This window comes from Eumetopias jubatus, unplaced genomic scaffold (genome assembly GCF_037043125.1).
Source record: "Eumetopias jubatus isolate StellerSeaLion01/CBP00866 unplaced genomic scaffold, mEumJub1_p1.0 scaffold_6, whole genome shotgun sequence".
Lineage (NCBI taxonomy): Eukaryota > Metazoa > Chordata > Mammalia > Carnivora > Otariidae > Eumetopias > Eumetopias jubatus.
The window spans coordinates 67,035,710-67,612,425 of record NW_028274812.1 but is presented as its reverse complement, the minus strand read 5'-3'; positions in this window follow the sequence as shown (position 1 = coordinate 67,612,425).

The window sequence follows — 576,716 nt, the reverse complement described above, 5'->3', positions numbered from 1 at the left end:
AAGACATTCCATGCCTGCAAATTCTTAAAATTTTAACATTTTGTACATCTTTTTCCAGGAGGTTGCACAAGTTTCATTTCATCGATAGGAGGGGAACAATTAAAACAGAGAATAATGTGGAACAAGGGAGATTTTCCAGCACAGGACAGAAACAAAGGAAATTTCTATCCAAGGGTAATTTTAGGAAGACAGCTGGACTACTCTGCAGGTCAGTACTACCAATTTTATGGGAGCCAGGGGATAGAGGGCACGAGGAGGAATATTTCCACTCCCATGCCTTCCTTAAATGTTGAAACTTAAAAAAATTTTTGATGTGTTGAGATAAAGTGGAATTTTTTAAAACTCTGAGTAATATTATTTTATATAAATACAGATCAAATTAACAAATGAATATATCTACTCATCTTTCCATTTTTTACCAAAACGCCCACATTTTTAGTGTGTTTTATATTTCCTGACAAAACTCTTCTCATGTGTACTTACTGACCATGGACCACATCCTTCTTTGATACCTGAGTATTGCAGTGGTTGATTTATCATTATTAATTAAAAGTCAGATATTGTAGGTGCAGATAAAGCTTCAATTAGCAATTTATGTTACTAGCTTTAAACAAATTAAACCTTTAAAAATCTCTAAGAAAAAACCCATTCAATATAATTTTAATTAGTAAGAAAATTTAATTTAAATTAATCAAAATTTTCAGTTTTATTTAGCATAATGTTTGTTGGTCTCCCTGAGCATTATTTTTTGTGAACTCTGCATCTTTTTGGATATTTTAAAAATGATTCTGATTCTAGCTTTTATAAGTAATTTACACATGCGCATAAAAACTTAAATACCTACCTGCATACCCCTTAATAACATATTTCTACTCAAATTCAAGGGCAAAGAGTTGGCATTTGGGAAACTTAGGGTGAATGTCCAGTTGACAATCTGGAAATATCATCAGGTACTCTCGAAGAATGTTTACCAAACAGTCGAATCTGTTTTCCACTTCTTTCCAAGTTGCTGGCACTTGTCTTCCTTCTCCAATAAAACTAAATCCCTTTTCCATTCACCTGGCTCAGTATTGCCTCACAACATTTTCTGTCCAGCTGCAAGAATTGTTGCTTCTCCCCATTGCCAATTATTTTCTCAGCCAACACATTTCCCACCATTGCTTCTTTATAAAACTTTGCACTTATGTAATGCTTTCTCAAGTAGGCTCTCAAAGTTCTTCCAAATATACTACCTCATTAGTCTTCTTGATAATTTTATAATGAATACAGGCATAGACAAATCCAAATTTGTCAATGAATTGGATTCTCAAAAGTCATTTGGATGTTGGTTGTTTGGAACCCAGAGACAAAATACTGAGTTTGGATCTCAGTGCATCCTAAATATGCCTACCTGCACGTGTAACTGAAGTGTAGTTCTATATGCATGAGGCTACATGGATCAGCTGGTCAGTTTCATGATGGTTCTGCAGGATTATGAATCAGAAAGTCCAACTGGGGATTCTGGAAAAACACTTTCTTCTGCTGACTTCCTGGCAACAGAGTTTGGAAATTCCGTATTCGAAACTACCCAGTCCTCATCTCTAACCCACATCATAGGAGAATTTGGAGAAGGACTGATCCAGGGTGCTGGCAGAATATGGAAAAGGAATGTGGAAGCAAAAAAGTAGCAGTGAGCTGCAGAAGGTCTGAAACTAGGTTTTTAGCTTATGAGTTCACTTTTCTTTTCTTTTCTAACTTCTGATTTCCCAGGGTTTGGCCTTTATGTACTATTTTCACCGCCAACTACTTGACATTTCCATGAAGATTTCTCACTTTTTTGGTACATTGTGAACTAGAAAGAAAGTCTGGACTTTCTTTCTATCTTCCTATTCATCCCCACAAAAAACACTGAAGATAATGCAAAATTTTCTAGTAAATATTTAAAACATTGAAGAGATAAAAACACATTTCATGAAGGGGGATGCACAGCTGTATATTGGTGGTGATGATGGCTATGATATACATGAAATATTGGTATAAGCTTGTTCTATTCTTTAGCGAAATGCTCAGCCTAAATATTTCTCAAAATATTTTGGAGAAAAACTCAGCCTCTTTGGCACATTGGCACAAGAGACACGCAGATTCTGAAGCTATGAGAAAGGGAGAAATTTGTATTTATGGTGAGGGCAGGATGAAGTCATTCATTCGGATATGAGTTAAGAAGAGTTAGATACTGCAAATGAATCGCCCCTAAGTAGTTTTAAAGGGAGAGTCTGAGAGGAGAGAGACAGTGAGGGAGAGAAGGAGAGGAATTTTGTATACACAAGTCACTAAGTAACTGTGTATGGAGAAGGGGCTCAAGGTAGAGGAAAAGAGTAAGGACTGAGGGTGGAGGACTTAAAAATATTTAGGAGGGCATATAGTAATATGGAAAAGGGGTAGTTGCTAGATATGACACTCACAGCTTCCTTATATTTCCATCTTGTTGATAGTTTTCTGATTTTTTCCCCATTGTCCCAGAAAAAATAGAATTCATGTCCTATGTTAGAATGACTTTATTTTTTTATAATCTGCATAGCTGATTCCATACACTATCAAGTTTTGAGTTCTGAAAGTTTTAATTATTTTTATTTGTTTTAATTTTATTTCTGTGAAACATTGTTTTGTGAGGCTGAGAACTGGGGACATTGTGTGCAGACATAGTGAAGCAAACTAACATACAAGAGGGGTGAAATATCATGGTGTTGGCAGTGTTGTTTACCACCTCTTCCTCTGATGCTATGTCACTAAGGGAAAAGAAAGATGGCCTAAGTAATTTCTTCATTTTTTTCTCTTATAGCCATAACCTTTACCAAACAATTCACTCTGTCATCTGGGATACCAAGTGAGAAACTCTCTCTGGGTGTTTGGGGATTCCAAACACTCTGTCAATGTTTGTAATAACAAGGATTGAAGAAGAGGAGAGAGATGAAGTAGGAATCTAGGCCTTTAGAGTTTGAGGAAGAGTTTCTGTGCCACTGATCTTTGGTGGTTGCTCCCAGGCTAAGTGTCAAATATTTTGAACTGGGAAGGTCTTGGATATTACCTACTCTGATCTCTCATCTAAGGGCTGAACACAGATCAATTGTATAACACATGGAAACAGCTTAGATATGGTTCTCAGAAACAAATACTAAAGGAAATGTTTTATCCAATAGCTTAATGGTCTTCCCTAAAAATTAAACAAATTTGAAATGCAAAATCCTCTACACAGAAAGTTCTTTCTCTAAATTCCATAAATTTATCGTTAAAGGTGACTGGAATCCTCAGTAGATATCAGGGCTTAAGCAGTAGTAACCAGAGGTATCATTAATAATTATATACTAATGCTCCAGTTGGTACATAAACACACGATTCCTGGTCAGTAGGTATAAATGAGGCATAAACAAGCACATCTGGGAGGTGCTGGATATATAGTAGGTTGATTGATTGATAATAAGTAATGGATCACATTTGGCTCTTTGAATTAATTTGGAAGAGAAGTCAGCTGTAAATAGATTATAAGGAGAACACTTAAATATTAAGAGTAATTAATGAGTTAAGTTTCAACATAGTTTTTATAGTGGAGCTGGAGACTTTGTAGGCACTCAGAAAAACTGATTCTGCATGCAGATGTGGATATGTTAATGAATTAATTTATTATGTATACACAGCTAAATGCATTCTAGGAGAAGTACCATGTAAACTGTAAAAATAAAAATGATGTTACACACATCTGTTTTTTAGAGCATATTCATTTTGCAATATAGCTTCAAATATTTTTTAGCCTAATCACGTTGCTTGAAGTCAAACAATGAAAACCCAGTCTCCTATAGTGATTTTTATGCTTTCTTTAAGAGAAAAATTTTGTATATGACATTTGATAAATTGAATAAATGCCCTAATTACAAAAAAAAGAAGAAACTATAAATGGGTACATCATCCACTCTCCTTTTCATATGAATCATTTGGTTAAAGAGTATTAGTATTAGTAAAGAGTATTTTGTGTCTCTTGTTCAGGTTTTTGTTTTTGTTTTTGTTTTTTTAGGCCTTTTAGACAACACTACAAACTAGGAGCATAATATACACTATAAACTGATGATGTGTTGGCTGTCATAGAATTGCTATGCATTTGGATTTTTGTGACCAGGTCACTGTCTATATTTCAGCATTGAATTTCAATGCACATTTATTCCACTTAAAAGTGTTTAGATCATGGTGATAAGGTGCTGGGAGCATACATAGACTGTCTAAACATTATAAAAATAGAGAAGCAAAAAATGTGATCCTTCACCCAATCCATTTACCTGCCAGTTCAATAATGTATCTCATATTTTGTTTTTATTTAAAATGTGTAATAGTTTGAGGTTTCTGTAGGATGGATGCTATTTTTTTTTTTCTGAATGGTACAATAGTACCTTCAATGAATCATTCGATGGTCACTCCATAGTTCATAATACCTACCTGGAATGGATTACAATACAGTATTTGTGATGTTTCATTGCCTGGTGCTCTCCTTTGATATGCCAGAGAGGTTGCCTTTAGCCTGTTTAACTTCCTGGTCTTTGCCAGCATCACATATAGCCTTATTACTATAGACCCATATCATTGCTTTTACATAAAACAACATTTTCCCTTCACAATCACCACATACGGTAAATAATATTAGTCCAACTTGACAGATGCAGAAACCACAGCTCAGGGAGATTACACAAGCTGCTTCAATCAATTATTTGAACCTAGATCTTTTGACTCTACAGAATGTCTTATTTTCAAAATGCCATAAAGATTAATATGATATTTGGATTTGAATGTGAAGATGTTATTAATTGTGTTTTGAGTTATTTCTAGAGTCATTTCTTTTTTGTTTGTTACTTTCCTGCCAAGATGGAGTGAAAAATTTAAATGCTTTGAGAAAAGGAATTAGCAGGACAGTCTAAGGTTGCATCAATAAAATTCTTATGCAAAATCAAAGCAGAGTAAACACAGAACACTGTTATTATTAATATTTTCTAGTGTTGTTTCTATGATGCATGATTTTTATAAAAAATCCTTGTCCCTGACTCTACCATGATTATAAAGTATATATTTTATAGAATGTTAATGTGCCTTAAGTAAGTGATAGGTTGACCATTAAGCTAATACAGTACTATCAGATGCATATATTCTCTTGTGAGGAATGCTAAGTGTGATATCTAGATGGGGAGGTTGTATTTGGAATTCTCTGCATCTGTATTCTCCCACTGTCAAATGGATCATTACATTTTCAGCATTTAATTATCTTTTCACCTAAATTGTGTCTTATTTAACTTCATCATTTGAACTGTTAATGTGACTTATTTATGTTCATCTTGTCTTTATATAAGTGAACAACTATTTTCTCCCTTAACTATGGCTTCACAAATGAAATCTGAAATTTATAAAGGAAAAAGGGAAAAGTAGACACTTTTCTTTTCTTTTGCAAATGAGAGTGGTTCTCAGTAACTTAGCCGCTAGACCTTGGCATATTCCTTGGACTAGGCATTGGGTCACTCCCATTTTTCATAGCTTGTCACACAATTAACTAAATCATTAAAATGGAGCTAGTCCATTGTGACAAACTGAAATGACTAAAAGCCTGCCTAAGGCGCTGTCCTGCTTGGCTGTTTAAGAAAATTCCATCTCTTCTAAGTTAGTGATGGATAATGTGACAAAAATATTCTGATTAAATTCTAACTTTGGAATACTTAATAAATTAGTAACAGCATTAGAAGTGCCACTCTCATTCACCCGTCAAGGAGGAGCACTGCGGTGCTGATCCTTTCACCCTCTCTGTCTGCCTTCACGAGAGCTGCTGACGGCTGAGGGGGTGCCATCTTATGAAGGTGCGAGACTACGGTGAGGTAAGAGAGGAGGTTCCTTTGTAATGCCTCTGCCTCTGTACTTAATTCATTTCTCCCCTTCAGACTCGGAGTAACTGAGGAACATAATGCTTTCCTTTGACAGATTGAAGCCTAATATCTTTCTTCTTCATCATTTCCTAGTCCTTTTTTTTTTAAATTTTGTATCATGGAAAAATTATTTACTTTTATTGTTTAAGAGCATTTCTCAGGGAGGTGTTTCTCTATGTAAAACAGATATGTAGTTTGAAGCAAAATTTAAGATGGAATTAAGCAAGATGTTAGTTTCTGCAATGGTCATTGAATGAAAGCTTACATTTTTGTAGGCATATTCCCACTAGGGCTTTTGGGAGATGCCAAGTTTGAAATGACACATTTATTTTTTTTTTCAACACAGATTAATTAAAACTAATTTTAATCATTGTTATAATTACCTTTTAGCACGGTTATTCATCTACTACTGTAGTTAGTATATTTGTGTTCACAAGCACTTAAAACACTCATGTGTAAAGTAAGAATTTATTAGAAAAACATACCGTACTAGAAGAAACAGAACTGAGGTTTTAATCCTGGTCTCAGCACTAGCTACATGTGTGACCCCCACCTGGCACTTTACCTCTCTGGATCTAGGTTATACGATTAGTAAAATAAGGGAATGGGCTGACCTTTAATATTGCTCCCCAGCTGAACCACTCACAAATATCAACACTACTGAATTACTACAATACTGAATTACTAACTTGGAAGCGAATATCTAGATCTGTCATATATAATTTTTATTGTTTATATGTCTAAAATTGAAAATTGGTGTGGTTATATCAAACTACTTTATGAAGTACTGTGACTAGCGAAAGTATCCGATTTGATTTCAGGAGAAGATCTGTTGAGACCTAGTGGGAAGGCAAATGGCTTTTCTTCCACAATGATGAGCCTCTATTTAAAGTTGGAGAGCAAATCACTGTTTCCTCTATTTTGCTGAATAATTTGTGCTTTTCTTTTGAATCTATCGTTCTGATCTAGAGTTACTTCCCTGCTCTTCTCAATACTGGTCTTGGGTATTCTGATCTTGGCTTCCACAACCTCTCTCTATTCTCACATGGGTCCAACATTGACTTCATATCCAGACCCTCTTACATTGGTCCTTGTTTTCCCTTTTTACTTTGCTTTCTTGGTATGTTTTCCATATCCCAACATGACTGCCATATTTCTGACCATAATGATAACTTGACAACAATTTTCCTGATTTCTACAATGGTTTAGGAGAGGAAAAAACAACAACAACTAAGTTCTATCCTTGGATAATTCCAATTCTGGGTAATAATAATGATATTACTACTACTAATAAAACTACTAATAATGGCAGTAATGGTCACAGAAAATGTTCACAACAGGTTAAATTTAGTATCCTTTTTCTGAATCACCATAGTACTTACAGTAACCAGGTGAGGACATTTTCTTCAACCAACTCACAGGTAATGTAAGAGAGACTTCCAACAACACTATATACCTATACTAAGTTACTAGGTTCAGAATAGAATGCTCAGTTAGTTGTGAAAAGAAGAGTATTGTGATTGTATTCCAGAGAGGGAAAAATCTTCTGAGTAACTATTCAAGTCCTTAGGAGAAAAACATTTTTTTACTGTGAAGTGTTTCCAGACACTCACTCTCCAGGGAATTTATGACTCCTATTTGCATTGTCCATTTTATCACAGTATAGTTAGCATCCAAGTTTCTTTATTTTTTATTGTTTTGTTTCTCTATAGTGTGAGTATAAAATGTGTTGTATTCATCTTTGTATTCCAGTTGCGATACAGGGTTGGTCACATAATTGTTATTGTTATGGCTGCTGAATGAATGAATCCACATTGTTGGAAAGGCAGTCCAATCATCATTTTGAAATAAGGCCTCACACAATTGCTGAAAATTAATTATATTGGGGAATTGTTGTAATTTATATTGAGACACGAATTCCCCAGCATAATGCAATCTACAAAGTAGGTGCATAATACATACGTATTGAATGAATGTATAAATTAATGAATGGATACATAAGCCATCCATAAAAAAAATGCAACTACTAAAAAGATTCCAGTTGCCACAGAGATTAAAAAAAGAAAGAAAGAGAGGACGAAAAGAAATTGGAAAGTAGGAAGGAGGGAGGAAGGGAGAGATGGAGCAGAGAGAGAGATTGAGAATGTTGAAGTGTAGGCTTGGCAGTGAGTAGTGAGTGAAACTATTGAAATAGAATTTTATTAATGATTTTTTGAGTATATCAAAAACAAAATGCAGAACAGTAATAGCTTTTGAAATAAAATGTGCATATAATTATAATACTTTATAATAAAAGAAAAAGGAAGAAGGATGTCAAAGATAACCCCAGTTCTTTTAACTTCCTAAACTAGATTAAATGGTTATGCCATTCATGGAAATGGGAGCTTCTAGACAAGAGTCAGTTTTATGCAGAAGGATCATGAGTTTGATATTAGATGAAGTCTGAACTACCTTTGAAACAGGCAAGTAGAAGAGCTAAATAGCCAAGGGAGAGGTGGAGAATGGAGAATGTAGTTTTGAGAGTTGTTGGCAATTAAATGATTATTAAAGCCATTGGTAGGGATGAACTGGAGTAAAAAAAGGGCACATGTGGAGAAGTCCTTATTTCTTCATTTAACTGTATACCATTTTATGTTATGTATACAAAACTGTAAATGGATTATACCAGTTGAAAATCTCTGAATCATCAATGAAATTTTATAGACATTTTTTCCCCTCTCCTTTTTACTTCCTATTATTTTTACTTGCTATTGTATAAATACCTGCATTCCCTCATACCTTTTCATACCCTCCCCAAAGCAAGGGTGTGTTTTTTTAAATGTTAAACTGATTTATTTCTGCATTCATGTAATTTGCTTCTTATGTAAATTTATGTTTTATATACATCAGTGCCAGCTCTTGGAGGGGAATAATGGCATCACAACCAACTTGTTCTTATTCTAAAAAATGCTACTTTTTAAGGATATTAAAATTCATTGCTCCTAAACTAATAATTCCATTTGTTGTAAAACAAATTAAATTGGAGAAACATTAAGGCGTCTGGAAAAACATTACTTAAGGTAACAAAATAACATTTTTTTAAAAGACTGAATTTCATGTCCAACAATCAAATGGAACAATAACCCCTTTATGTTTATCCAAAGTGCGAGCTTGTTCACTATATTTCACTCAGCACTAGCCTTTCCACACGTGTTCTATTTGGTCCTTGCATTCACTCTTTTAAATTGTCCCCTTGGAAAGGTAATTCTACTGATACAGAAAAACAACAAAGAGGAGCAAAATGTTTGAAAACAGTTTCAAGAGTTGATGTTGTCTACAACCGTCACTGATAATAAACAATGGGATTTTTCTTTCCCTGAGAAGATTTTTTTTTTTCTGAAGCTTCTTCTTTCAGAGTTTTAGATTTAAAGACAGTTTGTCAACCCAGCTGTAATGTGTGAGAGCTAGGCTAGCGACCTTTATCTTCAGAGAAACAAAGAATAGAGCAATACCTAAGTACACCGAACTGTGTCAGTATTTCACAGTTTTCATGGCATGTTATCAGGTGTTTTCTTCAATTCTCAAATTCTCTCATGCTTCTTTAGAAGATATTAATTCTTCCGTAAGAAATCTTGTTATTTGTATTTGTTTGTTCACAGTGCATTGAAAGTAGGTAAAATTAGTGAATAAAATTAACTATTCTATTTACCCTCTGTATCTTCACTATATTGTCAAATTTCTGATAACTTCATTTTGTTTCATTTAGTCCAACTTTTTATTTTTTGGTTCTCTGCAGCAGGAGTCTGGCTTGAATTCCCCAGGTTTCAATTCCTGGAAATGAAACCTTATAGTCCCTTTCTGGTTTTTAATGTTGCTGGTTATCTCTGCTGCAATGGATAGTGCTGATTTTCTTGTGAAAACTCCGTATTCATTTGACTTCCATGGTAATATTCTCTCCAGGTTTTCCATGTGTCTCTGTACTATTTTCCTCTTGTTCTCTCCACTCTCATTATGAACATTGATACTTTCCCTTCCACTTGCTCTAAATATTGTTAATACTTTGGGTTTCTACCTTGACTTTTAGCATTGCTTCTATGTATTCCCTATAGATGATTTCATGTCCCTCATAGTTTTAATTACCTATTTGGATTACCTATCTGGATATAGATAACTTTTTTTTTTTAAGAGAGTGAGAGAGAGAGATTGTGTGTGTGGAGGGGCAGAGTGAGAGGGAGAGAGAGAATCTTAAGCAGTCTCTGCGCTGGTCGTGGAAACTGCTCGATCTCACAATCCTGAGATCATGACCTGATTTGAAATCAAGAGTCAGACACTTAACTTACTGAGCCACCCAGGTGCCCCATGCATGTAGATAACTTTAAATATTTCTTGAGCTCTGATTTTTCTGAGCTTTAGGTCATAAGATGATTTGGATAGTCCAACTTCACTTTCTTCAACATGCCCAAAGTTGTTCTTTCATTGCAAGAGTCACTTCCACATGCCTCATTCACCATGCCGGAATCATGGGATCCACCCCAGAGTCCTTCATCTCACACCCCCCATGTAAACACAAATGATTACTTCGGGGAGGCTCTACACTTATATTTACTGCCCTAATGTAGGGCTTACCAGTTTTCTTACCTTAATTTTTCTTATAGCCCCTTATTGAAATCCTTGCTGAAGCACCCAGTTCTAGTATCAAAACATTCCATGAATTACCATATCCACTTACCAGGCATAAAAAATGTATCTCATCATTAAAATAATACAAAGGTAAAGCAGTTTATGTTATAATAAATCATTGAGAATAATTCTATACATTAATTCTAAGGTTATTATATTCAAGAAAGGATAAATTTTCATAAAGAATCATATTTAATAAATTGTTCAAATTTTATAAGCTGGGAAACTTCATTCTAGCATAGAAAGTGTTATTTTTGGGGGGTTCCAAAGTACCGTAGGTATATTTTGTGTGACAGTTTGGCAAAAAATATCAAAGCATCTCTTTCAGGAAACTTGCTTTGAAGTTTCAGGTTTAGCTGAGCAGGCCTCCTGGCTGGCCCTCTTTCACACTCTGTCTATACCTATTTTAACACTTACCATACTATATGGAAATTTCCCATTCATGATTTATGTATTTTTCTTTCCAATTGTACTATATATATAAAAATAACTATCCATTTTCTTTTCCCTCTATTTAGTACTTGTCCAGTATCTATTAGGCACTTAGTAAATATTTATAAGCTCACATATTAAAATTAAATGTATATTGTTAAATAAAGACACTAGTTCCAAATTCTTAGAAAATCAAACATGTTAATTTTGTTGATTTAATCTGTATGAATAGTTGTCATTATGTGATATGATGTGTGTGTGTGTGTATGTGTGTGTGTATGTGGTGTGCAAAATCACTACTTTACATTCTCCATATGAATGAGGAAAAATGCCATTATGTTAAGCCATGTTAGATCAAGGGTTAAAGCAAGAATTCAGTGTTCTGGCACATATTTGTTTATATCACATAAGGACACAGCTCTAATATGCTTTGAAGTGATTATTGCTGTGATAAAGCACTAAAAAAATTTATAATCCAATGTGACATGGGAGAGTGAAAATGTAAATGAAAGCAGAGCATGCATATTGTTTTTACGTTGTACCTGCCAGTCAAGCTAAAATTTTATGAAGAACTGAGAAGCAATTTTCACTCATGTACATTATATAATGTAGGTCATATTCTTTTATGTAAATCTCTTTCACTTGGGTGTTTAAATTTCAATATAAACATAGTTCTCAAAAGTATGGCTTTTATTTCTTTCTCTATTTATTCTGAGTTTTGGAAGGCAATATGTTATGGTGCATGACACCTACAAGGGGCATTGCTTGAGTAGGTGTGAGAACACGAGCTGCATCTGTTTGTTTGGAAGAACAGTGGCATTGCAGGGCACTCTCCTTGCCCCGTCATACTTTGTCCCACACACAGGGGAGAGGAAGATGAGACTCAGAAGGTAGGTATTAGTTCACAGGTGAAATTTTAAAAAGAAGATAAAAGTTGTACTTTATCCCTTGGAAGAGTCTACTCATCCATTAGGATTAAGCATGTTTTGTTTCTCATTTTTGTAAAGTTCGTTGATAAATTCCACATTTTTGCATCCATTTTCCCCCAAACATCCAAAGCTTCATGTTGTAAAAATCTCTTTGTCAGTTAATTATAATTTTGGACCTAATCTTGTGTACATTAGCCTTTTCTCTTTTTTTAGGAATGTGATCAATAGCATTCCTAGACTCTGCCAGGACATGCCATTGTTGGCTTTCAGCCTGGGAAAGAAACAAAGTAAAGCAAAACATCCCAAATACACATATGGTTTATCCATAATTGTTCTTAAGGTAGTAGATCATGACTTGTGAATTAAACATGTGAAACTTCAGGTCATTTACTATTTATGAAAGTTTCATGAAAGTAGTTTCATTAAAGTGTTATCTTCATTATCTGAAATTTGGTTAAGATAAATGCATGTAGCATACTGCTAATTAAATCTAGTAATTTTTTTTTTTTTTAGTACTGAAAATTCATTTTTGCCAAAATATACACTTTAAAAGATTCTGGCATTAAGGACCAAGCAGGTTGGAAGGGTTTGTATTACATTAGTCAATTTTTCATTTCATAATTGTATCATTCATAGTTGAAACAGGAAACAGAACTATCAGGCAAGGTAACTGAAAAGAGTTTCACGGAGGGGCTTCACAAAAGTGGGGTCAGGGTTAAGTGATAGAAAGAGCGGGCGAAGCAACCTCATTCTATGTATCAGCTTTATCTTATCAAATCAAACAGAACATGTTTAAAACCAAACTAGTATTCTCTCCCCAAATGGGTTTCACTAGCAGCCTCTTTATCACAGCTGAAGCCAATTTTATATTTTAAGCTCCTCAAGCCCCAAATCATCGAATCATCCTTGATTCTTCTCTTTTGGCCACACTCTGCATCTAATCAATCAGGAAATCCTATTGACTCCACCTTCAAAATGGCCCCAGAATTCAAACACATTTTACCGCTTCCCCTGTTCCAATACCGAAGCCCAAGCCTGGATTGCTCCAACAGCCTCTTAGCTGTTTCCCTAACTATACCCTTGCTTTCTAACAGACTGTTTTCAAAACTCTCACTGTAGTCATTTTAAAGGGTGAATCAGATCATGCCACCCCTTTTTCTGCTTCTGTGATAACAGCTCTAATCTTAGGTTACTGACACTAACAATCCTTTCTCCACCTTCCCCAGAGTTTTATTGCAGTTCCTGTCCCCTGTTGATTTCCCTAACATATTTTTTCAAACTCAACTGTGCCTTTTAAAAAATTTATTTGTTATATATGCCAGTATTTGTAGGCTATATGGTCTTCCATATTAAGGTATTACAATGCACAAGACAGTCTATATACAATGTTCTCTGATTACAAAAATGAACAATAATTCATGGCCCAATTTATCTCCATATATTTTACATTTTTATCCACTAGGATTATTAGCTTTGTTCTAAGATTAAATGGTATTTATTCAATGAAATCTAGTTTAATATAGCAGACTCTTGTTTCCTGCCTTGTATTACCATTCTAGTTGAGTTCAAATGTATCTGAACCTCTGTTTTTTGTCAATAAAACAGGTATAATTCTATGAGCTTCTAATTTTATAATTAGTTTAGACACATGATTAATATGTTTATAAAAAGGCCCTATGTTTCAAAATATAGTATATAAATATGTCACATAAACAATTAAAATTTCTCATTGACTTCTCATAGAAAAAATAGTTTCTCTATATGCCTCCATGTCAGAAAACAACATTGGTGCAAATTGTGAATACTTCAAATTAGACAGGAAGAAGCAATCCAGTGTTTCTGTCCCTGCATGTGGCAGTGTACAAATCTGGGTGTGATGTCAATCTAACATCAAGTTTTAAACCAAACTAAGGTCTATAAAGGGTGTTAGTAGCAAATGTTTTGATTCTTTAGGGCATTGAGAAACAGGGCAACACTCATATAGAGCTTTTTCTCCATGTATAGAGTGCCATTAAGAATATCACCTTTTGACTTTACCTACAAATATTGGATCCCAACCAAGTTCAGGACCAGGTGTGACTGCATACCTGCTACAGAGGTTTTCAGTGTCCTCTATGTGTGAAATAGGCATGTTATAACAGATTATTCAAGTAGTTGTTCAAATTGTAGGACATAGGCTATAGCTAAGCATTATGAACAAAGACAAACCAACCTCCAAACAACTTGACTAGTGGGAAAATAATGTGGGCTTCCCACAGGATGACATCCTTAAAATGACCCTCTTGTCACAGCAGGCTCTTTCAATGGTTTTCCAGACAGTGATGGTGTGTGAGCATAACTCCACTGTCCCTAAGGGACAGGCGTATGAAGGACAGCCCCAGGCCTTGCGGGGGAGAGGTTTTCTGTACAAAGCCAAGTGGCCTGATTAAACCACCCTTCTGTGCCTTTAGATTATTGAGCATTTTGTTCTAACCGGCTAAACTGACACCATAATGATGCCTTAGGTAATGCTGCAGAGCTGAGCACTGCCAAGGAATAGTACTTGCCTATATAAAAAAGGTGGCAGCCAGCAGGTAAAATGTGGGCTGAATTAGGCAGCAGACAAGGCAAAGCTGAGCCAGAAACACAAAGAGCATTTATTCACAAACCTGGGCTATTCTTCTATAAAGGCATTGTGGACCAGACTGCTGTTCTCATGCTGATTTTCTCTGTTATCCCTTGACGTTCTGACAACAACACTGTCAGCTGAAACTCCAGCCAACATGGGCACTTCTGTGCGCCTACCCCTTGCCTTGTTTTTGTAACCCTAACCTCTAACTGCTTCCCATTTCTTTCTCCTAAACAAATGTATGCAGAAGGAAATCGCCGGACAAATGTCTGGATTTGTAAAAGGGCTAATATTCCATAATGGAGCTTCAGTATTGCTCCACGGCTTTACTGTCTTTTGTTCTTTGGTTTTGTTTATTTTGCATTGTATTTGGCATCTATGGTAAAGAGCCAAAATTCAGTAAGGTTACATTCCTTGGTATTTTACATTTACTGACTTAACAATGATGTGGTGTCTTGTCACCCATACGCTTCAGAATATTAACATATGTGCATATTGTTCTCATTTTTGTCATGTGATGAAATGAACTACTCTTTCAGAGTGACAGTGTCCAGGTAACTCCGGAGAACAGAAGACATGATTTCACGTGCCTTAGTTCTGTTTCGCAAATAAGATGATAAGCTACTTCAGTGCAGAGGACATAATCCTGCTATATCTTTTCCACACAGCTCTGGTTATTTGTGTGCTAGCCTCCCTGCCTGTACACTCTCAAGTTCACATCCAATCCCTCCTGCACGCCATCATTCCAAATACCACTTTTATCATGAACTCCCCTGCTTTAAAACCTTCAGTAGATCCTTGAAGCCTCCAGGATAACGTGTGCAATTCACGATCACATTTGTCATTTCAGTCTTGCTACCTCACTGCTCCACACCCGAACATTAACGAGATTGTGTGCGCATTTGGTGGTCTCCCATACTGGAAGTGGGTGGCAGGAGAGGGCTGGAGTCAGGGAGAGGAGAGTAAAGCTCAAAACTGTATCCAGGGACTGTCTATCCTGGCCCGCAGTGGTGTAAGAGTAGAGGCTGGGCCAGTGGCTGTGGAGCTGGAGGTGGATGCTTGTAATGAAGAGCATCCTTGAGACAGAATACTCTGAAGGTAGGTTGCTTCCGTTTTCCAAAGCTGGAAGTGGAGTGTGAAAAGAAAGACAAAACAATACAAAGAACACTGTTGGATTATCTAAAATAGTGTAGAGGAAACAATTATAAATCCTATTTTATAAATTTCGTAGTAGCCCTGAAGCTCTGCTCTTTATTCCTCCTTTAGGAGATTCTACTATTCACTTTTAGTGAGCTTGTGTGTATATGTGTGTTCTTCTGAACCACAGCAGAACTAACTACTACTGCTAGCTACTAACTAACTACTAACTACTTAATATAGGTTTTTGAATGTTAAAATCAAGTAATTAATGCATTTTTCCAAATTTGAGGGATAGCATGGATATGAAAATAAAAATGTTACGTGTTGTGATGAGCACTGAGTGTTATACGCAACTAATGAACCGTTGAACACTACATCAAAAACTAATGACGTACTATATGTTGGCTAATTGAACCTAATAATAATAAAAAAATGTTAACCAAAATAATACTTTGATAAATGATTGGATCTTTTTAATCTAAGATCAAAAGGAATTTAGGAAATTCTTATTATACTATTTAAATAAATACATGTTATTTTTGAATTTTAAAATAATATAGTCACCCTCACTATGGTATAAATTAACCCAATGAAATAGAAATTAAAATAAACATAAAAAATAGTTGAAATCTACTAAATTATAAGGCAAGTCATGCATATAATCTTTAGAGACTAACAAATGTTTTCTTCCTTAGAATCAAAAAATTAAATGTCATACTTGCCTATTAAGAAGAAACACAGGTTTATTCTGATGTAATTTGTTAACAAATGCACAGATCCCATACACAATTTCTATGATTTGATTCCTGCTTTCCACTCTCTGTATTGTGTTGGCTGTGTATTACTGGCGTGACTCACTTCAGCTAATTTGTTCACAACAGCCTTGGTTTCTGCTCTTTAATTGCCTGCACCTCCATGATTAGTGCTCCCTCTCTATTAGTCTGTCACTCGGGAATTCAAGATTTGTGTATCATGAAGTGATGATAATATAAAGACAGTTTCAAATACAAGAGGATTCCACAGAAATTAAAATGTTAAGTTTATGTCCCATTTTCTTCATTCTCTTGAGGAAGGGTACTTTACAATAAACATTTTTGCATTTGCTGCTTTGTTCGATACAAAAACAGACCGCATAAGCTATTTTCTCCTGAGTGTGAGATTAATGAATTATCCCCTTATCCCCTAACTGCCATATAGGGAATGGAGTTGCTTGGGGCAGATTAATAAAAAAATCCTTGAGTGAACAGTTAGTATTGCCTGTCTAATATTTTCTGTGAGTTAGTTTTCAAACATGCAATTACCAGCCATGAAACACTACTGCATAGAACTAAGAAAAGGAGATATACTCAGGAGGCATTCTCCTTATCTGGCATGCAAGTGATTGTTTTGTGAGGGTAATAACAATCTGATGCTGATTGAAGGTGCTCCTTTTCGATCCTGATTGAAGGTGCTCCTTTTTTTTTTCAAGTGCCTCGAATCAGAACACAATTACGCAAAGGAATATATAACAAGCAAGCAGGTAAATGAAGATCTTCTCCATATTCTCAAAAAAAAAAAAAATCACAACTGCTGATGACAAGAAGAGAACATAATGGAGAGAAGGTCGGACCAGGAATCCTAATATGTAGGTTCCTTAACTGATCTTCCACTAAGCACATTAAGCATAGGATCTTCCAAGTTGGAATGTCACTTAGAAGTCATGTAGTTCAACTTTCATTCCATATAGGAATTCTTTAAAATATCTGTGAAGGAGGCCTTTCATTCTGGCTCACATCTTGGAAACTCATCACCCTCCCAAGCAGCCCATTTCACTGAAACAAAGAAAATCTATTCCCCATTTACTTTTCTAATGACTCTTGGTTCTGCCCCTTTAGATTCACATAGAGCAAATCAAAACCCTTTAGCTTTGCTGGAGGGGAAGGGGGTGGGGGGATGGGGTGGGTGGGTGATGAACATTGGGGAGGGTATGTGTTGTGGTGAGTGCTGTGTATTGTGTAAGACTGATGAATCACAGACCTGTACCCCTGAAACAAATAATACATTATATGTTAATAATTTAAAGAAATAAAACAAGAAAAAAATAAAATAAAATAAGGAAAAAAAAATAAAACCCTTTAGCAATTGCTGACCCTTCTAATATTTATAAACAGCTATCAGAGTAACTTGAATTCTCTTTTAAATGTTACACTAGTAATTTTAGAATCCCATACCAAGCCCCAGATGTATTCTTTCTTATGGCTATTATTTCTTTTTCTTGTGATACTGTATTTAATTACTTTAGAACTCACCAATTAATATTCCATTATTGACTGACTTAGTAGATTTTTTTCAAATGAATTCCACTGAATCTAGGTCTGCTCTATTGTTGAAAAGGTGTGCGCCAAGATTGGCATGTTTGCTAAGAAAGCCAACCAGATTACATTACCCCAGGCAGTGAGGCTTCTCAGAGAAGTTACTACAGTTTGAGATCTTTAGTGTTCAACTTGGCATATTGAGAAAAACAGTATTTTCAGTGCCGCAGAGTTGGTTGCACTCACATATTTATTAAATTCCAAAGATTGCTGTAACATACAAAGCACGACATTGAGAATGACATTTTTTGCATGTCCAGTGAATTATACATTTTTGGGGGAAGAAATTTAGAAGGTGCGGCTATGTCCATATTCTAATGAAGTCACCCACTTTAATGGTGTTTTGATATCAAGAACAGTGGAATAGATATCAGAAAGCCTGCTCATGAGCTTAGATTTAGAGGACAGGTTGGAGGAAAGTTCTGACAGCTATTTCATCCAAGTCAAGAAGTCTAATGAGCAATCCCTGCTCAGTAATAGAGTTTATCTCCCAGGTTAATAGATTATCCTGTGTCCCAGATTCTCTCCTGTATGAAGTAGTCAGTACACACCACCAAGTTTTGCCTCTCTAAACCCTGCTGATGATAGCAGTGTAGCTTTCTCAGTTTAGTTTTCCTTGTTAAATAAATTAGGTCTTTTTGTTTTGTTTTGGAAATATTTTAGATTTTGATGTAATATTGACTTTTTTTAGTCAAACTCTCAGAATTGTTGGAATGATATTCTTTTTCCTCCTGATCATATTTCTGCTAGTTATCTGCTTTGATTAAAACTCAGGATTTGGGACACCTGGGTGGCTCAGTCGTTAGGCATCTGCCTTCAGCTCAGGTCATGATCCCAGTGTCCTGGGATCTAGCCCCGCTTCAGGCTCCTTGATTGGCGGGAAGCGTGCTTTTCCCTCTCCCACTCTCCCCCGCTTGTGTTCCCTCTGTTGCTGTGTCTCTCTCTGTCAAATAAATAAAATCTTTAAATAAAATAAAATAAAATAAAATAAAATAAAATAAAATGAAACTAAAGATTTAACATGTGTCCATAGTTATTTCCATCTTCTGATATCATCCTCAAGTCTCATATTGAGGTTTTTATCATCCAGTACAGTAGTGGACAGATTTGTACATTACTCATAATTTATAAGCGTATTCTCTGAACCTTAGATCAGTGTGGTCTATGAATGATCCTAGCTGTACCTTTTCTATTTCACTCGTTATTTTTCTTTATGTTGTGATCATGGGCCAACCACTTAATGTGAGGGACTCAATTTTCAAATCTAGTCATGGAACATGATATTTGAATAATTTCAACTATAGCTCTCCATTGTGGAGTCTTTTCTTGTTTGGATAAATGTGCAGATGCACTTAGAACAATGAGGGAAGATGGAGCATCCTGCTCATTAGACAGATTTGTTCTAATTCAAGAAGCAATACTAGAAAAGTACAAAAACACAACCTAGGCAGACTTTCTAAACAAGTCATCAAACAAAGAGTAATACGAATAAAAAGGAAAATTTAAAATATGCAGGGAATGATCCTAATCTTTTGGTATTGGTTGAGACCTGATTTGTGACCTAGAATGTGACCTACTCTAGAGAATGTTCCATGGGCACTAGAGAAGAATGTGTATTCTGTTGCTTTGGGATGGAATGTTCTGAATATATCTGTGAAGTCTATTTGGTCCAGGGTGTCATTTATTTTTTTTTATTTTTTATTTTTATTTTATTTATTTATTTTTAAAGATTTTATTTATTTATTTGAGAGAGAGTGACAGAGATAGTGAGAGAGCATGAGCAGGGAGGACAGGGAGAAGCAGACTCCCCACCGAGCAGGGAGCCCAATGTGGGACTCGATGCTGGGACTCCAGGATCATGACCTGAGCCGAAGGCAGTCGCTCAACCAACTGAGGCCCCCAGGCGCCCTGTCCAGGGTGTCATTTAAAGTCTTTATTTCCTTGTTGATTTTTTGCTTAGATGATCTGTCCATTTCAGTGAGGGGGGTGTTAAAGTCCCCTACTATTATTGTATTGTTGTCAATGTATTTCTTTGCTTTTGTTCTTAATTAGCTTATATAATTGGCTGCTCCTATGTTAGGGGCATAGATATTTACAATTGTTAGATCTTCTGGTTGGATAGACCCTCTAAGCATGATATAGTGTCCTTCCACATCTCTTATTATAGTCTTTGGGTTAAAATCTAATTTGTCTGATATAAGGATTGCCACCCCAGCTTTCTTTTGGTGTCCTTTAGCATGGTAAATCGTTTTCCACCCCCTCACTTTCAATCTGGAGGTGTCTTTGGGTCTAAAATGAGTCTCTTGCAGACAGCAGATCAATGGGTCTTATTTTTTTTATCCAATCTGATACCCTGTGTCTTTTAATTGGGGCATTTAGCTCATTTACATTCAGGGTAACTATTGAAAGATATGAATTTAGTGCCATTGTATTGCCTGTAAGGTGACTGTTACTATATATTGTCTGTGTTCCTTTCTGGTCTATGTTACTTTTAGGCTCTCTCTTCGCTTAGAGGACCCCTTTCAATATTTCTTGTCGGGCTGGTTTCGTGTTTGCAAATTCCTTTAGTTTTTATTTGTCCTGGAAGATTTTTATCTCTCCTTCTATTTTCAAAGACAGCCTAGCTGGATATAGTATTCTTGGCTGCATATTTTTCTCATTTAGTGCTCCGAATATATCATGCCAGTTCTTTCTGGCTTGCCAGGTCTCTGTGGATAAGTCTGTTGCCAATCTAATGTTTCTACCATTGTAGGTTACAGATCTCTTCTCCTGAGCTACTTTCAGGATTTTTTCTTTGTCTCGGGGACTTGTAATATTTTCAGACCACAGTGCTTTGAAACTAGAACTCAATCACAAGAGGAAAGTTAGAAAGAACTCAAATACATGGGGGCTAAAGATCCTCCTACTAAAGAATGAATGGGTCAACCAGGAAATTAAAGAAGAATTAAAAAAATTCATGGAAACAAATGAAAATGAAAACACAACTGTTCAAAATCTTTGGGATGCAGCAAAGGCAGTCCTAAGAGGAAAGTATATAGCAATACAAGCCTTTCTCAAGAAACAAGAAAGTTCTCAAATACACAACCTAACCCTGTACCTAAAGGAGCTCGAGAATGAACAGAAAATAAAGTCTAGGGCGCCTGGGTGGCTCAGTTGGTTAAGCGACTGCCTTTGGCTCAGGTCATGATCCTGGAGTCCCAGGATGGAGTCCCACATCGGGCTCCCTGCTCAGCAGGGAGTCTGCTTCTCCCTCTGACCCTCTTCCCTCTCATGTGCTCTATCTCTCATTCTCTCTCTCTCAAATAAATAAATAAAATCTTAAAAAAAAAAAAAGAAAAGAAAGTCTAAACCCAGCAGGAGAAGAGAAATAATAAAGATCAGAGGAGAAATCAGTGAAATAGAAACCAAAAGAACAGTAGAACATATCAACGAAACTAGGAGATGGTTCTTTGAAAGAATTAACAAGATTGATAAACCCCTGGCTAGACTTATCAAAAAGAATAGAGAAATACCCAAATAAACAAAATCATGAATAAAAGAGGAGAGATCATAACCAACACAAAAGAAATACAAACAATTAGAAGAATATATTATGAGCAACCATATTCCAGCAAATTAGATAATCTGGAAGAAATGGATGCATTCCTAGAGATGTATCAACTACCAAAACTGAACCAGGAAGAAATAGAAAACCTGAACAGACCTATAACTACTAAGGAAATTGAAGCAGTCATTAAAAATCTCCCAACAAACAAAAACCCAGGGCCGGATGGCTTCCCAGGGGAATTCTACCAAACCTTTAAAGAAGAATTAATACCTATTTTTCTGAAACTGTTCCAAAACATAGAAATGGAAGGAAAACTTCCAAAATCGTTTTATGAGGCCACAATTACCTCGATCCCCAAAACAGGCAAAGACTCCATCAAAAAGGAGAATTACAAACCAATCTCCTTGATGAACATGGATGCAAAAATTCTCACCAAAATCCTAGCCAATAGGATCCAAGAGTACATTAAAAGGATTATTCACCATGACCAAGCGAGATTTATCCCTGGGCTGCAAGGTTGGTTCAACATCCTCAAATCAATCAATGTGATACCATACATTAAAAGAAAGAACAAGAACCATATGATCCTCTCAATAGATGCAGAAAAAGCATTTGACAAAGTACAGCATCCTTTCTTGATCAAAACTCTTCAGAGTATAGGAAAAGAGGGTGCATACCTCAATATCATAAAAGTCATCTATGAAGCCAATGGTGAAAAATTGAGAGCTTTCCCCCTAAGGTCAGGAACACGGCAGAGATGTCCACTATCAACCACTGCTATTCAACCTAATATTAGAAGTCCTAGCCACAGCAATCAGACAACAAAAAGAAATAAAAAGCATCCAAATCAGCAGAGAAGAAGTCAAACTCTCACTCTTTGCAGATGATATGATACTTTATGTGGAAAATCCAAAAGACTCCACCTCAAAACTGCTAGAACTCATACTGGAATTCAGTAAAGTGGCAGGATATAAAATCAATGCACAGAAATCAGTGGCATTCCTATACACCAACAACAAGACAGAAGAAAGAGAAATTAAGGAGTCAATCCCATTTACAATTGCACCCAAAACCATAAGATACCTAGGAATAAATCTAACCAAAGAGGCAAAGAATCTGTACTAAGAAAAGTACAAAATACTCATGAAAGAAATTGAGGAGGAGACAAAGAATTGGAAAAACGTTCCGTGTTCATGGATTGGAAGAACAAACGTTGTGAAGATGTCAATGCTACCTAGAGCAATCTACACATTCAATGCAATCCCTATCAAAATACCATCCTTTTTGGGCACCTGGGTGGCTCAGTTGGTTAAGCGACTGCCTTCGGCTCAGGTCATGATCCTGGAGTCCCGGGATCGAGTCCCACATCGGGCTCCCTGCTCAGCAGGGAGTCTGCTTCTCCCTCTGACCCTCCTCCCTCTCGTGCTTTCTATCTCTCATTCTCTCTCTCTCAAATAAATAAATAAAATCTTAAAAAAAAAAATACCATCCTTTTTTTTTCAAAGAAATGGAACAAATAATCCTAAAAATTTGTATGGAACCAGAAAAGACCCCAAATAGCCAGAGGAATGTTGAAAAAGAAAGCAAAGCTGGCGACATCACAATTCCAGATTTCAAGCTCTATTACAAAGCTGTCATCATCAAGACAGTATGGTACTGGCACAAAAACAGACACATAGATCAATGGAACAGAATAGAAAGCCCAGAAAAGGACCCCCAACTCTATGGTCAACTAATCTTTGACAAAGCAGGAAAGAATGTCCAATGGAAAAAAGACAGTCTCTTCAACAAATGGTGTTGGGAACATGGATAGCCACATGCAGAAGAATAAAATTGTACCATTTCCTTACACCACACACAAAAATAGACTCCAAATGGTTGAAAGACCTCAATGTGAGACAAGAGTCCATCAAAATCCTAAAGAAGAACACCAGCAGCAACCTCTTTGACCTCAGCCACAACAACTTCTTCCTAGAAACATCACCAAAGGCAAGGGAAGCAAGGGCAAAAATGAACTATTGGTACTTCATCAAGATAAAAAGCTTTTGCACAACAAAAGAAACAGTCCACAAAACCAAAAGACAACCGACAGAATGGGAGAAGGTATTTGCAAATGACATATCAGATAAAGGACTAGTATCCAAAATCTATAAAGAACTTATCAAACTCAACACTCAAAGAACAAATGATCTAATCAAAAAATGGGTGGAAGACATGAACAGGCATTTCTGCAAAGAAGACATCCAAATAGCCAACAGACACATGAAAAAGTGCTCAACATCACTTGGCATCAGGGAAATCCAAATCAAAACCTCAATGAGATACCACCTCACACCAGTCAGAATGGCGAAAATTAACAAGTCAGGAAACGACAGATGTTGGCGGGGATGTGGAGAAAGGGGAACCCTCCTACACTGTTGGTGGGAATGCAAGCTGGTGCAGCCACTCTGGAAAACAGTATGGAAGTTCCTCAAAAAGTTGAAAATAGAGCTACCATACAACCCTGCAATTGCACTACTGGATATTTACCCCAAAGATACAAATGTAGGGATCCAAAGGGGGTACGTGCTCCCCTATGTTTATAGCAGCAATGTCCACAGTAGCCAAACTATGAAAAGAGCCAAGATGTCCATTGACAGATGAATGGATAAAGAAGATGTGGTATATATACAGAATGGAATATTATGCAGCCATCAAAAGGAATGAAATCTTGCCATTTGCAACAACATGGATGGACCTGGAGGGTGTTATGCTGAGCGAAATAAGTCAATCAGAGAAAGACATGTATCATATGACCTCACTGATATGAGGAATTCTTAATCTCAGGAAACAAACTGAGTGTTGCTGGAGTGGTGGGGGGTGGGAGGGATGGGGTGGCTGGGTGATAGACATTGGGGAGGGTGTGTGCTATGGTGAGCACTGTGAATTGTGTAAGACTGTTGAATCACAGACTGGTACCTCTAAAACAAATAATACATTGTATGTTAAAAAAAGAAGAATTAGAGTAAGACAGCAGGAAGGGAAAAATAATGGGGGGGATATCAGAGGGGGAACCGAACCATGAGAGACTATGGACTCTGAGAAACAAACTGAGGGTTCTAGTGGGGAGGGGGGTGGGGGGATGGGTGAGCCTGGTAATGGGTATTAAAGAGGGCACGTACTGCATGGAGCACTGGGTGTTATATGCAAACAGTGAATCACGGAACACTACATCAAAAACTAATGATGTAATGTATGGTTATTAATATAACATAATAAAATAAAATAAAAAAAAAGAAAATTTAGTTAAGAAGGCAAAGTTACAAAGACTGGAGAAATCAGAGCAGAGACAAAGACTAAGAGTGGAGAGAACGATGTGAATTCCAGTGTCATTTCCTGAGTGGCCCTTTATATGATTCTTTAGCTACAAACGGCATATACCCCGAGGGCTTTAAGTGGCCATTTTAGACTTGACACTAAATCCTCTTTTGGGGACCCTCACCTCTGAAAGTTAATTTTTTCCTCTTTAATTTTTTTAAGACAAGTATGTCCGTACATATTCCTTGATTGAAAGATAGATTCTTGAAAGTATGCTATAATCTGTATATGCTAATCAATGGCGCAGGCACTAGAGATGGAGGTGGCACTGCTTAGCTCAACCATGTAACTAACTAGACTTTTTATTTTCCTAATCTTGAATTGGATTTATGTGTTTTCAGTGGTTTAGTCATGGCAGAGAGCAGTGTATATGGAGGGGAATTGCAGTCATAATGTCATTCAGCTAGTGTCTTACATAGTTCAGAAAAGTTTGAATTCCTCTGACCTTCATTATGCATGGACAATTTATACAAATGTGAAGCAGAATGATGAAATATTTCTGGTTTGATTTCCTCTACCTGGGGTGTTGACTAATACACTCTATGATCTGGTCCTTGGCAATGAAGAATGTGGCTAAAGGTTCTCATTGGGTAGCTAGTAATTTCCTCAGGGATTGTGTTTCTGCTGAGTATCATTTTGAGAAAGAAGTAGCAGAGATATAAACCAAAGTTATAGTGAAAATAAATGTACTGAGTTATAAAGTCTTCTTGAAGATGAGGTAGACCAGTTCCCTCGACCCCATAGATATCATTACAGAAGTATCTTCAAATAACTGGTTGATATATTCCATGATTGCCCATTCATTGCTGGTGAGATTGTTGACAAGTATAAGCAAACTGGTAGAGATTTGAAGAACAAAAATAAACAACCCCCCCAACCCATTCTGAGAAACAAAAGAGAGACCATGATGCAACATATCATTTGAGGTTTGAGAACGTCAGAGAGTGGTGGTGGTGAGTGACTATTGTGAAAGGAGATTGGAAGAGAGCTGCTGCCAGAATATAAGGCCCATGGCCATGTGAAGGAACTATGCTGGTGATAGAAATCTAAGTGGAGATAGAAGTCAGGAGAGCTTTAGTAAAACAACATTTCCTGTATGTATCAGCAATAGATGGTACTATATTTTTCCAGTCTTACTAAATGCTGTATCAACCTATTCCTTTCTGTAGTCTGAATGGCTGAAGTAGCACTTCAGGCAACCTGTTAGCCCAAAAAAACTCCCTGATCTGATTAGAGAGTTGCCAATTTCAAGAGCAAAAAATTAATGAATTCTGGGCCTCATGGGGCCTTCCTCCTTGGAGATGTCCCTGACCACTCCTTGTGCTGGATTAGTTCTCTTAGTTGCACTAGTGTCTTGGATTGGAAAATGTCCTAGGATTAGCTACTTATGTGGACAAAGAAATTGCCTGGGATAAAATTAAGAGTTAGGAGAAAGGTGAACAATGCCATCTGGGTGCTAGCTGTTGTTAGTGAACAGAGGGATCTAGAATTTGGAAGATCATGACCACTCAGCAGAGAAAAGGAGGAAGTAACAATTGCATACAGAAGAGAGGTAATTCTTGTTGCTAGTGTGGCAGAAAATTCCTTATGAAATATCATCTGATTTTCTCCCTCCTGTTCTTCCCATTTCTCCAATTCTAGTAGGAAGGCAGTTCTGTATTCACATATCAGAGGAGGAATCTGAAGGATAACAGAAGGAAGCTCAGATTTTTGGCTGGCTTTGGTTTTATACCATAATGAGGAGAGAGGGAAGAGAGAAAAGGGAATGAGCATGTTTAATAGTCCTTAGAGACAGGGCTAGAAGTGATGGGTCATATAGACATCTTGGTAAATGATCTCTTTGAAGGGTTTTGTTTCAGTTGCCAAAGCCATTTGGAAATTGAAGCATCATTTGCTACAGTTCACCCTGTGGCCAGACCTACACTAGCTGTTCTTGTAAGGTACCTAATGGAATCTTCCCTTGATCAGGAGCTAGCTCTCAGATTAATGTCCACCCAGCAGGAGTGGGCCAATCTATATCTCTTCATTAAATGAAATTGTTCATTGCCCCCATCTAGTTTATCTCCTGTGGAATTTTCCCATAATCTTAACTTTACAAGCCACCCATGAGCCTTAAGAGGAGGGTTCTATCCCTCATTACCTAGAAGGACTGTTGGAAGGAAAAGGTAGCACATCTGTATTTAGTGAGGGCTGAAAGCAGCCTGTGGTCAGACAATAGCTAGACATGGCTCCCCTTTCTCTGGAGTTTGGGTAAGCATGAGTGATAATGGCATTTACTTTGAGAGGAGGAAGAATGGATTAAGGAAATGATGATGCTGTCTATTTTAAGCATTGATTTTGGGATATATCTGGAACTTCTAAGCAGAGATCTGCCATAAGCAGTTGGATAAACGGATTGAAGTCTTAGCACAGTCTATGGTTTGGAAATGCATATTTGGGATTTAACAGCACTTTATTTCTGAAGAAAGTTGAATATTGATATCTGTCTGGGATACAGTGACTAGAGAAAAGAATCAAAGTGTTGGGAATGCAGACATTTAGGTAGAAGGAGATAATGGTGTCACACAAGCAAAAAAGGATATGTGTCAGAATGTCAAATACTGGGGCAGTGGGACAATGCCATAAATGTTCAGTGAAACCAGTCATTGACCTTAGTGTGTGATGTCTGGAGCAATGTGGTGTGGATGTTTGACTGCTCTAAGCTGAAGAATAAGCAAGGAAGTGGAGACCATCTTGTCTTAAAAAGAAAGGATAATCATATTGTTTATGAGTCAAAAGAAAATTTGTATTTTTATAATTAAAACTTTTAAGATGAGCAACTCTTGGAGGTATTTCTGTGTTGAGATAGAAAAAAACCAGTAAAGAGGGAGAGTTTGAAAATGCATGTGAAATAGTATAAACTATATTACCCAAGCCAGGTTACCTTGCAAGATAAATTTATGTGTGTATCTATGGGCTTGAACTAAGCTTCTCTCTCTCTCTCTCTCTCTCTCTCTCTCTGCAAAGAAAAGAAGCTTTTATAGGGATCAAACCTGTGGCTTCAGCATTGCTGGCCGGTGAACTAATTGCTCTGGTGAAGTACTCTCTCAAAGGTGCATCATCCATCAGTGCCACCAGAATACCACTGGTCCTGCAGTGGACTAGGTGGAAATATAATGATACCTAAATAGTGTGTGTGTGTTCTCAAATGCCAAAACTTAGGAGAATTGTATTCACCTGCCAGGTTATTGACTATTATTCAGTCAGTGATCTTTGAAAACAGAGCTGAAAATAGGGTTTTCAGTAACTACTCCATTTTAAAATCATGTCCCCCAAAGACCTCAAGTGCAGGAATAGATATGTGTAACCACAGATATCCTAAACTATTTTCTATTTTATTGTGTCAGTTTACAGTTACCAGTGATGTTACATGCAAATAAAAATATGATGCCCTATTTTCTTTGCTGCCAAATCTGAGCTACAATTTAGCCTGACAAATGGGCAAGGTTTCCAAGTACCACATGGCTGGTATCTGTGTATTGGAATATGATGAACCCATATTGTTTTTAAATCCATGGAGGTGCTAGTCAAAGGTGCCTCTGTGAATTTTGCAATGAAAGCCTGGGAATCACAGGCAGTATTACTCAGTTAATTTAGGAACAAATGTGGGATAGCAGACTGCAGATTCTAGAGAAGGCATTAATGAATCATCCCCAGATAATCTTCCAACGACCCAAAGGACTTCAAAATGAATCATATGACCTATTTTTTAATTAAAAAATGCATTTTAAATGAATTATTTATGAACAAGTACAGCTGTAACCTTGATAATATTAAACTGTTCTGGGCTGTTGAAAGGTATCTCATAGCAGTGACTATTCATAGTCAAACATACAGAATGTATTAATATAGTCGGTGAAAAATAGGAAGTGGTCTCTGAAGAGGTGGAGATAAATGAGCCCATCAATTCATATTGCCTTCTTGCCATAGCCAGTCACCAAAGATTTGTGCAGAAATATTTTATTTTGGAGTTATTTGTAGTCTGCAAGTATCTATAATTCTGTACTTCAAGTTTTTTAATGTGACTATTAAACACACTATAAGTAATCGATGAAAGGAATATTGGCTATGCATCATATTTTCCTTAGGGATAGAATTAATGAACATGGCATTTTATTTAAGATCATTTTGGTTATCTCTCACATCTGAGATAAACTGAAAATTGCTCTGACACTGGGGAAACAGAGAAAGTATTTTCCAAGTGCTAGCCAAAGCTATGTTGTTTTTCAGACATAAGTGCTCAAAATACAGAATGAGCTTTTAGTCAGGAACTCAGGCTACTTGACCATCCAGATAAATTTTCCTAATCTAATTTCCACTGTCTAACTTAAACATTTCATTTTAAAGGTATAAGTTGAAGATATTAAATTCTTGTCTAATGTTTAAAATTTTTCATCAAAGTGTATGTTATGTGCATAGGAAAGCCAGGAAGATGATCTAGAGTGGACAAAAGTTAGTGATGAGAGAAATAAAAGGAGTGAGCATAATTAGGCAAATTGAACTTGGGAGAGCCCAGAATACTTTTCTTGTTTTCTACTTTCAGTAAAAATTTTGAAATCTTGGGAGCTAGAAAGGAGCTAAGATAAAGCACCTTGTAATCAACTTAAATATATTGACATCTAATGTAAAACTGTTTGCAAAAATAATAGAAACTAATAAACTAATTGTATTAATTGAATAAATACTAGAAGTTAACACAGTGGAAGTTGCTTTATACACACTATATGTCCTTCATCCTTTATAATCAGCATGCAGGACAGTAGTATTATCCCATTTTACAAACAGTAAGCTAAGCCTCCAAGAACTTACTTATCAATAATAAGAGTCTAAACTAGTGCTAAGAAATAGCAGGGCGAAAATGAAAAATCAGGTCTGTCTGTGTGACCCTAGAGGCTCTCCTTTTCCCACTGTACTGCTTCTTATTAAGATTTGGAGTCAAAGATGCTCTGAGGAAGAACTTGTATCTCTTCTAGAAAAATAATATTTACACTTCTATGAGCAAATTCATCCTTTATTAAAATGACATATGTGCACATGCAGTTGATGAATTACAGGCATATACAGACTTATGATTCTGTGGTATTCAATTTGTAAGCTAAAAACAGGGAAGTTTCCTGCAGCTGCTTTTTAATTTTTAATTTTCTGGTCATATCTGTCTAACATCTTTTTTTTTTAATCTTAATTTGCATGGGACATGGTCACATATGTTTGGCATGATAAAGATTTTAAAAAGTTGTTATTTTAGGATCTCCAAATCATGAAGCAAGATTTTGAAGGCAATATATTTAGATCTGCCAAACATTTTTTAAATTATACAGATTATCTTGAGTTAGCTAGTGATGTTAATTTGAACCATATATTATTGTAATTTGTACAGGGATAAAATGGTTAAATTATCAACAATTTTATATAGTTCATCCATGTAATTTTTTTGTAATTTTAGTTGTTTTTAGGTAAACTCTATATTACTTACATTAATAATAATTATCAATTATAGTAATTTTTCACAAAATTGACACCAAAAGTTCACATATTCAGATCGACATTCAGATTGACAAAATATTAAGTCATTATTGCCAGGTGTCTTACATAATATAACTAGATCATTAAATGTAAAAATTTTTTAAAAATCCAAATACCTAAATTTCATTTATGGAGAGAGAAAAATATAATAATGGGTATTTCACTAATGAACTATATCAAAGTCTCAGTTATTATCATGGACAGACTTATTGGTCAATTTCAGTTGCTTTTCTCACCAAGATTTTAAATACTACACACACACACACACACACACACACACACACACACACACGCAGGCTAATATCCTATTGGTGTAGATTACTTTAGCGTTTTTAATATGTAAAACCCAATTTGAAAGACAGACATCTCTTAAAGTCTATGCAAAGATCATACATAATCATATATGAGTGCATAAGTTTTGATTAAGCAAAAGTAAAATATTAAAAGACTAACCTCCCAGGTTTGCTGTCCGGCTGAATATTTTTTAACCCTCTTTTCCTCTCCTGTTCCTTGAGGTTCTGCTGCCACTGTGCTGTTTTGCCTTCTTTTTTTCTTCTCAAATAGCTTACATTATTATTGCAATGGCAGATTGCAAAAACGATTATAAATTCTTTTCATCAAGAGGTGGAGTCCTTTTTTTTTTTTTTTTTTACTCCTTGAAATTGGGTAGGTCAAGTGAGTTTTTTTGGCTAATGGGATGTTAACAAATGTGAGTCAAATTAATCAGGGTTTCTTGACCTCGGCATTGTTGACATTTTGGACTGGATGATACTTTGTTGAATGGGGGGTTGTCCTGTTCATTGTAGGATATTTAATAACCTCTCTGCCCTCACCCCACTGGATGCCAGTAGCAACCCTTTGACTATGTCTATCAAAAATGTCTCTCCAGACATTGTGGAATATCTCCTTCAGGTAGGATTGAGAACTACTGTTGTAGCATATTGGGTCTTGCTCTCTCATGCCGTAATCCTGGATTCATACTGGAATCCTTAAACTACCAAGTGAGTAAACCTGAGCTAACCCGTTGGAGGTTGTGAAACCATGTGCACGAGAATGAAGACACTCTGGCCAAGAGCCTGTCAGTTGCCAGATCTGTGAGTGTGGATAATCCAGACCATCTGGCTGAGGGTACTCCACAGAGATCAGCTGAACTGATCCAGACCAGGAGAAACACTCAGCTTACCCACAGAATCATGAGATAAATAAGTAGTTGTTCTAGGTCTTCTAAATTTTGAGGTGGTTAGTTATACAAATTTGTTAAACAAATTTGGTCTAAATCTTCTTAACTAGGGGAGAAGGGTATGTGTTTATTTCCACTACTGATCTGGAGTTTAGAAGCTTAGATATGCATTTATCTTCTTCTCTGTAGACCACTGCTTTATAGTGTCATATTTGAGAATATATGTGACTTTTTGACTCTACATAGAATATATTGTTACAGTGGAAGTCTTTTTCATATTTATTTATGAATATTTATAAGTCACAAACTATTAACAAACCTTAGTGTGTTCAGTTCAAATTTAATAAGAAAATTACATAGGAGTCTGGATCAGATCCTTATCTCTGCTCTCATCCAAATATCATCCCCAGGGTGATATTAATTATTACAGATGTGATTACGCTATAGATTCTACCATCTCTGGGCTCTGAAGCAGATATGGCTCCTAAGTAAGGAAAATCAAAAGGTACATGTATTCATATATTAGGGGCTTGGGATCAGCTGAATCTTGTTGCTAGTTTTCATATTCTGTCTTACCCTTATACTTGAGTTGTGCCCTAGAAACTCCATTTGCTGAGACTGGGTGCCATTTTCTGCTGTATGAAACTTCTGATCTCAGTTTCTTCTCTGGCTCATTTTTTTTTTTTTTCCTGCTAATGGACTCCCTAGACCTGTTTCCTACATTGATATCCACCTGATATCAATCTCCTGACTTTATATTTCTCCTGTTAATTCCTGCCCTGTTTACCTCCTGGATGCCCTCTCCTTGTATGCCTCTGGATCTTTTTGTCTCCTCCAGCACATTTATCTGAAATTCTTATTTTTATGCTGCCAGAACTTGTCATCTTAACCAGATCCAGTTCTGTTCATTTCTACAAATACTGGAGCATCTATTATATTATCTCTAATTGTCACAACAATCTTTCACAACTCTTAAAACAAACAAACAAGTCATACAAAACTATAATTTAAATCCAAAAGGTGCCAGGACTCTAAATCAACACTCTACTTGTTCTGTTTCCCTCATATCACTCCCATTCTGTTTGACCTGCAAAACACAGACTCATATTGACAGTTTGAACCAAGCTGAATAACGAGTATTTATTTTTTTAATTATTTGTATTATTTGGTAGATTATGGGGAATTACTAAAGGTTGTTGAGCAGAAAAGAAATAGGATCAAAATTGTGTTCTGGAAAGATTAATTCAGAGTAAATTGAGGAGGAAGAGAAGTTGAGGGTAGCAAGATATTTTAACAGTTCAGATCAGAGGTAATAAGGTCCTGACACAATTCAACAAACCATTAGGAAGCCAAAAGAGTAAAACAACTGACATTCAATGCTGGTGCCCTCTGGCATGAGTGAGAAGATAAGGAATGCCAATAGTAATTATGGGTTATCCCCAAATGATTATATTGTTGAAATCCATTAAAATATGCTGAGTTTAAGTTTTTATTTAGTACATAATATAATGAAATATCCATGCAAATTATTTTAGGTGCTGGGAATAAATCTTTGGTAAAGGCATTAGGAGTTCAAGGTATTGCTGAATAATTAAAGACTCTAGGTAAGCATTTCTCTAGTTTTTTTTTATTATTGTTTATTTACTTTTATGGCCCTATAGAATGCATGCTATGGTTGTCTAATTGGTTGAATACAGGACTCTAAGGTTGGTGAATCATTGCCATGAATGCTCATTTCTTTATATTTTTGCACAAATGTTTCCTAAAATTTTGAATACCCTTGACTCCCCTCTTTTTTTTCCCATTGATTACCTTATTGTACTGCAAGACACAACTCAAATGCCAACTCATCTATGAAACCCTCCCTGATGACCCCAACAGGGAAATCCTTCTTCGGTGATTTCATTGTATATAGAAAGTTGGCTTATATTTTGCAGAAGGGAAAAAAATAATTTTCCTTCTATCCTTCTGAATTCTTACAAGATATCCTGTAATAAAGAATATACTAATGAGAAAAATAAAAAGAAGTTTATTAATATGTGTACCTAATGTATGTATGAGAGAAAACCCTGGAGAAAATAGTAACTCAAAGGGGTGGCTTTAGAATTCAGGATTAAATACTACCTTAATACGGAAAGGGGAAGGAGGACTTAGGCCTCTTAAGGGAGACTAAACTTTTTTAGGAAAGAGAAATGGACCTTTAGAAGAATAGATGAGAGGTATGCATATGTTTGTGACAAAGGTTGTCTGGGTGCAGTGTTGACTTTTAGTTTCCTTTTCTGTGGATAAGAGTCAATCTTCCCTGGTTGATGAAACTCCTTGGGATAGGATTTATGACAACTGAGTTTCTTTTGGAGGATCTGTCTTTAGGCAGATAAGAATTCATAGAAAGCCTCTCATTGTGTCTGCAGTTTCAAAGTGCCCAAAGCTCAAAACAATCAAAGTAGCATATTTTGGGATGGCATGTCCTGAACTCCAACAGCATGTTTTGGGGAGACATATTCTGGTTACCCTTCAATTTCCATTATTGCTCTTGCCTGGTTATATTTTACTTGCTCTGTGTTTCCCCAGGAGGTTCAGTGATCCTTAAGAACATAGAAAATGCTTTAGCTATCTTTATTTTTCACTTTGATTACCACTTATAAGCCTGAGGTCACCAATATGTCAGAGTGGAAGGTACAAAGAAAATGGAAGTGAAAAAGAGAACTAACATTTCTGAACCTCCTGCATACTAAATATTTTTACAAGTAGCAAGCAATTTGTGGCCAGATTTTCTTCCTTAATATTTTGTGTAGCCAAAACAAATTCTGTGTTTGGATACCTTTGTCTAATGCAGGTGTCAAAAAGTCCCACAAATTCCTACTCTCTTATACTCATCTGGATTTGTTAATTTATGTGATCAACCTGGCTTCTAGGATTTTTTTGTTAATGACCTTTGCTTTACATATATGCTATGATTTCACATACAGTCCTTAGAAACCTGCTTTAGTATACCAACTTCATAGATGAAGAAACAGATTCTTAAATACAAAATAATTTTCCCAATATCATTCTATTGATCTATCCAGTGGAGATGCTTTTTTAAAAAATGAAATCACTAATTCCAGTAAGTTTTAACTAAAAGTTGAAGATTAACTAAAGAAATGGAAGCTATTACCATAATAAATTTCATTCCAGTTGATTGGTATGCACAGTTACATTTGAGCTATCAGCTCCAGTGCTTAATTAAGCTTGCTACAAGGGAACCATGACCAGTGTCAAGATAATGGGGATATGACTTAGTTACATGACTCAGCCTTATAAAGAAAATGAACAAGAATGGGTACATAAAAATAGTCTACACTCCATAGGTGGTTTATCAGTAGTCACTGCTTCATAACATCTGAGATGTGAATAGTGGCAGTTGTAGTGGCAATAGTTAGGTGTTCATGGAAAACATGATATTCTAAGAAACAACAGCATAATTAAAACATGGGGAGGGGTGAAGGGTGAATCAGATATCACTTAAAAGCAGATCATCTGTACTGACTGTCTTCATCTCAATAAGACAGGTTTGCTTCCAGAATCTACAGCTTTTCCTACAGCATTTAATTGAACTTAAAAATACCTGACAGGGACTGAGTCTTCCCAAAGGTAAGAGTCCTGTTGTGCTGCTTTCCCAGGGAGGATTTTGATACTGGTACTGAAGCTGGTATGTGAGCTCAATGGAATGGAGCTCAATGACAATGCAGGAAATGATGGCTGTTGCTATCCTTCAGGCTGAAAGTCAAAGGCAAGATAAAAGGAGAAATATAAACTACTGCTATCTTTTTAGGCTCAACTTTTGTTTTAGCTAACGTAAATACAAAGTCTGTAGTGAAAGGTAAGCATATCTATAACCACGTCAATATTGATAATCAGGGTCTCTGACCATATGCAGTGAAGTATGGTAAAGTGTTTTGCTTTGTTTTTTAAATCTCTCCATAGTTACGTGTTTTGTTTTCAAGGATGGAAGTTTTCTTATTTAGGAAATTAGGCCATTGTGTTTTGTTTTGTTTTTAATGATGATGATAATAAGCCATTTGGGATAGAAGTTCAGATGCCTATAGAAATGAATAGGCTAAAACTAAATATAAAAAAAAAAATCTATGAATTTTTCTGTATTAAAAAACTAATAGCAGTTTGGAGACAAAACAGAGTCATGAGGAAAATGGGGAAGATGAGGGAACTGATTTCAGAGAAGTACAGTAATATGAATGCAGATGATTAATACCGTGGTTCTATTAGAATGTTTGCATTGTAAAGGAAATGGAGCTACTTCACACAAATGTCATGTAAGAGTGAAATATTTGTGGAAGAGGCTTGAATACTACATTACTGTAGATACCCTTAAGAATAGAACTACCAAGTACTGGACAGCAATAAGATCCATAAACTAAATGATTAAGTAGGAGCAGCAAGTCAAAGACAGAGAGGACCATAAGCCACAATCCTTTATTGCCTTGAGTATTTGAAGAAATTTTCAGAAGGTCGTTGAAATTTTATAATGTGAAATGGCATTCCAATTATTACTATCTAGAACTTTGATGATATGAAGTGAATCTGAGTAGGAAAGAAAAAAAGAAAAAAATGTCTTAATTTTTTTTGAGAAACATTAGAGGATGGACTATGCTGGAAGAGGAAGATGATCCAGATTTTCTACTTACTTAGGAAAGGATATCAAAATAGATTAATTAATTTCAGTAAATTTTCTGAGATTTTCATTTAGAATTCTAAATTGGAACACAAAATGAATGATGATAAGTCAATTGAAATGAAAATTTCTTTCAAATTGGAAATAGTTAACTGTAATCAGTTAAAGAATATAACAACAAATTGATAGTCTAATCAGAAGTGAGTAAAAACTTTGGAATAAGGGCAGAGGGCAAAATATGCATGAACAGACTAAAATACTGACCTCAAAATACATCAATGGATAAAAATAGAAAGTGTTTTATCTCCTCTGCTTCTTTTAATAACAAGGATCAGATCAAGCAAAAAGCTTCCTTTGCTCTTCGGCTCCTTAAATCAGAGACTTCAAAGAATTAAGTCTCTGCTCACATCATTAAGTGATACAGGAGAAATCTAAGTGGGCTTCAGCTTCAGAGACTGAGTGTCCCTTCGTCCTTGATCAGCTGGTGCGTCCTAATACTATTTGTCTCTGTCAAGCCTGCACATCTCAGCACCCGCACTCCAGAGTCCTTGCTTAGTCCATGTTTCTGGGCTGAAGGGATGCTCTTCAGAGTATTGACTACTGTGAGCTTGACAAGTTTGCCCTTTTGACAAGGTGAGAGAGGTCATTATATCCACCAGTGGGATCCACAAAGCAGTTCTTAAGGAGGTTTGAGCCAATATTTTTACAGTTGTACATCTAGGATATTTGAAACACAGACAAACTTTGTAAACAATACAGGACTTTTTAAAAAATTGTTTTTAAAATATAGCTATCAACAGTGTTTGTCTTTTTAATTGCCCACAGAACTATGTCAGTAACACTAAATATGTGTTTTACTGATTTATATGAAAATGACAAAAATAATTACTGCATCTTAAGTGCAATTCTCAAGAGATATTCAGCTGAGAAATAGCATATATTAACAAAATGACTATTCACTGTCTAAGTTAACTCCTAAAACAGTTAAGAAATATAAGCAGAACAAGGTAGAAATTTTTTTTCAGGACAATTCTCAGAATAAAATTAATTTTTCTCAATGATTATTGGAACATGCTAAATCTTTGAAATAAAAAAAAATTGAATCACTGGCCTAGTCTTGACCCTGACTAAAAGATTCATAGTGTAATGAGAGAGAGCAAAAAAGGGAGAGCAAAATTAAAATTATTTCATAATTCAATTTTAAATTATTAAAGGTATTTTGTCCTCTCTGTTGTTCCAAAAGTCAAGAGAATGTTTTAATTATCTTTTGTGGAAATCAAAGAACTGTGTCACTGAAATAAATTTAACCAATTTGGTTTAAGATGTTTTACCATGATTCCAGGTGACTTGCATAATGCCAGCATTATTTTTCTAATATACATGTTTTAATACACAAACAGCAATGTTTTCTAATAAACAACCTGTGTCTTTGTAAATTCCAGTGTTTCTTAAATTAGTCTTACCTGGTATGGTTGCATGGGGACTTTACATTTTTCAAAGCATAGCTGTAGTTTCATTAGTATTCCACAAAATTTGTGAAAAGTAACCAAAACCCCCTTCACCATCTTTTTCCCGCAGCAGGTTTGTAAATCTCTAGGACACTTGCATTTGCCATGAAATATTGTAATAAGCACTCCTAAAGTAATTAAACTGGAATCCAAGAGAAATATTCTTTCCTGCAGTATTTTGGGGAGGCCTGGAGGACTGTAGTCTCCTGACTTATTTATTTGGAAGATAAAGGGAGAACGTCCAGAATATTTGCTGAATTTATCTCCAACAGTGGAAAACCTTAGGAGAACCCTTGGATAAGCAAATATGGAAATCCTTTCTGAGGTATTGTTAAGTAAACTGCATTATTTCTTCTCTTCTCTCTCTTCTCCTCCTCATTTTCTTCTTTAAAAAGAAAGCTTTATTTATTTAAGAGAGAGAGCAAGTAGGGGGAGGATCAGAGGGAGAGAATCTTCAAGCAGACTCCCTCCTGAGCATGGAGCCCAACTCAGGGCTCAATCCCACAACCCATGAGATCATGAGTGAACCGAAATCAAGAGCCGGATGCTTAACCGATTGAGCCATCCAGGTGCCCCTTCCTTGTTTTCTTTTTTCTCTTCCTCTTGCACTTCTCTCTTCTTCCTCCTTTCTTATGCTGTATCACCCTGGAAGCTATCAATGTACTGACTACAAACAACATATGTTCACATGGAAATCAAAATTGGTCCCATACTCTGAAGGACAGATCATAATGAATCTAGAAGATCATAAAAGAAAAATTTAAACTCAACTCCATGATTTTTTACAATCATAACTTAGGCCTCTTCACAAAATTCATGTGGGTAACATAATATATTTTATTAAAGAGAATGTGTAATTCTGGAGTAAATACTTACTTTAAAATGACTTTTTTCTGGGGCGCCTGTGTGGCTTAGTCATTAAGCATCTGCCTTCGGCTCAGGTCATGATCCCAGGGTCCTGGGATGGAGCCTTGCATCGGGCTCCCTGCTCAGCAGGAAGCCTGCTTCTCCCTCTCCCACTCCCCCTGCTTGTGTTCCCTCTCTCGCTGTGTCTCTCTCTGTCAAATAAGTAAATAAAAAAAACCTTTAAAAAATGACTTTTTTTCTTTACAAAAGTGTCAAGGTCTTGAAAGACAAAGAAAGACATGGAATGATTCCACATTAAAGGTGATTAGAGTGATATGATACTAAAGGGAACCTATAATCCCAGATTGGATCCTAAACCCCCAAATAAATACTCTAAAGGACTCTGTAGGGACAGATGGTGAAATCTGAATATACATGCTATAGGTTAAATGATAATTTTGTGTCACTATTAATTATATACTAATTAATTTTTATACTTTTTTATACTTTTACATTTTTATACTTTTATTGTTATGTAAGAGATTTTAGAGAATATCCTTATTTTTTTTTAAATATACATGAAACAGGATGAGCTTAAGATGGTGGAGTAGTAGGAGGACTCTAGTCTTGCCTGGTACCTTGAACTCAGCTAGATAAATGTCAGATCATTCTGAATACCCAAGAGATCAATCTGAGGACTGACAGAATAAACTGCACAACTAGAGGGAGAAAAGAGGCTACATCATGGAAAGTAGGAGTTGCAGAGATGTGATTGGGGGAGAAGTGGATTGTAGGTGCTACAGAGGGGAGGGAGCCCTGGTTATGGAGAGAAGAGAGTCAGAGAAAGAGAGAGAGAGAGAGAAAGAGAAGAGCACACAGGGAATCACACAAGGAAAGCACTTCCTCAGTCATTGACTGGGAAAATGAGAGGTGTTGATTTTCATGAGATTTTACAACCACGGGGCTCAAAGACTGGAGTTCTAGACATCTGTGGCATGCAGGTGCGGAGCCTGACAGGCGCTGTAGTGCTCCTGTGGAGGAGGAGGGCAGATAACCGAGAGGGGCAGATGGTGTGATCTGAGGATCCCCCGGGATACACTGGGAGAGATGAGTCCCCCTTCTTGGAGTGCATCTGAGAGAGGTGGCATTGCTTCTTCAGAAACAAAGCAGCAAGCAGGCACCATTTTTCTCCCCTGCCCCTCAGCATAAACTAACTTCAGCAAGCAACACAGTGCCAACAGAGGCATAAACCGCTTACACCAAGCCTCACTGGTCTGTGCTTTGCAGGTGCCTCTTTCTTAGGCAAGTGTGCTTAAGAACCAGCATAGTGGGCCCCACCCCCAGAAGACCAGCACAAACTGTTCCCCCAGCAGGCACCACATCTACTGGCCATAGAGTGCTGCAAAGCTTCAGCTCTAGTGGAAATAGGATCAGGTCTCTTTTAACAAGCAGACCAGAGCACACCAAGCTAAAACTCTCTACACTCTAGCCAAGGTCCAAACACTCACCACTGCAGGCAAGGAGAAACTCTGCAGAAGACTGACCTGATGGGAAAATGCAGCCAAAACACAGCAGCAGAGTGAGGACAGCATACACCAGAGACCCTTCCTGAGGTGCCAGGCCCTGGACAGTATATGACCTCTTCTTCATAAAGCCATTGCTCTCAGGAGCAGGAAACATACCAGGCTTTCCTAACACACAGAAAAAGACACAGACCTAGACAAAATGCCAAGACAGTGGGATTCATCCCAAAAGATTAAGAACAAGGAAAAGTCATGGCCAGGGATCTACTTGAAAGAGATATATGTGATATGCTTGATCCAAAATTTAAAGCAACAATTATAAGGATACTAACTGGGCTTGAGGAAAGCATAGAAGACAACAAGGAGTCCCTTACTACAGAGATAAAAGACCTAAAGACTAGTCAAGCTGAAATAAAAAATGCTATAACTGAGATGTGAAACCAACTGGATCTAATGACCAAAAGGGTGGAAGAAACAGAGAAATGAATAAGTGATATAGAAGATAAAATTATGGAAAATAATGAAGCTGAAAAGAAAAGGAACAAAATTATTGGATCATGAATGTAGACTTAAGGAACTCAGCAACTCCATAAAGTGTAATAATGTTTGTGTCATAGGAGTCCCAGAAGAAGAGAAGGAAAATGGAGCAGACAGTTTTTTGGAGGAAATTATAGTTGAAAACTTCCCTAATTTGGGGAGGAAAACAGACATCCAAATCCAGGAGGCCAGAGAACTCCCATCAAAACCTTCCCCACTATAAAAGAGAATTACAGGCTAATATCTCTGATGAACATGGACGTAAAAGTTCTCAATAAAATACTTGCAAATTGAATCCAATAGTACATTAAAAGAATCATTCACCACAATCAAGTGTGATTTATTCCTGGGATTCAAGTGTGGTTCAATATTTGCAAATAAATCAACATGATAACCACATTAATAAAAGAAAGGATAAGAACCATATGATCCTCTCAATAGATGCAGAAAAGTCATTTGACAAAGTTCAGCATCCATACTTGATAAAAACCTTCAACAACAAGCAGGGATAGAAGGAACATATCTCAATCTCAACATCATAAAGACCATATACAAAAGACCTATGGCTAATATAATCCTCATTGGAAAAAACTGAGAACTTTTCCTCTATGGTCAGGAACAAGACAAAGATGTCCACTCACCACTGTTATTCAACATAGTACTGGAAATTCTAGCCTGAGGAATCAGGCAACAAAAAGAAGTAAAAGGCATCCAAATCAGCAAGGAAGAAGTCAAACTTTCACTATTCACAGACAGCATGATACTCTATGTAGAAAACCTAAAATACTTCATGAAAAAATTGCTAGAACTGATACACAATCCAGGATACCAGATCAAAGTACAGAAATTTGTGGCATCTCTATACACCAATAAAGAAACAGCAGAAAGCAAAATCAAGGAATCCATCCCATTTGCAAATGTGCCCAAAACAATAAGATACCTAAGAATAAACTTAACTAAAAAGGTAAAAGATCTCTACTCTGAAAACTATAGAATATTTATGAAAGAAATTGAAGAGGACACAAAGAAATGGAAAAATATTCTGTGCTCATGGATTGGAAGAACAAATATTGTTAAAATATCTGTTACCTAAAGCAAACTACACATTTAATGTAATTCCTTTTTTATTTTTAATATATTTTTAAAGATTTTATTTATTTATTTATTTGAGAAAAAGAGAGACAGAGAGAGAGCACAGCATGGGGAAGAGTAGAGGGAGAAGCAGACTCTCCACTGAGCAAGGAACCCAATGTGAGACTCAATCCCAGGATCCTGGGATCATGACCTGAACCAAAGGCAGATGCTTACCAACTGAGCCATGTAGGCACCCCACATTTAATGCAATTCCTATCAAAATACCACCAGCATTTTTTACAGAGCTAGAACAAATGATCCTAAAATTTCTATGGATCCACAAAAGACCCCAAATAGCAAAAGCGATCTTGAAAAAGAAAAGCAAAGCTGGAGGCATCACAATTCCATACTTCAAGTTATATTACAAAGCTATAGACTAAAGTCTATAAAGACCTAAATGTGAGACAGAAAACCATCAAAATCCTAGAAGAGAATACAGGCAGCAACCTCTTTGAGCTTGGCTGTAACAACTTTTTAGGTACGTCTCTGGAGGGAAGGGAAACAAAAGCAAAAATGTACTAATGGGACTTGATCAAGATAAAAAAGCTCTGCATAGTGAAGGAAACAATAAACAAAACTAAAAGGCAACCAACCTATGGAATGGGAAAAGATGTTTGCAAATGACATATCTAATAAAAGATTAGTATCCAAAGTCTCTAAAGAACTTATCAAACTTAACACCCAAAAAATAAATAACCCAGTTAAGAAATGGGCAGAAGATGTGAATAGACATTTTTCCAAAAAATACATCCAGATGGCTAACAGACACATGAAAAAATGCTCATACCACTCATCATCAGGGAAATACAAATCAAAACTACAATGAGATATCACCTCACACCTGTCAGAATGGCTAAAATTAACAACACAGGAGACAACAGGTGTTGGCGAGGATGCTGAGAAAGAGGGAACCCTCTTAAAGAACTAGTGGGAATGCAAACTTATGCAGCCACTCTGGAGAACAGTATGGAAGTTCCTCAAAAAATTAAAAATAGAACTACCCTACGATCCAGCAATTGCACTACTTGGTACTTACCCAAAGGATACAAAAATACTGATTCGAAGGGGCACATGCACCTTGATGTTTATAGCAGCATTATCAGCAATATCTAAATTATGGAAAGAGCCCAAATGTCCATTGCCTGATGAATGAATAAAGAAGAGATGGTATATGTATACAATGGAATATTACTTAGCCATTAAAATAACAAAATCTTGCCATTTGCAATGATGTGGACAGAGCTACAGTGTATTATGCTAAGCGAAATGAATCAATCAGAAAGACAAACACTATAGGATTTCACTCATATGTGGAATTTAAGAAATGAAATGGATGAACACGGGGTCGGGGGAAGAAACAAGCAAACCATAAAACAGACTCTTAATTATAGAGAACAAGCTGAGGGTTGCTGTAAGGGAGGTGGGCAGGGGCAGGCATGGGTTAAATGAGTGATGGGTATTTTTTTAAGATTTTATTTATTCATCTGAGAGAGAGAGACAGAGAGAGCACAAGTAGGGGGAGAGGCAGAGGAAGAGGGAGAAGCAGACTCCCTGCTGAGCTGGGAGCCCAACATGGGGCTCGATCCCAGGACCTGGAGATCATGACCTGAGCCGAAGGCAAACGCTCAACCATCTGAGCCACCCAGGCACCCCTGAGTGATGGATAGTAAGGAGGCCACTTGCGATGAGCACTGGGTGTTGTACATAAGTGATAAATCAGAAAATTCTACTACTGAAACTAATTACACTATACGTTAACTGGAATTTAAAGATTTTTTTTTTATTTGAGAGAAAGAGAGAATGAGAGATAGAGAGCACGAGAGGGAAGAGGGTCAGAGGGAGAAGCAGACTCCCTGCTGAGCAGGGAGCCCGATGCGGGACTCAATCCCGGGACTCCAGGATCATGACCTGAGCCAAAGGCAGTCGCTTAACCAACTGAGCCACCCAGGCACCCACGTTAACTGGAATTTAAATAAAAACCTAACATATATATATATATATATATATATATATATATATATATATGTATATATGCGCTAAAGTATTTAGGGGGAAAAGGGGAACCATTTTCAATTTAATTACTCTCAAATGGTCCAGGAGAAGGGTGATAAAAATAGATAGATGATAGATGATACATAGATAGATAGATAGATAGATAGACATAGATAGAATTTATTCTTCCTAAATAGTCTATTTCTAAAGGGACATAACATTAAAGAATCTATAAGGAAGTCTCCTATATATCCAAATAGCACACACTTCCACATTCCAGAGGGAGGGTACTAGTTTCAATAATGGGATCCTTAATCAGTGGATAGTATTTGTAGAAATTGATTGTACATAGAATACAGGGTAACTTTGGGTTTATACAAAGAGGAAACTAAAAAATTCCACCTTTTAACTGTGGTGTCTCTGGCCTTTTAACCCTGGGTTGTTTCTTGGGTGGGAGTAGTAATAGCCCAGGTGGAAGCAGAAAGGCAGCAAAGAGTATGCACTGGGGAAAGTAGAACCACCTGAAGCTTCAAATGTATATCTGAGGGTGAAAATGACCATGTAATTTATTATTCAAACATGCAATTATATGAGTGACAAAGAATGTTGAAAATAATTTAAATTTTATAATTTTGAAATATTTGCTTAATGAAAATCCTGTAAAATAATTATAAATCAAAAACTATTTTCGGTACCGATTGAGACCTGATTTGTGACCTAGGATGTGATCAATTCTGGAGAATGTTCCATGGGCACTAGAGAAGAATGTGTATTCCGTTGCTTTGGGATGGAATGTTATTTCTGAACATATCCATGTACAATAAAGCGATTTTTAAAAGTTATGTTGACTAGATGAAATTAGTAATTAAAATAAACAAAATAATTTTAGCAAATATTCCACATAGTCTAACTGTATCTGTCTCTCATATCATGTCATTGATACATTTTGAAAAAAAAGAGCATTTTTCCAGTAGAGTCTTTCCCATATAAAATCTTCAATCTTTTTCAAAGTTGCCTTTTATTAATAATAATTTAAAATTCTTGACAGGTCCATTGGACTTTTCTCTGTGGACAATAATATTTTTAAGTGATAAATATCTACAGATATTTTCGTTAAGAAATATCTAGATACTGAGGTACTTCATAGCCTGCTAAATAGAGGACGTCTTAATTATCCTTATTTCTCTGCAGAAAAGTGTGACTACTTCAACCCAAATGTTTTCACATGTACTGTCTTTTTTACTTCATTCAAAATGCTTCCCTTTGACAAATATTTTTCCATGACAAAACTCATCGAATGAATTCTCTATTTTGTGATTTGCTTGAATGCTTCACCAAATTCAGATGTTGTAAAATTGTATTCCCTGTCACTTCATTCTATTCCAATTTTGTGTATAAATTCATCCAATTAAGCATAGGATCGTCATCACAATTTTTTTCTTAAAAGCTGGGATTTCCAAAGTACAATTACACAATTTGAAAATCAAAACACTCATTTTTAAAAAAATTACCATTTCTGAGTGTTTATTTTTTCCCAGCTTTATTGAGATATAATTGTGTAAGTTTTAAGTTGTACAATAGTATTGTACTTAAACAAGTTGTACAATGGTATTTATTGAGATATAATTGTGTAAGTTTTAAGATGTACAATGGTATTGATACACATATTTTGCAAAATGATTTTTGCCATAGCTTTAGCTAACACCTCTATCATGTCGCATAATTAACATTTCTTTTTCACAATAGGAACATTTAAGATCTACTCTTTCAGCAACTTTCTAGTATATGATACAGTATTAACTATAATCACCATAGTGTACATGAGATGCCCAGAACATATTCATCATATAATTGGGAATTTGTTTTCTTGACCAGCATCTTCCCATTCCCTTACTCCCCAGCGTCTGGTAACCATCATTCTAGTCTCTGGTTCTATGAGTTCACGCTTTCAAAATCCACATATCAGGGATACTATACAATTCAAAGTAGCCTAATACACATGTAATTGGAATCCCTCAAGGGGAGAGGGCTGACAGAAAAATTTTGAAGGACTAGTGGCCAAACATTTTCCAAATTTGATGAAACAATCATTTTGTGCATTATCACATTTCTTTGAAATGGAGATTCAAAATCCCAGATGGTTTATTGTGAAGTGATAAAATGATAATCAATAATAAAATAAATAAATGCAGATTTTAATTACATGTATGTAACAAGAAACTGTTCTTTGTAAGAGTTAAGACAGAACTTCTCAGCCTCTATTTTTTCCCCATACATATCACTTATGCTTTAACCTATCATTTTCCACTTTCCCTCTGACCTTGTTCACTGGCAGCCTGGCAGCTTTGGGCTCTCTTGGCAGGCTCACCAGCCAAGGCACAATTGGCTGATTCATCAGTGGCAGCTGGGTCAGCAGCATCACACATTCCTCCCACTTCCACTAGAAACCAGAAGGAGTAAAGTCTCCCTAGCCACTCTTGAACTGATGCACTTTATCAGCAAGCACCTGGCATGACCATATTGCAACAGAAGAGGGTAAAAAAAAAAAAAAAGTATTAAAACGAAGTCTCTGTTCACTGTGTATGTGTCTCACACATTACTAGATGAGATTTAGTATAAGTGGAGACCTACTAAACTCATCCTGACCTATTGTAATGCAACAATTAACACAGCAACAAAAACAATACTGGAGTGAAAAATGAAAAATCTTGAACAAATGTTAAGAAGCCTTGACCAATATTGCCACAGCCATTCTGGGTTATATGATTACCCCATATTAAGAAGTAAGTTTGCAGTTAAAATTATTATTTTTAAGACACTGCTGTGTCTTTATATTTTAAAAATATCGAATTTTTTTTCCTGTTTATTATGTTATTTTTTAAGAAGTCTAGGCAGACGTAACTGGTTCACATTGCAAGATATCTTATATGAAATTTTCAGTCTTTTCTCCCAGGAATTGATAGATTTTTAAATAAAATTATTAGTTTCTTGTGGTTTTGAAATTTTGCTAATGTGAATTTCTTCCTTTGTGACACAGTACTATGTGCTCTTTCTTTTCATGGGGAAAATCTAGACAGGCATAAATTCTTATAAAATAAACATTTAATCTCAATTTTAAAATCAAAGATACAATTTTAATAAAATATTATAATATTAAATGACAAAAATAGGGGCACCTGGGTGGCTCAGTCAGTAAGCGTCTGCCTTCGGCTCAGGTCATTGTTCCAGGGTCCTGGGATCGAGCCCCACATCAGGCTCCCTGCTCCTCAGGAAGCCTGCTTCTCCCTCTCCCACTCCCCCTGCTTGTGTTCCCTCTCTCGCTGTGTCTCTCTCTGTCAAATAAATAATAAAATCTTTAAAAAAATAATAAATGACAAAAATAATTTTACAAAACTAAATGTAGATATTATCTTGTTTTTGCTAAAAAATATATCTATACTTATACCCATGTTTTTATAGCTACAAATAAAGATGATATACTCAGAGTATTTCAGAGAAATATTCTATATAGGTTGGAAAATTTTGTGTGATATTGTCTTCCGTAGGCTCTTTTTGTTTTGACAACTGGAAGAAAACAATGTTATGATAATTTATAGAACTGAGTGTATCTGAGAATCACAAGCAAGATTACCTTTCCATTTTTATTTAGCATACATTCAGAAAACTGATATAGATAAGGTACTCTACAAAGATCTAAGAAAGGATACAAAATATGAGACAGAAATCTCATCCCTAATGAGTTGACAGTCTACATCAAGAGATCGAACATAGATATATACACTCACAAACACACACACAACTGGAGACTACATATGACAATGACAATTATAATATTAAACATGACTAAATGCTGGTTGAAGCTTCCAAGTAAGAGATGGCAGATGAAGTTAATCATCAAAGACTTCCTTGATATGGTGAAATTTAATTATATTTGAATAAAATAATTCTTAAACTTAGAAGGTAAATCCATGAATTTTTCTGTGCCTGTTTTTATAACAGTTCCTGATGTCCTTACTCAGTCTTTGGGCATCAGACTGAAGAGAATTATATTGATGGTCCTTACTCCTTACGTTCAGCAATGCTAATACAGGGGGCATATTCTCATCCAAGTGACTGACAGTAAGTGGGCCATGGGCCATGGCTCATACTTATTTAGCTAACACTAGCTGACAGCCACACTTTGGAGGTCAGCCAAAGAAATTAAGAGAAAGGGGCATTGCATGGACTTTCTTTTCCCTAAAATAATCAAATAGAATGGAGACATTGAGGAAAAGCTGTTTTCACAACTTTTAGTTGAGTATCTCTCACATTAAGTTGGGAAGCATTTCTAGGATTACAAAGTGGCGATGGAAAAAGACCTTGTTTATGGTAACAGAAGATGCATTCATTCATAAGGACTGCTTGATCTACCTTCTAATAATGAACCTATAGGATAGGTTTTGTGTTTTTCCTCTTTGGATTTTAAAGTCTATAAGCTGGGTATGAGACAAAAGTAACACAATCATTGTATAAAAATAATGTGCTCTGTTTGTTTTAAATATCCAAGTTATTCATTTCATTGGTTAGGGTATAATGTTCGACATGTCATCTTTAGGAAATATTGTTCACTAATAGCTTTCACTGAAGGAATGTGTGGTGAGAGATCTTTAAAAGATTCAAGGCTTAATGTTTTCTGAGAGTCTCTTTTACAAAGCTGAATGTGTATATTGGAGAGTATAATGAAAGGGATTATTTTGATAGGAATTGATCAGTAATAAATATCTTTTCATATCTTTAGAAATCTTTGTAATTGTAGGCATCTTGGTGACTACAGCTGAGCCAGTGCCTCTCTTTCCTACCTCTGTCTTCATTCCAGCCACTACTCTTTCCTGGCATCTGCTCTTCTTCCTTCTTCTCTGTGACATGGTATATACTTCTTTCAAAAAACCATTCTAACTTTGTGATTCAATCTGGCCAATCCCTTAATCAGTGCCATTTCAGTATCTTTGCACAGGTTGTACTTATTCATAGGTCAGTGGATAATTTCTCTAGCACATTCATTCTTTCCTTCACTACACAAATACTTGTTAAGCTCAGCTCTATGCCAGACACTCCACTCAATGCTGGAGATACAAAGAAACACAGCATAGATGTCTTATTCATGAGCTTTCAGGACAGAGGCAAAACCATACAGAGATGATTCCAATGTCATGTGAGAAGTGCTAGAGAGGAAGAGGCTCAGTGCCCAGCAGAGCAGCACTCCTGGTTATGAAGAGAAGAGTCAGGAAAGTCCTCAGGGAAGACACAATAAAGTGACCCTGTTGAGCTCTAAAGTTCAAATAAGCTCAGCCAGTAGGAAGGAGGGAGGTAAGGAGCAAGCATTGCTGGCTAAAAAAAGCAGCCTAGACTCTGAAGGAAGGCTTACATTTGGTGAGCATGGATAATTTGTCAAACTACAAGTCATTCTTGGTGACATGACAGGGTAATAGAAAATGTGTTAATGAGTGGCAAAAATCCCAGTTAAGGTGGGAGACAAGAATGAGACCATTAAAAAAAAAATTAAAATTAAAATTAAACACAACAACAACAATTAGCATTTCAAAGGGTTCAGAATTTATTTTAAATGGTATGTGAGCCATTTCGCTTATTCAAAATTTTAATGTCAAATTTGTCTTTTAGAACATTATTGTGGCTACAAAGAAGAGAATGGGTTGAAGGGAATGAGGCTGGGCCCAGGAAGGAGAGCTGCCTGAAGAGTTTTTCAGGCTAAGAAAGATGGAGCTTGAATTAAGGTTATAAAGGAATCAGAAAGTAATAGTTGGATTTAAGAGTTAGCAAGGATGTAAAATAGATGGAATATTTGTGTTGATTTGGTGTAGATTCTGAATGAGAGATTCAAAATGCTTCATGAGTTTTCGGTTTGATCCACAGGGTTGACAACCAGGTGTTCCCTGAGATTAGAATATCAAGGAAGAAGCTATATTGGCATTAAAGGAAGGGAGAGAAAACACTTCTTTCAGATTTAAACTTACTGGGTTGGAAATGTCTGTAGAATAATAAAGAATAAATAATCAGTAGTGGTCAAATATGTCTCTGAAGAGAAGACTAATCTAGGACAAAAGAAATTGATATTGAAAGATTCAGACTATAAATGGTGAAGCATTTGAAATGGATGATATTATCTAGGGAAAATTTGTAGTGATACCAAAAAAAAAAAAGCTCAAGTGCAGAACTCTAGCTTTATAAGGACAAACCGCCAAGAGTCTATGAAAGAGGTTAAGATGCTGCAAGCGAGAATACTAGAGAAAGAACAGCAGAATATGATATTCAGGAAGGAGAAGAGAGGGTTCAGAAAGTAAGAGTGATCAAGAGAGTCAAATGTCAAGAGCATAAAAGAAATGTAAGAAGTGAGAAGCATCCAATGATTTTAGAATCCATGAGATTCCCTTGACAATAGTAATTTTAGTGAAGATGAGGGAATAGAAAAGAGTTTTTATGTTGAGTTACAAATGAGAGAGTTGAAAGTAAAAAAAAAAAAAAAACTGCTTCTAGAAAATTCCTTTCACTTTCTTGAAGAGAAGGAAAAACCTATGAAACAATGATGGCCATCTCACTCCTCTCGACCTTGGGAATGATGCTCTTTTATGGCCTTGTTGGCCTGGTGGGGCCAGAAGAGGGTGTTTGTGACCTGAGTGGAGTCACAGACTACTCGTCTCTGACACAACAGTTGGGAAAAACCGCAGTTCTTCTCCAATCCTTAGTTAGTAATAACACCTACCTCAAAGAGTAATGGTAAATAATTCATTTAAATACTAAATGTTAATTTGTAACATCCATTGTTATTTAATGCCTGTAAAAACTGGTATGATTATAGAGATAGTAGGTACAGAGTTGATTGACTTTATTCTTGCCTCCCTAAGGGAATAGAAGAGACCTTAACAATTTATTCAATAAATGTTTTTGCAGCTTCTCCCCTGTGCCAAGATTTATAGTGGGTGATCTTTGCTTCGTGTTACTGATGAGGCTCAGGAAACTTAATTTCTTGCTAGAATCGCAGATAGTAGATGACAGACCTGTGGATTACATATGGGTCTTTTTGACAGGAAAGCTCATGAGGTGCACACTGTGTGTCACTTCTAAAAGAAGAGACAACTATTATTTTATTTCCAATATTACATGAACAATTCAGTTTGTAATATGATAGGAAAGGATTAATATACTGTATTAGTTGGGCAGGGGCTCTGACGTCAGGGAAACCTGCATAAGCTTGAATCCAAACTTCTGCCGGCTTCAGTTTCTCACGTTTAAAGGAAGCATAATAGGTGTAACTGTTAAATGCATTTAGTATAAAGATTTAAAAAGCTAATCTAGATAAGCTTCTTTACAAAGTCTGTCACAAAGGTAAAATTCCGAGCCTGTTAGTGAGAGTGGTAATAGTAGCAGTAGTACTACTGGTAGTTATATCTTGTGACATTCATAATTTACCAAAGAAATAACTATGCATAAAAGGGAACTCTATTATTTTGCCAAATTTAGATAATAAGTTCAGTCAACCAGTAAATTCAGCCACAGATGGAGTTGGACGTGTGACTTTTTCTGACAACTGAGTTAAATTACTGGAGATAGTTAACATTTTTTCCTCACAAACATTCAGAACATCATTCCTTAATTTATCTGAAACTTGTTTTTTTCTCAAGTCAGATTTTAAACTTATTGCTTACATCTGAAGTTGAATTAGAAAGAATATATGAAATATTACTCTATTTTTTTTTTGCCATTTTTAATGTATCAACCCCGTATTTTTGGTCTCAAGTGACAAAGCTATTTATTTTTTCCTAAGTGTTTAATATTCGTTTCATTTCTGACATGTTTAATCCTCTTCAGTCAGTTCTATTAAAAAGGGATTAAACTTTACTAAACACAAGAACAAATATTTTAAAATTGTTTTCATTTTCCTTAAAAGTATAAGCTTTCTAGGATAACTTAGAGTTTAAAAAACAAAAATGTGAATGGAATAGGGGAAATTATCTAAATTATGACATTGAAATCATATTTATAATGATTGCCAACACAGTCACATACACAAGTGATATGGGTAGGATAGAAAGCTCAGACAGTTTATTAAAGGGAGGGAGTGGAGTAAGGAATATATTTGCACATTTTCCATATAACTGCTTTAGCAAGAATTATTTTTCAATATTTGCTGCAAGTTGAAAAGGTGGGACATCTAACACAAAAATGAACACATTATCACCTTCCATCCGGGAGCTAACCTAGAGTTAGTACCACTCTTCCTTATTTGTTCACTCAGCAAACTAAAATCCCTGGCTATGGGAATGAGAAATATTTATTTAACTTCACTTGTTCTGTTTCTTCATCTTTAAGATTGGTTTGCTACCTGTCTCAAGTAGCTGGGTTGATTAAATACATTAAGATATTTGACAATGCCTGGTATAGGAGGCCTCCTCTCCACCACAATTTTGTATTTTGAAATTATTTGTCTAAAAGGTTCTGAAAAAAATTATAATGATATTGACCCTCTGAGATATGGTTGTCTACATGTGGATACTTATTAGTCAGTCCCGATACCCTTAAATGCCACCAATTAAACTTGAGCATGAAACAAAGAGACCAGTTTTGATTAGGGTTTGGATCTACTTGGGATATTTCAGACTTTTCATTTGATCTCATTAGGCTCTACATTGAAATATTGCAAATATATATTAGATTTGTCACAAGCCAAATTTATTTTTGGTGTCCATTTTTACGGCTGGTCACTCCTCCCAGGTGCAGAGGCTAGGAGTGGATTTTCTATAACCAAAATATTCCAGTCACATGGAGCCCAACAATTCCACTCAACATGCTTGGTTTCCAAGAAATAGAAAAACAAAACATTTTTAGTTTTACATTTTTCTGTCTCTTAGGGGTCAGAGGTACTTAAAACTGAATGAAAGTGAAAAATAAACTGTGGCCCTTTCCCTGGAGAGTCCACATGTCAGCTATTCCCTGGCCGAGGGTTCTGGCTGCCATCCCTCAGGGCCTACAGCCTTCTCTGTGTCTATTTCCACAGCTTTACAGATTTCATGGTGTTTCACAGAAAATTTTCCCACTGCTTCTTTTGAAGCCTGCTTAAAATTGAATTTTTTTTCTTTCAAATACTCCTTTTATTTTCTTTGGATATTATGCTTATTTATTTAGAAATAATATGTCCTAAGAGTATTTAATATTGGATAAAAAGACACCTCCATCCATTGCTAATATAAACACTCTACAATTGGTTAATTACAGAAAAACACCTGGAGGTCCTGCTGCTTCTAATTGTCACTGTCCCATGGTAGCTGATAGTCATATACGAAAATAGGAAGTGGCCATCACTTTGAATGAGAGCAACCATGGAGTCCTGAAGTAAAGGCATTCATTAGCCATCTGTCCAAGGTGACCTATGGCCAATTCCTTTCTGGTATGAATGAAGTTCATATGGTAAGTTTAATTATTATTCTTCAAAACTGGCTGTTACAAAAGACATGAAAATGTGAGCTGGGTGGATCTCGTTTCAGAAATGTCTAATTTTATATAAAAATATTTTTATCATTTTTATCAATTAGAAAATTCAAGAGAAATCAAAATTTCGATAGTGAAAGAAATAAAAAAATTAGCTTTATAGATATGAGTATTTTTTCTTGGTTTTTTCCCATTGAAAAGATGGCTGTGACATAAAGGACTTAAAAACATACTTGTTGGGTGGCTCAGTCGGTTAAGTATCCGACGCTTGATAATGTATTTGTTAAAATCCAAGATAAGAAATACAATTGTTGGTCAAATATATTAATTGAAGAATTTCAAACTGATCTTAAAGCATAATCTACTACCACAAAAAGAAAAAAAAAAGAGGCAAATTAGCCCATGTGATAACTCTTTGTGCTATAAAGCAATTCTTTTAAAATCCCACACCAAATAGCCAGTCACTTGATTTACAGCCTTATATGAACTTCAAGGTCAGAGAAAGTCTCTAATCTATTTCTGCTATTATAAATATTCATTTAACTACTAAAATGGCTCTTTCCTGTGTGAGGAAGTATTTTTTTAATGTCATAAAAAATGAAAATCACAACTTACACAGTAATCATGAATGGAATATTTTCAAATAGATATTTATATTAGAAGTAATAGATTTTTAAAAGTGCACATTAGGCAAAAACAAATAATGTATGTTTCAAAAATAAATTCCAAAAAATTGAATATTCCCAAACTGTTAGGACAAAGATTTTGTGCTATATAAGCCAGAAACTCACTTTTCATTTAATCTAGGACATCATCGAAGGTAAGATATACTATTATTTTATCTACCCCTAAGAAATTTAAAAATATACTTTCAATTAAACTTTATGCAATGCTTTCATTTCACTTAATTTTTCCTTCTGTATTTATTGAAGCTTTATTTTTTAAAGATTTTATTTATTTATTTGACACACAGAGAGAGAGCGCACAAGCAGGGGGAGCGGCAGGCAGAGGGAGAGGGAGAAGCAGGCTCCCTGCTGAACAGAGAGCCCGATGTGGGGCTAGATCTCAGGACCCTGGGATCATGAGCTGAGCCAAAGGTAGCCGCTTAACTGACTGAGTCACCCAGGCACCCCTATTGAAGATATTTTTGCATTTAATAGAGACTTTTAAAATCACATTGTTTATAAATATATAAAAAACAATATAAACATTAAATATATCAGCCTACATGGTAGTAGTACAAATTATCCTAATTTCAGAAATTTTGAAATGTGAAAACAATATACATCTTAAAACAATGAAAAAGTACATAACATACTATTTATTATTAGACAGGGTAGCTCAGAGTAGAGAACCATTAACTACAGAGAATAATAAATATGTGAAAGGGGACTTTTTATTTAAATACAGAAAACATTTCATATATAAAGTTATCAATCTAAGTAATCCACAATTAACAAGAAGGTGTGTTCTTGGTCATCTAGATGTATGTTATCTAGATGCACAAGTCTAAAACTTGGTCCACCACATTCCTACAAGATGTACTTAGCACTCATAAGAAATAAATGCTATTTACATGGAAACTACTCTAACATATTAGAACCTAGGTTTAACTTCATAACTTTACCATTTCATTTGCTAAAAAACATCTTGTAAAGAATTTTTGCTAGTAATGGTTAAAAGTGTTCATGTTAGTGTGCAGATTATCTCTATGATTTGGGACGAAAGATATTTAATAGAGAAGTTAAACAAAAACTATCAAAGAAAGTTAAAGAGCTGTAAGTGGTTTATAGACTTAAATTTTCCATAATTACCCTATCTCCCTCTGTATTAGTTTACTTCTCTTTATGCAATTTCTCTGTCTTCTATCTCTGAGCCTGAAAAAATATATATCCATATATGTGTGTATATATGGATATATATGTGTGTGTGTGTGTGTGTGTGTGTGTGTATATACATATATGAAAACTGTGGCCCGTTAGGTTGCTTGGCAACAGACATCAGGCTTTTGGGTGGACTTGAGCCTTTTGTTTCTACAAACTGTTAAAATTAAATGTTTCTTGAGAGTGAGATGTTATGTTTGTTCTCTCTTTTTGGCTTATGTTTTTCATGTGAAATAAACCCCCTCCTTAGCTCCAAATTTTAGTTCACTGAGAATTAGTTATCATTCCCCTGCCTAGAAGAAAAAGCCATGTCTAACATTCGAGCCTCTGTAATAGCTTCACATGTTACAGCCTCATAAATTATAACACATAATCAGAAGAGACAAGGATCCTGGGTACAGAATGTGTGTAGCACATACATTGGTTTAGCAACACTTGGAAATTGTCAAAATTTTACCATCAGGTGGAAGCCTGCAGAGTCGAGGGACAAAATGGAGTGCCTGCAATTGGAAACTCCCACGTCGAGATGTGAGGAAAGATGAATGAAACGAACTTATGAAATAAAGATCTCTAATGGAAAAGAGAAACTGGAAACAAAATGGATAAAAATGAAAACAGTGAGGAGGGCAAGACCTCAACAAAAGATCTAAGGAGAAAAGAAAATACATAAACATGATCTGGGAAACCCTGAAAGGAAAATGAGGGAGGTTTTCTTTCCCCCACCTCTTTCATGTGAGGGGTGACAGCTAATGTTATTTCTCAAGGACAGTGATAAAAAAAACAAAATTGCAGAGGGGAGCTGCATCCTGCAGAGAGCAGGAGAGTTTTACTAACAGCCCTCTGTGTGTAAGCACTACATAAACAGGAAAAAAAAATAGCATCACCAGTCGTCATGGCTTTAGACAAAGTGCAAAACTTGAAGGCCACACAGAGAAAACAAGTGAAAGTATACAAAAGACTAAGGAGGCAGCTAGATCCACAATGGCATCTCGAAAAATCTGTGCATATAAGAAGGCGTTGCATTTAGCCGCTCTATCTGTGAGGTAGGTCTTTGCCAGACCTCCAAAAGGAGATGATCAGCTATTAGTAGCGATGTGATCAGCAGCATAAAGGAACTTCAGCAAATTCCTATATATATTTCTAGAGGAAGTGCTTAGTTCCCTCCCGTACTCTACAGAAAATGGTGTTGTCAAGTATCTTTCCCTATGCCGTGATTTAAGTTGACTCGAGGTAGCATATATAGATCAGCCTCAGAGCTTCAGTTCAGCAGACAAAACTGGAAGGGAGTAGACATGTGACAGTGAGTACAGCGGTGATGAATGGATATTTGATGGCATCATGAGAATTGCTTTTTAGTGCAAAAATATAAAAATGATGTAAGGCAGAATTCTCTTTTTTTCCCCACATTTTGTCTTTCCCTCACTCTAGTTCCTTTTTTTTTTCTTTTTTCTTTCACACTTTCTTTGTCTCTACTCAGCATCTTAGTTCTCCAGGAGATAATCATTGATAATCAAAAATTCTAATTCTGTAATGACTTTCAAAGTGTTTTTTCTTCAAATGATTTTAATTAAGATGAAACTCTACTGTTGGGATCTTTAGTGACATCAGAGATTTTTTAGGTCTGTAGTAAAACTCTGGACAGAGGTAGAATGCATCAAAGACACCGTGTGTACTTGTGCGTGCTCATGTGTTTATGTGTGTGATGTTGTTACTTGTGAAGATTTTAAAGTACAACCAAATTTTTACCAGAAATGATTAGATTCAAAGTATAGGCATCAGATGAATTTCATATTTACAACACTGTGTTGAGGCATTATGGTGGTTGAGCATGTGAACCTATACATTATGGATCATAATTCATATGTCTGAATTTAATGTGCTTCAATTTCAAGAGAAAATTTCATCACATATGATGGAATGATCAGGAACACTTCGAGACGTGTGTAAGGTTGGGTGTTGATTCCTAGAAAACCCTATCTGAGTATAGATTTTTGAGAGACAAGCTTAGTGGGGCCCAAATACTATTTGTTATTACAATTGCCACATAATTTGTTAGCTTTCCCTTGTCTCTTGGAGAAGCTTTGCATTAATGGAAAGCCATAGGCCATTGACTAAACAAATACTTCAGGCAGGAAGTCAGAGAAGGAAGATAGATCACTTATTCCAATCCAAAATTTAGGTGTGAAGTCTCAATTCAACAATTTTTTTCCAAAATGTTTTAGAGTATTCCCCCCAAATTTGCTTAATTTGAGGGGTATTTTGATAGTGCCATAAAAAACAAACATCACAGAAAACACAGATTAGAGGAATTGTTTCATTTGAAATGGAGAGAGTTTAAAAATGTTCACTGTCTCCACAAATACTTATATATCCTTTCTTTACAGAAAGTAGCTAGTGCAGTTAAGATTTACCATATTATTTTGCAATGCTGTAAAAACCACAATTAATGTTTATTAGGATCAGAAAAGTTCCTAGAATATCATATGAAAGTGTTACATACACATAGACAAGCACATACAATCTCACATACACCCATTGATTTAATTAAATTACAATTTGTATCATACTATTTTTTAAGGATTTTTTATTCATTTGAGAGAGAGAGAGAGAGGGAAAGAGAGAGAAAGAGAGCACAAGCAGGGGCGAGGGGCAGAGAAGGGAGCCTGACCCGATCCCAGGACCCTGAGGTCATGACCTGAGCTGAAGGCAGATGCTTAACCAACTAAGCCACCCAGGAGCCATGTATCATACTATTAACCCTGCTAATTAAAATGAATGCACGGGAACAGGGTTTGGAAAAAAAAAAACACTAAAATTGTAGAAAAGGAATAAAGGTAGAAATTGCAATTCTAAAGATTACATTTATTTGGCTATATCATTGTTATAGTTCTAGAAAGTTTTAAAAAAACAAGCAAAACTTACAGATTATTAAGAAATATAGAGTTTTTTGTTGTTGTTGTTGTGCTTTAGATAGGTTAATATAGATTTTCAAAGACCTCATTTCCCCCAAGAACCTCCAAGAGAAAGGTCAACATAATTACCTCAATTTTCATCTTCAGACACTGGCTTGAAGCTGTCAAAGACTACTTTTTCTGTTTTAGTTCCCATATTGCTCTTCTGTGCTATACAAGACATTAATACAGGCTTTTGATACACTGGGACCAAAACAGTAAAGAGCTGTCAAAAAGACCCCCATGTTGTCAAACTTGTTAGGAAACTCTAGGCAATGGGTGCAAATGGACAAGCACTTAATTTATTGACTTTTAAAAAAACTTACTGTCAGTAACTTTGTGGGGAACCACCAGTCTCTGGACAGTGATTGTAGCTCTCTGTGGAATGCTTGCCTTATCTGTTCAATTAATACTCTTCATTTCCATGGAATGCATGTGCTACGTTCCTCATGTTTTCTTGTATCCCTATTTGGCTTCTACCTGCTACTTTTATCTGTGTGTAGAATGTTTGATTTTCACACATATTGCATTCAAGAGATACCTTTGGTTTTCCTTGAACCAGCATGACCAGGAAAATTCAGTTAGCATTAAGTATTTTAACCTCACCCTTCTTTCGGAGAATTTTAATTCTCTGAGATCAGTTTACACTCTTTTTTGTATCAAGTACAAAACACTCAAGTACATGGTATGATTTTATAAATATAATGGGAACTCAAGGAAAGGTTGGATTTGTTCTTTAGCTCTTATAAATTGTATTCTCAATACACAATAGCTCAATGGAGGAAAGAGGGAAGAAGAAATGCAAATATTACTGTGACATAAATATCCTTTTCACTGATAGATTAAGACATTTAGGTTTAGTATCGCACAAAGATCACTTACCACAAAGTATGGTAGTATCAGGATTGAAACACATGTCTTTAAGCTCAGTGTTGTTTATATGGCATTAGCCAATTTATAGTTTTCTAGGGCTGTACTTGGTTCTTACAGTTGCCATAACAAAGTAACACAAACTGGGTGACTTAACAGAAACTTACAGTTCTGGAGGCTAGAAGTCTGAAATTAAGGTATCAGCAGGGCCATGTTCCCCTTGAAACCTCTAGGGAACATCTTTCTTTCTTAGAGCTTTTGGTGGCCTCAGACATTCCTTGGTTTGTGGCAGCATCACTCCAATCTCTGTCTCCATCTTTGTCAGGAATTATTTTTTCATGTCTTCGTACCACCTTCTTATAAGGACACCAGTCATATTGGATTAAGGGCTCCCCCTACTCCAATATTTCATCCTAACTAACTACAACTGCAATGATTCTAAAGAAATAGAGTTCTAAGGTGAGGCTTCAACATATATTTTTGAGCACACAATTCAACTGTCACACCTAAAATATTAAAACCTACAATTATATTTGTAACATTAAGCAAATATGTGTGAAAGACAGTATAAAATTAGTGGACCAGAGAAGCATCTGTATATATTGTAGCAAACAAATTGCCTTATGATAAACTTGGTTGCAATGTATCTGGCGTCTACCAGACTGAATTCTTTAATGCCTATGAACAAATGACCCAATGTAGGCAAATGGATTTCTGGTAGAGTAATCATTACTGACCGGTCTAGCTTGATTTCTGTTTTGTTTTGTTTTTACCAATATATTCTACTAATATGAATGTAAGCATCCTAATTCAAAATAATCAGGGAGACAAAATTAAGTACTCATTTGTTAGTCTGCCTAGGACTACACTTTATTTGTCCTTTCTTGGAATTCTACAAAGAACAAAGAATCCCGTCTGTTTCCAGTCATTTTTTGGTGGTTTCTTTCCTAAGACTTGTTACCAGTCATATACATACTTTAATATTTGGAAATACAATGGATAATACTCTGTTTATATGGTACATAGTTTATAATTTCTATTTGCCAAAAAAACTTCACTGCTACAGTATTTAACATCTGTGTTGTCAAATAATCCAATTGCACCCACATGTTTTTCCTTTTTCACACAATACAATAAAATCCAACTCATTTATTAAAAAGGAAGGGGCAGTTGACTTTTACTCTGAGAATAGCATATTCACACATGGACATATGAACATATGAAATCTGACAGAACTGTTTAAAATTACTTAAAATGATGCATTAATTCATTAAACAAATATTTAATGAAATTTACTATGTGCCAAACATTATTCTAGATGTTTTGATAGATCAGTGAAGAAAACAGACAAGAATCTCACCTTACAGATTTATAGTCCAGTGAAGAAAGGATAAAAATTTATATTAATCTATAAAGATATACTTGGTTATACATATACATATAATTAGAGCAAAATGAATTTAAACAAAAACTATTTTATGTTGATCATCTATTAAGTAATAAGAATAGTCAAAAACTTGAATCAGGAAATTTCCTTCAACATTTGAAAACTCTGAGTATAACTTGTATTTTTTATGGTTTCCAATGGACTATGAAATCAATATTTGATAAATATTTAACAATGAATAAAATGACTCCTATCAATCCAATGATTTACATTTATTTGATATTTCTATTTTTTCATGGTTGCAATTATAGTGGCTATAAAATTGTGATTTTTAATTATTTCACTTAAAGTGAAAGTATTTCATAAACTGTTGTCTCATTTTTTTTTCATGGTCTCAGGACTCATCATATTCATAGTTGCTCAGTCTATCATATAACTATCACTTAGCATGTCCTTTTTATACTTAGTTTTTCTAAAACCATATCTGTCATTATAAAAGATTGTTAAAAGAGACTTTTCAATAAATTATTTTTATTTCTTCCTTTGAATGTTTCCCTTATGACAAAATGAGTGATTTCTCTGAATAAGGGTTGGACTAATTTGTAGTTCTTAAACTTTGTAATTGATTTTTAATTGGTTAATTAATAATCTTTAATAAATTGTCATTCAAAAAAGTTACTTTATAAACTATACATTATGATTTTTCTCTATCAATCACCTGTCAATCAATCAGCACAACTTCTTTTTGTGTGATACGTCTGATGACCACTTTCTTCATTAGAAGAATTGATGCATTAACATTGTAAATGGTTGAATTGAGCTTGGCTACATGAAAGCTTGTGTTTTGTGTTTCCTCTCATTACTCATGATGCTACAATTTTATCCGTTAAAAAAAAATCTCTGTTATGATAATAGTGTTTAATAATAATGAGTATTTTCTTACTGGAAATAATTTCTTCATAAGGAGCCAAACATTAAGCCGTGGTTTTGCTCACTTATATTGTGGCAAGTATAAACAGAGGTCGTAACAAATGAGGAGCCAGGCTGATGGTTATAGCTACATTGGGCAAAATTGAAGCTGTAGAATTAGCTGGGAATTGAAGTTGCCTGTGTCTTCACATTTCTTTTCCAATTTGATTTTAGTATTGCTTAGGATCATTCATTAACCAGTCACCAAAATAACCCTTAGGTGCATAATGTCAAGTGAAGCAGAGGGTTCTGAAGGAAAGGCAAAAGAGAAGACTTCCACCCTTCACACATTGAAAAATAAAGCATGTTTCACTAATCATAAAATATCAGTGTCTCTTGCAAGATAGACCTGGCCATGGTAGACACTATGTATTAGTGTTTTATGAGTATAAAAAAATGAATTAATGGAAGTATAAAAAGTCTTTTGCTTTCAAAAACATTGTTATAAAAGTTGAAATGCAGCAAATAAAATGTAGAACTCCATCCAGTTTGAAAAGCTAAATGTTTATTTGGTATGATATTGCATAATGAACCTGATTCATATTATAAATAAAATTACATCTACTGTATTTACAGGTGGAAGACATATAGAAACAACATGAATTTCTTGTTTCATTTTTTTAAACAATGGATTTCTAAAAAGAAATGCAAAACATTTGCTGGTAGACATTACTAAATGCTAACATGACACAGATGATTCATTTTTTTGACTCATATTAGCTAAAAACCCTAAAATATAGATACTCATTTTGGGAAGACAAAATAATTACCTTTCAAATCATTACATTTTTTGTTGTTCTTTTTCTTCTTTATCAATGCTATTATTTACAGCTCCAAACCCTTAGGTCTCTGAGTTTCTATTTTTCTTCCCATACCAATGATTTGTGGTATTAGTGCAGGTCATTGATTCTGCACTGCTGAGCTCTCCAGCTTATGGCAGACAAAGGGGCTGGGGTGTGTCTTTAAAATGCCCTTTACTTTCAAAATTCGCATTGTAGAAATGACACCTCTGGTTTTATAACTGCAGCTTGCACTGTGTTGCATAAAGTGTTCTCCCAAGTGGACAAGGTCACTTGCTTTTGGGAATAATTCTTATTCCTTGTGTTCAACAAGGGTTGAAAATATTATTGCATATCTTTGCAGTCTGCGTCTTGAAACTATATTAGCTAATAAAATATTTTATATTTTTAAGTGAAAACTTATCTTACATATTTTCTGATGCTAAGCATGTCAGGCATTCAGCAGTAGATGCTTCCTCATTTAAGCATTGTGATAGTAATGATGTTAATATCAGAAGTAACCAGACTTGCTACAGGATGACTTATGTTGCTGCATAACATAAAATATTTTCAAGAAACTGTTATATAATTTAAAAAATCTGCAGGATCAAACTTTATATCTGGAAGAAGTAGGAAGTGAAAGATAAGGTGATAAATGTATTAATTCAGTCAATATAGAGATCACTATCTTATATATATAAGACTAAGATAACCCTATACTATTCACTATAAGTTCATAGAATCATAGGATTTTGCAATTGCAGTTTTCTCTTTCTGAAAAGTTCTTTCACCCTTGCCACTTTTCCTGGCAAACCCCTACCTATTTTTTCAGACCTCCTTTTTTTTTTCTTTAAGAATAAATTTTTCCCCTCCTGTGAGTCCCCACATCAAACACAGCTTCATTGTGGTTAACTATAATTTCTCCTCCATTAGCTCTGTGAAGGTGTAGGTCATATCTGTCCTGTTCATCATGATATCTTCAGCACCTGCCACTGTGATTTGACTTGGTTCTTAACACATGCTCTGGATTTAGACTGCTGGTTTTAAACCCTGGCTCAGCTGCTTAACAATTGTGTGGCCTTGGCCAAGAGGCTTAACCCGTTTTCTCTGCCTTAGTTTCCTCATCTTTAAACTGAGGTTAAAATAGTACCTACTTTTTAGGGGCACCTGAGTGTCTCAGGTAGTTAAGTGTGGGACTCTTACTTTTGGCTCAGGCTGTGATCTCAGGATTGTGGGGTCAAGCCACGTATCTGGACTGCATGGGGCTCACGCTGGATGTGGGGCCAGCTTGGGATTCTGTCTCCCTCTCCCTCTGTCCCTCCCCCCGACCTCTCTCTCTAAAAAAAAAAAAAAAGTACCTACTTAATAGAGTGGTTGTGAAGATTACATTATTTAATACTTGCATAATACTTAGAATAGAACCTGTCTGGCACATTATAAAACTATAGCAAATGGTAACTATTAATACTACTATTATCATTCTGTGAACACTCATTAATCAAATGTTGAATTTATATGTAACAAGTATTTTGTATGCAGGCGACATGACTTTACTGATATAAAGTATTTTTAATTTTTTAACTATTTATTTGAGAGAGTGGGGGGAGGGTCAGAGGGAGAGAGACTCTTAAGCAGACACCAAGCTAAGAGCAGAGCCCCATGCCAGGCTTTATCTAGCCACCCTGAGCTCATGACCTGAGCCCAAACTAAGATTCTGAGGCTTAACCAATTGTGCCACCCAGGTGCCCCATAAATATTTTAATAAAATATTGGACAAAATCAGCCATCCTTTTGATAAATGCTTTGCAGTTGAAATTATTTGGCAAGTTAACTCATTAATTAGGGTGATGGTCTGAAAATGCTGTTATCTTCAAGGCTTCACCACTAAATTGTACCATTCAAAGTCTGATATATTAAGATTCTTTTTGTGAGGGGGGTGGAGCAAGATGGCGGAGGAGTAGGAGACCTGGATTTTGTCCGGTCTCAGGAATTCAGCTGGATAGGGATCAAACCATTCTAAACACCTATGAACTCAACAGGAGATCAAGGAAAAGAATAGCAACAACTCTCTGAACAGAAAAGCGACCACTTTCTGCAAAGTAGGACATGCGGAGAAGTGAATCCAAGGTGATATTTGGGAGGATAGACGGTGGGGGAGGGGGCCTCTGTCGGCCGCTTCTGGCAAGTGATAGAGCAGCAGAGCACAAAATCGGAACTTTTAGAAGCCGGCTCTGCTGAGGGACGTCGGTCCAGTGGCTAAGCGGGGGGTGGAACCCTTACGGGACAGTGTGGCCTCAGACCCTTGGGGTCACAGAAAGACCGGGGGGGCCTGAGTGGAACAGAGCTCCCAGGTATCAGAGCAGGGAAGTGGCTGCAGAGACAGAGCCAAGGGGTGGGCTCTCAGCTCGGGGTGGCCATAAACCGTGATCCGCGGCACAGTCGGGCCACTGCTCCTCCAGCAGGGACCCAACAAGCAGCAGAGCTGGGGAGACTCCCCTTCCTCCCCCGGGGAGGAGCGGCGCAGAAGCGCACCACAGCGATCTGCTGGGTTTGGAGACTCCACACGGGGTCGGGTGCCAGAGATAGAAACACTTGGTCACAGGCCAGGTGAGCACAGAGTGCGGCCGGAGACCGGGGAGACAGGAGTGATTGACGGCTTTTCTCTGGGGGTTCACTGAGGAGCGGGGCCCCGAGTTCTCAGCTCCTCCAGGGCAGAGATTGGGAGGCCACCATTTTCACTCTCGTCCTCCAAAGCTGTACTGAGAGCTTGCAGGGAACAAAAGCTCCCAAGAGCAAACCCAAGCAGATTACTTAGCTCGGACCGACAAGAGCGGGGCAATTTCACCTGTGGCAAAGACATTTGGGAACCACGGCAACAGACCCCTCCCCTAGAAGATCAGCAAGAACAACCAGCCAAAACCAATTTTACCGATCAATGAGAACGGCAGAACTCCAGCACTAGGGGAATAGTGCACATAGAATTCATAGAATTCATGGCTTTTTTACCATGATTCTTTAGTCTTTCAAAGTTAATTTTTTTAAATGTCTTTTTTTATTTTTCTTTTTCCCTTTTCCAGCCACATCTTATCAATCCCTTTTTTAAAATGTTTTTTTATTTTTCATTTTTAGAGTCATACTCTATCCCTTAATAGTAGTTACCCTTATGTTTGGTATATATATATATATAGTTCTCTCTTTAAAATTTTGAGATACAGTTTCTTCTAACAGATCAAAATATACCCTAAATCTCTAGTGTATGGCTTTGTTCTAGTCTCCTGTCTGATCACATTCTCTCCCTTTTTTTTTTTTAAATCCTCTTCTTTCTTTTTTCAACCAACTTCCTATCAATTCCTTTTATACAATCTTTTATAATTTTCATCTTTACAGTCATATTCCATCCCTTCATCGTATTAACCCTTATTTTTGTACATATATAAGTTTTACTTTCTTTAAAATTTTGGGAGGCACTTTCTTCTAACAGACCAAAATATAGTGTGTGGTACTGATCTGTGTGCCACCCTGATCATATTTGATCATATTCTGGTTTTTTTTTTTGTTTGTTCTGTTTTTTTTGTTTTTTATCTTTTTCTTTTTTCTTTCTTTCCCTTTTTATTCCGCCAGTTTCAGGTCTTTTCCCATTTGTTTAGTGGATATTTTCTGGGGATGTTATTACCCTGTTAGCATTTTACTAACTACTACTCTACTCTCTCTCTACTCTCTCTACTCTACTCTCTACTCTCATTCATCTATTCTCCTCTGAACAAAATGACAAGATGGAAAAAATCACCTCAACAAAAAGAACAAGAGGCGGTACCGATGGCCAGGGACTTAATCAATATGGACATTGGTAAGATGTCAGAACTAGAGTTCAGAATGATGATTTTAAAGATACTAGCTGGGCTTGAAAAAAAGCATGGAAGTTATGAGAGAAACCCTTTCTGGAGAAATAAAAGAACTAAAATCTAACCAAGTAGAAACCAAAAAGGCTACTAATGAGGTGCAATCAAAAATGGAGGCTCTAACTGCTAGGATAAATGAGGCAGAAGAGAGAATTCACGATATAAAGACCAAATGATGGAAAATAAAGAAGCTGAGAAAAAGACAGCTAAACAACTACTGGATCACAAGGGCAGAATTCGAGAGATAAGTGATACCATAAGACAAAAGAACATTAGAATAATTGGGATCTCAGAAGAAGAAAGAGAGAGAGGGGCAGAAGGTATATTGGAGCAAATTATAGAAGAGGACTTCCCTAATTTGGGGAAGGAAACAGGCATCAAGATCCAGGAGGCACAGAGAACCTCTCTCAAAATCAATAAAAACAGGTCAACACCCCGACATCTAGTAATAAAACTTACGAGTCTCAGAGACAAAGAGAAAATCCTCAAAGCAGCTCGGGAGAGGAGATATATAACCTACAATGGTAGAAACATTAGATTGGCAAGAGACCTATCCACAGAGATCTGGCAAGCCAGAAAAGACTGGCATAATATATTTGGAGCACTAAATGAGAAAAATATGCAGCCAAGAATACTATATCCAGCTAGGCTGTCGTTGAAAATAGGAGAGATAAAAAACTTCCAGGACAAACAAAAACTAAAGGAATTTGCAAACACAAGAAATATTGTAAGGGGTCCTCTAAGCAAAGAGAGCACCTAAAAACAACATAGACCAGAAAGGAACACAGACAATATATAGTAACAGTCCCCTTACAGGCAATACAATGGCACTAAATTCATATCTTTCATTAGTTACCCTGAATGTAAATGGGCTAAATGCCCCAATCAAAAGACACGGGCTATCAGATTGGATAAAAAAATAAGACCCATCAATATGCTGTCTGCAAGAGACTCATTTTAGACCCAAAGACACCCCCAGATTGAAAGTGAAGGGGTGGAAAATGATTTACCACGCTAAAGGACACCAAAAGAAAGCTGGGTGGCAATCCTTATATCAGACAAATTAGATTTTAAGCCAAAGACTATAATAAGAGATGAGGAAGGACACTATATCATACTTAGATATCCAACCAGAAGATCTAACAATTGTAAATATCTATGCCCCTAACATGGGAGCAGCCAATTATATAAGGCAATTAATAACAAAAGCAAAGAAACACATCAACAATAATATTATAATAGTAGGGGACTTTAACACCCTCCTCACTGAAATAGACAGATCATCTAAGCAAAAGATCAACAAAGGAAATAAAGACTTTAAATGACACACTGGAACAGATGGACTTCACGGATATATTCCGAACATTCCATCCCAAACAGAATACACATTCTTCTCTAGTGCCCATGGAATATTCTCCAAAATAGATCACATCCTAGGTACAAATCAGGTCTCAACTGGTACCAAAAGATTGGGGTCATTCCCTGCATATTTTGAGACCACAAGGTTTGAAACTAGAACTCAATCACAAGAGGAAAGTTGGAAGGAACTCAAATACATAGAGGCTAAAGAGCATCCTACTAAAGAATGAATGGGTCAAACAGTCAATTAAAGAAGAATTTTAAAAAATCATGAAAATAAAAACACAACTGTTCAAAATCTTTGGGATGCAGCAAAGGCAGTCCTAAGAGGAAAGTAGCAATAGAAACCTTTCTCAAGAAGCAAGAAAGGTCTCAAATACACAACCTAACTCTACACCTAAAGGAGCTGGAGAAACAATAGAAAATAAAGCCTAAACCAAGCAGGAGAAGAGAATTAATAAGGATCAGAGCAGAAATCAATGAAATAGATCCCAAAAGAACAGTAGAACAGATCAATGAAACCAGGAGCTGGTTCTTTGAAAGAATTAACAAGATTGATAAACCCCTGGCTAGACTTATCAAAAAGAATAGAGAAATACCCAAATAAACAAAATCATGAATGAAAGAGGAGAGGTCACAGCCAACACCAAAGAAATACAAACAACTATGAGAATATATTATGAGCAACTAATGCCAGCAAATTAGATAATCTGGAAGAAATGGATGCATTCCTAGAGATGTATCAACTACCAAAACTGAACGAGGGAAAAATAGAAAACCTTGAACAGACCTATAACCACTAAGGAAATTGAGGCAGTAATCCAAAATCTCCCAACAAACAAAAGGCCAGGCCAGATGGCTTCCCAGGGGAATTCTACCAAACATTTAAAGAAGAATTAATACCTATTCTCCTAAAACTGTTCCAAAAAATAGAAATGGAAGGAAAACTTCCAAACTCGTTTTATGAGGCCACAATTACCTTGATCCCCAAACCAAATAAAGACCCCATCAAAAAGGAGAATTACAGACCAATATCCTTGATGAACATGGATGCAAAAATTCTCACCAAAATACTAGCCAGTAGGATACAAAAATACATTAAAAGGATTAGTCACCACAACCAAGTGGGATTTATCCCTGGGCTGCAAGGTTGGTTCAACATCTGCAGATCAATCAATGTGATACCATACATTAATAAATGAAAGAACAAGAGCCATATGATCCTCTCAATAGATGCAGAAAAAGCATTTGACAAAGTACAGCATCCTTTCTTGATCAAATCTCTTCAGACTATAGGGATAGAGGGTACATACCTCAATATTATAAAAGCCATCTATGAAAAACCCATAGCAAATATCATTCTCAATGGGGAAAAACTGAGAGCTTTCCCCCTAAGGTCAGGAACGTGGCAGGGATGTCCACTATCACCACTGTTACTCAACATAAAGGCATCCAAATCGGCAAAGAAGAAATCAAACTGTCACTCTTTGCAGATGATATGATACTTTATGTGGAAAACCCAAAAGACTCCACCCCAAAACTGCTAGAACTCATACAGGAATTCAGTAAAGTGGCAGGATATAAAATCAATGCACAGAAATCAATGGCATTCCTATACACCAACAACAAGACAGAAGAAAGAGAAATTAAGGAGTCAATCCCATTTACAATTGCACCCAAAACCATAAGATACCTAGGAATAAATCTAACCAAAGAGGCAAAGGATCTGTACTCAGAAAACTATAAAATACTCATGAAACAAATTGAGGAAGAGACAAAGAAATGGAAAAACATTCCATGCTCATGGATTGGAAGAACAAACATTGTGAAGATGTCAATGCTACCTACAGCAATCTACACATTCAGTGCAATCCCCATCAAAATACCATCCACTTTTTTCAAAGAAATGGAACAAATAATCCTAAAATTTGTATGGAACCAGAAGAGACCCCGAATAGCCAGAGGAATGTTGAAAAAGAAAAGCAAGGCTGGCGACATCACAATTCCAGACTTCCAGCTCTATTACAAAGCTGTCATCATCAAGACAGTATGGTACTGGCACAAAAACAGACACATAGATCAATGAAACAGAATAGAGAGCCCAGAAATGGATGCTCAACTCTATGGTTAAGTAATCTTCGACAAAGCAGGAAAGAATGTCCAATGGAAAAAAAGACAGTCTCTTCAACAAATGGTGTTGGGAAAATTGGACAGCCACATGCAGAAGAATGAAACTGGACCATTTCCTTACACTGTACACAAAAATAGACTCCAAATGGTTGAACGACCTAAATGTGAGACAGGAGTCCATCAAAATCCTAAAGGAGAACACAGGCAACAACCTCTTCGACCTCACCTGCAGCAACTTCTTCCTAGAAACATTGCCAAAGGCAAGGGAAGCAAGGGCAAAAATGAACTATTGGTACTTCATCAAGATAAAAAGCTTTTGCACAGAAAAAGAAACAGTCCACAAAACCAAAAGACAACCAACAGAATGGGAGAAGATATTTGCAAATGACATATCAGATAAAGGGCTAATATCCAAAATCTATAAAGAACTTCTTAAACTCAATACCCAAAGAACAATTGATCCAATCAAGAAATGGGTGGAAGACGTGAACAGACATTTTTCCAAGGAAGACATCCAAATGGCCAACAGACACATGAAAAAGTGCTCAACATCACTTGGCATCAGGGAAATCCAAATCAAAACCTCAATGAGATACCACCTCACACCAGTCAGAATGGCGAAAATTAACAAGTCAGGAAACGACATATGTTGGCGGGGATGTGGAGAAAGGGGAACCCTCCTACACTGTTGGTGGGAATGCAAGCTGGTGCAGCCACTCTGGAAAACAGTATGGAAGTTCCTCAAAAAGTTGAAAATAGAGCTACCTATTGCACTCCTGGGTATTTACCCCAAAGTTGCAAATGTGGAGATCCAAAGGGGTACGTGCACCCCGATGTTTATAGCAGCAATGTCCACAATAACCAAACTATGGAAAGAGCCAAGATGTCCATCGACAGTTGAATGGATAAAGAAGATGTGATGCATATATACAATGGAATATTATGCAGCCATCAAAAGGAATGAAATCTTGCCATTTGCAACAACATGGATGGACCTGGAGGGTGTTATGCTGAGCGAAATAAGTCAATCAGAGAAAGACATGTATCATATGACCTCACTGATATGAGGAATTCTTAATCTCAGGAAACAAACTGAGGGTTGCTGGAGTGGTGGGGGGTGGGAGGGATGGGGTGGCTGGGTGATAGACATTGGGGAGGGTGTGTGCTATGGTGAGCACTGTGAATTGTGTAAGACTGTTGAATCACAGACTGGTAGCTCTGAAACAAATAATACATTGTATGTTAAAAAAGAAGAATTAGGGTAAGACAGCAGGAAGGGAAAAATAATGGGGGGGATATCTATACATTAGACAAATAATACATTATATGTTAAAAAAAAAAGCGCGGGGGGAATCAGAGGGGGAAATGAACCACAAGAGATGATGGACTGTGAAAAACAAACTGAGGGTTCTAGAGGGGAGGGGGGTGGGGGGATGGGTTAGCCTGGTGATGGGTATTAAAGAGGGCACGTTCTGCATGGAGCAATGGGTGCTATGCAAACAATGAATCATGCAACACTACATCAAAATCTAATGATGGTGATTAACATTACATAATAATAAAAAAATTTATTAGAAGAATTAAAAAAATTCTTTTTGTGTTTACAAGAAAACTTTATAATATTCACTTATTTTTTTTTAATTAAAAATATTCTGTCCATAGTTGCTGGTATAGAGTTTTGGAGTCTCAGTCACTCATTTTTCGATGTGTTGGACAAAACACTACATTTTGTGGGAAAAATATTGGGCGTGCACTTAAATATTTATTTTATCTATTTTTTAAAGAGATCTGGAATCCAGGTTAGTCTTCAGAAGGTACACAATGTTCCTTTGCATCTACTTCTCACTCAGTTGATTTTCTTTTTGTTTTAAAGATTTTATTTATTCATTTGAGAGAGAGAGAGAATGAGAGATAGAGAGCACGAGAAGGAAGAGGGTCAGAGGGAGAAGCAGACTCCCTGCTGAGCAGGGAGCCCGATGTGGGACTCGATCCCGGGACTCCAGGATCATGACCTGAGCCGAAGGCAGTCGCTTAACCAACTGAGCCACCCAGGCGCCCTCACGCGGTTGATTTTCAAAGTACTTGTAATTATTCAGGAATTTGTCAATGAGTGTAATCTCAAACTCTCTAATGCCTAAGAGCTCTGAAAAATGCAAGTGTAAGGCCTAACAATCATGGAATACACCAGAAGGATACATAGTTCCAAACCAATTTTTTGTAGGTTATCTAATTTTATTCTTGGATTAAACTAACTTATTGGGAATTTTCATACCTCTTTCAAATCACTTTTTCTGCCTGAACCTTTAGCATTGCATAATTAGTATACATCGAGAAATGCATAATGACTTCATGAAACATATTACTTTGTGTATTAGAGGAATGTTTCAGCTAACTGTTTCATATACGATAGAGATATCAGAACATAAGGAAGAAATATATCTCTGGTCTCATTATCAAGATTACCAATGATCCTTCTGAATAATTGATTTTTGCCTTATGGACACTGTGAGTCATGTAAATAACTCACATATCCCTTTTGGGTTGGTTGCAGTGAATCTCAAAAGCAAATTCATAGCCCACGTCTTGCTATTCCACAAGACTCTATGCATGCATTTTGTGTTCATTCCTTGTGCCCTTCATCCTGTTTTTTTCTACTCCTATTCTTCCTTCCCCAAATGCTCTCATTTTCTAAGTATAAATAGCTCTGTTTTAGTTCAAATGTTTCCATTAGGTGAAATAAGTCTGGAATAAAGTGAGGCAGAAACAAACACAATTTAGGATTATGGCTAATAATGTGGTCAAGGATGGAGTTAGAGCATTCCAGATGATAATGGACTAAATCATTGGTCTAAATCAAACTTCTTATTTAGTGTGGTGAGGTTTGTTAAACACCTTGAAAAGGATCACGGCATTACATAATTATCATCATGTACATAGTTTGGTTTCTGAAAATTATTTGCTGATAAAATCTGAATTCATTTACTAAATATACAGCTTCCATATGCTCACATGAGCTGTGTTTTGCCCTTAATTTCTGTTAGTGAATTTCATTAAATCAGGAAAAATTTGACACATATCTCCTTCAGCTGTCTAGGACAAAGCTCAGTCATTCTTTTGATGTAGTCCCACTGATTTAATATAAGCCACTAATCACTTCCTAAAAGGGTGTATTAATTTGTTCAAGTTTTACCTAAAATAAGTGAAGTTATTTCTTTAGCCTGTTTCCTAATTGAAATTATTTTAAACGATTGGCATTTTAATTCTCTTTTTAGAATGACATTTCAAGGAAACATAGAAAAACCATCACTACCACCACCAACAAAATATTACTTTTATGAGACTGAACAAAATATTACTTTTAAACAATATCACTCTTTCCACTGGAAGCAATGAGATTGCTAAAGGATATAAAATCCTTCTGCTACTTTCTATGCAGCCTCCCTGCCTCTACCCAGCTGAAAGTTCTCTTTCCTTTTTAAACTTCAGAACTTCCTTTTAGTATCTTCACTTTTTTGCTCAGTGCTAACATTTTAGGCATAATAAGAACAATGGCTGTATTTCATCTTTTATTCTACACATATTCTTGCACAATGAATGAATGGATACATCAATGTATGAACATATATAGTGTGTCTTCCTTTCTAAAGGCCATATTAATTGGTAACAATATATCTTTCTAAAAATGCTTCAGTCTGAGGTTTGCTATAATTCTTTAGGTACAGATATTAAGATCATTTAGAATCGTGAAAATTATATTTCCTACTTCTAAACACATAATATGAAAGTTTCTGGAGTAATTTTTTTTGCCTCTTATTTCATGGTCTTTCTTTTTCTTTCTTTTTCTTTCTTTCTTTTCTTTCTTTCTTTCTTTCTTTCTTTCTTTCTTTCTTTCTTTCTTTCTTCTTTCTTTCTTTCTTTCTCTTTCCTATTTTAATCTGTAGTTATACTAAAAAATAAATAATAGGATAAGATGAGGTAATTTCAGTTTAAAATATTTTTCAATTTAAAATAATGATATTTATATTTATAAAACTTTCTATATCATCACCTACATGTACACCCATAATATATAATGTTTATTCATTCAAAAATGTTAATTAAGGATTGATTATGTTTTATACAGTGGGGGTACAAAAGTAAATATGATATGATTTCCTGACCTTTTAGAGTGCATAATATACTAGAGAAATGAGTAGAATTATTGTAAATAAATTATCCTAATTTAACATGATAGGGAAGAAAAATTATGTACAAATTATGTGAGCATAAATGAGTTGGAGATGAGTTATTCTTGTGTCCTACCTTGAAAGGTAAAATATATAATATCTAGAGAATTGGAAAAAATATTTTGACCCAACTGAAAGACAGAATAAATAAAAAATAATTCAATTCACTCTTAAGAATGGACCACAGAGGGGCACCTGGGTGACTCAGTAGGTTGGGCGTCTGCCTTTGGCTCAGATCATGATCCCAGAGTCCCTGGATCGAGTCCCATGTCGGGCTTCCTAATCACTGGGGAGCCTGCTTCTCCCTCTTATTAAAATGGCCCGAATCCAGAACACTGATGCCACCAAATGCTGACAGAGATGTAGAGTGACAGGAACTCTTATCACTACTAATGGGAATACAAAATGTTAGGGCCGCTTTGGAAGACAGTTTGGTGGTATCTTACAAAGCTAAATTTACTCTGACCATATAATTCAGCAATTATGTTCCTTGGTACTTGCCAAAGGAATGAAAACTTATGTCCACACAAAAACCTGCACACAAATATTTATAGCGGATTTATTCACAATTGCCAGAACTTGGAAGCAAGATGTCTGTCCTTCAGTAGTTGAATGGATTGATCAACTGATGCATACAAATAATCAAATATTATTCAGCACTAAAAAGAAAGGTTAAAGCCATGAAAAGACATGCAGTAACCTTATAAATGCATATTATTAGGTAAAAAGAGTCCATCTGAAAAGACTACATAGTATATAATTGCAACTATAGAATATTCTGGAAAAGTCGATAGCATGGAGACAGTTGCCAAGGGTTAGGGAGAAGGGAGGGATGAATAAGCAGATCACAGAGGATTTTTAGGGCAGTGATGCCACTCTGTATAAAAGTATAATGGTAGATACATGTTATTATGCATTTATCCAAACCAATAGAATCTATAACACCAGGAGTGAACCCCAATGTAAACTATGGACTTTGGGTGATAATAATATATCAGTGGAGGTTCATCAGCTGTAACAAATATACCACTCTAGAAGAGGACATTGATATGGGGAAGGCTGTGTATGCATGATGGTGGGGGGATATGGAAATTCTCTATACTTTCTGTTCAGTTTTGCTATAAACCTAAAATTTCTCTAAAAAAATGAAGTCTTTTAAAAGAAAAAGAATGACCTATAATTATTTTGCTTATCAAAAAGGACTTTTATTATTACTTTTATAAATAGGGCAAAGGATGTCTATAATATTCCTCAGTAGAAATAGATAACTAGATAACCCCAAAAATTCATCGCCCAATATTTATTACCACGAGGCCCTCTCAGCAGTAGTGAATTTTCAGGCTATATCTTTCCTCTAAATTTTAGAATTAAGAGTAGCAATAGGTTGGTAGTGAAATGTTTATCCTCCTCTTGTTTATGGACAAAGCACACTTTACTGTAAAACTTAGGCAAATATCTTTAATCAAACAACATTGCTTCAATCAAGTTGAGAATGAGTATGAGGCTGCCACTAAGCACTAATGACACTCTTACCCTTTAATTCACTTCACAAATCTCCACTATGGAGTCTTAGAGTTTAAAATCCAATTATATGTTCGAAGTCATGGCAAAATTCTCTATGTCAAACTTTGGTCTGCCTCTTTTTAGCTCTTTGCATTTCTGAGGTCAAGCTTCTGAATAGATAAATGAGTTGAACCAAGTAGTTTGATTACACCTAAATTATTTAGTCTCAATTTTCCACCGTCATGGGGAATTAGACATCAAGGCAAATGGGTGAGTTTAGTTTTCAGTTGATTTCTGTGGAAATTACACATTCTGTGGAAATGCATACTTGTGGATAAGATTCCTCATCCATAGACCCAACTGGGAGCTGAGGTTTATATGAACTTGCTCTCATCTTTTCAGTCATACCTGATTTCCAACTATGGCATACTGACTAGAGACACTGAGTGTATGCAGATAAATCTATTTTAAAATTGAATGCCATATGGGGAAGAAGGAGAAAGAAAAACATTCTTAGAAGAGTGATGTAGCATTCTGTGGCATGGCTCACAGTGGTGTGAAAGCAGCACCATATGCCATATGCTGATTGTTAACCATTTCATTAATTAACGTGTAACAAGAAATAAAAGTCACCTCTGTCACTCAATAATATGGATATGAAAATCAATGCTATATTTGTTAAGTGACCAGTTTACTTTTCACAAATAAAAACTAGGCTTGACCATTACACTAAACCTAAATCTAAATTATCATAGTCTTCATGGTGTATCTGACTTTTCAGGCTTATTTTCAGAAATAAAAACATGAAAGCTCAAAATTTTCATCAAAAAGGGCTTTTCTGAACCAAATGAACCATTTTTCTTCTTAATTGAGTTTTCTCAAGCTGGCGTTTTTTTTTTTTTTTTTTTTTCTTGTTTTTGTTTTCCTCAATGAGCTGACTTTGGACCTAAAGTCTGGCTGCAAGGTGTCTGAAGTTTTCATCACCTAGGCCATCTGCTCCAGCAAGCATCATACACGTTTGCATCTGATAGACCTCTTTGAGTGTGTGCTGTTTCTATTTCCTTGTACCAGGTATGAATGAAATTGTATTCTCCTAGTTTTGCGTGCTGCTAGTTTTCTTTGTGGGACCCATTATAAAATGCCATATAAATCTCATTGGAAAATATATAAAAATCAGATGGTAATTAAATTTATCAGACTTTTTGGAATCTAGCTAATGGATAGCATTTATTCCCTATAGTTTTAAATTCAGTTTTACTTTAGCTTCTTTAATAATATGTATAATTTTATAGGCAAGTAAACTTTCAGGTGAAATCTAGTCATATCTAAAATGTCTCTTCCAATCATAGTAGTACAGATTTGGCCCATTTATATAATTCCATTTGCATAGTACATTTTGGGGTTTTAAATTTTGTTAAAACTGAAAATCATGATAGACACCTATTCTTAACTGTTTTCCAGTAAAGAAGTAATTTTCTGGCATGCAGAAAATTTTTAGAGCAAGAGAATACTTTCTGTGTACTGTAATGGAAAGACCTGAACTCATGCTGGTCAATCACTTTTATTTTGTATTCCCTTACTCTCTTTAGTAAAGATGATCTTAATTTTTTTCTTTAAACTTCTTTAAGGTTGTTCATTTGTCCTTCTGTCTAAAATCTTCCTTTCTGTTTACCAGGTTGGGATGTTACTTTTTTTTTCTGCAAAAGTTAAAATTATGGTTTTATTGACTGTGAGTTGAGGAAGTTTATATTTTCCTTTTTTTTTTTCCCCTGAGGACAACAATTGATCAGAGAAGCACAAAATGATGTTCTAGCTCTTTTTGTCCTGATTGCCCAAATGGGCAATTTCTGTAATCTTAGACTTTGGCTCTCTGTACTATTGATTGTTTCAAAATGACTGTTGGATAGGAATTGCAACATAGGTCAATGCAGAACTGTTTCTTAACCTGAATTTAGCAATCTTGTTTTGAGTTTGGCAGTGGAATTGAAAGACATCCTGGCCTCCCTGAGAAGGTATGGCTTACAAATGGTTATTTTGTTCTAGCAAAGGTAGATAACATTTTTATGAAGTTGTAATAGAGCAAAGTTAAATGTGTTGAATTGGAAATGATTCTAATGCTAAGCTGCATTACTGAAAAGAAACCAGCAGACCAAAATTGCTTATCATTTTTTATATTTATAAATGCTTTTGTGCAACTGATTTACTGTGGCTTTTCCTATTTATGCTCATTCAGTTTCTAAGTGTCTGGAACTTGGAATGGGGCTGATGAGTCACATTAAGCATTCTCATACTCTGGGACAGCAAAGATGTAACAGCACACTTAATTGCACTCATTTAACCATTAAGCCTTGTTTCCAAGGGCTTTGCCAGTTGTCAGGTGCACTATATTACAGTCCCACATGGCATGTGACATCTTTGCTACTTGCTGCATCTGGTTAGAGACCTCCAGTACATGCTGGTGTCTAAGCTAGTGAAAGAGTCCAGGTGTAGGACAATGACACTCAAGTTAATGATGGTGAAGCATTGGAAAAATAATCCTAAATACTACATCACATCTGATGAGACAGGACAACACTTTTTCATATTAAAATGATCACAGTCATATTACATAATTGCATTGTTTATTTTAAGAAATGTGAGTATTGGCCATTTTTCCAAAGGCTATTTTTGTAGTTACTAAACATAAAGGATTCTGTTAATTACACAAATTTTCAATGTAAATGTTTCTAGTCAGACTTAGAGCTGGGTTAATGAATTGGTGGACTTAAATTACTGGAATTTCACTAGAACTTAGAGATTCTCAATTCATACTTTTTTCTTCCTCTCACCTGAGGAAGATGATCCAGTATATATAAATGATCACTCAGACCTCAAGGTTGTTTTTCACCTTTTCTTTAGTTAAAACTATAGCTACCGTTTTTATGAGCAAATAAAATAAAACACAAGTATAGTAGAGAAGATATGTCTATTTAATTCTTCTCTCTGCATATCATTTTATTCAGAGGAATTCCTGTCGTCCCTATGCAACCTAAATTATTAAACTACTTAATGAAAAGAAATCATGTACCTGATAGACTAATTAAAAGTCTGTACAATTTCTGGTCCATTTTTTACACTTTCAAGTGACTTCAGAAAACAATCAGATCAGGTGGAGAATGGGAAAAAAAATGAGCCTCATATTGTTTTGAAGAAAGATTAGGCATAAATAAAGTGTTGTTGGCAGCCAGCTCTTTTCCATCTTCATCAAGGAGAGAGCAGCAGAAAAGCCTTAAGTTGCAATGGGAGGAATCGAAGTTAAATATAACAGAACTGCAAAAGTAAAATGCAAGAAATGGCAACTGGAGAAAATCTTGGAATTTACTCTTTTTTTCCTCAGAAAAAAATTCCCGTCTCTCCCTCTCTCTCTCTCTCCTTTCTCTCTCTCTCTCTCATTTTAATGTTTAATACCAACAACAGAATCTATCAGACATCAAGCCTATTAAGATAACTTTTAACCGACCTCATGATGGAATTGATGGAAACTGGATAATTTATTAATGATATAGGGTAAGATACAATGCCCTGTAGAGAGACTACTCTGGTTTGGTATGCTGCCTACTATCATGCAGGGCTAAAAAAATGAGTTTTAGTGAAAATTATTTTCAACTCTCCATTGAAGGATAATATTTTCTAGAGGTTTTAGAATCTATAAACAAAAATATATGGTCTATGTTTATTACTATTGAAATGTATATTTAAATTTGATTTATTTCAAAAATGTTAGAATAATTAAAATAAAAATGCTTTAGCAATTTGAATAAGCATTGCACCAGCACACCTAAAATACAGGCAGGTCTCATATATGTGTGTGCATATGTGTGTTGCAATATGGAGATGGATTTCTTACAAATACATTACTATGTAGTTATAATGTCCAAGTACTTTTAATATCATGTTCTTAGGTTGAGTTTAATCAAGGTATAAAATAATCTATACCCACAATATATAACAATGTTTGTTCTTTCTCCTCTGTCTTTATCCCAATTCTCCGCCCGTCTTGCATCTTTCAGATCGAACAAATTTGATAATACATTTAGTCTAAGTTATTCACTGTACTAGATGGTGAGAATACAAAGATGATAAAAGTCAGTTTAACCTCCAAAAGCTCATAGCCTGATGGAGGAAACAAGGTTATTATAGAATACAGTAAGATATGTGCTATAAAATTCAGGAGACTAGAATGTTCTGGATTATCCAAAATGCATAAGTAACACAGACTAGAGATATCTGTAAGGTAAAAGGATCATTTTTGTTTTTTACTTCAGTCTCTAATGAGAAACTATGTTGTGAATATGGACTTAGAGGCAAGAGAACATCTTCTGTGGTTAGGTTAGAAGCTGGGTTAGCTAGTCTCACTTAGCACCAGGTTTCTGAAGAGGAGGGAACCCAGTGGAAGAGAGACTAGAGAGAAGGTGAAGGCTTACAAATGAGGTTTGTAGGTCTTTTAGGGAAGGTACTCATAGGAACTCCCACTTTTCACTTTTTTATTATTTTTAAAGACTTTACTTACTCACTGGAGAGAGAGAGAGAGTGCACAAACGGGGGGGGGGGGTGGGAGCAGCAGGCAGAGAGAGAGGGAGAAGCAGGCCCTCCGAGGAGCAGGGAGCCCGATGTGGGGCTTGATCCCAGGCCCCTGGGATCGTGACCTGAGCTGAAGGCAGAGGCTTAACCTAACTCCTATACGGTTTCCCACAGTGGCTGCACCAATTTATATTCTCAAAACAACAGTGCACAAGGGTTCCTTTTTCTCCACATCCTCAACCAACACTTGTTATTTCTTGTGTTTTTATTCTAGCCATTCCAACAGGTGTGTGGTGGTATCTCATTGTGGTTTTAATTTGCATCTCCCTGTTGATTTGTAATGTTGAGTGTCTTTTTATATGTCTGCTTGCCATCTGTATGTCTTCTTTAGAAACGCACTGAATGGGAGAAAGTATTTAGACATGACATATCCAATAATGGGTTAATATCCAAAATATATAAAGACCTTATGCAACTCAACACTAAAAAAAAAAAAAAAAAAAACAGAAACAAAAGCATAATGCGGTTAAAAATGGTCAGATGACCTGAATAGACATTTTTCCGATGAAGACATACAGATGGCCAATAAGAACCATTCCATTTTTCATCCTTCTCAGTCCCTATGGATTTTTCTTAATGGTTTTGGCAAGGGTTTTGCTTGTCCTTGAGACACTGCTAGACAGAAAGTTATTCCATAGCCTCTTTCTGTCCTCTTGTACTTGAGGAAAGCACACAACCCTCATAAGACTTTCTAAGAGATTTTGCTGCTAGCAACAATGGGCCAGAGAAACATTAAATGCAAAGGGAAAGTTTAAAATTGTCAAGAAATCTAACTCTGCAAAAGTGGTTTCTGTTCTTCTAACTTGCTGTATGACTTTGAGCATAGTTCTCATTTAACCATGTATCTTTAAAAATCTGACCATATATCATAAAACAGTATTTCCAAACCCATGATTTTATTTATTGGATTATTGAATAAATTAAGTACCAAATCTTATTTATTAAAAAAGAAAGAAAACAACTTTTATTGAGGCCCTAACCTGGCTCTTCTGGGAAGTTTTTATTGCCAGAATTTAGTGCTCTTGCATTCTTCTGCAGGACGCGGCAAAAGTTTGTGATATTTGTCATTCCATTTGTTGACAAGTTTATGTGGTTTCTCTAGCTGGCTGGACAAATACCTCTATTGGCTTTTTGTCTGTCCAGACTGGAGACATATTCTGAGGAAAATGTTCTTTGTAGAAAGAGGAAACCCATTTTTTTGGTTAATCACATAGTAACATCTCTACTCCCCAAGGCCACCAAATATGCTCTATGCTCCTGGAAGTTTGGCTCCTCTCTAGCCCCTGTCACCTCCCTTCTCTCACTTGGAACGTTTTAGGTGAAAAAGAAAACAGAATGAGACAAATTCCTGCAAAAGTGCTAATGATGTGTTATTAAATAGAAAAAGACCAAAGTCTGTGAGAAAAAAAGGAAGGGAGAAAATGTTCAACTCCTGGCAGTGGAGAAAAGAGGGAGTATCTCTGGTCATGGTAAATCATTTATAAATAGAGGATGTGAGAAGTAAGAACTACCTGTAATCTTTAATTATATGTTATTTAGAAGTCTCACTTTTAAGAATTGTACAATGAAAATGAGATGACAGTGATATTTCATAACATTTATTAACTTCTTATTCTACTTTGAAATCATAGAAGGGTAAAATTTACTTCACAAATAAATCTGAGACCAACTCTCTTCTTTCTATTGAGGTATGTACTTGCCTTACAACTAGATGATGTAGACTCACTGCCTTCCATTTGACAGAAGTTTATATGCTTTTTTTAAAAGATTTTATTTATTTATTTGAGAGAGAGAGAAACAGCATGAGAGGGGAGAGGGTCAGAGGGAGAAGCAGGCTCCCCGCTGAGCTGGGAACCTGATGTGGGACTCGATCCCAGGACTCCGGGATCATGACCTGAGCCGAAGGCAGTCGCTTAACCAACTGAGCCACCCAGGCACCCAGAAGTTTATATTCTATTAGCAGAATCAATAACTTCTGTGAATGGAGGTCACCAAATGATTTCTTGACTGAAATATTTTTACCATGGGCTTGCCTGAAATATCAAACTATACACTATTTTGCCATAATTATTTTGTTATAAGTAGAAGGACTACTTGATTTATTAAAATAATCAGATTCAAATCCCAGTTTTACCGTTTTCTGTCTCTGCAATTACAGAAAAAATATTCTGCCTGTCTGAGCTTCAGTTTCTTCACTATAAAATAGAAATAATAAAATATGTACCTTAAAAGATGATTTTGAAGATTACATTTAATATACATAAAATCCTTAACATAGCATCTAGAATCTGGCCATAAATATTACATAGTATCATTCATCTATCTTCCAGTATGCGGCATTACTTTTTTAAGTTTCCATGTTAAAATGCAAAAGTTAACTGTATGCCAATGACAAAACAAATAATAAATATTATCTACTTACATCTTATCCTGAATATGTCTGTGAAAGTACCTTTCTAAAGGCCCTTATTTAATCTAAGGGCCTTGATATTATAGGATACCTAAAATTTAACCCTTGGTGCTAGAAATATTGAGGGAAGTCATCTAGTATGAATTAGATCTGGTGACATTCACAAAGGGCTGTTCAGGGATGTTGAGTTTAGAAAGGACAAAATACTGCAGAAAGGATGAAGAAGAGGTCCAAACTTCTTGATATTTTACCTGACTTAAATCACATCATGCAAAGTGATGTCAGAGTTCCCTTAATAACTGTGACAGTGGATAAGAAAACACCTTCTATGAGAATAGATAGCTAATGTAAAAACTTTCATTTCTGTGGAAGGGAAAAAAATAAAACAAAACAAAACAGTGAATGCAAAACTGATAGAAGAACAAAAGTTAACTAGGACTATGCCATAAACCCACTGTGGGTTATGAAGTAAAAATTCAGTACAAAAAGTCTTCTTGTGTCATAAAATTGTATCATCAGTGTTGCGAGTAACAAAATCTCTTAGAAAGTCTAAAGAGGGTTGTGTGCTTTCCAAGAGGACACGAAGAGGCTATGAAACAACTTTCTGTCTAGCAGTGGCTCAAGGACAAGCAAAACTCTGGTCAAAACCATCAAGATAAATTTTTAGGGACTCAGGAAGACAAAAAGGGAATGCTGTGCTTTCACAGGGTTTCACATTCCTTGGCATGTGAACACAGAGAGATCTCTAATGTTTGTTCCCCTTTTTATAAGGACACCAGTTTTTTAGGATTAGGGCCCTACCCTTATAACTTCATTTAACCTTGATTACTTCCCTAGAGTTCACATATCCAAATACAGCCAACCTGGGGGTTAGGGCTTCCATGTATGAATTTGAGGTAGACACAAACAACCTTTCCATAATCCATTTACATTAGCTTTAAGTAAGTATATTAAGTTGGCTTCCCCTGGAAGCAGAGCTTGAGACAAGGACTTAGGAGATTTCTCTGGGATACAAGTATTGAGACAAGAATTTATGAGATGAGCTCAGGAAGCAGTGTAGGGTGAGAATGTAGGGAGAAGGAATCAGAAAATGTCAGTGAAAAAGTGCACTACGATGCTACCTTAGGTAAGGGTCTTCTTTCAACCATGATATCTAATCACTATAGAATGTTCCAGAATTTTCAATCTGAAATACATTCACAAAAGGCTATTTGGGGGATGTTGAGGTTAGGAAGGACAAAATACTGCAGAAGGGATGAAGTAGAGGTCAAAACTGGCTTGTATAAAGCTCCGTATTAGCTCCAATTAAGGAGTACAGTTAATGGTCATATTGCCTTTCAAAATTAGAGGAATAGTTTTATATGTGAAGTGGCATTAGTATAGTGAAGGAAAGAATGGATATGAATTTCAGTTATCTATTACTGCATACTGACTTAATCATTATTGTATTATTTCTCATGGTTTTGCAGTACTAGACTAAGTTGGAATGTCTTCTGCCCTTCCTGATGTTTGCTAGGGCTTCAGTCTTCTGAGGGCTACATAGAGCAGCAGTGGTTCAAGATGGCTCCCTCACCTGACTGGCAGTTGATATTGGCTGTCAATTAGAAGCTTGTTTGGAGCTTTTGGCAAGAGAACATATGCACAGCCCCTCCCTGTGGCTTGGGATGCTCATTGCAAGGCATCTGGCTTTTAAGAAGTGTCCAGAAAGAAGGAAAGCTGAAGCTTCCAGACTTTTGTAATCCTTGCTTACACTCAGAAGTCTTTGAAAGGTACTCTTTTGCACTGTATTGTTCAAAACAGTCACAGGACCAGCCTGGATTCAAAGAGAAGACCATAAACTTTACCTCCTGATGGGAGGAGAAACATGCATGCACAAGGGAGAATATAATTATTTGCAACCACCTTTTAGCCCTAGCTACCATAATAGGATAACAGGGACTGTGTATTTTCATGAGAATTAAAACAATTCTTTTTCAAGTTTCTACTATTTTGTTAATGCTCTGCTTGATCATCTATTCATAGTAGTTTTAGAAGAGGACCAAAATCCTCTCCGACACTGATTAAGGGCAAGTGGGGAGTATCCCAAAAGGGTTTTTCAAAATACGGTATTAATCTACTTTAGAATCCCCAGCATATTTTTTAAATAATATGGATTCTTAGTCATAACACACCTAATGAGTCATGGCCTTTAGGGATGTCCAAGAAAACAGCATTTTAAACAATGCACACTAGGTACTTTTGATAAAAAACTACTGCTAGAAAGATACATTCTATGTTTTCCATTGAGAATAAGAGAAGACCACTGGGGAATAATAGCTATTCTGTATACTAAAATCTTGGATAGACATTTTAGGTAGCATGGAATGAAAAGCATGTACGAAGTTCTAGAAACTAGGCAGAGAACAATGTTTTTCTGGAAACAAGTCCATCAGTCCAGAGGGCACTTAGAAGAAATGGGATTATGGAATGACTACGTTAATCAATCTAAAGTCTAGAAGAAGACAGATTATGAAAGATTTGAACATCATGTTAAGTAACGAGCTTGAGCTTCGTGTTGAAGGTAAAGGGTAGTCATTGAAAGGTTTTAACAGGAAGTGTCATATTGAGATGTATAATTTAGAAAGGTTATTATGTCTATAGTTTAGGCAACATGATAGAGACAGAGATCTAGTTAAAGAGAACAACAGTAAAGAAGAGAACTGATAATGGCCTTAATTAAGGTAGTGACCCATGTAGGTAAAGGTAATTAAACCATTAGGGTTGTTTACATAAGAATAGATCACTTTCCTAATAGAAAGATCTGTAATCCCACTAATGGTTCTATGAGGACATCCAACCAATCTTGAAATACAGGTGAATACACGTAATACCAAACCCATCTACAATCTTTAAAAGCATAGTCTCAGTGTTGCCAGATTTTATGGAAAACTGTACAACTGTACAATGGAAAATTGTACCCAGACCTCAGACACTTTTCTAAAAAAGACTTACCTATATATATTTTTTCTACAGCATATCCAAAGGAACATCAGCTATCAGTGTTCTGGGAAGGATACAAAACCTATCTTTTCAGTTGATTTTATGGATAGGCAAAACCACACCCCATTTGTTTCACTTTGTTTTTCCTATTCCCTTTATGGAACTTTATGAGGTATAACCATAAAGTAATGGTTTTCTTATGTAGCTCATAAACTAACTCTGAAGGCAATTCCAAAAGAGATTCAACATAGTTTTGAGCTGTGGCAGCACTGTTAAAATGGAGGACAGCCTCCTTGGGTGATTACTCTGAAGAGGGCAATACTCATTGGAATGTATTTCTCTGGTATGTTGGTTCTAAAAACATCATTCTCCCTATCTTGACTCTCATATACCTACTGACTTTCTAAGTATTCAATAAGGATTTATAAACTAATTTATGGTTATGCCTTCTTCTAAAAGAAAAGCGAGAGTTTCTTCCCTTTCAGCAAAAGTCAAATAGGTTTCTGTCTGGAGGGCTTTTGACAACCTCTGTATTCCTGATGGACACATAGCAGGCCTGTGGCTCATTTGCACACCCAGGAGAAAAGAATGCAGGGGAAGCAACCACATTGGGCCTAGAAATGCTAAGGGCAAAAAGCAATATCCGAGCAAATCTTGGAATAGTCTCAGCAACATGAATTATATGCTCCAAATGTGTATTTCCATTCTTAGAAATGAGGCAGTCCTGATCCCTTGAAGAAGAAAGTTAAGGAAATCAGGCAACTTTTATTGACTTGTGGAGGGGCTGTTCACAAGGGCAGTGCACATAAATCTGCGCATGGCTCTAAGCCCTTGCTTCCTGAGTATACAGAACACCATAGAAATTCTCATTCCTCCTCCTGGTCTAAGAAACCCGGAGCCATTCTCTAAACTTTTATTCTCTCACATACCCAAGAGGTTGCCAACGTTACCAACATCATTATTCTGTCTCCTTCCAAATGTCTTATGGTTCTGCTTTCATCAAGGAAGTCCTAACTCCCCACAAAGGAGTGCCTCCCCAAGCAAACTACAAGTTGCACAAGCAAACTCTGGTATTACAAATTGATAATATCCAGATTCTTCTCTCAAAAAGTATTGGCTTCAAAAGTAATCAGGTTCCAATTCTTGTATTGCAAGCTCCAATGTAAGCTTCTGAATTTTACAATGCAATTCTGGTCCTAAAGTATTTGCTGCTTCAGTAGGTGGGAACACAGCATCTGTGCCTTGTAAAGGTATCCTGTTTCTTATGGAGTCTGTGGGTATCCACTAGAACTAATGTTACAACAATTTTGTGTGCTTAAAAGCATGCCGTCATCCATACCCTTTTTCTATGCTCCTAGGAGAATTGCGCTTAGCACTGGAAAGTTAGTGATAGTACTTATAATGAATTATGTATAGACGGAGATGAGTGCTGTCAAGAAGCAGAATTTTAAAAGCAAAGGTGGATATTCTTCAATGCATATACATTGGGTTGAGGTAAGAAAACACCAAAATATAAATTAATGAAAGATGGCTTCAGACTTGCCAATAAATGAGACTTCTGTTCAAAACACTCCTTTTCCTTTTTATGATAAAATGAGGTATTTATATGATAAAATGGGATATTCCATGCTGGGGAGATGTGAGGAAGTGAACTTAAGCAGTACTAATAGTCTGTTTATAATGGAGTAATTTAAATATTGTACCTCTTAAACATACATTCTGTTTTTATGAGTCTATTTTTTTTTAGCATAAAAACTACTTCTTGCCTACTTTGTAAGTTTAAGCTTAGATTCACAAGTAGCATAAAATATAAACATAACACAGACACATATACCAATACATACTTCCTATTCCCCTCATTTCCCTGATAGTAAATCTAGAGCAGAGTGATAATGAGTACTTTGAAATGCAAACACCACATAAGTGCAAGGCAGATTTTTCTTTTCCTTGAAGGGCTGAGAAGTCATATTAAAAATCAGGAAGCTTGTAAGATAAGCAAGGCAGATGATTCCAAGGCATATTCATGGGACAAAGCACCCCAGTTTGGACGTTTTCAAAATAGTTATGCTACTGCTTAAAAAGGGTGTTTCAATGACACACTTTGTTATCAAAAACTTCATTCAGAGTAGAATTGTGTTCCATGATTGGATTTCTCCTTTCCCATCTCACTTTGGTGAATAGACTAAATTTACTCAGAGAGTCTAATTCCCTGCAGTGTGGTTCTCCCAAGCAGAGGGCTTTAGCACGCTTAGAGAGGCTATTTGGCCAGTGTTTGAGAGCTTGGATTCTGTGTGTCGCACTGCTTGAGTTCGAATTTCACTCTGTCACTTTTTAGTCCCTAAGAGACAGGGAAGTTATCTACCTTTCTGTGCCTCAGATTCCTCAAATGAGGGTAAAAATGGATTCTACCTTGTAACACTGCTATAAAGAACAAATGACTTAATATATGTAAAGGACCTATAACCATAAATAACACTTAGAAAGTATTTACATACCTAAGCACGCATACTTACACACACACACACACACACACGCACATGTATGTCTATGAGCTACTGTGATGTTACTAGTTGAGAAGCTTCAGTATCTACAGAGGCAATTTATATATCTGAAACCTGAAAAAGTGGCCTAACAAAGGAATATGTGTTCTTGAGAATACAGTAGTTGCCCTTATCAGTGTTTTCAGCTACTCGAGGTCAACCACAGTCCAGATGATCCTCCTTTTGATGTATCATCTGAAGATCAATAGTAGCCTAGCGCTGTGTCACAATGCCTGTATGATTCACTTCACTTCGTCTCATCATGTAGGCATTTTATCATCTCACATCTTCACAAGAAGAAGGGTGAGTACAGTACAAGATATTTTGAGAGAGAGAGACCACATTCACATAACTTTTATTATGGTATATTGATGTACTTGTTCTGTTTTATTAGTTATTATTGTGTTAATCTTTTACTGTGCCTAACATATAAATTAAACTTTATCATAAATGTGTGTGTGTGTGTGTGTGTAAATATATATAGGTAGACATATATATATATATATATATATATATATATATATATATATATATGAAAAGGCACAGTATATTATAGAGTTTGGTACTATCTGCAGTTTTAGGCATCCACTAAGGTTCATGGATCATATCTTTCATGGATGAAAGGCAGGGGTACTACTGTATCTGGAAAACACAGAATACATCTAAGTTAGTACCATTTCCCCCAGTTTGCTGTAAGTTATTACTATTTTGGTCCAGTGCCAAGGAGAGCCAAACTTTATCATTATCTCAGGCTGAAATTGTTCAAAGTAGCTTTGTTCCCTATGACTTCCTAACCTAGGTGTCACTGTACCAAGATAATTGGAAAAGTATAGGCTACATTTCACATGGTGGACAGAATTTTGCCTGCTTATGTGCCACTTTCAGAATCTTAAAGGTATTCAGAGACAAAGATGATATTTTATCAGACAAATACTGATCATTTCATTGTACTTACAGGTTTTTATGTAAGCCAATCTTACAACTGCCTATCACAATTTTTTTCAATGCTTGACAAATATTTACTGAGGGTCAATTAAGAGCCAATCACTCTGATAGATAATGAAAGTACACAGATGAAAAACATGCTCTCCAGCTTCTCTGAAGTGTAAATATAGTAATAGTATAGTGAGGCGACTCCTGAAGAGTGTTACTATGTACCCTATAATACCAAGCCCATGATGCCTGAAAAATAAAAGTCTATCTCCACATTAGTTTACATTCTAGGATATGTGCAAGTTGAATATTGATCAACTGAACACTTTTTAAACTAGAGTGATTCTTAATAATTGACTCTATAAAATATATGATATTATTCAAAGTATATGGTAAATGAGTTGTCAAATTTATGTTTAGAGGATTTTTTTATTATTTATTCATAGAAGTTAACAATTATCAATTAATCTATATATTCATTAAACTCAAATCTAAAACTAAATTTTAGACTCCTAAAATTTGCTTTCATGTGATGAATAGCAACTTGATCTTTTTATATTTAGAGATTTGATTTTCAAAAGACCATAATTACAAACATATCTTCATTCTCTTGCCAAATACAGTTCTAGATAGGAGGAAATATTTGATCTTGAGATGTTTCTGATTTATTTTAGTTTGTATATTATGCAATCTCACACATTTTGCAATTTTTAAAATGTCAGTTTTCTATAGGAAATCTTATTTATTTCTTGAAAAACTACTATACAAAAAGCTAGTATATATACTTGTACAAAATTAAAATTATTTAAAAGAATAACTACTAAATTTTATTTCCTGCCCTGTCCTCACAGCTCAGTGACTCTTAGCAGAAATGATCACTGTTGCCAGTTTCTTGGTCATCCTTTTAGAAATTATCTATGAATTAAAACACACACACATAATTATTAAACATGGTTGATCATATATTACATGCATGGCTCTGCACCTTGCTTTTTCACTGAATATAATTTGGAAATCTGTCCATAAGTTAAATTAAATTAGAAGAGTCTCATTCATTTAAAAGTTTTTAGTGTCACTTTAGGATGACCCCTGATCAATCATGTCCTGTGTGATCCATTGTGCTTGAGTGTAGGCAGAACTTGCTTCCAACCAACAGAATATAGGAAAGTGATGAGATGACACTGCCTTGATTAGGTGACATTATGGCAAAGGTGAAGGGATGTCATTCCTCTGATTACTTTTCTTTGTCTAAGATTCTGTCTTGGCAGACTGGAACTGGAGTCCCCTTTCCAGCTTTCAAGAAGCTGAGATGCTGTGAGAGGCCTATGTGGGAAGGCAAAGGGTAAGGACCTGAGTGCAGTCCTAAGAGCGGACAGAATTCCCTGTCAGCAGATAGCAAGAAAAAGAAGACCGCACTCATGCAGCTGCAAAAAAAAATCACTGCCTACGCCCAGATCTGCCCGGGATCAGTTCTTCCCTATCAAGCATCCAGGTAAAAACATAGCCTGACCAACATTTTACAGCCTTATGAGACCCTGAGCAGAGAATCCCACAAAGCCATGCCTGGACTCTTGGCCCACAGAAACTGTGAGAAAATAAATATGCATTTGTTTAAGCCACCATGTTGACTTAAATTTTTACACGGCAATAGAAAACCAATACACTTGTTGTATCGTTATATGGATATGCCATTATTGATTGATTGATTGGTGCCTTTTGGAGGTCAAGAGGAGGTAGAAAGTTGAATTAACAAAACTCCCCATTTTGTGAAATGCTACAATCATTGGTTCAAGGTGCTTCTCCTTTTATACCTATTTGGTTACTTTCTTTTAACCATAATTCTCAATCACATTCTTCTCCCACCAATGGTCAACCATTTAAATGAGTTTGATGTGTACCTCTTTTTGTTAGATTTTTATTTCTGACAATTACGTACACGCATTTGAAGTTGGCTTAGATATTACTGAGGTATAGATCTAACCATTTCCTCTTAGTCGGCATTATGTATATTTTTTAAAGATTTTATTTATTTATTTGACAGAGAGAGAGACAGCAAGAGAGGGAACACAAGCAGGGGGAGTGGGAGAGGGAGAAGCCGGCTTCCCTTGGAGCAGGGAGCCCGATGCGGGGCTCAATCCCAGGACCCTAGGATCGTGACCCGAGCAGAAGGCAGACGCTTAACGACTGAGCCACCCAGGTGCCCCAAGTCAGCGTTATATTTTTATGATTGATGCATATTGCTATATTAGCCTCTATTTAGTTGTTTCTCATTTGAATAGAATTCCATGGTGTGCTTATACCACATTCTTTTCTGTTTCCCCAGTGATGGATATCTAGAGTGTTTCATGATTCTCACTGCTATAGAACATCTTATAGATGGACATTTATTCTTCCATGTGAATTTCTCTAGGTATATACCCAGAAGTAAAGGGACATAGGACTTTTTGATTTATTTAATCTTTACAGACTGATTTTCAGGAGGATGGTGCCATTCTATACAATATAATCTGACCAGCAGTACAGAGGGTTCCTGTTTTCCTAGAGCCCTGTCATAACCCAATTTATGAAATCTTAATAATCTAGTTGGCACAAAATGGGACTCACCATGGTTTTAACTTCCATTTCCTTGACTTCCAATGAGTTTTGGCACAACTCCATATCCTTATTCACCACTTGCACTTATCCATGTTTTAAGCGCCTATCCCTAATATTTGCCCAATTTCTGCTGTTTTTCTCTTAATGTACATAGATTATATAAGCATACTGTATCCACCAAGATATTGGTGGAAGAAAAGGGTAATAAGTTTCCTAATTTACTGTAGCTCATACAAAAAAAAAACTTAATTAGGAAGAATTGTTATAAGAGTTCTGAGACTAGCAAATGGTGGTGAACAATTAATACTGTTCAGTTGGATGATTTTCTTATTCACATTCCCATACCACTGTGTCTTGCTTTCTCCAGCTATATAGTAAGGAATGATAACTTGATCCTCTTGAAGCTTGTCTTAACTATTGAAAGTCCTCTAATTTCCACTAGATTCAACTATTTTTCAAACACACCCTCACAAAAACTCTATCAGATTTTTTTTGGGGGGGGATTGTGTTGAATTTATAGGTTAATCACAGGGAAATTGGTACCTTACAAATATATGAACAAGGCATATGTTTCCATTTATTTAGAGCCACTTTAATTTCTATTGGTGATATTTTGTAGTTTTAATCAAGAAGTCTTACACATTTCTGCTAGGTTTGTTCCTAAGTATTTGATATTCTTTTAAATCATGTTATTTCTTAGGTTTGTTTTTGAATTGTTTGTATGAATGTATAGAAATGCAATATATTCTGTATTGTCATGACATCCAGTATCCAGGCTAAATTCACTTATTATTGCTAATGATTGATAGGTTCTTCTGGACTTTCCAAATACATAATCATACCATCTGCAGAAATTAAAATTTTACTTTAAAAAATTTCATACCTTCAATTTTTTTGTTGGTTGCACTGCCTAAGATTGCCAGTATAATTGTGGATAAAAGTTATTGTGGACATTCTTGCTTCCTGGTTTAGAAGAGAAACATTAATTATAATGTTAGCTATTGGGTTTTAGTAGATACGCTATAATAGATTAAGAAAAAAATTTCCCTTCTATTCCCAGTTTTTTTTAAAACAAGTAAGTGTTAAATTTTATTCGATATATTTTCTGCATCCATTGAGACAATTGTTATTCTTTTTATTCTGTTGATTGTGTAAACTGTATTGGTTAATTTTGAATGCTAGACTAAGTTTTAAATCCTTGAATAAATCCCATTTACTCAAGATGAATTATTACTGTTTATATATTACTGGATTCAATTTGCAAATATTATGTTTGGTACTTGTGTCATGCTCATGAGAGATATTGGTCTGTCAAATTTCTTTGTTGTAATCAGGCATTAATTTCAAGGTTATGATAATTTCATACAATTAACTGGGAATTATTTCCTCTTCCTCTACTTTCTGAAAGTAAGTCTACCATTCTCATTTGAGATTGATATAACTTTACTTTTTCTTCTTTAAATGTTTGAAAGAACTTACCAATGATACTATATGGGTCAGAAGTTTTCTTTGTGTAAAGATTTTTAGTTACAGATTTAATTTCTTTACCAAATATAGCAGTATTTCACTTCTTGTGACAAACTTGGAAATTTGTATTTTCAAGGAATTTGTTCATATTGTCTCTGTTATCAAATTTATTAAAATAAAGATGTTTATTAATAAAGATGTCTTATTGATTTCTTAATATCTTGCAGGATCTGTGCTAATACCCTTGTCATACATGATACTGGTTAATTAATACCAGATAGGTGGAAAATCAATAATTTGTTTAAAAAATATTTAATGGATATTTAATATAGACCTAATACTATTCTAGACACTGAGAAATCAGTAGGAATCAGACAAAAATCCTGGCCATATGATGTTTATGTTCTAATGAGCTTACATTAAAATCTAAATGTAAATTTGCCTTATTTACATAAATCTAAGATTTCTTATTGTTTGACAATTTCTTGTTTCCTCTCCAGTATGAAAAATGAATTGAACTAATATTAAAAAGTTCATTTTTTTTTCTATCTCATGATTTACAGTTGAAAGTGGATCTCTCTTTGGTAGATATTCACATTCAGTATGTATTCATTATGATCAGTTGCTGTCCAGCTAAAAGCCTTCTGTCAGTGTCTGGGTAGAGCCTCCAAGTGAAGTGAAGCTTAATCACTTAGAGGGGAGAAGAACTTGGTAGTTCTTTCTCCCTGAAGTCTATTTTGCTAGGTCAGCCCAATGTAGCATAAGAGGATGTGTGATGATCAGCTGACACCTTTGCCTAAATGCTGTGAAAATAGGAATAAAGGCTGCTCTGTATCACTAAAGCATGCTTTCTGCCTGACCTGGTGATATCTCAAGACTTCATGACCTGTGTGTTCACAGTGTTGCCAAACGTGGGCTTCTGCAGCCATGACACTTGGTGTAGGTGATTCATTCCCCAGGCTTCCTTCTCTCTGCTCCAATTCCAGAGAAAGGCTGTCACATTTAACCTTGGCTCCTACCAGCTGTTCACTCTGTGAAATCTTTTGAGTGTCATTTATTTTGGTAAGTTTCCTGTGTTGTGGTTCTTCCAGTGTGTGTCTCTAATAAACTCTATGTGTTCTGCACTGCATAATGCAAGCTTCCAAGAACTTCTTTTTGTTCCTGCAGTAAGCCTCAGGATTCAGGGTAGGGCTTCTACCCCACCCTCTCCAGACAATACTAAGCACAGCACTAGCCCCCGTGAGACACATTTTTATTCTCCAGCCATTCAGAAATTCCAAGCAAGAGTATTTCAAGACCCGAGAAAAACTACCAACCTGTCAAGAACCTTTTATAGGGCCTTCATCTTTATTGGGAGAAATATTAATCAAAGCCCTTCCCCACAATAGGTTATGGGAAAGAAAAGAATGTTACTATCTGTATTTAATCTTTGAAAAGTCTTCTTTCTCAAAATGCTTCTTTCACATAGCTTGCTTTGTATATGTGCTACAAGAGAGGCAAAATAAGCAAATTTATCCTGTTTACTTGAATGATTATGTCCTGCACTAGAATCTAGCTTAATAGAGCTTATTTCCGTGTAATTTAGTATGACTCCTCTTCAAGGTCCAGGTAGGAAATGCCTTACAAGAAAAAGAAAGTGAAACTGAGTTTAAGCTCCCAAGTCATTGCTACAAGTAAATACGCTACATACTGTTCCATTTCAAAGTGTTAAGAGTTAATGTGAGCAGATCATGTTCAAAAAGTAAATCAAAAACAGGGTTAGGGTTCATGTTAAGAAGCAGAAAGCAGTAAGAAAATGAGGTCATGAGCTGGGAGTTCTTCAGGAGTCAAATACCTGCTGTTCTGTTTTCAGCATAGGGCTAGGGGACAGGTCAACCTGCCTTGGAATGGGAAGTGATCCTTTTAAAACATGAAAGCTATTATTTCCTCAGTGGCTGAAGAATTTCAAAAAAATGCCAGCTTCGACCAAATTTGGACATTGGTGAAGTGAAAACTACAATATAGACACCACACATAAAAAGGGGAGAAAAATCAAGGCCAGACATAAGTGTGGATTGGGTGGCTGGAAGAAAATATCCTGCCTATAAAGTTTTCCATTTTGTATCAAGAAAGTGGAAAGAGCGTGGGGCAAAGGGGAAAGGCTAGGATCTGGAATAGAAGACATAAGATAAATTCTCAAGCTTCTCCTCTAAGAGGCCATGGTGGTTTGGGGCTTGTTATTTGTTCTCTCCAGACTTTGTTTCCCTCACAAGTAAGAAGAGAGGAAACCAAAAGACCTATGTTACAAGCTCATGTAAGAAATAACATAACTGCTAACACAGTTACTAGTTATTGTCAGCCTCTCAATTTGTTCTGGGATTTCTCTATTTTATATCTTAAATTTAAGATAACTGGTATATGATTCTACTGCTGTAGGGAGTGAAAGGATTAACAAAATAGGTAGCATTTTTCACAGGCTGTAACCACTGGAAGGAATGACATGGCCATGGATAGACAGTGGCAGAGTGTTGGTTTATGAGCTCCTGGGAGCTTCCCAAGTGTAATCTGAAACTGCCCCACCCCCCATAGATGGAAAATAAGGAAAGACAGAAAAAAGAGGCAGGGCATTCCAGGTTGGTAGGTGACAGGTTTACTAAGCAAGGGAACTTACACAGGAGGCTTGTCTTGGGTCGCCATGAGACAAGTAGATCTTCATACCCACCTGTCAAATCTCAAACATTTATATAGATGCCTTAACTACATTCACCCACATATACCATCCAGATGGTCTGAATGCCACATCATTATCTCAAGGCTATGAACTTGGAGCAGCCTCGGGGGGTGAGAAGTCAAGCAAAATTCATATTCCAAGGACAGTGGAGGTTAAGGATCCTCTGATTGGTGAGGTCCAGCTCATGGGTCAACTGGTGGTCATTTCCTCTGGATGACCTCCCTCAACACAGAGTCAACAATGTTTTTCTGCAAGGCTTTTCTTGCATCTATTCCAAAGATTTCTGAATACAATATCTTTTAAAAAGTGTTTAATTATTTTCTCCATTCAATTAATTATTCAATTAATTATTCAATTGTAAGCTCCAGTTTTGCTCAGACCTCACAAGCTATACATATAAAATAAGATCACCTTTGCCATTATCTGTCTCATTTCCTGGGTTGTGGAAATTTCATTCTTCTATGAGTTTCCTTTCCCCACATAATTTTTGGAAATCCCAAAGGGATACTTACATTTTCCACAAATCTGTCTTGGTGCTTGGTTTTTAATTCCCCAAGATATTCTAGCAATAGTTTTAGAAATATAAAAGTTACCTTCAGTTTCATTATCAACTCTTCCAGGCAATTCTGTTTCTGCTTACTGATATTTTTAAATTCAGTCATTCTTATTGCCTCACATGCAAATAAGATCAGGTTTTTTATCGTTGTTGTTGTTTTTAATTTACTGATTGACTTAAAGTAAAAAAAAAAAAAAAAAAATACAGCCCGAAAGAGCAATCTGAAATCTGCTCTCAGATAGGACCAAGATTAGAGTTTAAAGAGCTCACCCTTGGTCTGGCCCTGAGACCATGACTATGATGAAAATCTATCATCTTTCAGTTCAGAAGTAGATACCTTTTTTCTTTTGACCGAGAAAATGTTTTCTATTATTTTGCAGAACAGTGAAATTTTTCTACAGAAGTATATATTTTGCCTTACTTAAGATGAAGCAGAAAACTACTTATGTCTTCAGAGTTAGCACTGTCCTAACCATCAAATATTTAGAAATATTCGTGTGCAGTCTCAGAATGCCATGGCATAATAATCGTTAGTAAGAAATTACTGTTAGACGCTGAAATCATGATGGACTCAAATTCCTAGCATTAGAGATTCTGAATTCCCCTCCTGCTCTTTAGGCATTCAGACATAAGTTAGAAAGACAGAAATGAGCATGGATGAAAGCAGGGCAGCATGTGACCTCTGGAATAGACCAGGCAGTTGATGCTTGGAGGAAACACTAACCATTCTTGGGGTCTCAGGAATAAAATCTACCCCTAAAAGAGTTGTACCTTTTGAAAGATGTAGGATTACTCAACCAAGGAGAACAAGACATCTTAAACCAGGGGAACATCTTGTGTAAAATTACAAAGTATATGATGTAATGTGTAATTGGAGACAATGGTAATTTGATGTAATATTGAATCTGTGGAAAATGTGGTAGGAAGTGGGGCTGCAGGGTCAAATAAGGGTCAAAAAGTGAAGGCTCTTCTAAATTATGCTCTAAATTTGGCGCCTGGGTGGCTCAGTCGTTAAGCATCTGCCTTCAGCTCAGGTCATGATCCCAGGGTCCTGGGATCGAGTCCCACATTGGGATCCCTGCTCCGCAGGAAGCCTGCTTCTCCCTCTCCCACTCCCCCTGCTTGTGTTCCTCGTTATCTCTCTCTCTGTCAAATAAATAAATAAAATCTTAAAAATAAATAAATAAATAAATAAATTATGCTCTAAATTTAACCACAGTCTGCTTAGGATCAAATTTTACATTCTTGCTATTCTTCTCCACCCCCCCCCCAGTCATCAATTATATTTAATGAGAGTGGGCCATAAAATTTTTATTACTTACATTGACCATAGATAAGGGGGAGGAAAGGCCATCTTGGAGCTATAAGAAATGTTATCTATTATTTTTATTAGTTTTATTTAAAAAGTATTATAAAATATTTGAGATATTTGTAGGAATATAAAAATAATATAACATGAAAAGTATGATATTATAAACATAATATAATTTAAACTACTGCTTTATTCCTCCTTGGTAACATTTCCTTTACTCCTCACACCAAAGTAATTAATTTCACTGAGTTAAAATTTGAATTAACCTGAATTTGGCATTTTTTCTTCAAATATTTATAGACTCTTCCTCATATGTATACACAAACACATACATATGAATAGATGAATACAGACATATATACACATGTACCAGTATAGTTGTGTTCATAGAGTTGCATGTTATTTAAAGTTTTAACCTATATAAGTATTCTTCTGCAATTTGTTCTTGATTTTCCTCAATATTTTATTTGTGTGATTCATCAATTCAGATAAATGAATACATGTAATACTATGTTATTCATTTCATTGTTCTATAGTATTCTATGGTTGCTTATTACAAGTGATATATCCATTCACCTGCTGGAAATTTAGGTTGCTTCCAATTATTTGCTCCAATTAACAATGCTGCTGTGAATATTCTTATGGATATATTTTTGCTCACGTGTGTATATTTTGTTGCATTCTATCAAATCTTATGAATGATGTATAAAAGGGGATTTTTTAAATATCAAGTGTACTATATTGCTAGAATAGGAAGACCAACATTTTTTCTTATGATTGTATAGATATATATATTCATGATCTCAGAACCTGAAAACAAAGAATTTAACAAATTGCACAATGGTCTTCAAAGCTTGTCAGAGGTTATAATCAAACTTCTATGTTTACTTTATTGAGTAAAACAAGTTACCTGTCCATCCTCCAAGTATGCCTAAAGATTTATCTTCATATCGAGGTTACCTTTATTTCCAGGATGATTACTTAAAATTTTCTCTATCAATCTTTTCCTGTTCTATATGTAATGAAGTCTAAAGACACTTAAAAGTTTATTATTTCAGGAGTGGTTATTTCATGTATAATTCAGTATCATGACCCACATCAAAATCACTCTAGTGAGTTGTAAATGACACATTTTAGGGTCTATAAAACCTGAGAGGATCCAGTTATCAGGCTCTTTATTGTTAAAATATTTTTATAATATCTTTCTAGCTACAACTAACCTTTAACTATTATGATGACCATCCAAAATACCTCCCTTGAATAGTAACAATCGAAGGCTGAATTTTTTTTTCCACATAATTTTATGAGAAAGAGTGAGATATCACAGGGATCTTCTTCAAATATCTACCATAGGAGATAATTTGACACATGCCACATTTTGGGAAGCATTAATCTTTTCTTTCATATCCCAGAGGGAAAATAGCTAGTGAAAATATTGTGACTAACCTTATCCAAAAAGCTCTAGTCTGATTTTCATGTACCCACAGCTAAACCATATATAGTGAAGCATTAAATGTAGAATTAACTAAACCAAATTTACCAAATATTTATTGTGTTACTTCTTTGTGCAACACTCTATTCTAGGAACCCAGGATACAGGGAATAATACAATGAAGTCTGGCCACATGGGGCTTACATTCTAGACTATTGCCTTTTACAACACCATACAGTCATAGATAAATAATATCCTAGCATTCTGTCTTATGTAACATTATGTAGTTTTAGATAATACATTTCTTAGCATAAATAATAGCATATTTGAGGGCAAATTTCTTTCAGAAATGTTTCTACAAAATTTATATTCTACAAATGCATTGAAAATATGATAATGGCTGATAAAAAAATGCTGACAATATGTAAAACAATAGATGACCTAAAGACCATAGACGTTGTCACATATTAATTACACAAAATCTCAAAGATTCCAAAACCATATACAAATATATAAATCAGAGAGAATGTAGGTGCCATAGAACTTTGTATTAAGATGGCATAGTTGCTGTGGAAAACGGGATGACAGTTCCTCAGAAAATTAAACATATAATGTCAATATGATTCAGCAATTGCACTTTTAGGTAAATACCCAAAAGAATTGAAAGCAGGTCTCTAAGTAGAGATTTGCACACTCATGTTTGTGCGAACATTATTCACAATAGTCAAAATGTAAAAGGAACCCAAGTGTTAATTGATGGATGAATGGGTAAACAAAATGTTGTACATACATAATGGAATATCAACAAGTGTTAAATCGGAATAAAATTCTAATACATGCTTCAACATGGATGAACCTTGAAGAGATTAGGCTGAGTGAAATAAACCAGACTTAAAAGAACACATATGATATGATCATATTACATGAGGTACCTAGAATTGTCAAATTCACAGGGACGGAAAATAGAATGGTAGTTGCCAGAGGCTGGCAAGGAAGGAAGGAGGAGAGCAATTGTTTAAAGATTATAGTTTTTTAGTTTAGGAGATTGTTAGTGGTGATGATTTCACAACATTGTGAATGTTCTCAATGTCACTGAACTGAACACTTAAAAATAAAGTGAAGGGAAAGCAAGAAACTACAGAGAGTTATGATCAAAGGGGAGAAATGAAAAGAGGCCAGAAGGCAATGGGGAGTTAAAGGAGGTAGTTTACTTTTAATATGAAAGGAGCCAGTGCATGTTTGGAATACCCAAAATACAGATAGATAGTAATAGTGAAGAGAAAGAAAATCAGCAGTAACTGTGGGAGCAGAGTTTGGTTAGGAGAGTGGCAGGAACTCTAAACTATTATTTTGGGAAGCATGAAAAGTTCATAAACCTATAAAGAAAACAAGGTAGTAATAAGTAATTGATAAGAAAGTCAAGATAGTGTACCTCCAAGGGTGAAAGAACAGTGTAGTCAGAAGTGACACATAAGGAATTTCCAGGGTGATTGTCCTGCTTCTCGATATCAATGACAGTGTGCTTTCTTTAAAGAGATGAATGTTTGCTTTATAATTATTTGCTAAATTTCATATTTAGTATTGTGTGTTCTATTCCATAATATCAAAAGTAAAAAAAAATAAACACAAAGGAGGACTAATATCCCTAATGGATATAGAGTATTTACAGATTACCAAGGAAAAGATAGACAGCTTTGTTTTTTTTTTAATAGGCAAATCATGCAAATAGCTAATTCATAAAAGAAGAAATACAACTAGTGGCTAAACATACAATGTGATGTTCAACTCCACTAACCACTTCAAAAACTAACTTAAAAAAGTAAAATGAGAAGAAAAAATTTTTATGGATTTGGCATAAATTTTTTAAAAAGATGGATACTTTCCCAGGCTGGTGAAAATGTTGGCACAGAGACATTTTCTTTAAATGGTAGGTGGGGACTCTATTCTGATTAAATATGGGTGAAATATGTGATCAAGCAATTGAACTTACAGGAATCTGTTCTTCCAGTAATTAGACAATTATCTCACAAATGTACTGGGCTTTCACCACAGAATTATTCTGTAGCAAGATGAACAAGCAGCAACAGAAAGGAAACAACCTAAATATCCAAAATTAGGAAACTGATTAAGTAAATTATGATATGTTCATGTCAAGGAATATCACAGAACTATGAGATGAAAACGTACTCATATACCTCATATACTGAATGGAAAATAGGTCCATAGTATATTAAGCGGAAAACCTTCATAAAGCCTAATTTCATTTCTATTAAAAAAATATTGTGTGTGTATGCACTCCTTTGTGCATGCAACACAAAGACAAAAGTAGGAAAAATGTATCATGAAGACACAGAAAAATACTAATGTTTATTACTTTTAAGGGACATGATTGGGGTGGAAGACTAATTTTTACTTTAAATCTCTCTCCCTACTTATTAACCGATATATATTAATTAAGAGGCTTATTGATGATTTTTTTCTTTTTTTGCTTAATGTATTTCAAATATTTGAAAACAGAAAAGTAGTTGAGAAGAGGCTGTGTATTTAAACACTGTGTTATGTGTTATCTTTTCCTTCACTTTGATTTGAAAAACCAGCACCATAGTTTTATAGCTTGCTATTACTAAATTTTAATTCAAATATGCTATTTTCCTAATGCTTTTTATATTGCTTTCATTTTCTTCTGAAATTAAACAAAAGAATCCAAAGTTCTTCCTCAATTTTTTTTTTAAGTCTTCAGTTAATTTTAATGCCCAAGATAAAGAAGATCCCACTAAATTAGGTAGCTATGTTTAAGTGGCTGAGAGGATTGCAGACCTAATTCTATTAAGGAAGTAAATAATTTATTTCCAAACCCTTGTCTTGAGTTCTCTCTGGAAAAGGCTAATTTTACTGGTTGTCTGGGTGCTGATGACAAATAAAAATTTTTAAATGACACAATAATGACCAAATAAAGCATTGCAATCAGAAATGACAGGCAATTTACCTCTGAGAATATTGTGAGGATAAAATTTTTGATGCGCTATGCCTTGAGTGCTTCCTTGAATTATAAAAAATAATTACATTTTAGAGACCTGATTTTTAAACCACCCGCTGATTATTTATCTGAGGATAATGCCATTTTCAAAATTTCTTTTAAGCTTGCCTATATTCATGATTAAATCACCCATTCTGATGATCAACTTAGCAAAACATGAAACTGATATGATTACTAAATCAAATTAACTATTCTGATGGTTGCTCTCATCTGCTGGCTTTCCTTGCAGGTTATTGGAGTGTTACTTAGCCTCAGATATGTAATGTGGCCTGATTTTATAAATGCAGCTTAAAGTATTTCTGAATGTATTTGGAAAACAGTAGAACCAGCAAAATGTGGTTCAGTAAGAAATACGATGTGTAGTGACTTAGTCACATATAAATTTGGTTAGGCTGAACTTTATTGTCCAGAATTTCCTTTACTGTATGTTTCCAATTAAGGTAGACCATAAAAGGGATTCTGGTGAGAGATTTAGAGAGAAGGGAAGCAGCAGACATTTTGTATCTCACACGTTTGTCGCTAATCTGTTGATTCACCTTCCTGGCAGTGGCTGGGCCTATTACCTCTCAACCGTGCTCCTCAGTTTCTTTGATACCTGTGTCAGGTGTATGTACTTAGCTCAGTGATAAAGAGCCTCAGCTTCGGCAGGATACCCATACCACCAGAGTCAGATGTAACAATACTGAAATGGTTTCAATCTGTCCCAGTGGGCGTCTGAACATTTTTGTAGGTTCCCACTTTCCCTTGTTCTCCCCAACTTTATATCCATCTTCCTTTTTTAAGTATGACCTTGGAGACTTCAAGCTTCACCTTCAGACACCAAGGCAACAGCTTTGCAGAGACTGCTCAACCAGCTCCCACAAATTGGTGAGGTCAAATCCCTCTAACAAATAACAAATCTGTAGATAGAAGATGATAGATAGATGGATCAATCTCCTAATGGTTCTTGCTTCTCTGAATGAACCTTAACTAATACACTATGATATGGACTTAAATATTTTAACTTTGATTTCAATTTTTCACCAGAAAAAATGATTGTAATATAGTTAATGAGTTATCATGAAAATTTAATTTTAAGCTAGCCCAAAGTAATTAATACCTGTCTTATTAGGTACTAAATGAATGCTGAGTAGCATTGAAAGTGTGTTGAGGAAAAGAGATATTCGAGAATACTAATGAAGTGAAAAATAAAATACGATGTCATTTTGTTCTGTTCCAAAAATATCTTCTCTATTGACTGGGAAGAATGGCATGATTCCATTTCTGCCTGCAATTCTCACTCTTCCTCTCACTGTATTAAAGACAAAGGCATTGTATCTAGAAGTTCAATGTCAGTATTATTCAGTGGTTGTTCCTGTAACCTTATCCCATCAGTACAGATTAGTTTGTCACATTAAGTAGTTAATAATTTGCAATTTCAGAATGCTGACACCAAGAGTTTAGCAGACATGGCATACATTTCAGTGGGCCTGGAGCATGCAGACAACAAACCCCAGATGGTAGAGGTCAAGCTGCAGGCTCTGGGCCAGGAAGAACAGGCTCCTGGTGATGGCACCATTAGAGGGGTGCATGGGAACAGAGATCCTGAGAGCTGGGGGTTGGAGTCACAACAGGGAACATTTCTCAAAATATCCAATGGTAATTTGCAAGTATTTTGTTAGCAAGATTAAGAGTCCAGAACACGAAAAACTTTTAAGGCTTGAGGGCATATTATACCACTAATAATTTAAAAAACATTTTTTATTTATTATGTCTTTACTATGCTTATAAAGTTTATAGTCTGTGTTTTTAATAAGGCCTATAATAGTGTAATATAACTAAAATTTAACATATAAACGTATTATAAATAACATTTATAAATCAACATGCATATAATTAATTGGGAGTGTGTTCCATATAAATACAGTTTTTTTTTTTTTTACTACAGATTTTAGATATACTGGTTTTGAGTTTTTGATGAGACCTCTTATTTTCCTTTAATGATCTCTGTAGTCTCCCCGAAACATTGCACAGTAGTATATATATGGATATGCAGTAAACACTGCTAATCAATAAATATATAAAAAATGAAAAGAAGATGTGGTATATATACACAATGGAATATTATGCACCCATCAAAAGGAATGAGATCTTGCCATTTGCAATGACGTGGATGGAACTGGAGGGTGTTATGCTGAGTGAAATAAGTCAATCAGAGAAAGACATGTAACATATGACCTCACTGATATGAGGAATTCTTAATCTCAGGAAATAAACTGAGTGTTGCTGGAGTGGTGGGGGGTGGGAGGGATGGGGTGGCTGGGTGATAGACATTGGGTAGGGTATGTGCTATGGTGAGCGCTGTGAATTGTGCAAGACTGTTGAATCACAGATCTGTACTTCTGAAACAAATAATGCAACATATGTTAAGAAAAAAAAAGAAGAAGATAGTAGGAGGGGAAGAATGAAGGGGAGTAAGTCAGAGGGGGAGATGAACCATGAGAGACGATGGACTCTGAAAAACAAACTGAGGGTTCTAGAGGGGAGGAGGGTAGGGGGATGGGTTAGCCTGGTGATGGGTATTAAAGAGGGCACATACTGCATGGAGCACTGGGTGTTATGCACAAACAATGAATCATGGAACACTACATCAAAAACTAATGATGTAATGTATGGTGATTAACATAACAATAAAAAATAAAAAAATGAATAATTGTTATATTAGTGTTATTAAAAAGCTTCCATATTATTAAAATAGTTGAATGTCACAGCAACAGTGTTAGTAAAATACTAGAAAAGACACTGCAATGACTTCAGGAGAGCAAGGACTTTTTTTTCCTGTTTTGTTCACTAATGTATCCTAAATGCCTAGAACAGTGCCTGAATATTGTAGGTGATAGAGTCATTTGTTGAATATTGCTGTGTCAGTCAAAGTTAGCAACATATTGTGTTTTAACAATCAAACCACTTTTTTTCTATTTTCTTTCTATTTTCTCTATTCAACCCCAGTTATATCTTGATAAAATGAAAGAAAAAAACAAGCAGCAACACTGAATTTAAGACAGCTGATTTGGCACACAGGACAGTTTCTTCCCATCACTAAATTTGAGAATGATAGAAAACATTTTCAGAAAACTAATTGATAGCAGTTTCAAACTTCATAAAGTGAAGTTTGGGTGGAATAAGAACTCTAAGCTATAATCTTGGACTAAAGAAATGTCTCAAAATAGCTGGCACAAGGGATAAAGAGATGGGAAGCATAAGAGAAAATGGACACATGGAGGATAAAAGTCAAATAATATTGACTTTTTTCATAGAAATGTGGGAGAGGAAGAGAGAAAATGTCTGTAAAGTAATTATATGAGAAAATAATCACAAAAGATTAATACAATTAAATAGCTGGATATGTAATAAATTTCCAAAATAAATGATAAAGAGCAAACTCAGAAACTACTACTGTCAGAGAAAAATAAAGACTGTCACCTCCAAGGGAAAAGGATTCACTGACCACAGACTTAATAGTAAAAGTGGTTGTAGGAAGATAAAGGACCAGCATCTTCAAAGTGTTGAACCAAGAATTCTCAACCCAGTCAAAGATCACTCAAGAGTAAGAGGGAAAAAAAAAATCAGACATAGACGGACCCAAGAAATCTACCTAAGAACTTTTCTCAAAAAAAAAAAAAAACCCACGAAGGCAAAGAAATTAGTAACCCATTTCATCAAAAAATACTGACTGCAAAAATCACATTTTAAAATGACAATATTTAATTTGACTCCAGATGATTTAAACATGATAGATGAGATGAAGCCCAAAGAGTAGAGAGAAAGAAAATCGAAATAAAATGCTCTAAATATTTGGGAAACTGCAAGTTTAAAAATATTGGTTAATGTTTTATGCAAAACCACTAGAATAGAAATAAAATGCATAATTCTCAAACTGGTAGAATGGGTAAAAGAGGAAAAAGAAATGAAGAAAATTTAAGTTAATATAATTTTACATTTTATAGGAAAAAAATTCTCCGTTTAATTCTTTGAGTAATATCTCTCCATTAGTATCTTGTGTTCATTAAAGTCATGTATCTGTACCTTGGCTAGACTGCAGCAGCAAATCTTCCCCTGGCCTCTCCGTGATGAGGGAAACCAGGTCCGATAACCTCGTCCATAGTCATACAGTGAAAACGATTCACAAAAGAGCAATAAGAAGATCAGGATTTAATAGGAAAGAATACAAAAAACTTCAAAATACATTTATATCATTTCTGATAGGGGCATTTTAACTTAAAACATACTATTTCTTCAAACTCCAACTCTCAAATTCACTCAAATCAGACTTCAGTTGTCACAATTCATTGACCCACTCTACTGAATCCATTCCTATTTTTTATATTATATAAGTGAAAACTCAAAACTCAAAATTTAAGATTTGCAATAATATGAAAAGAAGGTAGGAAAGGTATTTTTAAAAAATGAGACAAATAAGTTAGCATTTTTCTCAATATTTCCCATAACACTTAATTTAGATTTATAGTAAACAATCCTATTCAATGTAATACTTTCAATATTAACTTAAATATTTGTGCAGAATGGGGGCGCCTGGGTGGCTCAGTCGTTAAGCATTTGCCTTCAGCTCAGGTCATGATCCCAGGGTCCTGGGATCGAGCCCCATATTGGGCTCCCTGCTTGGCAGGAAGCCTGCTTCTCCCTCTCTCACTCCCGCTGCTTGTGTTCCCTCTCTTGCTGTGTCTCTCTCTGTCAAATAAATAAAATCTTTTAAAAAAAAAATTGTGCAAAATGTTTGTAGCCTTGAGCAAAATAATATAAGAGCTACCATTTTAAATGCCCCAGGAAAAGATGATTTTAGGCATTTTAAATATGATGTTAAAACCATTTATATATTTCTAAATGTGTTTCTAGTTGGGCATTTTTCCAAATATATTAATTTGGCCTTTCTCAATGTCAAGAAATGAAGGGAAGATTAGTCTAAATAAGAGACTGTGGCATTAGAGTCAGTGTTTCAAATGCAGATGTAAAGTTTATTTGAGTCTGATAATAATGTCAGAAAAGACCTTAATGAGCTATTTAAAATGGGATATAGGTAATATGAAATATTCAGAATGTTAACTTGATCAACGGGAAATGCTGACATAAGCAAAATCATTTATATTTAGAATAAGATGGGGCAGAGATTTTTGCTTTATTCATTTATTTTTTGTTATCTGCTTTATTTATCTGCTTTTGTTATCTGCTTTTTTTGTTATTTGCTTTATTTTTGTTATCTATGCTGTATTTTTCTGGTTATCTTTTTAATTATTTGTAGTAATAAGGGCCAAAATATTAATAATAAGAGCTACTTTTTTGAGCAGGGCCAGGTACTCTGATAGGATTTTATTTTTATGAACTCATTTAGAGCTCTACCATTGTTTTGATTTGTTGTAAGAGGAAGCAGACTACTCTACTGCCTCCTTACATCCATGAGAACAGCAGAGACTAGATTGGGTGGGAAGTGTGGGTTTGGGAGTCCTCATGGACCACTGGAGGGAATGTGGATGCTCCACTGTACCCAGCTTAGGACTCTGCTCCCAGGGAATGTCCCAGAGGAATTCTCACAAGGCTTCCAAGCAAGGCCTGTAAGAAAGGATACTCATTGCAACAATATTTGAAGTGCCCGGTTTTAGATAGGACTATGGTCCCAACACTAGAAAACTTCGTGGGTAAAAGGTGGTGGAATTTCACAATGGAGGACAGCAACTAGAAGAATAGGTGATAAAAACAAATATCCATAGGTCTTAAACACATAATGCTAAGTGGAAAAGACACAAAATGTATATTGAAAGACAATGCTAATAATAACAATAATAACCACAAAGAATACAAAATAAACACATTATAAGAGTTGCTAATTGCTAATAATTACTAATTAGCAAAGTAAATGGGTGGGAGAATGGGGAAAGGGACGTTGAATACTTAATTTTTAATTAAAAAAAGAGAATGGAGGAATTTGCATGGATCAAGGAAGATAGAATGCCATACATAAAAATATGTATTGACTCTGTTTTGCATCTGAGTCCTAACATGGAAAAAAGCATACAAATATAAATAAAAATATTCTATTGCAAAATTATTGAAAAACATTGTCTTTCAGTTCAGATAAAAAGAAAGATAAAAATCAGAATTGGCTAGGGAATCAAGGGAACCAGAAGTAATATTCAGTTTTAGTGTAGGTTAAATTTGTGCAACCATTTTTGGAGTAGATTTTTATAAATGCACATTGTTTTTAGTCTAGCAATTTATCTTCAAGGATTTTGTAGTAAACAAATGATTGAAAAGTAGCCAAAGATATATGTACATGACTGTTTACTGAAATAGCCATAGAAAGGACGTTGGTTGCTTTCATAGTATGTATTTAAAAATTGTAAACAAATAAGATAGATAAAAGTCAAAATATTGATTTATACATCATGTGAAAGAAGGCAATGCCCAGCAACTTAAATATGTTGCAGAAATTGATAATTATATCACCAATTTTATTTTTTATTTTATTTATTTTTTTTAAGATTTTATTTATTTATTCATGAGAGACAGAGGGAGAGAGAGAGAGAGAAGCAGAGGGAGAAGCAGGCTCCCAAGGAGCAGGGAGCCCAATGCGGGACTCAATCCCAGGACCCTGGGATCATGACCTGAGCCGAAGGCAGACGCTTAACCATCTGAGCCACCCAGGCGCCCTATATCACCAATTTTAGATAAGCATTCCATATTTGCTCTTCAGAATAGACCAGCATTATGAAAAGCTTAATTGAGGGTAAATAGATTATGTTTGCAGTATGCCTAATTTCTATCTCTAGATCCATACCACTTTTGCATCTCCTCTGTAACTATTAAACTAAAAAGTATAAAATGCAATAAATTAATAAATGGTTATTTTATGAATGCATATCTACATAGAATATGTACAAATGCACTTGAAAAGGTGAAAGAAAATGATGCTTTCCTCAAGTGGAATTATATATTATTTTTACTTTTTGTATTCCCTAATTTTTTTCTACAAAGAACATAACTAATCTGTGTAATGTAATGGGACACGCTAATTTTGATTTTGTCTGAATATATGGGGGCTTATTTGCAGATAAGAGGTGGGGGTAAGACACAAATACAGTTTACCAAATTTATGATGTAGTCTCTGAATTAGCCTGCAAAATTTTAAGTTAGAGGCTTATATTTGTGCCTTTTTATAGGTACTACTATTTATAAAACAAATTCTTTCCAACAGTGGTCAAATCTCCATCTTTCTCTCTGAGTGTGGAGACAAATGGACAGCTGTGTTTTCTTCTGAGTAACAGACAAGTCAAATTAAATTGACTGCATGTGTTCATCAGTTAATCAATCAATGTATAAGTCTATTGATTGAGAAAATCCAAAACCTCTTTTCTCCTTCTATATTGTTTTTCTCCAAGTTGTAGAATAAATGGATTGAGAGAATCATTTGATTCTTCATGTTTTAAAGATGTAGTTAACTCAGTTGTAGTGGCTAGAGCAAAGTAAGAAGTGTGTATCTAGGCGTAAGAAAACTTAGTGATATTATTCAGTAAATATAATCAGTAATATGTCTTTGTCTAAATAAATCTTTTCATTTTGTTTAGAATGCATATTTGCCTTTTTTAGACATTTTACTATGAAATATTACAAACACAGAACAGTTTAAAGAATTTTACTGTGAAAGCCATATTCCCACCATTTAAATTCTATAAATAACAATATGCTTTTTTACTTGTCTATTGAGTACTCTAATATCCATCAATCCTTCTTATTTTTAATGCACTTTAAGGTTACAGACATTATTATACTTTCATCCAAACATATTTCAATATGCATATTATTAACTAAAATTCATTTTTTACAATGTTTTTTTCCTTTCGAGTTAAAAATCTATTTCAAAGATTGATTTTCTCCAAAATAGTTGTCTCTTTGATATTTGGGGATTAAAGTGGCTAATTTTTACCTTAAAAATGTCTGAGCTAATGTTCTTAGAGGATTATTTAGGGACACTCCCAATGGTAGATCCATTTTGTCTTGTAACAAAATTAAAGTAGGATAATTTAATAAAGAAGTCATAAAAGGAACCACCTGCATTTTCCCATCAATAAGTCTGCAAACCAAGCTATATTTGTACATGTCTTCTTTATTCCTTTTGTTAGAACATAACTTATTAGCATTTTGCAAGATATGAGTGTCTGTTTTGCAGAATTTGATTTATTAAATTTGTGAAGAATAAGTCTATTTCATGAAATACCAAGAAATTTAAGAAAAGAGGAGGGGTAAAACTGTTTTTATTTTCAGTGTCTAGGGCAAGATTATAATACACAAAAATCCAGGATGAAAATTGTGTTGCCAAAAGAGATATTATTTGTTGGATTGTGTATGCTTGTATATAAATGAGGGTATGATAGACTATACAGTTTATGAACTTCCAAAGTACAGAAAAAGGATTATCTGATAAGTTATGCAGCATCACATTTACTGGCCCATAGGCTTTTTGAAAGTTTTCACAGGGTGCCTGGGTGGTTCAGTTGGTTAAGCGACTGCCTTCGGCTCACGTCATGATCCTGGAGTCCCGGGATCGAGTCCCACATCCGGCTCCCTGCTCAGCAGGAGACCTGCTTCTTCCTCTGACCCTCCCCCCCTCATATACTCTCTCTCTCTCATTCTCGCTCTCTCAAATAAATAAATAAATTAAAAAAAAAAAAAAGAAAATTTTCACAGACAAAGCCAATGAAGTTCAAGTGGCTATAACCAGAGATAATGATAGTTTGGAAACTCTGATGGTCATTATGGGGCCTATATAAGCTATATTTTAAGATATTTTTTCTTAAATTTCTTTCTTTTTCTTTTTCTTTTTTTTTTGGTTCCACCAATAAGAAAGATCACACAGTATTTGTCTTTTACTGTGTCATCTATTTCACTTAGAACAATGGCCTTGAGCTCCATCCATATTGTCACAAATAAGGTTTCATTCTTCTTTGTGGCTGAATAGTCCATTATCTGTATGTGTATATGAATGTGTATGTGAATATTATATATAAATATTTAACTTCTCTGTCCATTTATCCATTGATGGAAACATATTGTTTCCATATGTTGGCTGTTATAAATAATGCTGATACAAACTTGGTGGTGCAGGTATCTTTTGAGTTAGTGTTTTCATTTGCTTTTGATAAATACCCAGAAGTGAATTGCTGGATCATATGGTAGTTTTATTTTTAATTTTTTGAAGAATTTCCATACTGGTTTCCATAATGGTTGAAACAAATTACATTCTCACCAACAATGCACCAGGATTCACTTTTCTCCACATTCTTGCCAACACTTGTTATTTCCTGTCTTTTTGACATTAGCCCTTCTAAAAGGTGCAAGGTGATATCACACTGAGGTTTTGATTTTCATGCTCCTGATGACTGATGATGTAGAGCATCTTTTCATGTACCTGTTGGCCATCTGTAAGTCTTTGAAAAAATATCTATACAGATCCTCTGCTCATTTTTCAATCAATTGTTTGAGTTTTGCTATTAAGTTGAATGAGTTCTTTACATATTTTTGCATGTTAGCCCCTTATCGGGTACATTATTTTCAAATATTATCTCCCATTCAGTGGGTTGCCTTTTCATTTTGCTGATGGTTTCCTTTGTTGTGCAGAAGCTTTCCAGTCTGATGTAGTCACACTTATTTTTTTTTGGCCATTGTTGTTTTTGCTTTTTTAAAATTATTATTAACATATAATGTATTATTTGTTTCAGGGGTACAGGTCTGTGATTCATGAGTCTTACACAATTCACAGCATTCACCATAGCACATAACCTCCCCAATGTCCATTACTCAGGCACCCCATCCCTCCCATCCCCCTCCACTCCAGCAACCCTGTTTGTTTCCTGAGATTAAGAGTCTCTTATGGTTTGTCTCCCTCTCTGGTTTCGTCTTGTTTCAATTTTCCCTCCCTTCCCCTATGATCCTCTGTCTTGTTTCTCAAATTCCTCATATCAGTGAAATCATATAATAATTGTCTTTCTCTGAATGACTTATTTCACTTAGCATAATACACTCTAGTTCCATCCATGTCATTGCAAATGGCAAGAGTTATTTTTTTGATGGCTGCATAGTATTCCATTGTATATATATATATATATATATATATATATATATATATACCACATCTTCTTTATCCATTCATCTGTTGATGGACATCTTGGCTCTTTCCATAGTTTGACTATTGTGGACATTGCTGCTATAAACATTGGGGTGCATGTGCCCCTCCGGATCACTATGTTTGTATCTTTGGGGTAAATACCCAGGAGTGCAATTGCTGGGTCATAGGGTAGCTCTATTTTCAACTTTTTGAGGAACCTCCACACTGTTTTCCAGAGTGGCTGCACCAGCTTGCATTCCCACCAACAGTGTAGGAGGGTTCCCCTTTCTCTGCATCCCCGCCAAAATCTGTCATTTCCTGACTTGTTAATTTTAGCCATTCTGACTGGTGTAAGGGGTATCTCATCGAGGTTTTGATTTGGATTTCCCTGATGCTGAGTGATGTTGAGCACTTTTTCATGTGTCTGTTGGCCATTTGGATGTCTTCTTTGCAGAAATGCCTGTTCATGTCTTCTGCCCATTTCTTGATTGGATTATTTGTTCTTTGGGTGTTGAGTTTGATAAGTTCTTTATAGATTTTGGATACTAGCCCTTTATCTGATATGTCATTTGCAAATATCTTCTCCCATTCTGTCTGTTGTCTTTGGTTTTGTTGACTGTTTCCTTTGCTGTGCAAAAGCTTTTTATCTTGATGAAGTCCCAATAGTTCATTTTTGCCCTTGCTTCCCTTTCCTTTGGCAATGATTCTAGGAAGAAGTTGCTGTGGCTGAGGTCGAAGAGGTTGCTACCCGTGTTCTCCTTTAGGATTTTGATGGACTCCTGTCTCACATTAAGGTCTTTCAACCATCTGGAGTCTATTTTTGGGTGTGGTGTAAGGAAATGGACCAGTTTCATTCTTCTGCATGTGGCTGTCCAATTTTCCCAACACCATTTGTTGAAGAGACTGTCTTTTTTCCATTGGACATTCTTTCCTGCTTTGTCAAAGATTAGTTGACCATAGAGTTGAGCATCCATTTCTGGGCTCTCTGTTCTGTTCCACTGATCTATGTGTCTGCTTTTGTGCCAGTACCATACTGTCTTGATGATTATTACATCTTTGTAATAGAGCTTGAAGTCTGGAATTGTGATGCCACCAGCTTTGCTTTTCTTTTCCAACATTCCTCTGGCTATTCAGTGTCTTTTCTGGTTCCATACAAATTTTAGGATTATTTGTTCCATTTCTTTGAAAAAAAGTTGATGGTATTTTGATAGGGTTTGCATTAAATGTGTAGATTACTCCAAGTAGCATAGACATTTTCACAATATTTGTTCTTCCAATCCATGACCAGGGAATATTTTTCCATTTCTTTGTGTCTTTCTTAATTTCTTTCAAGGGTATTCTATAGTTTTCTGAGTACAGATACTTTGCCTCTTTGGTTAGATTTATTCCTAGGTATCTTATAGTTTTGGGTGCAATTGTAAATGGGATCGACTCCTTAATTTCTCTTTCTTCTGTCTTGTTGAGAGTATATAGGAATGCCACTGATTTCTGTGCATTGATTTTATACCCTGCCATTTTACTGAATTCTTGTATGAGTTCTAGCAGTTTTGGGGTGGAGTCTTTTGGGTTTTCCACATAAAGTATCATATCATCTGCAAAGAGTGAGAGTTTGACTTCTTCTGTGCCAAGTCGGATGTCTTTTATTTTTTTGTTGTCTGATTGCTGAGGCTAGGACTTCTAGTACTATATTGAATAACAGTGGTGATAGTGGACATCCCTGCCGTGTTTCTGACCTTAGGGGAAAAGTTCTTAGTCTTTCCCCACTGAGAATGATATTTGCTGTGGGTTTTTCATAGATGGCGTTTATGATATTGAGGTATGTTACCTCTATCCCTACACTGTGCAGAATTTTAATCAAACTTTGTCAAATGCTTGTGATATTGAGAGTATCACATGGTTCTTGTTCTTTCTTTTATTAATGTATTGTATCATATTGATTGATTTGCAGATGTTGAACCAACCTTGCCTCCAAGGAATAAATCCCACTACGTTGTGGTGAATAATCTTTTTAATGTACTGTTGGATCCCATTGGCTAGTATTTTGGTGAGAATTTTTGCATGCATGTTCATCAGGGATATTGGTCTGTAATTCTCCTTTTTGATGGGGTCTTTGTCTGGTTTTGGGATTGAGATAATGCTGGCCTCAAAAAATGTGTTTGGTAGTTTTCCTTCCATTTCTATTTTTTGGAACAGTTTCAGAAGAATAGGTTTTAATTCTTCTTTAAATGTTTGGTAGAATTCCCCTGGGAAGCCATCTGGCCCTGGCTTTTGTTTGTTGAGAGCTTTTTGATTACTGCTTCAACTTCCTTACTGGTTATGGGTCTGTTCAGGTTTTCTATTTCTTCCTGGTTCAGTTCTGGTAGTTTATACGTCTCTAGGAATGTATCCATTTTTACCAGATTGTCTAATTTGCTGGCATATAGTTGCTCATAATATATTCTCATAATTGTTTGTATTTCTTTGGTGTTGGTTGTGATCTCTCTTCTTTCATTCATGATTTTATTTGGGTCCTTTCTCTTTTCTTTTTGATAAGTCCTGCAAGGGGTTTATCAGTCTTATTCTTTTAAAGAACCAGCTCTTAGTTCCGTTGATCTGTTCTACTGTTCTTTTGGTTTTTATTTCATTGATTCTTGCTATGATCTTTATTATTTCTCTTCTCCTGCCGGGTTTAGGCTTTATTTTCTATTCTTTCTCCAGATCCTTTAGGTGTGGGGTTACTTTGTATATTTGAGACCTTTCTTGTTTCTTGAGAAAGGCTTGTGTTGCTATATACTTTCCTCTTAGGACCACCTTTGCTGTATCCCAAAGATTTTGAACAGTTGTGTTTTCATTTTCATTTGTTTCCATGAATTTTTAAAATTTCTTCTTTAATTTCCTGGTTGACCCATTCATTCTTTAGTAGGATGCTCTTTAGCCTCCATGTATTTGAGTTCTTTCCAACTTTCCTCTTGTAATTGAGTTCTAGTTTTAAGGCATTATGGTCTGAAAATATGCAAATAATGATCTCAATCTTTTGGCACTGGTTGAGACCTGATTTGTGACTGAGGATGTGATCTATTCTGGAGAATATTCCATGTGCACTAGAGAAGAATGTTTATTCTGTTGCTTTGGGATGGAATGTTCTGAATATATCTGTGAAGTCCACCTGTTCCAGTGTGTCATTTAAAGTCTTTTTTTCTTTGTTGATCTTTTGCTTAGATGATCTGTCCATTTCAGTGAGGGGGGTGTTAAAGTCCCCTACTATTATTGTATTATTGTTGATGTGTTTCTTTGATTTTGTTGTTAATTGGCTTATGTAATTGGCTGCTTCCATGTTAGGGGCATAGATATTTACAATTGTTAGATCTTCTTGTTGGATAGACCCTCTAAGTATGATGTAGTGTCCTTCCTCATCTCTTATTATAGTCTTTGGTTTAAAATCTAATTTGTCTAATATAAAGATTGCCACACCAGCTTTCTTTTGATGTCCATTAGTGTGGTAAATTGTTTTCCACCCCTTCCCTTTCAATCTGGAGGTGTCTTTGCATCTAAAATGAGTCTCTTGCAGACAGCATATCAATGGTTCTTGTTTTTTTATCCAATCTGATAGCTTGTGTCTTTTGATTGGGGCATTTAGCCCCAGTCAAAATTCAGGTAACTATTGAAAGATATGAATTTAGTGCCATTGTATTGCCTGTAAGGTGATTGTTACTGTATAATGTCTCTGTTCCTTTCTGGTCTGTGTTACTTTTAGGCTATCTTTTTGCTTAGAGGACCTCTGTCAATATTTCTTGTAGGGCTGGTTTTGTGTTTGCAAATTCTTTTAGTTTTTATTTGTCCCTGAAGCTTTTTATCTCTCCTTCTATTTTCAATGACAGCCTAGATGGATATAGTATTCTTGGCTGCATATTTTTCTCGTTTAATGCTCTGAATAGATCATGCCAGTCCTTTCTGGCCTGCCAGGTCTTTGTAGATAGGTCTGCTGCCAATCGAATATTTCTACCATTGTAGGTTACAGACCTCTTGTTCCAAGCTGCTTTCAGGATTTTCTCTTTGTCTCTGAGACTTGTAAGTTTTACTATTAGATGTTGGGGTGTTGACCTATTTTTATTGATTTTGTGGGGTGTTCTCTGTGCCTCCTGGATTTTGATGCCTGTTTCCTTCACCAAATTAAGGAAGTTCTCTGCTATAATTTGCTCCAACATACCTTCTGCCCTTCTCTCTCTTTCTTCTTCTGGGATCCCAATTTTTCTAATATTGTTTTGCATTATGGTATCACTTATCTCTCAAATTCTACCCTCGTGATCCAGTAGTTGTTATCTCTCTTTTTCTCAGCTTCTTTATTCTCCATCCTTTGGTCTTCTATATTTCTAATTCTCTTTTCTGCCTCACTTATCCTAGCAGTTAGAGCCTCCATTTTTTATTGGACCTTATTAGTAGCCTTTTTGATTTTGACTTGTTTAAAATTTAGTTGTTTTATTTCTCCAAAAAGGGATTCTCTAGGATCTTCTATGTTTTTTTTAAGCCCAGCTAGTATCTTTATAGTCGTCATTCTGAACTCTGGTTCAGACATCTTATTAATGTCCATATTGATTAGGTCTCTGACAGTTGGTACTGCCTCTTGTTCTTTTTTTTGAGGTGAGTTTTTCTGTTTTTCATTTTGTCCAGAGAAGAATAGATGAATGAGAGAAGAAAATGCTGAAAGGGTAACAACGACCCCAGGAAAATATACACTAAACAAATCAGAAGAGACCCAAAACAGGGGGAAAAGAAAGAAAAAAAAGAAACAGAAAAAAAAAAAAAAGAATATGATCAGGCTGGTGAATAGAACAGAGCCACACACTAGATTTTGGTTGTATTTTGGTTTGTTAGGAGAAACTGCCTCCCAAAATTTTAAAGAAAGAAATACATACATATATATACATATATACATACACACACACACACACACACACACCAAAATAAGGGTAAATATGATGAAGTGATGGGATATGACTGTAAAGATGAAAATTAAAAAAGATTTTAAAAAGGAGTTGATAAGATAAGAAATTTGTTGAAAAAAGAAAGAAGAGGGTCACCTGGGTGGCTCAGTCGTTAAGCGTCTGCCTTCGGCTCAGGTCATGATCCTAGGGTCCTGGAATCGAGCCCCGCATCGGGCTCCCTGCTCCATGGGGAGCCTGCTTCTCCCTCGCCCACTCCCCCTGCTTGTGTTCCCTCCCTTGCTGTGTCTCTCTCTGTTGAATAAATAAAATCTTAAAAAAAAAAAAGAAAGAAAGAAAGAAAGAAGAAAAATTAAAAAAAAAAAAAAAGAATAGAATGTGATCAGCCAGAGACTAGAACAAAGGCTAGCACTAGATTTGGGGTATATTTTGTATCCCAAAATTTTAAAGAAAGAGAAACTTATATATATACAAAACATAAGGTTAAAAACAATGAAGGGATAGAATATGACTGTAAAAGTGAAAATTAAAAAAAGATTTTAAAAAAGGAATTGATAAAATAATATGTTGGTTGAAAAAGGAAAGAAGAAAATTTCAAAAAGAAATTAGAAAAAGAAAAAAAATGGAGAAAATTTTAAAAATTAAATTTGAAAGACTAAAGAATCATGGGGAAAAAAGCCATGAATTCTATGTGCTGTATTCCCCTAGTGCTGGCATTCTGCTATTCTCATTGATCAGTAAACTTGGCTGGATGTTTTTGCTGATCTTCTAAGGGAGGGTCCTGTTGCAATGATTCTCAAATGTCTTTGCCCGAGGCAGAATTGCACTGCAATTCTATTTCTGTGAAAACTACTACTGGACTTTAGTTAGGGATTGCATTGAATCTGAAGAATGCTTTGGGTAGTATAGACATTTTAACAATAGTGATTCTTCCAATCCATGAACACAGAGTATCTTTCCATTTATTTGTATTCTCTTAAATTTCTTTAATTAATGTCTTACAGTTTTCAATATACAGGTCTTTCACCTCTTTGGTTAGATTTATTCCTAAGTATTTTATTCTTTTTGATGCAATTGTAAATGGGATTATTTTCTTAGTTTGCCTTTTATTTATTTAATTTTTATTTATTTATTCTTAATTTCTCTTTATGAAAGTTTATTACTAGTGTATGGAAACAACAGATTTTTGTGGATTGATTTTGTATCCTATAACTTTATTAAATTTATTTATTGGTTCTAAAAGTTTTTTCATGGAGTCTTTAGGGTCTTCTATATATATTATCATGTCTTCTGCAAATAATGAGGTTTTAATTCTTCCTTTTCAAATTGGATGCTTTTTATTTATTTATTTATTTATTTATTTTATTTTCTAATTGCTGTGACTAGGACTTGAATGAATAAACAGTGAATAAAATTGGTGAGAGTAGGCATCATTATCTTGTTCCTGATCCTAGAGGAAAGGCTTTTAATTTTCACCATTGGGTATGATGTTAGCTGTGAGCTTGTCATTTATGGACTTTGTAATGTTGAGATACATTCCCTCTATCACTTTGTTGAGAATTTTTATTGTAAATGGGTGATGAATTTTGTCAAATGCTTTCTTTTGGATTTACTGAGCTGGTCATATGATTTGTATCCTTCATCTTTTACCCTTTATCTCAGTCTCTATTTCATTCATTTCCTTCCTTCTACTAACTTTGGGTTTCATTTATTATTCTTCTAGTTTCTTGGATTATAAAGTTATGTTGTTTGAGACTTCTTGTTTTTTTTTTTTAAGATATTATTTATTTATTTGACAGAGACACAGCAAGAGAGGGAACACGCAGGGAACAAGCAGGGGGGAGTTGGTAAAGGAGAAGCAGGGTTCCTACAGAGCAGGGAACCCAATGCAGGGTTTGATCCCAGGACCTGGGATCATGACCTGAGCTGAAGGCAAATGCTTAATGACTGAGCCACCCAGGTGCCCCAAGACTTCTTGGTTCTTAAAGTAGGCATTCATAAATATAAACTTCTTTCTTAGATCTACTTTTTCTGCATCCCACAAATTTTATTATGTTACTTTTCCATTTTTGTTTTGGGGTATATTTTTGATATCTCCTTTGACCCATTGGTTATTCAGTAGCATGTTGATTAATCTCCATGTATTTGTGAATTTTCCAGTTTTATTTGTGTAATTAATTTCTAGTTCAACAGCATCATTGTCAGAAAAGATGTTTGATATGATTTCAATTCTATTATATTTATTAATACTTGTTTTATGACCTAACATGATCTATCCTTGAAAATGTCCATGTGCACTTGAGAAGATCATGTATTTCATTGCTTTTGGATGGAATGTTCTATACATCCCTTTAAGTTCATCTGGTCTATCATGTCATTTAAGGTCAATTTTTCCTTAATTGACTTCCTATCTGGATGATCTATCCATTCATGGAAGTGGGGTATTAAAGTTTCCTTCTATTAATGTTATTACTGTCTACTTCTCCCTTTGGGCCTGTTAATATTTGTTTTATATATTTAGGTGTTCCTATATTGGGTGCATAAATATTTACAAATGTTATATTCTCCTTTTGGATTGACACTTAATAATTATTTAACTTCCATATTTTTGTCTTATTATAGCCTTTAAAGTCTATGTTGTCTGATATAAGTACAGCTACTCCAGCTTTCTTTTGGTTTGCATTTGCATGGAATATCTTCTTGTACTCCTTCACTTTCAGTCTGTGTATATCCTTACATCTAAAGTGAGTATCTTACAGGCAGCATAAAAGTGTCTTTTTTTTTTTTTTTAAATCCATTTAGCCACTCTGTGTCTTTTGTTTGGAAGATTTAGGCCTTTTACATTTAAAGTAATTTTTGCCATCTTAAAATTGTTTTTTGGACATTTTATAGTTCTTCCCTATTTCTTTCTTCTTTTCTTTTTTTAATATTTTATTTACTTATTTATTTGAGAGAGGGAATGAGATAGAGAGAGCATGAGAGGGGGGAGGGTGAGAGGGAGAAGCAGACTCCCCGTTCAAGCAGGGAGCCTGATGCGGGACTTGATCCTGGGACTCCAGGATCATGACCTGAGCTGAAGGCAGTCGCCTAACCAACTGAGCCACCCAGGCACCCTCTTTCTTCTTTTTTTGCTCTCTTCCTTTATAGTTTGATGACTTTCTTTAGTGAAATGCTTATATTCCTTTCTCTTTATTTTTTGTGTATTTACTATATCTTTTTGTTTTGTAGTTATCATGAGGCTTACATATAACAACTTACATCTGTAACAGTCTATTTTAAGTTGATTACAACTTAAATTTGACTTCATTCTAAAGGTCAACATTTTTACTCTCCCCTGCAATATTTTATGTTTTTGATGTCACTTTTACATCTTTTTATCTTGTTTATCTCTTAACTAATTATTGTAATCATAACTATTTTACTACTTTTTGTCTTTTAACTTCCATACTAGCTTTGTAAATGATTAATCTATGACCTTTACTATATATTTACCTTTCCAGTGAGATTTATTCTTTCATATATTTTCTTATCACTAATCATCACCCTTTCTTTACAGCTTAAAGAAGTCCCTTTAACTTTTCTTGTAAGGCCAGTTTAGTGGTGATGAACTCTTTTAGCTTTTGTTTGTCTGTAAAACTCTTTTCTCTCTCCTTTAATTCTAAATGATAGCTTTGATGTGTAGAGTATTCTTGGTTGGAATTTTTTTCTGCCTACATGTTAAATATATCATGCTACTCTCTTCTGGCATGCAAAGTTTCTGCTGAAAAAGTTGCTGATAGAACTGGGGGTTTCATTGTATGTAACAAATTGTTTTTTTATTGCTGCTTTTAATATTCTCTCCATGTCTTTAACTTTTGACATTTTAGTAATAATGTATCTTGGTGTGGGGTCTTTTTGGTTTCATCTTATTTGAAACTCTCTAGGCTTCCTGGATCAGGATGTTTGTCTCCTTCCCCAGGGTAGGTAAGTTTTCAGCTATTATTTCTTCAAGTAAGATTTTTGCTCCTTTCTCTCTCTTTTCTTCTGGGGCCCTTATAATGTGAAAATCAGTCCCAGAAAATTTTGTCCCAGAATTTCCTTGGGCTATCTTTCACATTTTTTTCTCCCTGCTCTGACTGGGTGAGTTCCATGGCCTTGGTTTTGTGTTGACTGATCCTTTCTTCTTCTTCATGTAGTCTGGTGCTGAATCCCTCCATTGTATTTTCTAGGCCAGGTGTTGCGTTCTTCAACTCTGTGACTTTTTCTTGGTACTTCTATAAGGAAGTATCACATGCTATTTAGATTCAGGGCATGCCAAAATTACCACAGAAAATAAGTGTTTTGGCTCTGGCAGAGATTTTTCCATCCCTCACAGTATCAAACAAATTCCTGATTATGATTCTTGAAGTAAAAAGTTCAGTATAGAACTAGATGTAAGCACATCATAGACCAGAATTTGCAGATTAATTGTTTACACAATTTAAAAAGACGTACATTCTTACAAGAATTAATTTCCTTTACATATAAGGAACAATATAATTCTGGATATGACATGGTTGATTAATAAAATTTCATGCTGCCATCCATTGACTCTTGCTACAGATTATTAAGAGGAACATAAAAACAAAAAGCTCAAAAAAATGAGAGAGAATTACTACAAACTATCTTACCCAGAATAAATGTCAAGTTGCTCAACAACAGGCAAGCGTCCTTAGAGCTGAAGAGCAGGGTATATTAGCTAAACCAAGCCTTGAAGCTTTCTGTAACTTTTTTCAGATTAAAAATAAAATTATTGATCAAGAATAAAAGTTATTTCTTATTTTCAAAGGCCACTCCTTGCAAATGTGCTAGTAATCTTTTCACTTATAATCTTTTCAAGACATTCTATCTCCCATGCAATCCTTCCTTTTCCAATTTCATCAGTCTCTTCTACTCTACTAGATTTTTCTTAACATTTAATCAGCGTGTCCTTCTATATCCCATTATAACTCCTATCATCCTCAAGTTACACTCTCATTTTTCCATTCACTTTAACAGCCAAATCTCAAAGAAGATTTTATGTGCTTTTTTCTCTACTTGCTCATCTTGTATTAATTACATTGCAACTTTTCCTGTAACATTTCAATTAAGTTACACTTATTACATTCCCATGATTGTTGCCAAACACCAGAGATACTTTTCTACCTTCATATTACTCCACTTATTACTTTATGTGAATTAGTTAGCTCTTCACTCCTTTCAGATTCCTATGTCCTCTTGAACTACATGACATCCATGACCTTCATGCCAAAGGTAGATGGTAGCAAAAGAAAGAATGAAACAAAGACCAAGACAGTGCACAGAAGAGGGTAGAGACTGATAATTAAGAAGTCCTTGGTCATATTAGTGGATGCAAAGGGGAAACTTGAAGTTGATTCAGTATTTATTTTGTCTCCCTTATAGCTTGTTATATATAACCATGAATAGAAAAATGAAATCTTTTATTATAATTTAAATTATGTTTTATATATAACCTTCCCCAATTTACTTATTCATTCATTCAATAAAACATTTTTGGAAGACACTCTCCCATTGCATTTACTGGACAAAATTAAAGTTTAAATAAATACTATATATAGTTATGCTTCAGAACTACAACAAAATGTTATATGGTTTTCTTATCTTTAGCATTTTAATGTCATAAAATATCTGAAACACATTAATCCTAAAGAGCAAAAAAGTCTAATTTTTCTTTTAAATCACAGAGACTATTTCTAACCCATATCTGGTATATTCTCATTGTAATAACATCTTGTAGTATAATAAGAAGTTGCTATAGCAACATATCTTAATCCTTTAAGAATCACTTTTACAATTTACTGCTGGTTTGTACGGATAGACAAAGGACAATTTTTGATTCACATTATTATTAAATTAATAGTGTATCAATCAGGAATACAAAGTTTTTCCAGAAGTATAAAATGAAACCAACAATATTTAGCTTTATTCATCCTAAGTATCTTTCCACGTTGCTTCTACCCAAAATGAGGTTTTCACATTACATATCCCATACCTACATTGAAACTCCCCATCTGGTAGGGTCAGCATCATTAAAGAAATGATAAAGACTGCAAAATCAGCTCTCTATCACTTGGTGGTCCTAATATTCATTGAATGGACAGAGTGCTTTGTTTTTTGTTTTCACAGAGCTATAAGGTATCTCTTGCCTATAATTTGTTAAACTTGTTAAAAATTAATTGAGAAGGGCATAACTATGGACAAATGAACATGCCAAAAATTGGAAGATGTGAGCTGCCTTTATTGAAATTTTTCAATTAATATTTTATGTTGATATAAACTGCTAGTGTCTTTTATAAGGATTTCAAAACTATAGCAACATAGAAAATATCCACTTAAAATTCTAGCTTTCTAAGATTATCAAAGTTAACACTTGGGTATAGACCCATATGAAATTAGGTTTACACTGTAGTTACTGTGCAGTAACATGTTATTTTCTCTTAAAAGCAAATCATCAACATGTCTCTATATCCTTAACTGTTATATCATGGACTGACATTTAATATTTCCATAGCATATGATTCCAAGGATGTACAGTCTTTTCTTTTTAACCATTTCCTTTTGTGGTTCATTTAAGTTGTTTCCAATAGCTTGCTCTTTTACATGATATCCCACATTAGTCTTCACTCACTTTTCTATTCACTTAAAGGATTGGTAGGTCAAACAACAAGTACATTCTTCACTTTTATTAATTATATTTGATGCAGGGTTTTTAAAAAAAAGATTTATTTATTATTAGAGAGAGTGAGATTGTGCATGAATCAGGGGAGGGGCAGAGGGAAAGGGAGAGAAATCTTCAAGCAGACTCCCTGCTGAGCATGGAGCCTGATTTGGGGCTTGATCCTAGGTCTGGGAGATCATGACCTGAACCCAAATCAAGAGTTACAACAACTAACTGACTGAGATACCCAGGCACTCCTACTTGATTTAATTAAATGTTAATAGTCACATGGGCTTTAGAATCAAACTTGTTGAATTGAAATTAGATTTGACACTTAAAAGCTCTATAACCTAAAAGAGTAATTTAATCATTCTATGTCTCCACTTTCTCATCTGTAAGATGGGAATAAGTACATTATCTATCTCAGAAAGATTTTTAAATAATTAAATCAGTCAATATATGAGAAGAATCTATATCAATATCTGGCAAAGAGTAAACACTCCAAAATGTTCGTTATTATTATTATTTGCCAAATGAGCTGCCAGAATTAATGCACTGATTTATATGCAAAAAGATAATGTATACACATTCCTATGTTTTTATAATATAATCAATACTATGTATTGTTACTTCTATACTCTTTTATATTTAATAGTCAAATAATACTGGCTTTTTGAACATCTGTAATGCAATTTTGTCGTTGTTGTTTTGAAAGTTTCTTTCTTTCTTTCTTTCTTTTTTAATTTAAGTAGGCTCCACACCCAGCACAGAACCCAATGTGGGGCTTGAACTCATGACCCTGATATCAAGACCTGAGCTGAAATCAAGAGTCAGATGCTCAACTGACTGAGCCACCCATGTGCCCCTGTTTTGAAAGTTTAAATGATATCTCACAGTTACTTTATAAATCAGATGTCAAAGAAATAGTTGAATTGTATTTAACCTCCCTCCATAGTACATGGCTAAATTTAGAGCTCAGTATAGTGATAATTTTTTCATAGTATACAGTTTTTAAAAAAAATCATCTTTCAAGTTTATCTAAAGTATAGTTATAGGATTGAAAACTTTGAGCAGCGAAAGGCATGTTGATTGTATTCAGTTAATTTTTTTTGATAAGCTAAAGGCCAAAGATTTTAAAAACTTACCTAAGTAAACATGGCCAATTTAAGTAAAAATCAGATAGAATAAACTTCTATAAACTTCCAGGACACTCCTTCTACTAAACCATAATAATTACACAGAAAAAAAATCAGCAAACATTTGTTTATCCTCTTAAGTAAGCAGAGTGTCACTGTACCTGAAATGCTATGTGCAAGCCAGATGTCTGTAATGTAAGAAAGGTATGTTAACATGAGGCTAGAAAAGTTCTAGAAATGGATAGTGAGATGGGCAAGGGGATAGACTCTGCATGAAAAATTTCAATAATAAGAACTCAAATCTAAAGATGATGGCAAGGAGAAATATGATTGATATTTTCTGATTCTTGAAAAACATATAAGGAAAATAAACTCAGTTATCAGATAGTCAACTAATATAAACAGTAGGGTCCTCCCTTATGTCTTAACTATAGAATAAATATAAAGACATACTACAGGGTATAAAAAATAATAAGATCATGAAATTTATAGTACCAAAGGATTACAGACAGGCTGAAAATACAGATTCAAGAAAATAAATACACAAATGGGTAGTAGTTCCTTAACATACAATAAGATGTTAGGGAAGTTTTCCTAACTGTTCGATGTTTTCTGGAAGGCAAAGTCTCCTTAAAAGATATAGCTAGTTGCCATGTGTTATAGATTGAATGGTTGTGTCTTCCCAAAGTTCATAGTTTGAAGCCTCAACTTCCAGTGTGATCGTATTTAAAGATAAGGTCTTAGGACCTAATTTAGGTTATATGAGATTGTAAAAATGGGCCCCTAATCCAATAAGATTAATGTTCTTATACGAAGAGAAAAATTGACGAGAGCTCTTGCTCTCTCTCTGAACACATGCACAGAGGAAAAGTCCATGTGAAGACACAGGAAGAGTTCTCACCAGAAACCAAATCAGCTTATCTTGGACTTCTCACCCTCCAGAACTCTGAGAAATTAGTTATGTTGTTAAGCCACGCCCAGTCTATGGCTGGCATTTTGTTATAGGGCCCTGACCTGAAGTCATCACTGGTCTACCCTAGCATGCATTCTTAGTGTTCCTAGGCATCCCACAGGCAATAGATTGAATGCTTGCATTCCCCCCCAAATTCAATGTTGAAATCCTAACCCCCAAGGGGTTTGAAAGTTGGGCCTTTGGGACATAATTAGTTCCTAAAGGCAGAGCTTTCATAAGTGGGATTGGTACCTTATAAAAGAGTCCCCAGAAAGTTATTTTGCTCCTTGTACACCAGCAGTGTAGATTAAAGCCAAAACTTATAAATCTGAACTTTAACAATAATAATGGCTATCCTGTAGAGACCCTGAACTGACATTGGAAAGATGGCTATGAGGAATTTTCTGGCCCATTACACTAATTATATTGTTGGCTTTCTGTAAATTATCTGGATAATTGTAGCTGGTTGTCAGCTTTAACAGCAAACGGAGTTGAAAAATAACAACTTTGGAAGAGAAGTATGATAGGATTAAAATAATAAGAAAAAAAGTGAAAAATCATCCCCCAAAGAGAATTTATATGTATTAAAGTTTGCAAAGCATTATGTATAAATTTAGAGTTAGGAAGATACCTGCAAACTTTTCTATCTGTAATGTTTGGCAAGTCTATGAACTTCTATAGATCATTTTCTCATAGGTAGTCGTTTGTTTTCTCATCCAATTTCTTCTAGAATTATGAAGATAAAGATATATGGATATTCTCATTAAAATAAATTAATTGAAAATACATTGACAAATCTGAGAAAAAAGAACACTTAAGGTGACCAACTAGCAGACCATATTTATAATTCAGGTCATTTGTATTTTTCAAATACTAATTTAAAGTAATTATTTAACAATTTGAGGTAGGTGTGTAAAGGATAAAATGACAATTTAAAAAAAATCTTTTAAGAACACATTGGGCATTATGGTAGTTAAAGTTAAATTACAGTAAGGAAATGTTCTCTGTCAGTGTGCCTTCAGGGAGCAGAAGATTTTATGACTTGGTTTTTAATGACCCTCATGATTCCTGGGGGGAGTCATAATTTTTTAATCAGGCACAGCTGCCATTTAATAAAATCCAACTTTGCTAGACTAGGTCAGTGACAGTATGCTTAACGGCTTCCTTGATAGTTTTGTACACGTTTTCTCTTAAGCTTATCCACATTTCTGGACATTCTTAAAATTTTTTTTTACCTAACCTAATCAAGCAAGGGAATAGATTCCACAGGTCAGAGCAAAAATTTTGGTGATAGATACTTTTGGACTTTCAGTCCCAAAGCAAGTATGAAACTATCCTATTATCTTTACCATTCGTTTTCTGAATCTGTACTTTAAAGACACTGGGGAGAAAAAAAACAAATTTTCAATATGAAGAATCTGAAGCTGCTATGTAAAATTTAGGAAAGTTCACTTAACAGTTTTGTCAAGATGTCTGATTCCGCCAGTGACACTATCTGTCCCTTTCTCTCTACTTTCAACCAGTGTTTATATCCTAGTGTTCTAGAACTTACCTTGAATCTCACTGGTTACAGTCTTCCTCTGAAATGTCATCATTCTTCCTCCACTCTTTTAATGATAAACTTACCTTGTGTGCCCTAGCATGGTGCTATCTTCAGGAAGGTATTTATAAAAACTTTTAAGAAAAGATGACAAAACATCAGGTATATTGTTATCATGTCATGACTTGGGCACTCGGTGGTAGCACTGCTACTCATCACTATAATTTCAGGTTCTGCTTTCCTGCCAGGAACATAGAATTGCACTTACTCTCCCGTGTCAAGTTAGGAATGGGATGTCACTTGTTTTCTGTTAAAAGATGACCAGAAGAGGAGTGTGTCAGGTCTGGGCTGAAGTATTTAATTGCTGCTGCAAAGCCCTCATACTCTTTCTTTCCCTCTGTGGACATTATAGATGCATACATTGAAAGGGCAACTTCTTAAGATGGTAAAGCATCGGCCTGGATCTCAGGCAACTTGATAAGAAGAATTCTCTTGTGGACCTGCACTTTACATGTAGCTTAACCAATAAACTTTTATTGTTTGTAAGCCACTGAGATTTGAGGTTGGTTGCTATCTGGTCTAACCTGGCTGACCCGCACTCTAAATTTAATTTATTCCTAATCACCAAGCTAATTATGAAAGTTATTCCACTTATAACATAAATGGCTAGAGATGGTTGTTCATGATTTTTGTATAGGTTCATTATTGTGCATTTCAGTCTTACCCATTATTCTAAAGTGTGTTTTCATTTTAGCTGTTTTCTTTGGACTAGTGTGATAAATTATGAAAAACTGACATCATGCACTAAGCTCAATTCTCATCAAAATGATACTTTCCATGTCACCCTAGATGGCAGTACTGATAAGGAATGAAGGCTGGGAACTTAATCTAATTTTACTGAACTTACTGTTGAGAGAATTATATAGCTCTAACATTTCCACCCCTGTTCCTGTGTCCTATTCTACCACCTGCAACACTATAAACAGAAGAATCTTGCTGGATGGGAGCCATCTGCAAAATAACTCATCTCTTCAAAGGGCGGCTGGATTCAAGTGCTGTCATGTCTTCCAATGCGCAGTATATTCTAGTTATTGCTTTTAAATAATTCCTAGTTTTCTCCTTTGCACATCGGTAAAGACTTTAAATAGCATATGTCAAAGTCACTTGATTCTTTTGCTTATTGAATCTCCAGAAATGTTCAGTATGAAGATACTCTTCTACAGTGTTTGTGTGAAATAATGTAATTCAATCATGCTTCCTCTATAGATAACAATGGTCCACGTATGAGAAAAATTCTGAATGTGTTATCCAAAAATTAGCTTCCATATATTTTATTATACTTAGCTCTTTGGGAATAAACAAAATTTGATGCCACTGATGCTGATGCCCTAATTCTTACTTTACCTGCTGTGCGTGAAAAATAGACACTAGACGGGAAGCACAAACAGTAGTAATGGTACAAAGATTTCTTATTTCAATATTTACCTTTTGTGGGCAGATCTGGGAATTTTCTTTTTCCTTTAATGAGAATTGAAGATAAGCTAGCTTCACTATGGCAATACAAATGTTAAAATTATCACAAATGCTATGCCATATGTCACTTAGATAATAGTAGAAATCGGTTGTTGATCAGTAGATACATTCTCATTAGAATCTCACCATTTTTAGCATAGAACAGACGAATTTTCTTTGGAACAGTTTGTTCTAAGGATGGTTTTCTTGGCTGTCATAGGAGGTTTTAGAGTTTCATGAATTGTTGCTATAGCATTCTATATGAATTGAATAAAATGTCTATTGTATTTTCCAAGGTGCATGCTTCTTAACTTTTACAGATATTTCAACATTTATTTAGCCTATGCCACAAATTAATGTGTTAGTCATGACTCTCTTCTTAAATACTGTCCATACGCATCTTCACATTACTATCTTTTATGGAGCAGGTAATCCCCAAATTCTTATGTTGTAAATGGCTTGCATTGTGGGGGTCTGAGAAGAAGAATAATGTTTGTTAGTGCCTCACCTGGAGAGATAATTCTATAATGATTTACAAGTGTACTCTGCCTATTCAACTTTAGAAGTAAGATTTATATAAGGAAGATAACCCAAGGAAAATAAAACGTCCTATACATATAGCTAACTAGAGTCCCTTGCAAAACTGCAATAAAAAATAGAACCCTATTTACTTGTATTGTTTTTTATTACTTAATATGTCATTGCTATATTTATTTAAATCTTTGTTTTCTATATTCTCTATATTCTGTAAGATTAAATATTTGTGTTAGTTTATATTTTTTCACTAAAAGTGGAATATTATTTTTCTAGAGTAAAGCAACAGAACTAATTACATAACAGTTTTGATTGAACTAAACCTTTATTAACATAAATAGAACTGGAAAAATTTAAATGGCTATGCTAAGAGAATAGACAACCTTCATTACTGAAACTTTGATGTTGATAGAAATACCCAAACGCTTAGGTTTGAATCATGACTTCCAATTTAAGAAAATCTAGTACAAATCATGCTTAAATGCGTCAAAATGTAAATATGTTATCTTTTTCCAATTAGATATAAGCTCATCATAGTGAAAAAGAACAAGAGCTTTGAATCTGGTAAGTCAAATTCTGATTTGTTATTTAAAATGTTATTTAAAAGTTATGTAATTTTTCAGTGCTTCAGTTTTTTTTTTTTAACTGTTAAATGGTGATTATAATAGCATCTGTTTTGGGGGGATTATTTGAGTGTTACTTAAAGCATTTAGAATAGGGCCTAGTACATAACTGGCATTAAACCTTTGCTCACTGTTATTTTTATTTTGTTACTATTACATTGTATCATAAGACAATGTATCATTAGGGCTTTGGATCAGTAATACATTATTATTACATGATGTCATAGGGCAGTTTCAGCCTATGAAAGTTATTGAATTTTCCCCAAATGCTCATTTTCCTATTGAAGATATATCTGTCATACTTTTGCATTACCCTAGTCCATTCACTCTTCAATTCTTTCAGATAACTCTGACATGACTATTCCTTTCTCCTTTCTTTTTAATTTTCCAACACCCCTCATCCGTCTTTACTCTCATCTGAGGACTGGGCCTCCTATTCCACCTAGAAAGCTGAGAGTATCAGCTGTGGGTGTCCCCAATGCTCATTTACCCAAGGACCACATGCCAGCAAGTGTCCCTTTTTCTTCTGTATTGAACTCTTTCTTTTCCACTGGAGCTTTTCCATTAGCACATAATTAACAGTATATTTTTTAAAACATTTTTAGTTTTCCTTCAAGCAGTATCTCATATAACTTGCCCTTCTTAAAACAAACAAAAACCAAAAAACTCTAAAGAGTTGTCTCACAATCACTGACTCTCTCATTCCTCTTCTCTCATTCCTTCTTAAAAACATGACCGAAAAAAAAAAAAATTTGACCTCCACCACACAAATAAATCAGCTGTTGTCATTGTCAATGATGACAGCAGATTCTAAATCCAAGGTTCATTTTTTACATCATTATTTAAAATATCAGCCTGATTAAAAATAGCCAAAAAGTCCTTTTTCCTTAAACTGTTTCCTGATTCAGTTCTATGCCTTTGCTACTTCCTCCTTTTAAAAATTCATTGCTCTACTTCCAAATGCTAAATATTGTAAATGATGACTGTCTTTCTTTTATTATCTATTAACACCAACTCTCACCCAGTACATTGACTTAAAATTCTAATAAATACTAATGATTTAAGTTTATATCACTAGTCTTGATTTTACCTACAACTGCCTGTTCAACAGCATCATTTGGATGACTACAGATAGTCTCAATCCTCTACCAGTCTTCCTTTGGACTGCTTCCTAGTCCCAAACATACCTTCTATGAAAACTTAAAAAAGACCTGCTCAGAACAGAATATTTTGCTACAACATATATTCAATACATATACAATATATATAATATTAACTTTGACATGTAAATAAAGCCCTTTTATCTCATCTAGGGAGGCCATGAAGTTGTTGGTTACAAAAACTCAGGTATGTAAAAATATTCACGGATTATGTTTTTAGCCAATGTAAATGACAAAGAGTAAAACAGATTTGGGTTATTTAATTTTAGCAATTGTACCATCCCCCTTCTCATATTCGCAGAGTAATTAAGGTGCTTTTCATACACTCAAAATACTTCGTTATATGTCTCATAGTTTTCCATCATTTGGGTTCACTTGCTAACTCAACAATTCTACCTCAGATCTTAATTTAACTAAGCAAAGCAAAGCAAAACCGACCAAACCACTCACCTACCACCGAACAAACAAAATGAATCTATTGTAAAATCTCCCTCCACCACCAATTCTGAATTTCTATTGAAAAAATTTTTCCACCTAGAAGACTCCCATTAGTTCTTCTCACTTTTTTTTTTTTTTTTTTTACCCACAAACAGTGGTTTTCATGCCATATGTAGTCCTTTCCTCTTGAATCTGGGTTTGCCTTTGACTTGATCTTAGTCAGTAATATATGACACAAATGGTGCTTGTTCATAAAAACCCTAACATCTTCCACTAGGGGCTCTTGGTGTATACATATTTGAGTCCTCTTATTTAACACCTAAGCTGCCATGCTGTAAGAGGCCCAAACCATATGGAAAAGTAACACTTAAGTACTCCAGCTAGTAGTCTAAACAGCCCCAGAAAATAGCTGGCATCAGCTAATAACCACATGAATGAGCCATCTTAGACATTCAACCTAATTGAGTCTTCATGTAACTGTAACTATGTGAGAGAACTTTTGCAAGAATCCAACTTAATCAACTACAAAACAATGAGAAATAATAAGTTGTAAGCTACTAAGTTTTAGGGTAATTATTTTAGGATTGGTTTTAGAGTTTGTTATCTGAGGCTTCTTATCTATGACATTGGGATAGTTTCAAGATGAGAGGTTATACCAAAATTAAAACATAAGCAATTTTAAAGTGTTCATTCATTGATTAAACTGTTTAGTTATTGATTTATTGATTTAAATTGACTTATCAACAAAGCTATAAACTAGTTCTATTAAAAAACTATTTTCACTTAGCCTGGTGATGGGTATTAAGGAGGGCACGTACTGCATGGAGCACTGGATGTTATATGAAAACAATGAAGCGTGGATCTCTACATCAAAAACTAATGATGTATTCTCTGGTGACTAAAATAACATAGTAAAATAAAATTAGAAAAAAACTATTTTCAAAAAAAATGTTTTTAAATCAATTAAAAGAACATAGAGCATTATAAATTCACTCAATATAAGCAGAAACCCCAAATAAAATGAAAAGTGTATTTATATTGATTATTTGAATATTATATATAACATGAGCTGAAAAATTATTCGAATATAGATAGATAATAGATAGAAAGATAGGTGATTAGTTGATTTTTTTCAACTGCATTTGTCTCTAATATTGTGTCACTGCTATTTTTCTGATGAAATATTGTGTTCAAAATATATGACATGTTATTTTTTTATAAAATGTTCTAGTATTTTCTTAAAGTTGCATTCCATATTTAATGTATTTGAAGTTGTTAATTCCTTCAATTTACTTGTCTGAAAACCAGTTATGCTAAATGAAAGATATTCTCAATTCTATATTTGGACTGAAATGTGTACACATATCAATCTACTTTAAAGATCCACTCATTGCTATTTTGCTATGTCTTTGAGTTATTTTTATAATATAAAACTTGTCAAAAAAGTTGTATCTATTTATGATTCTTTCCACCATTTCACCAATTTTAAACACTGTAAAACCTTAGACCTTTTCATTTTTACTCTATACCCAAATAAATATGTTCATTCTATGTAAACAGGACCCGATCAAAATACTATTCCCACAAATATAAAAATTTCAAAGCACAAGAATACAATGCTAAAATGAACTTTGCATACTGAGTTCTTAACATTTCTTTAGTTTTTCCTGTGTTTTGTATGAATAAAATTTAGCATCTTCCTGTCTGCATGCTATATTTTCAATAACTATGATTTACTAAAAGCTTCAGAAGCTGAAGATGTAGGATATTGCATTCATTGAGTACTTTGATTAAACATTTCCAATTTTTTATGCAACCAAAATATTATAAAATAGTTTAATACAAATATAGGAAACTTAGGTTGATTGATGAAGTAATTCTTTATAGACTCAAATATATCTAAAATCAAATTAATGTTGTACAACAAAGAATGAATTCCATACTACCATAATGAGGTAGTATCAGTTCAATATCAGTAAATCAGAAAAATGTAGTCAATCTGAGTATATATATTAAAATTATTTTGGCAACTATGGCTTCTATTTCAGTTGCAAGAATAAGCATAGCTTATTTGAATACACTTATGAATTATATGTGCCATATAACTAATTATAATAACATTTCTGCTTTATAGGTTTCTTAATGTAAAACTTTGTATTTTCACCATACAAAAAATAATTGTATTCTAAATGTTGAATTTTATCTGAATTTATGCATTCACAATACTATCAAATATTTCAAAGAAAATTTCTAAAAGCTCAACTATGATTCCATAAATTGTATGAAACAACAACATACCATTATTGTGATTAGCTGATTTTCTATTTGAAGTATCTGATGATGTTGACTATCAAACTTGCATCATTTAACTGATGAAAAGTTCTGTCAATGGAACCAACACAGCTCTAGCTGCACTTTCTAATTTATTTATATTTATTTATTTATTTATTATTTATTTATTTATTTATTTAATTTTTAAAAAAGATTTTGGTTTTTTATTTTTTATTTTTTAAGATTTTATTTATTTATTTGACAGAGAGAGACAGTGAGAGAGGGAACACAAGCAGGGGGAGCTGGAGAGGGAGAAGCAGGGGAGCAGGGAACCTGATGCAGGACTCGATCCCAGGACTCTGGGATCATAATCTGCGCTGAAGGCAAATGCTTAAAGACTGTTATACGCAAATAATGAATCATGGAACACTACATCAAAAACTAATGATGTAATGTATGGTGATTAACATAACATAATAAAAATATATATAAAAGGGAAAAAAAAAAGACTGAGCTACCGAAGTGCCTCACTATTTATTTATTTGTCAGAGAGAGAGCACAAGCAGGGAGAGCAGCAGGCAGAGGGAGAAGCAGGCTCCCTACTACTAATGCAGAATCTGGAAATAAAAAGCAGAAATCTACCAAAACCATCTCCTCTTATCTTAGAGCAGCGTTTAGTTAATAATATTCTTTTTAAAAAGTGAAAAATGTAAGTGAAATCTAAATCAGGATGCCAAGAGAGTCAGTATCAACTGGGACTCTTCCAGGCCAACTGGGATGTATAGAGCATCACTGGTTTCTCAGACACAAGTCTGCAGCCCTGTTCAATAAATGAGTAAAATATTGACATCACTTATAAATCCTTTACTGACTGCTTCCATTTGACTTCAATTTTCCTCAGCTTTCTTTAAGCATGTATGTACTTAGGTCTTTATAGCTGGATAGCTTGGCATTTACTTTGTATATTTTGCCATTATATATTCTTCATTAAAGCTTTCAGTTTGTGTTTGTCCTGCTACCCTTGCTGGATTCTCTGTGTTCTTAAGGACTGTAACCAACTTTTGTAAATCTCTGCACATAAATATTGATTTACTAACTACATGGCTCTAATTTGATGTTCACTGGAAATTAATTTACATTTGATGAATATAACTTTTAATGTTAAAAATTTAATGAATGAACAATCCACTTTAAGAAATACCTTATGTCAAGATCGGAGGTAAAGACAAATCCAGTGTTTTTCCTGGACTGCTATAGTCTGAAATGTATACCTTGTTTTGGCAAATCTGTTATTTAAGGAGTTTCAGTTTATTCATCTGAAGTGACAGCTACCTTAGATATTTTCCTGATCTTTTTTGATAGTTATAAGTCCAGGAAGTCTGAGCCGCTTAGAATTCTTGGTAGCTCTCCTTTAAACACAAATGTTACATTAAAAAGGAAAACAAAAACTGCAATACTCAAGCCATCCCCCATTTTTTATCCCCTTGCACAGAATTTTGATTCACTTATTGGTCATTTATTTTTAATTCACTTTCTAAAATGATTAATTAGAAACTTTAAAATTAAATCATTCTTTTACAAATACCACTGGGAATAACTATACCCATGACTGGAAAACTTTTTTTGATACCACACAACTATCAGAAAAATAAAATAAAATAAAAATGGGCACATATTGCCAAAATAGCCATATTTAATACCTTATAAATAATATATGGAATACTTTACTAATTTATTTGAGGTGCAGAAACTTAGATGTCTAAAGAACAAATAGACCTCTTTTCTTTCTTGTTAACAGAACACCCATTTTACCTGGATGGTGATATCCTGAGTCCTTGGGAATTAATCATTCCGAGTCTCAGCTGATCATAGCAACCCTCTTTTCTGCTGCTAGTGGTTTAGTCTGAAAGTAATCATGGGAATCAGTCAGGGCCAATGAAACACACAAGTATATCTGCTAGGAACTTCCAGGGAAGATTTTCTTATTTGAAAAAAAAAAATATTGCTACAAAGGAGAGCCATGATTTTGAGTTGACCATCTTTGGGCTAGTCTTTGGAGGCAATTGCTTAAGGACATGATCCTGCAGACGTCACAGATTTGCACTCATAGGAATAGTGTGAATGGTGGAGGGGTAGAGCAGAAGATTTCTGAAGAAATTTTTGAGCTGCTGAACCCATGGTAGCACAGCTTAACTCCACATTTCTTGTATAATTAATGTACATATCACTTCTTAATTCATTGTCAAGTCTTTTGCTTTCAGGCTATTGAAACCAGTATAACTACATGCAAGTAATAACTATTTAACTTTTTAAAAAAAAATTTTAAAAATAAGATAATTGAAACTAATAATACTTTTTCAAGAGTATTTTGCTTACATTTATCTATAAAAAGTCCAAAACCGTGCTATTCTCTCAAAAATATATTTTGTGAACATAATGTCATTGAAAATGTTTTATTATCCTTGAAAATCTTATTTTAACATTTTGTGATATAACTCTGTAATGGTGTAGTTCTAAATTCTCTTTATTTGAACTCTTGTTTTAATGGCTGTCATGGGGGGGAGGAATATTAGAAGATTATATGGATCTAAATCAAAAAATGCACATTGTTGGCTATCCCTTCTAAATCAGTTATTCAATGGTTAGTTCCAACTACCTATTATAGAAAGCACAGAGGTCTTTTTTTTTTTTGAAATTTGGTTAAGAAATGTCTGTGTAATTGTTCTTAAAAACTAATTTCATGTCCATATTTTTAACGAGTAGGTCTAAACCTACTACAGTTCTTTATTTTGAACATTTAAAATAGAATACAAAATCCTGTCTTGAATTTTAAATATATACCCAAAGACTTTTTTATACTTGACATAGTTATTTCACTTTTGGTAAAAAAAAAAAAAAAAAAAATCACTTAATTATGGAAACACTTTTAAACATCTGTTTTCTTTTTTATTATTATTATGTTATGTTAATCACCATACATTATATCATTAGTTTTTGATGTAGCATTCCACGATTCATTGTTTGCGTATAACACCCAGTGCTCCATGCAGAACATGCCCTCTTTAATACCCAAAGTGCTTTCTCTAGTGTGTCATTCTTTTCGTTTTCATTTTCTACCAAAAGTAGTTACTCTCCCATTTTCTGTTAAACTATCAACTTTGCCTATAAACATGACATTAAATATTTGTTTATTTATTTATCTTTCTTTTTGTGGGGAGGTGTGGAGTGTCATCTGGTAGAGAGCATGCTATTGACTCACTTATCACACACTGTGCACACACAAATGCACACATATTTGCAAATTTGAAACACTTTTCTTTTTAATGAACAAAATTATTTAGGTCTGACAACCCTTCCAAGTATTTTTCCATGATGTAACATGAGAACTCCTGCATGATACAAAGATTCTTTTTTTCACTTTTGGTCAATTACAAAATATTGTTAAAAAAAAAACACAAAATCTGCATCTTCAATGTCTTTTGTTTGTTTGTTTTTGTTTTTTATGAAAAATTAAGCCCATGTAGTATTTTGACCATTTCTAGCTGCAACTTTCTCACCGAAATAGCTTGTCTATAGATGATGAAGTGAATAAATTTCATGTGTGGTGCTCTATCTGTGATTTTGTGAGAAATTATTTCTTAAGTCAAAATAGCCATTTCATCAATATTACCACAAAATCTTTATTTTTTTTTGCTGTAATGAAAGTAGTAGTTTTCAAAGACTATCTTCACCTTTGTTGAGTCTCTCAATACTGATACCAGAAAATCAGCTTACAAAAAAAGTAGTTGTTCATTGTAGTCTAACAAATCTCATAAATTGGGCCTTGCTGGAAATTATCTGTATATTCATTTGAATTATGTGGCAACACTTTCACTTGTATGTCACTTGTTCCCACATGTTACACTATATATGGTACCTCTTTCCTCTCTTGTAATCTATCTTTATATTTGTTCAAATCTGTATCGTGTTCATCTTTATCATTGTCTTCCCAAAATACTTGTTGAACAACAAAATAAGAGATTTTGCTCATTAGAATACTATTTTCAACTATTTTTTAAAGATTTTATTTATTTATTTATTTATCTATCTATTTATTTATTTATTTATTTGAGAGGGAGAGACAGAGAGCATGAGAGAGAGAGAGCACAAGCAGGGGGAGTGGCAGGCAGAGGGAGAGGGAGAAGCAGACTCCCTGCTGATCAGGGAGCCTGATATGAGTCTCCTTCCCAGGACCCTGGGATCATGACCTGAGCTGAAGGCAGATGCTTAACTGACTAAGCCACCCAGGTGCCCCTATTTTCCACCATTTTAAATTGCAGCAAGAAAGCAAAGGTTTTATTCAAAATTATTTGGTGGTAGGTTCTGCTCCACCTCCTCCTCTCCCCTGCCCCCTGCAATTCCCACTGCCTCCTTTGCTGGTCCTTCTTATATTTCACTATAAATAAGGAAGTTTTTTGTTTATTAAGCTTTGTAAAATTGTGTAAAATGCTCATTTGAATCCCGTGTGATTTTTTTAATAATATACAGTTTTGTTCTTTGTCTTCCAATGCTTCGTTCTAAAAAGCCTTCCTAGTTGCTATGCCTTCATAGTATCACTATCTAATCACTCAAGACATACTCAAACTTTAAGAGAGCTTTGACCACAAAAAACAGTGAATGAAAATCCAAACTTCTAAGTGTCCTTCTGACAGCTGGAAAAATTTGGGGCAGCCTAATTCTGATTGTTTTTTTTCAAAACCTGGTTGACAAAGAGCTCATGCTGGAGGGGGAGATGTGCCAACCCTGTAGTTATGTTGTTTGCTGATACAAGCATTATTACTTTCTGTGGTTTGCTTTTAAGGGAATTTTCTGAGGCATTTGCCTATTTTATGAGAATTAAGTAAGGTGAAACTCGATAATATAATTCCTAATTATAAGCAGGCATAAATTGCAGTATTTCACAAAATGCTAATAGTAAATAGACAGACATAGTTGCTCCTGTCACATTTTGCACATTGAAGAATGCCCAGTCTTCTCAGGATAGCTCATTTACCATGTGGATTGATGATCATCTGGGATGTGGTCTTGGTGAAGGCACTAGTTTCAATGCATATTTCAAACAAAGATATGGTTATAAGTTATAATATTTTATTGCCACACCCAAAGGTATACTCTGATGATCCCCTGAATACACAAATACACACACCCTACTGTTCTAGGAAGCTGCATACTAGATGCAGACTTTGGTTTAATGCCATGTTCTGACACAGTGTGTTGTTATCAGGACATAAGTCCAGTCGTGTCAAGTATGCATGTAAAGAAGGTCATGGGTGTCACATGTCAATGTTCATGAAGGAAGGTCAATTCTCTTCAGTCAAGCAAATAAATTTACATTGATTTCTAATGACACTGGACCCCTTGTGTATCTGAGATATACCCTAGAAAAAAGTAAATGTACCATGGTAGTAAAGAAACCTATTAGAATAATTGTCCAGGGGCGCCTAGGTGTCTCAGTTGGTTAAGTCTCGGATTCTGGATCTCGGCTCAGGTCATGATCTCAGGGTCAGGGGATTGAGCCTTGCATTGGGCTCCCTGCTCTGTGGGGAGTCTCCTGCTTCCTCTCCCTCTGACCCTCCCCCCCCAACTTATGCACACTCTCTCCCTTCCTCTCTCTCAAATAAATAAATAAATAAAATATTTAAAAAAGAAAAAGAAATAATTGTCCAGGGGTGCCTGGGTGGTGCAATTGTCTAAGCGAGCAAGGCTCAGGTCTTGATCTCAGGGCCATGAGATCGTGCCTTGCAATGGGCTCTATGTTCAGCACAGAGTCTTCTTGAGATTCTCTCTCCCTTTCCCCACCCCTCTCATTTGTGCTCTCTCTCTTTCTCTTTAAAATAAATAAATAAGTCTTTAAAAAACAATTTTCCCATTTATCCTCTGGGAATTCCATATTTTTTTTGCTTTTCATTTTTAACAGCTTTATTGACTTATAATTCACATATAATATAATTCACCTATTTAGAGTGAATTCAATGTTTTTATTAGTAAACTCATCGGACTGTGCAATCATTACTATAATCTAACTTTAGAACATGATTGTCTTCCCACAAAAGCCCTATGCAACCATTGATCTACTTTCTATCTTTATGGATTTGCTTATTCTGGACATTTCATGTAAATTAGATTATACAATATGTAATCCTTTCCAACTTCTTTTGCTTAGAACAATATGATTTTCAAGGTTCATCCATGTTGTAACATATATCAGTTCTTTTTTCCTTTTTCTTGACAGGTACAATTCCATTGTATACATATAAGACATTTTATTTATTCATTCATCAGTTGGTGGACATTTGAGCTATTCCACATATATTCTATATATTGTGTAAATTTTTATATTCTTATATGACACTACCTCACTGTCCATAATTGACTGGTCTAAAATGAGGTTCTTATAAAATTCTGAAAGCTATACACTTCCCTATGACTTTTGAAAATTTACATATGCTAAATATAAGGTTTTGGTGACCACATTTCCCAACATATGAAGAAAGTTGCTCAACATACAGAGAAGAGGGAGACAAGATGAACTAAGAATCCTGGAGGCATCTTCTTGGTGGGTTTCAGTATTGAGAGGCCTAGCAGCATCTTGCCTTTCCCATTGTTTTGTTGTTCATCTCTTCCAGTCAACCTCCTAATCAATCTAATACTCATTCTTCAAACAAGGCAATAATCATCAGGGGTGAATTTCTCCCAGGGAACCGGATAAAATTATCTCATAGAGAGAATAACCTGCACCTCAGTGTGGAGTAGCAGGATGTTAAGTGGGCCTTATCCTGTTGCACCAAATAGGCTACTTTGATAGAACGCAGGTCAAAGTAGCCTGAGAGTACCCTAATGAAAGCAAAAAATAAAAATAAAAAAAATTGTTACTAGGCATCTCAAGATTTTTTTTAATGTTTTATTTATTTATTCATGAGAGTCAGAGAGAGAGAGAGAGAGAAGCAGAGGCAGATGGAGAAGCAGGTTCCCTGCCTAGCAGGGAGCCCAATGCGGGTTCAATCCCACAACCCTGGGATCATGACCTGAGCCGAAGGCAGATGCTTAACAATCTGAGCCACCCAGGTACCCCACATCTCAAGATTTTATTAAGTATTGCAAACATACACATACTTATACATGCCCATGCACACATGCGCACACACACACACACATCAACACCAACAAACAACAAAACAATACTTCCTCCTGAAACTTTCCCAGTTGGTCAAACAAGATGGCAGTGTGGAGTTGAATCTGAATGAGGATGTCACCCTGAGAGCGAGTGCTATGGCTTTTTCCTGCTTTTTTTACTATGCTAAACTTCCTTCCCATAAAGTCAAATGTCAAGTTCCAAGAGATTTATTTGTAGAGATTAAGGGGGCCTATAATAGGACGCCTGGGTGGCTCAGTTGGTTAAGCGACTGCCTTCGGCTCAGGTCATGATCCTGGAGTCCCAGGATCGAGTCCCGCATCGGGCTCCCTGCTCAGTGGGGAGTCTGCTTCTCCCTCTGACCCTCTTCCCTCTCGTGCTATCTCTCATTCTCTCTCTTTCAAATAAATAAATAAAATCTTTTAAAAAAGGGGGGGCCTATAATAACTGAGACTGACACCTTATTTCCTGGTTGGACATCTGCCTACACAGTAAACTTGCCTGTCTGCCTACTATGCTTATGTGAGCAAGGAAAGTGTGAGGAAAGCAAGTAACTACAGAGAAAAATCACCACGTGGAAAGAAGGGTAAAAAAGGACATCTGAGCTTCTGGAGACTTAGTGAGCCCTACAGGAATTAGCTTAGCTTGCACTAGCTTGCTGCTATGCCACCCAACAGGACTGGCCACCATGCTAGAGAACTCCACAAGTAAATGTCTACTCCACCAAAAGCAAGAGTTGAAGTGCACTGGAAAAGTTTAAGTCACAGTAGATCTCCCTCTGGAGTGGCATAAGCACAAAGGGACTCTCAATGCTCCCAGGATCACTCACACATAAACCTGCCTGAGTACCAGCACTGGGATACTTGCTGAATGGAGGGTATTGGGATACCAGTCTTGAATGGAAAAGCAGTGATGACCAAGAAACAACTGCAGGAGCAAGACACTTTTCCCTTTACACCTCCCGAGTCCTCATTCCAGCACAGGGAGGAAGAAGGGATGCTCAAAAGGGAGGGGAGGAGAAGGGAAAGGGCAGGTCCAAATTCCTCTGGCCAACACTCAGCAGGCCCTGAGGGAGAGGAGGAAATGAACAATCAACTGGGTATGTAAGTAAATTTTCATTCTAGGCAGAATTGTTATATTTAAAAGTCACTGGAGAATTAAAGGAAAAATAAAATCATTTCAAGTTTAGGTTGTTCAATGAACAGGTTACACATGCAGCATGTTCCCCCAACATTCTCAATAATTGCAGAGGTAAATTTTGTGTGTGTGTGTGTGTGTGTGTGTGTGTGTGTGTGTGTGTGTATGCATGCATTTGGAGAAGAAAGAGACAGCTTTCACCAAAGTACACGAGATCATAGACAATGAGATTTAATGGAGATCAGAGACAATCTGGTCCAAATACTCATCTGGGTGAAGTAGTTAGAAAACAAACTCAGGTAGCATGGCCAGCCAAGGTCCAATAGCCTTCTAGAAGTCATGGGTGGCCCTTGCCCAGAGATCAGTACTCATGCTTCTTCAAAACATTTTCCCATTATTACCTTTTTTCCTAAGCTTTGTCCATTTTCTGAGAAACCCCTTGTAAAAGTATGAAATAATAACTCTTTCTGGTATAACATGAATTACGCTTTGTCTCCCGTCCTTTGCTCAGCTAGGAAAATCAATGACGTCTATTCTCACCACTAGCAAGTGTTTACAGGCTCTCAGCAATCCAGGCTATATGCTTTGAATATTACCCTTTTCAAATAATCAGGAGTGTAATTGGCTGGCAGTGCTTGCTTAAATACCTTACTTTTAGGCCTTTGGAAGATGATACAGCTTCTCTCAGGCAGGATTTTCAACCTTCTTTAGGCATTCATTCAGCACTGGCCCCGTGATCACCTTCTGTCCCATTGACATTCAAGGAATTCTTGAATAGGAATGGGGATGGGAGGAAGGAGGCATAGAGAAGAAAATGCAGTCTTGAGCAGGCCACACCAGAGTTTTATTAAGACTTGTAAATGTGGAAGAGTTGTTAAACAAAGTATTTGTGACGTTAAAACAAATATCTAAACTTTTCATTGTTCACATAGTTTTAAGGTACATTTTTTTAATAATATATAGGATATTTTTGCCATTTTAAATACTGCCTTTAACCTGCATTCCCTTATAAAAGGCCACATTTTAAAATATGAGGGCAGCATCTTTATTACTATACTGTACAATATATAATTAACTCGGAAATGATTCAGCTTAAGCAACATAAAGAAGAATTATAGCACAAGTCTTTCTAAGTATGTGTTAAGGTTATAGTCATGGCTACTGCAGTTTCCATGATACCTGGTGCTCTTAAGAGTCTTCCTGTATTTAGCTCTGAGATGTTATCTATTTGATTCTAAATCAGAGGGTATTTTATTCTTAAAATCCCATTATGGTTATTATTAGAAAGGCAACAAAGCAAAATAGAGCACAGGATTTTGGTAAAATATTTCAATATTCAGGCCTCAGAATCTCCAGGGTGTAAACAGAGATAAGAAAAAGAGCAAAGCCTGTGCTAGTAGGAAGCTCGCTGAAGGAAGTGGAGGCAGAGAGAGGAAAAGCACAAGAAGGAATAAGGAGCGGAGTAGGTGGGAGGAAGTGGAGGGAGAACAGGTGAGAAGAAAAGATCAGGAGCAGGGGGGAGGAGTGGAAAGGGGGGAAGAAGGGCAGAGGAAGACGGCGGGTCTTCCCAAGGAGATCAAGATTTTAAGCAAGAGAGTAAAGGTCCAGCTTTTTAAAAAGTTCACTCTCAGGGCGCCTGGGTGGCTCAGTCGTTAAGGGTCTGCCTTCCGCTCAGGTCATGATCCCAGGGTCCTGGGATCGAGCCCCCCATCGGCGCCCTGCTCGGCGGGAGACTGCTTCTCCTTCTCTCTTTCTCTCTGACAAACAAATAAATAAAATCTTTAAAAGAAAAGGGTTAACGGTACATATTTTTTGGATTGTAAAAAAGAATCCATTGTGTTACATACTGTTTTTAAACTTCGCACTGGCAAACATTTGAATCTTTTCACATTTAAACATTTTAGAATATACATTTTAAGATTATTTCCTCTAAGAATGCATGGAATATATTTTTTAAACAAAATGAGATGAGAGCAAACAAAATAGAGTCAAAGCAACTCTCTTTTCTAAGTTGAGAGCATTTCATTTATTCTTCTATTTTATTATATAGTTCTTTAACACCATTTCAATTAATATGAAATATCCCCATGTACTGGAATTCCACTGCCATAAGGGGATTTTCTAGGGGGGTGGGTATTGGTTGTTTCCAACTGGCTTCCTGTACTGTAATTGAGCAGTACTAAAAAAGCTGTGCATGTATTTCTGTGTGCATATTATTTAATTATTTTCTCAGCATCAATTACTTGATGTGAATTTAAGTTAATGAGTTTGAATTTTAAGTCTTTTGTGATTCATTACCAAATTGTCCCTTGGAAAGTTACTGATTGACTATCCTATTTGCAGCCTATGGAAAGCCCCACAAAGAGATGTTTCCACGTTTCTTTACAATTACTGAAATGCTGAATTATTTTACTTCTCTGAATAATGTGCAATTGAAAAAAAATGTGTTGAAGATTAAAGGAGACCGTAATAACCTAAACGAGATCAAAGAATAAAAAAATATCTCTTAGTGATTTCCTTTAAATTCATTAAAACATATTCTAACGGCACTGTAATTGTTTGGATAAGAAGAACTGATTATTAGTACCCAAAGAAGGCCCACAGACTTAAAAACCAACTATTTGACTTCAGGCCATACCCCACCCCTTCCCGCCCCCGGCCTCTGCTTTTCGTCTCATCACTGTCTGCACATTATAAACACATTTCTTGTGGACTTATATGGATGTTCAGCTTCTGCTAAAATTATCCAAATCAGCTCTTTGATATCCTTTGCTGACGTTCTGTGTATACCAGCTTCAGCTTACATAAGGGACATTTTAAGTTCTTTCCAGGGCAGAGAAATTCAGCTATTTGCATTTCACATGTCCCTCCTAAACTATTTTGAAATACTTACTTCATAATACACGCTATAAGTATATTAAATACTTAAGTATCAAGACAATTAAAATGTAGTCATACCTTTTGTATTTTAAGGTTATAAAATGGTAACTCTAAGTATAATCATTCCGGTTCATTTTCATAAGGTGTCCTTTGCCTAGATAAGATTCAGAAACAGAATCTTGACTTATGTGACTGATAAAATAAAAATTAGCACTTACAAAAGAATATTTTAATGGTTACTCATTCCTTGAGATTAATCCTAAAAACTGTTTTCAGAGTTATAAATAAATTTGTTTTTAGTAGTTTCGATATTTGAACATCTTGTAAAACATGAAATAATTTTTATAGAAATTATGTTTTCATCTTAGCCAGATTTACTTTGCTGTTCAAGACCTTTCTCAATTTCTCTTATCTCTGTCTCAGTATTTTTCTGCCTGATAGCTTCATATTTAAAGCACAAGCTATCAATTTGCCCCTAACAAATCATGTCTCAAAATAGAATTTACCCAGAAAAATAAATCTGGATTTTAGGAAGCATATGTTTTATGAAGGGAAGAAAGGAAAGATCTAAATTGAAGATGAGGATGGTTTTATAAGCATTTAGCCAAAGACAGAAGAACTGCCTGACTGCAAAATATGTATCTTTTTTGCTGAGAGAATATTAGAAACCAATGAAATATTTTAGGTAGAGTGATTTAAGGTAATTGTGGCAGCCACATTTAATGTAGAGGAAAGGAGAGGCCAAAAGTGAGAAGAAATTTCGGGTTGTTCAGGATTAGAGAACAAGGCAGATCAAAATCCTTTGTGTGCTGGGTGCAATTTTTCTTCCTGCATTAAGTATTTAATTATGGTCTTTAAAATTAAAAAGATACATATATTTCAATAGTATTTAACTATTGTCATTCACTTGTAATCACATTTTGTTTTGATGAATGGCTGGACTTCTTACTGCCAGTTTATGAGAATTAAATTTCAATTACATCAGAAAATAATACATCTTCATTTGTAAGGCATTTCATGTAGAAAAATAAATTAAGTTTTCCCTGATCTATATCTAGGTGTACTTTTTTTTCTGTTTGTACATAGATAACATTCTCTGAGGCACTCATGAATATTTTGGTGGCTCCCAAAGGGGTCTGACATTTCAATATTTCCTGACACGCTTGGAAAGGAAGCATTTCAAAAAATTAAAGGCACTGATAAGCAAACCCTTCATTAATAAAACAGACTATTAAGTTTGCAGCTCCTGTACTTAAAATTTCCTTATTTTATCTAAAATTCATTTGCAGGTACCATGAATCTTTTTGAACTTTGGGAAAAAAAGAGATTAAGTTAAGGGCAAGATTTCAAAAAAAAAAAAGAGCTTCATCTAGAGTACATCTCTGCTCTACAGATCATTTTCTCCTTTATTTAATAATTAATGCCAGCTACACCAGCATGTTTAAATCCTCAACAGATAAGAAATAATTAAGTTAACACCACTCAAAATGATATGTAACATCTCAATTAGTGAGAATTTTTAAGTGGCAACAAGGAGAATTAATTTATTGAACGCTGCACTGTAGGATATTTTTTTTTTCCAATGAAAGTCAAAGTCACACTCATACAGATGCAAGAAACACTACACTTAGTGAAGTTGTTGTATCATCTGCTAAAATGCATGATGTAGCTGCCAGCAATCTAATGAATGCTCTGTGGCATACAGACAGTACTTTTCTGGAAACCCCAACCAAATGTATTCCAAGTTTGAACACTGGGGAGAGTATATGCTATGGTGAGTGCTGTGAATTGTGTGAGACTGATGAATCACAAATCTGTACCTCTGAAACAAATCATACATTATATGTTTGAAAAAAAAGAAGATAGTAGGAAGGGAAAAATGAAGGGAAGGAAATTGGAGGGGGAGATGAACCATGAGAGACTATGGACTCTGAGAAACAAACTGAGGGTTTTAGAGGGAAGGGGGGTGGAGGGATGGGTTAGCCTGGTGATGGGTATTAAAGAGGGCACGTACTGTATGGAGCACTGGGTGTTATACACAAACAAGGAATCATGGAACGCTACATCAAAAACTAATGATGTAATGTATGGTGACTAACATAACATAATAAAAGAAAAATATATATATTCCAAATTTGAAAGTTAGACATTTCCCTGGATGTTGAACCTCCCCCCATTTTTCCCACAAATACTAAAGTGCTTGGCTAGAATAAAGAGCTTTAATAGTCTCTATCCTCTGTTTTAAACTCAAGAAATTATAATAGCCAAGAATAATAAAAATATCTCATTCTGTGTGTGTGTGTGTGTGTGTGTGTTCTCTCTCCCCCTCTCTCCTTCCCTTCCTCTTCCTCACCTTGCTGAAGGAGCTATGTGCCCTGTATACTTCTAGAAAACACCCATATGCCTTTGTCCATGAATGTCATATATACCATAAGAGTCAGTGTAAGCAAATGAAAGGCGCCATAAAAAAAGTAATCTTCCTACAAGTACACATCAGCAAACACACTCCTTGCATTATTTTTTGACAACTATCTAACATTTTAGTTGACCCAGAAAATTGGCAGACTTTCATTTGGCTCCTGTTCATTTCATGTGCCTTATCTGAGAAATGGGGAAAATGATGTGAAACACAAAAATCCACTACAAGCAATAGCACAGAGAAATAATTTCCTCTTTTAGCCGCAACTGTCTTCATCATCCAACACTCATCATAAACATGGTCATCATGTTTACATTTCCCAAAAGCTTACTGCATGTCAGACAGATTGTTAAATCATTTCCAATTATGGCCAGTTGGTTTTCCATTAAGGAAAACATGGAAATTCCACCCTGCTAGCCAAGAGGTTGAATTTGCATGATGCCATGGAGTGTAGTTACTCCCTTCTGTCCATAGAGAGAGACCTAAAAGAGTACATTAATCCAAAATCATAGCACTGCAGTATTATCATTGTCAGGAGCCGTTCAAAATACTCCTGAACCAGATTTCCGGTCTACACTGGATGACCCAAGAAATAGTTTGGGCAATTGCAGAGAGTAGGCTAAAAGGTGAATGGCAGCAAATCTCTGCTGTCTCAGTTTGAGGGCACTGGTGAAGTGAAGGGAAAGAGGCCTTTGTGAGTTATTAGCAGCTGGAGTGGCTGACCTGCGCGGAATGGGGAGTATCCAGATGAGGCCAGGTCTGTCAGAACTGCAGGGAAATGGGTCACAGAAGACATAGGAACAGCTCTTCTGCCTCCTCTCACTGCTTCTTCCACTGACTACAAACTCTGAACTCGCCACTTGCTAACACTATCAAAAACAAGCCAAGTTGAGGATAGGTTCTGTAAAAGAGAGATTTTCCGTTTGTTCGAGTTTTTTTTCCCCTCCCCGTGACCAGATATTTAGGGGCATTTAATTTAGGTAGTTTCCCTTAATGGTTAATGGCTTATTCTCCCAAAATAACCATAGGGCAGTCTACACCACAAAGAGCCTATGCACTATACCATGCTATTTGTAGAGCAATATTTATCTATTCATCCCTGCAGGATCTCTAACATGGCCTCGTGAGTACTCCAGATTCACCTGTCTTTGCACTTACCACATACTATTGAACATGTCCTCCCCTTTAATGTAGAGATTTTATCTTATTCATTTCCTTATCCCTAGCTCCTAGCACAAAGTCTGACATAGAGCCGGGGCTCACCAAATACCTTTTGAAATAAACCAAACTAAGGCAATGTGTCCCATTCATTTATTCAGACATATAAAATATTTTTGATAGGTAGTAATTTTAATTCATTAAATATGACATCTAAAGTTAAGGATAGGGGCTCCTGGGTGGCTCAGTTGGTTAAGAAGCTGCCTTCAGCTCAGGTCAAGATCCCAAGGTCCTGGGATCAAGCCCTGCATCAGGCTCCCTGCTCAGAGGGGAGCCTCCTTCTCCCTCTGCCTGCTGCTCCCCCTGCTTGTGCCTTCTCTCTCTCTGACAAATAAATAAAATCTTAAAAAAAAATAAAGTTAAGGATAAGAGCACCTGGGTGGCTCAGTCGGTTAAGCATCTGCTTTGGCTCAGGTCATGATCCTGGGGTCCTGGGATGGAGTCCCAGCATTGGGGAGTCTGCTTCTCCTCCTGCCCCCACCCTGCTCGTGTTCTTTCTCTCTCACTCTCTCTGTCTCTCTCTCTCTCAAATAAATAAATAAAATCTTTAAAAAATAAAAAAAAATAAATAAGGATAGTTCCTCTTTTCCCGAATACCTCTGAAGGACTAAGCTACATGAAACCACTACCTCAAAAGTACTCAAAAACTAGCCTGAGGGGCACGTGGGTGGCTCAGTCGTTAAGCGTCTGCTTTGGGCTCAGGTCATGATCCCGGGGTCATGGGATTTAGCCCCACATCAGGCTTCCTGCTCTGTGGTAAGCCTGCTTCTCCCTCTCCCACTCCCCCTGCTTGTGCTCCTTCTCTCGCTGTGTCTCCCTCTGTCAAATAAATAAATAAAATCTTAAAAAAAAAAACTAGCCTGAAATGTTGTTTTTTGAAATGCTGACAGTCCCATGTGTTTAATAGTTTCTAGAATTAGTAGAAGTAAAATATGTTAGCCGGAGTTGTCCAGAGAAACAGAACCAATATGAAGTGTGTGTGTGTGTGTGTGTGTGTGTGTGTGTGTGTGTGTGTGTGTTTAGAAAGAGATTTTAAGGAACTGGCTTACATGATCCGGAATCCTGGAGACCCAGGGAAGAATTGATGTTGCAGTTCAAGTCTGAAAACAATCTGGAGGCAACATTCTCTCTTCCTTAGGAGACCTCAGTTTGTTTTCTTTTAATACTATCAACTGATGGATAAGACCCATTATGGAGAGTGATATTTACTCAAAGTCTATTAATTTACATGTTAACCTCATCTAAAAAATACCTTTCACAGCAACATTCAGACTGGTGTTGGATCAAATATCTGAGTACCTTGGTTTCACAGAGTTGAGACAAAAAATTAACCATCGTACAAAATTTTACAATGGTGTGAGAATTTCTGGAAAAAAAGTTTAATAATTCCAGTTTGGTGAAGGAAAGGCTATGTATAGAATTGATTAAAAACCCAGAGATAAAGATTTAGCTTGACAGTTTGCACTAACTGAACCTTTGCCAACTGTACTTTATCTGCATCAATTCTCTGTGCAATTTACATTTGTGAACTTAGGAAAGGTTGGAATTTGGATGCGTTAATAGGGTATTCAAAATCTTCTCTCCACTTTTTTAGATTGTTGTCACTACTTTGCATGCTCCCTAAGCAACCCAAAACTAATGATCCACAGAAAAACTGTTAACTTTTGTGTCTCTCTAATTTTGTAAAATTTTCTTGGCCCTTTCATTGAAATTCCAATCAGAAATCAAGATTATTCTCAAATGTCACTTCTAGGAAATCTTCCATAAACTTGCTTGAGGAATAAGTAGCTTCCTGCCTTCATTTGTGTTTTCATAGTAGATGGTACATATCTTTATTAAAGTCTTATTTTATTTAAATTAGTTATTTATAAGTCTGTCTTCCACAATAGTTTATAAGCTCTCCCATATTAGGAGAGTTCCTTGAAACCCTAAATGTAGTTCCCGGATCAGTAACATCAAAATCACCTGAGAGCTTGGCAGGAATGTAAAATCTTGGGCCCATCTCTGATCTTCTGAAAAACCATGTGTATTTCAAAAATATTCCCATATGACTTTATGATATTAAAATTTGATAAGTCCTGTCTAGGTGTTGGTATTAACAAACATAACTAAGGGAAGATTTCTGCATTAAAGGAACCCCTGTTCTACTAAAGCGATTATTATCAATTCCTAGATCAGGACAAATTCTTTCATGTTGAACATTCATGACAGCTATTCTATATCGCCACTGATATTCAGACTTCCCTTTGTCTTTATACCTCTCCCTATTTCTGAATTCTTCATGGTTTCTAGGTCACAGCTTAGATGTCAGTCTATATACAATTAAAATAAAACATGTACCAAGCCATAAAATAAGTATGAGAAAATCCAATAAATTTCTTTTCTACTCCCCTCCCACTGCCTAACCAAATATCATCAAATTTCTGTTTGTGTTTGTGTGGTTTTTTTTTTTTTTTTCTTTTGTTTCCAGCGTCTGTGGCTATTGCCTAACTACAGTCTCGGTCTATGTGTTGGAAAACCATCAATTCCTGAAACACAAGATTTTCAGGTGTCCATTTTTTGGACTGCCATGAAGCATAAATGATGGTACATTGCACTGTCATTTCCTGTTTGTGTCTTTAGTTAACTTGTGGTCAGCTTGAAAGTAAGAATCCTTGTCTGTTATATGATGTTACCTCCAACATCTTATCCAAAACCTGGTGCCTGATAAGTTCTCACAAGTATTTGTTGATTTCATGAATGAATAATCCTGAGAATGAAATTAGATAAATAATAGCCATACATGTAGGAAGGGGCAGATATGAAAGACAGAAATCACCTCAGCAATTTACATAAAATGAATTATCAAAAGTAGGAGTTCTTTGATGCAAATGTTTTTTTCTCACAATTTTAACAAACATAAGGGTTTGTTTAATTTTTTTGATTGTGGAGATCACAAATTTAAACTCAGTGTTTTGAAATTAGCTCCATCACTCTCCTCTCCATATACCAGAATGCAATGATTACGAAGTAAGCATTGAGGCAGAAGTGAGGGTGAGTAGAAAAATAATGTGTTGCTAATGAAATCAGTGGAATGCAACCAGGTTCTTATTTAGTTTTTCTAGGCACTCAAGTGGTCAACCAAAATCGACAAGTTAAATCTATAATCTCATGACAAAATCCCTTTCCCATATCTATTGAAAGAAATTCTTGGCCAAATTTAAAGAAATGCCTCCTTAAATCTGATCAAGTCTTTCCATTTTCACTTTAAGAAACATCTGCAGAGTCTGATGTTTCTCTCAGGTACTTGCAGGGGGCTTAGTTTTAATATCATTCCTCTTAATGTGTTAGCTATTATTTTTACATAAATAGTTTAGCAGCAGGCTATATATTAAATCCTGAAGGACACTGTATTCTTAGTATTTCTGAAAATAAATAAAAGCACACAGAAGAAACATTTATGAAGAATGACACACTTTCTTATTTGTTCAGCTGAAAAAACAGAGGTTTATTAAAGAAAACAAGAGATGCTTTCTAGTGGTAGAAGATAATGCCCCCACACAAACATGAATAAGGTCAGCTCCTTGAAAAATCTCTGGATCTTGTTATGGTCAGTTTCAGAGGCTTATGGTGGCAACTTTAATGATGGATTTATTATGGTTTGGATAGCATTTGTACAATGCCTTGAAAACTAAGCACCTGGGCACAGAACTTTGCTGAGAGGACGTTTGTATGACAACTGGCTTTGGGGAATGAATGAGGAATGTGAGCCGATCTGCAGGCTTGTAGGGCATGACCAATTTCAGTAAACTACTTGAGTCAGCTCTGTTCAGTGTCTATCTCTAGGCACTACAGAGATGCCCATCACCACGCTCCTTAGTGCTCTGAGAAAGATATTAGAAAGTCTGCCAAATTATCTTGACCTAATTAACTGGAACTCAAACTGGGGCAGTATTTTATGTAGACTAAATTACTGTGCACTTGGGTCTGGCTATTTTCAGCACATGGTGATGACTTCTTACTGTTTTCCACACACATGGCATTCTTATATTTTGTCGAGTATCAAGCATATTTGAATTAACCTTTCCTATTAGTTTGTAATAATTTAAAATATTCCCATATTAAAGATGAAGAAACTGAGGCATGACTAAAGTAAAATATCTGTGATGGTTAATTTATTCCTGACTAATACACCATCTAAGCCTAGTCGTACTCAGTATGAGAGAGAGAGAGAGTCTAACATTATAACAATAGAGGATCGTGAACTTTCTCCTAGACAGCACTAGCTGATCTATTTACTCCTCTGTGGCAGTGACTACTTATTGAGAATTCTCACCTGGGTGAAATCATCTTCCTCTGGGGTAACATATTAGGATTTGTGCAAATGTGCCTATGTGTGAGTGGGTTTAATTTGCAAAAGTACCACACAGATTATTCTGATACCCTCACTCCTCATCCCTAGTGAGAATCACTGACCGAAAGAACGGCATTCATTCATTCCAGGAGGGCCTGAAATTATATCTCCTAATTGTTTAAACAAATTACACTGTTTCATGTAAATAAAACGGCATTTTCAGAAATAAGTGTCATTGATTTGTGTTTGCAGTTGAATAAAGCAATACTTCCTTTTCCTCAGCACCTTTTATGTGAGGATCACAAAGTTCAATTTTTGTTGTTGTTGTTTTTAACCCAGCAGATTAGGCCATTGGTTCACAAGATTTTATCAAATTGTAATTTTATGACTCTCCATCTTGAATGAAACTCCTTCCATTTCTTAAGTCATAGCTGTTCTCCACTTACCAAGAGACAATATGGGAAGTACTCTATATAGATTTAACTATTTTTCGAGGGTCTGGAGGGACATAATCATGCTTTAGCAGACAGTCAGAAATGTCTGAAACATTCTCCTTTATATGCTAATCATGAATCGCATCATCTTCAGAAACTAGATCTAAACTCATCCTGCTTCGAATGTCTTTCCCAGTGGATAAAATAGACCCAAATTGTTGTGTTTGCTTCTTTGTTTGGTGACCTTTGAACAAATAAATTACAATATTTGTACTTATAGTTATATAACTCTAACTCTTTTCCAGGTATTGTCTTAAGCCCCTGGTTAAATCCTCACAAAAGTCCTGTGAAGATAGTAACGTAATTTCCACCGTTTAGATGAGAAAGCTGAGACCCAGAGTTATGAAGTAGTCTGATGATGATGATGATGACACAAATCAGTGAGGGGGGAGACAGATTTTGAATCCTGGCCAGAAGATTTCCGTGGACACACTCTTAACAACTATGTAAACCTGTCTTTCAAGGAGAGAGTCATTTGTGTTTAATTTAGTTTTTTTTTTTCCACTGGGATAGATAATATTCTTGCTTAGAAAAATTAATAAATACATCTGTTTCAAACCTGCCATTCAGATATTTTAGGCCTACAGAGCTACATTAATATGTATTTTATGTAAAATTTTATCATTTGATTCTGATAACTTCTGAAACTTGTTAATTCTCAAGGTCACACTATATTTTAATTCTGTCCTTCAAGGTGCTAAATAACTCTTCCCTTTCAGTCTGATGTTATTAACTAAGTAAATGAGCATGTTTTGAAATGACTGATGGAATTATTAAATAGCACTCATCCTAGGACTAACCCCATTAGTCATGTTTCCCAACTTTGATATTGAACTATTTGGACTACAACTGAAAACAAATTATAGACCTATTTAATACTAATAGGGTAGGTATCTCAGCTTTCTCAAATCCTTTCTGGAAGTAAAGAGTATATTAGAAAAACACATTTCAAAATTTAAAAATAGCCATAATCTTTTTCATTTATTTATGAGATTATCAGGTTAAGCAAAAATCGTCCTAAAGTTTATATAATTATCAATTACATATTAAATTACCATAATTATTATTATGCAATTCTTCATAATTTTTAACTTACTACAGGAGAAAGATTCATCTGATAGCATTTGTTTACTCATGAAATCATTCTCATTATTTTATAGCACCCAGTGGTAATAGAGGCTTATGTACTCAAAAACAAAATAAGACACAAATTCCTCAAATGTCTGTTATTTTTTGTTTGTTTAAACAAAAACATATATATGTGTTTGGAATTGGATATATTTTCCTGAAATTACTTTTGTCTGTAGTTCAAAATATAAATGCAATGAATTTTAAATTTATAAACTATGCTTTTGAAAAATCCACACAACATCTGGTCAAGAGTATGGTATTCTTTTCATAAAACACTTTCACTTTTTGTATAGTAGTGTTAAGTTTTTACAGTAAAAGAGTGTCAGTATAATACAACTTCTTTTTTAACAAATCTTATTTTTCTTATATAGAGAGATATTTGCAGTGTTCAGTTTTCTGGAGGACTTTCAAACCCTCCTGACTTTGTTGCTTTTGGTATATTATTTTTATTTATTTGTTTTTTGTTGGTTTGGTTTGATTTGCTTCTTTTTCTTTTTAGAATTAGAATTCGTTGCTACATTTTTCTCCTAAATCACTAGATGCTACTACGTTTACAATCGCACTGACGAATTAAATCAATACAAAGGCTGTTTTACTCTCTACATTTCCTTACGACTTTTCACTATGATCAGGGCTTGTGGCAAGTGAAGGCTTTCTAGATCAACATGTAGTATCCCTTACCCAGTATTAAATTAATTGGATCTGAATTTCACCTTGTTACTCACTACTGCGATTAATTTAACTTTCAGTGCATTCTGGGGCTACTGCTTTTTGTTTTCTAGATGCTACAGATCAAAGGTTGAATCGGGAGCTCTACACTATACCCAATTTAGAACTTAATTAACCACAAAAGTTAAAAGGGAGGGCAGCCCCCAATAAGCTGCCAGTGAAAGTTGAGGCTGCCCTAAGCCCGAAAAGAAGGCTACTGCAAGTTTTAAAATGAGATCACCACCAGCGTAGCCGTGGGTTTCGGCAGTGACAAACTGTAGTCACAGATTCCAACAGCCCCTGATGAAAAGCTGTTCTCATTCCCTAATGCTTTATGGGAGAGCTGCAGCTGCTTGGAATATTTTTCAAGCAGAAAGCCATCATCATGACAACACCAGAGTAAAAGAGGGCAAAAAAAATTTCTTTCTGGTAGGGAAATAAAGACATCTTAAGCTTGACTTCAAAAGCTCTCTACAGCAAACAGTAGCTGTGGAAATACCGTTTCATCTTTGCCTCTGGGATATTATTAAGCTTTTCTGGTAGCTCTAACTGCGGGAGAAGGGATTACGGAAGTTGCTGCTGTGTAGCTGCCTGCCATACAAATATCTGGAAAAGCTGGGACCCTGGATTTGTATTTGGGCCAGTGATTAGCCAACCCCAAGACACTGACCCGGTAATGAATACCGCAACACACCTCTTTTTACACCACTCAAATAAAAACAGGCAAGACACTTCCATTTCTTCTTGAAGCATCAAAGACTTCTCCTGGGTCAAAGTTTGCTAAACATGATCGGGACCAGTTCTAGCTACACCGACTAATAGCATGCATAGTGGAGCAACGCCATTTAACTCTATCAGTTAACGGCTGTGTCCGCATTTCCATGATGAATCCCCACTTTCAAAGGTTGTAGCTCAATTGTTTAAAAATCCACTAGCAGCTCAGTGACCCATGCAGTCCTGGGGCAGAAACTACACCGTTATCATTTTAGCACAAAGGGCAAGGGAATCAATAAAATCAGTAATCAAAGGTGTTTATTTGATTCAGCGGCTCGGTATGTTTTTTCAAAATCATTTTTCAGTGGAATGTAACTAATGTCCATTTGATGTGGATGGATTACTTGTTATTTTGAGAAAAAAGGGAAAATAAACCAATTTCATTTTTTTTAAATGAATGGGTATGTGTAGAGTGCATTTAAACATGTCATCAAAGACTTGTAACTGAGATTGAGTGAAATTTGGTTGCTCTGTGTTAAATATTAGCCACGATGTGGCTAAATCTCCTAACAAAATAAAGTTAATGATGGTTACTAAATAATAACTAGATGTCTTTACAGTTGGCATTTTGTTCTCACAGATTAAAACGTGAAAAACATCTAAAGTATAAGGTGCGTACATATATATCATTTTAGTTGTGAAAAATGCTATATACTTAGAAGTTGAAATTGATCTTTTCAGGACAAAGAAATGTCAGAACACACAGTGATGAGCCTAAAACATATAAACAAGATTGAACCATAAGGTATTTTGAAACAGAATAAAATTTATTTTCAATGAATGTTAACATTAGCTTGATTGGACATTTGTCAAAAGCTGAAACACTTGACAATCCTTCTATAGATACAATTGATTAAAATATATTGCTATTTTTAAAAGGCTCTAATAACTAGATCTTTACGACAGAGGTTTATATTCTTAATTTTCCTATGCAGTTGAAATTTCAAAAAAAATCATTATATGATTTTTCTCTGATCACCTGCCTGGTCTAGATAATCACTGAGGCACATTAGTACAGCCTCACCATTATTATTTTTTCCCAATTTCATTTTTATCTATTTCATTATTTCAATTGTAATGCATTTCACAACATCATTAGGCACTTTCCAATAATAGAGATTTATAGCAAAGGAGTACTGTAGAGTAAATCCACCTCTCCCAAATTTGTACTGAAAATGCATGTTTTTAAATAAAGACATTATAAGTATCCAGTCTATTATTTTATTTTCTTGTTTGAGGCTGTCTTTAGACCATAAACAGTGAGGCCTGACCTTGCATATCAGCATATTTTAATAAGCGTTCAGTAAAACAGCAACAACTAAAAATTTATTTAATTCACTAATCTGAAGAAGAAATATATCTATATGCATACATGTATATGTATATGTATCAACTTGAAAAAAGATGATATGGTTCTAAAATATGGATTGACGTTATTGTAAGGCTTTTGGATTACCATATTACTTCAAGGTTTTTATAAAGCTTTTCAAAATATAAAGCTTTTCAAAATATAAAGTTTATTTCAAGCAATCAGCTGCTTTGGAAACATCCATTTAATAATGGCTATTAAAATGCTACGTCAATGGATTAAATGCTGTCATAAAATATACCTATGCACATTAACTTAAATTTAACATAGTTTAAAGTTCTGGGGTTCCTTTTTCAGAAGTAACTATTTGCATTCCATCTCTTGACATGAAGCTTTAAATATCAAATGCTTTGATGAATAATAAATACAAATATAAATGAATAAACGATCTGATGCCAGGAAAGAGGCGGATAAATATTCAAAGGAGGTCATTTTGTGTTTTGTTTTTTCTTATTTTGTAATGTATTTTGCATTTGGCCTAGTCAACAAATAGATGAAAAAAGAAAAAGAAAATAAAATATTTATTTTGTTGTGGTTCCTTTGTTTCCTGATGAGTCCAAGATGCATAAATCCAATGTTCTGTTGAGCAGGATGATCACTCTGTTTTGGCATTTTATTTGTCATAACATGGAGGGTAAGAGGACTATGAAAGGTGGGGTTTTCCAGAGTGATTTTAAAAACCAGTCCTCATGGCAGAAGAAAAACAGTATTTGATTCCCCTCTGGGTGATGCTGCTCAGTCAAATTCATTACCAGCACCAGGGCTGGAGGGAAGACAAGCGCTGGGAGCTGCTTGCTGCTTCGCTGCTCCAGAAACACAGGCCATAAGGCAGCCTGATTCCAAGGAGTCATGTCCAGGGATTATGACATGGCAGTGAGTATTCTCTGGTTCTGAACTAGAAAACTTCAGAGGAAGGTGCTTATTTTGTATAATATGCTAGGAAAGTTGAAATATATAATCAGAAATACAGGCTCCATCACCGTTCCCTATTTGACTGGGAAGGTCATGAGTCAGGCTGATGAAATGTAAAAGGCAGAGAGTTAAAGTTTCCTCCTGCTGTGATCAGATGTTCTTAGGATTCCAGCAGAGGTAATCTTTAAAGGAAACATGGCAGAGCTTTGGAAGGCTTTGTGATCATGACCCACCAGTAGCCCATAGACTCATTGGAGGGGCCAGTTGGAGCTAGCCTCTGGTCAATTTTTATCCTGCTATTCTTAGATACTCTAAAATTACAGACCTTAGTCTTTGAGGTAGACTTTAATTCCCACCATGCAGAGGTGCCAAAAATAAGGCACCAATGATTTTATCTTAAAATAAGATAGAAACATTCTATACATCCATGTCTTCTCTGTTCCAAACTCAATAATAATTTATATTTTATGATGATTTGGTAATTTTCAATTGACTTACAAACGCTATATAATTCAATTCTCAAAACAACCTTTAGAGTTGATAAGAAAATGTTATAAGCTGTCTCTCATTTTATTTTTCCTTTTTATTCTCTTTTTTTAATGGAAAACAAGAATTTGCAATGAAAGAAGTGACTCTCTAGCAAATAAAGAAGAAATAAACCCAAGCTTCCAGGCCTGATTTCATATCTATGGCAGACATCAGTATTCATGGTATAGTAGAATTGCTACAAAATCTAGACTTGTTTATAGAAATCTTCTCAACACAGTATTCACAGTATACACCAACAGCAGAACAATTCACACAAGAGAGGAAACAAACTTACCATTCCACTCTCCTGGACCAGTGAAAAGCAAAGATCAGCATACAAAATGTTTAAGTCCAGTTTCCCATGTTTCAGGTAAATAGATTTAAGTAGAAACATATCCTAACCATAAACAAATTCAGTATCAAATGAGTTTTGATGCTCATTATTCCTATGGATGTTACTATTATACATACTCAAGAAGTAAAAATAAATCAAAACGTTTTAAAAATTGCAAATAAATCTTGAATTTTTTTTTAAAGATTTTATTTATTTATTTGAGAGAGAGAGAATGAGAGATAGAGAGCACGAGAGGGAAGAGGGTCAGAGGGAGAAGCAGACTCCCCGCTGAACAAGGAGCCCGATATGGGACTCGATCCGGGTTCTCCAAGATCATGACCTGAGCCGAAGGCCATTGCCCAACCAACTGAGCCACCCAGGCGCCCCAAATCTTGAATTTTTTTCTTGTAGGTTGTGTTTTCATGGTAGTGTGAGTCTAGCAATTTTGAAGGTCTTCATATGTGTTTTCAGAGTGAATGAGTATGTTGGTGTTTGAGCTAGGGTTTTCTTTCTTTTCTTTTCTTTTAAGATTTATTTCTTTATATCAGAGAGAGAGAGAGAGAGAGAGAGAGTGTTCAAGGGGAAGAGTAGAGAGAGAGGGACAGAAGCAGACTCCAAGCTGAGTGCAGAGCACACAGCGTGGGGCTCGTTCCCATGAGCCTGAGATCTTGACCTGAGCTGAAATCAAGAGTCAAAGGCTTAACCTACTGAGCCACCCAGGCCCACCTGAAGCCAGGGTTTTCATTATGGAAGAGGGGGCATACAAATACGGACTAAGGAAAGGCAAGCAAGAACCCGGGAGTGGATTAAAGTTGGAGATAACAGTATATACTTGGTATGCATGTATACATACAAACATACATTGGTTCTAGGAAGAATCATAAATGGATGCTAAATATTGCCATGAAAGTTTATGAGAAAAGTATTTCCCCACAGATTGGTTACTATTTGTAAAGGGAGAAAGTTAAATCAATTATAACTTGAAATTATAACAAGTGATAATTTCACTTTCATGAATTGGCTCAGTATGTATGTGTTCAATAAACTGGTAGTTTCCTAGTAGGTACAAGTAAGTTATTCAGATCATCCTACTAGCTCTTACAGAAACAAATTCCTGTTGATCTCTCATGACTTCCCTGTCTTAGCTGGTTTTAAATGACACAAAACTCCTCCAGGTAGTAACTACACCTGGGATTTATTTACAAAGGACATTTTTGTTCAAGAACCCTGAATTAATCCATCCCCAGGTCCCTAAGAGCAACTTGAGTAGGCTACAAATAATCTACTCTACAGAAAAATCACATGATGCAAACATTTATCCAGGTTCAGAAGCAAAACCCCTTATCTAAAAAGTTGTAGAGATATCATGATCATCATCACACACATCTCACTGAGTGATAATTACCACTATGAATTATGTAATTTAGCATTAAGCTGAGCAATGTGCTATAACTTGAAGAGCCCATTTTAATAACATTTATGCATAGGTTTACTCCTCCAAATTATTGCCCCTTGAATGTGTTTGCATGTATCTTTACGCATAAATATATTCTTTGAAGAAATTATATCCATTGCAAGACTAAACAGAGTTTTAACATATAATCCAGCCATCATGCTTCTTGGTATTTATTTAACCAAAGGAGTTGAAGACATACCCACACAGGAACCTGCACATGATGTTTTTATCAGGTTTATTCATAATTTTCACAACTTGGAAACAACCAAAATGTTCTTTAGTAGGTAAATGAATAAACTGGGGTATATCCAGAGAATGAAATATTATATAGCACTAAAAGGAAATGAGCTATCATGCCATGCAAAGACATGGGGGAGGCTTAAATGAGAATACTACTAAGTGAATGAAGCCAAACTGAAAAGTCTACATACTGTATGATTCTAACTCTATGACAGTCTGGAAAAGGCAAAACTATGGAGAGAATAAAAAGATCAGTTGTCCCTAAGTGTTGGGGGTGGAATACAGAGGCAGAGCACAGCAAATTTTTAGTGCAGTGGAATAATTCTGAATGAAAGTCTGATAGTGGGTACATGCCATTATATACCTCTACAAACCTGTAGAATATACAACACTAAGAGTGAATTCGAAGGTTAACTATAAACTTGTAGTGATAATGACATGTCAGTTAAAGTTCATTAATGGTAACAAATGCACCACTCTAGAAGAGGATGCTGGGAGTGGATGAGGCTGTGCGTGTGATGGGGCAGAGAACATCTCAGAATTCTGTACTTTCTGCTCATTTTTTCTGTGAACCTAAAACTGCTCTAAAAAAGATGGTTTTTTTAAAGTTATTTCTAAAGAAATTATGATGATATTTTGTAATACACAAATGTGAAAATGTATATGCATCTTACCATAGCCATTTACTTCTAAAGCAGCTATTATTTTAATATATAGACTGTTGACTCACTCCACAATGATTAAAACTCCATTCAAATGTCCTTTTGTTGAGACAAGAAAGATTGATATTTGGGAACTAAGAAGCTATTATAATAGAGAATATGGGATCTGGAGTGAGAAGAACCATTTCAAATTCCAGTTCTGTCACCCTTAACTATATGATTTTAGGGAAGTTGCTCAGCATCTCTGAGCCTTATTTTTCTCATCAGTAAGAATAAAAAAAGAAATGAATAGTTGTAAAATGCCAATTTCACAGGGCTGTTGTTGTAAGGATCAAATTATACAGGGAGTGGATGTTCAATTCTTTATAAAGTAACGGCCAATCATTGGTATCATTTGGATGATGATTTCAAGGATAATCACCCATACCATTCTAGAATCATTTTATTAAATATAAGAAGAAAGCCATACAAATCCCGAATGGATAAAATAACCTCAGAAAAATATGTGATGAAAATCACGGCAGTGAAACAAATTTGTACTGCAATGAAAAAACATGGAACAAAATACAATCTTGATATGATGACTCTTTCCCACTTTTTTATGTGAAAGACACTGATTCTGGGAATATGGTGCTATATTTACTTTTAAAATGTATCAATATTATTATAGCATATCAAAACTTCTGACAGGTTAAAGGAATTCTGACAGATCTCAAACACTGCATTACAATAGGTTTAAATTTCTCTAGAAATTTAAATGAACTGTTAGTCATACCTTAAAAAGTGCTACATGTTATATAATAAATAATTGAGTATGAATATAAAGCACTTTAAATCTGATGTTTTATATTGTTGAATAACAATAGCAATCTATCATAATTTTTATAACAAGAGACTTATAAATCTATAAAAAGTTGAGGGTTAATATTTGTCTGTTTATCAAGTCAGAAGACACTTCCTAATCATAAAACTTTGTTGAGTATGGAGAGGAAAGTAAAAATAACAAAATATTGATATATGTGATGAAGTCCATCAAAAACAAAATTAAAGGACAAAGAAAAGAGTTATAAACATTTTTAAAAAACAAAAACTAAAAAATTAATAATCTTAATTACAAACTTGTAAAGCAAGTTTTAATAATTACTTAAACAGCAGTAGAAAAACCTAAACATGGCATGAACATATTCAGAAAAAAGAAATGCAAATGATATTTAGACCCATGAGAAATATTTCAATCTTTCTATTATTTGCAAATTTTCAAATTATAACAACAGTTACTACTGTTAAATAACAAGTTAGTTAAGATTTTTAAAGTTATATCTAGTATGTGTGCACTGTAAGACTTATCAATATACCCTACTAGGGAGAGCATAAACTGGCACAACCTTTCTGGAAAGCAATTTGTCAATACATACAGCAAGGTCTGTAAAAAGTTCATACCCTTTAATACAGTAATTTCTCTTCTAGAACTCTATCTTATGGAACTAATAAAAAAATCCAGACAAATATTTAATACAAAGATGAAAATCATGACATATTTATAGCAGTAAAAACCTCTGAGCAACCTAAAAGTCTAATGTTTAGATAGTGATTAAATGTATTTTACCATAGTTTTAAGGTAGAACATGTGGTACGGTTAAGCATAGATTTTTAAATAGTGTATAACGACATGGGATAGTGCTTAGAATTTGCAGTTCAGTTAAAAATAAGGGTACAATTTTGCATCAAGTCTATTTAATCTTAATATATTGTATAAAACATTTAATTATAATTTCAAATATATAAATTTAGAAACCGGAAAAATATATATGAAAGCAGTTATAGCAATTTTCTATATAAGGTGATCTTTACTACATATTTTAATTTTTATGTGTGTTCTAAATTCTTTACAATGAGCATGCATCTTTGAAAATTAAAAACATATATTTAATATAAGTACATACATTTCAATATATTTGATCACATTTTCAAAATATTTCTTACCAGCCCTCTTATCATTGATATTAAAATGGAATTTAAATCTTAAGAGATGGGAGAAAATGCCAAATGTGGACTAATTTCTCAGCCTTTACTACTGACTTAAAGAAATTAAGGTTACGCATGCTGCATTTCCATAGAGCTCAACAGTAAGTGGGATGAGCCTGCTTTTCCCTGCTTTGTCCTCGTTCCAACACTGTCCAAACCATGGTTAGAGAGAAACTTTGATCTCTTCCATGTATTCGTCTGAGATTGTGGTGTCACAATTTGTTTTACTTTGTATTGAAGCCATTGTGTGAATTCTGACTAACAAGCTGCTTTCAGGTTCTGAAACACTAAATCTGTCTCGGGACACTGGCACAGGGGGCTTACACCGTGTCTTGAGAGATACACTTTGGGCATTTTTGATGATACCCCAACTGTAGGTATTATGACTGAGTGAAGCTGGAAGCCCAGCCTCTCTGTGCATAAACTATTCTGTTTCTTTTACTTTAACTGGCTTATCTCCTTAATATGCCCTTATTTTCATGTTAAGGTAATAAAATATTAATGTAATAAAATATTTTGTAAATATTTAAATGTATTAAATGCAAGTCGTCAAAAACCTTGTAAGAAATTACTTTGTACACAAGCACGAAACGCTCACTATATATTTTCCATATCCACTGTTTTTGTCAAGGAATTGTAAAGAACAATATTTCATAGTGAAAAGGAAAAAGTATTTTTGTTCGTTTGTTTTTGCTAGATGGCATATTCTATGAATATTGTTTGATGACTGACTATGTTGGTTTTTTCCTTCTATTATTTGTTTTTATAGAGATGGGAGTGGCTACTGGACTAAACATCAGTGTTAAAACTCCCTTTGCCACTTTTCACCTGCAGCTCCCAACTGCAAATTGAAAGCTCCCTATTTGCAGGCAGCAGAGCAATTGTATTCTCATCAATACATTCCATAGAAATGTGTCTCATAGACGCAGACTATAGAACTGCAAGACACCTAATAAAAGAGCTTACAAGAATAGCTTTCCTAATCTGGTTTTTCCCTTATAATTCCAGTGACTCTACTACCTTTAACGATTAGTTTTGTTGCTTTTTTAATCACACAACAATCTGCAACTATGCTCATGTTTGTTAGGAACACACTTGCAATGGCTTTAAGTCAGTCCTCATGGATAGTCTGTTTTTGTGTGGGTGACGTGGGAAGGGAGGGAGCCTTGCAGAATCAACAAACAAGTAAATAACCAATTCACAGAAGACACTGTCTAGGACTTCACTGACCCTTCACTTTAGGAGGAGGGATTTAATGGGAACTAAAATGTGTGAACTGGCCCTTAACGGTTTTGCTTTGAAATCTGTGTTCAAACTTTCACTAAACAAAGACTTCGATTTCTTCATTTTAGTTTCTGTTCTTCAAACAATAATGAGCAGACCATAGGAGACAATTAGATGAGTGGGCTGTAAATGAAACAGTTGTATACATTTACTAAGCTATTTTCCCCAATATTTCTTTATTTTACTCTGAATCGTCTCCATGCCTTGCAAGGAAATACAATTGAGAGGCCAAGTACGAAGTTTTATAATTCACTCTTCTGATGGGTTCCTTTTTTATGGGTGTAATCTAATACAAGAGCAAATGGATTAGTCAGAAATCACACTGTAGGACAGAATAGACTCTTTGGTACTAAATTTTCCCTGGTCTGTTTTTCCACTTGATGACTCTTGTCTAACTTCTAAGATTCCTTTCCCATTACCATATGGAATAATAATAATAATAATAATAATAATAATAATAAACTTTTGTCCTCCAAGAAAACATGGAATAAAAGTACAAGTAAAGCAAAGCTGAAAGGTAATAAAAGAGAGAGCAAGTATAGATATGTGTGTATGGACTTCTGAGGAAGAGAAAGAACATTATTGCAACAAATAACCTATTATTCCAAATACATAATACATATCGAAGACAGGTATCCTTGAAACTAAATAATGTAAACAGGCAAGATAAATTATAAATTAAATGGTAAATATAAAATCAATTAGGACTGTAAGAGTTGCTTTAGTGATTAGATGATTAAGTGATCCCTACGTTGGTGTAGATAACATCACTGTAAAGAGGATTTGGAAATTATCTAAAAATATTTTTATATTAGACAACATAACTGTTTCAGATAAACACTTATACGCAAATGTTAAAATATTTAAAGCAACCTGAAATCTCCAAATCATGTTTATAATACAAACAAGTCAACCATTTGCCATAGGAAATGATATTCACAGGCGTTTTCCTCATAGGAAAATATGCAATTGTAAAAGCATGAAGGAATATGATCAAGAGTGGTATCTGTGTTGCATGAACTGTAATATAAATGCCTTTCTACCCAAGGGCACAGTGGCTGGTAGTTGGGCTCCAATGCGCAGCTACTCAGTATCACATGCTGTCAAAACTATCTGAACAAAGTTTTCCAGAAATGCAATGATTCCGGTAGTGCCCCATTACTCCAGAAGGTTTAGTTTGACAATTTAATATTGACTTCTAAATTCTCTTATTCTTGTTCATGGCTGACTCTGGAGGCTCATTTTCTACCCACACTCTGTGTGCCAGTAGTTAGCAGAGAGTTATCTCGGCAGCGTGAGATAACTCACCAGGACAGACTGGATGCCGCAGGGACACCTCTCTGAACAGGGAATTTCCATTACTACATAATGGAATAGACATGCCCTCCCTCTCTTTCATTCCTTCCTTTCCCAGCACATACGTTGGTGTAGCATTTTGAGAGTGGAGCCTCTTTACAAGAACTTAAGCTAGGCTGCATACAGATCATTTATGCCTGGCCTAAAATGTGGGATAATGAGAGTTCAGGGTCTTGTGTGCACTCAAGTAATTCACTGTTTGTAAGCTCCCCCCATCCCCTGGCCCCATATATCCTCTCTCTATCTGAACCGTGTGCCTCCAGCAGCATGTGTCTCTGACCCCCATGGCACGGAAATCTGAAAAACGGAAACAAGGCTTCAAGCTGGAAATGAAGCATACCCACACCGATCCAGACAAAATCTATTGCGACTGTGCAATAGAGAAGACTTTTTCGGCTTTTGCACCAGTGTAATAAAATCATCTTTGATGGCAAAATGATTTGGAAATGTAGTCAAATGTATAAAATTAAGGAACCGATAAGTATGTGTTGAGTTGATTTTATCATTTGTCCTTCCTCATCCCTTTGATTCTTTTTTTCCTACATCCTCCCTGGATTTACTATTTTCAACTCTGTAGTGCTAAATGCTATAAATATGCAGTTTTCTGTAGAACTCTTTGATCTTTTTTGAGGAAAAATGCCATTGAAATTTGATGAATAATTAATGAGAACTTGACAGCAATCAGTCAATTAATCAGCAAGGATATACCAAGTGATTATACTATGATAAGCTTCCAGTAAAATAAAGAAAGAAATATAAGGTATGGTGTTAGGACTTCAAGAATCTACTGTCAAGTGAAGAGATAAAAGTCATGTACATCTCAAATGGGAAGCATATGTTTAAATATTTACATATTTAATTGATAGAGATAAGTATAAGACCAGAGTATATGAAAGAGCAGTATTAAATTGAGAATTTAAGTACATTTTAGTTGTAAATATTGAAGCACATACTTATTTGAATAATCCACAATACTGATGCTAACTATGAATTCTGAACTATTGTCAAAATTGATCCATTTTCCATGTTGCTTTTTCATGACTTGTAATGAAGTACGAGAGAAGTCTAATACTGGTTCCAAAATGTTGGAATGTGTTGTGTGCATTCTAGTTTTAGGAATAGCATTTTTTTTTTAATCACAAAGCTCAGTGAATTTAATTAAATCTCAGCTGCCTCAAAGCAATCCTTTTTATTGTACAAAACTGCACTTACCATTCAGATGGCAAAAACCATATAAAATGCTGCTGTCTTTCAAAACAAGAAATTTACATATAGGCAATAAGTAAAAAGGTCCATAACATGGCCCAGAAATGCCATTTAAGCTTTCTGATGGGTGTTTTAAAATCAATTCAGATCAGTGTATGGTGAATTATGTGGATGCTTTAAAAATTCTATGTTATTCAAGGACCCCAGATGATGGAAATCATCTTAAGCATATACATTCTCAACAATAGAATAGAAAGACATCAAATGCCAAAGTACAGATAGCTCTGTGAATATAGAAATTGAGACTATACTAGCATATGTTTTTCCTTCTTTCATATTTTTATTGTTTTCCCATTCCCATTCTCCACTTTCAGTATCACTTAGTTTGATCTCAATTAGATAATTATCTCATAAAGTAATTAACTAAAAGCATGAATGACCAATGATTTTACTTTGTGGTTATCAGCATGTGTGTATGTGCGTGTGTGTATGTGTGTTAATATATAGACTTAACTCTTAGAAAAGTCCATCAATCTATCTATCATCTATCATCTATCTATATTTCTATCTATCTTGTATATATAGAGAGAAGAGTTCTGTTGAAATGTAGGCAGACAGGAAACCTCGTAATAACTTCATCATTCTAAATTGGGCATTCCGTCCCACCATTCCATTCTGTCCAATAACAGAAAATGAATAATTTCAGAATTACTTAGCACTTTGCTACCTTTATTCATTTCAACTTCATGACTTTGTAGGATATAAGGGTTCCCTCTGGGAAAAATCAGCAGATGTAACAAGGGAATGTACAGGCACTCATATGGAGAGGATGAAATCGTCTTGTTGAATTATTCCCACACTGCTGTGATGATATAGTTTGTCTGCTTAGAATAATAGAGGGCGCCTGGGTGGCTCAGTTGGTTAAGCGACTGCCTTCGGCTCAGGTCATGATCCTGGAGTCCCGCGATCGAGTCCCGCATCGGGCTCCCTGCTCAGCGAGGAGCCTGCTTCTCCCTCTGACCCTCCTCCCTCTCATGCTCTCTGTCTCTCATTCTCTCTCTCGCAAATAAATAAAATCTTAAAAAAAAAATCTTTAGAATAATAGAAACATAGCTATAGTAAATTAGTAACATGGGACATATCTAGAAAAATAAATCTTATGGAAGCAACAATTCTTAATGAGTGATGCTCTCTTAATTTTGCCCGCTCTGGGTAACGTAATTCATGTTTTTCAATTTCATCAATATTTTATTTAATGTTTCTATAATAAGTACCTACTTATTATTACAAATAGGAAAATGAAAAACTATTTTTAAAATATCTCCCACCAACCAAAGAAAACTTCACTTGGTGTTACAACCACTTACAAATATGTACATATTCACTAGATATATATTTATACATGCACACACACTCTGTATCCTTATTACCAAATTGAAATCATGTTCTATGATTTATATTCAGTTTATGCCTTCTTTCATATATTTATTTGCACCATTTTTTAAGGACACCAGTTTTCTGCAAGTGAAACTTCCGCTGTCTGTACTTCATTGACATCAATCATGTTCATTTTCATTGATCATCTCTTTTTCATTTTCATAGACTAATGGATTTTTTAAAAAACATTCTCCTCCAGATTATTAATTCAATTTTCCTGAACGATTAATGCTTTTTCTTAATCACCTCACTTGCAGATTTTGATTCTGCCATTGCTGTTTTAGTTTCCTTGCAAGAGTTCAATGTCTCCGTCAAGTCTTTTTCCATCATGCTGCTCTATAGATTTTTTCCTGGTTAACTTGTATCTTAAAATATTCCCTCCATAAGACTTTCAGTTCCTGATTCCCTCTGCAGCTATGTTGTCTTATATTATACTGATACATTTTCAATGGTTTTCTTCTGGTTTTTATAAGAGATAATTTATGGCAGTATGCTCATCCTTTGAAACATCAGGAAAGCATCCTCTTCTGTGTGTGTGTGTGTGTGTGTGTGTCTGTGTGTGTGTGTGTGTGTGTGTGTTTACAAGTGATAGCTATCATATTTTATCTTATTATTAAAGGAAAATGCTACCATTACTAGGCATTCTCTCTCTTATGGTTATGTGGTCAAGTACAGTGAGAAAAAAATCTAGCCTTTCTGATAAGATATTAGAAAATTTTACTGCTTCTATGGTTGTCCCTTTACAATATTTCACAATCTGCTTCTATTTTATTCTGTCTCCAATAACCACAATAAATCACAGACCTTAACCAATGGCTAGACCATTACAAGAAGACAAAGGGAAATAAAGCCAGTCAATAAGAACTTTCTTCCAAAAGTGAGAGAATTTGTTTTGAGATTTTCACCAGTAATCTTACATTGTTTGTATTGGCTCTTGGTGTATTTAAGTACTTAGCATAAAACTGGGGGTGCTCCCAAAATTTTAGCATAAAAGAATTACTTAGATGACCCCATTCAAATATTCTCATAAAAGATAATAGTTTGAGTTTCTTCTGTAGTGGAAATTTTATTAGGAAGTTGAATAGACTGTATCAGAGGTTGCTAATCAAACAGGATTTTTTTGTTTGTTTTGTTTTGTTTTGTTTTGTTTTTGTCCTGCATGTTCTTATGTAAATTTTTAAACTATATTTTTTAGATAGGATTTACTCAAGTTGAAGTCTATAATATCTGTACCTTATGAAGAAAATAACTATTTTTGAAGAATTACTAAGTATATATTACAGGAAAAATCATAGACATTCACCATGCAATATACATATGTATTGTATGTATGTGGTATAATAGGAAATGCATTTAGGTTTTGTCCCTGGGTCTTGGCCAAAGCTCCTAAAACCCTTGGAATTTTTTCAGTGATAGGAGTGCCTTTCGTCATTCACAAGGAGCTCTTTTCCGCCACACTTGAGTTTAAGTTTAGGAAGTGACTTTTGGAAAGCCCCTAGATAACCTAAAGATGAGTGTTGGTTGCCAGGGTAACCAATCTTGACTAGAGAGTTGGAACTTTGAGTCCCACCCTCCAGGGAGAGGAGAGATGCTAGAGATTGAGTTCAATCACCAGTGACCAATGATTTAACCAATCATGCCTAGGTAACGAAGCCTCCATAAAAACTTAAAATGATGGGAGTTGGAGATCTTCCAGGTTGGTGAGCACGTAGAAATGCAAGAAAAGTGATGTATTCTCATTACATAGAAGCTCCACAGTCCTTCCTATACCCTGCCTTATGCATCTTTTCCACCTGGCTGATAGCGAGTTATATCTTTTTATAATAAATTGGTAATCTATGAAATAAATGTTTTCCTAATTCTGTGAGCCAGTCTAGCAAGTTAATTGAACCTTAGGAGGGAGTCATGAATAACCTCTGATTTATAGCTGGTTGATCAGAAGCACAGATGGCAACCTGGACTTGCTATTGGCATCCAAAGTGGCTGGCAGGGGAGTCTTGTGGGACTGAGTTTTTAGTCTATGAGATCTGAGGCAATCTGTAGGTAGACAAGATCAGAATTGAGTCAAATTGTAGGACACCCAGCTGTTGTTGCAGAATTGCCTGTTGTGAGAAAAACTAACACATTCAGTGACCAGAAGTGAAGTAGTGTTGTAGTAGAATTGTATGTAGTATAAAGGAAAACAATAGAATTTCTCCTTCCCAATATATCCATAAAAGTATGCATATACATGCATGTACTTAGCACATGTTCATTTTTTCCACTTTTAGTACTTTAAACATTCACAGCCTGCTTTTATTTTCTGAGAGCCCAGTTTGTATAAAATTTTTCTTTGTCTCAGTGGTGTAACTGGTTGGAGGATTTAAACTCTGTGTGTGCCTGTGTGTGGGGTGGGGGTCCAATTGTGGTTTGGGTTTAAGGGGAAATGAGCAAAACATCTAGACAGTAGAATGAGGTTAGATATTGGGGTCAATGAAACCTGTGTTAGTACCTCAACACTTCCATGAATTAGATGAGTGATCTTCATTTCTCTTAGTTTCATATTCATAAAAATATCACAAACTAAATGAAAAGATGCTCTGCACATATTAACTCTTCTTGAGCTCACTTTTCTCGTAAATGTGAATATCACAGTGTTTCTTGTGTAATTAATTCTATTATCCTCTCTGACTACAGCATCTTAGAGTATCCCTTCTGAACTCTTTCATAATGATTGTCATACAGAGTTAACAAACAGGCTGTTAAAAAAAAATAAGACAAGGAGATATATTCTTTTATGAAATATTTTACAGTATAGACGCTACACTCAAAACTTTGGTAACATGGAATTGAACAATCATCATTTTTCTCCTGAACCAATATTTATTGGCTTTTGGTTATCAATACTGTGTGAACCTTGTCCTGAACATTCCAAAAATACAGATATAATTTCTCAAAAGTCTGACTTCATTAATACATCCACTCAACAATATTGAATGCTTGCTGTGTTTAAAAATTGTGTCAGTCTCTGGACTCCATATGAGAAGCAAATATACTTCACAGTTTAGTCTTTGTCAAAATGGATTAACATACAGTTAACATAAAGTTACATGGAAATAAAATAACGTGGCTTTTTAAGGTAATGTATAAAACAGAGTAATTGAAGTCAAAGAACTTCAGTGACATTACAATTTTGCCATGTTATTGCAGTAGTAGAACTCTGGATAACTCAACAGTTGTGTGAATGGTGCATTAAAGGGAACCATGGTATGGGATCTGGAGATTATGGATACAAGAGGAATAGGGAACCCAAGAAATGTTCACTTCTAGTGGGACTCTAGAGGGTTCTTTTGGGCTATAACCTTGGGTAGGACAACTAACTCAAGTCTCAGTTAGGCCAATGATACTGTTTTTAAAAACCTCACTGAGGTGTTGTGAAAATTAAATTAAATAATATCTTTGGAAGCTTTTTGCAACATTTAATAATGTTATAGAAGTAATATTGTTTATAATAAACAATAAACAATCTAAGGATATAATATTTTAATCTTCATTCCTTAAAATACATTTTCTTATGTGAATTATTTACATTTAATGTCTATTAACTGTCAAAGAAAACAAATGCACCAGACAGTTTAAAACAGTAATCAAGGTTTTATTCAAGATAATTGCAGTAGGAGTCAAGATTATTACAATAGGACAGAGAGATTGAATTCAGCTCTGCTGAAACAAAAGGAAGGATTTTAAAAGAATATTTGTTAAGATTTATTTATTTATTTTAGAGAGAGAGAGAGAGAGCGAGCAGGGGGAAGGGGACAGAGAGAGAGGAATCTCCAGCAGACTCCCTGCTGAGCGGAGACATGGTGCTCCACCCCACAATTCTAACATCCTGAGATCATGACCTGAGCCAAAATCAAGTCAGGTATTTAACCAACTGAGCCACCAGACATCCCAAGAAAGAAATTTTAAACACTGGGACAAGCTAATGCAAAATACTGAAGGACATTGGGGAAGGAAGGTTGGTCAATGTGATTAGGCCATTTCTGTTTGCTAATATGTGCATACCAGAGAAATTAGGCAGTTGTCCTTCCACAGAGACCAGGGGAAGGGGGCCCTACCTTTCTTGATGAATGCATTTCAAAGAGATGTCTCCTGAGTTCTTGAAAATGACACCCCTGAGCTACAGAAGAATGACATTTCAAAAAGGTAGAGAGTTTACAATTGCAAGTTTCTAAAGAAATGCTCTAAGAAAATGGAGTCCAGGGACCTACAGTCAGGAGGAAGCCAGACTAAAGTTTAGTCAAGTTGAGGGAAATATTAAAGCTTTCTTGGTCAACCTTAAAAAAAAAAAAAAAAGCCATGAATTGTTTGTTTAATTATGCTAGAGAAAATGTTTAGGAAGGACCAAGTCCCTAAATGAACAACATTTTTAATTAGATGAACTAAGCTTGACTTTTTTAATTAGAAAGAGTTGTTTCCAAATTTAGATATTCAAATGATTATCAAAAAAATCTGCAGTATTTCAGTAAACAGACCTGCTCAAATGCCAGACTTTGTGTGATTTCCACAAAATACAGTGAATTTTTACTTGTCACACAGAATCTTCATCTTCATGTGCTTTTAAAATAAGGTTGCCAAAAAAAGAAATATATTCTCACTGACGGGATTTTGAAAAGCTAGGCATATATGCTAACATTTATATTACTCTTCCCAAATACACACACACATACACAGTTCTTTATATTTATTTACTATCTTTCTTTTGTTAATTTACTTTCATCAGTTATAACCGAAGTCTTATACAATTCATTCTGAGTCATTTCAGTCCCTCCTAGTTCTTTTATTATTGATGTGTATACTACTTTTCAAACCCAGCAAAGTCATTTTTAAACTAGGAAAGACTGTTACAAGCAATATCTTCCTTGATCATAACAATTTGATATGGACTCATTCTTTGTGCAGATCTAAAGAGGAAAGTAAGTTGGAATTTTTCAATTGGTGATACAGCAGCATGCTGTGCTACACTGGAGACCTGTTTTCAAAGGCAGCCAAGAGACTTAGGTACCCTGCACCAATACAATTCAGGGGGCCCATTTTAGGAGACTTGTTCACTCTCAAAAGGGAATTGACTACCAAAGGTAATGGGATACCTGCAAAACAGTCAATACTTCCTGGAGTATTGAGTGAGGTTTTAGTTTGACAGAAAACATGACATGTGAATGTTTTATATTACCTTTTGTTTTTGTTTGTTTGTTTGTTTGTTTTCCAGTCATCTCAAATATGATTTAATTGATTTGGACAAACACAACACATGTTACAACTTATATAGAAACACAGATAGGAAAAGTATAAATAAAAGTCTATCAAATTTGGGGGATTTACTGTGGAATTGAGGATATATTTATATATTGAAAAAGCAAGCTAACCAAGATTGGCAATTACTTCTAATGAGACAAATGCAATTTTAAAACTACTTTATGCTTGAAAATCTGAATACTTTGTACCTTTTCTCTCCTTCATCTTGAGGGAAGTCCTAAAAAAAAAAATCATCAACCTCTTTTTTTTTTAGAAAGGAATATTATAATGCAGTGATTCTTTTCAAAGGGCAAGAAAACATACAATGGAAGTGAAATGCTATAACAATATGTATATTTTTTTTCTTTTTTGAGGTGGGTTCTCCTCTTCCATTTCTAAAGTATTTAAAATACATTCTTTGTAAAGTCAAGGGGAAAAAACCTTGACTCTGCCTTTCTCCTTAATTCTCTGCTTGAAGAGAAATTCTCTTGTTTTTTAAGAGAATTGAAGAACTGACAAGATAATGAGTTATCAGCCTACAAATTAAGAGAAAGCTAAAAATCGGAGAGAAAATAAATGGTCAATGGTGGCACCATTCTGGTCTGTGCTGCTGTTGTGTCCTTATTGTGGGCAAAATCTTCAAAACATTTTGCATTTACTTGCATGGAGATATTCTAGTAAATTGTCTATCATGGTAGGCAAATCACCAGCTTATATTAACAAAGTTAAACTCTTTATAAATATCAACAACCACATTTGTATAGCAATAATATAAGTAGAATCCAAAAGACTATTTTATTAATGTGTTTATTCTGGTTAACTGACATAGATAATACAGCCTACAAAAATGATTTGCTTGAATTACATGGAACAAATTAATATGATAAGCCATAGTTTAAAGATATGGTTATCAAATCTCTTTTCCCCTTTCTCTGTGTGACCATACTTGAAAGAATCAGATTAAAGTTACCGGACTAATGTAGAATATATTTTATAAATGTAGTAGGCATCTGAATGGGGAAATAAATGGATAACAACCAAACTGATTAGAGAATAGATTGGAACTTTAGTCCAAAACAGTGTGATAACACATTCAGATCCTTAGATTAAGAGGAATAAGATTCTGTTAGAGTTATTTGAAGCCCTGATTATGAAATTACTATATTATATGCTCAGTTATTTGGTGGCTTCGAGAGGCAATAATGCTCTATAATTTCAAACAGTTATTAGCAAGAATCATGCAATTATGGATCTTTACAAAATCATGTCTGTTTGTATTAAAGTTATATATAATAAGTTATGTAAGTAAGTTATAAATGCATGTGTCAGTTATAAAATATGAAAATAAAATGAACACCTTGAAACCACTACATAAACTCAAAGTTAGAATATTCATTACCAACATTTGAAGCTACCCATGTATTTCTCCCATATTCATGCCTTTTCTTCTCAAAAGTAACCAATATTTTGAATTTTATGATTGTCAGTGTTCTACTTTTAATGAGCTTTATAAAAATAGTATCCCTCATTTTAAACTTTTCAGATTTGCTTCATTCAAAACCATTATATTCTGGAATTTATCCATTTTGCTTAATGCATTAATAGTTCATCCATTTTCAGTGCTGAATAATATACCATTCTGTGACTGTTACAAGATTTATATGTTCATTTACCTCTCAGTACACGACCCCTGCAATATGTGTATTACTATGTCATAGACCTTGGATTATTTCAACTTTTTTGTTCTAACAAACAATGCAACTATAAATATAACTGTACCTTATGTTGTATATTATGGTACAACATATTTTATGTATAAATTATTGGGCGTATCCCCACATGAAATTGTTTGGTCACAGGACATGACCATGCTTGAAATTATAAAATAATGCTCAACTATTTTTCCGAGCATTTGAATATATTTTACTCATACTCACAGATAGAGTTCTTATTGAAATTCCATTTTTGCAATATGACAAGATAAGCTATTCTGAGCATTGTTCCCACCAAACCAACTCAAAATACTTGACAAAAAAAGATTTTTGTTATTTTTAAGAGAATTAAATAACTGAAAAGATAGTGAGGAGTTATCAGCCTACAAATTAAGAGAAGGCTAAAAACCAGAAAGAAAAGGACTTCTTGAAGACTTTTATATGTAACATTATTGTCAGTTGAAACAAAAACAACACAACCTTAAATTTTCATTTTGATATTTGATGTTCTGAAGCAAGAGAAACAGTAATTAAAACCACAAGCCTAGCCAAGGAAGGAATTATTATATAGACAATGGCCACATTAAGCTGAGTCACTGTAGGGTCATACCATCATCATGAGTCAGACAGAAGAAAATCTACCCTCATCCCCAACAGTGTCACACAAGAGGTAAAAAGAAAATAAAATCCCTTAGTACTAAGCAAAGCAGCAAGCAGAAAGGAAATATTTCTTGAGATGTTATCATAAGGTAGTCACTGTGTGGATTTGGAGCACAAATCTCACACTTTGAATTAAAATACAAGACTGGTAGTGACACCTCACACATAGAAGTAAGTAATCACAGGAAATCTATATGTAACTTCCTATAGGAAGTCATCTTTTTTTTTTTTACCATCTCAGATAATTTGATAAGAATATTGGGAAGGAAATCAAATAAAAAATAAACAAAAACAATAGGAAAACAAAATGTCAGGAGCAATGCAAAGAAAAATATCTACAGCAGAAACACACCCATAAAGAAATCAGACAGGAATTATAAGACAAACACACATGCACACACACACACACACACACACACACACACACACACACACACATTTTAATATATTTTTAAAGTAGGACAAGTTTGAAAATATCTTCAAGGGCATGGAAACAAAACAGATATGAAAAGAAGCCAAAGGAACTTCTGAACATAAAAATTTAATAAAAACTAAATAAAAAATTGGGGCATCTGGGTGGCTCAGTCAGTTGAGTATCCAACTCTTGATATCAGTTCAGGTCTTGATCTCAGAGTTGTGAGTTCCAGCTCCACGTTGGGCTCCATGTTGGGCATGGAGCCTACTTAAAAAAGAAAAAAATAAAGAAAAAGGAGGCTCCCAGGTGGTGGCTCAGTCACTGAAGTGTCTGCCTTTGGCTCAGGTCATGATCCCAGGGTCCTGCTGGGATCAAGCCCCACATCGGGCTTCCTACTCCAAGGGGAGCCTGCTTCTCCCTCTCCCTCTCCCTTTCCCTCCACTGCTCGTGCTCTCTTTCTCTCTGTCAAATATTAAATAAAAATCTTTAAAAAAATAAATAAATAATAAAATTTTAATAGATGAGTTAAATAGATGATGAATATGAGATTCAGCTGAAGGAAGAATTAGAAAGCCAAAAGTCATATCAGAAAAAAATTAACCAACACAGAGCACAGAAAAAACAAAAAGATAAAATTATGGATAAAAGTATAAGAAATATAAAAAATATAATAAGGTTGAATAATATTTTAGCTATATGAGATTCCATAAGACACATCAACAAATTAATTTCACCTGTTTCTTTTTACTTTATTGTCAATTTGACATCTATAAAATGTAATATTACAGATATCACTCCCTTATATTTCCTTAGAATGTTTGGTTTAGAGCTGCATTATCAGGTTTATTTAGCATTTAGTATTTAGTATTCAGCCCACTCTGAATAATTCACTGTGCTCCCAAAACCTCAATCTCCTAAAGATTTCTTGGGAGTCAGCAATATATTCATATATTTCTTTGTATTTGACCAAGGACTACATCATGCTGAGATAGAAGGTAGGAAGGATATCTAAGAGCATTTAATCTAAAATACTGCTAAATATGGATATCCTCACAAGTTTTTTTTTTTTTAATGAGATTTTCTAAAAGTATTCATGACTGGTATCTTCTATTTCCTATAATATGGGGCTAATCATTTACCCTTTCTATATTAATTTTATGATTTGTAGGGAAAAAGTTTGCCTCCAGATCATCTTAAGCTATGCCTCTAAATCTAATATTTTATCACTGGTTTAAAATTTTCTACAAAATTAGAAGAATCTTAGCAAATAAAAAGCTAAAGATGTTTTTTCTGGTATAAAGTTTAATCTACTAAGAAAGCTAAAAGAAACATGTAAAACTATTCTCTAGGTGAAAAAAGAATAAAAAGAGGAAAAGTGAGAAAAAGATGTTTATAAAGGAGAAATGTATTGCGGCTCTCTAAGAGGAGAAAATAACTTCAATTTTGACATAGGTTTAAAAAAATATGGCCTAAGAGTAATACTGTAAAATTTTTACAGTTCATGATCACAGGAGAAAAGCACACAGTATACTGTGGTATGTGTCTTTCAAAATACTATAAAGCAATTATTGTAGTGCAGTTTCAGAATTAGAATTGGGCACATTATTGGCACTCACAAATCTAGAGAAACATAACATGCAAATGGAATAATAAAAGGCACATGATACAATAATATAGTTAGAATTCTTAGAATATATTATGCCTATTCTCACAACCACTTATGGTTTTATACTATTTTGCATCATCTATAAATTTTTTATGTCAGAGAAGTAGGAGGAAAGCTGTCACTATATTTTTTTAGGGAAAAAGATGAATTTTCTGACAAGACAGTCTGTATCTATAATTTTCAATCCTTCTGCATCTCTTGCATTTATATAGAACTGTTCATATCTTCAGATAAAGGGCAGATATATATAGTTTTCTCTAGTTACTAAAGTGTTTATTAAGTTTTAATTTTATTGAAGTCACTTTTCTCTTACTGTTAAAATAATTATGTTTTCTGTTATTCAACTGAGATGTTTTCCTAAATTCATTTTCATTTTTTACCGCATATACCATTCATCCACCCCAGCTGTAAAATTGATACATATAAGCAGTGCAAAATTTGTGATAATCTGAAACATGTTTTAAATCTTAGTTAAATTATTTGTACCATACTACATACAGTATTTTTTAAAAAGAGAGAAAGGTATATTTTATTAGATTCATACTTCATTTTGTGTTTTAGAAGAGACCTTAAAATTAAAAGTCTCATAATATGCAGCAAAGGGAAATATAGTCAAGATTATCTGTTATTCATTACAAATGATAAAATCATTGTCTCAACTATCAAGATTTCTATACATACACAGGCCAAAAAAAAAAAAAAAGATTTGATAGATTTACATATGTCCTACAGTTTTCAAAAGCACACTTGCATCCATTCTATTAATAATTCTAAGACAACCAGAGGACATTCAGGGCAATAAAAGTTAAATCTCATGAACAAAATAAGAGCCCATTCTCATAATCAACTTTTCATACTGAGGTATTTCATAGAATATTGATATTATTTTCTTTATTTCTGTATGCTTATAGATAGGACATTTCTATAGGAAAGAAAATAAAATGTTTACCCCTCCCTTGCCTTCATTCCTTAAATGATGAATTAAATTTTAAAATAAATATGCCATTGTGAATTTGACATAGTAATGAGTTTGACTCTGATAATTTTTGACTAACAAAATAGCTCAGCTTTAGATATATATGTATATATATATACATATATGATAATACACTTCTTTAATTAAGAAAAGCACACATATGTATATGATCATATACATATATCTATATGATAACACACTTCTTCAAATAAGAAAGGTAAATTCATTTAGACACTGAGATTATCCATTTGCTACCATTTTATATTGATGAGTATTTTTTCTTTATCTTCCCTTTGCCATATAATACTGTGAATTTTGACCATCAACATAAATGACCCAACATGCTAAAATATTACCTACAAATCTCTAGGAGAAACCCGGGATATTTACTGAAGGGGAAAAGTTTGCTGTGATGAGATTATTTTCACTCCTTCTTTCTCTTTCAACTAGGGAAGCAACTATAAACCTTTTAAATTCTCAGTGAGCACCAAGATTAGAACTAAGATAAAATTCATTCTTTAAAATAGTGTAAATGTCACACAATTATGGTTCCCATTACTCTCTGGTGCTTCCCGGGGATGACTTAGGTGACTGAAGCAAATACACTTACAAATATGTAAGATTCATGGCGGAGTTGGGAAATTTTTAAGATCCCGGGGAGGCGGGGGAGCTTTTTTGGTAGAAAAATAAGCAGAAAAAAAAGGATGCAGAGTCAAAGGAGAGATCACAGTATAAATTTAGATTTGAAATTTAGAGCTGCAGTTCTGCAATGCTTGCCTGGCAGGCAGGATTTAGCAAGACATGGATCCTGCTGCCTCCGAAATTCCCAGAGTTAAATCCCCACATGACTGTCTCTCTCAAGTGGTGTGATGGTACAAGTAAGTGTATCTATCTGGGCTATTGCATTTGGACAGTATGAACGGTATTGATATTCCCAGATGACCACTTTGATTCCGGCTGCATATCTTGCAAATTTCTTTGCTTTTATCTCTAAAAGAGTTACAGTATGAAGTGGAAAACCATTTCTTTGGATGTCACTGAAATAAATATGTTTTAAGTATAGAAGCAGATCTTGCCTGTTATCCTTTTTTTTTAAGTATCCCAAAATTTTAACGGAAAACAAAAATTTATGTTTGCCTTCTTTGGGTTACTGCCAAACAGGATAATAGAATTGACTTGGTTGATAGCACTATGGTTCATAATTTATTGTGAGACAAATATTATGTGACATCAATAAAACAGAAAAAAATTGGCAACTTTTAAAAAGCTTTAATGGGTAACAAAAATAGTCTGCATTTCTGTAAGTTTTTTCCCAGACCCATTCTTCTATTTTCTTTTTCTTTTAAAGGTTTTATTTATTCATTTGACAGAGAGAGAGAGAGAGAGAGAGAGAGAGCACAAGCAGGGGGAGGGACAGGCAGAGGGAGATGGAGAAGCAGGCTCTCTGATGTGGGGCTTGATCCCAGGACCCTGGGATCATGACCTGAGCTGAAGGCAGATGCTTAACCAACTGAGCCACCCAGGCACCCCTCTTCCATTTTCACTTAAATAATCTCCCTTGAATCAACCAGAAAAGAAAGCAACTCAAATTCAGGATATTTTAAGGCATAATCAAACCTTCTTCATATCTTTCTGTGTACCCCAAAGCAAACTGAGTGATATGAATTTCTCCTGTAAATCATTAAATTCCAGTCAACTCTTCCATTATGAATTAACACCTCTGTTAGTCTTGCAAATGAAGAAGGATCTTTAGTAAATCATCTTTTCCAGATTGATTTTGTTAAGTAAGGAAAGCAAAGGAAATAACACTATAATATGTGATTCTTCTATTAAATATTGATACACTGAATTGACAACTGAAATATCTTCAATAAACATCTATCTAGACTTAGGATCTTACATCTAAACAGTGAATGATTTAAGGTTTAATTTAAGCAAGTAAGATATTTGGCGTCAAAAAGAATCAGACTTCTTTTCAATTGTTTTGTCTACTACATCAATAGTGCGATAGTTTTTATAGAAAGGCCTGAAACCACCTATATTTTTATATTCATGCATAATGCTTTTCAGATTTCTTCAATGAACTGGAGAATGAATATGTCACAAGATCCTTTAATACTAGAAGGGCAAAAGCTGAAGAGTATTTTTGACTATAACTTTTTTGACCTGCCTTTTAAAGTAAGAATAATGGCATCGATACTCTATGCCATGTATTAACTTAAAGTGGATGTATTAACGATCATATATTTCATACAGATGAGTACTTTAAACCTTCTAATAATTAAATACTCCATAATATATAGTATCCTTTATGCAGATTCTCCACTAGATACTTGGCTATGATAATCCACATTCTGTTTCTGGAAGCAGCGTATTCTAATGCAATACAATGATGATTATAATAAAGTTTAAATATAATCTAATGGGAATGCAAGGTACAGCGTGGAGAATATAGTAAAAAATATTGCAATAACTTTGTATGGTGACCAAAAACTAATAGCAAAGGAAACAATTAGCAGAGTGAAAAAGCAATCTAAAGAAATATTTGCAAACCATATATCTGATAAAAGAATAATATCCAAAATATATAAGAAATTTCTAAACAATAATTACTAAACTTCAAAACAACAATTACTAACCCAATTTTTAAAATGGATGAAGGATCCAAATAGACATTTCTAAAAACAAGACATACAAATGACCAACAGGCATAGAAAAAGATGCTCAATGTCACTAATCATCAGAAATGAGCAAATAAAAACCACAATAAGATATCACCTCACATATTTTAGAAAAAAAAGAGAGAGAGAAAGACAGAGAGAAGTGTTGATGAGGATGTGGAGAAAGTAGAACCCTTGAACAGTGTTGTTGAGAATGCAAATTAGGAAAACATTATGGAGGTTTCTCAAAAAATTGAAGATAGAACTCTCATATGATCCATCAATCCCTCTTCTGAATATTTACCTATAAGTATTGAAATCAGTATCTTGAAGAGATATCTGCAATCCCATATTCATTGCAGTTTTACTCACAATAGCTAAGATGTGGAAACACTTCAATGTCCATTGACAGATTAATGAATAAAGAAAATGTGGCATACCTCTCAATAAAACTGGGAAAGATTATAATGCCAAAGAAAGAAAATTTGATGTAGACATATAATGGAATATTATTCAGCCTTAGAAAAGGAGAGCCCACAACATGTGACAACATGGATGAACCCAGAGGACATTATTTTAAATGAAATAAGCCACTCATGGAAGGAGAAAAACTGCAGGATTCCACGTATATGAGGAGTCTAAAATAGTCAGACTCATAGGAGCAGAAAGTAGAATTGGTGTTGCCAGGAACTGGGGCAGGGGAAAATAGAGGGTTGCTATTCAATGGGTATAAAGTTTCAGTTATGCAACATGAGTAAGTTCTAGAGATCTGTGATACGATATCATGCCTATAGTTAACAATAGAACTGTACACTTAAAAATTTTAAGAGGGTAAATGTTAAATGTTAACACAATTTTTTTAAATTTTATTTTATTTTGTTATGTTAGTCACCATACAACACATCATTAGTTTTTGATGTGGTGATCCACGATTCATTGTTTTCTTGTAACACCTGGTGATCCATGTAGTACATGCCCTCCTTGATACCCATCACCAGGCTAACCCATCCTCCTACCCCCCTCCCCTCTAGAACCCTCAGTTTGTTTCTCAGAGTCCATAGTCTCTCATGGTTCATCTCTCCCTCCAATTTCCTGCCCTTCATTTTTCCCTTCCTTTTCCTAATGTCCTCCATGTTAACACAACATAAAAACAAAGATGGACGTTTCCATTAGGTCCAATAGCTTCAAAATGAAAATCATTTTTTTTAATATTTTCTCCTTAGTGATTAATCTATTATCTTTTAGTTCCTGGAATTCAAATTAATTCCTGTCATATATGCACTGTATAATACATGCATAAGTAAAATTCAAGTTTATAAGCCCTATTTGTGGAATTAAATAGTAAGAGGAAAAAAATGGCTGTTCTGTAATTAAATAGGTTATTCAAGAATCATGCTTCAAATTTTTAAAAAGACTTTTGTTTAAATGTATGGCCCAGGAAGGATATTTTTGGTAATTTTACATAATATTTAAACGATATCTACCACGCACCTAGCACACTGACAAAACAGCAGTCCCCATCTTCATCCTCTCTTCATACTGCCAGCTTCAGAGACTATTATCAAGGTCAGCAATAAGTTTCTCTGAAAAGTCTTAGCAAGTTAATGGACCCCTTCCTTCAAAATCGAACACAATAAACCTTGAGGGTTTAGAAAACCAGTTCTAAATGTGAAAAGCATTTTAAGTGTAGAATGAGCCACTCTTCTTACTTTATCCTAAATTAACAGCAGCCCAGGATTACACAATAATAAAGCAAATGGTGATTATCTCAACTCAAGGTTGCCCTAAAGCAAATGCTTGTGTTGGCCACAATTTTGTCTTTAAATTCAGAAGCAGGAACAAAAGAAATGAGGTATAAGTTAGAGCCTAAGTTCAAACTATGAATTGAGTACCTTTAAACAAATAGGAGATCGTTTCTGTGTAGTTACCAACTACAACTACACTACACCCCTCGCCAGTGTTACATTTTATTTTCGCTAACATCTAAAATTGGCTCTCTGCCTTTTCAAGGGTTAGCTTCTCCTCATTGGTCATGATGGTCTCTTTGCTACTATACACTATTTCTAAGAAACTCCTGCCTCTCCCTGCTTTGCCTCATGTTAAATTCAATCAGATTAAACTCACTCTTTCACATAGAGGACCAATGTCTTCAAAATGAAGTAGAGCACCATTTAAAAATATTTTTAAGCATGAGGATGTATGTATGCCAGGAATCAGGCTAAATGGATTTTATACACTTGGAAGTGATGACTGTGAGAATCAGGTAGGTTTCATTAGAGGTATAGATGCTTCTGTTATGTGCTCTATGATGCATTTTTAAGGGCTGTATTTCTCCCCTGGAAAGGTTTGTAAATACACTTTTCTTTCTCTCACACACATAACAATTTTGAAATTATGCCAGGATTTCAAACAAACAAGAAAGACAGAATCTGGAAAAAATCACATACTCATAATTGTGAAACCCCGGAATGTTAGCAATATTGTTAAATCCTTAACAACATCCTGTGTCATTCAAATTCACCTAATTTATTCCTTCCAGGATGTGGTTTATAACTAGGCTTTTCTCTATTAATTGATAAACAGCCGTATGTGTGAAAGAATGAAGTATGAAAAGAAAGGCTTTATATTGCCAGATAAAAGTAATGAACATGGCTCAAGATGAGGGTGAGTCATGGAAGTAGTCCTTTCATAAAAAATTTCTCATTGAAGTTAATGGAAGTTGTGTCCCTATAGATGGTTAGGGTTTCATTCTGGCTGAATCTGATTGTACAGTGGAACTAGACAACAATATCATATTGATGTGCCATCCTTTTAATCAGAGAATAAACATTTTTCTTAAAAATACTAAAAAATATAAAAATCTTTATTCTGTTTAGGAAAGAAGTTAAACCATAATAGGCCACTGGCTGTCTGTTTTGTTTGCACACTCATAGATTCCCTGCTTGCCAGCTTGATTTTTCATGTTTCAGAACGATTAGAAAACCAGGTTAATATTTTAAGTTCTTAAACATTTTGTCATTTGAAGTCTTAGCTGGTCTGAACTTTAACGGAGAGTCTCCCAAACTCTGAAATACTGAAAGCTTAGATACACACTTTGCCGCTTGGAAAATACTTGTTTCCTTTACCATGGAATTTCCTTAGCAAATGAAACATGTTTGGCTACTATTAAGGAGTTAATTGTTTTTTGTTTTTTGCTTTTTCCCTCCAGAGTTATTTTGAATACCTTTGAGAGCTGATTGAAGTCTGTGTATTTTTTCTCAAATATATAGTAACTATAATTTTAAGTAATTATTTAACAAGAGACACTATTTTCTGGCAGAAATGCTTATTAGATAATACATAAGTCTTTTTTATGGCAACTATATACCTTCTAAATTGATATAAAAGTAGTTTATCTCCATCAATACTTTATTCTGTAGATTATTTCTAGAGGCATTATTGAATGCAGAAGTCCCATGGCAATTTGAATTCTGAATACTAATAAAAACACACATAGATTGTTGGATTCTTTTTTTTTTTTTATGAGAATTGACTTCAAGGTTTAAAAAAGGACTTCAAGGGTTACACAAATCAGAAGTTTATTTTCACATAAAAATTCATGTAGTCAGTCTAGGGCTGGAATGGTACTTAATATCAAATGCATAGGCTCTTTTTCCTTATTGCTCTTTCAAAGGACCTCATGGTCCAAGATAACTGCTTCAGTTCCACCCAACACATCTGCCTTTTCACCAGCAAGAAAGAAAGAAAAAAAAAGTCAAGAGACATAAACATAAATTTTATTTAAGGATACTATCAGAATCTGTATACATCTTGTATAGGTATTCTGTTCTCAGAACCTAGTCATCTGAGTTTGCCTTGCTACAAAGAAGATTGAAGAATATATACTATATCTATCACTTAAAAAGTGATTGCATCTATTACCACAGAAGGAAAATAATATGGATTTTGAGGAGGAATATAGATATCTGCTACAATTACTATACCCCTATAATCTTGCTTAGGGAAAAAGCCCAATTTGCATTGCCAAAATCCCCCAACCATGATAACTGCACATTTGGAGGGAATTTGTAGCTATTACTATGATAGAATTATTATCAAAGTCAGTGGCAGTTTTCAAAATGGTTATCAGTGACTTCCTGCTGATCATGGCTCATCAGTATCTTCTGTGTGAAAAAAGTTCTGACACATCCTTCTGTTGCTGATATGTGCTGGAATAATTCACAACTAGCCATACTGAAGGTAAGTTGATGAAGATACTTCCAACCACAGGAAGCCTTGTCCATATGCAAATTAGAAAGCAGAGAGTAAAATGGAGAATGAGTTAAGGATGAAAACATCCATTCCTCCTGGAGCCTTTCCAGAAAGTGTATTGAGGAGGTCTCAATCTGCCACTCATTGCACTCTTAGTTTCACCATTCTAACACAATATAACCAATCTTTGTTGTAAAGCCTACCTCTCTGCCATTTATATAATCCACTGTTAATTCTACTTTTTGAAATTTCCATTTGAGAAACTGATTCCTGGTGTTTTCTTAAGATTTTTTCTCCAGTATCCTAATTCACTGATGTCTTCTACATAAAAATGTATATATGTTATGGTGGGTTTTTCATTTTAAAAAGAAGGTAATATTTGGAGACATTAATCTTTTTTGGTACTCCTTGTATCTTTCCCTTTCTTTTATCGCCACTGGAGCAAGTTGGTCAACATGTATTTATTGCCTCAGGGAATGAATGTAGCAGGACAGAAAGTTGAAACTCCTGTAAGACATCCTGGCTTTACTTTCAAAAAGCTTAAGCCCTCGGGAGAGGAAAAGGATTTGCTACTATAGACAAAACATCTTGTCCAAAAACACAGGAAGAGGATTGCAAGGCATAAAAAAAACATATATCTTAACCAAAAGCAGAAGAGAGAGAAGAGTTTCTCTTTCCCAACTGGAAAGACACTCCCTTGGGATTGCAGTAGGGTTTCATCTGTGCTCTGCTCTCCTGCAGTGCTGTAGTGGGTGCAGAAATGTCTGAACACCCCAAGAGCAGTGGGCATGGAGCCCAGGCTCCCTTCAGCATTATGGGAGGTTGGCCAGAACCCAGTGGGAAATGCGATGATGCAGGTGCTGCTCTGTGAGAAGCTTCCTGTTCCCTGAGCACCGCTTGTATGGGGAAGAGCCCTTGGAACTGAGTCAGGCTGCCTGGGATGAGAAAGTACTCAGATGAAAGTTTGAGGGTAGTTGCAGGGACTCATCCCTAAATGCCTTAGCATGCACAAGCATTCCAGAATCTTGACAAGCATCTGGAAAGGGAGAGACTCGAGTAAGGACCAGAGTATAAAGGTTCTACATAGAAATTAATTTGTAAAGAAACTTACAGTCATTCACACCTATATGAATTATCAGTCTGTTTATTGTATTGCTTAAACTTTTTACAGTGGTCAGGTTTTTTGCAACCCTTGTATTTATATGGTTTTTTGACATAACTTTTTATTTATTTATTTATTTTACTTCTGCTGTCATCTCTCCCACTATCTGCAAAATCCTCCACCACATGCCCGTGCTCACAAATGGGCCAGTGGTTTTTATGTCATTCCCTGGCTTAGCTTGGAATTATCACTGAAAGGTAATATAGATTCCATCTCATCCAATCTGTTCTTGACATATCGATATTTTAAAATTTTTTCTAGTAATCATCATCCAGGCTCAGCTTGAATTCATTTAGTTATGTGGATTATACTATCCTTAGTGGTCCTTAGTGGTCTAGCTAATTTGCGAATTGTTCCAATTATTTCAAATGGTCTTTATTGTTTTAATCAGTCATCAATTACTTTCTCTTATTTGGCAACAACTAAGCAATCAGACTATCTGTCCCATGTGTCTTTCTTTTGACATGTTTTCTAGCATCTCAAGATAGCTATCATTTCTCTTTCAAGTCTACTACTCTCCTTGCTAGTGATCACAATTTATTCCATCTCTACCTCATATGGCAGGTTGAAAAATCCACTTATCATTATGACCATTTTTCTCAAGAGCTCCAGCTTTTCCGTGTCAGTTTTAAAGCTTGATGCAGAAGTAAGTGCAAAACACTGAATCTTCTTGCCTGAAAATGTTGAGATCAACCAAGGCAACTGAAGATGATTTTCTTCTTGTAGGTCCCAATAACATTATTTCTTCATATTAAACAGGTTTTACACAAAATTGATAAGAGATGGAAATGAGGTCGAGTGTTGGCTGTTAGATTTCTTGAGACCACATGAGTAAACACAGAGATTGCCCTTGAGCCAAAAGAATGCGTTCACAGGTTTCTGATTAGAATGTATCTCTGGTTGTCTGATGTAGGAAATCATTTTCTGGTATATCTTTAAGACCTCATAGCTGGGTAGCACAACATGTATAAAACCTTTGCATAACCCAGATTAATAAGATTTTTCATCTAAAATACCAGTACATTCTTCTGATATGTAAAATGGATGTTTATTGTAGAATATTTGAAAAATACAAAAACATATTGAAAAATATCACCACTGCCCAATGACTCAGGTAATAAACATTATTAACACATGATTATAAGTTCTCTTGGAAATCTTCCATACAAATATGAATCCATATTCATTGTTTATAGAACAGAATCATATTTTATCAAATGGTTTGTATCTCATTTTAAAATTGCTGTCATGAGGGGCAGCTGGGTGGCTCAGTTAGTTAAGCATCTGCCTTCAGCACAGGTCATAATCTTAGGGTCATAGGACTGACACCAACATTAGGCTCCCTGCTCAGTGGTCTGCTTCTCCCTCTCTCTTCTCCTCTACCCTTGACTCATGCTCTCTCTCTCTCAAATAAATAAATAAAATCCTTAAAAAAATTGTTGTTGTGATATTTAATTATATAGAAATGTAATAATTTACTTATCAGTTCCCAAATGGGAGATATTTAGACTGTTTTAGATTTTACATTTATAGAAAGAAAAATTTCTTGTTTTAATATTAAATTGGTTAATGTTTGTTTAAGTCTCTAGAAGAGAAACAGAAATTTCTATCAAGGATGTTTTCTTCACCAGAGGTGAGGTGGAGAAAGATGCAAAGAGGAAATCAGTGGGCTAAACGTTTGTATGCTGACTTAAATGTATCCATATTTAGAATTCCTGATTTTTTTTTTTTTTTACTTTTGTATTGTTATTGTTTGTGTTATTATAGGAGTGCTGACAACACTGACTCCATCTTTGGCCTTCCATCTTGTTCATGCCTATGGGATAATCTCCCTTGGGGCTATGTGTCCCCAACCCAGTTGAGGTTAATGTATGCCCTGACTGGAATTTGGGAAGGCATAGAGAGCGCTACTTGAGATAATTAGTGGAGATCCTCTAGCACAAAGATGGCACCAATTTAGGTAACTATCCTTTACCTCACAACAATGCCCCTAGCTCTATAAAAGCTGTGGGTTAAGGTCCAGACTTGGTGGAAAATGGGGGTAAAGAATAGCTGAGTACCGTCTGAATCACTGCCGGATCCTCACTGTAAGTCACCTTGACTAAAGCTCTGTAAAGAGTGTGGAGTGGCTGGCTTTGTTTTTCTTTTTTTTTTTTTTTTAAGATTTTATTTATTTATTCATGAGAGACAGAGAGAGAGAGAAGCAGAGGGAGAAGCAGGCTCCCCGCAGGGAGCCCGATGTGGGACTTGATCCCAGGACCCTGGGACCATGACCTGAGCCGAAGGCAGATGCTTAACTATCTGAGCCACCCAGGCTCCCTGGCTTTGTTTTTCAATTATAAAATGCCTTCTCAGTTTAAAGGATACTTTACCAATTCTCCTTCACCTTCTAACAGTTATTAACAAGAACTCACTATTAATAAATAACTATGATTATTTAAATCAACTTGTCTTTTTAACAGCCTGGAAATGGTCATCTAGAAGGTACCTAGTAGAAACCAGTCTCGTGAAAAATTACATATGTACACACACATATATATATTTTTTTACCTCATATGAGTACCCCAAACGCACACACTTAAGAATTCATTACTACCCCTTGATCTCTTTATGTATGTGGTACTTCACAGGTATTCAGTGAAGGAGAGCTCTAGGAAAAAACATGGTTTAATTTAAAGGACTCCAATTTTTCTTTTGAAAATTAGATTGCTTCTCAGTCCAGTGGGAAGAGGTCTGAAAGCAGGCCATTTATTCCATCTACAAACATATCCAGTTCCTGATTTTCTAAATAATCTTTGTAAGATTTTATCAAATATTAAACCAAAAAAACATAATTTTCCAGGGTATACAGAAGAGAGTCGATTTGCAAACAGGAAACCAAAAGAAAAGAATTTAAGGCAATCTTTTATTTCTCATAAGTTCTCATTCACATTTTTGGCAAGGAAATGATAGAAATAAAAATAATTCACATTCAGACATGGAAGTGTGGTTTGCTTGTGTAGATTTTTCACAACTAAGAAAACACAACTGTTGCTTTTATGTCTCAGAAGAATAACACCAGTTCTTTATTGAGGACAGAAATACTATTCCCAAAATATTGTATTTTACAGTTACAGAACTTGTTAGAGTTTGCAAAGTGCTGTTATGTATCTTAACTTACTTGATTTTCATGAGAATGTATAGCGCTATGGTTTTTGGTGAATAAAGTCAGCAAACAGTCAATGGTAAAAATCACAAATGGAGTGATTAGCATGAACAATTTTTATTTTACACTTAAATTTGAGCTAATGAAATAAAGTATAGGATACATTCATATGGAAATAGGTTAAAGGACTCTGAGATTGTATCTCTGAGCAGAGCAAGGACTATCAACTGGAAAATACAATTTCCATCTCACAACGTATTTTCTGGATTTAAAATTTTAGATGAATTTTTGATGAAAACTCAGTCTGGTGATCATCTCTAGGATATGTACGAGGAAGTACTTATTGGGAAGACTTTATCTCTTATGTAGCATAAGAAAATTGTAGAGATATAGTAAGGTAAATCATATGTGTCGATATATTAGGGATGTGCTAATTTTCTAGGTTTCCTGGAAATATGCATCTAACTAGAGAGTATTTTCTCACTTTAAAGAGGCTCAAAATTTTTGTTAAGACAAGGAAAACACTATGCCTTCCACGTTTCTATCTAGCCTGTTCTAAACGAGTTAACTCTAGAGGAAGGAAAATATGGGAAGAAGTTTCCAGGCCTCAGGAATAGCATGTGTGAAGACTGTTCCTCTCTGGGGTGAGAGCATATGTAGACTGGAGAGCCTTTCAGATGATGTCAAGTATTGAGCACCAAAGGGTTTTAAATTGAAGGAGAAAGGGCCCATGAACATGGCATCTCCTGTGAATTTTAAGTAGATTCCTCTAGGTGCAGTATGGAAGAAAGACTGGAGAGGAACAGGAATAGATGCTGCTGATCCTCCTTCTTTCACAGATCCAAATTCATGTCAAATATCACTTGCTAAAAGAAACATAAGATTTTGTGTTAGATGCTGTTCTAAACTAGTCATTTGTTTCTCCAGAATATTTTTAACATTACACTGATCAGTGTATTTACTTTATTCTCTTTTCCATGTCACCTTTAACTTCCATCAGTGGGGGACCATTGTAACTCAGTGGCTAGCACTCTAGATAAGGTGTTTTTTTTTTTTTTTTTTACATTTGTAGAATGAATGTTGAAGAAAAGATAGATTTGATATATTCCTCAAGAATGATGTTCAAGAAACAGAGGTGAAATTCATATCGTGAGTCTGTAATTCTCCACCCCTTTTATGTGACTGATACTGTAAGACCGAAAAAAATCCAATTAATGTGGTTGGAAAGAAGGACATTACTGAAGGAGTTGTTTTGTTAGCTGCTAAAATGGATGATTAAGTATAATCTATAGTGACCTGTGTATTAGAAGTAAATTTCTTTTCTTCCTCTCAAGTTCATTAATCAAGACACAAATCGCTTTAGGGTGACTTGAAAGCTTGAAAAAGAAGGAAGCATATAAAACTTTAACTTATCTGGTTTATAAACATAATCATAAAATCAGAGAAATGGAGAACAAAAAGAAGATTAAAAAAAGCATAAGAAAGAGTGAGATAGATAGGCAAATAAAAACTAAGGAGAAATAGACCTAAACAGAGTGGATCACAGAACAATTCATGGAGGTAGAGAGGGGAACAGGTAGCTGAGAAGAGATAGTGATTAAGCAGGGGTAGAGATGTTTGTTCCATTCAACATACCCCTCTTTGACACTCTCAGTACTTCAGATGGTCATCTGTACTTATGGCAGCCACGTGACACCCAAGTAGCTAAAAATTCATTCATCTCAGTTTTAAAATGCCCTTTAAATTAAATCTCCAGACTATTTCCCGAATGGAATAGCCACAGCCAGGTGGAAGGAATGGATTGTTGGAATACTGTTGTTTCATAACTTTGACACTCTAATAACAAGTGCTACCTGTAAAAATGTTCAAGTTCTCTAATGATATTTGACATTTTCTTTTTTGTATCTGTTTGGTTGAGAACTTGTAAAAGATCAGGAGACTACCCAAAATAAGAAGCAGGAAAATCATTCTAATGACATAGAAAATTGAATAATTTGTCTTTTGGTAGCCATTTTGAGAGTCAGATGAATACAGAGACTAAAATGTCAATGCTTTATATATAACAAGCATGAGGATATATTTTAGTCCCAAGAATCTTCATTAATATAAATTGGTATATTAGATTTTTAAATTGGGATACAAGATATAGAATTTGAGTCTGTAAATTAAAATATTCTTGGAATTAATTACAATGTTATATTTGCTGATAGATGGATTTTTAAAAAGTTATTAAAAACAAAAAAGTCACAGGCTTTCATATAATTGATGTATTCATTGAAAACTTCTTGAAACCAAATTTCTTTAATGAAATTAGATGAAAATTTTAATGATGCTAATTTTCCTTGTCTTAGTTATTTCTGGAATATATCCTTAAATTTGTATTATATATATATTGCCTATTAATAGATATTAATTATATATTATATATTATTAATGTAATATATATTATATTTATATATTATAAAATATATATAAACTTTACTTAGAAAAAAATAGCTGAAAATCTATTTTAATGTTATTAAAGTAATAAGAATGGAAGAAATAAATACACTATTCAGTAATCATATTTACATGATGATGAGAAACTGCATTTGGGGAGACATAAACAATGTTAAAATATCTTAATAACTGTACTATATACATTGTTGCTACTGTTCAGTTCATACTGTGGATAAGATATTTTTTTGTTAGAGTACATAATGCAAGTTTATTAAGAGCCAAAAATTCTCTGCACTCTTTTTTTTTTTTTTTTTACTTAATTTACTTTAAATTTCTATTTGTTTGTTTTTTGGTTTTTGGTTTTTTTTACTCAGGTGCAGAAAATGGTTGAATTAATCATATCTTTTCATTAAAATCTCCCTTTGCCTTAATGAGTCTTCTTGTTTTATTTATTTATCCAATTCACTGTTTCCCCATTCTATACTCCCATACAGAACTCCCTTATCCCTAGGTCACTGCTATTCCCCTTCCTACCACCAATCTAATGTGTTTGATGACTATGCATCAAACATACTTGGAAAAAAATTATTGATATTTCTTACAAGAATTTTTCATTTATATAAATGCTATGGCACTAAATATCTTATCCTGATTCTTACTTTCTTTGCTCAGTACTATGTCTGTAACATTTCTTCATATTGCCATATATATATATATATATATACACACATAAATATATATATATAATCACCCAGTTATAAGCACCGACATTTCCCAAGATCCACGTATCACAACGAAATCATTGTATGAAATCCTTATGTATGGTCCCTTATAAAATGGTGGGAGAGTTTTCCTGAGATTTATATTCAGGAGTGAAATTTTTGAGTGATGGAGGATGCATATGCTATTTGATTAAGAATTGTGAGATTGCTCTCCAAAATGGCATCACTAATTTAAAGACTGTCTTACAATGCATGAGAGCTCCTGCATCTCTATATTCTAGCAACACTTGATATTATCTAGCTTTCTAATTTTTGTCAATATGATGAATTTAATATGATATCTCTATTTTACTTATGTTTTTCTCATTATTAATGAGTTTGTGTATCTTCATATGTTTATTAAATGTTTTGGTTTGTATTGCTTCTGTTCATCTTATGTCTGTCTTCCTATTGTTAGTTTTAATGGTATATGTATATGATAGACGTTAATCACTCGTCAATTTTGGGCATTATAAAATAGGTTTACACATAACATTGTCATCTACCCATTACTTTGTCTGTGGTGTAATTCATGAACAGAAATCATCGATTTTGGTGTAGTCTGATACATAAATATATTAGCTTATAATTTGTTTTAGGGGTTTGTTTAAAAAGAACTCCCCCATTTTCCATTGACTTTATGTTTACCTTTCCCATTTAGGTCTTTAATCCATCTGGTGTCCAATTCACTATATAGTTTTAGGAACAAATTCACTTTTATTTCTCTTTATATAGTGAGTCAATCCATCACAATGTCAGTTATAACTTCATAAATTTAGAGGTTCAAGTGTTTAATAGATGGATTTTGTGATGGTTATCATAACTTTTGTTTTTTAATCTTACCAGTATAGAACACCCATCTTTGTCTCATATACCTTTTTTCTTGAGTTCTGTCTTTCAGATATTAAATTTATTTAGCAACTTTCTTTCCCCGGGTATATTTTCTGTATGTATTTATTTTCAAACTTTGTCTTTTTGTTTAAATGTGTCTCCTGTAGGCAACATAATATTGAATCTTAGTTTTATTGTTGTTAAATCCAGTAGGAGTCTCTTTTTGTCTTTGATATGTGTTATTCTGTGTGTTTTTCTTTTACAGTGGATGTGTAACTTGTATATGTAACTAATTGCCTGTGCTTTTATTTTCCCTGAGTTAAAGACTATCTTGTCTGGTGGTGGGCACTGGAGACTGGGGAAAGCCAGACTGTATTCTCTGACACTTCTCTGAAGTTTAAGAGGAAGGGAAGAATCAGCTTCAGGGCAAAGAACTCAAGCACGAAAATTTTAGACAACTCCATTTGCTGGCATAGCACCAAGCGAATACTGTGGTAAGGGATTTGCCTGTAACATTTTTGAAAAGAAGCAGTAAAGTAAGAGGTAACTCGCTGGCCCAGAAGGTTTAGATGAGGAGACAGGGATAAACTACATCTCTTATCGCTCGACTCTCAACCCAGCAGCACTTTTGTGCTGCCCTAAAATTACTACAACTACCTCCTGTCCACTGCCCAACGCAATTGACTGTTGCTATTGATTTATGTGGAGAAGGAGGAGGAAACAATTTTGCCCCAGCAAAGTTGTGAGAAGGAAAAAGTAGAATTTATAACCTCTTCCCAACCTGCTCTGCCACTGCCTTCTGGCCGCCCCTGCCCCAGGCTGCGACCCATCATCCTAGTCCAAGACAGTTTTTGATCTCAACAGAAGTGTCTCAAAGTTTTCATTTGATTTGTCTCAGTACGTGTTTTCTTCTTCTGTAGTTTCTCTTGGGTTGATTTTTGGAGATAAAGCTAACAGCACATGCAGATTTGCAATCCTGATTGATCTACATGGGCCTCTTATCAGAAGTATGCAAGTATACTTATTACCACAGGATTTTTTCTCCTTTTTACCCCACCATGCACTGATCTTCATCCTCCAATAACTCCCTCTGTCAGGCTGACATCCTTACTTTGCATCCTTCCCCTCCAATTTAGCTTATTGGCTCCTTTTACTATATGACCAAACTCCATTTATCTCCACCCACTGGACTATTGGATCACATGCTGAAACTGCCCCGGGAACACCACACACAAAGTTTGCTCAGCAAAGAATGTGGAGAAGGACAAGTAAATGGAAAATATTCCCTTAATTTCAATAAAGATTCCACTTCCAATATCCATTTTAAGTTTCAAAGTATTTGATGTTGTCTCTAAAGAGTCTCTTAGGTGTAGGCCTATACAAAATTAGCAAGGATGTATTTTAGAACATCATAATCTCTAGGTTTTCATTTTTTAAAAAAAATAAGTTAATTATGGAAAAAGTAATAAAAGTCAGAAAATTAATTAAACTTGCTTCATCAGCGACATGTGCCTTACTCTGAATAAATTCTAAATTTACATGGCAAGAAATTATTAAACTTTCGAGAAAATCAAAATGTTAGTAATACCTTATAGGAATCTTAATGGTTTGATTAATTTTCCTATTCGTTTGAAGAATTCAGACTAAAAGGCACTTTTAAAGCACAGAAAGGCCACTATTGGATTTAGTTGTAGATTTAGTCAGTGATTAAGAAAACGCTGGAGTGCATTGTGTAAATCCTCTCAGTCATCACTTACTGAAGTATCATTTTATATTGTGGTTTATGCATCCCCTGGAATGTGTAGCACCATGAAACTTTTAAAAAGCCCCAGATCTAATTTTTATTTCAAAAAATTTAAAGAAAATTATGCTTTAGCAATATAATATCTTAAATTAAGAGAAAAAGAAAGTGAATAGCAGTACATAACACAGAGTTTAAAATGTTTTTCAAACAATATAAACAGTCTAGTAAAATGAAAAAAAAACCCACATTTTTCTTCTGAGTGTTATATAACATACACACAAAAATGATTTAACAAGAGAAACACCCAAGCTATTTTTATTAACAGACATTGCCAATAAGCTTTCATTTTCCAATAGTTGTCTCAGAATAATGATAGTGCAGAGACTAAAAATCAGCAAACATGAAGATATATTTTTTTTAAAAAGTGCATGTTCTCAATGAAATTGAAAAGTCTTTTTGTATCCAACCATGTGGAAATTGTTAAGAAATTAACAGTTCAAACTAAAAAAGATTCACAATTAAAGCTAAAAAGCAATATTTCTATTTGTAGAAATGAGTTTATTCATAGCAATAATAAAAATTGATAATAAAAATAATTGACTCTCAGATATGTGTCAGTGTAGTATAAAGACAAAATTTATAAGATAACTTTTAAACTTCAAACTATGTGGCAAGATTACACTGTAAGCACAGTAACACCAAAGGCTATTTCCACTATTATGTTCTGTGAAGGCCTTCCTGACATTTTCTGACTAATGTCTCTAGGATGAAATGTGGGGGGTGACATTGTATGAAGATCTATGAAATATAATAATGTTCTTTTTAAAAAATGGAGGGAATGAATGCAAAAATAGTTCAAAGTGAGCTGTTTATCACTTTTGTTATAAACTGAATTGCCCCCCCTTATTCATAAGTTGAAGCCCTAACTCCCCATACCTCAAAATGTGACTATATTTGGAGATAGAGGCTTTAAAAAAGTGATGTCATTAAAATGAAGGTATTAGGATGGACTAATTGACTCTAATTGGTATCCTTAGAAGAAGAGGAAACTCAGACACACAGAGACACATTAGGGGCTTGCATGCACCAAGGAAAGACCATGTGAGGAACCAGCAAGAAAATGGCCATCTGTGAGCTAAGGAGAGAGGTCTCTGAAGAAACCAAACCTGATAACTCCTTGATCTTGGACTTCTAGCAGAGAGAACAGTAAGAAAATAAATTTCTTTTGCTTAAGCCACCCAGTCAGTGGTATTTTGTTACAATGGTCCTAACAAGCTAATACATCTTTCTTCATGAGACTCTCAGGTTTACATTTAGTTCTTGTTCATATAAAAACTCAAATGTTGCAGATCATGGCTGTGTGTGTGTGTGTGTGTGTGTGTGTGTGTGTGTGTGTGGATGTGGATGTTTGTGTTTTATATGTTTGTGTTTTTGTTCCCACACCCTGTTATACCATGAATCCAAATTCAACCAATATATATTGCTTAGGCAGAGGAGCAAAAACGGCAGATTAGTAGGGGAACCCTGGGCTTGCCTTGTCCCACGAACACAGCTAGATCAACATCAAATCATTTTGAACAACTAGGAGATCAATCTAAGGATTAAGAAAACAATCTGCACAACTGGAGGGAGAACGTGGGAGGTGCGAGGTTTGGAGATGTGAATTGGGAGAGAGAAAAGCTGTGGTGCTGTGGAGGGGACAGGTGGGAACCCTTTTTGCAGACAGAAATCAGGGAGAGAGGGAGAGAGTGGAAGAGAAAGTGGCGTGTAGGGTTCATGCAAGGTGCCGTGGTGTGGGGATGCCCTGAGTCCCACAGGGAGAGAATGTTCCCCTTCCTGGAGTGCATTTGGAAGAGGCTATCTTGCCTCTCCAAGGACAAAACACCCACTGGGCAGTACTGAGCAGTCATTCAACATCAGGGGACAGAGATGCACAAAGAGGGCAGATAGACTCTGGACACTCATGCAGGCATAGGACTGCTTTTCAGGGACAGAAAGTTGCCAGTGCCCATGCAGTGCTGTGACATTCTATTGCAGTAGAAGGGACTGGGTCTGTGTACTGCAGGGTACTTTAAGATTTGTTGTTTTGAATCCCAGCCAATGGACAGAGATAAGACAGGAGAACTGTGGTGCTGGGCATGCCAAGGGCTGGCCACAGACAGGCTGAGGGTAACGATCTGGTAAAAGCCTGGGACACCAAAAAGGAGATTGTTCACTTTTCTGTGAGGGCTTCCTGAACAGCAGCAGTGAGTTCCCCTTCCCGGGGATGAGAGGGCAAGGTGATGCCATCTTCCACTACACCCTCCACCCACCCACCAACATGGTGGGACTCCAGAAAGAAACAAAGAGCCTCCAGCAGAGGCTGGAGTCACTTAACACCAACTCCGCCTCCCCTGAACTCAGCAGGGACAGCTGTATTAGGGCATCTGACTGTGAGCCAACACATTGGCCCTCTCACTCTGACCAACACAGGCCTTTCACATGCATTAAGGCTATTACTGATCATAGAGTGCACCAAATGATCAGCTTCAGTTCTGATGGAACTAGGACCAAGCTTGTTTTTGTTTTGTTATTGTTGTTGTTGTTGTTGTTGTTGTTTCATTTCTTATTTTGATTTTATATATATTTTATTTTTTAAATTTTTTTATTTATCATCAAGCTTATAATTTTTTGTTCATTTGTTGGCTTGTTTCCTTTTCTCAGTTTTTTTTTTTTTTTGATCAGGTTTTTTTTCCCCCCCTCTTTGTCTTTTCCTTCTTCATTTCTTTTTCTTTGGGATCAGGCTTATACTTTTTTGTCTATTTGTTTGCTTTCTTGTTCCTTTTTCTTTTCTCTCTTCTCTTTTCTTGAATCGGTTTTTTTTTTTTAATCAGGCTTATTGTAAAAAGCAAATCAAAGCATGCTTAGTTAAAGGCCTAAACACTGCCTTCTGCAGAGGACTGCCCTGTGGGAAAGAGCAGCCAAAACACAATAGCAGAGTTTATACACTGCACACCAGAAACACTTCCTGAAGCACCAGACCCTGAAAAGTGTAGGAACACTTCTTAACACAGTATTACTCTAAGAAGCAGGAACCATAATAAGCTTTTATAACACACAAAGACAGAAACCTAGGCATAATAGTATGATGGAGGAATTCTCCACAAAAGAAAGATCAAGAAAAAAATCACAGCCAGGAATTTGCTCAAAACAGATATAAACAATATATCTGAACAAGAATTTAGAACAACAATAATAAGGATACTAGCTGGGCTTGAAAGAAGCACAGAAGACACCAGAGAAACCATGGCTGCAGAGATAAAAGACCAAAACCTAGTCAGGCCAAAATAAAACAAAAGCAAAAACAAAAAAACAAACAAACTAAAAAAAGAAAACCTCTATAACTGAGATGCAAAATTGATTGGATGTAATCACAAAGAGGATAGACGAAGCAGAGGAATGAATAGGTGATATGGAAGATAAAATCATGGACAATAATGAAGAAGGAAAGGGAATTATTAGATCACGAATATACTTAGGAATTCAGCAATTCCACAAAGTGCAATTATTTCCATATCATAAGAGTCCCAGAATAAGAGCCGGAAAAAGGGGCAGATGGTCTATTTGAACAAATTATAGCTGAGAACTTCCCTAATATGAGGAGGGAAACAGGCATTCAAGTCCACAGACACAGAGAACTGCTTGTAAAATCAACAAAACAGGTCAACACCAAGACATATCATAGTGAAACTTGCAAAATATGAAGATAAAAAGAGAATTCTGAAAGCATGTAGGGACAAAAGGTCCTTAATCTACAAAGGTAGACACATAAGGTTAGCAGCAGACCCGTTCACAGAAACATGGCAGGCCAGAAAACAGTGGCATGATATATTCAATGTGCTGAATGGGAAAAATATGCAGCCAACAATACTATCCAGCAAGGCTATCATTCAGAATAGCAAGAGAGATGAAGAGTTTTCAAGACAGGCAAAAACTAAAGGAGTTTGTGAACACTAAACCAGCTCTCCAAGAAATATTAAAAGGGACCCTTTAAGGAGGAAAGAGAGACTAAAAGCAACAAAGACTAGGGGCGCCTGGGTGGCTCAGTCGGTTAGACGTCTGCCTTCGACTCAGGTCATGATCCCAGGGTCCTGGAATCAAGCCCTGCATCGGGCCCCCTGCTCAGCGGGGAGCCTGCTTCTCCCTCTCCCTCTGCCTGCTGCTCTGCCTACTTGTGCTCTCTCTCTATCTCTCTGTCAAGTAAATAAATAAAATCTTTAAAAATAAATAAAAGCAACAAAGACTAGAAAGGAACAGAGACAATCTATAGGAACAGTGACTTTACAGGGAATACAATGGCACTAAATTCACATCTATCAATAATACTCGGAAGTAAATGAACTAAATGCTCTGATCAAAAGACATAGGGTATCAGAATGGATTAAAAAAAAAGGCCCATTGATATACTGCTTACAAGAGACTCATTTTAGACCCAAAGACACCTCCGGATTGAAAGTGAGGAGGTGAAGAACCATCTATCATGCTAATGGACAGCAAAAGAAAGCTGGAGTAGCCATACTTATATCAGACAAACTAGATTTTAAACGAAAAACTATAATAAGAGATGAAGAAGGTCACTATATCATAGTAAAGGGGTCTGTTCAACAAGAAGATATAACAATTATAAATATTTATGCACCCAACTTGGGAGCAGCCAAGTATATAAATCAATTAACAACAAACTTAAAGAAACTCATTGATAATAATATAATAATAGTAAGTGACTTTGGCACACCATTCACAGATGGACAGATCATCTAAACAGAAAATCAACAAAGAAACAATGGTTTTGAATGACACACTGAACCAGATGGACTTAACAGATATATTGAGAGCATTTCATCCCAAAGCAGGAAAGTACACATTCTTTTAGAGTGCACATGGAAAATTCCCCAGAGTAGATCACATACTGGGTCATAAATCAGGCCTCAACCAGTACAAAAAGATTGAGATCATACCATGCATAATTTCAGATCACAACACTATGAAACTAGAAGTCCCAAGAAGGAATTTAGAAAGACTGCAAATACATGGGGTTTAAAGAACATCCTACTAAAGAATGAATGGGTTAACCTGGAAATTAAAGAAGAAATAAAAAAAAATACATAGAAGCAAATGAAAATGAAAACATTACAGTCTAAAACCTTTGGGATGCAGCAAAGGTGATCCTAAGAGGGAATAATTAGAAATACAAGCCTTCCTCAAGAAGCAAGAAAAGTCTCAAATATGCAACCTGAACTTACACCTAAAGGAGCTGGAAAAAGAACAGCAAATAAAGCCTAAAACCAACAGAAGAAGGGAAATAATTAAGATCAGAGCAGAAATAAATGATGTAGAAATAATAATTAAGAAAAAAAAAACAGTAGAACAGATCAATGAAACCAGGAACTGGTTCTTTGAAATAATTAATGAATTTAATAAACCCCTAGCCAGATTTATCAAAAAGAAAAGAGAAAGGACCCAAATAAATAAAATCACAAATGAAGAAGGAGAGATTACAACCAATACCACAGAAATGAAAACAATCATGAGAATATTTTGAGCAATTATATGCCAACAAATTGGGCAATCTGGAAGAAATGGATACATTCCTAGAAACATATATGCTACAAAAATTGACACAGAAAGAAATAGAAAATTTGAACAGACCCGTAACAGCAAAGAAATTGAATCAGTAATCAAAAATCTCCCAACAAAGAGTCCAGGGCCAGATGGCTTCCCAGGGGAATTCTATCAAAAATTTGAAGAGAAATCAATACCTATTCTACTGAAGCTGTTCCAAAAAATAGAAATGGAAGGAAAACTTCCAAACTCATTCTACAAGACCAGCATTACCTTGATTTCAAAACCAGACAAAGACACCACTAAAAAGGAGAAGTACAGGCCAATATTCCTGATGAACATAGATGCAAAACTTCTCAACAAGATACAACCTAATTAAATCCAACAATACATTAAAAGGATTATTCAACATGATCATGTGGGATTTATTCCTGGACTTCAGGGGTGGTTCAATATCCACAAAACAATCAACATGATACATCACATTAATAAGAGAAAGGACACAAAACACATGACCCTTTCAATAGAAAAAGCAATGGACAAAATAGAGCATCTTTTTTTTAATAAAAAACCTCAAGAATGTAGGGATAGAAGGAATATACCTCAACATCATAAAGGCCATATATGAAAGACCCACAGCTAGTATCATTCTCAATGGGGAAAAACTAAGAGCTTTTCCCCTGAGGTCAGGAACATGACAGAAATGTCTGCTCTCACAACTGTTGTTCAACATTGTACTGGAAGTCCTAGCCTCAGCAATCAAACACAAAGAAATAAAATGCATCCAAATTGGCAAGGAAGAAGTCAGACTTTAGCTCTTCATAGACGACATGATAATCTATGTAGAAAACCCAAAAGATTCCACCAAAAAATTGCCAGAACTGATTCATGAACTCAGCAAAGTTGAAGGATACAAAATCAACATACAGAAATCTGCTATACACCATTTCTATACACCAATAATGAAGCAGTAGAAAGCTAAATCAAGGAATTGATCCCATTTATAATTGCACCAAAACCCATAAGATACCTAGGAATAAACCTAACCAAAGAGGCAAAAGATCTGTTAGCTGAAAACTATATAACGCTGATAAAAGAAATTGAAGATGACACAAAGAAATGGAAAAACATTCCATGCTCATGGATTGGAAAAACAAATGTTGTTAAAAAGTCTATACTTCCCAGAGCAATCTACACATTCAATGCAATCCCCATCAAAATATTGCCACCATTTTTTCACAGAGCTAGAACAAACAATCCTAACATTTGTGTGGAAGCAGAAAAGACCCTGAATCACCAATGTAATGTTGAAAAAGAAAAGCAAAGTGTAAATCATTGCAATCCCAGGCTTCAAGCTGTATTACAAAGCTGTAATCATCACAACAGCATGATACTGGCACAAAAACAGACACATAGATCTAAGGAACAGAATAGAGAACCCAGAAATGGTCACTCTATGGTCAACTAATCTTTGACAAAGCAGGAAAGAATATCCAAAGGAGAAAAGACAGTCTCTTCAACAAATGGTGTTGGGAAAACTAGACAGTGACATGCAGAAGAATGAAACTGGACCACTTTCATACACAAAAATAAATTAAAAATGGATAAAAGACCTAAATGTAAGACAACAATCCATCAAAATCCTAGAAGAGAACACAGGCAGTAACCTCTGTTACCTTGGCTGCAGCAACTTCTCACTAGATATATTTCTGGAGGCAAGGGAAACAAAGGCAAACATGAACTAGTGGGACTTCAGCAGGATAAAAAGCTTCTGCACAGGGAAGGAAACAATCAACAACCCAAAAAAGCAACCGACGGAATGGGGAAAGATATTTGCAAATGACTTATCAGATAAAGGGCTAGTATCCAGAATCTATGAATAACTCATCAAAATCAACACCCAAAAAATAAACAATCCAGTTAAGAAATGGGCAGAAGACATGAAAAGATATTTCTCCAAAGACATACAAATGGCAACCAGACACATGAAAAAATGTTCAACATCACTTGGCATCAGGGAAACACAAATCAAAACCACAATGAGATACCACCTCATACCAGTCAGAATAGCTAAATTAACAACTCAGAAAACAACAGATGTTGGCAAGGACGCAGAGAAAGGGGAAGACTTTTGCACTGTTGGTGAGAATGCAAACTGGTACAGCCACTCTGGAAAACAGTACAGACGTTCCTCAAAAAGTTAAAAATAGAACTATCTTATGACCCAGCGATTGCACTACTAGGTATTTATCCAAATGATACAAAAGTGCTGATTTGAAGGGGCATAGGCACCCCAATGTTTATGGCAACACTCTCAACAATAGCCAATTCATGGAAAGTTCTCAAATGTCCATCAACTGATGAATGGATAAAGAAGTGGTATATATATACAATGGGATATTACTCAGCCATAAAAAATGTAATCTTGACATTTACAACAACGTGGATGGAACTAGAGTATATTATGCTAAGCAAAATAAGTCAGAGAAAGATAAATATCATATAATTTCACTCACATGTGGAAATTAAGAAATTAAACAGATGGACATAGGAGAAGGGAAGGAAAAGTAAATAAGATAAAAACAGAGAGGGAGACAAACCATAAGGGACTTTATAGTTAAAAGAAACAGGGTTGTTAGAGGGGAGGTAGGTGGGGGAATGGGCTAAATGGGTAATTGGTATTAAAGAGGGCACTTGTTGGGATGAGCACTGGGTGTTGTATGTAAGTGATGAATAACGAAATTCTACTCCTGAAACCAGTAATATACTATATGTTAAGTAACTTGAATTCAAATTAAAAAATATATAAATATATGTATATATTGTTTGATTCATGCCAGTCCACTGTATTAATCATTTCAATGATCATTAATGGTATTATGATATTATTATATCAAAATTAATCATATTCACAAAATATGTTAATATCTTAATAATTTATATAAAGACTTTATTTTGTAGAACAGTTTTAGATTCACAACAAAGTTAAAAAGAAGTGAAGAGCTTTTTCTTATCCTCCTTGTCCCACACATGCATAGCCTCCCCATTATCAATATCACTCCACGGAATTGTCCGTTAGTTGCAGCTGATAAACCTACATTGACACACCATAATCACCCAAAGTCCATAGTTTACGTTAGGGTTTACCCTTGGTGTTGTACATTCTATGACTTTTGACAAATGTGTAATGACATCTATTTACTATTACAGTTTCATTCTGAGTAGTCTCATTTCCTAAAAATCCTCTGTGATTCACCTAATAACTCCCTCCCCTCCTTAAGCTCTGGCAACCACTGATATTTTTACTGTCTCCATAGTTTTGCTTTTTCCAGAATATCATATATTTGGATCGTACAGTATGTAGGCTTTTCAGATTGCCTTTTTCCAGTTAGTAATATGCATATTTAAGCTTCTTCCATGTCTTTTCATGATTTGATAGATCTTTTCTTTTCAGTGCTAAATAATAATTTCTTGTCCAGATATACTAAATGAATTGGTATTTATCCATTAGCCTACTGAAAGACATCTTGGTTCCTTCTAGGTTTTGACAATTATGAATAAAGCTGCTCTAAACATCCGTGTACAGGTTTTTGTGTTGAGATAAGTTTTCAACTCTTTTGGGTAAATACCAGGGAATGTGATTGCTGGATTGTAAGAATATGTTTAGTGTTGTAAGAAAGTACCAAACTGTTTTCCAAAGAGGCTGTACCATTTTACATTTCCACTAGAACTGAATAAGAGTTTTTAATGCTACACATAGTTGCCTGTATTTGATGTTTTCAATATTCTGATATTCTTGACTTTGGCCATTGTGTGTAATGGTACCTCATTGTTGCCTTAATTTGCATTTCCCTGATGATTTATGATGTAGAGCATCTGTTCATGTGTTTACTATATATATATCTTTTTTGGTAAGATGTCTGTTCAGATCTTTGACCATTTTCTCATTGGGTTGTTTTCTTTTTGTTGGATTTTAAAAATTCGTTATGTATTTTGTATAACAGTATTTTAGCAGATATGTCTTTTGAAAATATTTTCCTTTAATCTGTGGCTTGTTTATTTGTGTGTGTTTTTAAAATTTCCTTTACATTGTCTTTCTCAGAGCAGAAGTTTTTAATTTTAATGAAGTTCAGCGTTTAAATGATTTCTTTCATGATTCACGCCTTTGGTGTTGTGCCTAAAAAGTCATTGCCACCATCCAAGGTCTTCTGGGTTTTTTTCCCAAGTTATCTTCTAGGATTTTTATAGTTTCGTATTTAAGTCTTCAGTGCATTTGAGTTAATATTTGTGAAGGTTGTAACGTCTGTGTTTTCATTTTTTTTGCACATGACTGTCCAGTAGCATCATTTGTTGAAAAGATTATCTATGTTCCATTGTACTGTCTTTGCTCCTTTGTCAAAGATCAGTTGACTATATTTATGTGGGTCTATTTCTGGGCTCTCTATTCTGTTCTTTTGTTCTATTTGTCTGTCTTTTCACCAATATCAGACTGTCTTGATTACTATAGCTTTACAGTAAGTCTTAAAGTAGTGTAGCATCAGTCCTCCAACTTTGTTTTCCTTCAATATTGTATTGACTATTCTGGGTCTTCTGCTTCTCCCTATAAACTTTTGAGTCCGTATGTTGATATCAACCAAATAATTTGCTGGGATTTTTATTAGGATTGCATTGAATCTATAGACCAAGTTGGGAAAAGAAGACATATTAACAATATTGAGTCTTTCTATTCATGGACATGGAATATTTCTCCATTTATTTAGTTTTTCTTTGATTCCATTTATCGGAGCTTTGTAGTTTCCCTCAACATAGATTTTGCACTTATTTTTTTAGATTTATAGTACATATTTCATTTTTGGGAGTGCTAATATAAATGGTATTGTGTTTTTAACTTTAAATCCTACTTGTTCATTGGTGGTATATAGAAAGAAATTGACTTTTGTATATTAACCTTGCCTCCAGCAAACTTGCTATAATTGCTTATTGGTTCCAGGAGTTGTTTTATTGATTGTTTTGAATTTTCTGCATAAATGGTCATATCATCTGCAAGCAAAGACAATTTTATCTCTTCCTTCTCAACTTTATACCTATCATTTCCTTTTCTTGTCTTGTTGTATCAGCTAGGACTTACAGAGCAATGTTGAAAGCCATGGTGAAAAGGAAAATCCTTGTCTTGCTCCTACTCTTAGTGGGAAACTCTGAGTTTCCCATCATTAAGTATGACGTTAGGTGTGTGTGTGTTTTTTTTTTTTTTTATACTCTTTGCCAAGTTGAGGAAGTCTCCCTCAATTCCTGGTTTACTGAGACTTATTATGTATTATGAATAAGTGTTGAATTTTGTCGAATGTTTTTTCTGCACCTATTGGTATTATCATGTATTTTGTCTTTTTTAATCTCTTGATGTAATGAATTACACTAATTAAATGAATTACACTATATACACAAATACAGGCAAGTTTTTAATTTTAATGAAGTTCAGCGTTTAAATGATTTCTTTAATGTTGAACTGGCCTTGCACATCTGGGATAAATCCCACTGGGTCATGATGCATTATTCTTTTTAAACTTCTCTTAAAATTTGATTTGCTAATATTTTTGAGCATTTTTGCGTATATATCTATGAGAGATACTGGTCTGTAGTTTTCTTCTCTTCTTGTAAAGTTTGTCTGATTTTGGTAGTAGGATAATTTTATTCTCACAAATGAGTTAGGAAGTGTTCGTTCTGCTTCTCACTCTGAAGGAGATTATAGAGAATTGATATAATTTCTTCCTTAAGTGTTTGGTAGAATTCACCAGTCAACCATCTGGACCTTAGGCCCTCTGTTTTGGAAGGTTATTAATTATTTATTTAATTTTTCAAATACATGTAAATCTATTTAAATTATCTACTTCTTGCGTGAGTTTTGGCAGCTGTTTCTCTTTCAAAGAAATCTCAATTATATTTGATCCAGCTAAAGAGAAATTCAAGCTGGTCTCTGAGGTAACCTAATCTAAGCTTACCTCATTAAGTCCCAAAACTTAAAAAGTTTCCTAGTTTAAGTGAATAACTGAAACAATCCCACAGCAATTGAACTAGGACTTGGTGACTTCATCAATACACACAAATTTTAAAGTCATAACTGGAAATATACACTAGAAACAACAATTTAAAAACTCTAAAAGTCAATAAAATGCAAATCTGAAATATTTCTTCCACCAATAAACTAGAGCAGGACACCCAGTAAATGTTTATGGGAGATTAATATATTTGTTACAATAGCACATTATGTTTGTAAGTATACAGCACAGTATATATGGGCATTTTTCAATTATGCTTTTCTTTTTTACTCTTTATTTCATAATTTAAATTTAAATTTATTGTGCAGTTTGGGAAAAAGTTTCCAAAGAAAGAATTGCAAATGGTTCAGTCTAAAATCATTTGTCATTTTAGGTACTTAAAAAAAGTCAAATTTCATAGCTAATGTTACGGGGAAGATGCTGTCTTAATATAATTACATTGTCAGATATCAAGATCCTGTCAGAAAAGGAAATGATAAATGTCAGTGTGCCTGAAAATACATAGTCTACAAGATTCAGAAGTCCATGCTGTAATGGAGAGAATAAAACTTTCAACAAGGACTTCAAAGGCAAAGCTCCTTACTCATTGATCTGTCTCAGTCCAATATTAAGAAATTCCTGATTACTTAGTGTCCATTTCAGAGTAAGTTAAATGCCTCTCTTGAGGGGAATGTGAGGTTTTCACTAAAATGTCTAGATGCTAAGTAGGAAGGAGACTTCCAGTTAATACACTTTTCCATGTGTTTATAAAAGGCACTTCTGTCAAGCCATATAGACAATCCTGACTTCAGTAACCTAAAAGGTTCTTTCCAGGGGAATGAGAGGATTAATTATTATTCTCCAAAGTGCTTAACTTTAGCTACTTCTACCATCAGGGTAAGAAATTAGATCATGTTGAAGGATGTCTGGTCTCTCTTCTATCTTAACCTAAGATTAATAGCATCTTGGAGTTTGATCCAGTCATTTTCATAAAATCCATTTTCTGCATAAGGTAAAAGGTCATAAAGACTGTCTCATGACTAATTTGTTTATTGCATGGAGGCAAATATATTATTTTCTCCAGAATTATTAGAACTCTAGACACGATATATTTTAATTTAAAATATTTGCTTTCAAAATTAATGGTGATAATCCCCATTATTCTATGAAGATCAGAGTTGCACTGCTTTTTTTATAGATAATAGGCAAGCATACCTCAAAGATACTTTGGGTTTGGTTCCAGACAATTATAATTAAGAGAGTATTGCAATAAAATAAGTCAAATGAATTTTTTGGTTTCCCAGTACATATAAAAATTATGTTTACACCATACTGGTATGTATTAAGTGTGCATTGGTATTTTGTCTAAAAAAATGTACTTACCTTAATTTAAAAATACATTATTACAAAGAAACAGTCCACAAAACCAAAAGACAACCGACAGAATGGGAGAAAATATTTGCAAATGACATATCAGATAAAGGGCTAGTATCCAAAATCTATAAAGAACTTATCAGACTCAACACCCAAAGAACAAATAATCCAATCAAGAAATGGGCAGAAGACATGAACAGACATTTTTCCAAAGAAGACATCCAAATGGCCAACAGACACATGAAAAAGTGCTCAACATCGCTCGGCATCAGGGAAATCCAAATCAAAACCTCAATGAGATATCAGCTCACACCAGTCAGAATGGCTAAAATTAACAAGTCAGGAAACGACAGATGTTGGCGGGGATGTGGAGAAAGGGGAACCGTCCTACACTGTTGGTGGGAATGCAAGCTGGTGCAACCCCTCTGGAAAACAATATGGAGGTTCCTCAAACAGTTGAAAATAGAGCTACCATACGATCCAGCCATTGCACTACTGGGTATTTACCCCAAAGATACAAATGTAGGGATCCGAAGGGGTACGTGCACCCCGATGTTTGTAGCAGCCATGTCCACAATAGCCAAACTGTGGAAAGAGCCAAGATGTCCGTCGACAGATGAATGGATCAAGAATAAGTGGTATATATACACAATGGAATATTATCCAGCCATCAAAAGGAATGAGATCTTGCCATTTGCAAGGACGTGGTTGGAACTGGAGGGTGTTATGCTGAGTGAAATTAGTCAATCAGAGAAAGACATGTATCATATGACCTCACTGATATGAGGAATTCTTAATCTCAGGAAACAAACTGAGTGTTGCTGGAGTGGTGGGGGGTGGGAGGGATGGGGTGGCTGGGTGATAGACATTGGGGAGGGTATGTGCTATGGTGAGCGCTGTGAATTGTGCAAGACTGTTGAATCACAGATCTGTACCTCTGAAACAAATAATGCAACATATGTTAAGAAAAAAGAAAAAGAAGAAGATAACAGGAGGGGAAGAATGAAGGGGGTGTAAGTCAGAGGGGGAGATGAACCATGAGAGACGATGGACTCTGAAAAACAAACTGAGGGTTCTAGAGGGGAGGGGGGTGGGGGGATAGGTTAGCCTGGTGATGGGTATTAAAGAGGGCACATTCTGCATGGAGCACTGGGTGTTATGCACAAACAATGAATCATGGAACACTACATCAAAAACTAATGATGTAATATATGATGATTAACATAACAATAATAAATAAATAAATAAATAAATAAATAAATAAATAAATAAATAAAAATACATTATTGCTATAAAATGATAAGTTACCTCATCTGAGCTTTCAGCCAATTGTAATATTTTTTTGCTGGTGGGGAGTCTTGTCTCAATGTTCAGGGCTGCTGAGTGATCACAGTGCTGGTTGTTGAAGGTTGAGGTGGTGGCAGCAATTTCTTAAAATAAGACAACACTGAAGTGTGCCACATCAATTGACCTCTCTCCTCTCACAAATGATTTTTCTGTAACACACAATGCTGTTTGATAGCATTTTACCCACAGTAGAACTTTCCAAATTGGAGTCAGTCCTCTCAAGTGCTGCCACTGCTTCAGCAAGCAGTATAATTTTATGTAATATTTTATGTAATTTTATGTAATATTCTAAATCCTTTGTTGTTATTTCAACACCTTCACAGCCTCTTCACCAGCAAATGCTGTTGAAAAAAATAGCGCAGATAGACTTACTATAGGCAGGATTGACACAAACCTTCAATTTGTAAAAAACACAGTATCTGTGAAGTGCAATAAAGCAAAGTGCAATAAAATGAGGTATGCTTCTACTTATAAAGAGAAATTAATCATTTTTCTCGATTGGTTATGAAGTTAGTGAAGTTCAGGAAATAAAATTGCTCTTTATAGGGTTACATAAATACATTCACCAACTATAAATCAGCATATATGTAAAGTGTTTTTGTTTGTTTTGTCTTTAGCCTTACAACATCTAGTTAAGATATCATTTTTCCAAAGTTACTTAAGTTAGTTCTAGTCTTCCTTCATCCCCTTCAGTGTAGTTATGTTAATCATTTTTTTAAATTCAGCTAGATTTATTTGTTAGTTTTTGTATTCCACTATGAGTCCCTCCCACCCCCCACCTCCTGTTTGGCTATTAATCATTTTCTTATTTTGAGAGTATGTGAAATATTGTTATGGCCCTAAGAGTCAGAGTTTTTCTACTTAAAAAAATACTTTTATTTTGAAGTAGAAAGGAATTTTGGCCATACGTCAAATATTCTCTGAAAAAGTTACAGAATTTTGTATGGTGCATATTTTTGCAATAAAATAAAGTAATAAAAGCACTGGTAACATCAGTAATGATTATATCTTCATTATACACAGCTTTGTTTCTTAAGTACTTTTACTGACGCAATTTTATAACTAATCTAAAAAGTAGAGCAGAAGTCAGGAGAGAATAATGTAATGTCACTAACATTTCAAGCACATCTGGAATACTTCATCTCTTTTTCACATTATTAAGAGTGAGGAAGAAAACAAATATTAAAAGTGGTTCAAAGCTATGATGGAGTTAAATATAAAACCTGAAGAAATTCACTTGTGTTAAGATTTCAGCAGTCACTTGGTATATTTTACTTAATAAATACCATTTTTCTCAACACTGATGCACCATAATATGTTTGCCTTTAAGTTGAAAATCTGACTAGTTTATGCAAGTGGCAGCATGATTTCTTGGGAAAATAAGAAACAGGTTGAAAAAACATTAATAAAATGTAAGAAAAAAATCCATTTATGATGTCAACACACAACTCCAGTCCTAAGGTCTATTTATTACAAAAATAAATATGCACTTAAGTCATACTCTTGCCATTAATGTTGAACACACAAAGACTAGTTACACATTCTATGTTTAATTAAAATACAAAAGTATGTCTTCCATCAATCTGCACATAGCAGAGTGAATGGATTTAGGTGCACACAAATTTACATCTCTGGTATTCAAATATTAGCAAGTAGACTTTGTTTCTCTTAACCACATCAGGTATCATGTAATTCTTCAGTGTAAACTCAGCATAGTAGTGTATTAGCATTTAAAATAATTTTTAATATTCTCACTGTCACTTTCACATTCTTGTCTAAGTTTGAGTTTTAAGATTTCTTTCTGTGTCCCAAATACTTTGTTTTTGAAAATGTACCTCTGAATTTTTCTAGTGTAAAATATGCCTTGTATGATTTTATTTGGTACTTTAATCTTAGATTTAGTGTTTGTGCAAGTGCCTTTTACCAGTTCTAAGAATATTTTCTAAACCTTTTCTACCATCATATTACTTTTGGAAAAATTGCCGCTGGTTAAAGGTAATAACTCTTTGTTCTCCTATTTGGTTTTTATTTATTTAATATAAAGATACAGTGTTCAGATTTTGTTGACCATGGTTACATTATCAGAGTCTTTGCAGTTTGCAAAGATTATATGCAAATTCAAGTTGCCTCACCTTATCATTATAAGGATACTTGACCTATGGAGGAAGTACTAAAAAACAGCACAGGAGTTGCATTTTCAGGCTTTACAGAAATACAACCACATTCCAACTATATCCAAAATGCAATGGCTATCCTAGTGATACAGCAGTGGTTGTGGTGCCCTGGACTCTTCTGCACCCCTTAAGTAAGGTTCCCCGCTTTGCTCCACCCTGTGATTCTGGATTGATTTTCAGTACTGGCTGTGCATTGGAATTACCTGGGGAGCTTTAAAAGCTATTGATGCCTGAATCCCATTTCAGACATTTTGATTTAATTGATCTAGGGTGCACTGAGATTTTAAAAACTCTTCCCAAAGAGATTCTAAGGTGCGGTCAAGTTTGGTAACCATGGCCCTACTGACTCCATCATGCCTTTGTCTCTGGTTTTCCTTATTACTGTCCTTCATTGCATCTCACTCTCCCTCAAATCATCAGCTTCTATTTCTCGGCTACCACTTATTTATATTAATTAATCTTTATGTGTTTCATACTCAAAGCTCTCAAATGTCTGATCAGATCCAATCAGCTGTAGCCAAAGTTTCAAGGGACAGAACAAACAGGAAAACCAAGGGCTTGTTGAGGTTTTTCTCAGAAGATGGCTGTAGATATTGTGGATACCCTGAGTCAGTAGACTTTTGCATGTGGCCAATATTTACTTACTTTATAAGGTAAGGAGGTCTTTCTAATGATGATGGCATGTAGAACAGTTTTTGGATGGTTCATGTGAATTAGGGTGCATTTCTTAATAGAAAAAACTAATAGTTAAATTTGAAGTGTATTTTCTTATTTCATTTCACTGAATTCACTTTTGTGTAGTTATAGGATATTTGTCATTTGTGTTAGCATAAAAGAAATAAAATATTGTAAGTTTTATAAAATGTAGCTTGTTGTTATTAATACTAGCATAGTAATAATGCAGTTGTTGGTTGTTTTTAATAGACTTACCATTGAGTCTCAGGAAGAATCACTGTGATTATCACAGAATTCACAGAGATCTCATTTATTTATCTCAAGGCTTTTGCTTTGAAAATCTGTTTAATTAAAAGATATATTGCATTGGAGATGGTTCCAGCAAGCTCCATCTAATGTTGATTCTGCTATCTATCTGACCATGACTCAGCCAACTAATGAATAAAAAAAGTTTCTGAAGTTTATAATTTTCTAGGTCAAATGAATGAAATTGGGCTACACGTTGAAACCTTTCTGCTACTATTTTGTGGTCCAGTCTACTGGCTCTGAGAAGCTCTATTGACCATTTATATCACCATATAGTGACTAACCCTTTCTTTGTGTGTGGTCTTCAAAGAATTTAAATTAATGATATAAATAAAATAAACAATAGTAGGAAACAAATGTTCAGTCTCACTCTATTAAGTCATTTCATATGACTGTTTAAAGGATAAGGAGCAAAATGTAATATAGCCCATTTAAAACATTTTGTAAACTCTATTTCTGTAAATATATGCTAAACTATATGTTATTTCTTTTACCTCTAAGGTTTTTGTGATTATATTTATTACATTTCTTCTAAGATAGTCTTGCTTTTGTGATATGAAGATTTTTTAGTACAATTCAGGAGTAGCTATTTATTTCTGATCATCACTGCGGATTGGTCTTTTTTTCGCAGACCAAAAATATTTGATTTTATTTCAGAATGTTTGTTCAGGATTTAGTCAATAGAGTTATATGGCTATGGTACAAAGCAAGTGAAAATGCACTGGCAATACAATCTCAACAGAAAATATAATGTCAGGCTGTAGCTAAGTGTATTATTACATAGGGCCAGATTCTATAAACCCTATTAGAGTCAGCAGGCTGCCTACATCTCAGATGAGGTAAGTGATGAACTGTATCTCAACTCTATACATTATCTTTTTAATCCTTAATGAGAGAGTAAGAAAACAGCAGACATTAATTTGACAACATAATGTTCCAAAAATATACTGCAAGCATTATTTATGTATATGCCCATTATGTGTTGATAATTATATATTCATCTGCTCATTTCAAAAATATTTCTTGAGCATCTACTATGTTTCAGTAATGGTATCACAGGGTTTGTATCAGAAACAAAACAGATGAGATCACATAGAAAGTAAATAAACCAGATAATAATTGATAGTATAAGAGCTATGAAGTAAGTAACAAAATGGTGACAAGATAGATATGGAAAAACCTGGTAGTGAAAAGACCTGTGAAGAAATGGTATTTGAACTCGACTCACAAGAAGCAGTTGCCAATTGAACATAGAATTATGGGAAAGACATCTCTTAAAGGGTGAGTCGCAAAGACAGAGAAACAGAAATATGAGGGATGTCCACAAAAGGGAAAGTAGGTCTTGTAATTAGAAAATAGGAAGCTAAGAAGAGAATGTATAAGGTAGCGTTGGGAGTTGTAGGCAAGGGCCAGTGCCTACATGGTCTGGTAAGTGATATTAGGGATAATGAAATATAATATACCCATTGAATAATTTTAAGCAGAAGATAAGTTGGTATGACTTATTTTAAAAGCTCCTGTGTTCTCTATCTCTCTCTCTCTAAAAAGGGGGGGAAGGGAACACCTGAGTGGCTCATTCACTTAAGCGACCAACTCTTGATTTTGGCTCAGGTCATGATCTCAGGGTCATGAGATCAAGCCCTGCATGGGACTATGTGCTGGGTATGGAGACTGCTTAAGATTCTATCTCTTCTTCTCCTTCAACACCCACCCCCCCAAAAAAAAAGAAAAGCTTCTATGTTATGCCAGTAGTAAAAAACAAAATGAAGGAATGGCTAATCAGTAGGTCTGGCAGGATTGCTCCATATCCATTCTCCCCTTCTTCCTTTGTATAACAGAATGTCATTTCTCAGCCTCACCTGAAGTCGGCATGAGAAATTGTGTGTGCAACTACAGGATCACATCTTTCAGAAAGAAATTCTAATTTTTTAGACAAGAAATTGTGCCCCATCTCCTTATTTCTTTCTTAATGGTGGTCAGCTTCAACCATGCAGATGAGGAAGGAAAACCTTCTCAGGATCAGAACTGCCTACCAGCCCTGGGACTCTGGATTGTCACAGGCAAGAGATATAAAATTCTGTTGTTTTCCTCAAATCACTGCTATTTCATGTCTTTTTATGACAACAGCTTGGTTTATAACAGTAACCTAAAATAACTGTTCTGGAAAATTAAAATAGAAATAATTACTAATAGGGGATTCTGATTAACTTTTACTTTAATACTACCTCTGATGGTAATAAAGCTTATAATTTCTGTTCTGATTTCCTTAAGTTATTATTTAAAGCATTCTACTTTTAATTTAGGTTAGATCTAGTCCGTGACAGCAACTGAACTTGTAGGTAGAAACTAGGGTGAATATATTGAAGATGGCAGACTATCTCCAGGATATCTATTTTGGGGGCACATAACAATATCTTAATGTGTTAAACTGAGCTTCCCCAAATTCTGTTTCCCTAATCAACTATTTCACAACAATATTTTACTTGAACTGTCACTCTCCAGTGGCTTCTTCTGAATGCAAAACAGCCACTCTGCCTCAGGCTTCCTAGAAACCCACTATATCATTTGGCCTAAATAATTCCAGTTTGGTTTTATTTTTGCTGCACAGAATAATGCTATAAGGCAAAAAAAAATATTGGGGGTCAAATGTAATCACTTAGAACAGTTGGCAAACATGTAGAACACACAGAGAGGCCAACGTGCCCAACAAGACTATGGCGAGTTATATATATTTAAACTGTGTTTGGAAAACTGTCTTATATTTGAATTTCAGTGATAATTAGGGTAGCGAAAGATGACATTTTTACTAAAAATGAATCTATTATTAGATGACTCATCTAATTTAAGCCTGAAGAATATTATTTCAAATTTATATAACCACTTATGGAATAAAAAGGTACATTTATAGACATTTCTGAATTCTCATATTGATATTTACTCTTTCCATTCTTTTGTCAGTATCTGTTTAAGCCAGATTTCAGCAAAACTGAAGAAGGTGCAAACCTCACACCTAACCGAGGCTTTGCAACACTCCTATAAAATGCATATAGGGGCCTAATTGACAGGGAAGAGAGCCAGGAGCTTGGGTGGCATTGCCTTCCGTGAGAGGCAGATGGGCTACCCACCTGGGGAGTTGTAATATGCACTTAATTGAAATGAAGTCAGAGTCAACCAGTAAAGACCGCATTTAGAGTAAGCCATATTCATGATTCCATATTCTCTATGGTTTTACTTCTGACTTTCATTCTCTTTCTTAGCTTTAACTGTATAAATGTTTCATATATTGGATTTTTCATATTTTCATCTCCAAAACTCCAAAACTCTTTAAAACAATTAAAATAGCCAAAGTGCGAAGACATTAAACTATATAAAACAGACACTTAGACAGAATGCTTATGAGGAAGTGGAATGTTCTGATTAATTGATTTTCTGATGAACTGAATGATTACCAATCATATCCTGGTGGGAAAGGCCCTGTGCCCAGCATTATCAAGCATAAAACAGGAGCAATTCAGTTAGGCTAAATGAAAAATCATTTTTGTTTCAATTCTGTCAAACTGTTTGTTTGTTTGTTTGTTTTGCTAAAATGCACGGGAATGCTTTCTTGCCTCAGAGGAGAAATTGGTTATCTTTACCATTATTAAGACATTTCCAGTGTCTCTTTGTGACTGTTTTGAGGCTTAATCTGCATTTGTGCTGTTGGGATTCAGTTCAGTGAACACTTTGAGCTCTTACAGGGCAGGTAGGATGCCCAGCATTGAGGCTTCAGAGATGATAAAACAATATTCTCCAGGAGTTCACAGGCTGCTGAGCCAGAATCAGAGCCCCCCCGACAGAAACTTCTACACAAACTCTCACCTGCATGGGCTTGAGTCCCATCATTAACTTGGCCATTATCCAGCTTAGAATTCTTCAGGAATTGCTTTCCAATAAAAACCAAACCCTTTAGAATAATGTTCAGGAAGTTTCATATCTGCTCTGAAAAAGTGAAGGAAAAGTCTTTGGTTGGCAAATGTAAGTTGACATGAATAAGAGTCAAGGATGAGGAGAAGTTCTCAGAATAGGTCCAAACTAGGCATTGTCAGATGCCCTCCCTAGAGAAATAAAAGGCACTCCTGGGAATAAAGGAGGTTTCATACAGTCAGTTCTGCTATCATGCAATGTATGTGCATATGTTCTGAAAAATCATCATGCTACACAAAGTCATGCAACAAAACCAGATACACAACAGTCAAATACATCGTCTGTGACACATTAAAAAAAATAGGAATGTCATAAAAAAGGTAACATAGTTTTACAAATATTACCTGCTTTAGAAATACATAAATATCATAATAAACATGGCACTTTGCTTTTAAAAAGACCTGAAGTTTGCTTGTGGAAGTGAGCAACAGAAAGGTAGTAGATTGTATATTATTATGAGATGATAGAAGAGTGTTCTCAGAATGGGAGTACATTTGTAACACCAGATGTGGATGGGTGTAGCTCATAACATGCATAGTGAACTGAGGTAGCTGGTAGATGTCTGTTTAGTGTTCGTGTCTGAGCTTTGTGCATCCCTATGCAGCTTGATTCAGTTGCGTGCAGTTTTCTGAGTTCACCTGGTGTTTCTGGAAGAGGAATTTGCACATAAGCAAATGTGAAATTTGCATTATGCTTAAATTGTTTCCTAATTTATCAATCACATTGGAACAAATTCTATTCTCAAAACAAGTATTATAGCAGAACTGACTGTATTTTGTGATTTCAGGTATTTTAACAACTCTATGAGCCACCTGCTCATGAATTTATAACATTTATTTCACAATCAGGGATAAAAGGCTGAAGATTGTGAGCTGGGTTAGGAGCATACCTGAAAGCTTTTTATGTAAAGGGCAATAAATCAATCAATGCAAAAGGGTCCTGATGGGCAGCTGAGCCTTTTGAAACGGGAGTAGGAAGGAAAGAGCACCAGATTCTTGAAACAGGAGATGGCAGAGCATGGCCAACAAGAGGGTGAGGGAGCAGAATGCGAGATGAAGAGCATAACATGTCCTGTCATCCTAATTGTGCCTAGACTGGTTTTTGCTGATTTTCAACTAAGCGGAAATAGAAGCTGTTTTTGGTGACATTTTCTTTTCATCAACAGCTGCAAATAAATGCAGGTTTATTTTTCAGAATTCATAAAAATTGAATTTGCTTTAACATAAACATCACTACAGAGGTGATGTCCCCCCCACAACTCCAAGAGAGTACATTGATTGTGAGGGTATAACACTGGGTCTGCAAAACTGCTTGAAAACAAGCAGCCAGGTGAACATGACCTTGGCTGTCAAGAAAGAGGGGAGAATCCAGGATCTGTGACAGTGTGGTAAGCTACTTAATCCCTTCACATAGAGCTATAATATCTGGCTCATTGTGATCATATGTCCCGTAAATGCTTGTCAGAATTATATTCTTCTGAAAATATGTTTGAAACATGAATAGAAACCAAGGATATTAATATCATCAGATATGGGACTTACACAAATTTTCATAAAAAAGGAAATAAAACAGGTAAAGTGCCCTAAAATCATGTAAACTAGATTTCAATCTAGTAGCAAGAAGATTATCAGATCATGTGAAGATGAATATAGCATACACAGAAATATCATTAAATGATTTTATTCAAAATTTAGTTTCTTAATGTGTAAAGATTCTTCTTTCAAATCATATGAGCTTAGTAATCAGACATTGGAAAGTATCATTTTAAAAATCTTTATTTACTATATTTTTAATTTAAAGGAATTAATCCCTGTACCCTAAAATATAAATTGGATATCACATTCTTATGCAGTGTGATGGAAGGTAGCAACAAGAAATAAAATAATAAAAACAAAGTGGGGCACCTGGATGGCTCAGTTGGTTAAGTGTCCAACTCTTGATTTCAGCTCAGGTCATGATCTCAGGGTTGTGGGATTGAGCCCTGTGCTGTGCTCCACGCTCAGTGTGGAGTCTGCTTGTCCCTCTCCCTTTGCCCTTCCCCTGCTCGTGCTTACTCTCTCTTTCTCAAATAAATAAACAAATTAATAAATAAAGCATGTTTCCTTAAAAAAATACATAAACATATGCCTGCCTTCTTTTCAAACAAGTAATGGTTACCGTTGTTTTTTGTTTCCAATCATATTCTTTTACCCCAAGTTCTGTTTTTTCTAACAACTCTCTTTTTAAAATAAACTTGTATTTTACTAGGAAAATATGCTTGGCATAGTTCCCATAGAAATCTTTCCTAAATTAATCTAAGCCTTGGATGGAGGTATTGTGCCACCAGGGAAGTAGGGGAGTAGATGAGTGATGTGTGGGATTGAAGAGCCAGGTGGGCTTCCTGGAGTCAAAATGGGATCCAGAGGTACAAGTTTCCATCAGGGAAATAAGACTGCAGATTTGTAGTCAGTATTGCCTATCATTTCAGGCACAGGGATAAAATGGTGTGTCATGCCCAGGGAATTTCTCTAACACGTCTAAGATTTATCAAAGCAACTAAATGTAGCAATGATGTGAAATGACCACCAGCCACCCATTTAAGTCATGTTCATACTACCTAGTGCTATGATGAAAGAGCAAAACCTGCCCTAATTTATTGCAAAACAGTCCCTAGTTGATTTAAATAATCCTTGCCTGAGACACTTAGGAAGATAAATACAACAGACGCACACAGAGACACAGCAACACACAGATGCAGATACACACAGATGCCATTCACACTATATGTAAAGTAATAAATTCTTTAAATTCAGCATTCCAACCATGACCAGATGGTTGTGGAGTAATAGACATGTAGATCAAGAAGCCATAGGAAGGATTCACACATTTGAGAAGTCAGTATTTGAAATAAATGAACAAACAAACAACCTCAATGCTTTCCAAATAACTACTGATGGTGATTTTAGACCATTTCCAATTTCATTTGGCAGTTTTGTGTGTTTATTTTTTACTTTCTAGAATCAGGGAATGCTGAATCTCAGCAACTGTTACAGTCCCAGCTCCTTGTTGGAGAGACGTTAACACTAAGAGAAAGGTTAAATGCCTTGTTGTATAACACACGGTGATTAATTGTAGAACTGGGATTAGAACCCAGAAACGATGCAGTTCCCTAGTTATTTAACTCAGTTTTACCAGTCTAGACAACGCAGTTGTGATGGCTAATGTTACATTAAATATCAACAAGGAGATGTTTAAATACCTTGAACCTTACATTAGGTAGTGATCAGCCTATCAAAAAATACCTGCTTTCTTTTCATTTCTGTTTATACACTTGTAACATAAGAAAAGGGGTGATAGGGACGCCTGGGTGGCTCAACCGGTTAAGTGTCTGCCTTCAGCTCAGGTCATGATCCCAGGGTCCTGGGATCGAGCCCCATGCAGGGAACCTGCTTCTCCCTCTCTCCCTCTGCCCACCCCCCAGCTCATGCTTCTCTCACTCTATCTCAAATAAGTCAATAAAATCTTTTTTAAGAAAAAGAATGGGGTGATAAAATATTAATGTTATAAAATATTAGGAATTACAAAAATAGGGGAAAAAAGCCCACTCAGATATGTATGTCAGATCTTAGGTGTCAAGGCCAGACTCCATTCCCTGCTCCTGTATAACCCAGCTGCTGAATTGAAGACAGAGTCGGAATCCAGCTTTTACTTCATTTGTCTCCCATCCTATTGGCCTGTGGAACGTATAAATAAATGAAGCTTTGCTTCCTGGACATCAGAGATTCTAGTGTTTCCATAGCATTCTGCAGTGGGTTGGCTGCTAAACAGTGAAATGGCAAGCCAGCGATACACAGCTTTGGGTAAACCTGCTGAAACTTGTGACACTTCTTCTAGATGCACGATTCTACCATTCATTTGCACTGTGTTCGCAGCTTGAAATATTTGCCTCGCTACATGTTACCTCCCCATTGATACTTCACACCAGGTCCACCACCACCAAACTTCCCAGATTGCCTGGCTTAAGTGTCCATTTTTTTGTGACACCTCCAGTAATTACTTTGGGCAGAAGTAATTGATTTGTGACACCATAAGACTTTGTTCTCACTTCCAGAGTTCTCACTTCTACCTTCATGTGTTGTAGTCAACACTTTATCCATGCCAGATGTTTAGATGCCGTGTCCTCTCCATATTTGGAAATCTAGTGCCTAAAATGGCACTGGGCTCACAACAGTCAGTAACATAGGTGTGTCAATTGCATGAGTGAAATGCTGCAAGTTCTTATCAGTTTATGTATAATTGACTCCTATGTACTCAGCCCTCCATTTTTCATCTTCTTTTTAATCTCAAAAATTCTGGAAATCTTTGGTGTTCCTTGGCCTGTGGATACATCACTGTGATCTCTACCTTCATTTCACATGGCATTCTCCTCTGTACTTGTCTGTCTCTGTACCTAAATTTCTTCTGTTCGTAAGGACATTAGGCATATTGGATTAGGGTCCACCCTAAGGACCTCATTCATTCAACTACACCTACAAAGACCATTTCCGAATAAGGTCACATTCTGAGGTGCTCGGGGTTAGGACTTCAATTTATTTTTTTAGGGAAACAATTCAACTCATACCAGTGCACTAAGGAAATAATCCAGTCCAGAGACAATAGAGGCTTAGAGCAGAGCACAAACAATGGAAAGAGAAAGAACTGGTCAGTATAAGGATTATTTTGAAGGTAGAATGAACAGATTTTGCTGATTAGTTGGGTGTGAAGTGTAAGGAATAGAGGGAAGAATGGGACACCTCAGATCTTTTGGCCTGAATAATAGCTGTGTTGTGACATTGAGAAGATCGAGTGAGAAGCAGATGTGTGAAGGAGAATCCAAAATTTGTTTTTTGACATAGTGACATGCTACCATTGATATCTGGTTAGATTTCTAAGCAAAGATGTTGACAAAACACTTGGATATATGTATAAGTCTGGCTTATAAAATTTTATAGCTACACAACACATAATCATCCTAGTCCAACCAATACTTATTACAGATGAGGTCAGTATATTTTAAAAGGTTTATTTAAGGGGCACCTGGGTGGCTCAGTCAGTTAAGTGTCTGCCTTCACAGGGTCCTGGAATCGAGCCCCACATCAGGCTCCCTGCTCATTGGGGAGCCTTCTTCTCCCTCTCCCTCTGCTACTCCCCCTGCTTGTGCTCTCTCTCTGTCAAATAAATAAATAAAATCTTTAAAAAATTAAAAAAACAAAAGGTTTATTTAAAAATAATATAAAAGGCCTTGTTTCAGGCCACTGAGAGATTTGGAAGATTAAAAAAAAAACTCGATTCTTTTGACTCCCAGTGCAACATTTTCTCCATTATCGTACCAGGCTTTCATCAGCAATTTTTAGTTCCACATGCAGGTAGTAAACAGCAGTTGGTAGCCAAATGCAACAAAAATGTAAATAATTATAACTCTGGGCCCAGCAGTTGGGTGACAAAGTTTCCAGCATGAAGTCTTTGTTCTCCTATATATTATCACAAAATTTATAAACACGATAACATGGTCAAAAATATCTCAAACTAGAATAATTCTAGAAGTTGAATAGGTTCCTTTTGCCCCTACTAAATTTTCAGAGCTCCGATCCATGATGTTGAAGCTTTGTTACCTTGAAGCAAAGGAACAGAATCAGGTATTCAACCCTCCTGCTCACTTGTATTACCTGACTCAGTCCCTGTTGAGGCAAAGAAAGTGCTTTGTCCATTTGAAGATTTGATTGAGATCAACTTTCTATGTTTGGTCCTCTGACTAAATTTACACTTCAGGAGGTTCTGAAAGATATGATCAGTGTGCTGGTCTTCCACTAGCTTTGAGCAAAGTTTCATTTTTTTTCCCCAAGTTAAAGATTCCTGTATTTTTCCACTGCATTATTTTCATTTTGCAATAGAATATTTGTAAAAAATGACTACAGAAAATGATGCAAAGCGATATTATTTATAATATGCACATATATTTTACATATTTGTAATATTTCTGCAGAAATACGGCATAATGTTTGTGGATCTCTTTACAATTATTTTTAACTATGGTGGATGGGTATTTTATCGTGAGTGCTGCGGGAGCTTTTTATTCATCATTGTACAGTTGATTATCTGAGACCTATAAAAAATAATAGACTAAGTTCAGGAAACAGAAAGATGTTATATCCATCAGAAAGTTTATGCTGTTAAGGTATTGCAGTTCTGAACCCACTGGAAGATTGCTGGGGATAGTGGTGGTTGCATTCTTCGACCATAGCCAGGAGATCATCAAGCGGCCTTAGTGAATTTCAGAAAGAAAAGAGATAGACTAGGTTTTCCATACATTGATACATTATAAATATTCATATGTGCTTAATGTTCAGGGAGTCAAAACTCAATCAAAAGCAGCTCTTAAATGTACCAAATTTCATCCCCTCTAACGCTTCCAATTAACAAATTCTATCAAAAACCAAAGGAGACAAAGAACAGGGAGAGCTTGTAGGGTCCCTTCAGCCAGAGTATTTAACTCATTTTGTTTTAAATCCTGCTAATAAGATTTTGGAGATCAATTGCATACACCAAAACATACTAAAGCCTGTATTCTGGACACATGCTTAATTTTGATAGATACTAAATTCCAATCTAATAATAAAGGATATTTTGCCCTTTACGTGAAAATGTAGCAAAATGAATTTCGTTAGAAGGTAACATGGGATGCTTACTTGTGAATATACAGTCTTCTAGATATTTTTCTATAAAAAAATTAAAAACAGCAACAATGTGACATCTCCATTGTGTACATGCACTCATTACTATGGTGAGAAAAGAAGTGATGGAGATAAACACTCTTGCAATTTTTGTTACACTGATAAATTCCATCTGCTCGGAATGAAAGTCACATCCTTTGTGTTTAAGGGATAAAGGTAGTGGTATAGATTACAGCACCCTGAAGGCACGTGTGGCAGGTGCAGTAATATAAGTCATCCTAAATGCTCACACAGTATGAGGCCAGGTGTGTAAAAAAACCAAGCAAAGTAGTTTTGAACCACTTTGCTTTTCTAATAGTCTTGAAAAACAGAAGAGATTCTCATATCTCTCAGGTGGCTTGGATATGACCCCAAAGGAAAGCAGAGAAGGTATGCTCAAATTCCTTCCAGCCCTGCCCTTTGATTCTATGAATTAGAAATAAAATCAGGATAATGGGAAGGAGATACAGAGTCATCAGCTGTAGTGTCCAGTAGAGGGCGCTAGAAAGGCAGTACTGCCGTATAGGCTCAGATTCCTATCTTCAAATGATGACAGGTAGATCTTTTAGATAAAGAAACATGGAAAGATTTTTTTTTTCCTAAGCACACATTAATCTGTAAGGTTTGACATTTGTTCTTCAAATGCAATGTGAAATTGTCATTACTTTTGTTTTCAAAGTTTAACTTTTTAAATTAAGATTGCTTGTCATAATGTGTTCCCTCAACAGTCAGTAAAGGGAACCGAATTCCTGTAACATGATTGCAATATTCAGTTTACATTGTTTATATTAATTCCCATTCGTTCCTGTTGAGAGGGGAGCAGAGATTAAATGATTTCTGGCCTTCGATATTCTCTTCTAAATTTAAACACTGAAACTGTGAATCTAAATTCGGGGGGCTTTTATTTTCTGAGTGATAATATTTATTGAATATCAAAAAGTTCAGAGCACTATTCAAATGCCCCTTCCAAGAGCCCCTGTTTTGTTATAAACCACGTTTATGGGGCACCTGGGTGGCTCAGTCGTTAAGCATCTGCCTTCAGCTCAGGACATGATCCCAGAGTCCTGGGATCGAGCCCTGCATCGGGCTCCCTGCTCGGCAGGAAGCCTGCTTCTCCCTCTCCCACTACCCCTGCTTGTTATCCCTCTCTCGCTGTGTCTCTCTTTATGTCAAATAAATAAATAAAATCTTTAAAAAAATAAAATAAAATAAACCACGTTTATAACATGGTTTCTATATTATAAATAAATACACCTCAAACAAATATTGACAAATGGTCCCTTATGACAACTTTTCTTTCTCACGCCCTAACTTTATAAATTTTATGAAGACACTTAGAAAAAAAAAAATCAGTGGAAAGTTTGAGAAAATGTCGTGAATGGAATTGAATTTCAGAACGTTACAAAAGGAATGTGAAAGGCAGCCATACCAGTGGAAGGGCATTTTAGATAAATGGTAGAGGTACATAACCTAATAAAGGACACACTGTATGTCCTTTCATACATACTGCCCTACCTCTTTCCAGGGACAAGGCTTACAAGCTCATGGCAACTGGCATGTACTTGGTACGGCATATTCCTCTTCAATAAATAAGAGTATCACGCATATCCCTCTACACCCTTTGTACAGCCACTTCTTGGACTTACATCAAAGAACACCCTAAAGACTGAAAAAAAAAAAAGAAAGAAAAAGAAAGAAAGAAAGAAAGAAAGAAAGAAAGAAAGAAAGAATATGTGAACAATATTAATAAATACAACTTGCTAGAAATTCTGAATTTCAACCTTCCTGCTGTTTTGCATTAAGGACCACTCAGACTTTGCTGGACATTTGCATTTTTTTTTAATTTGGTAGAATTTATAACATCCGCACTCTTTGGAAAGGTCGAAAACCAAGGCCAGGGTGACTTTTTGGCATCTATACCCATCTTCTTTGAAGAAAGGCTCGATCTCTTTATATATTTTTTTAAAGATTTTATTTACTTATTCATGAGAGACAGAGAGAGAGAGAGAAGCAGAGGGAGAAGCAGGTTTCCTGCGGAGCAGGGAGCCCAATGCGGGGCTCGATCCCACGACCCTGGGATCATGACCTGAGCTGAAGGCAGATGCTTAACCATCTGAGCCACCCAGGCGCCCTCAAACTCTTTATATTTTAAATTGTAACTTTATCCAATTTCATATTCTTGGGGAATGCCAATAGTCAGAGAGCGGCATGTGCTGACCAGTTACAGCTGCACCTGTGATGGTGCCCGCAGGCGACCCATCTTCTCGTTGTGGTGAGGGTGTCTGTCTCAAGGCAAAACGGAGAGCCCTAAGAGCTCCAACTTTCTTCTCCCCTCACTGTTCTGTGAAACGATTAGTCATCATCCCAGCGGTTGCTCGGTTTCTCTGTCTTCTTTGGAAGCTGCCAAGATGTAGTCAGATGCAAACACCGTGATACAGAAGCATTTCAACACTGGAGACAGCACGGCATCAGCCGCTGAGCATTTTTATCTCGAGCCCTAGACAGCGAGGCAGCGGAACAGAGCAGTTTAACTCGGGGGGACAGCAGTGAAAAGTGTGGCAGCACATGAGAGCATGTGCTGTAACAGGCTGACAGACAACAGTTGGCTTGTATCAGGACCAGGACTCAAAAGCGATGGAAAGACAGAAAATCAGCTTCTAATTTCCTTCCTAGAAATTAGGTCCAGCTTTTGCCTACTGTTTTGTGTTGGTTGGGGTTTTGAATACATAAAAGCAGACAGACTTTAATTCATATCTGGTCATGGGTTTCCCTTTTTTTTTCCTTTCTTTTTCTTTTTTCTCTTTTAACTTCTTCAATGTGACTCTTCCAGTCTGGCTGGGAAAAAAATCATTTCTATTTTTCAAATAACCAGTTTCATGACTCATGTGCACACCTTCATTCATATATATATTTATTCCTTCAAAAGTACCTCCTATGGACCAGATACGCTTTAGTTGCTAGGAATATATCGGTGAGCAAAACAGACAGATGCTCATGTTATCCTGGAGCTTACTACCAAAGTGTGGTAACAGAAAATAAATATGCATAAAATATATAATGGACCAGATGGTATGCAGGCCATGTAGCAAAGTAAAGCAGGAAATAAAATAGAGAATGCCAACATGCGTTAGGGGAGTTTTGCACTTTTATTTTAAGATTTTATTTATTTATTTATTTGAGAGAGAGAGAGAGAGAACGCACACAAGCAGGGGGAGAGGCAGAGTGGGAAGAAGGGGGACAAGCAGACTCCATGCTGAGCACGGAGCCTGACTGGGGGCCAATCCCATGACCCTGAGATCATGAGCCAAGCCGAGACCAATAGTGGACACCCAACTGACTGAGCCACCCAGGCACCCCAGGGGAGAGTTGTACTTTTAAATAAAGTGATAAAGGAATATAAACTTTTAGTAGGTGGGGGAACCATACCCTGTGTGTGTGTGTGTGTGTGTGTGTGTGTGTGTGTGTGCGTGTGTGAGCATGTATATAGAGGGGAAGCATGTTCTAGATAGAAGGAAAGGCAAAGTCAAAGTTGCTGAACTAAAACAGTTGTTGTGCTGCTTACTTCTATGGTATCTGCCCTGCTTCCCACTTCTACTTCTTCCTCCTTTTATTTATTTCTTCGTTTCACAAACCTTTATAGAACATCTGTTAGGTGTGTACTGTACCAGTCACTGAAATAACTAAAATGAATAAAATTCTGTCCGTTAGCAGATTCACAGTCTGGAGGAGTATATAGGTAAATATCTTTAGCGAGTCATTCTTGCTTAAAGATTTCCTGTAATTTGTTTCCTAGACTATTTTGAGGTAATCACATATTTCTTCCTGTCACCCAGCACTCCTAAAAACATCTGAACTGGGAAAGGCATTCTGGTCACTTAATTATTTTGGTATGTTTAATTATTTGGAAGCTTCCTGCTTCTAAGATAGAGGCTAGGTCACTCCAAGCTCATTTGACAACATATGGAAAATACAGAGTTCATTGTGCAGGGCCCTAGCTCCAGTTCCTGCCAGACTTGCTGAGTCAAGGGTCATTTTTCAGTCTCCAACCTGCTGCCCCCATTCTGCATCTCCTCTGCTAAGGCTCTCTCCTTGCACCTTCTAGACTATTCTCCCCTTGTCCCTCCTCTCCTCTCTTTACCCTTGCATTGCCTTCTGAACTCAAATTCCTCTCACTCCACTGAGCAGTGTTCCGCTCTTTCTGATTGCTATTCCTACACTCAGGTTCAAGGGCCTATTTTACATATTCAAGACCTGTATAGGTTCTCAGCTAAGCTAAAATGGGCTTCAACTATTGGAGCCAATAGAAAATTTTTTGTAAGGCTCACTTAAAGGAAATTTTAATTTCAAAAAAACTTTTTTCTTTATATAATAAAAAATGGCATTCATTCAGAGGTTGGTATATGAAATCAGTAAACTCCCTTTTCCCCATGTGTTTGTATTTCTGATTTGTATCAACAAGTTCCCAGCCACTAACAACATGGACAAGCCTTTGGCACCACTCCCTATCCCTATGCTGCAGTCTCCTGGGATGGTTCCCTTTCCCACTCTGCTCAGATCACCGCCATTTGCCTGCTTTAGGTGTGACCCTCTTTGTGTCCTTTGGAATGAGCAGCTTTACTTATTTATGAGCCTCACAGATTCCAGGGGATGGGGTCACATACTCAGGTACAGTTTCTTTACCACCCTCTTCACTCCTTGGTCTTTACAGCCAGCTGGAGAATCACCTCTACACTTCCCTGAGTCCTCTCCACCTCAAACCAGAGATGTGCCCCTGTCCACACACTACAACACATGAGCTTTCAGCCGTAAGTTCCTTCTTGACCGATTGTTCCGCCATTTCCACAATGGGGCCTCAAGTTAGAAATCCAGCCCTAGGGAAGAGGACCAGAACTTAGAAACTTTAACTGGATCTTAGTACTTAACTGAGATCAAAGTGTAACATCAGATGAAAAGAAGGAGGAGGAAAAACAAGTTTTCTCTGTTCTTATTGAGCCTGATACCATGGAGACTGAAATTTTCCCCTGCTTATGTTCAGGATTCCTTCATCCAGGGGTACTGGGCTAGGGCCAAAGGTGGGGAGTGTCCCTCTGTGACTATGCTGGAGAAAAGGGAAGAGAGTTTCTCACAAGGATTCTCCCTCCATCGGGTATGAATGACAGTCACAAATCCTTTATTTGTACAGTGGGAAGTTTATTCTGTTAACCCAGCTCAGTCTCCTTTGTGAGGCTCAGTCGAGGCAGAAAGATACTACTACCAAGTGTGTATGTTTTCTGAGTACTGGGCTCTCACTATCCAGTGTAAGTCTTTCTCTCTAGGCCTCTCCAGCATCCATCCCTCACACTGCCATCACTGCTACCACCACCACTCACCTACCCTCCAGGTGGCTTACACAGGATCACAGGCTCAGAAAGGGTGTCATATTCATATCTGACCTGGTCCTGACAGGCTGATTACTGCTGTTCTCTGTCTTGTACTTGTACTCCAGAGATGATGGTAACAAGGAAAGGGAGCTTGCTCAAGAGAGGAATTGATGGGAGGAGAAAGTACGCAGGCTTCTATCCTTCCTTTCAATATGCCTTCACTGACAGTGTCTTCTTCCTCCCAAGGAATCTAGGCAAACATCAGCTAGACCCCTTGCACCATCTGAAGGGGCAGGACTGTCATACTTTCCCTCAGCCCATCAGTCTACTTTCTCCTCTGGGTCCCTGACCACTAGCTTTACTGCTTACTGTCAGGACATCTGGCTGAAGACTCCTGTGCTCTGAAGACTTGTTTTTTCCCCTTATTCTTTGACCTCCAAGAATCATTTATTTATACAGGATGAGAACAATTTTCTCTCTGCCTATACTGGCACACCATCAATGTTTTCTTCATGTCATACTAACATGGGGTTACCTCATTGAGCTCTCAGCCTTCAGAATGTTTCCAGAATTTCCCCTAAACCTCACAGCCTGTTCCCTTTGGGATTGTCCCAACATCATACAAAAGTCCAATATTGAGCAGACTGTGTTCTGGTATCCCAGAATTGGGATGGATCTGGAGTCCAAAGCTAAGGTTGGAAGGAGAAGAAGAAGGAGGAGAAGGAGGAGGAGGAGATGAAGAAGAAGAAAAGAAGAAGAAAAGAAGAAGAAGAAGAAGAAGAAGAAGAAGAAGAAGAAGAAGAAGGAGAAGAAGAAGAAGAAGGAGGGGAAGGGGAGGAAGAAGAAGAAGGAGAAGAAGTAGTACTAGTAGTAGTAGTGGTGGTGGTGGTGGAAGAAGAAGGCTAGGAGGAAGACAAAGGGGAAGGAGAAGTAGGGAAGGAAGGAAAGAAGGAAGAGAGGGAGGGAAGGAGGGAAGGAGGAAAAAAGAAAGAAAGAAAGAAAGAAAGAAAGAAAGAAAGAAAGAAAGAAAGAAAGAAAGAAAGAAAGAAAGAAAGAAAGAAAGAAAGAAAGAAAGAAAGAAAGAAAGAAAGAAAGAAAGAAAGAAAGAAAGAAAGAAAGAAAGAAAGAAAGAAAGAAAGAAAGAAATGGAAAAAGACATCAAGTAGAGAACAACATATGGTAGCTAGACAACTCCAGCTGAAGTTCATTGAGAATTGAAAATAATAGACTCACTCCCTGCAAACATCATTCAAGTTGTTTACCCCCCAATCAGGCTATAAAATCTATAAGCAAACAATCAGAGCTGGGAGGGGAGGAAGGAATCTGTAGGATCTGAAATTGTCAATCTGGTTGTGAATGCTGGGGCTTTCTCATTTCCTCCCTGAAGAAGGAAAAATAAAGGCATGTTTCTCTCTGGTCCTGGTCAGTTGAAAGATCCATTAAAAGAGTCACTCATACAGATGTAGGGGGCTAGAGAAAGGGGACACTGACATATCACTCTCTGGATTGATATCTATGCAAGTGGTAGGCAAATTAATCTGCTCCATACCTTAAATAGGAGAATGAAAAATTGAAGAAAGGGGCAGGGGGAGGGGACAGTGATGGAGTGGTATATACTCTGTCCATTTGGCGTGATAAGGTTGTTTAAGTTACTATAAGTCAAGTCAGTAGAGATCTATCTAGCCAAGATCTCTCCCAAATAGAATGGGTACTAGGTAAGAAGACACAATGGCAAGTGACTTGAGGCTGAACACTGATGGGGGACCTGAAGAAGGGCTTTGAGAAAATAACTCAGAGCTGATGTTCTGAATCACAATACGGGTAGGCATTTTATGGTAGTGAGGATCATGTCAGTGATGAGCAGGGGCAGACAGGAAATGCCCATATCTTTTCTCCCTTTGGCAATGGAGTTCAGGTGAACCTCTTATGTTCAAAAAAGTTTAATCCCATGGATTTCTGGAGTAATTTGCAAGAGAGAAAAAAGTCCTTAAAAGTGTAATGAATGATAAACTCCTTAAGAGTTTGACAAATGGAGAAATAACCAGTCTAATTACATTTAGAGACATAAAGGAATATGATACGTGCTAACTCCACCTCAAAATATGTGAAACCCTTTATAGCTATCTCTGTGGTAGAGATGACTCTGGATTCCATTGTGTTATAGGCAAAGACCAGCCAGTATCACCTTGTGTATGCTTTTTTCCTTCTCTGCAGCTGACACTATAAGGTGCTAGCCCTGTGGGTGATATTTAGCCTAGAGATGTTCAGTTTTGTTTCGGTGTGGCGAGGTAATAGAGGGATTTTATAAAACTAATTTTCAATATTTAATAATATTAAGATTTTATGTTCAATGAGTATTTAAAAGAGAAGGGTATCTTCCTATCCTGAACCTGTACCCTCACTAGTAGCAATCAGCATCAAATCATCATAGCTGGGCTACTGAGTTTGCAGACCACATCTTATAGGACCAAGTGAGGTTTAGAAAGGATGAGAGATTTCAGAAGACAGGTTTTTACCACACATATCTTCCCAGGTTATCGTCTAAATATTGTGAAAGACAGGTGTTCAGACAGAATGTGTGTGAGTAGAGAAAACCCCCAGAAGTACTGTATGCTTCATAAAGGATGAAGAAGATGGGGAACACTGAGAACCCATTCTATTCTGCTGCCAATGAAGGGACTGGGGATGGAACTCATCAGATGTAATGGGGCAAGAGGACACTGAAACATGAAGGTTGTTGGCTCTTGGGCCCTAATAAGGAAACTTCAAAATGATGTCATGCATTCAGCCAGATTGAGAAGCATTTTTCAAAGCTATCAAGTCAGTATATTCAGCCCACTCAACTGTTTCTCTACATCTGGTATCCCAGCTCCACACCACGGCTATCATGCCATGGGTAATTACTGGGAGGGGAAGGGGCACATCCCACTATTTGGTTACTGAGAGAAAAGGGATCCACAGTCAGGGCAAGTGATGCCCCAGTTCCCAGGACTCTGTATTAATGTGATCTGGTTTGGGAACAATTTACCAAGTTGCAGACTGTCTAGTGGATTGCAAGAAAAAGAAAAATAGTCCATGTATTTCAGTAGGTAATCTTGGTGGCTCAAAGGTAATTGAAATATCTCACTGATACTCATAATTGAAGATAGATTGACTTTTTCTAGAGGTTTTAAGTGCATACATAGATATAAGAATTAAGACAGGGCGCCTGGGTGGCTCAGTTGGTTAAGCGACTACCTTCAGCTCAGGTCATGATCCTGGAGTCCCGGGATCGAGTCCCACATCGGGCTCCCTGCTCAGCAGGGAGTCTGCTTCTCCCTCTGACCCTCTTCCCTCTCGTGCTCTCTATCTCTCATTCTCTCTCTCTCAAATAAATAAATAAAATCTTTAAAAAAAAAGAATTAAGACAAATGAAAAAATGATTTTTTTATTTTATTATCTCATTATTTGTTACAAATCTTTCATTTAATTAGTCCCAGAGTGTAGGATGGCAAATGTTATAAAGAACACAATGGCATTATCTTTGTGTTCTAGACCAGATAATATCACTTAGAATTTAAGGCAATTTAAGATTATTTTGCCTTGCTGAAAAGAAAGATATTCAGTGCTTTTGTTCTTAGAAATAGATTGTGCTTGCACTTCATTCTTTCATAAAAGATCAGAGTTTTCTAAGAGATATATAATAATCCTAGGTATGTAAAGAACCGACATTAAGGAAAGAGATATGGAGCAATCTCTTCTGTAAAGGATATCGTTTGGGTTTTAAATACCCGCAAAAATACATAATAGATCTGCAACTTCTTAAAGCTTCCCATTAACAAAACAAACTGAATAGAAATTAGCATGAGATCATTGATCAAAATCTAAAACCCAAAGTCCTGTCTATTGCATAACATGTGTTTACTACCTAAGAAGAAATAACCCACCAAGGTATAGCAGACACACTATCAGATTCTGTCTCTCAATAAAGCATTAGAATAATCACCTGGTTAGAGTAGTCAATCACACAAAGTAATGGCTTACACAATGTGTTGAATGTTTTTCCCATTGCCACTATTCAATTGATAATATAAGCATAAATGTTATTACAATGTTGTTAGGACTAAAGTCAATTTTATCTACATTTCAAGATGTATTCACATTCGTAGACTTTTCTAAGTACCTCTTTGTTTTATCTAATCCCCTAAACTTACAGAGGAGTTTTTGCTTCAGGCAGATTCATAAAATTAATATGTTTCATTAAGCCCATCGAATCCTAGACTAGAGGAGTTGAGTGCCAGGGACTGGCAAAGTGGTAGCATGTACTGGAATCATATGTTTCACTGCCTAAGAATGAGACTGAAGGACAAGTTGAATGTCTTCGGAGCAGGTCAAGAAGTGTGCAACATGTCAGTAAAAGAGCTCTCTTCACAAGAGGGCTGGGTCTTGAAGTTAGGAGTGTCAGAGGAGAAGTGAGTTGTGAGGAGAGACCTCTCTATCCTGGGAAGAGGTAGTATCAAGGGGAATATTATGGTGTGGCAGATTTTAGATTTTCTGATCTTCCTACAAGCTGCTATAGAGATGTTTATATGAGTTTGATCTAGGAAGATAGTGGTGGTATATCTGAACAGAAGTCCATTTTTAAGTGGTCTGTACATTCCACCTTCAGAAAAAGTAAGAACTGAGCCTCCTGTTAGAATAATTGAGAATGTGTAAGTTTGAAATTAAGGGGAGGTTTTATGCAATGAAAGTATGTCAGCTTGCTCAGTTTAAATGCTAGTTAAATGCAAAATTTGTCTCCTGTGGTGGCAGTGATGGAGAGGTGCCTCCTGCTTACTGCTTGTACCTAATTTTATAAAGCAGAGTCACAGCGACAACTGATAGCAAATGACTAGGCTCCAACAACAATGCAGGCTACTAACAGAGTATTTGGAGCTTGGGAACACAGTAAAGACTGTTCCAGAGTTGTTTATTTTTTTTTTTTCCTCAAAGGCAGATAGCTCTAAATTTTCATAGGTCCCATTATCTTGGCTAGAAATATGCAACAAATTTTGCTGGCCTCTGTGGTTCACCTGGCTTTAGAGCTAAGGCCTTGATCCAAGGATCTGACCTACAGCATGAGAAGCTATTAGTATAATCACCATAGAATCTCTATTTTAGTTCCAAAACTGTGAAGGATCTGAGATTATCCCACTTGCAAGCTACCAAGTTAGTTTGCTTTTTCATTTACTTGTATTGCCAGGAACACAAAACCCAAAGCCAGAGACCCAGATAATTTGTTACTCACAGCAAAAGTGGTAGCCAGAGCAATATCTTAGTATTGAATCCCCATGCCCCAAACCCCACAGGGCAACATGATGAGGCCAAAATGTTTACTTCTGTAAGCAGTGGTTTACATCACAGTGGAGGACCCCCCCAAAGTAAAAGATGCAAAGCTTTTATGGCTATTGGCACATCTGTTTACCCTTCCCTCCGGAGAGAGAATGAGTGCTCATTACCCTGGAAATTGAGCAAATGCCACCAATAAGGGCAAGGAGACTTCAGTTGACACATCGTATTAACAATCACACGTCACTGTCCTAAAATGTCTCTGGGTGTCTCTGTCTTTAGGGAGACATTCCCTATAGCTCCCAAGACATGTTTATTCTTCAAGAACACAAGATATCCATGAATCATTGTTTCTTATACTTCATTGAGAAATTCAGGGTCAGGTGGTGACTGATACAAGCCTTCATATATCTGATCATATGAGGAAGATTAACTGACAAGATATCATTACTGCAGAGGGAGTTCTTTATAACTTACCTCTTCAAGTAACTGTGATGGATTCTTCACAGTCGAGGTTGTCAAACTTCTGTTTACAATAAGCTAAGTAGAACCAGTTTACTCAGAGACTTAAAGCTATTTTGACTCTTCTCTCTGTGGACAACTGCCTTACTTGAATTGATTTTTATTCTTACCATCCTTCTTTATATGCAAGCAAAATTACTTTTGTTTTTGTAGCACACAAGTTTTTATTTTTGAGTTATACACACATTGAAGGGAACACATCTTTAGTTTTGACAAATGCATACACGTGTATGCAAAACATTATAGAACGTTTCCATTACCACAGGAATTTCCCTCATATCCTTCCCAGTCAAACAAATCCTCCCCCCAGCAGAGGTAATGGCTATTCTGTCATTAGCAACCTCCCTGAATCTTCACTCCCACCTTTGAAGGTTATCTCCAACTCCTTGAGTACATCAATCTCAAACGGAAACTATTTTTTCTCCCTTACTCTACATATCTCAAAGCCTGGAGCAGAATAAAGGTCCCATTTCATTAAATGGCCCTACCAACTATTTAGTTTCTTAGGTCTATAAAAAAGAACTCATCCTTGATTCTTTTCATATTCTTTCCATTCCACATGTAATTTGCCATCCTTTGCACTGTAACAACATTGGACCTCACCACGATCTCATTTCTCATCTGGGTTTGTTCAACATATCCTATGGCATCTCCCTACCTCTTCTCTCATCTGTGAAATGTGAAATGGTACATATATTTAACAGCATAAACCAAAACATGACTTTCCCCGGCATAAAACCCTTCTATTGTTTATCATTACAACTGGAATGCCATCCAAATTCTTTATTATGTCTCTAAGACCATACATATCCTGAGTCTTACCCATTTTTCTGATTTTGTTCCCTTTACTCTGACCTGTGTACTACTTTCCACTCACACTAAACTTTCCATCTCTCTGTGACAACTTCTTTCTCCACCAAGTATGAAGAAACACCTTTCTCTGATGTCAGTTTAAAACATTTCAAGATTGGTTTGACTTGATAGCTCATAGATTTAGCTCATAGATTTAGCTCATAAATTTAAAACATGACCTGGTTAATCAACACCACCCCTTACTCACTGATATCACAGTTAGTGAAGCCCTTATTTATTGGTGTTTTATCTGCTGAGGAAATTTTCTGCCTGCATAAACTATCAATGCAATGAGGCTGTAGATATCTACAAAACATAAAGTAAATTCATGGCTATGGAAGGGGTGTGGAAGAAAGAGACCAGAAGTAAGGAGAATCCCCTGAACAAAATCTCAACCACAACCACGGAATTTTAAGGGCAGAAGATAAGAGCCAGTTAAGGTTGGTCTAACCTCCAGGAGAAAAAGGTAAAGGGGTCCTGTCTCCACCAAGCTCCCATGGAAGGCTTTTAGCTGCTGGAGGTTCTGAGCTAACCTCAAAGTCTGATTACAGAATGCAGATGGATTCTAGATCATACCAGTGGGCAACAAGTATGTTCCACAGGAACCCAGATTTTTAGAAATATGAGAAAAAGAGAAGTTTCCAATTAAAAAAAAAGTGAAATGAAACCAAAAGAAATGAAATAAAATGAAACAAAAAGAAAATAAAACCAAGCCATGAAAATTCAAGAGTGTAGTTCCCCAGCCTCTATTATATTTTGAGTGGGCAGTATTGATTAGAAAAGTAGATCAGGGAAGAAATCAGAAAGGCATCAAAATATGAGGGAAATAGAATAATTTAAGTTGAAAATTCAGAAGAAATTGTATCAGTCAGCAAGACTTATGAAAAATAAAACATAATGAAAATGGAGAAACTGCAAAACTAGTATAGTCTTATGAGCCAACAACACACTACAACTAAGCCAAGTTGCCTCTGGCTTTCACAGAATGGTTGCCGTGAATAAGCATCACTCCATGTGGCCTGCAAAGGGGACCTACTCCTCCATCTGACTCTACTGGAAAGAGAAATCCACAGGAAAATGAAGTAACAGTAGTCAGGGACTGACTGAATTTCTGGTGGTCTAGTTTGCTGCTCCTACTTTGGAAAGACATTTGGAAGGGATTTATACAGCAACAAATAAGGTCAAAAAAGAATAGAACGAATTATTAATAAAGGTGCTAACTTGAGCCTGTGTACTTAAGACAACTTATGCACAAGGTGCATTTGTTTTGTCTTTCTCTCCAACTTTGGTTAGCATTAATGAGGATGCTAATCTGGTAGTTGCATCTACATTTTTTCTCTCCTGTTAAGGGCAATGACATCGCTGGAATGTTCTTCTGACTGTGGTATGACTGACCCTTATTATTTGGCTTTGAATTGAGCCCTTGGAACAGCGATGTTACTCTCTGGGCAGACATAGAAAGACACGAGTCTGTCCAGATTGGGTAAGCAGATTGTAACAAGTCGTCAACATTGTCTACAGCATAGCCCTGTCAGTTAATTATGGGGCGTGCATTTTTCTAATGAATAAGTTCTTTAGAGTGCACAGTATCTCAGATCTCTCTCTGTGACACAGTCGAAGGATGGGAGAAAGAGTAAGAAAACCAGCTCTGTGCCCATTGTCTTAAACATGGAGCCACAATACATAACCTTGTGTGCAAATTAAGGAAAGTGCATGGTTGAAGATACCCATTATAGCCCTGGTACTGAGGAATTCATCATCATGGTCATTGGCATTTACTGAGCTATGAGCCACAGTTCTATGAACTTCCTATGTTTTAAGTCATGCATTCCTTACAATAACACTATTATTATCCCCATTTTCAGGCAAGGAATTGGAAGCCAAAAGTTAAAATAACTTGCCACAGTTCACACAGTTAACAAGTGGTATAGCCAGATGTAAGCTTGATCTGACCCGGAGTCCAAGGTTTGAATAACTATGCAGATGCCACAGGTCAATTTAATCTCTATCAGGGTGACAGGGCCTATGGTTGAAGTTCTCATGTTGTAAGAGACATTGTCCTAAGAAAAGGGGCCTCCTTGGATCAATTCTTCAACTTCTTTGGGCTCACAAAACCAGAAGAGTCTCCTCAGTTACATATTTTATCTTTCCTGGAGGTTGCATTAACCTGCCTTACCTGCCCTAATTATTGCTTATATCAGCACTAATTCAGTTCAATCTTAAGAATGCAGACATTTAAACAATTGAATTTTTTTAAGTACCAGACCAAAAATATTTTAGCTGAAAGCTTAGCGTTTCAAAGCTATTGGTTTTAAAATATAACAATGATAAATTCCAGGTATTTTTATTTCTGTTCTTGACACACGTTCACATCTATTATTTCACCTTATTCTCATCACCATCTTGAGACAAGGCACACCAGGAGTAGTTAATCTTATTTTAGGGATGGGCAAATAGCCTGGAAATAAATATTAGGGAGACTTGATAGTTGCTTTTGGCTATGTCAAGGGTTGTCAGAGAAGAGAATTAGATAATTCTGCGCAGATTCAGAGAGCAGAACTGGGATTGGTGTGTGTGGGGGGAAGTTGTAGAGAAGCAAATTTAGCTCAGTAGGGAGAAGGATTAGAACAATTTCAATATAGAATGGGCTCCCTAGACAATTTCTGGCAGAAAGCTGACTCTCTTGGGAGGTGGGAAAGTCAGGTGAGACAGGCATTATGTGAGGTCCTCCCAAACGTATGCCCACAGTCTATGAATGGGAACATAAATATCTTGTGATATATTTTTTCTTTTTTTATAGGATGTGGCTTTTAAAAATATATTTATTCTTAATGGTTCTTTTTGAAATAATTTTTTATTATGTTTTGTTAGTCACCATAGAGTACATCATTAGTTTTTGATGTAGTGTTCCATGATTCATTGTTTGCGTATAACACCCAGTGCTCCATTCAGTACGTGCCCTTTTTAATACCCATCACCAGGCTAACCCATCCCCCCCCCAGAACCTGTTTGTTTTTCAGAGTCCATTGTCTCTCATGGTTCGTCTCCCCCTCCGATTTACCCCCTTCATTCTTCCCTTCTGCTATCTTTTTCTTTTTCTTTTAGCATATAATGTGTTATTTGTTTCAGAGGTACAGGTCTGTGATTCATCAGTCTTACACAATTCACAGCGCTCACCATAGCACATACCACGGGTAATCTTTTAAACCCATGGCTGCTCCTTTCAATAATAATAAAAATGTAAGCCTATGTACAGATGCTGCTGTAGTCATCCCCACAGAGAAATAACTGAATCAGAGAATGTGGAACTTTCCTTCATTGTTATCCCTACCAAGCCAGAAAATTTCGTTGAGTTTTTTTTTCTATAATTTGTACTCAATGACCCTCTTCTATTATAACATCACATGCATAGACATAAGGTAATTTGAATATGCCTTTTCAAAGTACATAGACTGTACTTTGATAGACATTATCTCCTCCCCTTTTTCACTAGTCTTTCTCTCTCACTGACAAAAAGTTACTTACATAGAATGCACTGCTTCTCCAAACATAAAAAACTAAAGGAGTATTGGGTCACAGTATGGATTTACCATTGAAAAAGCTGCCATGAGCCAGAATGCCGTAAGTGTCCTGCTATCATAATCGGGAGTTGAGATTTAATCAAAGTGATAATGTATGAGACCCCTTCTATTACCTTGATTACTTCAATTATTAAAGCAAAATAAATGTTATAGACCATAATGGTTATGTTTACAATAGGAATGTTAAAGAAGACTACATGCAAATGCAGGGCCAGCAACTCCTGTGAGAGATTATAGATATGAGTGAAAAAGTGACCATCAGTGCTAGAGCACTGTTCTCTATAATACTGTAACATATAAAGAAGTTATCTCACATAGCAACAACAATTTTGACAGTAGAGTTAGACAAGAAATACATTTTACTATAACCTGCACAAAAAAAAGTTTTACAGAGAGATCACATATTAGGTTCTTTCATGCATTCATAAAAAGTAAAATGCTTACATAAATAAATACAATACGAGTGTTCTCTCCAAAAATTGTGTGTCTTGAAACTCTACTTCCTAGTCTAGGTATGTTTAAACAGCAAACTTAATTTTATTTCCTATGGACTGGAATGGAAAAAAAAAATTCTTTGCAAAAGCATACTCCAAAATACCCAAAGGCAACTAGCACATCAAAGTAAAATTCAAAGAAATACACACACACACACACACACACACCCCTAACATACACAAGAGTTGCAAATACCTATTCCCATAAATCCTATGTAGACTTCTAAAAGTTTACATTATGAGTGGAAAGAGATTAAGTTAATTTTCCCCAAATATTAACTCTAGAATGCATTTTCCATATTTTCTTATGAAACATGAAAAAAGCCTGAACTCTGCTGGATTGTTTTTAACTTGATCATTTTTCAATCTAATTAGGATGTCCTGTTAAATTTAGTATTTTGTTTATAGTATCAATTTGGCAGTATCAGTTCCTTTTGTCTCTGTAGTACTTAGTACTAGGTAAGGTTCCATAAGTGATTCTATATATGATCTCTGCTTATTAGAAGTGTGCAAGATCACATTACCCATCAAAGTTTACAGTATCAAAAGAATAACATTTGTTACACTTTAAAAACTATTTACAATTGAACGGGCGATTAAATTGGTCATTTTTAGTTTAAAATGCAAATTATCTTTTGATTTCTGAGAGAAATATTTAAAATCCCATTTAAATTATCTTTTGATTTTCTGCATTTTATACTAATTGTATTTTCTCTACTTCACATTCAGCTTAAGTTAGATAGGTGGATATTTATTGAGTAAGATGCAGCTGAAGTTCAGTTCTGGAAATAATGACCTTTTCTTTGGCTCAAGAGGTGAAATTATTCAATGTATATAATTTAATTTTAGATCGCTGTAGAAATGTATTATGCAGAAGCAAATTATGATTACTACTAGTCGCCCTTTGTATGACATCTAGCTAAAGCATGCTATCCTACCTTGTTTAGTTCATTTATCAATATCTGGTATATTGTCAAATGAGAGAACTTGAGAAAGATGTGTTCTCACTGAAAACTTGGAATGCAAGTAGGAATGTTACAAATGTAGTAAAAGAGAGAGAGAGAGAGAGAGAGAGATAATGGAAATAGTCTTTTATTCACTGTTAATGTCACACCAATACTCTTAGTATGGTCATCGTCATCATCATCATTAAGAAGTACTAAGTATCCATTTGCTCTTAATCCAATCTGCTATAATTGCTGGATCCCATGGATTCCATCTGAGGTAATTGCTGGTGGACACCTTCCCAATTAGATGATACAACATTTCCTACAAGGCAGCTGCAGGAAGTAAACAAATGAAATATAAAGCTGTAGTGTATTAGTTCTTTCTGTACCATTACAGCTAAATATTTTTCAGTTCTTTCTTTCTAGGACAATAGGAAGACCTGGCTTCTATTATTTCATCAATGATCTCCATTCTAACCTGATGAAATCATATTTTTACTTTCTTAATTAAGAATTGGCTACTTACCTAAAATAGATATGCAACAAAAGGCCTTATTTTTCAGTAGTAAGTGACCACAATTTATTCTCTTTAGCAGTGAACTAACTGAATATTAAAATAATTTATCCGTCCAATATGCTTAGTTCAGTCCCTGGCAGACAGTAGCAGTCCAAAAATTGTAACTATTATATAACATTTGACTTGAAATAACTTCTTCTAAGTACATCAACAGCTCCCAGCTAGATCCCCATATTTTCCAATCTAAGCCTTCTTGAAATTCATTTAATTTTATGTTGCTATTTATGATGCTGTTAAAAATATATTTCACGTGTTCTTCGTAAGTCTTCTCTTTTGGTAATAGTCTCTGACAAATTATTTATTTTAAAATCCAATATGGAAAATTATTTTTATATACATTTACATTCACATGATTATATCAATGATTTTATACTTTTTAGTATCTTGAATGGTACTTTAAAATTATAATTTTGACATTAAACTATTTGTTATAACTGCTGCCTGCTTTTACATGATCACAAAAAGCATACTCAGCCTAATAATGCATTCAGCTACTTGGAGGCTTAAAATACATAATGATATTTTCACTTTTTTTTCCTATCTAAATATCTTAGTGTCATAAGTAAAACAAATTCATTTTGCTGACTGACAATAGAAGTCTCAAAAAGGTATTCGACGTAGAACACTTTAATGACACATAAAGCTACAACAGAAGATACACATATGCCCCAACACTATTTCAAAAGATGAACAAAAACTATACTTAGCTGAAACAACCCTCCCACAAGCCCTATTGGTCCTATACAGATTATTCTTTACACAGCAACCAGGCTGATCCTTTTAAGATCATATCTTTTTTTCTGCTCCAAAGCCTTTAATAATTTATCTTATTAGAATAAAATCCCAAGTGTTTTTCATGGTCTGTGATACATTGTATCATCTGGCTCCCCGTTGCCTCTCCAAACTTATTTTCTATCACTCAGTGCTCTCTTCATTCCACTCCAGCTGTTAATGGCATTTTTGAACTTAGGTGAATGTACTTGGGTTTTGAACTGAGGTCTCCCATCTCCAAGTGTTGTCATCTGATATATATTGCACCCAATCCACTGTTTCTGTACCTGGATGGCTCTTTCTCTTCACTCAAGTACAAGGATGAAGCCTTTGGCCAGAGGACAATCTATCTAAAGGAGCAGCTAGTAGTACTCCCTATCAATAACTCTTCCCACTGCACTTAGCACTGCCTACACACACGCTGGCACACGCACATACACACACACACAAACCCATCTTTATGAATCTAGTTGTTCATTGTTTTTCTCTCCCGATAAAATGCAAGCTACAAGGGAATGGGATTTGTTTTGTTCATTCCTCTCTGTAGCTCTGAATAAAGGTGCCAAGCTTCGTACATAGTAGGTACCCAATATAATTTTGTGGAGGGAAAGAAGGAAAAGAGGAAGAGTGGGAGGAAAGAACAAATAAAAGAAAGAACTTGCTAGCAGCACTCCATAATGAGGCTTCAGATGTTCTCCAATCTTCCTAGTATATTTGCCTGATGAAACATATTCAACAATCAAGACTCACCTCAGAAGAAATATCCATAACTCAGAATTCCATAAACTCCCGTTCTTTTACCCTATATCATATCGACCATCGAATGTATTACCTTAGTCACTGAATCGACTGTTCTCATACAGCATGGTCATATTTTTTTCTTAAACCTCAACTCCATTCTTAATTGTTGTGATTCAGCAGGTCTAATTTCTATTCATATTTTATATAATCCTTTAGGTAGTAGTGTTTGTATACCACTTTATTTATTTTTTGTGAAGTCTTTTTAAATTAAAACAATTAATTGACATACAATGTATTATTTGTTTCAGGTGTACAGGTCTGTGATTCATCAGTCTTACACAACACGCAGTACTCACCAGAACACATACCCTCCCCAATGTCCATCACTCAGCCACCTCATCCCCCCACACCCCTCCCCTCCAGCCACCCTCAGTTTGTTTCCTGAGATTAAGAGTCTCTTATGGTTTGTCTCCCTCTCTGGTTTTGACTTGTTTCATTTTTTCCTCTCTTCCCCTATGATCCTCTGCCTTCTTTCTTAAATTCCACATATCAGTGAGATCGTATGATAATTGTCTTTCTCTGTATACTACTTTAAATCTCATATGTATTAAAAACCATTGCACCAGGTAGTGTATTTTATAAATAACAGAAAGTGTATTGGGGCGCCTGGGTGGCTCAGTCGGTTAAGCATCTGCCTTCGGCTCAGGTCGTGATCCCAGGGTCCTGGGATCGAGCCCCGCATCCAGCTCTTTGCTCAACGGGGAGCCTGCTTCTCCCTCTCCTGCCTGCCGCTCTGCCTACTTGTGCTCGCACTCTCTCTCTCTCTTTCTGCCAAATAAATAAATAAAATCTTTTTTTAAAGAAATAAAGTATATTAAAAATAACACTTCTGTGGCAGGAGAAGAGCTTGAGATTGTTATTTAAAATGTTTCTTTTTTTTAAAGATTTTATTTATTTTATTTATTTATTCGAGAGAGAGAGAATGAGGGATAGAAAGCACGAGAGGGAAAATGTTTCTTGAGTACACACCAGGTGCAGGACACTTTCTTCCATACTGGGAATATAACGTAGAATAAGCAGTCAAGTGCTGATCTTAAAAGAGTTGCTCACTAACGAAGAAGCAAGATCATAAACATTTAAACAACAACGATGACGACGAAGACAACATTCAAAAATAAAGTCTCCCAACCTCCCTGTTAGCACCTCATAACCCATTCCCCTGTCAAAACAGGTTGAACCTGAGAAAACTTTCTATGAGCTGGCAGGCCAGATTCTCCTTCCTAAATATCTCCAAGTGTAACTCAGAGAATCATTTTAGATGCAGGGGGCAGCTCTGTGCAGAGAGTAGCAGATATGAGAGGATGTTTAATCTCACAGCGTTAGAAAGAGCAGCTCCCTGTGAACCATACTATATATGCCCCAGCATTGCCTATTTGTGTGGGAATACTGTAGTTTGACATTAAAAGAAAAAATACCTAGAAGGAATTCTGTCCCTTGCAACAAGATGATCCCTAGCTAAGGAGTATATAATCCCACCAGAGATAACCATAATTTTAAAATGCATTAGTTAAAATTTCATCATCTGCATTTGTCATATAAAAATATAAAATCGTTGGGGCACCTGGGTGGCTCAGTCAGTTAAGTGTCTGACTCTTGATTTCAGCTCAGGTCATGATCTCAGGGTCCTGGGATGGAGCCCTGTGTCAGGCTCCAGGCTTAGTGGAGTCTGCTTCTCTCCCTCTGCCCCTCCTGGTGTACTGTATCTCTTTCTCTCTCTCTCTCAAATAAATAGATTTTTTAAAAAAATTAACAAAAATAAAAATATAAAATCTTTTTGTAACAATAATAATTTTCTGTATCATTTTGATGTTCAAATAATGCTCCAATCTATGAAAAATCATAATTTATTTAAACCTATTATTGTTGGGTATCTTTTTTATATTAAAAATAATTTTAAAATTTCTGCTTCTGCTGGAGATGAAGAAAGTAACAACATAATGTCATTCCCTCTGGATAATTTATAAAAGTAAAGGGTTTTTTTTTTTAATTAATCAGACAGGTGAGAACACACAAAATTCAAAATGATTACAAAATAGAAAATGGTAAGCCCTGCCCTGGGAGAAAAGAAACTTTTCTCCCAGTGGCTTTCATTTCTGATGGAAAAAAAGGAAGGTAAGTAAGCAACCATTGGCAGAGTTAAGAAGAAACTAGCTAAACTCCTCCTATGCATTTTAGAGGCCAAGAACGGGCTGGTAAAATGGTTTCAAAAACTGAGTTGCCACAGCTACCAGAGATTCTGCAGCCATTCACTAACTTCCCCATGGATTATCGCTGAATATTCACATGTAATATTTGGAGCGGAGAGGAAATAGGTGAGAAACAAGACCCCTGAGGTACAGGGAAGCAAAGCGGAGGAAGGCAGAAGACAGAACAGGAGAAATGCAAGAAACCCTTTTGAACCACCTCAGAATTCATTGCTGTTGCCTAGTACTATTAAGGGAGGGATGGGAACCTGACATAAACCCTCCACAGATGCTGCAGACCTTTACTGTACATGCTGCCAAAGCCTTGTAAGCCTGGATGCGGGAAAACAGAGCAGAGATACAGTACCTGTGTGACAGAGAGCCTGGAACAATACTCCGAGCACAGAGAAATCCCCAGTAAACTGACCAAACAGACCTGGAAGCTAGGCTGTAGATTAAAAAAAAAAAAATAATAAGATCTCCAACAGTTTGGAAGGTTGATGGCTGGAGTATAAAGCCCAAAGGGATCCTTGGCCTCTCCCTGGTGCGCCAATACCAGACCAAAGGAAGGTCTTGATCATGTATTCAAATCATTGAAGTCAGTGTTGAACTGAATCTAACCAAAGTAACAACAGAACCATCTCAACTGAGATGAGATTGTGTCAATGGCTGGCAGTTACAGATGGAGTAGGTGCTTTTCTGAGCAAAAATGATTTTAAAATTAAGTTAATCATTACTATTCTTTTTCGTAAGACATCCAGTGTACAATAAAAATAAAGAAATAGATAAAGCAAGAAAATGTGATCAATTGTCCAGAATGAAATCAGTCCATAGAAGCAGACCTAGTGAGGGCCCAAATATTGAATTATCTGGCAGAGACTTCAAATTAACTGTGATGAATATTTTAAAGGGTGTAGGAGAAAGGTAGAAAATGTATTTAAACTTATGGAAAATTTCAGTAGAAAAGTGGAGATTATAAAAAACTAAATATAAATGTTAGAATAAAAAATATGAAAAAATATGATATCAATTTGAAGACCATAGGTCAAAAGAAATTTCCAATATATAGCAAAAATTAAAAAAAAAGAAAGAAGAAGAAAGTAGATGGAAAAGATGAAAAAGAGACAAGAAGTGAGCATATGCTGTTGGAAAAGTGGAACCAATAGACTTGCCGGATGCAAGGCTGTCACAAACCTTGAATTTGTTACCAAAAAAAAAGCATTATCTGTGAAGCACAGTAAAGTGAGGTATGCCTGTAGCTTGCTGAATATCCATGTGCACTTGAAAAGAATGTGTAGTCTGTAGTTGTTCGGCATAATAACTTATAAATGTTTCTTATGTATAGTTGGTTGATAGTGTTTAAATATCTATGGCTTTCTTCGTATTTTAAATCTAGTTTTTCTATTATTTAAGACGCAGCATTTAAGGTTCCAAATATGATTGGGATTTGTCAGTGTCTTCCTTTAAGCTTGTCAGTTTTTATGTCATATGTTTTGATGCTTTGTTATTAATTATATATAATTTTAAATTTGTATGTTTTCTTGATAAATTGGCCCTTTATCATTATGAAATAGCTGTTTCTGATAATAATCTTTGCCTTGAAATCTACTTTTTCTGATATTAATACAGTCGCAGCAGTTTTGTTATGCTTAATGTTTACGTGCTATATGTTTTCCAGCTTTTACTTTAAACTTGTCTTTTTATGCTGTGCTCCTGCATGTAATGAGCTTTCCCTACCCCAACCCACAGATGCTAAGAATTATTTTATTTTGCTTTACTTTTTGATTTTCATTAATATTTTTAACAATAAAGTATTTTTTAATTAAGTTACGTACATTGGTTTTTCTAGACATAATGCCATTGTACACTTAAACATAACATAAGCATAGTGTAAACATAACTTTTATATGCACTAGGAAGCCAACAAATCATTTGGTTTGCTTTACTGCTATATTTGCTTTATTGCAGTGGTCTGGAACTGAATCCACAATATCTCCAAGGTATGCCTGTAGATAATATTCAGTGCCATAAAGCAATTCTCACTAACTTTTAAAGATTTAAAATTATTACAAAGCATATTTTCTGACAACTAAATTACATGCAAAAACAATAATAGTGATATATCTAAAAATCCCAAACATTTGGAAATTAAACAATACACTGCTAAAAAATATGTCAGAAAAGGGGTCACAGTTGAAATGAGAAACTATTTCTAATTGATTGATAAATACAATACAACATATTAAATTTGTAAGATGCCTATGAAGTAGTCCATAAGAGAACTTTATAGAATTCAGTGACCATATTATGAGGAAAGGGACATAATCAAGTAATTATGGTTCTACTAACAGATTTTAGGAAAAGAAAAGCAAATTTAAAAAAATAAAGAGATAGTAGATAATAACATAAGTAGAAATCAGTGTAAGAGAATGCAGACAAATAAAATCAAAAAAGAAAAAAAGAGTGGTTCTTGGAAAAGATTAATGAAATTGAGAGCCATTAGTAACAGTAATTTAAGAAAAACAAGGGAGAAAAAAACAAAAGTCCAGTATCAGGAATGAAAAAAGCCTATCACTATAGGTTGTACACACGTATACATACATCTACGTGTATGGAAATATTGTGAACAGGGAATATGAGCAACTTTATGCCAATAAACCTGACAGTTTGGGTGAAGTTTACAAATTCCTTGAAAACATAGCCTTCTAACATTGGCAAAAGACTACATGGAAAACCTAGAGAGCTCTGTATCTGTCAAAGGCATCGGTATCTAACTAACTTCCCTAAAAAGAAAACACTGGTGCCAAAAGGCTGTCCTCATGAATTATATCAAACACTTAGGAAAAAATCATTTTAAAAGCTGCCACAAAATCTTTCAGAAAATAGAAAATAAGTGATCATTTATGAGGAAGCATAACCCTGATAGACCTTACATCAAAAGCAGAAAAGGATTACAAGAAAATAAAATGAAGAAAATAGAGACATAAAAATTCGTAACAAAAAATTAGCAAGTTGAATACAGACACAACAGATTAATGTCATGAGCAAATGCATTTTCTCCCAGGAAGGAAAGGTTGGTTTAACATTCAAAAACCAATTAACATATTTCATCACATTAACAAAGTAAAAGAGAAAAATTTTATGATTGTAATAGATGTAGAAAAAGCACTTGGCTAAATGCAACCCACATTTATGATTACAAAAACCTCTGTCTGATAAAGGGTATCTATGAAAACCATAGCTAACACCACACTTACATGGTGAAAGACCTAGTTCTTTCCCTCCAATTGTGGGAACAAGGTAAAGATGTCCACTCTCTCTATTTTCATTTCATTGTACTATAGGGCCCAGCTAATGCAAGAAGGCTAGGAAAAATTTAAGACATAAAGATTGGCAAGAAAGAAGAGAATCTCCGTTCAAGTTTCCATGGTTATTTAAGTAGAATAATACGGCATCTATGGGAAAATATTTGAACTATTGAGTAAATTTAACGAAGAAATCAAACAAATTCTAGAATTGCTCTATATCATTAGCAAATAGTTTTAAATAAAATTTTATTTTAAAACATTTATAAATGCATCCAAGCATATACACTATTGAGAGCTACATATAACAAATAATATACAAAACCTTTACTCTAAAAATTACTAGGAAAATATCTGAAAGAAATTAAAGGCCTAAATAAATAGAGAGATATGCCATTTTTATTTTAAAAGATTCACTATTGTTATGGTGCCAGTTTCTTTTTTTTTCAAAGTGATATGTAGATTTAATATAACCCCAGTGAAAATTCTGGCAGAATTTTTGTGGAAATTGACAAGGTTTTTGTAAAATTTATTTGGAAATGCAAAGAACCTAAAATAACTTAAGCAATCTAACAAAGAAGAACTAAGTTGGAGGACTTAAAATATCTGGTTTAAGAAATTACTATAAAGTCACTGTAACAAAGGCAGTGATTTATTTATTTATTTTTTACCTGAAGTATAGTTGTCATACACTGTTTTATTAGTTTCAGGTCTACAACATAGTGATTCAACAATTCTATACCTTACTCAATGCTCACCACGGTAAGTTTAGTCACTATCTGTCACCACATGAAGTTATTATAATATTTTTTACTATACTCCCTATGCTGTACTTTTCATCTCTGTGACTTATTTATAACTAGAACTTTATACCTCTTAATCCCCTTCATGTATTTCACCCAAGGTAGTGTAGTTTTGATAAAAGGATGGACAAATATATCTTTAAAAATTAAGAGAGATTCTAGAAATAGACTGACCTAAGCAAATAATTTTTCTGGAGTGTGCTATTGTCTTTATTTTATTTTATTTTTATTTAAATTCAATTAATTAACATGCGTATTACAGGTTTCAGAGGTAGAGGTCAGTGATTCATCAGTCTCATTTAATCTCCAGTGCTCATACATCCTGTGCCTTTCTTAATATCCATCACCCAGTTACTCCATCCACCCACACCTCTTCCCTCCAGCAACCCTCAGTTTGTTTGGTTTGTCAGTCAAATAATTTTTGAGAAAGAAGCTAAATCAGTTTAATGACGAAAGGAAAGGAAAATCATCTCAAAAAATTGTACTTAAATATCTGCTAGCTATATGGAAAAAAAATCTTCATCTCTACCTCACACTATACATAAGTATGAAATTTATATAGATTATAGAGCTAAATTTTAAAACTGAAGGTGTAAGTAAAAAAAAAAAAAAAGCTTATCCAAGAGTATCTTCACAAACTTTCAGTAGGCAAAGAACCTAAATAAAATATAGGAAGGACTACAAATTATATATTAAAAAAATGATAATTAGAAATGCAACAAAACTAAAAACTTCTGGGCATTATTAAGAAAATAAATAGGAAAATGTTAAATGGCAAGAAAGGTTTTCACAACATTTTGATGTGATTTAAATATATAACATACAGAGAAAACCTACAATTCAATAGTGAAAAGACAAGTATCACCCTCTTCTTCAAAATATTTGACAAAAGACTTGAGGAAGCATTTCACAAAGAAGACATATGAATGGATAATAAGCACACACAAAAAAGTGCTCATCATTAGTCATCACAGAAATGCAAATTAAAACTGCAATGAGATACCACTACTAACCTACTAAAGTAGCGCAGTTTAAAGAGAACGGAAGCACCAAATGTTGGTGACGATATGAAACAACAGAACTCTCAGAAATTACTAATGGTGTGGAAAAAGGTATAGCCTCCCATGTACCACAGCAATTCCATTCATAGATATTTACTCATGAGAAATAAAAACATATATTCTCAATATGACATGCATATGACCATGCATAGCAACTTTATTCATAAGGGCCATAAACTGAAAACAGCTTAAGTGTTTAGTAACAGAAAATAAATAAGCAATGTATGGTGTATTCATACAAAAGAATACTACTAACTATGGACACGCCCAGCATGGATGAATCTCAGAAACCTTATTTTTAGGTAAAGTAGCCAGACACAAAAAATGTGTGCATACTGTGTGATTCCATTTACATGAAACTCTAAAACAGGCAAAAACTAATCTGTGGTGATCTAAGAACTGTGATGTGGGATTTAGAGCTGGGATTGACAAAGGGACACAAAGTATGGGTTATGTGGTTATATGTATTTATCAAAATTCTTTATACTGAGCACTTAAGGTCTTTACACTGTACTGTACTTAGACTATATTTTTCTTTAAAAACTATTATAAAAATGCACATACATATTGACTTGAACAGATATTTTACAAATGAAAACATGAATAGCCAGTAAGTAAATGAAAAAAAGTACTCAGAGTCATTAGCCATCAAGGAAACACAAATTAAAGCCACAATGAGATACCACTGTCCATCTACTAAAATAGATAAATATGCCTGCATTTGTAGATAGAGATATACATATATGGACATAAATATGAATTTATTACTAATATTCACACATATTTGCTAATTATTTGTAGACATCCTTCATTACTTCCCTAGGAAAAATTTATTTTAAAAATATTGGGTACATATTCAGGATTAAATTTGAGCAACCAATTATTCCCCAGAAGTTTAGTATCTGTCTATATATAAATATATATTTGTTAGAAGTAAACAAGAATTTTTTATTCATTTTATTCATTTTTTTATCCTTGTAATATCTAACTCTGGTTTGTGCACTTTTTTAAACCTTTGCCAATTTGATATTTGATAGGGCAAAATATAAGCTTTGTTCATTTTTAAGTTAATTAATGAGTGACTTGAAATACCTTTTCATTTGTTCATTAACCATAATATTTATTACATTGCCGTCAATTTGTTGATGTTCTTGATCATTTTTTCTCTAAAGATGCTTGTCTTTTATTTCTTTTATTTAGTAATATTAAAAATATTAATCCATGGTCTCCAATAAATACCACACATAGTTTACCATTTCTGTGTCTTGTATTTGGATATTTGGGGCATTTATTCAAATTTATTACTCTTTTCCTTTATGGTTTCTCACTTGGTGTAAAGTTTATAAAGGACCACAAAATATGTAAGTATTATTATGGTATTTTAGGTCATTATTATTGCTTTTTTGTGAATTACATCTTTTATACTTATTTTTTAATGAAGTCAGAAAATAGATCAGGAAAATATGTATCTAAAGATAATGTTGTAGTTTATTGAATTAAGTTCTTCACATGCAACTGTTTACTTCACGCAACACAAGTAGAGGCCACTTTTAGACAACAGGCTTGAGCAATGGAAACCTGATGAAGGCAAAAGGGCCTACAGTGGCCACACAGCTGAATGCAAACAGGCTCATTGAAATAGTCATAGGCCCTAACTGAAAAATTACAACGAGACCCAGTTCCTAAGATTACCAGAAAAGGGCAAATGCCGTAAGGCCCCATGCTCCGTCACTCTGCCCTCACCCTCTGGGGTCCCTCACTACCTCCTCCTCACAGACAGTCTCTCTTTGGCTGTCCTGCCTGTCATTCCCCTGGGGTGTATTCAATAAATTCTATCGCCCTTGTTCTGCCTCCGGTGTATTCTTTCACTGCCAGTGCTCCTGATTTTTCCACCAGATGGGTTGCTCCACATTTAAAGGCCCCCATGTGATCAGGAGAGACACCACATTTGGTGGCCCCTACAGGGAGCCTTTGTGGGCACCCCCCACAACACACATTTGGTGGACTCTGCTCAGGGAGCCTTTGTCAGCCTGGGGCTTTCCTTGGATTCTCCAGGAATTTCTCAGGACTTTCCCTTGTTGGACTGACTCTAGCACTCCTTGGGGAACTGACAACCTCTGACCGATATTATTCATATTACTCCGTGAGGACCTGAAGCCCCAAGGGGAGACCACCAGACCACTCATGCTCAAAAGGGGGAGTGATTTTCCCTTTTTCCCCTTCGGAGGGGTCCTTCCTATCCTCTTCTTTCTCTTTCCTGTCCTTCAGCTGCCTAACCCTAGTACTTCTCAGACCAGTGAAGGTCTCTGGCCAGGGCAGCTCTCTGGCGTGGTCTAAAGGTCGGAAGGCAGACTGCCTGAGCCTATGAGGGCAAAGGACCCCTTTATTCTTCTCCCTCATTCCATCTGCAGTTCGCCCAGGGTCAATCTGCACACATTACAGACTTGGTTGGGACCCTTTCCTGATGCTGGCTGGTTTTCAACTACCTGGCTTCTTTTCACCCCCTCCCCTTTTTGCTTTGTTCCCGCAGATCCAGCCACCATCTTGATCTTCCGGCAAAATTCCAATGTATCTGAGCGGTGAGTCCTGCCCCTCCCTTTCTCACACAGTTTGGCCAACCGGTATCTGGCTTTCTCTGTTGCAGGGGCCCCAACAGAAAGTGCCATGGCTATTTGCTGCAACCCTCTCCTTGGTGGGATGCTCCAAAGTAGCCCAGTATACTGGTCAGCAGGACTCCCTGACCGAAATCATGACCATGAGGTGGAGCTCCATTCCCTTTGGAGGGTTTCCCCTTTGGGAATCAGTGGCTGATCTTTCCCACTATGGGACAAACCTCCCTCTATTCCTTCAGACTCACCCTTGGGTTATATTCTTAAAAACTAGAACAAATTTGACCTCCAAGGCCTGAGGGAAAAAATGTCTCATCTTTTTAGTAACGTTTCCTGGTCTTAGTACAAACTCCCAGATCAAGAGGTACAACCCTTCCATGGAACTCTTTTCTATAATGCTATTTTCCAGCTTGACCTCCTTTGCCAGAACTTCTCCAAATGGTCAGAGGTCTCATATGTGCAAGCCTTCATGTCATTGTCCCCAAATCCCAAACTCTGCAAAAACTGTAGAATGTGTCTTGCTCAGTTTCATGGCCATCTGGCCCTGTGGATAGATGTTAAACCTGAAACTGAAGTTTTGCTAAGTTCAAAGATAAATTGGATTGAATTAATTGGATATTTGTCTTTTCCGAATAAGATAAAATACTGAAGCATTGATTGCTGAATGTAAGGTTTATCTGCTTTTGACTTCTATTGCAGAGAAGCTAAAGATACTTGGGTCTGTTGGAAAACATGCTTTGTGCATTATTGCACGATTGTACTATGAAAAATGCATGTTCCTAAAAATTATGAAATATATTCATAAATTTGCCATCTAAAGAATTCTGGTGTAACAGACAGTTCACAATTGGTTACTACTTAATTTTCACTGGAGACTAAGGTTTCTAAGAGTTAAAATTCTGCTAAATGTAATTAAGACTGATAGAAATAAGGAAAACAACTCTGTATGTAGGAAAGCAAGAGATGTGTAAGAAAGATATAAGGAATGGGAATACATTTTGTTGAGGGAAAAGAAGGTAATTTTGTCCTAAAACGAAACTGGTTATTTGGTGGGAAAAGACTTGGCACAAGATCTGAATGCAAAAGGAAGTTGTAAAAGGTTTGCAAAGGAAATCTTTGCAAAGGAATTTTGAGTGGTCAGGATGGACTAAGGTTGAAAGGAATGGATTTTAGAGGTACACTGGTATAACATTGAAATTCTGCTTTCCCTCTGTTAAAAAGACTATGTTTTCTTGGATTGTTGGTCTGCTCTTGACAAGATAACGTAAACAAAGGTTTTTTTTTTTTTTTTTGTCTGCCCAGAAAAAACAAGTTTCTATGTTTTGTCTTTATCAGGTCTTTGATGACCCATAATCCTTTTTAGGCATGTGCTTTAAAACTTTCTAAGGTTTTTAACAAACTTCCCCAAGATTTCATGTGTCACAGAAATAACTGAATTTCCTTGTCAGTTGCATTATAATGAACTTTCATATGAGATCTTTTTTTTTTTAAGATTTTATTCATTTATTTGAGAGAAAGAGAGAAAGAGCATGTGGGAGCAGGGTAGAGGGGTAATGGGAGAGGGGGGAAGTAGACTCCCTGCAGAGCCTGGTGAGATTCCATCCCAGGACCCCGAGATCATGACCTGAACCGAAGGCAGACACTGTAGCCAACTGAGCCACCAGGTGCCCATTTCATATCAGATCTTTAACCATGTCCATTTCTGACTTTTTTGTCATTTATAGTTATTGTTCTGATGGTCTTGCAAAATGAATTTTGTCCTCAAGGAATTCATGAAAAGGACTTTTTATTTAGGTATTTAATTTTTTTTTAGGTATTTGATATCTTTAAAGTCATTAAACTGAACTGGGTAGGAATTTCCAGAACTAATAAGAAAAGCTGTGTCAAACATGGGACTAATTAGTAACATGGGACTAAATTAAATGAGGAAGACTATTATAGTTTTTGTGACTTGTTTGAAATATTGCTGGTTCTCTAATGTTTGCTCTTCCAAGTTAGGAACCTTAATCTCTTAAGATATCCATGATATACAGAAATATGATAAAATGTTCCTTTATGAACAAATTGAAGCATTTAACTTTTCTCCTTACCTGAAACCTTTGAAATTCAGAAACTCTCTGTGAGTATTCTTTCTTTCATGGAAATTATAGTTATTTGCATAAGTTCAGTAAGAACCTGTTCTTCTTGTAACAGGACACCATTGGAAAACCTTGATTATTTTACCAAGGCTTTGGCCAGAATGTCATATTTGAGAGACAGGCATAGACTCAGATATGACCAGACAGCTTTAAGGAACTAAGGTTGACTTTACGGAGCCAATAAAGCCCCTTGGAAATGTCCCAATACCTCACCTACAGAGTTCCCAGCAGCCTTAACAGATGAGTAAAGAATGACACTTCCTGGCAGGTGCAGGAACCTCAGGATATTTTGGGGAACTCAAGAAGAGGAATTCACCCAAATCTACAGGTATTGCAGGCATCTCTGATGGCAAGCATTTGGCTTGGCTTCTGGCCTTGAGAGTCTACTGAAAGTTCAATCTAGAGATTCCTTATAAAAGGTTTCAGCAAAGCAGATTTTAAAACAATCTATATAATCAATCACTATTCTTGCTGGGCTTATGTAAATAACTAGGCCAAGTTTGTTAAAATTGGACTTGTTTTTCAAATGAATTAGTCTTAATTTGGTTATCTCTGATTAAAAATGACAGTGATTTTAGAGAGTAAATTAAGTTTCAATAATGCACATTTACAGATATTAAATTCTAGTTTTGATTGTCTTTGGCCATTTGTTGTTTGCCTAAGCTTGACAACTTGAAGTAAACTTCAGAGAAATTGCCACCATAGCCCTTGTATAGACCACCTTCCTGCTTGTTATTCTGTGGGGATAATAACAAGACCCCATGGGCATATGATTAATTGAACAGCTGGAAAATGGGATGGATTCCCCAACAACTATATAACTCAGCTGTCACCTTGACCAATTCTGTGGGTCTGGGATGACAAAATCTCTCCTTAAAAGCCAGAGTGCACCCCACTTTATGGGGTTAACTACAGACTTGTGGAAATAATGGATGGCCCACTTTCTTTATGATTTGATTGGATGATGCACTTGGGGTCACCCATATCCTCGCCCATATCCCCAGACAAGTCTGCTCCCACTTGCCAGTGATTCCTTGTAATTAGGATATTGTTAAGGCTGGACATCAAACAAAAGGCTTCTTGATGGTTTTATCCCTTAGCTATATTTGTCCCAGGACCTGCCTCTATTGATATAAAATTATAAATAGAGGCTTTGGCCAAGCAAACAGTGGCCACCTTTAACTAAGCTCGACAAGCAGTCACCCACAAATTTAAAAGATGAACCTCCAAAACTGAGTGGCCACTGATAACTTGACTGCAGCTGAAGGAGAAACCTATGCTTCATTAAAAATGTTATGTATATACTCCAGATTACCATAAAAATGTGACAGGTTTACTAGAAGACATGAATACTCAAACTGGCATTTTAAACAATCCCTTTCTTTCCTTTAATGATTAAACTCGTACACTGGAGGAAGATTTTGGTCAACTATGAAAGGTCTTTTATTCGGGCTTCTATTTCTCATAATAATAACAATCTTACTTTGGTTTTTCCAATGTCTCTCCAGTTGGTGCTGAGGTTCCTTCACTGCCATAACTTCAAGCCAACAGATGATTCTTTGTATTCAGGGAAATTAATATATTCAGTCTTCCTTGGATTCATCCACCTCTTCCTTTTGTAATGCCTACTATAAATTCCTAACGGACCAGTGTTGACCCATAGGTAGGGTCATCTCTACATCCCTCATTCATCAGGAAGAAGCTGAAGATGAGATCTCTGCCCAAGTACCAAAGATTCGTTATTGTCAGTCTATCAGGGGAAGTGTAGAGACAACTTTTAGGCAACTGGCTTGAGCAATGGAAACTTGATCAACGTAGAAGGGTCCACAGTGACCCCCCCCAAAGCTGAATGCGCATAAACTCATTAAGCAACTGAAGTCGAAATAGCCATAGGCCTTAACTGACCAATTACACCCCAGGCCCAGTTCCTAAGATTACCAAAAAAGGGAACATTCCATAAGTCCCAAACTTCCTCACTCCACCCTATAGCTATGGTCCCTCGCCACGCTCTCCTTGCAATCTCTGCTTTGCTGTCCTTCCTGCCACTTCCCTGTAGTGTACTCAGTAAACGTCTATCTCCTTTGTTCTGCCTGGGGTGAATTCTTTCACCGCCCTCCCCCCTCCACCCTACCCCAGACCATGCACACACTGCTGGCTTTTACCAGATTACGTTTCCCCACATTTGGGGGCCACCATCAGATCAGTAGAGACACTACAATACGGTCTTCCTTTCTTCTTCTCCACAGGGGCCTGAAAATTAGCATATACATACTTATGAATGTAATATATGTGGGCAAAGAATATTTCCTGCCATCCTACCCAATTGGTAAAACTGTCTGAACCTTATAAGAAGGCAAAGTCTAACCACTTTATTAACTTTAAATAATTCAACAAGTAAAATGCCTGAATTTTTTTCCATATTGTGCTTCAAATTGAAACTATGCCTATTAGCAAGAAGAATTTGTGCTTTGTTCTCTGCTAATCAGAGTCCCTAACAAAATCATTATTTCCCTCAATATTTTTTTGCCTCATGGGATTAAATGAATTAGTACATTTTCAACACTCAATTATCTTTATTGTGCAAAAATATTATGCAGCTAATGAAAACATTTAACTAGTTTTGTTACATAATCAAATCATCATGTTCTGCATTACATTTTTCAGTGCATTTTGCATAATGAGGGTTAGAATCAACTAGGGAGCACACACGCTAATGCCATTTTAGAAAATGTTTGATTATGTGCTGTGCTAAAGTGTTTTACCCTGACCCAATAGGCCAGTTTCCAGATTCATTTAACCTTAGTATCTAAAAAAAGGCTTCCTGCAGGCATACCATTGAATATCAAAAGCAGGGTCATTCTTGCCTTGTGCATATGAATGCTTCTTGACAAGAAAAAAGGATTGAGACAAACCTCCATTCCATAATTTCCAGTGAAGTGTTTTCAGATGTTAACAATTATGTTTCTTTGATTTGAACTGATGACCTTGGTGTTGATGTTTCTATAACCCAATTAATTACTAATTACTGATTCCTTGAGTTTTAATCTGCCCTTTAAATATTCAGTATAATAGCTCCAGGTAGTAAAATTAAAAGTGTTTCTTACTGATTTCAATGAGAATGGCTTACTCTGGAGATTGCTTCCTGTTGCAGGATTTGTAACCAATCAATCTAAAAGAAAAGCTTTTTATGGAAATGATTAAAGAGTTATAGTTGCTTGTTGGGCTGAACAACTTAGAGTAGAATTAGCAGTTTTTAAATCATTAAAGTGTTACACCACTAACATCCTACTCAAAGTAATAGCCAAAATCCCTACAGTGACCTTCCAGGCTTAGTATGACCTTGACCCTCATATCCTTGACCTCAATTCCTACAATTTACCCAGTCATTCTGTCCCAGTCACGCTGACCACCTGCTGTTCTTGGAACAAAGGAGAACTTTTCCCACTCATAGCCTTTGCACATGCTGTTCCCTTTCTCTGAAACGCTTTTCCCCAGAAATCCTCATACTCAGTCTTTCATTTGCCTCAGGTATCTGCTCAAATACCACCTAATATAAAATAATATTATATAAAATAACACCACTTTTCCCCATAGAAGTAATCATATTTATCATACCATTTATATTATATATAAATATAAATATATATAAATAAGAAATTTTCTTTCCTCTATACTAGAATAAAGCAGGGTTTTTTTTTTTGTTCACTGATGTATTCTCAATCCTAAAATAACATGCTTGCTTATATTAGGAATTAAACAAGTATTTGTTAAGTGAATTAATAAGAACGTACTCAGTCAAAACCAAGTACCCAAAGATCTCGTCTATTTCTCTTTCCTTCTCCAATTCTATCACCAGATGGAAGATCACATGAATAATAGAAGTAAGTAATGGAATAAATTAAAGAAAGTTCTATTAGTAAATTTTTCTGACACTTTTTACTCTATAATTTTAGAAAAGAGAAAACACATATCAGACAGATCTTGATCATGTTACCTCTCTGCACAAACTTTTCTTTCAGCTCTGCTAAAGCATAACACCTCAAGCAAAATAAGTTCTCTTTTACATCTGGCCTTAATGATGCTTTTTTCAAACCTTCTAGCACATAATCATATTATCCTGTAATCATTTATTTATGTATTGAACTCTGTCACCATTCCATGAACTCACTGAGGGCAGGATTCATGACTTACCCATCTCCATGACTCTAAACCGTAGCCCAAATACATGGGAAGTGAACAATTTAATGTGTCTCTATTCTAGCATTTAGATATCACATGCAAATTGCCCAAACCTTTCATTAAATAGGGCACCATAAATTCCCAAATTATAGTTATTTATTTATTATTTATTTATTCATTTAATTTTTAAAAATGTATTCATTTATTTGGGGAGGGAAGGGGCAGAGGGAGAAGGAGAGACAGTCTTTTTTTTTTAAGATTTTATTTATTTATTCATGAGAGACAGAGAGAGAGAGAGAGAGAAGCAGAGGGAGAAGCAGGCTCCCAAGGAGCAGGGAGCCCGATGCAGGACTTGATCCCAGGACCCTGGGATCATGACCTGAGCCGAAGGCAGACGCTTAACCATCTGAGCCACCCAGGCGCCCAGGAGAGAGTCTTAAGCAGACTCTGCGCTGAGCATGGAGCCTGACACAGGGCTCAATCTCAGGACCCTAAGATCAGGATCTGAACTGAAAGCAAGAGTTGCAGGCTTAACCAGCTGAGCCACCTAGGCGCCCCTCCTAAATTACAGTTAATACCATATCCTAATCGGAGAGTCTACTGAATTTCCTAAATAGTTTTTTCCCTTTGGTTATTCACTATGCTGGGAATTAAGTTAAATTGAAAACTAATAACTGCCCCAGTCCTGAAAATCTCTCCATTCTCATGATTTTTTTTTTTTTTTAATAAAGTTTCTCCCATGAACATACTTGGGGAGAAAAAGGAAGGAAAAAATTCTCAAGTGTGATATTCTGAATCTCCATTTGGGAGAAAGAAATGCTTTCTTCCATCTTATCCTTCCAACTCCAAATAGTGCATAGAACCAACCAGTATTGCCAGGCACAGACTGGATGTACTAAGTGCTTGCAATCTTGAGTTGCTTTGCTTTTGTAAATGTTACTGTTGCAGCTGATGCTGCCGCTGTTGGAGTTTATCACTCCATTAAAAGCTGATTATGCTTTTACTACCTTTTACTGTGAACCAAAATCTTCTTTCCTGCCAAACAGAGTGAACATAGAGAAGCTTACTCTTCACCACTGAAGTATGCTTTAGCTCCATATCAACCACCTAGATATACCTGCAAACTAATGATGAATTTGTGAAGGGCAACTGGTGATTTCTCTTTCTCTGTCAAGGAGAGAGAGAACAGTCCTCTATAATTTTTTTTTTTCTATTGAGACACACACTCAGGACTGTCCAACAACATACCTGATCTTTGTTTTCCCATGTGGTAACTAAGGGTTCACAACCATCACCACCTTGCATTAGGAAACCTCTGTTGTGCCATCCTTAGAAGCTGAGTGGGAAAAACTATTAAATCTTCTTCATGTTGCCCATTTCATTACTCTAGATCTCTTAAGTCCCTTAGTTTAAAGATTGAAAAACCCACCAACAAACCCATTTTAATCTCAACTATTTTGTCTTTACTCTTGCTCTTTAATTGGGGTTGAGGAGTTGGGGGTGGGGATCAATGCTGCCTTTCAAAATATCTTTCTCCCCTAAAGTGGATCTTGATGCTAGTCTCCAAAAATTGTCTGACTCACTTTCAAGATCAAGTGGGTAGGCAACAAGACATTGGCTAATAGTAAGCCCAGGCTTTATTAGACAGAATGAGTTTGAATCATGGTTCTGACACTAACAAGCTCTACAGCTGAGGAGTTGTTACTTAATTTTTCTAGTTCTTAGATTTCCTTCTATAAATTGGGGAAAATAATGTACCTATTTCAAAAATTATCCCTTATTTGTTAATAACAAAATTTATATTATTATGTCAGGAGTAATCAAAATTCCTTTCCATCATTTATTGATTAGGGTAGTGATAAGGAAGAAAATCAATCAGATTTCATAGTAGCAATGTGTTTTGTTTTATTTGGATTTTAACATTTAAGCTCATGTTGGTAATCTGATAAACCGCCAATGCTCCCCAAATGTATATGCCACAAAGCTGAATATAAATTAAATATGCTTGTTTATACTCTGTGTAAACTACTATTTTATACCTATAAGAAACCTGAACTATCAAATTAAAGTAGATCATTAGATGTTTGGCTTTAGAATATTTTCAATATATTTTAAAGGTCTCAATGAATCCTTACGACAGAATGAAGTTAAATTCTGGGACTAGAGAAATAATTTTTACTCTGGTAAAATTTTTACTCTGATGAATTTTATTGGATTCTCTAGTTAAAAACGATTAGTCCATAAGCTTCCCCTGGGATTAAAATGATTGTTTCCAAAAAAGCTGTAGGCACTAAGTGGCTTCCCCAGAAATATTTGTTGAATAAAAAAATAAATAACTGCGTAAAGAAAAAATAAGAGCCAAAATTCAACATAAACATTGATACTTGTCTTAATAAATACTGTTTGAGGTAGTAAAATGGTAGAGTACATTTTCCAAGAACTACTTCTATTCATGCACTTTACTCCAAACTTTCCATCAGCCGCACTTCATATGGCACATAATAAGGTCACAGCCCCCAAGTGCAAGGAATTCTTATACAATTGGAAAAGTTGAACAATTCTGATGTAGAAAAATTTAGAAATCCTGATGTGTCCATGTATTTCCCAGTTTGCATTAGTTGTATGATCACCATTCAACTAGACTCTACAGTTTGATAGCTCATGATCAACATACCTGAGTAGGAGCCCAGAGTAGATATACTTCATGGCATTTGCTCTTTGGTTTGAAATATAAACCCTGTTGTGTGTAGCAGTGGGCCAATTGGAGACATAAGAATAGAAGTTTGCTGTAGACTGAGTATTTGTGTCCCCCCCCAAATTTATATGTTGAAACCTAATCCCCAATGTAATCATATTAAGAGACTTTGGGGGCCTAATACGGGAAGGTGGGGCCTTTGGGAAGTTATTAGGTCTTGAGGGTGGAGCTCTTATGAATGGAATTGGTACCCTTATAAAAGAGACCCCAAAGAGCTCCCTCATCTCTTCCACTGTGTGAGGACACAGCAAAAAGACAACTGTCTATGAACCAGAAAGTGGGATCTTACCAGACACCAAACCTGCTGGTGCCTTGATCTTGGGCTGCCTAGCCTCCAGAGCTGTGAAAAATAAGTATTTGTTGTTAAGCCACCCAATATATATTTTTGTTACAGCAGCCTAAATGAGCTAAGACCAAAGCTGATCCACAGAATTCCTTTTCCCTAAAATAAAGCCTTTCCCTTTGAGTATACTTAACCACCTAACCTCTGAAATTGCTGCTGCATTGTAGGGAACAAAAAGATGAGCAAGGTTTCCATGTTTTCCATGCAAAGGGCATTACTTTTCTATAAAATATGAAGTAATATTTGCTTCAAACATCCCCATCTCTGCCATTAACAATTTCCTTGGTAAAATATTATATTACTTGAAGATCTCCAGAGAAACAAATAGAATGTGTGTGTGACACACACACATACACCCACACACACACAATAGCATATATAAATATATACATATATAATAGGATATATATGTTTATATGCACACACATACATATGCCAATGCTTTAGTTCCAGGCCAGAAGGCTTAAGACCCAGGATGAGCCAATGTTTCAAGTCCAAAGGTAGGAAAAAGCCAATGTCTCAGTTCAAAGGCCATCAGGCAGAAAGAATTCTCTCTTTCTGGGAGGAAAGTAAGCCTTTTTGGTGTATTTAGGTCTTCAACTGATTAGATGAGTGCCCCCCCACCCCCGCAACACACACATTATGAAGGGTAATCTGCTTTATTCAGTCTACAAAGTTAACTGTTAATCTCATAAAAACACCCTCACTGGCCTACCCAAAACAATTTTTTACCATATATCTAAGCAACCCATGGCACAGTCAAGTTGATACATTAAAATAACTATTACTATATATATATATATATATATATATATATATAGAGAGAGAGAGAGAGAGAGAGAGAGAGAAAGGGATATATTTTAAAAAATTGATTCATGTAATTGTGGAGGCCTGGTGAGTCCAAAAATCTGATGGAGTAGACCAGCAGGCCAAAGACCCAGAGAATAGTGCAGTTCAAGCTTACAGGTAATCTGTTTGCAGTCATTCTTTCTTTCTATCAGGGTCTTCAACTGATTGGATGAATCCCATTCATGTTATGGAGGTCAATCTGTTTTACTCAAAATGCAACTATTTAAGTGTTAATCTCATCCAAAACAGTCTTACAAAAACATCCAGAATAGTGTTTGACCACATATTTTTTGGGCACCATAGCCCAGACAACTTGACACATAAAATTAACCATCACAAGGGGTGCCTGGGTGGCTCAGTCGGTTAAGTGGCTACCTTTGCCTCAGATCGTGATCTCAGCATCCTAGGATCAAGCCCCACATTAGTCTCTCAGCTCAGCAGGGAGTCTGTTTCTCTCTTTCACTTCCCCTCTTGCTCTCTCTCTCAAATACATAAATAAAATCTTAAAAAAAATTTAACAATCATAAATATTCTTTCAGTTGGGACGTTCCTGTCTACAAGAGATAGATATACAATTCAAACTAATATAAGAAGTGGTGTGTATGTGTGTTGGGGTCGGAGTGGGGGTCATGTGTATGAAACCCATAGATAAGGTAGCCTAAGAATTCCAAAGTTAAATGATATCTTTAGCTCTCTTTGTGTTTTCTTTCTTTCTGTCTATTGGCTCAATATCTCCTACTACATATGATTTCCTCTGAGTATTGGGGAAAAATACATGGCTGCAAATACATACCTGCTCATATCATCCTGAAGTTTAGTAATCCTATATAAGAAATAAAGAGTTAGTGATTATTATGCTTAGTTGCTACACAGAACCATTCAAATACTTTCCTTTTTTCGGGGGAACTTCCCATATTGTAAGTTGTACCTCTGTGACATAAAAGCTGAAGACTCGTTTTCCCAGCCTCCCTTGAAGCTAGGGTGTATCAAGATGCGTAGTACTAAAAAAATATTAATTGCTTCAGAAGATGGTGATGTGAAGAAACAGGTCCTAGGCAGAATCTGTTTCTGGTTATATTGGGGCCATTGGTTCTAGCTTTCTGGGGCAGTGTGATAGATTATGACATACGTTAGTGTAATGGACACTTAGTATTTACCAAGTACCAACTCTTTTCCAAGCCTATGCTAAGGAAATGACAAGGGGGCATCTGTGCAGTCTCTGCTGGAGTAGTTTTGTGGCATGGTTTAGGTATTGGTCTTGGCTGTATATTTTCCAAACTCAACCCTCTGGCCCTAAGAGAGATACTTTAAAAGACTCATTTCCCCTTAAGGAAATTATACTGTTTTTATTAGAGTTCTGAATGATACATGGAGCTTTTCCATTTCATTATCTAGCTATTAGACTTTGATTAGAGTGGCATAGTTTATATGCACACCCAGAGCCAAAATGGGTGGTCAGAATAATAAGTACTAAGATCGGCTAGATTTCCATCACCCCCTTGCCCCTGTGGTCAGGAAGTTCGAGTATTGTGATTGGCAGCTACACAAGAATAGCTAATAGTGAAGGAAAGGCAATTCTGCAAATGGGGGGGTATCATTTTTAGAAGTAATTGGGACAACAAATGCCCAACATAGTGCCTAATGATGAAAATAGCTAATTACTCATATAAAATTTGCTCTTACCTTAAGATTCAAGTTGGAGATTTGGGTGGAAACATGTAGGATTGGCTGACTTTTGCTTCCTCCTGGATATCTCAAAGCTTGGGTATTGACTGATGATGCTTTTCAAAGCACTGTGCTAGGAAGTACAATGGTGAACAAAACAGACATTGGAGATTGTAGGGCCTCATGCAACGGCACAAATAATTTAAAAGATAACTGCGGTACAAAGTGATAAGTGCTATGTTAATGAAAGTATTGGCTGCTCTGGAAAAACATAAACCAGGCAATATCAATTTTGAAGTCTAATAAAGGCTTCCTTAAGGAAGAGACATTGTTCTGAATTTGGAGTCAAGAAAGAACTAGGTTCAAATTCCTGCTTAAACTAGCCAGGCAGGTTTGGCAAGTATGAGCCATAGCCTGGTACAGTAGACACTTAATACATTTTTTGTAATTATATTTATTTAATTTTTTCTAGGTGAATATGGAGGGGCAACTCATGCTTAAATGAAAAGGATGCACATGAACCTTTGCAAAAATAACATGCAAACTTTCAGAAACTAAGTGAGTGAGCTAGAGAGAGGTTGAAGAAGTAGGAAGCCAAGTTAAACATCTGGACTTTAGCCTAAGACACAAAAAAATAATAGTATAACTTTAAGGAAGGAAATAACATGATCAGGTTTGTGTTTAGGTAGATCACTTTGGTCCCACCTGGTCACTGGACCAGAGGATGACAGTTATTATGCTGATCCACAAACCTGAATAACAGTGGGATTTGTTGGTCAGATGAATTAGTCATATGGGACTAGAAAGCTGATGAATATGAGGGATATCTGGAAGGTTCAATGGACAGAGTTTAGTGATTTTATTGAATACAGGAGAATAGTGAGGTGAAGGAATAGTAAAGGTTTTCTGACTTGAGAAGGCATTTCTTAACAGAAAAATCTGAGCAAATTGTGGGGGGAAAGGAGGCCTATAAACAAAGAGTTGAATATATTGAGTGTGGAGCTGTGGATATGTCCTGCTGATGTTGGATGTTTCTGATGCTCTAGAGACACATCAGATCTGGGCAGATAGGTGAGGGTCATCAGTAGCTGGATCATAAGTGGTGAGAATTCAAGCAATCATTCTGGGAAGAATTTGAAGAATAAAGAGAAAACAGTGCCCAGAATAGAATCCTAAAAAGCAACAACATTTAGGTGATGGGACAAAAAGGACTCTGAAAATATGATTGAAGAAGATCCTAAATTAGAGAAAGATAATCAGGAGAATATGCTGATATGGAAGTCAAGTGAGAGAGTGATCAACAATGTTAAACCTTGCTGAGGAATTCCAAAAGTTATGTATTTAAAATGAATTGAGAGATTGATTTCTTGGAGGAAGGAATTGCAATATATTGAGGACTAGACTGAAGAGTAAGTGGAAGAGACATATGTGGAAACAGAAAATATAGAGCTTTTCTAATTTTTTTGTAATTTTTTTAAGATTTTATTTATTCATTTGACAGAGAGAGAGAGCACAAGCAAAGGGAGTGGAAGACAGAGAGAGAGGGAGAAGCAGGCTCCCTGCTGAGCAAGGAGTCAGATGCAGGGGCTTGAGCCAGATGTGGGGCTTGAGCCCAGAACCCTGGGATCATGACCTGAGCTGAAGGCAAACGCTTAACTGATGAGCCACCCAGGTGCCTCAGTAATGGTTCATTTTTGATTTGGAAAAATAGAGTAGGAGTTTTTTGAGTTTTTTTTTTTAAGTTTTTGTTGTTTTGTTTTATTTTTTTAAACATAGGAAATATTTAAGTATAGCTAAGAGATGATTTGATGGAATACTATGCAGCCATCAAAAAGAATGAAATCTTGCCATTTGCAACGATGTGGTTGGAATTGGAGGGTATTATGCTGAGCGAAATAAGTCAATCAGAGAAAGACATGTATCACATGACCTCACTGATATGAGGAATTCTTAATCTCAGGAAACAAACTGAAGATTGCTGGAGTGGTGGGGGTGGGAGGGATGGGGTGGCTGGGTGATAGACATTGGGGAGGGTATGTGCTATGGTGAGTGCTGTGAAGTGTGCAAGACTATTGAATCAGAGACCTGTACCTCTGAAACAAATAATACATTATATGTTAAAAAAACAAAAAAGAAGAAGATAGCAGGAAGGGAAAAATGAAGGGTGGGAAATAGGAGGGGGAGATGAACCATGAGAGACTATGAACTCTGAAAAACAAACTGAGGGTTCTAGAGGGGAGAGGGGGGTGGGAGGATGGGTTAGCCTGGTGGTGGGTATTAAAGAGGGCACGTACTACATGGAGCACTGGGTATTATATGCAAACAATGAATCATGGAACACTACATCAAAAACTAATGATGTAATGTATGGTGATTAACATAACATAAAAAAAAGAGGTGATTTGAGAGCCACTGGATATGGTCATGTTGAAAATACGGAAGACTGGGGCATCTGGGTGGCTCAGTCGTTAAGTGTCTGCCTTCAGCTCAGGTCATGATCCCAGGGTCCTGGGATGGAGGCCCACATTGGGCTCCCTGCTCCACGGGAGGCCTGCTTCTCCCTCTCCCGCTCCCTCTGCTTGTGTTCCTTCTCTCACTGTGTTTCTCTATGTCAAGTAAATAAATAAAATCTTTAAAAAAAAAAACCTTTAAAAAAAAAAAGAAAAGAAAATATGGAAGACTGAGGGGGTAAAACACAGAAAGATCCCAGAGAAAAGCTGAAGACATGAGAATTGGAGAACTAGAACAAGTAACTTTAAGAATAATGCAGTCCTTTCTCCTATAATGGGAGAGAAAAGGGGAAGGTTGCATTGGGTCTAGGAATCATTACCAATACACAATACCAATGCCGTAAAATACATTATGTGATGGAGCATTGGAAGCCATAAAAGTTTTTGTTCAGTACTATATGTTTTGTGCATTCAAATTTCTGTGATTTAAATGTGAGTCAAGGGTAAAGTAATTTAAAAAAAAAAAGAAAGTGCATTTTGTTGACAACTTTTTGATAACACCTCTATTTTCATTATGTAAAATATTAGATTTTTTTATATTCCCAAAATCAATTATATCTCTGCTACCACTGCTGCTTTAAATGATTTTAACTTGAGCCTTGAGGCATTCCAAGATGATGTAAACCACCATCAGTTTTCAAAAATTTTAATGTAGTACTGATCACAGTTTTCTTTTTTATGTATGTTGGGGGTTGTGGAGTGATAGAGGGGAAGACCATTCATTTATCAGAATAATAATTTTAAATAATGAACTCTGAATATTATCTGTACACAATGAGAAAGGACAATAGCTTTCTGTTAAACTTGGAAATGAAATCTGAAAAGCTTATCATTGTTTAAACTTAATTGCCTTAAGTTTAGTATGATAATATTGGCATCAGTGTTATGTTAATATTACATGAAAGAAACTAAATTTTTAGCCACGGGCTATTAGGGGAAAAAAAGGAGTTGATTTTCACATTGAGTGTACAGTACCTTACTTCCAATGAGAACAGAAACTTAGATTTGAATTGAAATGACATTGACATGAATATACCCCTATCAACTTGGGGTTATATCGGCACTCCCATACTCTTTTACAATTTGCAAAGGGGTTGTTATTGCAAATGTTATTTTTTCCAATAAAAAGACAGCTCATTAGATCTCATTACTAGTCAGCAGCTGTCACAGAATATAGATTTCCAACTTGGAGCAATACATCTTTTCACAAATGCTTCCCCTGAAAATGTGGAAAAGATCTATTTCATCGTTAACCTACAGCAACATTATACACGGCTGCACTTACACCTTTGGCTTTTCAGCAGAGCAGTTCATAGTTTAGTAACTTTAAGTTGAATAATTCAAGTTTCTTCTAAATGTAATAATGCCTGATGCTTACCAATTCTAAGGGGATATTTACTGTTATTTTCCCACCCCAACTAGTAGTATGTTATTCTGCAATCTGGATACTGTCAATAAATTAACAAATGTGCTTTCAATTCATATATATATATATATATTTTTTTTTTGGACAAGCATGTAGAGGATAGAACAAGTAAAGTATAATTTAATTTTCCCTCTGCTCAGAGTTTGCACTCTACTTGGGGAAATGAAACACAGACAGTAAAACTGGATATAGTTTTGCTATACATAGATATAGTTAAATAATGATTAAAAGCAAGGGTTCAAGAAGGATAATAAAATAATACATGATTCCTTGTTAAATGCATTGCATAATGAATAAATTATCAGAGAAGAAATAAATCAATGTGTACATAAAATGTCTGGTAAGTTTTCCTAAGAGAAAATAGCCAATCTTGGATATTTTGAGAGGCTATTAAGTGTGTGTGTGTGTGAGAGAGAGAGAGAGAGATGTGTGCAGAAGGAGGCTGGCAAAATGGGAAGGACACTCAGGTCAGAAGAACAATGCTATAAGCAAATGAGGAGGTATTTTAAAAGGTGTGCTTGATAACACACACACACCCTATAGTTAGACCCTGGTAAAAGATCTCATTAATGTGAGAATTAGGGATTAAAGTTGGAAAGATAACATGAGGTCAGGCCATACATTACTTTAAATGCCAAGCAAGTGTGGGATCTTTGTGAAGAATGGAGACTGGCTTACTCAAAGGAAGCACTGATTTTAGAGAAAGGTAGACTGGAAAACGAAAATTTCAGCAATGGCTTCGCTAAGGGAACAGAAAAAAATCAGTTTTGAAATTAGAAGACAATGGCTATGTGAAAGTCACAATCATATACTTAAATGGCTAAGGCATAAGACATTTTATATACCACAAAAAGCATGAGAAATTTATGATATGAAATATGATGAGAAATTTAAGATAAATAATGCCAAAGATACTTTCCAATATTATAGGAATTACATGTCTATAAAATATCAAGTGTTGCAACCAATATTCTTTTTTTTTTTTAAGATTTTATTTATTTATTTGAGAGAGAGAGAGAGAGAATGAGAGATAGAAAGCAGGAGAGGGAAGAGAGTCAGAGGGAGAAGCAGACTCCCTGCTGAGCAGGAAGCCCGATGTGGGACTCGATCCTGGGACTCCAGGATCATGACCTGAGCCGAAGGCAGTCGCTTAACCAACTGAGCCACCCAGGCGCCCGCAACCAATATTCTTCATCAAACACTCTGCTTTAAGCTGCAAGCCATTATATTTACTATAACATTTTATGTGTGTAAATCCAGTATTTTCTGCATTTGACTTTTTTTACTTGATACTTTAAAGGACTATCCAATTGCAGATTAATGACAGAATTTTCATCATTCATTCAAAAGTAGTTATTTAATATCATTTTCAGATTACTGTCCTACTTTTCATTCCTTCTCTTTCTAATACTTGGTATTTTGAGCCATTAAAAATTAATGTAATGAAAATCTATTTTTCATCAAAGAATTAAGCAGTTATCATGGTAACTTTTTAAGAAGATAGACATGAAAAAGATTAAAACTTGTTCCACAAAAGCTGAGATTGATTATCCTATCACATTTCGGGAGGAGAAAAATAATAGCTATCAAGTAGGGTTAGGTTGAGAAGAATCCAGTATTTTGTTCAGATTTTGTTCATTACTCTCATAGCTTTCCTCTTGAAATACAGACTTTAATAAAGAGAGAAGAAAAGAAAAGAAAGGAAATTAAAGAAAAGAAGAGAAAAAGGAAAGGAAAGGAAAGGAAAAGAAAGTTTACTTACCAACTTTCCTCATGTCAATTAATTCTCCTTTCACCTTAGACTTTTGTCTCATGATCACAATCATAAATTCTTTTTGTTTCCATATAGTCTTTGATCTATTCTACTGAAAGTGCAAAGTAGGTACTTTAACAAATATACTGCCCTCAACAGCAGACCATTAAAAAAATAAGCACATATTTACTCTTAAGAATAATTTCTGCTTTTTATCTAGCAAAATATTTTTACATTTCCTACACTATATCTTTTTCTTTTTTTCCAGTTTACTAATATTTTCATGTTTGCATAGAGTTCTCTTTGTCCTGGTATTTATCCCAAAACAGGGTGTGGAGATCATTTCCGGATACTTTGTTGTCTAGAATATTGTTATAATTTGACTTTCCCCCGTTAACCATGAGGACATGTGATGCAGTTTATGTTTCCTGTTATGTGACTCAGCCAAGGTCACCTCTACTCAGTTTACACAGTATGTAGCTGCTTCTCAATCAGAGCAGCTCTTTTCCAGGCCTGACTGGTTTTCTTCAATCTGCTCACATCTGGTACAGATCTAGAAAAAAGGCCTCAACTTCTTAGCATGTGAATATCACTCTCAGTTTCTAACAGTGAAGCAGGATCAGACTTGGGGAAATTGGACAAAACAACCAGCTGTCTTCTTACCTAGACCTGGACATCCTTTCCATTCTGTTTACTCCAATTTTGTTTCTAAACTTTTAATTCCATTGAAACACTTTTCCGATCTGACAAACATATATGTATAAGTAATGCATAGCAAAGATCAATGCTGTTAACAATAAGAATTTCACAACAAATGGTCACAGCCTATCATGATTTCTCCTACTAGGTTGATTTTGGAATAAAACAATTCAAATATAAACTGTAGTCAACTTAATCATTATCATAGCTTTTACACAACTTTATTATGAAAACAGTACAGCAGCAATCTCTCTACTTTTTACTATAATCTATAGATTATAGAGTTTCAGATCTAATTTATTCAAGTAGACCCAGGTTCATAATAAGAAACTATGTTTTAACATCTAAGTCATTCATTTATTAATGCAGATATGACAAATATATTTATAGAGTAAGCAAATATCTACCTATTCTGAGAGCTTTAGTATGATGTATTTGGTAAATCCTGGGGATTCGCCAGTACCTAATTCCACTTAATGGAGTTGAGAGTCCTAAGTGTATTTCAATATATCTTTCATTTGGACTGTTTTTAATCGTGAGAGTTTTCAAAACAAAAGTATTGAGTTCACATTGTTATAATTTTGCAAATTAATGTAGCTTCCTAGGGATATATCTTGTCTATATGATGGATACCATTTGATATATAAAAATCATTACATTTGTTGACATCAAAAATGACAAATAATAAAACAAATAAGAATATTAAAAAAGAGTACCAATATTTCAAATTTATCTAAGTCCAGAAAATTAAGAACTGGTGACTATAACTAGCATTTTATTTTTTTAAATTGTTCGTTTATTTATTTTCAAGGGGGAAGCAGAGGGAGAGCAGAGAGGGAATCTCCAGCAGGGCTCAATCCCAGGACCTTGAAATCATGACTTGAGCTAAAGTCAAAAGTCCAATGCTTAACCTACTGAGCCACCCAGGTGCCCCTATAACTAGCATTTTAAAAGCTGCAGTTTGGGGCACCTGAGTGGTTAACTGCCCAGCTCTTGATTTTGGCTCAGGGCATGATCTCAAGGACATGAAGTCAAGCTCTGCATCCCTGCATCATGCTCTGCACTCAGTGAGGAGTCTGCTTGAGAATCTCTTTCTCCCTCTCCCTTTGCCCCTCCCCCAGCCCTCTCTTTCTTTATTTATTTAAATATTTATCTAAATATCTATCTAAAATAGATAAATGAAAATCATAAAAAAGAATAAAAGCTGCGATTGTATTCACAAAGAAAAGAGGTCAACATTGTTGTCAGTTGGTCTTTGCTTTGAGAAACATCTATTAGCCTACTTAGTAATCTTATTTTTTTTCTGCCAGAATCTTCCATAAATGAATGAGATCAATAAGATAATTATAATTTGTTACAATAATTTTTTTTTAAATTTAAGTTTGCCATTTCTGAAATACTGTTTTAGTTAACTAAATCACCCACATTAGTATAATTAGAAACAGGTAGAGCAGCATGGTTTATAACAACCTGCACTCTTGGTATGTTACTTGAAACAAAGCTAGTCATTTATTTTCATTTGAAGAACTTTGTTGGGTCTTGGCCAATGAATAATGTATATTTTATTCCTAAGGCAACGTTATTCATGTTGGAAATCACATAAATGCCAACCCCTTCTTATTCACAGCCTGATTGGAAATTAGTTAATGACTTTTTACTAGTGTTTAGCCAAACTGAGAAAATTGTATCTAATCTGCTATTCCCTGTTGTTTTTAGGTGTTTTGTACAACAGGAAAACACTACTACTAAGAAAAACATATTTAAGTATTCATGATTTCTACTATCCATTTCCTGCCAAGCTGCAAACCTAGTTTAAAGAAGATGGCCATAGTATTGTTTTTTCTTTCCTTTTCCTTTCCTTCCCCACTCCTCCCTTCCCTTCCTTTCCCTTTCCTCAAAACTTAGGGCATGCTAGCATTTAGCATATGGGTATTTTTATTAGAGTTAAGACAAATTATAGCACCAAATATTAATCTTAATATGTCTATATCTGTATCCAGAAGTATATATAACTGTGCTGTCCATTTGACCAGACATTTCTTCTCATTTGTTAAGCAATTGTAACATGCTAATAAGGCCATAGATTCTAAAGAGTATGCTCCAAGTTGAATCAAGTATGCAATTGATGAATTGATGACCTCCAGTGTGCTTCAGTTTTTATATTTGCCACGTAACTGATTTCCTAAATAAATACTTATAGCTCTTGCTTTTTAAATCAGTTTCCTTTTTCCCAAGGCATTTTAGAAACAGGGTTGAAGGGAAGGTATACAGATCTTCAGGTGCTGTTTAGACTACATTTATCTCAACCATATTTGAGGAGTTGATAACTCTAATTCTCTTTAGCTCTTATTTTTTCAAAACATCTTCTGATCCAGTTTTATTCATAATTATACACAGTGCACAGACTGTTAATAACAATCAATTAAGAGTCTCTTGGCCTTCTAAGGTTCACATCCTAATCCAATGTGGCCAAAATAGTGCTGGCCATGAGCTCTGCCAAATAGACCATTAGCCACTGATAATTTGTTTCAATTAAAACCTCTACTTAAAATAAATAAATGACTGGTTCCAACAAGACACAGTAAAAACATGTTATTTAGGTGCTTTGGGACCTGTGCTTATGCAGACTGATTATTATGCTTCAAATATTTCACTTCTTACATAGATATTCACTAAAACTTCAAGGTCAAATAGCAAGATCATATAATAAACAATAACCAAATTATTCAAAGTAGAAAATCCTTGACAGTGATTTATAGGGGAAAATTAATAAAAGTCACAAATAGTTATTTTATCACTTAACATAAAGGAAAACTATCACAAAAAATTTCTCTTGCCAGATACATCCTCAAGAGAACCTCTCTTATATAAACTAGATACAAGCATAGAATAAAATGCCAGAAATTATGTTGACAGATAAAAAGAGCCTTGTGAATAAAACCAACATCTTGTGAATTAAAAGCATGCATGAGCTAGGTAGGCTCCCAAGACTATTAATTTTGTTTTTTTTTATTTTTAATGCAATGTGACTTCAATGCCTTCTCATAGAACTTGATCACAGTTAAGCATGCCTCTCTCTCTCTTTCATTAGACTGTGATCTTCTAGAGGGCAGGGACTCTGCGAGATGTTTTATAGCACTCATTGTTTACAGCATGGTATGCAATTTACCCTCTAAAGAGCACAAATCACCATGTTGCCTACATTTTATGTCTATAAGTACGATTTGGGAAGAACAGGTAAAGCAGATCCATGTTGTGCTCCACAGGGCTCACTTTCTGATGTTTGACTTGTTTCCCTAAATCATTTTTTTCAAGAAAATTTGGAGTTTATTCCCTCTTAACATTAAAAATAATTTAACAATTCCGGCTGGTATGATTATGAATAATTATTCTGAACCGAAATCTTAAATTTTATTTGTAAATATAAAACTACTTATTTCTTACAGGCAAAGTGAAGTAATGCTACTGTTCTGTTGAAGAGTGCTTAAAATGTAATAACTACAATAATATTTTAATTTATGTTTATATGTGATACTTTCAAAAATTTGCCCTTATATGTGATTCTCTCTTTTAAAAACGATTTGAATGTTGATCATTTGAAATATGGCCTCAACCACTAAATATTAAAATACTCAACAATAGTATTGTTGAGTAATACCTTTGAGCAAATGGCTCTGCAAACAACTGTCATCTCTGAGGTCTTCACTTTGTACCATGTCCTACATTCAAAGATCTATTAAACATTTCATCCTGAACGCCTCATGGTTACTTCAACCTCGACATCTTAGTTTCATCATTTTCCCAACAAATATAATGTACTGTACATACATCTGTCAGCAGCATTATTATTCTCTTAGGCATCCAATGCCCAAATCTTGAGCTTTCCTTTATCTTCACTAATTCCACCTCTAAACACGTGACAAACTCTCCCTTTGCCTTGCAATCTCTCTGCAATTTACTTATACTTAAAGAGCAGATCAAATTCTATCTACTTTGACACATTTTTCCATAGTCACAACCAACTTGGCTTTATTTTCTACTGTAATTTCTTAGAATTCTAAAAAGTATGCCAAAAAAAATTATTTTAGGTTTTCCTACAGAAATCAGATATATGAAAAAAATAACAAAATATTGTGTATTAATAGTTAAGTTAGAGAATAAAAGGTGTCCTACTTTGTAAAATTCTATCTTTAATTTAACAATTAGTATTTTTTTAATTCTAAAAAATGAAAAGAATTTTCTGTAATATATACATCTCTTCTATTTTAAGGACTTCTGCTTCCTAGAATGTAGGACACTTTCATGATTTTAAAGAATTAGCACTGTTATCAGTGGTGCTTGACTTGATTTTTCAAAACAATCTCCCTTGAGGAAGTTCAGGTTTCTATTTTTCTCTTTCAAGATTAAAAAGCTTTTAAAAATTATAGCCTATATGATTAAAAATAAATAATTTAGGATTGGTGTTTAAATTTGATTTATAATTATGAAAAAAATATGCTTTCAAATTTCATTGCTGACAACTTCCAAAAATCTCAACTAACTTTTATCATTTTATGACTGTAGGGCATTTATATTATTCCTTCCTCTTGAATAAAATAATTAAATAATTTATAGGTGTCATTTAAAGAGTAAGTGGGAAAAATTTAAGATTAAAACTGAAGTTATTAAAACTAGAACACCTTAAGTCTACAGCTTGAAAATAATTATTAGGAAGATTCTTTGATCAAATATTATGATACATGAGCTCTTATTTGGAAACTAAACTAGTTTAGGATATCATTAAAATCCTTAAAAATGTTTTTGTCATGTCATGGGCCTCCCAGAGCCATCCAACTTGTATACTAATTATTTTTTCTTGGCTACATGCTGTTTTAATTACATTCATTATTTCTGTCATTCTGCAAAATCTTATGCATGGAAGTGCTGGTGGCCTGGTGCATAACCATTGCTTTTTCCTGCTGTGCTAATGGCTTAAATCCAAGCTGAGGTGCAAATGAAATGAGTTTAGAAGGCTAAATTTGGCCCCCAGTTAATTTGCTTCACAAACCTGCTACCGGTTTTGTTTTGTTTTGTTTTGTTTTGTTTTGTTTTTTTGGTCATAAGCTGGCTCATTTACAAATCCATGTTCATAAAGCACTCAAAAGTTAGACTGGATTTTGTAAACTTTTATCCTTAGTGATTATCAATGATGTTGTCAGCAGGAAGCTCAAGGAGGGGTGCTGAGAAGAAAGGAAATCCTATGTATAGTGATTCTTAGTAGAAATTAAATACATCTTAGCAAGGAGAAATAACAGATTAGAAGGAAAAAATTCAGTAAAATTAAAAAAAGAAAAGTTGTGTCTGAAATATTTTTGATAATGTGTCATATGAGGATTTCAGTCATCTTTGGTTAAAAGTATTCATCCTGACAATTCCTTACTTTTTAAAATTTTAGACACAATGAATGATAAATATTTCCCAACTACATCAGTTTTCTTGCTCCTTGTGTGTGGTCTTTCCTGTACACCATGATCCCTTCTCTTCCTATGTCCTAAATCTAATGGCAACACAACCTGAAAATTCCTTGAAACTGCCAATGGTTCATAATCATAAACTCTCTCGATGATAGAAAACATCTCAATAAAAACTAATAAATGTAAACATAGATATTTTATAAAGTGATTGTTAAAGGTGTTCACCCATATATATTCTACATCACTTATACACTCTGTAGGAATTCATGGTATACATTTATATGTATCTATTAAATTTTAAATGTTAGTTCTTTTACCATTCAGACAGTAATTGATATATACAGAAGATGGTCTGTTCGTATGTCAAGTGATTAAAAACAAGCCCCCAAAGTCTCTCTTACTGTATCTTTAAAGCATATTTTATTCAATCCATGATATCTGAGAGCTTTTGGTTTTTGTTTCATTTGTTTTGCAAATAAAGACTTCAGCACACATTGTTTATTTTTATGGAGGAAAGATGCAAATTATTACCTCTGCTCTCTAGAAATTAGTTTTCAAGTGTGTAAGACAAATAAGCACACATGTATAAGTCATACAAGATTCTTGCTTTTATGTTATAGTTATTGTAGTTTTTGTTTGCTGTAGCTATTTAGAGCAAAGAAATTTTTTTTGTATAAAAACAACAAAACAAAATTGGAAACACTTTACAGAATCGTTAAATAGGTTCTAAGAAACTATTGTAAATCAGTTTAAGATATCGTTAATCTGCCTAATGAAATGGACAAGATTATAAAAGAAAAGGTTAATAAAAACCCAATAAACTAAAGAAAATCTTCAGAGAAGACTTCAGAATTCTATCATTAGAATTACAAGAGTATGTGTCCACACTTTTTAAAAATCTAAGTGATTACCTTTGTCTTGGTAAAGCTGTCCATTGCATCCACCTTCCTATTTATGTGACTAGAATGGTTATTGCATTTCAGGCAGGGAAGCTGATAGACAGGCTTTACCCAGCTGTGCATCCTTAGAATAAATCTCAAATAATTTCCCTAGGTATGGTTAATCAAATATCAAAGCACGATTTTCATATCTCCATGCTTACTCAATAAAAGGTGAACTCCTTAAGAAAACTGAAACCATAGTAAGTAAGTACACCATACTTAAATTCTACAGAATTGGGTTTTACACCGTATACACATACCTACATATTATTGTGTTTCCATTTCATTATCTTTAATTGCTGCCATTTATTGCTTAACTTAACCATGATTTTCTTCCAGGCTATGGTAGATTGAACTTGTCCTCATTTTCATTAAGTGAGCCTCTATCATGAATCCAGTATGCTTTGGTGTATCGAATGAACTTCACCTTTTTTTTTTTTTACATTTACTTATTTATTTTTATTTAAATTCAGTTAATTAACATATAATGTATTATTGGTTTCAAAGATAGAGGTCAATGATTCATCAGTCTTATATAATACCCAGTGCTCATGACATCACATGCCCTCCTTAATGCCCATCCACCCAGTTACCCCATCCCCCATCCCCCTCCCCTCCAGCAACCCTATGTTTCCTATGATTGTGAGTCTCTTATGATTTGTCTCCCTCTCTGATTTCCTCTTGTCTTAAAAGTCCTTGCCATAGGCTTCATTTCAACCTTTCATCTTGATCTAGAAAAAGAAACCATTAAGTGTTTACAATCTCTTTGGCAAAGATCACATTTGTCCTTTGAATTTCTTTGCTTTTCTTTAGCTTCTCCTGTCTAACTACGTAGGAAAAAAATAGAAATGAAAATCAGAAGCAAGTGTGGCATTGTTGTTTGAAAGTCTGATGCTTGTCTTCTACCAATCAGTGTTTCCCAAGAATTGATCTTTTAAGGTTTTTCCTGAGTTTTCTGTTTTAGAAGCTTTTCATGAGATCTTCCCATTTCGTCTTCTTTCCCTATCTGTAGAGAATAACTATCGAATGGTCTTCTCCACCAAACATCTGTCCCTCTATTAAAAAAAAAAATTTTTCCATCCCTCCATAAGTCACAGAAGATCCCCTAGAGTTTCCAGCCTGGCCTCTGACATAGATCATTTGCTACTCTAAAGATTTAAGTTATGAAAATCTCACTTTAAACTAGAATATCTATTTTAAAAAATCATATTGACTAGGTATTAAGTAAGCATTTTTATAACAAATAGAAAATGGTTTTGTTATACTTTCAAATCAACATTTTTTTCTTTTGATAGCAAATTGATTTATGAATATAATTAGCCATGCAAAAAAATCTCCTTAAAAGCTTATATACATGTATTTTCCTATTTGGGTTCCTTAGACTAGATTATCATGTTTTATTACAAACTTCCCACATATTTTCAAGTCTATTATCTAATTGTATCCAAAGCACTCCTGATAGGTAGGTAGAGAAAGGCCATTTAATCCCCATTTTATAAATGAAGAAAGGAGAGTACAGAGAAGCTAAATGACTTGCCCAAGGCCATGTACATCTCTGCGGTAATTCTGTACCAGAATGACTTTGGAAGAATCAGGCACCATGCAGACAATGGTTAATCTAATCCCCCAGCAGGGGGATGGGCAGTTAAGATGATGTCAAATTAAAAATAAGCGCAAACTACATATTTCATAGAGAACCAACCCTGTAAGTATCATAATTTAATAAAGCTGACAAGAGAAAATAAGCACCTCTCTACAGTCCTGTCTGTCATTTGCAAATGAATGACTTCAGAAGAAACAACAGAAAACTGTGGTGATAACAGGTACACAAAAGATGACCAACAATGCAAAAATAGTGGTTGGAAATCTCAGTTACATGAAACCACATAATTGTACTCTGAATACGCATTATTAAAGCAACATAAAACACTCTTAGGATTTAATTTTAGCAAATCGGACTTTGTTTTCAACTACCAGCATATCAAACATTTGAAATAGATTAGCCTTCTAGTATTTTTTCTCTATTTCAATGTAAAGACAGACTACAAAACAATACCTATCTCTTTTATTTTCCTATTTGTATGTTTTATTTCAAAGACAAATTTTATAACAATTTTGTTGCAGATAAGAGGTATTCGATGCTGGCTTTCTGAGTGTATCCAGATGCTGGGAAAGAATAGCTCCAGTGCTGGGTAAGGAGGTAACTTACCAATAGCTGGTTTTGAAACAGGAAGTGAAATAAACAAATATTTGATAATGTGAGAAAAATAAATCAGTAGTTACATAATATCTTAAAATGGGATGTTTTAAAATTCTTATTACATTGAGAAAGCATAAAACATGAATCAAGTAGCCTTATGCTTTTGTAATGTGAAAAGTAAAGAGCATATGTGATAAAGGAAGAATAAAGCTCTGCATTATTTTTATGAAGTCAGAATGCTCCTTCTTATTACTCTGGCCCTCTTTCAAAGCTCTAAGGAAACTTTACAAATGACAAAATTCAAAGAAGTTTAGGTGGGAAAAAATTCTTGAAGCTCATAAAAAGCTACCATGATCTGCTGAACACTCTGAATTTATTAATACCCCTAAGTTAAATAAGAATCCTAGAAGATTTAAATTTATTCATTCAGTAAATATTTTGGTGTCAGAAACTATCAGATGTTAATACTACCCTTTCAAAATTGAATAGACGTCTAACCTCATGGAACTTAAAGACTGGATTGACAGAATGAAAGAAATGGTCATGTAGGTGATTAAATATTAAAAATTGTGATAAGGCTGTAAAGAATATGTTCAAGTGATAGAAAAACCTAAGTCTCAGAAACTAATCTTGACTGAAGAGACAGTAGTTAATAGTAGGCAAAGGGAATAGGGATGAGGAAAACCAGAGGGATCAAAAATACTTTTCAGTAAAGGAAAAACTTATGCACAGTCTCTGCATTTATAAGGAGCTTTGTGTTTGGAACACTGGGAGCATTTTAGGAGATCAGTGTGGAAAGGGTTATAAGCAGGTTGAGTGGCAGAATCAGAATCCATGTTTAAAGATCACTCTGATATCCTTGTTGACAATGAGGGCACAAGCTAGGAGCCTTTGGCAATAGTATACATGAGACAGGACTTTGAACTAGGGGTCAGGGGTAGTCAAGATGGATTTAAAAAAAATTGATTTGGAATCTATATTATACATCTTTAGACAAAAGTAGCCCACCCCAAAACACAAAAACAAAAACTAGTCCCTGGAGAAAGAGGAAATGTTTCTTCCTGGAATAGATGCAAAATGACTAAAAGAAAAAAAATGCAGCAATTTTAATTCTGTAAAATTAATAAAAGGTGAAATATACATACTATAAATTTTGAAAACTATAGATATGCTAAGTGTGAAATATATATATTTTTTTTAAATCATGGATGGTCTACTTCAAATTTTTGTTCATGAACACTCTTCACTTAATTCTTTTCTGTACCAATTTTTTTTCTGGGCTGGAGGCAAAAACTGATGTTGGATCAGAAGACAGTGCACTGGAAGCTTCTTTTAAAAAAAAATATTAGTTACCAAAATTTGGGGCGTTTAATCCCAAGCAGGACATCTGAAGGTGCAAGAACTTTGTGTTACTTTTTTTCTTGCACTGATGTGCCTCCTCCATCTGCAAAAACCAATCATCTTTTTTTTTAAAGATGTATTTATTTATTTATTTTGAGAGAGAGAAAGAGAGAGAGCATGCGAGCACAAGGGGGAAGGGCAGAGGGAGAGGGAGAGAAAGTCTTAAGCAGATTCTGCAGTGAGCACAGAGACGGACCACGGGCTTTAATCTCATAACCCTGAGATCACAACCTGAGCCAAAACCAAGAGTCAGACACTTACTTAACTGACTGCACCACCCAAGCGCCCCAAGACGCCAGCCATCCTTCCTGGATATTAGGACTTTCTCCAAAGTAGGGAAAATTTTCACCTCTTTTCCCCTTCCCCCATTGCATCAGGACTCTATATGCAGACCTTACATACAGATGACCACAACACCACATCATGGGAGTGGAGTTGTGATAAGATTGAACAGAGAATCTTCCCCATAAAGGAGGCTTTTTGCATGACAGTTTCAATAAACACAGGGAGGAATGGTGCAGAAATGAAATTCTTCTGTTGGGATTGTCCACATACCAGCTACTTCTCCAGATCCCTAGGGTTAATGGATCACAGAGCTGATAATAAACAACTGTACATCAACCAACCATTCAGATTAATAACTGAGAATATTAATAATTCACATTTATTGACTATTTTGTACCTGGTACTGTTTGAAGTGCCTTATGTGCATTTTTCCTTATGGTAATACTATGAGAAAATTAGTATTATTATACTTATTTAATATAATTAGTATTGTTATTCTCTTAACTGAGGCAGAGAACAATGAAGTAAATTTCTACAGGTGCATAGGTAGTAAATGGTGGAGCAAGAGATTGAGTCCAGTGCTCTAACCTGAGCCCACACTCTCCATCAGCATCAGGAAATGCCTCTCTGAGGAAGGTTCAGAGGGCATCCCAGAGAAAGTAAAGGAACAGACTGTGGAGGTGAAGAGGGATAGACAAGTAGATTTTAAAAGTATTTTGCAGTAGAACGAGAGAAGAATGAATGAAAACACGAACTCAAGAAGTAAGAATGTGTTGATGAAATAAGAATATCATAAAGATATAGATATATAGGTATAATGAGATATATAAATATGTTAATAGCTTTAAATTTTCGGGAAATAAAAGTTCACATAAGCAGTTAGGCAGGAAGAAAAGGAGCAGATTACTTAACTAGGAAGAAAAATAAAATTATAAAAGTAAGTTTAAATGTTCGTGTTCTGTAGAACCACTTTTTAAAGAACTACTTTAGAAATCAGGAAGATTAAGCCTTTATCCAAGAGACATGTCATCAGAGAAATGTGCCTGGCTTTATCCAAAAAAAATTTGGGGAAGGACAGTGCATGACATCTCATAAATCTGAGCAGAAGAAATAAATTCCTTAAGTCTGTGTGAGAAGATTTTTTGAGCCAACATTTTAGTTAGATTATCTTCTTATTTATGGGACGTGCAATTCAGGCCAAATTCTGACATTCAACACTTACAGAAAATTTCCATGGGAGATAAGAAGGTGCTTTTTATTTGTAACTGGAGCAGAATTTGGCAGGACTGCTTTGTGAATAAGTCTGTAAATACAACGTATGAAGAGAGAAAGTAAAGGACTGTACTCACAAAACATGGAGTTGCCTATCTGCCTGTCTGTACATCAGGCAGATCTTATTCCCATTCCATTAAAATCAAGAGCACCTCGTAAAATTGCTTACTTTATAAAATGTTTACAAATGCTCAATACATAATAACTTACCCAAAGAAAACACTCTAAGCAAATGTTATATGAATCAACATGTATTTAAATCTATGAAGAAAACAGGAAAAGGCAGCAAGTAGTGGAATGCACATTCTGCTCCATCTACTTGAGCTTTGATTTAGATTCCATTGTTGGCTTTTCTGTAATTATTTTTTCCTATCCCAAACTCATGTGGGTATTCTTTAAGATTCTGTGGTTGTTCCTTCCCTGCTCTTTATAATTTTTTTTTGTGCATCTCTTTATGGCTCCCACCATTGTCATTATAGACACACACACACACACACATTCCACAAGCTCCCTCGGATCTCCTTTGGAGTCTTTTACCATCAAAATAAACTCTACATTGCCATAACTTAATTTTGTTTGTTTGTTTCCCCTATCTTCCCCTGCCCATAATCACCTACCTGCCATATATATGCTATTAGAAACACATCTATTTCAATGTTTTTAAAAGGATTATATTTAAAACAAATTTGAAGCATTTTCTTATCCTCCTTTACTAAGAGGACTCAAATTAAATAGTCATGATTTAACTTGATTTTTTCTTTAGTCTTCTGTCTCTTCCCACTATTTTGCATTAACCCACCATGAGCTTCCTTTTGTTATGAAAATAATTTTATACCTTTCAGTCTCTAGGCATCCCAATGGCTCTTCAAAGGATGGACACACATTCTAAAGCACCATCTTCATTTCTCTGCACCTGAAGCTGAGTAGCGTCTATCCTAAGCATGAGGTCTAAATCCCCCACCTGGCCTTCATCTGCTGACCCATTTTACCTCTCCAATCCAAATCCTCTCACTATTCCTTAGCAAGTAGACTCCTCTTTGTCCCCTAAGTTTTTATGACATTCGTGTTGTGAGAGTTCTATGACATGAAAGATGCAAGCTGCTTAGCAATGGGCTTATCACATAGGAGGCATTTAATTAAGTCTTGTCTTTATTTCTCCTTAGTGCAAAAAGGATTTCAGATGTTGTTGGCTTGTTTTCCCACTGATTTGTTGCCTGAGATCATGTATTTTATTTTACCACCACATTGCTTTACTGAGCAAATAATAGAAATTTGTTTTCAATGTCTTACCTTTATAAAGGTTTCTAACTAGCTGGATTTAAATATGATTAACTTTTGAATCCTCTAGAATCTGAAAAGTTAAAGACTGAAGGGAGGTGACTTTCAGTCTCCCAAGGAAATAAACTTAAGTATTGCTATATATGTACATATTGCATATGTATATCCACATACACATACACACATGTACATATATACACTTACATATTATATATCAATATTTAATTATACAAGCCCATTTAATATTTTTTTCCTTTTACAATTCACTTTTTATTATTTTCTTTAAAAAAAATGAATATATCTCATTCAAATATTCAATTCAAGGGTGCCTGGTTGGCTCAGCCAGTTGTGTCTGACTCTTGATTTCAGATCAGGTTATGATCTCAGGGTCGTGAGATTGAGGCCCACGTCAGGCTCCAGGCTCAGCAGGCATTCTGTTTGAGATCACCCCATCTCCCTCTGACCCTTCCCCTGCCACATTCATGCTCTCTCTCTCTCTAAAATAAATAAATCTTTAAAAAAATTCAATACACATTTTCACTGAAATACAGTAAAAAAAATGGGATTTATCTTCTCCAGAAATTGTAAATCATGCTCATGTCCACACTAGAATATTTTGATTTATAACAATTCAAAGGAAAAGATTATAAATATATAGTAAATAATGAGGAAGAATCTAAGCAGATATCATAAAACTCTAAACCCCTAAAAAGACTAATGACTGTCCAAGGCATTTCAGAATAGATAAATGTAATAATACAATTACATTGATAGGGCTTTAAAGAATAGCTCTTTGTGGACCATAAACTTTGAGAGTGAAAGAAAAACCGAGAAAAAATACTGCATCAATAATGAATGATGAGAACCAGAAGACACCAGAGGATTGCATTCATAGTGTCATTAGTATGCAAGTCAGCTTCCCAAACCAAGACTAGAATAAAACAGGAACCATAGGCAAAATTTTTGTGAGTGCTACAAAGTATAAATGATTTTCTGTGTTTATTTCATTTGAGGTATGTAAGTAATTTTATTTCTTTGACTAAAGTTATGAAATAAGGCCATCAGCAAGTTACAAGCAATATATATGTATATAGTATTTTATCAAGCTATTGTCATCACTTTCTATATATTGTGTTGGTATCACATTCCCCATTATTAAATAAAACAGCAGCAAAATGAATGGATTTCATATGTGCATAGATTTCAGTTTAAAAATGTAGTTTTATGCAATGATGGCTAGCTATAGCTGAGGAAAAATCATAACCAAATAACCTCTTAGTGACATGTTGCATCTTCCATACCTGGTTTGGTTTTGAGGCAGCCTAGTAGAGTGCAAGAAAGGTGCAGGTGGGTTCCAAAGAGAATTATGTCCTAATTTCATCTTTACTCTTTACTGTGTGATCTTGGGATAGTAACTTTCCCTCCTTGGGATTCAGTTTCTTCAGTCATAAGATGAATCCATTAGAATCCATTAGAGTCCATTCATTCTCTGCTATATAGACTGACTCATTTTGATGTGGATAGTAGGTGATAGAAGTTTTTAATAATAGAATGTTCTTTATGAAGGATGATTATGATTTCAAAAGCTCAGGTGTTTAAGGCAGACCTATGGAGCCTTTTGTTATTGTTGTTTTGTACATGTGATTTTTTTTAAATGAACTACATGATAGCACTTTAAAATCAGAACATTTAACATTAAAGAAATGCGGATTTGAAAAACCATATCTGGAAATGCCGAGAACATAGTCCATCACTACAACTCTCAGCTTTAGGTGATGGAAGAGAGATTTTCCTTATAAAATGGAGGCAATAATATCTACTTAGCAAGGTCACTGTGTAAAAGAAATAAGCATGTAAATTACTTAGCACAGTATGTAGCACATATGGGCAACAAATAACAACTTCTTCTTCCCATTATGTCCATGAATTAATAATAAGAAAGAGTGCGGGGTGCCTGGGTGGCTCAGTCCTTAGGTGTCTGCCTTCGGCTCTGGTCATGGTCCCAGGGTCCTGAGATCCAGCCCCGCATCAGGCTCCCTGCTCAGTGGGGAGCCTGCTTCTCCCTCTCCCACTCCCCCTGCTTGTGTTCCTTCTCTCGCTTTGTCTCTCTCTGTCAAATAAATAAATAAAATCTTTAAAAAAATAAGAAGAGTGAAAACATTTGGAGTTTAGTCTTCCATTTCTTTATAACTACTATAGTTTTGGTTATAGAAGCAATCATGTTTACAGAACGTAAATGTGATTTGCTGAAGATTTATGTTTTATTATGATTAATCAGTAATATTGAAATAGAAATCCAATCATCAGGATTAGGCTGATAACTGAACAAGCAGTATATACATCCCAACCTTTGCAAAAGTTTTAGAGGAAAATGTGATGTATTTTATGAAAGGAAGATAACTTTTCAGTGAAAGATGGCAGGATATGATCTCTTCTTGGGCAATTATTTCACTGGGGAATCTGTCCCAGTGTCTTGAAGATGTCTTTCTGGTTTTTGATGTATGGTATTGTTCATATGATCCAATTAAAAACACAGGGGGAGGAAGCCTCTAGAATTTAAATATGGGAGAACAATTCACAGCTACTCAACCCCTCCAAAGGAACACAAGCCAGGAAACACCTTTTATACTTCATAAAGTGAAAATTTGAAACGGTAAAGGGTAATGGGTCAAAAGAACTTTTGAAGAGTTTCTGATGCCTGAGGACTTTTATTTCTTTCAGATATCTTTTCTGGCTCTTGCTCTTCTTTGTCTAATTTCCATTTTGTGGTAAAGTTTCCGTGCAGTTAGCTGTTGCTGCCATCCTTCATCATCTAAGTACCTGTACCCTTTGGAACGCTTCTTTCCTTCAATGCCCTTCTTTGCCTTGGACTCCCTCCATTGCACCAAATTATGATAAGCTGAAAGAATTTAGGTGCTCCTGTTACACTGGCCAAGTGAATAGCTTAAAGGAAACCACACGCCACTAATTGCCATATGCTGTGTTTTAGTTCACTAAGTTATGGCCTAACAGTTCATACCACAAAATCTCTCGAGTCTCAATTGCCTGAGGTTGCTTGGCATGAACAAAAAGGAAATGAAAGCTTAAAATACCCCCTGAAAAACTCTCAATCCAACATTTTTCTAATAACCCCATACCCTTATACTTAGTCACACAATTAAATATTTGTTTTCATCTATTCTAGCATTTAATTGTCAGCTGCTTCTTTTTATTCTTTTTTTTTCCCATTTGGTTTTCTGAAAATACGGTAATTTATTAGAAAATAATGGAATACATAATGCAACTTCTCACACATGGAGCACTTTGAGAAACAGAGGCACACATTAGTTTGATTTGACCTTCACAAGTCCTTTGTAACTAAGAAAAGGATACCGTGGTATCATTATATTAGTTTAGAAAGGATTTCCTCTACTACATATTAATGATACCTGTCAAATGTCAAAAGATTTTTTAAATCTGTTTTAAAATTCAAATGTGCTATTTTGAAAAAAACTTCTATTTAGTGTTATCCCTAGAATGTAAATTTCACAAGAGCAGAAACCTTATATGTTTGTGTATTTACTACTCTGTTCCTTTAAGAATGCTTTAGTACACTCTCAAATATTATTGAATGAATAGTGAATATATAAATCTTTCCAGCCTTGATGCTCCATAACATGTTAAATACTGTCTTTAGTAATGACCATAAAAGACTGATTTTGTTCTGTTTTTGCATTCACTAATCAATGTAGCAGTGAGTAAAGATACTATTCTTGTAACCTTTGGTAAATCAACTTACAGAAAGAAATTTAACCACCTGTATTAGTTTCCTGTGGCTGCTATAACAAACTGGATGTCTAACAGCAGAAATTTATGCTCTCACAGTTCTGGAGCCCAGAAGTCTGAAATTAAGGAGTCGATAGGGCTGCACTCCTATTTCCAAAGCCTCTAGAGAGAATCCTTTCTTGCCTCTTCTAGCTTCGGTTGAATCCAGGCATTCCTTGGCTTGTAGCTGCTTATCTCCAGTCTCTACCTCCATCTTCACATGGCTTTCTCTTCTCCCTGTATGTTTTTCCTCTGTGTGTCCCTGATAAGGATACTTATTATTAGATTTACGTTTCACTTGGATAATTTGGAAAGATCTCACCTCTGAGATCCTTAACTTAATTACTTCTGCAAAGATGCTTTTTCCAAATAAGGTCACATTCACGAGTCCCATGGGTTAAGATGTAGACATTTTTGGGGAGTGGGGGTAATGTGCCATTCAACACATTATACTACCCTAATATCAGGAATAGTAAGGCTGTGCTTCAGCTGAATAGGCAGTAAGCTTAAAACAGCTTATGTAGTTCTAGGACTCTGAGGGAGTGACTTCGTGGAGATTGTCCCAGGGCTAACCTGGGATTGGAGAGAGGAGAAAGAGCCTCATAGCTGAGTCTCTGGGATCTCATCTACCTCCATAAGCACATCAAATACATCTCATCTGTCAACTTTTCATACTTTGAGCTTCCTTTTCAAATCTTGTTTCAAATATTTTGAAAACAAACTAGCAAAAATAACCTTATGGAGACAGAGTTGGTATCACTCCTCTTTTTGTCCAGGATCATACCCATGACAGATGACTTGTCAACTCAGAAATATTCAGGGGCTTCTTTGCTTTCCTTGAAGTAAAATAGATAAGGATGTTTAAGTACATTGGCATACCCTAAGATTGATCAAGACCCCTAGGGATTTGTAGATTTGTACCGCTAGGGAGGCTGGAAATAGTTCTTTCAGCTCCATTTCCCTTAGAGTCTTCAGTGCTATAAAAGAAACCTATGAAAAAACATACAGTGATGAAGGTTTTAGCCTCCAATTTTAAAGCATTATGAAGGAGCTAGGACTTCTAAATTGCTCTTCATCATCATTTCCTGGCCGCAAAGGTATCAGTTTCCCATAGGAAACATTTCACTCACTAACAATGCCCAAATCAGCCAAGAAAGTTGTCATAAGGTTTTGGCAAAATTCAGGAGGGTCTTTATTAATGATTTCACTCTTTTTTCTTTTGACAACTCAAAAAAAATAACCTACTTGACCCCAAGTTCTCTAGACTTTGAATGGAACTTCTTAAACCAAACTCATCTCATTAAATGACCAGGGTATACACACACACACACAAAAGTATCCATAAAGACATCCCTGAGTTACAATTATCTGGGGTTTTCTCTCTAAAGAATTCTAGAACATTGGTTTTGCTCTCTTCACTAGAACATGTTTTCATGGGTGACAAGAGTTACTCTTCTCTTTGCTGGCACAGACTATACATGAAAAGTCCTTGAGGTTTCTGTCCTTTGTGTCAAACAAATCATCCCCTTTTTTCAGCTCCTTATATTCATTTCCTATTTGAGAAATTAACAACCTCAAAGTCTTATCTTTTGACTAATATTCTTTCTAAAGGGACAACATACAGCATTTGACCAAAGTTGGGTTGTTAACATATTATTTACTTCAGTAGAGATATAGAAGGTGTACACTATCCCTGTTCTTCTGAAAGCTCTGGACCAGAAAAAACTGTAACATGTATATGTAAGTGAATGAAAATAGGCTAAAGATAAATATAATGTGCTACATGCAGGTTAAGAAGACCTCAAGCTCGGGGAAGAACAAAGGCATTTGATTCTTACAATTAGAAAACTTTTTCTTCTTTCCTGATACCAAGAAACAATAAAAGAATGAAACAAGGACAGACAACTTCACCTCCAGAATTGCTGGAAAACTGCTCATAGACTAAACCACAAACTGTGAAGCAAAGCTGCCATAGCTCATAAAATTTGGACCAGATTAAAAGACGATTCTGAGACCATATAATTATACTGAGTCAAGATTTTCCAAAGCCAAGGATGCTAAAGACAATAAATTATTTCACAGTATAAATAAATAAGCAAATACATGAATAAGCAAGTAAATCAGAAAAAAATGAATCAACAGTAACTGCATTTTTTGTGTGTGGGAAGCAAAGTAAGAACATAGATTCCAAAGATTTCAGGGAAAAGGCCAGGGCAATGTCAACCTGACATGGCAGGGCAGTCGAAAATGGTCTCCAATTGGAGAAGCTTAATGGAGAGAATGGAATTTCACAAGCTATTTAAATAATGTGAGAGAGATTTGAAGATTCTTTCCCCACCAAAACATGCACAAACACACACTACATACACACTCATGATATCTTAGTTACCAAAAAGATATTTAATCCAAATTAATGTATAAATGCCTATAAAATTATATTTTTATGAGACGTTTTTAAAGCTGTCTTTCAGATAAAAGAATAGTGTGCTTGGATTACTGAGGATTCTCTTCTTTTCTCTTCCTGACATCCAATACAGGGAACAAAAATGACTGAACTTGACTAATACTGGCCATAGAGGATTTTCCATGCTAAACAAGCTTTTGACAAATAGCATGTCTTTCAAGGTAGATAAATCTAGACCCAGTGTTAGCAGGCACTAAAAACAACACCCCATCTTTATCTTTGATGGTTCCTATATTCAGCAGGAAAATGTTCGTTTTTCAGTTGAATGCATTTAAATGATAAATAAATAGCTGTGAACTGAATCCTAGAAGAAAAGAGAAAAACAAAAAACAATCACTCTTGATTTTTCAATGTGACATATTAAAGATTCTCTTGAGCTTCAAAACAATATATGGCATATGCTTTATTAGATATAACTGTGGAGACCAAGTTCTTAGTAAATAAAAATGAAATATAAAATAATGGGAATAAGATGACTTCTAAACAGTGAATTTTCTAATTGGAGTAATTCAGGATTAAAAGGTATGTTGAAGGTTCTCCAACTGCCTGATGCTGAATTTCTCTCTTGAAAATCCTAAGTGCAAATTGCCTATTGTCATTAAATACCTAGTGATCATCTATAATCTGGACCCTACATGTAATATGATAGAAACATGCATGAATAACCTGTGTTTTATAGACTACGTGTGTTACTGGATCCCATCAAATATAGAAATTCTGAAAACATTAATAAAGTTGAGGAATTACAATTTGTCATTTACTTGTTTGTTGATTTTTTAAATGTACCCAGCCCACATCAATGTATTTATTTATACATTTCAATTTTATAAGAACGTACTACAGTTCTAGCAAATAGAATTCCTGTCATGGGTGATAACAGATCTATGGTGTCATTGGTATAGCTATGCAAGTGAAATTGGAAAAAAAGAAGATGGAGATGCATTCAGTAAAAAAGAGAACACCCAAGGTGACTGGTAGGTAGTAGTGGACAATGGAAGGGGGAAAAAAAAGAGAAAATAGTGAAATAATTTCATAATTTTGTCAACTACTAATTTTGGAGCTAATGACAGTTGCCTTCCCAATATCATTTTCTAATCTCTCTGGTCTCAGTTTTCTTATTTTTTTTGTTTTTATTTTTTTAGTTTTCTTATTTATAAAATGAGGATATGGTTTTTGTTGTTGTTCTTATTAATAATTCAATTACATAGTCCCCCAAAATATTTTGTGTCTTACTGATATCAAGCACTTGATAAAAATAATTATCGTCATTATCACCGTCATTACTACTGAGAATCTCTGAATCTTCTCTCTCAATTAAATATATATATATAGTCCTCCAATGAAATCATCTAAAAATAAAATCTGTTTTTCTACTTATTTGCTTCTCCCTTTCATTGATTCTGATCAAAATGAATATACTGTTTTGTTCTTTTTCAAGAATCTATTAAAATGCCCGACACTTCATAAGTTTGTGAAAATATATTAACTGATGAGAGAGAGTGCCTTTTAAATTTTCCCATAAAAATGCAAAAGGAAAAAGTTGATCCTTTCTACAGGCCAGTGGATCTGACCTTGCTTATTTTATAGGAAGTGCAAGAGCCCCATATCCTTCACCTAGTCTTTCACAACACTCCCAAGAGACAAGCAGCAATTATTGAAATCATGTGCTGGTGCATTTCATCCATTAAAAGAAGAAGAAGAAGAAGAAAAAAGACCTGTGTTTATTTTTTTCAGGCCCCTTCTCCAAGCTATTTAATCATAAGTTCATAGTTTTCTGACAAAAGTTCAAAGTCTTTGCTTTAAAATGACGAAATAGTAGACCTAGCCAAGCGTGTATAGCATTTTGAGTCTTCTTCCAGGTAACCCCTGGTAACCTCTGCCTGAGGTCCTGGCTCAGAGTCCCAGACAGGGTTTTCAATAGCAAAATGAGTCGGTATGGCTTTCCTTCTCCCACCCTACCTGTCAGGAAGAATTAGACAAGAACTAAAATGTATACTCATGTAGAAGAGCCCCTCGAATGGACTGCCCTTAGACCTAGTCTCTTCCATTGGAAGCTTGTTCCAGGGAGCTGCAGTAGGGGGCAGTTCTGCTGGTATTTTTCCAGAGGAATATTCTGGCAGTTTTCTCAGAACTCTCCCTTTTAAAAAGTTCTTTCAAAGCTTTGGATTACAACAAGAGAGAAAATTCAATTAGATAATAATAATCTTCAATACCCATGAATCCAGATTTTTATGAAAGTGTGTCTACCCAGGTTCAAGGGTAAACTTCATTATTTCATTTTTCAAGCTTTGGAACCTCTTGACAGGGAAACAAAGCAATTAATACACTAAAACATTGACTGGATTCAGACTTTCATTTTTTTCACTTACTGAAGAACCTGTCTTGAATTATCATCTCCATCTTTCTTTCTTCATTTCCTGGGGGTCAATCTTTGATCTTCTATTTGAGGTTAGGAAGTGATGAAGGAGGAAGGGTGTTCTTGGCTTTTTGACCTACCCCAAAACCATAATGGGCTTCTTTATGCAGCTAATATGAATTAGGGTTTTGATACTCTAACAACAGAAACAATCTTTTTTCCAGATTTTCTATAGATAATCTGAAATAACTTAAAATTTCTCAGAAAGACAAAAGCATGAAGTAAAATTACTTAGTTTGGAAAAGTTTTTGTTAACTTATTTGGGTAACTGTGAACCACGTTGTTCCTTCATAGTTATAAACTTCTGGCAAATACCCTCTACATATTTGATATACAGAAAATGATAGCTGGAGTTGAACCTCATCAAGTCATACTTTAGTTGAAAGACTTTAAATAGGAATTTACTAAAAATGAGGAGTAGAAAAGGAAAAATGAGCTCAGAGCAGCACGTGGCTAGAAATCCCAAATACCCAGGCCTTTCAGTGCTTGTAAATGGGAACACTGCCACTGCTATTGTGTGTTCGTCTTTCTTGTATGAATACTAAGCTTATTATAATTCGTTTTAATATCATTGGACTGTTGCAAGGCTAAGGCCGTATTTCCCTATGCAGCAAATTATCAGGAGAAAAAAATGTGCTGAGGACAAAAAGCTTAGAAGCCAGTGCTTAGAGAAGCAGGAGAGGTAACTTCTGATTCTCTCTTTGTAGTATATGAAGAGAAGAAGACAGACACAGAGATAAGAGATAAAGAGTAGAGAAGAAGAGAGAAGTTATCCTGGACCCTTGCTACTCAGAATTGAGGTTCACCATGTAATAATGTCTTCTTCTAAATGCAGAATCTCAGGCCTGGAACCCTCATCACTCTAAAGCTGCATAATAGAAGATCCACAAGTGATTCCTATGAACATTAAAACTGGGGAGCATTGCAAGAGGAAAACAAATCAGTTATATTTTATTGTGAAATTAGTTGTGTGTTGATCCAGTCCTTGTTTTTTTAATTTTTTGAGATTTTAAAAAAAAAATCTGATTTATATTTTATAACATTATCTCAAATTTTTTACAGAGAATGAAGGAAAAGTTCCCTGTCCAAGGGGGGAAAAATACAGCTCTGCAAGGTCACGTCAGTGAAGCAGCAGTAATAGTGGGGGTAGTCCAATGGCCCCGTAGATCTCTGAGAATGAAAGAGGAGGTTCAAAGTTTTGGCTATGCTTCATATGGGGATTCTGTTTAATATTGAATATATATCTCAAAGCAAAGCATATTAAAGTCCAGGAAAATTCAGGCTTTTAGTAATCACAAAGGTATAAAATCAAGATTCCAGAATGCCAATTTATTTGTTCTTTTACAATAGAGAAATAAAGCCATCATCTTCATGTAGTGAAGGTCAGTATAGTTAAATATAAAGCCAATTTATAATATTGAAAAAGGTTTGTAAATACCAGATCACCCCCAAAAAGGAAGGCAGACAACATTGTAATTAGGTAATTGAAGGAGAGTCCTTTCATTTGACTAGTTTTTGACAATGGGGCCAGACACACTAAAGACCAATTTTGTCTAATTCCTATACCTACTTTGGACGACTGTATCTCCCTAGGGCAGTCCTATGAGCACATCCATTTTTGCATCTTTTTCCCCTTTACCACCAGGCTATGCTACCTTTTGTCACTGTCTCATTTTACTTCTTCTGCAGACATGTTAATGTAATTTTCTGGGCTGCAGGTTTAGTCTAATAAATATAACTTAAATCTGCTTGGATCAGTGTTTCTCAGAGTGAAATCATAGATACCTACATCAAAACCACCAGAGATGTTAATAACTCAGCTTCTTGGCCTCATGTGGACCCACTAAAGCAGAATGAACTTGGAAAGATCCCTGGAAATCTGCATTTTAAAAATTCCTCAGATGAAATTTATTTTTCCAGCTAAATTTTCTTAACAATTGGCTTGGGCCTCTACTTTGGTTGCTTAATTAGGGAAAAAACAAAAAACAAAACAAAACAAAAAATCTATACCTACCAATTTAAAAGTTGTTTGAAGCTGGTGCTTTTATTTTTTTTTAATTTTTTATTGTTATGTTAATCACCATACATTACATCATTAGTTTTTGATGTAGTGTTCCATGATTCATTGTTTGTGCATAACACCCAGTGCTCCACGCAGAATCCCTCTTTAATACCCATCACCAGGCTAACCCATCCCCCCCCTCTAGAACCCTCAGTTTGTTTTTCAGAGTCCATTGTCTCTTATGGTTCATCTCCCCCTCCGACTTACTACCCTTCATTCTTCCCCTCCTGCTATCTTCTTCTTTTTTTTTCTTCTTAACATATATTGCATTATTTGTTTCAGAAGTACAGATCTGTGATTCAACACTCTTGCACAATTCACAGCGCTCACCATAGCACATACCCTCCCCAATGTCTATCACCCAGCCACCCCATCCCTCCCACCCCCCACCACTTCAGCAACCCTCAGTTTGTTTTCTGAGATTAAGAATTCCTCATATCAGTGAGGTCATATGGTACATGTCTTTCTCTGATTGACTTATTTCACTCAGCATAACATCCTCCAGTTCCATCCATGTTGTTGCAAATAGCAAGATCTCATTCCTTTTGATGGCTGCATAATATTCCATTGTGTATATATACCACTTCTTCTTGATCCATTCATCTGTCGGTGGACATCTTGGCTCTTTCCATAGTTTGGCTATTGTGGACATTGCTGCTATAAACATTGGGGTGCACGTACCCCTTCGGATTCCTACATTTGTATCTTTGGGGTAAATACCCATTAGTGCAATGGCTGGATCATATGGTAGCTCTATTTTCAACTGCTTGAGGAACCTCCATACTGTTTTCCAGAGTGGTTGCCCCAGCTTGCATTCCCACCAACAGTGTAGGAGGGTTCCCCTTTCTCCGCATCCCTGCCAACATCTGTTGTTTCCTGACTTGTTAATTTTAGCCATTCTGACTGGTGTGAGGTGGTATTTCATTGAGGTTTTGATTTGGATTTCCCTGATGCCGAGTGATGTTGAGCACTTTTTCATGTGTCTGTTGGCCATTTGGATGTCTTCTTTGGAAAAATGTCTGTTCATGTCGTCTCCCCTTTTCTAGATTGGTTTATTTGTTCTTTGGGTGTTGAGTTTGATAAGTTCTTTACAAATTTTTGGATACTAGCCCTTTATCTGATATGTCATTTGCAAATGTTTTCTCCCATTCTGTCGGTTTTCTTTTGGTTTTGTGGACTGTTTCTTTTGCTGTGCAAAAGCTTTTTTCTTGATGAAGTAGCAATAGTTCATTTTCGCCCTTGCTTCCCTTGCCTTTGGCGATGTTTCTAGGAAGAAGTTGTTATGGCTGAGGTCAAAGAGGTTGCTGCTGGTGTTCTTCTTTAGGATTTTGATGGACTCCTGTCTTACATTGAGGTCTTTCAACCATTTGGAGTCTATTTTTGTGTGTGGTGTAAGGAAATGGTACAATTTCATTCTTCTCCACGTGGCTGTCCATGTTCCCAACACCATTTGTTGAAGAGACTGTCTTTTTTCCATTGGACATTCTTTCCTGCTTTGTCAAAGATAAGTTGACCATAGAGTTGAGGGTCCATTTCTGGGCTCTCAATTCTGTTCCATTGATCGATGTGTCTGTTTTTTGCCAGTACCATACTGTCTTGATGATGACAGCTTTGTAATAGAGCTGGAAGTCCGGAATTGTGATGCCGCCAGCTTTGCTTTTCTTTTTCAATATTCCTCTGGCTATTCGGGGTCTCTTCTGGTTCCATACAAATTTTAGGATTATTTGTTCCATTTCCTTGAAAAAAGTGGATGGTATTTTGATGGGGATTGCATTGAATGTGTGGATTGCTCTAGGTAGCATTGACATCTTCACAATGTTTGTTCTTCCAATCCATGAGCATGGAACATTTTTCCATCACTTTGTGTCTTCTTTAATTTCTTTCATGAGTATTTTATAATTTTCTGAGTACAGATCCTTTGCCTCTTTGGTTAGATTTATTCCTAGGAATCTTATGGTTTTGGGTGCAATTGTAAATGGGATTGACTCCTTGATTTGTCTCTCTTCTGTCTTGTTGGTGTATAGGAATGCCACTGATTTCTGTGCATTGATTTTATATCCTGATACTTTACTGAATTCCTGTATGAGTTCCAGCAGTTTTGGAGTGGAGTCTTTTGGGTTTTCCACATACAGTATCATATCACCTGGAAAGAGTGAGAGTTTGACTTCCTCTTTGCCGATTTGGATGCCTTTGATTTCTTTTTGTTGTCTGATTGCTGTGGCCAGGACTTCTAATACTATGTTGAATAGCAGTGGTGATAGTGGACATCCCTGCTGCGTACCTGACCTTAGGGGAAAGGCTCTCAGCTTTTCCCCATTGAGAATGGTATTCGCTGTAGGTTTTTCATAGATAGCTTTTATGATATTGAGGTATGTAACCTCTATCCCTATACTATGAAGAGTTTTGACCAAGAAAGGATGCTGTACTTTGTCAAATGCTTTTTCTGCATCTATTGAGAGGATCATATGATTCTTGTTTTTTCTTTTGTTAATGTATTGTATCACGTTGATTGATTTGCAGATGTTGAACCAACCTTGCAGCCCAGGGATAAATCCCACTTGGTCGTGGTGAATAATCCTTTTATTGTACTGTTGGATCCTATTGGCTAGTATTTTGGTGAGAATTTTTGCAACTTTGTTCATCAAGGATATTGGTCTGTAATTCTCCTTTTTGATGAGGTCTTTGTCTGGTTTTGGGATCAAGGTAATGGTGGCCTCATAAAACGAGTTTGGAAGTTTTCCTTCCATTTCTATTTTTTGGAACAGTTTCAGGAGAATAGGTATTAATTCTTCTTTAAATGTCTGATAGAATTCCCCTGGGAAGCCATCTGGCCCTGGGCTTTTGTTTGTTGGGAAATTTTTGATGACTGCTTCAATTTCCTTAGTGGATATAGGTGTGTTCAGGTTTTCTCTTTCTTCCTGGTTCAATTTTGGTAGTTGATACATCTCTAGGAATGCACCCATTTCTTCCAGGTTATCTAATTTGCTGGCATAGAGTTGCTCATAATATGTTCTTAAAATTGTTTGTATTTCTCTGGTGTTGGTTGTGATCTCTCCTCTTTCATTCAGGGTTTTGTTGATTTGGGTCATTTCTCTTTTCTTTTTGAGAAGTCTGGCCAGGGGTTTATCAATCTTGTTAATTCTTTCAAAGAACCAGCTCCTAGGTTCGTTGATCTGTTCTACTGTTCTTTTGGTTTCTATTTCATTGATTTCTGCTCTGATCTTTATTATTTCTCTTCTCCTGCTGGGTTTAGGCTTTATTTGCTGTTTTTTCTCTAGCTCTTTAGGTGTAGGGTTAGGTTGTGTATTTGAGACCTTCCTTGTTTCTTGAAAAAGGCTTGTATTGCTATATACTTTCCTCTCAGGACTGCCTTTGCTGTATCCCAAAGATTTTGAACAGTTATGTTTTCATTTTCATTAGTTTCCATGATTTTTTTAAATTCTTCAATTTCCTGGTTGACCCATTCATTCTTTAGTAGGATGCTCTTTAGCCTCCATGTATTTGAGTTCTTTCCAACTTTCCTCTTGTGATTGAGTTCTAGTTTCAAAGCATTGTGGTCTGAAAATATGCAGGGAATAATCCCAATCTTTTGGTATGGGTTAAGACCTGATTTGTGACCTAGGATGTGATCAATTCTGGAGAATGTTCCATGGGCACTAGAGAAGAATGTGTATTCTGTTGCTTTGGGATGGAATATTCTGAGTATATCTGTGAAGTCCATTTGTTCCAGTGTTTCATTTAAAGTCTTTATATCCTTGTTGATCTTTTGCTTAGATGATCTGTCCATTTCAGTCAGGGGGGTGTTAAAGTCCCCCACTATTATTGTATTGTTGTCAATGTGTTTCTTTGCTTTTGTTATTAATTGCCTTATATAATTGGCTGCTCCCACGTTAGGGGCATAGATATTTACAATTGTTAGATCTTCTTGTTGGATAGACCCTTTAAGTAGGATATAGTGTCCTTCTTCATCTCTTATTACAGTCTTTGTTTTAAAATCTAATTTGTCTGATATAAGAATTGCCACCCCAGCTTTCTTTTGGTGTCCATTAGCATGGTAAATGGTTTTCCACCCCCTCACTTTCAATCTGGGGGTGTCTTTGGTCCTAAAATGAGTCTCTTGCAGACAGCATATTGATGGGTCTTGTTTTTTAATCCAATCTGATAGCCTGTGTCTTTTGATTGGGGCCTTTAGCCCATTTACATTCAGGGTGACTATTGAAAGGTATGAATGTAGTGCCATTGTATTGCCTGTAAGGTGACTGTTACTGTATACTGTCTGTGTTCCTTTCTGATCTATGCTGCTTTTAGGCTCTCTCTTTGCTTAGAGGACCCCTTTCAATATTTCTTATAGGGCTGGTTTCGTGTTTGCAAATTCTTTTACTTTTTGTTTGTCCTGGAAGCTTTTTATCTCTCCTTGAATTTTCAATGACAGCCGAGCTGGATATAGTATTCTTGGCTGCATATTTTTCTCGTTTAGTGCTCTGAAGATATCCTACCAGTCCTTTCTGGCCTGCCAGGTCCCTGTGGATAGGTCTGTTGCCAATCTAATGTTTCTACCATTGTAGGTTACATATCTCTTCTCCTGAGCTGCTTTCAGGATTTTCTCTTTGTCTCTGAGACTCATAAGATTTACTATTAGATGTCGGGGTGTTGACCTATTTTTATTGATTTTGAGAGGGGTTCTCTGTGCCTCCTGGATTTTGATGCCTGTTTCCTTCCCCACATTAGGGAAGTTCTCTGCTATAATTTGCTCCAATATACCTTCTGCCCCTCTCTCTCTTTCTTCTTCTTCTGGGATCCCAATTATTCTAATGTTGTTTCGTCTTATCATATCGCTTATCTCTCGAATTCTGCCCTCGTGATCCTGTAGTTGTTTATCTCTCTTTTTCTCAGCCTCTTTATTTTCCATCATTTGGTCTTCTAAATTGCTGATTCTCTCTTCTGCCTCATTTATCCTAGCAGTTAGTGCCCCCATTTTATTTTGCACCTCATTAATAGCCTTTTTGATTTTTACTTGGTTAGATTTTAGTTCTTTTATTTCTCTAGAAAGGGTTTCTCTAATAACTTTCATGCTTTTTTCAAGCCCAGCTAGTATCTTTAAAGTCATGATTCTGAACTGTAGGTCCGACATACTGATGTCCTTATTGAGTAGATCCCTGGCAGACGGTACTACCTCTTGTTCTTTTTGTTGAGGTGGTTTCTTTCATCTTGTCATTTTGTCCAGAGGAGAATAGATGAATGAGAGAACAAAATGCTAACAGGTTAACAATGTCCCCAGCAAATATACTCTATACAAATCAGAAAAGACCTGAAACCAGGGGAAAAGAAAGGGAAAGAAAGAAAAAAGAGAAAAAAAAAAGAAAAAGAAAAAGATAAAAACAAACAAAAACAGAACAAAACAAACAAAAAAACAGAATATGATCAGATATGATCAGGCTAGTGCATAGATCAGTGCCACACACTAGATTTTGGGCGTATTTTGGTCTGTTAGAAGAAAGTGCCTCCTAAAATTTTAAAGGAAGAAAGACTAAAATATGTACAAAATAAGGGTTGATACATTGAAGGGATGGAAGATGACTGTAAAGATGAGAATTATAAAAGATTTTATAAAAGGAATTGATAAGATAAGAAGTTGTTGAATACAGAAGAAATTGTATCTCAAAATTTTAAAGAGAGAACAACTTATATATATATGCCAAAAATAAGGGTAACTACTATGAAGGGATAAAATATGATTCTAAAAATGAAAAATAAAAAATGTTTTTTTTAAAAAGGGATTGATAAAATGTTGGTTGAAAAAGGGAAAAAATTTAAAAAAAAACAGTTAAAAAATTAACTTTGAAAAACTAATGAATCATGGTAAAAAAGCCATGAATTCTATGTGCAGTATTCCCCTAGCGCTGGAGTTCTCTCGTTCTCCTTGATCGGTAAACTTGGTCTTGGCTTGCTGGCTGTTCTTGCTGATCTTCTGGGGGAGGGGCCTGTTGCCATGGTTCCCAAATTTTTTTGCCAGAGGCGGAATTGCCCCGCCCTTGTCGGTCCAGGCTAAGTAATTTGCTCGGGTTTGCTCTGAGGAGCTTTTGTTCCCTGCAAGCTCTCGGCACAGCTTTGGAGGACTAGAGTGAAAATGGTGGCCTCCCAATCTCTGCCCGGAGGAGCTGAGAACTGGGGGCCCTGTTCCTCAGTGCGCCCGCAGAGAAAAGCAGTCACTCCCGTGTCCCTGGTCTCCGGCCACACCCTATGCTCACCTGGCCTGTGACCGAGTGTTTCTATCTCTGGCACCCAACCTGGGTGGAGTCTCCAAACCCAGCAGATCCCTGCGGTGTGCTCCCGCGCCGCTCCTCCCAGGGGAGGAAGGGGAGTCTCCCCGGCTCTGCCGCTTGTTGGGTCCCTGCTGGAGGAGCAGTGGCCCACCTGGGCCGCGGGTCACAGTTTATGGCAACCCCCAGCTGAGAGCCCGGGCCTTGGCTCCGTCTCTGCAGCCGGCTTCCCCGCTCTGATACCTGGGAGCTCTGCTGCACTCAGGCACCCCCCGTCTTTCTGTGACCCCGAGGGTCCTGAGACCACACTGTCCCGCGAGGGTTCCACCCCCAGCTTAGCCACTGGAGCGACATCCCTCCACGGAGCCGACTTCTAAAAGTTCCGATTTTGTGCTCCGCGGCTCTATCACTTGCCAGAAGCAGCCGACAGAGGCCCCCTCCCCCGCCGTCTATCCTCCCGAATATCGCCTCGGATTCACTTCTCCGCACGTCCTACCTTCCAGTAAGTGGTCGCTTTTCTGTTCAGAGAGTTGTTGTTGTTCTTTTCTTCGATCTCCTGTTGAGTTCGTAGGTGTTCAGAATGGCTTGATCCCTATTCAGCTGAATTCCTGAGACCAGACGAAATCCAGGTCTCCCACTCCTCTGCCATCTTGCTCCACCTCGAAGCTGGTGCTTTTAGCTAAGGCCTACTTTTCCAGCTAAAACTGACAGTTTAGTTTAACTGTCAGAGGACTAAGTTATTTGATGTTCTTAGAAGATTCTTCATTCAGAGGCCCTTAAATAGTAATGACAAGTATATGGTCGTTTTATGTCATCAAAATTTCAAACCTGAATCTACTTCACCTTTTTTTTTTTCAAATGTTCATATAATATATATATATGATAAAATTTATGAATGAATATAAATGCATTCATTTACCTACTGTTTTAAGTAACTGCTGTAGGTTATACCCTTTGCAATGTAATTTTTAAACGATTTTTGCTGAAGTTCATATATTCAGTGATTTTGTATTGCTTTTTATGAGTTTCATTAACCATATCTTTTCTGGGGGTCTGTCATACGTCAGAAACTACCCTATGCACCAAAAATTCAATGATGACTAAGACAGGGTGTTGGCAATACAAAGTTAGTGTGTGATCCAGTTGCCATTGACAGCATATTCAAATAGAGAAAAATTTCTCCAGAACACAACTTTGTAAAAACTTTGGTTTCACCTAATTCTCATCAGGAAATCTTGCAGATAATAAAGTGAAGTTGTAGCTGCTCTCTACTTCTGTATTTAGCAATATCTGAAGAGCTATTCTTAAAATAACTAAAAACTATTTTAAAAAATTTGTTAGAAATGATAGGCCAGCAGCCTATAAAAAGAGGTGCATTCGGTTTATTATGCACATTATAAAATATAACCAGTAGATTATAAACATGTGATTCTAATAAAAATAGATGACTCTAACGATAACTGGCCAGTGTAACCAGGGGCAGGTTTTGTTGTAGTCTTGGTTCTCATCTCTCTTTTCTCTTTTTCAACCCAAGAAATTCCTGCTGAATTGTTGCTTTTTGCAAGTGGTCAAGGTGAGGCTGGGAGAGACCTGTAAACCTGGATTCTGGTAGGAAGAGTCATATCCTGCTTGGAATCCTGGTTAAAATGAATTTTTACTTTGAGGAAAGATTGTATGCCAGAGTATATCCTAATCAACCTTACTGAGACATTTTTCACCACTCTCCCTCCAGCTTCTCTCTGGAAGACATTTAGGACAAGCTCAGGTTAATTACATCAGGTCTAATATTCCCAGGGCAACCCAATGTTATACAGAAGACATACAATAGAAATCCAATTACAGTTTAGCATTCCATTTGATTTACTTATTTTTAAATTCTGGCAGATGTTAAATAGGTTCAATAAACCCAACAATAATTTAAATTCTCTATATTATATTTAAAATAGTTCCAAGGAACTAAGTAAAATGTCAATTTCCCCTGATTTGTTACTACATTGCATATTGTTTTCTATGAGACTATTAATTTTCCTGCCTCACAGCCGCTGCCCTCATCAGTTCACATTTATGTCCCCTAATTCCTTCAGATGCAGCTCTGAATGGGCTGAAGCTCCCACTGACATGCCCAAAGGCATCAAGAGAGCCAGATCCTGACAGGAAGCCAGGAAGATGGACCAGCCATCCATTTGTTAATGTGTCACACTCGAATTACACATGGCTGGCTGCAAAATTAAATTGCTCTTTCAGGATATCAGCGGAGACATAGATACAGCGTTATAGCTCTGTGTTCCTATTGTTTTTGGATCAGAAAATGCTTTACTTGTATACCCTTGCTAAATTGTGTTCACTGAAAGTGCAGATTAAAAAGGGTATTGATTGCAGCTTTCCCCAGGCCTGGAGTGGTTCTGTGATTTCAGAATTGAACATTTAGGAGGAAAAAGTGTGTGTTTCCAGCCTTGGCACCTGGAAAATTCGGGAAACCTTTAAAGACAAGGACTGATAATGAGATGATATTGTTACACTTCCAGGTAGTGATCTGGGCATCTGGGTCCTTTCTCCCCTTCCTGATCTAAAGTACTGCATTTAGGCTTAATAATTTTTCCATATATAATACTCATGACCTGCAAATACAGTTGCATCCATAATAATGGCTGCTCTATACACAGTGTGATTAAGGGACAGAAAGCAGTATCCTAACAGCCAGCCCACATCACTACCCAACAAATAAACACTGATAACTGCAATGATTCAAACTTTCTCTGCATGAGGCACATACAGATGAAGATGCCATCACTTGCAAGTGATTTCAATTATGCTTGAATCAAGGTCAAAACAAATTATTTAAGAGTGTGGAAATAAATAAAGACCATCCAAATGAGAACAAACAGAAGCTGTTTATTCAAAGCTTACTATAGCAAGGGAGTCAGTCACCATGATTTGAGTTTGGCAGAGACACCATGGCAGGCAATGAGGTGGAAATCTTTAGAGTCAAGGGGGCAGGAATGGCTTCGGGTGTGCTCCGGTTGGAGGACATGGGCACGGGAAAGCTGGAGGTGGGCTAACTAGATGTGGTGCATCCTATGTGATGGACTAGGAGAATATTTGGCTTTCTCTGCTTCCTCCTGGGTCAAAAGCAGGGGCAAAAAAAAGTAGGGAAGTTGGCAGTCACTGAACAACTCATGTGTTTTCGGCCAATTGCTGCAGAGGCTGTGATTAGTTTTCTGCACTGGTTCCTGCAAAGGTTCTGGGTCAGGGTTCTATTGTCATATATGACATCTGACCAATGTCCATTTGCATATTCAGCCTTTCAAGAGTATTTTTAAAAATAGTCACTTAGGAATTAAGTTCAAGCAAGCAAATTACTGCAGTGAAACAGCATTGATAATTCCGCTTATTGGAAGATGGTGGGTAAAAACATAACGTCAAATACTTCTTTCTCGGGTTTAGGATCACTGGCCTGAGAGGCTGATGGTATCAATATATTGAAAATGAGCAAGGTGCTCATAGCCTCTTTGGCTTCTACTTAAAGAGGCAGGCAGTCAAACAGCTCTGAAAATAAGTGAATTTGGATTGTGAGAAACTGCCCCCACATGCTTCCGTGGCTGTAAGAGCCAGAAGATGTAGTAGATCATGAAAGACCTATCTGTTGTACAGATGACTACTAGAGTTGAGAGAAGGAAGGGATCAGTGTGAACGAGCATTTCATGGAGAATGTGTGGGTGAAGCAAGGCTGTCTACAATGGGATTTGAGTGGGGAGAGAGCAGATGGGGAAGCAGCTTATGTAGTATAGATAAAATTGGTAAAGATGTACACTTAGAGATCAGATAGTACATTTGATTACAGATCCTGCTATGGCAGAGTGATGGCAGAAAAAGTAAAATGAAAGGGAAAGTAAGAAAGAGAGAAGAAAGAAGAAAGAAAGAAAGAAAGAAAGAAAGAAAGAAAGAACGAACGAAAGAAAGAAAGAAAGAAAGAAAGGAAAGTACAGAGGATATTATAAAGAGTACGAAATGCTGTGCTATTCACGGAAAACAAAAAAGGAAAGAAGTGAAGTTGGTTTAGAAGAATGTTGTATTCAGATCTGGGTGAGTTTCTTGGAGGTGACAGAATAAGATATTGAAAAGGAATTACCTGTAGGCAGCTGGATGTCTTCTGCTACATTTTAAAATGGGAAATCATGGCAAGTATATATTTGAAATACTCCCTAGGAAACTGATATTTTGAAGTTGTAAATACATTCCCCTTAAGGGAAAGATTTCATAGAAAAAAAAAAAAAAAGTACAGACCTCTTGAAACTTGAGAATGGCCACACACAATGAAAGGGGAAATAGAGGGTTCAGAGAGGTAAGATTAGAAATCCACATATCATAGTGCCAAAGAATCTTGGGAAAGTCCAGAGAGAAGTTGGGAGTGGGGGACATGTCACATAATATTAAGTCATCAGGGAGAAGAAACACTATGGAAGGCACTGTGTGATATGCCCTGATGTAATATTTTGAAATCCTTCCTTAGCTGATGAACTAAAAATACTACATTTTAAATACAAAATGAATTTTAAGAGTATCAGTGCAAAGTTTACAGCTTTGGCTAATATGAAAATTGAATACACAGAAAAGGAGGACTGGCTGTGTCTATTTGGAAGCCTGCAAGCTAAATTATTTATACATAATTAAAATGAACAAATCAACTGAAGAAGTCACCATTCACACATCCCTAATAACTGGTTATATGGGAATATAGGAAAATATATTATAAATATAAATGGTTTCCAACCAGTAGCAATTGACTACAATCTTTTTTAATGCATAATTACTGATAACAGAGGCAGTTTCTGTAAATTTTACTGAAACACACTGAGTTGGGAAGAATTATGAAATGTGTAACACAGAATAAGTAGAATATATACTTGAAAGAATTGGTGACACAATTTTTCAAAGAATGAATCTTCTCACACCTTTTGGAAAAGGGACCCTTTTAAGCATTGAAACTTAGGCAATTATTTTGTTAGGGCCAAATTGTTTTTTTTATTTTCTCTCTGTCACCATAGCATATGTAATGAGAGAGTAGGAAGGAGTTTAAAATAAGTTCTCCTTCCCACCCATCCCAGGGGCTGGGTGAAGACTCTTTCTTAGAGTCATCATCTTCACCCCCCCCCCCCCCCCCCCGCCAACTGGTAAGTGCATAGATTGCACTCAAAAACTAAATATGATGACTCCATGAAAAAGGATACATTCCAATCCCTTTGGCGGGTATGAGAACTGGTGGACAATAAGCAAAAAGCATCACAATTTAAATAGCATACGTATGAATTAATATTACACTGTTAAGAATTTGTGCAAAATGGTTAATGTGAATTGTTTATGCAAAGTGAATATTGAAGACAACCTAAGCATCTAAGAAAAGACTACTCAAATAAATGACGGCAAATCTATGTGATGCAGTAGTTCTCAGCTATTTAAACGAGTAAGCCGTTAAAAAAAAGTAAAAGTAGGATACCAGGACCGCCCTGCCAACCCCCACTGAACACCTGACATCTCGAGATCTCGCGAGATCAGGCATCCTCTAGGAAGAGCGGTTTCTCCCAAGACCCAGAAGATCTGGCTTTCTCGCCGCAAGAGTGGTCTACGCCAGTGGCACCTGCGCCTCGCTGCTGATTCGGCTCTCCTCGAAGCAACCTCTGATGCGCAGCACATCCCTGCCCAACGTCTATTTCAGGTAAAATATACGAGCTGAAAAATTTTGTGGAGTCTGATGCCATTTCAGTAAATTATTTTTATGCATTTGAATAGAAAGTTGAAAAAAAGATGCATATCTGTTAATGATAGCTTCTTTAGCAGTTATTTAAGAAGGATGGTGGAGGTAATGTTTAGGCACGTTTCAGTCATTCAAAGTGTGTATTAACTTGATTATTTACATTTTTATATTCTTAGAATTTTTATTCCTTCTATTTATAATTCTTTTTTGAGATAAATTTATATAAATTATTAAAGACTGTTGGAAAGGGACCGTTCTCTCTCTACCCTCAAGTTCTTCCAGCTGGACTAAGAATTCAATTTACCTGAGACAGATTAACAGAGAAAAAACGAAGTTTTATTACGTGCACACAAAGACTCAATAATGAAATTGAGACTCCAAAGAAATGACTAAGGCAGGCAGTTTCTATATATTTTAGAGATGATAGACTTATGAGGAATTTATAGGACAAGAAAAACATGTGTTTGGGAGCTTTAATTAGTAAATAATTCTAAGTGGAATTTGGGCTGAGTCAGTAGATTAGTAAAAAGGTAGCAAGGTTTATTCCTATAGCCTTCTCGACTTGAAAGTTCTTATATCTGGTGATAAGGATGTCTTTTTGTTTCTTAGGACAGGGAGAATATTTCTCATATGAGAGATTTGTTTCCTGCTTTCAGGGGGACAAAGGAGGGTCTGAGTTTCTTTGTACCAGTCATTTCCCAAGGTACTTCAATTCAAAATAATCAATATTCTAGTGTGATTACATTTAGGGGTGGCCTGCACTGGGCCCTACAGTACAGAAATCTTAAGCATTGAGTTATATGAGTTTTTGACAAATATATACACCCAGGTGAGCCATACCTTTATCAAGATAAGGAGCATTTCCTCACCTCTCCCTTACCCCTTCTCAAACAATTTTTACCCGGGTGTCTGAGGTAGCCACTGTTCTCTTTGCACTAAAATTTAGCTTTGCCTGTTCTAGAAATTTCTATAAAGAGAATCAGTACCAGTTTGTGTTGGAAAGGAATCTATTCAAAGTCCCACCCGGAGCCAAGCTTATAGACAAAACTCACAGGTGTCTGCACTTGGCCCTAACTCTGTTTCTCTAAGTCACAGGGCCCTACTTTCTCAGAAAAGAGACCCCAATTACAAAGCATATTCTTCTCTAGCCTGACTACAATCCACAACCCAGATGAGCCCTGGACAGAACCCCTTGAGAAACCTGCCACCGCTTGCACTACCTGGCCAAGAATCAACCCCCTCCTGCACCTTCCGTGGACATAGCTGCAACCTCCCTCATATCCTTTAGACAACAACGAAACCAAAACAAACAAACAAAAACCCTTACAAGACCCAGCCCAACAGAAGCTGATGGCTGACATCTCTCTTGATGTGGAGAGTGAATAAACTCTGTCCTGCTTGTTGTTTCATTCACGGGCCACCCTAACAGCGTTCAGTTTCTTGAGCTCAGCATAGTGTCTATGAGATTCCTCCATCTTGTTGCATATATCGGCAGTTAATTCCTTTTTATTGCTAAGTGGTGTAGTATCATGTGAATACAGGTTTCCCCCATTATCCAAAAGTAAACTGTTTCTATGAAACCTTTCATAAGCTGAAATTGGTGTAAGGCGAAGAAGCAATAACCGTTAATTCATATGGAAAAATTTTTCAGCATTCCCAGACCCCAAAGATAACCTCTCTTAGGCTCTTCTGATTCCTTAGGACACATCTTGCTAATGCACAAAACCAAGATAAAGCACTAATGCTCACACATTTTAGAGTTATGGAGGCTTGATAACTGAGAAGCTGAGGGTAGATTCGGAATGAAGAATTTGGCCTTGCCACTCTCACTGCTGGGAGTGCATACTGCCTCTACAATGGCTCTTTGAAAAACAAATGTTGAACGCTATTTTTGCTTTTCGTTGTTTTTTCATAAAAGCAGAAATCCTCTTTCGGTTCCATCCAGTTAGCAAAAGCAGATACTAATGTAGGTCTTTCGTTAAAGTGGCATAAGGCAAACTTTCAAAAAACAGGGGATACCTGTATACCTGGATTTATATACCCTGCTGATAGGCATTCAGGTTGTTTCCAGGTTTGACTACTGAATAAAGCTGCTTTTGATAGTCTTAACGTAAGTCATTTTTGGGCAAATGTTTTTATTTCTCCTAGGCAAATACTTCAGGCACATTTCTCTTTAGGAATTTTTTTTTCCCCTTAGAACTCCTGGGTCATAGAGGAGCTGTATGTTTAATATTAGAAATAATTGATACACAGCTCTCCAGAGTGGTTTTAAGATTTTATACTTCAGACTTCAATGTCCTAGAGGGTTGCAGTTGTTCATATATTTATGAATATCTGGTATGAACAATTTTTTCACATTAGCCATCCCAGTGGTCTTAATTTGCATTTTCTTTATGATTAGTAGATGCTTTGTACTTTTTCATGTGCTTATAGGCCACCGTGAAGTCTTCCTTGTGAAGTGTGTGTTTGTTTTAACAGTTTCAGGAATTATTTTTGTTTTGGATACAAGTCTTTTGTTACATATATGTTTGCAAATATCTTCTCACAATATGTGACTTACCAATTTATACTTCTTAGCAGTGTCTTTTAATTAAAAAAAAGTTTGCTTTTCATGAAATCTACTTTCACTTTTTTTCTTTTAAATTTACTATTTCTTGTGAACTAAGAAATATTTGTCTTTTACCATGCCACAAAGTTCTTTCCACTGTTTTCTTCTGGAAACTTTAAGCTTTTCTTTTAGGGCCTGATTCATGTAAGTTAATTTTTCTTTGTGGTGTGAGGTAAATATCAAAGTTCTTTTTTAAAAATATTGATATCCAGGCACCTGGGTGGCTCAGTTGGTTAAGCGACTGCCTTCGGCTCGGGTCATGATCCTGGAGTCCCTGGATCGAGTCCCACGTCGGGCTCCCTGCTCAGCAGGGAGTCTGCTTCTCCCTCGGACCCTCCCCCCTCTCATGTGCTTTCTTTCTCTCATTCTCTCTCTCTCTCAAATAAATAAAATCTTAAAAAAAAATAAAAAATATATTGATATCCAGAATAATCTGTTGAAAATATTCTCCATTTCCTTTTTTTTTTAAGATTTTATTTATTTATTTGACAGAGAGAGAGACAGTGAGAGAGGAAACACAAGCAGGGGGAGTGGGAGAGGGAGAAGCAGGCTTCCCACAGAGCAGGGAGCCCGATACGGGGCTCTATCCCAGGACCCCCGGATCATGACCTGAGCTGAAGGCAGACCCTTAACAACTGAGTCACACAGGTGCCCTCCATTTCCTATTGAGTAGGGGAATTGACACTCTGTTTCTTGATATATTTGTTTATCCTTATGTCAGTCTCATACTGTCTTTGGCTTTATAGAAAACCTTAAATTCTGGTACTATTTATCTTCCAATTTATTATTTCTTTTTCAAAATTATTTTGTCTATTAGAGGATTTTTGCAATTCCATTTATATTTTAGGAATAGCTTGTAAATTTCTATTTTTAAAATATATGGGATTACATTGAATCTACAACTTTATTTGGATAGTTGTCAATTTAAGAGTATTGGGTCTTCTACCTTATGAACTTGGGTATCTTTCAATTTATGTAATCTTTATCAATTTATCTTAGCAAAGTCATTGTTTTCAGTGCAGAGATATTAAATAGGCTTGGATAGAATTATTCTTAAATGTTTTAAGGTTTTTGCCTCTATTATAAATATAAAAGTTTTTTTTAACCTGAATTTTACTTTCCATTTGTTTCCTAATATATGGAAATATAATTGGCTTTTGTTTATTGACTTTATATTCCTTATTCAAATACCCAGTGCTGTATTCCAAGCACATGGCCAGCATTCTATACCTCTTGGATTTGTGTTGTTCATAGCACTAGGGATTTCACATTTATATTGTATAACTTATGATGCATTTTCTCTTGTGGTTCTGATTAAAAAGTTAATTGAGATGCTGTTTTAATAATTGTGATTAATTACATTGCAGTTCTTCTAGGTTAGGCAATATGTATATACTTATATACACATATGTGTATATGGGTACATATGTGCATTTATATGTGTATATCACCTATATAAATATGTACATGTATTTATATGTACATATTCATGTATATACTCATGTAATGTTATATATACAGTCTAGTATATATGTGTATATATTCTTCTACATATGGATACATACACATAAATAATAACCACCAGTTAATTGATGACTTTGCTTATGGCTTATTGGGTTTCTCTAGGAAAACTGCTTCTCTGTATTTCACTTATATGCAAATAAAAATAACTCTAATCTATACTGAGAAGGTTACTGAGGTTAACAAAGATAATTAAATTTGTTAGGGAGAATTTGATTTAAGTTTTTATCTTTATATCATACCAGTTGATATCTAAATAAAATTTCTTGCCATTTCCTCAGTGTGGCATGTTTTTACTCTTTGTTTTTTTCTAAAATAGGGCAGTGGAAAGTGTTTTTTGAGAGCCATGTGCCTGACCTTTAGTAAGACTTATTTTTAAAGCCAGGAAGATTAGAATTGCTTATTGTTTGGGCCTGAAAAACAGCTTTAGTATTTTATATTGTTATTTTATGTAAATACCTTTGATGGTAGGGAGTCTTAGAAGATTTTGATATGATTAGCTCCCAGGTTGTTTTCATAGTGAAACAGAAATGTAAAGTCAAGGGCTAAAATCCTGGGCATAACATTTTTCTGCTTTTGTTTTCATTTTTTTATTTTATTAAGAGGATTTTTGCTTTCCCAAATACTCTTGATACCTAAGTCTGTCAATTCACTTTCATAAGATTCTGAGACCACGTAATTATAAATGGGAAATGTTCTTATCTGAACAGCTTCCTGATCATCAGCTTGTTTACATATGGGTAGCCATTCTGAATAATGTAATGAACACAATATTTCCTACTCCACTCCTTTCCTTCAAGCTGTGATGATCCCCAAAGAAAGTAAAAATGTGCCGATGTAATTACAGGTTCAGGGTAATATCTATAGGAGTTTAATGCAGTTTCTTATGCTTCTAAGGGTATAAGCCTCTCAGTTAATCACAGTTTGAATTATTCAACTGGTTATTTTAATTTCTCCCTATGCATTGAAGGTTTTTTCCCTCCTTTGTTAGCTTTGGAAATAGAAAATATGCTCCGTGGACATCTTACCTCTTAACTCTAAAGGTTTATCCCATTCTTATGCTGGTATAAAATTTTGGTCTGTTTTTTGAAAAATGAGTTAGCTCTTTTTAATAAATGGCTCAGGAATCAGTACTAAAACAGAGACCTAGATCTTTGTGAACTTTGTAAGTCATGACTCAGTTTTTAAAAATTAATGCCAGGATTACTATTAAACACTTTGAAACCAAAGTAATGTCTCCATGTCATTCCTTACACATCGAACCTAGCATGATAATGAGAAGTAGTAAATGCAGACTGGAAAGTGACAATGTAATATCACATTAAGTCTGCCCTTTAATATGATTGGCCTTTCCGGGTCTTTTCTGTTTTGGTTTATGTACGTTTGCTCTGTATCTCATCTGGAATGTTTGTAACTAGGTATGATTTTGCTTACTGTTTATATAGAGGAAAAATCTACTTTCCCTGGCAGTTGTTAGCTCCTTCCCTTCATACCACCATGTTGTTTTTTGCTTTGAACAGTCAACTATTTTTTAAAGATTAAAATGAGAAAATAAGCCTTTTTCATTCATGAAAATACTAGCCATTTATATGGCTATTCGTTTTTGTGAGGAGATTTATCTTTCCATTCTGGTTTCATCTTATTTCTGCCTGAAGAACTAATTTAAATATGTTTAGGAATACAGGTCTGGTGGCAATAAATTCTCTCAGCTACTGATTTTCAGAGTTTTTATTTTGCCTTTAATCTTAAAAAGGTACATGTACTGGGTACAGTAGTTTATGGTGGCAAGTTTTTTTGTTTGGGTTTGGTTTTTACAGTAATTTAACACATTGCTATAGTTGTTTTTTTTTTTTCCCTCTAATCTCACAAAGTCGGCTGTAGTTTTCATTTTTGTTTCTCTGTACATAACTTGTCTTTTTTTCCTCTGGCTGTGTTAATGATGTTTCTTCTGTACCATTTGGTTCTGTCAATTTGATTAGAGTGCACCTTACTTTCTTTTATTTGGGGTGTTTACTTGAGCTGCTTTGTTTTGTGGATTTGTAGCTTTTGTAACATTTACAAATGTTTTGACTATTTCTCCAAATGTTGTTTTCTGTTTCTTTTCTTCCTGGACTCCAAAATATTAGATTTTTTTTTATATCGTTTCACTATTGTTCTGTTTACTTATTTCAGTCTTTTATTTACTCTGTGGGTTTTATTTTAGATGGTTTATATTAATATATTTTCAACTTCACTGATCTTTTCTTCTCTGGTTAGTCTAATTTGTTGTTATGCCATCTACTATCTTTTTCATTTCACATATTTTTTTTTCCATAGAATCTCATTTTGGTCCTATATCATTTTCATATTTTTCTCCTTTTTCTTGAGTAGATGCAGAGTTTTTATAATAGTTATTTTAAGGTCATTTCTGTCATATGGGGTCTGTTTCTGTTTATTGTGTTTTATTCTGCTTTTATTCTGTTTTTCCCTCTTGATAACTTTTTATTGGATTGTAGGCATGTGTTTTCTGGATTTTGTTGGATTCTTTTTACCTAGGGTTGAATTTGTCTGGCATACAGTTGAATTACTTAGACTCAGTTTGATCCTTTTGAGGCTCTTTTTTTTTTTTTTAAGATTTCATTTATTTATTTGACAGACACAGCAAGAAAGAGAGAGAGAGAGAGAGAGAGAACACAAGCAGGGGAGTGGGAGAGGGAGAAGCAGGCTTCCCGTGGAGAGGGAGCCCGATGCAGGGCTTGATCCCAGGACCCTGGAATCATGACCTGAGCCGACGGCAGATGCTTAATGACTGAGCCACCCTTTCGAGGCTCTTGTTAAACTTTTTAAAAGAGGGACTAGAGTTTTTAGTCTAGGACTAATTTAATCTCACTTCTAAGGTATATCTTTCCAGGCACTCTTCCCAATGCTCTGTATGCTACAGGGTCTTTTATCTCGGGATAGTGAGAGCTTAAACTATTGCTAGTGCACTTGAACTACTATGTGTTTTGTGTTGGGACTGCTGCTTTCCAAAGTTCTTTGTCTAGCCTCACATAGTTCCTTTCATACAAGCACTGATGATTATTTAGCCAAAGATCGGAAGGAACCCTACTTCAGATCTGCAGAACTCTCTCCATTTCTGTAGCCCTCCCCTCTCTGATACTCTGCCTCCCAAACTTTAGTTGCTTTGGCTTTCCTGACTTTCAATTTCCTCAACTCAGCAAAACTGCCAGTGTCTGTTGGGATTATCCTCTCTTCACTGTGGCCAGACAGTTGTTTCAACACAATAAACTGGGGAAGTAGTGGGCTTACCTCCTTTGTTTCCCTTCCTATTGTCTAATGTTTGAAAACATTGTTTCATATATATTGTCTATCCACTCCATCATTTCTGAAGCATTCTCCAACAACATTTTAAAGTATGTAACCAGAGTCCAAACAGAGCTCTTATTTAAGTTACATCTATGCTATTTTCATTAACTTCCATAAGCCTGGAAATTTGCTGGGCTGCTTTGTAACTTTTTACCTGAAGGTTTCCAGAGGTTTTAGTAAGTCCTATGTAGTTTTACTTACAGACAAAACTTATCTTACTTTGAGATTGTACTGCCTCAAACTGGCAAACTCTTTATTCATTCTGATGTTTAGCACTTAACTGGGCTTTTCTGAGGGGTACTGAAGTACAACAATTTTAAAGCAATGGAGCAAAAGATGCCAAGTGTATTTAAACATTTTTGTCTCTTTAAATTTTCCTCTGAAAACTCAGTCAAGAGCCTGAGCATGGGGACTCTGCAATCTATATGCTGTTCTATTGGCTTCCCTGATTTCTGCAGGTTTTGCTATAATTACTTCGTGCTAGATGCCCACAACCAAGCCCACCATGAGCTTAATGCATTGCCTTCATATTAGGAAAGGAGCTGTCTCTGTGAAGGTGTCCAGGAGTGCAGACAATGCCTTAGTGCCAAGAAAAAATGTGCCCTTCCTCCCAACTAATGCTGCCTCTGCTCCAGAGAATATAGCTAAGTGAGTGTGACCAGGTGCCTCTGCCAAATCCTTTATGTAATTGTATGTAGAAGCCTCGCTCTCAACTTTCAGCTTTGTTGATTCAGAAAAATTGTTGAGGGAGATTTCTTAAGGTGACCTCTTTAAAAACATTCTAACATTTTTTAATTTTTTTATTTTTATTTTTTTAAAGATTCTATTTATTTGAGAGAGAGAAAATGAGAGACAGAGAGCACGAGAGGGAAGAGGGTCAGAGGGAGAAGCAGACTCCCTGCTGAGCAGGGAGCCCGATGTGGGACTTGATCCTGGGACTCCAGGATCATGACCTGAGCCGAAGGCAGTCGCTTAACCAACTGAGCCACCCAGGCGCCCCATTCTAACATTTTTTTTTTTTAAATTATAAAACACTAAAAAATAAATTTTAAAACATCATAAACCTATATTTTAGTACTCCGTGGTTTACCAATGCTGAGTGCCAGTTGTTTGGTTCCTTGGAGGAGATAGGTTCGGAATTGTCTATCTACAGCCTACAGAAAACTGTTTCTGGGCCTGGGTCTGCAGTAATCATTTTTGAAACTTTTGGTGTCTCAGGAAACAATGTGTAAACTGTTGGCCCCTGAGTGCTTCAAAAACAATGAGTAGCACCAAAGTATACATAATACTTCATGGTTGAAAAACAAAATTGTGATGGAAATAACATACAGTGGTTGAGGACAAGGGCCTTTCTAAACATTATAATTAGTAGCTCGGCTCTACTGCAGCTTATATGATGCTTCACATCTCCAAGTCTTATTTACGGCACCTTCGGAATAGTATTGTTAGAGGAATTACATAAAGTAATTGGTTCATGTTGTACTTCTTACGGTACCACTCAGTTCAGTGAGTGGAAGCCTTGTGAATAGAAATCATTATGGTTGTCATTGTCATTATCATGATCATTGTAAAATGCTAAATAGGTTAATTTAACACTATTTATTAAATGCTTACCAAGTTTACTACTGCACTAATACAATAGATTAAGCTCTTTGAGTTAGGATCCAAATAATAAAATATGCAGTTTAAGATCTACAAATATATAAAAATGCACATACAGTTCAGCAAAACTATTTTTTTTGAAATGGTAAAACAAGGTCATAGTAAGTTAAGCAATTCTTATTAAAGATAACTTGTTTGAAAATTTCAGTAAGTGGGCGCCTGGGTGGCTCAGTGGTTAAGCGTCTGCCTTTGGCTCAGGTCATGATCCCAGGGTCCTGGGATCGAGCCCCGCATCAGGCTCCCTGCTCGGCGGGAAGCCTGCTTCTCCCTCTCCCACTCCCCCTGCTTGTGTTCCCTCTCTCGCTGTGTCTCTCTCTGTCAAATAAATAAAATCTTTAAAAAAAAAAAGAAAATTTCAGTAAGGGTCGTCATCTGTCAGTGGTAATTCTTCAGCTGAAATTCAGTTTGAGGATTTTGTCTCTGGATATCATCTCCCTAAATAAAGATATTTTATTTAAACGTCCATAATGACAGGTTTTGAAACTCTATAAAGAGAGGAACGTGCCCTGTCACTCCTTCTTCCTGAATGCTACATGGGGAGTAGAACACCCATGAAGGTGGCAAATCTGTTGAGAAGAGCAGTGAGGCTGTGTGACTTGAATTTCTCTTCCTGCATCCAGAAAAACAAGTGATCATATTAAGACTAATTTTGGCATCAGCTTTTTCTGTTAAGTGTTTGGTAGTTCACAATTACTTCATCCCTAAGTATGGAGGAATACATTCTTTTTTTTTTTTAAGATTTTATTTATTTATTTGACAGAGAGAGACAGCGAGAGAGGGAACACAAGCAGGGTGAGTGGGAGAGGGAGAAGCAGGCTCCTGGCTGAGCAGGGAGCCCGATGTGGGGCTCGATCCCAGGACCCTGGGATCATGACCTGAGCCGAAGGCAGATGCTTAACGACTGAGCCACCCAAGCGCCCCTGGAGGAATACATTCTTTTGCTCAAACTGTCTTCCCCAATTCTCCTGAGGCTCCTATTCTGCTAATAGTTATCACCTATTACTTCAGTTCACACTTCTCTTGCTTTTCTCTCTCCATGGTACATTAGCCTGTGGAAGAGTGAAACTTCAGATGAGTTCAACTTTATTCATTTGTGACAAAACTACTAACATTGCACTAGTCATTATAAAAATCTAAGTAGATATCAGGATTAATTATACTCTTACTTCTGCCTTCTAATTGATTACAGCCTTGTATGGTATCGAAAATATAATTTATTGTTTGTGTATCTGAAAATCTTCCAACACCATCCTTATTTTCTGTCCTGCAAAGTGACTGGTGAATCTTCTATAGACTCATTTTCTAAATGGGTATAACTCTCTAGGACCTATGTGAGGGGATGTCCTTTTTGGGTTAGAAAAAGAGGTCCCTAAATATCCATGTACTTCCTTTAGTCACTTTCTTCCTTTTCTTTGTCGCTCAGAGCCCAGGACACGCTTGCTTGCCTCTTTTCTGTTACTTCCCAGTACTCTCCTTGTGGGCTCCCTTATCTATCCTTACTCCTTAAGGTGCATTATTATTGCCCAAAGCTGCTGATCATAAGAAAAGATAAGAGGATCTTCTTAGATGACCACCCTCAAAACTATCTGCAGTAAGAACACTAGTGCAAAATGCAAAATTGTCTTTATAGTATTATCTTAATTTGTATTATATATAAGGATTTGCAAATATGCATACATGCATATGGAAAAACCATTGGGGAAATATGTAAAAAAGTAACAGCAACTGCCTCTGAGTGATATAAATTTTATTTCCCTTATATTTTTTGGTATTTTCTATATGTTTTCCACTGAGAGATGCACAACTTTTATAATTTAAAGAGTTCATAATATTGTTAGAATTTAGAATCAATAACTGGTGATATGGAAAAATCGAAGTATTAATACTAGGAATACTAAGTCAAATAAAGAACCACCTACACTTTATTCTAAACTGTGTGTGTGTGTGTGTGTGTATGTGTGTGTGTGTGTGTGTTAATGTATAGCGTAAGACCATTTTTGAAAGGTGGAGGAGGCTTCAAATCATTGGAGCAAATGCTCTAAATATTTTCCAAACTTTCATTGTCCCTTGTTAAAGGTCTAGTGTTGTTAAATTTCTAAAAACAACTATGATGCCCTTGGGGGAAAAAGAGTTTTGAAAGGAATTATATATCTATGTAATTTCAGTCTTCTGAATCGTACCATATTATTCTGAGGTTGACTAGCATTCACAGAGTTAAACACACGCACACAAACATACTAAAAACTGCTCCATCAATATGCAAGAAATCAAGGATACCGTGTTGTTATTAGGAGGGAAAAAAATGACACAAAGAAAATTCCCCATGTAAAATCACATATATTATAAATTCTCCACAAATAATGAAGGTTACTTTTCACAAACTGAAGCTATAGTCATAGCAGCCTCAAGACTCAAGTTAAATATAAGCACAAAAACAGTATACTTGTTGTAAATAGAGCAATCAAGCAAGTAGCAGGGCAAATTATGCATAAGAACTACTTCAATCAAGTGAGGCAGAAGGTGAAAAATCACCAACCCTGATCATCTTTAGACCTAGGAGACAGCAAGTTAAAAGAAGATAGAAACAAACGTGGCAGGATCATTTTGAAAAATCAATTATTAATGAATGAAGCAAATAACCTTATGTAAATATTTATCAAATGGGTAGCTTTCCTAGGGGTTAGGTCATCATCTTTAGTCTTAGTATTACCAGTCTATACTCCCTGCTCAGGCAGGAGGGTAGCCAAGTGAATTCTTTACATAAATACCAATGTGGTGGTGGTAGAATTGCCTTATTTAACTAGTAAATATATGTAATCTGGAATCCCTAGGTGGAGGGGAAGAGAGAGGGAGTAAAGAGGGTTTGGAGAAATGCAACAGAGGATGGTTATAGACATGGCTGCTTTGATAAAGAACCAAATCCTTTGCTGTAGTATTCCTGTTGGAAGGAATGGAAGTTGCCCTCTGCAACAGCAGATCTAACCACCGCTCTTGCTGCCTTTCCAAGGCTCAGCTGTACAGTTTCTCATGTCCCTCAAATTCACTTTTACCTGTCACTGAGAACCAGGGAAAGAATTCAGGGACATGGGGCACCTGGGTGGCTCAGTCCTTAAGCGTCTGCCTTCAGCCCAGGTCATGAATCTAGGGTCCTGGGATCGAGCCCTGCGTCGGGCTCCCTGCTCCGCGGGGAGTCCGCTTCTCCCTTTCCCACTCCCCCTGCTTGTGTTCCTTCTCTCGCTTTGTCTCTCTTTGTCAAATAAATAAATAAAATCTTAAAAAAAAATTCAGGGACAGAAGTTTTAGGTGGTAAAGAAAGGAAATCTATGTTCAGGAACATTCACAGCTAGTAAGTCCTGCCTCCAGCATATATCATTAAAGATCCCAGGGTGGCACCATCATGCTGATACTGAGCTCTTCACTTGGGCATGAGAGGCAGAGGTTGCGGGATAAGAGTGTGGGTAGCAGAAGACATCTGAGTCCCATCATTTATGTAATTGGGATTTTTTGTCACAAGGATCACATATTTTTTTTCTATACCCTCTGTAAATACTCAAATATATTTTAATTCTAGGTTTTACCCATCCCCTTTTCTTCCAAAACATAACCTTCAATAAATAGTCGTCTGCTAACTATATGTTTGAGAATCTCCCTTCAGTGAGTAATTGTTCCTATATGGCCTTCAAATCTCACCTCTCTTTACTAATTTGGTGAGAACAACATAATTTTCTCCTGTAACATGCAAAATTAAAGTAGTCATATTTCTAATTAGCCATTGAAGATGAAAAAAGTACCAAATTAGGGAGAAAATGAGAGTTTATGGAGCCTAATCAAGCATTTTTTAAATTAGGGAATTCAAATCTATATAAAATACAGTAAGAAAACATAGGCAAAACAATATAATAGCAAGAATCACTCAACCAATACTTACTTATTGTGTTCCAGGAATGCTCTGGATGCTGGGAGAAAATGTTTTATATGTTTTGTAAAATACAGTCATTGCCCTAACAGGCCTTGCAGTCAAGTGGGAAGACAGACTTGTAAAATCCCATTATGGTGAGAGCTAGTAAAGCAGTGGGAAAGAGATGAGAAACTAAATTCCAGTAAGGGGGTCGGGGAAGTCTTAAAAGAGGAGCTGACAACAGAACAGGGAAGGATTCCAGGCAAGGGGAATAATGTTAAAAGTATTTGTAGTGAAATTGAAACCACGATTTGGTTCTTAAATATCATCGTCTCTATCTTGATTTTTTTTTCTAACTAAATGCTAAGATTATTACTTATGTTCTGGCATAAAGTGATATTTAGATGGCTTCCAAAAATCACAATAGAGTCCCTATTAGAGTGTCATTGAAATTTATTACCTGGAAATGAAGGTTACGGGAGAGAGCAGAGAATTGGGGACATCATGGTGAAGAAGTATAATTTATACAGTATTTTCCAGGCAAATTCATCTGTGATTAAGATTCAACTGCCCAGTAGCTTCAGCTTTTTGGCCTCAGGACTTTTCACTTTCTGTCGTTCCTAGCCCAGCTGAGACCCAGATGCTTCAAAGTTTAATTTGGTTTTCTAGGTAAGTTTCTCATCTTCGTCTGAGCCAAGTGTACATCCACATGTTTTTTGGTTGACTCTTACTAGATAGGGACAAAGTGAAGAAAAAGTTTATATTCCCATACCTTTTTCTTCCTCAAGATGACAACACCTAGCCCCCTCCAATGATCTGTGCCCCTTAGGTTTGAGGCATGTGTCTCTTCTCCATAGGGTTTTTCTGTAAGCTTTCTTTTTGATAATGGAATGGAAGATCCAGTGCCCACCTGACTGCCTCTTATGCACACACAACAGGCAAGGCCAGATGATCTGGATGTAGGAAATCTTTCAGTGCTCCACTAACTTATACCATTTGTCTGAGCCACCCATATAACACTCCTGAGCTCTAGATATTCTTTCCTGGGTCCTGAGAACTCTGCTCTCTAGCTCTCTTCTTTGAGAGGATAGGTGAAAAGGAGAAAAAAAAAAGGGGGGGGGGACACATTTCAAGTGGTAAAGGGGGGGTGATACTGGATGCCTCTTGATCACAAAGTTACTAATCCTATAATATTTGGATATAATACAAACAGGTAAAGTATCGACTGTGTTTTTGATGTTCATGCTTGTTTGTATTTGCCGAGCATAAAATATACAGAACATAAGAATAACAAGCAAATTTTAAAAAGCCCATGTATCATAATGTATTTTTTGATTCATAAAATAATGTCTTGGTACCTCCTGATATGAAACCATGCTATGTTAAAAGCCATAGGAATTATATCAACACTGTTTCTTTTCCACTTTAATGATAAAATTGGAGAAAGCTAGGATGATGACTTTATCAGAAATGGTGAACTAAATATAATTAAATGATTGAACCAACAATACATTTAAAACACTGTAAACAGTTTATAATAATTTCCATTAGTAGTTCATTCAAGGTGTGTTCGTGAATATGTTGTTTCTTATAGTTGACTAAACCCTAAAGGCCAAATAAATACAAAGCATAGGAAAATAGAAAATCTTCCAGTGTTTCAGTTTGATAAATTTTTAATTTGGTCTTCACTAAAATTTGGCAAGTTTGTATTTTAAAGGCATACTACTTTATCAGAGCTTTATTTTATAAAAAGCAAAGGACAGATTCAATAGAAGTCCATCGAGATTACCAAAAACAAAAACAAAAAAACTGTCTCTAAGTATAAAAAGACAAAAGATACATTTTCGATGAATAGATTTAAGATTTTATTTTCATTTTTTACTGACAGCATGATTGGTGGCAGAAACTTGACTAATAAATCTGAAATCCTAAGTTAGCTACTCAATTTTTTAAAAAAAGATACACAGTATTCCCCTGCACAAATGTGCCAAAGTGTTTAACCAATACTTTACCCATGTTAGTCAGCTTTTTTAGTTTTAGCTATTCCAAACATATCTAGCATGAACCCTTTTATGCATACATATTTGCTTGCATATATAAAAATTTTTAGGATGGTTTGTTAGAAGTGCAATTACTATATCTAAAGATATTTAGTGAAATGTCTTTTTTTTTCTAGATGTTAAAAAGTTTTATATTTTTACAAATTTTACCAAACTCAATAATGAACATTTCCACCCATTTTAATCTTACAACTGCTACTTTACTGCGGTGATATTAAGGAAAGCAATTGAGTGGAGATGGGAAAAATAAACAGGAAAAGGTAAGAAAATAAGAAAGTGAACAAGAAGATAAGAACAGGACAGAAGAAAATTGAGGCTGTTGGGGGGATTACGGAAAGAAGTGCATACCATACCGTGAACTGAGATGCCAAATCCATAACTCATGCCTCTATACTTTTTGTGAGTTTCAGACACACTATCTGCACATTTAGTGTATGCAATTTATGTGAATATTTCCTTGATGGTGAAATTGGAATATATAAAACAAAGTGAAAATCCCTGCTTTCCTCTCTCAGCTGCTTATTTCATCCTAACAAATGGCACCACCATCCTCAAACATCAGGACAGAAACCTGGGTTTTTCCCTTGACTTTTCCTTCGCCCACCCCCCTCACATGGCAATCCCTCACCCTACCTGTTGTTCCTCTACTTCAGTATTTGGAACATTTATTTCTTCAGTTTTCTTCATCCTGGCTATCACTATCTCGGATTAAGATAATTGCATTTTTCACTTGGATCTCAGCTACAGTTTCTTTGTTTTTTATATGCTTGTAGTTTCTTATTCTATGCTGGTTTGGCAGCTTTATACTTAATATTTATTTTTTCACAGTTAAACTTGATATCATGTATACTTAACAAATTCTAAAATTGCACATTAATCCCACCCTCTGAAAGATGCAAGGGCCTTAGAAAACTGAATCTTGTTGAATCCCTTCCTGACATATGTAATATAATGGTAAAGTATTTTAGATTTATCTTAACCTCATAAATTTGACATTATTATTTTGTATAGATAATGTTTTATTTAAACTGTGTAATTTATGTATTTATTATGTTTATTATTTATTTACTGTCTCCCCTCACTAGAATGTAAGCTCCAAAAATACAGTTTTCTCTCTCTCCTTTCCTTTCTTTTCTTTTTTCTTTTTTCTTTCCTTTTCTTTCCTTTCCTTTCCTTTCCTTTTCTTTTCTTTTCTTTTCTTTTCTTTTCTTTTCTTTTCTTTTCTTTTCTTTTCTTTCTTTTCTCTTCTTTCTTTCTTTCTGTTCTAAGAACTGTGCATGGCACATAGTTGATATTCAATATATATTTGGGGGAAACAAATGCATTTATCTATATACTTACCTATTCTTTGTCTCATTTTTTCTGCATTCAGCTAACCTTTTTGGAGTAGTATTTTCCATAGTACATGCCTCATAAACTTGCCATAGTGGGGATTGGTTGATGGTAAATCCCCTGTATTTATCTAAATAATAATAAACTTAGTTTTGTTCTATTTCTGGAAATTTTAAGTCCAATTTGAAAATGTTTATTTTAAATTTTCCCCTCTTAGTACTTATAAGATATTTTCCCACTGTCCTCTGGCTTGTTGATGATATTAAGACATCTGTTGCTAATCTAAGTATCCTGTATGTGTGTATGTATGTATGTATGTATGTTCTTATGTTCAATTGGTCAACATCTAAGTATCCTTGGTAGAAGAATCTTTCTGCTTTGCCTTAAATATGTCTAGCTGTGGATTATCTTTTTTCCACACTCCTTCTCCCTCTCCTTCTCTATCTCATGAAATTCAGCTGCTTATCTGTTATTTCTTTCTGTATATGAGGATTCCTATGTTTCTCCTTTCTAGAACATTTTCAGACATTACCTTTGAAGCATAAATACAATCTCTGCTCCATGCTCTTTTTTCCTCCTTCTGAAACTCCCATATGCTGCCTCTTCTCACTGTGTCCTCCTTGTCTCTTCCTGAGCTCCCATTTTCTTGTTTCTCTTTATTGTACCCTGATTATATTATTTAGATTTATCTTCTTACTTGTCCCCCCATAACTGTGTGTAACGTACTGTTTTACTCATTTTCCATTTTTCAAAATGCGTTTTTCTTAATATGTACTTGATCAATTTTTAAAAATCTGTTGCTTGCTCATTTTTATTCCTATCCTTTGTTCCTTGAATACTTCATCCATATTTTATAATCTGTATTTGATAATTCTAATATGTCCTTGCAAGTCTAAATTTGTTTTATTTTCTGCTGATTCTGATTCATATGGTTTAGCTATTTGTATTTGGCCTAGGATTATATGTGGTTTTAAACTGCGGAAATCATGAAGGCCCAACTGGGAATAGTTGATTCTAGAGAGATTGTTCTACCTGGATGCAAGTGACTGATATGGCCCAGGGCCCATTTTAGTTCCAGGTCCCAGGCTTAAAACTAAAGGCTGAGGTTCAGATTCTTCATCTTGTTAATGGCTCAAAATTAGTCTCTAGAGCTCTGATATTGTCACCTGCTCTCAGCACAGCCTTTCCTTTCTTGTTTGCTTACAGCTCTCAGATCTCTGATTCACTTTCTTTTTTTCCTGATTACATTTACTTTTGTATTTATCATGGGTGACACTCTTCCCTCCTGTGAACTTAGAAGCTCATTAAAAGTCCCTAAAAAGAAGGCTGAGCCTCTGATATAGTTTCTTAACAGCTTTCTGTCTTGAGTTATGTCTCTTGCCTTTCCATTTTTCATATCACAGCTAGATCTGTTTATTTACTAGAAATCCCACTCTCTTCAGTTTAGCCCATATGCCATTGCTTTACAGATAAAATGCAAAGTAAAAACTCTTAGCATGTTTACCAGGTCCTCAGTAATTGGTTCCCAAGAATGTTTCCAACCTCATGTTTTGCTACTCCACCTCTCTCTCTACTCCAACATACACAGATTCCTTCAAGTTTTTAAATGTGTCATGTTGATTCCCACTCGTAGGCACATATTGTTCTCCCTTCTGTTGGTTTGCAACCCTCTTGGGAGCTTCCCTGATGCAAGCTGACTGAAATTGGCCCCTGCACACAGAGGGCTGGGAGAGACCAAAGAAAGAGGCAGGTCACTCCAGGTTGGTAGGTGGTAGTTTTAATAAGAAGAGGGAATTTACACGTAAAGATTGTCTTAGGTGACAGCAAAACAAATGGATCCCCACACCCTCCCACTGAATCTTAAAAGTTTAGAAAGAGGTCTTAATGGGGTTCAGTTATGTATACCATGCAGGTATTCTGGACTACCACATCGTTTTCTCAAGGCTGTGTCCTTGGAGCAGCCTCTGGGAGGGGGAAAGGTAAATGGAACCCATATTCCAAGGTCAAGGAAATGATGAGGAGCCTCCATGGACCCTGGTGCACCTCATGAATCAACTGGTGGTCCCATCTTTTTGATGACCTTTCCCAACATTCCACCCCTCGTGACCAATTCTTACAATATCATATGTCCCACTCTTCCACAGTGGGCTCTCAGCAGTCAGCAAGGCATTTCATTAGCATGGAGGTGGCTCCTTTGGTGGTCATCTGGCCGCGATGCAGGCACATGTAAGAGAAACACAGATTAAGCTAATAATCCTCCCAATCAGTGACAACTTTTTTCCACCAATATCCTCAGGACCCAAACCATTGACTTATTAAATCCCCTAGGCTTGGGATCAAATCACTCAGGGCATTCACTAGTGTCCTCATGTGATTTTGTAAAGATGATATATTAGCAGACTCATCAGGTATGAACACGAAACATTCTGTTTTGAAGATAGCACATCTCCTTGCGAGGCAGTGACAGTGTCTGAGGCCATCTTATTTTGGAGGACAGTTTTTCTCATTAGAGGCCTTTCATTGTTCAGTAAGGACAGGCTTTGTTGGCTATCATTTAAGTCTTGCTGAGTGAATTTAGTAAGGGCTTCTATATATGCTATAACATCTTTCAGGCTAAAGGAGGTAAAAAAAAAAAAAAAGATGGCAGTCAAATGATTGTTCTAAGAAAACAGAATGTTCCTACCTGGTCTTGATGAGAGGGAGGTTGGCAGCTTTAGAAACTTAACCTGGTCATATGTACCATATATGTTGGCCAGGAGAGACAGCACCGTCAGGCACGAGGAGATGACTGGAGGGGGGTATGCCAGACCAGGACCCCCATTCTCTCCCCTTTCGATAGTGCATGTTCCATTCCAGGTGTAGCGTGTTTTAACAAGTCCAGTTTGTAGGAGAATAATGGGATCCCGGAGGAGATTGTGCATTCCGCCTTTACCCAGGGGGTGTGAAGTAATCCCCACCCATCTTGGTGGGACATACCCTTGTAAATTCCAGTAGATAGTTTCTTTCTCCTGTGTGATGGGGCTTGGTGTTCTCAGCAGCATAGCATGTTGATCCACAGTGAGAGTCAGGGCAGTAGCTATTTCCCACGGCTTCTATACCTTGCTGATATTGGGTGCCTTAGCGGGGGCCCCCAGTCTGGTATATGGGGCAGCAGGACCTGCCAGTTGACCATTCAAATGTATTAAAGACTGGGACAGTACTTTAGTACACCTAGCCAAGGTAATTTTACCTGTGAATAATTTAATCTGCTGCTTTAATATTCCATTTTTTCTTTCTACCAACCCTGTTGTTTGTGGCTTATAGGGGAGGTGGAACATCAGTTTAATGTCATATTTTTTTGCTGGTCAGTCTTGTATATCATGCAATATACATGTGAAATGTGACCCCATGATTATATATTTGATGAGGGTATCCATACTTGGTACTCAGCTTCTGTAATCCGCTAATCGTGGCGGCTTTGTTTGCATGGCAACAAGGAAAGCTTGGGTTAGGCCATTTGCAGTGTCCATACAAACCAAGTCATATTAAGAACCCTTGCTCAGAGGGAGGAGGTTAACATAATTTGCCAGTCCTTCACTGGTTGGGAACTCCAGTGGATGGCCCTGAATTCTTTTGGCACTTGCCTTGTGTGCTGTTTAGAACACACAAGCCATTCTGTTACAGCAGTAAACAAGTCACTATGCTTTAAGGGCAATCTGGCATCCTTGGTAATATGCCATCTTGCACGGGCACTGTGGTGGCAACTCTTTGTATGTGTCCAATCTCCTGTTAACTACTGAGGTGTCGGTAACTAGCACTGGTACCCAAGCTAGGGCATCAGCTTCCTGATTGCCAGAGAGTGTCAGTATCTTATGAACTGGGGCATTATAAACGTTGAGGGTTGCTTTAGACTCCTGCGGATGGACCCATATGTCCTTCCACATATGTTGGCCCCACAAGGGCTTATCTATGATCACCCATCCTTTGGCTTTCCAATGTCTAAGCAATAGGGTTAATTTTTTTAGGATGGTCCAAAGTCAAAGGGTTAATGGCCAGGGCTCATGAGTAATCACCGGCTAGACTGTTCTGAGTTCAGCCTACTGGCTGCTGAACTGGCTTTCATGTGAGAGGCTTTTGAGGAGCACTGTGTACATGGCTTGAAGCTATTGCTGTATGGTAGCATATTGGGCTTCAGAGTGGGGACCAAAATCCTGGGGTCATTCTCCCCGTCTGTCATCTCTGCCACAGTATCTGACCCATACCTTCCGAAGTCACAGAGATGCCCTGATCTTTCACCTGCTTCACTAGTGTTTTTGCCTTCTCAAAGGTGGCTTGTTGCTCTGACCCCCAGTCTCATACATGCCTTTTCTTTGTCAGGTGTTACAAGGAATGGAGGTCCTGTGCCAGGTGGGGAGTAAAAGTCCTTCAAAACCCCAGAATCTCTACAAAGACTTGCAGCTCTTTCACATTCTTAGGGAATGGATAAAACTATACCTTATGAGTCACAGCTCTTGAGACAACATGGGTCTTACCCCACCAGACAACTCCCTACAACCTTATGGCAGTGCCTGGGCCTTGAATCCTTCACTGCTCATCCTCTGCCTTGCAGATGTTCCAGAAAAGCTTGCAAGGTGTCCTACAGCAGAGGAAAATCTTTACATGTTAACATTCTATCATCAGGGTAATGGGCCCATTTTACTGATGTGGGGACGGGGTACAGGGACAGGTCTCAGGCCACCATTCCATGACATACTGTGGACATAGGCAGGTAGCCTTGCAGGGGCACTTGAATAGTTTATTATTATCTTTCCCACATGAAGGCAAATTGATCTTAGTTATCAGAAACCTTGTCAAAGTCTTTTCCATAACTCTCTTGAAGAGGAAGTACTTATGCAGGAACCCTTTTGGACAAACCATTAGAATACAACAATAACGGCAATTGACAAGCACTAAAAATGGCCATGGTTAAGGATCTGATGGGAGTACATTATAATGAAGTTGACAAGGGAATTTTACAACAGCCTGCATTTTTAAAAGCCTCCCTCTGGCCTCCTTTATCTTTCAGTCTCTGCGAGCAATGTTTTGGTTATTTCCTGGGGTGTTTACATTTCAGAGATATGATAAGATTTACAACTTCAAGGGATAGAGAAAGAATGCAAGTTTTCTCCTAGGAGTTTTGGGGTTATAGCTATTTGAAATTTTCCTTTGTATCAGGGTCCACAAGGCATCGGGCATCTTGCCTATTTTATTGTCAGTCACCATAATATCCTTCTCTCTGTTTTCATCACTTTCTCAAGGATTCTACCTCTTCTGCATCCTTTTATTTTTTTTTAAGATTTTATTTATTTATTTGACACACAGAGAGAGCGAGAGAGAGAGAGAGAGAGAGAGAGGGAGAGAGCACAAGCAGGGGGAGCGGCAGGCAGAGGGAGAAGCAGGCTTCCTGCATGAGCAGGGAGCCCGATGTGGGGCTCGATCCCAGGACCCCTGGGATCATGGCCTGAGCTGAGGGCAGCGGTTTAACCAACTGAGGCACCCAGGTGCCCCCCTCTTCAGCATCCTTAATCAGGCTGAGTCACAAGTGCCCAGATCTTAATCCCTGGGAGGTCTCCCCCTCCTTTGCAAAACAGCATGCTAAATTCTCTAATTTACTCTCCTGCTCTCCCACCTTGTCTACCAGCCCTGAAGGTAGCAGCGGATGGACAGCCACATGCCCTGGTCTAACCTCAGCTCTTTGAACTTTCTGACTCGAGCTTCAGCTTATAGTTGGGCATTGGTCACTGGCCAAACTGCCCACACAGCAGAAGCCAGCCCCCTGCAGCAATCATGTGTTTCCCTTCTTTGCCACTGCTACGTACAGTTCCTCCATGTGCATTAGAGTAGCTGGCATTTGGGGGACACCCCCATTCTCACGTGGTGGTCCACAGCATCTAACATATGGGCTACTCCTCCCCACATAGAGGTGGATGGCCAACTCAGGATTGCCCCTGTGGATTCCTCATTCCTAAAGCCCGTATCCTTGATCTTCTGGCCGGCTACCAATTGTTGGTGCACAGCCCTCTTGGGAGCTTCGCTTGTGTCATCTGAAACTGGCCCCATACAGTGAAGGCAGCAAGAGACTGGAGAAAGAGGCCACTCCAGGTTGGTAGGTGGCAGGGTTTTTTGTTTGTTTGCTTTTTAATAAACAAAGTAAACTTACATACAAGGTTTGTCTTGGGCAGCAGCAAAATGAGTGGATCCCTGCACCTGCCTGCCAAATCTTAAAAATTTAGAAAGAGGTCTTAACTGAGTTCAGCTACATATACTGTGTAGGTGTGTTCTCAACACTACATCACTATCTCAAAGCTGGGTCCTTAGAACAGCCTCTGGAAGTGGTAAAGCAAGTGGAACACACATTCCAAAAATGTGGGAGAAGGGATAAGGAGTCTCGGAATGCCCAGGCCAGCTCACAGGTCAGCCGGCAGTCACATCTTTTCAGTCACCTTCCCCAGCACCTTCTTTAATTTGCCTGGATATATTGGTCTTTATGAAGTTTATTTAAATATGCAGCCCATGCTTTCATTCAGCATGTAAAATAATCAGTGGACAGCATAGGAACTCTGGTATAAAAAAGTTTAAACATATGTTTATTTTTAAATCTTGTTTTCTCATTTAATTTCTTTGCTTTAAGTAAAGTATTCAAGTAAAAAAATAGCCATATAATAAATACACATATAAGTAGATAGATAACATGCATCAAATATGCATATATATAATCCACCTATCTACATACACACACAACACTTGACTGTGGGGTCTTATTTGCAGTACTGTGAATTGCTGTTTCAGTTGTCATCAGTTATCAGTTGTTAAAATGGTTGAAGTGATTGATCAGCATGTAGGAAAGGAAATTGACATCCTTAATGTGTTTGACTCTGAGATCTGTGGGAACTTAACAAAAGGAAATTGAAGCTGCAAAACCTATTTAAAGATGGAAACACATACCCTGGGTCTCTGTTTTTTTATGCACAACAACTGATGTCCCCTTAGGCTAAACCTACTAAAGCTTTCATCATAATGGTAATACACCTACAGTGGACCTTAAGAGCTTGTGTGGTGAATCTGAGGTTCCCCTCAGATTCTCAGAGCTCTTCATTACCTAGGGTATATGTCACAGCCCTTTGTTCTCTTGTAGCTGGTAGATTTGCTCTTCCCTTTGCAGAGGACAATAAAGCTCCTATGAAGAACTGGTGCTGTTTTATTTTTTAATCCCATTTCCTCTGTCCTTAGCTGCCTTATTTCCAGCTGACATTCAAACAATAAAAAACACCAAGTCACCACCACTGCAGCCGAAAAGGAAAAGAATGGCTAATGTTACCCTAAAGCACTATTGTAAACACAAAGAAAGCATAATTCCATGTCATGGGTATAACTTGGAATGACACATTGGCATGAATTACCTTTTTGAATTTTTGACAGGAGAGAACAAAAAGTGGCTAATGAAGTCACGAGAGGCTTTGGGAGTTCAACTTATGAAACCTTTAGTATTATGACAGTGTCAGGACAGGTCAGTCTTACTGTTTCAACACTCACAAGATGGAACATACTTGTGACCTCATGGTAAAATCAGACACTGGAAAAATTGTAGACTCAAGTGAATTCTGACACCCTTATCATAACTTTGCTATTTGAATATATATTTGGGTTTCTTTTTAATTTTAGGAGTGTTCTATTTTAGTACAGTAAATAATTAGTGCTATATTATTTTATTTTCTTAATATGCACAGCTTATGCATCTTCTCAATACAATAAAATTTTTCTTGGCTGAGAGAGAAAATTAAAACTGAATTTGAAAGATACTATGTACATTCTGTACATCTGTGTCATTGTCCCATGATCTCAGAGAACTGACCTTGATGCACTACCAGTAACAATCCATGTAGATACAGATTTTCTGGGCTCTTCAACAATAGGACCAAAATCAGTTCCTATTGTCTGTGCTAACTTTGAAAGATGAAAGATGGCTAGGTCACTTACATTGTGACATTTAGAGGAAAACAGAAAGTTGTTTTCTCTAAAATATGTTCCTCCTCATTTTATCAAAAATGTATCTGAAATATATGGAATTAGTACAATATAAAAGTTTAATATTCTATGAGATTTAGAATCTTAAGATTGATTTCACAAACTATATTTAAAAACTCAAAAGGTAAGCAGGACATGTGTTATTGCAATCATTTATATCAGAGAGGCAAGTAAATTTGCAAGGGTATATAGCTAATAATGGAAAAGCTGAACTCAAATACGAAGCCATCTGATTCCAGAAGGTCTTTGTATTTTACTAAGAAATCATGGCATTTTTGATTTAAGTCCTTTCTCTGTGGTAAAGTGCAAAACTGAAAAGAATAAACCTATTTAAGTCCATTAGCAGCATAAATGATCTAAATATATTACTTCAAATGACAAAGGAAGGAGAGAGGGAAGGATGGAAGGAGGGGCAGGGAGTGATGGAGTGGGGAGAGGAAGGAAAGATTATATGACAAGTAATGATAATAGAGCATTAGAATGGAAAGGAGCAAGAGGACCCGAACACTGATACGTTCGTCAGGACTTTTGGGTACAAGTGACCAAAAGTTAACACAAACTAGCTTAAGGCTGTAAGGGAATCTCCTAGAATATACAGAAAAAGAGAAAAAGCAAATAGCTGGGAAGAAGGGAACCAGGAATATTTTAGAAACTGGAAAATCAACACATAAGATTCTCCATCTCTGCTTGATTCCTGCTTCTCTTTTCAGGTTAGCTTCATTCTTTCTTTTACCAATAATATGCTTTACACTTAAGGCATGTGGTCACCTGTAGCTGTAGTTTGCATCCTCAGGGCATCTTACTAAATGAGAAAGATAACCTATCTAGTCCTAGTTCCAAAACTAGGCAAAGCCCCTGACTTGATTATGACTCATGTTCGCTCCTTGATCTAATCATAACATATAATGATAATATAAAACATTTGGCTCCACCTGGCTCAGGTGCTTATCTTGAGTGTATGATTCGAAAATAAGTTAACAGTTATTTGTTCCACCTAACTAGCCTGGGTGGTAGAGGTAGCAGAGAATTGGCCTCAGAGGAGCTTTCTACGTGTTGAGGCAGCTACTCTAGTACAACTAGACGAGCTGCCCAAGGAGGGTAAATCTTAACATATGATGTACATTGTCTTGGACATTTAGGAATTAGTAAATGGGCCCTCTGGGAAATCTCCAGGATTACAGAGAAACAGAGGTAGTGGAAAAGAAGAGTGGGAAGTAATTGAAGATAAATTTGCTACTGATGTAATCATTTCGAGTGTCATACTAACTTTAAGGGATTAGCTCAAAAGCAGAACAAAGCAAAATAGGTTTTGAGGAAAGGGGCTTGTGAAAGTTAGGGCACTGTGGGAGTTACTGTGCGGAAAAGAGACCATTTTTTTTTTTTTTCAAATTCTGTAGGTCACTACAAGTAGAAATTAAGACCAAGAACATCAGATGAGAAAAAAAAAAAAAAAAAAACAACACATAACTACTCTAGGACTAACTATAGGAAGGAACCAGAATCTAGAAGGAGGTAGGTTCGGTAACATCTTGTCCTAGGATGGGGACTCCTTCTCTCCCATCAGAGTGTCATGGTAATAAGAACTTTGCTGTTGGGTTCAGAGAGAAATGACCATGTACTTATGTAACCTACATTCATATCTATATTATATATGGTCTATTTTCCCCTCTATACTTTCTGTCTTGGTCCATCGTGGGAGGCTGGCCTTTTTGGATCAATAACAATCTCTCTTGTCCTTCAGCTTCCTGTGGGTTTGACCAGTGAGAGATTCCAGCAGGAAAGAGGGCAGTGTCATAGCACATCCCCCGCTTTTGATGACCACAAGCTCCAACCTCATAAGCAGCCCTCTCCTACAACTATGCTCAGTTCTCTCTTACTATTAATTACCGTTCCCTATCCTTGACTTTGGGAGCAACATCAATTTCTAGCCCTAGAGTATTGCACTGCTCCTACCATTATAAATAGACCCTCCATTAAACTCTACTCAAATGCTGTATTGGAGTGTGATGATACATTTCTTGGAAGTTTTCTGACTGATACAGTACCCTTTTTTCTTCTTCATCAAATCAGAATTTAAAAAAATGTTTCTAATCACTTCAGCTGAAGTTCCAAATTCCAATAACATACATAGTTAAAACTTTGCGATTGAACAATTAATTCCTCTGTTGATAGTGTATGTTGTTCATAAGATCATACAGATCTTGAGACCAAGACCATCTCATGGTCCTGTCTCACATATAGCATTTGGCAGAGTTCTAAATAGTACATGGTATAAAAGTTCAGCATACCCTTGCAGACTGATTAATCTATTATGTTGGATCTAATATAGTTTGATTTGTCATTTGGGCATACATTTCTCACAAATCAAAATGTCTGTCACTTAATAAGTGACTCCTAAGATTTTCTTTTGTGATCCTCTCATTGATATAGTTGTATGTTCGTGTTTACATGTTGCAACAGAATGTTATTGGGCATCTTTTACAGACCATTATAAGGAGAATATTATTTTTATACTGTAGGAAATTAGATGAATGTAACTATCTATAACTTAAACATCCATTGTTAAAATGATTTTTCCACTATTTTATCAGGATATAATAAGCCAACATTTAGTCACATAAGCCCATGTAATATCTCATACTGTAACTGAGTAGAAATAGGTTTTATTTTTACTATATTGGGTATTGAATAAAATTGGATGTTGAGACTTTTAAATTAACTTTTAGAGTTACTTTAATAAGAGGAATTGCTGTTGATCCCATCCCCAAGGCAGTATTATTTAGCAGTTCTTTGTGTTTTAGTTGTGTATTTGCAGGAATGCTGCACTACTGTTGGGACTTACTAGATGTTGTTCTGCTTTGTTCAGTAGAACTTTGCTTCCATATGCAGGCAGTCTGACAGGGACAAAGAAAAGCAGTCCTCAAGGCAGTGACTCTACCTGCTGGATATAAATGTTGTGATTTGTGTTTATTAATGTGTTTATTTTATTTTATTTCCATCAGTTTATAAATGGATGGATAACAATGTCTAGGTCTTCAATTTTTCCCAAACTCTCCTTTGAATAGCAGCAGAACTTGTGATTTGGGAAGCTGCTGTTGGTTTGTGATTCTACTATGGCTGTCACCTCCTGTCCATGTCTTTTTGTCTCTACTGTGAGGCTTCCCCACACAAAACTCTACATTTTTATAACCAATTATAGGGAAAAGAAAGGATTTGATGTGTTCATGTGAATTTGAGTGTGAGTTAAAAAATAATGAAAGAGCAATTTGAGGGAAAACCTTAAAAAGATAGGAATTTGCCATAATCTGTTTTCTGAAATATGAACTACTTTTAAAATATTAACAATTTCATTATGATTTAGTTACAATTCTCATGCATTGATTAAATTTATAAATTCAAATTTCATCTTGAAAACTATTTCCTTCCAACTTCTCAAAAAAAAAAAAAAAAAACCTACATTCCTCCAGTCAAAGAACATTAGAATTTCTTGAGCAGTGAATGGCCCAGAAGGAATCATGGAATACCACAGGGACTGCATGCATTTCTCTCTTGGTGGTCAGATGTTGAACTTCTAAGTTGGCTTCAGTGTCCTAGAATCTGAGCCAGAGTAAAAGATAGGAGAACAAAGCAGAACATTGCCAAGTCATGTAGCTTTTAAACCTGTCAAAATCTGGCATTCTCTTTAACGATCTTTTCAGTGTGAAGGCACAGGATATCACAATAGGATGCTAATAGTGTTCCAAAGTGACTAGAAATGGATACTTCCAAGTGGGTATTTAAGGGAAAAATGGACAAAATCAAACTTCCAAAATAAGAAATGCTAACATATTTAACCTAAAAGTCAGGAAACTCAGTTTCTTTTGCCAACTCCTTTTTTTTTTTTTAAAGATTTAATTTGAGGTAGAGCACGCGTCCGCACATGTGCAAGAGAGCACACCCACATGAGTGGGGGGAGGGGTAGAAGCAGACTCCCTGCTGATCCCAGGACCCTGAGATCATGACCTGAGCTGAAGTCAGACCCTTAATAGACTGAGCTACCCAGGTGCCCCAACTTTTTTTTTTAATTAATCTTATTTAGGCAGCTCACTCTTCAATGCCTTTTTGCTTTAAAAGATTAATAGGCAATGTATTTGTCATGTTTCATGAACATACTGTATAGACTAATGAAGAATGTGAAGTAATAATTTTCTTTGAAAAATGGAACTATGTTAGTGCAAAGATTTTTTTTCCTTGATTGGTTGGCCATACCTAGTAAGATTGTGAGGGGCAAATTTATTAGGTTGAAAATAAGAATCACCTTCATTAACTTTAAAGAGAATATTAGTATCATACATTTTTCTAAGTGTTTCAACAAAACAATTTTAAAAGCATGTTTTTGTGTGAGATAATATTTATGTTTCAGTATTTATATGTGGTAGTTATCTATTAAACAATATCCAAATTATTTGTTTAGCTAGTGGTTTTGCCAGTCAGTCAACAATTTAGATTAACTAGCCTCATCTGAGAGATGTTTCTGGTCTTACCTGAACTTCTTTGTGCATTTGCTGCCATTTGTGAGGTTAGATGACTGCTTCTGGAGATTGGCTAGCTGGTGGCTGTGGCACTTTGGTTCTCCTGTTCAAGGTCTTTTATCATCCAGCAGACCAAAGTGGGCTTCCTTTTGTGGTGGCTGGGCAGTATTCTAAAAGGGTAAGCAGAAACATGTTTGGTATCTTGAGAGAGAGGCTCAGAACTGGCACATTGTCACTTCTACCACATTCTTTTGGCAAAAAAAAAAAAAAAAAATTATATATATATAAGTTTGGGCATATACAGTTGACCCTTGAACACCATGAGTTTGAACTGTGAAGGTCTACTTACATGTGGATTTTTTTCGATAAATTCAGTACAGTACTGTATATGTATTTTCTCTTATGATTTTCTGAGTAACATTTTCTTTTCTCTAGTTTACTTTATTGTAGTAATATAGTATATAATATGTATGTCATACAAAAAAATATGTGTTAACTTTATGTAATGAGTAAGGCTTCTGGTCAATAGTAAGTTATCAGTAGTTAAGTTTTGGGGAAGTCAAAAGTTATATGTGGATTTTCAACTGCATGGGTTGTTGACACCCTTAACGCCCACATTGTTCAAAGCTCAACTGGATTTGCTTCTTAATGGTAAAAGCTACTTAATTGTATTGCAAGGGCATAGATTATGGGAGGGGAGTAACTGAAGACAATTTGAAAACAACCCCACTATATATAATGAAATAGTTAAGGTCTTTAAAAATAGGTTAGTTCCTTATTTGTATAGCATGTCGGAGAACACCTGACTCTTCTTGAATACACAACTAGATTAAATATATCAGTCTTCTTTGAAGTTAAGTACAATCATGTGACTGAGTTCTAGCCAGTAAAACCTGAGTGAAGATGATGTGTGCCATGTTTAGATTTGATCCATTCAAATCTCCCAATTGTGATTGTATATTTTTGTTTTTCATCTCCAATCAAATGAAATGTCTCTGAACCTTGGCTTAAAAGAATGTAGAGTCAGGTACCACAAGTTACTGCACAGAAGTCTATTTATCAACTGGGAAGCAGGATTGCATTTTATGTCAACGAGAAATAAACTTCTGTGTGTTAATCCACTGAGACCTGTTACAGCAGCTAACATTACTTACCCTAACTTATGTAATTTTGTTAGACCTAAATATTAGTAACCTAGGTTCATACTTTATTGGCCTTAGTTTTAAATAGCTTTGTTAATATGTATTGGATTATTTATTTACAGAATTAGTATTGGGAGAATAGCTGCATTTGCAAACTCTACAAAGATTAGTATTGAAAACAATTAGCAGTAGTTCACCAGTCAAGACATTTGCTTCCATATTCTAGGGTTGAAGGAAGATTTCATGTTTAGTTGTAATATTGACTTATTTTGCCTTGAAGTTAAATAATTACCTTCTTTTCTGATGTGTTTTCCAGTTATTTAATGGTTATAACTCAAATATTAATGTGTCCTAAATTATTGGCCTTTATCTTTTTTCTTGTGTACAATAATATTGGAAGAGGAAATACTCCAAAGGAATGCCTACTCCACATGTTCCTGCTTCCCATAGGGAAAAAAATCCTCAACAGATTAATGGAAGCCATTGATGAAATACCAGTTAAGCAACAGAGTTTTATTAAATGTCAAAATTAAAGTATTGAGTTATTTCCTTAAAAAAAAAAAAGAGCACAAATGTAGCCATTTTAATTGTTCATGCTATTTAATTCACAGGCCCCTGAGAGAACCTCGGGACAATATCAGATCCCTGATATTATGAACTTTCTTCCCCAATCATAAACCGGATATAAAAGACAAAGAAAAGAAAGATGGCTTGATAATACCTTGGGAACTTTACAAATTATAAAGGAGCTCACAGAGTTTATTTAATTTTCTTTGTCCCTGCTAACATTTAACTTATGTGCGAGGTTGACTTAAGGAAAATCTTTCCTTTTATACTATATTTGTAAGTGAACCTAATGATGAACTACTTTTATTTTCTAAAACTTCAAGTGTTAATGGAGTTAATTCTTGAATATGAAATCTTCCATTTAAAAATAAATCTGGTTATCTTTCACATATCTTGCCCATAGTGCCATATATTTATGACATAAAAAAGACCAGATATTAAGTATATTGATTTGTTAAAAGGTCAATCAATCCATGAGCACTTTTGCAATTATCTTGTGCATTTCTTTCCATAGAAAGCACAATGTCCACAGGCTATTTCTAACAGATGACCAATGGAGTTCTTTAAAAATGAATTTAGTTAATACATCCCAATTATATATGAATTTTTCTACATCCTTTGGATAGAGCTACCATCATTTAGAGACTATCCTTCAGAATTTCATCATGTTTTATCTAAATTTCATGTCATAACTTCTGGACCTTGATTTTACCCCATATTCTGACTAAAAATGATGTGTAAGCTTTTGCAACAATGAACTTTGGTGAGTTTTCCCTGGTATTCTGAACTTGAAACAAATGGTTTCTCCTCTCTTTCTTAACTGTTAACTATGCTTTTACAAAAAAAAAAAAAAAAACCTTATTATTTTAGAATAGTTTTAGATTTACAAAAAAGTTACATAGTACAAAGTCGCCATATATCCCACATTCTATACATTTACATTATTACTAACTGAAGTACATGTTTAATTCATATTTTTATATTTTTTACCTAACGTATTTTTTTCTGTTCCAAGGTCCAATCTAGGATTCCATATTACATTTAGTCATTTTGTCTCCTAAAACAACTTTCTGCTGTGACAGTTTCTCACATTTTCTTTGTTTTTGATGGCCTTGACAGTTTTGAGGAGTACTAGTTAGGGATTTTTTAGAATGTTTCCCTATTGGAATTTATGTGATGTTTTTCTTATGATTAGACTAGGGTTGTGGTTTGGGGGGAGGAAGACCACAGAGGTAAAGTTCTCACCATACGCTATCAAAGGTACATACTATAAATCTGACTTATCATTGATGATGTTAACTTTTATCACCTAGCTGAGGTAGTGTTTGTCAGGTTTCTCCAATGTACTTTTTTTTTGCCCTTTCCATAGTGTACTCTGGACGTAAGTCATGGGGCATAGTCCATTGAACATGCTTTTCATAATTTATTTTTAAAATTTGGATCCATCTTTTGAAAATTAGTTTATTTCTTTTTTTTTTTTTTAAAGATTTTATTTATTTATTTGACAGAGAGAGACACAGCGAGAGCAGGAACACAAGCAGGGGGAGTGGGAGAGGGAGAAGCAGGTCTCCTGCCGGGCAGGGAGCCTGATGTGGGACTCGATTCCAGGATCCTAGGATCATGACCTGAGCCGAAGGCAGATGCTTAACGACTGAGCCACCCGGGCGCCCCGAAAATTAGTTTATTTCTGTAGCAGAACTATGGTATTTCCTATTTTAATTTCATTTAGGTTTGTGTTTTCCAGGATTATGTATATTTCTTAATACCTATTATAGTATCACAGTGTCAGGTTATATCTACATTATTTCAGGATAGTGCATAAAGTACAAATCATCTATGTGCTTCAAAGTATTCGGATGTTAGGTGACCCAGAAGAGTGTATTATGCTGAAGTTTAGTTTTGGGCAAGGGTTTACTAGAGAATCGATCAGTGGATGGGTCAGGATTTAGTGATTATTAACACATAAAGTTATATGGTGATTAGGGTCTTAAATAGGACACAGCAACAGAGAAAGTACAAAAAACTCTATCCGATTTTTATGATGCATATATGTGTAAAATACAAGAATGTTTTGAAAGCTTCTCCAAGTTAATGACTTAAACTATAAAAATAGTTTAAGCAAAGAACAATGGGATCAGAGTTGAAGGACCATGAGATGATATGGAGGAGAGATTCTAAATATCTCACTGATCTTCAGGTCCTTAACAAAGACATTGGACTGTCCTTAAGTTCTCCTCATTTTACTCTGTAAGAGAGTATGTGTGTAAGTGTTGTTTGTGCCCCGAAAGCAAGCCATTTTATTAGACAGGAACTTTAAGAGCAATTGCTTTCTGGTGCAGAATACAGAACTGACAAGTGTAAGCCAAAGCCTCTAGTCCTGCAAAGACTGGAAATATGGTGGGTTATGATGTCAGAGCTTCAGTCACAAGGAAACAACTCAGTTTTCCAATTACTAAACCAAACAAAATTTTAATGTTTAATTGTAGGGATACAGACTAGAGGATACCAGAATTCCACACATAAAAAATATCCCTGATCTTTTATGTTAACCACAAATTCAGTATGCCACTATAGTGAAATAGCTGCTAAAATTTAGTATAAGTTAGATGACATTAATAGAAGAATAATAGTTAATAGTTATAATGATAATGATGATAAAACAAGTTATGTGGAAAGAAACAACAAAAACTTTAGGCAACAGTTTTTTTTTTTTTTTAAGATTTTATTTATTTTGAGAGAGAGCACACATGAGCAGGGGGGAAGGACAGAGGGAGAGAGAGAATTTCAAGCAAACTCCATGCTGAGCATGGAGCCTGACATGGGGCTTGATCTCACAACCCTGATCTCATGACCTGAGCCTAAATCAAGAGATGGATGCTTATCTATCCAGGCACCCCTAGGCAACAGTTTTAAGGCAGGACTTTGGTTTTGAAAGCGTGGTCTTTGGACTTAGGTTTTTCAAGATTCGTTCTGAGAACTGGAAGGTAAACACAGTTTTTATAATGATACTAAGAAATTATTTGCCTCTTCAGCATATTGACATTTTCACTGATGGTACAAGAGCAGTGATGAGTAAAATTTCTGATGCTTTTGCTTAAATCGAAGCAGTGGTACAAAACTATACTAATAGTCATTGTATTATTCACTAGAAGACACAAAAAAAGAAAAGCAGTTTCATTTAAGAATTTTTGTCCTTGATGAAGCAAAAATATGGTTCGTATTAAATATCAGCCCTTGAACACATGTCTCCTTAATATTTTGTGTGGTGAAATGGGGAATATACATGAGGCATTTCTGCTGCATACCAAAGTGAACCAATATTTTCCAAATGAACAATGCATGATGTTTCAAAATTTCAAAGTTATGCATGGATAAAAGTCCCAATCAAAGTGCAAGTTAGACTAATAGATTTTTGTGGGATAGAATAAGAACATTTATTGGTACAGTTTTGGATTCCATGTTGTAGCCTTTAAAAAACTATTTGTCAAGTTTGGATGTAGTATCAAAAATTAATATCCACAATTACCTGAAAACGTTGTTAGAATACTCTCCCTTTTCAACTACATGGTATGTGGGGTTAGGTTTTCATTAAAACAATGCAGAATGAAGCAGAGAAGATATGAGAATACAGCCACCTGGAGTCATTAAAAAAATTTGAAAAACATGTAAAACAATGCCATTCTCATGAATTACTTCTTATGGAATATATACTAATTTCTCATAACAAGTACAATAGTTACACTAATAAGTAATAGGTTTACTCTTGTTATTTTATAGGAATTAATAATAAAAGATTTTTAGGTTTTCCATTTTAATTTTTAATATGGTGAATATCAGTACATATAACTCACATGTGTAAAAATTCTTGGAAGTTCTCAACAATTGCAGGAGTTTAAAGAAGCCCTGAGACTGAAACACATGAGAAGTGCTTGCTTAAATAAACTTAATAGAAGAATAATGAAACAAAATGTTAGGTGTCATTAAGTGTTAGAATACTTGGACATCTTTTGTTTTTACCTGCTTAGCATACAATTTCTGTTTTTCTGATAGAACCACACCATTTTCCTTTGATGAATCAGAATGCCCCTGTTAAAATTGGGGCTTATCTTAACTCCTTGCCACAGGGGTAGATATTCTACCTAGGCATAACCAATAAGTACATTTTTTATAAGCCCTATTTCTTCCTCTGGCAGCCAGAGTAATTAATCAGAAATGGGTACAAGCCAATGAGACTCAATTCTCAGACTTTTGCAGGAAGCTTTGGAGAAGAGGCTGTCTCTTTTTGTAGGGGTTGATAAAACAAGACTATTTGGCCAGAATTGCTGCTTGGCATCATTGTCACCATTTGGAGACACCATTCTCAAAACAAAAGCAGCTGAAGAGGAAAATAAAACAGAAAGTTGGAGAGAGAGAGAGATAACTTTAATTATATCATTTGAGCACCTGGCTCAAGCCATATCAGTTTTGTGAGACAATAAATTCTGTATTTGCTAAATTCAGTTTGACATGGATTTCTCTCACATATGTCTAAAAAGATCCTATGGAGTACTGTTCCAGAAAGAATGAAAATCATGGCTGACCAGCTTTATTCTTAATACAAGGGAGAAATTTCTGGAAGTCAGTGCTCTTTCAGTCATGGTACAAACTGCCCCATGGAATTATATACTTTTTGAGGTGAAAGGAAATTTAGAGATAAAAGGGATAAACACTTTTTATTTTAGGAGTAAAGGCACTAAGATCCAGATTTTTTATGTTATTTACATATACCTAATTAGTGGTAGATTAGTAAATGAACTCATTCTCAAGTATTTATAAACATCCTATGACCATTTTCCAGTGATAGTACAGATATAAAGCATTCTGAAAGAGCTAGTGGGGACCTCTATTATTTCAAGATTATATAAGTTACATCAAAAGAAACAAAATAAAATGAAGAGTTAAGAGAAATATCCAGAAAATCTAAAAGGAAAATACCAGCTAGGGAGAACAGTGGTCATGATAAGGTCTATTATTGTTGTTTACCAAAATTGAGCATTAAAATACAAGGATAATTGTTCAGCAGTCAATGTTTTTCTTAGGGCTACACAAAATTACTTTTATGTTCTTTTTCTTAGTCATTGAAAATTCAGTTCTACAGGTAATTCTTAAGAGAATTTGCAGATTTTATACACATACACCCTCGATTATGTCAGGATTACTATAATACATTCTGTAATGTATTTTTAGCTAACTGAATAATATTTTTGAGTTTATCTCCTATATTGAACAAGATTTTCTAGTATATATGCTTTTCTTTTGTAATTTAGGTAGAAATTAAGATATTACTTCAGTCTATCCATATGATGTACACTGGATTAAGTCAACACCAGTTTAACTTGAATTGTATTGGCATATGCACATGAGTCATTTATTACTGGGTTATAGCATGGGTTTGAAGTTTTTGTCCATTTGCTCAGGGAATGATGTTTCAGCATACGTTATTTTATTCCTATTCTATAGCCTTGTAGTTTTCCTTTTATGCTGCTGTGGGCTTGAATGTAGTTTTCTTCAAAATATGAAAGAAACAAGTTCATCTTTGACATAGGTTTTTTCTTTCCAGATATTGATCATTTCAGATATCCCAATAAACACTCACTAAATTATCTTCATTCTCTTGGAAGGAAGGGCCTTAAATAAATTCTTAAAAGTCCCGTATAGACAATTTCTCCCCTCACTAAAGTACATCCTATAAGTACAAGTTCACTAATCTACAAGAAAAACAAATGAATTTCCTATTTGGAAACATAACAAACATAGCAAATTCAGTGAAACAAGAAAAAAATAAGACTTAATACCTTAGGGCACAAATTTAATTTATTTCAGATTTACCCAGCAGTGCTGTAATTCTGTTGATGAAAGGTGAAACTCAACTTTGAAGATATAGTTATAGCAAATCAAATTTAGAAACGAAGAACAAAAAAGGCAAATGAAAAGGGAGGGGTAAAAAATGTCAGTGATTTTATGTATTCAGCTACTTTATGTATAGCAATGGTTCTCAAATTTCAGTCACTTGAAGATCCTGTTAAAATCCAGAAACATGGGTTATGAATCATTCTAGTTGAGTGAGTTTTAGTCAGAGCCAAGGAATGTGCATTTTTTTTGGGGGGGAAGGAAAGAAACCCAGGGAATTCTGATGGCAATGATTCATGTTGTAACAGGCTAAACAAATCTATATAGTCACAATGTCAATGTTATGTGCTTGATTTGCCAGAAATTCCTCAATGAAAATACCAGAAAAAAAAATCAAACAAATGAGAGAGAGAGAAGAGAGAATGAGAGAGAGAGAGAGAGAGAGAGAGAGAGACTCTTGCTTGAAAAACAGAGTGAAACACCTTTCTTGCATCTTAGTGACTTCTGTCTAGGGCTAAATCTCTTATAAATTGCAGTCGTATTGTAATTGATTTCATTCTTAACAAAACATCAAATCCTCTTGGGGAGAAACAAAGGAAAGTGAGATTAGCTAAAGAAACAGAAAAAAATTCTATTCCAATGATTAAAATGTATGCCTCAGGAATTAAGCAGGCTTGATGCTTTCCTGGATTTACAGCATTTCATTTGTTACTGCCATTAGCTTTAACTGCTTTGGGAAAATTTAACAACAGAGCTATAGTATGGCTTACAACCATCATGAGCTTCAAAGATTCAAGAGCATGTGAAACGTTTCCTTGCAAACTGTGCTTTAATAGGATTACATGGATAGCATCTTTGAATATTTATTCCCTCTACAAATCAGATAGGATGCATTTTAATGACATATTTAAAATGTTGTCATCTTACGATCCAAGACAATGACACCTAGAAAAGTGTACATTTTGGAAAAGAAGAAATCACAAGCCTCAAAAACTTTCTTGAAAATATCTAGTATGCATAACATCCTCTTTATCAAACAAATTGAAAAGTAGAATTCATGAAATAATGGTATTGTGTATCTGTTCAACAGTGAATTTGGAAAAATGAGATTAAACACAATCATACAAGCAAAAGGCTAAAGTGGCCACCTTAATCTTTCACAATATTTACTATGAAATGTTTTTTGCTTCTGAAAGGACAATTATGATACACATTTGGAATGGTATCTCTTGGTTCTCATGAATAAAAAATAAACTGACAATACATAATTAAGGCGAATAATGAAACTGGAAACAAATTCTGAGACCTTGTTCAGATTAATGCCAACTGCTTGAATTGCACATGTTCTGATAGTTTATTTTGAATTTTGACTGGATTTCCTTAAAATCTTCCTATTTAAACATTTCTAATCTAAAAAACTATGATATAATTTGAATTTAGGCATTATATGTTTGTATAATTTCAAAGTCATAAAACTTTTTTGAAGGGTCTATAGTTAGCCACGAGATGACTTAAATAAAGTTGTTAACTAATAAATAGAGTCATTGTTAATATTAATCTGCATATGCTCATTATTCTTTTGAAGGACATTTATTCAACTTTGAGTTCAGAGCTAATTGGAAGTCATGGTAGGTTGATAAATATTGGGAATAAGACTAAATACCTAGGAATAACTTTAATCAAAGAGGTAAAAGACCTGTGTACCAAAAAACTACAAGCATTAATGAAAAGTGGAAGGAGACATGAATAAATGAAAAAAGATTCTATGTTTCTGAATTGGAAAAATCAATATTATTAAAATGTCCATACTGCCCAAAGCAATCTACAGATTCAGTGCAATTTTTATCAAAATTTCAATGGCATTGTCCAGAACTTGAAAAGACATATGAAACCCCACCCCATGTTCATTGTAGCATTATTTATAATAGCCAAAATATGGAAACAAACTATTCATTAATGGATTAATGGATAAAGAAATTGTGACATATATATAATATATATATATTATTCAGCCATAAAATATAATAATGCCATTCGTCACAACATAGATGGACCTTGAGGATGTTATGCTGAGTGAAATAAGTCAGAGAAAAACAAATATCATATGATTTTTCTTATATGTGAAATCAAAAAAAAAGAAAAGGAAAAAAGCTCATAGATTCAGAAAATAGATTAGTGATGTCAGAGGAGGGGTTAAAGGTTGGGAGAAATGGGTGAAAGAGTATAAATCTATTAAAAAACTAAAAATGTTTATAAATTTAACCAATGTTTAAATTCTCACTTGTATCCGTCAGCTTTGTTGCTAACAAACAATCCAAACTCTCAGTGTTTTACAGCATACATTTAGTCTTTGCCTCTGTAGGTGTTTGTGACTTCAGCTTATCTGTGGTTGATGTGACTCTACTTCATTCAGCTTTGCCCTCCTCAGCAAATCTATTTTAAGACCAAGGCTGAAAGAGATGACACTACTTATTTTTTTTTTCATTTCCACTTTTTTTTATTAACACGTAATGTATTATTTGTTTCAGGGGTACAGGTCTGTAATTCATCAGTCTTATACAATTCACAGTGCTCACCATAGCACATACCCTCCCTAGTGTCCATCACCCAGCCACTCCATCCCTCTCACCCCCCATCACTCCAGCAACCCTCAGTTTGTTTCGAGATTAGGAGTCTCTTATGGTTTGTCTCCCTCTCTGGTTTTGTTTTGTTTCATTTTTTACTCTCTTCCCCTATGATCCTCTGCCTTGATACTATTTAGGACATGCCCATTCTTTGGCAGTGGGAATTAGCAAGAGACTAAGACAAACTCTACATGTAAAAGTTCTGCTCAGTTGTGGTGTATGACAAATCCCCTTACATTCCAGTCTTCAAAATGTATCACTAATTAAGCCCAGTATCAATAGGATGGAAAGTATACTCCAAGGGTAAAGAGGACAAGGGTGTGTGAATGAATATTTGCAAACATAATAAATCTACCATACCACTGTAGGCTTTTTCACATGGCCATTACCCTCAAGACAGTTTCAGTATAAGATAGGTGGTTTGAAATTAAAGCAGATTTGTATTATTCAAAGAGACCTCCCTTTAGGTTCATCCTGCCATAACATTTGCATTCTGGACATGTTTATTTAAGAAAAAGATTAAGTCTTATTTCTGTCTGGAATTTCATTTAAGCTAAATATTCTATCAAATTCCCATTGTGAAGATTTTGTTTCTGATTCAGATTGTATTTTCAGAAATTATTTTAATTCTCTACATGGGAGACAACCTAAATATAGAATCCTAACCAGAGAAAAATCAAAGCTGATTTATGAGAGTAAAAACTGATGTGTTGTCACAACATGGGGGGAGGGGGGGCTGGGAGAGATTAATTCACTTCTAATTCTAATTGAGTCTCTTTCTTACTGCTCCAGGGTAAGAAACCTTCCTTGTTCCAGGCTAGATACACTTTCTGTCTCATCCAGATCAGCCAGTTTGACCAGGACCTTGTACCTTCCCAGATTTCTTTCTATGGATAGTAATGGTTAAACTAATCAATTAGTGTGTGTGTTGATATATAGGTGGAGAAATAAGTAATAACACTTTGTTTAGGGCCATTTTTTGCAAGGTTAACTGATGACTTTGTAATGCAATAAACCATTCCTTACTCCTTAGAAATTACTATTATTTTTTCACCTGGAAATGAGAAACCAGAATTCCACAAGAGCTTCCATCTCCAATATGGGCCCAAATCAATCTCATTCAACTCTTGATATGCCCTGCTTTGCCCTTCCTTGATGAGTTAGTCTCTCTGCTGCTTATTTAATCTCTTCAAATTATCAAGATCACATCCATTTTTTAATTTTATTTTAATTATATTAACAAACATATAAATATAATTGGAAGAACTACCCATAAAATATGATGAAGATCAATTTAATAGAAGGAATATTTCGGCCCCTTTCTCAGGCTCACAAACCTCAACCAGTAACAACTATTCTCTATTTTGGCTTGTGTAAAGGCCTTGATGTTGGTGACTCACCCATAGACATAAGGGATTCTCCTTCTACTATTCTTATAGAGTTGGCAGGGCTGCCTCTCACATACCAGGATAAGGTGATGGGACAGGGGTTTGACCAAATTCTTTTTTTTTTCTTTAAGATTTTAGATTTATTTATTTAAGAGAGACTGAAAGAGAGAGACAGAGAGACAGCACAAGCAAAGGGAGGAGACAGAGGGAGAAGCAGGCTTCCTGCTGAGAAGGGAGCCTGACATGGAGCTCGATCCCAGGATTCTGGGATCACGACCTGAGCCCAAGGCAGACGCTTAACCTACTGAGCCACCCAGGCATCCCTGCACCAAGTTCTGTATGCATAAGCTTTAATGATGCTAAGTAGATTTGCCAGAGTCTCACAGATTATCAGAAACTTCAGAGCTACCAAATTGTTAGCTATTGATTAGTTATCCATTCAAACTTATTATTTTTTTTAAAAATATGCCTCTTGCTGCCTTATAGATAGTAAACAAAAATATCTCAGCATATTTTGTGTGTGTCTCTCTCTCCATATATTGTAAATATGTACCCTTAAACATACTTTGTTTTTCACGAGGCACCTGGGTGCCTCAGTTGGTTAGGCGTCCGTCTGCCTTCGGCTCGTGATCCCGGGGTGCTGAGATCGAGGCCCGCATTGAGCTCTCTGCTTAGCGGGGAGTCTGCTTCTCCCTCTGCCCCTGCTCCTGCTTTCTCTTACGCTCTCTCTCTAACCAATAAATATTAAAAAAAAAAATTAAAAAAACATATTTTGTTTTTCACAACATAAAATTTGTTGGCCAGGTTTTATGAATATAAATGAATCCTAGGACATTATTTTTGATTTATGAAGAATAAATGGTCATATTCAGGAAAATATTGCCAATAATATTATTTTCTTTTTGTTTTGCTTAATGATTTCATAAATAGCTAAAATTATTTTATACAAGTGTTTAATGGGCAAAAATCTGAAAAATTGATGAGGAAAACATAAATGCCTCACTAGATTTCTTAGAAAAGGGAATTAACATTAAGTGTATTCCTTATATCAAATTATCCAAGAACAGCCAATTTAAACTATAAAATGTGTAATACTACCTATACAATAACAAAGCATACAGTACTCAGTGCTAGTGATAATACTATAAAATGTGCATTACTGATGTGTTGTATAATTTTAATGCCATTTTTCCTAAAGGCAATTTGGCCATCCATATCTGAAGTTTGAAAGTGTTTCCACATTTTCTCCAAGTTAATCTACTTTGAAAAATATATTCTAAAGAAAATGTTTGTATATATCAACTATAGAAGGAATTTTAAGTTAACAAAGCAAGTTACAATATTATGAATTCATAAATGTAAGTTGCTCTGTGAAACTAGAGGTCACGTCATTATTTGTATATACAAAATTAAACCATCCAACTAGCTAGAAGAAAAGCCTGATATCAGCATTTTTTCAGGGTTTACTGTCCTTGCCTTGTATCAAATCATGTAATAAGCCTGGGGAATTTGGGAGATTGGAAAAAAAATGATGTTCCATCTGCCTTCAACTGTTTTCATTATAGTTGCTTTTATTTCTTGCAAGCAGAAGTCCTCAAGGGATAAATATTGATTTCAGAATTTTAAAGTCTAGTTTGATCAGTTCCTGGCCCATGACAACAAGTTCTTTTCAGATAGTATAGCTGTGGTGACTTAGATACCTCTGTTCCAAGCTTAAACGTTGAGCTCCTCATGAAGAATCTTTAGGAAGTAGGAGTTCCCATGGCCAGTTTTTACCAGCACCCTTGAAACCAAGCCTAAGGCAACTGATTTTTACCAGCAGAGCTGAATCCTACCAGGCTGAGATCCACTCTCTGTCTCCTATTTCATTTTAATCCTGGGAATCCAAGTGCCAGGAGATTGTGCTGTTTCCCCTTCAACCATCAAAGCACCTTGGAGAGCCATATTGGGTAGCCTGCTCTACTTATCCAGGCCTAGACCTAGGAACCCCTTATTCTTCCTCAAGAGGAACATAAAATACATCCTTGAAACCTCTATCTGTGGTTGGACTCCATTTTAATTTTTCTGTCCCAGTCACCATTTTCTAAAAATGTTCGAAATATTCCTTATAGGGTATACTAGTTTTCTATTACTAAGAGACGAATTATCACAAATTTAGCCACTTAACCCAGCATCCATCTATTATTTCATAATTTCTGTTCATACAGTGTAATTGAGTTTTCTGCTCAGAGTCCCATTTGAGATATTGAGAAGGACTGAGATTTTGTCTGGAGCTTGCTGTCTTCTTCCAAGATCATTCACATTGTTGGCAGAATCAGTTCCTTGTGATTGTTGTCTCTCTTTTTTTTTAGGTCTCTCTTTTTTCTGGTTGTTCTCTTAGCTCTAGAGGTTACCAATAAGTCTGCACCATGGGTTCCCTAGACAGTTGACAACATGGCTGTTTTTTCTTTCTTCCAGGCCATCAGGAGAAAAATGCTCATCTAACTAGATTATGTCCTCCAGGATTATCTCCTTTGGATTAACCCAAACTCATCTGATTATTAACCTGATCAGAAGAATGATCTTTCTAGCATATTCACTAACACTTACCAAAATTAAGGGGAGGAGGTTATACAGAGTTTGTATATCAGGTAGGGAAAATCTTGAGGACCGTATTAGAATTCTGGCTACTGGGGTTTTCCTTCTGTTTGAACCAATTATTTCCTCAGAGTTTGCATTTTTTCCCCTTTAATGTAGAAATTTTTACTATATCAAATTCTAGAAAGTTATATACACTAAAATAATAATCTCTAGGTGGTGAAATTTCAGGGGAAGTTTTAACTTTTTTATTATACATTTGTATACTTTGGTATTGAGGTTTTATCAACAGTGTGCAGGTAAATATTTAACAACTTGCTCTTCAAAAACAAAAGACCTTTATTTATAGGATTTGTGGATCTGTGGTGTAAATACTCCCACCATGGCCTATTCTAAGCTACCAATATGTTGTTACTGAATGAAGAGTTAGCAGGAAATGTATACCACTGACTCCAGCAAGCTGGTACAGCTAGCTCCAGAACACTATTATTATTAAATTTATCATAAAAATGAGCTCTTTTCATTTTAGAAGATATGGACATTTCCACAACACCATTTGGATATGATAGAACTCTATATTGGACTAAGAATCACTGAAGTAAAATTTAGAAATCTGTCAAATGAGCAGCACTAAGTTTGACACATACTCTGTTTAAAAGAAATAGTATTTTTACATGATTGATTAGATTGACCCTTGAGGCAGTTTAAATACATAGTAATTAACAGTCTGATCATAGGATTCTTCTGAGAATTCGAGTCCTTTGTGGTAGTCCGGCATACTTAAAGAAAGCACAAACCTTTTGGGGGCCAGAGCAAATTTTCTTTTTTTAATCAGTATAATCAATAAAAATATTTCTTGAAAACACTAAATATTCTTACTCATGTAAAAGTAAATTTAAGATTATTGTTTTAAAAGTTACAGTAGTATTATACTATCTCATGAGGGAAAAACTGAAGGCAAAAGCAAACTTAAAAATATATAGAATTTGATACAATTTTTATAAGCATAAAAAGCTAACAATCAGGATATTGAGCTTAATACTCAAAGATAAAAAAATCACAGACTAGATTGTACAAATGTTTACTTTTTGTTTTGAAGCATTATTATTTTCACTGTTTTTTCTTTCCTTTTTTAGGAAACAGATTTTAAAAACATGGAAGGAAATAACAGTAAAAGGCAAATTGCAGTTTCATTGAATTCACCAAATGAGTTATATCAATCTTGTGCTAATGTGTCATATTTACTTTAATAAAAGTAGAAGGTTTCATTGATGGGAGAACAGCTAAAGAATCAAAGAGTAGGTCTCTACTCCTAAGTAGAGACATCATCACACCCCTAAAGTAGAAGCTTAGCTATCTGTAATCACTTGTAAATTAAAAAGAGATAAATTTCAGGAAATGATAAGATCAAATATTTCTCCCTGAAGGGTAAACAAGTTTATAGAACTGTGACTGGCATACCCAGTATTTTTTCCAGGAATGGAATTATAATCAGTCATTATATTCAAAGGATTCTAGACTCTAAAACTCAGTATGATCTATAAATAGGAAGTAGGGAAAAAGTGGATAAACAAGTGTCCAAAAGTGAATAATGAAAATGTCAAGTCAGGAAGGACCAAAAGAGAAACTACTCCAGGGATCAGAGAAGAGAGAAATAGATGACTTATTTCAAACAAATGTTAGTTTATTCAAACCCTTTAGAATTCATAGAGGATATGGTATGATTGAATCAGGTTAATATTTACTGAGATCACATATAGATTTCTAAAGGTTTAAAAATAGACTGGAAGTTCTAATAAAGTCTTTCTTACATAATTGAAGTTATGGTGCTATGACATATCTCTGGTTTCTTGAAATTGGGAAGAAACTTTTTGTCAATACCATGGACTGACAGCCATTCAGGCAACTCTGTAACAAAAATTGCTCAGTCTTGTCTGTTGTGAAGACAAGTGGCATTAATTCAAGGTCATTTCTGAGTTTTCTTTACCTTGAATTTCTCTCCAATTCCATAATTTTACAAATTGGGATCACTTGAGCACTTCCCTATTGTTAACCCCCTCCCACCTCTGTCAGGAAAACGGAATGCACATTGTAGGCCTTTAGGTCATTGGTTCAGAATCAGTTCTGTTTCATTGCTGCTTCCTTTTACATCATTTGTTATCTTCCTTCTAAGGCTATCTTGTATTTTAGTTAATAGGTCTCAACCAGGTCCTTTAGGAAAGCCATTATGTTGGTACCAGGATAGGTATCTCTCCCTGAAAGCCAGCACCTATTGTGCTTTCTTCTCTTGAAACTCCTGAATGTTGTGCTCTGGATGCTTTCTGTGAATTATACTAAATATTTATTGTAGATGCTTTTTGTGCATATGGCTCATCTAAATGCATCTTTCATCTTATTCATCTTTAAGCCATCCCTTATCCTGCTTATGCAGGCTTATCTAGCCTTCCTGTGTCACTTCTTGGCCCCAACCAGGCATAGAGCACACCATGAGTTAGTAATATATTGCAAGTTTCTCTATCCATATACCCCCACAAATTCTACAAAAAAAAAAAAAAATGGATTCAGGATAATTATAGTGATTCGGCTATGTCCACATTTGCTCTACACAGCAAATTAAAGGAAGTAGATTTACTAGAGTCATTCTGACTAAGCTCCTTTTAACATGCCTATTATTTCAGAGGCAAAAGTTGGTATAAAGATTCAAAATAATCTCAGGATGACAGGTGAAAGATGAGGATCCCACAGCATGGAAAGCTGCTGTACTGAAGATATCCATTCCAACAATGTAATCCCAATAGCTCTAATACTAAGCAAAATCCTAAACTTAATAGGGTTGTATTTGGCTTGTTGCTTCTGTTCTTTCACAAGCTCTTAGACTTCAAGATACCTACTGTTGATGAAACACTTATTCTGTTTCATTCTTTAAATATAAGACTCTGTAGTGCACAAAATATAAATCCCAGTTGAACTACATTCTACTGTTGAGTCATGAGGGGCACCAGAATGAAGGGTAGGGAAATATTCAAGCCTAAGATGTACTTCTGCTGTTATCCCCTCTACCTATTCTATTAGTTGCTTTCCTGATTAATGATCTGTGATGGCAGGATCTATGCCTGTCTGGTTCACTGCTTTATCACCAGTTCTTTGCATGGTATATGATCTATAGTCTAGTATACAAAAGAATGTTAAGTCCAAGAAGACCTTTAGCCCTAGTCCAAGAAATTTTGAAAACTCTTTATGCCATTAGTAATGAAAATAAAAATAATTCCCATGAGATAGAGTTTATAATTTGGGGAAAATAAAACTTTATCAAAAACTTCAGCAGCAGCTAGATGTGAAGGGATACATAAAATATATTTGATAAAGTATTAGCTTTATTGTTAAAATATATTATTTCAGACTCACAAACATAAAGAGAATCTAGAAAAATCCTCATGTAGTTAAAACACAGCTAGAGAATTAGAACATTACTGAACTCTGCAGGATAACAAATGATAACCCTAAGGGTATAACTAAATGTGAATAAACAATACCTCAAATAACCTTTACAGTGGCACACCACAGAAAAGGAAGTTTTGATTATATTTAATGTATTTTTATGGAACAAATGCATAGGAATGCATGATATGGTTAATTAAAGCTAATGAATGCTAGCATGCCTCTGTTTAGCAAATCTGAAACTGACAGGACAAAGTCGCAATGAAGGTGGGGTCTTGTATGGCAACACAGAAGAAGAAATTAGAATGAGATTATGCTCTGAAAACATAAAGTTGTGTTGTTGAAGCCCACTATGAAGTTTATGGGCTGAAGAGATAATATCATCAGCTGGGTTTTAAACTGTTTGACTCAGGAGACAAATAAAGACCTTAAATTGTTTGTTGTGTTTGGTACTGCCTATGGCTTTGGAAAAGAGAGATCAATAAAAGAAACAAACAACCAGGGAAAGAATCAGTGGGGTTGTTAAGGAATCTAAGTAGAAAGTTAGTGACAGATAAAGTTGATGATAATGCTGTAAAAAAAGCTAAGAAAAAGTTTCAGCTTTCACTTTTACTAAATTCACAATTATGGAGGTCTTGAAACCAGTGTGGTCTATCTTAGGTGCAGCATGCTCAGTCTCTTTTCAAAAACAATTGAATATAAATTATATGGTAGTAAAAATATCCTCTCTGTGAATTCAGTAAGTCTTGGAAGAGAGAATATGAGAGCAGTGGCTGGTTCACTACCATCAACGTTGTAAAGAACAATAATACCATCAAGATCTATTCTCCAACTGATTTCAGCTCTGCCACTAACACACTGTTTCTGTTACAACTGGCAGTTGATTCACACTGTTGATTGCTGAAGTTTCCATAAGGAAACTGGTGCCGGTTCCTCTGGTGGCTACTCAGGAATTGAACTTTCCAAGAACATTTTTATTCTGTAGAGGGAAGCAAATGAAAAGTAGACTGTAAAATATTCTACTCATGATGAACAAAGCCAGATGACTCACAGAATACTCTTATGAACTGTTGATTCAAACCCCACCCAGGGTGCCAGGGACCAAGTAAAGGTATGACTATTCTCAGAGGCACAACTGAGAAATATTAAGAGTTAACCTTCCTATCTCACTTAAAGGGGATTTCAGATATCTTTATTGAAAGTAAAAATTGTTTCTACTGTTTTATTTTCACCATTTTTATCCTTCTCATACACATTTTACTCTCAGTGCTCTACAAAACCAGTTCTCACCAGGTCTAACTCATGTTACTCCAAGGCCAATTTTAAATCTTTTTTTTTCTTTTTTTCATAATGGCAACATTTGACAGAGTTGATCATTTCTTTGTGAAAGACCTTACCCTGGCCTTGGGACTGAACACTGCACTCTCTTTCGGTTATTCTCCTGAGTTAGTCATCCTCAAACTGCTTTGCTGATTTCTCCTCAACTCTCTGACTTCAAATGTTGAAAGGCCGCCTCCACGTTCAGTCCTTGAAAGTACTCTATCTAAACAGATGCCTGAGATGAATCCATCCAGTCACAGTCTGTTTTCCCCATCAAGTCTGTTTTCTGAGGATTCAAAAAATGTTATCTCTAGACTTCTTCCTTGAACTCCAGGATTGTATATCCAATTATTTAATCTACTTTATGTCTCAAATTTAATATATGTAAATTCTGAATCCCACTTGCTATGAATTAAATGTTCCTGTCCATTCAAAATTCGTATGTTGAAACTTAATCCTCAAATGTGATGGTATTTGGAGGTATGGGGCCTTTGAGAAGTGATTAGCACAAATACGACTGGTGTCCTTATAAAAAGAGGCCCCAGAGATCTCCTTTGCTCTTTGTACCATATGAGGACCTAGCAAAAAGATGGCCATATCTGAACCAGAAAGAGGGCTTTTACCAGACACTGAATCTTCCAGTACCTTGGGTTTCAGGCTTCCAGTCTCCAGAACTGTGAAAAATAAATTTCCATTGGTTTTATAAACCACCCAGTTTATGGTATTCTGTTGTAGCATCCCAAATAGACTAAGACATTACCCATGGTCTCCCTATCTTATTAAATAGCTCTCTTTCCATCGCTCAGGTTTTGAGCCTTGATGCTATCCTTAACTCATCTCTTCCTCTCACAACCCACATCCAATCCATCAGATAAAATTTCAAAATATGCCTGGGGTCTGACCACATCTCCCCACCTGCATTGTGATACCCTGGTCCATGCTCTTGTCTTTTACCTGGATTACTGCAGTGGTCTTCAAACAGGTCTCCCTCATTCTGTCTTCATCTGCCTACAGTCAGTTCTTAACACAGCAGCCAGATAGCTCCATTTTTAAACATTTTAATTATAACAGTCCTTTGATCAAAACCTCCAGGGTCTTCCCATCTAATTCAGAGTACAATCTAAAGCCTTTAAAATACAGCTTGGTCTCATATTCTACAGCTCTGTCCTTTCACCTCTTGGTTCTTGAGTCACATAGGCTGTCTTATTCCCCAAATACTTTCAAGTCAGAATATGCCCAGCAGCTTTTCTACCTGCCTAAAATAATTTTCCCGAGATCTCTCTATGATTTGAATTTCTTTGTTTCTCAGGTTTCAGTTCAATAAAGACTTTATTGATTTTCATATGTAAAATACCACTTCTATTATACTTTTCAATATCTAATAGAAGTCACAGCCATGTATTTATTTCTTTATTATCAATCTTCCACACTAGATTTAAACTCTGGGAAGGCAAAGGGGGTTTTGTTTGGTTTTTTGAGTTTTTGCTGGTTTTGTTTTTCTGTTTTTTTAAATTTTCCATAGATGTTCTTAGCACCAAGGACAGTACCTAATATATAACATGCTGAGTAACTTTATTCAGTAAATAAAGGGCTGAATGAATATATCACCTACTTAGCATAAGAGTGAAAGTACTCACCCTCTTTATCCCTCTTTGTTCAATTTCATACCACTAAATGTTCAAATTAGAAATCTATTATTTCACTAATTCATGTATATGAAAAAAAGTATCTTTTTGCCTTCTAATCAAACAGGTATTAGAATATCATCTCTGCTTCAAATGTTACTTTATTTTTATTTAAAAAAACATTTATTTAATTATAGTTGATATACTGTGTTTACATTAGTTTTAGGTGTATAACACACTGATTTGACAATACTGTATGTTATGCAGTGCTCACCACAATAAGTGTAGTTACCGTCTGTCACCATACAAAGTTATTAAAATATTATTGACTGTATTACCTATGCTCTCATTTTCATCTCTGTAAATTATTTATTCTGTAACTGGAACTTTTGTACCTCTTAATCCCCTTCACCTATATCATCTCCTTCCCTCTGGCAGACACCAGTTTGCTCTCTGTATTTATGAGTCTGTTTATGTTTTCTTTGTTTCCTTTGATTTTGTAAGGAAACAAACTCCCATGTAAGTGAAATCAAATGGTATTTGTCTTTGATTTATTTCGCTTAGAATAATACCCTCCAGGCCCATCCATATTGTTGCAAATGACAAGATCTCATTTGGGGGGGCCTGGTTAATATTCCACTGCATTTTTATATTACATCTTCTTTATCCGTTTGTCTATTGATGGGCACTTGGGTTGCTTCCATATCTTTGCTATTGTAAATAATGGTGCAGTAAACATAGGGATGCATATATCTTTTTAAGTTAGTGCTTTCATTTTCTTTGGGTAAATACCCACTACTAGAATTATTGGCCCTATGGTATTTATATTTTTAATTTTTGAAGAACTTCCATATGGTTTTCCACAGTGGCTATACCAATTTACATTCCTACCAACAGTTCATAAGTGTTCCTTTTACTCTACATCCTCACTAACACTTGTTATTTCTTGTCATTTTGATACTAGTCATTCTGAATGGTGCGAGGTTAGTGATTTGAGCATCTTTTCATGTATGTGTTGGCCATCTGTATGTCTTCTTTGGAAAAATGTCTATTCAGGCCCTCTGCCCATTTTTTATTGGATTATTTGTGGGGGAGGGAAAGTTAGTGTTATATGAGTTTTTATATATTTTGGATCTTAACCCCTTATTGAATATATAATTTGAAAATAATCTCCCATTACCTAGGTTGCCCTTTCATTTTGTTGATGGTTTTTTTTGCTGTAAAAAAAGATTTTTATTTTGAGTAGTTTCAATATTATTTTTGCTTTTGTTTCCTTTGCCTAAGGAGACATCCATAAATATGTTGCTAAGACTGATGTCAAAGAGATTACTGCCTATGTTTTCCCTAGGAATTTTATGGTTCAGAACTCAGGTTTAGGTCTTTAATCCATTTTGAGTTTATTTTTGTGTATGATATAGGAAAGTAATCCAGTTTCATTCTTTTGCATGTAGCTGTCCAGTTTCCCCAGCACGAATCATTGAAGAGACTGATTTTCCCCCATTATATATTCTTGTCTCCAGTGCTCTAGATTAATTGAGCATATAGGCACAGGTTTATTTTTGGGTTCCCTATTCTCTTTCATTGATCTATGTGTTTATTTATTTTTTTTTTTTTGTAGCAGTACCATACTGTTTTGATTAATAGAATTTTAAGTATATTTTGAAATACAGGATGGTGATACCTCTAGGTTTGCTCTTCTTTCTTATGATCACTTTGGCTATTCAGGGTCTTTTCTGGTCCTATACACATTTTGGGATTATTTGTTCTAACTCTGAAAAATATTGTTGGCATTTAGATAGGGATTGACTCTGTAGATTTTTGGGGGTAGTATGGACATTTAAACTATATCAATTCTTCCAATTCATAAGTATGGAATATCTTTCCATTTGTTTCTGTCATCTTCAGTTTCTTTCATCAGTGTTCTGTACTTTTCATCATATAGGTCTTTCACCTCCTTGGTTCAGTTTATTCCTAGGTATCTTATATTTTTTTGGTACAACTGTATATTGGATTGTTTTCCTAATTTCTCTTTCTGCTACTTCATTATTAGTGTAGAGAAATGCAACAGATTTCTGTATGTTTGTATCCTACAACTTTATTGAATTCATTTTATCTGATTTTTGGTACAGTCTTTATGGTTTTCTATAATAGTATCATGTCATTTGCAAATAGTGCAAGTTGTACTTCTTCCTTGATAATTTAGATACCTTTTATCTCTTTTCCTTGTCTGATTGCTCCAATTAGGACTTCTAGTACTAATGTTGAATAAAACCTACGTCAATGGACAAATGACACAGTCAGAAAACCCTTTCCCTTCCTCCTTCCTCTTTTCCCTCCTCCTCCCCTCCCCCTCCCTTTTCCTATTATTACTGTATTTTTTATTTTATTCCCCCCTTTTTAAATTCAAATTCAGTTAATTAACATATAATGTATTACTAGTTTCAGAGGTAGAGGTCAGTGATTCATCAGTCTTTTATCAAGCCCAGTGCTCATTATGTCATGTGCCCTCCTTAATGTCCATCACCCAGTTACCCCATTCCCCTGACCCCTTCCCTCCAGCAACCCTCAGTTTGTTTCCTATGATTAAGAGTCTCTTATGGTTTGTCTCCCTTTGAATTACTGTCAGTTTCTCCCTTTATATTTGTTAAAGTTTGCTTTATGCATTTAGATGCTCCTGTGTTGGGTACATAGATATTTAAAATTTTTATATCTTCTTGCTGGATTGATCCCTTTATCATTATGTAAAGCTATTTTGTCTCTTGTTACAGCCTTTGTTTTAAAACCTATTTAGTCTGTTTTAAGTATTGATATCCTGGCCTTTTTTCTCCTTCCATTATCATGGAATATATTTTTCTATATCTTCCCATTCAGTCTGTATATGTCCTTAGGTCTGAAGGGGGTATCTTGTAGGTGGCATATAGATGGATCTTGTTTTTTGCTTTGTTTTATTTTCCATTCAGTTACACTGTGTCTTTTGATTGGAGCACTTAGACCATTGAAATTTAAAGTAACTTAATAGGTATGTATTTACTGACATTCTGCTAATTGTTTTGATTTTTCTTTGTAGTTCTGTTCCTCTCTTCTCCTCTCTTCTCTTGTGATTGATGACTCTTCAATGCTATGCTTGGATTTCATTCTGTTTATTTTTCTGTGCATCTATATAATAGATTTTGGTTTGTGGTTATGTTGGGTTCATATATAACATTATAGAAGAGTCTATATTAAGTTGATGATTGCTTCACTTTGTACACATTCTAAAAGTACTACATTTTTACTCCCTGCTCCACTTCTTTTTTTTAAGATTTATTTATTTATTTATTTGAGAGCTTGTTTGGAGGTTCTAGCAGGGGAGCGCAGCTACACATATACCCTTGACTGAAGAACGGTCCTCTCCTCAATCGGGAAAGTTGTCCTCTTCGACCGAGCGCGCAGCCTCGGGAGGGACGCACATGGAGCAGTGAGGGAGGTAGGGGACACCCACCTAGCCAGCCAGATCAGCCGAATCAACCCTGGCGATCAATGGGGTGACAGATATCGCAGCCAGATCGCCCTCACATCCAAGATTTATTTATTTATTTGAGAGAGAGAGCGTGAGCATGCATTTAGGGAGTGGGGGTGGGAGGGGCAGCGGGAGAGGGAGAGAATCTCAAGCGGACTCCTTGCTGACTATGGAGCTGATTAGGGGCTCAGTCACATAACCCTGAGATCATAACCTGAGCTGAAATCAAGAATTGGATGCTTAACTGACTGAGCCACCCAGGCACCCCTCCTCAGTCCATGTTTTATGTATATGATATCATATTTTACCTTTTAAAAAATTTTGTGTGTCCCTTAATTATGTTTTAGATATAACTGATTTAACTACTTTTGTCTTTTGGGATGCCTGGGCGGCTCAGTGGGTTAAGCGGCTGCCTTCGGCTCAGGTCATGATCCTGGGGTCCTGGGATCGGGTCCCACATCGGGCTCCTTGCTCGGCGGGGATCCTGCTTCTCTCTCTGCCTGCCTCTCCCCCTGCTTGGGTTCTGTCTCTCTCTCTCTGACAAATCAATCAATCAATCAATCAATCTTTAACTACTTTTGTCTTTAACCTTCATACTAGATATATAAGGGTTTGATTTACTACCTTTATTATGTATTTTCTTTTACTTGTGAATTCTTTCATATATATGTATATATATGTATTTTTCCTTTCATATGTGTGTGTGTGTGTATTTACTTCTAGTTATGACCTTTTCACATTTGCTTAAAGAAGTCCCTTTAACATTTCTTGTAAGCTCAGTTTAGTGGGGGTGAACTCCTTTAAGTTTTGTTTGGGAAATTCTCTATCTCTCCTTCAGTTCTGAATAATAACCTTGCCAGTAGAATATTCTTGGCTGTAGTTTTTTTTTTTTTTTTTTCTTTTAGTGCTTTGAATATATCATACCACTCCCTTCTCACCTAAAGATTTGCTAAAAAAATCTGCTGATAGCCTTATGGGGTTTCCTGTGTAGGTAACTAGTTGCTTTTCTCTTGTGCTTTTAAAATTATCTTTTTATATTTAATCTTTGACATTTTAACTATTATGTGGTATCCTATGGACATGTTTGGGTTCATCTTTTTGGGACCTTTCTTCACTTTCTGGACCTGGATATCTGTTTCCTTTCCCAGGTTAGGGAATAGTTTTCAGTTAATATTTTTCCAAATAAGTTTTCTCACCCTTTCTCTTTCTCCCTTCTGGGATACCCATAATGTGAATATTAGTACATGTGATATCTCAACTATCCCTTAACCTATCCCCCTTTTATAAATTATTTTTTTCTTTTTGTTGTTCAGTTTGGGTGTTTTTCAGAACCCTGTCTTCCATTTCACTGACCTGTTCTTCTCCATCCTCTATTCTGTTGTTAATTCCCTTAAGTGTACTCATTTCAGTTATTGTATTATTCAACTCTGATTGGTTCTTTTTCATATTTTCTCTTTGTTGAATTTCTCAATGAGTACATCCACTCTTCTCTCAAGTCTGGTGAGCAACTTTATGACCATTACTTTGAACTCTTTATCAGGTAGATTGCTTATCTCCTTTTTTTTTTTTAGGTATTTTTTTTTAAGATTTTATTTATTTATTTGAGAGAGAGAGAGAATGAGAGATAGAGAGCATGAGAGGGAAGAGGGTCAGAGGGAGAAGCAGACTCCCTGCTGAGCAGGAAACCCGATGTGGGACTCGATCCCGGGACTCCAGGATCATGACCTGAGCTGAAGGCAGTCGCCTAACCAACTGAGCCACCCAGGTGCCCCTGATCTTATTTTTTTAGGTATTTTTTGAGTTTTGTCTTGTTCTTTCTTTAGATGATATTCCTCTGTCTCCTCATTTTGACTCTTTGTGTTTGCTCCTATAAATTAGACAAAACAACTACTTTTCCTAGTCTTGAAGGAATGCCTTTGTATAGTAATGTACCCTTCATAGACTGCTTGTGCCTAGCAGTTTTGACTAGATGGCTGGAGTTGTAGCAAGCATGGGCTGGGGATCCTGGAGCACTCCACACTGGGGTGCTCTGGTGGGACAACTGAAACAGACATAGGCCAGGGGGGTCTCAGGGTGCTTGGTGTAGGGAGGTGTAGGGGTCTCAGTGGGATAGCAGGAACTGAAGCCTGTGCAGGCCTGGTTGTCTCAGGATGCTTTGTGCCTATTGTTGCCTGAACAAGGTGGCTGGAGCTGCAGGGGGTTTTGTTCAAGGGTGTCCTGGTGTGTGCTGCACTGGGGCTATCTTTTGGGGATGGCTGGAATTTGAGTGGTTGAGGGAGCCTCCTTGTGGGGACAGCTGGGGCTCATGTGGGCTAGGGTCCCAGGGCTTGCTCAGGCAGCTAGCTAGCCAGAGCACTCATACCCTGCTGCTCTCTGCACTATCAAGATGTAGAGAGAAATGAAAAATGGTGCTCAATGCTCCCTCCAACCCCAGAAAGCATTCCTGCAGCTCCCCTAGGATTGTTTCCATTATATTCTAGTTGTTTTTAAACTGTGGGATTTTTTTTTTTTTTTTTCCTGTGCCTCAAGTCATCTGGGCCTGCTATGGGCTAGAGGCCTGAAGGGTCAGGCTGGCCAGAGTGCCCAGACCCTGCTTCTGTCTGTGTTATCAAGGTGAAGGGGAAGTATAAACAATGGTACTCTGGCCTCTCATACCCCAAAGAGCATTCCACAGGTTGCCTTCCATTTGGCAGATACTCAAAGGCTGGTTCCTTTAAATTCTAGCTGCCTTTTAAACCATGACTTTTTTCTGTGCCCCTAGGCAAATGAATCTGCTCTCAGTCCCTCAGTAGTATTCATCTCCTCTGTAGTTCAGTGTCTGGGCTGCGGTCTTTGTATGTGGTCCCTCTAATTCTCTGTTGTGCAGAAGTTATTCAGTCAGCCCTTAGTTTTTCTTCAGGAAGAATTGCTGTAGTGAAGGTACAGATTCAGTATATCCAAGGAGGAGGGGAGTTCAGGCTCTTCCTATATTGCCATCTTGGACCTCCCTTTGTCTTTAAAGTAACCTATGTCTGTCTCCTGAATTACATTACCCTTCCTGCACCCCAGAATAGCTACTGTTCTGACTCTCATGATTATCATGGAATGATAGTCATACTTTCCTTCATAGTTTAACATATATGGATGAATTGCTAAATAACATTCTAGAGTTTTCCTTTATTCTGTTCTATGTAAATGGAATTATATGATATGGATTTTTCTGCAACTTGCCTTATTTCGCTAAAATACTTTTAAGATTTATCTATTTATTCATTTATGGATTCCTCAAAAGTTTGGGAGCATCCTATATATGCCACACACCCTTCTATGGTCCCAGAATATATTAGTAAATCAGACAAAGATTTTTATCATCGTAGGGATCACATTCTAGTAAAAAATAAACAAATAGTAACTAATAAACATGAGTAAGTAAAATAAGCAAGTTAAATATGTAGCATATTTAAAATGAAATATATAGAAAAAAATAGAGTATGGGGAACAGTAGGACTATGCAGGCACTAGGGGAGGAGGAGCGTTTCCTGTATTACGTAGGATGGCCAGGGGAGGCCTTATTCAGCAGATGACTTTGAGCAAAAACTTAAAGAAAATAAGGAGGCTAGCAATATGGATTTTAGGAGAATAACATTCCATGCAGCAGAAACAAGTAGAGCAAAGAGCTCAAGGCAGGAACATGACTGGTGTGATCGAGAACCAGCAAGGGGGCCAGTATGACTGGAGTAGAGTGAGCAAGAAAGGAGATCAAGAGATGAAGTCAGAGATTTAATGGGGATCCAGAACCCATATTGTTTTGTAAGCCACTGTATAGTTATCAGCCTTTTCTGTGAGTGAAGTGGAGAACTGCAGCGTTTTCAACAGAGGAGTGACACAATCTGCCTTATATTTTAAAAGCATTTCTCTGTTGCTCCAATGAAAATCAATGGTAGAGGACAGAGATGAAGGTAAGAGAGCAGGTTGGAAGCTATCACAGTAATATAAGCCTGATAGAATTTCTTGACAAATAGGATGTGTGCATGAAAGGAAGGGAGAAATCAAGAATGATTCTATAATTTTTGCCCTGAGTAACTGGAAGGATGTAATTTCCATCCACTGAGGTGCTTATACCATCACAGCCCCATTTAACTTTGGCCTAGGTAGAAGGCCGATGGATCATAGAGAATGATAGCCGACTATCTTAAGCTCAATCAAGAGGTGTCTCCAGTTGCATGTGTTCCTTAATGGTGATAGTGAATATAGTCCCTGACACCTGGAAAATTAGCTATCAAGTTGATTGATGTATTTTTTTTCTCAATACCAATAAACAAAGAGCATCAGAAGTCGTTTACTTTCAACTGGCAGAGTATAACTGCACTGTTTTGCGACAAGGCTTTATCAGTTCCTGGGCTTGGCTCCATAATTTAGCTCAGTGGAACCTTAATTATCTTGTTTCCTATAGAAAATCATGCTGATCTATTACATTGATTGTCCATGCTGATAGGACATTGATTGGTAAATAGCAGGTATCCTAGATACCTTGAAAGATATGTGCATACTAGACGATAGAAAATAAGATGAAGGACTTTTAGATGCTTGCCACTGAATTAAATGTTTTAGCTGTTCAGTTGTCTAAAGGATGTTGGAATGCCCCTTCCGGGTATCAGATAAGTTGCATCTCAGACCCCCTAACTCTATGAAAAGCACAATGCCTGCTGGACCTCTCTAGATATATGGATGACGTAGGTCAAAATTCAGTGGAATGCTCAACTGATACACATATTTGGAAATTCTAGTCCTACCTATTTACCTGGTAACCCATAATATTGAGAGCTTTGAGTGGGACTCAGAGCCATGCAGGCCTTCTAGCTAGCCCAGACTGCAGAGCAAAGAGTGTTATTACTTGTGCTTATAATCTATTAAAATCAAGAGTGTTCAGGGTGCCTATTATCAGACTGCAATGCTCTCTGGTGATTGTGTCAAGTACTGATGGGGAATTGCAGTATAGAACAGGAGTTTGGGAGGAAGAAAACCTGAACTGTTCATATTGAACTAGGTATTAACTAACAAACTATCTAGTTGGGCATAATCTCATAAACTCAGTTGAGCATTCCTTCATTTTCCATTTCCTAGAAGAATGAAGTTAAGGTTGAAATTACTATTTATTGAGTACCAAATATTCCTAGGAAGCCCTAAGAGCCAGTTTTATCTGTTTGGGATGTTTTTTAATTACTTACTAGATATCATTCATATTACTCAAATTTTCTGTGACTTCTTGGTCAGTCGAATTTCTCATTTATGTTAAAATTTCTCAAATTTGTTGGCATATGGCTGTTTATAATAATCTCTTAAATTTTTAATCTCAGCTGCATAGATACTTATGTTCTCTTTACATTTGTAATAATTTTTACTCGTACCTTGTTATATTTTGTCCCATCTGCCAAATGTGTCTAGACTTCCCTATTCTAAAATACATACACAAATACACATCCATTGATTCAGCTTTTCTTTTAAATTAAAACCTTAATTCTTGACTTTTGCAAACAAACACCTTTAAAAGGTAGAGTACAGTAGTGAGCAACAATAGGTTTATCACTTATATAATGCTAGATTTAAAAAAAAATCACTCCAAACTTAGCTAAAACAATGATTGTTCTTTAGAATTTTGTGGGTTGTCTGGGAGGTTCCTTTTATGAGTTCTCCCAGCCCACTCATATTGCTACATTTAACAAGGGAGGAGGCTAGGCTGAATAGTCCAGGATTTTTTCACATGCTTCCAGTTGGCTGGGACACTTTGCCTCCCCTCCATGTGGCTTCTCCTCCCTATACTAAAGTAAACCTTCTTCCTTCACTGAGGTGTCAGTGTAGCGTTCTAAGGGGGAAAAGTGGAATCTGAAAGACTTTAGAATTGTCATTTCTAACACATTACATTTATCATAACTAGCCACCAGAACAGCCTAGATTTAAGGAGCAGGGAAACAGCCCTCACCTCTTGATGGAAGAAGCTGCAAAAAAAATTGGGGAAGTTTAGTCTCCTATAGCCTGTCTTCTGGCCACAAGTAATTACACAGTTCTTCTATGCAAAATGCATTCACTCTTTCAAAGACCTCACTGAAATCTCATCAAATCATATCATCAGGATTAAAGTTTTTGATTTCATGATTCTATCAGTTCTGGGTGAGGCTTTTCAGATGTAGGTTTTCTTAATCCAGAGACTTGTGAAATAAAGAGATAATAATTTATCTACCATTCCCATTTCCCACATGGTAGGAATTTTTCATTACCATTTTAAAAAGAAAGGAAAAGGAGGGACATAGCAGCCAGTGGACTATAGAAATTGTGGTGGTTCTGAATTCTAGGAAGGCATATGCCACGACTTCTCCCAACTCCTAGAACAAGAAATTAGACTTGGCGATGATCCATTTCCATTTTCCAGAAATGGTTCCCTAATCTATTTTTCCCTTCAGCTCTTGGCTCTGCCTTCTGGGTTTTTAGCTCAAGACCTTGGACTCATGTTCTGCCCTCAATGACTCTCAGTCTGTCTCTTTTTCTTTCTCTTCCTTTCCTTTCCTTTTCCTTCCCCTCTTTTTCTTTTCCCTCCCTCTTTTTTTTATTATTAATAAGAAATAGTCTCTGTAGCTGTGCAATTTTCCCAGAGTCCTCTGTTCATTTTAATCTACCATGACCCCTTTAGCTCAAGCCAGTAATGTTGATAATTTCTTCTTACAATTTTCTAGTTTCCTGTGAATCTGATTTATGTTTCCTCCATGATCTAAAAGATAAATCAACAATTCACTTTGAAACAAACCACTATTTGAGGAATACATGAAACTTCTAAGAGATAATGCCCTTATGATTTTCAGAAGATAGTTTTTCTTTTTTCCTGCTAAAAGGATTTATTAGTAGTAACTTAACTTTCTGAGGTCTTAATACCTTAAATTTCATACGTACTATGAGGCCAATTTTTGTTTTAAAGATTTTATTTATTTATTTGACAGAGAGAGACACAGTGAGAGAGGGAACACAAGCAGGGGGAGTGGGAGAGGGAGAAGCAGGCTTCCCTCGGAGCAGAGAGCCTGATGCGGGGCTCGATCCCAGGACTCTGGGATCATGACCTGAGCTGAAGGCAGACGCTTAACGACTGAGCCACCCAGGCGCCCCTATGAGGCCAATTTTTATTAAAAAAATCTTTTATGGGGAGAAGATGGAGAAGAGAAATAGACTTATTTTCCAACTCATAATGTATACTGTATCTTCTGTAATTTCTGAAGATTTTTCTTGCTGCTTGAACTTCAGTTTATGTCTCCCTTTTCATACCTTGTCATATGAACCTGTAAAAAGCCAATTGACATTTTTGATACTCTGGAAATTTCCTTGGCCAGATTCACAAGTTCATTGGTTTTATTTTTTATCTTCCAAGTTTTTCAGATGACATTGTTGTCAGTTGTTTGTCTACTACATAATACAGATTACCCTACAGATAATACAGATCACCCTTTCTCAATCCTTTAGTAGCAATTTCTTCATTGGTCTCTCAGAATCCACTAACACTCTCCTTGCTGCTTTTTAAAGTTTCTTCCTATTACTTTGTCCAAAACTAATGCCACATGTTTTAGATTTTTGTTATGGCAGCAACCCAGTTTTAGATACCAATTTCTACACCAACTGTTTATTCTTGCATGGCGAATGCCCCCCAAATTTAGTGGTCTAGTCTCAAGATCCCATGGGTTGTCTGGGTGTTTCCTCTGCTGCTTTCCCCTGGGCTTTACTCATGTGGCTCATTCAGCTGCATCTTTGGCTGAGTTAGTTATTCACATGTCTGGAAATCAGTGCTAATTTTTCCCTGGGGCACTTCATTTCCACTCCATGTGGCTAACAGGCTAAACTAGCATCCTTACATGGTATCTCAAGACAGTGTTTTTAACAGGGTGAAGGTGGAAGCTGCAAGGCCTCTTGAGGCCTAGCCTCTAGAATTCAAGCAACATTACCTCTGCCACATTCTATTCATTAAAGCAAATAATAAGGCCAGCACAAATTTATGATTGTGGTAACTTTGACTCCACCTCTGGGAAGAGCAGCAAAACATAATGCAGAGAAGTATATGCACTGGGAAATAATACGTGGTTGTTAAGAGGAAAGGTTTTGGAACAAATTGACCAAGTTCAAATCCTGGTTCCATTATTTGTGGCTCTGTATCCTTGGATTAATTACTTCATTTTTTCTAGCTCAGTTTTGTTATCTCTAATGTGAGACTAATAATCATACATACCTCACATGGTTATTGTTGAAAGCTAAATGTGTAAAACCATGTAAAGTGTTTATAACAGGGCCTGGAATATTGTAAACTCTATGTAAAGCGCTCACTTCTTGTATTTCAGTTGTTGCTTCCACATTATTATCTCATTTACTCTTCACTCTTCTTTAGTATGATCCCTGCTCCTCTTACTCTATGACTCTGCTTCTGTAATGATCATTAGTGATCCCCACATGTAATAGATTTTTTTATCATATGTGATTATTAATACTCCTTTCTTCTGGAATCACACTAGTATTTTCCCTGGTTATCCTTTAACAGGACCCTTAAAATCTTTTTCTCTTCCCGCCTCTCCATTTTGTTGTTCACCAGTGGTCTTTCCTTTTGTCCACTTTCCTCCTCTCTCAGTTTTCTCTGCCAGGCAATCTCACCCAGTCCCGTTTTGTGAACTTTCAACATATATTAATACCAAATATTCATCTTTAATTCTCAACATTACTTCAGTTTCCAGTTGCCTACTTGGTATCTCAACCAATAGGAACCACAAGTTCTTCAAATCCAAATTTTCCGCCATAAAACTTGTCTCAGGGCGTCTGGGTGGCTCAGTTGATTAAGTGTCTCGCTCCTGATTCCAGCTCAGGTCATGATCTCAGGGTTTATGAGATCAAACCCCATGTCAGGCTTTATGCTGAGCGTGAAGCCTGCCTGAGATTCTCTCTCTCCCTTTGCCCCTCCCTGCCTGCCTGCCCTGCTTGCATGTGCTCTCTCTCTCTCTCCCTCAAAACAAAAACAGACAAACTAAACACTTTGCCTCTCAAACTTCATTGCATTCTACATTCCCATTATGGGAAACTGTATTATCATCAAACCCTGCCACCCAAACTTGGACCACGTTGTACCCTTCTTTCTGTCACTTAATTTCTATAGCTACCTTATTCCACATCCAAAACTCCAGTCATATAACATGTCTGTATTGAACCATTAGAAGAAATACTATCATTGGTCTTCCTGTCTGCACTGGTAACACTTCCTTCCCTCTGTTGCCTCAGTTACTTTTGTACATGTAGATCTGTCAATACCTCTATTATTACACTTACTGATTACACAGTTAAAATTAAAATCCTTGGTGGGGAGATCCCTGTTTCCTCCATGGTCCCTTCTCACCCTGTATCCCAATACTCTTTTTCTACTGCCAGCCCTTTCCCTGCATGAGTACACATGTACTTGATTCTGAGTACTTCTAATCATTTCATAATTCCAAGTTGCTTTTTGGGGGGCTCTTTTTTCTGCTTGAAATATGTTTCTCTGCCTCTTCCACTTCCTCTTTGAATGTGTGCAGATTATCACTCACTAGAGATTAAACTCCATAAGAGCAGGTGACTTTGTTTTATGCATTTTTGTGTACATGATACTTACAAATGTGTCTATTTTGTAGCATCACTGCATATATGATTTTAAATCAATGAAGTTTGGTAAAGATTCCTCTCATCATCACCTGGCATTTCTCAAAGCACTTTATGCTCCCTTCACAGTTTTTATTACAATGTACCTGAAGTAGTTAGTAGTGTATGTTGTAACTTCCCCACTAGCCTCTCATTATGTCTGTGGGCAGAGACTTTGCTTTACTCATCTTCTGCAACATTTATTATATAACATCACACATACAATGTTGAATGAATGACTTCCCACACAACTATCCTGTAGTTTATCCATCCTTTATTTGGTCTTTGGGTTACTGGTGACCACATATGGCCAGTCACAATCCTCATGGTGACCTTCCCTTTGGACCACTGATAATAAACATTTTTAAAACACTGAATAAATATATTCAAAAATATTAAATGATATAATTTCACAACAAGCATCTCCGAGCATATGTTAGAATCATTACTAAAAACGTCAATGTCAAAATCAAAGAGCACATAATGATAAAAATGTATAAAGTAGTAACTTATTTTCAGTAAAAATACCAAAAATACCTAGGAATATCCAAACAATATTATTTCAACATATGAAAAAATAAAAAATAATGTATTTAGCATTATAAGGTAAAGAAGATCTTCTTATAAGCATTAAATACAATTTTAAAATATTGAGTTGAAATAGTATTAGAATAGTATGTGCACTTCCACTTAGAATAGTATGTGCAATTCCATTCAGCTTTTCCCAAATGTAGAAATCAATAAAAAAAATTAAAACATGTGTAATGAAGGAATTTAGGCAGAATGGTTTTGTTTTAATCTCAGAGAAAATGTGTTCTAGGAGTGTTCTCATTGGGAATAAAATAACTGTATTTATATAATCATGAAAAGAAAGAAATGGGTTGATGGTCATAAAACTCCCTTGGTAGTCAGGCATTGTTAATTTAAAAGTAGGAAGGCAGGGATTGAAGTTAATGAGGGGGTGAGCCACCATGCAATTTAAACTGTTTAACACAAAAGCTGGTAGAAATATGGAAAGAGAGTTCCAGAGGGAGTAATAGAAGAAAAGGTTGTAAATCAGTCTATGAAAAAGAAAAGAGAAAAACAGAACACCGTTTTGGAGGAAATGAGAATCACATAGTTCCATTATTTGATGGATTACAGCAATCAAAGGGATGAGAAATGCCAAATTCAGTCATTTGATAGATTGAAGGAATCACAATAAAGACATAAAGGTGAATTTGTATTTCTCATGAGGATGATCAAAGTGGATTATTAGGTACTCCCATGGCTGTTAAATATTATGTTGACTTTAATTCTTCCCTGGGTGCCTGAAAATGTGTCTTTCCTGATCATAGAGCGAAGTTGCTTCTAGGCCTTTATTTTTAGACAGCCTAAAAGTCAAAATTATATTACCCTCTGGGAGAGAACAGCCATTTTCATAGTAGTTGCTACAGCAAAGATAAAAATTTCACTGTCCACACAGAGTAAATTGAGTGGAAATTGGACAAGACCCACAAGTAGCAGTAATGAAATAATCTGCAAAAAAATTATTCACTTCATTCCTTCTTTCATCTATTTACTTAATAAGCATCACATGCATACTATGAAATTATTTTAGCCTGTTATAACCCAATGATTAAATGTTAAAATTGACTATTTCAGAGCTTGAATAACTAGTGGCTTTCAAGATTTCTTACCCGAGCTTTTTATAATTTTTAGGTATCAGTTATATGTTGAGGGTCTGTCTCCTTTTATAGCATACATCAAATGTATTTATGTGTATCAAAACATTTTTTTCAGTCAATTCTAATTTTAAATTAACTTGTTTTGAATTAATACACGTAGTTTACATATAATGGGCAAAAAGCAGTTAAGTAGTAAGAGCATGGATTCCTATAGCCAGGGAAATGCTGGCAATTAGAACTTAGAAAAGCTTGTAGAATCAATGACTTTACACGGTAGGAAGATTTTTTTATGAGGTCGTACTCAATCTGAAAGCAGTTCTTTTCCTGCTACAAGATGGGATTGACTATAAAACTGCTATCATCACAGAACAAACTAGAGGCCTTGAAGACAGACAAAGACAGTTATCAGTGCAACACAGTTTAGGAGGAGTCCAGTCATTCCCAAGTAAAGAAAGAACAAAAACCAAACAAACAAAAACAGTTCAATTATGTGCATTTTCTGATCATACAAAGAGAAAAGTAGATCTTCAGATCTACTTCCAATATACAGGAAACATACAATTGAAGAATATAACTTCCTTATAGTAAATGTAAATTGTATTTCAAGTGTCAACACTGTACTTACAGAGACAAAATTATTTGCAATTTTAGGGAAACCTTGATAAGTAGAGGTAATAATTCTGCCACAGAGATATTTGAAAAAGAAAATAATCAGATTATAATTAATATGGAAATAAAGTTAAAACAGGGAGAAAATAGAGGTACTCCTATCCACTACATATAAATAAATGCTTTAGCAGTACTTGTGAGGAAAGTTTAAAAATTGACCTCTATACTATGTGTCTATGTATTTATGATTAACGTTTAATCATTTCTGAATTGGTCTTCTTCCTTACTGTCAGATCTACAAATGTCATTCAATCTTTTATTTTAAAAATATAAATCTTTATGGGAAAAGCTTTTCAGTTTTTCCCCACTGAGAATATTTGCTGTGGGCTTTCTGTACATGGCTTTTATGATATTGAGGTATGTTCCCTCTATCCCTATACTGTGGAGAGTTTTAATCAAGAAAAGATGCTGTATTTTGTCAGATGTTTTTTCTGCATCAGTTGAAAGGATCATATGATTCTTGTCCTTTCTTTTGTTAGTGTGATGTGTCACGTTGATTGATTTGCAAATGTAGAAGCACCCTTGCAACCCAAGAATAAATCCACTTGGTCATGGTGAATAATCCTTTTAATGTACTGTTGGATCCTATTGGCTAGTATCTTGGTGAGAATTTTGGCATCCATGTTCATCAAGGATATTGGTCTGTAATTCTCCTTTTTGGTGGTGTCTGTGTCTGGTTTGGGGATCAAGGTAATGCTGGCCTCATAGAAAGAATTTGGAAGTTTTCCTTCCATTTCTATTTTTTGAAACAGCTTCAAAACAATAAGTATTAATTCTTCTTTAAATGTTTGGTAGGATTCCCCTGGGAAGCCCTCCAGCCCTGGACTCTTGTTTGTTAGGAGATTTTTGAATACTGCTTCAATTTCTTTGGTGGTTATGAGTCTGTTCAGGTTTTCTATTTCTTCCTGGTTCAGTTTTGATAGTTTATGTGTTTCTAGGAATGCATCCATTTCTTCCAGATTGCCTAACTTGTTGGCATATAGTTGCCCTTTTCTTTTTTGATAAATCTGGCTAGGGGTTTATTGATCTTACTAATTCTTTCAACGAACCAGCTCCTAGTTTCATTGATCTGTTCTACCGTTCTTTTGGTTTCTGTTGCATTGATTTCTGCACTGATCTTTATTATTTCTCATCTCCTGTTTGGTTTAGTATTTATGTGCTGTTCTTTCTCTAGCTCCTTTAGGTGTAAGGTTCGGCTGTATATTTGAGACTTTTCTTGCTTGTATTGCTATGTACTTCCCTCTTAGGACAGCCTTTGCTGCATCTCAGAGGTTTGAACAGTTGTGTTTCATTTTCATTTGTTTTCATGAATTTTCAAAATTCTTCTTTAATTTCCTGGTTGAATGTCCATCATTCCAGACTTTAAGCTATATTACAAAGCTGTAATAATCAAGATAGTATGGTACTGGCACAAAAACAGACACATAGATCAATGGAACAGAATAGAAAATCCAGAAACGGACCTTCAACTCTATGGTCAACTAATCTTTGACAAAGCAGGGAAGAATATCCAATGGAAAAAGACAGTCTCTTCAACAAATAGTGTTGGGAAAATTGGACAGCCACATGCAGAAGAATGAAACTGGACCATTTTATTACACCATACACAAAGATAAACTCAAAATGGATGAAAGACCTAAATGTGACACAGGAATCCATCAAAATCCTAGAGGAGAACACAGGCAGCAACTTCTTCAACTTTGGCCTCAGCAACTTCTTGCTAGACACATCTCTAAAGCAAAGGGAAACAAAAGCAAAAATGAACTATTGGGACTTCATCATAGTGATAAAAGATCAAGATAAAATCTTTTGCACAGCAAAAGATACAGTTGACAAAACCAAAAGACAGTCAACAGAATGGGAGAAGATATTTACAAATGTCTTATCAGATAAAGGGCTAGTATCCAAAATCTATAAAGAACTTACCAAACTCAACACCCAAAGAAAAAAATAATCCAATCAAGAAATGGGCAGACGACACGAACAGATATTTCTCCAAAGAAGACATACAAATGGCCAATAGACACATGAAAAAATGCTCAAGATCTCTCGGCTTGAGGGAAATCCAAATCAAAACCTCAATGAGATACCACCTCACACCAGTCAGAATGGCTAAAATGAACAAGTCAGGAAATGACAGATGTTGGTGAGGATGCAGAGAAAGGGGAACCCTCCTACACTGTTGGTGGGAATGCAAGCTGTTGCAGCCACTCTGGAAAACACTATGGAGGTTCCTCAAGAAGTTAAAAATACAGTTACCCTATGACCCAGCAATTGCACTACTAGGTATTTACCCCAAAAATAAAAATGTAGTGATCTGAAGGGGCACCTGCACCCCAATGTTTATAGCAGCAATTCCACAATAGTGAAACTATGGAAAAAAGCCCAGCTGTCCATTGAGAGATGAATAGATAAAGAAGATGTGGTATATATATATACACATATACAATGGAATATTACTCAGCCATCAGAAAGAATGAAATCTTACCATTTACATTGACGTGGATGGAATTGGAGGTATTATGCTGAGTGAAATAAGTCAGAGAAAGACAATTATCATACGGTTTCACTATATGAGTAATATAAGAAACAGAACAGAGGATCATAGGGGAAGGGAGGGAAAATGGAGTGGGAAGAAATCAGAGAGGGAGAAAAACCATGAGACACTCTTACTATGGGAAAGAAATTGAGGGTTTCTGGAGGGGAGGTGGGCTGGGGGGATGGGGTAACTGGGTGATAGGCATGAAGGAAAGCACGTGATGTGATGAGCACTGGGTGTTATATGCAACTCCTTGAGTTACTGAACTCTATATCTGAAACTAATGATGTACCATATGTTGGCCAATTGAATTTAAATTGAAAAAAAATAAAATTTAAAAAATATGAATTTTTAAATAAAATACCTATGATTCAGATAGGTATCTTAACCAAGTTAATTTGAACTGGGAACTGTAATCAAGCTTTTACCACCCAGAATTATCAACCTAGGTGAACAGCCCCTGTACAAACTAATACCTTCCTAAGACTTCACCTATCAGTGTATGCTTTACTTTATTTAGTTTCATACTAACATTTCTTATCTTAGATGAAAGTTAGGGTGTGGATAAATTTTCTTCTTCTATATGCTGTGGTATAGCCATAAAAATGAACACAGCATAAATGCTCATATTCTGGACATGGATCTTCCTTGTAACAATTGAATTAACTGTGTTTACATGGAAGACTTATTTATATTGTAGATCTGAGCAATGCCACTTTAACAGAATTCATTGTAAAAATAATGTGCCTAATGTAAAATATTTCAAAATGCAGAAATTAATATAGAGTAAGAATTAAGTTTCAAGTGAAACCCCTGTGTTCCCAATTCCTTGCTTAGAAATAACCCCTAGTGATATACCCATGAGCATCTTTCAATTTTTTTAGTACTCATTAAAAAACATATTTATATCCGTTTTACAGATGAGGAAATTGAACTATAAAGAGACATATAACTCAATGTCATATAATTAGTGGTGGAACTGGGAATAAACACAGGCAGTGTTATAAAATAAGTATTTTAGCCAACTATCCATACTTCCTGTCTTACTTATATTGAAAATTAAAAATATATTTTAACATAAGAATATTATACTGTTCTTACTGTTCTGTGATGTGATCTTTATTCCTAATGTATTTTGCAAATATATAACCTAGTTTTTATTATTTTCCAATATGTGCATGGTATTTAAAAGTTAGCATTTACTGTATATAATTTCACTTATACATATAAAATTCAATGGGCACATAAGCTGTTAAATTTTTGACTGTTAAAATTAAGAAATGGTCTTTGTACATACATCTTTGTGTATTTGGGTGTGGGCATTTTGTAGGAGAAATCTTTAGAAGGGAAATTGCCATGTCAAAATACGTATACATTTTAATTGACTTCCTTAAAAAGGACTTAGTGTATGAAAGCTTCCTTTCCTAATTTTTTACCAACACAGAATATTGTCAGTCATTTCAAACACTTTTTTTTAAGATTTTTATTTATTTATTAGAAGACAGAGAGTGAGAAACAGAACACGAGCGGGGTGAGGAACAGAGGGAGAAGCAGACTCCCTGCTAGAGATGTGGGGCTCAATCCTGGGACTCTGGGATCATGACCTGAGCCAAAGGCAAATGCCTAACCGACTGAGCCACCCAGGTGCCTCTCAAACACTTTTCAAGGTAATATGTAAAAAGCGGGATTGATTTTTTTTCTTTTACTTGTGATTTCTTGATAATATTGAAAGTTGATCATCTACTCATGCACATGTTGAGTTTCTCCTTTTTTGAATTACTTGTATGTTTCCCCCATTGAAATTAGTTCAGTTAATATTTGCTTATTGTCTGGAGGAACTCTGTAGTTTCTATATTAACCTTTCATCTGTTGAATGCACACTGCTAATATATTCGCACTTAGTCTATCTCATATTTATGGTATTTAGTTTTTGATGGTCTTATAAAGTTAAATGAGCCAATCATTCCTTTATCTTTGAGTTATATATCACTGTTTGAAGAGATATCAAAAATTTGTGGAGGTGTAGTAACAGCATAATTGAATTTATGGCCATAAATAGAATTTATTCACACCAATTTGTGTTGGAGAGGGGGCTTCTGGGTAGAATTCATCACATGAGCAAAGGAACAGTGATGAAAGAAGAACACACGGGTATGCTCAGGGAAAATATCATTTGGTGTGCTGGAGCTTCAAGTATGAGGTAGGTAGTGGCAGTAAATGGGATTGGAAAAGGTAAGTAGGTAGGATCTCAATACTGGAAAAAATGTGTGCTGTAATCAGAAACTTGGAAATGTGCCTTTTAACAATGAGTAACCACATATGGGGATGTGAAATGGTCATATTTACATTTTATTAGTAGATTCTGAAAGCTGTAGGAAGGATAGATTTGAGAAATTCAAGGTACAGAGGTGACCTAAGGATCTGTAATAATAGAATAAATGGTGCTCAGCTAAAGTTAGGGTGCTGGAATTTTGAAGGAGAAGAAATGAGATCCTCTGTACTAGTATCGAAAGGTGCTAAATTAAAAAAAATCAAATACTGTTTGTCTATCTAAATTTTTTATAAAGATTTTATTTATTTATTTGACAGAGAACACAAGCAGGGGGAGCCACAGGGAGAGAGGGAGAAGCAGGCTCCCCACTGTGCAGTGAGCCCTACATGGAGCTCAGCCCCAGGACCCTGGGCTCATGATCTGAGCCAAAGGTAGACTCTTAACTGACTGAGCCACCCAGATGCCCTTCTTCTATCTAAAAGTCTTTAGGTCCTGTTGTCCATGTTCAATAATATGCCACAAAAAGCTGAAATCACCACTGGAATATTTTCTACTGACAATGTTTAGAAAGCTTATGCTACTTCTATATAATATTTTGTATAATTTAATATATAATACCAATGTGATTTATGAATAAAAACATAAATGTATGATTAATTTTTCTTTACTCTTAAAAAAGCAAAATTCAACTGAGTAAATTTGAAGATCAAATTGGCTTTGTTTAAATGATTCATAAATCTATCAAGTAGAGGAAAACTGTAGAGTTGTATAGAGTGGAAAGTTTTATAGGGAGAAAAGGGTGAGGTAAGAAAGTTATTAAAAAAAAAAAAAAAAAAAAGGAATGTTCCAGGCAAGGTCACTTTCCATTAGGGGGAAGAATAGAAGATTTTATGCAGATTACCTCATCTTACTTTGGAGGATGGAGAGGGCCTCTGTGACTGATTACCTCATTGGGGCTGATCAGAAAATTCCTGACTGGTTAAGACTTAACACTTCTGGGAGAGGTTGAAACTGCCATTAGATTGGGTCCTGTGGTTTTCTTAACAATTCTTCCCTTATGATCAGTTAAAAACTTAAGGCATTGGTGATACTCTCAGCTACTGGTCTGCACTTCTTGTAGCTTTTACTGATCCTGTGTGTGATATTCACAGGTCATGGGTGTTTGTTTTTCTGAACCCTTGTGATATTCATAGGCCACAATTTAGGTCCACAATCCTTAAGTTATGTTCTTCACTTCTCTGATGTTCTAATCTTAGAACATCTGCTTGGTATTTAGTGGCCGTGAATAGACATTTAAAGCTTTTGAGAGGATACAATGCACCAGGGAGATTATTATGATAAATATAAGCAGGATAATTCCCAGATTTGGAGTGTACTTCAGAACCATGGTCAAGATCCAAGCCAAAGAAAATCCCAATTGAAGAAGTCACCCTTTGAAGCCAAGTGCCGTATTTAGTGATCTTTTGTAACTGAGTTTTAACTTTCACGGAAGTGTTAATCCAGATACAGCTGGTGGTGGTAGCCACAGCACAGGCACCTCCTTGCTCACCTAAAAGATAATCAAGGGCTATCCTATTATCAGGAACTATTTTGACTAGAGAATTTAAGGATCTTTGTTGGACCACTATTGTTTTAACAGCAGATTCTGCAATAATTTTAAGATTTAAGAAGTTTTTTTTTTTAAGATTTTATTTATTTATTCGAGAGAGAGAGAATGAGAGACAGAGAGCACGAGAGGGAAGAGGGTCAGAGGGAGAAGCAGACTCCCTGCTGAGCAAGGAGCCCGATGTGGGACTCGATCCCAGGACTCCAGGATCATGACCTGAGCCGAAGGCAGTCGCTTAACCAACTGAGCCACCCAGGCGCCCAGATTTAAGAAGTTCTTGATCATAGACTTATTTATATTTATCCCTAACCAGGTAAATAGGGACCTGCCAAAAGGAATCAATTTTTTTAAAGATTTTATTTATTTATTTGACACAGAGAGAGAGATAGTGAGAGAGAGAGAGCACAAGCAGGGTGAGCAGCAGGCAGAGGGAGAGGGAGAAGCAGGCTCTCCACTGAAAAGGGAGCCCGATGCGGGACTCGATCCCAGGACCCTGGGATCATGACCTGAGCCGAAGGCAGCCGCTTAACTGACTGAGCCACCCAGGCACCCAGGAATAAATTTTGAATCACAAAGCCTCCTGGTAGGTTCTTTTTAACTCAATAATGTAAATTCAGGGAGTTGACCGATGAGATGTTTTCTTTTGCTTGTGAAAAATTAGGGGCACAGTTAGATTTTCTCCCAGCTTGAAATAAAAGGTGTTGTTGTTGTTGTTTAATTCTAGAGCTCATCCTCCACCCCCTCACTGAGCAATGGCCTGGAAAATATAGATGAGGAGGGGCACCTGAGTGGCTCAGTCGTTAAGTGTCTGCCTTCGGCTCAGGTCACGATCCTGGGATCCTGGGATCGAGCCCCGCATCAGGCTCCTGGCTCAGCAGGGAGCCTGCTTCTCCTTCTCCCTCTGCCTCTCCCCCTGCTCGTGCTCTTTCTCTCTATCTCTGTGTCTCAAATGAATAAATAAAATCTTTAAAAATAAAAAAAAGAAAATATAGATGAGGACATTATCTTTCCAGGCCAGATAACAGAAAGGAAAAGAAGAAACATTTAAAGTATGAAGTTTTAATTTGCTGTCTTGGGTAGAAGCAGTCTAACTCAATGTTAGCTATTTATCTTCCTTGGCAATTGGATTTAGAAGTCTCCAGCATCAGGTGGAACCTACTACAGTTGTGTGATGCGTACCCAAAAGCCTTAGTACCTCCTAGTTGTGCAGCATTATCAGTAGTCACAAACGCTTAGTAAGGTCCTTTCCAACTGGGCATGTGAGCTGTTTTGCTCTGATGATGTTTCCAAAATAATAATCACATCAACAGGTTGTGATCAACAGGATCCTTTAAATTGGAATCCAGGAAGTCTTCTTTAATCTGTTAATAGTCTTGAGCATAAGATATTAGAGACTTACAATAGCTGCTCATACCAGCATAATACCATCTAGGTCCATTCATCTTTTCAAAAATGCAAGTTCTCATTCTTTTTTATGGCTGAATAATATTACTCTGTGTGTGTATGTGTGTTTATGAATCACATCTTTATCCATTCATCCATTGGTGGGTATTTGGGTTGCTTCCATATCATGATTATTCTAAATGTTGCAATAAACATAGGAGTGTATATATCTTTTTGAACTAGTATTTTCATTTTCCTTGGGTAAATTCTCAGCAGTGGAAGTACTCGGTCCTACGGAATTTCCATTTTTAATTTTCAGGGGAATCTCTATACTGTTTTCCACTGTGGCTATACCCATTTACATTCCCACTAATGGTATGTGAAGGTTCTTTCCTCCACATCCTTACCAGCACTTGTCATTATCTTTTTGATATTAGCCATTCTGACGAGTGTGAGGTGGTATCTCATTGTAGTTGTGATTTGCATTTCCTGATTATTAATGATGTTGAGCATCTTTCCTAGTACCTGTTGGCCAGCTCTGTCTTCTTTGGAATAATGTCTATTCTGCCAACTTTTTAATCAGATTGTTCTTTATTTCTTTTTCTTTTTTTTTTTTTTTTTTTGGTGTTGGGTTTTGTAAGCTGTGTGTGTGTGTGTGTGTGTGTGTGTGTGTGTGTGTGTTCTCTATTTTTGCTATTAACCTCTTATTGGATATATCATCTGCAAATATCTTCTCTCATTAAGTAGGTTGCCTTTTGTTTTACTGATGGTTTTCTTTGCTGTGTAAAAGCTTTTCATTTTGGTGTGGTCCCAGTATTTATTTTTGCTTTTGTTTCTCTTGCCTGAAGAGACCTATCCATAAATATGTTGCTAAGGTTGATGTCAGAGAAATTACTGCCTATGTTTTCTTCTAGGGGTTTTATGGTTTCAGAACTCACATTTAGATGTTCAATCCATTTTGAGTTTATTTTTCTGTATGGTGTAAGAAAGTGGTCCAGTTTTCTCAACACCATTTATTGAAGAGACTGTCTTTTCCCCATTGTATATTCTTGCCTCCACTATCATCAATTAACAATATAGGTGTGAGTTTACTTCTGGGCTTTTGTATTGTATGGATGGAGGTTTCTGTGATTTGTCCTCTATAACCTACTGTCCAGACCTGCACATACACAGGCAGGCTAAAGAATGTTGTTTGTGAGACTTGAGCTTCATGAGTGACCTTGGGAGTCTGATTAGTTGACATTAGCTGGCCTCCAGGTTAGAATTGGCCCTTCTGGTCTGGACTCCATGAGCAATGAATTTTGCCTTATGTCCCCATCCACTCCCCAGAATGGCATTTGGGAGGGGAGGCAAACCCACCTAGCCCAGGCTCCTTGAGTATGTAAAGACATGATAACATAGGAATGCAGCTGGCTCCAAATTGCACATAGGCAAACAAATGTTTAACTTCAGACCCCTTCATTTGCCCTACAAATGTGGCCCTTATGGGAATGGTCATTTGGAAGTCTCACCTGAGGGGAGGATGCTCCACTCAGGCCTCTCAATTGGGAGTCAGCCTGGCTATTTCCATGGGGTTTCTCCAGCTGATGAAGTTGGATGTTTTAAGTATCCGATTTGATGTAACTGTCTTATTCTCCTTTACAGCTTACTGTTGCCCTCATGTATGTGCAGATTTCCCTTTTTTCCTTTCTGTTTCTGTTAGATTTTTATAATGTCAATAAAGTGTTTTCCCCTTCAAAACTGAGAGTATGACTGCCATGACAGCTTTCTATCCCATTCCACTCATCTGTGTGTCTGTCTTTGTTCCAGTATGATATCATTTTGATTAGTATTGCTTTTGGTGTATCTCAAAATCTGGGATTGTCATACTTCAAGATTGCTTTGGCTATTAGAGATGTTTGTGGTTCCATACAAATTTTAGGATAATTATTTCTAGTTCTGTGAAAAATACTGTTAGTATTTAGAGAGAGATTACCTACATCTGTAGATTGCTTTGGGTAGTATGGACATTTTAACCATATCAACTCTTCCAGTCCATGAGTATAGAATCATCTTTCCATTTTTTTTTATATTGTCTTCCATTTCTTTCATCAATGTTTTATAGCTTTCATCATATAGGTCTTTTACCTCCTTGGTTCAGTTTATTCCTAGCTATTTTATTCTTTCTGGTGCAATTAGAAGTGGGGATGTTTTCTTAATTTTTCTTTGTACTTTGTAATTAGTGTATAGGCATGCAACAAATTTCTGTATAGTAATTTTGTATCCTGCAAATTTACTGAATTCATTTATCAGTTCTAATAGTCTTTTGGTGGAGTCTTTATGGTTTTCTATTTATAGTATCATGTCATCTACAAATAGTGACAGTTTTACTTATTCCTTATAAGTTTGGATGTCTGATTGCCATGGCTAGGACTTCCAGTACAATATTGAATAAAAGTGATGAGGTAGACATCCTTGTCTTGTTCCTGATCTTAGAGGAAACTCTTCCAGTGTTTCCACATTGAATATGATGTTACTGTGGGTTTTTCATATATGGCTTTTATTATGTTGAGGTATGTTCCCTCTAAATCCAGGCTGTTGAGAATTTTTATGGTGAATGGATATTGTATGTTGTCAAATGCTCCTTCTGCATCTATTAGATGATCATATGGCTTTTACTTTTCTTCTTCTTAATGCATCACATTCATTGGTTTGTAAATATTGAACCATCTTGCATCCTCAGAATAAACACCATTTGATGATGCTGAATGATCCTTTTGATGTATTGTTGAATTTGGTTTGCTAATATTTTGTTGATTATTTTTACATCTATGTTAGAAATGTTCGACCTGTAGTTTTTTGGTAGTGTTTTTGTCTAGTTTTGGTATCAGAGTAATGCTGACCTCGAATTTGGAAGTTTTCCTTCCTCTTCTATTTTCTAGAATAGTTTGAAAAGAATAGGTATTAACTTCTCTTTACATGTGTGGATTTATTCATTTCTTCTAGGGTGTCTAGTTTGGTGACATATAACTTTTCATGGTTTTCTCTTATAATCCTATGAATTTGTGTTATTATTACTTTTACTCTTTTCTCTGATTTTTCTTTCTGAGTGAGTCTGCCTAAAGATTTATCAATTTTTTAAAAGATTTATTTATTTATTTATTTGACAGAAAGACAGCGAGAGAGGGGACACAAGCAGGGGGAGTGGGAGAGGGAGAAGCAGGCCTCCCGCCGAGCAGGGAGCCCAATATGGGGCTCAATCCGAGGGCCTGGGATCATGACCCGAGCTGAAGGCCGACACTTAATGACTGAGTCACCCAGGTGCCCCAAGATTTATCAATTTTAACTTTTCAAAGAATCTGCTTTGTTTCATGATCTTTCCTATTTTTATCTCTATTTCTGCTCTTATCTATATTATTTCCTTCCTTCTACTAAACTTAGACTTTGTGGTTTTTCTGTTATTAGATCCTATAAATGTAAGATTACATTAATTGAGATTTTTCTTGTTTCTTGAGGTATCACTATACCACTGTGTATCATTATATCACTATAAATTTCTCTCTTAGAACTACTTTTGCTGCATCCCAAAGATTTTGTTTGTTGGATTTTCATTTTCATTTATCTCCATGCGTTTTTTTCATTTTCACATTATTTATTGACCCACTGGCTGTTTAATAGCCTGTAATTTAGCCTCTCTATATTTGTGTTTCTTCTAGTTTCCTCTTGTGATTAATTTCTAGTTCCATACTATTTCTGATTGGAAAAGATGCATGATAGGATTTCAGTCTTCTTAAATTTATTGAGATTTGTTTTGTAGCCTAACATGTGATCTGTCTTGGAGAATGTTCTGTATGGACTTGAAAATATTGTGTATTCTGTTGTTTTTTGGATAGAATGTGCTGTATATATCTGTACATCCATCTGGTCTAAAGTACTGTTCAAAGACACTTCTATTTTCTGACTAGATGATGTATCCATTGATATAAGTGGAGTGTTAAAGTCCTATATTATTACTATCAATTTTACCCTTTATATCTAATATTTGCTTTCTGCATTTAGGAGCTCTAATGGTGGGGTATATTTACAATTATCATATCCTCTTGTTGATTGACCCCTTTATCATTATGTAATACCCTTTTATTGTTTTGTTTTGTTTTACGGTCTTTAAAGTTTATTTTGGGAATGCCTGGGTAGCTCAGTTGGTTAAGCATCTCCCTTTGGTCAGGTCATGATCCCAGGGTCCTGAGATGGAGTTGCACATCGGCCTCCCTGCTCAGCAGGGATCCTGCTTCTCCCGCTGCCTGCTCCACTGCTGCTCTTCCTGCCTGTGTGCTCTGACAAATAAACTTTATTTTAAAAAATTTTTTTTTAAGATTTCATTTTGTCTGATATAACTATTACTATACTGGAATTTTTTTTTTTTTTTTTTTGCTTCCATTTGCATGGACTTTTTTTCTATCCTTTCATTTTCAGTGTATAGGTCTTCAGGTCTGAAGTGGGTCTCTTGTAGGCAGTGTATAGGTGGGTCTTGTTTTTTTTATCCATTCCACCACTCTGCATCTCTTGATTGGAACATTCATACCATTTACATATAAATTATTGATAGGTATGTACTTATTGCCATTTTGTTAATTTTTTTCCTTTTTTTTTTTTTTTGTAGTTCTCTGTCCCTTCTATTCTCTTCTTGTGATTGATGATTTTGTGTAGTGTTATGCTTGGCTTTCTCTTATTTTGTGTGTATTATAAGTTCTGGTTTTGTGTTACCATGAGGTTCATATATAACATCCTAAGTATATAGCAGTCTATATTAAGTTGATGGTCACTTGTTAGAATAAATTCTAAAACAACTTTTTTTAATTTCCCTTTCATGTTTTTATATATGTTTTCATATTTTATATATCTTTATTCATAATTTTCTCCTAATTATGGCCTTTCTTTTCCACTTAAAGTCCCTTTACTATTTATTGTATGACCAATTTAGTGGTGGTAAACCCATTTTTGTTTTTCTGGAGAACTCTCTCTCCTTCCATTCTGAGTGATAACCTTGCCAGGAGAGTATTCTTGGTTGTAGTTTTTTCTTCCTTTCAGCACTCTGATTATATCATGCCACTCTCTTCCGGCCTGCAAAATTTCTGCTGAAAATTCAGATGATAGCCCTATGGGGTTTCCCTTGTAAACTTTTCCTTGAAAATTCTCTTTGTCTTTAAACTTTGGCATTTTAATTATTGTGTGTCATGGTGTGGATTTCTTGGGTTCATTTTGTTTGGAACTTTCTGTACTTCCTGATACTAGATTCTTTTCTTTTGCAGTTTGGGAGAGTTTCATCTATTATATCTTCAAATAACTTTTCTGCCCTTCTCTCTCTTCTCCTTCTATGACCCTTATATGTGAATATTTGTTTGCTTGATGTTGCCCAAAATATTCCTTAAGCTATCTTCATTTTTTAAAGTTCTTCTTTTTGCTGTTCAACTTGACTGCTTTCCATTACCCTGTCTTCCAGATCAATGATCCATTCTTCTGTATCTTTTAGTCTGTTGATTTCTTCTAATGTATTTTTCATTGCAGTTATTGTATTCTTCAACTCTGGTTCTTTATATTTTCTGTCTTTTTATTGAAGTTCCAAGTTGTTTCACTCTTCTCTCCAGTCTACTGACCATTTTTATGATCATTACTCTAAATTCTTTTATCAGACATATTGCATATTTCTGTTTCATTTAGTTACTTTTCTGAGATTTTGTCTTGTTCTTTCATTTGGAGCATATTACTCTGTGTCCTCATTTTGTTTAACTTTGTTTTGTTTCTATGAATTAGGCAGAACAGCTGCTTCTCCTAAACTTGAAGGAATGGTCTTATATATGGTCATCCCCTGTATAGACTGTGTGGTGGCTGGTGACTGGGATGACTGGAGCCCACCCAGAGGGCACCCTGGCAGGACAGCTGAAGTGGGTATAGGACAGGGTGTCCCAGGGTACTCACTGCAAGGGGTCCCCGAGTGGGGGCAACTGGAGTCATGGCTGATATGGACCAGGGTGACCTGGGGTATAATAGGCAGGAAATACTGGTGGGGGTGGCCCTGGCTGAAGACAAAATAGGCATGAGCAAGGAAGTCCTAGAGCACCCCATTCCACGTATTCCTTAGCAAGCCATCCGGAGCCAAAATTTTACAGGCCCGAGTGTTCCAGTGCTTTGTGCTGGTGTCACCTTGGCATGATGGATAGAGTTATAGTGAATGCTGACCAGAGGTGTCCCAGTGTGTGCCACACTGAGGCTGCCTTAGTGGAACAGTTGGGGATGGTAGATCATAGGCCAGCAAAGGCATCCAGATCCCATAATCAAGATGGACTGTTACCAACTGTGTTGCTCATTATGCTCTCCAACCCAAAGAGTTCTAGCAGCTACCCCATTGTTTGGCAGGGTTCTAGAGACAGTTCCTCTTTATCCTACTTACTCCTTTAAACTATACCTTTGTCCTATGCCCCAGGGCATCTGGAGCTGGTGGGGGCTAGACTCCAGGGATGGCTGAGGCAGCAGGCCAACTGTGGCATCCAAACCCTGTTCCCATCTGTACCATTAAGATGGAGAGGAAATGTGAACCATGGATCTTGCTGGCTCCTCAGACCCAGAGAGTTCCAGCAGCTCTACCTGTGTTTGGCAAAGTTCTAGGGCTGGATCTTTTATATTCTGGTTGCTCCTTTAGTCTGTGGCTTTTTTTTCTGTGCCCCAGGGTACACGTATCGATTCATGATTCATCAGCACTATCCCTCCCACTGTTGTTCGCAGCATGAGGTGGGATTCCCGTTTGTACTGTGTCTCTGTCTCTCATGCTGTTCTCTATGTGGTCTCTCTTTTGTTGCACAGAAGCTATTCAGTCAGGCTTCTTCGGTAGGAATTACTCTATAAATAGGTTGAGACTTGTTATGTCTGGGAGGGGGTGAGTTCAGGGTCTTCCTACATTGCCACCTTGGATTGGAACCCCAGAGAGGTAATTCTTATCAAAATAAACAAAATGAGGGGAAAGGTCATTTGGAACTTGACTTGGTAAGGACAAATACAAATCATGTCTTCTCTACAAATATTAGAAAAAGCTTTATGCATCTACACAGATAACCTTAACTTATTCCACCAACCCAAAAAACAAACTCACACTGACCTTTTATAACTAGTGAAGTTTGTATGTATTTCATGGTAGTAATTTTAAAATGGAAGCTATAAGTTAGCTGAGTATGTTCACGTATGTTGTAGATATGTGGCGTTTTCTACCTCTGGGTAGTATTACTAGAATTCATACAAGAACTCTAGGTGGTTGGAAGGCAAGCACCTGTAAGGATTAAGCACTCTGAAACCTTCAGAAAGATAGATACCAACCCAAATGTTATTCAAGTTCATGTGACCCTAAAAAATATTTAATATGAAAGCCAGCTTAAGGTTGAAAGTCTAATTAAAACTTATGTCTTTAGAGTTATCAACATTAAATATACAACTTTTATTTTACCAGAGTTTACTAGCCAGATAAGTTTGTTATCCCACACAAGATCAACAATAAAATAGCTTAGGATAATAGCTGACTTTACCTAGAAAAAACTTCATTATGTATTAGACAATCTAAACAGAATTACTAAGAACAAGTGAATTAAATAGATGTAAGCAAGATAAAAGTTTTCATAAATGAACTCAGCAATATTTATGTCTACTTTCCAAATCTTTTGGTAACCTAAAATATTGAGGTTTCTCGGAGTTAGGTTAAATGATGAGTAAATTCATTAAAATATCTAGATCATTTCCTAATAAGACAAAATACTAAAGAATTATCAGTATAGGTTTATTTACTTTTGGTTTCTTATTTCACAGAAACTAAAGCAATATTTGGGTGTGTTAATGCTACACTGGAAAAAAAACCCTATGCTTCCAGAAATTATGAAATGTATTCAAAAATTTCCAAATTTAAAGAATGCTGGTATAACAGATCACAATTGGTTCTTAGTTTTCACTAGAAATTAAGATTCTGAGGTTTAAGAATTCTAAGTGATGTATACCATTAAAGCTAGTAGAAATAATATCTCCAAGCTAGAAAATGGGATATCTTTTCAGTAAGAAAGGGTATAAGAAATGGAAATGCATTTTTCGTTGAGGGCAAAGAAAGTAATTTTTTCCTAAAATAAGGCTGGTTGTTTAAAGAGGAAAAATACAGTTGTAGAAGGTTTGTGGAAAAGGAATATTTGAAAAGGAATATTTGAAAAGGAATTTTACTGTATGGCCAAGGTGGCTAAGATTGAAATGAATTTATTTAAAAATGGGTTTTAAAATCAAAAGTAAGCTGGTACATATTTAGATTTTTTTTTTTTTTTACTCTATGAAAAGTTTTCTTGGACTTTTGCTCTGCTTTTGATAATATTTTAAAGGTAAAGAAACTTTCACAATCAAATTTCATAATGATCTGTGATTCTGTTTCATCAAGTGTTTTAAAACCTTTTTAAAACATTTTTATCTGGAATTTAACAGGGGATTTGTTAAACCAGTTAGGCTTATTTAATATGTAAATTACATGGGAAGTATTGTGAAATAAGTAATACTAAGGTTTCTTTATATTGCATTTGCAAGATTGTTGCACATGTGGATGAAGTCCATTCTGCTTTGGTGGGGTGGGGGGAGGAGGCCCCTAATTGCCAGACTACTGCCATCTTCACATCCATCTACACCTGAATCAGAAATTAAGACAGGTAAATGGTGACTCTAAGTTAAAGAACAATTGGGGCTGTGGAAAATCCAAAATGGCTGCTTTGGGTACTTCCAGCTCCTTGACAAATCTCATTTTTTTGTTGTTGTTTTTTACATTCCTTTACCCATCATAATGCCCTAAAGAAGACTCAAATTACAGAGAATAGCAGTAAGGTTGCAGAGTAGGAGGGTCCTGAGCTCTTATCATCCCAGGAACACATTGAGATAACAACTAAATTTATACAACTACATCTGAAAATGACCTGAAGACTGGCATAACAGATCTTCCGTAGCTAGTTGTAGAGAGAAGGCCACATCAGAAAGGGTAAGAGGGGCTGAGATGGTGTTGGGAACCAAACCCCCAGTGCAAATAACCACAAACGGGAGTTAAATAACAAGCATGCAGAAGCAAAAGGAGGTACCACCACTATTAGGGACCTGCATTAGGAAGGCAAGGAACAGAGAACTACAACCAGAAGACAGTTAACAGAATGGCAATAATTACTTTAAATGTAAATGGTATAAATGCTCCAACCAAAAGATATGGGGGCACCTGGGTGTGCAGTTGGTTAAGTGTTTGATGCTTGGTTTCATCTCAGGCCGTGATCTCAGGGTCATAAGATTGAGCCTCACATGGGCGCCTGGGTGGCTCAGTTGGTTAAGCGACTGCCTTCGGCTCAGGTCATGATCCTGGAGTCCCGGGATCGAGTCCCACATCGGGCTCCCTGCTCAGCAGGGAGTCTGCTTCTCCCTCTGACTCTCCTCCCTCTCATGCTGTCTCTCATTCTCTCGCTCTCAAATAAATAAATAAAATCTTTAAAAAAAAAAAAAAGATTGAGCCTCACATCAGGCTTTGTGCTCAGCACAGAGTCCACTTAGGATACTCTCTCTAAAACAAATCTTAAAAAAAAAAAGTGGTGGAATGGATTAAAAAAACAATACCCATCTATATGCAGTCAAACCTGAAGACACATACAAACTGAAAGTAAAGGGAGAGAAAAACATTTACCTTGCAAATGGAAGCAAAAGTATATAACAATAGAAGGCATTAAATAATGATAAAAGATCAATCCAACAAGAGGACATAATAGTAAATATCAATGCACCTAAATACATTAAGCAAAAATTAACAGACATAAAGGGAAAAATGAAAGTAATAGGATAGTAGGGGACTTTAACACTCCACTTACATCATGGATATATTATCCAGACAGAAAATCAACAAGAGAAACTGTGGCTTTAAGCAACCCATTAGACCAGATGGACCTAACAGATATAAACACAACATTCTGTCTAAAAACAGTAGAAACATCAGAATACTTTTTTTTTTAGGTGCTTATGGAATGTTATCCAGGAAAGATCACATTTTAGGCTACAAAACAAGTCTGAATAAATTTAAGAAGGTTGAAATCATATCAAGCATCTTTTCTGACTACAACAGTACAAAACTAGGTATGTTACAAGAAAAAAAACACAAACATATGGAGGCTAAAGAACATACTGCTAAATAACTAGTGAATCAACAAATACATGGAGACGGAAATAAAAACACAATGGGCCAAAATCTTTAGTTCCCTGTTAGAACTGCTTTTGCTAAGAACCATAGCAATATAGGCCTACCATAAGAAATGAAGATCTCAAATGAACAACCTAACTGTACACCTAAAGGAAATAGAAAAAAAAAAATGTCCAATGCTAGTAGAAATAAGGAATTAAGATCAAAGCAAAAATAGAAACTAGAAAACCATGGGAAAAATCAATAAAACCAAGAGCTAGTTCTTTGAAAAGATTAATAAAATTAATAAATCTTTAGCCAGATTCATCAAGAAAAAAGTGGACACAAAATTAGAAAAGAGAAATACAAAGGATTGTAAGAAAGTACTATGAAGTTATATGCCAACAATTGAACTTAGAAGAAACCTAAAAGAAATGGATACATTCCTAGGAACATACAATCTTCCAAAACTACATCAGGAGAAATAAAAAATCTGAACAGACTACTACTAACAAAATGGAATCAGTAAAAAAGAACAAACAAAAAACCCTCCCAGCAAACAAAAATCCAGTACCAGATGGATTCATGGGTGAATTCTACCAAACATTTAAAGAAGAGTTAATTCCTATTCTGCTTGAAAAAAATAGAAGGAAAGCTTTCAAATACATTCTATAAGACCAGCATTACCCTGATACCAAAACCAGACAAGGACAATACAAAAGAGAAAACTATAGGCCAACATCCTTGATGAATATAGATGCAAAAATCATCAACAAAATATTAGTGAAGTGAATTCAACAATACATTAAAAGAATCATCCCCCTCAATCAAGTGGGATTTATTCCAGAGACATATGAATGGTTCAGTACTTGAAAATCAATCAGTGTGATACACCACATCAAGAAAACAAGAGATAAAAATCATTTGATCAACTCAGTAGATGTAGAAAAGTCATTTAACAAAATTAAACATTTGTTCATGATAAAAACTCTCAACAAAGAATAAAGGCTATATATGAAAAACCCACAATTAATATCATACTTAATAGAGGAAAACTCAACTTTTCACTAAGATAAGGAAGAAAACAAGCCTATCCACTCTTGCCATTTTTAGTCAACATAGTACTAGAATTCTTAGCCCTAGCAATCAGACAAGAAAAACAAAAGGTATCCAAATTGGTAAGGAAGAAGTAAAACTCATTATTTGCAGATAACATGATACTATAAATAGAATACCATAAAGACTCCAGCAAAAACTATTAGGAGTAATAAATGAATTCAGTAAAATTGCAGGATGCAAAATTAATATAGAGAAATCTGTTGCATTCCTATATATTAACAAATTAGAAAGAAAAATTAAGAAAACATTCCCATTTACAGTGTACCACAAAGAATAAAATACCTAGGAATAAACTTCACAGGGAGGTGAAAGACCTATCTGCTGAAAACTATTAAATACTGATGGAAGAAACTGAAGATGATACAAATAGATATTCCATACTCATGGGTTAGAAGAATATAGTGAAAATGTCCATATTACCCAAAGCAATCTATAGATTCAATACAATCCTATCTAAATACCAACAGCATTTTTCACATAACTAGAACTAATTATCCTAAAATTTATATGGAACCACAAATGACCTCTAATAGCCAAAACAATTTGGAGAAGGGTGAACAAAGCTGGAGGTATCACAATCCCAGATTTTGAGATACAGTAAAAAGCTATAGTTATCAAAACAATATCATACTGGCACAAAAACATACACACAGATGAGTGGAATATGATAGAAAGCCCAGAAGTAAACTCACACCTGTATGGTTAACTGATGACAATAGAGGCAAGAATATGCAATAGGGAAAAGATGGTCTCTTTAACAAATGGTTTGGGAAAACTGGGCCACTTTCTTACACCATACACAAAAGTAAACTCACAATGGATTGAACATCTAAATATGGGTCCTGAAACTGTACAATTCCTAGGAGACTGGCAATAATTTCTTTGACATCAGTCTTAACATTTTTCTAGATACATCTCTTCAGGCAAGGGAAATAAAAGCAAAGATAAACTATTGGGACTACAACAAAATAAAAAAGCTTTTGCACTGCAAAGGAAACCATCAACAAAGTGAAGACAGCCTACTTAATGAGATTTTTGCAAGTAAGAAATCCAATAAGGGATTAATATCCAGAATACATAAAAACTCATACAACTCAACACCAAAAAAACAAATAATCTGATTTAAAAATGAACAGAGGACCTCAATAGACATTTTTTTCCAAAGAAGATATAGCCAACAGACACATGAAAAGATGCTCAACATCACTCATCATCAGGGAAATGCACATCAGAACCACAACCTCACACCTGTCAGGTTGGCCAGAATCAAGACGACAAGAAATAACAAATTGGTGGTGAGGAAGTGGAGAAAAAGGAAACAAACCTCTGCAACTGTCAGTGGGGATGGAAATTGGTGCAGAAACTATGGAAAAATTAAAAATAGAAATACCATATGATCCAATAATTCTGGATAATTACCCAAAGAAAAGGAAAGTACTTCATTTGAAAAAAAATATATGTACCCTTTTGTTTATTGTAGCATTATTGACAATAGTCAAAATGTGGAAGCAACCCAAGTGTTCATCGATAGATGAATGGATAAAGATGTTATATATAAAGAGAATATTACACAACCATATAAAAGAATGAGATCTTGTCATTTGCAACAACAGAGATGAACCTAGAGATTATTATGCTAAGTGAAGAGACAAATACCATATGATTTAACTTATGTGTGGAACTTAAACAAATGTAAAAGTAAACAGAAAGCAGAAACAAATGCATAAATAGAACTGATGGTTGTCAAAGGGCAGAGGCTTGGGGGATGGGCAAAATGGGTAAAGGGGAATGGAAGATAAAGGCCCCCAGTTGCAGAGTGAGTAAGTCATGGGAATAATAGGTACAGCATAGGGTATATAGTCAGTGGTATTATAATGGTGTTGTATGGTGACAGATTGTAGCTGTACTTACGAGCATAGCATAACCTATAGGCTTGTGGAATCTACACCTAAAACTAATATTGTATGTCAGCTATACTTTGGTTTAAAAAAAAAAAAAAATCATCTCCCTGAAATTTGCGTTTAAAAGAGATGGTAGATAAGCATTCCTGAGAAGACCAGATAGAACATTGAACAATTACATTTTAATGCACAGGGGAGAAAAGCAAAGTCCTCCTAGAGGAACTTTTGTTCCTTCAAGGCCATAATTTTTATAATACTTACAAGCATTTTGAGATAAATAGGAGAGGTTTGGGTATTGGTAAGAAGGGTTGGTTATCTTTGAATTGATTCTGGCCCTATAAAGACTAGATTTGTGGGACGCCTGGGTGGCTCAGTTGGTTAAGCGTCTGCCTTTGGCTCAGGTCATGATCCCAAGGTCCTGGGATCGAGTCCCACATCAGGCTCCTTGCTTGGCAGAGAGCCTGCATCGCCCTCTACCTGCTCTCCCTGCCACTCCCCCTGCTTGTGCTCTCTCTGACAAAAATATAAAATCTTTAAAAAAAAAAAAAAAGACTAGATTTGTAAAACAAGGATAGCTATTTTTAATTCCTCAAAGAATTATTTTGCCACTTGAATCATATCAAAGGACTAACAGATGCATCCACCTATAAGAATGTTTTTACCTCTGATACATTGAAATTAGGGGAAAAGTCCTAAAAAGAAAAAAAATTATATCAAGCTCTGAATATCAGCTTCCAATTTGGCCAAATTTCCGATCATAGAGTTATGAAGTCCTTTCTAATATCTTGTCAGGCTTCAGCAAGGACAAATAGTAAATATATCTGGCAGTATTAAACAATCTTATGGACTCAAGAGGTGTCATCAAAGAGTATGCAAAACATACTGTCTTCATAAAATCTAGAGTCTCTCCTAAAGATAGCCAGAGAAACAACCAACAACCTGTGTGTCCCAGGCGGGTAGAAAAGTCAAACCCTGTTCTTGGGACACGGAACGAAACAAGCCAGAAGGAAACAGCTATTTACAGAGAAGAAGGATCAATAACCAGTGGGTCTGGATTTAGAGAGGAAGGGACAATGTGAAATTTTACTTCCCTTTCTCTACCAGGCTCAGGAGGTATTCTGTTTATAAAAACTCTTCAGCATCCCCCCTAGGTTCAAGAAATATTTTAACTATGGTCCTTAGTTTGGCCTTTGACCAATGAACAAAAAATACCTCAAGAAGATCAGCTATAGCCTTGAGTGGTCCTATTCTAAAAGGTCACTGTTTAATAGTCTCTGTAGAGTAGAAGGGCAACTTACTTTTTTAATCCCATTTAAATTCAGTTAACATATACTGTATCATTAGTTTCAGATGTAGAGTTCAGTTATTCATCAATTACATATAACACCCAGTGCTCATTACATCACATGCCCTCCTTAATGCCCATCACCCAGTTACTCCATCCCCCGCACCACCTCCCCTCCAGCAACCCTCAGACTGTTTCCTATAGTTAAGAGTCTCTTATGGTTTGTTTCCCTCTCTGATTTCATCTTATTTTATGTTTCCCTCCCTTCCCCTATGATCCTCTGTTTTGTTTAAATTCCACATGGAAAGATTTCATCCTTTTTGATGGCTGAGTAATATTCCATTATGTTTATTACTATCTCTTCTTTATCCATTCATCTGTCGATGGACATCTGGGTTCTTCCATAGGCGATTTAAACAAAAGATCAATAGGACAAATGCTCAAAGGATAGAGGGCAGCAGTAGGAGTTATATCAGTCTTACAGTCTTTAATTTTGGGTATCTTTCTCCTTAATTCTTATTAGCTTTTGCAATGAATCTTAATGCAACTGTTTTGGAATTTTGAAACCTTTTGGAGGCTTCTCTTTTTTCAGTTAAAACAGGTATCCCATTCCATTTACTTTAGGAACCCTTGCTTTCAAGGGTGCTTCTTATATGATTTTACCTAATTGGAAGGCTCCCCAAAACAGCCAATGTAATTCCACATTATTTTTTAGTAACTTCTTTTTTTAATCTTGCTAGATATATGCAACTTGTGGGACTATAGTTCTTAGACATAAAATAAGCAGGTATGCCAGAATGTGGCTCTCTCAATTCTCTGGATATAAAAGATCTCATTTTTTTTAGCTAGGACTGTGGGTTTTGGGTTTCGTAGAGCTAAACTAATACCTATGAGAGACTTGCCCTAGGGTTGGGATTTGTGGGTGCTTTGCAGTGTGCCTCACTGCATGGGCCTAACACAGGAGTCTTTGAGTTAGGTGGTGGGCAATGGTGGACTCTTAACAGCTTTTAAGTGGTAGACTCATGCCCACCATTTTTTGAGGCTTTTTGGCCTCTGAAAACCCTATTAGCAATAGGCATTATTTACACAAAACAAGAGAAACAAACATGGACCTCAACATACCAGCAGTAACCAAAAGAGGTCATGCAGACTGGCTAAGTCTGCACATTACCAGCAGTCCCCTCTGTGGACTAAACCAACCGATTCCATTCAGTGAGACTGCAGTCTAGAAATGGGGAAAGGACTAAATCAGCAAATGCCAGTAAATGGGGACTGTGGATTGGAGCTGGGGAAGTTTTTCCAATGTGAAGTTGCAGATTAAGCCAAGGGCTAAGGATTGGAACTCTGTTAGAGCCTCCAGTTGGTCTAGACTGACCTGTTAACCCTGGATTGGAAAGCGAATTAGATCAGTAGCTCAAATACAAAAGGAGCGGAGCTAGAAGGGACTAGAGGGACTTACCAATGGCCCTCAGAAAAGGCAAAAAAGACAGTGAACTCAAAGGATTCACAGGGTACCACACCTGTGTTTCTTGTCCCCAAATACTGTCAGAAATTTGCTTCAGATCTTACCACTGCCACCACATCTGTTTAAAAAAAATTTTTTTTCAAGTGAATTTGAAGATCTAATTTCCTTTATTAAGTGATTAATGAATCCAGCAGTTGGGGCACCTGGGTAGCTCAGTCATTAAGCATCTGCCTTCAGCTCAGGTCATGATCCCAGGGTTCTGGGATCGAGCCCCGCATCGGGCTCCCTGCTCGGCAGGAAGCCTGCTTCTCCCTCTCCCACTCCCCCTGCTTGTGTTCCCTCTCTCGCTGTGTCTATCTCTGTCAAATAAATAAATAAAATCTTTAAAAAAATGAGTCCAGCACTATCCCATCTAGCAAGTAAAGGGAAATCTGTGTAGCTGAAGAAAATGGAAACTTTTTATAGGAAGAAAGGTAGAACCTGAAAGTTATGGGGAAAACAAAAGGATTATTCTGGCAAGATCTCTTTCCTTTAGGGTGAAGAACAGGGAATCTTATCAGGCAGATTATTTCATCTTATTTTGATGGATGGAGAGGTCCCATGTGACAGACTACTTCATTATTGGTGCTGATCAGAAAATTCCTGACTGACTTGGTATTTCTGGGGGTGGTTGAAACTGCAATTAGATTAGGTGTTAAGCCCTGGTTTGGTGACTCAACCCAAGTGATGCCATTTTGGGCCTGTGATTTTCTTTTTAACAACTCAATCATTAATATAAGGAAAACAGCTTTTTCTGAACTCCTACTCTATATCTGTACTGCTTTCTATATTTAATATAAAGAAAACAATATGTGACAAGTATTTTAACTATTTGACATAGGAAAAGAAGTCTCAGGAAAGTGAGTAAATATCTCACAGAATGGTTCTGGATTTTAATTTAAATCTTCAGTTTTAAAATACATTCTTTGGTTTAATAATACCTACTACCTAGAGTTTTAAAGGTTGTGCTTGTTATGTATAGTATTGGAAATAGAAGTCAGAAAATTTTGAATTATGTAAACTTATTTTTAGTTTCACAGATCCTAAATTTTTCACAGATTCCTAAAAATAGGAAAAATTTACATTTAAAGAGATAGTTCACCTTCACTAGCATTTTGGTCTTTAAGCATTTAAATCATTTTGGCATAATGTTTCACATTTGTTTAAGTAGAAAGTAAGTCAAAACTTTATCTCATGTATCTCCAAGACAAAAACAAAGCAAACAAAAATTTTAAATCTTAAAAAGTTGATAGTATCATAGCTTAAATCAGAGTATTTCGGTTGGAAATTAATTACAGATGAGCAGAAAGAACATAAATAACTTTTCTAATTTATCCTTAATTTTTTATATGATTACTCATGTGCTCTGAAATATATACATGTAGCAAATAGGAACAGATTATTAAGTAGTCATGTTTACTGACGCAATTTAAAAAGTTAACTCTTTTAGAGGAAGATATCAACTATAGGCTTTAATATGGCTTGGGGTTCAAAATATTAAGTTATGTACTTAATTTCATGACTTACAACAGTAACAAACTATGTATGTTTAATATCAGTGCTGACATTTTCCCTTACCAAGTGTTCACTGTTGTTTTTGGCAGTCTGTGTCAGACTCTAGTTTGACTGGTAGAGCATTAGTTTACTCCTTGCTATTAGGTTTCTCTACTTTAATCAGTCTTCAAATTAAATGGATTTTATTGCACCTGGAAATAAATAACAGCATGTAGCAGTTTGTCTTAAAATAGATCAAACTTAAGCTATGAACCAGAGGCATGTTTTAGAACTGAACATCTTCTGCTTTGATTGGTGAAATCTATCTGAATTTCTGAATTTGCATGAAATATGCATATATATATCATAATTAAACTTTTTTTCAAAATTTTAGTTCTGTTTGAGTGATATTAATAGATCATTGCTATATCTTGTGGGGGTTTACTTTTATTTACATGAAACATTTTTCCATATTCATGGAACTAGAATGAAATTGAATTTTGTATTTAAGGGATCAAAACAATTTATACACTATATGGCCTTTCAGATTTTCTCTTAATGCCTATTTTTTTCTTGAAATAATTTTTAATTAATCACTAATGAAGATGTAACAAGAATATGAATTGGATGAGGAGAAATTAAACACAAAATTTTAAGACGGGTAGACATTCATCTTTTAAAGGTTGTTTCCAGTTCCTTTAGTGTGTTGATTTCCTGCTGACCTACTTATTTTACATGTTTTAAATGCTTACATCATATGGTATTTGGTAAGAGTTTAATAATGTAAATGATGATGTGAATATAAAGTGCAGCAAGGTAAAGTAATCACACACTTTAATTGGTCAAGGAAGGAACAATGAAAATCACATTAGTCTTCTCTTTCTGTACTCACTTATTGCCATGACACAAAATGCATTATAGGAGAAAACAGAGGAGAAGGATTGATTGATGTCATGTCCTTTACCATCCACTTCTAAAATACGTGGTTGATTTGTTTGTTGAAAACAACTTGAACGTTCTTCTCAGCATTTCAGCTGAAAAAGTGGTCAGGATATTCACTGAAATCTGGTCTTTGTAGTCAGCAAATAGAATTGTTAATGATCTTAGCAAAGCAACTTTAGTGACTTGGAAAAACGTTACCAGATTGTACCCAGTCAAGGGGAGATTTGGGAAGTAAGGAGAGAAAGCAGAGCAGCAGTACTTAGAAGTGGCCTCAAAAGACTGGAAGGTATTCAAGATTTATATTTATCTAGGAGGAGACATAGAATCAAAAGAGAACTTTTTTTTGAGTTATGACAAAAAATTGAGGACATTTATAGGCAGAAGAAACCATTGGTGACAAAAATGTTTTAGACAATGCAGAGAAAAGGATTATTAGCTAGAACAAAGTCCCTGAGTACATAAACTAGAGTGGGAGGGAGAGCATTGGGAGATGAATTAGCTTTCATCATGGGGAGGGTGATGCCTCTTTTCACTTTAGAACAAGATTTTCTAACTCATGTTTCCACATCCCTGAATCAGGGATAAGAACAGTTGAGGAAATGGGAAGTCAAGACAGTAGGATTCCCCACTGGATAGATGAGAATTTCTTAAAATACATACTATTTTTGTTCTTTAAGAGGAGGTTAATTATGTCATAACTTAACTATGCAGCCAGGACTCAGTAAAATCTCCAGATATTTTATGGTTTAAGTTTATGACATCTTTACACTTCCAGTGAACACTTTGTATTTTCTTTTGACTCAGTCCAAATGTTATCAAATCAGAATGGGAAAATGAGTTATTTGCTGACATATGAAATGGAAAGGAATTTATATTTTTTCAAAAGTATTTTCCTAATACACGTGTTGTAAAATTTTATTTCTTGATGTCTTCCTTTTTAAATTTAATTTTCCTTGAGATGAATGACCCTTTTTTTCTTTTAGAAATCATTTTTGCTCACTTCTCCCTAGGAAAGCACTCCAATCTCCCCCAGGCCAATTATAGTTTCCATTTTTAATAGAATCTCAGCATATGTGGTTTATATCTTCAAGTTTTAAAAACATTTGTTCATCTCTAATTTTATTTGAAGTGTGTAAGCATGTATAATCCTATGGCTTGTTTGGAGAAACTCAGTTAAAAGTAGCATTTTAGAATGGATTTAGTGCCTATTTTGTGAAATGAGGGAATGTATACATAGCTCAGACCAATTCCTTTGTATTTCTTTTGGAGGCAAGGAGAACAAGAGAAGTCATAAGAAAATGTTTCTTTTTTAAAAAAGGTTTTATTTATCTGAGAGAGAAAGAGAAAGAGAGAATGCACAGGAGCCAGGGGAGACACAAAGAAGCAGACTCCCTGCTGTGCAGGGCGCCTGACATGGGACTCAATCCCAGGACTCAGGAATTATGACCTGAGCTGAAGGCAGACGCTTAACCAACTGAGCCACCCTGGTGCCCAAGGAAATTTTTCTAAGGCAAATTTTATGTCACCCATTTGGGTTACTTACTACCACTTTTGGTCTGATAAGAATGATTTCAGTATGGGAATAAGAAAGTATTCAAGATAAACTCTCCGTGACAAATTATAGTTTGTTTTTGACACCATGTAAACACATATTCTCTTTCTCCTCCCCTTAGGACAGATAGACAAGAAGATGCCACAGAGGTTGTGTGTATACAGTGATGAACTACGTGGGTCCCTACAGTCTACTCCAACAGAAATCAAGTGATCTAGATGGTTTAACTTAAACATAAAACATTTGGATTATTTGAATTTTTTAAATACATTTAACCAGACCAACTATTTTTTTAATCTTAAAGACATTCAGAACAAAATGCAGGTGGGAGTGATTATCAAATTGGATTTTATGATTAAAATTCAAATGATTTTTGCAGTTAGAACAAAGTGTATGTTCTTTTTAACATTAAGTGAAAATGATAACTATGAGAATGAGCAAATTAAAAATTAAAAGAGAATAGTATAAAGGTAAATACAAATATTAGCATATTCCTCTTTAGGTTGAAAGGCCCAAATCAAATTATAGATATGGACTTTACTTCAATTAAAGTTAATATAGAATTAATGGAAAACAAATTTGTCTTCCTGTTTCATTTTATTCATGGCAACTCTCACCATCTGAAATTTCTTATTCATTCTTGTATTATTTTAGGGTCATTTTCCCCATCTAGATTAAGATGAAATGATTTTACCTGCCATAATAGAATTTAAAAATCTATTATGTGGTGACTTAATAGTGGTTAAATAAATTAGCAGGTGACAAACTATTAACATTGAGTTTTCAGAGGCAGATAATCAATGTTAATATGTGCTAAGAACTATTTTAAGCATTCTATACATATTAACTTATTTATTCCTCACAATTACACTCATGAGGTTGATACTGTTATCATCCACATGTTACAGATGATTAAAAGATGTAAAGAGAGAATAAGTAACTTGCCAAATGCCCCACACTAGTAAGTGTGGAAAAAAATTGCAACCTACCTAGTTTTCGGGACCATAAGTGCTATGATAATTTTGTTTCTCCTGACATAGGGATGTTTTCAGTGTTGCTGTAAATATCTGCCTATAAGGTAGTGTTAATTGTTATGTATATTTAATGTACAAGCAATATCTTATTCCCAGTAATTTTCACTATGAAAACCATAGGAAAATTATCTTTCAGTAATAAACCTTGCTAGGGGCGCCTGGGTGGCTCAGTTGTTTAAGCGACTGCCTTCGGCTCAGGTCATGATCCTGGAGTCCCGGGATCGAGTCCCACATCGGGCTCCCTGCTCAGCAGGGAGTCTGCTTCTCCCTCTGACCCTCCTGCCTCTCATGCTCTCTCTCACTCTCTCTCAAATAAATAAATAAAATCTTTAAAAAAAAAAAAGTAATAAACCTTGCTGAGAAAAATATTTAATAAAACAAGTTGTGGGTTACTTACCAAGATTTCTTTAAATGTAATAGATTCTAAAACCTCTGAGATCAGTTCCTATTGTTACAACACCAAGTTGAAATATTATTCAATGAAGTTTTTAGAATATTACTGGAAAAAGAGATTTTGAGGCCAGATAAATATTTTAATTCCAGCTCTGACATTTATGATCCTTCTTAGATTTATGAGTCACTTCATGCTCAAATTTTTGAGCATCTCAGACTCATTTTCTTGAGCTTTAAAATGGTTATGATGATGATGCTTAAATTGTGAAGAACAAAAGGGAAACATGCAAAATGCCTGGAATGTAATAGAAGCTCAATAAAGGTTAGATATGGTTTCCCTTAGATTCTATGTAGCTGTAAAGAGTAAATGGGTTGAAACCCTTCAGTAGTTACAGCTTATCACATGTATTTTCTGAATCTTTTGGTATATTCGTTCAATCAGTTACTGAGTCATATCATAAATCAGACACAAAATTACATCCCAGGACATTATGTTGGCAGTATGGAACAGGTATGGCTTTTATCTTCATGGAAGTTACATTCTGGTAGAGAGAAAAGACATTTAACAACTAATCATATACTTGTTAGACACATCTCCAAAGGGAAGGGAAACAAAGGCAAAAGGGAACTATTGGGACTTCACCAAGATAAAAGGCTTTTGCACAGCAAAAGAAACAGTTGACAAAACAAAAAGACAATCGACAGAATGGGAGAAGATATTTGCAAATGACATATCAGATAAAGGGCTAGTATCCAAGATCTACAACTTATCAAACTCAATACCCAAAGAACAAATAGTCCAATCAAGAAATGGGCAGAAGACATGAACAGACATTTTTCCAAAGAAGACATCCAAATGGCCAACAGACACATGAAAAAGTGCTCAACATCACTTGGCATCAGGGAAATACAAATCAAAACCTCAATGAGATACCACCTCACACCAGTCAGAATGGCTAAAATTAACAAGCCAGGAAACGACAGATGTTGGCAAGGATGTGGAGAAAGGGGAACCCTCCTACACTGTTGGTGGGAATGCAAGTTGGTGCAGCTACTCTGGAAAACAGTATGGAGGTTCCTCAAAAAGTTGAAAATAGAGCTATCATACAATCCAGCAATTGCACTACTGGGTATTTACTGCAAAGATACAAATGTAGTGATCTGAAGGGGCACCTGCATCCCAGTGTTTCTAGCAGCAATGTCTGTAATAGCCAAACTATGGAAAGAGCCCAGATGTTAATCAACAGATGAATAAATAAGGAACACACACACCTAGACACACACAAATGGAATATTACACAGCCATCAAAAATGAAATCTTGCCAGGGAGAGGAGCAAGATGGCAGAGGAATAGGAGACCTAAATTTCATCTGGTCCCAGGAATTCAGCTAGATAGGGATCAGACCACTCTGAACACCTACGAACTCAACAGGAGATCAAAGAAAAGAATAGCAGCAACTGTCTGAACAGAAAAGCGACCACTTTCTGGAAGGTAGGACGTGCGGAGAAGTGAGTCCGAGGTGATATTCATGAAGATAGACCGCAGGGGAGGGGGCCTCCTTCAGCCGCTACTGGCAAGTGACAGAGCAGCGGAGCAAAAACCGGAACTTTTAGAAGTCTGCTCCACTGAGGGACGTCGCTCTAGTGGCTAAGTGAGGGGTGGAACCTTCACTGGGACAGTGTGGTCTCAGGACCCTCAGGGTCACAGAAAGACCAGGGTTGCCTGAGTGTGGCAGAGCTCCCAGGTATTGGAGCAGGGAAGCTGGCTGCAGAGATGGAGCCGAGGAGTGGGCTCTCAGCTCGGGGTTGCCATAAACCATGATCTGCAGCACAGTCGGGCCACTGCTCTTCCAGCAGGGACCCAACAAGCAGCAGATCTGGGGAGACTCCCCTTCCTCCCCAGGAGGAGCAGTGCGGGAGTGCATTGCCAGGATCTGCTGGGTTTGGAGACTCCACACGGGGTTGTGACCCAGAGATAGAAATGCTGGGTCATAGGCCGGGTGAGCATGGAGTGTGGCCGGAGACCAGGTAGATGGGAGTGACTGACTGCTTTTCTCTGGGGGCACATTGAGGAGTGGGGCCCTGAATTCTTGGCTCCTCTGGGGCAGAGTTTGGGAGGCTGCCATTTTCACTCTCGTCCTCTAAAGCTGTACAGAAAGCTTGCAGGGAACAAAAGCTCCCGAGAGCAAACCCAAGCAGATTACTTAGCCCGGACCCAGCAAGGGAGGGGCAAGTCTGCCTCTGGCAAAGACATTTGGGAACCACGGCAACAGGCCGCTCCCCCAGAAGATCAGCAAGAACAGCCAGCCAAGACCAAGTTTACCGATCAATGTGAATGGCAGAACAACAGTGCTGGGGAATACAGCACAAAGAAGTCATGGCTTTTTTTCCCCCTGATTCTTTAGTCTTTCAAAATTAATTTTTTTAATTTTCTTTTTTCTTTTTTCTTTTCTGAATTTTTCTTTTTCCCTTTTTCAACCAACATCTTATCAATTCCTTTAAAAAATTATTTTTCATTTTTAGAGTCATATTCTATCCCTTCATAATAGTTAACCTTATTTTTGGTATATATATATATGTTGTTCTTTCCTTAAAATTTTGGGATACAGTTTCTTTTAACAGACAAAAATATACCCTAAATCTCTAGTGTATGGCTTTGTTCCAGTGTCCTGCCTGATCACATTCTCTCTTTTTTTTTTTTTTAATTTCTCTTCTTTTTTCAACCAACTCATCAATTCCTTTTACAAATTTTTTATAATTTTCATCTTTATAGTCATATTCCATCCCTTCATCATACTTACCCTTATTTTTGTACATATATAAGTTTTTAAAATTTTTAGGAGGCACTTTCTTCTAACAGACCAAAATATGCTTAAAATCTAGTGTGTGGCACTGATCTATGCACCAGCCTGATCATATTTGATCATATTTTTTTAATTTTTTTTTTATTTTTTCTTTCTTTCCCTTTCTTTTCCCCTGGGTCCATGTCTCTTCTGATTTGTTTAGTGTATATTTTTCTCGGACCGTTGTTACCCTGTTCGCATTTTGTTCTCTCATTCATCTATTCTCCTCTGGACAAAATGACAAGATGGAAAAAATCACCTCAAAAAAAACAAGAGGCAGTACCAACTGCGAGTAACCTAATCAATACAGACAGTAGAAAGATGTCAGAAGTGGAGTTCAGAATGACAATTTTAAAGATACTGGCTAGGCTTGAAAAAAGCATGAAAGATATTAGAGAAACTCTCTCTGGAGAAATAAAAGAACTATAACCAAGTAAAAATCAAAAGGCTATTAATGAAGTGCAATCAAAAATGGAGGCTCTAACTGCTAGGATAAATGAGGCAGAAGAGAGAATTAGTGATATAGAAGAAGAAATGATGGAAAATAAAGAAAGTGAGAAAAAGATAACTACTGGATCATGAGGGCAGAATTTGAGAGATAAGTGATACTATAAGATGAACAATATTAGAATAATTGGTATCCCAGAAGAAGAAAGAGGGCCAGAAGGTATATTGGAGCAAATTATAGCAGAGGACAATGGTAGAAACATTAGCCTGGCAACAGACCTATGCACAGAGACCTGGTATGACAGAAAGGACTGGCATGATATATTCAGAGCACTAAACGAGAAAAATATGCAGCCAAGAATACTGTATCCAGCTAGGCTGTCATTGAAAATAGAAGGAGAGATAAAAAGCTTCCAGGACAAACAAAAACTAAAGGAATTTGCAAACATGAAACCAACCCTACAAGAAATATTGAAAGGGGCCCTCTAAGCAAAGAGCCTAAAAGTAACACAGACCAGAAAGGAACACAGACAATATATAGTAACAGTCACGTTACAGGCAATACAATGGCACTAAATTCAAATCTTTCATTAGTTACCCTGAATGTAAATAGGCTAAATGCTCCAATCAAAAGACACAGGCTATCAGATTGGATAAAAAAACAAGACCCATCGATATTCCATCTGCAAGAGACTCATTTTAGACCCAAAGACACCTGCAGATTGAAAGTGAGGGGGTGGAAAACCATTTACTATGCTAGTGGACACCAAAAGAAAGCTGGGGTGGCAATCCTTATATCAGACAAATTAGATTTTAAACCAAAGTCTATAAGAAGAGATGAGGAAGGACACAATATCATAGTTAAAGAGTCTGTCCAACAAGATCTAACAATTTTAAATATCTATGCCCCTAACATGGGAGCAGACATTTATATAAGCCAATTAATAACAAAAGCAAAGAAACACATCAACAACAATACAATAATACTAGGGGACTTTAACAACCCCCTCATTGAAATGGGCAGATCATCTAAGCAAAAGATCAACAAGGAAATAGACTTTAAATGACACACTGGACCAAATGGACTTCACAGACATATTCAGAACATTCCATCCCAAAGCAACGGAATACACATTCTTCTCTAGTGCCCATGGAACATTCTCCAGAATAGATCACATCCTAGGTCACAAATCAGGTCTCAACCGGTACCAAAGATTGGGATCATTCCCTGCATAATTTCAGACCACAATGGTTTGAAACTAGAACTCAACCACAAGAGGTAAGTCGGAAAGAACTCAAATACATGGAGGCTAAAGAGCATCCTACTAAAGAATGAATGGGTCAACCAGGAAATTAAAGAAGAATTTAAAAAAATTCATGGAAACCAAAGAAAATGAAAACACAACTGTTCCAAAATCTTTGGGATGCAGCAAAGGCAGTCCTAAGAGGAAAGTATATAGCAATACAACAAGCCTTTCTCAAGAAACAAGAAAGGTCTCAAATACACAAACTAACCCTACACCTAAAGGAGCTGGAGAAAGAACAGCAAATAAAGCCTAAACCCAGCAGGAGAAGAGAAATAATAAAGATCAAACAGAAATCAATGAAATAGAAACCAAAAGAACAGTAGAACAGATCAACGAAACTAGGAGCTGGTTCTATGAAAGAATTAACAAGATTGATAAACCCCTGGCCAGACTTATCAAAAAAAAAAAGGACCCAAATAAATAAAATTATGAATGAAAAGGAGAGATCACAACCAACACCAAAGAAATACAAACAATTATAAGAACATATTATGAGCAACTATATGGCAGCAAAGTAGATAATCTGGAAGAAATGGGTGCATTCCTAGAGATGTATAAACTACCAAAACTGAACCAGGAAGAAATAGAAAACCTGAACAGACCTATAACCACTAAGGAAATTGAAGCAGTCATCAAAAATCTCCCAACAAACAAAAGCCAGGGCCAGATGGCTTCCCAGGGGAGTTCTACCAAACATTTAAAGAAGAATTAATACCTATTCTTCTGAAACTGTTCCAAAAAATAGAAATGGAAGGAAAACTTCCAAACTCTTTTTATGAGGCCACCATTACCTTGATCCCAAAACCAGACAAAGACCCCATCAAAAAGGAGAGTTACAGACCAATACCCTTGATGAACACGGATGCAAAAATTCTCACCAAAATACTAGCCAACAGGATCCAACAGTACATTAAAAGGATTACTCACCACAACAAAGTGGGATTTATCCCTGGGCTGTAAGTTTGGTTTAACATCCACAATTCAATCAATGTAATACATTAATAAAATAAAGAACAAGAACCATATGATCCTCAATAGATGCAGAAAAAGCATTTGACATAGTACAGCATCCTTTCTTGATCAAAACGCTTCATAGTATAGGGATAGAGGGTACCTACCTCAATATCATAAAAGCCATCTATGAAAAACCCACAGCGAATATCATTCTCAATGGGGAAAAACTGAGAGCCTTCCCCCTAAGGTCAGGAACATGACAGGGATGTCCACTATCACCACTGCTATTCAACATAGTATTAGAAGTCTTAGCCACAGCAATCAGACAACAAAAAGAGATAAAAGGCGTCCGAATCGGCAAAGAAGAAGTCAAACTCTATTTGCAGATGATATGATACTGTATGTGGAAAACCCAAAAGACTCCACCCCAAAACTGCTAGTACTCATACAGGAATTCAGTAAAGTGGCAGGATATAAAAACAATGCACAGAAATCAGTGGCATTCCTATACACCAACAACAAGACAGAAGAAAGAGACATTAAGGAGTCAATCCCATTTACAATTGCACCCAAAATGATAAGATACCTAGGAGTAAATCTAACCAAAGAGGCAAGGAATCTGTACTCAGAAAACTATAAAATACTCATGAAAGAAATTGAGGAAGACACAAAGAAATGGAAAAAACGTTCCATGCTCATGGATTGGATGAATGAATGTTGTGAAGATGTCAATGCTACCTAGAGCAATTTACACATTTAATGCAACCCCTATCAAAATACCATCAACTAATTTCAAAGAAATGGAACACATAATCCTAAAATTTGTATGGAACCAGAAAAGATTCCAAATAGCCAGAGGAATGTTGAAAAAGAAAAGCAAAGCTGGCAGCATCACAATTCCAGACTTCAAGTTCTATTACAAAGTGGCAATCATCAAGACAGTATGGTACTGGCACAAAAACAGACACATAGATCAATGGAACAAAATAGAGAGCCCAGAACTGGACCCTCAACTCTATGGCCAACTAATCTTCGACAAAGCAGGAAAGAATGTCCAGTGGAAAAAAAGACAGTCTCTTCAACAAATGGTGTTGGGAAAATTGGACAGCCACATGCAGAAGAATGAAACTGGACCATTTCCTTATACCACACACAAAAATAGACTCCAAATGGTTGAAAGACCTAAATGTGAGACAGGAACCCATCAAAATCCTAAAGGAGAACACAGGCAGCAACCTCTTCGACCTCAGCTGCAGCAACTTCTTCCTACAAACATCACCAAAGGTAAGGGAAGCAAGGGCAAAAATGAACTATTGGGACTTCATCAAGATAAAAATCTTTTGCGCAGCAAAAGAAACAGTCAACAAAACCAAAAGACAACCGACAGAATGGGAGAAGATATTTGCAAATGACATATCAGATAAAGGGCTAGTATCCAAAATCTATAAAGAACTTATCAAAGAACAAATGATCCAATCAAGAGATGGGCAAAAGACATGAACAGACATTTTTCCAAAGACATCCAAATGGCCTACAGACACATGAAAAAGTGCTCAATATTACTCGGCATCAGGGAAATCCAAATCCAAACCCCAATGAGATACCATCTCACACCAGTCAGAATGTCTAAAATGAACAAGTCAGGAAACGACAGATGTTGGTGAGGATGCGGAGAAAGGGGAACCCTCCTACACTGTTGGTGGGAATGCAAGCTGGTGCAGCCACTCTGGAAAACAGTATGGAGATTCCCCAAAAAGTTGAGAATAGAGTTGCCATACGACCCAGCAATTGCACTACTGGGTATTTACCCCAAAGATACAAATGTAGGGATCTGAAGGGGTATGTGCACCCCGATGTTTACAGCAGCAATGTTCACAATAGCCAAACTATGGAAAGAGCTAAGATGTCCATTGACAGATGAATGGATAAAGAAGATGTGGTATATATATACAATGGAATATTATGCAGCCATCAAAAGGAATGAAATCTTGCCATTTGCAATGACGTGGATGGAACTGGAGGGTATTATGCTGAGCAAAATAAGTCAATCAGAGAAAGACATGTATCATATGACCTCACTGATATGAGGAATTCTTAATCTCAGGAAACAGAGGGTTGCTGGAGTGGTCGGGGGTGGGAGGGATGGCGTGGCTGGGTGATAGACATTGGGGAGGGTATGTGCTATGGTGAGCGCTGTGAATTGTGTAAGACTGTTGAATCACAGACCTGTACCTCTGAAACAAATAATACATTTTATATTTAAAAAAAGATAATAGGAAGGGAGAAATGAAGGGGGGTAATTGGTGGGGAGACAAACCATGAGAGACTATGGACTCTGAGAAACAAACTGAGGGTCCTAAAGGGGAGGGAGCTGTGGGGGTGGGTTAGCCTCTTGATGGGTATTAAAGAGGGCACGTTCTGCATGGAGCACTTGTTGTTATATGCAAACAATGAATCATCGAACACTACATCAAATACTAATGATTTAATGTATGGTGATTAACATAATAAAACATCTTGCCATTTGCAATGATGTGGATGGACTAGAGGGTATTAATGCTAAGTGAAATAAGTCAATCAGAGAAAGACAATTATCATGTGCTCTCACTGATATGTGGAATTTAAGAAACAAAACAGCGGATCATAGGGGTAGAGGGGGAAAAAATAAAACAAGATGAAACCAGAGAGGGAGACAAACCATAAGAGACTCTTAATCATAGGAAACAAACTGAGGGTTGCCGGAAGGGGGGGGTGGGATGGGGTAACTGGGTGATGGACATTAAGGAGGGCATGTGATGTAATGAGCACTGGGTATTATATAAGACTGATGAATTGCTGACCTCCACCTCTGAAACCAGTAATACATTATATGTTAATTAACTGAATTTAAATAAATGTGTTTTTTTTTTAAAGATTTATTTATTTATTTTGAGAGAGTGAGAATGAGAGAGAGAGAAAGAGTACATGAGAGCGGGGAAGGTTAGAGGGAGAAACAGGCTCCTTGCCGAGCAGGGAGCCCGATGCGGGACTCGATCCCGGGACTCCAGGATCATGACCTGAGCCGAAGGCAGTCGCTTAACCAACTGAGCCACCCAGGCGCCCCTAAATAAATGTTTTAAAAAATAAAATATAATTACAGGTTATGATATAATTTGGAGGGAAAAACTAGTTAAATTAGTTAAGAATGAGCTGAGGAAATAGAATATTACTTTTCAGGTATAGCATGAGGTTAGTGATTCAACTAATTTAAAGAAGACTGGTGTGTCAGTGTGTTAAATGGCCCTGTAAGAGTGGCCAAGTCTTATAAGCAGAGTAGTACAAAATTTAATTTATATTTCTGTGGTACCACTTGTCTATTTCACGGAGAATGGATTGGAAGAGGTCAAGAGTAGAAGAGTGAAGACTCTTCCAATGTAGAGAATATTGTGGCAAGGCTAAGGTGACAGAAATCATGAGGGAACAATGTACCTATTATAAATATACTTCGGAGGTACTCTCTGAGGCTTGGTAACCAATTAGCTGTATAGGCGAGAGACTTGAAACTGTTGAGAATGCTCCATCTTCACCTACGGCAAAAAAAAAAAAAAAAAAAAAAATCAAAACAATCCCCCCCCAAAAAAAGCCCAAACCAAAAAACAAAAACAAAAACAAAAACAAAACAAAACTGGGTAGGTAGAAAAGCCATTTATTGAGAGAGGGGAGACTAAAGGAAGAGCATAAATAAGGAAAAGGGAAAAATTAAACATGTTCATTTTGAGATGTTTAAGAGCAATCCAGATGGAGGTCAAGTATCTGTTTTATAAACCTGAACATTGGAAGGAATGGTCTGAGCTGGAGATAAAATTTTTGGAACGTATTAATTTATAGGAAGTTGGTAAAGCCATGGAAAAGAAGAGATCAAGAGCAGAATATAGAGGGCGCCTGGGTGGCTCAGATGGTTAAACATCTGCCTTAGGCTCAGGTCATGATCCCAGGGTCCTGGGATTGAGTCCCGCATTGGGCTCCCTGCTCCTTGGGAGCCTGCTTCTCCCTCTGCCTCTCTCTCTCTCTCTCTCTCTCTCCCTCTCTCTCTCTCCTCCTCTGTCTCTCATGAATAAATAAATAAAATCTTAAAAAAAAAAAAGCAGAATATAGATTGAAGAGTGAAAGAGGCTTAGACATGAGCCTTTCTTTGGTTTCTTCCAGAAATTGACTGAGTCAAGGATTTGAGAACAGTAGTTTATTTGGGAAGAGCTAGGAACTCTGGCAGAGCAGCATGGGAAGGAGACAAGGAAGAGAAAATAGCCATACAAAATATATTATTTAAGCTGGCTACCACTCTAAAGCTTAATCCCTTGGTGCAATTCTTGGAAATTAAGTAGATCACACACTTTAGAATTAACCTATGGAAAGGGCACAAGAACTGGAATATTTCTGCCAAAACCCACCTGTCATTGAGTATTGCTATTCCCAGAAATAGGTAATTACCTAACCCTCTCAGTCTATTCCAGGTGAATAAAGGGGCATTCTTTGTTTCTAAGAAAGTTGGATTAGCAACAAAGATACCGTTTCTGACCAAGAGCAGTTTTGGTTCATGATGGAAGATGAATGTTTGGGAAACTTGTGTTGCCAGATAAAATACGGGCAATACTTGAAACATATTTATACTAAAAATTATGTATCTGAATATTTAACTACTCATACTTTTTGTTTTGTTTGCTAAATCTTGTAACCCCAGTTGAAATGAGCTGAGAGGTGAATGGAAGAAAATTTAGTGACATGCAAGGAGTTGATATTGGGTGTGTGTGGAAATAGAGCTCTCAGGGAAGGGGCTCAGATTGTATTTTGGTTAGGTCATACTGTAGCATATATGAATGCTAAGGGGAAAGATGCAGTCATGAGTAAGAAGTAGAAGAAAGAGCAGGGAGCTTAGTAAATTGAAGTAGTATACAGGAAAAACAGGTTTGTCCTTCCTTTGTAGGGAAAAACCCGGTTCTTCCCTACTATAAGAATTTTCCTGTGTGAATCTCTTTTAATATTCATACAGAATATTCATATAGAACACTGCACTTCAGATAACTTCTGGTCACCAAATCTATGGAGGCTTTATCCCTTTACAAGAATTCTCTGTGACACCAGCTGGAGTCTTAATTGTGACACTCTACCTAGAGATAGTACCAGATCCCACAGGTTAAGGGCTCAGTCCCACAAGACTGCCCCCCAACCCCCACTGCAGAAGCTAGTTGCAAGCCCAGATTATCACATAAACTTCTGACCAACTGGCTATAGACCAGAGGTTCCTGATCTATAACAACAACATCCTCCTTGGGTTTGATTAATTTGCTAGAGCAGCTCACAGAACTTAGGGAAACGCTTATATTGATCAGTTGATTAAAGGATATGATGAAGGATACAGGTGAACAGCCAGATGAAGAGATAAGCACAGGAGCTTCTGATCCCATAGAGGTGGATGTGTTCACCAACCTGGAAGCTCTCTAAACCCTATTCTCTCAGGATTTTATGGAGGCTTCCTCACATAGGCATGATTATTTACTGTTTCTAGCCCTCTCCCTTCTCAGGAGGATGACTGAGGATGGAGCTGAAAATTCTAAGCTGCTAACCAGGGCTTGGTCTTTCTGGTGACCAGCCCGCATCCAGAAGCTATTCAGGAACCCACCCAGAGTCAGTTCAGTAGAACAAAAAAGGCTCCTAGTACTCTTATCACGTAGGAATTTATAAGAGTTTTGGGAGCCCTGTGTCAGAGATAAGTCAAAAGACCAAATATTCGAGCAAGACATGGTCCTAGTGCTCCTTTCACTTAGGAAATTGCAAGGGTTTTATAAGCTCTGTGCCAGGAACCGGGGACAGAGACACAGAGACATATGTATATATATATTTTTTCCTGTTATCTCACAGAGAGGAAAGAATGGAGGGTGTTTGATTCAGTGGATGAAGATGCAATGACTTTGATGGGAAGTGAGATGCCTGCATAGTAACATGAAGCAGGGGACAAAAAATTCCTTAAAGAAATGAGGAAAAAATAACAGGTATTTTAACAGGTAAGGAGTCAAACTTTCAGCAGACAGAGGAGAAGTGTTTTGGAGACAGGACAGGAGCCAGGTGTGGCATGGAAGAGGTTGTGGGGCTATGGGCCCATGTCTGACCATCAGTAGAGCTCACTGTGGGAGGGGAGGAATATAAGCAGGAACAGGAGACAGGACGGGGACAGACTGGAGGAGACTGCAGACCTGAGCCTGGTATGACAAATATGTTTATGAGCAGACTAAAACTCTTTTAAAATAACATAATTAACAGTGCTCTTTCTAGAATGCTGTCAATGTGTATACACACAGACATGTGCACCTATACTTGAGGATGGATTATTTAGGCACAATTGAAATGCTTTAGGTTTTTCAGAAGTTAATCACTTTTTTCTTCAAGTTTAATACTACTTAAAAGATTGGTAAATGAAATCCTTTTTTAAATATCTCAAAAATATGGGGTACCTGGGTGGCTCAGTCAGTTAAGCGGCTGCCTTCAGCTTGGGTCATGATCCCTGGACCCTGGGATAGAGCCCCATGTCTGGCCTGCTTTTCCCTCTCCCTCTGCCCCCCCCCCCACCACCACTTGTGCTCGCACATGCTCTCTCAAATAAAATCTTTAAAAAACAAAAAAATACCTCAAAAATAAACTAATGCCTTTCTAAAAGCTTTTAGGCTATTGAATGTTTTGGCAGTTATTTTTGTGTACTCTTCTAATGCACATATAACCATGTTAGAATTAATAATTGATTTTAAAATACAGAGCTATAATTAACTGAAGGTAAGTTAATGCATGTACTTGTTAAGAATTAGGAAATAGAGACTACATTTTGTAGCATATCAACATGTGTTTTTATTTTGAAATATGCACCTCATATTAAGATGTATGATCTTTTAATGTATTTTTTGTCATGTATTCTTTTGCCTAATAACAAAAAGTAAAAAATCTAGACAAATATCAAAATACACTTACTCTAATATCCAGTCAGAATATTTTTCTCCAGTAAATGGTTTTGTTTTGAATGATTGATTTTTACTGGTTCTGCCACCAGATGTAACAGCAATAAAACTGATTCAACTGCAATTTTAAGGAATCAGCTCTCTGAAGTCATTCTAACTCACAAAACATATAGTTATATCAGTTTTTTTTTTTTAATCCCTATTGTCTATATACACCATAAAGTTGTCAGGAGTCTGACAGTGTTACTGATACAGCCTCTTGTGATGCTTTCACAGGAAGGTGGCCACTTACTTCCTTTCATTACTCTTTTGACTTTCACATGCCTTTAATCCTTAAAAGCAAATAGAAACTAGAAATAATAAAGGTAATCAAAATATCATATATGACAAGTCAATCACTTGATTATGTGGCATTTAAACAAAGGTAAGTCATTGATTCATTAAACACACACAACCAAACACTAATCCAATTATTGATTCAACAGTGAAGACTTGCCTAACTTTCTAGTTCATATTGTAACTAAGGGGAAATTCACATGCGAGCCCACCATGGCTTAGAAGGGCATGTCACAAAGACAAGACCAGAATACTCACTGTGACTCATTTGCTTTTCCAACTAAGGACTATTCATTAATGATTATTTCCTTGAAGTAGCTACATGATTTTTTTTTTTTTCCATTTTAACTGTTATGGTGATGTCAATTTGGGAAATCCAGAGGATTTGAATACCAATACATTTAGTAATTATTTGCAGCAAACTGCCAATTTACTTATTACTTCTGTAATTTAATTTTAATTTATAATATATTTTTCTTCTGTATTCTCTATTCTTCGTTCAATTTATAGAACAAATTAGGATCTTGTAATGTACTTATTGAAAAACTTATTTGATTAGGTTTCATGTGAAAAATAAACATTTGAAATGGCCTTATTTCACTTATTTACTATTAACCCAATGTAAAACCTATTATAAGATACATATGTATGGGGAAAGGCATGTTGTTGCCTGTAAGGAGAATATAGAGAAATTAAGTGAACAAGAGAAAGGCTTTGCTTTAATAATCTCAAAGAGCTACTCAGTTTTAACTGTGAAGACCTGAGGTCAGGATACTTTTCTGGTTTACAGGAGTCAGTCTTGGTGGGGAGTTTTCTCCAGTCCTGCTCTGTGGGTGCCATGATACGTACTCAGCCCCAAAGATGTATAACCATGTGCACAAATTTTTAAAAAGCTCTTTCTTGGTGGTTTGTGCTCACTTGTAAGTGCTGCCCCTGGCTTAGCTTCTTTTTCATCATGAAGTCTGTTCCTGTGTATATAATCTGGGAAACATCCTCATGCTAAATCTCCTCACGTAAGATTTTTGCCAACTTTATTCTTATTAGGATGTCATCCAGAAGGCGGTCAACTTCAAACTCTTAGACGCCCACTCAACAAATATAACATTAGATTCTAGTGCCATGAATTAAAACCTTCAGGCATGTGAAAAAGATTATGGTTCTTTTTTAAGATTTTATTTGAGAGACAGAGAGCACGAGAGAGAGACAGAGAGCGAGAGAGACAGAGAGCGAGAGAGAGCGCATGAGCAGGGTGAAGGGCAGAGGGAGAAGCAGGCTTTTTGCTGAACAGAGAACCTGAGCCCTAGGCAGACGCTTAACAGACTGAGCCACCCAAGTGCCCATTAAAAAGATAATAAGCATAATATTCAGAATCCAGTTTTGTGTATATACCTTTCAATAAAATGAAAGATGTTATAGAGATCACACAGTCGAAGGCATGGTGTTATGGTCAGAGCAAGCACAAAGCTCTGTGTGCTAAACAAACAAACGGTTACGCAATGAAGTAGACATACAAGTAGGGAGCTTTCTGGATTATCTGACAGTCATTGTGTTTGCTTGACAGGGAGATTTTGGTGCTGGGACTCTGACCAAGGCATCCAGACACTTCATCATAGAGTAAACCATCGTTGCCAACTCACTTGTTCTCATGCTGTTGGCCGGAGGGCCATGGTAGCCCAAAGCCAGGATTTGCTTCCTTCACAGTGTTGACCAGCACAATGCTATACATCTAAAATTTGTTTCCAGCTTTCAAGAAGGCGGATTTCTTACAACCACCAGAATTCTTATCTTCTCTTGAGAAACCAGAAGTACAGCAACCCTAAGACCACTTTCTTGATTAAAATGATCAACTGGAGCTGATTGTTCAGAAAGGAATACTTCTTCTCCAGCTCAGCACAGCGTCTGTCAATCCCTGGGTCTTCCCCCACACTGAGGCTGTCAGTCACCTACCTGTCCATGTACGAAAGCCTGGCTGATGTCACTCATTCACATTACTCCTGGTTGCCACTGGCAACCCCTCTGACCCCTTACCATAGTGAAGTCAGTCTACTATCCTTGTCTGCTGTTACCAGCACTGCGTCAAGTGTTTTGCTTCAAGGTCCCTTTCACCCTCCCAGACAAGAACATTTTTGTTTGCTTCCTTTGTTCTGAGGGAATTGTTTCTGCCATTGGTTACCCTTTCTCCTCTGGGACCATTACTTGTCCAAATATTTTGTGTCTATCTTAATGTCTTTCATGTAATAAAGGACAAGTGAAACAGAGGTTTAAGCTACTTTTTAAAGAAATAAGCTGAAAAAAGTACAAGTTCTCATACCAAGGGTAGAGATGAACTTACTGTGATTCTGAACACTAGGACCATATGCATGTGAATCCATGATGCCTGATCTTTATTTCTGTCAAGACCTTATTTCTGTGACATATTTCACAGTGTGTTGGGTACCATTTATGATTATTAACCACTCTGCTGCCCTATTTTACTGTTCTTTCAAACTTTATCTGCCTTAAAAATTAAGTTAATAACATACAAGGAATGATGCAATAAACATTAATTTCTAAATATCCAGAAAATACTAACATTTAGTCAGTTTTTCTTTATATTGAAGAATTATTTGATCCCTGTTTAGGCTGATTTCCCTCCTCACCAGTATCATTAATTTGATATGTATCATCCCAGTGTTTTCAGGTTGTATTACAGAAAAATGTATCACACTGTTGATTTATGGATTTAAATGAACATAAATTTTGGCGCGCCTGGGTGGCTCAGTCATTAAGAGTCTGCCTTCAGCTCAGGTCATGATCCCAGGGTCCTGGGATCGAGCCCCGCATCAGGCTCCCTGCTCCGTGGGAAGCCTGCTTCTCCCTCTCCCTCTCCCACTGCTTGTGTTCCCTGCTTTCACTATATCTCTCTGTCAAATAAATAAATAAAATCTATAAAAAAATAAATGAACATAAATTTTGTATCACATGTATAATTAAGCAAAATAGTTTTTCAAAGTCATATTTTAAATGTATCGATATTAATAGATTCAGTTCATATATACTGCATAATATCCCATTATATATACATCATATATATATACATATATGTAAACATATATGTATACTCTACTATTTTTATTGTTATGTTAATCACCATACATTACATCATTAGTTTTTGATGTAGTGTTCCATGATTCATTGTTTGTGCATAACACCCAGTGCTCCACGCAAAATGTGCACTCTTTAATACTCATCACCAGGCTAACACATCCCCCCACCCCCATCCCCTCTAGAACCCTCAGTTTGTTTTTCAGAGTCCATCATCTCTCATGGTTCGTCTCCCCCTCCGATTTACTCCCCTTCATTCTTCCCCTCCTGTTATCTTCTTTTTTTTTTCTTAACATATATTGCATTATTTGTTTCAGAGATACAGATCTGTGATTCAACAGACTTGCACAATTCACAGCGCTCACCATAGCACATACCCTCCCCAATGTCTATCACCCAGCCACCGCATCCCTCCCACACCCCCACCACTCCAGCAACCCTCAGTTTCCTGAGATTAAGAATTCCTCATATCAGTGAGGTCATATGATACATGTCTTTCTCTGATTGACTTATTTCACTCAGCATAACACCCTCCAGTTCCATCCACATCGTTGCAAATGGCAAGATCTCATTCCTTTTGATGGCTGCATAATATTCCATTGTGTATATATACCACTTATTCTTGATCCATTCATCTGTCGATGGACTTCTTGGCTCTTTCCACAGTTTGGCTATTGTTGACATTGCTGCTATAAACATTGGGGTGCACGTACCCCTTCGGATCCCTACATTTGTATCTTTGGGATAAATACCCAGTAGTGCAATGGCTGGTTCGTATGGTAGCTCTATTTTCAACTGTTTGAGGAACCTCCATACTGTTTTCCAGAGTGGTTGCACCAGCTTGCATTCCCACCAACAGTGTAGGAGGGTTCCCCTTTCTCCGCATCCCTGCCAACATCTGTCGTTTCCTGAACTGTTCATTTTAGCCATTCTGAATGGTGTGAGATGGTATCTCATTGAGGTTTTGATTTGGATTTCCCTGATGCCGAGCAATGTTGAGCACTTTTTCATGTGTCTGTTGGCCATTTGGATGTCTTCTTTAGAAAAATGTCTGCTCATGTCTTCTGCCCATTTCTTGATTGGATTATCTGTTCTTTGGGTGTTGAGTTTGGTAAGTTCTTTATAGATTTTGGATACTAGCCCTTTATCTGATATGTCATTTGCAAATATTTTCTCCCATTCTGTCAGTTGTCTTTTGGTTTTGTGGACTGTTTCTTTTGCTGTGCAAAAGCTTTTTATCTTGATGAAATCCCAATAGTTCATTTTTGCCCTTGCTTCTCTTGCCTTTGGTGATGTTTGTAGGAAGAGTTGCTGCGGCTGAGGTCGAAGAGGTTGCTGCCTGTGTTCTCCTTTAGGATTTTGATGGACTCCTGTCTCACGTTTAGGTCTTTCAACCATTTGGAGTCTATTTTTGTGTGTGGTGTAAGGAAATGGTCCAGTTTCATTCTTCTGCATGTGGCTGTCCAATTTTCCCAACACCATTTGTTGAAGACACTGTCTTTTTTCCACTGGACATTCTTCCCTGCTTTGTCGAAAATTAGTTGACCATAGAGTTGAGGGTCCAGTTCTGGGCTCTCTATTCTGTTCCATTGATCTATGTGTCTGTTTTTGTGCCAGTACCATACTGTCTGGATGATGACAGCTTTATAGAGCTGGAAGTCCGGAATTGTGATGCCGCCAGCTTTGCTTTTCTTTTTCAAGAGTCCTCTGGCTATTCAGGGTCTCTTCTGGTTCCATACAAATTTTAGGATTATTTGTTCCATTTCTTTGAAAAAAGTGGATGGTATTTTGATAGGGATTGCATTGAATGTGTAGATTGCTCTAGGTAGCATTGACATCTTCACAAAGTTTGTTCTTCCAATCCATGAGCATGGAACGTTTTTCCATTTCTTTGTGTCTTCTTCAATTTCTTTCCTGAGTATTTTATAGTTTTCTGAGTACAGATCCTTTGCCTCTTTGGTTAAATTTATTCCTAGGTATCTTACGGTTTTGGGTGCAGTTGTAAATGGGATCGACTCCTTAATCTGTCTCTCTTCTTTCTTGTTGTTGGTGTATAGGAATGCCACTGATTTCTGTGCATTGATTTTATATCCTGCTACTTTACTGAATTCCTGTATGAGTTCTAGCAGTTTTGGGGTGGAGTCTTTTGGGTTTTCCACATACAGTATCATATCATCTGGAAAGAGTGAGAGTTTGACTTCCTCTTTGCTGATTTGGATGCCTTTGATTTCTTTTTGTTGTCTGATTGCTGGGACTTCTAATACTATATTGAATAGAGGTGTTCCTGCCGTGTTCCTGACCTTAGAGGAAAAGCTCTCAGCTTTTCCCCATTGAGAATGATATTCGCTGTGGGTTTTTCATAGATGGCTTTTATAATATTGAGGTGTGTACCCTCTATCCCTATACTCTGAAGCATTTTGATCAAGAAAGGATGCTGTACTTTGTCAAATGCTTTTTCTGCATCTATTGAGAGGATCATATGATTCTTGTTCTTTCTTTTGTTAATGTATTGTATCACGTTGATTGATTTGCAGATGTTGAACCAACCTTGCAGCCCAGGGATAAATCCCACTTGGTCCTGGTGTATAATCCTTTTAATATACTGTCAGATCCTATTGGCTAGTATTTTGGTGAGAATTTTTGCATCCATGTTCATCAAGGATATTGGTCTGTAATTCTCCTTTTTGATGGGGTCTTTGTCTGGTTTTGGGATCAAGGTAATGGTGGCCTCATAAAATGAGTTTGGAAGTTTTCCTTCCATTTCTATCTTTTGGAACAGTTTCAGAAGAATAGGTATTAATTCTTCTTTAAATGTCTGATAGAATTCCCCTGGGAAGCCATCTGGCCCTGGGCTTTTGTTTGTTGGGAGATTTTTGATGAGGGCTTCAATTTCCTTAGTGGTTATAGGTCTGTTCAGGTTTTCTATTTCTTCCTGGTTCAGTTTTGGTAGTTTATACACCTCTAGGAATGCACCCATTTCTTCCAGGTTATCTAATTTGCTGGCATAGAGTTGCTCATAATATGTTCTTAAAATTGTTTGTATTTCTCTGGTGTTGGTTGTGATCTCTCCTCTTTCATTCATGAGTTTGTTGATTTGGGTCATTTCTCTTTTCTTTTGGATAAGTCTGGCCAGGGGTTTATCAATCTCGTTAATTCTTTCAAAGAACCAGCTCTTAGTTTCGTTGATCTGTTCTACTGTTCTTTTGGTTTCTATTTCATTGATTTCTGCTCTGATCTTTATTATTTCTCTTCTCCTGCTGGGTTTAGGCTTTATTTGCTGTTTTTTCTCTAGCTCCTTTAGGTGCAGGGTTAGGTTGTGTATTTGAGACCTTTCTTGTTTCTTGAGAAAGGCTTGTGTTGCTATATACTTTCCTCTCAGGACTGCCTTTGCTGTATCCCAAAGATTTTGAACAGTTGTGTTTTCATTTTCTTTGGTTTACATGAATTTTTTTAAATTCTTCTTTAATTTCCTGGTTGACCCATTCATTCTTTAGTAGGATGCTCTTTAGCCTCCATGTATTTGAGTTCTTTCCGACTTTCTTCTTGTGATTGAGTTCTAGTTTCAAAGCACTGTGGTCTGAAAATATGCAGGGAATAATCCCAGTCTTTTGGTACCAGTTGAGACCTGATTTGTGACCTAGGATGTGATCTATTCTGGAGAATGTTCCATGGGCACTAGAGAAGAATGTGTATTCCGTTGCTTTGGGATGGAATGTTCTGAATATGGCTGTGAAGTCCATTTGTTCCAGTGTTTCAGTTAAAGTCTTTATTTCCTTGTTGATCTTTTGCTTAGATGATCTGTCCATTTCAGTCAGGGGGCTGTTAAAGTCCCCCACTATTATTGTATTGTTGTCAATGTGTTTCTTTGCTTTTGTTATTAATTGCCTTATATAATTGGCTGCTCCCACGTTAGGGGCATAGATATTTACAATTGTTAGATCTTCTTGTTGGATAGACCCTTTAAGTAGGATATAGTGTCCTTCTTCATCTCTTATTACAGTCTTTGTTTTAAAATCTAATTTGTCTGATATAAGGATTGCCACCCCAGCCTTCTTTTGGTGTCCATTAGCATGGTAAATGGTTTTCCACCCCCTCACTTTCAATCTGGGGGTGTCTTTGGGCCTAAAATGAGTCTCTTGCAGACAGCATATTGATGGGTCTTGTTTTTTAATCCAATCTGATAGCCTGTGTCTTTTGATTGGGGCATTTAGCCCATTTACATTCAGGGTGACTATTGAAAGGTATGAATGTAGTGCCATTGTATTGCCTGTAAGGTGACTGTTACTGTATACTGTCTGTGTTCCTTTCTGATCTATGCTGCTTTTAGGCTCTCTCTTTGCTTAGAGGACCCCTTTCAATATTTCTTATAGGGCTGGTTTCGTGTTTGCAAATTCTTTTACTTTTTGTTTGTTCTGGAAGCTTTTTATCTCTCCTTGAATTTTCAATGACAGCCGAGCTGGATATAGTATTCTTGGCTGCATATTTTTCTCGTTTAGTGCTCTGAAGATATCCTACCAGTCCTTTCTGGCCTGCCAGGTCCCTGTGGATAGGTCTGTTGCCAGTCTAATGTTTCTACCATTGTAGGTTACATATCTCTTCTCCTGAGCTGCTTTCAGGATTTTCTCTTTGTCTTTGAGACTCGTAAGTTTTACTATTAGATGTCGGGGTGTTGACCTATTTTTATTGGTTTTGAGAGGGGTTCTCTGTGTCTCCTGGATTTTGATGCCTGTTTCCTTCCCCACAATAGGGAAGTTCTCTGCTTTATTTGCTCCAATATACCTTCTGCCCCTCTCTCTCTCTCTCTTCTTCTTCTGGGATCCCAATTATTCTAATGTTTTTTCATCTTATCGTATCCCTTATCTCTCGAATTCTGCCCTTGTGATCCTGTAGTTGTTTCTCTCTCTTTTTCTCAGCCTCTTTATTTCCATCATTTGGTCTTCTACATCGCTGATTCTCTCTTCTGCCTCATTTATCCCAGCAGTTAGTACCCCCATTTTTGGTTGCACCTCATTAATAGCCTTTTTGATTTCAACTTGGTTAGATTTTAGTTCTTTTATTCTCCAGAAAGGGCTTCTCTAATAACTTGCACGCTTTTTCAAGCCCAGCTAGTATCTTTAAAGTCATGATTCTGAACTCTAGGTCCGACATCATACTAATGTCAGTATTGAGTAGGTCCCTGGCAGACAGTACTACCTCATGTTCTTTTTGCTGAAGTGATTTTTTTCATCTTGTCATTTTGTCCAGAGAAGAGATGAATGAGAGAACAGAATGCTAACAGGTTAACAAGGTCCCCAGCAAATATACTCTATACAAATCAGAAAAGACCTAAAATCAGGGGACAAGAAAGAGAAAGAAAGAAAAAAGAAAAAAAAAAAGGAAAAAGAAAAAGATAAAAACAAAAACAGAACAAAAAAAAACCAGAATATGATCAAATATGATCAGGCTAGTGCATAGATCAGTGCCACACACTAGATCTTGGGCATATTTTGGTCTGTTAGAAGAAAGTGCCTGCTAAAATCTTAAAGGAAGAAAGACTAATATATGTACAAAATAAGGGTTGATACAATGAAGGAATGGAAGATGACTGTAAAGATGAGAATTATAAAAGATTTTATAAAAGAAATTGATAAGTTGTTTGAAAAAAGAAAGAAGATTTAAATAAAAAAAGAAAAGAAGAAAAAAAAAGGGAGAGAATGTGATCAGGCAGGAGACTAGAACAAAGTCATACACTAGTGACTCAGGGTATATTTTAATTTGTTAGAAGAAACTATCTCAAAATTTTAAAGAGAGAACAACTTATATATATATATATATATCCCAAAAATAAGGGTAACTACTATGAAGGGATAAAATATGACTCTAAAAATGAAAAATAAAATTTTTTTTTAAAGATGGGATTGATAAGATGTTGGTTGAAGTAGGGAAAAAAAATTAAAAAAAAAAAAACAGTTAAAAATTAACTTTGAAAAACTAATGAATCATGGTAAAAAAGCCATGAATTCTACGTGCAGTATTCCCCTAGCGCTGGAGTTCTCCCATTCTCCTTGATGGGTAAACTTGGTCTTGGCTTGCTGGCTGTTCGTGCTGATCTTCTGGGGGAGGGGCCTGTTGCCGTTGTTCCCAAATGTCTTTGCCAGAGGCGGAATTGCCCTGCCCTTGTGAGTCCAGGCTAAGCAGGCTGCTCGGGTTTGCTCTCAGGCACTTTTGTTCCCTGCAAGCTCTCGCTAAAGCTTTGGAGGACCAGAGTGAAAATGGCGGCCTCCCAATCTCTGCCCGGAGGAGCTGAGAACTGGGGGGCCCCGCTCCTCAGTGTGCCCCCAGAGAAAAGCAGTCACTCCCGTGTCCCCGGTCTCCGGCTGCACTCCGTGCTCACCCCGCCTGTGACCGAGCATTTCTATCTCTGGCACCTGACCCCGTGTGGAGTCTCCAAACCCAGCAGATCCCTGCGGTGTGCTCCCGCGCCGCTCCTCCCGGGGGAGGAAGGGGAGTCTCTCTGGCTCTGCCGCTTGTTGGGTCCCTGCTGGAGGAGCAGTAGCCCAACTGGGCCGCGGATCACGGTTTATGGCAACCCCGAGCTGAGAGGCCGCGCCTCAGCTCCGTCTCTGCAGCTGGCTTCCCTGCTCTGATACCTGGGAGCTCTGCCGCACTCAGGCACCCCCAGTCTTTCTGTGACCCTGAGGGTCCTGAGACCACACTGTCCCGCGAGGGTTCCACCCCCCGCTTAGCCACTGGAGCGACGTCCCTCCGCGGAGCCGACTTCTAAAAGTTCCGATTTTGTGCTCCGCGGCTCTAGCACTTGCCAGAAGCGGCCGATGGAGGCCCCCTCCCCCGCCGTCTATCCTCCCGAATATCGCCTCGGATTCACTTCTCTGCACATCCTACCTTCCAGTAAGTGGTCGCTTCTCTGTTCAGAGAGTTGTTGCTACTCTCCTCTTTGATCTCCTGTTGAGTTCGTAGGTGTTCAGAATGGTTTGATCCCTATTCAGCTGAATTCCTGAGACCAGAAGAAATCCAGGTCTCCTACTCCTCCACCATCCTCCTCCGCCCCCTATGTATACCCTACTGATAGACTTTCAATTTTTTCCTCAAATGTTGGCTATAGCAATTCTCTCTGGAAAATATTTTTCCATTCCTTTATTTCCAATAATTCTGATTTTGTTTCAAGTGTATGTTTTATAAACTTCATGAAACTGAATATTTTAATGTAATTAGATAAACTTTTCCTTATTAGGTTATTTGAATGTCTGCATTTTTTTTTTTTTTTTAACATTTGAGAGAAAGAGAGCATGAGTGGTGGGGGAGAAGGGAAAGGGAGAAGCAGACTCCCCACTGAGCAGGGAGCCTGATGTGGGGCTTGATCCCAGGACCCTGAGACCTGAGCTGAAGGCAGACGCTTAACCAATTGAGCCACCCAGGTGCCCCTATTTTGATTTCTGAACATGTTAATTTCTGTCTCCTATTTAGCATGTTTTTCTTCGTCCTTTTTCTCCTTTCCTAGCTTCTGTTTGACTAAGTATTCTTTTATTCTGTTTTCCCACATATTGGTTTGGGTGTTGTAATCTTTTTCACTTACCATCAATTTTTTTAAGGTCATACTTAACCATGAAGCAATCGATATCTTCATTCTTTCAAATGCTGTAAATATCTTTTTCAAATGCTTTAATTCTGAGCTCCCTAATTCTGCCTTTCATATTGTTTCAGAAATTTCATATTTTTAATTCCCCCAAATTGGTACTCTTATAGTCAACATTTAAGTTTATGAATATGTTAATATTTGCTTCCTAGATTACTTTCTTTACCATTGACTCACACATGTAGAGACAATTTAACATTGAAGACTTTCCTGAAAGTACTATTAAGGGAATTAATGCTATTTGGGGAAAAAAAGAATCTTGGAAATAAGGAGTTGCAAGAAGGGATGATGAGCAAAGAAATTGTTTAAGGTGGATCTATTTTTTTGACTTAAAATTGCTATTAAAAATTTACCTTTTGTTTTATTGGGATCAGAATGAATGTGCCCAGAGCCTTTCCTGGATTTTGGAATTTACTGGAATTTTTTTGTGGCTTCTCTGCCACATATCTTGTTTGTCTTTCCAGATTCATTCTTCACTTCCTCCCTTCTGCTTTCTGTCTCAAATGTCTGACCTACATGGAATTGCATCAATGGATTTCTCAGTTTTCTGGCTTCTAGTTGGTTTTGTCCATTGGGAAGCCACAGCAAGGGAATGGACAAGGGGAGAACAGAGGTGTAGTGTTTAATTACCCTTCTGGGTTTATAATACCTCCCCTCTGCTATCCTCTTGTGCCTGTGGACTCTAGGCCTGGGTTATTACAGCATTCCTTCTGCTCCTACACCCACCTTTGTAAATAGTCACTTTGTAAATGAACCCTCCTTAAGTTATAAGTGTGTTATTTATTCCTGTTGGGATAAACATCTGGTAATCCTTTTGGCAATTTTTTTTTAGGTGTTTAGATAGAAAGGAAGTGTATTTGTGATAGAACACAAACATCAAAGACGCATAAATAACATTCAACCTTATTATTCAAATCTTTTGTATCTTTTTATCCATCTCTCAGATCTATGTTTAAATCTCTCTTTACATTTATGTATTTGTCCATTTCTCCTTGAATTTCCAACTGTTTTAAAAATAAACATTACTAGGGCGCCTGGGTGGCTCGGATGGTTAAGCGTCTGCCTTTGGCTCAGATCATGATCCCGGAGTCCTGGGATTGAGTCCCGCATCGGGCTCCCTGCTCCTTGGGAGCCTGCTTCTCCCTCTGCCTCTCTCTCTCTCTGTCTCTCATGAATAAATAAATAAAATCTTTAAAAAAAATTACTATATGTTTAAATATACAGTCCAGATTTATAAATTCTTATTTCTCACTTTTATTTCCCATGTGTATATTTCTTTAGGTATTAATAGTTATGTAGTTTTGCTTATTTTGACTTACATGTATTTTCCCTAACTTTTGACTTTTAGCATCTTGTTTAAATTTGTTTCTTGTAACATACAATAGGATATCGTTGCTTCTTTTTTCAATAACAGCAACACTCACTTAAGGTTTCTATGTGCTTGTACTGTTCTAAGTTTTTCTTATTTAAACTAACTGAATCATCAGGTGGGTATATTATAATTCCCCTTTTATAGATGAGGACACTAAAGCCCAGAGTTCTGAAGCACTGTTAAACACCAGCAAGCCTTACACAGGGTTTGCAGTCTCAGGTAGTCTGCCTCCAGAGTCCGTGTTCTTAGCATTATACTGTACTGCTGCTCATAGTAGCAAATTTAAGTCATCAGATGGCATGTCTGATGTGTGTGGTATTATGCCAATTGCCTTAGCTTTTCCTTTAGTGAATAAAGACAAAAAAATGGCAGTATTTTGCTTCCTATTATTTAAGATGAGGGATTTGGTCTGTTTTCACGCTCTCTCTCATTTTGAACTCTGTTGATTTAATGTGGGCTTATAGTAGCAGAGAGTAATTATTTTTAATAATAAATATATTTAAATATCTCTTTCAAGAACATTTTGATTTTGCTTTCCTCAATTCTTTTTCCAGTCAGATCTTTTCTATTCCAAAATATCTATATTTATGTATTTTTTGCTGCTTATCTCCCATATATTCTTTTTTTAACTGACTGAGCCACCCAGGCGCCCCCTCCATATATTCTTTTTTTAATTGGACATTTCATTTTTGAGTTATTTCATCTCTCTTATACCTTGATTATGTGTGCATGTAAACATATCTATATGTCTATATTCATAGCTCTATATTTACATCTAATACTATTGGAAATATATTAATGTTTACATATAGGAATATGCATATATATTCTTATTCCTGTATTTAACAATGAATTCCCATTGACCTTCACGTATAAACCATATAATATAGAATTCTCAGCTTATGAACACAAAAGTCTTCCTCAAACCAATGTTTTCTTTCAGTATTCAATGTCGAAGAAGGAAAGTCTAACATAAATCAAAGTTTTTAATTTATATGCATTTTTATTTGGAAATTTTATGAATGTAATATTTTCTGTTAATTTTTCAAGTATGTTAGAATTGTGGGTTTTATTATCTTAATTATGTTAGAAAAACCTTGGATTAAAAGATTTGGATTAAGAGGAAACCAAGAAAGAAAACCTTGGTTCCTTTTTCATGTCAGGAAAGCTTTTGCATACTTCTATTTAATTTATTCTGTATTTTTTAAGGATCCTATTTTAAAGGCCTGTTTTTATATTTCTAATTTCCCTATAATCTTGATTGTTTATTGATAATACTCAAAAAGCATGTGTATGTGTGACTTGTACCCATATGTTTGTAAGTGAGCTGTGACCCTTGATCCAAACCTTCTCCCTTGCGTCTTAACAGGTTCAGTGAATCTGATACTATAAATGTACATTACATGAACATAGCAGATTGCATATTCTGACAGTTTTGACTAGTCAGGTCAACATATCTTTATTCAGAATGAATTAATAGATTATAAAACTTGTGTATATCTAGACAGAGATCTCTATGATGGCCATTAATAAACTACCTGGCTAGACAAAGAATCAATGTCATCTCAAGTGTACTTTATGTCTCTACCTGCTCTCCTCTCATGTCCCAGGCAAGAGCTAGTCCTCAGATACTATCTAGAATAATGAAATTACAGATTTTTAGAACTTAATCTATGCCAGTTGGTTCAGAGTAGACTCATCTTCCTTTCTACCCCCATGTGATATAAAATATGTTTGGAGTAAACATTCTGATGAAATTCTAAAAAGTTTTGTGATTTTGTTTTTTGGTTTTTTTGTTTATAAGTTAAAGGCTTATTGTGTTCTATAAATGTGCTGCCTGGTTTTGAATATTAGAAGTAAAATCTAGAACACTGTCATTGCTATATTTCTTAAGTGCAACCATCGTTTATCCACTATTAATTTTTTTCTGATAGGCAGCTGTGAAAATCTTGAATTTTGTCCCAGTGTTTGAAATTACTTTTTCAGCTTTTGAAATATCATACAGAAGTTATGAATGCTTAAGATGGTGGTCATAGATCAAGATATAGGAAACTACTAACATAGCATGATTAATTGTCTTTAATATATACACTTACATTTCAATTTATACCAAGTTGCAAATGAAAGTCTGTAATGCATGCAGGGAAAATGCTGATTGAGCTCAGTAAGTAGCTTTTGTGCTTTTAATCTCGTTTACCCTGTCATGCTAAATATATTGGAGCCATAAAAATGATTGGGTATGGCGTTATATAAAAGAGACTTAATCAAATACTAAACATTTAACTTAATTAATTTTATAATTTTATATATATGCCTAAGACTAAATATGATCAAGTATACAAAATTTAGAGATATTTTTGTTGAAAAAAAAAGTACTGCTGTCACTACCTGAAAAGTGCTATTATTTAACTAAAAAATAAATTGCTGTTCAATGTGTGTCCTGCCCAGTGGTCTCTGCTATAATTTTTTGTAACCTTTGAAACTGGTATATGCAAAGATGAACCCTATACTTTCAAATTATTCTTGGATTTTTTTCTTTCCTAATCTTAACCCCTTGTACTTATATCCCTTAGATCTAAACTGATATTTTAGTTATCCCATTTATTCTTATCAGATTCTCCCTCCTACAAAAGCCTTCCCATCCAGTTTCTATACATTATAAAATTTTAGATCAAGCCACACTGCCTCCAGGAAGCTGCCCACCATTACTCAATGTCCTCTTTTACATCTGAACAAATCACTCATCCATTCCACACCATTTAGCATAAAATAACAGGCTGTGGTTTTGCAACAGGAATACATACACAGCTATTTAACAACATCTTGATTGATAATCTGTTATTTTTGGGCAAGATGTTGAGTATTTGTACAAAAGTGATTGTAATGATGAATCCAAGAATCCAAATTAGAGAAAAATAACTGATAATACTATTTATTAGAGTCAATGGATTTGAGCTCTAAATGAGGTAAAAGATTATTGCAGAGACAGACTGTGCAAATATGCACGAAGGATGAAAATACATGGTCATAATTTTTGGTTGGCACAGTTCTTGGTTATACTGATATCAAGTATGGGACCACAGGGGTGAGAGCCTGAGATGGAGTGACAGTGATATTAAGATCAGAGTGCAAGGTGGGTTACCCCTGAGGATGATCAGTCTTTCCAGTACCCTACTTGTTGGCCAAGTGGATATCTGTTCTCATATTTTACTATATTCTTTGTATAGGTCGTCTACGCTAGGATTTGGTTATGAAAAATGTGAATCCTTGATTTTTTTTTCCCTTTGTGAATGAGGTTTCCCCAGTAGATGTCTATAGAAAATGTTTCTCTGCATTATTTTCAAGAAACTATACCTTTTTCTGTTAAAACCATTATGGATGAATCTGTTTCCTTAGTCTTGCAACTGTTTTTAGCATGATGAACTCTTTCCTGTTGTATTTGTTGTACTGTATTAATTCTGAAATGCATGTTCTAGTCTAATAGGAAGAACTGTTGATTTAAATTTTAAAAATACATTTTCTCCATTGTGTTAAATCATGACTTATTCTGTTACCCCTTTTAATATTCCTGTCAGTAGTAGTTCTGAGATTTTGCCATTTAATCACTTCAGCCTATCTATTAAACTTGCTCTACTCAATGATCTCATGGTTTTCTCCAACTGAAACCAAAAATTACACTGAATTGTTTTGGTCAACAAGATCTCATCAAGTTACTAAAATTCTTTGTCATTTTTTGGCATCATTACTTTCTGTAATACTGATGCTTTTTATGGCTTTACTTTGGGATTACCATCAGAAAATGTATTTGATAAAACTGAAATAGTCAAAGACATAAGAAACCAAGGTAAAAAGTCTTCTGAATCAAGAAAATGATAGCTGCATTCCTGGTAAAGAAATTAAATATAATGAAAATACAGCTTACAAAATTACCCTTCTTAAAAACAAATCTGATTAAGTTACTTCACTGATTTAAAAAAAGTACAATTATTCAGTTATTCCCTATAGCCCAGAACAGTTTTGTGTGTGTATGTGTGTGTACATATATACTTTTTTGGTTATATACTTACCCTAGTAAAAAAATGAATAAACATGCATTTATAATTATGTTAGAGTCATATTATTCTACAAATATATTCGATATAATGTACATATACAACTAGAATTTTTTTAAAGGATGAGAAAAATACAAATGAAAACCTCCTACCTCCCTTCATATTCTAGACTTTCATCTTGAATGACTTTTGGCAAACATCCAGTCTCCTCTGGCAACCGTGGACCTAGAACAGGGGTCAGCAAACTATGGGCTGCAGGTGAAATCAAATGTACCACCTGTTTTTGTAAATAAAGTTCTATTGAAACATAGCCATACCCTTTGTGCTTTACATATTGTCTGTGGCTACTTTCACACTTTGTAATGAGACTATATTCCCACAAAGACCTGAACTTATCTCTAAATAAAAGTTCTATTTTCTGTTTTATCAGCCCTACCACTCAATTTCCAAACTTAGAGCTTGAAGCATGTTCTTCCCTTTGCTCAGAAGCCTTCATGAACGTCTTTTGTTTAGTTCTTCATACCATTTATTTTATAAAATGCCTTTTCCCTGTGACTTGTGTGTGACTATCAATTGTGAACAAACTTTTGTCTGTCTAGTTAGACATAAGACCTCATGTAGGCAGATGGATCAGATTCTTAGGGATTTGAATCCCAAGTTGAAACTCAGGGAGAGAATGCAATTGGGAGTATTCCATAGCAATGTCCTAATGAAATGGTTCACAAAAATCTCACTGCTGAGTTCCCTGGAAAGGTCTGTATATTATTCACATGATCTGGTCATTTAGGACTTCCCTTGATTTTATAAGATATGTAATATCCTTCTAATGCATTTATGTTTTACCTAAGCTAGCTCTGATCTAACATTATTTGTAATGTGATCAAGTTTACCAGGGTCCCACTGCTCATTGAAATTACCCAAATTCTTAAAAGAAAAGTTATGACAAGTTACTAATAACCAAAAATAATTAGCACATACAAATTGTCATATTGTTAAATTATTTCTCTAAAAATTAGGACCAGTTGTAAGTTACAAAAGACTCTAAAGAATACTCTTCCCCGTGACTGATTTCACTACACTTTGGAAAAGGGTATGGAAATAATAGCATGTTTGTGAAATCCACTTCCTTGCTTAAAATATCGGCTTGAGAGACTCACCGCTGCTAAGAATCTATTACAGTTCATGAAAAAAAATCTAGCAAATCAAAATTTTTATAGTCTTTAAAAAGCTTAAATGAGGGGCACCTGGGTGGCTTAGTTGGTTAAGGGTCTGCCTTTGGCTCAGGTCATGATCCCAGGGTCCTGGGATGGAGCCCCACATCAGGCTCCCTGCTCAGTGGGGAGCCTGCTTCTCCCTCTGCCTGTGCACACATGCTCATGCTCTCTCTCTCTCTCTCTGTCAAATAAAATCTTAAAAATTAAAAATATAAAAAAATTTTAAAAAATAAAAAGCTTAAACAAACATCATAGATCACAGATTAGCAAAACTTCTCTGTAGAGGGGCAGATGGTATTTTCAGCTTTGTGGGCTACACATTATTACAACTACTCAACTCTGCCATTAGAGCACAAAAGCAGCCATAGACAGTGTATAAATGAACAAGCATGGCTGTGTTCCAATTAAACTTTATTTACAAAAACAGGCAGCATCCCATGGTTAGCAGACCCCTTGTATACACAGACATTTATGTACATCTATGGGCTTCTATACCTGAGGTATCAATGGGCATGCATAGTTTTAATATTATAGCTGATTTATTGATTGAACACCTGTTTTTGAACCCTCATTCTGCATTCAGAAAAGTGTCCAAACTCACAGCTTCCTATAATTAGCTCTAGAGGCAAATCCCTCTGTCCTATAGCATTATCAAATGTAAAGTAATTTCTGAGTTAAGGCACTTGGAGAAGTAGCTTTTAGATCCCAAATTTATATAACATATCCTGATGGCATAAAAATCTGTGTTCTGGTTTCCAAGAGTATGTAACAGATGACATAATGACAATAGAAATCTGTGTTCTGATTTCCCTTTGGAAGTTTGAATGTGAATGTCCCAGAATTTACATTCAGATCCATTTAAACAACTGAGCCCAAGGGCTGCCGTCTTTACTCACTCATGTGTTTACTTTGTGTTGTGGTTTGTTTGTTTGTTGGCTTTTATATCTTAACATAAATAAACATATTCATATTTAAACTTAACGAAACTTCTGTGTGGTGTCATCTTGAAATGTACAATTGTTAACTGTCAGGTTTTCATAGCTGACAGTCCTTATTGAGCCAAGACAAAGCTAGTTGCAGTTGAGCCTTGAAGTTACAGTAAACCTTTGGATTTGCTGGTATGTTTTGAGAACATTCTCAAAACATTCTATTACATTGCTTTTATGCTGTAATCTTGCCATTCAAATTGTGAATGTAAACATTCAGAGAAAGCTATATTAAGGGTCAAAATGAGGGAGGAGTAATGGCTTTCATGTCCATTTCAGAACCCCTTATCAGTAATAATTGTAAACAAAGAGGTTCAAGTCTCTAGGTAGTCAAAATCAGAAGCTTCTTTGAACACATAAATACAGTTTTTTCTTGCTTTAAAGATAATTTTGTAGTTCTGGTTGTGATTAATTTATTTAAGTATATATTCTTGATGCTTTCTACTGTCACCATTATCTTCTGACAAAAAAAAAAAAAAAATCCCCCATCCCTATTTGTTCCTGTGTCACTCCTTATGGATTTGCTGTCCTTGGACAGTATAAATTACAAATTCTCAATTCATCATATTGTCTTGTTGGGCTTATAGCTTTAATATTTTAAAGATAATCTTTGTTTTCAGCAGTTTGTGAGAGGAGTATTATACATGTGAGCTACTGAATTCAAGCCAGTCACCTAAATGTTTATCTGTCTTCATTGGGCATAAAGATCAGGGTCATTGCTAAAAGAAAAAAAAAAATGATAATTTCCTTTCATAAGAGAAGACCTAATTGCCCTCCAGAATTTCCTGTCAGGTGTAAATAAGAACAGGATCAGCCCAAGAAAAATGAAAAAAAAATCATAGTAATGGATCTCCTTCATTTTATAAAAACCAATTTATGCTTTGGCGTTCCCTAGTTGTTTTTTTTTTTTTTCATTATTTGTATTTAGTGTTTTTTAAAACTTTGATATAAAAGTCACTATTAAAATTTTAGTGTATTTGTAACATTCTTTTTCACAAATAAGCTCCAAAAAAATTCCGTTTAAGCCCAAAGAGGAAAAACAAAGCCACTGCATTATACATGAAAGTAAATTACATAATTATAGTTAATTGCTCTAAAAAGTAAAGGAACTGTTTAATTCATTTAAAATAACATATGTAGCCACATTCTAGGTTTCATTTCTTACAGGGGCATGAAATTTAGTTATTATTGATACCACATGAATCAGTAATTAGAACTTAAGGAAAACCCCCAGAATGGTTGTAACCATGCTAATATAATACTGCAAACAGCCTTCTAATTGCATAGCTTACATTCAGGTTAATTGTGCTACAGACGTTGCCTGAGTTATTCTACTGTGAAGTTGACACCTACAGTAAACATTGCATGATTCGAGATTATTACTTAATTCATTGCAATAGATTCAAAACTACTCCATACTGGTTTATGAAATATTTCTTTAGTATTTTAAGCTTCATTGTCATCAGAAACAATTTTCCTTTTTCTTCATTTTAATGTAGTGTTTTAATCTAAAAACACTGGGTACTTAAAAATTATAGAAATATTACTCAAGAGATGTTTCTTAAAAAGAAAAAAATGTGAGGTATTGGAAATAAAGATCTGATTGTTAAGGTAAGTAGAAAGACTTACTGCAATCATCGGATTTAAAGGCATAAGTGGACCGTTTAAAACGGGAAGATCACTGAAGACTTTTCTGGGTGTGGAATAAGAGTAAAGTAATGCTTGCATAGTAGAAATGAAGTATCTGACTACATTTTCATGCGTGTGTGTGTGTGTGTGTGTTTCAAAATGCTTTATCTTGGGAATTTTAAAACTGGAAAATAATTAGACTCATTTATTTCAAAGAAGAAGAAATTGTCTCAGGTGAAGCAGCACATGAGAGTTAAGAATAATCATCTAATGGGAATATCATCTAATGGGACTATCCAGAGAGTACTTGTTGACTTTTCTCCAGAACGCTTGGTTTTATCATTTTAAGAACTTACCTATTTCAGGCGGAAAAGTAAGCTATTACTATTTACTGGAGACGTGTGTGTGTGTGTGTATGCGTGCACTGCAGAGTTGTCAGAGAAGCTTAGCTATATTGGAAACAGAACTTTTCATGGAATCATTAATGATATGTTTATACAAATGAATATAGGTAATAATGCATATATGTTACTTAAAAAATACTGGGAAGAAAGAAAACCTACTTCTCCAGACTTCATTGTTGAAATACAAATAGGCAACTATATGAGGCTGTCCCTTGAGGCTGTTTTGATTTCCAGAGAATTCCTAATGCAATAGCTTTACAATTCCATGTAGATCACAGGGGTGTCACAGCTCACTTCCTATAATAGGTGCAGGTGAATTAAAGCAAGTATGAAAGGAAAGGTGTCTGAAAGAAGGAAGATCCTTAAGATATGCATGTTGTGAAGCAGCATGTAGGTAATTAAAAATAAAGTCAAATAGAAAAGCAATCATAGGTTATTGGACATAAGATAAAATGTTTAAATTTGAAAGCAGCACAATGACAAATTTCCATAATAACATGGTCTTTGATTCTATGTTATTTCACACTCCCAGTGGAATTCCCCCAGAAAGTCTCCAGATTAAATGTGTGATAGGACCTTTAGTTTCTTTTATATGTACTCTTTGCACACCTAAGAGAAATCTCTACATTTTAATGGACTGACCCTTTAAAACTTTTTAGTCTTTTACTGTAACATCTAATGTTTTCATAATGGAAATTTTATACATATTTCATATATGTATACATATGTACATACACCATCTTTCTTAACCTTTATGGTGGGTAATGACAGTTGCCTTTATCTTTACTGACCAGAACTAAGTGTTCTGTGGGATTGGCCAAGAAGAGTCCTTAGTGAAATCTTTTGTCTCTTTATGACAGTTCAGGGATTGTTGTGGGTTTTTTGTTTTTTTACAGTGTCCCACTTGAGAACATTACAAAGACAGATTTCATGAGGTTTTAACAAAGCCACCTGAGGTGCTAACAAGTTCAGTAGATGGAACAAACCACAGAGTTTAGGAGTGAAGCGCAACGCTAAAAGAACTGTTTAAATGTTAGGTGCACTTTATTCTTCATGGAAAATGCATTAAAAGAAATTTCACACACTAATTCTCTTGAAATGTGTCTACAGTAAATTCAACTTATTCTCTGCATGAAGTCTTTATAGAGTGGACAAAAATGACCATCTGCCAGTTCTGAGTCAAGACCTCTAACACCTTTTATATTTCTATTCGCATGCTTGTGCTTCTACCATTGCCACAAAACAAACAAACAAGGTGGGGGGTGGGTAAGGGAAAGCCTGGGTTAATTTGCTAATTTTAGGAAGAGGATGGCCTTGAGTACAGCCAATGCCCCAGTTCAGCCCAGCCTAGATTTGCTGACACCCTTCTCCAACCCCATACCAATTCCTAGTTGGAGGAGCAAGCCTACCCAACGTGATCAGTGCAGCCAGGTGAGCCAATCTTCAGCCCAAGCTCTAGGACAATAAAGTATTATTCATTTAATACTTTATGTTTAGGTGTAGTTTGTTACATAGTATTTTTGTAGCCTAGCAAAATGATGGATAGAATAGTTTGTTATTCAGACCATCTATCTATAATAAATCCTTTACTTATTGATCAATCCTATCTGTACAGAATATAAGATTCACTAATAAAGAATCTTTGGTTATATCATGAATACTTAGGCATTGCACTTAACATGTTCATAATAAATATTCATTTGTGGTATGGATGTGGCAGCATAAAAATAATTTTCCAGTTTTGGAAGAATAAAAGATAAGTGTCATCCCCACACTAATAAATAAGTCTAAAAACTTTAAAAACAGTTGAAATTTACCAGGATTAGAATGGGAAGAAGTAAATAAAAGAAATTGGGATAGAGGTTTCAGCAGTGGGTACATACTTTTGTTGATGCTTTCTGGGATTCAATGGTGAAAAGAACTTGGGAAATTAAAAAAAAAAAAAAAATGCTTCCTAAAAGTGAAGGGAACACTCCCAGATGCAAACATGCACCTTTGTTTGCAGTTGCAGTTTGGAGCACTGCAGAGAGTGCTGCAGCAGAAGCCAACGGACCCAATTTGGTTTAAAAAGAAAACAGAATTCCAACAAGAAGTACAATGCCAAGGCACACTTGCAAGTGTAAGTCTATCATGTACACCTGAAGGAAAAGGTGAAGGAAAAGATTGTGAAAACTAATTAGCCTCTGTATGTTGAATCATATTAACTGTCCATCAATTTAAACCTATAAAGATAGCAATTTCCTATGGTTCAGCCTGAAACATGGCCCCATCTCCATCCTCTACTCAAACTCATTCAATGTGATAATAAAAAGGAATTAATGCAGAACAACAAGATACTAGGAGAAGAAAAAATGAGAAATAGAGCAGAAAAATTTTACCAAGAATTTAAAAATGGCCCTGTGGGGGGCCATTTGTTCCTAATAAATGCTTCCTTCTTCTCCGATTTGCTAGGAATTTATGGATGCTGGATCATTGTGAACCTCCTCAGCCATTCTCGTTTGCTCCTCCAGATTGACTTTGGTCAGTTGGGTTGGTGGGAGTACTGATAGCAGATCTAGGGGTAAAAGATTAAGGTCAGGACATTTGTTCCTCAGCTTTCTTCCAGCCAGGACACTGGCGAGCCCTGTTCCTCCACTAAATTTTACAGCTTCTAATAAGTAACCATCTCTTACAGCAACTGCCATTTCCTTTGGCTTCCAGTAATTGTTTCTTCCCTTGCAGCCTCCAAAAGATAATGTATTTTCCACTATTGCCAGCTTTAGGTGCTTCACCATGTTTATGCACTTGCTGTAATAATCCTTTTATTAAACTTGCCTCATTAGTGTTGTCTCATTTGAGTAGATCATCTGTTTCTTACCGGGATTTTGATTAGTAAAACCACAAGACAAAGTGAGAACTCAGAAAAGACAGCAGAAGGTAATGACATAAGAGCTGGTAGGAATCCTCAAAGCATAGAGGAAAAACAGAGATAAAATGGAAAAAGCAGAAGTAACTGACACTATGGAAAACTTGGTAAAGGTAATGGTGGATATAAATGACAAAATTAATCAAAATTGATTTAAAATAAAGCGTTAAGCTCTTAAGTAGGAAATAAGGTTTCGAGGATTTATCAAGGAGAAGTCTGGTTGCTTAGGTCTTCATTCCACCCACTCCCTCCAAAAAGAAATGGAGATAGAATATTTGAAATTATAAATCAAGAAAAATTCTCTGAAATCAAAACGATCTTAAATTTACATATCAAAAGGATACTATGTGGAATAAGGAAAAATGACATAGAATTGTCAATATCAATGTGGATCCTAAATGTCAAAGATAAGAGAAGAATTTTGGGGGAAGCAAGGCCAAAAGATCAAGTCTTTTATGAAGAAAAAGAGAATTAGGCTAGCCTCAAAATTCTTTAAAACTTGTATACCAGAAGTTACAGGAGCAAAGTTACAAGGCACTCAAGAGAAGAAGGTGGGGCTATGGATTTTATGTAGGGAAAACACACTCTTCAACTATGAAGCTTGAACATACAAAAAGCTTGAAAATATATTTTTCCTGAGTACTTCTTAAGTAAACTATAAGAAGAAATTTATTTAACTGTGGAAAATCTCAAGAGATTATGTAGAAGAGGAGGTTACGAGCATTAAACATATGAAACTGTGGAATAAATCTAAGATCTATTTAAGATATAAGGTGAGGAAAAAATGTAGAAGTGATAGGCCACAATGAAAAAACGATTAAAAGAAAATGTAAGAGAAAAAAGATGGGAAGTAGAGTAAGTTCAATACCTCATCCAATACAGATAAAAATTAAGTGATATCATTGAAAGTATCATTGGGGATGCAAAGCTAAATAATAAAAATAGTACGACTGAGTAAAATCAGATGTAGATAAGAGATGGGGAGAGAAAGTAGTAGAGAAAATATATTTTTTTCATGATATGCAATAAAAGGCTGTGGTTTCAAATTATTATCATAAAGATGACCACTATAATAAAAAGCAAATCTTCCTAAATATCAGGAAAATACATATTAAAAATACTAAAGCAAACAGAGCTTGAAAAAGAAAAATCAATAAAATTTAAAAAATAAATGTAACATTACATTAAAAAACATGAAAACATACTTGGAAAAGCAAACAAGTTTAAATGAACTAAAATCATCCAGAGAAATAATTTCATATTAGTCTATAAGGAAAAACTCTATATAAAAATATACCTAAAATCTATATAAAAAGCATACTTTAAAATGGAAAAAATAAGCAAAAATACTCAAGTAAATGAATGTATGGAATTCTGGAGCTGTATCAGAGAAAATAAAAATAGATAAAATTGACCAAAATAGTATAATAAATCTTTAGACTATGAAAGGAGAAAAAGAATCCAACAACTGATTTTCTTTCTTTTAGAAAATCAAAGAGAAAATGACAATAGCACAGTACTAATTGATTTATAGATGTACATAAATATGTATGGATTGATGTATTTATATAAGTATGTATTATCTTGTATAAATATAAAATTTGATACATACATTATATAAAACTTGTACTCTAAAATTTGATGTTATAATTTCTTTTCAGAGCATATTAAAGTTGAACATATATTTGACCAAAGATAAAGCTTCAATATCGAGAAAAAAGAAATACAGAAACTATACTGTGACCATAGGTCAATAAAAATGAAAATAGTATAACCAGAAAACAATTTTATACTAACCATAAATTTTAATACTATATTTTTAGATAAGTCCTGGTTCATGAAGTTAATATAAAACATCATAGAAAATCTAAAAAATGATAATATAAAACACTTAAAAATTTATGAGATTTATCTAAAGGAATGCTTGGGGAAAAATGAATAGCTTTTACTACCTAGAGCAATACACAAACAGAAAATAATGAAAAATATTTAATACTGATTCAACTATTTAGAAGTTTTAAAATAACAAAATTAAAAAAAATCATTGAAACAGAATTTAGGGAATATGACAACAGAATAACGAAAGCAGATCATTTGAGGCCCTGAGGCAGAAGGGTGCCCTGTGTATTAGAGGAACAGAAAGAAAATCCATGAGACTGGAGCAGTGAGAAGGAGGAAATCATAAAAGATGAGGTCAGAGAACAGGAGGTATAGACCACATACGGTTTTGAACAGAACAGCAAAGACTGGCTGTAGAATTCAGAGTAGGTTTCAAGGAAAAGGACAAAGACCAGCACAAAAGTTAATGTGTTCGTCCAGGGGAGAGATGATGTAACTTTGACCAATGTGGGTTGCCGACTGGAGATGGTGAGCAGCAGTTGACTTCTGGATATGTTTTGAAGTAGAACCAATAGGATTTATTGTTGGAACTGATGTGGGAAAGGAAAAAAGGCAAAGGTGACATCACTTGCCTGAACAGGCAGCATGGAGTGGTCAGTGACTGAGATGAAGAACACGAGGGAAAGGGCTGGTGTGGGAAGAGATCAGGAGTTCAATTTTAGACAAGTTCATTTTGAGATTCTTATTATATATATATCCAAGTGCAGGTGCCAATTAGGCAGTTAAATATGTAGGTCCAGAATTAAGTGGAGAGGTCTGGCCTGTAAATGTGAACTTGGGAATTATCAGCCTAGATGTTAAACGCAAAAATTAAGGGGGAAATGTTCAGTTTTCACTTTCTCACTTTTTTTTTTTCAGACTTCCATGTCTGAAAGAAATGAGGAAATTATTTTTGCCAAAGCAGTGCATGTTAATCCCTTGAGTGTCAAGCTAATAAATTTATATTTTATCTGCTAACCTATTGGATATGAACGGAGTTCATGAACAAGGGAAATATGACCGCGATGAAGTTTTGAAAGTGATTATTCTGGTAAATCTGAATACTATGTATGGATGAGGTACAGAGACACAAATAGGGCTTTGTACTAAGAGTAGAGGGTAGAAAATCCAGGCTTAAGATTAATGTAGTGGAAATGGAGATGGATAACTTTTCTTTTTTCCCCTGAAAGATTTAACTACACATGGATTCAAATGTTACCAATTTAAATGTGTTCCCATAACCTTCTTAAGCGAAATGAAGCTGCTTTCACTTCAAAAAGCCAAAGGCAATATGCTTATATTTGCAACAATCACAATAACAAAACATTTTTCCAGTGGAGCCATACTTTAAAGAATATTCTTTCTATAATGGATACTGACCCTTTAAGTAGCAGAAAACAGCTTTAGAGGATAATAGTTGTTATTATGATTGTCAATCTATCCCAGATCTGCTATTCCGTATTTTGTCGCTTATAAAATAGTACTTTCAGCGTGAGGATTCTATTTATCTCAAGCCAGAGTGTCAAATCCCTGATGGATTGGAAAAGGATGAAATCTGAGAAAGATCAAAAGAGAAAGACAGTAATAGAGGGAGACAGAAAGAGCTCAATGCTTAGAAAAAAAAAATGGTTCTAGACCTCTTAAATCAATCCAATAGTATCTATCTTAAATTAACATCCTAAAAAAAATAAATAAACTGACAACTTCCTTTTATTGTTTCATTAGGAAAAGATGTCAGACCACTACGTGGAGACATCACATCTTTGATTTCTACTATTTGTATGTAATGTCTTTGATAACATGTAGTTGGCCTGAAACTGTCACTTCAAGTCTACATGTGTATCCTTATTAATCTCTCTGGGTTTCTGGTATAATTACCATATTATCTAGGGTGAGATTATATTGTTAAAACTTAGTATCAAATCATAGTGCTCTGCAAGAATATTCTTTCAAGAAATAAAGAGCAGTAAAATTTGAGAAATGGATATTTATGCCACTGGGAAAGAGAAAAAATACTCCTCAGGAAATAATATAAATGCCAAATAATATATCAATTTCATCATAAATTGATAAAGGAAGCATATTTGGTGAATCGAAGAGAATACTTATGGCTGAAAGGAATTGGGGCTAGGAAATTACATAATTAACAACAAATTAAGGAGATTATGGAGCATGTGGGAAGAGCTAGTCTATAGAAAAAAAAAAAAAAGAATGGGCTTTGGAGTAAAAACCACCTGGTGAAAACCTTTGTGCCACTTTACTATTTATATTATTTGGAATAAGTTTAATAATCTGACTCTCTTGTCTTCCTGACTGGAAAATACAATAAAAGGAAATCAGAGAATCCTTTAATAGTTAAAAATAATAAGCATAAGCAAAGGGCTGAGCATAGTGTCTGGAACACTGTAGCACTTTACTAAGGGTTTATTCTGTTCCTCATATAGAAAAACAAGCAAAAACATTACAGCAAATGAAAAGGCTTTCAAGTTTTGGCATATATTTTTTAAAAAATCTCTGAAGGAAGAATTTAACTAGCTTTGATATAATAGTTATAGAAAATACAAAATGAAAGTCAGCTACTCAGATACCATGCAAAGATGAGAATAAAAATCAGTCAAATGATGGCCTTCTGTTATGCTCCAAGAAGGATGTAGCTGATGAAAACAAAAATAAAAACAAAAGTTAAATAATCCTGGATACTAGTTCTAATTTACATAAAGATTATTATAACTGTGGACTTTGATTTCATTCATGAAGAAGGTTCAGGATTAGTTTGACAATGTTCTTTATTATTAATACTTTGTAATTATTACCACTCTGGATGGGGAGATTAGAGAAAGAGCCTTACTCTGGGAAACTGAAGATTTGGGTTCTAGTTACAATTTTTTTCAGCAATCAGGAAATGATTTATTTTCTCTCGTCTTTGTTTCCTAATCTATAAGCTTAAAAATTTTAACTCTTCTAAAACTCTTTTTGTTATAAGTAGTCTTAAGGCTGACTTTTATAAAATTTATTTTACTAAGTATTTTCAGAGGGCTTTAAAATTTCTAGCTACCTTCTACTACATCAGTGTCTTTCTAGTGTTTCTACTAATTAAAAAAGGTTGTGTCCCATTGGTTTAGTAGACATGCTACTAAACAAATATTTTTCTTCAGAAGTGTGAAGCTTGTTACATAGAGTCAGTGTCCATAGTAGGAGTGTGTGTATAAGATTCACTACGGAGATAAATGTTTCAACTCTCTTTGACCCTGGAGCAAAATAAATGAGTGTAATAAAGTTCACCCCTTTGAGTTCTGCCTTGTTATCAAATATTCCCCAAATCATGAAGCCAATAAAAATGAAATAGTCTGTCAGGGGAAAAACAACAACAAAAATCGTAGTTTCTCCCCTCAGGCATTTTAAGGAAACTTCAAGTCCAGATGTATGAATGAAATTACTTCTAAAAATTAGAAAATTCCATCAGCTCAGAAGTATGTGACTATCTTTAGCAGGGGGTTAGACCCCTACCCTGAGAAAAAGAGTGATTGCATCATTTCACTTTTTTTCTTCCTCACTATCAAGTGGGGGGGGAATTTTTGACCTCATTTCTCATATTTTTTCTAATTAAATCCACATAAGAAAAAAAAAATAAGAAATTAAAGTGACTCTTTGGAAGAATCAACACTTCCCCTCACCAGGTGGGAGAAGAAGAGCCTTCATCACCCTGTTTAGTGTGTGGCTTGGGGTCCAACAGCTAATGCTTAATGAAGACAGAAAGAAGGCAGGCCTTGAATACAGGACCTACTCCAGCACTCATCTGCCACTGGGGTCCTGTCAGGAGCTGATTCTCCTCCTCTGCTGCCCTCCTTTCCTCTACCTCCATCTCTCATGGCAATTTTATCACTATTTTACTGAGATATTGATTTTCTTGGGCCTCCATTCTCCTATCACACTGGTCTGTGTACTGACCCGCTCCCAGCCTGCCCAAAGTTGTTCAAGATATTTACGAACCCATGCAGATTCCCAGGACATTCATATGCCCTTCATCTTCATGTGGAAGCTCCCCATCATCCTTCACTGACTCTTGCTCATAATTTCCTATCACCTTTCCAAATCTTTTCTTTTTTCAGTCCTCATCGAAAAAAAACCAAATGCCTTCAATGTCCCTTTCTCGCGCATATTTTCTCCCAGTCTATTAATGTGCATCTGCCACAGCCCATCATCAGAGTAAACAGCGGGCTGGTTTCCCATCCTGGCTTATTCCCTTCATGTTTCCCCAACACTTTGCTCCACACCTGGCGCTCCCTTTCTTCCTCTTCAGTCCCTCTCTCCTCCTGATCCAACCCCTCAGTCTTTTATTGATCACCTAATTCCATTTCTTGAATATTTCCTTTGAGTCGAATCTTCATTGCTTCTGGTTTTTCCTCAATACCCACTGCCCTGTCCACTTACAATCTCTGCTTTCTCTTTACCTTTCAACATCCTAAATGTAGGTGTCCGCAGACCTATGACTTAGGGCCTATTTTTTTCTTCCTCCTAAGGAAGAAAACTTATCCAAAATTCATAGCTTTACTTCTCTTTGCTTTGTAGATGATTCCCTTGTAAATTTATATATTTAACTTTTGTTTCTATTTTAAGCCCTATAGCGCCATATTCTCAAATAGCTATCTAATTATAAATTCACACCTTTTTTTCCTCAAATTTTATTTTTGTAAGTGGTGCCTTCATACACCTCCCTCCCACACACATACACCTGTCACCCAAATCAGAAGAGCTCAGCTATTATTCAATCCCTCTTTCTCTCGGATCCTTACCTCCAATAAATTACCCAGTTTTATCAGTTCTATCATGGTACTACTATTTTACCAATCTTTTGGAGGCCTGAGAGAAGAAAATAGAAGAGAAAGAATGATATAAATTAATTAGCAATTCTCCCAGTCTGCTAATATGCTTCTCCAGCCTCTCCAAAAGCACACGTTGGGAGGATTACTTACACTCCTCCTCCTTCTATCAAAAGCCAGATGGCTCTTCCCAAGTGACTTAAAGAGAAACTTTACACTGATAGTTCACTTAGAATTTAAATTTGCACCTTTCATTTACTTTCTGAAGGTGCATGTTCTTTGGTCCAGTAGAAAATATGTCCTTTGATCCTATTCTTAGAAATGTCCCGAAACAATTTTTGTTGACTTCTTCTGTAGCTTTTTTTTTTCCTTGATTACATGTAAATTTAAAGTCCAATATTTTCTGAGTTCCTCCTAAAGTGAATGTAGTTAAGTAGAATTACAATTAATTGAAGTAAGCTCATTTATAAGGAAATAATCACTTATGAATCTAGATCCTTGTTTTAATTCCAGCTTTCTAAAATTTAGAGATTTTACTATACAATTTAGGTTAAGTCATCCAGCAGTGTACTTCAAATTACAGTGTTGCCAAGATAAAAGTCTTGCTTCAAAGCAACACAGAAAGGTAACAATTGAAAGTCTCCAGCATTCTCACTTGTTTTGTTATGTAAGAGCATTTTCTAGTTACGATTCTCAGTAATGGTTATTACGTATACATCTTCATTTAAATTCATCTCAAAATTCTATTTTAGCATCAAAGTGCTCTGACACTGAATACTCCTGGAATGCATTCTTTTAAGGATTCACCATTGATCCTACCCTGAAGTTTACTTACTGACACGAAGTGGAAATTATATTTAATTGAACTGAACAAGAGAATCACACAACAAAGAACTCTGTTTTATTCAATTCGCATACTTCTACGGTGTGATGACTAAAATATGTTGGTAGATGATACATATTCATTTGCCACATAGTTTTAGTCATAGAAGCATATTTCTATCTTCATGCTAATCAAAAACATTTTCCCAAGCACCTAACCTCACCCAGCAGTTTTGAATTAATGGTGGAGATGTCACAGGGGAAGAGTTCACATATTTTAACACTATAGAGTGGTATTAAATAAATAGGATGAAAACTTTCTCCTGGTTAGGTATAAATATTCTGTATTTTCTTTCTGTTTATGGTGCTAAGAGCAATCATACAAAATGTTTTTCTTACAAAAACTGATTTTTTTTTTAAATTTATCTCTTCTTTCATTCATTTAAAAATGGTCCCAGTGGACGTGCAGTGTGCCAGGCTCTAAGCTATTTCCTAGGAATGCAAGAGTTTTACAGCTGATTGGTGTTTTTAGTATTTATAGCTTAGTTTGTGTAGGAGATCTTCCTGGGACTGTATAAGGATAACCAGATTCTCCTGTTACCTGCTCTGACTTACCATTCTCAATTCTGTATCTGATTTTTGTGATAAATCTTTCATTTCTTTCACATGATTTATATCTACCACATCTGTTGCTACCACAGCCATTGATCCATTTTGTTGTAGTCTCTACAAAAGAAATTTATTCTCAGCACTCTGGATGAGAATGTGAATAGGTTGTATTAGATACCTTACCTGATCATAGGTCCTACTAAGTGCTACCAAAATGGTAGCTCTCAGAACCCCCTCCCATAATCATATGGTGCAAGCCTCTATAAAATATATTCTTATTTCATGTATCTCTGACTGGCCAGCATAAGACAGCAGTTTTGTGAGTGAATTGCTGGGCGTCAAAGCAATAATCCTATAGCATGGTTGCATGGGCATGTAGCATATTTTAGAAAAGAATCACTTTCTCTAGAATCAATAAGACTCACAACCCTTACCTGATCCGAACTCAGAAAAATCACCTGAATAGCTATTCAAAAATTACATTCACTGAACATTTTTTCCCCTTTAGGTTGATATATGAACTCTGAGCTTTAAGTAATCAGTTATTTTTATGTTTAGCTTCTACTATCTAGACTAGATCATCTAGCAGGCCTCTTCTTTTGCTGGACAATGCTACTTGTTTATCTAGAATGCAAATGCATTCTTAAGGTTGCTCACTTTATTGATCATTGAATGCACAATTAACTCCCCATATCAAAGTGCACTCAAATTTCAAACATTCTCTGCTTATGTATATATTCTACACTTCCCTGATTTAAGAGTTGTCAAAATTTCTATGTAAGCACATAGGATTTTTATTTTATTTTTTGAATACATTAGCCATTTAATTCTGACCCAGTTGGCATACGTCTCTTTAGTCAAAAGCATAAAAATTTGCCTACAGCATTTTCCATATCTTTTGCTACATATATATGGAGAGAGGGAGAGAGAAAAAAATGATTAATGTAGTTTTTTTTTTAGGAGTTTAATTTTTTAACTCAGATGCTAAGCAGTTATGACTCTTTCCAGGTTTTCCCCATATTTCTTAGAAATTCATATCTGTCAAACTCAACATTTGATCTTTAATTTCTTGAGGCTATTTAATACTGACATATGTGCTAACTGACTATCTTTAGTTCTTCAGAGTTTGGTTTCATTCATTCGTTCAGGTATTTTAAGAAGCTTGAAATGCTCCCAGGATCACTTATCTAAAGGGATTTAAAGAAAGACAATACTAGTAGGATTTTATTATATACCATCTGAAAGGAAAATTAATTTTGCCTCAGGTTTCAAATGCAAATGAGAACTCCATCATAAAAGAGGCTTGTCTGAATAACCTAACTGAATTAACAGAGGACAAATATTCAGATATTTTATGCAAAAAGATGTACTTTTGTTTAAATGATTAAAATGTAACATCTAAACTTTCCGCAATTTACTAGTCTAACAATTTTTTTTTTTACTTTTGTTTATATATTTCCTATAACATCCTAATGAAAATGATAAAATGACCCCATACCATCTCAAGATTTGAGAGTAGAGTACATAGATTTAGATGAAGAATGGCAAGAAGGGACTTGGAGATGTGAGGCAAGATCAATCACAGATAATTGGAAATTATGTTGCTTTTTTTGTCAGTCTTAAGAATTATTCTTCCAAAGAGCCTATTTTGTGGGATAAACTGCTCTTCCCACTTAATAATTTGATTCTATTATACTATAAATAAAATACCAAAATCTCCTTTAGAGTAATTGCTGGCAGAAAACTTAGACCATGAATAGGCATATTTTTCTCCATCGTTTTTATGCACAAATACCTAACATCTGGCCAACATCAAAATGTGTAGCTTCTGGCAGCTGGTATCAAACTTTGTACACCAAATGCAGTCAGCATGTTTTCTGAGCAGGTTCACTATACACGATCTGGGACACATGTTTGATATTATCTGGGAAAACAAAAACAATGAGTCAATGACTTGAGCTCTACTTGACACTAAAAAGTTTGGCTCCGTAAATGGTTTCTGAGAAGAATATTTCACTTTGAGCGTAGCAGCTAAAGGTTCCATTATTAATGTAAATAAATGAGAGGGAAGAGGGAAGCCTTGATGATTGGCATGGTAAAAAATTAAACAGCCCTGGGACTGTCGATCAGAGCTGATTTGAGTAACTGGCTGGGAATGCAGACATTTGATCCAGCATACATGATTACCAGAATTCACACTGACCAGTGTCCTCTCCTATAAAGTATTTGCACTCAGGGGAATTAGAGGTTTCCAATGACACTTCTGAAATTTCCTAACTTTCTGGAAAGGGTTTTTGTAGTAAATGCTACCCGGATTTTTGAGTCAACTCAAGGTATTCTTTTTATACGCACGCGTGCGCGCGCGCGCACACACACACACACACACACACACACACACACACACACACAATTTCCCCTTCTTTAGCTAAGGCAGAGATTTAAATAATTTAGAGGAGGTATGCTGATACAAGATTACATATTCACCTACAGGTTAATGTTTCAGGTCTCAGCATAAACATGACTAATCTTCCTGAGCATCAGTTTTACTTAATGGTATGAGCACATTAGTTTGATCTCCAGAGCAATTTCCCACAAGTGATTGGCAATGACATTTATCTGCTAAAAATAATTGTAGATTGTATTTGAGATTATTTCTAACTGTTTGGATGTAAGTTTTTAGTAATAATTCATAAAAGAAGATTTTCCAAAAGGAAGATGTAGATGATCTTTGCAAATTCCTATTTAGACTAAGCTTATAGATATGTTGCCACTAAGTGTCAGTTAATCAGAACATGGGCCAAGTAACATGTGGGTGTTGCCTTAACATTGATTTTGTCACTTATATGTAAACATAAGAAAAGACACAGATACAAACACAAATCAATCATTCCTATCACTTAAGAGTAAGGTATTTTCTTTTAAGTATCACGTTTATTATGCCAGGAGAATTCCACCTGCTTGCTAGTGGACCAAATTGTTAAACCCATTCCCCTATCAATCCTCAAAAATTAAAAAAAAAAATTAAATAGAGTAAAAATATGATAACCACTAGTAATGTCTATTTCCTCCTTTCTAAAATTATATACTTTTAATAATAGTCCATTAAAGTAAAAACAGCTTATCACAATAAAGTGATTTGTAAGATTATTCTTCTTCACAATTTTTAGTAAAATAAGGAGAAGGAGAAGAATGAACTGTGGTCAATTCAGCTCAGAATAAAAGGAACTAATGGAAAGTAAAAATCTGATGATTCAAACCCATTTTGGGGTCAATAAAATGCAAATGAAGACCACACAGAGTTATCATTTTATACCTATTAAAAAAATTAAAAATCTGACAACAAATGTCAGAAAGTATATGAATCCATAGGATCTCTTCATTTTGGGATGAAGTGAACACACATAACTGCACATAATTTTAGAAAAGTGAAGGAATTATTGCCACTGAATGTCAGTGAGGTCACAAATGAGTAAGAGAGGTAGGGAACATCTGCAAGATTTTAGTTTTTGTGTTTAATGGTGGTTTCATGAGTGTTTATATTATTATTAAAAACAAAATTATTAAAAATAAAATAAAAAACAAAGTGTAGGCAAATTGAAAAAGGAGATTCATAAAAAATGAGTCTGTTATTAATGAAAGACTATAGTTAAGCTAATTCTATGTATTGGAATAATACATAAAATAAATATATAAATCAATCATGCTGTAGCTCTGAGAAAACTTATGCCATATTCATTAGAAATGGCTTGTAAGTACATTATATGTCTTGTACTTGAATTTTATTTTGTTTGGCCTTGCTTTGTTTTTAAATTTTAATCACAAAGGAACAGAAGATGGGAGAATAATTGAGTAAAATTCAGGAGAACTGTGCTGGTCTCTACCTTAACAAATTGATTATCTTGCACTTTAATGCCTCTAAGCTTTTGTTTCTTCATTTGGGAGATTAAGAAATTTACTTATTTCTAGATTTATTAAAGAAATATTAAAAAACTTTTTATGTGCCAGATATTATTTTAAGTAGTAGAGGTACAGGGGTGAAAATATATCAAACCTGTACTCAAAATTTACAGTCTAGTGGAAGAAAAATTCATGTCACATATCAAATACCCAAATAGACATAGCATTGCCTCTGTGACCAATGCTATGAAGGAGAAACATAAGGGGCTTGTGTTTAAGATGTTATAGGATCACAGCAAATTAGAGTGAGTTTATGTCATCCAAAAGATAAGGAAAGTCTTCCTAGCAAAGGATGACTACACGGAGATCTTAGGGATGGTAACAGGGATTTCTGAGGGAGGGAGAGCAGACTTCATGCAAAGAAGCTAGCGCAGACTGTGCATTGTGCAAGACTGTTGAATCACAGATCTGTACTTCTGAAGAATGAAGGAGAGTAAGTCGGAGGGGGAGATAAACCATGAGAGACAATGGACTCTGAAAAACAAACTGAGGTTCTAGAGGGGAGGGGGGTGGGGCAATGGGTTAGCCTGGTGATGGATATTACAGAGGGCACATTCTGCATGGAGCACTGGGTGTTATGCACAAACAATGAATCATGGAACACTACATCAAAAACTAATGACGTAATGTATGGTGATTAACATAACAATAAAAATTTAAAAAAAAAAGAAGCTAGCGCAGACATGATGGACAGCAGGCCATAGCCTATCCCAGAGGGTGAAGCAAGCAGATACGGTTCCAACAGGGTGAGAGAAGCTGATACTAAAAGGAGGTGAAGAGCAACATAGGAACAACAGACAAAGGATTTATAAACTAAGCTAGAGTATTTTTATCTTAATCCCAAGAGCAGAATTCCATTTACAGTTGAAAACAGAAGATAAAGTGTTCATATGTAGGCTTTTAACCAGGATCTCTGACCCAGGTATGAAGACTAGATTGGGGTTGGTCAAGAATGGATGTGGGTGCAATCCCTATCAAATAACAGCACTTTTCACAAACCTGGAAGAAATACTCAAATTTGTATGGAACCACAGAAGACCTTGAATAGCCAAAGCAATCTTAAGAAAGAACAAACCTGGAGTTACCACAATTCCAGACTTGTACTCTGAAGCTATAATCACCAAAACACTATGTTACTGGCACCAAAACAGACACATAGATCAACAGAACAAAATAGAGAGCCCAGAAATAAATCCACACTTAGGATCAATTAGTCCATGACAAAGGAGGCAAGAATATACAATCGGGAAAAGACCATCTTCTCAATAAATGATGCTGGGAAAAGTGGACAGTTACATGTAAAAAGCATGAAATTAGACCACTTTCTTACACCACACACAAAAATAAACTCAAATAGATTAAAAACCTAAGTGTTAAGATCTGAAACCATAACAATCCTAGAAGAGGGCACAGGCAGTAATTTCTCTGACATTGCCCATAGCAACATTTTTCTAGATAGGTCTCCTGAGGCAAGGGAAACAAAAGCAAAAATAAATATCAAAATAAAAAGCTTCTGGACAGCAAAGGTAACAATTGACAAAACAAAAAGCCAACCTGCCGAGTGGGAGAATATATTTGCAAATGATATAACCAAAATATTTAAAGAACTTCTACAACTTGACACGCACCCAAAAACCTCCAATTAAAAAATGAGCAGAGGACCTGAAGAGAAGTTTTGCCAAAGAAGAATACAAATGGCCGACACATGAAAAGATACTCAACATTGCCAATGATCAAGAAAATGCAGGGGCGCCTGGGTGGCTCAGTTGGTTAAGCGACTGCCTTCGGCTCAGGTCATGATCCTGGAGTCCCGGGATTGAGTCCCGCATCGGGCTCCCTGCTCAGCGGGGAGTCTGCTTCTCCCTCTGACCCCCTTCCCTCTCATGGTCTCTATCTCTCATTCTCTCTCTCTCAAATAAATAAATAAAATCTTAAAAAAAAAAAAAAGAAAATGCAAATCAAAACCACAGTAAGATATCACCTTACACTTGACAGATGGCTAAAATAAAAAGAGACAAGAAATAACAAATGTTGGCGAGAATGTGGAGTAAAAGGAACTTTTGGGTACTGTTGGTGGGAATATAAATTGGTACAGCCCCTGTGAAAAACAGTATGGAGATTCTTAAAAAAATTAGAGGGGTGCCTGGGTGGCTCAGTCAATTGAGCATCCAACTTTTGGTTTCTTTTCAGGTCACAATCTCAGGGTTGTGAGATCGAGCCCCACATCAGTCTCTGTGCTCATCTTGGAGTCTGCTGGAGATTCTCTCCCTTTCCCTCTGCCCCTCCCCTGCTTTCACGGTCTTTTGGTTTCTCTCTAAATAAATAAAGTTTAAAAAATTTAAAACAGAAATGACGTATGATCCAATAATTCCACTACAGGGTATCTACCCAAAGAAAACAAAAACACCAATTTGAAAATATATACATACCCCAATGTTTATTGCAGCTTTACAATAGACAAAAGACGGAAGCAACCTAAGTGTCCTTCAATTAGACGAATGGATAAGGAAGATGTGGTATATACACACGATGGTTTGTTACACAGCCGTAAAAAAGGATGAAATCATGCCATTTGTGACAACATGGATGGACCAAAGGGTATTGTGTTAAGTGAAATAAGTCAGACTGAAAAAAAAAAATACCATGATTTCACTCATATGCGGGAAAAAAAAAAGACAAGTAAACAAAAACAGAATCAGATCTATATATACTGAGAACAAACTAATGGTTGCCAGAAGGGAGGGGTAGATGGGCAAAATAAGTGAAGCAGAGCGGGAGATACAGGCTTCCAGTTATGTCATGAATAAGTTACAGGAATAAAAGACACAGCATATGGAATATAGTCAATGGTATTGTAATAGTGTTTTATGGTGACAGATGGTAGCTACATTTGTGGTGAGCATAGCATAATATATAAACTTGTCAAATCACTACAGAGTATACCTGAAACTAAGGTAACATTCTATATAAAAAAAAAAAAATTTAAGAGTAGATGAAGATAATGTGATAGAATGTTTTCAAAGTACATTTCAGACAGAAAATTAGAGTTTGAAGTAGGATACTGATGATGAAAATGGATATAAAATGGTGACTTGAGTAAACCTATAGGAAGCAATATGTAGGATTCAGTGCCCAATTAAAGGAAAAGGGATAATGCAGCACCAAAGATAACGCTTCTATAAATTGATACAATTATTTGGATACATGTCTGTCATCGTGGTGCCACTCACAGAGATAAGGAAAAGTAGGAGAGCATCTGATTCAGCAGGAAGGAAATACATGTTTCATCACGGACAGGTTGAGATTGAGATTGAGGTGTGACAAAAATGAGTGCTCTACCAGAAGTCTTGTAGAAGTTTCAGTTTCCTCATTGCTATAAAGCTATATTTTTAGCAAGTCATATTAAGTTTTTAAGAGAGCAGACACGGGAGAGCCAAGCTCTTTGGGTCTTATGATTTCCTCTCAAGTTATGTGTTCTCCTCAATGGTGATGGTATTTTACTGCTTTAGGTGACATCCTGCCAAGACATAGAATGTATTAAAGTGTTTTAACAATCTTATAATCACCAATCATGTGATAGACCCAAACCTAACTACTTAGTTCTGTGCACACTTTCCAATTTTGTTCTGGTGCCAGTTTATCAACATTGACCTTAAACAATTATCAATAGACTCAATGCATGTATATACACATTGCAATTATTCACTGAGGACCAGTCTGTGAGCTTACACCAGCACTGTATCTTCCATTACAGAGCAAACTAGTAGGGACTGAACACAATAGGCCTAGCCAAGGCCTACTGTAGACAGCATTATGACATCCATGAGAAAGCATTTAGTAGCCTGGAGATGTCAGGAGGTAGATATTTTTAATCTTTTGAGTATAAATGGCCATTAAAGCAATGGGCATAACATTTTACAGAGTGTAGAATGAAAACAGAGCTTAAAAGGTACAGTTAATTAAAAAAAAGATGACAACTTTAAAAGAAAAATAGAATTCTAACCCAAAGTATACAATATCCACAGGTCCATAGTGGTATAAACAAATGATCTAATAAAGGACAATAGACAAATGTTGGATAAAGAAAAAAAAAAATCCAAATAATTTATGTGAATACTCCACCCTCAAGAAGGTGGAAGATAACTCCGCACTCTTTATCTTTACATTAGACAAAACCAACACTACCTCAGCTGGGTAATTAAGGTCAGCATCCTCAATGACAAGTCAGATTGATAGTATGTACCCTTGATAGGGTATGATGAGAATAGCACTTTACCTCTATCATCTTCCTCCCCCGAGACCCACAACCCCAAGCTAATCATGAGAAAAACATCAAATACCATGAGAAAAACATCAAATGCCAATTGAGAAAACTTTTACAAAATACTTACCCAGTACTCCTCAAAAAATGTCAACATAAGCAAAAACAATAAAAGGAACTAAAGTAGCCTCATGTTAACTCTTCAGGTCACCTCGGATTTTCTTTGGCCTTTTTTTTTTTTTTTTTGGTATATCTATTCCACACTCCAACTGCCTTCCTCAACCAGCTTCCTTAGCTTAATTAAACATACTAAAAACTGCTACTGCCATCTAGCTTTCAAGTCTGCACAACCTTGGAGCTCCTGCATTCATGGACACCTGGTATCTTCCCTTTTTATTTCTGTTTAAATCTCCAAAATGGATGATTTACCTCCCCAGCTTATCTTCAGTACTAGGTGTTAGAGGTCATAAATTATTGGTGCAAATGTAAATGGGTTTCTTCTTCAGTTAAATGCTTACCCTAACTCCATTTAGTTGAGACCAATGGTGTTGAATTTGAGAAGGGGTGTCCTAAAACATTTCTACTGCAGCTGTGGTAAAAAGAACACAACATCTTAAAATGATGTGGTGGGCAGTATAATTTGATCCCCAAAGATGTCCATGTCCTGATATCCAGACACTGAATAATTTATGCCACATGGCAAAGGAGTACTAAGGTTGCAGACGCAATTAAGTTTGCTAATTAGCTGACCATAAAATGCGGAGATTACCCAGGTGGATCCAATGTAATCAATTATGAGTCCTTAAAGATGGAAGAGGCAGGCAAAAGAGTCAGGCAATGTGAGAAAGACTTAACAGGCCATTGTTGGCTCTGTAAGTAGAAGGGGCCCAGGAGCTAATGAATGTGGGTTGTCACTGGAGGCTGGAAAATTCAAGAAAAAGTATTCTGTAGATCTTCCAGAAGAGAACGCAGCTCTGCCAACATCTTGATTTTAGCCCTGTGAGACCCTTTTTGGACATCTGCCCTACAGACCATATGAAAAGAAATTCATGTTGTTTTAAGCCACTAAATTTGTGGTAGTTGATCACAACAACATCAGGAAGTAAATGCAATTGGTTTGCAGAGGATATATGTATTCCAACATATATCTGAAGAATACATCAGTAGAGTCAGTATACCTGTGGTAATTGTGGATATCCCTGTATAGAGTACACTTGATTTGCTGATTTTTCATACATAATTGGAGATTATTCATACACAGAAGATAAATGGTCTGGATAATTAATAATATGAGAGTAACCATCAACATAAGAGTTAGTTTCAGACTACCCCTCCACATAATAAAATGCACATGAAAGGTTTCCATAAAATATTTTGCTTTGAGGGAATGCTGTCTGAATACTGAGGCAATGAAATCTCTGATTATTTATATACTGCCAAGTGCTGTTTTCAGACAGGGTCTAATTTGCTAGAGTCAAATGCTTATGACTTTAACACAGTAGGCAATGCTATATAAAGAAACTGAAGATGCAGGAATATCATTTGCTAATGTGTGCAGGTTCAATGTATGTATTAAGGCCCATAAGAAAAAACTTAAAGCTAAAACTGCTTCAATAAAGCCTCAACATTTTCAAAAGAAATCCAAGTTTCTCAGTTAAAAGAAAAAAAAAAAAGCTTCCAAATACCCCTTCCTCATAAATATTGAAAAAGAAAGGAATGAATGAATGGATGCTGACGTAATTTTACTATACTTAGGGAAAAAAAAAAAAAACTCAATATGAAGATTGCTTTGTTTTTACAGCTGCAGGATGACTAGAATTTCCCAACAAAGTTCTGCATGTTTCTTTCTTGATCTTGTCTATGCTTTCCAGGCCTCAAGAAGATTCTTCTAGGCATCAGACCTACTGAATTCCATTCCATTAATTGCTGTATCATACATATCCCAGAAAAAAAAATGGTATCCTTAACCAGCAGCCAAAATTAGAGAATGGAAGTAATTTGGGGTCAGTGGCCAGCATTGGTCTGGACTTGGGTAAGTAACATCCTCCCAATTGCAGTTCTGCCAAGCCTAGTCTTTCCCATATCATTTTAATAGGACTTCAATGTGACAAATGCACATACTCTTATACCCAGACTTTGTCTTGGAAGGAAGGAGAGTCTTCTGGAGAGCAAAGGAAGAGAACATCGGTTGCTAATGCTAAGTAGGAGTGCAAGAGTAGAAACAAAACATCGTAGCCGATTTTTAAAAACAGACATATGTATTTTCAGGCCCTTGGCAATCATTTTGGGTCTCTACCTCTAGAAATGGTCTGTCAGGAAGAATCATTAAAAAAAAAAATGACATGAGCCTCCTGCCTACTGATATTATCAACTGTAGGAAGAATTGTTCTCAAGGGATCATGCTAGCATCTGTAGTTCTCAGAACCAGAAACAAGTGGCTCAGCAAAAAGGGAAGTAAGCAAACATCTCATATGGACAGGGCCCATAAGATTTACAAAAAAAAAAAAAAAAAAACACTGAAGCAGAATTCCTTAGAAAGCCAGAAATGATTCCTGCTCTCTTTGCCAATAAGCTATACTTACTGATTTTTAATTCAGTATCTAGCTTAAGGTAATTAGGTAAATATTTAAATATTTTTTTAAATCAATAAAGCTAATGAAAGGGAATTAAATATTTGAAAGAAATACAGTCCAATTTTAAGATATGGTTTTAAAATGCCAAGTATCTGCCTTAATGAATAAATAACATCACATCCCAAAGCAATTACATCTGGTGACACTTTGTCTAAAGTTGGGAGCCAAGAAACTTGGTTTAAAAGAAAACAATTTCCCCAGCCCAGCCACTTTGCAAGGGCAAGAGGACAATTTCCACCTTGGTTGGGATTTCTTGGTGTTTTCTGCCTTGTACCTCTTCTGTGACCCCTAGTGCCCTTAGAACATGATATGAGCAGCATTCACAGAGGACAACAACAGTTCTATCACTGTACCCTCGCCTGTCTTCCACAGTTATCTAGCACAGCCTTAGGATAGAGAAAAGGGAAAGAAACAGGATTCTTTGACAACCTCCCATTTTGTTCTGCCCAGCTTGTTCTCTCTTCAGTTTGAATATTTATTTCAACCCATTAAGATCCACTGGGTTCAATTTAACAAATATTCAGTTACTGCTTTCTGTTGAAGGAAGAAAAGTAAGTTATTTACTAGAATAGGAGTCTATACCTGGTTGCATGTTTAAGAGAATTTTGGTGAAACAACCAGTATGATAATATAAGTTTATATATAAATCAAAACCTTTAAAACTGTATTCCTTTATTCTCTAAATAAAAGGAAACTGTACCACCAAAAATAATTTTTTTTTGGTTAAAAATTTCCTTTCTAGTGTAGCCTGGGTGGCTCAGTCAGTTAAACGTCTGCCTTTGGCTCAGGTCATGACTCCAGCATCCTGGGATCAAGCCCTGCCTCAGGCTCCCTCCTCCTCAGGGAGCCTGCTTCTCCCTCTCCCTCTGCCTGAGGCTGCTACCCTGCTTCCTCTCTCTCTCTCTGTCAAATAAATAAAATCTTTAAAAAGTTTAAAAGTTTAAAATCATAAAAACAACTGCCAGATAATTCAAAAATTTGATTTTTGAGGGCAAGTGGTATAGAGCACACCCCTAGTCTCTTGTTCCAATTTGTTTTAACAGAACATAAAGGCAATGCCATAAATCTCCCATTATTACAAATACCAAAGCATTTACTCATTAGAATACATGGTTCTGTACTGGGCAGCTCTTGGATGCTTTCTCTAGCAACATCTCAGACACAGAACTTGTGTTTCAGGTATACCTCATTACATTCTTCTCCCAACCTGTTCTTACTCTAGATTCTGCATCTTGGTTAATCACTGTCCATCTACTCACCCAAGCTAGAACTTAAATCATTTTCATTTGCTCCCTTTCCTTAATCTTTACATATCAAATTGTTCAATGCAGTTAATCAAGTCAATTTTTTTAAGATTTTATTTATTTGAGAGAGAGAATGAGAGAGAGAGAGAGAACATGAGACGGGGGAGGGTCAAAGGGAGAAGCAGACTCTCTGCTGAGCAGGGAGCCCAATGCGGGACTCGATCCCGGGACTCCAGGATCATAACCTGAGCAGAAGGCAGTCGCCTAATCAACTGAGCCACCCAGGCACCCCTCAAGTCAATTTTTGAAATGACTCAGAATCCCACTCCTTCTCTTCATTCTTACAGCCCCCAGGTTAATTGAGTTCTTATTTTTTGCCTAGCCTACTATAGTGAACTTCCCTCACTTAGGTTTTCCACGTTCTCATCCACGCAAAGCAGCTAGAATTATCCTTCCAAATGCAAATTTGATCATGCCACACCCATAATTAAAACTATTCAGTGATTCCTCATTGCCTATAATGTAAGATAAAGTGCCATTTTGAAGCCAAAGTATACGCCCAGCCTTTATTCATTTAGTTCTCCGTGTATGTACCTTCATATACTAGTCATACTAAATTATTTGCTATTCTTTAAAAATTCCATCCATTTCGGGACCATCAGATTGTACATCCAGCTACCCTTGATCTTGTCTTTCTTCTTCCTTTTGCATCTGGACAAATTAAGTGTCCAAGCCAGATAAAAGTAGAATTATCATATATTTCAGTTTCCCTTGGTGAATTCTGGTTTATACCCATTGTTTCAGCATCATTAATAGCACTCCCTTTCACTTGCATTCATGGTTGTCTGGAGGTGAATTAGATGATTCCTGTATTCAAAAGTCACCCTCTTTCTAAATCATAAAAGTTCAATAAACTAAGAGCAGGTAGTGTCCTTGGAACACTGGAAATATTTCTACATAGTATAATTCACATAGTGGTATAATAAATTACATAAGTAAATGCCCTGACAAGTTATGCATCCTGTAATAGTAGGAATAAGAGCTAACCATTAATGTGTGTTTAGTGTGTTAGTTCCAAACACCTTAAGAGTAAGATTTCATTTATATAACCATATATATAAACATATATAAATGTATATATACACATGTATATATATATATATATATATAACAATCCTGAAAAGAAAGCAGTCTGATCATCCCCATTTTGCAGATGAAGAAACCAAGGCAAAACAAATTTAAGTAACTTGGTTAAAGTCATGTGTGATAAGGGGCAAAAGGTTGTGCTGTCAGGTAAACCAAGGGACTGATTTCAAAGTCCATACTATATGAAGTGCAATATGCATATTTATCTTTGTGGCCCTATTGCCTTTGAGTATCTAAGAGATACGTGAAAAATTCCTCTGTAGGGCGCCTGGGTGACTCAGTTGGTTAAGCGACTGCCTTCGGCTCAGGTCAAGATCCTGGAGTCCCGGGATCGAGTCCTGCATCGGGCTCCCTGCTCAGCAGGGAGTCTGTTTCTCCCTCTGACCCTCTTCCCTCTTGTGCTCTCTATCTCTCATTCTCTCTCTCTCAAATAAATAAATAAAATCTTAAAAAAAAAATTCCTCTGTAAATTAATCATTTTTCAAGAACAGAGAAAGGTCATTTCAGATGTCCTAGTGAGATAAAAATCATATAGCCCTGGATGGCTGGTCTTATCAAAATACCATTTCCCTGTGCCTTATGAAATTCCTAGGATATTGATATGTTAATATCAATATTAATATCAACATTGATATTAATATCAATTCTCCCTCCTGCCCCTACAAAGTATTATGTAAAATACTTTTTGAAAGTCACAACAGCTAGCTTGTCTAGCCTTTCTAAATTTAGACCTCCTTTTTGCCAGTGTTTATTTTTACTCGTTTGTGGGTTTATGTGTGTGTGTCTTAAATACTTGAGAGAGGAAGAGAGAACAAACAGGGGAAAGGGCAGAGGGAGAAAGACAAGTAGACTCCCTACTGAGTGCAGAGTAGAATGGCTCCATTTCATGACCCTGAGATCATGACCTGAGCCCAAACCAGGAGTCAGATGCTTAACTGACTGAGCCACACAGGTGTCCCTCATTTGCTTGTTTTAATAACAGTAGTTGGGGTTGGTATGGTATTGGAAAATCTTGAAACAAGACAAGATGGAGAAAACAAAATTTCCAAACTGTGTGTTTGCTGGAAAGTGCAGGGATTGCTGAAAACTTGTCATCATGTGGTGGAGGTAAGTGACTAATCCCTTAAGTATCTGCCTTTCTGCCTGGGAGAGAACCAGACTCTGCAGCTGATGGGTCTTTAGAGTTAAACAGAAAAACATGGCAATTCTTTATTTTTAATAGGATTAGATTTACATGTTAAGCTTACAGAGAAAATACCTGTGAACACTCTGAAATTAAACGCAGTTATTGATAGTAGAAGAGATTTAAAACACTGTGCAAAATTGTTAGGCATTTAAGAAGAATCTTTCTAAAGCACACCAATCTTCTCTAACTGGAGTCTGATTCCATAATGAATTGTGTGTACACACACACACACACACACACGCGCGCGCGTCTGTGTAAAGTTTTCTTTGGATCACACCACAGGAAAAAGAAACTGACATGTCTTGAGTAATAGGCAAGTCTATCTTTAAGCAGAAAGGGCCTCAGATCAATTAAACAAAATGAGTTTTATGAGAAAAACATTAAGCAGACTCCTTCCTGGATTATTTTTCTGAAAGAAAATTTCTGTTCTAATTGATGCCTTGAAGCTTGTTGCTGCAAATTGAAGTTTATGTCAAATATTTGGCAGTGCTTCGAGGAAAATGATTCTATTCACCTTGATTCTCTAATTGAGATGTTGAGGGGTGCTTTACTTCTTTATCTGGAAGTATTGTGGTGACATTGTCTACCTGGGCTGTATCAGCCTGGGTTCCCACTCCTTTTCTTGCTGAGTGCTAAATTGTTTTTGAGTCTATCTGGCAATCTGCTATTTTTTTTTCCTCCCCCCGCAGGGTTCAGTATTTGTCCTTGAAGCGTTGTCAACTACAAACGCAAAAGAAAAGCGTATATCCAATTAAAGTGAGACAAAACATAACTGTCAAATAAAAGCCATTAACCCCTCGAGTATGAAATTTGGGGTAGATCTGACAGGTCTCTCCTTGCTTCCTTCAACTGTCATCATTCCCAATTCCCTTCCATACTTTTAAAGATACTGCTTAGGGGACAGTTTTATAGTCTGTAATATGTGATGTCAAAAAAATTTTGTCAAATCATAATCCAAGTGTAAGTAGCACATTTACTAGACATGTTTTCCAAATGAGTAATTTGGAAGAACAGTTAATCCTCATGTTTTGAACATTGATTTTATTCGCTTTCATTCACTTAATGTATATACTTAGTACTCCTCAGGACTGTGCTATCCACTGGAGAAACAACATTGAATAAGACAGGAAAGTTTACTGCCCTTTAAGTTTACAATCTAGTGAGACAGGCAACTAACAAAGTAGGACTTAAGTACAATTGTTATAAGTGACCTGGAAGAACAGGGCACAGTGCTAGGAGAACAAGACATGTGACAGAGCAGCCCTTGCCCACTCCGAAGGATTGAGAGATAGGGATTTGGCCTGTGAGAGAAGACTCAATGGAATGGCTTTCCCCGTGGGCCATATACTTTGTGTGAGGCTGAGGGGGAAATAAGAATACAGATAACGATGACGCTAGGGAGGAGTAGGAGGATGAGGAAGACTATATCTCACATTTATTGAGGGCTTCCCTTTTAACAGTTATGGTGGTTTACAGTTACGTGTTAGAAAAAACAGTGATGCTAATTGGTTTCAAAACTAAGGAAACTCATGATATATGGTGAGCTCCACATAGGTTAGGATCCTCAAGAACCCAGGCTCTTGCATCTCTCTGCCCATCCATCTCAGCATGGTGACGTCGCTCATGGACTGGCTTCTAGCATGGTTGCAAAATGGCAGCAGCAGTTCAGCCATTATAACCAGACGCGACCACATTCAAAGGAGGACATTCTCTCTGCCTCCTCAATCTTTCTGGGAGAGAGAGAGCCTTTTGAAGATGACCCAATCTGACTTTTTCCTCATGTTTTATTAGGCAGAATTGGGGCATGGTGTTCATTTCTAAGTGAATCACTAAGAAGGGGAATGGAATTGATGAGCGATAGATTAAGAATGGAAATTAGCAAGTCAAGCCCCATGACCATCTCTTCATACACCCTGAAGCATCTTCATGCCACTTCAATGCACATGTTGAAAACTCTAGGTAAAGGTCTTCCCAAAGAAGGCTTACTAGTCAAAACATATTTGCAATTTGAAGAATCAATTTCTCATAATAATTTCATAGCAATGCGGCTGTTATTTAAGTTAGTAAACAGAAGATTCATATGAGAATATAGCAGTTTTTGCATTTGTTGTTAAAGTCTATTCACGCAAAGTATTCTAAACCTGAAGGAAAGGGACAGATGCTTTTAGAAATGAAACATTTTATCTTCCTTGCCATTCACTGTGACAATGAACAATATGTCACATTGTCTTTACCAACATGAGAAATTAATCATAGAAGAAACTGAAAAAAAAAGAACATTTAAAATATCACAAGGAAAATCTTTGTACTGACTGTACTCGACTACCTTTTTATTATATCGATAGTATAATTATAATAATAGTTACTATTCTTTGAAAGATGAGTATCTGGTGGGTGTTAGACATTTAATATCTTAATTCTCATAACATCGTCATGTGCAGTGTATTTTTATCCCCGTAATCTTGGAGTTCAGAAATTTACATATGGCTAATTAATGGAAGGGGCTGGCCGTATTCACACTTATCTGTCTGTCCTAATCTAAATCTACTGCTTTTATTACACAAATATTCTGCCTGGCATTATGGCTTGACCCTGGAAACTCCCTCCAGGAATCAGAATACGGCTTTAACAATCAAATTCCACTATGAATTAGCACCTATAATTCATCTGTCAGTGAAACTTTAAGAAGTTTACATTTATTTCTGCCTCTCATTAATAGCACCCTAAGTAGATCGCTAACATTACACTTTCATGGCAATTCACCTCTAAAACCTTGCTGTTTTAATTTTCCCAAGCTTAGCTCTCTAAAGGCTGAACTAGGACATGAAAAGACATTCATTCTCTGCAAGTTTTCATGCTTCATGTTTTGGCCTAAGATGAACGAATTTTTTGTGCAAAAAAGTTAAAGATATTTCTGAGTAGAGCACACTTCTCTTTCTATTTTACTGTTTTGATATTTCACATATTTTTACGTGCTTACTCACCAAGATACTTTTATAGGAAATATTTTATTTTGCGCTTTTGGACAGAAATAGCAATACTATTCTAATAATAACTTCAAGTAAGCTAAACACATTCTAATGAGAAGATTCTTTTCTAGCTTATTTTCTTGTTGGTTTAAGTCATTACTTTTCCTGTTTTGTACCTCCTCTGCCATGGATTTGTTGATATGTGACTGTGCTGGCTGAGTCCCACTGCTATTTCCACAGATAGGTAAAAGTATTTTAAGATACAGAGAAAAGAACTGAACAGATAGTTCTTTGGATAGATTAACTATATGGAAAATATTGGGACTGTACTTCCCTTACCCAGGACTAGACTCTCCTGACATGGAATTTATATTTCAGGGAAACCAAATGTATAGTCCCTCGCTCTCATAATGCCTCACAACTCAGATGATTTAACAAATAAAAACACGAGGCACCAATTAATCTTAAATGTCACGTACTCAATGAATAATTTTTTAATGTAGGCATGTCCCATACTATAGTTGAAATGACCACCTAGTCCCAGTGCATTAGAAGCCTTTACCGTGAGCGACCTCCATGCCAGAATTGAATTTTAAATCCATGCTTGTCAGAGTTTCTGGCATATAGTGAGGACGCACATGTTGGGTGGTGTTGGCGATAGAACAAATAGTGATAAGAAAAAAAAAATGAGGAGGAAAAACAAGTATTTACTTGATAAAGTTCAGTTGAACTGAATGAAATGGCTCAGATTCAGAATTTGTCCTAATACGAGGCCAGTATTACTTATTTACACAGTCAAGAAGCAGCAACTAATAAAAGACATATGTACCTAAAACCTCTAGCCAATGATACCACATCAAAAGTAGTCTATCCTGTCAAATACATGACAATCTCCTAATGGGAGCACCAAAGGACTAACAAGGGTTGTTCAAAAAGTGGATTCTTTCTTGTGCCAACTAAGACATTTTCTACTGTGTACTACCTTAACTAATTTTTAAGGAATATCACAAAAGCTATCACTTAGTAGCCAATAAATAAACTTTTTTCACTTGACTAAGCATCTGACTAACTAGCAGGCACTAATTTAAGGAGAATATCTAGTATAACTTTAACAAAAGCAGAGCACTCTCTTCTTCAGCTTTCTTTGCAAACATTAAGGAAATATATACTGACAATATCATTAAATGTTGGGACAGTTCTTTTTTTTTTCAGAATCAGGGCTGAATAGTTCATGCATTTTGCTTATGTGATGTGTTTTGATTTGCAGTTTTTTAAGATGTAGAACCAGAATCAAACCGACTCGTGATGTTTCCTAGTCATCCATAGCTCCTGTCACTATCCCTGTTACAACATGTGACATTTCATAGACAGTTAGTTCATAAGTATGTACAAAAATACCCTAAATATATCTGCAACAGTGGAGACAGCTGCAGGTTATGGCTGACTAAAACTCACATTCTTTTCATAACAATCTGTGAGGTTTGTCTGAACTGATAACCACATGCCATATGAACTCTGAACAATGGAAAACTGTCAGAGCTTATAAAATAAACAAATGACCAACGATGTCTGAATATTTGTTGGGGAAATGTGTTCATAATTTGTGAGTCCTAAACATTTTCTCAGATTTTCTTTATTTTCTAAACAATATTTGCCTTCAATCAGGGAAAAGTTTTAAATATTTCCCCAAACTATTATTTATGGTATTTTAATGTACTAGTAATAAGCAATAAAATATAAAGTTATACTTCAAACAGCAATTGAGGTAGAGTCAGGGTAAAGTATGGTGGTGTCAGTTTTAGGAGATGGTAAACAATAGACAGGGTCTGAGAATGCTTAAGTCCAAAAACCTAACTCTGTCACTGTTTCCCTAGGCTTCAGTTTCCCCATCTATACAATGGGAGAACTGACCCTACTAAATATCACTTATCTGTTCCATAACTTATGATCCTAAAAGCAATGTTGTTGGTTGAGTAATAATTTCAACTGGCTCTGAAAGTCTTATGTAATTTATCTTAATGAACTTGAAAGACTAATTTAGTGTTATATTTTTAGTGTTCTGTTCCTTCATTATTAAAATATAATTGACATACGATGTTATATTAGTTTTAGGTGTACATTTTGATTCCACAATTCCATACATAACTCAGTGCTCACCATAATCAATGTAATAACCATCTGTAATCATACCACATTATCACAATATTTTTTTTATTGGCTGGGGGTGGGGAAAGAGGCAGAGGGAGAGAGAGAATCAATCCCAAGCAGGCTCCATGCCCAGTACAGAGCCTGATGCAGGGCTTGATCCTACAACCCTGAGATCATGACCAGAGCTGAAATCAAGAGTCAAATACTTAACTAAGTCACCCAGATGCCGCAGTTATTACAATATTATTGACTATATTCTTAATGTTGTACTTTTCCATGATTTTATAAGTGGAAGTTTGTACCTCTTAATCTCTTACCTATTTTGCCAATTCCCCCCCGCCACCACTGGCAACCACCAGTTTTTTTCCTCTGTATTTAAGAGTCTGTTTTTTGTTTGTTCATTTGTCTTGTTTCTTAAGATTTCACATGTAAGTAAAATCATAAATACCATATTCACAAGGATGTGGAGAAAAGGGAACTCTCCTGCACTGTTGATGGAAGTATAAATTAGTGCAAAAATGTGGAGTTTCCTTAAAAACAAAACAAAAAAACCCTAAAAATAGAAATATACGATACAGTAATTCCACTACTGAATATTTACCCAAAGAAAACAAGACACTAATAAAAAAAAGATACATGCACCCCCATATTTATTTCAGCATTATTGACAGTAGTCAAGATAAGGAACCTACCAAAGTGCCCACTGATGGGTGAATGGATAAAGAAGAGATGGTATGTATCATGTATATGTGTGTGTGTGTATGCAACGGAATATTACTCAAACATTAAAAAAAAAAAGTATTACGCTCTTTTAAAGAAGGTGCTTCTAGAGTTTTAAGAACTATTGGAATAATTATTCTCTCTGGAATCTGGCTTATTATTCGTTATGGAAATGTTTTAAGTGAATAGCACAAATATTCAGGCATGGGAAAGCTCTGGTGCAAAATACTTCAAACTTTCAAGTTATGATACAGCCCAAAGGTTTTATTTTTTTATTTTTTTTAAAGATTTTATTTATTTATTTGAGAGAGAGAGAATGAGAGACAGAGAGCACGAGAGGGAAGAGGGTCAGAGGGAGAAGCAGACTCCCTGCTGAGCAGGGAGCCTGATGTGGGACTTGATCCCGGGACTCCAGGATCATGACCTGAGCCGAAGGCAGTGGCTTAACCAACTGAGCCACCCAGGTGCCCCCAGCCCAAAGGTTTTAGATATCTCCAACTAAGTGTGGAAAATATAATTTATACTACTGAAGAGCTAGGTACTATTTCACTCAGAAAGGAATCTCTTTAAAGATAAAGAAAGGTAAAGGGCAAAATGAACTATTCTAACCCTAAATTTCTTCTGAATTATACACTAAAAAAGAATAACATTTCTAACTTCCTTCCCTTGTTAGTTAACTGGAGGTAGTATAAAAATTAACATCATGAAAAAGAAAAATATGATATGCAGTGAAAGTTAAGGAGCATGAAAATACATAAGCTCCAGTATGCAACTAATTAATGCTTTGATACTCTGGGCTTTGTCTTATTCTTGTATAGTAGGATTGCTTACCTCATGACTGGAGGTCAGTATCCTTCTATAGCTTACTTTGAGTAGTGAAATGTGAGCAGAAATAGCATATGTCACTTCAGGGAAGAAGCAGGTAGAGTATATACTTTGCCATGTTTCTTGTTCTTCTCCCACAGGCAAAAACAATGTTCCAGAAGAGTGTCCACTCATTAGCCTATGTTCTAAAGAAACAGTAAAGCAGAGCTTGCTGCACATATACTATTCAGAGTAGCAGGTGTAAGATGTAAAATAATGTTACATTAACTTCAGTTACTTAAAACATCTACAGACTCACGTAGACAAAAATAAATTCCAATTTTTGCTTTATACAAGAAACAAAGTCAGAGGTGTTGAAAGTACAAAAAAGATGAAGGTAAAAGGTTAGATGCTCTAATTAGAAGCCCAGACAAATGGGTATAATAATAGCAAATGACATAGAATTAAGAGGAGAGACATTATTTTAGATAAAGACAGTCAATTCAAAAAGTAAATATTTGATTACCAGGAATATACAACACATGTAAACTTGTTTTCAACTCATAATATAGCCTTGAAAATATAAAAGCTAGATAAGAAATTCTTATTACACTAGAAGATGTTAAATCCCTTTGTACTTGATAGATCAAGCAAACAATAGATCAGTAAAAAATAAAAGGTTTGAGCAACAAAATTAAAATTTATCTAATGGACATACATAGAATGAAAAAATACCTTTTCAAACCCTTAACACATTATAAAATTTGATCATGTAACTCGTTCATAAGCAAAATCCCAATTTTTCAAGAACTGATAATACAAGATAGCCTCATATTCTCTAAGTCAAAGGCAATAAAATTAGGAAAAAGCAAGAAAGATAATGTAAAAATGCATAAACACACATTTAAATGTACTTTAAATCATTCATTCGTCAAAGAAGAAACAGAATACAAATTTTAAAATAAAACTGAGAAGAGAATACTAATGAAAATATGCCATCTTAACTTCATGAAAAACAGCTAAAGGAGTAATTTAAGGGCAATTGATCCACGTGCATACTTTATTAGAAAAGAATACATGTTTACTATTGAGAAGCCGAATGTCCGACAGTAGAACATAAAAATAAGAACTCAAAGAAACACAGAAGAAACAAAGAAATAGAAGATCAGAAACAAATGAACTGGAAAACAGAGATCCCCATTAGAGAATTAACAAAGTTGCTTCTTTAACAAGACTGTTAAAATATACAACTATTTTTAAGAAAGACTGGCATCACTAAATACAACATATTCAATAACTACTTAGAAAAGGCTACAAAGAGCTTTATGTTAATATATTTGAAATTTTAAAGGAAGTTTAAAGTTCCCTCAAGTCTTAGGCCTCGCACTAATTTGCCCAAGTGTGAGAGGATGTCACTCAAATCCTGGGAAAAATAAACTGGAAACGAATAGTCAAAGAACTTTCTGGCATTCACATGGGCCTTGGAAGATCTTATGTCCCATCAGCTAGAAGGGAAAGACCTTGTAATATACAGAGCATTAGGTAGAATGCACAGAAATGTAGCACTGGGATAAATTAGCCTTGGATAAAATACTGCTTCGGACTTACCTTAAATAACTGCATGGCAGGCAAAAAACCAAAAGCACTATTCATAAGAATATGAAAAAAATGGGGGCGCCTGGGTGGCTCAGTTGGTTAAGCCACTGCCTTCCGCTCAGGTCATGATCCTGGAGTCCCCGGATCGAGTCCCGCATCGGGCTCCCTGCTGAGCGGGGAGTCTGCTTCTCCCTCTGACCCTCTTCCCTCTTGTGCTCTCTGTCTCTCATTCTCTCTCTCTCAAATAAATAAATAAATAAAATCTTAAAAAAAAAAAGAATATGAAAAAAATGCATTAATCAATAACATAAAAATCACAGGTATCTGGCACATGTGGAATCCAGTAAGAAATTACTAGACATGCACAGAAGCAGGAAGATGACCCATAACCAGGAACACAGTCCATCAATAGAAACAAACCCTGATGATGGAACTAGCAGATAAAGATGGGGCAGGGGAAGAGCCATGGAAAGCCCTGCGTGATCAAGAACGTAGGATGAAAATGGAATATTTTAAAAGACTCAAAAGCAAAAATGTAACCTGAGTTAAAAATTAATTTATTGAGAGTAGCGGATTTGACACTACAGAAGAAAATAGGAGGGGTACAGTGATACAAACTATACAAAATGAGGCACAAAGGAAAAAAAAAAACCACCCACACAACGAAGTATAATGGCAATTGTTCTAAGAAATGTGTAATTACAGCCCCAGAAAGAGAAGGAAGGGGCAGTCTGAAGAAATAAAAGTTTAACAATTTCTAAAATTGATAAACAATAAACCCATAGATGAAAAAAGCTTAATGAATCCCCATAAGAATTAGCATAAATATATCCCAAGGGTCATCACAGTCAATTTACTGAAATCCAGTAATTAAAAATACACTTAGACTTAGAAAAGCAGTCTGACAAAAAGACATTATTTTTCAGGGAAGGGAATTTAAGATTTATAGTAGACTTCCCATCAGAAAGTGTGCAAAACAAAATATTAAGCAGTATTGTCCAAGTGCTGAAAATAATGAACTGTCAATCTAGAATTTCTACCCAGTAAAAATGTAACAATAAGAAATGAAGTCTTTCTCAGACAAACAAAACCTGTGAGATTTCATTTTCTGCAGATTGCACTATCAGAGGTGATAAAGGAAATTCTCCAGGCAGAAGAAAAATTTTAACAGAAATTTGAATCTAAATAAAATATATAGGCCAAAAAACCAAACCAAAACAAAACAAAAACACCCACTTTTCTATATTGTACTTCATTTAAAAAATAACTGAGTGTTTAAGCAAAAATAAGATCTGTGGGGTGCCTGGGTGGCACAGTCGGTTAAGCATCTGACTCTTGGTTCCAGCTCAGGTGCTGATGTGGGGTCGTGAGATCCAGCCCAACATCAGGCTCCGCACACAGCAGGGAGTCTGCATAGGTTTCCTTCTCCCTCTCCCTTTGCCCTTCTCCCCTACGCTTGCATTCACACTCTCTTTTCTCTCTTTCTAAATCTTTTTTAAAAAATAAGATAAACAAAATAAAATTTGTGGCCACAGAAACAAAACATAGAAGATAATGAAAAAACAATCATAAAATCTTATATTACACATGAATTGGCTTAATCTTATTCAAGATAAACTATCAGAATAAAGGTATAGATTGTAAATTCCAAAGCAATCATTAAAAAAGTTAAACACAAAAATATGTCAATAGAGCAGATAAAAGTAAATCAGAAATCTAGAATCCAACAGAAAGAAAAGATTGAAAAAATAGCTGAGAATATTAAACGAGTAGAAAACAACAAGATTAATAAATGTTAAAAGGTGTAAATGCCTCAATTAAAGACATAATTGTTTGATTAAAAACAAAGACCCAGCTTTATACTACAAAGTCTGTTAAAATATAAAGATACAGATGTTTAAAGTAAAATGATAAAACAAAGGATGCAATGCAAATATTAATCAAAAGCAAGCTAGAGTGCTTGCATTAATATGAGACAAAGCAGACATGAAAATAGGGAATATTACCAGACATTTTACAATGATAAATTGATCAAGTCATCAAGAAGACATAACAATCCTAAATGTGTATGCTACTGATAATGAGCTTGAAAATACATGAAGCAAAGTGAATAGAAATGAAATAAGAAATAGATACCACATTCCTCTCAGTAATTGATAGAACGCATTTTACAAAGACTATAGAACGCTTGAACAACGCTCTCAACCAACTTGACCTAATATTTATAGAATGCAGCAACAACTGCAGAACATGCATTCAATAATATATGTAATATTCACCAAATTAAGTTATATTCTAGGCCATAAAACTGTTAATAAATTTAAGAGTACTCAAATCATATAGGTATGTATTCTGAAAAAAAAGGAATTAAATTAGAAATCAACAAAAAGATCTATTTCAAAAATCCCTGAATATTTGGAAGTTAAACATACTTCTAAGTAACCAGTGAGTCAGATAAGAAACCACATAGGAAATTAGAAAATATTCTGAACTGAATTAAAATTAAACCACATTAACGTTTGTACAATAGACTTAAAGCATTCCTTATGTCTATTAGAAAAGAGAAAGATCAGGTCAATCATTTCAGCATCTACCTTAATAAGAAAAAATAAAAATAATAAACTTAAGATCAGAAGACAAGGACATTGAAAACAATAAAATGACAGAACATCAATGAAACCAAAAACTAATTCTTCCAGAGGTTTAATAAAAATAATAATAATAATAAGCTTCCAGGAAAAAAGTCACCAATTTCCAATTCCCAATTATGAACCACTCTGTGCTAGTATATTCTACCACCTAGGTGACGTGGGCAAATTGATGGAAAGATCGATCACCAAAGCTCATTCAAGAAAAAACAGATACCCTAAATCGCTCTGTATCTAAAGTAATTTAATCTGCAGTTTAAGATTTTCCCATGAAAGAAACCAACAACGGCAACAACAATTCTAAGCCCAGGTAGCTTCACTGATGACTTCTAATTTACATCAAAAATAATACCAATTATGTAAACACTTTTTTTGGAAATAGAAGGGAACCCAACCATACATTTTACAAAACCAGCCTTTCCGTGATAACATTACAAAATGATATTATAAAAAAGAAAACTGCAATCAAATATACCACATGAACACAGTCACACAAATTCTTAACAAAATTTCAGCAAATAAAAACCATTAATGTAGAAAAAAGATAATACATCATGACCAACTGAGTTTATACTAGAGATGAAAGTTTTGGTAACATTCAAAAATCAAACAATGGGACTTCTAGTTTCTTGTTCTACACAAAAGGGGCTTAAAAATCATCCTAAAAGCAAGTAAAAACCCGAAGAGACTGAAAAATCAACAACTCATCTAGGATCCGTTAGAGAAGTGAGGACACCAGGCATACCAGGTTTGGAGAGACGGGCAAAAACAGCACAGAGTCACCAGGGGAAATTGCCTGGGGAACCAGTGTGTGGGTAGGGAAACCTGAACTATAGTTAATGAATTGCTGGAGGCTCCATGTGGACAACTCTGAGAGTTAAAATCTCCAGCAGGAACCCAGACATGGGAGGGTCCCCACAATTTCATGAAACTTACCTCCAGGAATCCTCAGTCAACAGCAGAGGAAAATGCCCTCGGACTTCCAGCAGGAAGAGGAGAAAAAGGAACCATTATGAAATACCCAAGAGCCATCTGTTCCTTTTTTAAAAGGCCTGCCCTCAGGAGGAGCTAAGAGACTGAGAGGTAAGAGACTACACCTGCTGAGGTATTATCAGAGCCTAACTGACTGTATTGATGCTGATTTTTTTTTTTTCCCCATCAGTACACTGAGGTGGGCATATTTAGTCCAGGTTAAGCTCAGTTCCACAGGATAAAAGAGTTCACAGGTGTTCTAACTTGGCTGCATACTCATTGGAAAACTAGCCAGGTAAGGAGCATTGCAAACTACACGATCCAGCTATGGAGAATAGATTTGGATGTAGGTGAGAGACGGCTGAGGGGCAATATCCTCTGCAGAAAAAGAGATTTAAAGAGAAATCACACTGTGGGACAAAGAAAAATGGTTAATTTATAGGGTTATTTGGGACAAGATGAGATCTGGTTGATGAGAATGACATTAAATTACCAGAATCGGAGCTAAGCACTGCATATTAACCAACTCACTTGCCCAGGATGTGGACTAAGGATGCAGGGTTTTTTGGTTTTCTGTTTGGTAGGTCATTTTTTTTTGTTTGTCTTGTTTAAGTAGAAAATGATTCCCTCGAATCAGCCCAGAGTACAAGAGTCTGTCCTTATTGGAACCCTTAAATCATGGGATTCCTTTGCAAGTTCATTTGTTCAGGGATTATCTTTTATCTCCTACATAAAATGCTTAGCCTAACATTTAAAATAATATTACATAAATAGGAGAAACAAAGTTTATCAGGGAACACGGCAATCACTGCTATGGTGGCTTCAAATGATAGTCCCAATATTCTTAAACACTTCCATCATTGTGTCTATGCCCCTCCCTTAACTCCAGGCTCTGTCACTGCTTGGCCAACAGTGTATGGTGGAAATGACAGAGTGCCAGTTTTTGTGTCCAGTCTTCAAGAAACTGATAGCTTTCACTTGTGTCTCTTGGATATTTGCTTTTGAAAACCAGTCCCCAAGCAGTGAAGAAACCTAAGCTGACTACCCCATGGAGCTCAATAACTAGAACATCAAATTGCCAGTCATAAGACTGAGTTGTTTTATAAGTAAATCCTCTAGCCCAGGTGAATTTGTTAATACCTCTGAAACGTTAAGAAAGGTAATTGCAGAACTATGAAAAACTGGAACACTTGCAGGCTTGGTGGAGTTCTGGACAGACTTCAGATGTCGGTGGAAATTTTCACTTAATGCTACAAGTTCCAACCAAAATAGATACAGTAGTATCCCTCTTCCTCCAGTTACTGCAAAGTCTTTGTTGAAATCAGCAGCTGGCTATTATCCCTTTTAAGAAAACAATTTGATACACTTTACAGTTGAGATGAAAAACTGAAGACAAGACATTCAAGTAACTTGTTCCAAATCACACAGTTAATATAATAGTTGAACCAAACCTGGTTCTTTGGTCATGATTCTTTATATAGCTCCCTTTCCCCTCAAAGTCTGTCTTCCTTAGAATTCCGAAGGATCTCATGAAGAATCATTAGGTCATCTTTGAATCACCTGAAGTTGCATTAAAAGTGCTGTATTTATTATCATCATTTTTTTTTTTCTGGAGATTTCCAGTTTCATCAGTTTCTCAAAGCAGTCTAGAACTCCCCAGACTTTGTTAGTGTTATTTCTGCTTAGTTATCAAAGAAAACTTCTGTTTTTATTAATGGGTTAACAACAATAATTGTAAAATTATGGAAGAATAAGCCAAAGTTATGTCTGCATGTTAGTAAAAATATGGCACATGTGGCAGACTGATGTTCAGATTTATGAGACATATTAAATTCCCATCACTTCATTCATCAAGTTATCAACAAATATCCTCCTATGTGGCAGGCACTCAAAAATGCATGAGGGAAGGTCTCAAGCTGAATCTTTTGATTTGGCATTTTCTCTTATCTTCTCATGCCTTCTGATCTACAGGCTAGAGTTTGGTAAACAGAATCTGAACAATTGAATACCTGCCTAATTGTTTGTTTGTTTTTTCCACCTTATCCTGACTTCTGAGCATTCATTAAAAGCCCTTTTTGATCATTTGTCTTTAAAACCTGGTTCCCTAACCAGGTATTTCCTAACCTGTTTACCTCACAGGTGACAGCAGTTTTGACAAAGCTTCCAGCGGCACTGATTCCACGAGCTAAAAAAAAAAAAAAAAAATTACTAATCTTTCTTTCGATTTCAAATAAGAGTTCTTTGCACTCCTTCCAGTCCAGATCAGAAAAACAAGAATAAAAGCATAAGAAGGGCATTTCTCAATTGAGAATCTTTCTATTCACATTTATTCCCTTAGCTTTCATATTTTAGAACAAACAAAAGGAAGTAAATTTTTAGTTCCCAGGTTTTGGAAGAGAAATGAAAACACCCACTCTTTTGTCAGGTTGGTATATTAACTAAATTTAACTTTTTTTCCTCCACATTTTAGCAAAGGTTAGCACACAGCAGCAGAATCCTAACCAAAGAGTACGTCAGAAACTGTATTGTGAAAAAAAAAAATTGTTGGCATTCTTACAAGACACTTGGTGGCCTAAAATTTCATTTGCTTTATAACACTAAATAAAAGTGTTGAAAGTTCATATTGGGTTCAATTGGTCACTTATGTAAATAAATTCCTCTAGGGAATTAGTGCTACATAATACAATCTGCGGTCTCTAGAGAAATTGGAAGCTTCTTTACCCAAACACATTGCTGTCCCTTGGAGGCAGAGACCTTCCATGGATGGAGTGGTGGATATATATATATATACCTGGGGCTGATCAGAATAGCACCATACTTCTTTTGTTCCATCAGGTGCTGCCAGCCATGGGAGCTAAGACTGACCATAAAATTTATTGTCTCAACCAAGATATCTTGGAGAGTGAAAGAAAAGATTTTTAATAATCATAGGATAATGGACATAAACAGGGAAAACTGGCATGTTGTTGCCAAATTGGGACTTATGGTCATCCATCACAGGTAATGGCATGTGACTAGAGCTTACTCTTTCTTTGAAAATTTTCTTTAAATTCTCTTCTAAGAAAAACATTTTTCTCTCTAGATTCAGAGCTCTAGGTCTGTGAACTTGAGGTTGTCTTGGAGTTTGTCACGCACTGATGTGTGGAATTTAATCTGAGCAATTAAAGTATAACATAAATAAAATGGAACATAAAAATAAAAAGAAAGAATTTTGATGGGTTTTTTTTTCCTGGTTCTGATTGTCCAGAGAAATATTCTGCCCTCACTGGTTGGTTATGTAAGCTAATGAACACCTTTTATGCTTAAACTTACTCAAGTTGGGCTTGTTACTTGCAAACAGAAATATCCTAATACACATGCATAAATTTTAAGGATATCCATTAATATAGGAACTTTCTCTAGGACAAGGAAAAGCATAAAATTTTAGTTTGGGGGACATAAATCCTTCTTGTACCTCCTTTCCTTGGCCATTTTGGAATTCACTCTCTCTCTCTGACTTGCTTATTTGGGTAATATGAAACTGGTTCTTATAGAAAGGATCATTGTGCTAGGAAAAATGTGGCTGTAGGCCTATCTATAACACATTAAAAAATAATCCTCATAGTTTCATGTGAGCCAACTTAGTTCACCAAGAAACTTAATTAGCTTTTGTGGAAAACTCTTTTTAGTAATAACAATTAAGTTTGCCTAGAGTAGTTTTCTGCATATCTATCAATAACAAGCTAACAAACATTTCCTGCTTATAAAAATTTCTGAATTCCCTTGGTTTCTCTCTGTTCCAAGCCTGTTTCTTCAACTTTCCCTTCAACCTTGTGTGGTCCCCATATCCTTCCAATAAATTCCTTTTACATTGGACAAAAGAAGTCACTATGTGCTATACCAAAAAACAAAAGCAAAAACAACAAAAATTATACAGGAAGGGGCATCTGGGTGTTACAGTCGGTTGAACATCAAGCTCTTGGTTTTGGCTCAGGTCATGATCTCAGGGTCATGAGATTGAGCTCTGTGTTGGGCTCCATTCTCAGGGGCAAGTCTGCTTCAGACTCTCTCTTCCTCTCCCTCTGCCCCTCCTGCCCATGCTCTCTCTCTCTAAAATAAATAAATCTTTTTTAAAAATTTACACAGGAAATAGAATTAGAAAGTATGTTGCCACCCCCAAACACTCAGAGAAATGTAGGATATTGGAAATTCGTAATCTCGTCAATTGCCTCATATTCCACAATGGAACCCTGACATCCATAGTACACATGGTGGAATGTCTAAATGATTACCTAATACCACTAGAACCACAGTCCTATTGAAGGCAAGATTCTGTGGGATCTTGAGAGTACCAGGATAAGAAATGAAGAAATGAGAAATTATAGGACAGAAGACATTGCTTCTGATGTCTTAGATAATTTGAAGAATGGCAGGGCTGAATTCCTATCTTGTCTTGAGACACAGAATGAAGCTGAGGTCTCGTTGTAAAATAATTTTTATTTCTTTATCTGCTGGGATGAGTAAAAACCAAAGTCCAGAATTGGTTTCTGCAGGCTTCTCAATTATAAGTTCAGCTAAATTACGTCTTACATAAGTCTTGTGTAAAAGTAGGTCATCATCCAAAAGAATGGAACAAAAAAGGGAGGGAGATATTTGTGAGGGAAATCGAAAGACACGGAGGACCTCCAAATCATCTAGAGCATACCCAACTACTGACTCCAGAGAAAGCAGCACCCTCTCCCTTACCTACAGAAGCTATTAGCTGTTTCTCCTTGCTTATATGGACCATTACCCTCCTGGAGACAGATCACACTTTCTAGCTTCTGGGTCCCACCCCCAGCCCCACCCCCAGCAATCTGGCATTCATTGCCACACAGTGTACTCCCAGAGTGCCTGCTATCTATCCCGTCTCTAAATTTTCCTTTTCCATAAGTCACCATTCATATTGGATTAGGCTCTACCTTATAACCTCATCTTAACTCGATCATCTACAAAGATCCTTTTCCCAAATAAGGTCATTTTCACAGGTTCTTGGCTTAGGAACTCTTTTACCAGTACACTATTCAATCCCTAACAACAACTAAAGATCTGAAGATATTTTGGTAAGTGAAGCCCCAGTATATTTTTACACCACACTACTGGCTGATCTCTTTGCGCCTGGTTATATTAGCCATAGATTTGAGTACGCAAGGATGAAAGACTGTTCAGTTTCACTTCAGGGCAGATGTGGGTGAGATGCTCTTTTCAATGTCCAGTTCTACAAACTCTCTTCCATTACCTTGAGTTGAGTTTTGTTTCCTTAAATATAAATAAATAGATAAATGCAAATTGATGAATAGTGAATTTTCCTTCCAAAACTAGAAATCAATTGATAATTCTGGATATGGGAAAGAAAGTGAGGTTTTTTTTAAAGATTTTATTTATTTATTTATTTGAGAGAGAGTGAGCAAGAGAGAGAGAACAAGCAGGGGGAGCAGCAGAGGGAGAGGGAGAAGCAGGCTCCCTGCTCAGCAGGGAGCTGGATGCGGCGTTCAATCCCAGGACCCTAGGACAATGACCTGAGCTGAAGGCAGCTGCTTAAATGAGCCACCCAGGCGCCCTGGCAAATGAGTTTTGTTAGGAAAACACATGGTGGAGAGAAGTGAAAATCAGAAATGGAATCGGGACTAAGGATACAGGTATAAAAGATGTGCTAAAAAAGAGGGCCACTGATAGAGACAGATAGGTGGGACTATTCCCAACATAAAGATTCTTAGCATACTGGAAAAGTAACTTGTATTGAAATTAAAATAGGTTAAAAGACTAATGGGAGAATATTATATATTTTTCCACTACTGCTCCATTAGCATATATGATTTATCTTATATATACAAAGTAGACAGACAGTATTTGTTGAATGAATAACCAAATTTTAAATGGAATACACAATAGTAAAACATAATATATGTAACTAAAAGAGCATATTTAGAGAACTATGAAAGGGTAAGATGCTATGCTAGTAAACAATAATCACATAAACTGTTGATGACAGAGATGGAAACTCAGTTGGGAATGTGGGGAGTCTGGGTGCCACAGTGATCATCAATATTACCCAGATAAGGGGATTTCTCAATTTTATAAACACAGACAAAATCAATTAAAAAATAGACATATTTTATAATAAATAATAATAATAACAACTGAATTTTATCATGCTAACGAACAATGATTTATAAAAACACCAACATTCTTCTTCAAGCTTGGTGTTTGGTATTACCACATCACTAATCAAATAAACTAGACACCATGAATAGCAAGATATGAAATAGATGTGGGATGTTTGCTGTAAAACCCTAATGCAGAAATATTTAGGTAACATATAATTCAACATTATAATGACAATCAGTCTAAGCAACAAAACAAATGCAAACAAATTAAAACAAAATTAATCCTATCAAAGTTCAACATTAGTACAACTTCTAAGAATTACAGGTTTGACAGTTTATTGCCATTACCTTTATATATTTTTAATACATTTTCTTTATGAGTAATAGTTTTATACCTATAAAATGCAGATAATATTCTTAGTTGCTGGAACTTGTGTTCTTTATTGACTACAACTACCAGTGACATTGTGAAATCCTCCCTTCAGATAGCTTTTTGCACATATCTAGTGAATTTTCTTTTACTCTGTGTGTGTCGATAAAATTGAACTCTATAACAAAGTTACCAAGATAGTGACTTTGCTTGAGGCACTAAATTCCACAGGCAGAATTAATGATGTGCCTAATGCACCCCAGCTTAAATCTAAGCTAATAGACAATGAGGAACGAGCAGTGTAGGACTTCAACAAACAGCAAAACTTAGTATTAATGTCTGTTCCTGAAAAGTTTCAGCTACCACCACATTAGCTACATAAATAACCTAAGAAGAAAGAAACTTATTTACCAGTTGGCTCTGCTGAATCATCCTCAACCTGTGAGAGAAGTCACTGGAACTTCCCCACTTAAGCAGAGCAGTGCATGTGTCCTAGCTATGAAAGATGTGGCCAACTGGGCCAAGGCAGATATTTCCGAAATACTTGGCTCTAGTCAGTCTGTTATGGACAATAAAAGGGTGAGTTATCCTTAATATAGCTCCAGCTTAAATGTTTGCATTTCATTTGTTTTCAAAATTTTCAAATATGTAAAAATTATAAAAGTACTGAATAATTTCTTCATTAAGATGCATTTTGGATTGTTTTCTCCTATTTTTTAAGGAAAAAATAAATATAGTTTACTTTTTATAGAAATAAGCAGAGAACGACAAGAAGATCTTTGGAAACACTAGGGATCCCATGTTTCTCTACCAGCCTATACACATAGTGTTCTAGGAGAAGACAAACAAATAAAACAACAAAACAAACACAGGCCATCTGTTTATTTTGAGCCTCAATGACATAATAAATATATGTACTACACTTCTTCAGTGTCAATATAAAACATCCTGTTCCTCTCTTTCTTCAAAATAAATGTGGGATAATCACAAATTAAAGCATTAGACTACATATACATATAGAATTTAAAATATTGCTAATGGCTTAAGACTTATAGTTGTCTAGTACTTCAATAAACCCACAAATACTTCAAAGGGATGGATAAGTCACAGGGATAAAAGACACAGCGTAGGGAATAGATTCAATGGTGTTATAATAGCGTTGTATGATGACAGGTGGTAGCTACACCTGAGCTGAGCATAGCATAGGTATTGCCAAATCTCCATGTTGTACACCTGAAACTAATGTAACACTGTGTGTCAATTATATTTCAATTAAAATAATAAGGCAAACCAAAACTAAAGAAAAACATTATTTTTTTTCCAATACTACCTACAAATTACGTATGTAACATCTATTCAGTTGTATATTCCTAGAGCATGTTCATTATCATTTTGATTTTCTTCTTGTTTCAACAATGCTCTCTCGGGCGCCTGGGTGGCTCAGTTGGTTGGGCGACTGCCTTCGGCTCAGGTCATGATCCTGGAGTCCCGGGATCAAGTCCCACATCGGGCTCCCTGCTCAGTGGGGAGTCTGCTTCTCCCTCTGACCCCCTCCCCTCTCATGCTCTCTCTTTCAAATAAATAAATAAAATCTTAAAAAATAAAACAATGCTCTATCACTTGATTTGTTTCTTATAAAAAGGTCATTTGGTATATGTATGGGGGGACTGGGGTATCATTTCCATGTGCTCTTTTTTTGAAGATTTTTTTAAAGATGCCTCATATATGATAGTTTTCTATGGGTAATTTTATAAATAATTTTAGCTTCATAAAATGCTGCTCATAGCCAGCTTGGTCACTGCCTGTTACTACATATTTCATCACTGTTACTACATATCCACATATCATGTCATCCTCAAATTTTTTTCAAAAAATAAAATTTCAAATTAGCAACACTTTGATAAATCAACATGTACTAAACAATGCACCTAAAAACGTATAGTTAGTACTCAGGGATTATTGAACATGTTAATAATATCTATTGGACCTCAGATCTATAGGACTCAGTCCATTTATGTATATATCTAGATGAAATCATGTATAGCTGCTAATTATACCTAAGAAATAATGGTACAGGCTAAAAAGTATAGTTCAATTGCAACAATATTTAGATAAGTGCTAATAATTTGAATAAGCTTCAAGATGAAAAGAAAATTTAAGAATACAATCTTCATTTTGATGAATGAAAAACTGCATTCTTTATCATATTAAATTTGAAAGATTGTCAATTTTGCATACATGCCTTGATTTGTTATACCATTCATTTATTCAACATATATGCATTAAGCATCTTTTATATGTAGAACTATAATATCACTGAGAACGATTTAAGTGCAGTGCCAAAGGGTGCTTGAAAATGCATTTCACACTTATTTTGATATAGCAAATTAGTACACTGATCTGTTGGAATCCACTTTTAATATTTGGAAGGTTGCATATTAGAAGTATTTTTAAATATGAGACAGAAAGCTGAGAATAGAAAGTAGTTGGTTTTCCTACTAAAAAATATCTCTTAAGTATAGAAAACAAACTGAGGGGTGCTGGAGGGGAGAAGGGCGGAGGGATGGGGTAACTGGGTGCTGGGCATTAATGAGGGCACGTGATGTAATGAACACTGGGTGTTACACACAACTGATGAATTACTGAACTCTACATCTGAAACTAATGATACATGATATATTAACTAATAGAATTTAAATAAGTTAAAAAAATAAAAAAAATATCGATAACCACAACCACACTGGGAGGGTGGGGAAAAATACACTGGCACAATTCTTATTCTTAAATAAGGTTAAGTTCTATTTAGAAATAGTCATCTAAAGCTTTACTATGCCAGTCAGATACTGAGAATTCAGTTTGCCAAATTAATTTGCTGCTAAATATTAAATTAAACTCAATATAAATAAAGCTTCAGAAAAATGTCAGTAGTGATACTTTATTTCTCTTCTATTTATATTTAGGATAAAATTCACAGTTTATGAGAGTGGCTATAAGGAAGCAGTTTCCACTGAAGAGCCTGAGCTTTTGTGGCAAATAATACACGTGTGCATGAAGTTAATATTTTGAAATAACAAAATAAAAATAATCCATAATGTGGGGGGCTCAGTAATTTTGTTATACATATACAGTTATACATATAATTTAAAAAAGAACCTAGATAATTAGAGGAAATAGCAATATTTCCGCATTTATTGTATATAAGAAAATCTATAAAGTTAAAACTGTTCAAAAATTATCAGCAGAAATTATCAGAAACATTGATTTTTAAAAGACCCAGAAAGCAAAAATTAAAAAAAAATATAAAAGATGAGATAAAATAACTAGACAGATTGCTTAAAAAGACACTGAACTTTACGTACTATTAAGTTGAATGCATTAATATATTAATATTAATTAATAATTATTAATATATTAACCAAACTGTTAATCATATATTAGGTGACAAAGAAAATACCTTTATTTCTCAAAAGGAATAATTCTACTGACTACATTCTTTTTTTAATTTTTATTTTTTTAAAGATTTTATTTATTTATTTGAGAGAGAGAATGAGAGAGAGAGAGCACGAGAGGGAAGAGGGTCAGAGGGAGAAGCAGACTCCTTGCTGAGCAGGGAGCCCGATGTGGGACTCGATCCCGGGACTCCAGGATCATGACCTGAGCCGAAGGCAGTCGCCTAACCAACTGAGCCACCCAGGCGCCTACATTCTTTTTTTTTTTAAATCAGAATCCAGTAAGGCTGAAAATGGACGTCAATATTCTAAATAAAATTACCCAAACTTAAACATTTCAACATATATACATATATATATATACATATACACACACAATTATAGACATGTCTATATATATATATATATATAAAATCCCTAAATAATGAAAACGCCTTGTAACAATGAGACTAATACATTACTGTGATATAACTAAAAGCTGCACTTAGAGGAGAGTTTCATTTTTTTTTTGAAGATTTTATTTATTTATTTGACAGAGAGACACAGCGAGAGAGGGAACACAAGCAGGGGAAGCAGGAGAGGGAGAAGCAGGCTCCCCGCTGAGCAGGGAGCCTGATGCGGGGCTCGATCCCAGCACCCTGGGATCATGACCTGAGCTGAAGGCAGACACTTAACAACTGAGCCACCCAGGCACCCTGAGAATTTGATTATTAAATACAGACGCATTAAAGCAAATTTATGTCATATGCCACTTGAGAACTTAGATAATACAAAAATAAACCTAAGCATAACTGAGTACATTAATTTAAAATGCAAATTTAAAATTATTAGAAAAAATTAAATATTAATAAAAAAGCCTTTAATCACAAGTACAGAAAATTGACTCAACTGACTTGATTCATGAGAAAATGTATTATCTCAAAGAATAAAAAGTCCAAATATAAAGTTGCTCCATGTATAGTACAGGAAGGGCTCCGGGGATGGTCTTCACTTTACCATTCTCTGTATGTTGGATTTCATCAAAGGCCAGCTCTACTTATGTGTGCAACATAGCTGTAACATTCCTAGAGGTCCCTGCCAGGCATGAGGACATCTTAATGTGTATTCTTCGTGTCTATTTTAAAGCACTGGAAAACTGATCCCAGAAACCCACCAATAGGGTTCCCTACATATCTTTCAACCGTAATTACATCCCTTGCTTTTGCCTAAACCAATCAATGGAAAAAGGAATGGAATAAAGATAACCTGGCTTAGACCAGTCAGAATTCAAGTCTCTGGACTAGGTTAGAAGTGCCTCATCTCAAACACAGAGCTATTCAAAGGAGGCTGGATCTTTAAACCACATACAGACCATGTCTGCCAAAAAAAAAAATTAATGACTATCACTAAACTTACTTATTTGAAAAAACTGAACACATACATTTAGAGGCATATATTAAGTTTAATCAGGTAAAACACTGAAAAAGGAATAGTATGGATGAATGTATAATATATATATGTACATGTATATATAACATACATTATAATGTATAATATAGGAGAAGTAAGACATTAGACTGGCATATAACAAATAAACTGTACGAAATGGGTGATTTAAAAAAATACTAATGCTAACTAACACAAGGAAAAGAAGAACATTTGAACAAACAAGCAAGAAAACTGTCCAAAAGTATTTCTAAAACTGTGCTTGACTATTACAGGTAAATGCTTAATTTGTTTCAGAATTAAGGAAAAGATTGAAGGCATCCTGATTACTTTTTGAAATTAGCATATCTTGTATCAAAAACACTGCATAGATTTTTAAAAAGTGGAAAATTGTAAACCAATCTCATTTATGATTATGGATGAACCTAATCTACTAGGATTATGTTGAGGAGAAGCAGCAGAAAATGCAAAATTATAGTCACTTAAGATAGAAGTTAATTTTTCATATAAATGAAGTCCAAATATAGGCAGGTTGGGACTGGTATGCCAGATGCAGAAACATCAGGGATCCTGGTTCCTGGTACCTTTTTTTCCCACTCTCCTAGTGTGAGGCCTCCTTTTCAGATCATAGTCTAGAATGGCTGCTGGAGCTTTAACTGTAACATAAAATTTCAAGGATGAAAAAGGAGAGAGGAAGAAGAACCAAAGGTTATATATCTTAGCTAAACGAGATTGTTTTAAGAAGACTTGGGAGAGGGGTGTCTGGTGGCTCACTTGGTTAAGTGTATGACTTCTGCTCAGGTCACGATCTCAGGGTTCTGGGATGGAGCGAGCCCTGCATGAAGCCCTTCACTGGGCTCCCTGCTCAGCGGGGAGCCTGCTTCTCCCTCTGCTGCTCCCCCTGTTTGTGCTCTCTTGCTCTCTCTGTCAAGTAAATAAATAAAATCTTAAAAAAAATAAGACTGTAGAAGCAAAAGACAACATTTCTGCTAGTAATGAATAAGTAGAACTTTGTTACATGGCCATGTCTGGATTCAAGAAAGGCTGAGTGGTGTAATCACTTAGCTAAGCACATTGCTGCTTAAAGAAACCAAGGCTCTGTTAACAAAGAAAGGATGGGAGTTTCTGCCACATATGCAAAAGTTCTTAATAGAAAACTAACAAATCTAACACAAATGTATTAAAAGAAAATTAAAACATGATCAAATTGACTTTATCCCCCAATGCAAGAAGAGTTTAATATTCTGAAGGCTATTTGTAGCATTCATCCCATAACTAAATCAAAGGGAAAAGATTATCTCAATAGTATGCAGAAGGCAATTTGGCAAAATTAACATCAATTCCTGAATACAAAATATTTCTAATTAAAATGACTATTCAACATGATAAATAAAAGCTCTAAACATAAATAACCAATGCCATACTTAACGGAAAAAAAAATGAGTCATTTCTTGTATGTCTGAAACAATTAAAAGATGCTTAATTTCACTAATATTATTTATCACTTTTCTTACAGTGCTTTTTATTTAATACTTCCTCAATCTTTTTTTATTATCAACACAAATAAGGGAATTATATAGAGGCTTATGTGGTTAGAAAAAAGCCTGTCATGGGATTCTTGCTTATTTTTACCTAAACCCTGTAAAGGATTTACCCCTCCAATTTAGAATCACTACTCAAGATAATTTTTTTTTTTTTTTTTGCATGAAGGGGAAGGAAACCACAATCATCACTCTCATGAAAACATATTTTCCTTAGCAAAATCAAAAAGACAAAACTGAAAAAAGAAAAAAGTAAACTAAAAACTAATAACAGTGTTGTTTAATGTGGACTATTATCATTATTTTTCTTACACCCACAATGAAAATAAAGTGAAAAACAATTTCATACACAATAACAATAGAAGACATAAAATATCTAGAATAAACCTAACTAAAAGTGTACAAAACTTAGATGAAGAAAACTCTAAGTTTTAATGAAAGACATTAAATATAAGGTAAATTATAGCATTTTCTTGGTTGGGAAAGATTGCTTAATTTATTCACTTAACAATTATTTATGGATATTCTATTATTTACCTAATACTACTTTAGGCACTGGGGACACAATAGATAACATACTTTATATGGTCTGAATGTTTTTGTCTTCCCGGAATTCATACGTTGAAATTAATAGCCAAGGAGATAGTGTCAGGAGGTGGGGCCTTTGGCAAATGATTAATCCATGAGGCCGAGTCCTCGGGAATGAGATTAGTGACCTTATAGAAGAAGCCCCAGAGAACCAACTTGTCCGTTTTGTTATACGAAGACACAAGAAATTTGAAACCCATAAGAAAGCCTTCACCAAACCAGGCTGGCACTCTGATCTCAGACTTCCAGCCTCTAGATTGTGAGAAATAAATATCTGTTGTTTATAAGCCCAAATGGACTAAGACAATATTTAACATATGTCCCCTTGGGAGCATATGAAGAAGGAATATTATAATATTAAGGGGCAGTAATTAAAATTTTCAAATAATAAGATAATAACAGTAAAAAACAAAAATACCTACGGGGCAACTTGAATTTGAATGATCAGCAAAGTTCTTCCTGAGGAGACATTCCTGAGGAGACCAAGGAAGCAGATATGCTAATATCTGGTTTAAGAACATTCCAGCGGAAGAAATTTCAAATACAAAAATTCTCAGGTCAAAAATAAGTTGAGTTCAAAGAAGGAAAGCCTTTCTTATAGGATTGTCCAAGAGGGAAAATTCTGTGGAATTATGACAATTAAAAAGCAAGATAATAAAAAGACAATATCACAAGAACAAGCAATTGACAGGATCAGACTTAGATATGAAGCAGATACTGGGTTATCAGAGACTTTAAACTAACTATGACGAATATGCTAAAAGATCCAGTGGGAAAGGTGGGACATGTATGAACAAATGTGGAAACTGAGCAGAAAGAGAATCAAATGAAACAGCTAGAAACAAAAACCAGCAACACAGTATTAGAGATGAGTAATTCCTTTCATTGGCTCAGCAGTAAACTCAACAGAGTTGAGGAACAATCAATTGCAACAAAATCCAAGCAGGATTTTACATATAAATCAATAAGCTGATTCTAAAAATATATGGAATGCCTAAGAAAGTGAGATAGCCAAACAATTTTGAGGAAATAGGAACAAAGTTAGACATCTACAGTACCTGATTTGAAGAGTTAGTATAAAGGTATCATAACCAAAATAATCAAAATACACTGTATTCATAAAATGATAGTCATAATCAACAAAACAGAAGAGGGAGCCCAGAAATACACACATGGCGTCAATGCATTTTTGACAAAAGTGCAAAGCTAATTCAGTGAAGGAGGATAATCTTGTTAGCAAAAGAGCTGAAACATTCACACATCTATATACAAAAATGAACTTTAATCCATACTTACCTCATATGCAAAATTAACTCAAAAGCATCATAGAACTGCAGAAGCCTCGGGAGAAAATGTTCATTACCATGTGTTAGACAAAGATTTCTTAGCTAGAATATCATTCACATGAACCATAAAAGAAAAAAAAATATCTAAATTGGACTTTATCAAAACTAATAATTTCTCTTCAAAAGGTACTGGAAAGAAAATGAAAGGACAATTCAATGTCTGGGAGAAAATAGTTGAAACCTATATATCTTAAAGCGTTTTTATCCAGAATATATATATAAAAAAAAAAACCTCTTAAGACTCAATAATAAGAAGAGAAAAAGCACAGTTTGAACGAGAGGGGGGGTAAAGATATTGAAAGACCACTTCACCAAGAAACAATATATGAATGGCAAATAAATACATGAAAAAGATGCTCAACATTATTAGTTTCAGGAAATGCAAATTAAAGCTACGAGGACATTCCATTACACACGGATTAGAATGACTAAAGTTAGAAAGAAAAATGGACAATACCAAGTGTTGGTGATGTCCCAGAATAACTGCGTTACTCATCAGTTGCAGATGGGAATGTAAAATTGTAGAGTCACTTTGAAAAACAGCACGTTAGATTCTTACATGAAGCTATAGACACCTACCATACACATACCATACGATATGCCATCACAGTCCTAGGTGTCTAACCAAGATAAATGAAACTTTGGTTTACACAACGACCTGTGCAACACTGTTTATAGCAGCTTTATTCCTTACAGCCCCAAACTGGGAAGAATCCAAATATTCATCATCTGGTGACTAGAGAGACAAATTATGGCATATTCATACAGTGGAATACTCGATATTGGATAAATCTAAAAACATTATGTTAAAAATAAAAGCCTGATATAAAATGCCAGAGCATGATTCCATTTACATGACATTCTTAAATGGACAAAGCTATAGAAATGGAAACCAGGATCAGTAGTTTTCAGGGACTGGGTTTTGGGGAAAGAGAGTGACAAGAGAGCGACAACAAAGTGACACAAGGGAAATTTTCCAAGTGATGGAATTCTGTACCTTCATTGCAGTAATGGTTATACCACTGTATTCATAAAAACTCATAGAATTGCACTCCAAAAAAAGTTAATTTTACTATATTTATAGTATACTTCATATATTTGACTGAAAAAAAGAAACTCAGGAAGAAGTTGTTGTTCTGTTTATTCTAAATTTACATATGTCTTCTGGGCAAATGTAGCCCAAGATGACACTCTCACCTCTCTGGATATCCACACTGTTCATTCTGGCCCACTGTTTTCTCCTTGTCTTATTTGTGCTTTCACAAAGTTGCTGTACATATTTTGTCCCATTTTTAGTTGTTTGCAGTTATCATTATTGGAGGCTAATGTCTTAACATGCTCGTTCTACATTCTCACAATAAACTAAAAAAACTATTTTATGCACATCCAAAGCAATGCCATTAGCCAAACCAAATTATGGTTTGAAAGAAACTTCATACGAGACCTAGGGAATTGTCTATGGACGTGAGGTTTTCCTCAGTCATATTTTTGGCTTGTTGTATATGATTGAAATGAAACCATCTTATTGCTATCTCAGAAGGAGTCTGATGGGATCTACCTGCTAATCTGCCCAGAATGTTATTAAGACTTCAGAAATAAGTGCACCTGCAAATCAATTAGTGGTAGCAGATTCATTATCAGAAGCAGGATTCCATGTACAACAAAGAATGCATTTGTACTTTGATCTGTTGATTTTGCCACTTGATTAGAATGTTATATGACATTTTGTTATAAATGCCAAGAATATGAAAAAGAAGTGTTAAGAGGTAACATTTATTTTGTAATCAAGTCCTATATTGCATTTTTCTCATATATACATAATTGTTATTTTCTGTATATTCATAAATAAAACAAAATATTCATGAAGTCCTCTCTGTGTCATAAAGTATGGTGGACACTAGAAAAAAAAAGGTTTTATAAAAAGAAAAGGATTTCTTCCCCCAAAAACTTTAAAGAAATCCAGTGAGGAAACTTCCATACGTGCAAATAATTCTTAAACGACATGAATGATGTAATAGAGATGAGAACGATACACTACAAGACCTTTGCTTCAATCCAGAAATAAAATAAAGGTCTTCCCTGAAACATTCACTAGGAATACTTTTTCTGGGCCTAGAATTACCTTTAATCACCCCCTGAAGGATTTACACAGGGAAGACTCATATTCTCAAGGGGTCACCTGTGATAAAACAAAACAAAACAAAATGCTTGGAGGACAGCAAGGTCCTTCCTACCTATTCAACAAAAGTGTTACTAAATGACTGGATTCCACCAAACCCAACATTTACACTCTAGGCTTAAAGATATTTTCTAATATTATCACTTAGCACCCATTTAGGCTGTGGTCTGAACAGAGATTGCAAATGACAACTTGCACTCAAGCTAGATTGAATTAAAAAAAAAAAAAAACAGTCCCTACTGTTTTTTGTTTATTTATTTATTTTTTGTCTGTAGGCATAAAAACAGACTCAGAACAGTGGCTATCTAGAGCCAGGTGGCACCAGCTTGTGAAAGCTGATTGTACATTCCTCACCCTGGATGTCATGCCGACAACACAGAAAAGGAGGCATTCTAGAAAGACAAAAGTTGAAAAAGTTGAAAGATCATTAGGAATGTTTAAAATACTGAAATCTCTTCAGCAATGTATAATCTATTTAAAGGCAGACTGACCATTATGAAAATGGACCCTGAATGGACATAAAGACACTAACATAGTTCTTCTGAATTACAATATTTTCCCGGAAACCTTCAAAGAGTATTTATAGAGGCCATATGTAAGAAAAACAGGCAAGTTATCCCATGGCATGCAAAACACTTTGAACTCTGAAATAAGATGAGTTAGCTCTATGAAAATAAAACTTTGCAAGCCAAAATTTGTAATCCTTTAGCTATCCCTTTATATGTATTTTATATGTGTATGTATATATACACAGGCATATCGAATTTAATGACCACTATATGGTCTTTATATGTATTTTATATGTATATTATACATATAAAATACATTTAAATAGAATTTAAATTATCACTATGTAGAGCAAACTTTGAATGATCATTATCTTGGAACAACTTCTAGGAGACAAGGACACACACATACAGAATTTTCTGCAGGAGGGGTCTGCAAACCAGAGGCTCTTGACCCAAACAAACCTGGCCTGTGGCCTGCTTCTGTACAGCTCCCAAATAAGAATTTTGAAATATTTTAAAGGATTACAAAAGACAAAAAAGGAAAAAAGGAAACAAAGAAGAATATGTGACGGACCACGTGTCTTTTGGGAAGCCTAAAACATTTACTCTCTGGTCCTTTGTAGAAAAAGTTTGTCACTCCTTGCTTCAGGGCAAGGAAAGTAAAAGGTAGACAATTACTTATGCAACTAAGGAAGACAGTCTTTTCTAGCAATATAAAGGACTTCAGAATCCAATTGAGCCATTACAGAATTGTTTGGTAAGGAGATAAATTTACTTACTCCAAACTAGCCCTTTTCTGAGAAGTATTCTTTTTTGTAGCTTTACTAGATCAATTAGCTTTAGGTCAGTTACTAGAGCTTTGCTTTTCTTATCCCTAAAAGGTAAACAATCAATTTGACTTATACTATCAATTCAAAGGAAAACTTACCTATTAACCTAAACTCAACTTATTAGTTCCCTAAAACGGTTTTAGAAATCTTTCTTCAAGAAACAAAGCAATATCACTAAAGCACCCAGGGCTTGAGTTCTGCTTGATCATCTACTGGTTGTATGACCTTGAGCAAGGTAGTAGACAGTGTCTGTCCTTCAGTTCTTTTCCTCATCTGTATAAAGTGGAACAAAATAAAACCTACCATATTAGGCTATACTCATAATTAAGTGAATTGATGTAACACGGTGATTAAACGTTCAGAAACTGTTTGCTATTATTGCAAATAAAACTATCTCTAAACTACATTTTCTATTTTTGGTTATTGATACATTGTGTTGTCTCTCAATCCACTGATCTAGGTCGCTGGCTAGCTATACATATGTTCCTGAATCAGAAATGTTTTTCTTCCTGTATTTGCAATTTAAGTTTTTTTCAAAAATTCAGAATATGGCTATTTTTAATGTTGAGGGAAAATAATATATATAACTTTTAGAAGTAGCACTTGAGATTGTTAAGTTATACATTTGAAGAATCAACCCTTAAAACAATTTCTGCCTTTGAAGTGTTAAGAAATGACTTAACACTTTCAGGCTTCATTCCACGTCAGAAATTGTGACATTCACCCACCACTTAATGGATTTTGTTTGCCCTCTCTATGATGTTTAGGTATTCATGGTTTCCTTTTGTGATATGTCTAAATGTTTAAGTTGTTTGGCTTAAACTCTCTCCAAAGCCCCTGATAATGCATAGAAACCAGAGACTAAGACACAGTTATCATCTTTTCAGAGCTTTCCAATAACTTAATGTCTAAGAGAATTAGATTGGAAAAATAAGTCCGCTTGAAGAAACCTGCTTATCTCAGATACTGTACCCCAGTATGACTCATTCGGGAGAGAACTTAGTAAGTCCCACATACTAAAGACAATGTCACCTTGTAACAAATGACCATAATTGAAGTTTAGAGAAAGCTTCATAAAGAAGCATGCCCTTGCTTGTCCTAATTCTGCAACTGAAAGGAAACAGGAGAACAAACAAGGCCCTTTGTGCATCCAAGTAGAGTAAACATCATCACTCCAGAATAAAGGGTCATAGATCCCTGCATTTCTATGGTGTTTCGATCATTTGAAATGAGAAACCTGTCAGGTGATATTGAGTATTCTGAATTTCAAACTCTATCAGATTTCCAGGGGAGCACAGTAATAAGTAGTCCTAAGTTCAGCGGTGCAAGGCAGTGCCACGTGGCTTGGATTCTGTTAACGTAAGAGTGATCTGGTTAGATGGAATGCTCCCTGGGATGAAATTTTAGTTTTCCCTTTTGGAGTTGAAAATAAAAATAATGCCATTTTTTTCTCTCACCGAGGTGCTCTTTTGTAGGCTTTTCTGGTGAAGTTACAATAAACCCATATGGATGAAATAAACAAGTTTCCCATTCAGATCCCCTGTGTATAATCCACATCAACCTAATGTTTCCAATCGACTTAAAATAAAATTCAGATGCTTAAAATCTATAACCATGGGAAGAAGGGAAATGGGAAAAGCTTACAAAATGCATAGAAGACACAAGAAAGCATATAAAATCACATACCGCATTTTCACACTTTATGACAACCTTGGTCAAATAATGTCTTAATTATCTATGTTGCAATCTGGTGGTTAAAGCAATATGGCTTAGGCTGCATGTATTTCTGGGGTAATATAAACAAGATTTGATTAAACATCTAGCTATATTTTTTCCAGAAATAATAGAGATCCAAAGATAGAATCAAAAGAAAGAGCGTTTGAGGACAGGAAGGGACTAACAAATTTTCTCCTCTACCTGCAGTAGATTATAATAGACAAGTCAAGGCAGGGTGCCCTAAGTGATTCTAGTTTGCCCAAAGTTCATTTGTAAGACTTTTTTTATCTTTTAAACAAATATAATGGTTTTTAAATCTTAACAAAAATGTAGGCATTTGCATTTTGTTCAAAATAATTTACTTTATAATTTTAGCTCAACTTTAAAAATGTGGTGCACGGGGCGCCTGGGTGGCTCAGTTGGTTGAACGACTGCCTTCGGCTCAGGTCATGATCCTGGAGTCCCAGGATCGAGTCCCACATCGGGCTCCCTGCTCGGCAGGAAGTCTGCTTCTCCCTCTGACCCTCTTCCCTCTCGTGCTCTCTGTCTCTCATTCTCTCTCTCTCTCTCAAATAAATAAATAAATAAAATCTTTAAAAATGTGGTGCACGAACTTTGCACTATTTCACATTTATTTAATAAATGCAGTCTTTTGTAGCACTTGAGTAAAATTAATTGATATGGATGGCCTTATTACCAAGTTGTTTCTTACCAGCTTATATATGAGGCAGATGGGGCTATATTGTTGCTTTCTTTGTTTGTTTTGGTACAGAGTGTGCAATTTCTGGAAATATATAAATTATTGTTACATAAAATAAGTTATTAGACTTGTTATTTGTTATTTTGTTGAATTTTTAAAATCCAACTTGGTAGAAAAAAACTTGTAACCTCTTTAAAGTAAATATGTTGAAAACATACTCTGGATTACTTTAGAATATTCTTATTAAACCAGTGCTTCATGAAAATATTTGTCATCTATATGATAAAAAATGTCTCAAATAATTGATAAGCTGGACTTCATTAAAATTGAAAATCTCTTCGCTGAGAAAGATAGTGACAAGAGAATGAAAAGCCAAGGCACAGACTGGGAGAAAATTGCAAAACACACATCTGATAAAGAACTGTTACCTGCAGCTCCAGGCTGGCTCAGTCAGCTGGTTAAGCATCAGACTCTTGATTTTGCCTCAGGTCACGATCTCAGGGTCGTGAGATGGAACCCCGCCCTTGGGTCCACACTCAGCGGGAAGTGGGCTTGCAGATTCTCTCCCTCTGCCCCTCCCACCATAAATCTTAAAAAAAAGAACTGTTATCTAAACTAAATAAAGAACTCTTACAACTCAACAAGAAGAAAACAACCAACCCACTTTAAAAAAAGTGCCAAAGACCTTAACATACACCTCGCCAAAGAAGATATACAGATGACATATAAACATATGAAAAGATGCTCCATATCAAATGTCATAAGAGAAATGCAAATTAAAACAATGAGATAACACTACACACCTAGTACAATGGCTAAAATCTGAAACACTGACAACACCAAATGCAAACAAGGATGTGAAGCAACAGAACTATCATTCATTGCTGGTGAGAATGCAAAATAATGCAGATACTTCAGAGGACAGTTTGGTGGTTACTTACAAAAGTAAACATACTCTAACCATATAATCTAACAATTGTGCTCCTTGGTATTTACTCAACAGGGTTAAAAACTTATATCAACACAAAAATGGCACATGGATGTTTATAGCAGCTTTATTCATAATTGCCAAATTTAGAAGCAACCAAGAGGTCCTTCAGCAGGTGAATGAATAAAATGTGGTACATCCAGATTAACAGAATATTATTCAGTGCTGAAATGGAATGAGCTATTGAAACCATGAAAACACATAGAGAAAACTTAAATGCATATTACCAAGTGAAAGTAGGCAAACCAAAAAGGCTCTGTACTGTATAATTCCAACTATATGCATTCTACAAAAGGAAAAAAAAGGAAAAAACTATGGAGACAACAAAAAGACAAGTGTTTGCCAGAATTGGGGCAAGGGAAGGGATTAATAAGAGCACAGAGGATTTCTACAGCAATAAAAATATTCTGTATGATACCATAATGATGGATACATATCATTGTATATCTGTCTAATTGCATAGAATATACAACACCAAGAATTAACCCTAAAGTAAATAATAGAGTTTGAGTGATAATGATGTATCAATATAGGTTCATTAACTGTAACTAATGTGCCACTCTGGTGGGGATGTTGATAATAAGGGAGACTATGTATGGTTGGGGGTAGCGGGCTTATGGGAAATCACTGTACTCCTCACTTAATTTTGCTGTGAACCTAAAACTGCTTTGAAAAAGTAAAGTCTTCATGAAAAAGAAAAATGTTTTATCTAAATTTTCCAGAGTTTTCTTTTCAATTTTCTTTTTTTTTTTGTTTCTGATAATGGATAGTCAGAATCTTTTCAAAGCTGCCAAAAAAAAAAAAAAAAACACAACTATTATATGTATTGTTAGTAATGGAAAGGCTAAAGCACAAAAATTATTTCTCAATTTCATTCTCTACCATCAGTTATTCACAAGGTAAAATGACAGATTATATTCTTGGGATATTGACATATAGTACCTGCTGTAGCATTTAGATCACTATCTCTTTCTGACAAATACATAAATCATTTAAATTAATATTTAGAGATCAGTTTACAGATCAAGTATAATATAGTTAAACATTCAGGGAAGTTTGAGATCAAGTAAATTAGGGATAGCAAGGACCTTTCTGTTTTCCATGGAAGTTTTATGTTTTCCCTACTTCAAGGTATAGAGGAGAAATGTGTCTTCTCTTGTCTAAATAGATACATCAGTACATGTGGGGCAAGGGAGAATGATTAATTCTTACTGTAATTCCAGTGTTTGAAACCTAAAATTTTAGAACCATAGAGTCAAAGATTTACATGATATACTCTTTGAGAGTATTATAATAACTGATGGTTTCATTTTTTTTTGCTCTGAAAGTTTTAAAAAAACACTCAGATCTTCTTAGCACAATTTTCAAGATGATTTTCTTTGTTTAATATTGAATATTGCATGCCAATGTTTGTGTCGGCATTATTCATATAGTCAAAAAGTAGAAACAACCAAACTGCTCAAATGATTACTGACTAAACAAAACGTGCTATATCCCTACGATGGAATATGATTTGGCCATGAAAAAGAATAAAATACTGATCCATGCCACAACATGATGAATCTTGAAAATATACTATGTGACAGAAACCAGTCACAAAATACTTTTGAATCTGATTTTTTTTATATGAATGTTGAGAATAGACAGAAAGTAGATTATTATTTTTCTGCAGGTAGCAGCGGGGATAGGGAAGGACTGTTAATGGGTATGAGGTTTTTGGGGGAGAAGATGATAAAAATGTTCTAGAATCAGATAGTGGTTATAGTTGTATAACTGTATTATATACTTTAAAAGGTGGAATTATATGGCATGTGAAGTACATCTAAATAAAGCTGATTTTAAAAATGCAACCTGTCAATTTTAAAAGGTAACAATTTGATTTAGTTAAGTTTTGATGTTTAAATGCTAATAAGCAACAAGATAAAAACCAAACAGCAAAGGCTCTCTGCAAAATTTTCAAATATTTGTTGAATATTAAAACTGAGGTCAATTATCTAAATGTTTAGTATTCTTGATAAACATAATTTGAAAAAATGAATATTATTTTTATTTTCACAGAATGTTCAGAGAAATACAATTCAAGAACTATATGTTGAGTCACTAAATATGCTAGGTGCAGTGATCTTTTTCAATTTCAATGAATTTGATTTGCTGAACTTGATCTACTAAACATGAATATTGATACATAGACTTCTGATAGCTTTTTAAATTATTTTAAATACTTGTTAAAACTAGTTTAATAACCTTGCAAATAGCCATTTGCCCACTTTTCCATTAAAGCAGCTGACTAGGTCTGCTCTTAAATATAAAGTAGATAAGTTTTATTGATTAACTGCTGCATATTCCAGAGAAGAGCAGAACGTAGTAAAACATCCTTCTTAACACTTGTCAGGAAAAATATAATCTATATGCTATACAAAATCTCATTTTTGACAAAAATTTTAATCTCTCTCATGTAGGAAAATTGATAAGTAAAATAGTCTTCTGTCTTTTCCTTCATTTGCATTGTAGCAGAAATATTAAAAAGTAGAAAAAAAGAACTTCTTACATAGTAAGAAAACTTTACATAGTAATTTACATCATAAGAGTATAAGAAAGAGAAGATGAGATTTATAATTTGTAGTAGAATAAATAGTGGCCCCAAAGATGTTAGGCCTGGAAACTGTAAATGTTATCTTATTTGGAAAAGGTCTTTGCAGATGTGATTAAGTCAAGAATGTCAAGATGGGAAGATTCTCCTGGATTACTCAGGTGGGCCCTAAATACAATCACAACTGTCCTTATGGGGGGAGGCAGAGGAGTCTTGACAGAGATGGAAGAGGAATAGGCAATGTGATTTAGGAGGCAGAGGTAGGAGTGATGCCACCTCAAAACAGAAAGGACCAGCAGCCACCAGAAGCTGTATGAAACAAAGAATGAATGAATTCTCCCCTAGAGTGTCCAACCAGAGTGTAGTCCTGCCTCCTCTTTGACTTTGGACTTCTAGCCTCTGGAACTTTGAGATTATATATATATATATTTATTTATTTATTTTAAGATTTTATTTATTTGACAGAGAGAGACACAGCGAGAAAGGGAATACAAGCAAGGGGAGTGAGAGAGGGAGAGGGAGAAGTAGGCTTCCCGCTGAGCAGGCAGCCCAATGCGGGGCTCGATCCCAGGACCCTGGGATCATGACCTGAGCCGAAGGCAGATGCTTAAAAACTGAGCCACCGAGGCGCCTCTGAGATAATATATTTGGGTTTTTTACAGCATCCACAGAAAACTAATATACCATTCATGACTAATCATTCCTGGAATGATAAATGTTTTAGATACCTTGCTTAGAGATAGTAATTCAAATGGATAATTTTTTTCACTCTATTTAATTTTTTAATTTTTTATTTTATTTAAATTCAATTAATTAACATATAATGCATTATTAGTGTCAGAGGTAGAGCGCAGTGCTTTTATATAATACCCAGTGCTCATTACATCACGTGCCCTCCTTAATGTTCATCACCCAGTTAATGTCCCCTCCAGCAACCCTCAGTTTGTTTCCTATAGTTAAGAGTCTCTTATGGTTTGTCTCCCTCTCTGATTTCATCTTGTTTTATTTTTCCCTCTCTTCCTCTATGATCCTCTGTTCAAATAGACAATTTTTAAAAAATTTCTTAGACTCATAGGCTCAAAATAAAAAGACATTCCCCATGCTACATAGTGCCAAATTCTTACCCACTCTGAATTTTCCTTTATCATAGACTTCCAACTTGAAGTATCTCCACCAACAAAGAACTCATGGCCTCAACCACCTTTGGGTAGTCTACCAGAAAGTAAAAAAAAAAAAAAAAAAATTCTTCATTCTAAGCTGAAATATTCTTTGTAATTTTTCACCCATTGGTTAATCCTTTTTTTTAAAGATTTTATTTATTTATTCATGAGAGACAGAGAGAGAGAGAGGCAGAGGGAGAAGCAGGCTCCCAAGGAGCAGGGAGCCCAATGCGGGACTTGATCCCAGGACTCTGGGATCATGACCTGAGCCGAAGGCAGACGCTTAACCATCTGAGCCACCCAGGTGCCCCCATTGGTTAATCCTTAAAAGACATATCTAGCATGTTCAGTTGTCCTTTTCCCAATTTGTGGCCTTCTAAAAATCTGAAACAGCTCCCCAAATCTTCCTTTTTGAGACTGAAATAATTGCCATTGATTATCAGTTTATCAATACATATGAACCTTTAATCCAATCATTCTTCAAGTCGCTTTCCTGGACCTGCAATACCAGCATCACCTGATATGCTTTAGAAAAGGAAATTCTTCGGTCCCACCTCAGAACCTGCTGAATCAGCAAGTGGTGGTTGGGACTCAGCAATCTGTTTTAACAAGACCTCCTGTTGATTCTGACACTTGCTAAAGTTTGAGAGCCATTGTTTTTACCTATCCTACAATACTAGCTTTATTATAACTGTGAATCCTGCAATAACCAGAACTATTATTATTTTTCCAGGTAAGATTAGACAGTGTTCAAGCTCTATGCCACATTTTTGGAGATTAATTTTAAAAGAAATGTAAAACCTTAAAATGCCATCACCAAAATCTTCAGCTTAACTTATTTCCATAAAACTTCAATCAACATTCACTATGTGATTTTAGAGTATACTTAAATGTGTGCAATTCTCTGTCCAGAAAAAAAAAATCACCGTCTGTTCATAAAGGTAATGATCAAGTCAATTAGCAACACAGAAAGGGGTACTTTTAAGTTTGTAGTATGGGTAGCAGGTGCACCAGTAATACCACATTAGTATTAACTTAGACACTTAGTGGGTTAATGAACTGACAGCTGTGAAATTTGTAGTGATAATCTGATCATATTAAGTCAGAAGAAGAGCATGTTACACAGAGAAAAAGGGACAAGCTTTCATTGTGTGTGTGTGTGTGTGTGTATGTGTGTGTGTGTGTGTGTGTAAAATAGAACCATATTCCATTGTTGAATTCCATCAGGAAGTATCAATTGAATTCCAACTCTATCCAGACTGGTAGGCACGAGGAATAAAACAAAAAAATAACATGGACAAAAATATCTGCCCTCAGAAATCATGTGTTCTAGTGGAAAGAATATGAATACTTATATTTATTAAGCACATACTATGTGTCAGACATTGTTCTAAGCACCTTACAACCTATGAGAAGAGTACTACTATTACCCCCTTTAACAGATCAAATAACAAGTGCAAAGTGATAAACTACATTTTTCAGGTAGTAATAGATGAAACCATGAATAAAATCTGCCAGGAGTACGGGGATCATACTCTTAGCTACTGTTTATCGCTTTATAATTCAGAGGGTTTTAAAAAATGATCACCGTTGCATAAAATAAAATGTGTTTCCAGAATGAACAGTTGAAAAGTAAAGTATCAATGAAATTAGTCATCACTGAATAACCAAAAACTTCACCTCCTTTCCCATAACAACCATCCAATGTAGACCACTTCCCAGTAGAAAATCTTAAAATAATGAGTCAAATACATAAACTTTCTGAAACAAAGTTTAGCAAACTCTGCCTTTCAAGTAGGCATGGAAGACACAAGAATAAGGGATTCTCTACTAAACCCTTGCTAGTTGAATGATGCCAAGAAGCCTACCATTAGTAGATATGCCTTTGATTTAAGTCTTTACTGTATATTAAAATTTGGACTTTCTCATTGGAAAATACTAATGTGTTTGAAATATATTATAGTTCTCTTGTTCTTAACAAAAGTTCTAGTAAGAAAGCTGTATGGATAGTTTTAGTTGTTGCTGTTGGAAGAACTTTGTGCATAAAAGGAGAATGGCCTACGTGACCAGGTCATAAAAGTAGATCATTCCAAAAAAGTACCTCAATGCTTCTTGAACCCAATCTGATTGAGCAAACCCTAATTTCTAGCAAAAAATCGCGTTTAAGATGATGATTGTTGATTAATAATTGCCAGAGGAAAGACGGGAGATTGAGAGGGCAGAGATAAGGGAGAAACTATAGTTTGCAAAAGCCCACACTTGCACTTCATGCTGTACACCCTCTTAGGGACCTCTGATGCTGAGGCCAGTTCTTTCCCACATCCTTACCTGACTCAACAATGTCAGTATTGAGTTTCAAAGTTAGAGGAGATATTTTGTCCTACTGAGATGACAAGAGTGAGCTAGAGAGAGAAAACAAAAAAACTGGGGGAAAAAAAAAAGACAGTGGAAATTCCCAGAAGCATATAAGACTGGTTTATAGAGGTAGACAGATAAGGCTAAGTTTCTTAAATATTAAATAAAAAATGCAATTTAATAGGAAGAAAAAATGAAAACATTGAGCGCCTTACTCCAACCCTTCAGCAGTTGTTGCTGGTGTCCCAATAACACTAAGAATATACAAAGGCCACAAATCAAGCCATGTGTATCTTGAACATCCTTTTATATGGGGCCCCCAAATTGTTAACATTGATATCTTGAGCTCTCTCTTCCAGAGGAAAAATGGACTAAGTGCAAGCTTTGCTCATTCGGTGTTAAACCTTTCATTCACCCTGCCTCCAGTAGCCTTCCTAATATCATCACTCTAAGCAAAAACTCCCCTCTACTTCTGAGACAACTTATCTCTGTGACGCAGTACATCATAGGAGAGCAGCTTATCTCTTGAGCACAGTGTCATACGCACATGTCTCCTCATTTATTCTCTCCTCCTGACCTTATCCCTTTTTTCTCACTATGTCATATACCAGCCCCACACATCTTATCTTCCCCTGACAACTAGTATGATTTTCTGTTCATCTGTGCTCTCTCATTCACATAATCCTTAAACTAGCCTTCCCTGGCAACCTCAGGCTCCAGTTTTGCTTTCCCTCCATACTTCCCTAGCATAGTGCCTTAAAACTCTTAGCCACAAAATAAATATTTATTGAAGAAATGAAGAAATGAATGACTCACCTACCTAAACCTACTGAGAAAAACTGGAGAGCATTGAGAGACAAAGAAAGCAAATGTGGATGAGGAGCCTTGTTATTCCAGCCTCTCAGGGAGGAAACACCCAGCAACCTGATCAGGGGCATTCACTTTTCACTTCACGTGCATCCATATTAGTTCCATTGCTGTCATGACTTTCTATAGGTCATGAGAAGAAATGCCATGAGAACATTGAGCATCTAAGGAGATAGGAAGCCAAAGTCAATCCTTACTTCCTTCACATCATTATGGGAGCCTGACCTGTTTTGAGCGAAAGTTGTTTGATTCTTTGCATACACGGGAAAAGGAGGGACTATTTCTAGACAAAAGACTAAAAGATTTCAGCAAGTCTCAATGTCCTGAAATGGGGGGGGGGACAAAAACTGAAGTACAGAATAGTTCTTTAAAATCCATACTTTGGCATAGATTATAATGCTTAATGTATTTATGTAGGTCTTAATCCCTCTTACAGTGAATTGACATGTCATCTATCAGTTGTAACTACTCTGTACTAGTCACCTGGTTAAATAAGTTCAGTGGCTCAGACATTCATAAACCCAACTTTCTTTAAAACCCACAGTGCACCTGCTCATTTTCAAAGCATTTTTACAGACATAGATAGTAAGACAATTAAAGTCAAATTGTCTTGAATAACTCTTAAGTTGTCATAAATTATCCTCTCATTTTGTAGACAAAAGTAATCAAAGACTTTATCTGTCTCAAATCACTGAAAATATTTTGCAGGACTCTCACATTTGGCACTACTGATATACTGAGCTGGATAATTCTTTGTTGTGGTCAGCTATCTCATGCAGCTTAGAATATTTAGCAAAATCCCTGGCCTCTACCAAGTAGATTCCAGTTACATCCTTCCAGTTGTGAGAACGCAAAATGTCTTAAGTCTTTGCCAAATACCCCTGATTGAGAACCACTGGACTGTGGGCATTGAGTGAGGTAAATTAGGGGCTGTCATACAATCCTACAAAGCTAAGTGGAGATAGGGAAAACTAGAGTGTGTATGTGACTAAGTTTAGGAGGAGGTTGATTTTCCAAGACTCAGAAACACCCTGCACTTTATTTTTTCCACATATTCCTCCAGATGTGTGGAATTAAAGAGATAACACTGTGCCTGATAGAGAAGCCGTCATCTAACAATAGAACTTTGTTGACCAAAGAATGTATTATAAATGACATATTGAATTGAATTAAAAAATTAAAGGAGAAAATGTTAACAATAATTCATTTATTGTTGAGCATCATACTTTATTATTTGTCTCAAATTTCTACTTGGATTAGGTTACATGGCATTGATTTGATGGTTTAGATTGAGTTTGGTCATTAGTTGGACCACAATACTTTTAATGTACTGTAAGACCTGAAACTATGAAATACCTAGAAGAAAACATAGGCAATAAGCTCCTTGATACTGGTCATGGCAATGGTTTTGTTGCCAAAAGGTAAAGCAACAAAAGCAAAAATAAGCAAGTGAGACTATTAAAAAACTTCTGCACAACAAAAAAAATTATCAACAAAACAAAAAGGCAACTTACCAAATGGATTTGCAAAAATATTTTCAAATCATATATCTGATAAAAGGTTAATATCCAAAATATATGAATTCATACAAGTCTATAGCAAAAAATTAATCCAATTTAAAAAAATGGGTAGAAGATCTGAATAGATATTTTTCCAAAGAGGACAATAGATACATGAAAAGATGCTCAACATCATTAATCATCAGAAAAATGCAAATTAAAACCACAGTGAGAAACAAACTGAGGGTTCTAGAGGGGAGGGGTTGGGGGGATGGGTTAGCCTGGTGATGGGTATTAAAGAGGGCACCTACTGCATGGAGCACTGGGTGTTATATGCAAACATGGAACACTACATCGAAAACTAATGATGTAATGTATGGTGATTAACATAACATAATAAAATAAAATAATAAAAACAAAAAAAAAACACAGTGAGATACCACCTCACGCCTCTTAGAATGTCTATTACCAAAAAGACAAGAAAAAACAAGTATGGGCGAGGATGTGGAGAAAAGGGAACACTTGTGAGCTGTTGGTGGGAATTAAATTGGTGCAGCCACTATGGAAAACAGTACGGAGGTTCCTCAAAAAATTAAAAATAGAGGGCGCCTGGGTGGCTCAGTTGGTTAAGCAACTGCCTTTGGCTCAGGTCATGATCCTGGAGTCCCGGGATTGAGTCCCACATCGGGTTCCCTGCTCAGCGGGGAGTCTGCTTCTCCCTCTGACCCTCTTCCCTCTTGTGCTCTCTGGCTCTCATTCTCTCTCTCTCAAATAAATAAGTAAAATCTTTTAAAAAAATTAAAAATAGAACTACCATATAATCCATCAATCCACTTCTGAGCATGTATTCAAAGAGAAGAAAAACACTAACAAGGTTTATGTACCCCCATGCTCACCGCAGCATTATTTACAACAGCCAAGATATGGAAACAATCTAAGTGCCTATCGATGGATGAATATATAAAGAAGATGTGGTATATATTTACAATGGAATATTATTCAGCCACAACAAGGAACGAAATCTTGTCAGTTGTGATAACATGGATAAATCTCAAGGGCATTATGCTCAGTGAAATAAGTCAGACAGAAAAAGACAAATAACATATGGTCTCTCTTATACATGTAATCTTAGAGAAAAAGAATCTCCTAGATACAGATAACAGATTGGTGGTGCAGAGATAGGGGGTGGGGATGGGAAAAATGGGTAAAACTAAATTAATGAAATAGATAAAAGTATCTTACATCAAAATAAAAATTCTGACATTGAACCTGAAGAATTTGAGGTACTCGTCACTTTTGATTTGTAATATAAAATAAAAATTTTGGAAGGGATAAAAAGAAATAAATAAGGAAGCATAAATAAATGAATTAGATAAGAAGAAAAACCACAACAGATGATGGGGAAAAATCTAAAAATACATTAAGCATTCAAAAATATTTTATGAAGCATTACTTGGAAAAGAGTAGGCAGAAAGCATTGGATACTTAAAACTGGTTGTATGGCTGATGTGGTAAGGACATTCCTGCTTTTCTATGCCATGACATAGACTGGTATCATTTTTAGTTTTCAGTGTTTTCTCTGGAGAATCTCGTCTTTGTTGTGAAGATGTTATGAGTAATGTAGCCAAGAGAGGTGCAGAAAAGTACAGGTGAGTCATGCGGCTGGCTGATGATAATATGGAAGGATGATGCCTTAGTCCAAGGGCTCCGTTTTGCATGTGTTTTCTCTTAACAGAATACTGTGCATTGTTTTAAAGGGAGTAGGAAGGAAGCAGGAGGAGAACACACCTTGCCCTTTTAGTACCAGAGCTCTCTAGAAATTCTCAATATTGTTCACCTCTGGCGCTGTTCCACCTCCCACTGATTTTGCTTTGATGATTTAACTTCAGACACTCTACACATCTTGAAAACAATTATAAGTGATTAGTTGAAATGATGGTACATGAAAAGGGCAGATGGTACAACAATAATGGAAGCAATTACCGTTCAAATACTTCATATTGGCTTATTCATTATGTACCATACTTCGCAAAAATTTTTGGAAAGGCAGGACAATGATCCCAGAAAGCAAAATTCTCCTCACCTTATACAAGAATGAAGATATATGCTTATAGATTTATGTAAATTCCATAATGTCTATTTAGCCATATTCTGATTTGCATTACCCAAGACAAATCCCATTATCTTCAGCAAGATGGGCATGCAAGTATTTCAGGGCAGAATGTGTTTCTAAGTGAATAAACTGTGAGCAACTGTAAGAATAAAATGCTCTATTTTATTGAGGTTTTCGGGTTAGCATAAACTATAAAGAGTAGCTCAGATGGCTTGCACATGGCTTCCGAGCCCCAGATAAGCTTATTGAAATCAGCCCGTTCTGCTCATATTTGTTATTCAAGTAAATGGACCCTGAAAACCATAAGATAAGTAATAAAACGAATAGTGCATTCATCAGTTAGAGCTACCTAAACTGTTTCTAAATGTACAAACATTTAACTTTTAGTGTGACATTTCTTTATTGTACTATTTAAAAAAAGAATTATTGTTTTGAAGACATTTTATTGTCAGTTATCACTAAAATCATTCTGCTTCAGCACTTTACCTTGGTTCTATTTATATCTGTGATCTATGGATGAGCCCCCAGACCTCAATATCTAGGAATTTAGGAAAACCGGATGCTGGTTGGGTAATGGTAACACATTCCAGAAACTTCTATGTGCCCCATCAGTCGTCACAATTATGTTGTCTCCTCTAGATAGATTCATCATATTGGCAAGAGTGATGTAAAGAATCCAAAAGAGATTTTCATTCTGATGGTCTGGAACAGAGCCCAAGATGCCACATTTTAAAATAAATGCCTCAAAAGATGTTAGTGGAAATAAGTCACAGATTTTTTTATAAACATAGGTCAATTGACTTATTTAGAATATGAACAAGACTTCCCACAAGTCAATATCAATTCTATATGAAAGCATCAAAATGTCTGTTGGACTAGACAAATGCCTGATCAGAACACAGGAAGAAATCTTCACATCTTAGAATAGCCCTGTATTATTTTACATCTCTATGCATGCTTGTGTGTGTGTGTGTGTGTACAAGAAGCTTGTGAACACTTTTTATAGATTCATGAGGCTGTTGATCTCTGTTTTATGAGATCAAAAGTGTCAATATCATCATGTTGAATTAAAAAAATGTTATTTATGCCAAGGGCATTTTGGGTATATATTTTTTTAAAATAAGTTCTTGCGGTTTCTGAATTTCTGTAGTTAAATATTGGGGGGGGGTTGTAGCTGGGATTAGCCTGTGGCATTTTTCCCAAATAAGGGATTACTGGCTAAGATATGCCAGGCTGAGAGCAAAAGTAATTTAGATACTCCCTTTTGATTTTTAATACAAGGAATGGACAGAAATTAAAATTTTATACAATGAATCAAGTTCCCTAAAATGTAATTATCCTTCCTTGCCCAACTAAAACCCTTTCCTAGGTCCTGCTATCTGCAGACCCTCTAGTCTGACTCTTTTCTTCCTTCAAACACCAACATTTATAAAAGATCATTCTTCTTAACTCTTCTTTCTCACCTACTTTATTTAATGAAATGTTTTCCAGATCTCCAGCTTTCCAGGTATGCCTGGGTGGCTCAGTCATTAAGCATCTGCCTTTGGCTCAGGTCATGATCCCAGGTCCTGAGATTGAGTCCTGCATGGGCTCCCTGCTCAGCGGGGGGAGCCTGCTTCTCCCTCTGCCTGCTTCTCCCTCTGCTTGTGCTCTCTCTCTCTCTCTCTCTCTGACAAATAAATAAAACCTAAAAAACAAAACAAAACAAAAAACAGATCTTCAGCTTTCCTGAAACTCTTCTGGCAATAGAAAACAAAAACAACAACAACAACAACATGTTAATGATCATATCCAATAATATTCTTTTAGTATCCAAGTCATGTAATCTTTCTTCATTATTTATAACTCCTCATAATCCACTGTATTTGTAAACCCCCTACTTTATTCTCATCTAAATACCATTCTCTTCTAGTTCTCTTGTGCTGAGATGACATTTTTCTTGTCTCTTTCTAAATTGTTTTTCTTTGGCTCTTTCCTACGCAGTCTACATGCTCCACCTGCAAAATCAGAATGATTCTCTTGGCTCCAACCACCACTATATGCCATGCTTCTGGAATCTAGGGTCCAATCCAGCATCCCTCCTGAAATACAGGTCTGTATTTGTCAAGCTACATTCTTCCACCTAGATGCCACACTATGTCATTTGGGATCTTGGCAGAAGCAGAAGTAACACTGACATGTGATTCTAAAGAGAAATTGATGATCTGTGGGTAAAGTTACAGAAAGAAAGAAATGTTAAGACACTGAGGGACCAGCTAGAGCTGGAGGATGTTACCACCACTCCTGAGGAGGTAGAGAGTGAACAGTGTACAGAAGTTTACCCTGGATGAGAAACTGATGAGCCAGGAAGGAAAAGAGACAGAAATTTACAAAGATAGTCAACATTGTTGTGACTGATATAAGTGTTATACCTCCACATAAAAATGTGTTTTGCATTTTTGTGACGCAGTCCTAGCCTGATACTAAGGAAAATTAATCTGGGCCAATTACCTTTCTTTCTGCCAGATAAATTCAAACTGTGCATAGTAAGAAATATTAAATTCTGAATTTATCTCAAGACAATTTACCTGGCACTTTATATTTGGCTTTCTAAAGATAATGGAAGATGAGCTATGATAATCATTTTTCTACAAAGTATGCCTGTTACCTTTAAATAGATAACATTAGAGCTATCATCAAATTTTCTTAATCAAAAAATATTTTCTCTAAAGGAAGCTTCATATTGAATATTATGAAAATATTTTTTAAAATTTAAATAAACACCAAAACTTTATACAATATGAAAATGGCTCTAAATATTATAGAATTGCTAAAATTCTCTATGTGTCCAAATGGAAAGATAATTCTAGTTTTTGATACTATAAATCCAATTAAAATATATTAATATCTTGCTTAGGGTCTTTAACGGTAGTTTTATGGTATATGAGAAAAAATATCTGGTAACTTGTCATTACTCCCTCTTTATTGCACAAAATATATATTGCACAGATTCTTAGCAAATGAACTTTTGTTATGTACTTGCCCTTGTTAAACACCCACAAAAATGCTTTTTGTCTACTATTATCCCTATCTACAGAATCTTTCCATATTTTAGCATTTATGAATTTTTAAAAACATAGCATAGAATGCACTTACAGAATATTTGATTGTAAGGATAATTCTTCCTCAGACTTTACCACTCTTAGAGAACAGAAAAGGAGCCCTCATTTCTCTATTTTTGCATTAAAAATAGATAAAAATGGGACCCTTGTTTCATAAAAAAGTAAATTATAAAAAGTATGTTTTTATTCAAATTTATTCAGAATCATAACAGTGAACAAAGAGATAATGGTTGTCCAAATAAATTGTTTATAGAACTGGTTCTTTTTCTTCCTTTGGGTTTAACTCTGTTTGAGATTATTCAGCCTGGAAAATGTGGTAATAGCACTTAAAATATCTTACTTGATAAAACAAATGCACAATTCTGCAGCTGCCTGCAGAACGAGCATCATCATTACCTCTCTGCTTAGTTGGTGGATTTAGTTGGTGTTAGTTCTGCTTCCAGAGGCTGGGGGAGTGCATGTTTCTCATTAAAATGAACTATGAAGAATTAAAAGTCAAACATGAGACACAAATTTATTTTCCTATGTTATATTACAGTGTTTAGTCAGGAGAACTTTAACTCAAAACACTATATGGTGTGTAATACCCATGGATTAGCCAAATGGGTGGCCCAGGGCATACAAGAAAAAACATATTCATTTGAGCTCCATAGAAGTTTTTAATTTCATATGTTTTTACAGATGGAGAACCTAATCGCGGAGAATTTATCTAACTTGTCCATGTTATCACACAGTTGTTTATTGGAACAACTGGAGTCAAAGTCATGTCTTCCACCTTCTCCATGTGCAATGTAACTGAGAACCCATCATTTCCCTTTTGTTTCTCAATATGCCAGTGTTTTCCTTACATGCATGTGAGGCAGAATGTATGTTGAATGATGTCAGAATTTCCAAAGACACCATCATATCTCTTGTTGTGACAGAAGCCTGTTAATTACCGTTCCAACACTGCACAGCTGCTGAACATGTTCTCCTTCCTGAGACTAAAATACTCGGGTGCAAGTAATCCCAAAGCTCAGAAGTCACTGATGATAACACAGTGAGGCACTTTTGGATTTATGCAGTATTTTATGGTTCACAAATGTTTCATTTGCCTGAGTTCAATCATTCTCAACATCTCACCAGAATCACCCTTCGTTATGTAAAATAAATGTAAATATAACAGCTGTGTGTTACTATTAGATTTTTTTTTAAGATTTTATTTATTTATTGAGAGAGAGAGAATGAGAGAGAGAGAGCGCACATGAGAGGGGAGAGGGTCAGAGGGAGAAGCAGACTCCCTGCCAAGCAGGGAGCCCTATGCGGGACTCGATCCCGGGACTCCAGGATCATGACCTGAGCCGAAGGCAGTTGCTTAACCAACTGAGCCACCCAGGTGCCCCGCTATTAGTAGATTTTTTAAAATAAGTTACAAATGAATCACAATTTTACATAAATTTTTATTTAACAAATAAAGGCATGAATCTTCTTAAACTTTAAAAATTACAGCATGTGGATACATTATTTATTTGATTTACAGGGAATGCCTTATTTACAGATTTATAGATTCCCTATAATACATCTGCGTCTATCTGGAATTCACCACCAGTAATTTGACAACCTCTTTCTAATTTATTGTGAACTTGCTGATTAGGGTGTTGTTATGTTCACTTTTTAATTTTGTAATGGATATATAATTAAGATATAAATCAGTGCACAAATAGAGCTCAAGCTTATAAATTTTGACAGTTGTATTGGCTTCGGTAACCAACACCCAAAACAAGACCGAGGGCATTTCCTTCTGTAGAGAATCTTTTTACATCTCTAACTCCACCTCCTACCTACCTCCTACCCAGAGGCAACCACTATCTGACTCTTATCATTACACATTAGGATTGCCTGTTACACAATTTCAAATAAATAGATGACGTGGTCTATATGCTTTTTTATTTTTTTCTGTCTCTCTTTTACTTAGCATAATGTTTTTAAGATTAATCCATGTTGTTGCATGTATCAGTAGTTCATAACTTTTTGTTTCTGAGGAACATTCCACTGTATATTCATACCACAATTTGTCATTTTCATTTGATAGACATTTAGGTTGTCATCAGTTCTGAGCTTCTTAGGTGCTATGGAAATTCAAGTACAAGTCTGTTTATGGATGTACATTTTGATTTCTCTTGAGTAAATACCTAGAATTGGATATGTTTGGCTGTAGATATGCTTTGCTTTATAATAAATTGTCAAAAAGTTTTCTAAAGTGGTCATAATACTTTACACTTGGAGTAGAAATATATAAGCATTCCACTTACTCAAAATCCTGTCAGCATTTGAATATTCTGGCTGTTTTCATTTTAGCCATTTCCGTAGATGAGAAATGGTATCATACTTTACTTTTAGTTTGTATTTCCTCAATGACTAATGATATTGAGCACCTTTTCATATACTTAACCACTTGTATATCTTTCGAGATACGCCTGTTCAGGTCTGTAGCCCCTTTTTTAATTTGGTTGCTTATCTTTGATATTACTGATTTGGTCGCTTATCTTTCATATTACTGATTTGTTGAATTCAACTATGCCCTTGATGATATTCTATCTGCAAGATCTATCCGTTTCTGATAGAGGGGTGTTGAAATCTCCAACTATGATAGTGAATTCATCTGTTTCTCTTTGCAGTTCTATTAGATTTTGCCTCACACGGTTTGAAGCTCTGTTGTTAGGCTCATACACATGAAGGATTATAGTGTTTTCTTGGAGAGTTGACTCCTTTATCATTACGTGATGCCCTCTTTATCCCTGATAACCTTCCTTGTCTTGAAGCCTGTTCATCTGAAATTAATATAGCTATTTCTGCTTTTTTTTTATTAGAGTTAGCATGGCATATTTTTCACCATCCATTTATCTGCAATTTATATCTTTATATTTGAAGTAGGTTTTTCGGGCGCCTGGTTGGCTCAGTTGGTTAAGCGACTGCCTTCGGCTCAGGTCATGATCCTGGAGTCCCGGGATCAAGTCCCAAAACTGGCTCCCTGCTCGGCAGGGAGTCTGCTTCTTCCTCTGACCCTCTTCCCTCTCGTGCTCTCTCTCATTCTCTCTCTCTCAAATAAATAAATAAAATCTTAAAAAAAATAAAGTGGGTTTTTCACAGATACCATAGAGCTGGGTTTAGTTTTTTTATCTACTCTGACAGTATGTCTTTTAATTGGTGAAGACCATTGGTGTTCAAAGTGATTATTGATGTAGTTGAATATCTACCATATTTGTTAGTGTTTTTTACTTATCCTTTGTACCTAGTTTTGTCTTCCACTCTTTTTCTGCCTTTTGTGGATTGAATTGAGCATTTTATATTATCCCATTTTCTCTCCTTAGCATATCAGATAAATTTCTTTTATTACTTTTCTTTAGTAGTTACCCTAGAGTTTGCAATATAGATTTACAGTTAATCCAAGTCTACTTTCTTTTTTTTTTAGATTTTTATTTATTTATTTATTGGAGAGAGAGAGAGAGTACAAGCAGGGGGAGCAGCAGAGGGAGAAGCAGGCTTCCCGCTGAGCAGGAAGCCCAACGCAGGGCTGGATCCCAGGACCCTGGGATAATGACCTGAGCCGAAGGCAGACTCTTAACTGACTGAGCCACCCAGGCGCCCCCCAAGTCTACTTTCAAATGACACTATACCATTTTGTGGATAGTGTGAGTGCTTTATGGATTCTCTTGTTTGTTTCATTTTGTTTTGGCATTTATCCTACTTGGTGTTCTCTGACATTTCTGGATCTATGCTTGGTGTCTAACATTAATTTGGGGGATATTCTCAGTCACTGCTGTAACAAATATTTCTTCTGTTTCTTTCTTCTCCCTCTGGTATTTCTATTGTGTATATGTTACACCTTTTGCAATTGTCCGAAAGTCCTTGGATATTATGTTTTGTTCTGTTTTTTTTTAGTCTTTGTATTCTTTGCTTTTCAATTTTTGTGGATTCTATTGATATATCCTCTATCTCAGAGATTCTTCCCTCAGCTGTGTCCAGTCTACTAATAAACCCATCGGAGGCATTCTTCGTTTCTGTTACAGTGTTTTTGATCTCTGGCACTTCTTTTGGTTCTTAGGATTTCCAGCTCTTTGCTTACATCGCCCATCTGATTTTGCATGCTGTCTACTTTATCCATTAGAGCTCCTAGCATATTAATCATAGTTGTTTTAAATTCCTGGTCAGATAATTTCAACATCCCTGCCATATCTGCTTTTGATGTTTGCTGTGTTTTCAAATTGTGTTTTTTGCTTTTTGGTATGCATTGTATTATTTTTTGATAGTACCACAGGAGACACAAGGTAAAAGTAACTGCTATAAATATGCCTTTAGTCGTGTGGTGGGAAGGGTGAGGGAGGGAAATGTTCTATTGTCCTACAATTGGGTCTCAGTCTCTTAGTGAGCCCATGCCTCTGGACTATGAACTTCACAAGCATTTCTCGTGTTTTTCTCTCCATAGGATGGCTGGAGTTGAGGGTTTTCCTTCACCCAGTTCAGTTAGGCTTTGATAATACCCCAGCAGGTTAGGCTCTGGTTAAATAGTTTCTTCTGAAGGCAGGCCCAGTGAAAAATTATTATTGATTTGCAAAAGTTATTTTTATATGCTGAATAAAAGTCTTTTTTTGATATATGTACTGCAAACATTTTTCCTAACCTTTCAGGTGACTATTCACTTTTACATCAGTGTCTTTTGATAAGCATACATTTTTCAATTTTAATAAAGTCAAATTAAAATTTTTGAATTACTTAACTTCATTAGAGTCATGAAAGTATTCTTTTATATTTTCTTCTAGAAGTTTTATTGATCTAGCTTTTGAATTTAAGTCTATAATTTATCTTGATTTGAACATTTCTGTGCAGAGCAAGGTAGGTTAATGAAGTGAGGTTTATTTTTTTCTGTACTGACATCCAGTTGTTCCAACATCAAAACTTTTCCCATTGGTACCTTGGAAGAAAATCAAATTGCCATTTTAAGTGTGGGTCTATTTCTAGCTTTCTATCTTGCTCCACTGATCTGTTTGTCTGTTGTTATACCAATACGACATTATATTGATTGCTTTAGCCTGGTATGGAATCTGGAAATAAGATAGTGCAAATCACACATTTTTGTTCTTTATAAGATTATATTTGTAATTTTATATAACTTGTTTTCCATATAATTTTTAATATCAGCTTGGTAGCTTTACAAAGCCTGCTAAAATATTGATAGAGATTACTTTGAATATTTTGATCAATTTGGGAAATATATTAACAATGCTATCTTCTAATCCATTAACATATATTTACACCTATTTGTGTCTTTTTATATTTATCTCAGCAACATTTTGTACTTTAGAACATAGTCATTGCACATCTGTTAGATTTATTCCTATTTGAGCTCTTATTATTATAAATATTTTTAAATTTTTATTTCCCATTTGTTCATTATAGAAATACCATTAGGGTGCCTGGGTGGCTCAGTTGGTTAAGCGACTGCCTTCGGCTCAGGTCATGATCCTGGAGTCCCGGGATCGAGTCCCACATCGGGCTCCCTGCTCAGCGGGGGGTCTGCTTCTCCCTCTGACCCTCTTCCCTCTCATGCTCTCTGTCTCTCATTCTCTCTCTCTCAAATAAATAAATAAAATCTTTAGAAAAAAATAGAAATACCATTAATTTTTTGAACATGAACCTTGTATACATACAACCTTGCTAAATTTATTTTTACTGAGGGTTTTCTTTCTATAGATTCCATAGGGATTCCTAAGTATGCAATCATGTCATTCATTTAAAAAATATAGTATAACTTTTGCTTTATGATCTCAATGCTTTATATTTTTTTATCTTACCTTATTGTACTAGTAAGGTCTTCCACTATAATGTTGAATAGAAGTGATAAAAGCCGACATCCCCATCTTGTTCCTACTCCCCAAGGTAAAAGAGCTTAATGTTCTACCATTAGTTATAATGTTATCTGTAGGTTTATCAGAGATATCTTTTATTAGAGTAAAGAAGTTCCATTCTACTTGAAGTGTTCTGGGAGTTTTTATCATAAAAGAATGTTAAATTTTGTCATCTGATATATATTTCTTCTTTATTCTATTAATGAGATGGCTTATTTTAATTTTCAAATGTTAAACCAATCTTGCAATCTGAGATAGTTTCCACTTATTATAATGTATTATTCTTTTTATGTTTTGCAATATTTTAATAAAGATTTTTACATCCATGTTTATTAGGCATGATGGACTATGTTTTTCTGTTCTTACAATGTTGTGTTCAGGTTTTGGTATCAGGATTATAATGATCTCCTGAAAATCGTTGAGATGTTTACCTTCCTCTTTTTCATTCTGAAAGAGTTTATAAAGATTTGGTTATTTTCTTCTTCAAATATTTCAAATAATTCACTGGAGACCATCTGGATCTGGAGTTTTATTCATGGGACTATTTAGGATTACAAATTAGTTTATTAGATACGTGGATATTTAGATTTTCTGTATTATCTTGTATCAATTTAGCTAAGCTGATTTTTTAAAGTAATGTTTCCATTTTACATAATTTGTCAAATTTATTCACACTTATAATATTCATCTTTTTAAATATTTCTGTACAATATGTACTGATCTGTCCCTTTTCATTATTGATGTTGGTAATTTGTGTCTCCTTTCTTTTTTAATCTTTTTGAAAAGACTTGCTAAATGTTGATTAAAGTATTTTTTTAAATAGCTCTTGGTTTTATTCATTTTCTCTATTATTGCTCTTTTATATTTCTTTGATTTCTGCTCTCATTTTTTCCTCTAATTTTAGTTTAGGTGTAAGTTGTTCTTATTTTTCTGTCTCCTTAATGTAAAAACTCAGATAATTTAATCTAAGTATTTTTTTAGGCTTTTATTTATTTATTTGAGAGAGAAAGGAGCACACAAGCAGGGGGAGCAGCAGAGGGAGAGGGAAAAGCAGGCTCCCCACTGAGCAGAGAGCCTAAGGCAGGGCTCAATCCTGGGATCATAACCTGAGCCAAAGGCAGATGCTTAACTAACTGAGCCACCCAGGTACCCCTCTAAGTATTATTTTTAATGTAAGATTTTAAAGTTATAGATCATTCTTTAAGCATGAATTTAATTGCATTCCACAAGTTTTGATATATTGTGCTTTCATTATCATTCATTCCAAATCAAATTTTATTTTCCCTCTGATTTATTCCTTCCTTCCTTTCTTTCTCTTTTCTTTTTCTTTCTTCTTTCTTTCTTTCTTTCGCTCTTTCTTTCTTTCACTCTCTCTCTCTCTCTTTCTTTTTTGATTTTGGGTTTACAACTTACAATCCTGAGATCAAGGGTCTCATGCTCTACCAACTGAGACAACCAGTTACCCCTTCCCTCTGATTTCTTCTTCGCCCAACAGGTTATCTAGGATGTATTGATTCATTTCTAGATATTTGCTAAATTTTTAGATATCTTAATTTCTAATTTAAAACCATTCATCAGACAAAATATTCTCAACTAATTTAAACTTATAATATTTATTGAGACTTGTTTTATGGCCCAAATTGTGTTCACATGTAAGGATATTTTTTCCCCACAGTTGTTTTATGTAATATTTTATTAATATCAAAAAGCTGACAATGCTAATCAAATCTTCTCTATCCTTATTTTGTATTCTCCTATTTGTTCTGTCAACTGGTAAGAGAGTGGTATAAAAATCTCCAGCAATGGTTACTGAGGTCCAACATATTCTGTTTCTTATGGTTTAAAGTTCTGTTATTAGATATGGACACATTTAAGATTAACTTTTATAGTTGTATATTTTTCAGGCAAAACTTATTATTTGTATTAATATGGTGAAAGTCTGTGGCCAGTGAATTGTACAGAGTGAAAAAGAGTGACAGGTATCTCTAAATCATGTCTAAAATTTGAGCACCTGGTGGCTCAGTCGGGTAAGTGTCCCCTAACTCTTGACAGCTCAGGTCATGATCTCAAGGTCATGAGATCGAGCGCCATCTTGGGCTCTGTGCTGGGTGTGGAGCCTGCATAACATTCTCTCTCTCCCTCTCCCTATGCCCCTCCCCACATGCTCATGTTCACTGCTCTCTCTCTATAAAAAAATAAAAAATAAAATAAAATTTACATCTTGTCTTTCACTGAAAACATCTAGAAAAAATAGTAATCAAGTGTGAAAATCACTATTCTTAGGATCCCTGGCAGGTATGTTCCCTTGTTAAAAAGACATAAAGAAAAATTAGTCACTAAGAATCAAACATTAGGAAACTTAAGAACCAAATTAAGCAATTCTTTTTACTTGGGTTTTTGAAACAACAAATGGCCATTCTGGGTATTTCCCTGTTGTCTTCCATTCTGTTGGCTTCTACTACATCCAAATAAGACAATTAAGGAAGTTTTGTTTTATTAGTGTTGCAAGGTTTCCTTGACTAATGTCTCAGTGACTTTGGAAGCAGCATTTCAGAGAGAAAGTAAATTTTGCAGTCTTTGAGTGGTAGGGCAACTGGAGGCAGATTTTATGGAGCACCATCAAGAGGAGCAGTGAAATAAAGTCTCACAGAATTATGACAAGCATCCAAATCAAGTCACACAAAGTAGATAGCATTGAAATAAATTGAAATAATTGGCAATTGTTATTATTTCATTTCATTTGTATTTTTCTCTTTGTTTGCTTGCTTGTTTATTTATTTTATTATTCTCTAACAACTTAGGAGCTTGATACTGGTCATAACCTGAATTATCACTAATAAGAAAACAGCTTTTAATTTTACTTTGGAATAAATTATTTTTTTCTTTAAAAAAAAAAGAACTCTGCTAGTGAGCTAGAATCTGCCCTTTCCTTGCCAAGGGAGAATTCTTTTTTTTTTTATTTTTTTAAAGATTTTATTTATTTATTTGAGAAAGACAGAGAGCAAGTGAGCATGAGCGAGGGGGGTGGGGCAGAGGGAGAGAGAGAAGCAGATTCCCTGTGGAGAAGGGAGCCCGATGCCAGGGCTTGATCCCAGGACTCTGAAATCATGACCTCAGCCAAAAGCAGACACTTAACCAACTGAGCCAAACTAGGACCCTCACCCCCCCTTTTTTTTTAATGCTGAGGGAAAAGTCTATATATGCTTACTATTCACTATTGCAGTTATGTTCAACTTATAGATACTGGAGGAATAGAAATATCCATAGTCTTACTGTGACCTATTGTCTCAGTTTAAAGAAAATTTGTAGAGAATTCTGGTAAAATTGTCATGCAGGAATAAATCTCTTCTTAAAAAAAAAAATACTTCACTCTATTCCTTGCAAGACAATGCCTTTTTTCAGGGTTATGTTTTCCTAAATGTAGGTAAAGTTACCATTTTCAGAATAGATCAACATGTAGATTCATGAATCCACCTCTTTTCGATAGACTCCTACAATAAATACTGTGTCTCTGATACACTGTACATGTCCAAATCGTTTGCTTCTTCATGAAGCCAAATATGTTCCTAAGTGTGTTTATAAATCAGTACTTAGGGATCAGACCAAGAATGAGAAAAGACATTATTTTAAAGCATTGTTATGGTTAAATGATCACATGTTTGTATCTGTAAGAATGAATATCTTTTAATCAAATATCTAATCTTCTCTGCAATAAAATATAAACCCCAAATACAGATACTCACAAATATGAATTTATTTTACTTTTACCATTTGTTGCATTTATAAAAATACCTATATTTTACTAAGACCAAATATCATGATAAATTAGATTTAAATTTAATTTTATAATTGAGCTCTCTTTATTCAGGATAATTACTTATTTTGTATGCTTCAGGATATTACAGATAACTCAAGATGATGGTTCTTGACTATACTAGTAACACCCACTTAATATCAGCACCTGTGTAGAAGTCAAGATAGTTTCAGAAGAGTTTATAAAGTCCTTCCTTTTTAAGCACTGTTAATTTGTATTTTTGAATGTTCTTTTTAGGATTGCTAATTGCTAGGATGTTCAAAAGACATTGCTACCTGTTTTAGAAGGAACTTAAAAATCAGCATTATTACCTTAGGGAGTTATTGGGTTTTGAAATATTAATTATTGGTGATCACTGTGTTTCTAAATGTTATTGATGGCTAGAGGAGACACAGTCTCTGTTCTCACCAGAAATATCCAAAGAAATTAAATGATAACTTAAAACATAATGCATAGGTTTGAAAACTTTTGCAAGTACTTAGGTGGTTCTTTAATATGGTTCATTATTATGAGGTTATGATTAATTGAATATACAATGAATTAAGTTATAAATTAGTAAAAACAGTGACATACTTTTGCAAAATACAATTAATGTCCTTACATTTGGAAGAACTATGTGGGTCACAACTGAAAAAAATTAGGCAGTAATCAAGTAATACTACTAACCAATGTTAAAATCCATTCCAGAGGTATGAGATTTTTTCACTCTGCTTAATATTAACTCTTCTATTATTTCCCAATGATTTCCTTTCCAGTTAGTTTTCTCTCAGATAAGACAAGTTCAAATTTATAATGCAGGTAAGATTCTTGGTCACCCCATTCCTTCTGGTGAATCTGGTTCAATCTCAAGGGACAATTGTAAATTTCACCTCTACATGCTATATTCCTTATGTTCCCCAGCTCTTGTCAACCTCTATGTTTTCCAGATTCTCCAGTATTAACCCTTAAATAACTCCCCTTAGCATAAATTTTATGCCAGTCAGTGTTAGATGAAAATATATAATACTTTATAACTTAGTTTGCACTCTGCTTGAAGACAAATACCCCCATCACAGATTTCAGTAGTCTCTACATTTCCCAGTACAATGTTGCAATATCCCTAGTTATACTAGCAGCAACATAACTATTATAGTAACTTAGGCAAATTTTCAATATCAGCAGGTACAAGTATTATTCATTTTATAAGTGAAAATTTGTATCCCTAAGACTACCAGATTCTGAAAAAGTACAGAATAAATCTCATCCCTCTTTTAAATACCAATCCTTTTGATCTATAAAAATAGCCATGGAGTCATTTCTAGGCTATTTTCTAAGAAATACATCTTTGTCTCTTTAGATTCTCTCTTCTGGTTGTTAGAATATTATCCTACTCCAGATATATTTTGCTTTTTTCCATTTTCTTACAAATATATCTGGGAGAACTGAACATATATCCTAAATGTAGTTGTAAAGAACTGTGAAGGGTGAGGTTTCATCCTCATTACAAACTAACAAGTTAGCCTGCCATAGTTTCATGGATACTGACAGATGACATGAGATCCCTTCATCAGAGACAATAGACTTTATTCTTACTGCATAGCAAACAGATTGAACTTTATGTTTTCATCAACCTACCTTGCTCTCAAAGTCAAACAAGGTTGACAGAGAGCAGGCAAGGTTGATGCTAAGTAGGCAGTGGGTTTGTCTTACAGCTGAGGATCACCAAACCTAGGAAAGTTTAATCTCTATCCTGAGCTGCTTGCAACTTAACTTTGTGGGAGACATTATCCATATTATACTGAACAGAGAACATACTTGCTGTGCTCTAGAGAACAACACTATTTCTATCTACCAAGGTTATGTAAACTATGTTTTCTATGTTTTCTATGCAAACATCCTTGAAAAGATAGTCCAGAATAAAAGCTGTCAGTTTCTCTGTTCTCAAGGCATGTAGACATGAGTATTGTCTTTCAACAGTGGACTCATTAATTTAGATCACAATGAAATTGTGAATATCTTTTAAAATACAAATTAAGTGATGGTAATTCACAGACAAAAGATTATGCTCCCACACATTTGTAGAATATAGTAGTCAATTTTGATTCTTTATTAAGGCCCCTTGCTCTTCCATACAGATGGCAGTGTTATCTGGTGAACAAATACAACAGTATTTTTTTCTAAGCTTTGGTTGCTAAAATAGAAATTCAATAGTGCAATTGTATATTGACTCAATAGGATGATTTCCTTTCAGATCATGCAATCACACAGCCATGTTACATAGGTTCAGTTTTCCAAGAATTCCTTTCTTAGCTAGAGTAGAGGTGGATAGGAATTGTATTCCACCATATATCAAATCATTTAAGAGTTCACCAAAAGTCTAACTAACCCTGTAGCAATGAGTAAAATGGCGTGTGTTTTCTGACCAGGAAGACTCCATGGTACCACAGTAGGACATTTGATTCATCATGTGAGAAGAATTTTATTTTTCAAATTTTTTATGATTTCACATTATTATTATTATTATTGTTATTATTTTGCATTATCTTGACACCATGAGAACCCTGGCAGGACAAGGAATATTTTAAGACATAAAAATAATAATTAATTATGTGTATAATCATTTTCCATTTAAGCTCTTAAATCAGCACATAGGTTAATAGAAGTCTCCAAGAATGGAAAACATGTACCTCTAGGGTATTAAACAGCCTATTCCAAAGCAGGGCTATTTCTACTTTGGAATATTTAAAGCAATGTTTTAAGACTCAGAAACTTTCACAATATGCTTAGGACTTGATTACTTTGTCAAATGTCTCCAATCTTGTGAAAATATTCCCTGATATTTAATTAACTGAAACCTTCTTCTCTTCAGATGTAACCTCAATTGTAATTAGAAATGCATGTGTCAACATTTCTAATTAGTGGTGGTAATTAATATTTATTGAGGGTGCACAGGGCAGGTGGTGATGTTCTAGACCCTTGAGTAGCATGAGCAGAATTTCAGACAAAAAACATTATGGCTGTGTATACATGGCAAAGCACACTCACAGGGTTTGGAAATGAAAGGATGAGGAGTCAGATTAGTGATTGTCATGTCACTCCAATATGTCATAATTGACAATGGAGAAACAAGCCAGGATAAAAATGGTCTGCTTAATTTCCTCCTCCCACCTCAAATCTGTACTTCACTTCTCACAATTTGATTATCTAAGCCTGGAACTAATGAAGATTTATAACAAACCCATTGAGGAAGCTGTTTGGAAAAGAAAATTATAATTGTAGAAAAGTAGCAAATACAAAAAATATTATTTGTCTAAAAAAAATCAACAATAACTGTGGACATGGAAAATGTCAAATTTAGTAAGCTATAATTACAAGGCAAGGTGTAGGTTCAATATGGTATGTGAATGCTGAATTTTAATTTTCTATGATCATTATCTGACATTTCACCCTGGAGATGTTTATGACATGAATTACTCTGAGGTTTCTTACATGAAGAAGTACTCTGATGCTGTATAGTTTCATTAAAAATTTGAATGGAAAACAGAACGAAACAGGGCCAATAACAATGATTATTAATGTAAACCACAGAATTGATATTCTAAACAAAATTAGATTATAATATAGCACTAAATCCAAAAACATAAATCAGATGGAATGAGGTACCATGTTGTATTTATATTTGATGATCTAACACACAAGTTTGATCAAAACAGGTTTCTTTAATTACTTAAGTATATGTATTAAAAGCATAAAAGTACTAAAAATATAAGAAAAGTGTTTTATATAATTTATAAATAGAAGGGATAAAAATATACAGGGTAATTTTTTAATGGCACTGCAATTAGTAGAACTAAGAAAAAGTGACAATGTTGACCACCTTATGGTTATGGTGGTTAGGGTTATGCATATATAACACAAATACTATATAATATTTAACAAAGAATTATATAAGTGACAAGTACAAAAGTGTTTGCAAAGTATATGGAAGATCATGGGTTATCCTTAAAATACAAAATGCTATTGTTTATTTAAAAAATAGCAACACTGAAATAGAACAAAAGTGAACAAAAAGCACTTACAGGTAATTCAAAAAAGAAAAAGGCAAATGGACAGTAAGCATACAAAAATGCACTTACATTTAAAATTGAAGAAACACAAAATCCAAACTAATGAGTTTTTTAAACTATTATTAGATTAGTATAGGTTAAAATGTTTGAAATATTGTTGTCAAGTGTTCAAAATCTGACATGCTCATATTATTGTTGGGAGCATAAAAACTGGCACCATCCTTCTGGATGGACATTGACTCTATGTACCAAATTCCCTTCTGTGGATTTGTCTGAGGAGATAATAAGGTATATATGAATCAACAAAGACTGGAGTAGTGTTTTTAGTAGCAAAAAAACTAAAAACAGTCAAAATGTTAGTCAATAGCAAATCTGATTATTATGAAGTGTTCATTCAATGAATAATATGCAAACGTCTTACATATTGAGAAAACAGTGCATTGGTATGAAAATGACATCAACTCTATATTGTCTAAAAAGCAGATTACAGAGGAATATGTATAATATGATCTGAGTGGTATTTTTCAAAGTGTATTAATGGAATATTAGTTCCACAAAAAGAGTTATGTGATCTGTATAATCAAATTGTTTGGGAAATGATGCATATTTTATTCATTTTTATTTGAAATTTACAAGGCACATGAGTGTATTATAAGTTCTGAAAAATCTGTCCACAAAATAACTTTGTTTAGTCCAAATTACTTGCTAAAATTATTTGATTTTTTTTTCTTTTTTGCATAATTCGTTGAAACAGCTCCAGTCTCCTACGCTGTGTTTCACTTTGGAAAATGTTGTGTGTGCATAGGAATAAAAATTTGCCAAGACAGATACCAAATTAACAACGGCCATCCTAGAGAATGGGAAATTTAGAAATTTAATATTGCATGTTATACATTTTCTACAGTATACCATATTTGATTTTTTTTTAACTTGAGTAGTCAGAAAAATAAAAGTTTTATGGAAAATAAGAAAGAAAAAGTGAGCACGATTGCAGACTTCTAGTTTATTTATTTATTTTTTTAGATTTTATTTATTTATTTATTTGAGAGATCGAGAATGAGAGACAGAGAGAGAGCACATGAGAGGGCGGAGGGTCAGAGGGAAAATCATGGCCTGAACCAAAGGCAGTCACTTAACCAACTGAGCCACCCAGGTGCCTGAAGACTTCTAGTTTAAATAACACCTTTAACACAGCCTTTTAGATTTCTCACCTAAACAGCTAATAGACTTTAAAAAATTACCAATTCACAGAACAGGTGGAAACTATACCTTACATACAAATTATAACCAGAAACTTTGGGGAATTCACCTTAACTATCAAGTCAGTGGCCCTGAATTGAGAAAATGTATCTTTCATTTTCTAAAATATCATTTTCCAAAGAAGTATATATTTTGTTTCTTTCCCATCACATACTTCACGTCCCTTAGTCCCAGCATCGACAGCAAACCAAACTCTACCATTTCCCATAGCATGCCAAGTAGCCAGAGCAGTGATCCCAAACTGTACCCATCTCCCACTTTTTATAAAAATCCATCTGGGCACTGCAAATTCCTGGAAACAAAGGTGGGGAATGAATTTGGCCAGTGGTACTTGCATCCTGTCTAAGATGTTGCTACTACTAGTTAAATGTGGAGGTCCAAAGGGAGACTAGGACATTGTGTAAATTAAAGATTATCATGACAGTCGTTAGTCCAGAGAATCCAAAAACCAGATAGTGGGGACAGTAAAAAAGACCAGCTCCATTTAGTAGAGGCACAAAAGAAACTGCAAACTGAGCCGGTTGCTACAGAAATCTACCATGACCCATTTCTCCCACTAGTGCTTAACCTATAGGGACACCTTAGGAATTTCAGACAAAATTTCAGACAAAATAACCTAACCAATGCAATAAGACATGGAGTAGAAATAAGAGGCATAGCAATTGTAAGGAGTTTATGAAATAGTATTATTTATAAACATATAAATTGTTTTATTTGATCCCTAGGAAAATCAGAGAGAAAACAGTTAACAGGGACATTAATTAGAGTGGCTAGTTAATAAATATACACTATCAGGAGTTTTAACTAAGGTAAGAGACTAGCCATACCATTTAATTAACCAAACATGGGGCCCCTGAGTAGGAAAACAGATGTGGGGTCTTTGAGAAGGGAAAGGAGAACTTTATCCTTGTGTTCGTTCTATTTACTATTTAGGATGGTGTAGGAACTGGAAGAAAGTTTGATAAATATTTGGTGTCATGAGGTGAAGAAAATCAACCATGATGAGGAAAGAAGGGATGTGATAAACATGTCAAAATGTCTGTTCCAACTATAGAAAGATAAATTAAAATGGATAAAAATGAAGCTGGTGTAAGATGATGCAGAACTGCCAGGAAGTTGAAATTGCAAGGATCAGAGACAATGCTGGACATGTGGTAAGGAGCACATCTAACACTGCATATATTCTTTCATTCAACATACATATCTTGACTCTAATACATTCAAGGCCCTGCTCAATGCTGAGGACACAAGGGTCAACAAGATGAAGATGTCTAAATGTATGATATTGAGGATATGAAGATATTCTAAAATGAAGATGAAAATCACAGAGGTGAAAACTCCAAGGTAAATTTAGTTATATACCAGAATAACAGCACTCTGAACGGGGAGTGGAGGCGAATCTGTTGTCTCTGGAAACAAAGCCAGTTATCTAAGAAACAAGGTACATGTTCTCGGATCAAAACTAATAATATTGAGGGAAGTTTACAATCTCATCAAAAAACAACAACAACGAAGACACATTCTTGAAACAAAAAGAAATACAGGTGATGAAAGTTATTATATCATATATATATATGATCATATATTGACTTACTGCAAGCATTTCCTGAAACATCGGAGTATATCAAGTTTGCACTCTCTTATCACTATGTTTCATAAAGCCTAACCAATGCAATAAGACATGGAATAGAAATAAGAGGCATAGCAATTGTAAGGAGTTTATGAAATAGTATTATTTATAAACATATAAATTATTTTATTTGATCCCTAGGAAAAGGAAAATCAGAGAGAAAACAGTTAATAGGGACATTAATTAGAGTGGCTAGTTAATAAATATACACTATCAGGAGTTTTCTTAGTTATTTTACAAACCAGCAGTAATTTGTTATAAAGTTTTTCAGTAAAGAGGTATGTCCACAATAAAAATATCAAGACTTATCATAAATTCAGTCCCTTCAATTTATTAATATTTATCATAAATATCAACCAAGAGTAGAATGTTTTAATTAATTAATGCACAAGAAATATCAGTGAACCACAAATATCCATTTTTTTGAAAGACATATAACCACACAATATCACAACATTAAGGAAAAAAACACAAACATGTATTTTTTGCCATATAAATGTTATATAAATATATAAAACATACATTCATAGAAAAAATATAACCTTTGCTCTCTTGGGTGATGAGATTATAAACCATTTTTAAGTATTTCTTAACATTAATCATATTCTACTTTGGGATAAAATGTGTAATTTTTAAAGATAAGGCATATAACTCTAAGGATAGGAGAAATGGGGCTTGGGGTGAAATCATTCACAGTAACCAACAATCAGCCAGTAGCTAACAGTTTGTTGTGGCTTTTTGAAAACTAGCATAATCTTAGAACACATTAATAGGGAAATAATTGCGATAATCATAAAAAGTCATAACTGTACTAACTTTGCTCTGGTTGTACTGTAGTGGAGTACAATAGTCTGCATATCAAAGTGTAGGAGTCAGTTTGACAAATGAATGCAGGTTCACTGAAAGCATACATAGATAATAAGCATATGGAAACCCCGTTCTCGAAGGAATAACTGAAGAGACTGTATATGAGATTTTACGAGAGACAGAGAGAGAGAGAGGCAGAGAAATTTTAATATGTAACAAAAGAACCAGTTGTTAACACTTAGAGTATAAAAGAATCAGGAAAGGGGAATTAATTTAATTTTGTCTGTATTTTCTTTTTTGGTATTTACCTTTATTTTATATTTTCCTTTTTGGTATTTACCTTTATTTTATATTTTCCTCTAAGATTTAGCTAAAACAATGATTCAGATAAGAATAGCAGAATTTAAAACCAAGTTTTGGAGCCATAAAATTAGAAATACAGAGATATCAATAATCTACATTCTACCACAATTTGCAAAACATAAGGAAAACTGGAGTAGAAAAACTATCCTGTTCTTGATCTGTAACATAATGGTGTGTCTGTATGTAATTATTTTATTCTATGCTAAATAATTCCAGACTTAGGTATAAATCCCTTCAAGTTTAATTCAGCTATTTGGGTATCCTTAAACAAATCAAAATCTCCTATCTAAATGTCATACTAAGAAGCAATATCAAATCTAGGTTATTTGTGTTAGGATAGGATGGTATTATGTGGTTTTAGCTGAATAACATATACACCCCTATGTATACATTCAACTCCCTATCCCTATTTCCACTTCTTTCTTGTGTATCTTAATACCTGATCTTCTTTGTATGGCATTAGAGGTAGATTGAAATCTTTTCTTCTAAGAACTATGCAATAAAAGCTAATCCACCTAAGATTTTCCCCAGTCTATAGCCATGAAGGGATTAAATTTGTTAAAAGTTTTAAGCCTTTTATTCTTTTTTTTTTCTTTTTTGGTGTAGTCCCAAGAGTTTTTTTTTTTTTTATATTTATTTATTTGAGAGAGCGAGAATGAGAGAGAGAGAGAGTACATGAGAGGGGAGAGGGTCAGAGGGAGAAGCAGGCTCCTCGCTGAGCAGGGAGCCTGATGTGGGACTCGATCCCTAGAGTCCGGGATCATGACCTGAGCCGAAGGCAGTCGCTTAACCAACTGAGCCACCCAGGCGCCCTTAAGCCTTTTATTCTTAAAATATATAACTTTTTTAGTGGACCACTCAATACAAAATTACTCTCTGAATCTATAAAGAAGGTATAAATTAGGAACGTATAAATTCCTTCCCAATAAAAAATATTGGGTGTGACAAACAGTCTGTGACAAAAAAACAATAAACTCACCATTTACTTAAAATCCATATCTGCAAATTATGAAATATAGCATTACACTTGATTCCTCTTTACTAATACTACATTTTAGGACAATTTTTGTCAACTCTATTATAGCTAAAATTATGTTCTCAATGTCAAAATTATTAATATTTTTGATTAATATAAAAAAGAAATATTCCTTATTAAGGAAACCAAAGAACAATCAATTTTAGTTATATTTGTCCTTGAGGATTTACAGAAATTGTCTTAGGTAATTCACCCCATGGAGTCTGTGATGATAACATGATAGAACATATTCATTCAATTCTGGTTTACCTTAAGTATTTCAACTGATTTGCCTTTCATCATTTTTCATAAATATTCTATAGTAGACTAAATGAAAATAAGAATTTGAATTTAATACATATTTCAATAACCTCTCATTAAGGCAACAGGAAATAGAAATGGAATGAGCCATTCAAATTGGAAAGTTCTAATTTGGGAGGAGCAGTGTGTGGGGGGGCATGAGAATACACAACATATTTAGTATGCACTGACCAAACAGAAGGGATGATGGCCGAATTGGAATGGACATAAACTAAGCCACCTGTATACCTAATCCTGCAACTGGTAGAATATCAGACCTTCTTTTAAGCAATATCTTCATGTCTTTAGTCCTCAAACTCTCCCCAACAGCAACAGATAATACAACAAAATCAGTTAATCTGAAGTCGAATGAGTACTCATTGAGAATACTAACAGAGGGTGGGGGCAGAAACAGGACTTGAGAGGCTGCATCCTAGGTGTGAATGCCCAGTCCAGAGTTCCACATCAAAATGTCCTGTAATCTGAATATTGTTGAACTTCTACCATTCTCTTTCTTTCATTTTTTCTGCCTTTTACACTTTGCCCTGCATTTTCAACAAAACATTATAATAAATCATTTTTTCTTTGAACTGATCACCATTGTTTCTACAAAGATGCAGTAAGCCCGTTACCCTAGAAGAAGAAAAAAATTCAACATGACCATGGTTAAATCTAAAATAAATATTTTTGTAAACGTAAATACATAAATGGATTTCTTATGTGGAACTGTATTACATTTATGATGAGAAGTAAGACATAAATGAAGATTCACAAATTATTTATTTTACTTTAGGTATAAGTGTCATTGATGAATGAGAAAAAATGCATGTAATCGCTTAGCCAAATGTCAACAGGCTGCAATGACTGGTTGTCTTAGCAAGTAAGGGGTGAAATACGATGTGCATTTTTTGCATAGTAATATTTTCATTGATTAAAAAAGAATATAAATCAAATATTTGAATTGTCTCCCACCATCACTGTTCTTAAAATTCAGTTAGAAAAATGCACTATTCCATCACTGTTCCTATAACATATTTAGAAATAACTACACCCCAAACAAAACCAGCCTTACATTTTTGGTCTTGTCTTCTATAACCTTGCTACTGTCTGTGGATGAACAACTGAGAAATGCAGAATCCCAGGCCCCAGAGATCTGAATCTTAACAGGATCCACAAGTGATTCATATGTGCATTGAATTAAGAAGAACTCAATTTAGAAAAAGTGTTCAGTAACACACACGTTCATTTTTTTAAAGATTTATTTATTTGAGAGAGAAAGAGAGCATGTGAGTAGAGGGAGGGGCCAACGAAGAGGGAAAAGCAGATTCCCCACTGAGCATGGAGCCCAACTCGGGGCTCGATCTCAGGACCCCGAGTTCATGACCCGAGCCAAAATCAAGAGTTGGTCGCTAAACCGAATGAGCCACACAGGCGCCCCAGAAACTCATTTATTATAGGCAAGTCTGAAACACCTAAATAGTATCACTTTTTTTGGTATTACATTCAAAATATTTTCATCCTAACCTAAACTAACATTTCTCATCTAGTAAGGAAAAATATGATTGTGAAGACATCCACACTTAACATTTCAGTACCCACAGGTGGAGGTCCCTGCCAATGGTTCTTTCCTTTCCCTTCCTATACTTGGCTCTTTTCTGCTCTGTAAGGGCTGTTTACACATGCCTATGAATTCTTCAGTCTGAGTTAGTCTAAGTTCTAGGCAGCCACTCCTACAAATAACCACCCAGTGGCCACCATCAGGACTCTGGATGCACACTCCAATGGCAGTGGCAAGAAGTAGCCCTGGAGGATGGCCGTGGTTGCTCTTTCTAGACTCAGAGCATGGTTCTAGACAGGTGCGAGGTCTCAGCGAACACGGTTTTTGCTCCAGACACTGGAGCAATGCACAGTTAAAAGACCAGAACAAGGAGTTGGAAAATAGAGTAACTTAGGAAAAAAACTCTTAAATTCAGCTTTGTTTCGGTCTAAGTGTCCTTTTCCACAAACACCCTGGTCTATAACATATTTCACATTTATATCATCAGATACCCCTCGTTCCTTAACAAAATATGCAAGAAGACACTTTTAATCCTAAATTTGTAGTTAAACACTGAAATGTAAGAATCAGGGATGAGATCAGTAGGAAAAATAAATCATGTTTCATAAAAGAACAATAATAGGACACCAGAAATCTCTTCTCTCTTAAATAGGCTATTTTAATTCTGAGCTCAACGTTCATTATTTCTTTCCTAGCCCTTCAGGAAAAAAAAAAAAACATACACATCTAGATCTGAATATTAACATTCAGTAAATATTTAAATTGGTGCTGAAGAGAGGGTATTCTGCAAGCCCAATAGATTGTGCTCACTCATTCATAACTTCTTTCAGCTCTCTGCTTTGTGTCTTATGTCTAAACACTGATTTCTGTAACTCTTAATATATTTACAATAAATGAAAAACCTGGTTAAATAATTTTCTTTTTCTACAGAACTGAAATTAATTTCAGTTTGCCATGAGGAATGCAAATGTATTGTGGACTTTTTTGGAAAAGGCACATAAAGCATAATGCTAATCAAAATTTTAACTGAATCAAAACACAAAACAGCTACTTTTATAATGTATTCAGTCCTTAATTGAAATTCAACATCATTAAAAAATTAAAAATTTTAGATGCCATAATTGCTTAAATAACCTTTTGAGCATTATATGTTAAATATTTGCCTGCATTAAAAAATATTTAACAGCTTAGTATTAAATCTCTTAGACACACGCTCAGCAAATAGCTTCATAAACCAAAGAATACAATGTTGCAAATATTGTGCCAGCAAGAAAAAAAATATATCACATACTTTGCAGACATCATCAGCCAGCCACTTCAAAAAGTCATTAACATATTTGTTTGATGTTTTAAATTCTTCCTACCTGTCCCCTTTAGGAACTGGGTTCTTATTACAAGCCTCCCCATATATTGAAAACATTTAGTCTAAGGAATATTTGCCATTGAATCACTTAAACTGTGCCCTTTCTGCCTGTCCGATTTATTCTGTAAATGAATGCACCATGCTGTCTTTGGAACTAGGTCATGGCCTTGAGTCCTCAAGAATCAAGTTCATGACTGACAGGAGTTCCTTGGAAGTGTTTTAGCCACATTGATACGGGATTATAAAAGACTCTTTTCACAGTATTATGTTACACATTCATTCTGAGCATGTTATTTTTTAATAAACTATTTATCTTCAAATAGTTTCAGACTTACAGACAAATTACAAAGCTCTTACAGAGTTTCTATGTATTTTACACCAATTTCCTCTATTTTTATCTTAGATTAGAGCAGTCCACTTACTTTAATGAACCAATTTTGATACATTATTAAAGTCAATACATTTTCCAGTTTTTACCTTTTTCCTGTTTTTTCCCTGATTTCATCCAGGAACTACATTTTATTGTGCAGTCATGTCTCCTTAGGCTGTGACAATTTCTCAGACTTGGCTTTTTTTTTTTTAAGATTTTATTTATTTATTTGAGAGAGAGAATGAGAGATAGAGAGCACGAGAGGGAAGAGGGCCAGAGGGAGAAGCAGACTCCCTGCTGAGCAGGGAGCCCATGCGGGACTCGATCCCGGGACTCCAGGATCATGACCTGAGCCGAAGGCAGTCGCTTAACCAACTGAGCCACCCAGGCGCCCCAACTTGGCTTATTTTTGATACCCTTCCCTAATTTGAGAAGTAATGGTGAAGTATTTTGTAGAATGTCTCAACTGGGATTTGTATTGTAGTTTTCTCATGGTTGGACTGGGATTGAGTGTTTTGGGGGAGGAACACTACGGAGGTAAAGTGCTACTTTTGCCACATCACATCAAAGGTACATACAATCAACATGATTTATTACTGTTTATGTTGCTCTTGCTCATTTGGTTTAGAAAGTGTCCCATTTCTGCGCTGTAAAGTTACTCTTTTCTCCCCTTTTTCACACTGTATTCTTTGGAATAAAGTCACTATGCATAGCTCACACTTAAGAAGTAGAGATTTATGCTCCATCTCCTTGAGGACAGAGAGTGTGTGTGTGTGTGTGTGTGTGTGTGTGTGTGTGTATGCATACACATACATACACATACACATATATATAAATTATATGGAATTCTGCACAGATTTGTGTCTTATCCATCATTCATTTATTTATATCAACATGGACTCACAGATATACTTCATTTAAAGTTTGACTTATAATCTAATACTGTTTTATTTTATTGTTCTGTCTAGCTGCAGCAGTTGGGAATTTTTCCCATTGGATCCCGTGTCGTTTTCACATAGCCCCTTCAACGTGTTGTTTGTCATTTGAGCACTTTCTTACTTTCTGGCACAACACTATGCTCCAGGCCTACCTTGTATATATTCTACCCCATCTTAGTATCAGCTACCTCTCCAAGGAGCCCTGGTTCCTTTTATTAGAGAATGGTATTATAAACCCCAAATCTAGGAGCTAAGCGTACTCATTGCCACTGAGGTTTATATTATCACTTCTAGATCCTCTCAACTGATGCAGCAAGGAAATATATACCCATCTATACACACACATACCTATAAATATTTGTTTATGTAACCATTTGTATCTATACTAAACTAACCATGAATTCATAATAATGTTTCCATTTCTAACCCATTACCACATGGATCATTTTAGCCTCATCCTTTTGCTTATCTCTAAACTGTTATTCCAAAAGTAGGAGAAACCTGGCTCCCAATATTTGCCAAGCATTTATTTAATTGCTCAATTCCAGCATGTATGATTAGTAATATCAAAATTTATAACCTCAAAAAAAATTATAACCTCAAAAAAAATTTGTAACCTCTATCCTGTTGGAAACAATTTTACTGTTTCCCAAAACTAAAGTCCAGTGTTTATATGCAGTTCATTTTGCCTTTTGCCTCTTGCTCTACAACCTCAGTTCTCTGATTAGCCCAAGAAAAGTCATTAAGTTTTAGTTTGTTCAGGTTTTTCTTCTTTCAAAGAAGAGAATTATGACTTCCAAGATCTTTCCATATTGGAGCAGAAGAGGTCATGTGATTTTTTAAGATTTTATTTATTTATATGAGAGAGAGAGAGAGGGAGAGCACAGAGACAAAGAGAGAGAGAGAGGGAGAAGCAGACTCCCCACTGAGCAGGGAGCCCAACGTGGGGTTCAAACCCAGGACCCTGAGATCATGACCTGAGCCAAAGGCAGATGCTTAACCAACTGAGCCACCCAGACACCCCTGATTTTTAATACTTATATTTACTTAGCTTAACTTCATACCATAACAAATTTTACAATGAATAAAAGATTTTAAGGGAAATTCCCACTCTTGGAGTATGTGCATTTAGCTAGCATTTCTTCCAAAGTAAAGAGAATGACACTGCAGTGTGTAATTTTAGGTACACACAAGTTGCTAGCAGAATTTTTGAGTAGCCCACAGCAAGCCTAGAAATCATTTCTTTTAACTTGTGTCTAGATAGTAGACCAAAATTTTGGGAACATATTGATTCAATTATTCATCAATTATTCATTACATATTTATGTACTTAGTTACTGCCCAAACTACTGAGCCAAGATAATACAGCTTTCCTGTGAATGTGTTCCTTTAGTTTTCCTACACCGAAGGAGGTTACTTTAAAAGATGCTCCTATTTGTTTATCAGTGGACACAGTTTTCATAGAAACATTCCCCTTTAGAAAAAAAATACATATTATTATGATATGATGGTCTGGGGCTAAAGATAGAAAAGCTAGGGCTTCCAGACTTTGAAAGAGGAAATAAAAAACTTTGTTTCAAGCAATTCTTATTTAAATCACTTGAAGCAATTAGCTATAGAAAATATAAAGGATAGGGGCACCTGGGTGGCTCAGCTGGTTGAGTGTCCAACTCTTGATTTTGGCTCAGGTCATGATCTCAGAGTTTTGAGATCAAGACCTGTGCAGGGCTCTGCTCTCAGCAGAGGGTCTGCATGAGATTCTCTCCATCTCCCTCTGCCCCTCCCCCAGCTCACACTCTCTCTAAAATAAATACATCTTTTTTAAGAGAAAAAGAAAATATAAAGAATAAAATATACTTTCAATAAAACCACACTGTAAAATATGGAAATTATCTGTGAAGATAGGCCTTTTAGAATATTTCTTATTATGCAACAGGTGCTTCTAAATGCATGCATGTGTATGCATGTGTGTGTGTGTGTGTGTGTGTGTGTGTGTGTGTCTTTAATGAAATTAAATTATGTGCCTCAAACTTAAAGATAATTTAAAATGAGTTCTAATATGGGCCATTTTCATAGTATGCCAGTATTTCTGATTCATAAGCAGACATTTTCCAATACCATATTGTTGATGAATAGGTGGTCACTGAGTTCTGACCAGTAAAGCAAAATACGTAAGATCTTAATATTTTATAGCATAATCTCTCCTGGCCAGCTCCAAAATTTCACAAATCGTAGTACAGCCTAAATACCATACTCTTGGTGCTTGTATTACGGGAGTCTCAAAGAATGAAAACAGTCAGAATGTTAGGAACATTTCAGTCGAATTGATTCTGCCATGGTCTGGTACACAAACAAATGACTGTGGAACACTCCAAAAGGGCTTGGAGGGAATGTGACGACCTATTTTCTCATGCTGATGTGGTTTTAGGGTTTTACTCTCCTTCACTTTTACTCAATCTATAAACACTAGTCTTTCAAGTCATCATGATGGGAACACCAGGCATTTTGTTATGATTGCAAGAGTGTTTAAGGTGAAGTGAATGTTTTAAAAGTATTTAATAAAATTAAATGTATTTTTAAAGATTATGAAAGGTCTAGCGAAGTTCAAAGGTGACGCTTTTGTGATAGAATATACTGCTTCAAAGTGAAATAGGCTTTTCATTTATGGAGGTATTAGAGGTTTCATTCATTTCAACATATTTCTATTTAATTTAGAAAAGTCAGAAACAGAGAGAGTTGGAGATATAGGTGAAAGTTTCCTCATAATATAACAAGAAATTTGGTCTTTAGTGTAGTTTATGAAAAAGGTGAGAGATTTTGTCCTTTTTTTTTTTTGTAACTTCAGGGAATTTAGCTTTAAGTTAAAAGCCTTTTTCACTGGTGAAATTGATTTTTTTCTTAATCTAGAGGAAACGGAATATGTGTAGCCCAGCAGAGGAGGGAGAGGAGGTCAAGGGGTAAACAGTTTGATGCGGCACATCTTGAGCTCAATCCTGGGCATGTGATCGCCAGCACTTCTGTCCTCCCAACAGGGAGAATCCAGCAGTGGCTTAGGCTTAAAATGCTTGAGAAAACTTCAAACAAATGTCTGAGAGAGTCCCTAGAACATTTAGACTTTTCTGTCACAGTCTTTGCTGTTCAATTATTTTTCTTTTTAACAGGACAGAAAGATACTGGCACCAGAACGGCAATTTCCTTTAAGGTGGCTTTCTTTGCGGAGTGAGCGGTCTTTAATTAAGCTCTGTATGTGATCAAGTCACACTTTTGCATTTAAGAGGACACCAAATGCCAAGTGAAGAAAACTTCTCTTTCATTTATTTTATCCTTTTTCAAAGATTAAAATGAGCACCATGTTCTATAAGCCCTACAGCCCTTCATAGCTAAAAGTTAATATTTTAAACTGGGTGCTTTGAGATTCCATACACATGGTCTAAGAATGAAGTCCTTCTCCACAATTTCCATATTGAGAAATGATTTATAGGCACCCTCTCTAGGCTTTAGAATTTTAAAATAGGCTGAATATTTGTCCCATTTGCTTTTCTCTAATATGTTGCTATCCTAGTAGTAGTATAATTCTGGAGGTGCCTCAAATTAGGCATAATTCTGAAATTGAGGAGACATTAAGGTTGATTAGAAATGTTATGACATTTTGTTAAAATACTTATGTTTATCATTTAGAAATGCATGTGAAAAGAGCCAGCTATTTTATCAGCAAATGAGTTTATCTGGGAATAGGAGGGAATTGCAGTTTGGGGCAAACTATGGTGAACAATAGGCAAGTCTGGAGAACAAAGGAGAGGAGCTTGCTTTCATATGGGAAAGGAAGAAGCTGGGAGGAACTCTTATGCTGAGTTCTCATTGGCTGGACTGTTGCCGGGCAAGGAGAAATTCTTCCTTCCTGGGGCTGGGGTATGCAAGCCTAGCTTCTTCCTGTTGGGAAAAGTGAGTTATACTTCTTATGGCAAGCAGTGGTTCATGAGAGTTCCCCTCTTAGGGCTTCCCAACTCCATTGAAAATGAGGCTTCCTTTACAGGCACATTTCGAAGCTATTAGAAGTTTGGTTCCAGATCACAGTAATAAAGCGAGTCAAATGAATTTTTTTGGTTTCCTAATGCCTATAAAATTATGTTTACACTATACAGCAGTCTACGAAGCATGCAGTAGCATTATGTCTAAAAAAAAACAATGTACATACCTCAATTAAAAAACTTTATTGCTAAAAAGTAGTAACCATCATCTTTTCAGGGAGTTATTTAATTTTTTTTCTGTTGGAAGTTCTTGCCTTGAAGTTGATAGCTGCTGACTGATCAGAGTGGTGGTTGCTGAAGGTGGGAATGGCTCTGGCAATTTTTTAAAGGAGACAACAATCAAGTTTGCCACATCAATTGACTCTTGCTTTCACAAATGATTTCTCTGTAGCATGTGATGCTGTTTGACAGCATCTTACTCACAGTAGAACGCTTTCAAAATTGAAGTTAATACTCTCAAACCCTGCTACTGACTTATTAAATAAGTTTATGTCATATTCTAAATCTGTTATCATCTCAACAATCTTCACAGCATTTAAATTTTTTTTTTAATTTATTTTAGAAAGAGTGAGTGCAAGCAGGGAGGAGGAACAGATTGGGAGGGAGGAGAAGGGGGAGAAAATCTCAAGCAGACTCCATGCTAAGCACAGCCTGATGCGGGGCTCGACCTCACCATCCTGAGATCATGACCTGAGCCAATACCAAGAGCCAGACACTCAACTGACTGAGCCCCCAGGCACCCCTCACAGCATTTTCACCAGCAGTAGTTTCTATCACAAGAAATCCCTTTCTTTGCTCATCCATAAGAAGCAACTCCTCATCCGTTCAAGTTTTATCATGGGATTGCAATAATTTAGTCACATCTCCAGGTTCCACTTCTATTTCTAGTTCTCTTGCCATTTCTACCACATCTAGTTACTTCTTCCCCTGAAGTCTTGAACTACTCAAAGTCATCCATGAGGGTTGGAATAAACTTTTTCCAAATTCCTGTTTGTGTTGATATTTTTGACCTCTTCCCATGGATCATGAATGTTCTTAATGGCATCTAGAATGAGGGGGCCTGCTTCTCCCTCTCCCACTCCCCCTGCTTGTGTTCCCTCTCTCGCTGTGTCTCTCTCTGTCAGATAAATAAACAAAATCTTTTTAAAAAATAATAAGACAAAATTGAAAATATTCCTTGATCCATGGGCTTCAGAATAGATGTTGTGTTAGCAGGCATGGAAGCAACATGAATCTCATTTTATATCTCCACCAGAGCTCTTGGGTGACCAGGTATATTATCAATGAGCAGCAATATCTTGAAAGGAATTTTTTTTTTCTGAGTAGGAGGTCCCAGCAGTGGCTTGAAATATTCAGTAATACATGCTGTAAACAGATGTCCAGGATTTGTCGTTCCACTTATAGAGCATAGGCAGAGTAGACTCAGCATCATTTTAAAGGGCCCTAGGATTTTTGGATGGTAAATGAGCCCTGGCTTCAACTTAAAGTCATCAGCTGCATTAGCCTCTAACAAAAGAGTCAGCCTGTCCTTGGACCTTTGAAGCCAGGCACTGACCTCTCCTTTCTAGCTATAAAATTCCTAGATGGCATCTTCTTCTGCTATAAGACTGTTTCATCTACACTGAAAATCTGTTGTTCAGTGTAGCCTCCTTCATGAATTATCAGAGCTAGGTTTTCTGAATAACTTGCTGCAGCTTCTACACCAGCATGTGCTGCTTTGCCTTATGTTATAGAGATGACTTCTTTCCTTAAACCTCATGAACCAACTTTGCAACTCAAGTTTTTCTTCTGCAGCTTCCTCCCCTCTCTCAGCCTTCATAGAACATAGAACTTCATAGAACTGAAGAGAGATAGGGCTTTGCTTTGGCTGAAGGGAATGTTGCAGTTGTTTTGATCATCTATCCAGACCATTAAAACTTTCTCCATTTCAGCAATAAGACTGTTTTGCCTTCTTATTATCAATGTGTTCACTGGAGTAGCACTTTGAATTTCCTTCAAGAACTTTTCCTTTGCATTCATAACTTACCTGTTTGGAGCAAGAGACCCAGCTTTTGGCCTGTCTCAGCTTTAGACATGCCCATGGCTTCCTCACAAAGCTTAATTATTTCTAGATTTCATGTTAGTGAGATGTGTGACTTTTCCTTTCTCTTGAACACTTAGAGGCCATTGTAGGGTTATTAATTTGTCTAATTTCAATATTGTTGTGTCTCAGGGAACAGAGAGGCCCGAGGAGAGGAAAAGAGACAGAGGAATGGCTGGTTGCTGGAGCAGTCAGGACACACAACATCACATCACAGGTCGCCATAAGAAATGTAACAATAATGAAAAAGTTTGAAATATTGAGAGAAATACCCAAATGTGACACAGACATAAAGTAAGTAAATGCTTGTGGTAAAATGTACCAACAGACTTGCTTCACACAGGGTTGCCACAAACCTTCACCTTATAAAGAGCACAGTATTTGATAAGGGCAATAATGTAAAGCACAATAAAATGTGCTATGCCTGTATTTATTTTCACAGTGACATCTATCCTCTGGATTTTCTAAAACACAAGGTTGTCAGAAAAAAATATTTCCAATCTTCATCCAGATGTTTTGCACTCTTTTGTACATAGCTGGCATTACTTAGAAGCATAATCGACTAGCATTTACTACCAAATATAGATCACTGAAACTTCAGGCAGGAAACTGCCATAAACACTTTCATCAACAAGCCCCTAAAATGAAATAAAGTATTTAATTAAAAGAGACTCAATAGCCAAAATGCATCTCAGCTTTGTCCTTGTAAATTATTTTAAGTCAATATAAGTTCATCCACAGGTTTTCACCCTTGCTTTTCTTTTTTCCCTTAAGTCTATGAATTAACATATTAATGGTTAAAACTATACCTGAAGAGTATCTTGTTTTCTCTCTCAAACCATTATTTTCTCCAATATATCCTCTCTTGACCCTTCTGATCTCCTTTTACATTTTTAATAATAACTTCTTCTTCATTAAATGGCATTTGTGTATTCCAATATTTATTCTTTCACAATTTTATAGAATCAAAGTTCATTTTTAAAAATCACATAATGCAGAGGTGTTAAATAGAAATGCAAATGGCCAATATGTTTCAGTTTGCATCAACTGTGGTCCATGTAGCCTAGGTATCTGTTGGCTCACAGTCTCATTGATGTTTCCTTATCACTAATCCAAGGAATTACAACACTATTCTCCTTACCCCCTCTATTATTTTAGTATTTGGGGGTCTAAGAGTGCCGATGGAAAATGAATGTAAAAGGATTCCATAAAGCATAAATATTCATTATTGTTCCCAATGCACTGCTTATTTTTCAGATCCTGCTGGGTCCTGCCAGAAAAACAGAGGGTGTTCACTGAGGGAGCACACTTAATGGAAAATTCGTTGCATTTTTCCTAATGCTCAAATTGACAGTCTGTGTGTCATATGCTGAATACATAGAAATTCATATACATGCATGGGCAGTTCAACACAATCTGAGCAATGTCCATAAATTTGATTGTCATATGTATTTAATATCTGATAGGAAAGAACAAAGGGAATACATTTTTTATAAATAATTAGATCCAGTATGATTAATGATGTGTGCATGGTACATATTTATATGTACACATACATACATATGTATTTATGTATTGTATGAATATATTCCATTTGTTTAACAAGACTTATTTACTTAGAATCTAAAAATAAGAAGCCACTCTTAATAGCCAAACATATTTTAAAGATTTCTACTCAACACATAATTATATTTTAAATAGACTAAGTATGTTTGAGCAACCTCCTGTTTTCATAATACAGCTTTGACTATTGTTCTTTATTAATAATAATAAGTATCAGAAACATTTTATTCCCCTTTATAATTGGACCCAATTATGCTAAACTAAATTCAAACTATCTTACAAAATGAAAAGATGAATCATTTATAAAAAAGAAAAGTAATCCTTCTTTCTGGGAAAATTCATGTTATTACTATAAAATTAAGGAACTAAAATAATGCTACCTATATGATGAGTTCAGCTTCATTACATACCATTGCTAAGCACATAATATTTCAGGTCTTTCATTAAGCTTCAAAAATACATCTTACATACTAGATTATTCGACTTATTGAAAGACAGAAATGAGTATGCTAAATGGCTTCTTCATTCTGAATACCTCCTTTTTTGACAGTGTTGACTAGTCAGTAATCAAGTGTATATGAAATTCTCCATTCAGAGTTTCTTCTTGAATCTCATCTTAGGTAAAGATGTGTAAAATGTGTAAAAAAAATTACAGGAGTATAACAGAATAAATATTTTAAATACAAAAAAGTGATATTTAAAAGAAGGACTAGACAAATGAATACCAAAATAAAAGGAAACTAGCAGGTTATTTTTAAATATGAAGTGTCTGGTAATAACGTATATTACCAACAGGGGGAGCTTTTCTTCCCTGGGAACACATGGCAATGTCTGGAGACACACTCATTTGTTGAAACTGGACTGGGGAGAGTGCTGCTGGCATTTAGTGGTAGAGGCCAGGGAAGTGGCTAAGTTTTCTAGAATGCAGAGCACAGAAAGGAATTCTCCAGACTAAAATGACAATAGTATGTAGAGGTTGGAAAAACTCAATTTGAAGTAACGGAGATGAAATTTGACATAAAAACTGGAGTGGAGATTTTGATATTATTAAACAGAGGAGGGTTATATATCTGAGTTAGACTATGGAGTTTGAATTTGGCTTGATAGGTATAGGTACAATATATTAAAAATTCTTAAATATGGGAACAAATATCTGAAAGTAGCTATTAAGTAGAAACTTGTCTAGTAGCTGTCAGCTGAATTACTGTGGACTTAAGAAGGCAAAAATGACATTGTTGCAGAAACAAGTGCAGGACAATGGACAAATGGTGGGTTGCAGCAAATAAATATGAGATTCAAAGAAGGGAAGGAATTAATAAGCTCAGTAACTAAAAGTAAAGAGATACTAAATGAATGCAAAATTTCAAATTTTTTTTGTTGCTTTCTTGAATGATTATCAGGGCCGATTATTACCCCAAGCATTTTGGCAATGATAAGGAATTATGGTAAACAATGTTTTATTTTTGGACTATCCGAACTTTTCAAATAGAGAACCAGGACTGACTAAATCAGAAAATAATTCATAGGAAACTACTAGAAGATTACAGGAAATGAAAAAGTAACAGAAGCCTCAGCAAGGAAGAGGAAATCAACAGAATCCAGTGCAAAAGAGAGATCAAGATGGGTGGGATGTAGGTAGGGTGGTGAATGTAGGTAGAGCCTGAGGCTTACACAATTTTAGGGATAGGCCCTCAAAAGGAAAAAGTTAAATTTTATTTTATTTTATTTTATTTAAAGATTTTATTTATTCATTTGCCAGAGAGCAAGAGCGAGAGCACAAGCAGGGGGAATGGCAGGCAGAGGGAGAAGCAGGCTTACCGATGAGCAAGGAACCCCATGCGGGACTTGGACCCAGGACCCTGGGATCATGACCTGAGCCAAAGGCAGATGCTTAACTAACTGAGCCACCCAGGTGTCCCATAGATTTTAAATACAAATTAGGAACAGGGTTGAAAAGAGATCTTGTGACTGGGAGCCTTCAAGCTCACTTTTCATTGGCTCTTCAATAAATCTGCTTCTACTTTTTAGATAAAATTACCAGTGTAATATTAGGGAGGAAAGTACAATTCCAGGATGATGGTAGAAGGAACCAACCAGGCAGATGTTTGTAGTAATCATACATTCCTAATTAAAACACAGGACCCATGGTTTGGAAGAGAAAAGAATACCTGAAGTAAAACAAAATACACAGGGGCGCCTGGGTGGCTCAGTCGTTAAGCATCTGCCTTTGGCTCAGGTCATGATCCCAGGGTCCTGGGATCGAGCCCCACATCGGGCTCCCTGCTCAGCGGGAGGCCTGCTTCTCCCTCTCTCACTCCCCCTGCTTGTGTTCCCTCTCTCACCGTGTCTCTCTCTGTCAAATAAATAAATAAAAATCTTTAATAAAAAAATACACAGTAATATGAAAAACAAGTAGAATTTGAAATTAAAAACAGAATACCATTTTTATTAGCACCCCTAAAAATTAAATACTTAGCTATAAATCTAACAAAATATGTACAAGATATAAGGAAAACTAAAAGTTCTGATGAACAAAATAAAAAAAAAACTAAATAAGTGGAAAATATTCCATGTTCATGAATAGGAAGATTCAATGTTGTCAAGATTAGTTTTTCCCAACTCTATCTATAGATTCAATGCAATCCCAATCAAAATCCCACTAAGTTATTTTGTGGATATCAACAAACTGATTCTAAAGTTTAAATAGAGAGGCCAAATCCCAGAATGGCAACATAATATTGAAGGAGAACAAAGGTAGAAGAGTGATACCTCCTGACTTCAAGATTTATTGTAAAGATACAGTAATCCAGACAAATATGGTATTGGTGAAAGAACAAATAGATTAATGAAATAGAATAGACAGCCCCAAAAGAGATCCCATAAATATAGTCAACTGATCTTTCACAAAGGAGAAAAGGCAATACACTGGGGCAAAGATGGCCTTTTAAACAAATTGTGTAGGAACTACTGGACATTCATGTGCAAAAAAATGTATACACAGACTTCACAGCCTTCACAAATATTAACTCAAAATGACTTATAGACCTAAATGTAAAGTGCAAAACTATAAAACTCCTGGAATAAACATAGGAGGTAACCTAGATGACCTTGGGAATGGAGGTGACTTTTTAGTTATAATACCAAAGGCATGATCCGTGAAAGAAATAATTGGTAAACTGAACATCATTAATATTAAAAACCTCTGTCTGTGAAAGACAATTTCAAGAGAATGAGAAAACAGGCCATATACTGGGATAAAATACTTGCAAAAGATACATCTTCTATACAAAATACATACAAAGAAAAAAAAACTGATTAAAAATGCGCCAAAGACTTGACTAGATATCTTACCAAAGAATATATACAGATGGTAAGTAAGCATATAAAAAGATATTATGCTGTCAGGGAAATGCAAATTAAAATAATAAGATAACATTACACACCTAGCAGAATGGTCAAAACTGGGAACACTGACATCAAATGCAGGTGATGAGGTTAACAACAGGAACCCTCATTTATTGCCAGTTGTAGCATTGCAAAATGGTACAACCTCTTTGGAGGACAGTTAGGTACTTTCTTACAAAACTAAACATTCTCTTACGATATTATTTAGCAATCATGCTACCTGGTATTTGCCCAAAGAAGTTGAAAACTTATGTCCACACAAAAACCTGTATGTAGATATTTATAGCAGCTTTATCTATAATTGGCAAAACTTGGAAGCAACCAAGATGTCCCTCAGTAGGTGAATGGATAAACTGTGGTCTATCCAGACAATGAAATATTATTCAGTGCTAAAGATAAATGATACAAATTCACAAAAAAAAATGACTGAAACTTCAATGCATACTACTCAATGAAAGAAGCCATTCCGAAAAGTTTACATACTGTATGACTCCAACTATATGACATCTGGAAAAGCAAAAGTATATGGACAGTAAACAGATCAGTGGTTGGATGGGAGGAGGGATGAATAGAGGAATCACAGAGAGATCTGGGAGCATTGAAACTACTCTACATAATACTATAATGGTGAATACATACCATTATTTATCTGTCTGGAGTTTTAGAATGCATGCCATCAAGAGTGAACCCTAATGTAAACTATAAATTCTGGATATAATGGTGTGTTAATGTAGGCTCATCAACCGTAACAAATGCACCACTGTGGGGAGGGATGTTGATGGTGGAGGAGTCTATGCATGTATGAGGGTGTCATACATTACATCTTTGTACTTTCCACCGATTTTGCTGTGAACCTAAAACTTCTCTAAAAAAATAAAGTTGATTTTTTAAAAAAGAACTATACTAACAATCAGAGAAATATCATTACAATCATGAAATACGGTGTTTTGCTCCCCTTAAATTAGAAAAATAAATAAAGGGACTGAAATCTTCCAGTGATAACAGGAATATGATGGCAGATATGGGGGATTTGGGGTACTCATACTCTTGGTGGGATTTAATTAAAAATAATCGTTCTGGAATAAATTCTGGCTGTATATATTAAAATAAAAAGTGGGCCCACTCCTTTACTCAGCATTTCTGTTTGTAGAAGTTCACTCAAAATATATGAAAAACAGCAAATAAAGGTATATACACAAGAATATTTAATATAGCAATAAATTAGAGATAACCTAAATTCCTAACAATAGTAGGATGATTAATATTGGCATGCCCAGGCTTTGAAATAAAATGGAAATAAGATATATTTATAGCTACAAATATAGGTGTCTCTAAATAGATATAAACTAGGAAGGGAATCCATACAATATTATAAAGTAAGACAAAAATACAAAGTAGTATACACATTTATATATATACACATGTACATATACCTATCTATATATAATCATCCCATTTTTTAAAAAATAGCCTCTAAATATTCATGTATATCTTTGATTTAAAGGAAATAAAAGTATTAAAAAAGCTAACTTGTACCAATATCAAATCAGGGAGTAGATCAGGGAAAGGGAGGAGGAACTTTTGGTTTTTGATTACGCTCTTCATTAACACTTTAGTTTTAACCCAGAACATATGTATCATTTAGTAATTCAAATTAATTGAGAGAACAGTAAGTGTGTGAGGAAAGTGCTATAAAGGGGCCATTAGGGGTATTGTCCATGTGAATGCAGAGGATCTCAGCCATTCCTGTGAGGTTGGCCATTCTGTGCCTGAGCAAGGAATATGGAAGCTGATTCTGGAGGATGAGTAGCGAGGGAAAAGAGAGCACAGGGGCACAGGGAGAGAGGGAGTTTGTGATTGTGGAGGCCAAAGGAGCAACAGGTTCCAACACCAGGCTTTCACAAGAAGTTCCAGAGAGTTCAGAATGGATGGCACCGGAGTGGGAGGGGTGCAAATGAGAGGTGACAACAAGCAACTTCTTGGTTTCGAAGTGAGTTAGGAGTTGTTAAAGGTATCAGATCATCGTGGTTTCAAGTTGAATTCTTGACTCTGCCTTACAAGGCATTAAAAAAAAAAACTCTTTAGGTCTCAATGTTCTCACCTTAGAAAATGAGAATTGTAATACTTACCTTGTTAGTTTGAGGAGTCAGTTACATATGTGACGCAAGAAGCATATGCTTTTTACATATTAGACACTTTGTAGGTTGCAGTAATTATTATAATCCCTTTTGTTCCAGGCTATTGTGAGATTAGATTGGTTTGATGCTGGGCTATTGATCATGTATTTTGGTTTCTCTACTTTATGAAGCAATGTTTAATGGGATGGTTGTGTTTAGCAATAGGCAATATCCATGAAACCAAGTATTCTGTAACAATCTCAACTAATTGAACAAGGCAGTAACAAACCAGAAGCAAGGTCCATGATTGCTAAAATGTTCTAAGGAGTCATTTTTTACCCAAATTCTTGTAATAGTTCAATAAAAGCAGCCAAATGAACAATGCAAGGAATGTCACTAAATTTAAACCAAGAGTTTACGTCAAATCAGGGTTTTCAGAATATTTCTATTGATTGTGATCTAATCGCCATACAAGCATTGCTCTCCTTAACTACATCCTCTATAGAATGGCTAATTTTTTCCTCCATGGACTACACAGTTTAGAAACTAAAAAATGCAAGGTAAAGAAAAAAAAAATCCATCATTTTGATTGAGGAAAAATTGCCCAGGATAATATAAATGTTTCATTTCATGGGTTGCACATATAGAAAAGCACCAGTATCTTGGACAGCAGGCCTTGACAATGTAAACTAAGGCCTCCCTTGTAATGAGCTTAAATATCCAGGGCAGGATGAATACAATGACTGTGCTTGAAACAGGTAAAATGACGTAAAGCTGAAAATTGTTTATTAGAGAGATGGTCTTTTCTAAAGAAGCTATGCTGAAAAATTATAAAAGCCACAATGGAATGGTGTGGTAGGGAGAACTGTTGTCCAGATCCCTCTTTGCGGGGAGCACAGCCAGCAGCCAGAGTCTCCCCATCCGTCCTTTCAAGGTGGGCATCTGCTTCAGAGAACCACTGGCCCCAGGCCATGCCCTTCTGGGGACGACCGGCACCAGATTGCCGAGCAAAGCCCGCCCGTCAGTTTTCAGCCCAGTGTGGGATATTCTGATGGTCTGTATGCCTCCCACATTTCTTGCTGGCTTGGCTGGGATTTTGACTAGCCAGTACCCAGTTCAGTGTCTCCTCCTGCCCTATCTTGCATGTCATCCCTTCCTTTCACAGGTGTTAATCTCTAATTAATATCTTGCATCTCAAACTCCATCTCAGTATCTGCTTTGGAGATTCGAAAACTGACAAATGAGTTGAGGGATTGAGAAAATGGAGATGGGTTTAGAAATCTATTCATTTAAAAAATTATCTGTAATGGAGAAGAGAGAAGACATAGTAGCTGCAGGAAGAAATTGGATTAAAGGGGAGGTTTTATTATTTTAATGTTTTGCAGTGATAGGGTGTGGGAAAGACTTGAGAGAATATGGGTTGATGAAAAGAATCCAGTATAGGAGGCAGATCTTTAGAACGCTCCATGAGTTCAAACCACACTGTAGTAATTAGACTCTATAAGAAAACAAAATTTTGTCTCCTACATATGCCCAAAATAAGAGGTAAATTTATATATTTAAACAATCTCTTCCCTTTTTTGGAGAGGAGAACAGATTTGGAAAAAAAAAAAAAGAAAAGTGCAGGGCACCTGGGTGGCTCAGTCATTAAGCACCTGCCTTCCACTCAGGTCACGATCCCAGGGTCTTGGGATCGAGTCCCATATCGGGTTCCCTGCTCAGCAGCAAGCCTGCTTCTCCCTCTTCCACTCCCCCTGCTTGTGTTCCTGCTCTCGTGTTCTGTCTCTCTGTCAAATAGGTAATAAATAAAATCTTTAAAAAAATAAATAAATAAAAATAAAATCTTAAAAAAAAAAGAATAGTGCTTATTTGATGAATTGGGATTAGTAGTGAGATCTATAGATTCCTTTATATTCCTTAAACCAACTTTTATATGTTCTTTATAATTCATCCAGAGATAGTCATAAAGTTTGTACAAAATTCCACAAAGATGCTGGAAATTTCAGCCATCAATTTCACAAACAGAAACAGACATTTCACTTTAATTTCCAGGAACTCTTTTGGTGAAGTTTTTGTTTTGTTTTGTTTTTAAATTCCTTCAGAAAGGAACATTAAAATAAAAAAGCAAATATCAGAATTACTGTTATTTATGACTTTTTGCTCAGTCTTTTTTAGAAGAGCGAATTTGCTTCCTGAAGTAATATTCATGAATGATGACATAATTAGAAATAGGCTAAACACAATATGGCATTACTAATTGCTATTTCTCCCTTGATAGCAGCATCCTGATAAGAATATTGATATTTTTTTAGGCAATCTAAAATGATTCGTTCTTGACCTAGAAGTTAGAATGAATTGCTTTTGACAAAAGGTGAAACAGATGATACAGTGCTTTTCTCCAATTATAGGAAAATAAACTGCACAATGACATAACAAATATATGTGACACTAATAAAGAAGAAAGCTCAAACAATATATGTGATGAGAAATTAGCCCTTTATGAACAACATTCTTATTCACAGTACTACTGTGAAAGCTAATAGATGCTTAGCTTTGATAGAAATTTTTGCTGTGAAGTAGGTATGTTTCCTTCTGTTTGTATTTTATTTTTAATGATGCTTAGGAAATTGCCTAGAAAATAGAAAGACTGGAGATCTTATACTTATTTCTTGCAATTGAAGGCGTTATCTCATACTAAAAGCATTAATGAATGTAATTTACTAACAATACCTTTGTTCTAATGCTCTAATTGATTATTTTAATTGAGGCTGGAATTAGAACCACTAGTTCTGCAGGAAAATACACACACTCATGCATGCATGGAGCTGGCACATAACCAGCTGGTTCACTCTAGTATCCACAAATTCTTGCCTTTGCTCTTACGGCCAGGCTGCAGCATCCTGTCATGACTTACTAAGCACATGATTGCTAACAGAGTCTGACTATGATTCAGAAGTCTACAAAAAAAAACCCCAAAAAACAAAAACTTTGTGAGTGTATTATTTAATGCTTCCCTGTTGCATGAAAACTTAAAATCTATTAAAAAGCTAAACATCTTTCATAAATTCACAAGTCTGGAAATACTGAAGGCAGGTCACCATTTCTTAGACACCTTATTGCAGTTGACAATTATCTGAAATGACATGTGAAGGTGTTAAATAAAAATTTCAAGTCCCAAGTACTTTATATAGTTCTTGCAGTCTATCGAGTTTTTATTTATATCAAATGATGACAGCAAAATAATCTACATCATAGTCATATTAAAGTGCTCCACATCATATTCAGTTATTAATAAACCCAAATTATTTATTTACTAATGTATAGACAATCATGCTTTTATCAGTCACATAGTAGTAGTAGCAGATAAATAGAATATCAAACATTCTAGAACTAGTAACATTCTGAGCAGCTAACTAAGCAATATTATTCACTCCATAGCAGAGCTTTTGACAGAATTGTGGCAAAAAACATCCATATATTGTATGTAAGTACAGATACCATATGCATGCATGTGTGTGTGTGTGTGTGTGTGTGTGTGTGTGTGTATAATCACTTTTATGTCTATCTGCCTATATAGAATATACATCTTTTTCTTACTATATGTGGCCATGCCACCATCTTTCCACTGTGTATTTCAAAAAGATTTTCCCAGGTTTATGAAAGCAGATGCTCTTTACATATCCTGCCTGTGCTTGCAGCTCAGCCTCGGAGGGTACCTCAGTTGCAAAATTTACCATGATCATGATATTTTCTTTACTACTTAAATGTCCACTTTCCTCACCATTGATGAGATTGGCTGTGAAATCAACCTGAAGAATCTCTTAAGACATCAGCAACAACTTTATTTTTTAAATCACTGTTTAGATTTGGTATTTTTTATTATATACAACCATGGACCACATATCTCATTCAGTTTACTTAAAAAGGGTTACATTTTCAGGAACACTAGTGGGGTGGATTTTGGCTCCTTTCAGATTGCCAAAACTGACAAAATATTTGGAAGCTTGCATTTGTGTGATTTATGCATGTTCAGATTTCTTAGATTAGATCATGAATATTCCTAGACTTTGAGTTCATTGACATTTCCTCCTCTTTACATTTACCTCTTTTCATTTCTCCCCTATTTCTTTTTATATTTTTTTAAACTGGGAAACAAAACCACTATATCCTTGGGGCCTACAACATTGATTTGACCTAATGTGTCTTCAATAAATATTTGTTGATTAAATAGTTATGTTGTCAATCTATAGTCTTAAATATCTTCCCTACTTATTATCAACATCCTAGGTAAATTTCATGATTGATTTCAAGAGATTTAACTGGACTCATTTTCTGGCCATAATTCTCCGCCCAACCATTCTTAAATTGTACTTCCCATTTTAAAAATCTGAACCTTGCTTGTGAACACGTAAGAAGTGTCAAGAAGGAACATGAAGGGAGAAGAATCATGAACATGTTTTATGAACTCAGGCTTTTTTAACTCAGTCATATGAAGACTCTTGGGAACCTAACCAATTCCCTTTCTATAAAGTCAATGACTTAATGTGGTATGAGATTAGATTTACTCTATGTAAATTTATTTATTTTTCTTTAAATTTTTATTTAAATTCTAGTTAGTTAACATATAGTGTAATATTGGTTTCAGGAGTAGAATTTAACGATTCACCACTTACATATAACACCTAGTGCTCATCATAACACGTGCCCTCCTTAATATCCATCACCCATTTAGCCCATCCCCCATCATCAACCCTCCAACAACCCTCAGTTGTTCTCTATCTTTAAGAGTCTCATGATTTGCTTCCCTCTCTTTTTTTTCTTCCCATATGTTCATCTTTTTTTTTTCCCTTAAATTCCACATATGAGTGAGATCATAGGTATTTGTCTTTCTCTGACTGATTTATTTAACTTAGCATAATACACTCTAGCTCCATCCACGTCATTGCAAGTAGCAAGATTCCATTCTTTTTGACAGCTGAGTAAGCCCCACATCTTCTTTATCCATTCATCAGTTGATGGACATTGAGGGTTTTTCCATAGTTTGGCTATTGTTGATAATGCTGCTATAAACATAGAGGTGCATGTACCCCTTCCAATCTGTATTTTTGTATCTTTTGAGTAAATACCTAGTAGTACAATTGCTGGGTTGTAGGGTAATTCTATTTTTAACTTTCTGAGGAATCTGCATACTGTTTTTCAAAGTGGCTGCACCAGTTTGCATCCCGCCAATAGTATAAGAGGGTTCCTCTTTCTCTGCAAACTTGCCAACATCTGTTGTTTCCTGACTTGTTAATTTTATCCATTCTGACCTGTGTGATATCAGTATCATCATGGTTTTGATTTGTATTTCCATGATGATGAGTGATGTTGAGCATCTTTTCATGTGTCTATTAGCCCTCTGGAAGTCTTCTTTGGAGAAAATGTCTATTGATGTCTTCTGCTGATTTCTTAACTGGATTATTTGTTTTTTGGGTATTAAGTTTTAGAGGTTCTTTATAGATTTTGGATACTAACCCTTTATTGGATATGTCATTTGCAAATACCTTCTCCCATTCCATAGACTTTCTTTTAGTTTTGTTGTTTTTTTGCTGTGCAGAAGCTTTTTATCTTGATGAAATCTCAAGAATTCATTTTTTGCTTTTGTTTCCCTTACCTCCAGAGACATGTCTAGTAAGAAGTTGCTACAGCCGAGGTCAAAGAGGTTGCTACCTGTGTTCTCCTCTAAGATTTTAATGGATTCCTGTCTCACATTTAGGTTGTTCATCCATTTTGAACTTATTTTTGTATATGGTGTAAAAAAGTGGTTTAGTTTCATTCTTCTGCACATCACTGTCCAGTTTTCCCAACACATTTGTTGAAAAGATTGTCTTTTTTCCACTGGGTATTCCTTCCTTCTTTGTTGAAGATTAGTTGACCATATAGTTGTGGGTCCATTTCTGGGCTTTCTATTCTGTTCCATTGACCCATGTGTCTGTTTTTGTGCTGGTACCATACTGTCTTAATGACTCCAGCTTTATAATATAGTTTCAAGTCCAGAATTATGATGCCTCCAGGATTCCTTTTCTTTCTTGGGGTTGCTTTGGCTATTCGGGGTCTTTTGTGATTCCATCAAAACTTTAGGTTTGTTCTAGCTCTGTGAAAAATGCTGGTGGTATTTTGATAGGGATTGCATTAAAGGTGTTTATTGCTGGAAGACCTGGATGGCTCGGTCGGTTAGGCATCTGCCTTCAGCTCAGGTCATGATCCCAGAGTTCTGGGATCGAGCCCTGCATCGGGCTCCCTGCACAGCGGAGAGCCTGCTTCTCCCTCTTCCTCTGCTATTGCCCCTGTTTGTTCTCTTTGTTAAATAAATAAATATATTTTTTTTAAAAGGTGTATATTGCTTTGGGTAGTGTAGATATTTTAACAATATTGTTCTTTCAATCCATGAGCATGGAATGATTTTCCATTTTTTGTGTCTTCTTCAATTTCTTTCATAAGTGTTCCATAGTTTTCAGAGTACAGATCTTTTATCTCTTTGGTTAGGTTTATTTCTAGGTATCTTATTGGTTTTGGTGCAATTGTAAATAAGGATTGATTCCTGGATTTCTCTTTCTGCTGCTTCATTATTGGTGTATAGAAATGCAACAGATTTCTGTATTGATTTTATATGCTGCGACTTGGCTGAATTCATGTGTTAGTTCTAGCAATTTTTTGGTGGAGTCTTTCTGGTTTTCTATTTAGGGTATCATGTCATCTGCAAATAATGAAAGTTTGACTTCTTCCTTGCTGAGTCAGATGCCTTTTATTTCTTTTTTTGTCTGATTGCTGAGGCTAAGACATCCAGTACTATGTTAAATAGTAATGGTGAGAGTGGACATCCCTATCTTGTTCCTCACCATAGAGGAAAAGTTCTCAGTTTTTCCCCATTGAGGATATTATTAGATGTGGGTCTTTTGAATATAAGGTCTTTATGATGTTGAGGTATGTTCCATCTGTACCTACTTTGTTGAGGTTTTTCATTAAACGGATGCTGTACTTTGTCAAATGCTTTTGCGGCATCTACTGAGAGGATCATATGGTTCTTATCCATTCTTTTATTAATGTGGTATATCATGTTGATTGTTTTGTGAATATTGAACCATCCCTATAGCCCAGGAATAAATCCCATTTTATCATGGTGAATAATTCTTTTAATGTACTGTTGGATTCAATTTGCTAGTATCTTATTGAGAATTTTTGCATCCATGTTCATCAGGGATATTGGCCTGTAATTTTCCTTTTTAGTGGGGTCTGGTTTAGAATCATGGTAATTCTGGCCACATAGAAGGAGTTTGGAAGCTTTCCTTCCATTTCTATTTTTTGGAAAAGTTTGAAAAGAATAGGTATTAACTCTTCTGTAAATGTCTGTTAGAATCTTCTGGGGAAGCCATCTGGCCCTGGACTTTTGTTTGTTGGTAGATTTTTGATTACTGGTTCAATTTCTTTGCTGGTTATGGGTCTGTCCAAATTTTCTTTCTTCCTGTTTCAGTTTTGGTAGTTTGTATGTTTCTAGGAATTTATCAATTTCTTCCAGATTGCCCAGTTTGTTGGCATATAATTTTTCATAATATTTTCTTATGATTGTTTTTTCTGTGGTGTTGGTTGTGATTTCTCCTCTTTTATTCATTATTTTATTTATTTGGGTCCTTTCTCTTTCCTTTTTCATAAGTCTGGCTAGGGATTTATGAATTTTGTTAATTCTTTCAAAAACCAGTTCTTAGTTTCATTTATCTGTTCTACTGGGTTTTTGTTTGTTCATTTGTTTGTTTCTATATCATTTATTTCTGTTCTAATCTTTATTATTTCTCTTCTTCTGTTGGCTTTAGGCTTTACTTACTGTTCCTTTACTAGCTCCTTTAGGTGTAAGGTTAGATTGTGTATTTAAGTCTTTCTTGCTTCTTTAGATAGGCCTGTATTGCAAAATACTTCCTCTTAGGACATCTTTGCTACATTGCAAAGGTTTTGGACTGTCGTGTTTTCATTTTCATTTGCTTCCATGGAGTCCATGTATTTTTTTATTTCTTCTTTAATTTCCTGATTAACCCATTCATTCTTTAGTAGGATGTTCTTTAGCCTTCATGTATCTGTGGTCTTTCCAAATTTTTTCTTTGGTTGACTTCAAGTTTCATAGCATTGTGGTCTGAAAATATGCATGGTATGATCCAATCTTTTTGTACTTGTTGAGGGCTGATTTATGACCCAGTATGTAATCTACTCCGGAGAATGTTTCATGTGCACTTGAAAAGAATGTGTATTCTGCTGCTTTAGGATGAAATGTTTTGAAAATATCTGTGAAGTCTATCTGATCCAGTGTGTCATTCAAAGCCTTTGTTTCTTTGTTGATTTTCTGCTTAGATGATCTGTCCATTGCTGTAAGTGAGGTGTTAAAATCCCTTAATTTTTTTTAAAGATTTTATTTATTTATTTGAGAGACAGAGACAGAGAGCACAAGAGAGAGAGCACAAGCAGGGAGAAGGGCAGAAGGAGAGGGATAAACAGGCTCCCCACTGAGCAGGGAGGAGCCTGATGTAGGGCCTGATCCCAGGACCGTGGGATCATGTCCTGAGCTGAAGGCAGACACTTAAGGGACTGAGCCACCCAGGTGTCTCTAAAATTCCCTACTGTTATTGTATTATTATCAGTGAGTTTCATTACGTTTGTTATTAATTGATTTATATATTTGGGTGCTCCCAAGTTGGGGGCATAAATATTTACAATTGTTAGATCTTCTTGTGGGATAGACCCTTAATTATGATATAGTGCTCTTCTTCATCTCTTGTTACAGTCTTTGGTTTAAAATCTAGTTTGTCTGATATAAATAGGGCTCCCCTGGCTTTCTTTTGATGTCCATTAGCATAATAGATGGTTCTCCATCCCCTCACTTTCAATCTGCAGGTGTCTTTAAATCTAAAATCCGTCTCTTGTAGGCAACATATAGATGGGTCTTGTTTTTTGTTTGTTTGTTTTGTTTTGTTTTGTTTTAATCCATTCTGATACCCTATGTCTTTTGATTGGAGCATTTAGTCCATTTACGTTCAGAGTAATTATTGATAGATATGAGTTCAGTGCCATTGTGTTACCTGTAACTTTGGTGTTTCTGGTGATGTTCTCTGTTTCTGTCTAGTCTTTGTGGCGTTTGATCTTTCCCAAAGAGTCCCCTTAAATATTTCTTGCAGGGCTGGTTTAGTGTTCATGAACTTCTTTAGTTTTTGTTTGGAAAACTCTTTATCTCTCCTTTTATTCTGAATGACAGACTGGTTGGATAAAATATTCTTTAAACTGCATATTTTTCCCTTTCAGCACAATGACTATGTCCTGCCACTCTCTTCTTTTGGGTTAATGTAGAGCATGAAATCATCCATAATACCTGGCTTGCTAAAATGCTGCTGGGGCAAGGGAAGATTTCAAAGAAGGGCGTAGGCTTTTGGAATGCCGAAGCCTGGTAACCACTCTGCAGTAGGAATGCTGTGGGGAGTTGCCTTCCCTGAGGCTTTCTCAGCCCAAACAGCTGCTCTGTGATCTAAGAGATGTATGCATTGTCCCCTAGGCTATGTTTAGGAGAACTTGTAGAACACCCAGATTAGCATATCGTATCTTTCTTGTAAACAGATCCTCCTGGTTCCAGTAAGACCCCTTGTCACACATCATGTGCTTGAGAAACAGTGATAAAGATTTATGATTATCCTGAAGGACCAATAAAAGTGGGAGCAAAGAAGAGCAAAGGGTTTTTGTCTCTGAGCATTTACCCCCTTGCATTCTTCTCTCTTTCACAGCCAAGTTTGGAGTCATCTTTCATCTGTCAGTACAGGGATTGCTGGCCATTTCTGGCACTCTTCTGGCCTGCCAATTTTCTGTGGAGAGATCTGCTGCTAACGTTATTTATCTCCCCTTGTAGGTTAAGGACTTTTTTTCTCTTGCTGCTTTCAATATTCTTGCCTTGTCTGTATTTTGTGAATTTGACTATGATATGTCTTGGTGTGGGTCAGCTTTTATTGAATTTGATGGGTGTTCTCTGTGCCTTGCGTTTTGATGACTTATTCCTTTCTCAAATTAGGGAAGTTTCCAACTATAATTTGCTCAAATAAACCTTCTGCCCCCTTTCCCTCTCTTCTTTTGGAACTCCTATGATATGAATGTTACTATGCTTTAAGGAGTCACTAAGTTCCCTAAGTCTACATTTGTGATCCAATACTTTTCTTTCCCTCTTCTTTTAAACTTCATTATTTTCCATAATTTTATCTTCTATATCACTGATTTGTGCCTCTAATTCATCCATCCTGTCATTGAATCTAGTAAGTTTTGCATCTCAGTTAAAGCATTTTTAATTTTGGCCTGACTGGTTTTGGATTCTTTTATCTCTGCAGTAAGGGATTCTCTAGTGTCTTCTATACTTTTCTCAGGCCCAGCTAGTATGCTTACAATTGTTTTAAATTCTGTTTCAATCATCTTACTTACAGCCATTTTTATTAAATCCTTGGCTTTGATTTCTTCCTGTTCTTTCCTTTGGGATGAATACCTCCATCTTGTCGTTATGTCTACGTCACTGTTTTTTTTTGTGTGATTGTTAGGAGAGCCTGTTAGGTTCCTGCTCCTGAGAGTAATGGCCATATTAAGAAGAGGTCATATACTGTCCTTGGCCTGGTGCTTCAGGAGGTGTTTCAGAGTATGTACTCTGCTGTGTTTTGGCTGCTCTTTCACTCAGGTCAGTCCTCTGCAGAGCTTCTCCTTGCCTGCAGTGGGGGATGCTTGGACCTTGTCCACTGTGTGGCAAGTGTTAACTAGGTGTGTTTTGGTCTGCTTGTTAAAAGAAGCTAGATCCTATTTCCCTTAGAGTTAAAACTCTGTAGCTCTCTATGATCAATAGACTTGGTGCCTGCGAGGGGTTTGTGCTGGTCTTCTGAGGGAGGGGCCTACTGCATTCGTTCTCAGGCAGACTTGCCCCAATGGAGATGCACCTGCAGGGTGCAGGGGGTGGGGCTTGTTATAAATGGCTCCAGCCTCCACTGGGGGCACTGTGTTGCTCACTGAAGTTGGTCAGCTGATGGGCAGGGGGAAAATGGCACTGCCCCACTCTCTCATCCCTGGAGCAGAGAATTTGCACCTGCCACTGTTCAAGAAGTCCTCACAAAAGATCAAACTATCTCCTCTCTTGTGTCCAGCTTCCCAGTGTCTGAGCTGTCTGCCAGGTGGCACAGTACTCCTGTGTTTTATCTCAGATGTATGGCTGGGTTTCAAAACTCATTTTAGAGATCCACTGGTGCAGACCTGTGCTGATCCTCTGGGGTAGGGTCCCACCACTCTGCAGCTGTTGCTGGTTTGTTCCAGAAAAGTAGTCACATGACCATGCAGTGGTTTGGAGTATATGGTAAAGTGCAGCAAAAAAGCCAGGTTTGCTGCCCTCCGTAGGTGTCTCTGTTCCCATGCCAATGAACATGACAGCATATTGGTGCGTGCCAGCTCTTTGGTCCCCAGAAAGGCTGTGCCACTACTCCCAAATGCACTCTAAGATGGGGAACAGTTTCTCCCTGTGCCACCCAGGGGATCCTCAGGCCACTTGCTGCCTGTTCCCAAGTCTCCACCCTCCTTCCCCACAGGAGTACCGTTAAGCCTGCCAGGCATTATCCCAGGGATGGTGTGGACTTCTAAAACTTCAGACTTTGAGTTCTGCTGTTTATAAAAACTTGTGGTAATCAGTTCCTCTCCTTTTCCCAATGATTTGGGGAACAGTTTTTCTTGTGTAATCCCCTGTTCACTGCTTTCTCTCTCGTTCTCTCTTTCACTCCTCTCTATGTGATCAGGGCCCCCCCCACAGCACCCACAATTCTTTTCCCCCCAAATCAACTTTCTGCCGCTCCTACCTGCCATGATGTGGCCATTTTTCTACCTCTAGATGTGCAGTTTGTTTTCTCAGTTCTCAGATAGATTTCTTGGGTATTCGGAATGATTTGATATTTATCTAGCTGTGTTTGAGAGACTAAGCAAGCTTAGGGTCCCCCTACTCTTCTGCCATCTTAACTCCCCTGTAGTCTAATGTAAATTTAAAAAGTAAAACCAAACCAAAACTAATGGATAGGAAGTTAGGGATAAATATTCCACTTGTCATGTAAAGGATATTTCTGAGTATTAGATTTTTTTAAATGAAATGTCATACATCAGTATGTAATATATTCTCTGTCCTATTATAAGCTGATAGAAATATTTTATAGAAAAATAAAGTATTAACTGTGGATTGAACCAGAAGATAACCTCAGAAAGACCCTTACAAAACTGTAAGTTCTTCTGACTTTAATCCTATTTCTTTGTGTCTTCCCTCAAAAACAATAATTACCATATCCACCTTTCAAAACTTCACTACTCCTTGCCTTTCACAGTATTGATTATTTCAATTAATCTTTAAATATATGCTCTTATCCAGTCCTTTCCAAACTCTTCAAGAGAGGTAGCAGTCAGCATCAATTTAACCTAGTAGATAAGTTAATTTTTACAGTTTCTCTTGCTATTTAATTTTTTAAAAATTTCAAAGTTAATTATCAGCAGCTATCTCAGAAATTTACTAACCTGTAGCCTTTAACCATAAGACAAGCACATTCCTCTGTTAGTCATCTCCTGCTCGTCTTCCTAGAATACCCTTTATCAGCTATCTGCAGTCATATGTTACCCACACTCTGGTTAACATTTTTAAAAAATTCAATTTCCATGGACATGAGCTCTATAATCCCTATAGTCCTGACCACTCCCTACTCGTTATGTGTGACCTACTTCACTAATTTGTATTACTTCTTTGGTCCCTGTAGGTATCTGAATTTTACAAGAACATACTTAGACTGGGGAATCAAGTTCATACTCTGACAGGAATCAGAGAGCAAAATAGTAATGTGTTTTTCTTTTTTTCCATTTGTACCTTTTAGTTTTTTGTTAGAGATATTTTTAAGTTGTGGCTATGGGGATATTGTTGATATTTTATTGAAGATTTGATTTGTATACAAGTGGAAAGAAATAAACTTGGGATCAGCATATTTTATTTCCAGTCCCAAATTTTGCTATGTGAAATTAAATAAACAAAATTTCATGGAAGCTCAATTTTCACATCATGAAAAACAGGATACAATTTTACTTTCCTAATTTTTCTTCTAAGTTAACACTGAATTTATAGTACAGAATGTTGAAATAGTGCTATTTGATAATTAGTTGCCATTATTAACATTAGCAATGCTAACAGATCAGTAAATGCTACCTTCTTATAATCTCTGATCTTAAGTATTTATATTATTATTTACTTCATGTGGACCTAATCAAACTTTTTCATAAAGCTCTTCCACAATAGAAGCCAACCACTGTTCCAGGTATTAGAACCTATCCCCTTCAAATGGTCATTTGAAGGATCAAGAACAAAATTCTAGTCCCTTTTGTATACCTGAGGAACTCACCATGGGAAAAGCAGGAAGTTTGGGTTAACATTTATAAAAATGTTTTGACATATTTAAAATAAAGTGCATTGAGGAAATAACCACATATTAATAGATAGAGAATTGGACTGACTTAACTAGAAATGAGACATTAATTGTGAACTATTTCAAGTAAAGCTATTAATTTTACTTAGAAGAATCTATAAAAATAAAATATTGACAGTGTTTCACTACTCTCTTATATTCCTCTTTGCAAGGCTGGAAAGCCTTAAAAATATATTCAATTTAATTTCTAAAATAAAGATATAAAAAGCCTTAAAAAGTGATTTTCATGATTTCTGCTACCAACTAAATAGTTAAGTAAGGGGACTATTTTGTACCAAATTGTTCTTATAAATGTTCCTCTCCCGATAAAGTTCAATCCCACTGGGATATAGAAGAGAAAACTTTTAAAAGAGTCTTACTGCTCTTCATGAAATAGACTTAAACTGTCAAAGGCCAGAAGCAAGGGAGTTTACCACTTATTTTAATAAATAGTCAAGATATTTATAGAACTCTAATTTTGCCTTTTTGTGTATTCTAATTCATATAATACATGATGTGAGCTTTATGCAGAACTCATTTGAAAGAAGGTAGAGCAGAACTCCTCAGTAATAAGTAATATTTTATCAATGAAAAAAATAAGGTGATTTTTTAAAAAGATGAATTCAATCACACTATAAGATTTTCTTGAACAGAAACAATGTTAAACAGTGAGAGGCAGGTCCACATAAAAAAGAGTAGGAAATGCATCCTGAAGTTATGATTACATAATATCAAAACACCAATTTTAACTTGCTGCTTATTTTGAGGGGATGTTGAATATTATTAATGTATCAGCATTCTTCACTAAATCCAGCCATTTTTTGGCACAGCCTCTGTTAAAAGAACTAATCTTTATTTTTAAAGGTTGATTTTATACCTATAGAAAGAGAGTTCTATAAGATGTTTGGAGTCAGAAAAGTCACATAAGTCTTTGAGTGTTTAAAGCATGGACATAATACTTAAAATTGTTTATGAGTTTAAGAATATTTATTCCATTATAACAAAAAAGCCTATATAAAAACAAACCTCCTATTAATAAAAGCAAGATAAAACACAAAATTGTCCAATCTAAACATTAGGTAAAATATAAAATGTTAAAAACAAAACAACTGAAGTTGTCAGCTTTGGAGAGCTATTGAGACAGCTAGGACTTGAGGGACCAAGGTCCTCAAAAAAGACAACTCAGTGAGATGAGTTTCTAAGTTGTGTTTTCCTTTTCAGTGTTTAGAAGTTATTGCTTTTGGGCAAGAGTCTGAGAAGCCAGGAAAAGGTCAAAAGTTAGTAGGCATAGAAGCCATCCAACAGACACCGTGGACATCTATGGAGCTGTGAAATAAAAAATGGAATTCAGCACTGTCTAGAGAGTCTAGAGAAAAGAGCCATCATCTCATGTGGAATTCCCCTTGAAGAATTTGCTGCTTTTTAAGTTCTATAAACTGCAAAGCAGACTGAGGGTTGCTGGAGGGGAGGTGGGTGGGGGGATGGGGCAACTGGGTGATAGGCATTAGGGCAGGCACATGATGTGAAGAGCACTGAGTATTATACACAACTAATGAATCGTTGAACATTATATCAAAAACTAATGATGTACTATACGTTGGAAAATTGAATTTAAATTAAAAAAATAAAGTTGCATTCTACACAGAAAAAAAATTAAAAAATAATAAAAGCAGAGCAGAGTGTTTTGTAGTCTTACCATGTTGAGAATACAAATTGGAGTTCAAGACCTGCCAAAGAAGTAAACCAGATCCTAGAAACCAACTTATTCAGCTGGAAACCTCAGACAGCTACATTTTAGGAAATGGCCTAATTGGATGGGAATTCAAATTTATATAGACTATAATATAGAATTTAGTTGTTTAAATCCCAAATTAGATTGAGGTAAACTGCCCTGAGGAACTGCCAGAGGTTAGATTAGGTATGCCATTTCTGTAAGGAGATCATGCCCTCCATAACCTTAATAGTTTTGTCACAATTTGTAGGATATTCAGTTAAAAACTACCAGGTGCAGCAAGAAATAGGATGAAGGAAAAAAGCAAAAAATTGAAACAGACCATAGATGGTCCAGCTATTAGAGTCATCAAATAGGAAAACTAAAATAACTGTAATTTATATAATCAGGAAAAACTAATAACAAAAAGATAATTTTGTCAAAAACTCACATTTATAAAAAAGTCATATGGAAAATCTAGGAATAAAAAATATATATTGCAAATTAGAAATATATGGGTTTAAAAACAAATTGAACACAGCAGAGAGAAGATTCTTATATTGGAGGAAAATATCCTGATAAAAGCACAGAAAGAAAAAAATTTAAAAATAGAGAAAGACAGAAAACAGTCAAAGGTCTAATGTGTATAATTATAGACACCCAGGTAAGAGGAGAAAGAATGGAGTAGAATTAAAACTTGAAGATACTGGCTGAAAATTTTCCAAACTTACTGAAATACATCAAGCCACAGATTTAGGAAGCCCAAATGAGACCCAACATGAAAACACAACTAGCTACACTGGAAAAAAAAAGAAAGAAAGAAAATCTTAAAAGCAATAAGAGGGGAGAAAAAAGACATATTGTTCTAAAGGAACAATATAATGCTTCAAGCTAACTTTTCAATAGAAACAATGGAAGCTAAAAAAGAACAGAGGGCTATCTTCAAAATATTAAAAGACAAAAACATGGAATTCAAAACTCAGTTAAAACATGTTTTGTTACAGTAAAATGAAACATTTTCAAATCACTAAAAACTGATAGAATTTACCACCAGCAAACCCATATTAAAATAAATATTATAGAGAGCTCAGCAGGGAGAAGGAACATGATCGAAAAGAGAAACAAGCAAATGGAAGAAGATATCAAGAGCAACAAAATCAGGAAATATGTATTAATACTGATTATATAAAATAATACCACATGTCTTGTGTGGAAGAAAAATACATGATGATAATACAAAAGGCAAGAGGTGGTGAATAGTGCTTACATGTTCTCAAAAGTCCTAGAAATGCCTGGGTATGGTAAGTAGTAATTTATAAGACAAATTATTTATACTATATTTTAATAAATCAAAGATTCATGTTGTAAAATCAACTACCAAAACATAATAAAAACATGTATAACTAACAACAAAAGAGGAGACAAATGGATAGTAACAAAAATATTGATTAATATTGATTAATATAAAAGAATCCAAGAAAAGAGGAAGAGAATCCAAAAACATGAAAGAGAAAAAATTAGAAACAAATACTTAGATAATAAATTTAGTCATGAATTCATATATATTGGTAATTCCATTAAATATAAATGAACTAAATATCCAAAGAAAAGTCTAAGACTCTCCTAAAGGGAAAACAAACCAACCGAAAATCTATATGTTGTTTATAAGAAGCACACTTGGAATATAAGGCCACAGGAAGATGGGAAGTTAAAGATGGAAAATAACTTTCCATACAAATAAGTACCAAAAAAAAAAAAATCAAGCATTCCTAAGTCTGATAATATACACTTTAAGTAATAATCATTGCTAAAGATGACAGTAACCACAAAAAGGTCAATCCATGAAGAAGCAACAATTATAAAAGATATAAAATTATTCCTATAATAATGTGGATTTAGTTTATATAGAACTAAAATTAATACAAATACAGAGATATACATAAATCCACAATCAGAATGGTGGATTTTAATAGGCCTCTCTCAGTAACTGATAAAATAAGCATAAAATAGTCAGTAAAGTAGATAAAACAAACCCACCTATCTGGTACATAGAACATTCCACCTCACTCAACATAATAATTATTCCTTTCCAATATACAGGAATACTTGGCAATACTGGAAAATATTCTGAGTCTCAACAAATTTCAAAGGATTTTTTTTTTTCTCAACAATAGAATGAGTACATAAATTGTGCTATATTTTGGCAGTTGAACACAATATAGAAATGAAAACAAGCAAACTACTATTACATATATATTAATATATATTCCATATATATTTCAATAAAAATAACTTTACTTGTAGGTTCTCAAGTAACCCCACTTCTCTTTTGTACTCACACTGTATTTGAGAGTCCAGCATTCAAAATATAGTTATAAGTACATATATATAAAGAATGATGACATTCTACTGTCATCAGATAGGATTGGTAAGTGTTATGCAGATATCTCAACAACAAACATAATTAAATACTTGATAATATTAACTTTTTGAATGTTTTTTTTTATTTTTTATTGTTATGTTAATCACCATATATTACATCATTTGTTTTGGTGTAGTGTTCCATGATTCATTGTTTGTTCATAACACCCAGTGCTCCACGCAGAATGTGCCCTCCTTAACACCCATCACCAGGCTAACCCATCCCCCCACCCTCTTCCCCTCTAGAAACCTCAGTTTGTTTTTCAGAGTCCATCGTCTCTCATGGTTCGTCTCCCCCTCTGACTTACTCCCCTTCATTCCTCCTCTCCTGCTATCTTCTTTTTCTTTTCTCTTAAAATATGTTGCATTATTTGTTTCAGAATTACAGATCTGTGATTCAACAGTCTTACACAATTCACAGCGCTCACTGTAGCACATATCCTTCCCAATGTCTATTACCCAGCCACCCCATCCCTCCCACCCCCGACCACTCCAGCAACCCTCAGTTTGTTCCTGAGATTAAGAATTCCTCATATCAGTGAGGTCATATGATACATGTCTTTCTCTGATTGACTTATTTCACTCAGCATAACACCCTCCAGTTCCATCCATGTCGTTGCAAATGGCAAGATCTAATTCCTTTTGATGGCTGCATAATATTCCATTGTGTATATATACCACTTATTCTTGATCCATTCATCTGTCGATGGACATCTTGGCTCTTTCCACAGTTTGGCTATTGTGGACATGGCTGCTATAAACATTGGGGTGCATGTACCCCTTCGGGTCCTTACATTTGTATCTTTGGGGTAAATACCCAGTAGTGCAATTGCTGGATCCAATGGTAGCTCTAATTTCAACTGTTTGAGGAACCTCCATACTGTTTTCCAGAGGGGTTGCACCAGCTTGCATTCCCACCAACAGTGTAGGAGGGTTCCCCTTTCTCCACATCCCCGCCAACATCTGTCGTTCCCTGACTTGTTAATTTTAGCCATTCTGACGGGTGTGAGGTGGTATCTCATTGAGGTTTTGATTTGGATTTCCCTGATGCCGAGTGATGTTGAGCACTTTTTCATGTGCCTGTTGGCCATTTGGATGTCTTCTTTGGAGAAATGTCTGTTCATGTCTTCTGCCCATTTCTTGATTGGATTATTTGTTCTTTGGGTGTTGAGTTTGATAAGTTCTTTATAGATTTTGGATACTAGCCCTTTATCTGATATGTCATTTGCAAATATTTTCTCCCATTCTGTTGGTTGTCTTTTGGTTTTGTGGACTGTTTCTTTTGCTGTGCAAAAGCTTTTTATCTTGATGAAATCCCAATAGTTCATTTTTGCCCTGGCTTCCCGTGTCTTTGGTGAGGTTTCTAGGAAGAAGTTGCTGCGGCTGAGGTCGAAGAGGTTGCTACCTGTGTTCTCCTTTAGTATTTTGATGGACTCCTGTCTCACGTTTAGGTCTTTCAACCATTTGGAGTCTATTTTTGTGTGTGGTGTAAGGAAATGGTCCAGGTTCATTCTTCTGCATGTGGCTGTCCAATTTTCCCAACACCATTTGTTGAAGAGACTGTCTTTTTTCCATTGGACATTCTTTCCTGCTTTGTCAAAGATAAGTTGACCATAGAGTTGAGGGTCCATTTCTGGGCTCTCGATTCTGTTCCATTGATCGATGTGTCTGTTTTTTTGCCAGTACCATACTGTCTTGATGATGACAGCTTTGTAATAGAGCTGGAAGTCCGGAATTGTGATGCCGCCAGCTTTGCTTTTCTTTTTCAATATTCCTCTGGCTATTCGGGGTCTCTTCTGGTTCCATACAAATTTTAGGATTATTTGTTCCATTTCTTTGAAAAAAGTGGATGGTATTTTGATGGGGATTGCATTGAATGTGTAGATTGCTCTAGGTAGCATTGACATCTTCACAAAGTTTGTTCTTCCAATCCATGAGCATGGAACGTTTTTCCATTTCTTTGTGTCTTCTTCAATTTCTTTCCTGAGTATTTTATAGTTTTCTGAGTACAGATCCTTTGCCTCTTTGGTTAAATTTATTCCTAGGTATCTTATGGTTTTGGGTGCAATTGTGAATGGGATCGACTCCTTGATTTTTCTCTCTTCTGTCTTGTTGTTGGTGTATAGGAATGCCACTGATTTCTGTGCATTGATTTTATAGCCTGCTACTTTACTGAATTCCTGTATGAGTTCTAGCAGTTTTGGGGTGGAGTCTTTTGGGTTTTCCACATAAAGTATCATATCATCTGCAAAGAGTGAGAGTTTGACTTCCTCTTTGCCGATTTGGATGCCTTTGATTTCTTTTTGTTGTCTGATTGCTGTGGCTAGGACTTCTAATACTATGTTAAATAGCAGTGGTGAGAGTGGACATCCCTGCCGCGTTCCTGATCTTAGGGGAAAAGCTCTCAGCTTTTCCCCATTGAGAATGATATTCGCTGTAGGTTTTTCGTAGATGGCTTTTATGATATTGAGGTATGTACCCGCTATCCCTATACTCTGAAGAGTTTTGATCAAGAAAGAATGCTGTACTTTGTCAAATGCTTTTTCTGCATCTATTGAGAGGATCATATGATTCTTGTTCTTTCTTTTGTTAATGTATTGTATCACGTTGATTGATTTGCGGATGTTGAACCAGCCTTGCAGCCCAGGGATAAATCCCACTTGGTCATGGTGAATAATCCTTTTAATGTACTGTTGGATCCTATTGGCTGGTATTTTGGTGAGAATTTTTGCATCCATGTTCATCAAGGATATTGGTCTGTAATTCTCCTTTTTGATGGGATCTTTGTCTGGTTTTGGGATCAAGGTAATGGTGGCCTCATAAAATGAATTTGGAAGTTTTCCTTCCATTTCTAATTTTTGGAACAGTTTCAGGAGAATAGGTATTAATTCTTCTTTAAATGTCTGATAGAATTCCCCTGGGAAGCCATCTGGCCCTGGGCTTTTGTTTGTTGGGAGATTTTTGATGAGGGCTTCAATTTCCTTAGTGGTTATAGGTCTGTTCAGGTTTTCTATTTCTTCCTGGTTCAGTTTTGGTAGTTGATACATCTCTAGGAATGCACCCATTTCTTCCAGGTTATCTAATTTGCTGGCATATACTTGCTCATAATATGTTCTTATAATTGCTTGTATTTCTTTGGTGTTGGTTGTGATCTCTCCTCTTTCATTCATGATTTTGTTGATTTGGGTCATTTCTCTTTTCTTTTTGATAAGTCTGGCCAGGGGTTTATCAATCTTGTTAATTCTTTCACAGAACCAGCTCCTAGTTTCGTTGATCTGTTCTACTGTTCTTTTGGTTTCTATTTCATTGATTTCTGCTCTGATCTTTATTATTTCTCTTCTCCTGCTGGGTTTAGGCTTTATTTGCTGTTCTTTCTCCAGCTCCTTTAGGTGTAGGGTTAGGTTGTGTATTTGAGACCTTTCTTGTTTCTTGAGAAAGGCTTGTATTGCTATATACTTTCCTCTCAGGACTGCCTTTGCTGTATCCCAAAGATTTTGGACAGTTGTGTTTTCATTTTCATTGGTTTCCATGAATTTTTTTAATTCTTCTTTAATTTCCTGGTTGACCCATTCATTCTTTAGTAGGATGCTCTTTAGCCTCCATGTATTTGAGTTCTTTCCGACTTTCCTCTTGTGATTGAGTTCTAGTTTCAAAGTATTGTGGTCTGAAAATATGCAGGGAATGATCCCAATCTTTTGGTACCGGTTGAGACCTGATTTGTGACCTAGGATGTGATCAATTCTGGAGAATGTTCCATGGGCACTAGAGAAGAATGTGTATTCCGTTGCTTTGGGATGGAATGTTCTGAATATGTCTGTGAAGTCCATTTGGTCCAGTGTGTCATTTAAGGTCTTTATTTCCTTGTTGATCTTTTGCTTAGATGATCTGTGCATTTCAGTCAGGGGGGTGTTAAAATCCCCCACTATTATTGTATTGTTGTCAATGTGTTTCTTTGTTTTTGTTGTTAATTGCCTTATATAGTTGGCTGCTCCCATGTTCGGGGCATAGATATTTACAATTGTTAGATCTTCTTGTTGGATAGACCCTTTAAGAAGGATATAGTGTCCTTCCTCATCTCTTATTACAGTCTTTGTTTTAAAATCTAGTTTGTCTGATATAAAGATTGCCACCCCAGCTTTCTTTTGGTGTCCATTAGCATGGTAAATTGTTTTCCACCCCCTCACTTTCAATCTGGGGGTGTCTTTGGGTCTAAAATGAGTCTCTTGCAGACAGCATATTGATGGGTGTTGTTTTTTAATCCAATCTGATAGCCTGTGTCTTCTGACTGGGGCATTGAGCCCATTTACATTCAGGGTAACTATTGAAAGGTATGAATTTAGTGCCATTGTATTGCCTGTAAGGTGACTGTTACTGTGTATTGTCTCTGTTTCTTTCTGATCTTTGCTGTTTTTAGGCTCTCTCTTTGCTTAGAGGACCCCTTTCAATATTTCTTGTAGGGCTGGTTTCGTGTTTGCAAATTCCTTTAGTTTTTGTTTGTTCTGGAAGCTTTTTATCTCTCCTTCAATTTTCAATGACAGCCTAGCTGGATATAGTATTCTTGGCTGCATATTTTTCTCGTTAGTGCTCTGAAGATATCTTGCCAGTCCTTTCTTCCTGCCAGGTCTCTGTGGATAGGTCTGTTGCCAATCTAATATTTTTACCATTGTAGGTTACATATCTCTTCTCCTGAGCTGCTTTCAGGATTTTCTCTTTGTCTCTGAGACTCGTAAGTTTTACTATTAGATGTTGGGGTGTTGACCTATTATTATTGATTTTGAGAGGGGTTCTCTGTGCCTCCTGGATTTTGATGCCTGTTTCCTTCCTCACATTAGGGAAGTTCTCTGCTATTATTTGCTCCAATATACCTTCTGCCCCTCTCTCTCTTTCTTCTTCTTCTGGGATCCCAATTATTCTAATGTTGTTTCGTCTTATCGTATCACTTATCTCTCGAATTCTGCCCTTGTGATCCTGTATTTTTTTCTCCCTCTTTTTCTCAGCCTCTTTATTTTCCATCATTTGGTCTTCTATATCACTGATTCTCTCTTCTGCCTCATTTATCCTAGCAGTTAGTGCCCCCATTTTTGATTGCACCTCATCAATAGCCTTTTTGATTTCGACTTGGTTAGATTTTAGTTCTTTTATTTCTCCAGAAAGGGTTTCTCTAATAACTTCCACGCTTTTTTCAAGCCCAGCTAGTATCTTTAAAGTCATGATTCTGAACTCTAGGTCAGACATCGTACTAATGTCCGCATTGAGTAGGTCCCTGGCTGACGGTTCTACCTCTTGTTCTTTTTGCTGAGGTGATTTCTTTCGTCTTGTCATTTTGTCCAGAGGAGAATAGATGACTGAGAGAACAAAATGCTAACAGGTTTACAACGTCCCCAGCAAATATACTGTATACAAATCAGAAAAGACCTGAAACCAGGGGAAAAGAAAGGGAAAGAAAGAAAAAAGAAAGAGAAGAAAAAAAAAGATAAAAACCAAAACAGAGCAATACAAAAAAAGCAGAATGTGATCAAATATGATCAGGCTAGTGCATAGATCAGTGCCACACTCTAGATTTTGGGCGTATTTTGGTCTGTTAGAAAAAAAGTGCCTCCTAAAATTTTAAAGGAAGAAAGACATATATGTACAAAATAAGGATTGATACAATGAAGGGCTAGAAGATGACTGTAAAGATGAAAATTATAAAAGATTTTATAAAAGGACTTGATAAGATAAGAAGTTTGAAAAAAGAAAGAAGATTTTAAAAAAAAGAAAAAAAAGAAAAAAGGGAGACAATGTGATCAGGCAGGAGACTAGAACAGAGCCATACACTAGTGATTTAGGGTATATTTTTATCTGTTAGAAGAAACTGTATCTCAAAATTTTAAAAAGAGAACTTATATATATATGCCAAAAATAAGGGTAACTACTATGAAGGGATAAAATATGACTCTAAAAATGAAAAATATAAAATGTTTTTTTTTTAAAAAAAAGAGATTGATAAGATGTTGGTTGAAAAAGGGAAAAAGAAAAAAGAAAAAAAAACAGTTAACAAAAATTAACTTTGATGAACTAATGAATCATGGTAAAAAAAAGCCATGAATTCTATGTGCAGTATTCCCCTAGCGCTGGAGTTCTCCTGTTCTCCTTGATCGGTAAACTTGGTCTTGGCTTGCTGGCTGTTCGTGCTGATCTTCTGGGGGAGGGGCCTGTTGCTGTGGTTTCCAAATATCTTTGCCGTAGGCTGAATTGCCCCGCCCTTGTTGGTCCGGGCTAAGCAAGCTGCTCGGGTTTGATCTCAGGAGCTTTTGTTCCCTGCAAGCTCTCCGTACAGCCTTGGAGTACCAGGGCAAAAATGGTGGCCTCCCAATCTCCACCCGGAGAAGCTGAGAACTCGGGGCCCCGCTCCTCAGTGCGCCCCCAGAGAAAAGCAGTCACTCCCGTGTCCCCGGTCTCCGGCCGCTCTCCGTGCTCACCCGGCCTGTGACCGAGCATTGCTATCTCTGGCACCCGACCTCGTGTGGAGTTTCCAAACCCAGCAGATCCCTGCGGTGCATTCCCGCGCCGCCTCTCCCCGGGAAGGAAGGGGAGTCTCCCCGGATCTGCCACTTGTTGGGTCCCTGCTGCAGGAGCAGTGGCCTGACTGGGCCGCAGATCACAGTTTATGGCCACCCCTAGCTGAGAGCCTGCCCCTCGGCTCCATCTCTGCAGCCGGCTTCCCCGCTCCGATACCCAGGAGCTCTGCCGCACTCATGCACCCCCGGTCTTTTTGTGACCCCAAGGGTCCTGAGACCACACTGTCCTGGGAGGATTCCACCCCCTGCTTAGCCACTGCAGTGACGTCCCTCAGCGGAGCCGACTTCTAAAAGGTCTGATTTTGTGCTCCGCGGCTCTAGCACTTGCCAGAAGCGGCTGGCAGAGGCCCCTCCCCTGCTGTCTATCCTCCCAAATATCGCCTCGGATTCACTTCTCCGCACGTCCTACCTTCCAGTAAGTGGTCGCTTCTCTGTTCAGATAGTTGTTGCTACTCTCCTCTTTGATCTCCTGTTGAGTTCGTAGGTGTTCAGAATGGTTTGATCCCTATTCAGCTGAATTCCTGAGACCAGACGAAATCTAGGTCTCCTACTCCTCCGCCATCTTGCTCCGCCCCCTCCAACTTTTTGAATGTTTTGAATGGCCATGATACTTCATTTATTGTCCTTTATCTTGGGTACCCTCATTACCTATTCTTTCAAAGTTTTGAGGACATGGGAATGGTAATTTTGCATACTGGTATATATGTGATAATCCACAAAATGGCACCATAACTATGGCATAAAAAATAAACATTCACCTTAAGGTTATGTATTTTTCGGACTTAAACTAGAAAATGAGTCTATATGTATAAAGCTTATATGTGAAAGATATTTTGCACCCAGAATAAGTCATGGTTTGTCTATACAGGGGATATTTAAATGGCTTATAAAAATGAAGATTCCAAATCTTTAATCCTGGAAGTCCAATAAAAATATTAGAAGTCTCTATGAAGTAGGACACAATGATTAGCTACAACATATTAGGTAAGTAATATTCCCATACTGTACTTTATGTTTATATTTAAGTTGCTGAATATTTATGTAAGGTAAAATAAATATTTTGCAAAGAACTTTCTGCAAAAGAAGAAAAGTTATTTTATTATTACATTTTCTTCTAGTATCATACTATAATTTTTTTTAAAGATTTTATTTATTTATTTGACACAGAGAGAGAGAGAACAAGCAAGGGGAGCAGCAAGCAGAGGGAGAAGCAGGTTCTCCGCAGGGAGCCTGATGTGGGGCTCAATCCCAGGACCCTGAGATCATGACCTGAGCCGAAGGCAGATGCTTACCGACTGAGCCACCCAGGCACCCCTATAATTTTTATTCTTAATGGTAAAAGCTAAATTTTCTTTTTAAATATAAAATCCACAGGTTTCTTGCCACAAATTGAAAACTCACATTGTCAATTGCTTACTTTTCTTTATTAAGTAAACCATTTCTCTGGAAACATAGCCGTAAATAGCTAATTAGATTTCCTAATAGCACTAGAAACCACCATGGGGATAATGTACAAGAATTGTTCCATCAGCAAAATTAAAGGGGGAAACCACCTAATACTTTTGTTTTGTTTTGTTTTGCTTTGCAATTTAAACTTCAATGGCTTCCCCCCCATAATTTTAATATAGCAAATCATTTCTCTCTAGAGCTTACATTAATGGGTGGAGGACCAAATTGCAAGAGTAGGCTAATTTGTGCCCCAGCATTTCATATTAATGACATAGATTTTTCAGATATCAAGGAATATATACCTTCCTAAGTTATCCTTTCTCAATTCCTAGTGTAATGGCAAGTCCTATGGACTGAACCGTTTTCTTAAAACCCCTGACTAGATATAAGTATTAATATTCCCATGGGAGACGTGGTGCTGGCAGCTGCTATGAATATTTGTAGAAAGGTTCTTGTGGATAAAGAGCAAAAGAAAAAAAAGAAGGTATTGTAAGTATAAGATAGGAAGCGATATTACAAAGCTTACCTAAAGAATGTCTTTATTTTCATATAGAAGTGAAGAAAACGTCATCACGTGCAAAGTAGAAACATGTTTGCACGGTATGGTTGACTAATCATATAAACCGTGTTACACATCCCTGTTGTCTTCATTATCAGCCACCAGAATGGCTTTGTTCATATACACAAGCTGCTTAACGAGAAGCAGGCCAGGGGGATGGAGGATGGAATCAAAAAGAAAGAAAAGATAAATGAGCCTGCCTGTGAATTCCCTTCAACTGTACACAGAATGTCCTCTCCACAGCACACTAAGACAAAAGTGATTCGCTGAAAGTATGGTCATTCACTTATTTTCCTAAATAACTTAAAGACATATAAAGCAGAAAGATTCTATCAGTGTTCGGCCCAGTGCTTAATTGAACTACAAAGCAAATCTGTTTCTCCCTAGTATCGATGAATGTTTTTGCTCAAGGACAGTATAAAATACTTTATAGGTTTGCTTAAAAATGCTTTTCAGTTTCTCATAACTGTAAACCTACTGGATGGAGCAATGGACTGAGCATCAGGGAACATAGCTTTCAGTAGCTTTTATGGCGGTCTCCTTCCCATAGAAAGAAGTGGTGATTAATGCAAGAGCAGTCAGGCAATGTATGAAATTGCTTAAAGTGTGCAATATTAAAATAAATTGTGAATTTGTCCAGAGACTCAAAAATTTAGTGTGAAACTCTTATAAATTACAAATTCCTTTGCTTATAACTGGAACTAATTGAGTTTGTTAACTCTTTTGATTTATTTACTAGAGTTATTAAAATGTTAAACTAGCATAAGTCTCATCGATCACCAAACACGCACACACAAATATTTTTTAAGTTCAAGAATTGGTATTGCATACAGTCAGTCTTGTGTCACTCATGTTAGATTCTTGTTTCTCATGTTAGATTTTTGCTTCCTCTCTTTTTCTCAGGGACCAAATTCAATTTCTGCTATGCAAATATCTCTCTCTCTGCCTCTCTCTCTGTTTCTCTTTTTCCTTCCCTCCTTCCTTATTAATCATCTATCAAGTGTCTAGCTATTAAATAGTTATGATAAAACAGGGCATATATTAAATGGATCTCCCCAAATAAGTAACAACCATAAGGAAATTTCCATTGCTGCAATAATCTTTTTCTTACTATCAGCCAGAAAATGGTGTGTGGGGAGGTTTTCTTCCAGAAACAATGACCCTAGGAATATAACCTCTGGATACTTCCTTATCTTCTTCATTAACCATCTCACTTTGACCCCTCTGAGCTAGTCTCACAGATAATGCAGGTCAGCAATGCACTGTGGAGCCAGTAAACTGGCGTTCTGAGGAGTACAAACTATATAAGCCTGGCCTACTATACTAAGTCTGGCTTAGATTTAAAACACTCCGTGAATCTATTTTTGTGTACCTTTCCAGCACATAGGTCCTATCTTAAGACATAATTTTTTTTGTCTTTATATGATGTAACCAAGTCTTTATGGCCTTTACATAATTCCTTTGACTGAATCCATATTTCAATCAGACATTCTAAAGTCTACTTCTCTCTGATCCCCTATTCCTAGCCATTTATCCTTTCTTGCTCCTATTTCTTAAAATGTTGACTGCTAAAGCAAGAACTCTCCAAGTAGGATAATTTCATCCTATAATCTCTTCAGCTGCATTTTTAACCTGTAGTTTCCTCATCTTTATATTTTGGATTGACCTTCAAATATGGGTTGAGTTATAAAATCAGTGGAATAATCTGTAAAACCTTGACATGTTGAGCTGCTGATATATAGGTATGATATAGTCATCATAATCTCCAGAAAGTAGTGCTAACTGCTGTCAGGCAAGCAAAAACCTTATGATAATATCATATAACTCATTTGAAGCAGAAATATAGCCAATGAGTAAAGAAACACAGCTTAAATTTCCTGGAAAGAATAGGAAATCATTTGTCCTTCTCCAAGAAAAATAAATTGATACTCATGTCCCATCTTTCATTCAACTGTAGGAAGAATAAATTGCATCACAGTAAGGAAACAAAGGTAGGACAACAGCCAAAATTACTATGCTACCTGAACAAGGGATAATGGAAAGACGTTATGCCATAACCAGTTACATGCACCAAACAACATACAGGGATCCAGAAAGCTTAATGATATTATGTTTGAGGAAAGAAACTAAATGGAAAATTTGCTAATAGCAATAGTTACTGACAAAGTCCACTCTTCTAGTTACTAAATATTCCATTAACCTCATTACCATATGATAAGGACACTCACCTATTCCCCAAGGGAATAGTGACCCTGTTCAGTCACAGGATCAAGGTCAAAGTTCAGAATCTCTGGGTAATACATGATGGTCTCTATATCAGATTCAAATACGGTTCATTTTAACTTGGAAATATATGAACTAAAAGGATCAGTTTTAATTTGGAAATCTATGAACCAGAAATCCAGTGTATAATGGTAAAACAGGGTCAGGATAACACCAATACTTTTTTTTTGTCTTTCTAAGGAAAAGAATGAGAAACACACAAGAGTCACTGTTCCGTAGCAATTCTGAAATCCAGCGGCAAAGATGAATGAAGGTGCATCATCCTGAGCTTTCTCTTTTTGTTCTCTCTGGGCATCCCATCCATTGTTCTCTTGGCCTTCATTTCTACCCTCTGAAAGACATTTTCTTTTTTATGAACTTCCCTGGCTCCATCTAAACTGGCATTAGAGAATGTATTCCTCTGGAAGGACTGAGCAACTTTCTCAGCATGCTTCCAGTGAATCAATCTCTTTTCCTGAAGCTATTTTTCCAACTGAAAAGATTTACTGGGTGCTACATTAATTCATTCAGAGATTTAATAGTGGGTGTGGCAGCCATACTCTATTTGATCTTTGCTATACAGTGAGTTCTAGTAGGTTTTTGTTACTCAATGGTCATTTTCATTGCATTTTTACTGGGTTGGTATGAGAAGTAACTGCTTTTAAAAACTACAGAATCATGAATTTCTGAACCCTATTTTCTTCCTTTCCTGCTTGTATATTGCTTTTTGAGACCTCTCATCATTCTTACAGCACTTTTTCAATGCCACCAACCTTAACATGTGCCAATAAATTTCTGGTTTCTCATCTCTTTTCCTGTGCATTATTACATTTGTGAGTGTGTGTATAATACAGTGGATAGTCATATTTATCATTAGATGAATTACTTGCTTTGCAAGTTATCACAGGCTTCAGTTTTACTAAATATTTTGCCACTGCATAATACAATAACATGAATTTCCATTATTTAGCCATTCAGTATCAGTCAATAGAACCTACAGCCTGGTTTCTAAGCAAATGACTTACATTTTAGGGCTTTTTTTTTAAAAAAAAAAGATTTATTTATTTTTAGAGAGAAACAGAGAGAGTGTGTAAGCATGGGGAGGGACAGAGGGAGAAGGAGATAATCCACAAGTAGACTCTCCACTGAACACAGAGCCTGATGTGGGGTTCCATTCCAGGACCAGTGAGATCATGACCTGAGAGGAAATCATGACTCACAAGTCGGATGCTTAACCAACTGAAGCATCCAGGCACCCCAATATCAGTGTTTTAAAAGAATACCCTTTTCTTGCTTAGGCTCTTTGTCTTTCTCAGGTTGGTAAGAGTACCCTACTCTATATAGTTCTACAGGTACCTAGACTAATGGAACTGTAACCATCTCCTATGTTCCCAGTCTCTGTGTCAGAGATCTCCAGAGATCTCCAACAGCTTTGGAGATCTCCTATAAGCAACTGAATGTTCTTTTCTAAAAGTGAAACTAGAAACTCATTGGTCAGAACTTGTTACATTGCCTCACACAACCAGAAGGGCTAGCAAGTGTAAATCTACCAAATGTGCAGAAGTGGAGGGGTCTGGGAAGAGCTTAGCTTCCTAGAGTTTAAACAACATGAAATTATATTTAGTTACTTGTTGGGGTTAATGTAGAGCATGAAATCAGCCATAATATCTGGCTTGCTAAAATGTAACACAGAGGACACTGGGGGCAAGGGAGGGTTTCGGAGAAGGGCGTAGGCCTTTGGAATACCGAGGCCCGTGTGACCACTCTGCGGTAGGAATATCACAGGGAGTTGCCTTCCCCAAAGCTCTCTTAGCCCAAACGGCCGCCCTGTGATCTAAGAGCCATATACATTGTCCCTTAGGCTATGTTTAGTAGAACACGCAGATTAGCATATTTTATCTTTCCCATAAATCCTCCTAGTTTCAATAAGACCCCTTGTCACACATCACGGTACTTGAGAAATGGTGATAAGGATTTGTGATTATCCTGAAGGACCAGTAAAAGCTGGAGCACAGAAGAGCAAAGGGTCTTTGTCTCTGAGCGTTGACCCCCTTGCCTTCTCTCTTTCACGGCAAAGTTGGAGTCATCTTTCATCCATCTGTACAGGGAGTGCTGGCCATTCCTGGTAGTTACTCACCAGTTTTTTTTCAGGTCACTTTCACAAATAGTTTCTTAATTAGCCTAAGAATTTTTACTTCCCTAATTCATGATCCATGTCACAATTCCACATTTTTTTAATTGCAAGTGAGATAACCACCATCCCCTCTCTTAATTCAATCTAATGCAATGCAACAGAGCTCCAAATTTGAAGATTTTAACAGCACACATGTCACTGTATGTAGATAAAGATATTAGGATGAATATATAAGTACATTTTTAGAGTGCTGTGATACTTAGGCCTGTGTTCCTTTTTTTTTTTTTTAATTTTATTTATTTATTTGAGGAAGAGAGAGAGAGAGAGCACGAACAGGGAGAGGGGCAGAGGGACAAACAGACTCCCTGCTGAGCACGGAACCCGACGCAGGGATCAATCCAAGGACCCTGAGATCATGACCTGAGCTGAAATCAAGAGCTGGACACTTAATGGACTGAGCCACCCAGGTACCTGTTAGACCTTTGGAACACTGCAAAATATGTTTTTTAATTGAATTTATCTCATATGTAGAGTGCAAAACAAGTGTTTCATTACTGATAGTTCCATGAACTACTTCATGAATAGAAATAACAGGTGTGTTCCTTTTAACTTATAGAGGCATCATGTCTTAAATGACTAATTTGATTCTTTTTTTTTAAGATTTTATTTATTTATTTGACAGAGAGAGAAACACAGTGAGAGAGGAAACAGAAGCAGGGGCAGAGGGAGAGGGAGAAGCAGGCTTCCCGCAGAACAGGGAGCCTGATGCGGGGCTCAATCCCAGAACCCTGGGATCATGACCTGAGCCAAAGGCAGACGCTTAACAACTGAGCCACCCAGGTGCCCCTGACTAATTTTATTCTTAATATACTTGTCAATCATGTTTTAGATATAATTCTGGCTCTACATGATCTAGGGCAGACAAAAACCAACCCCACCTGCTGAGGCCTAACCATTTCTCCAGTTACTATTACATACAGCATGATGAAATAAAAAAATAGCTTCTAAAATCATCACAAATTATCAATTAAATGAAATCTAAGTAATCAGAATAAAAATAGATGAGAGATAGTGAGTCATTGACATTGTAAACTATTTCAAATAGACCTCTAAAAACTGATTTTATACTGAGTTTCTGAATAATTGTTTTTGGTCAAATAAGCTGATAAGGAAATCATTGATAAATAGGTATATTATAGATGACTTCTAAAAACTTATAGAAGAAAATATGTGATATTTAATATTTTTGAGATATCCATTACCAGAACATGCATGCATAACTCATGGGACAAGTTAAAGTAACTTCATTTTTTTCTTGGTTAGTTCCCAGTACTGCTTCTAGGGTTTGATTGAGAATAGAAAAGAAGTATAGCATCAGA